A 576,716-nucleotide genomic window follows, 5' to 3' on the forward strand; every position below is an offset into this window, starting at 1 on the left:
TAATAATAATTATTTTTTATAAATGGAAAACCTAAACGAAATTCAAACTAAACTAAAAGAAACTTATGAACCAGTTGAGCAATCTGTGAAAGATATTGATTCTCCTACTTGTTGAAGTAATGAAAATAATAAACTCTGTATTTAGTTGTATTATTGTATAAATTACGTATTTAGTTAACGTTATAAAATCGATTTATTTAATTAAATATACTGAATTTTTAAAAAATACGCTGTTTTACTTATAAAATACAAAATTTAGTTTTATGTTGTCTTAGTGGTCCAGAACCGGCAAAGTGTATCTACTACCCATAAACGTTTCATGGGATTCATGGCGAGCGATCTGGGTGTCCAAATCGTTCTCTCGAACGGTCCAGAATGTTCTTCAAACCAGTGCCGAACAACTGGGAACGTAGTGACATGCCGGATTTTCATTCATAAAAATTCCTCCGGTGTTTCGCAATATCAAGTCCATTAGTAGCTGCAATGGTCTGCAGCTACCCGAACACAACAATTTCGAGTCGGTCATCGCCTCAGTTGGACCAGAGGACCCATTCCGTTGCATGTGAACACAGTCCGTACTGTGATGGAGCCCACACCAGCTTGTACACAGCCCTGTTGACAACTTGGGCCCATGGTTTCGTTGGGTCTGCGTCACATCCGAACCCTCGAACCCTACGATCAGTTCTTATCATTTGACCTGGCCTCGCGCGGTTCCAGACGGAAGCGCCTACAACCACTTGGCCACAACAGTCGGATAAACATCCATCGTACGTCCCACATTGATCGACGCAGTTATTTCATGCAGTGTTGGTTGTCTGTTAGCGCTGACAGCTCTACATAAACTCCGCTGCTCTCGGTCGTTAAATGTAGGCCACTGCTTCGTCCTGGGTGAGAGGTAATGCTTGAAATGTGATATTCTCGGCACGCTCTTGACAGTGTTTATATTGAATTCCCTAAAGATTTCCGAAACCAAATGTCGCATGCGTCTAGCTCCAACTACCACCGAGCGAGGTGGCGCAGTGGTTAGCACACTGGACTCGCATTCGGGAGGACGACGGTTCAATCCCGTCTCCGGCCATCCTGATTTAGGTTTTCCGTGATTTCCCTAAATCGTTTCAGGCAAATGCCGGGATGGTTCCTTTGAAAGGGCACGGCCGATTTTCTTCCCAATCCTTCCCTAACCCGAGCTTGCGCTCCGTCTCTAATGACCTCATTGTCGACGGGACGTTAAACACTAACCACCACCACCATCCAACTACCATTCCGCGTTCATTCTTAATTCCCGTCTTTCGGCCAAAATCGCGTCGTAAATTTTTTCACATGAATCACCTGAGTGAAAATGACAGCCTCGACGATGTATTAACCTTTTATACCTTGCGTGGGTCATACTGCCAGTATATGTGCATATCGCTATCCCATGGCTTTTGCCACCTCAATCAAATGAATAGGATGGCAGCTCACACTAGGGGTAGCTTGAGTCCCGGCTGACCGACTAACCAATCCACCTAACGTCCGATCACCGGTACAGCGATGGAATATTTTTAGGCAAAGGCAAAGAGACGGACAGCACCACGTCTTCAGAAACCCACCCAATGCCGAAGGAAACACTAGAGTCAAGGTAGTCCTCCCAAAAAATATGCACAGTACAATTCAAGAGGCTGTCGAACGACACGCCGTGTCGGACATCAACTACAAGACGAGGAAAGCTACACAGCCGGAAAAGTATGCTAACCTCCAGGGCAGGTAACTGGGGCGTTAAGGCCACAAGGCAGAAAAGACCGCTGGTTGCACTTCACTGATAAGAATAATACTAAATCCAAACTAACATCGAGGAGTAGAAGGCGGTTAAGAGCTTCCGCCAACGTGACAGAATCCACTTGTTGTGGTTGGTCTCACTGACCATGGGAGCAGCAACACGCACACAAAATTGAGATCTCAAACACTGGAGGTTTGAGTACCGGGACACGGTTCACTCAAATTCAAACGTCCTGGGTTCTGTGCTCGGCTACAGTACCTGAGTCCGACAGTGCCTGCACGCCGTCAGCCTGCCCTCGCGCTGAGGACCTCCTCGCTGATCCATCCGTAGCTGAACTGCCCGACACAGATGACGACCTGGAATACTAGCCGTGGCATCAAAGATAGTACCACAGTACTGGCTATCGATAACCACTGCTGCTGCCACTTATGGACAAACAATACTAACAACTTAGTGCCACCATTAACACTAGAAGCTGTTTGGTTTTTATAGAAATTCTCTGTTACCCATTATATCTTCTTTTAAACCATTCCTTTGTTGAGTGCAGTATTGCTCATACTTCATTGTAAAGTCGTTCTCTTGTAATATCATTTCACAGGACTAGTAACTCCCCCGACCCCACTGTTTAAAGAAGGCTATCTTTACACATTACTACACTGTACGATCTGGTATGCAACAGTTTGAATATTGTTTGGAAATTTTATTTACAAAATAGAAATCTAGCTTAGGCGCTATCTGCTTGCTGTTGTGCTTCCGAGAAATCTGCAACAATGTTGTCAAGAGCCGGCCGCGGTGGTCTAGCGGTTCAGGCGCTCAGTCCGGAACCGCGGGACTGCTACGGTCGCAGGTTCGAATCCTGCCTCGGGCATGGATGTTTGTGATCTCCTTAGGTTAGTTAGGTTTAAGTAGTTCTAAGTTCTAGGGGACTGATGACCACAGATGTTAAGTCCCATAGTGCTCAGAGCCATTTGAACCATTTTTTTTGTTGTCAAGACGAGAGGTAAGTGGAAATTTTGATAACGGCCAGGCAATTGTTTTACATCAGTTGCGCATTTAACATGTTGTTGTATTCAGACCAATTACAGGTCAAGTCAAGTTAGGTTCTGTTTAGTCAAAAGCTAGCGTACAGGTTTGAGTTTGATAACAGTTTGTGGGTACGTAGTTTTGATGGTACATCGACTTTTTATAGACTCGGAGGCAAATTTGGGATAAATTGCATTCTGAATCACATAGTGGGGGAACTTACAGCTGTTGGGAACGGCAACGGTTTTTGTATACCGTATCATAATGTGTATTGGTTTTGGTGGTTCACTATTTTCGAGCACCTCGTCGAGATAGTGTATTAGCACAAGGAGGATTTCGTTATCTGGCATCTCTCCTATCTTGGCAGTTTTAATGGCCATCCGAGTAACGTAACTTAGGAAAAAAACGACATTTTGTCAATGGAGTGCGTGATTGATTCTTTTGTAAAAATTTTTGGTTTATTTATAGACGCGATCACATTCTTGTGAGACAGTCATTACCGGATTCAGTCATGCAATGACCATCTTCATATTCTAAAACAATACAAAAGAAAATTTATATTTAAACCTAAAAATAACTGCAATATTTTACCAGACTTATTAGTAATCTAACTCAATTCATGCGAAACACGTATGCGACATACCTACACTACTGACCATTAAAATTGCTACACCAAGAAGAAATGCAGATGATAAACAGCTATTCATTGGACAAATATGTTATACTAGAACTGACATGTCATTACATTTTCACGCAATTTGGGCGCATAGATCCTGAGAAATCAGTACCCAGAACAACCGCCTATGGCCGTAATAACAGCCTTGATACGCCTGGGCGTTGAGTCAGAGCTTTGATGCAGTGTACAGGTACAACTGTCCATGCAGCTTCAACACGATACCACAGTTCATCAATAGTAGTGACTGGCGTTTTGTGACGAGCCAGTTGCTCGGCTACCATTCACCAGACGTTTCCAATTGATGAGAGATCTGTGCTGGCCAGGGAAGCAGTCGAACATATTCTGTGTCCCACACAGGACCTGCAACATGCGGTCCTTCATTATCCTGCTGAAATGTAGGGTTTCGCAGGGATCGATAGAAGGGTAGAGCCACGGGCCGTAACACATCTGAAATGTAACGTAAACTGTTCAAAGTGTCGTCAATGTGAACAAGAGGTGACCCAGACGTGTAACCAATGGCACCCCATACCGTCACGTCCGGTGATTCGCCAGTATGGCGATGACGAATACACGCTTGCAATGTGCGATCACCGCGATGTCGCCAAATACGGATGTGACCATCATGATGCTGTAAATAGAACCTGGATTCATCCGAAAAAATGACGTTTAGCCATTCGTGCACCCAGGTTCGTCGTTGAATACATCATCGCAGGCGCTCCTGTCTGTGATGCAGCGTTAAGGGTAACCGCAGCCATAGACTCCGAGCTGATAGTCCATGCTGATGCAAACGTCGTCGAATGCTTGTTGTCTTGCAAACGTCCCCATCTGTTGACTCAGGGATCGAGACGTGGCTGCACGATACGTTACAGGCACGCAGATGTCTGTCATCTCCACTGCTAGTGATAAGAGGCCGTTGGGATCCAGCACGGCGTTCCGTATTACCATCCTGAACCCACCGATTCCATATTCTGCTAACAGCCATCGGATCTCGACCAACGCGAGCAGCAATGTTGCGATACGATAAACCACAATCGCTATAGGCTACAATCCGACTTTTATCAACGTCGCTATGGTACGCATTTCTCCTCCTTACACGAGGCATCACAACAACTTTTCAAGGGGGTACCTGGTTAACTGCTGTTTGTGTATAAGAAATCGGTTGGAAACTTTGTTCATGTCAGCACGTTGTAGGTGTCGGCACTGGTGCCAACCTTGTGTGAATGCTCTGAAAAGCTAATCGTTTGTATATCCCAGCATCATCTTCTTGTCGGTTACATTTCGCGTCTGTAGCACGTCATCTTCATGGTGTAGCAATTTTAATGGCCAGTAGTGTAGTAATGTAACTGAATTTATGCCAAATACATGTAGATATGAACTATATGTATTTCGCATAAATTCAGTTAGGTTACTAATCAGCCTGTGGACTGTATTGGTTATGAACTGTAGATTAAAACTGAAGAAACTGAAAATAGGTGGGAATTTAGGGAGATGGGACCGGGATAAACTAACTAAACCATTGTACACAGTATCAAGGAGAGGATAAGGGATCAATTGACAGGAATGGGGGAAAGAAATACAGTAGAAGAAGAATGGGTAGATTTGAGGGATGAAGTAGTGAACAAGAATGGGTAGCTTTGAGGGATGAAGTAGTAAAGGCAGCAGAGGATAAAGTAGGTACAAAGACGAGGGCTGCTAGAAATCCTTGGGTAACAGAAGAAATATTGAATTTAATTGATGAAAGGAGAAAATATAAAAATACAGCAAATGAAGAAGGCAAAAAGGAATACAAACGTCTAAAAAATGATATCGACAGGAAGTGCAAAATGGCTAAGCAGGGATGGCAAGAGGACAAATGTAAGGATATAGAGGCTTATCTCACTAGGGGTAAGATAGATTCTGCCTACAGAAAAATTAGAGAGACCTTTGAAGAAAGGAGAACCACTTGTATGACTATCAAGAGCTTTGTTGGAATCCCAGTTCTAAGCAAAGAAGGGAAAGCAGAAAGGTGGAAGAAGTATATAGAGGGCCTATACAAGGTCGATGTACTTGAGGACAATATTATGGAAATGGAAGAGGATGTAGATGAAGATGAAATGGGAGATATGATAGTGCGTGAAGAGTTTCATAGAGCACTGAAAGACCTTAGTCGAAACAAGGCCCCAGGAGTAGACAACATTCCATTAGAACTACTGACGGCCTTGGGAGAGCCAGTCCTGACAAAACTCTACCATCTGATGAGCAAGATGTATGAGACAGGCGAAATACCCTCAGACTTCAAGAGGAATATAATAATTCCAATCCCAAAGAAAGCAGGTGTTGACAGATGTGAAAATTACCCAACAATCAGTTTAATAAGCCATAGCTGCAAAATAATAACACGAATTCTTTACAGACGAATGGAAAAACTAGTAGAAGCCGACCTCGGGGAAGATCAGCTTGGATTCCGTAGAAATGTTGGAACACGTGAGACAATACTGGCTCTACGACATATCTTAGAAGAAAGATTAAGGAAAGGCAAACCTACGTTTCTAGCATTCGTAGACTTAGAGAAAGCTTTTGACAATGTTGACTGGAATACAGTCTTTCAAATTCTGAAGGTGGCAGGGGTAAAATACAGGGAGCGAAAGGCTATTCACAATTTGTACCGAAAGCAGACGGCAGTTATAAAATTCGAAGGCGTATGAAAGGAAAGCAGTGGTTGGGAAGGGAGTGAGACAGGGTTGTAGCCTCTTCCCGATGTTATTCAATCTGTATATTGAGCAAGCAATAAAGGAAGCAAAAGAAAAGTTCGGAGTAGGTATCAAAATCCATGGAGAAGAAATAAAAACTTTGAGGTTCGTTGATGACATTGTAATTCTGTCAGGGACAGCAAGGGACCTGGAAGAACAGCTGAACGGAATGGACAGTGTCTCGAAAGTAGGATATAGGATGAACATCAACAAAAGCAAAAGAGAATAACGGAATATAGTCGAGTTAAGTCGGGGATGCTGAGGGAATTAGATTAGGAAGTGAGACACTTAAAGTAATAAAGGAGTTATGATATTAGGGAAGCAAAATAACTGATGATGGTCGAAGTAGAGACGATATAAAATGTAGACTGGCAATGGCAAGGACAGCGTTTCTGAAGAAGAGAAAATTGTTAACATCGAGTATAGCTTTAAACGTCCGGAAGTCGTTTCTGAAAGTATTTGTATGGAGAGTAGCCATGTATGAAAGTGAAACGTGGACTATAAATAGTTTAGACAAAAAGAGAATAGAAGCTTTCGAAATGTGGTGCTAAAGAAGAATGCTGAAGATTAGATGGGTAGCTCACATAACTAACGAGGAGGTATTGAATAGAATTGGGGAGAAGAGGAGCTTGTGGCACAACTTGACTAGAAGATGGGATCGGTTGGTAGAACATGTTCTGAGACATCGATGGACCACCAGTTTAGTACTGGATGGCAGCTTAGAGGGTAAAAATGTTGAGGGAGGCCAAACGATGATTACACTAAGCAGATTCAGAAAGATGTAGGCTGCAATAGGTACTGGGAGACGAAGAAGCTTGCTCAGGATAGAGTAGCATGGAGAGCTGCATGAAACCAGTCTCAGGACTGAAGACCACAACAACAACAACAACAACAACAACATATAGGTATGAACAATATGTATTCCACATAAATTCAGTTAGATTACTAATAAGCCTGGTTAAATATTGAACTTATTTTTTAGGTATTAATATAAATTTTCTTCTTTATTGTTTTAGAATCTGAAGATGATCATTGTATGGACAATAGCGTTTATGACTGTGTCATAAGAATGTGATTGCGACTTTAAATAAACAAAAATTTTTTACAGAGTAACGTAAGATGTGAAGCCGAATGCCTGAGGAAACAGGGCAGGCGGTCCAGAGTTTGCGCTGCCGAGAGCCCACCGGAAGCGGCCCTTACATGCGCCGTGAGGCGGGGGGTGGGGGGGGGGGGAGGGGTGCCGGGCAGCGGAGCGTCTCGCGGCGAAAGCCCCCCGGGCCACGGCCGGCCGGCGCCAGGCACCCACCGCCACGCACCCCGCGCTGCCCGCCTATAAAAGCCGCCGCCGGAGCAGCGGTCAGGCAGTCAGAGCAGCGCCCTCCTTCGGCCGTGATATCCACCTGACGCGAACGCACGCACGGAGTCATGCGAAGAGAGGTGAGTCTCATTCTGTCTATCCACCTGGCGGAGGTTCTGTCCTGGCCGACCACAAATAACACGGGGTGGGCCATCTGCGCACAGCTACATCCTAGCTGAGCGTACACCCGAAAGCATTCGACGAAAGGTGTTCACATCATGTTACACGCTGTCTGTTTTTCAATCTTCGTGAGCCAAGATTATTTTGCCTTCCTTTGGTGTTGTCATCTACAACATTGCCTCCTGTCCCAAACTCCCCATCTCAAACCAGCATTTGCACTTTGCATCCTCTGTTAATTGCTGGACGTATTCCTACCTCCGTCGTCCCTTGCTGTTATTACTCTCTACATCTCCCTCTAGTACCACGCAAGTTATCCCCTAATCTCTTGACACAGCTCCTACCATCATGTCCCTTCTTCTACTGAGCGCTTTCCAATCATCATCTTTCTTGACCTATTCTGTGGCCAACATCTTCATATTAAAAAACTAGAAACCTGCTTCGATTTGTCTTCTTAGGCGCTTGTGGGTTTTATTGCTCTGAAGAAGGCGTAGTTATCTATGCCGAAACCTAGGTTAACACTAGGTGCTTTTTTCGCAATCGAAGCGGGTTTCTAGTTTTTTAATATATTAACCAACGATTGCTGACGCGCTGCGATGTTGAAGGCCAACATTTTCATTTCTCATTTTACCAATCCCATTGGTTTTCATCATTCTTCTGCAGCACCACACCTCTACATCTACATTTATACTTCGCAAGCCACCCAACGGTGTGTGGCGGAGGGCACTTTACGTGCCACTGTCGTTACCTCCCTTTCCTGTTCCAGTCGCGTATGGTTCGCGGGAAGAACGACTGCCGGAAAACCTCCGTGCGCGCTCGAATCACTAATTTTACATTCGTGATCTCCTCGGGAGGTATAAGTAGGGGGGAGCAATATGTTCCATACCTCATCCAGTAACGCACCGTCTCGAAACCTGGACAGCAAGCTACACCGTGATGCAGAGCGCCTCTCTTTCAGAGTCTGCCACTTGAGTTTGCTAAATATCTCCGTAACGCTATCACGCTTACCAAATCACCCTGTGACGGAACTCGCCGCTCTTCTTTGGATCTACTCTATCTTCTCTGTTAACCCGACCTGATACGGATCCCAACTGATGAGCAGTACTCAAGTATAGGTCGAACGAGTGTTTTGTAAGCTACCTCCTTTGTTGATGGGCTACGTTTTCTAAATACTCTCCCAATGAATCTCAACCTGGCACCCGCCTTACCAACAATTAATTTTATATGATCATTACACTTCAAAATGTTCCGTACTCGTACTCCCTGATATTTTACAGAAGTAACTGCTACGTGTTTGATCCGCTATCATATAATCATACAATAAAGGTTCCTTTCAATGTATTGGCAATACATTAGATTTGTCTAAGTTAAGCGTCAGTTGCCACTCCATGCACCAAGTGCCTATCCGCATCGATTCCCTTCCTTTCTGGTTCATGATTGGTTCAAATGGCCTTGAGCACTATGGGACTTAACATCAGTCTTTAGAACTACTTAAATCTAACTAACCCAAGGACATCACACACATGCATGCCCGAGGCACGATTCGAAACTGCGTGCGTAGCGGTCGCGCGGTTCCAGAATGAAGCGCTTAGAATCGGGCGGTCACAGCGGCCGGCCGGTTCATGATTGGCTACCACAACAACGCTATACTCCAGATGTGTATTGTCAGAAATTTCGTAGTCTAATGGATGCCTATGCTTGGAGCAAGTACACTTGTTATAGCGTCATCGCTTGCGGTATCCTGCTTCTACCATCTTCCTTGGTTCATCCGTCGTGTGTTATTTTGCTTCAGTGGTAAGAGAATTCCTGCATTTCGTCTATACCACAAATGTTCCCCATCTCTGCTGGCTCGTTGCGAAGTGCTCACACAGGATGTGCAAGCGGCAGAACCTGTCTATAACAAATAGCTGTTCTGTAACATTAGAGGTCCGCAATTGTCGAAATGAACGTAATATTTGGTGCCATTATACCTCGGTATCTCCTTAATTCTCTCTCACTTTGGTAGCACACCGCTCAACCTAAAACCACCATATTACCAAGTTGGCACATTCTTCCTTCCTTGAATTCGTCTTTTAAATAGCTGAATTTTATCTGCACTTCACTAAACCTCTTGAAGATGTGTATTTATTTACGAATTTATTCATTTAAAGCAACGCGAGAGCTCGTATATTTTGTTTCTCCGCTTACATATTTATGTGTTGGCTGCAGTCACATTTTCCCCTCTATTTCTGCATCTGACAGTGACGTTTTCGGTCTGTTGTCAGTTTCACTTGCACAATATCACATATGCGTCCAATCTTAGAATATTTCACAAATTTATGGCACTCGTACCAACAAGGGATATTGAACGTATATAAATAAGGGAGTCAAGAATGGTCTAAGGTTTATTCTGACTCAAAAGAGACTAACGAAAATGTGAATAGCCAAAAAAAAAAAGTTCAAATGTGTGTGAAATCTTAAAGGACTTAACTGCTAAGGTCATCAGCCCCTAAGCATACACACTACTAAACCTAAAGTATCCTAAGGACACACACACACACACACACCCTTGCCCAAGGGAGGACTCGAACCTCCGCCGGGACCAGCCGCACAGTCCATGACTGCAACGCCTTAGACCGCTCGGCTAATCCTTCGCGGCGTTGATTAGGCGGAATTGGAAAACGACTGAAGGTATACGCGAACTATCCCTTGATAGCCTTTTCACAAAGTTTTCAACACCAATCTGAAGTAAAGAATCTGAAGTTATTTTTTCTTTTTCCCATAGGACTATGAAGACCAGGTTAGACTGGTTGCACCACAAACAAAGGTACTTAATCCAGAATGAGATTTTCACTCTGCAGCGGAGTGTGCGCTGATATGAAACTTCCTGGCAGATTAAAACTGTGTGCCCGACCGAGACTCGAACTCGGAACATTTGCCTTGGAAGGTAGGAGACGAGATACTGGCAGAAGTAAAGCTATGAGTACCGGACGTGAGTCGTGCTTCGGTAGCTCAGATGGTAGAGCACTTGCTCGCGAAAGGCAAAGGTCCCGAGTTCGAGTCTCGGTCGGGCACACGGTTTTAATCTGCCAGGAAGTTTCAAAGGTACTTAATTCCTCCCCGGCTCTTGCGCTTGTACTCACAGTACGTGTGTAGATGTACACAAACATTTTTCAGTACTTTCAAGTTCGGGTGTAAACCTGTAGTAATTGTACTCGTAAAGCAACTGCGAACTTTGTGGCCTCGGAAATTAAGAATTATGTACACAAAAAATGGTGAGTTTTGTTCATCAGTTTGGCATCCTTACCAGGTAGGACCGATAGAAGAGGTAGAGAAGATCCAAAGCAGAGCGGGGCGTTTCGTCATGTGATCATCTATTCGCCACCAGAGCGTTCCCGCGATGTTCATTAAACTCGATTGGTAGACGTTATAAGACTGGCATTGTGCATCACGAAGATGTTTGCTATTGAACGTTCGAGACAGCACCTTCTGGACAACGTATTACTTCTGACTACACCTCACGTAATGACCACGACGAGTAAATTCGAGAAATTAGAGCCAATACTGAGGTTTACAGTCTATCATTCTTCCTACGAGCCATTCGCGAGTGGAGCAGGGAAAGGGGGGGGGGGGGGGGAAGAGTTACTGGCACAATACGCTCCGGTACACACCATTAGGTGTCCTGCGGAGTATGATTTTAGATAGATGTGGTATAGGAATATCTTCAGTGTCCAACAGCTGTAACGGGGATAAAATCAGGCTGAATACGGTTAACGCAGAACCTCGTACGTATTCCATTTTCCAGCGCAAGGGGCTCTTTGACTCGCGGTACATTCAAAGGTCCGCTGTCTGATGCGCTTTGACAGACATTCTCAGCGTGTAGATACAGCTCAAGATCTAGAGTGCCCTCAGTAATGTGTGCATGCAGCAGTACTTACAAACATTCACAGGCGGCTTGCTTTCGCTGTGGACAATGGCTGAGAAAGACGCCCGCACTTTAGAGGCGCCGTCCCACGCTGTTTCAGTGTGCTGGTTTCCCACACTTGACAAGTCCCCACGTAGCAGCCATGTTTTCAAAACAGGCACGCTGCCGCCAAAATACTGTGTTGACACACCATCTGTAACAATATGAGAACTGGACACCGTGTCTCGATTTGTAAGTCACGTAACGCTGTCCCCCCAACCTCAGTATGCTTGAAGAATAACGACCTCTAGTAAATAGCACTCCGATCAGTACGTAATATACAGCACACAGTGCAACTCTACCACGAACCTAGGTTGCTCGAAAAGCAATCTGTTAGTTGTGTGTTCCATAGATCACTTGTACGGATATTTTTATCGAAGTGACATGGAAAGTGTCGATTTACAGGATATGTGTACATGATTAGTAACAAAATTCATGAACATATTATTATTTATAATCAAACTTTCACTCTGTAGTGGGGTGTGCGCTGATGTAAAACTTTCTGGAGGATTAAAACTGTGTGCTGGACCGAGACTCGAGCTCGGGACGTTTGCCTTTCGCAGGACTTTGGTAGAGCACTTGCCCGCGAAATGTAAAGGTCCCAAGCTCGAGTTTTGGTCAAGCTTGCAGTTTTAATGTGCCAGTAAGTGTCACATAATTATTTTTAGTCCTACATGTGGAACTACATTCTTTTTTAATACCTGTTAGTTTTCATTGTGGAATTCATGAATGGAATAGAAGCAGTTGTCCACAAGAAATGATTTTAAATTAGATTTAAAATATTTTATGTCAATCGGTATATGATCAAAAATTTTTGTTGCTGCATGTTGAACTCCTTTATGAGCCACTAACAGCTTTAATAGTGGGTAATGAAGGTCAGTTTTTGCCTCTAGCTTTGTAGGTGTGGACATCACTGTTCGTCTCAAACTGTTAAGGATTATTTATGACGAATTTCATTACTGAAAATATGTATTGTGACGGCCTCGAAGAGGTAGCTATATGACGTCCATGAGTGAACACTACATATTATTCTCACCACTCGCTTTTGCACAATCAATAATTGCTGAGTGACGAGTTACCGCAGAAAATTATTCCATAAGACGTTACTGAGAGAAACTATGCGAAATATGTTGGCAATTGCATGAAGAGCAAAAGTATCTGAATTTAACTGTTTGAGAAGCTCAGTAACCTAAGAAACGGGAGCGGACCCAAAATTGAACCTTGTGGGACTCCATAATTTTTTTTCCCCACTCACTAAACTTTTCTACATTTCTGACATTGACTGAATTATTCTGTACAGCCTTATTCGTTCTGTTTGTGTAGTATGTGTCAAACCAGCTGACTGTAAAGCCATCAGTTCCACAAAACTTGAGTTTTTCTAAGAGAGTAACAAGATGTACACGATCCAACGCTTTGCAAAAAGATCACGGAAAATACTAAATGGTGAAGTGTTATTATTTAAGGCTCGTAATATATGATGATGAGTGAATGTATAAATGAATGTTGGAAGTGGACGAGTTACTTTACCTCTGGTAGGTGCACTGGTCTTACATTTTTAATAACGTCGTGCTTACGTGAATGGCAGAGGAAAGTGCCCGAAACCAAACTCCCCCTTCCCCCTAAAACGGACCATCTAGTGTCTTCAGTCGAGTTCTATTCTAGTGGGACCAATTGTAAGCAGGACTTTGGACTTTTACCATTCTTTAGCGGAGCGCACAGATTGCCTGCTTCACTTGTTGCTTATCAGTCAGCCATTACAAGTTTTGACAATGGAAAAAGTTTTTACGTTTTGCTACGTTTCTCGTTACTTCTTCCAGAACCTGTCCTCTAATCGATTTAATCTATGTGTGTTCTTGAGTAGTTGCGTTTAAGTTCGATGTTTCTTTGTAAATCGTTTCATTGACATGTTTCGTTAAAAATTTATTTGGTTAACAGAATCTAGGATGTACTTGAGGAAACTGGAGCACCTTCAGTTTAGTCAACCGGACTCTTTACTGTATGTATTTAAAGTCCGCCTGTCTTAGTACACTCTCTAATAATGGGGAAGGCTGATTAAAAAGAAAGTGGAGTTGTTTTAAACTGACTAAATCATTGAAGCGGTTCGGAAAAATAATACAGGTTGGAAGGAGTCCAGTAAACAGTATACCGTCCAAATCCTTTGACGCTGTCCAACACGAACTACGGTACACAAGAGGACGCAGCAACAAGAGGAATAGGCAGACATAGAATTTCGGGTACAGATCTTGAACAAGGTATGCTTTGTCAGTGTCATGGTATGGAAGCTTCTTTCTTTGGGCTTACTCGTAACAAAATATCAAAAATCGCAGTACAAGTGGCAGAAAGAAATAACACTGAACGCCCTTTGAAAGACGAACCTGCTAGGGCAAAATAGTTCAATCTTTCTCATGAACGTCACAAAATTCAGACAGAAAGCCTACAGGAATTAGCTATAGCAAGGCTCTTGATCATCCTGAATTAGGTTTTCCGTGATTTCCCTAAATCATTCCAGGCGAATGCCAGGATGGTTCCTTTGAACGGGCAATGCCGATTTCTGTCCCCCATCCTTCCTCAGCCCGATGGGACTGATGACCTTGCTGTTTGGCCCTCTCCCCCAAAACCAACCAACCAACCAAGGCTCTTGGGTTCAGCAAAGAAGCCAGAGAGAAATTCTATGACCTTCAGGAAAATGTTAAATTTAATTTGGACCTAGATTATATTTTGTCTAATCAAATACCTTTTTCTAGTTTTGTCTACAACTGTTTTACTTATTTCTGTAAGAGGGCCGATTTTTGTATCTATTTTTCGTATCTGCTAAGTGTAAGGTTTTCGAGAGTATTTTTTTTTTGGGGGGGGGGGGGGAATAACTTTCAAAGATATTTTCTATGAGTAAAATATAAATGGTGCATCTACATCTACATGGATACTCTGCAAATCACATGTATGTGCCTGGCAGAGGGTTCATCAAACCAACTTCACGATTCTCTATTATTCCAATCTCGTATAGCGCGCGGAAAGAATGAAGACCTGTATCTTTCCGTACGAGCTCTGATTTCCCTTATTTTATCGTGGTGATCGTTCCGCCCTGTGTAGGTCGGTGTCAACTAAATATTTTCGTATTCGGAGGAGAAAGTTGGCGATTGGTATTTCGTGAAAAGATTCCGTTGCAACGAAAAACGCCTTTCTTTTAATGATTTTCAGCCCAAATCCTGTATTATTTCGGTGACACTCTCTCCCATAATTCGCGATTATACAAAACGTGCTGCCATTCTTTGAACTTTTTCGATGTACTCCGTCTGGTAAGGATCTCACACCGCGCAGCAGTATTCTAGAAGAGTACGGACAATCGTAGTATAGGCAGTCTCCTTAGTAGGTCTTTCACATTTTCCGTCCTGCCAATAAAACGCTGCCTTTGGTTAACCTTCCCCAGAATATTTTCTATGTCTTCTTTCCAATTTCAGTTGTTCGTGATTGTAATACCTAGGTATTTAGTCGAATTTACGGCTTTTAGATTAGACTGATTTATCGTGTAACCGAAGTTTAACGAGTTCCTTTCAGTATTCATGTGGATGACCATCATCTTCTTTTAAAAATTTACTTCTATTATTAAAAACCGAAAACGAACTGGCTTACGCTTTTGGACACTTTTCCCTCCAATATGTACGTTCTTCAACAGGTCTTCATGAGGGCAAAGAGATTACGGAACAGAAACTATAAGGTGCTCTTTCAAAGCGACGTACTGCCATTCGTATTTTCGCAAAGAACAAAATTACAGGAGAGGCAATTGCTCTCATGTCCCTCCTGGTAGCTAAGCAACATTTGGTTGACAGATTTTTTTAATTTTGCTTGTAGACAAAAAGTCATTCCGGATCGGTCGAGGTACGTAGCCCACGCTGTACGGCATACGCAAAATAATTAAAATTTCCTTATCTGCTGCCGATTCTGGAATCGCAGATGCAGCGGACAGAAGCGTAATATCTGAGATTGGCCGGATGGGCTCGTATGCGCCGGTTATTCCGCGCGTCACGGTCCAGCGACATAAGCACCGAACAGCCGCTCCATATGGTGGGAGGAACAGGTGGCGTACTTTCTGGACACGCACGCTTTGAGGACGGAGAAAGCAACTCTCCAGTAGTTTCCGCTGGACAGCGCAGCACGCAACCGCTTTCCAGAGCTCTCCTCTCCCCCCCCCCCCCCCCCTCCCTCCTGTTAATTGGGCTGGCCGTCGCCTCGCTTTGTTGCCCAAGATCCTCATCAGACAACAACAATTTTTAAAGGGCCGACACGCCACGATCCGGCGAGTCCGCTATCTCGATGCATGGAGTTCCGGGAATGGAGCGGAGATGGCGCCGGGAGCGCTGGAACGAGCGGAACGGAATTTCGCCTCTGTTACGTTGACCTATCTTGTGTAATATCATAGGCCATGTCCTAACCACATATGGAAGGCAGTTTGGTTCATTCGGCCAGCTGTACACTACTGTCCATTAAAATTGCTACACCAAGAAGAAATGCAGATGATAAAAGGGTATCCACTGGACAAATATATTATACTATAACTGACACGTCATTACATTTTCACGCAGTTTGGGTGCATAGATCCTGAGAAATCAGAAAATCTGGCCGTAATAACGGCCACGATGCGCATGGGCTTTGAGTCAAACAGACCTTGGATGCCGTGTACAGGTATTGCTGCCCATGCAGCTTCAACACGATACCACAGTTCATCAAGAGTAGTGGCTGGCGTATTATGATTTGCGTGTTTCTCGGCCACCATTGTTCACAGGTTTTCAATTTGTGAGAGATCTGGAGAATGTACTGGCCAGGGCAGCAGTCGAACATTTTCTGTATCGAGCAAGGCCCGTACAGAACCTGCAACATGCGGTCGTGCATTATCCTGCTGAAATGTAGGGTTTCGCAGGGATCGAATGAAGAGCCACGGGTCGTAACACATCTGAAATGTAACGTCCACTGTTCAGAGTGCCGTGAATCCGATCAAGAGGTGACCGAGACGTGTGACCAATGGCACCCCATTCCATTACGCCGGGTAATACACCAGTATGGCGATGACGTGTACACTCTTCAAATGTGCGTTCTCCGCCATGTCGCCAAACACAGATCTGACCATCATGATACTGTAAACGGAACCTGGATTCATCCGAAAAAATGACGTTTCGCCATTCGTGCCTCCAGGTTCGTCATTGAATACACCATCGCAGGCGCTCCTGTCTGTGATGCAGCCACAAGGGTAACCGCAGCCACGGTCTCCGAGCTGATAGTCCATGCTGCTGCAAACGTCGTCGAACTGTTCGTGCAGATGATTGTCGTCTTGCAAACGTCCCCATCTGTTGACTCAGGGATCGAGACGTGGCTGCACGATCCGTTACAGCCGTGCAGATAAGATGTCTGTCATCTCGACTGCTAGTGATACGAGGCCGTTGGGATCCAGCACGGCGTTCCGTATTACGCTCCTGAACCCACCGATTCCATATTCTGCTAACAGTTCTTGGATCTCGACCAAAGCGAGTAGCAATGTCGCGACACGATAAACCGCAATCGTGATAGCCTACAATCCGACCTTTATCAAAGTCGGAAACGTATTGGTACCGATTTATCCTTCTTACACGAGGCATCACAACGTTTCACCAGGCAACGCCGGTCAACTGCTGTTTGTGTATGAGAAATGGGTTGGAAACTGTCCTCATGTCAGCACGTTGTAGGTGTCGCCACCGGCGCCAACCTTGTGTGAATGCTCTGAAACGCTAATCATTTGCATATCACAGCGTCCTGTTCCTGTCGGTCAAATTTCGCGTCTGTAGCACGTCATCTTCGTGGTGTAGCAATTTTAATGGCGAGCAGTGTAGATTTCACGTTCAAATTAATGATTAACTTCAGTCATAGCGTCTTAGAAATTACATCGGCTGAAAGCGATCACTGATCTTGACACGGTCCACATCACTACTTTTGTTTTATAATTTTACCAGCTGACTAACACGGTCTTACACGGGTATTCAATTAGTCATTTTTCTGTTAGAAACAAAAAAGAGCATTGTTTGTAGTGTGATACCGAAAACATTTCGTTTCCATCGTAATCGTGAAAACACCTTTGAAATTACGCAGTAGACTCGGTGTGACATGATGCTGAACATTTCATGAACGCAGCTGTTTCGCGTGTCTACAGCTGTGTTTTGTAAACGTCTGTATGTCAACGCCTCGTCATAGCTTTATAGGCGACTATTATTTTCGCCTAGAACAGTTTGCGCTTCGCAGTTTGAAGCCGTCAAAAGCCCTGCCAGGTGTCACAGATTTCTTGAAGCTGACTCGACTGTAGAGCCTCTTAGTAGCAAAGAAAAAATGTATGAAAACTTAATCCACGATGCGGCATTTTTCTCCAAACATCTCCGTGTCTATAACGTCATGTCAGTTGAACTGTGTGTCGTTCAATGATGTACTTGTGTAGGTACTTTGAGCGCCATATGTGGATACTGCCTGCGGAATTTATTGCGAACACGGTAAGTAGCAGAGAAGTAATACAATTAAACGTCAAGCATGATGGGGCAGTCTTAGACGCATCTCATAGTTTCTCGTGTTGTCTCTCCTGAATCATTCGACTGACGTGGAAATCGGTAGATGTACAGACAGACCCATGGGTACAATTTCAGAAAATTTTGATGGTTTATTCAAGAAAGAGAGCTCCACAGACTGGGCATAACAATAACGGATTGGTCCATCTTTGGTCCTTATGAAAGAAATTTGCTTTGGTGTTGATCCAAAGAGTTATTGGGTGTTGTCCGGAGGAATATAGTGCCAAATTCTCCATAATTGGCGCGGTATATAGCCAAAATCCCGAGCTGGTCGCAGGGCCCAACCCATAATACTCCAGATGTTCACTAATAAGCTAAACTCCGTCCCAACAGACCTTGGAAGGCCCAACGGCACCGACCGGCCGCCTTGTCATCCTCAGTCTACAGGCTTCACTGGATGCGGATATGAAGGGGCACGTGGTCAGCACACCGCTCTCCCCGGCCGTATGTCAATTTACGAGACCGGAACAGCTACTTCTCAGTCAAGTAGCTCCTCACAAGGGCCGAGTGCGCCATGATTGCCAACAGCGCTCGGCAGACCGGATGGTCACCCGTCCAAACGGTAGCCCAGCCCGACAGCGCTTAACTTCCGTGTTATGACGAGAACCAGTGTTACCACTGCGGCAAGGCCGCTGACTGCAGACGTTCTACTATTGGAGATACATCCGGCGACCTTTGTGGGCAAGGTAGGATCTGGTAAGAGCGGAGGCAGCAGAAACTCTCCCGCGTGCGGTCGGGCATTATCTTGCTGAAATGTAAGCCAAAGATGGCTTGCCAAGAAGGGCAACAAAACGCGTATGATATCGTCGACATACTGCCGTGGTGCAAAGGCGCCGCTGATTATAACCAAATGGGTAATGCTGTGTAATGTAATGGCGGCCCAGAGCATCATTCCTGGTTGTCGGACCGTATAGCGAACGACAATGTGGTTGGTATCTCGCTACTGTCCGGGCACTCTCCAGACGCGTCTTCGCTGGGCACCTAGGTTCAGACAATGAGATCCAACGCCCAGCAACCGACAGTCATTGTTTGCGCACTGCCATTCGCGAATGGAAGAGAGAAGGAGAAAACCCAGTGATACCTTGAGTACCTGTAATGTTGTGTGTGCCTCACTGCGTTTTTTAAAAATAATTTGTGCCTGATTTTATTCTGAGAAGCTCAGTAATGTATGTAAATACCATAAACGTAAATATGATTCAAAAAGTAGTTGAAGTGAAGTGAAGCGCAATTGGACAGCCAGAAACTCTTTAGCACGCAATCCCCACAACGATAGTAGTTGTGAATCTATGAGTATGGACTATAAAAAAATTAAAAAAAGGAGAACGTATTGCTAGGCCGTCGCTCAGAACGTATTGTTACAGTTAATGAAAATTGATAGTGATAAAATCGACATACGTATGTGTAAGAGTTGCCAAACATTTATGTATACAAATTTTCTGGAAGTGAAGAACAGAAATATCATGTTTTTGGAAAAGGAGGTGAACTTCATCAATCGACAGAATTGTAAGTTCACTAAAAAGCAAGAAAAGAAATGCATTCTCTATAGTCTTATTCAATACGTAACAACCTCTCATAATTTCTCAATTACAGTAATTGGATTATATTCTTGTACAATAGTATGTTGCTGAACTCCACTGACCAATTTTGAAGTAGCAGGACGTGTAGTTTGAAGGAAGCTTGTGTGCCAAGCAATCTCCTTTCCTCACGAAAAGCAGATTGCTGTTTAATCTTATTTAGTTACCGAGCGAGGTGGCTCAGTGGTTAGACACTGGACTCGCATTCGGGAGGACGACGGTTCAATCCCGCGTCCGGCCATCCTGATTTAGGTTTTCCGTGATTTCCCTAACCCGCTCCAGGCAAATGCCGGGATGGTTCCTTTCAAAGGGCGCGGCTGACTTCCTTCCCTAATCCGATGAGACCGATGACCACGCTGCCTGGTCTCCTTCCCCAAACCAACCAACCTTATTTACTTACAACAGTGGTCCCTTAGGTATGAAAAGCTACGAAAGATTTGGGCCTAAAGCTACCCGTAATGCCGCCAAATAACTAACAGAGTCGTGTTTTAAACCTTAAAGAACAATAACTTCCTCTAAATTGTAATACGTCACCAAGTGGTGCAGAAGCTGATCATTCAAGGAGGCAGCAACCAAAATTCAGGTACCAGTTACGACTTACAATAAAAATCTCAATCAAAAATCAATCTCTCTCTCTCTCTCTCTCTCTCTCTCTCTCTCTCTCTCTCTCTCTCTCTCCAGACACATATATAAATACTCATAATATTAAAATAAAAGTCATTTTATATTCCCACCACTAACACAGCAAGGTGGCTTACGGAGTGTAGATGTAACAGTAGATGTAACAGGTAGTACTGTTAACAGTGTGGAACTAACGTAATTTAGTGGATTTGTAAGTAGCAGCCAACTTTGGCAGGAGTGTCGACGGATGATGTAATTAGACGGCAAACTAGGGCGCGAACCTCCCTTCCGTAATTCCTCGGCCCGTTAGGCGAGACAGATCGGCGGTCGGCTCGTTCTGCCTAAGGGCCCCATTACGGCCGAGTACAGCGGAGGATGTGCGGTCAGCAGCGGGAACAAGCGGATTAGCCACAGGCCGGAGGTTTGCGCAGGCGCAGAATCCTGCTGTGGGGAAGGGGGATGAGGAAGGGAGGGGGAAGGGCGGTAGGGGGGAGGGGGGTGGTGAGGTGGACAGGACTGGCGACGTTCGGGAGCGGCAACTGTCTGAAGCGAAATATCCCTTCCACTGAACTGAGATCAACGACTACCTGCATTTCACAATGCAATATGTTTCTGAAATAAACCGCTATCAGCTATATACAGGGTGTTACAAAAAGGTACGGCCAAACTTTCAAGCAACATTCCTCACACACAAAGAAAGAAAATATGTTATGTGGACATGTGTCCGGAAACGTCTACTTTCCATGTTAGAGCTAATTTTATTACTTCTCTTCAAATCACATTTTTCATGGAATGGAAACACACAGCAACAGAACGTACCAACGTGACTTTAAACACTTTGTTACAGGAATTGTTCAAAATGTCCTACGTTAGCGAGGATACATGCATCCACCCTCTGTGGCATCGAATCCCTGATGCGCTGATGCAGCCCTGGAGAAAGGCGTATTGTATCACAGCCGTCCTCAATACGAGCACGAACAGTCTCTACATTTGGTACCGGGGTTACGTAGACAAGAGCTTTCAAATGCCCCCATAAATGAAAGTCAAGAGGGTTGAGGCCAGGTGACCGTAGAGGCCACGGAATTGATCCGCCTCTACCAATCCATCGGTCACCGAATCTGTTGTTGAGAAGCGTACGAACACTTCGACTGAAATGTGCAGGAGCCCCATCGTGCATGAACCACATGTTGTGTCGCACTTGTAAAGGCACATGTTCTAGCAGCACAGGTAGAGTATCCCATATGAAATCATGATAACGTGCTCTATTGAGCGTAGGTGGAAGAACATGGGGCCCAATAAAGACATCACCAACAATGCCTGCCCAAACGTTCACAGAAAATCTGTGTTTATGACGTGATTGCACAATTGCGTGCGGATTCTCGTCAGACCATACATGTTCATTGTGAAAATTTACAATTTGATCACGTTGGAATGAAACCTCATCCGTAAAGAGAACATTTGCACTGAAATGAGGATTGACACATTGTTGGATGAACCATTCGCAGAAGTGTACCCGTGGAGGCCAATCAGCTGCTTATAGTGCCTGCACACGCTCTATATGGTACGGAAACAACTAGTTCTGCCGTAGCACTCTCCATACAGTGACGTGGTCAACGTTACCTTGTACAGCAGCAACTTCTGTGACGCTGACATTAGGGTTATCGTCAACTACACGAAGAATTGCCTCGTCCATTGCAGGTGTCCTCGTCTTTCTAGGTTTTCCCCAGTCGCGAGTCATAGGCTGGAATGTTCCGTGCTCCCCAAGACGCCGATCAATTGCTTCGAACGTCTTCCTGTCGGGACACCTTCGTTCTGGAAATCTGTCTCGATACAAACGTACCGCGCCACGGCTGTTGCCCCGTGCTAATCCATTTATCAAATGGGCATCTGCCAACTTCGCATTTGTAAACATTGCACTGACTGCAAAACCACGTTCGTGATGAACACTAACCTGTTGATGCTACGTACTGATGTGCTTGATGCTAGTACTGTAAAGCAATGAGTCGCATGTCAACACAAGCACCGAAGTCAACATTACCTTCCTTCAATTGGGCCAACTGGCGGTGAATCGAGAAAATACAGTACATACTGACGAAACTAAAATGAGCTCTAACAACGAAATTAAGCGTTTCCGGACACGTCCACATAACATCTTTTCTTTATTTGTGTGCGAGGAATGTTTCCCGAAAGTTTGGCGGCACCTTTTTGTAACACCCTGTATACGAACGTTTAGAGGAACACGAGCGCTTTCCTGCTTTCGTGATGCCAAATCACATCATCAGGTGTACATCTACAAGATAGAAAACGTACAACTGACATTTCGATGATAAAAAGCAGATACCTCTCCTGATGATCTTCGCAGTATGACAACCAATATAAATTACTCACACGTCTGTAAAACATTCACTCACTGATACGGGAAGAAGAGGGACTCAACCTGCTCAAAATAAAATGCTATCACCCATAACGAACAGGTGTGATAGTTCAAACTGACCAGTTGAGAAATTAGCATGTAAGAAGCGCGTCTACCCACTGTGAAAACAGCAAAAATAAGAAAACATGGGAAGAGAAAAAGCCCTAACTATAAACACTGACAGCACGCGGTTAAAAAAGCTTACTTCACACCAGAAAGCGATCGACAGCAACCCTCCAACCGATTGGCTGTGCAGGGCCATACTGGGTGTCTCACTCAGGGCACAAGTGATGCCATACATATAGCGGGGAAAGTTAGTAACATTTTCGTGGATATCCAAATATCTAGAGAATTACCGAGGCCCCCGCTTTTAACTTGGCAGTTTTTTAACAGGTCGATAGGACTACACTACTGGCCATTCAAATTGCTGCACTAAGAAGAAATGCAGCAGATAAACGGGTATTCATTGGACAAATATATGATACTAGAACTGACATGTCATTACATTTTCACGCAATTCCGGTACATAGATCCTGAGAAATCAGTACCCAGAACAACCACCTCTCGCAGTAATAACGGCTTTGATACGCCTGGGCATTGAGTCAAACAGAACTTGGATGGCGTGTGCAGGTACACCTGCCCATGCAGGTTCAGCACGATACCACAGTTCATCAAGAGTAGGGACTGGCGTATTCTGACGAGCCAGTTGCTCGGCCGCCATTGACCAGACGTTTTCAATTGGTGAGAGATGTGGAGAACGTGCTGGCCAGGGCAGCAGTCGAACATTTTCTATACCCAGAATGGCCCGTACAGGACCTGCAACATGCGGTCGTGCATTATCCTGCTGAAATGTAGGGTTTCGCAGGGACCGAATGAAGGGTAGAGCCACGGGTCGTAACACATCTGAAATGTAACGTCCACTGTTCAAAGTGTCGTCAATGTGAACAAGAGGTGACTGAGTCGTGTAACCAATGGCACCCCATACCGTCACGCCGTGAGAGACTCCATTGCGTTCAAAACACGGATGCGACCATGATGATGCTGTAAACAGAACCTGTGTTCATCCTAAAAAATGACGTTTTACCCTTCGTGCAAGCAGGTTCGTCGTCGAGTACACTTCTTAGGCGCTCCGTCTGTGATGTAGCGTGAAGGGTAACCGCAGCCATGGCCTCCCAGCTGATAGTCCGTGCTGCTACAAACGTCGTCGAACTATTCGTGCAGTTGGTTGTTGACTTGCAAACGTCCCCATCTGTTGACTCAGGGATCGAGACGTGGCTGCACGATACGTTACAGCCATACGGATAAGATGGCTGTCATCTCGACGGCTAGTGATACGAGGCCGTTGGGCTCCAGCATGGCGTTCCGTATTAGGCTCATGAACCCACAGATTTCATATTCTGCTAACAGTTATTGGATGTCGACCAACGCAAGCGGCAATGTCGCGATACGATAAACCGCAATCGTGATAGGTTGTAATCCGAGCTTTATCCAAGTCGGAAACGTGTTGGTACGCATTTCTCGTCCTTACACGAGGCATCACAACAACGTTTCACCAGGCAACGCCGGTCAACTGCTGTTTGTGTATGAGAAATCGGTTGGAAACTTTCGTCATGTCAGCACGTTGTAGGTGTCGCCACCGGCGCCAACCTTGTGTGGACGCTCTGAAAAGCTGATCATTTGCATATCACAGCATCTTCTTCCTGTCGGTTAAATTTCGCGTCTGTAGCACGTCATCTTAGTGGTGTAGCAATTTTAATGCCCAGTAGTGTATAATGCCCTCCTTGTTGCGGGTACAGTATTTATTTTCAGAACGTTCACTCTTTCCCGTATCAGGTCGTAAATGTTTTACTGACGTGTGAGTATTTCATATTGGTTGTCATACAGCATAGACTATTTGGATAGGTATCTTTATCTTATGATAATGTCGATTTACGTTTCCTATCTTTTAGATGTACACCTGAAGATGTGAGATGACATCACAAAACCGATCCTTGATTGAGTGGTTGGGTGATTCGGGGGAAGGGACCAAACAACGAGGTCATCGGTCCATCGGAGTAGGGAAGGACGGATAAGGAAGTCGGCCGTACCATCTCAAGGGAACCATCTCGGCGTTTGCCTGAAGCGATTTAGGGAAATCACAGAAAACTAAATGAGCATGGTCGGACGCGGGTTTGAACCATCGTTCTCCCGAATGCGAGTCCAGTTTGTCAACCACTGCGCCACCTCGCTAGGTGGGAAGCCAGTCGTACCAAAAGTACAAAAAGAATGACCGGATTTTAACTTGTAATAATATTGGGACGAATGTCACTAGGTAACTGAAACAGCTCTAGATGTAGTAGCCATGGTCTAGAGTTTCAGAAAAAATCCGCTAGATGTCGCTACGAGTGCAGTTTTCCCAATGCCAACGTACCTCAACTTTGGATAGGACGTACAGGACCGCGAGACCAGACTTTACACTCTAGGCCTCCTAGGTCCCATGGCTTAACACCATGCGATTTCTTCCTGTGGGGATATGTTAAACAATGTGTTTACGTTCCTCCCTTACCTCGTGACATTGATGAACTAAAAATCAGAACATCAGCTGCTGTAACTTCAGTGGCACCTTGCCTATCTCTGAGGCCGAGCGGTTCTAGGTGCTTCAGTTTGGAACCGCGCCGCTGCTACGGTCGCTGGTTCGAATCCTTCCTCGGGCAAGGATGTGTGTGATCTCCTTACGTTAAGTTAGGTTTAAGTAGTTCTAAGTTCTAGGGGACTGATGACCTCAGACGTTAAGTCCCGTAGTGCTCAGAGCCATCTGAACCATTTGAGGACACTTTACGCCCTGTTTGGGATGATTTCGGTTATCGGCTAGATGTCGTCCTTGCAGCCAATGGAGGGCATATTGACCATTTAAGATGGATTTTTTTTTATAAACTTCTGTCTTTTCTGAGTAATTTATTATGGAATTAGTTGGTGTTAAGCCCTTCTTCCTAGTTAATTCTATTTACAATCGGGTCATTCTTTTTGGGGCACGCTGTATTCCACCATGTGTCCAAGACACGAGATAAAACAAACGAAATACCCTCGAGATCTCAAGAAGTATGCAAAAGTTCGTCTTCCGCAGCAGGCAGCTTAATAAGGCATGCTGGGGCCTTCATTCATGAATTTTTTCCAATCGTTAAAATATTTCACAGTTTCACAATTATTATCCACCACGTTTTGCTTTCTTTTTGGGAAATACGAGTTGGTAGGCTATGCGATGGCAGCATTTTCCACTTTATCCCTTTTTGTGCACATCATCGCCGACGTCGTCAGCGACAGCTGAAATACTACACTGTACATGATGCACCCATTATGGTCGCTTGGCACCTCTAGTTTAGACTGTCCAGCTGTACACTGCTCAAGTGGTGTCAACCAAACTGCTCTTGAATGAGAATTTTCACTCTGCAGCGGAGTATGCGCTGATATGAGATTTCCTGGCACATTAAAACTGTGTGCCGGACCGAGGCTCGAACTCGGGACCTTTGCCTTGCGCGGGCAAGAGCTCTACCAACTCAGCCACCCAAGCACGACTCACGCCTCGTGCTCTCGGCTCTACTTCTGCCAGTACCTCGTCTCCTGCCTTCCAAATTTCACAGAAGCTCTCCTGCTCTTGTGAGCCTTGTGATAAAATGTAGGTTGCATGAAACTTCCTGGCAGATTAAAACTTTGTGCCGGACTGAGACTCCAACTCGGGACCTTTGCCTTTCGCGGGCAAGTGCTCTACCAACTGAGCTAGCCAAGCACGACTCACGCCCCGTCCTCACAGCTCTACTTCTGCCAGTACCTCGTGTCCTACCTTCCAAACCCTACAGAAGCTCTCCTGCTCTTGTGAGCCTTACGATAAAATGTAGACTACCTATTTTGCCGCTGGCTGACACGACTCCATTGCCCGCAGACGCTGTTGGCCCTGCTTACCGTCGCCCTCGCGGCAACGGTGGTGGCGGCGAAAGACTCCCCGGCGGCCAAGGATGACCACAGGACGAAGCAGGCTGAGGAGGAGATCAGCAGGACCCAGAAGAAGCGCGGCCTCTTCGACCTGGGCTACGGCGGCGGCTACGGCTCCGGGCTGGGCATCGGCTACCTGGGCGGCGGTCACGGGCTCTTTGGGGGCGGCATCTCCGGCGGCGGCTTCGGCGGCAGCTACGGAGGCCACGGCCACGTGAAGACCGTCACAGTCACCCAGAAGGTCGGAATCCCCGTGCCGCAGCCGTACACCGTCCACGTGCCCGTTGACAAGCCCGTCCCCTACCCCGTGGCCAAGCCGTTTCCCGTCGAAGTCAAGGTCCCCGTCGACAGGCCTTACCCCGTACCGGTCGAGAAGCCCGTCCCTTACCCGGTGGAGAAGCCTTTCCCAGTACCAGTGAAGGTGCCGGTGGACCGACCCTACACCGTCCACGTGCCCGTCGAGAGGCCCGTGCCCTACCCTGTGGAAGTCAAGGTCCCAGTGCCCCAGCCCTATCCCGTCCACGTCCCCAAGCCATACGCCGTCGTCGTCGAGAAGAAGGTACCGGTGCCAGAGCCGTACCCGGTCGAAGTGAAGGTCCCCGTACCACAGCCGTACACCGTCCACGTCAAGGTACCGGTGGAAGTGCCCGTCGACCGCCCTTACCCTGTCCACGTAAAGGTCCCCGTGGACAGACCGTACCCGGTGCACGTCCCACAGCCCTACCCAGTGGAGAAGCCAGTGCCCGTACCCTACACCGTCGAGAAGCCCTACCCTGTACCAGTGAAGGTGCCCGTGGACCGTCCTTACCCGGTGGATGTCCCCAAACCCTACCCAGTACCTGTAGATAAACCAGTGCCCTACCCAGTCGAGAAGCCAGTTCCGTACCCAGTCGAGAAGCCCGTAGCCTACCCCGTCAAGGTACCTGTTGACAGGCCTTATCCAGTTGATGTGCCCAAGCCAGTCCCTTACCCAGTTGACAAGCCCTACCCTGTGCCTGTTGACAAGCCCTACCCAGTACCTGTAAAGGTCCCAGTAGAAAGGCCCTACCCAGTTCCCGTGAAGGTCCCCGTTGCGGTCCCGATCAAGTCTCACTACGGCGGTGAAGGTCTAGGCGGTGGCTACGGAGGTGGATTAGGGGGCTACGGAGGTGGATTTGGCGGCTACAGTGGAGGCGGCTACAGTGGAGGCTACCACCACTAAGGCGGACTGTTGATGCTCTGAAGTTACCACCAAGGAGTTCGTCTCCTTCGCCAACATCGTCCATCATTAAACGCGCCAACAGTATCTGAAACATCATCATCATCAGTCGTCCTATGATTCCACGCCCTGAACAACAGCTGACGTCATCACTGAGGTCCAACTGATCATCATTCCTCACTGCTGATCCTGCTCCTTGAGTCGTCGCTCACACTCAACTCCCATGCACCACATGTTTTTGTATGTATTCGCAATTGCGTATAATTGTACCGCTGGCTACGATGTGACTCTCAGTGGAATTTTACTTCACCTTTCCTTTCACGATTACTCAGATTTGTTATGAGGAGGAAATATTGTGTCCTTCTGGCTATTAGTTGTCAACCCTCCAACTTGAGTGTAGTAAACGTTGCTCAAAAAAGGATTGCCCAGCACATTGCAGAGAACTTCATACGAAGAGGCTCTGTGACAGGCAAGTCCAAACGAAGGAAGTGTCCCTTGGAGAATGATGCCAAAGCATCCTAGTTACCAGAAATCACATTGCTAATGCTTCCTTGGATGCGCCTAAGAGAACTGCAAACAGGAAGAGTCACTGTGTAACAGAACGGTACAAATATGCTTTTGCATTATGTATAGTTTTCAGCCATTTGTCAAAGTTTCTGCTTGACGCACACCAACTCATTTTGTGATAAGTCTTGTTTATATGTTCATAACTATTTTTGTACTGCAAAAATAAATAAAAAATAAAGAATATTTTTCTCATATTTTCTGCTCTCTGCTAAATTCCATTTACTTTCCTGTAAGTCGGCCGGGGTGGCTGGGCGGTTCTAGGCGCTGCCGTCTGGAACCGCGCGACCGCTACGGTCGCAGGTTCAAATCCTGCCTCGGGCATGGATGTGTGTGATGTCCTTAGGTTAGTTAGGTTTAAGGTGTTCTAAGTTCTAGGGGCTGATGATCTCAGAAGTTAAGTCCCATAGTGCTCAGAGCCATTTGAACCTTTCCTGCAAGTTTCACATGCACTTCCTCAGATCTTTAACTCTTCTGATAAGACGTTTGCCCACTTACATCATGTCAGCCAGTTGCATAAGTATATTGTGTTGTACTATACCCAACATAGATCTGAAGACTGAGAAAGAGGGTTTAAGTTTACTAAGTATAGATATTAAATTGTGATTCTCAATAGCCTGTAAAGTATCGCTCTTCTTGCAAATTCAAATTATTGAATGTGGTCATGTTTGCTTTTCTGTTTCACCTGATCAATGGTATTACTCAGTCACTTCATTTCTACCGCAAACAATGAAGGAAAACAGCTGATAACAATATATATATATATATAATGATTTAATACATTCCCCCTTACAGGGTGGGTATTTGGCAAGAAAAATCTGTAACAATTCATGTGGTCACGATCGAGACGTACTATCACTACGGAATTTCCGTCTTTCGCTTACCTCTTCATCTTAGAGTAGTACCTGCACCCTACATCCTCAGTTATTTGCTGGATGTATTCCGATCTCTGTCTTTCTCCACAGTTTTCAGCCTCTACAACTCCCTCTAGTATCATTGAAGTTATTACCTAATGTCTTGACATGTCCTATCACCCTGTGCCTTTCTTGTCATTGTTTTCCATATGTTCGTTTCTTCGCTGATTCTGTCGAGAACCTACCTATTTTTTTTTTCTTATCAGATCACCTGATTTTCATCAGTCTTTCTAGCACCACTTCTCAAGCGCTTCGATTCTCTTTTGTTCCTGTTTTCTCACAGTCCATGTTTCGCTACAGTACAATGCTGTATAGACATACAACATCAGAAATTTCTTCCCCAAACTGAAGCCTATCTTTGATACTAGTACACTACTCTTAGCCAAGAATGCCCTTTTTGCCAGATTTAGGCTGCTTTTTGTATCCTCTTTGCTTCGTCCGTCATGTGTTATATTGCATCCTAGGTCGCAGAATTCATCAACTTCGGCTACTTCGTCAGACCGGTTTCGAAGTTCTAGCTATTCTCATTTCATCTACTGCTCATTAATTTTGGCTTTTTCCGGATTTGTCAATCCATAATCTGTATTTGTTAGATGTTGATTCCATTCAACACGTCCTGTAACTGATCTTCACTTTCACTGAGATTAGCAATGACATCCGCGAACCTTATTAATGGTATCGTTTCACCTAGAATTTTAATCCCACTCTTGAACCTTTGTTTTATTTCCTTCGTTGCTTCCTCGACTTATAGCTCATACAGGAAGGGTGAAAGGCTCATTCCCTGTCTTATACTCTTTTCAGTCCGAGTGCGTGGTTCTTTGTCTTCAAATCTTAATGTTCCCTCTATGTTCTTGTACATATTGTAGGCTATTTTCCTATAGCTTACTTCTATTTTGATCAGAATTTCGAACCTCATGCAGATTTCGTATTATCGGACTTATTTATACATCGACAAATCCTATGAGCTCGGCATCAGGGACACTCAAGTCACCGAAGTTGTGTCCACTTGACTTGCATCTGACCTCTGAGAAACGTGATATCGTAATTATTATCACTCCTGTGAAGGGGATGGAGTATTAATAATAGAAATCAAAGCGTCAAATTAGCATAGGGCATAAGATAAGTCAGGAATGAGCCTGTATTCACAGTGGGGAAACATGAAATTTGGTGCCCCGCCATGTTTACTATTTGGCCTGCTCCTGTTCTCTACCAAAAATACGATTCACCAAAGGCAATGGAATTCTCTTCAAGAACTGTGACGCTTAGTGACTAGAATACTTAGCAAGGGCCCAAACGCATCGATACAAGATAAATACAGCAAAACAATGGACGAGTTGAAAAGTGTTTCACGGCGAACCACTTAACACTAACGCTTAGAAAGACTAATATTGTGCAGTTCCAAGCAAAAAAAAAATCTGGTATGGGAAAGATGGATGGCTGACACATTACATTCGGAACACACCTTGGATTTTTGAACGTGTACGGGCATTGATGACAAGCGCTGAAGCCTCCCTTGAGATGAACATCTTGCTGGTCGATGAATTGTAAAAAAAAAATATTGCAAAAGCCGTAATTTATATACCTTTCTATTTAGACTACTAGTTTCGACACCTTGACAGTCATCTTCATGTCCAATAAGAAAAAATCACAATACAGCAGAGAAATACATAAAATGTCGTACGTGTGAAGCAACTCAAATCGTTTGATACGGGCAAGTCTTCAGGTCCAGATTGTATACCGATTAGGTTCCTTTCAGATTACGCTGATACAATAGCTCCCTACTTAGCACTCATATACAACAGCTCGTTTACCGATAGATCTGTACCTACAGATTGGAAAATTGTGCAGGTCACACCAGTGTTTAAGAAGGGTAGTAGGAGTAATCCATCTAACTACAGACCTGTATCATTGAGGTCGGTTTGCAGTAGGGTTCTGGAGCAAATACTGTATTCAAACATTATGAATCACCTCGAAGGAAACCATGCGTAATCAGCATGGTTTCAGAAAACATCGCTCTTGTGTTTATTCGCACGAAGTAATGGCAGCTATCGACAGGGGATCTCAAGTTGATTCCGTATTTCCAGATTTCCGGAAAGCTTTTGACACCGTTCCTCACAAGCGACTTCTAATCAAGCTGCGGGCTTATGGGGTATCGTCTCAGTTGTGCGAATGGATTCGTGATTTCCTGTCGGGAAGGTCGCAGATTGTAGTAATAGACGGCAAATCATCGAGTAAAACTGAAGTGATATGAGGTGTTCCCCAGGGAAGTATCCTGGGACCTCTGCTGTTGTCGCGTCCCAAGCGTGGGTTTTGCGAGGGATTGAGCGACACGGTTCGTAAACGGGAATTAGCCGGTTGACCTAATTGAGAGGGATACTTTTGATCTGGCTAAGATGTTAAATTCCCTGGTGTGAAGGTACAAGGCTAGGATGTTGGTAGAAGTAAACTCGTATGGACGTTATAAAAGTTCTAATTTATTCGTAAAGAATACAGATCACCCTAACTGCGTAGTGATTGTACCTACAGAATAGCCAAGCCCATTACAGAGACGGTGACTGACTTCCACCGTTCTGGCTGCCTGATAGAACTTTCCAGCACTTTGCTGCCCACACTAGCACCCTACGTCAGAGTCCCGCGGTCGCTGCCTAAACGCTCATCGGCGACTATCTCCAACTGTCTGCCTGCAGCCCGCCCTCAGCCCAAGTCGGCTGCTACTCACGCTGACTACCGTCGCTGCCTAAACCCGAGAGAGAGAGATCCCCGGAGCGGCGTGCCTCCGAGTTTTGTTAGCTCTTCCCCTTCGACCCCGCCAGCGCTTGGCATGACGTAGCGTCGAGTGCAACTTTTCCTTATTAGGGATTGTTTTAGTATTAACTTCAGTACTTTTCTTCAGAAGCTGGGTGGAGGGGTAGAGGGGCCTCTCCCTATATGGTCACGCACTGCGTCCTGAGCCCTTCATTGGCTCCTCATGACGTAGTGCGGTCCCCACCTAGGGCCCTCTTTCTTTCTCTCTCCGCTCCCAGACTTCTCCCTCTAGCCAAGAGTGTTGATACTGTAAGTTATTGCTTATTAAGGGACCTGCCCAGAGCGCCTTTTTTATCTTAATAGCTGAGTCTGCTTCCTTGCTTATCAAGCGCAGCTGCCTGGCCGCTTGGACCGCCGCCTCGGCTATCTGGCTGCGTCGTTATCTTTTGTGACCCCTCTGACACGCCTGGCGTCCCCTGTTAACTCTATCTCCCCGTATGATTTCTGGTGTATCGTCTGAGAACAACTGCATTTAGACTTGGCTTTTCTGCGGTTACAACACTGTTCCTGATCTATATAAATGACCTGCGTGACAATCTGAGCAGTTCTCTTAGGTTGTTAGCACATGATGCCGTAATTTACCGTCTAATAAGGTCATCTGAAGACCAGTATCAGTTGCAAAGCGATTTAGAAAAGATTGCTGTATAGTGTGGCAGGTAGCAGTTGACGCTAAATAACGAAAAGTGTGAGGTGATCCACATGAGTTCCAAAAGAAATCCGTTTGAATTCGATTACTCGATAAATAGTACAAGTCTCAAGGCTGTCAATTCAACTAACTACCTGGGTGTTAAAATTACGAACAACTTCAGTTGGAAGGCCACATAGATAATATTGTGTGGAAGGCGAGCCAAAGGTTGCGGTTCAATGGCAGGACACTTAGAAGATGCAATAAGTCCACTAGAGACAGCTTACACTACACTCGGTCGACCTCTGTTAGAATATTGCTGCGCGGTGTGGGATCCTTACCAGGTGGGATTGACGGGGCACATCGAAAGGGTGCAAATAATGGCAGCTCGTTTTGTATTATCACGTAATAGGGGAGAGAATGTGGCAGATATGATACACGAGTTGGGATGGAAGTCATTAAGGCAAAGACGTTTTTCGTCGCGGCGAGATCTTTTTACGAAATTTCAGTCACCAACTTTCTCTTCCGAAAGCGAAAATAGTTTATTGAGCCCAACCTACATAGGTAGTTATGATCATCAAACTAAAATACGAGAAATCAGAGCTCGAACAGAAAGGTTTAGGTGTTCGTTTTTCCCGCGCGCTGTTAGTGAGTGGAATGGTAGAGAGATAGTATGATTGTGGTTCGATGAACCCTCTGCCAAGCACTTCAATGTGAATTGCAGAGTAGTCATAACTCATAACTCATGAAGAGAGTAGTGTTAGTAGAACGCAAACATTAATCACAAAATGTATTGTAAAAAATAAGCCCTCGGTAACAAATATTAAGTCAAAATTGACCTGGTTTCGACGCTACTATGAGCGTCGTCTTCAGAATTAGACTAACTGTACTAAAACATTAGGTATATAGTACATTAATAAAATTATTGTACTTACTCGAAAAGATGCAGTACTTAAAACTCACATATTAAAAAAGATCTAAGCCGGAAAAGCGACGTCATGAATAGCTGTGAGATGGCGAGCCACTAAGGGCTGCTCGTAATGTGAACAAGGATTGCAACAAGACCGAGGTGCTCACTTTAGAAAGTGTGGGCAAGTAAACATGGCGTTGCTACGAGCGCCATCTAGTAGCCGCAGAACCAACTAGGCTACTGTACATTCTAAATTAGACACATGAAATTGTGATGCAGCTGATTCAGCTGATTCAGCTGATGCAGCTGATAACGTAAGTGTTAATAATAACAGGATGAAGTTACATAGTGATCTGCTTTAAATAGAGATATATTTTGTTACGTACAGTTAGTCTAATTCTGAAGACGACGCTCATAGTAGCGTCGAAACCATGTCAATTTTGACTTAATGTTTGTGACCGAGGGCTTATTTGTTACAATATAATTTTGACACGGTCACTGACCCTTAGCAGCTACGTTCGAAGTTTTTGTAAATCAAAAAATTGGTCATATGGCTCTGAGCAGTATGGGACTTGATTTCTAAGGTCATCAGTCCCCTAGAACTTAGAACTACTTAAATCTAACTAACCTAAGGACACCACACAGATCCATGCCCGAGGCAGGATTCAACCTGCGACGGTAGCGATCACGCGGTTCCAGACTGTAGCGCCTAGAACCGCACAAAACGTTAATTCTACACGTTAAAAAATGACGAAATTCCTCCAGCTGTAATAAGGTGTTAGTTTTATTGGCAACTAGTTTCGATATTGTTACAACATTATCTTCAGGCCCATACTTGTTGGCAGCAACCGTATGTGTCTAACACTAGCTATCAGTGGTGAGATAGGCGTGTTCCATGTACAAGGCAGGTATAAATGATATGAAGCTAAATCTAGTGGTTCAAAGATCTTAACTAAGACAGCTTGTTGTAATAACATCGAAACTAGTTACCAATAAAACCAACACCTTAACACAGCTGGAAGAATTTCGTCATTTTTTAACATATATTACACTAGCTGACATCCCGAGTACTCCGTTTCAGTTATGGATATACGGAGATTAATCCTACACCTTGAGTGTCCAAAATTTGTAAGGATATGAATAACAATAATCGCTTTTTTGTTTCGACTGCAATAAAATGAAGAATGCAGTCCGATAAATAGCGTAAAGTTATAAGAGACAAGAAAAGTGTAAAAAAACGTAAAAATGAATAGTTGTATTGGAAAAAAAACACCGATGGAAAAAAATTGCAACACCAAAAACTAATTAATGTAGAGTAATGAAATTTTAGGAGTATATGTTTCTAGGTAGCATAGTTAAATGATTACATTGCAGGGTCACATGGTAATCTACAGGCGAGATAAGCGGTGGTGGTGGGAAGTTCCTATCGTACCAAATTGCTGTGGTAGTCGGTCGCTAGGCTTACACACTACCCACTCTAACTTAAACTAACGCTGAGGACACCAAACACACCCATGCGTAAGGAAGCACCAGGCGGAGGGGGGAGGGGGGAGGGGGGAGTGGGGAGGGAAGAGGGCGTGCGAACCGTGGCAAGGCTCCCTAGACTGCGCGGCTACACCGCGCAACGCGCGACATAAGCCATTGCAAACGTGAAATGCTGGTACCTTAATAACCGGTGTAACCGCCAGAGTGTTGAATGCAAGCATGGCTATGTGCATGCATGTGTTGTACAGATGCCAGATCACAGTTTGTGGGTTGGAGTGCTATGCCTTGCACTTACTCGGTCAATAAAGGGACGGTTGATACTGGTTGCGAATGACGCTGGATTTGTGCTCTGATAATGCCCCACATGTGCTCGAATGGAGGCAGATCTGGTGATCAGCAGGCGATCGCAACATGTTGACGCTCTGCATAGCGTGTTGGGATACAACAGCGATGCGTGGACTAACGTTATCCTGTTGGAAAACACACCTTGGAATGCTGTTTACGCACAACAGGTAGAATCACCAGACGGACGCAGACATTTTGATTCAGAGTGCGTGACATAACCATGAGAGTGCTCCTGGTGTCGTACGATATCTCACCCCACATCGTAACTCCAGGTGTAGGTCCAGTGGACGCAGACAGATTAGTTGCAGACCCTCAACTGACGTCTTTCTAATAAACGTATGGCTAACACTGGCACCGAGGCAGAACCAGCTTTCGTCAGAAAACGCAACAGACCTCCACCGTGCCCCCTAGTGAGATCTCGTTTGACACCACTGAAGTGGCAAACCTTCCAAAGACAGGCATACCTTCGGCATCACGTGACGAATGGTGGTGCCTCTGTAATTGCGAGAGTACCTGGAGCCTCAGTGGCAGTAGCCGGACGACCTCAGAAGATGTCTCCGCACTGTCGCCTGATAAACAAAGTAAGGGCCTACGGAATATTAGACCAGCTGTGTGGCTGGATTGGAGAGTTTCTAGCAAACAGAACACAGTATGTTGTTCTCAATGGAGAGACGTCTACAGACGTTAAAGTAAGCTCTGGCGTGCCACAGGGGAGTGTTATGGGTCCATTGCTTATCACAATATATATAACTGGCCTAGCAGAGAGTGTCGGAAGTTCCATGCGGCTTTTCGCGGATGATGGTGTAGTATACAGAGAAGTTGCAGCATTAGAAAATTGTAACGAAATACAGGTGGATCTGCAGCGGATAGGCACTTGGTGCAGGGAGTGGCAACTGACCCTTAACATAGACAAATGTAATGTATTGCGAATACATAGAAAGAAGGATCCTTTATTGTATGATTATATGATAGCGGAACAAACACTGGAACAGGAAACGGAGGTATTTACAGTGGCACGTAAAGGGTCCTCCGCCACACACCGTTGGGTGGCTTGCGGAGTATAAATGTAGATGTACATGTAGATGTAGACGAAACGTTAGGTGGAAATTTTATACATCGACCAAGGCCTCTCAGCCCGGACGTTTCAACTGAAGACAACACCGGCCGTGAAAGCCTACATGGTATGACATATTACTGTTATTTAATTATTATGCACTGATCATTTGCGTCTCCGGCCATCCTGATTTAGGTTTTCCGTGATTTCCCTAAATCGTTTCAGGCAAATGCCGGGATGGTTCCTTTGAAAGGGCACGGCCGATTTCCTTCCCAATCCTTCCCTAACCCGAGCTTGCGCTCCGTCTCTAATGACCTCGTTGTCGACGGGACGTTAAACACTAACCACCACCACCACCACCACCAATGATCATTTGCTACGCATATAGAAACTATAAGAACATGCAGTATTATTATAAAATTGCTATAATAATAATGACAATAAAATAAAATTAACAGTAGATTGTTTAGCATTTGCAGTCGATCTAGCCATCTTAACTCGCGATGTTTCAACAGCCAAAAACAGACTGAACTCCAGAATGAAATTGTGGAAAAACTCGGTCTGCAAGTATATTTATGACTTACAACAAACAAGCACCAAAAGTCATGGTGACAAAATATGGCAGAATTAACAATTTAAGTATCTCGATGAAACGATTCAGCAAAATGGAATAGAAACGAAAGCCAACGCAGAAAGACTGGAAAAGATGGACACTGCTTAGCGACTCACTCAAAATATCCACAATAAAAAATGTGTCTCCAAGCACACAGAACTACGACATTACAATACTGTCATAAAACCAAAATGCCTATGTGGATCAGAGACACTAATTTTAAACAGCAAAACAGACATAGAAAACGTTCAGAAAAAGGAACGGAAGATCATAAGAAAAATTTTAGGACCCAAAACTTATAGATGAACACTATATGCTCAGAGCCAAACAAGAAATCAAATAATACTCGAATATTCACAGTGAAACTAGAAAGCGTAGATTAAGGTTCTATGGACACATAAAAAGAATGAATCCGAACAGACTTAAAAATAAATAATTATTCTCTGTCGGCCGGTGTGGCCGAGCGTTTCTAGGCGCTTCAGTCCGGAACCGCGCGATCGCAGGTTCGAATCCTGCCTAGGGCATGGGTGTGTGTGATGTCCTTAGGTTAGTTAGGTTTAAGTAGTTCTAAGTTTTAGGCGACTGATGACGTCAGAAGTTAAGTCGCATAGTGCTCAGAGCTGAGAGCCATTTGATGTACGTATAGACGAAAGAGTCCCGTCGAGATTCACCCTAGCCAGATGCAGTAAATAAACACGTGACTATCAACGGAGATGCAAAAATTAGGCTATACAGAATCTGAAGGCTAAGTCCAGATATAAATTCTGGTTGAAGGAACACAATGGCAACTAATTTTAAACCTTCCAAATTCCTCTTCCGTGGCAGACAAGTTTGTAAACGACTCCAGTGCTCCAGGAAGGTAGAAGTATTTTGTTAATAACTGCTGAGGAGTTACTCGCGTTCTCTGTCCACAAGTAGGGATACATTTTCAATTAAAAAGTTGCGAGGCAGTTACAAAAAATGACTGATTTTCCGTTGGTTGTGAATAACGAGGTGCAGAAATAGTTCCTCGTACCTTTAATTAAGGCGGTGAAATATGTGTCTGCGCTCGCTTTAGGACAGCGACGTAATTGGTAACAGAACCTCAAAGTCCCCATTTAAAGAAAAATATGTACCGGGGCAGCAATTGTTGTCCCAACGCCGTTTGATTAATTAGTTGCAGGTAGGTTATTGGAGTAGAAAATCTATAACGTTTCGTAGCAGAGGAGCAGTCTCAGAGAGGGAATACGTGCGTAACAATACTGAACAGCTCGAATAATTTAGAAACATGTGGCACACATAGACATCCTGTGAGCAGTACCAATGATATCATTGCCAGTCACTCAGGTGCTTCGTTGAAGTACGATCCCCCGGCATTGCTGCGTTTATCAACTAAAATTAGTTCAAAGCAAGAGGGCAGATTATTCATATTACAGTGCAATGTAATTGACAAATCATTGTCGGCATTATAGGACTTAAGGACAGATAAATAAAAATTCCGAAAAATTAAGAATGATTCTTCTGAATTGTTACTCACCAAATACAGAGATCTCTACCTTCCAGCTAGTATTATGAACTGAATTTGAGTTCCTCCTGTGATCACACAGCAGAATCTCGCCACTCTACTATTTAGCAGGAATATACAGTAAATTTGCACCGATTCCATATTCCTAGATTTCCAGAAGGCTTTTGATACCGTTCCTCACAAGCGACTATTAATCAAATTGGCATACATATGCAGTATCGTCTCAGTTCTGTGACTGGATTCATGATTTCCTCTCAGAGAGTTCACAGCACATAGTGATAGACGGTAAATCATCGAGTAGAACAGAAGAGATATCTGGCGTTAAACAAAGTAGTGTCATAGGCCCTTTGCTGTCCCTGATTTACATAAATGATCTAGATGATAATCTGAGCAGCCCGCTTAGATTGTTTGCAGATGACGCTGTAATTTATCGTCTAGTAAAATCATCAGACGATCAATTCCAGTTACAAAATGATCTAGAGAGAATTTCTGTATGGTGCGAAAAGTGGAAATTGGCACTAAACAAAGAAAAGTGCCAGGTCATCCACATGGGTACTAAAAGAAATCCGATAAATTTTGGGTATACGATAAATTGCACAAATCTAAGGGCTGTCAATTCGACTAAATGCCTAGGAATTACAATTACGAGTAACTTAAATTGGAAAGACCACATAGGTAATATTGTGGGGAAGGCGAAACAAAGACTGCGCTTTGTTGGCAGAACACTTAGAAGATGCGAGAAACCCAATAAAGAGACAGCCTACATTACACTTGTCCGTCCTCTGCTGGAATATTGCTGTGCTGTGTGGGATCCTCACCAGACAGGATTGACGAAGGGCATCGAAAAAGTGCAAAGAAGGGCAGCTCGTTTCGTGTTTTCACGCAATAGGGTGAGAGTGTCACTGATATGATACGGGAGTTGATGTGGCAGTGACTGAAACAAAGGCGGTTTTCTTTGCGGCGAGATCTATTTACGAAATTTTAATCACCAACTTTCTCTTCCGAATGCGAAAATATTTTGTTGACACCTTCCTACGTAGGAGAAATGATCATCGCAATAAAATACGAGAAATCAAGAGCTCCAACGGAAAGATTTAGGTGTTCCTTTTTTCCAATGTGCCATTCGGGAGTGGAATGGTAGACAAGTAGTATGAAAATTGTTCGGTGAACCCTCTGCCAGGCACTTGTCTGCATTGCAGAATAACCATGTAGATATAGAAATCATTCTAATTACTTTTATTTATTTCGTGTCTCAAAGTAAGTGCAAACCTAAGGAAATCGTTGTACCAATGTATAACTTTTTTTGTCAATGGGTTTATACACTGACGCGGCAAAATTCATGGGATACCAGGTAATATCTTTTCGTATCCCCTTCTGCCAGGCCAAGAGCAGCAAAATGGCTCTGAGCACTATGGGACTCAACATCTTCGGTCATAAGTCCCCTAGAACTTAGAAGTACTTAAACCTAACTAACCTAAGGACATCACACACACATGCCCGAGGCAGGATTCGAACCTGCGACCGTAGCAGTCCCGCGGTTCCGGACTGTAGCGCCAGAACTGCACGGCTACCGCGGCCGGTCCAAGAGCAGCAAATGTACTTGGCATGGACTCAACAAGTCGTTGGAAGACCCCTGCAAAATATGGTGCCTCAATGATGATGATGATGATGATGATGTCCCATACTACGAGGAGCGTAAGGTTCAAATGGCTCTAAGCATTATGGAACTTAACATCTATCGTCGTAAGTCCCCTAGAACTTAGAACTACTTAGACCTAACTAACCTAAGGACAGCACACAACACCCAGTCATCACGAGGCAGAGAAAATCCCCGACCCCGCCGGGAGCGTAAGGGACGATGCGGGAGAATCGCACCGCTGACTAGACAATGTCCTAGGCGAGGTGGTTTGCGATTGTCTTCCTCCGACCGTAATGGGGATGAATGATGATGATGAAGACGACAGAACAACTCCCAGTCATCTCGAGGCAGGGAAAATCCCTAACACCGAAGGGAATCGAACCCGGGGCCCCGTGCTCTATAGCCATCTGTAATTACGAAACTGATGCCGATGCAAGATTTTGTGCACGAACTGAAAATGGTATCTGTTCTTTCGGACATGTCCAAAAGAACAGATACCATCTTCATATATATATATATATATTAGTTAAGGCTCACTGCCCATTTGACCATCTTCTGTGCGGATGCACAATCAGTGCCCGAACTCTTACGGGGATCGGTGGCATAGCCCTATGAATATAGTCCGGGACAGTAAGTTGCGAATGTGGGTCTCACGAGAGGCGTGCCAGAGTTAAGTCCCTGCAGTCGCACTGTCATCTGTGCCCTCGGTGACTCACCCCGGCACGGTAGCTCAGCGTGTTCAGTCAGACGGTTAGCAGCCCTCTGTAATAAAAAAAAAGAAAAGAACCTAAGTTAATCGATCAACAACGAACTGGCTCTGAGCACTGTGGGACTTAACTGCTCAGGTCATCAGTCCCCTGGAACTTGGAACTACTTAAACCTAACTAACCTAAGGACATCACACACATACATGCCCGAGGCAGTATTCGAACCTGCGACCGTAGCGATCGCGCAGTTCCAGACTGTAGCGCCTAGAACAACGAACTTTAACGGATGTCTTACGACGTCCGCCTCGAGCAGATGCAACTAACGAAAGCGAACAAAATAAGGTTAAGAAAAAATGGATAAAGTGTCTGCCATGTAAGCAGGAGATCCCGGGTTCGAGTCCCGGTCGGGGCACAAACTTCCAACTGTCGCCGTTGACTTATATCAACTCCTGTATGCAGCTAAGTTTATTCATTACAATGTAATTTCTCCATTGTGTCTCATAAAAGTTCGATGGGATTCACGTGGAGCGATCTGGATAGCCAAATAATTCGCAGGAACTGTCTTGCATGTTCTTGAGACCCATCGCAAACAATTGCGACCCAGAGACATGGCTCATTGTAATCCATAAAAATTCTATCGTTGTTTGAGAACATGAATTCGTTGAATGACTGCAGATGGTCTCGGATGGTTCAGGTGGACTAGAGGACCCAGCCCATTCCATGTAAACACAGCCCACACCATTATGGAGCCATCACCAGTTTGCAAAGTGCCTTGTTGACAACTTGGGTCCACGACTTCATGGGTTCTGCGCCACACTCGATCACCACCATAAAGACTTTGATTTTACCCATACTGGATGAGAAGTCGTGGTTGTAACTGTCAATGTTAAAAAATATATCGGCTTGTTTATAGTATAAAACACTAAGATTGACGCGTTTCGGAAGTCAAGCTTCCATCATCAGAAAGATAAAAAGTAAAAGAACCTGTTAAAACCCGCTAAAATGGAATATGCACCAGGCACAATTTTATTATCAATTTTATTGTTCCTGGTGCATGTTGCATTTTAGCGAGTTTGAACAGGTTCTTTTACTTTTTATTATTCTGAAGACGGAAGCTTGACTTCCGAAACGCGTCAATCTTAGTGGTTTATAATACACTCCTGGAAATGGAAAAAAGAACACATTGACACCGGTGTGTCCGACCCACCATACTTGCTCCGGACACTGCGAGAGGGCTGTACAAGCAATGATCACACGCACGGCACAGCGGACACACCAGGAACCGCGCTGTTGGCCGTCGAATGGCGCTAGCTGCGCAGCATTTGTGCACCGCCGCCGTCAGTGTCAGCCAGTTTGCCGTGGCATACGGAGCTCCGTCGCAGTCTTTAACACTGCTAGCAAGCCGCGACAGCGTGGACGTGAACCGTATGTGCAGTTGACGGACTGAGCGAGGGCGTATAGTGGGCATGCGGGTGGCCGGGTGGACGTACCGCCGAATTGCTCAACACGTGGGGCGTGAGGTCTCCACAGTACATCGATGTTGTCGCCAGTGGTCGGCGGAAGGTGCACGTGCCCGTCGACCTGGGACCGGACCGCAGCGACGCACGGATGCATGCCAAGACCGTAGGATCCTACGCAGTGCCGTAGGGGACCGCACCGCCACTTCCCAGCAAATTAGGGACCCTGTTGCTCCTGGGGTATCGGCGAGGACCATTCGCAACCGTCTCCATGAAGCTGGGCTACGGTCCCGCACACCGTTAGGCCGTCTTCCGCTCACGCCCCAACATCGTGCAGCCCACCTCCAGTGGTGTCGCGACAGGCGTGAATGGAGGGACGAATGGAGACGTGTCGTCTTGAGCGATGAGAGTAGCTTCTGCCTTGGTGCCAATGATGGTCGTATGCGTGTTTGGCGCCTTGCAGGTGAGTGCCACAATCAGGACTGCATACGACCGAGGCACACTGGGCCAACACCCGGCATCATGGTGTGGGGAGCGATCTCCTACACTGGCCGTACACCTCTAGTGATGGTCGAGGGGACACTGAATAGTGCACGGTACATCCAAACCGTCATCTAACCCATCGTTCTACCATTACTAGACCGGCAAGGGAACTTGCTGTTCCAACAGGACAATGCACGTCCGCATGTATCCCGTGCCACCCAACGTGCTCTAGAAGGTGTAAGTCAACTACCCTGGCCAGCAAGATGTCCGGATCTGTCCCCCATTGAGCATGTTTGGGACTGGATGAAGCGTCGTCTCACGCGATCTGCACGTCCAGCACGAACGCTGGTCCAACTGAGTCGCCAGGTGGAAATGGCATGGCAAGACGTTCCACAGGACTACATCCAGTATCTCTACGATCGTCTCCATAGGAGAATAGCAGCCTGCATTGCTGCGAAAGGTGGATATACACTGTACTAGTGCCGACATTGTGCATGCTCTGTTGCCTGTATCTATATGCCTGTGGTTCTGTCAGTGTGATCATGTGATGTATCTGACCCCAGGAATGTGTCAATAAAGTTTCCCCTTCCTGGGACAATGAATTCACGGTGTTCTTATTTCAATTTCCAGGAGTGTATAAACAAGTGGTTGAGCCGATATATTTTTAACACCCACCATAATGTTTTACAAACTGAAATTGGGACAAATATGACAAGGCCACAGTTTTCCAGTCGTATAGAGTCCAATCGACATGATCAGGCGTCCAGGAGAGGCGCTGCAGACGATGTTACGCTGCCAGCAAAGGCACTCGCGTCGGCCGTCTGCTGCCACAGACCGTCAATGCCATATTTCTCCGCACTGACACGAGGGATACGTCACACGTTGATTTCTGTCGTTTTTTTCACTCAGTGTTGCTTGTCTGTTTGCACTTACAACTCAGAGCGAACGTCAGTGCTCTCTTTTGTCAAGTGAAAGGCTTCAGCACCTGCGTCGTTCGTGGTTAGAGGTAATGCCTGAAGTAAGATATTCTTTGCACGCTCTTGACTCTGTGATTCTCGGAAAAATGGCTTCCCTAACTATTTCCAAAATGGAATGTGCTGTGTGTCTAGCTCAAACTACCGCTCTGTTTTCAAAATCTTACCTGACTACGAATGTCAGCTCCGCCAACGTATCGCTGTTTTATACCCTGTGTACGCAATTATACCGCCATCCGTATATGTGCGTATCGCTATCCCATGCCTATTGTCGCCTAAGTGTATGTAACTTCTGTGTAACGTGAAACGTTTCTCCAGTAGCGAATGTTTGAGAGGTTTACTATCTTTGGCCCGAAAAAAGCATGTTCGTTGAGAATTTTTCTAGGGATATATTGCAGATATCAATGTCAAATATGGTCAAAATGTTTATAGATATTTCCTCTACTAACTGGAATTTTTGTGACCTGAAATGTTGAACGGCCTAGGCGGAAGTGCCGTCGGAATGAAACAACATTTCTTAGAAGATCTCCACGCGCGGTATGTCTACATCTAGATCCATACTCCGCAAGCCACCTGACGGTGTGTGGCGGAGGGTACCCTGAATACCTCTATCGGTTCTCCCTTCTATTCCAGTCTCGTATTGTTAGTGGAAAGAAGGATTGTGGGTATGCTTCTGTGTGGGCTCTAATCTCTCTGATTTTATCCTCATGGTCTCTTCGCGAGATATACGTAGGAGGGAGCAATATACTGCTTGACTCTTCGGTGAAGGTATGTTCTCGAAACTTCAACAAAAGCCCGTACCGAGCTACTGAGCGTCTCTTCTGCAGGGTTTGTCTATCATCTCCGTAACGCTTTCGCGATTACTAAATAATCCTGTAATGAAGCGCGCTGCTCTCCGTTGTATCTTCTCTATCCCTTCCATCAACCCTATCCGGTACGGATCCCAACTGCTGAGCAGTATTCAAGCAGAGGGCGAACAAGCGTACTGTAACCTACTTCCCTTGTTTTCGGATTGCATTTCCTTAGGATTCTTCCAATGAATCTCACTCTGGCATCTGCTTTACCGACGATCAACTTTATATGATCATTCAATTTTAAATCACTCCTAATGCGTACTCCCAGATAATTTGTGGAATTAACTGCTTCCAGTTGCTGACGTGCTATTTTGTAGCTAAATGATAAGGGATCTATCTTTGTATGTATTCGCATCACATTACACTTCTCTACATTGAGATTGAATTACCATTCCCTACACCATGTGTCAATTCGCTGCAGATCCTCCTGCATTTCAGTACAATTTTCCATTGTTACAAGCTCTCGATACACCACAGCATCATCTGCAAAAAGCCTCAGTGAACTTTCGATGTAATCCACAGGTCATTTATGTATATTATGAATAGTAACGATCCTATGACACTCCCCTGCGGCACACCTGAAATCACTCTTACTTCGGAAGACTTCACTGCATTGAGAATGACATGCTGCGTTCTGTTATCTAGGAACTCTTCAACCCAATCACAAAATTGGTCTGATAGTCCATACGCTCTTACTTTGTTCATTAAATGACTGTGGGGAACTGTGTCAAACGCCTTGCGGAAGTCAAGAAACACGGCATCTACCTGTGAACCCGTGTCTAAGGCCCTCTGAGTCTCGTGGACGAATAGCGAGAGCTGGGTTTCACACGACCGTCTTTTTCGAAACCCATGCTGATTTCTACAGAGTAGATTTCTAGTCTCCAGAAAAGACATTATACTCGAACATAATACGTGTTCCAAAATTCTACAACTGATCGACGTTAGAGATATAGGTCTATAGTTCTGCACATCTGTTCGACGTCCCTTTTTGAAAACGGGGATGACCTGTGCCCTTTTCCAATCTTTCGGAACGCTACGCTCTTCTAGAGACCTACGGTACACCGCTGCAAGAAGGGGGGCAAGTTCCTCTGCGTACTCGGTGTAAAATCGAACTGGTATCCCATCAGGTCCAGTGGCCTTTCCACTTTTGAGCGATTTTAATTGTTTCTCTATGCCTCTGTCGTCTATTTCGATGTCTACCATTTTGTCATCTAGAGAAGGAACTACAGTGCAGTCTTCCTCTGTGAAACAGCTTTGGAGAAAGACATTTAGTATTTCGGCCTTTAGTCATCCTCTGTTTTAGTACCATTTTGGTCACAGAGTGTCTGGACATTTTGTTTTGATCCACCAACCGCTTTGACATAAGACCAAAATTTCTTAGGATTTTCTGCCGAGTCAGTACATAGAACTTTACTTTCGAATTCATTGGACGCTTCTCGCATAACCCTCCTCACACTACATTTCGCTTCGCGTAATTTTTGTTTGTCTGCAAGGCTTTGGCTATGTTTAAGTTTGCTGTAAAGTTCCCTTTGCTTCCGCAGCAGTTTTCTAACTCGGTTGTTGTACCACGGTGGCTCTTTTCCATCTCTTGCGATCTTGCTTGGCACATACTCATCTAACGCATATTGTACGATGGTTTTTAAGTTTGTCCACTGATCCTCAACACTATCTGTACTTGAGACAAAAGTTTTGTGTTGAGCCGTCAGGTACTCTGTAATCTGATTTTTGTTACTTTTGCTAAACAGAAAAATCTTCCTACCTTTTTTAATATTTCTATTTACGGCTGAAATCATCGATACCGTAACCGCTATATGATCGCTGATTCCCTGTTCTGCGTTAACTGTTTCAAATAGTTCGGCCGGCCGCGGTTCTAGGCGCTCAGTCGCAGGTTCGAATCCTACCTCGGGCATTGATGTGTGTGATGTCCTTAGCTTAGTTAGGTTTAAGTAGTTCTAAGTTCTAGGGGACTGATGGCCTCAAATGTTAAGTCCCATAGTGCTCAGAGCCATTTGAACCATTTTGTTTTTCACCAGAAGGTCTAATATGTTATCACCACGAGTCGGTTCTCTGTTTAACTGCTCAAGGTAGTTTTCCGATAAAGCACTTAAAAAAAATTCACCGCTTTCTTTGACTCTTCCACCCGTTATGAACGTTTGAGTTTCCCAGTCAATATCTGCCAAATTAAAATCTCCACCCAGAACTATAACGTGGTGGGGAAATCTACTCTAAATATTTTCCAAATTATCCTTCAGGTGCTCAGCCACAAAATCTGATGAGCCAGGGGGCCTATAGAGACATCCAATTACCATGTCTGAGCCTGCTTTAATCGTGACCTTCACCAAAATTATTTCACATTTCGCATACCCATCAATTTCCTTCGATACTATTGCACTTCTTATCGCTATAAACACGCCTCCCCCTTCACTGTCCAGCCTGTCTCTGCGGTATACATTCCAATCTGAGTTTAGGATTTCATTACTGTTTACGTCTGGTTTCAGCCAACTTTCTGTCCCTAGTACTAAATGGGCATTGTGACCATTTATTAATGAGAGCAGTTCTGGATCATTTCTATAGACGCTCCTGCAGTTTTCTATTAGCACATTAATATTGTTATTCCCTGTTGCATTTTGCCTACTCCTAATTTGCTGCGTCTCAGGAGGCGTCTTGTCGGGCCTAGGGAGGGCATTCTCTAACCTAAAAAACCCCCATGTGCATTCCACACGTACTCCGCTACCCTTGTAGCTGCTTGCGGCGTGTAGTGCACGCCTGACCTATTCAGGGGGACCCTACATTTCTCCACCCGATAGCGGAGGTCGAGAAATTTGCACCCCCAGATCTCCGCAGAATCGTCTGAGCCTCTGGTTTAAGCCTTCCACTCGGCTCCAAACCACAGGACCGCGATCGGTTCTGGGAACGATACTACAAATAGTTAGCTCTGATTCAACCCCGCGAGCGAGGCTTTCCGCCTCACCAATTCCGCCAACCACCTGTACGAACTGAGGATGACCTCGGAACCCAGACGGCAGGAGTCATTGGTGCCGACATGAGCAACAATTTGCGGTCACAGGTCAGCCGGCTCGTCTGAAATCGAAATTGAGTTGACATTAGCGAAGTATATAAGATTCTTTAGGTGTTGTACCATAGGAAATAAAATGGCGGGCATTTGGAAAAAAATAGGGTTTTTTCATCGATGTTTCGACTTCGTTGACCAAGTAAAAGGATTTATAGTCGATGGATCGGATTAAAAGTGGTACAACTCGTAGACTTCGTCGGGAACAAAGTATCATCCCAATCGGTTCAGTAGATTTGAAATTACCGCCCTAAAAAAAACGTCATTTCGAGAACGTGTTTTCAAGTTTTGACTACATATAAATGTAATATTATGCAACTTACGTTTAATTTGCTATTCCGGGTCCATTAACTAGTCCTTGCTCACAGAGGGCGTTCTGCTCGACCTGGTCCATCCTGCGCTGCTCCAGAGCCGCTCGTACGGCCGTTCGAATCCGGTGGTCGTCCGAATGCTTGGCGAACTGCGTCGAATAGAGTCCCAGGGTGACGTCCATCGTTGTCATGGTCTTCAGAATTGCTGAATACCCTTCGCTGAAGCTGCTCACTGCCAGGAAAGTCGCAATCTCCACAGTCTTCGCACCAGAATGCAAATGCTTGGAGGCTAACTTCAAAACACACGCGTTGAAACTTTCATTTGAATTTTGTGTGTTTCCTCCCAAGTAACGATACAATAACTCGTCCTCCGAAAGAAAAGAAAACTGGTGCGTGAGAAAGGCCGATTTCATGTAGGTGCATTTTTTTGTTCAACCGCGAATAACAAACATTTCCACTCCGTATTCGGAAAAACCGTTTCAGGGGTCGATGCTAAACACTTTTATGGATCCAAAAATGCAATTTAAGAAAAAACGATTTTTTAACCAAAAGATAGCAAACCTGCCCTAAATCTATGAAAAAAGTTTCTGGTGCGGAAGTAACAGGTGAAAGAGTCATTCTTGCTCTGGACTCGGATATTTATGGACTGAAGGGCGTAAACAATTAATTAATTCATTAATTAATGAAAAATTAATTATTTTTCGGAGACAGAGCAGTTTTCATGGCGGTTGAAAAACAAGACGTTTATGAAAATTACTGAGACACTGCATAGAGAAGAAGAACGCACTAATAACTTGAGTTGACGAAAACAACTAAACTTCTTACAACACAATTGCTTCGCTGCGGTTGCTACAGCTTACTGGAATTTCGAGAGGCGAGCTAATTTGAAGAACATTTCACGAGAGGTGAAGACTTTGAAGAAAATCAGGAAACAATAAGTAAGAATTGCGAGAGAGAATATTTTTCAAGATAGAACACAGAAGACATCGGAAGGCAGAGCTGAAGAACATATCGAGCAGCAAAAAACCGAAAGCAATCTGATTAAGGAAACCCACAGACACCGTGATTTGTCTTAGCAGTATACCGAACTGTTTTCGAGTTATTTCACGCAGGAGAGAGAGAGAGAGAGAGAGAGAGAGAGAGAGAGAGAGAGAGAGAGAGAGAGAGAGAGAGAGAGACTGCTTTTGCCCGTTCAACAATCTGTATTATGAGTGTACGCTGACAGTGGAAAGTTTTGAAAAGTTAGTTTTACCAGCGCAAGGATCAAAGCTCGAAATGATTAAAGAGAAAATATAAATAAAAACGACAGCTCACCACGTGAAACAAAGTTACGCAGTTGTCCATTCTTAAACTATAAAATCGCTTCTGTGTATTTAAATCTGACACAAGCCAGTCCCACATGCTCTTCGGAAATTGGTCCAAAATTTTACAGACTGAATTCTACGGCCAGGTTATAAGTCGGAGCAGCCGCAGAATGTGTTTTTTTTTTGTTTTGTTTTGTTTTTACATTGGTGATTGATTTTGCTCAATCTTGGTTTGGTCCAGTGATCGTCATAAAGAGCTGCAGCTAGCCGTCATAAAATAGCACCCAACTTGGCAATTACGACACGAATTTTTACACATTGAACCTCTTTAATTAACAACCCGCGAGAACGGCATTTTAACAAACTATTACGTAGACATTAATACAGACATAAGAACTGTGTTGTTAAGAAAAGGAACGAACAAATCTTTCATTGCGCAACATTCCATGATCAGCATAAGACTCTCTGAAAGTAAGAATATGCAGTCATACATCATGATATTAACTGCGTAACCGTTGTAGCTAACAATTTATTGAAATGTTTAACCATCTCATACAGAAATAATTATTTTCCAAACATATTTATGTGTGATTTAGGAAACGACCAGTAGACTTTTGTTTAGCAAAGACAAAACATGAGACATAACTTGACATGCATGGCGAAATTGCAGCGTATTACATTCACTTTGAATCAGAGATCTTCAGAAGTTACTTTAGCAGTCCATCTGTCTTTTTTGATACTATGGTAACTCAGTTTGTAACAGATATCCTGTCACAGTGCTGACACGTGTTTCCTACCCCTCTCTGGTAATTACCGATATGTGTGCCTAATGTTCTATAATTTCCAGATTAGGCATCAGTGCATATAATTGTACTCCTGAATGTTGTTATGTCAACGAATCATGTTCCACTACTAACGATTGGAAAGGATGCGTAAACATTTTATTGGATTTTAATTAGGTAACGAAATTATTATAAATTACGAAATTGGCAATTAGCAAATGTATAGTTATTGACGAAATAATATATCACCAATTCATTTCAAGAAAAGTTCTATTGCATAATAATTATAGTAATTTAAGCGAGTGGCAACTGAGATTGCACAAACGTTCGCAAGTTAGTTAATATGACACTAAGTACCTACTACCTCACAGTATTTAGCAGCACTACTTACAACAGGCAATTCTCAAAGAACGAAAGCCAATATTACATAACGTATAAATATATAGATGAAATTATAATACTCTTGAATCACATTATGCACTGTTATTTTGTAAGACAAGATACTTTGTCAGGGGAGATTCCTGCTCGAAAAGATAATGAATGTAGCTAAATCTGTAAAATTAAAATAATACTTTCAGTCGTATTTAAAACTTTTTCTTTCCACTGAAATAGTGAAATTTTAAGATTTACTTTATGGCACAATGAATATTTTGATATTATTCTTTATCTACGGTTTAATAACGTAACACACTGTTGTAATAATGATGGGAACAGGATCTTTTGGTAGTAATGGCACAATAAAATAATAAACACTGGGTGCGAATGAAACATGACTGAATCTGCTATACTGGCAAGCCTTTTATTGTACATATCTTTGGTTAGAGATGGTTGTCATTCAGTCATTCATTGAAAGACCTTGATTTTATCTCTATGCCTACTGCTTTCTATACAACATTGTCTTTAAATACTTCGTAAGTTTGTAAGTTTCTTTAAAATCCCTCAAGTAATAAGTATGCACAAGAACATAATAATAATTGTAAACAGTATCGAAAACCTAGAAACAAATAATGTAGCAATTATGAAGTTGTGTGTTCTATTGTTACACATGCCCCAATATCCATTAATCTGTACTGACAAGATCAGATTAAAGAAAATATCAGAAAATGCAAATTAGTTGCCTGTGTGTTTTAAGTGACTCTTTTACTTGTAAAAATCCGAAAATACACATAGATCATTGAGTAATATTACAAGGAAAAAGAAATGAACACATTACATTTCGAGTAAACGCTATATGAAAAATTAGAGTCAAGGCTGTATCCACATCACAAGATACGTAGAGTGTACCATTCCGTTAAATAAACACACACTATATATACGTAATGCATAAAACAGTAACTTCAAAAATCTGTTACATAAAATATTTACACGTGTAGCACTTCGTTAGAGTTTCTTTTACCGCAAGCACATTTACATGGAGCATGACCTAAAACTTGCACGGCAAACATTACGGGTATTTTGAGTGCTAGTGGTGAGCGGTTTTCACATAATGTACTGGTAGTCAGGGGATCGTATCGTTAACCCATCAATAGTTCTCTTAGTAATTAGAAAGTCCATTTTTGTACAAACATACACTTCAATAAATGGAACAATGCCTATTGCCATTTAAAAAATTAAAAGTGGGGTAAACTAAGCCAGTGGTGTTTTTTTCTTGATTCTAATGAGAGTCGTTTACGAGACACCATATTTTCATATATTTCGACAGCGATACTTGTTTATGCGATTCAACCTGCGTAGTTACCAGGTAAGACGCTGCTGGGTTTGCTTACAATAAGCTTGTGCGTTCATTGAGTGCACTGTGACTTGCTACTCAGTCAGTGTGTTATGGTCCAAGCAGTAGCTCGCGAGTGGACAATGGAATTTACCAATGCACAAAAAGCCGACATGTTCATGGTGTATGGAGAGTGAAGGAAGAATGCAGTTCGTATTTGTACTGTGTATGTGGCAAGATATCCCAGTATACGTTATCCACCTCGGCAATTAATCAATTTCTTCAACTAGTTACGTGAAAGTGGTAGTGTAACGCCTAGACGACATAAAAGGAGGAAACAAGTGACAGCAGAAAAAGCGCGGGGGGGGGGGGGGAAGGGAGGGGGAATTAATGTTCTTGCTGCTGTTGCAGTTGACCCGCGCGATAGCTACCGAGCAATCGCAGGAAGAGGAAGTGGCATGACTCAGGAAAGTGATCTACGAATTCTCCATCAACATAGTTTCCAGCAATATCACGTCTCTCCCCATCAAGAGCTGCATGGAAACGACTACCGTGTTACCTGCTGTACATGGACATGATGATAGGATCCTCCGGATGTATCATGTATGTTGTTTAGTGATGAAGCCATATTTACTAATCATGGCCAGATAAACCGCCAAAAATGCACTATTAGTCTGTTGACAATCCTTGTTGGCTTCGTCAGGTGGAAAGTCAGCGTCCATTGAGTGTAAACGTGTGGTGTGGGATCATAGGCCCGTATTACATAAGACGAAACAGTGAACGTGCTTAAGTATTGCAGCCTTCTAACAGACCATCTTCCGAAGATCCTAGAAGACGTTCCTCTGCCGATTAGGAGAAACCTGTGGTAACAAAGTGATGGCTCTCGAGCCCAATTGTGCATCAAGTACTACAGAATGTCTTCACAGATATTTTACAAATCGCTGGATTAGACGGAAAGGACCTGCACCTCGGCCAGCCCGTTCCCCGGATTTGACGCCTGTGGACTCTTCTGTGGGGAAGCTGAAAAACGCTGTCTACAAGGACATACCAAATACAACCGATGATATGTAATGAAGGATTACTGCAACCTGCTCGAACACATCCGCTGTAATGTTAGCACGTGTCCAGCACACTTTCCATAGTCGAAGCGTGTATTGCCACTGCCGGTGATCATTTTGAACACAACTTGTGACGGTCAGTTGTCTCGTTACTGGTCAGAATATCTGCAACTAGTGTATGCGGTCTTGTTGTTTTTTTAGTATTTGCTGCCACAGGTACTAGATTCGAAGTGGGATATTTACAAAATACGGTACCTCGTGAACGTCCCACACTCAAATCTTGCAACGAAAACCACTGACGTTCTACACTACTGCCCATTAAAATTGCTACACAAAGAAGAAATGCAGATGATAAACGGATATTCATTGAACAAATATATTATACTAGAACCGACATGTGATTACATTTTCACACAATTTGGGTGCACAGATCCTGAGAAATCAGTACCCAGAACGACCACCTCTGGCCGTAATAACGACCTTGATACGCCTGGGCATTGAGTCAAACAGAGCTTGGATGGCGTGTACAGGCACAGCTGGCCATGAATCTCCGACACGATACAACAGTTCATCAAGTGTAGTGACTGGCGTATTGTGAGGAGCAAGTTGCTCGGCCACCATTGACCAGACTTTTTCAGTTGGTGAGAGATCTGGAGGATGTACTGGCCAGGCCAGTAGTCGAACATTATCTGTATCCAGAAAGGCCCCGTACAGAACCCTGCAACATGCGGTCGTGCATTATCCTGCTGAAATGTAGGGTTTCGCAGGGATCGAATGAAGGGTAGAGCCACGGGTCGTAACAGATCTGAAATGTAACGTGCACTGTCAAAGTGGCGTCAATGCGAACAAGAGGTGACTGAGATGTGTAACAATTGGCACGTCATACCATCACGCCGGGTGATACGGCAGTATGGCGATGACGAATACACGCTTTCAATGTGCGTTCACCGCGACAACGCCAAACACGAATGTGACCATCACGATGCTGTAAACAGAACCTGAATTCACCCGAAAAAATGACGTTTTGCCACCCAGGTTCGTCGTTTACACCATCGCAGGCGCTCCTGTCTGTGACGCAGCCTCGAGGGTAACCGCAGCCACGGTCTCCGAACTGATAGTCCATGCTGTTGCAAACGTCGTCGAACTGTTCGTGCAGATCGTTGTTGTCTTGCAAACGTCCCCATCTGTTGACTCAGGGATCGAGACGTGGCTGCACGATCCGTTACAGCCGTGCGGATAAGATGCCTGTCATCTCGACTGCTAGTGATACGAGGCCGTTGGGATCCAGCGCGGTGTTCCGTATTACCCTCCTGAACCCACCGATTCCATATTCTGTAAACAGCCATTGGATCTCGATTAACGTGAGCAGCAATGTCGCGATACGATAAACCGCAATCGCGATAGGCTACAATCCAATCTTTATCAAAGTCGGAAACGTGACGGTACGCATTTCTCCTCCTTACACGAGGCATCACAACAAGGTTTCACCAGGCAACACAAGTCAACTGCTGTTTGTATGTGAGACATCGGTTGGAAACTTTGGTCATGTCAGCTCGTTGTAGGTGTCGCCCCCGGCTCCTAGCTTGTGTGAATGCTCTGCAAAGCTAATCATTTGCATATCACAGCATCTTCTTCCTGTAGGTTAAATTTCGCGTCTGTGGCACGTCATCTTCGTGGTGTAGCAGTTTTGATGGCCAGTTGTGTAAATTATCATACTTTTAATTTGTTACTGCCAATAGGCAATGTTCCATTTAGAAAGTATCTTTGCACAAAAATACACTTTCTAAGTGTAGCTACAATGTGCAGATTTGAAGATAATACTGTTCAGCTATCAGTCGCCCTGTTTAAATTTTATTGGCATATCTACATTTCAGCTAGAAAGTAGCCATTCTGAAAGCACTATCATTTTTGTTCTGTGTATGTAATGCCTGTTGGTCGGGCTGCATCCACAGGTCACTGAATCTGCAGATTGGCTAAAAATGCGAGCACTCGATTTCCGCAATAGTTGCGGTGCAAGTTTTATCTGATGCATCCTGTATACAAGTACTGTCATTTTCTTTAGCATTTTAAGTTTTTGTCAATTGGTTTATGCATAAAAAAATTACCAGTTTTTTTCATAGGAAAATCAAGGTACATAAAAGGAGCGTCTAAAAAGTTTGTTGTACAATCTCAGAAAGAAACGGAAACAAGAGTTACAAACAAAATACCTACATTTGACTTAAGTGTAATCACCGTTAGCTACAACACAGTTCTACAGTAGGTTTTACAGCTGTATGAAACTCTCAGCCAACGCTTTTTTGCGATCGCTTGCAGCACCATATTTGGATCTCTGTAATGACTCAGCGACTCTAATCGACTGCCAGTTGCTTGGAGAAAGAATCAGATTCTCTTTTCAGTTTATTACCGACTGATTTGGCAAAGGACTCTACTAATTCACTAAGCATTCTTCCAAACTTTTGCAACGTCGTGACACCATTGCACATCAGATACGATATCGGTTTTATTTTTGTTAAAACCTCATTTGCATAATCTATAATCTGTAATAATCTCTCTCGAACGTTCCTGGGAGAACTCTTATTTTACCATCACGAAATTTACTTCCTCCATAACTGTAGCATTATTTCTCTCGCACTTGTTATCTAGCTCTCTGCTAAACATTCCTGATATTGCCCCTTTGTTTATAGTGACCGCCCCACCACGATTATCGAAATCGAAATTCTTTCTGGTTGTTGTTGGAAAATAAACTTTGTGGAGTTGTAATGACATTAAATTTTGATTTTCCAAAATTCAGAGTGTCGACTGATGGGCGCCACGTGTAGGCGATGTCCTGTCACGATACCGGCACGTGTCACCCACCCACGCTCTCCAGTAATTAACGACACGTGTACCTAACGTTCTGAAATTACGAGAAACTGCATCAATGCCGAGGAATTTGTACCGACAGACTGCAGATAAGTGTACTACTGAATGTTACCGTACCAACGAGACATGTTGCACTAATAATGAAGGAAAACACAAAGAAATGTGTAACTGTACTGATGAATGTACAAATTAACGGAAATATGATCAATTAGGAACCTGAATATTAAAAAAAACTGTAACTGTGTTTGAAATATTAGGATGCCAGCACGTTTACGGACAAATGTTATTGTAAGTAGGCTGTTTACATTTTCTTATTGGTAACGCCACGTAGCGCTCTGTATGAAAAATCACTGGCTGTGCTGTGCGCAGTCTGTGGCTAGTTTGCATTGTAGTCTGCCATTGTAGTGTCGGGCAGAGGCACCTGGATGCTAACAGCGCGTAGCGTTGCGCAGTTGGAGGTGAGCCGCCAGCAGTGGTGGACGTGGGGAGAGAGATGGCGGAGTTTTGAAATTTGTAAGAATTGGTGTCATGAACTGATATATATATTATGACTATTAAGGTAAATACATTGTTTGTTCTGCATTAAAATCTTTCATTTGCTAACTATGCCTATCAGTAGATAGTGCCTTCTGTAGTATGAATCTTTTATTTAGCTGGCAGTAGTGGCGCTCGCTGTATTGCAGTAGCTTGAGTAACGAAGATTTTTGTGAGGTAAGTGATTTGTGAAACGTATAGGTTAATGTTAGTCAGGGCCATTCTTTCGTAGGGATTTTTGGAAGTCAGATTGCGTTGCGCTAAAAACTATTGTGTGTCAGTTTAAGCACAGTCTTGTATATAATTGTTCTAATTATAATAATGTTTCATTATGAAACTGATTACGTTGGGTTAAATTTGAATTTACATTACAGTATGAGAAATTTATGTAAATAACAACGGCCAATGCACACACGAGAGCACAATTAAAAACCCAAAAAGTTATAAAACGGTTGAAAGCTGGTTATCACAACACTAAAAACAGTATGTAACAATTAGCAACACTTGCAATAGGCAGCATCGAAAGTTAAAATACAAAATCACACAATGCCTAAACAAATATATAAAATCCTAATACTGTTCAGTTATAATATACACTTATTTTGCTCGATAAATTATTTTTGGTGCTTAATAAGTTTGTTCTCAGAAAGACAATGAATGAAGCTAAATTTCCAAAACTGGAATAGTACTTTTAGTTAAATTTTAAACTTTTTCTTTTCACCGAAACACCAAAATTTTATACTGTATTTATGTCTTGGCATAATGAATATTTTCATAATATACTTTATCTCTGTTTTAGTAACGTGACAATCTCTTGGTATGATAGAAACAGGATGTTACAGATAGGAAACAATCTGAGTATCCATCTTAGATTGTTTGCTGATGATGCTGTCATTTACAGTCTTGTAAACTCATCAGATTATCAAAACGACTTCCAAAATGATTTAGATAAGATATTTGTATGGTGCAAAAAGTGGCTATTGACCCTGAATAAGGAAAAGTGTGAAGTTATTCACATGAGTACTAAAATAAATCAGCTAAATTTCGATTAAACGATAAGTCATACAAATCTAAAGGCTGTAAATTCAACTAAATACTTAGGTATTACAATTACAAATAACCTAAATTGGAACGATCACATAGATAATATTGTGGGTATAGCAAACGAAAGACTGCGATTCATTGGCAGAACACTTAGAAGGTGCAAAATGTCTACTAAAGAGACTGCTTACACCACTCTTGTCCGCCCTATTCTGGAGTATTGCTGTTCGGTGTGGGATCCGAATCAGGTGGGACTGACGGATGACATCGAAAAAGTACAAAGAAGGGCAGCTCATTTTGTATTATCGCGAAATAGGGGAGATGGTGTCACAGACATGATACATGAATTGGAGCTGCAATCATTAAAACAAAGGCGTTTTCCGTTGCAACAGGATCTTCTCACGAAAATTTCGATCACCAGTTTTCTCCTCCGATTGCGAAAACATGCTATTGGCACCCACCTACATAGGGAAAAATGATCATGACGGTGAAATAAGAGAAATCAGGGCTCGCACAGAAAAACTGAAGCGCTCGTTTTTCCCTCGTGCCGTTCAAAAGTGAAACAGCTGAGAGACTGTTTGAAGGTGGTTGATTGAACCCTCTCCCAGGCCCTTTATTGTGAATAGCAGAGTAATTACGTAGATGTAGATGTAAAATGTCATGCGACTAGAGCCTCCCGTCGGGTAGACCGCTCGCCTGGTGCAAGTCTTTCGATTTGACGCCACTTCGGCGACTTGCGCGTCGATGGGGATGAACTGATGATTAGGACAACACAACACCCAGTTTGCAAAAACAGACATAATGTCTTATGGGATAACAGCAATCAGTGATTTTATAATGTTACTTAAAAACCGTCTTGATTGCAAATTTTTTATTCATATGACCGGTTTCGGTTCATTCAGAACCATCTTCAGATCTGTAAAAATAATGATACTAATTTACATTGCATTTGATCTTATATACACCTGATTGCTGAAATCTATTCCGAGGGATGAGAGATGGTGCGCGGTGGAGAAGCCGGAAGACGCGTGCAGTGCCTGGCGTCGTTGACGGGGCCCTCCTGTGCGGCCCTCTTGCCCGCGGCGATGGACGTCAGACGACTGAGCGGACAGTGGCACAACACCGAAATACGGAAGCAGACCGTAGAGGAAAACAAGTTCACACCATCACCATAGCTATATAAATCGCCCCATGTTTTTTAGATCGTATAAAAATGATAATTTTACTGTTTTTTTATTAATGCTGATCAGTACAGATTTTAACCTTGACATCTACATATTTTGATTAAGTATTTTTAATTAATAAAAAAGATCTACTGAATATAGTATGTGCAAATGGAATGTAACAAATGTACCAGACGCCACCTGTCGGTAATAGTGTTATAATTAATATAAATGACGTGCACTCTGCCAACCAATTTTATGTGACGTAGCATGTGAAAATTGCTGGATTTGGACGGGTTACACCTGTAACTGAAATGTCAGGTACGCTCTGGTACATTTGATGTTGATTAGATAGGATGAAAAAGATTTGCTTCCGTGAAATAGTAAATTAGTGTCATTATTTTTACAGATCTGAAGATGGTTCTGAATGAACCGAAACCGGTCATATGAATAAAAAATTTGCAATCAAGACGGTTTTTAAGTAACATTACAACACCCAGTCCTTGAGAGGAGAAAATCTCCGACCCAGCTAGGAATCGAACCGGGGCCCTGAGTATTGACATTCTGTCGCGCTGAGCACTAAGCTACCGGTGGCCGGATGTCTTACCGACGACAATAATTATGTAAGAAAATTATTGGCACACTGTAATAAATTTAGCAAACAAGTAATATTTAATAACTAATCCTACGACCCTACCAAGTCTTTTACGTTTCTAAACTTCTCTCTCTTTGAGATTGACTTGCGACGTAATACTTTGATGACAACAATTATTAGGCAAAAGCCAATGTACCGTCTATGCAATTAAATGAAGTCAGTTTGTTTATTACCATACGCGTTTCGTTTCTTTTATTTGGGAAACATCATCAGTGGCCTGAAATAGATGTTTCCTATTATTCATACTATAAACGTTTTATGTGGTAGATATAATATGCTGCCACATTACATTTTGTCGTGTTTTTCTCTTGCTTTTTAGGTTAGAAGCATCTTTTGTGGGACTAGTTCCGTGTTGTGTATTTATCGTTCCATGTTACTTAAGATTTCCAACGCTGCGTATGGTCTTGGAGATGTTAGTTTTCATACTCCAGATAGTCGTTTTTTGGCGTTGTCTCATCCACATTTGCCACACCGCATGTTTCATATTCGCTACCCATTTGGTAAACAGCATATAAGTGTTTTTGGTGTGTAGTGTTGCCAACTGTTATCTGTGTCAGTCTGTCTTTTGTTTGTGTTGTGTTTGATGTCTTTCATTTGTTGTGTGTGTAAATGTGTTTTTTTAATATGAATTAATGTGTGGGGGGGGGGGGAGGGGGAGAAAGGAGTTTCATTAATTATTTACCCTGGGTACATTTCGGTCTGTTATTGTTTTGGTGGCTAGCATGATCAGAGTGTCATTGTTTACATGGATTTGGTCGTTGAGTACCTTCTTTTTCATTACAAGGGCTCTTTGTATGTGAAAGTGTTTGAATGTCAGGAGCTTTTTGTTGCGATTATTCATTCTGACAACTGTCATGTCACATTCCATGTTGGATGGCTATTGTCCATATTTTATCAGATGTTCGGCGAAGGTAGAATGGGCATTTTCATATTTTCAACTTCTTATATGTTCTTTATTTCTGGTTTTAAAGTTCCTGTTTGTCATCCCCAGATATACTGATTTATATCTTTCGCACTCTAGCTGGTATATACCTGCTCCTTGGTATTTATCTGGTTTGTCTGTTTGTAGACATGTTGGAGTGTGTTTATTGTTCTGTAATTTATGTGTAATCCCTGTCTCTTTAGCATATTTGCTATCTTGTGTGTTGCTTTTTGTTTCGATGTAAGAGAGTACAATGTTTTCTATTATTCATATCATGAGTTTCATTGTTTTGTATTTCCATGAGTGGGATTCTGTGCTCTCTGCTTGTTTTGATTTCCTTTATTCTGTTTAAAGTTTTTGGTTTAGTTTTTGTACTATGAGTGCTGTAACCATTGTTTGTGGCTATGAGTTGTACTGTTTTTAATTCTTTTTCATAGTTTTCTTTGCTGAGTGAGATGTTATTTAGTGTGTGTAACATGTGTTGTAGGACTGCTAATTTTTTTATTTTGCAGGTGATTGGATCAAGCATGTGTACTTATGTCTGTAGCTGTTGGCCTTCTGAAGATGTCAAATGAGTGTTTAGTGCTCTCTCTCTTTATTGTTATATCCAAGAAATGTATTTGTTTTTGTGTTTCTTTTTCCATGGTAAATTGAGTATTTTTGTTTATGTTGTTTATATCTGTATCAAGTTTATCAATTTTCTCAGTTGGTTCATCTACCACACAGATTATGTCGTCCTCGTATCTGTACCACTAAACAATTTTGTATCCTTTATTTGTGATGACTGTATCAAAGATTGTGTTTTCTATCTGATTGATCAATATGTTTGCCAGTGGTCCTGAAACTGGAATCTCATTGGAAGCCCATCTTCTTGTAAGTAAAATTCCTTTTCAAATTGGAAGTAATTCTGGGATGTCATTGCTTTGAGGGTTTTAGTTATTTCATTAATATTGTCTGCAGGTAGTTTGTTGTATGTCAGTAAGTTTCCTCAATTAGTTTTATTGTGTCTGTGGTGGGTATTGAGGTTTACATTTTCCCTATATCAAAAGAGATGAGTGATGCTGTTTCGTGGGATGTTTAAGTCTTATTAGTGTTATGAGTTGATTTATGTTTTTCACTGTTTTGCTGTTTTTCGTTTCATAATGTTGCATTATGATTTTGTTCATGTGTTTTGCGACATGGTATGATGGATCATTCATGAAAGTAATAACAGGTGTCAATGGAATGTTGAGTTTGTGGACCTTCGGCTGGCTTCTGAGTGTTGGGGCTTTTGTGTTCTTCTGAGTGATGTGTTGTTTTTGTTGATCTGTGAGTATGTGTCTGATGTCTTTGAGGTTGTTTTCTATGTAGGTCTGTAAGTGAACTGTTATTCAGATTTTAGTTTTGTGATGTTGTTAGAAGAGATGAAATCTTCAGTTTTTCTTCTGTATTTTGTTCTTTATTGATCAGTACTGTGCTTTTCCCTTTCTCGGCTCTTGTGACTATGCTCTTGTTAGCTTGTTTTCTTTTAATTTCTTACTGGTGTTTTTTTTCTGTTTAAAGTTTACTGTTTTGCTCTTTTTTTGACATGATGATTATGTTATTTATTTCTTTCCTCACTAATTCCCGTGTTAGCCCAACATTTATAGTGTTATTTTCTTTTTTCTCTTCCTCTGTCAGGATGTTTTCTTTTCTTACAACCAAGTTTTGTTTGTAGTGGTTATCTATTTTTGTACAAATGTGTTTGAGCACTTTCTCTAATAGCTGTGTTTCTTTCTCTGTTAATTCGGTATCTGTGAGATTTATTAATTTCGAGTAAAATTTGTGGTGGTGGGTGTGTTGCACTTCGTCATGTTTTTCTTTATGGTTATTTTTGTTAGATGGTGTTCTGATTTTTCGTTTGTGTTTGTTCTGTGTATACCGCAGTGTTCTTGTTGTGATGTGTTCAGTTCTTTGTATTATGTTGATCATCACTATTGGGTTGTTAATAAATGCTGAGAATTCGAGATGTACATCATATAACATCCTATTAAGTACGAATTTCTTAGTATATAAAGCGATTTGATTTCATATTTTAACCAAGTATTATCTGCAAATGATTTTACATTTGGCATTTCAAGAGGAGCGAATATTTTTCTAAATTTATGGCTAGTTTTGAGCCTGATATTTTTGAGCTTGATATCCTGCAATATTTGTTACTGACATACATGAAATTAATTGAAAATGGTATAAAAGTCCGAAACCTGGGTCATAATTGAATGTACAACAATTCATTCAAATGGTGGTGTGTTCAATTAAAACTTATTGTACGACTTGCTCAACAACATTAAAACCTGTTTAGTCTCCTATCATGTGTCTGATATTGTGAGGGGATTTGTTATCTTTGTTCACAAATTTTGCAAGAGATGGAAAGAGATTCAAGAAAACTCACAACAATCACAAGAGTAACTATTCAGTTACCAATACAGCAGAAAAGATCATCTGAAAGGCCTCAACATACCATCAGTGATGAGAAGACTGGCATCTTACAATACATGAGTCTCTGCTGGCCTCACTATAGAGACCCAGTCAGGCTCATCAACAATATTGCCTCATCACCACCATCAGTGATGAGAAGACTGGCACCTTAAATGAGTGACTGCCGAACTTGTCGAAAAAGTCGATGCCGCAGTCCGTGAAAACCTTAATTTCACAATAACGGAACTCTCTCTGAGTTTTCCACAAATTTAACGAAGATTGTAGCACGAAATCATTACCGAAAAGCTTGGTTACCACAAGTTTTGTGCAAGATGGATACCAAAAATCTTGACAGAGATTCACAAAAATGAGCGAATGGCTGCAGCGTTAACGTTTTTGGACGCTTACGAGAAAGATGGCAACGCATTATTCGATCGCATCGTTACTGGTGACGAAGCATGGGTTAAGCATGTGAACTGCGAGACAAAATTGCAGTCAATGCAGTGGGAGCACATAAATTCCCTCCAGAAACCCAAGAAATGCATGCAGACAATGTCGGCAAGGAAGGTGATGGCGACTGTCTTTTGGGACAGAAAAGGTGTGATTTTTGTGGATTTCCTGGAAAGAGGCACTACAATAAACTCTGAAAGGTATTGCCAAACTCTGGACAACCTCAGAAGAGCAATACGAAACAATCGCAGGGGGAAGCTGGGCTCAAAGATCTTGCTGATTCACGACAACGCCCGGGCCCACACGGCAAATGCCACTCGTGAAGTTCTCGAATCTTTTAAGTGGGAGTTGTTTCCTCATCCGCCGTGCAGTCCCGACCTGGCACCGAGCGACTTCCACTTATTCCCAGCGATGAAGAAGTGGTTGGCTGTGCAGCGTTTTGATGACGACGCACAGCTTCAAGAAGAGGTAACCACGTGGCTGAAGGCGCAGGCGGCCGAATTTTACTACGAAGGAATTTCGAAGCTCGTCCGTCGCTAAGATAAAAAGTTGTATTTAAGTATGGCTTTCATCTGTATATAATAAAAAAAAATTCCAATACTCTATTTACTTTTAATTCCAAAACGTGATGTACTTTGTGGATAGCCCTCATATAAAATGACATGAAAGTTTCTTTAACACTTTTGGGCAATCAGTAGATCTCCAACACCACATCCTGCGTGATGTGACACTGGGTGACAGCGGAGACCAAGGTTTTGTAGGATCCATAAATGAAAGGTCGTTATTAAATAAAAGTGAGTTCCTGACCATTCTCACACAAAAAACGATTTCTTTACATAGACAGTTTAAGAAAAATATATGGGTGATTATTTCCAGTAATGTGTCAAATGTTTGACAATAAGAGATAGATCCTGATAATCATTTATCTTGGCCAATCTCACTGTCTTAATAAGTTATAAAAAGTGAATGTAGGACGCTCCTTATACCTATTTTTCACTTACTTTCCCTTATGCCTGAAAGAAAGTAGACAATTTATTACAGCAGCATTGCACATTAATATTGAGCCATCTAAGGAAAACTTCAGTAATTTTCATAGGGATTCATAAGAGGGGGCAAGGGGTTTCACTGGCTCCCTCCTGGATTACAGACCTCGTTACAGAACTCTCATCAGTTGTTGTCTATGATGCTACAGAAATCACATATTTAGCAATACCGAGTGCAACAGGAAACACTGTGTCTATAGCAAGCTCTACATAACATGGGTTTGGTTGTCGAGATCTTCACAGTACATTATTGCATTTCCTTGGTGCGCTGGCGATTTCAGCACTGTTTATTTAGTCACAGCAGATGACATCCTATTTCTATATTTCTTATTCTTACTTTGACTGTGGAAATACAGACAAAACCCAACTGCGAAATCTAGGGAGACTTGCTTACGCTCCTCTGCCAAATACACTCCTGGAAATGGAAAAAAGAACACATTGACACCGGTGTGTCAGACCCACCATACTTCCTCCGGACACTGCGAGAGGGCTGTACAAGCAATGATCACACGCACGGCACAGCGGACACACCAGGAACCGCGGTGTTGGCCGTCGAATGGCGCTAGCTGCGCAGCATTTGTGCACCGCCGCCGTCAGTGTCAGCCAGTTTGCCGTGGCATACGGAGCTCCATCGCAGTCTAACACTGGTAGCATGCCGCGACAGCGTGGACGTGAACCGTATGTGCAGTTGACGGACTTTGAGCGAGGGCGTGTAGTGGGCATGCGGGAGGCCGGCTGGACGTACCGCCGAATTGCTCAACACGTGGGGCGTGAGGTCTCCACAGTACATCGATGTTGTCGCCAGTGGTCGGCGGAAGGTGCACGTGCCCGTCGACCTGGGACCGGACCGCAGCGACGCACGGATGCACGCCAAGACCGTAGGATCTTACGCAGTGCCTAGGGGACCGCACCGCCACTTCCCAGCAAATTAGGGACACTGTTGCTCCTGGGGTATCGGCGAGGACCATTCGCAACCGTCTCCACGAAGCTGGGCTACGGTCCCGCACACCGTTAGGCCGTCTTCCGCTCACGCCCCAACATCGTGCAGCCCGCCTCCAGTGGTGTCGCGATAGGCGTGAATGGAGGGACGAATGGAGACGTGTCATCTTCAGCGATGAGAGTCGCTTCTGCCTTGGTGCCAATGATGGTCGTATGCGTGTTTGGCGCCGTGCAGGTGAGCGCCACAATCAGGACTGCATACGACTGAGGCACACAGGGCCAACACCCGGCATCATGGTGTGGGGAGCGATCTCCTACACTGGCCGTACACCTCTGGTGATCGTCGAGGGGACACTGAATAGTGCGCGGTACATCTAAACCGCCATCGAACCCATCGTTCTACCATTCCTAGACCGGCAAGGGAACTTGCTGTTCCAACAGGACAATGCACGTCCGCATGTATCCCGTGCCACCCAACATGCTCTAGAAGGTGTAAGTCAACTACCCTGGCCAGCAAGATCTCTGGATCTGTCCCCCATTGAGCATGTTTGGGACTGGATGAAGCGTCGTCTCACGCGGTCTGCACGTCCAGCACGAACGCTGGTCCAACTGAGGCGCCAGGTGGAAATGGCATGGCAAGCCGTTCCACAGGACTACATCCAGCATCTCTACGATCGTCTCCATGGGAGAATAGCAGCCTGCATTGCTGCAAAAGGTGGATATACACTGTACTAGTGCCGACATTGTGCATGCTCTGTTGCCTGTGTCTATGTGCCTGTGGTTCTGTCAGTGTGATCATGTGATGTATCTGACCCCAGGAATGTGTCAATAAAGTTTCCCCTTCCTGGGACAATGAATTCACGGTGTTCTTATTTCAATTTCCGGGAGTGTATTTGAAATACAATTAGTTTTGTGTAGCCCCTGTCAGAGTTCATAGGGCACATTTTCTCCCAGTTCCCAAATCATACAAAAGTGAAATTTCAATATCTTGCCCCCATTGGGATTAATTTCTGAAGATGCCCATGATAACATTGCACAATGTTATTGTAGAATAATACTTACCCCTAGCTGCAGTGCCTGAGATGTTTCGTATCTGCCACATAAAATGATTACCCTGTACTTTGTTGATACTCATAAGAAATGCAAGCCGCATGAGAAACTGCACACCGTTTAAATCGAAGGACATATTTAAATCACTGGGTGTCAACAGAATCCGATAAATAAATTCCAGCGATATTCATAATCCCAGATTCTAGGCATCCGGTTCTGACTGTTGCAATTTATTCTCACAATAGAAATTTCAGTCAGTTTTCCACCATGTACTTCGTTTGTTAGGCATTTCATTTTTCATTAATTTTCTTCACTATTTCAACTGAAGGTAGAAATTTGAAGTCGATCGGCCAAGAACTTTGAAGTAAATCGGTTAGGTACTTCAGAGATTTTTCGTACCAAAGCTCTTCTCTGTCTCTGTCTCTCTCTCTCTCTCTCTCTCTCTCTCTCTCTCTCTCTCTCTCTCTCTCTCAAAAAACACACGCACACACACACACACACACACACACACACACACACACACACACACACACACACACACAAACACAAACACAAACACAAACACAATCTTAACGCCCGCTGCTTCACTTGACTGTATGGTGAGTTTTTTATTTTTGAGTTGTTCATTATTCGCAACACATTTTATGCTTTCCACGCTAATTAAGGCCCTATAAGCATGGTCTTTTCCGAATGTATTTCTGACCAAAAAGCTATTCTAGAGTCGAAAGTTATTCTTAGTCATGCCTTCTGCTTCTATGGAGATATTTCCATAGCAACTTTCATGCCCTAACAAATATTTCTTTATATCTAAATTTAGGTTTAAAATTTTTTTATACAATGAAATATTTTCTTAAAAATTTTCGGTCGCTATTACACTACCATACGGGGTTGAATTCCCATAAACAATGAAACACTTTCTTCTTATCTTTAATCGAGAAGTGATATACAGATTATCACAGATGTAGCCTTAAAATCCTTTAGAATTTCCTTCGTAATTATTTATTTATAAGGAAAACTTTCACCCGCTATTTGCCAACTTAGTGGCTGAATTTCCAAAAATGTTGAAACACGTTTTTTTTTTTCTGACAGAGAAACCAAATACCATTGGTAGTGACATACTTCCAAAAAGCCTTCCATCCTTAGCAGTGAAATTTTGGAAACCCGTTCTTAAATGACACCCTCTCCAACTTTCAAATTTCTATCCTTACGTGTTTGGGCTGAACGATGATGAGGCAGTGAATCAGTCTGCCCTGTTTCACCCTCCTACGGGTTCAGTTTCCAAAAACAGTGAAACATGTATTTCCTCATCTCTAAATGAGAATTCAAACACCAGTTTTCGAAGATTTACCTTTAAACATGCTTTTGCAATGAAATATTTTCATAAAGCGTTTTTTACGCCCTATTTCACCCCTTTAGGTGCTGAAATTCCAGAAACAATGACGGGTATATTTTTCTCTAACAGGGACGCTTAATACAAATTGTCACAGATTTAGCTTCAAAAATGCTTGCACAATGAAATGTTTCCATAAAAGGTTTGATCCTCAGTTTCACGCCATAGGAGTTGAATTTCGAGGAAAAGTTAAACATTTTTTTTTATTTCTAACTGATAAGATAAATGTAAATTTTCATATATTTAGCTTTAAAAACCTTTTTATAATAAAATATTTCCATGAAAGATGTCATCCCCTATTTCATCGCCTTAGGGGCTCAGTTTCCAAAAACACTGAAAAACATTTTTTAAAAATTTATAACTGAGAAGTCAAATACCAGTGCTCAAAGATTTAGCTTTAAAAATGCGTTAGTAGTTCTTTAATAATGATATGTTTAAAAAGAGCTTTCACCCACTACTTCATACCATAGGGCTAAGGTCGGCCGTAGTGGCCGAGCGGTTCTAGGCGCTACAGTCAGAAACCGCGTGACCGCTACGGTCGCAGGTTCGAATCCTGCCTCGGGCATGGATGTGTGTGACGTCCTTAGGTTATTAGGTTTAAGTAGTTCTAAGTTTTAGGGGACTGATGACCTCAGAAGTTAAGTCCCATAGTGCTAAGAGCAATTTGAACCATAGGGCTAAATTTCCAAAAATGCTGAAGCACTTGTTTGTTTATTTTGTTTTTCTTTCTTTCTTTCTTTCTTGAGGCCTTGGGCCGTGCTCAACGCAGTGTTGGGCCTTGTTATGGCAGATTTGGCAGTGTTAGGTGCAGAGGGTGACCAGATACCCTTCCTGCCGCCACCCCCAACCCCTGGGACGTAAGTAGTGTACCGCAGCTGTCTGTGTCTAGTTTAAGCCATGATATAGTGCGAACGCTTTCTAATATCTATGTATCATGAAACAGATGCGAAACGTGGGGACCAGCCTAGTATTCACCTAGTGGGATGCGGAAAACCGCCTAACAACCTCATGCAGGCAGAGCAGCATATTGGCACTCAGGGGGATTCGATCTGGGGCTGACGCGCCTACTCATGTCCAGGAAGCAGCACATTAGTGCTCTCGGCTACCCTGGTGGGATCACCTAGAAACCAAATACCAAGTTTCGTAGCTCTAGCTTCTAATTAATAGCAATCATTTCGAAAAATCTTAAATGACACCTACAATATAAGATCCACACTTTCTCCAAATTTCAAGTTTCTGTCCTTAGCCGTTTGGGCTGGGCGTTGATGAGTCAGTCATTCAGAACTTTATGGTATAGCCTATGTCCACCCAAGTGTTGATTAGGGGATCGTGTAGGAATCTTCAGAGGTTTTTGGTAATAACAGTTTCTCTTTGTGTGTTACATACAGGTATGTTTCAAGTCTGATTACGAAATCTTAAATAGCCAACGATCTTTCTCTCGACTAGAAGATAATGGCTGCGAGATTTTCTCAAGTCTGGAGTAAAACTGTAGATTTACATGCATTACAAACAAACCCACATTTTTCTTTATGTATAGGTCTAAGGACTGCTTTTTGGCCGACGCGGTCACGTCACCGGGTTCCAGCGCCCCTCCGACTGCAGAGAACCGTCATTTGGTCCGGGCGCAAGTGACGTCACGCCTATGACACGCGATGCTACCCCGTCTCTGTGTGCCTGGGGGTCTCCGGTTGCAGCCCGGAAACTGGCGGGTCAGGGTGACGCGTGTAAACACAGGGACCGCGGAGACATCGCACTACGCATGCGCGTAGCGTCCGCGGCCGCCTTGGTGGGGGGAGATAACGCCGGGGTCGGTGCGACGTCGGCGCCGTCTCCTCAGTCTCGCGCCGACCGCCGTAGGTAGCGCTTCGTCCGTATTGGCGTGACTGACGCCTGGCCAACTGCCTCGCGGCGCGCGGGCCTCACCAACAAGTTGTACGGCCCAGAGGCACGTAAGAATACGATGTGCAAACCAACTCCGTGACTCCTCGCAATTCGTATGCTAGAATTTTGTTGTTGTCACTGCAGGCGATGTCTAAGGGGCTAACACGGACCTTGAAATTTACCCTCGTCAGAGGAGAGGCGCTACTCGCAAAGCTGACCACTATGTGAGGTGAGTCGCGCCACAATAGTCTCTTACGATGTTACAGCTTCTAGTATTAGGCCACCTACACTATGAGAGCTATTCGACTAGATTGTTCAGCGGCGAATGTCAACGGCTAAGCGAGCCGTGTGAGGATATCTTGGCAGGATACTGTAGAATGTTGTCTTGGGTAGAGACTCGTTCAGATACGTCGATTTAGCTTCAGGCGTGCCCTGGGGAAGTGCGTTGGCACGCTTGCTGTTCATAGCGTGCGTTAATGAACCAGCAGTGTTTATTAACACTTTGCCGTCCGCACGTCTCGAACAAATGTATTCGCTTAGCGCCGCCGGCGCCAAGTTGGATTGCTTGGCTTGGCGCGCTTTAAATCTCCGGAAATCCTCTATTTTGCCGTGTTGTTGTTATTGTTGTTGTCTCCAGTCTTGAGACGTGATCTCCATGCTACACTATCCTGTGCAAGCTGCTTCATCTCTCAGTACGTACTGCAGCCTACATCCTTCTGAACCTGCTTAGTATATTCATCTTTTGGTCTCCCTCTACGATTTTTACCCTCCACGATGCCTTCCAATACTAAATTGGTGATCCCTTGATTCCTCAAAACATGTCCTAGCAACCGATCCCTTCTTCTAGTCACGTTGTGCCACAAACTCCTCTTCTACCCAATTCTATTCAATACCTCCTCATTAGTTATGTGATCTACTCATCTAATATTCAGCATTCTTCTGTAGCACCACATTTCGAAAGCTTCTATTTTATTCTTGTCCAAATTATTTATCGTCCATGTTTTACTTCCATACACTGCTACACTCCATACAATACTTTCAGAAACGACTTCCTGAGAAATCCATACTCAAATCGCTCTGAGCACTATGGGACTCAACTGCTGTGGTAATTAGTCCCCTAGAACTTAGATCTACTTAAACCTAACTAACCTAAGGACGTCACACACATCCATGCCCGAGGCAGGATTCGAATCTGCGACCGTAGCAGGCGCACAGCTCCGGACTGCGCGTCTAGAACCGCGAGACCACCGCGGCCTGCCAAATCCATACTCCATTTTAACAAATTTCTCTTCTTCAGAAACGCTTTCCTTGCCATTGCTAGTCTATATTTTATATCCTCTCTACTTCTACCATCATCATTTGTTTTGCTCCCCAAATAGCAAAACTTCTTTACCACTACATCTCATTTCCTAATCCAGTTCCCTCAGCATCACCCGACTTAATTCGACTACATTTCATTATCCTCGTTTTGCTTTTGTTGATGTTCATCTTATACCCTCCTTTCAAGACACTGCCCATTGCGTTCAATTGCTCTCTTAAGTCCTTTTCTGTCTCTGAAAGAATTACAATGTCATCGGCGAACCTCAAAGTTTTAATTTCTTCTCCATGGATTTGAATACCTACTCCGAATTTTTCTTTTGTTTCCTTTACTGCTTGCTCAATACACAGACTGAATAACATCGGGGATAGGCTACAACCCTGTCTCACTCCCTTCCCAACTACTGCTTCCCTTTCATGTCTCTCGACTTCTATAACTGCCGTCTGGTTTCTCTATTTTGCCGTATCGTTCCACAAACTCGAATTTTCTTTTCCAATAACGTCCCTGCAGGTTCTACACTGTTATAATAATTATCCACGCAGAGGTGATGCCACTTTCCATCAAAAGGTGTCAGTTGTTCCATCACTGTTTTTGCCAAAGGCTGTCCAGCGCCGGAATATATCTTGAATGAGAAATTAGTCTGACCGCTGTGCATTGTCTTCTTCGTCTGATTCCGCCGAATCAGTTGGCAACCGTATCGTTCTCCCAATTCTTCTAGGACGTATTTCACTATCTTCATACGATTCCATTGTTTTGATATCCAATGTATCGTTCCCGATCTGCGAAGTCATCCGGAACGTCAGACAGGACGTCCGCGCATTCATCGTACATAATCCTTGTGTCTCTTTCGTCCACCATGATGAAAGGACACAAGTAGTTATAAAAACAAAACACTTGTTTACGTTTGTAGCTTATTGTTACCTAAAAAAAAACACCAACAGGATGCAAAAGATACTAACGTGCTGTCGCTGGCCACAGCGTGACACTATGCATACGACACCACTGTGACGTCATCGGACGGCAGAGTGTTAATACTAACCCCATACATCTTACAGATATACAACTGCGAGGTAACTTCAAAAAAGTAACTTCGTAGCGTTTTTGTTTTGCATGTTTGCTATTCCGATTGGTATGGGTTTATTTATCCATTGTCATTTTTTTCATTTGTTGTTCACTTTTGCTATCTGAGTTTAGATATCGTCATTTTATTGTTGGGAGATAGTGAGTGGAGCTGTGGACGCTAGAAAATAGTTTTCCAGGTGGAGAAATCGAAACAATTCCGACATATTCTTCCGTTTCAGTTCAACAGAGGGATGACAGCAGCGAAGGCAGCCATGGACTTTTGTGCCGTTTATGGGGATAATGCCACTGGACAGAGCATGGCGAGATAATGGTTTTCTCGTTTTAAATGGTTCAAATGGCTCTAAGCACTATGGGACTTAACATCTGAGGTCATTAGTCCCCTAGACTTATATTTAAGTAAACCTAAGGACACCACACACATCGATGCCCGAGGCAGGATTCGAATCTGCGACCGTAGCCGCGTGTTTCCAGACTGAAGAGCTTAGGACCTCTCGGCCATAGCGGCCGGCGATTTCTCGTTTTAAGGAGCACCGTTTTGACATTAGTGATTCTCCACGTTCAGGAAGATGGTGGTGGTTGTTGGGATGTTTAAGGGGGACTAAGCAGCTAAGGTCATCAGTCCCCCATTCCAAAAACAGGCGAGACGAAAATTTACGGAGCAGGTAAAACACCAAGGGGGAGGAGACGGCCCTCCCCCCGTTCGGGAAGGTTTTTGGGGTTTAATGACGATCATTTAAACGCATTAGCCACAATGCTCCACGGCAGTATACTCGAGAACTCGCGAATGTGAAGAACTGCTGTGATAATTCCACCATTGTGCCACACTTGCATGGGGTGGGGAAGGTCCAGTAATCAGATGTATGGGTATCGCATGCTGTAAGCAAAATTACAAAAATCTGCGGGTGGTTATATGTGCAGCTCTGCTTGATAACAAAACAGCAACTCCCGGTACAAACATCTGCGTGCATCTACAAAAGATGATGTTATGCATCCGGTGGAACGGTGTACCATCACTGCTAACATTTAATGTTATCAACCGAGACGTCTTCCTGATACAATAAAAAAAATTAAATTAAATGATGCTACTACACAACAACGTGCGCCTGCAATCTACTAGACCGCCAAAACACACCGTACAGGGGTTGCGTTGGCAAATCATTCAGCACCCACTTCATTTACCTGATCTTCCACCCTGACATTTTCATCTTTCTCTCTCTATCGAACAACCTTCAAAGAACTTCCTTTCCTGATCGTAATGCGCTCCGAACATGACACGACGAGTTCTTTCGCCTCAGAACGACATGTTTTGCAGTCACTGAATCGACCTGTACAGCGGTATTGGCAGATTGTTGTAAATAGTGGAGGAGGATATATTGTTGATGACTATAATTTCTATTACGCGTATATATTGTATTTATTAAACTTATGGAAAAACGGTACGGACCTACGCGCTAACGTAATACATACTACGATGTTGGTTTTACAAGTATGGTAAAAGATCAAGATACATGTTCGTTTCGGAAACAACTCACCTCACTTCTCGACATACTCTGCTCTGAGGGATATACACTTGATCCAGCGATCCTCCAGCATTTTCATCCAATCTGAAAAATTGGTCATGTGACTCAGAAAAATACTCGTTGACTGAAACTATTACTTCCTCAGTTGATGAAAATTACTTACCAGCAAGCCAAAGCTTCAAGTTAGGGAAATGGAAGAAATCTCTTCATGTATGTCTGGTGGATACGGTAGGTGAGAAACCAAATGAGAGCCCAATTCATGGACTTTCTCGATTGTTATCGCTGATGTGCGGGATGGTGCATAATTCTGGTGAAAGCGCACTAATTCTGCGTGTCATCCTTGGTGTTTTTTCCAGCCAACTCAAGTTTCAGACGATCCTGTTATGCATTATCCTGGTGAAAGTGCAATTTTTTTTGCGTCTCAACCTTGGTCTTTTTACAGCCAACGCAAGTTTCAAACGATCAAACAATGAAGCGCAACAGGGTCCAGTTACGGTTTTGTGCTGACACCAATTGGACGGTCAGAGCGCGCTTCGTCTTCCGTGCTTGTCTGACCACGTTCAGATTGATTAATTGAGAAGTGAATAGTCTTCAGTGACAGTGGAGAGTCAGCGTCAACATTATCCAATTCCGTTTTGGTTTGTGCGGTAACCCAATCCTTCAAATTAAAATGTTTGATAACTGCACGAAACTCTGTTTCCTCCACGTTCATTCCCAGTTGACACACTGACCAATTATGATGGCTGTCAATAATGGACTGTACCCTGCACATTTACGAAATTCTTAATACGAACTTTTAATAATCAGACTTATTAACCACGATGGCCGAACACAAACGTTCCATTCTTTCACGGAAATTTACCAGACGACTGCGCTTGTACAATGGCAGACCAAGTATCTTTTATCGAATGCTGCACTACGCATCACAGTGACAAAAGTACATGACAATATTTTTCAAAATAATCACCAGTTCTCAGTAGCCAACGAACGGATTGTTGTACCAATCGTTTGGTTCCTGGAAGAAAGAAATGCGCTTCTTCGCCTTGTAGCCATTCAAGAACCACTGTGAACGTCGTTTCAGATTTTCGTTGTGATATCTTCCTTTGGTCGAACTGTTGGTACCATTTCACTACCGCAATACAAGACACTGCATTTGGTGCGTATACCGCCAGAATGTCGTGCAGAATCTTTGGGCGATTTGGACGTATCGCCCACAGGAATAGTACTGTACAGCGAACTGCAACTCTGTAGGGCGTTCCACGTATAGCTCGACTTCCCTCGCGCTGGCCTCTGTGGCCGAGCGGTTCTAGGCGCTTCAGTCCGGAACCGCGCTGCTGCTGTGGTCGCAGGTTCGAATCCTGCCTCGGGCGTGGATGTATGTGATGTCCTTAGGTTAGTTAGGTTTAAGTAGTTCTACGTTCTAGGGGACTGATGACCTCAGATGTTAAGTCCCATAGTGATCAGAGCCATTTGAACTTCCCTCGCACACTGTGAAGCACCTGTTATCCGTACTGAAGCAGAATTGAGTCTGCAGCAAATCCGCAACTTGTATTCTCTTACAATAACGCGTCACTCTTCTAACACAATGCGTAACTTACTTTCTGAAGTCACTGGGCGCAGGGTGACAATTATTGAATTATATGGAAAAAAACGTAAATTAATTGCAAACTACGGCGCAAGCACACCCTTTATTAAACGTGTAAACGTCATTACATATATTCGGATTTAGGTTATGACATGTTTGATATGCCTGCCGTCATTGGCGATGGAGTGGTGCAGGCGAATAGCGAAATTGTGCATGACCTGCTCAAGTGTCGAAACAACGATACCGTCGATGACCCCTGAATGGCTGCTTTCATCTCAGCAATGGTTTTGGGGTTATTCCTGTACACCTTGTCTTTAATACAGCCACACAAAAAGAAGTTGCATGTGTTCTCATGCGGAGAATATGGGAGCTAATCCAGGCCCATGCCAGCGGCCTCTGGGTACCGCAGAGCGACAACGCTGTGCACAAAGTGCTTCTCCAGAACACCAAACACTCTCCCGCTTCTATGGAGTGGAGCTCGGTCTTGCGTGCACCACATCTGGTCGAAATCGGGGTCACTTTGGATAATGGGGATGAAATCATCTTCCAAAACCTTCACGTACCGTTGGTAGTCACCATGCCATTGAGGAATAACCCACCGATTCTTCCATGACTGGATACTGCACATCACACAGTCACCACTGGAGGGTGAAGAGACTTCTCGACCGTGAAATGCGGAATCTGACTCCACCAAATGTACCAATTTCGCTTATTGACGAACCCATCCAAATGAAAGTGAGCTTCTTCGCTAAACCAAACCATAGAGTGGATACTAATTCCCATCAAGCCCCACAGCCAACTGTACAATTTGAACCTTCAGACGTTATGACGATTTTATTTCATGTAGTGCAATAATATTGTCAACTTGTATCTAGAATGGAATACTGTCTGAAAGAAGCTGGGAAAATATACAGACTGTGTGGTGCAAAGATAAGAAATTTCCTTTCAGATACGTAAAATTTTTCACTACAGAAAACGCAAAAAACGAATCTAATAACAACTAGCATCACTGAGTAACTGTTGAAAACAGTCAGCTCGTACATATATATAGACGCAACAATTTGTGGGGATACAAAGAGGAAGGACTTGATGAACTCAGTCTTAAATAGAGTAGGTGGCAAAAAATGGTTCAGATGGCTCTAAGCTCTATGAGACTTAACATCTGAGGTCATCAGTCCCCTAGCACTTTTAAATCTAATTAACCTAAGGACATCACACATATCCATGCCCGAGGCAGGATTCGAACCTGCGACTGTAGCAGCAGCGCGGTTCCGGACTGAAGCACCTAGAACCGCTTCTACACAGCGGCCGGCTGGGTGACAAATCTCGATTCGTTGGTAGAATACTAGGACAATACAATCAGTATGAAAAAGAGATGGCTGACATAACATTAACGCGATCCATCCTACAGAACTGGTCAGGTGTGTGTGACACATACCAAATAGGACTAACAGCGGATATTGAACGTTCACACGGGCGGTAACAGGTTTCTTTGACGCATACGAGAGCACTGAGTGATGTATTGAGAATCTAGTGCTGGCACGCGCGTGAAGACGGACGACAGCTATTCAGAGAATGCCTACTTAGGAAGTTTCAGAACCTAGCTTCAAGTCGGGAATGTAGGATTATACTACGGACACCTACGTCTCGCCTTCTTAGGGACTGCGAAGACAAGATTATACTAATTACAGTAAGCAGAGGGGCTTCTGATCAACCATTCTGAGCCCATTTCAGACGTAAATGGAAACGGAAGGGAAAAAAGTGTCCAAATTCAGTCTCCATATTGCTTTATTTCCGTATGACCGGTTTCGGGCCAGCTGACAATCTATAACAAAAATTATTTTATAATATTTATAGAATTTTCTGTCAGTTCTTGGAGGAACATAGAGATGTTAATAACTGGAATACAAAGTATTTATGTTCTACACTAATATTTGTTAGTTCGTTATCGACAGGCTATCGGCTTCTTAGGCCATCGTCAGATAACTTAATGCTGAACAGATAGTGCATACAACTTTGGTGAGAATTTACAGCTGTACAAAGAATGCAGTACAAAGATGTGACTTTTATGACTACATCGATTCAAAACACAAGCATGATTAATACCGAAAGAGACATCGAACAAATAAACCTTACATTACAGTATATTCAAATATTAAAACTACGTGAGTGCATAAAACAGAAATTTTCTACAACTAACAGCTCAGATTACTACGTTGTATGGACAAAACGGTGAACGGGACGAAAAGACCGAATAAAGGGAGGGGAATAAAAACGTCCATGGAATGTTGGTGTGGAGCAGTTATAATGAGCTACCTAGGTTAGCGGTGAGAGGAGTAATAACTAGCTGCTATTTAATACAGGTGAGTAATGCAGCTGTTCATTAAGAACCAGGTCGATATTCTTTCATTGGTGTTTATTCATTCCCAGAATTTCAAGTAAGGTAGTTTTCTCTCTTCAGTTCGTTTATGTTTAACCTCAGCTTTCACATCTTCCTTTTACAGTCTTCAACCCCTTTCATACTCAGTCAGTCTAGTAGTTATAGCTCTGCCTTATTGACCTACAAATAATCTGCCACACAGATTAAAGGTGGAATCTTATCTTCACTGTTGAACAAAATGTAAGCAACAGTATTCCTAGTGCAAAACGCTGCAGTATATTCCCTGGATTTTAATTTCCTGGCGAGAAATCTCAAATCGAACAGTCATCTCAACTGAAATGAGCTCCAGTAACCACTAAACGTCAACAGTTCGCAGAATTTGTCATTAAATTTGTCATTAAATTTGTGTTCGGAAGAATTCCAAATTTTAAATAAGGGAATTAAATGTGTTCCGAAATCCAATATTTCCGAAAAACAACTAGACATACTGAAAGTGGATCTTGAATATTTACGTGGACTATATGTCTAGCATTAAGTTGTTTCATTGTTATTTTTTATTTATTTACAAGTCAAGTTACGTAGGACCAAATTGAGGAGCAAATCTCCGAGGTCATGGAACGTGCCAGTACATGAAATTACAGAAAATATAAATGTTCATGAACCTGAAGAAAGTCAGTCCATAAGCTTAAGTAAACGCTATCATCATTACAATAAGAATGACCTTAATTTTTCAAGGAAGTCCTCGACAGAATAGAAGAAGTGACCCATGAAGAAAATCTTCAGTTTCGATTTGAAAGAGCGTGGATTACTGCTAAAATTTTTGATTTCGTTGGGTAGCTTATTGAAAATGGATGCAGCAGTATACGGCACACCTTTTTGCACAAGAGTTAAGGAAGTCGGATCCAAATGCAGGTTTGATTTCTGCCAAGTATTAGCCGAGTGAAAACTGCTTATACTTGGGAATAAACTAATATTGGTAACAAGAAACGAGAATAAGGAATATACATATTGAGAGGCCAATGTCAAAATACCCAGACTCGTGAACAGAGGTCGACAAGAGGTTCGTGAACTCCCACCACTTATTGCCCGAACCGCCGGTTTCTGAGACATTCTACAAGGATATTTTTATCCTTGTAGAATGGGCAGAGTTGCCCCAAAATATAATAGCATACGACATAAGCGAACGAAAATAAGCAAAATAGACTATTTTCGTGTGTCGAAGTATCACTCACTTTTGACTTTAGCCTAAGAAGCCTAAAGTCGGTTCATAAGGAACCAGTAAATACTATTGTGGAAGAATGAGATTTTCACTCTGCAGCGGAGTGTGCGCTGATATGAAACTTCCTGGCAGATTAAAACTGTGTGCCCGACCGAGACTCGAACTCGGGACCTTTGCCTTTCGCGGGCAAGTGCTCTACCAACTGAGCTACCGAAGCACGACTCACGCCCGGTACTCACAGCTTTACTTCTGCCAGTATCCGTCTCCTACCTTCCAAACTTTACAGAAGCTCTTCTGCGAACCTTGCAGAACTAGCACTCTTGAAAGAAAGGATATTGTGGAGACACGGCTTAGCCACAGCCTGGGGGATGTTTCCAGAATGAGATTTTCACTCTGCAGCGGAGTGTGCGCTGATATGAAACTTCCTGGCAGATTAAAACTGTGTGCCCGACCGAGACTCGAACTCGGGACCTTTGCCTTTCGCAGGCAAGTGCTCTACCAACTGAGCTACCGAAGCACGACTCACGCCCGGTACTCACAGCTTTACTTCTGCCAGTATCCGTCTCCTACCTTCCAAACTTGCCCGCGAAAGGCAAAGGTCCCGAGTTCGAGTCTCGGTCGGGCACACAGTTTTAATCTGCCAGGAAGTTTCATATCAGCGCACACTCCGCTGCAGAGTGAAAATCTCATTCTGGAAACATCCCCCAGGCTGTGGCTAAGCCATGTCTCCACAATATCCTTTCTTTCAGGAGTGCTAGTTCTGCAAGGTTCGCAGAAGAGCTTCTGTAAAGTTTGGAAGGTAGGAGACGGATACTGGCAGAAGTAAAGCTGTGAGTACCGGGCGTGAGTCGTGCTTCGGTAGCTCAGTTGGTAGAGCACTTGCCCGCGAAAGGCAAAGGTCCCGAGTTCGAGTCTTGGTCGGGCACACATTTTTAATCTGCCAGGAAGTTTCACTATTGTGGAACATTAAGTTATTAATAATTATTATATAATTACACTTCGTGCAGGTTATAAATAGTTAGAATTTGACTTTAGAAAGATTCAACATTCTTAATAAATTAGTTGCAATACAAATTTGTGCAACAAACTATCTGATTCAATTACAAAGTAACCTGCCGTATGCTGAACTGCAAGTCCACTGTCGTAACGAGTCATACTCCATCCTCCAGAGGCTTTAGAGAAGTGAAATGCAGTACCTACAGCGTTGGAAAAGCGCCCTATGTTTGCAGAGAGATTCTCCTACGTATAGCATGTAGCACTGATAAAGAACTTAACATGATTAAAATGTTTTAAAAGAACGTTATAAAACAAGTATCACAAAAATTTTGTTTAATTATTTTGTGGGGATCATAACTGGTGCATAGTTTGTAGTGCTCGAAAATGCTTTTTGTGGTAACAAAAGATGTTTCTAAATGTACCAAATGAAATATCTGCGAATAAATTATTATGAAAAATTTTAAAAGATATTTACCACGTCTAAAAATATTTTCTCCTATTTCCATTTGATCATAGAGCCAGTAGTGCCGAATAGTGTCCTCTATGGACTGCAATAATTCATATACAACAGCGTTCCTAACGTTTAAAAGAATCAGGGATCTAATATCACTAAACATTGAAAGAAACGTAGAAATTTCCAAAGTTCTCTTATTTGGTGGTTGCAGAGTTACTATTGCGCCTCGCCGAACATTGATTGAATTTAATGGTATTAAAGTCCCGATGTTTTACACTTTATGCTTAGGAACATTTTTATGTACCATAGAAGGCACATTTGAGCGCTGCTAGCACTATGATCGCCAAATGGAAGGAGGAGAAATTTTTTTTATTCAAATGAAATGACAATTTCAGAGACTTTATTGGTCTCCAACATATAATTTTATGTACATAGACTGAAGCTGAGAGTGAAAATTTGTGCTAAGGCCGGGAATAAATAAAATTTATGTTTTACAGCTCTTTGAAAGTTTTTAATAATAAAGTTCTCATCGATAATTTATTTGTTACATTTAGCACCATCTTTTGATTATTCTGTCGATCCATAGGGGACACTTTTGAGGGCTATTAAGTTTCCGCCACTTAGGATACCTATGCAGTAGTTTTAAAAATATGGTAATTGATTTATAAAGTTCTTTTAAAATATTCTAGAACCAAATGTAATCCCGAAATATCATTACTCCAATTTTTTTGGTATTGCTACATTTTTGCGTCAGTGTATTTCGTGCGTTAAGAGCGCTCAGTATCTCAATCTAAGCGGTCTCGAGCGTTACTATGCACGAGATTGGGACGAAAATTATGTTGCTTCCAGAACTAAGGTGTTTTCCATACTTAAGGGGACATCGTACGTGGAATTCGTTGAAATTTGACATTGTCTGTTTTCTACTCCATAATGTACTTTGGACTTTCCTGAACATTTTGGTATATAATACATTAAAATGAGACGATTGTGAGGCCTTCAAATAATATTTTGAATGTTAACGTGTGACTGTCAGATTTGGTGGCTACGCATATACCGCCATAGTTGAGCAGTCGTATCTTGGGAACTACACAGTCTAGAAGGCTGTGAATTGCTTTGCTTTGTGCCTACTGCTACGTCTCAGAAGTTGGTATTACGAATAAACGAATCAGTCCTTTGTTTCTGATGCTAGTTTTCTTTGAAAGTAGTGTGATTATGGGCTATTTTTATAGTAAGCTAATGGACAAAGGAATAAATGAATTACAGGAATGTTATGGAAAGGCCGTAGGAGATGACTGTGACAATTTAGAGAAGATGAAAATGGCTGTGTGGAGCACTTTCTTTCATCGAATATCAATCGATGAAAAGCCATGTCATGCTTTGCGTCTGCCTCCACCAAATACTTGGTGTAAATAAAGGCAAGCTGAATTTTCTGGCACTCTGCATGAATTTACACATAAACATTCTCTTCCTTTGGCAGTGATGTAGGCAATCAAACATATTTACAGAGATTGGGCAAATCCTAAGCTACAAAAGAAGTGTTCACATGGGAAGACCCAGAATGTGAATGAGTCCTTCAAAATGTGTGGTGTCGTGTGCCTAAAAATGTATTTGTTGGCATTATGACTCTAAAGTTAGCAGTGTCTGATGCTGTAATAATTTTTAATGGTGGGAACTATGGAAGACTTAAGGTTCTGGAGAAGTTAGGGGTATGATTTGAACAGAACACAGCTAATGGAGTGAGGGAACTGGATGAGCTTCGTGTACGTGAAGCAGAGTTAGATGCTCAGCAAATGACAAAAGAAGCAAGAAAGAAAAGGAGGAGGCAAGCACTGGGCTATTGTGACAATGAAGAAGACACGGACTATGGGCCAGGGCAATTCTAGGCATAAAAGACGCAGAAATGCAAGTCTGTGTAAGAATTTGTAATAAAAAAAGTTTTAAACCTAAATATCTCTCAACTACATCTTTTTCAACAAATTACCCATTTTATAAAAAAGTTGTGATGGTAGAGTATTAAATATTCACAGCATGCCAAGTGTGAGATCCAACACATATGGAACTAAAATAATTAAAATATCCTGAGTTGTTTTGTTTTTGTGTTCATTTATATACAAAACTCTGTCAAAAAATTGAGTGTTTGAAAAAAAAAAAAGATAACATACCCCAAAATACAAGTTCAATAGTAGTTCTAGTTCAATTTATCTAGGGCAACGGCGTTGCCGCAGTGGATACATCGGTTCCCGTGAGATCACCGAAGTTAAGCGCTGTTGGGCGTGGCTGGTACTTGGATGGGTGACCATCCAGGCCGCCATGTGCTGTTGCCATCTTTCGGGGTGCACTCAGCCTCGTCATGCCAATTGAGGAGCTACTCGACCGAATAGTAGCGGCTTTGGTCAAGAATACCATCATAACGATCGGGAGAGCGGTGTGTTGACCCCACGCCCCTCCTATCCGCATCCTCCATGAGGATGACACGACGGTCGGATGGTCCCTATGGTCCACTTGAGGTAGACGGAGTGTTTTTTTTCTATGTATCCAGAAAGGTGCATTCAATAATTATGGAAAATTGTAACTTGGTGTTTTAAAAAGTTTGCAAGATAATGGGTCATATACTTCGATAATTTAACATTGGCGGCATATTACGTACAATGTCCCCTTAACTTTCATTCCCATGCCATCCATACGCTGACTAATGGCTATTTTTTCTAATAATAATACTTTGGGAAGGTGGACGGGGGAAGACACTGAATAGCTCTGGCAGAAATAATCAGTACCTAACTTGAACATATCACAAAAAGGGAAGAGGAATAAATTAGAGTTTAACGTTGCGTCGACATCGAGGTCATTAGAGATGGAGCGCAACCTCGGATTAGGAAAGGATGGGGAAGGAAATCGGCCGCGCCCTTTCAAAGGAACCATTCCGGTATATGCCGGAAGCGATTTAGGGATGTCACGGAAAACCTAAATCAGAATGGTCGGACGAGGGTTTGAACCGTCGTCCTACCGAATGCGAGTCTTGTATGCTAACCACTGCGCCACCTCACTCGGTATAAAATTTGGCAAGTGGAGGTCAAGCATACATAAAAGCACGCTATAAAATTCATATAAATCATCAGTACATCCTAGCAAATAGTTCAAACCATGAATCGTTTAGCCTGATTGAAATTCTACTGGACTGATCGATCTGCAGTGAGCATGCACCCAACATAACATGGGTGATTGGAAGTCAATGTCAGAAATATTTACTCATCACGTAGGATTGATCTTGTATTAACAGCAAACTTTCACAAGGGACACAGCCAAAAACTTGTTCTGAAATTATACAAGAACGTCCTCCGCTCAAATGTGCAGCGGTCGGTTTGTAGATAATTGGAAGTCAAAGGCACAAGTAAGTACTCATCATTTCGATCGTTCTTGAACGAATAGTAGAACTTCAAATGCATCACACTCAAAAAACCTATCCTTATCTAATTCAGCAAGCAGATGGTCCTTTCTCCGTACAGATATGGAAGCATAGAGACAGCACAAAAAGTAAGTTAAATCAAATGATTCACACGCACTAATATTTAAATACCTCTCACTATTCACTCGATTGTAATCCTAACTTGATACCAACACACGAGACGGTCGTAACGGTTGCGACCATATGGCTGGCTGATACACAATCGTTGAGGCTCGTATCACAAAGAAAACACTGGCCAGCTGGAAGTGGGACTCCCGTGTTGAGGGGTCCCGCACAAACTGAACTTCGTATATAGTGCGTTCATCCATCCCGGGGGTAGAGAATCTTTATTTTTTCCTGTTGTTGCCTATATATCGGTCACGAAATTTCAAAACTTTATCGAAAATCTGAATTTGAATTTTGAACTTTCATAACAAATGACAAAAGAAATATTTTTTCTTGTGATATGTGCTTAGTTGCAAACTAACAATTTTCTGATTTCTCCCTCACTGTGAAACCTTGCCTCTTGCCAGATTTCATGTTTCTGTGTCAACGAGATGTACCGTATACATTGTAACCAAAACGTTGTATCACGTTATGCGACATAAATGGCTATATTTTCTGACTGCATTGTATTAGAATCTTTTGAGTACGTTTCTCATGGAGAGAGTGTGCTTTATGGCGAAAATACTGATTGAAAACAGTCTTGATCGCCATATTTATTTTCAATGGTTAACGGGTTTCGGGCAGGGTATGAAGATCTTCAAAGCACTTGTCCCATAAGGGTGGACGGCGGTGGCGATGAAGAGAGCAGCTGTTGTGACTCCACGAACACCAACGGCTCTACTCACTGCCACCCCTTCATGATGATGATGATGATAATGATAATGATGATTGTGATGATCATGATAATGATGATGATGAAGTTCCATACTCCGAGGAGCGTAGGGGACGATGCGGGAGACCCGCACCCTTTACTAGGCAAGGTCCTGGCGGAGGTGGTTTGCCATTGCCTTCATCCAACCGTAATGGGTATGGATGATGATGATGATGATGATGATGATGATGATGATGATGATGATGACGACGACGACGACGACACAACAACACTCAATCACGATTGTCTAGTTCAGGGTGTGTAATGCCACATGTGCGGTTCACCTCCTAGACGAGTCTGAGCCAAGACATTTCTACGAAGAGGAACCTCATGTGAACTCCAAGATCTTTGGGATGTTAGCTCGCAGGCGGCAAAATTTTAAGAAAATATTTCGATATATTAAAAAAAAAATTTACAGCTAAATCTATGTAAACTGATATTTCGCCTATGTGGTAAATAGTTCAAATGGTTCTGAGCATGTATATAGCAAACTTGCCGTCAGCCAGACAATTTAACCAAAGGGTCACAAGTGGCTAATTTAGGGCGTGCAATGCGACACGTACGGTTCAAACCCGACTCGAGTTTGAACCAAGACATTTCGTCGAAGAGGAACCTCATGTGAACTCGAACATCTTTGCGATGTTAGCTAGAAAGCGGCAAAAATTTAAAAAAAAACTTCTATATATTAAAACAAATTTTAAAGCTAAATCTATGTAAACTCATATCTCACCTCTGTGTTAAATGGTTCAAATGGCTCTGAGCTCTATGGGACTTAACATCTGAGGTCACCAGTCCCCTAGAACTTAGAACTACTTAAACCTAACTAACGTAAGGACATCACACACATCCACGACCGAGGCAGGATTCGAACCTGCGACCGTAGCAGTCACGGGGTTCCAGACTGTAGCGCCTAGAACCGCTCGGCCACCACGGCCGGCCCTCTGTGTTAGAAATAAAGAAATTGTGTCAGGGAATGAAAGATTCAATGGGAATATCACAAGAACACAGACAAAGCACGATTAACATAAATCTTAGACGCCTATTACCAGAATGTCTTTTTGGTCAGAAGTACATTGGGAAAAGACAGTGCATCCACGGCCTTAATTAGCGTGTTAGAAGTGTTGCAATTTGCGAACAACATAAGAATTTCATTTAAAAAAGAAAAAAAGAACAATCAGTGCAGGCCTTACAGTCTACACGAGCGAAGAAATTGGCTCTAAGCTAGTTTTCATAAATATATATGTATGGCCTTCAGGCTTTTTCTTGAATAGTATTACAATTTTTACATTAGTGCTTATTTTATGTTGCCCTGATTTTATCCATGATGGATACAAGATCGCGATTGTAAAACTTAGTGTTAACTATACCAAACAACTAGAATTTAAACGTTTCGAAGGAGCGAGCTGTCATTATTGGAACTCCTCTACAAGACGATAAAAATGAAAAAATAATTCGCGGTTAATTGCGACGTAACCAAGTCTTACTAAAATGTGCTTCAACACAATTTGTTCGAACGGTAAAATAAAATAAATCTAAGTATGCACCTGGTGAACGTTTTCCTCCAGCAAAAACACACCGTCTGTTCGACAGTATCTGGCACCTGTTAGTGAATACTGACATGGGCCACTAGAGAAGGTAGGAATGTTAAGCCGTGGAGCCTGGAGCAAAGTTCACGTTCTGACTCATCCCAGAGGTGTTCCATTGGGTTGAGGTGGCTACTCTGGGCAGGTCAGTCCATATATCACTGCCTCACAGATGCTATTTGCGGGCAGTGGTGGTGAAATATCGGTCTTCTTGTGGTGTTGTACACTGTGGACGTCCCGTACTGTAGCGCCTGGACACGTTTCCTGTCTGCTGGAATCCTTGCCATAATCTTGAGATCACACTTTGTGGCACACAGAGGGCCCTTGTTACGACCTGCTGTGTTTGACCAGACTCCAGTCGGCCTAGCATTCTACCCCTCATAACGTCATCAATATGCGTTATGTGAACCATTTTCAACACACAGTCACCATTAGCACCTCTGAAAACGCCTGCGCACTTACTCGCTGCACCGTACACTGACATGCACCAACACACCTCTGCGTATGTGGACTGCTGCCAGCGCCACCGTGCGACGACCGCAGGTCAAATGCACCGCATGGTCATACCCCGGGGTGATTTAAGACCGCAAACCGCCCACCAGAGCGTTGTTTCACCATGTATCAGCATTATTTTTAATTTATGAGCCTGTGTGTACATGGACACAGTGTGTCCTTATCCTTCAGTTTGCCCAAATGCTTGTCAACTGTAAGGAGGAACTTTATATCCATTCGAGTTCATGGTACGATTAAACGTTTCAACTGTAATGTGGTTTACCTGCATATTGTATTTTGTGATATCTCCTCCTAGTCTTTGTACAGTCTCCTGACGACAGCGAGTCACCGAATACACAGGTCGATTCAGTTCCCTGTAGTGCTGGGATTTTTGCAGCCTGCGGCACCTTCAAATACCATGTTCAAGATTTTCATACTCCCTTGATCACTACAAGCAAACTATTAGTCCTTATAAATGAACAGGAGCTTTTTGTAGGAGATTTAATGTAGTCAAATTTTGTATTGGGATACGTTTTCGCTGAAGGCCACTGTTTTTTAGTTATTCAAGAGATACACGTTTGAACGTCACTTACGTACGTTTTTCTGGAATAACTCGAAAACTACGGCCTCTATCGAAAACGTACCCCAAAGAAAAATTTAACTACATTAAATTCTCTTAAAATGTTCTATTCATTTTTTCTGTACGATTAATATTTTGCGCGCAGCAAACGAGAAAATACGAGACTCTTGTAGCGTTGCGGTTGCCATAGAACACGAAAAATTTCATTTCACCTGCCCAGTAATTTTTATTGCTCAAGTTTACTTCAAATAAAATTAGAAAAAATTTGCCTTTCAGGCGAGAATTTTTATGCGGCTTCTCTCGCGGTTTGCGAATACTCTGGTGGTTTCTTAAACTCATTATCGAGGCTCAGACGATGGCTTAATGAACGTCCCGGCTGGGGCATTGCAAGGAAGAGGCAGGTTCCGTTTTTATCGGTAACTCGGCATGGTAAGCCATAGAAAGTGCACTCTCTCTCTCTCTCTCTCTCTCTCTCTCTCTCTCTCTCTCTCTCTCTCTCTCTACATGCCTGTCTCAGTACATCAAAACTTTAAGTCTCATCAGAAGTGATGTAAAGAGGTGGAATAACTGAGAATATATTGCTAAAGTTTTAGAAACATGAACTGCATTTAATAAACGGGCACAACATTCCGCTAGAAAACACCTTTGGCTTCACCAATTGCCCTGGAAAATTTGAAGAGGATTTTAACTCATTAACTTCAAGGGAGATGTATTTGAAATTACGCGTGAAATTCTTATGATCGAAATTTTTAATTAGGGGCAGTCAAGATCTCGTTCAAAGAGACGCTTCATTTGCAGTTGGTAGCAACTAAACAATGCTTAGAATGTGGTTATCTCACAAGCGGAGCTTCGACTTCATTAATACTAAGAGAATAAGATGCAATTTGTTATATAAATACTAGTCTTATTAACAGATGGAAAGAATACTTAGTTTAATTAATTAACTAATATTGAATCACGAAGACTCGTTTGCTCCAGCTCTCCATGGTACTCTATCCTGTGCAAGTATCTCTATCGCCGACCTACACGGCTACACTCCATACAAATACTTTAAGAAAATACCTCCTACACATAAATCTATAGTGGAGATCCACAAAGTTCTATTCTTCGGAAATGTTTTTCTTGCCGTTGCCAGTCTACATTTTATATACACTCTATCATCATCAGTTATTCTGCTATCCAAATAGTAAAACTCATCAACTACTTTAAATGTCTCGTTTCCTAACGTAATTCGCTCAGCATCACCTGATTCAATTAGACTACATTACATTATCTTTGTTTTGCGTTTGTTGATGTTCATCCTATGTCGTCCATTCAAGACTCTGTCCATTCTGTTCAACTGCTCTTTCAATACCTTTGTTATCAGCGGCAATTTGTATGTCACCGGACAACCTCTAAGGTTTTATTTCTTCTCCCTAAACTTTAATTCCTTTTCCAAACTTTTCTACAGCTTCTTTTACTGCTTGTTCAACACAAAGATTGAATAACGTCCAGGATATGGTACAGCTCTGCCTCACTCCCTTTTTAAGCAAAAATGTTCAAATGTGTGTGAAATCGTATGGGACTTAACTGCTAATGTCACCAGTCCGTAAGCTTACACACTACTTAACCTAAATTATCCGAAGGACAAACACAGACACCCATGACCGAGGGAGGACTCGTACCTCCGCCGGGATTAACTGCACAGTCCATGACTGCGGCGCCTCCGACCGCTCGGATAATCCCGCGTGGCCCTTTCTTGACCACTGCTTCTCTTTCATGCCCCATGAATCTCGTAACTGCTGTTTGGTTTTATTGGAAGTAACTTCCTTTCCTGTATTTTACCCCTGCTATCTTCAGAATTCCAAAGAGAGTATTACAGTTGACATTGTCAAAAGCTTTCCTTGAGCCTACAAATGCCATAAACGTCGGTTTGGCTTTCGGTAACCTATTTTTTAAGATAAGTCGTAGCGTGAGTATTGCTTCGTGTGTTCCTACATTTCTCTGGAATCCAAACTGATCTTCCCCCTAATCGAATTCTGCCAGTTCTTCCATTCTTCCGTGTTAGTATTTTCTGATGATGGCTCTTGTCAGACCCCTGCCTTCTTTGGAATTGAAATTATTACATTCTTCTCAAAGGTTGAGGGCGTATCACATGTCTTCTTTTACTGCTCTTCACATAAAATAACTTATAGTATTATAGTCAGACACCATTTTTAATGAAATGAAAATAGTACGCGTAAATACTACCTACTCTTCCCTTCGTTTGGATATCTAAGGATATAAATTCGGATCTGGTCTTTATCATTGTCCATTATTCTTTCATTCTCACACAATGCAGTCTCCTCCTCTCATCTGTTCGTGAAACCTGTGACAATCTGAATTATGAATTCAAAAATCAATGTGTTTCAAATTGCTGGATCCTGAATTACCATTTCTACCACATTCTTTTCTATTTCTTAGTTTCAACGTACTTTAATTCCCTTGCTCACAAGAAACTGTATTTTTGACGTGTCAGTCTCCCGTGGCCCATTCTGAGAATGTGTCCGAAGGAAGAAAATGCTCTTTCATTTTGTGGTGGTTTGCGAGATTCTCTCTGTCCGAGTATACAGTTTTTGGCTCACTCGTCTTCAATATGCACTACTGGCCATTAAAACTGCTACACCACGAAGATGACGTGCAACAGACGCGAAATTTAACCGACAGGAAGAAGGTGCTGTGATATTCACATGATTAGCTTTTCAGAGCATTCACACAAGTTTGGCGGCGGCGGGGACACCTACAACGTGCTCACACGAGGAAAGTTTCCAACCGATTTCGCATACACAAACAGCAGTTGACAGGCGTTGCCTCGTGAAACGTTGTTGTGATGCCCCGTGTAAGGAGGAGAAATGGGTACCATCACGTTTCCGACCTTGATATAGGTCGAATTGTATCGTATCGCGACATTGCTGCTCGCGTTCGTCGAGATCCAATGACTTTTAGCACAATATGGAATCGGTGGCTTCAGGAGGGTAACACGGAACGCCGTGCTGGATCCCAACGGCCTCGTATCACTAGCAGTCGAGATGACAGACATCTTATCCACATGGCTATAACGGATCGTGCAGCTACGTCTCGATCCCTGAGTCAATAGATGGGGACGTTTGCAAGACAACAACCATCTACACTAAGAGTTCCACGGCGTTTGCAGCAGCATGGACTATCAGCTCGGAGACCATGGCTGCGGTTACCCTCGACGCTGCATCACAGACAGGAGCGCCAGAGATGGTGTAGTCAACGACGAACCTGGGTGCACGAAAGGCAAAACGTCACTTTTTCGGATGAATCCAGGTTCTGTGTGCAGCATCATGATGGTCGCATCCGTGTTTGGCGACATCGCGGTGAACCCATATTGGAAGCGTGTATTCGTCATCGCCATACTGGTGTATCACCCGGCGTGATGGTATGGGGTGCCATTGGTTACACGTCTCGGTCATCTCTTGTTCGCATTGACGGTGAACTGTGGACGTTAATTTCAGATGTGTTACGACCCGTGGCTCTACCCTTCATTCGATCCCTGCGAAACCCTACATTTCAGCAGGATAATGCACGACCGCATTTTCAGGTCCTGTACGGGGCTTTCTGGATACAGAGAATGTTCGACTGCTGCCCTGGCTACCACATTCTCCAGATCTCTCACCAATTAAAAACATCTGGTCAATGGTGGCCGAGCAACTGTCTCGCCACAATGCGCCAGTCACTATTCTTGATGAACTGTGCTATCGTGTTGAAGCTGCATGGGCAGCTGTACCTGTACGCGCCATCCAAGCTCTGCTTGACTTAATGTAGAGGCGTACCAAGGCCGTTATTACCGCCAGATGTGGTTGTTCTGGGTACTGATTTCTCAGGATTATGCACCCAAATTGCGTGAAAAAGTCAGTTCTAGTATAATATAGTTGTGCAATTAATACCTGTTTATCATCTGCATTTCTTCTTGGTTTGTATGCTAAATACACTTTCTTTATTCGTACTTCATTGCTACTTTTCCTGTCAAATGCGTTTCAGTGCTTCCCCATAGGTTTTTAAATCTCTCCATCTTTCAAGTTTTCTGTCTTTCTATTATCATCTACCCGGAGATCCTTTGATATTCGTCATATGCCGTGTGTCCCGGATAAAGATCTCTTACGCCTGTTTTGGTGAATTATCACCGTAGTTTCATGTTTTGACTGACCACCCCTTCTAATGATACCGACCGTATCACAATATCTTCTGCGAATGCCGGACACACCACTCGTATTACTTTGTTTCCTTCCGTACTAGTCGCATCATACACCTTCATTTTACTTTTCGCTGCCTTTCGCTAGTCACCTTCTGAAATACACAGTTATTTTTATTAAAAATAGCAAGTCGAAAGTATTTGTTAATTAACATTTATATTTGCTAGGAAATATGGAGTTGAAATAAAAGTTAAAAACTGTTGCGGCCTGCAACATCCACGAATTATCTCAGTTCTGCACTGTACTTGCCTAGTAATCAAAACACCCTGGGACCCAGGGTCGAAGCTCGCTACTGCCTAAATTCTGAACAGACTTCGCCAACACTGATGGCCGTAGATTTCGGGCATTCTGCCAAACGCTGCGTCACAGAGGGTGTAAGACCAGGTAGAGGTTCAAGGCACTCCCTTGCCCTTAGGGTGGAAACCGCCCCTAGAATGCGGGTATAGGGTAATATCAACAGCAGCAGAGGACTGTAGAACGGGAGTACTTTTCGTTATGAATAGGAAGGTAGGGCAGAAACTGAGTTACTGTGAGAAGTTCAGTAATAGGGTTGTTGCCAGAATCGATAGCAAACCAACACTAACAACTATTGTTTTGGCGTACTTACTTGGCGAAGTCGGAAACAGATGAAGAGATAAAGCATATGGGGGTAATGGTCGGGTGATTCAGTGCGTAAAGGGAGATGAAAATCTAATGGACATGAGGGATCGGAATGCGGTTGTAGGAGAAAGAAGGAAGGGTTATGGGAGAATATCGGCTTGGTAGTAGGAATGAGAGAGGAGAAAGACTGAGTTGTGCAATAAATTTCAGCTGGTTATAGCGAATACTCTGTTGAAGAATCAGCTACGGAAATAAGGGAAGATTCCAGTTAGATTACACCACGGTTAGGCGGAGATTCCAAATCAGATATTGGATTGTACGGTGTAACGAAGGTACAGATATGTAAGCAGATGATGAAGGGTAGGCTGACGTCTAAGACACTAGTCAGGAAGAATCAATGCGGAAAGAAGTGAGATACTTACGTACTAAGGAATGAAGACATCCCATTGAAGTCCTCTCGGGTTAGAGGTAATGCGATGATGAATAGCTCACTTTATGTGAAACCAAAAGCCAGGGTTGTCACATTAAGAGTGAAATCGGAATACCACTGTTAAACACAGGGCGGATTGCTGGAAACATTACAGTGAAGGCCTCTATGATGGGGTTGACTCGCATGATGACATCATGGAAGATGCAGGAGTCGCCAGGGAAGAGGGAGGAGATACAGTACTAGAATCATAATTTGCTTGGACTTTGGACAACTTAGGATGAAATAAGGCAGACGGGATAGATAACTTTCCATCGGAATTTTTAAAATCAATGGGGGAAGTGGCAACAAAACGACTATTCACACCATTACATATAAAATTCTCGTGTCACAGTGTTAGTTCCGGTGCAGGTTCGAATCCTGCCTCGGGCATGGATGTGTGTGATGTCCTTAGGTTAGTTAGGTTTAAGTAGTTCTAAGTTCTAGGCGACTGATGATGGCAGCAGTTAAGTCCCATAGTGGTCAGAGCCATTTGAACCTCAGTGTTAGTTGCCACACTCCGCCGAAACGGTTCGATCGATTTTGCTGAAAGTTTACTCGTATATTCGGTACGTCTGAGAATCGATCGTAACCTATTTTTCATACCCCTAAGTGACAAGGGCAGTCCACCCCAAACATTTTTTTCTTTTGGACGGAACATTTTTTTATGTAGCATTAAAAAATACCCACAATACTAAATTTTCACCCTTCTACCACCAACTCTACTTTTTAATAGCGATTTTAGCAATTTAATAATTTCACCCCCGCTTGATAACTGATCAATTATCACTTGATCAATTATCCCTACCATGTGTCTACAGGTGACAGTCTTTCACAATTCTATAGATATGTAATTGAAGAAAACGTACCAAAAGCAACGACTCGAATATCCCTCTTCGAATCGACGTAACAAGACCGAAAGTTTAACTAGGCAGCAAGCGTCATTCATCAAACCGACATTTAGGCCTAGCGCAGACGCATCGATTTTTATCGCACATGTGTGACAAACAAGTTCCTATGCTCTCCTTTGTTCCTCTAAAAGAATTTAATCGTACACTATATTTACGTACGATAAAAATCGATGCGTGTGCGCTTGGCCTTACAATGCGGACGATCACGTTTTGACACGAAATTGCCGCCATGTTTGTTTGCTCATGGACGAGCCGTGTATCTGCTGCAATTGTTAAATCCGCGCGGTCTACCGTAGAAACTCTACAACTTATAGTGGCCGATACTGCCAGACTTCCCACTAAGCCTTTTCTCACTCCCTACACAGTTTTCGGCCATTATTATTGTTTGTGTCACACTTACAGTATTCATTATTGTTATAGAGTAGAGATAATTTATATGGCAAAACAACGTTTGCCGGGTCAGCCATAACATATAAAGATTTTCAGAGAGGGAACGAAATTCGCCGGGTATAGCTAGTTGGTGTGTAAACGTATGGGACTGAAGGTTCGACAGTGTCAGTATGTTCGAAATTCTGAGGAATATAGGGGTAAGCTATAAGGAAAGACGGTTAATAAGCAATACAACAAGAACCAAGAGGAATAATAGAAGTGGGAGGCCAAACACGGAGTGCTGGGACCGAAAAGCTTCTAAAACAGAGATGTAGTCCATTTCCATTACCGTTGAATCTATACATCGAAGAACCAATGACGGAAATGAAAGAAAGGTTCAATAGCGGGGTTAAAATTCAAGATGAAATGGTATCAGTAATACGATTCGGTGATGTCATCGCTATACTCAAAGTGAAGAAGAATTACAGGGTGTATTCGATGAACAGTCTGAAGACCAGAGAATATTGGGAGTAAATCGAAGAAAGATGAAACTAATGAGAAGTAATAGAAATAATAACAGCGAGTAATGTAATATCAGAACTGGAGATCACGAAGTAGAAGTAGTTAATGAATTCTGCTGCATAGGCAGCAAAATAACCCACGACAGATGGAGCAAGGCGGACGTAAAAACAGACTACCGCTGGAAAAGAGTGCATTCGTGGACAAGAGAAGTGTGCTAGTAACAGATAACCCTTAACGTGAGTAAGAAAAATCTGGGAATTTACGTTTAGAGCACAGCATTTACGTCAGGAAAACATGTACTGTGGGGACAACCGCAACAGAAGAGAATCGAAGCGTTTGAGATGTGGTCCTACAGACGAATGTTGAAAGTTAGGAGGACTGTTAAGGTAAGGAATGAGGAAATTCTCCGCAGCATCGGCCAAGAAAGGGATATAGGAAAGCACTGACAAGCAGGGAGAGGATGATAGGACATATGACAGAAAATAACTTCCATGGTACTATATGGAACAGTAGAAGTTGGCAAGGGAGAGGAATTCGTATCGGGCCGTATCAAACCAGTCAAACTAGTTCGGAAAATCTATACCCTGATTTGCTAGCAACTATTTCAATAAGCGAGAAATGTTTTGTGTTTAGCGACGGTCGGAAATATTCAAAGTATGAAAAAATTTTATGTAGTATGTCATCGTATTCCTTTAGTTATTGATACCCCAACGCCGAGCACAATTTCCGTATTCTGCAAGTACGAAGAAAATCGAAGAGGGTCGATTTGTTCATCCCGTCAGTTTTAGACTTTTGAGTCTTTAGTATATCCACCCAGTGCTTACACGATCCACCTTGAGAAATAACAGAGCTACAAAGCGATGCATGCTATTATAACGAAGTTTCTCTTTCCTTGAATAAGCTAGAAAGATTAACTGGCGCTATATTGAATAAATAAAGGGACGAAGTGCTCTAAAGCACTGGAAAAAGCCGACACTAAATCCATATAAATGAGTCGTATTTGCTACTGGGCGCCAGCTTTGACTCGTGACGTAACCGTGTTGGATGTCATGGTTGTGTGCCGTATTTGAAACGGATCGTGTTGCAAGACAGCGTTTTGTAGTATATAGCGGCGCTCTCTAGTGTTCCGTGTTGATGTTTCGATGTTGCTTTTGAGTGATGTTAGTGAGTGAACTGATGCAGTGTTTCCAGAATGAGATTTTCATCCCGCAATGGAGTGTGCGCTGATATGAAACTTCCTGGCAAATTAAAACTGTGTATCGGACCTAGACTCGGGACCTTTGCTTTTCGCGGGCAAGTGCTCTACCATCTGAGCTACCCAAGCATGACTCACGCCCCGTCCTCACGGCTTTACTTCTGCCAGTACCTCGTCTCCTACCTTCCAAACTTCACGGAAGCTCTCCTGCGAAAACTTGCAGAACTAGCACTCCTGGAATAAAGGATATTGCGGAGACGAGATACTGGCAGCTGTGAGGACGGGACGTGAGTCGTGCTTGGGTAGCTCAGATGGTAGAGCACTTGTCCGCGAAAGTCAAAGGTCCCGAGTTCGAGTCTAGTAGGTTCGGCACAGTTTTAATCTGCCAGGAAGTTTGATGTCCTGTTGTTTATTACTTGCATTTTTAGTGTTTAGTGTTGGAAATGTGCGTTTGGAGCTTTGTTAGGAAGATACACTAACGTTAGCAGTTATTGGCAACGGATTTGTTTTCGGCTTTGGACACGGTAGTTTGGGCTGTTGTTAGTAGTTGCATATTTAACTTTTGCTTTGCTTTGGATTTGTTATTAGTTGTGGATATGACGAGAACATTCACTAGTAGGTGTTTGTACACCGCAATGGGTGACGATATGGCGACAACGGTAAGCTTCCTCCAGTTGTATGGTCCACCGGTCGTGTGGTTGTATACACAAATATATGTCAGTGGAACTACTTCTGTGTAATATATTTTCACTATGTCGATCAAGTTCGGTTTCCGACAATAGATCAGTGCGTTTTGGTTTCTTTTTCGTCACGAACTTCGTTCCAGCTGTTTTGGTTAAGTGAAATTTTTGATAACAGTTAGTGCAGCGAGTTTTTGTTTTGTGGTACTCTGAGTTTGTTCTAGCTACATAGAGGATTTCTTCAAGACTAATTTTTGGAACCTAGGAGTAGTTTTCAGGTATTGTCTTTGTTCAAGCTTTGTGTACAAGTGAAATTTTCTGTACTGGTTTTTGGAGTGAGTAGTGGTTTTGCGGCATTGGGCATTGCGGCATTGTGTGCAAGCTATACGGTGAAATTAAGTTTTGGTTCAAGTGGTTCAAATGGCTCTGAGCACGATGGGACTTAACATCGGAGGTCACCAGTCCCCTACTTAAACTTAAGTAACCTAAGGACATCACACACATCCATGCCCGAGGCAGGATTCAAACCTGCGACCGTAGCGGTCGTGAGGTTCCAGACTAAAGCGCCAAGAACTGCTCGGCTACAGCGGCCGGCAGAAATTAAGTTTTGATACCAGCTTCTATCGCCAGCTGTGGTTTCGTGGATTTCGTTTGACCTGTAGGACAAGTGAAATTTCCGATACCATTTGTTTTCAGATTGATTTGTATGTTGGTACTGTAAAGTTCAAATTCAGTGTTTAGGTTAATTGATATTGTGGATACCAACTTTGTGCAATGTTGGCCTACTGAATGTTGTGTAATTTTTGTTTGGGGTACGTTTTTTACGTTAGAAGTGTCGTTTATTTTGATTTGCAACGCCTTAAATTCCATAATTCTCACAATTGTCCTATTAGCTCCAAGTTGTTATTTAAAATATTTTGATTGCAATTCGTGTAGTGGGGTTGTTTTGAATTGTTCATGTCTTGAATATCTGACCTGAAGGGTGATATGGCGGTATGAGCCATCTAGATGGTTTCACAGGTGAAAGTTAACTACCGGTATCGTACGTTTCGGTATTTAATCACATTACTCCTTCAGGACGTCTCTTTCATTTTCTCTCTCTTTTTTTCTTTTTGCCTATGAAAACATCTCCGAAGAGAGGTTCGTTAACAATGGACGACATGATCTTCTATTTGAGACCCAAAGTGAGCGGTAATCCCGACCGTGACAAAAGATAACAGCTTTTATCGTGGATGTTATCAAACAGTGTCGCCGCGACATATGGGCTGTGGAGTGCATTACGGTGAGTGGCGTCTCTCTCACTTCGGCATGGAGGCGGTCCGTGTGATAAAACGGGGACCGCGCAAACTCATTGCGGACTGTGCGAGATCGCCAGCTTTCCAGAGGGCTCCAAAAACAGCATTTCGTTGTATACGTCTTTGGCAGAATTGATGGTGTACTATCTGCAGACCTAAGTCCAAATATAAGCAGTCGATCTCAGCAAAGAACTACGAAATTTGTTACCCTTCAGACACTCTCGGCGAAACTGATGGTACATCATATGTTCAACTGCGGAAGTCAGCCATGTGTGTTTTATGATTTTGATATATTAATTTGAGGGTGCATGACAGTGGCTCGACACTATACCTTATGGAAACGTGAAGGCAGGCATAGCATCAAAATGGAGGATAGCCATACAGTGAAACAGCACATCTTAACTCCCTCAGATATGTGCCTGAAAGCCGAAAATAAGTGTTGGACTCCCTGCAACGAGGGAAATATCAGTCCACTGTAGGCTGCCGTTAATACCACAACACATACGAGGTACGTAAGAAGAGCAATGGGACTGAGAATAATCCGTGCGATCTGCCAACGCTGCGTTGTTCCACTCGCGCAGACACATGTGTTCATCCCTTACAAACTCTTAGTCTACATCTAGATCTACATTTATACTCCGCAAGCCACCCAACGGTTTGTGGCGGAGGGCACTTTACGTGCCGCTGTCATTGCCTCCCTTCCCTGTTCCAGTCGCGTATAGTTCGCGGGAGGAACGACTGCCGGAAAGTCTCCGAGAGCGCTCGAATCTCTTTAATTTTACCTTCGTGATCTCCTCGAGAGGTATATGTAGGGGGAAGCAATATATTCGATACCTCATCCAGAAACGCACCCTCTCGAAACCTGGCGAGCAAGCTACACCGCGATGCAGAGCGCCTCTCTTGCAGAGTCTGCCACTTGAGTTTGCTAAACATCTCTGCAGCGCTATCCCGCTTACCAAATAACCCTGTGACGAAACGCACCGCTTTTCTTTGGATCTTCTCTATCTCCTCTGTCAACCCCACCTGGTACGGACCCCACACTGATGAGCAATACTCAAGTATACGTCGAACGAGTGTTACGTAAGACACCTCCTATGTTGATGGACTACATTTTGTAACGACTCTCCCAATGAATCTCAACCTGGTACCCGCCTTACCAACAATTAATTTTATATGATCAATCCACTTCAAATCGTTCCGTAAACATACTCCCAGATATTTTACAGAAGTAACTGCTACCAGTATTTGTTCCGCTATCATATAATAAAGGATCCTTTTTTTCTATGTATTCGCAATAGATTAGATTTGTCTATGTTAAGGGTCAGTTGCCACTCCCTGCACAAAGTGCCTATCCGCTGCAGGCCTTCCTGCATTTCGCTGCAATTTTCTAATGCTGCAACTTCTCTGTATACTACAGCATCATCCGCGAAAAGCCGCATGGAACTTCCGACACCAGCTACTAGGTCATTTACATATATTGTGAAAAACAATGGTCCCATAACACTCCTCTGTGGCACGTCAGAGGTTACTTAAACGTATGTAGACGTCTCTCCATTGATAACAACATGCTGTGTTCTGTTTGCTGTAAACTCTTCAATCCAGCCACACAGCTCATCTGATATTCCGTAGGCTCTTACTTTGTTTATCAGGCGACAGTGCGGAACTGTATCGACCGCCTTCCGGAAGTCAAGGAAAATGGCATCTACCTGGGAGCCTGTATCTAATATTTTCTGGGTCTCATGAACAAATAAAGCAAGTTGGGTCTCACACGATCGCTGTTTCCGGAATCCATGGTGATTCCTACAGTGTAGATTCTGGGTTTCCAGAAAAGACATGATACGCGAGCAAAAAACATGTCCCAAAATTCTACAACAGACCGATGCTTTGCGCATCTGCTCGACGACCCTTCTTGAAAACTGGAACTACCTGTGCTCTTTTCCAATCATTTGGAACCTTCCGTTCCTCTAGAGACTTGCAGTACACGGCTGTTAGAAGGGGGCAAGTTCTTTCGTGTACTCTGTGTAGAATCGAATTGGTATTTCAGTTGCCTTTATATTTCTTGGACACTGATTTCAATGTCAGCCATTTTTTCGTTATTGCGTGGATTCTGAGAAGGAACTGCAGTGCGGTCTTCGTCTGTGAAACAGCTTTGGAAAAAGGTGTTTAGTATTTAAGCTTTACGCGTGTCATCCTCTATTTCCATTATCATCCCAGAGTGTCTGGATAAGCTGTTTTGATCCACTTACTGATTTAAAGTAAGACCAGAACTTCCTAGGATTTTCTCTCAAGTCGGTACATAGAATTTTACTTTCGAATTCACTGAACGCTTCACCCATAACCCTCCTTACGCTAGCGTTGACATCATTTAGCTTCCGTTTGTCTGAGAGGTTTGGGCTGCGATTAAATTTGCAAATGGTTCAAATGGCACTATGGGACTTAACTTCTAAGGCCATCAGTCCCCTAGAACTTAGAACTACTTAAACCTAACTAACCTAAGGACATCACAAACGTTCATGCCCGAGGCAGGATTCGAACCTGCGACCGTAGCGGTCACGCGGTTCCAGACTGTAGCCCCTAGAAACGCACGGCCACCCTGTCCGACTTAAGTTTGCAGTGAAGTTATTTTTGATTTCGCAGTAGTTTCCTAACTTTGTTGTTGAACCACGCTGGGTTTTCCCCCGTCCTTCACATTCCGAGTTTCAGCTCCGCATACCGAACACATTATTTCTGAGAGCGTCATCAGTGATGCGTTTTTCTTGTGTTTTACGAAAATGGAACGGCAGAATTTAGAGCAACGTTATGGCATCATGCTTTGCGTGAGACTTGGGCAATCCGCGAGTGTGACCTCTAAAAAGTCGAAACAGACCTATGGGGAACATTCCTTGTCAACAGCACAAGTTTTTTGCTGTCACGAACGGATTTGGAAGGCCGAGAACACGGTGAATGTGAAGCTCGCTCAGAAAGACCACCAGTTTCGAAAACCGACGGAAACGTATCCCTGCTGTTGTGAGATCAGACCGAGTTTAACAATAAAGATGGTGTGTGATCTGTTAAACACTTTCACTGTACCATAAAGTTTGACCGATGTGTTACACGTGCGAAACCCTTGCGCCAAAATTGTCCCGAATAACCTCACAACTGAGCAGAAGGACAGTTGAAGAAATGTGTGCGTTGATAATCTCGAGAAGATTACCAACGACCACTAATGGTTCAGTAGTGTCGTCACTGGTGCTGGATCCTGAATTTCTGAGTACGATCAGGAGACGAAGTATCAAAGTGCTGAGTGAAGTACTGAAACATTTCGACCGAACGAGTTCGAATTAACAAATCAGACACCCAAAAAACGCTTGTTGGCTATCTAGGCAATAAGGGAATCGTGCATAAAGAATTTGCGCCTAAAGGAGAGACTGTCGACCAAGTGTTTTACAAAGGACTTCGAAAGGCTCAAGAAGAGGGTGGGTCGAGTGATACTGGACATTTCAGACAAGTGGATACTGCACCGTGTCAACAACCCATTTCACACGGCGGCTCTTATCACGGAATTTTTGACCTCAACAGGCGTTCCTGTTGTTCCACAGCCCCTCTATTCACCTGATTTGACTCCTTGAGATTTTTCTTTCGCAAATATTGAGAAATATCTTAAAAGGAGGTCATTTTGGCACTCTGGAGAACATTCAAAAGTATGTTAATGACATATTAAAGTGCCTACCAGTTGAAGCCTTTTAGCGTTGGAACAAGACAGGGAGAAACGGATCAGCCGGTGGATAGCTGCGAAGAGAATGACTCGACTTTAAGTTTTTTACAACCCCGCAAAGGAGTGGTCGTGTATTGTGCAGTTTATTCCCCACAAGATGCGATTATTTTCTTGGTAGTGTTTTGCGAAAGAATCACTTTTGTTGCTTTGGGTTTCAGCTTGGAACTCGTAAAACACTTGACTGCTACTTTCAAGCTCATAAGAAGAGATTTAAGTTTCTTTCAGTGTTATGAAGTTTTATGTGAGAATCGATTTCGTCAGTCGAATTTTTCTATCATTTCCTTATGTTACCAAACGTGAGCCTGTTTTTGACTTTCTGTGAAAGTGTGAGGAATCTACATCTATGTCTAGAACTAAAAAACTCCGTCTTAAGGCCACGCGTGGCCTACCGGGACCATCCGACCGCCGTGTCATCCTCAGCGGAGGGGCGTGGGGTCAGCACTCCGCTCTCCCGGTCGTTATGATGGTATTCTTGACCGACGTCGCTACTACTCGGCCGAGTAGCTCCTCAGTTGGCATCAAGAGGCTGAGTGCACCCCCAAAAATGGCAACCGCGTCATGGAGGCCTGGATGGTCCACCCATCCACGAGCTGACCGCGCCCGACAGCGCTTAACTTCGGTGATCTCACGGGAACCGGTGTATCCACTGCGGCAAGGATGTCTAGAACTAGATAAACATAATTGCTGTGCGGTTCACATTATTAGCAGAGATTCCATAGAACCGCTTTAAGACGATTCCTCAACCGTTCCACTCGCTAACAGTACGTGGGGAAAATGACCACCTATACCTTTCAGTGAAATCCTTTACTGCTGTTGTTCCACTACAATGCTCATTTATCCCTATGTAGGAGGCACAAACGAAATACTGCGGAGATTGTTGGTGACAGAAATATCGCGAAAAGATTTCGTGCTAAAGAAAAACGCTATTGACTGCCGCTCAAACTCGCGTTTAGTATTCGTGACATTGCCCCCACCTCCGCCTACTTTGCAAATGTTAAAAAAAAAGCGAGCTGAACCTTTTAGGTGCGCTCTGCAAATCTATCTGGTAAGTATACTATGCCGCGCCTCCAGGAGTGGATGGACAAGTATGGTGTAGGCAGTAGAGTATATTTGTTGCATCGTCTGAATGTTCCGCCAGTAAAACGCAGTTTTTTTCTCGCCTTCTCCACAACGTTTGCTATTTAATCGTACCATTCAAGTTCTTCCTAATTCAAATATATTAGAGAGTGAATTATAGTGTAAGCGAAGTTTAACGAATTCCTTGTAGTGCTCATGTGACTGACCTCAAATTTTTCATTATTTAGTGTCAGTTATCACTTTTTACACTGTACAAGTATCTTGTCATTTTACAATTCATACTGATATTCCGATGACGTTACTAAACGGCAAAGGGCAGCTTCGTCTGCAAACAACGCCAGACGGCTGCTCAAATTATGTCCTAAATCGTTTACATTGGTTAAGAACAGCAGAGGTCGTATAATATTTCGTTGACGTGTCCCAGATATCGTTTCTAACTTCCCCTTAATTACTAAGATTTTCTCACAGAATATCACGAAACTTGTAGCACACCCGATGCTCCATAGGCATGCAATTTGATTGGAAGCCATTTGCGGTGAATGGTATGAAATGCCTTCTGGAAATCTAGAAATTTGTATAATCAATTTGAGATCCCCTGTCGATAGCACTCACTCCTTTGCGTGAAACATACATTGCCTGTAACAAGAATGATATTTTCTTCTATCCATGCTGACTACGTGTCTATATATTCGTTCCTTTAAAGAATTTGACAATTTTCGAACAGTAATTAATTTCCAGTGTCCTGTTGCAAATCTATGTCAGCCATTGGTTCCATTTCTTTATATGAGTATTTGTGTGAGCTGTGAAATTTTGTAGTGCTTACGCACGGATATTTCTTTGAGAGAGCGGGTGTATATGGTAGCTAAAACTGGAGATTTGTCTTCAGCATACCTCGAAATAAACCGGACTAGTGTGCGAACTGAACAGGAAGACTTGCATCTACTGACCGACTCAAATTGCTTCGCTACACGGAGGGTATCGGCTTCCAAATTATGTTGGCAACTGTCTTGATTCGAATTCTAGAATATTTACTGCGTCTTCTTTGCTGAAGGAATTTCGGAAACCACAGTTTAGGAATTCTGTCCATGTGTAGACAACAGACTTCTTTCACAGCTTAAGGATGTAAACTCGAATGCACTGCAGCATTCCAAGAGCCTAAAAATCTCGGAACTCACAGAGTCACATTGTAATCCACTTTAATCATGTTCTATAGCATCCACGTTTTGTTTTCTCATTTTCGGGCGAAACACGACCACTTTCAAATGCTGCTAAGCAACTGTAAACAGTCTTTTCAGAAGGTGACTGATTGACAAAAACTAAAAGAAGCGATTTGATTCCTTACTGTTGAGTCAAGCGTTTATGAAAATCGTAAAAATATTATCCAAAGAAAACCTTCAAGCAATTTTTCCATTACTTCACAAAACTGTTTTGACGCGTTCTATAAGCAAACCACTTGGTCAGTTTATCAGTCATTGTATTAACTGTATCCAACGACAAACATTTGAAACAATAATGATGTTATATCTGAGTACCGTCCTCACGTGGTAGTTGATCAAAACGCAGCAGGCAATCCTCGTAAGAGGAAGAGAAACGAATTGCTACGAATTGAATACCGCGGCCAGCCTTTATAAGCAACTATCACAGGTATCGTACAGGATGTTTAAAAAATGACCGGTATATTTGAAACGGCAATACAAACTAAACGAGCAGCGATAGAAATACACCGTTTGTTGCAATATGCTTGCGACAACCGTTCATTTTCAGGCAGACAAACTTTCGAAATTACAGTAGTTACAATTTTCAACAACAGATGGCGCTGCAAGTGATGTGAAAGATATAGAAGACAACGCAGTCTGTGGGTGCGCCATTCTGTACGTCGTCTTTCTGCTGTAAGTGTGTGCTGTTCACAACGTGCAAGTGTGCTGTGAACAACAAGGTTTATTCCTTAGAACAGAGGATTTTTCTGGTGTTGGAATTCCACCGCCTAGAACACAGTGTTGTTGCAACAAGACGAAGTTTTCAACGGAGGTTTAATGTAACCAAAGGACCGAAAAGCGATACAATAAAGGATCTGTTTGAAAAATTTCAACAGACTGGGAACGTGACGGATGAACGTGCTGGAAAGGTAGGGCGACCGCGTACGGCAACCACAGAGGGCAACGCGCAGCTAGTGCAGCAGGTGATCCAACAGCGGCCTCGGGTTTCCGTTCGCCGTGTTGCAGCTGCGGTCCAAATGACGCCAACGTCCACGTATCGTCTCATGCGCCAGAGTTTACACCTCTATCCATACAAAATTCAAACGCGGCAACCCCTCAGCGCCGCTACCATTGCTGCACGAGAGACATTCGCTAACGATATAGTGCACAGGATTGATGACGGTGATATGCATGTGGGCAGCATTTGGTTTACTGACAAAGCTTATTTTTACCTGGACGGCTCCATCAATAAACAGAACTGGCGCATATGGGGAACCGAAAAGCCCCATGTTGCAGTCCCATCGTCCCTGCATCCTCAAAAAGTACTGGTCTGGGCCGCCATTTCTTCCAAAGGAATCATTGGCCCATTTTTCAGATCCGAAACGATTACTGCATCACGCTATCTGGACATTCTTCGTGAATTTGTGGCGGTACAAACTGCCTTAGACGACACTGCGAACACCTCGTGGTTTATGCAAGATGGTGACCGGCCACATCGCAAGGCCGACGTCTTTAATTTCCTGGATGAATATTTCGATGATCGTGTACTGTAACCTACTTCCTTTGTTTTCGGACTGCATTTCCTTATGACTGCTATATCGACGATTAATTTTATACGGTCATTCCATTTTAAATCACTCCTAATGCCTAGTCCCAGATAATTTATGGAATTAACTGCTTCCAGTTGCTGACCTATTTTGTAGCTAAATGATAAGGGATTTATCTTTCTATGTATTCGCAGCACATTACACTTGTCTACATTGAGATTGAATTGCCATTCCCTGCACCATGGGTCAATTCGTTGGAGATCCTCCTGCTATTGCATTCAGTTCAGCACATTATTTGAGCACTTCGTCAAAAGACGTCTACAGAGAGAGAAAAATTTCTTCATATATAAAAATTCGTAATTTTACTATGCAGGGTGCAACGGGTGTAAGTGCAGATACACCTATTAGTCACTGAGGACAGAGAACTAAACAACATTAACCAGTATTTATATCGATTTGCAGATTAATGATAATAATAATAATAATAATAATAATAATAATAATAATAATAATAATAACTTCAACGCAATACAGCTACATCCAAACTTATACATACAACTACAGAAATCTGTATTTATTGATACATATTCAATTACCCGAAAGTTCCTAAATGCAATGTAACATATACCGTACAGTTAAAAGGAAGTCACGCTTGATAAAGGTCCACGTCACTTTCCATTTTTAACCAGACCTAAGGTCTGAGAAAGGAAAGAAGATAATAATAATAACAGATATTACAGAGACGATATATATTTTAATGTACATATATATATTCAATATAGGAAGTGGAAATGTTGCCACAAATCTCGAAAGTAAACGACCAGTTAATTTTTACACAATACTCTAATGAACCTTCGGACGGACGCAGGCTATACGTTATATATATAAAATGGCGAAACTTTGTTACCAAAAATCTCGAAAAGTTTTTTGACTAATTATCTTCTCATTTCGTCACCATATTCTATTTAACATTCGGACGGACAAAGGCAACGTAATTTTTTAAACAGTAATATACAGGTTTTCTGTTGAAACCGCCTGTTGTTGTTGTTATTGTTCTTGTTGTTGTTGTCTTCAGTCCTGATACTGATACAGTAATATACAGGTTTTCTGTTGAAACCGCCTGTTGTTGTTGTTGTTGTTGTTGTTGTTGTTGTGGTCTTCAGTCCTGAAACTGGTTTGATGCAGCTCTCCATGCTACTCTATCCTGTGCAAGCTTCTTCATCTCTCAGTACCTACTGCTACCTACATCATTCTGAATTTGCTTAGTGTATTCATCTCTTGGTCTCCCTCTACGATTTTTACCCTCCACGCTGCCCTCCAATGCTAAATTTGTGATTCCTCGATGCCTCAAAACATGTCCTACCGACCGATCCCTTCTTCTAATCAAGTTGTGCCACAAACTTCTCTTCTCCCCAATCCTATTCAATACCTCCTCATTAGTTACGTGATCTATCCACATTATCCTTCAGCATTCTTCTGTAGCACCACATTTCGAAAGCTTCTATTCTCTTCTTGTCCAAACTAGTTATCGTCCATGTTTCCCTTCCATACATGGCTACACTCCAAACAAATAGTTTCAGGAACGACTTCCTGATACATAAATCTATATTCGATGTTAACAAATTTCTCTTCTTCAGAAACGCTTTCCTTGCCATTGCCAGTCTACATTTTATATCCTCTCTACTTTCACTATCATCAGTTGTTTTACTTCCTAAATAGCAAAACTCCTTTACTACTTTAAGTGTCTCATTTCCTAATCTAATTCCCTCCTTTCAAGACACTGTCCATTCCGTTCAACTGCTCTTCCAAGTCCTTTACCGTCTCTTACAGAATTACAATGTCATCGGCGAACCTCAAAGTTTTTATTTCTTCTCCCTGGATTTTAATACCTACTCCAAATTTTTCTTTTCTTTCCTTCACTGCTTGCTCAATATACAGATTGAATAACATCGGGGAGAGGCTACAACCCTGTCTCACTCTCTTCCCAACCACTGCTTCCGTTTCGTATCCTTCGACTGTTATAACTGCCATCTGGTTTCTGTACAAATTGTAAATAGCCTTTCGCTCCCTGTATTTTACCCCTGCCGCCTTCAGAATTTGAAAGAGAGTATTCCAGTCAACACTGTCAAAAGCTTTCTCTAAGTCTACAAATGCTAGAAACGTAGGTTTGCCTTTTCTTAATCTTTCTTCTAAGATATGTCGTAGAGCCAGTATTGTCTCACGTGTTCCAAAACCGCGTATGAAAAAGAAATTTCTGTAATTTGCTCTGCTGTTGACATGTGTTGTTTGTTTCCTTTCTCGAATGCGGTTTTAGCTATTATGTGAAAGCTTTTAAACCATTAGTCAATTTCCCCATTAAACAAAAATGTGTGCGCAACAATGTGCTGTTTTGTTTTTTTCCTCACAGACGGTTTTCACAGAGAAGAGGTAAGTTCTAATTATGGCTAATCGGCTTTTTATTAGAGTACTATTGCGGAATCTGAAGTTCCAAAAGAAGAAGAAAAAATAAACAACGCTCAAAGTTCATTTTAATAACCTACAGCCTCAGTTGCAACGTTTACGTAGAATTTACCTAGGTTTCAGTCGGAATAACCCCAACCTTCTTCAAAATAAAAGGAACTACCGTTTGTCCATAGTGGACATCGTCAAGCTAAAACTACAAATCCATAAATTATCGTCAGTATATAAGTTATTACAGTCTGACGATAATTTATAGATTTGTAGCTTTAGCTTGACGATGTCCACTATGGACAAACGGTAGTTCCTTTTGTTCCGTGGAAGGTTCGGTTATCCCGACTGAAACGTAGGTAAATCCTAGGTAAACGTTGCAACTCAGGCTGTTGGTTATTAAAATTAAAATTTATGCAGTTGCTGACAGAGCCGCAAAATGTTGAAAATATTTAACCCTCATAGAGAGCGAGGAAGATGTATAGGACACAGGGGAGAGGAAGTGGAGATTTATAGGGGGAAACAGGAGGCGAGAGAGAGAGAGACTTTTTTGAGGGCGAAGAGTAGATGGACAGAGAGAAGGGCAAGGAAGATATGTCCAGGCAAGAGTGGGGGGTGAAGATAATGACTAAGGGGGGGGGGGAGGAGAAGAAGGTTAGGGCTTATATGCAATTTCCATACATATTTATCAATTGTGAAGAAATGCTGAATTCACTACTGAAATTACATTTAAAAAAATCGATTTTTTCCATCATTCAGAAGTAGCCTGGGAGCTTAAGACGACCCTTCATGGTAAAGGTTCATTTATTTTTCAACAGAGATCTAAAACGTTGAACCTTAGTCAAATAAATGCTGGGGGGCGCAGACTCAAGAACTGTTTCCTTTCACGTTAGAATGTAACTTCCCGGCACCAAGTTGTATCGGGTGCTTATAATTAAAGTCCAGCTTCTGACAGAAATCCAGTGTGGGCTGTGTTTATCGTACGACAGCGAACCTTGGTAGATATGCTAATACGTTAATGCGGTAATGATTTACACTGAAAAAAAAAATTACTTCACATTTTGGCCACCAGCTACAGATCTGACGCTGAGAATGCAAGAAAGACGTATAGAAATTATTATATACACTGATCAACACCCAGGTGATAATGAAGTTGGCTTTATTAGGTGTAGCCAGGACACCACTTAATTTTACAACAGATAACTTTCTTTGTAAAGTAAAACGGATTTTCTCCTGCCCAAAAATTTACCATCAAAACACGAATATACAACCTCAATAAAGTTGACTTTTATAACTGAACTGATTTTACGTTCCTTGGTAGTGCTATCTCGATGACGACGAGTTAGGCGGGCGCCGCTTCCGGGTCGAAGACTGGCGTATTGAAGATGGACAACTGGTCGATCCGGCTGCGACGTTGTTTACTCCTGGCGGTGGTGCGCGGCAGGTCCAAAGACGCGTGTTTCCAGTCCTGCCAGCTATTCAACCCGGCGGCTCTAGTCTTCCCCCGCGGATTCCGTAGTGAGGATTGGCTTCCGTTGGCGGTACCCTACTGGCGGTTGGTGATATTCCGCGGCTGCTTTCATGTTTGGCGGGAAAACCGCTCTAGTGCCTACTGGCGGAACGCGCCAGAACTACGTTCCAGGTGCGGGGTATTCTACAGCGGTAGCCGCCCGTTGTATTGCTGTAGCTGTGCGCAGCACGGCAGAAGTACTTCCGTATGTAATGGAACACACAACGGGTGTGTGGAGATAAGGTGAAACAAGTGAAAGGTGCATAATTAATAATTAATCGCCGTTTATACGGTGGGTTCAATATGAGCACCGGAGGCGCCAACGAGCAGTTGTCAAGCGTCACATTCGCACCTGGTGACCAAAATTGGCTAGTGTTTCTTCCGGCGTAAATTGGTTCCGCATTAATGCATTGGCAGAGCTACGAAGTTTGGCCGCCATGTGATAATTACAGCCCACACTGGAACGCCATGGGTAGTTGGGACTTCATTACATTGAGGTGCGATACCTCCTCTTGTCCGGTATAGTCCAGCAACTGGAACTGGCATGAAGTTATCGAATCCCCTGCAGAAATTTTGAGGCTTGCTGTTTCTATAGCCGACCATAATAGCGGCAGTGTTAGCTGTGCAGGATGTTGTGCACGAACAATCCTCTCTATTATGTCCCATGAGTGTTCCTGGGATTCATGTCAGGCGGTCTGGGTAGCCAAGTCATTCGCTCCAATTGTCGAGAACGTTCTTCAAACCAATCGTGAACAACTGTGGACCGGTGACATGCCATCGCTGTTTGGAAACGGAATTAATCAGTGACAAAAAATGGTTTGCAAGTAGCGGAACGTAATCGTTTTCAGTCAATGATTAGTTGAGCTGGACCAGGAGACACACAGCATTGCATGTAAGTACTGCCCACAGCATTATGAAGAGACCACGAGCTTGTGCAGTCCCATGTTGATAACTTGGGTCCACGGCTTCTTGGGATCTACGCCACACTCGAACCTCACCATCAGCTCTTATCAAATTAAGTCGGGACTTATCTGACGTCCGCAGCTAGTGGTCGTGCGGTAGCGTTGTCGCTTCCCGCGCTCCGGTTCCCGGGTTCGATTCCCGACGGGGTCAGGCATTTTCTCTGCCTCGTGACGACTGGGTGTTTTGTGATGTCCTTAGGTTAGTTAGGTTTAAGTAGTTCTAAGCTCTAGGAGACTGATGACCATAGCTGTTAAGTCCCATAGTGCTCAGAGCCACTTATCTGACCAGGCCACAGTTTTCAGCCATCTAGGATCCAACCGTTATGATCACGAGCCCAGGAAAAGCGCCATGTCGGTGATCTGCTGCCGTAACCCATTACCGTCAAATTTCGCCGCACTGCTCTTACGTATACGTTCGTTGTACGTCCCACACTGATTTCTGCGGTTATTTCACGCAGTGTTGATTGTCTGTTAGCACTGAAAAATCTATGAAAACGCTGCTGCTATCGGTTGTTAACACTTTGCCGTCCGGCGACACCACAGTGGTGTCGAGTGCATAGTATCGCTGAGTGGCCGGAGACACCACAGTGGTGTGGTGTGTGCATAGTATAGCGCACTTTAGTATCTTTTTCATTCTGTTGGTACTTTGTTTAGGTAACAATAAGTTACACACGTCAACAAGTTCTTTTGTTTTTATAAGTACTTGTGCACTTTCATCTTGGCAAAGAGAAACAAGGATTATTTACGATGACTGCGCTGACGTCTTGTCTGACGTTCCGGACAACTTGGCCGATTGGGAAGAAGACAATGGATACCAAAAAAATGAAAGTGAAGTAGAATCGTAGGAAGAGGGCGAAATAAGTCCAGGAAGAATTGGGAGAATGCTACGGTTGCCAACTGATTCGGCTGAATCAGACAGTGGTCAAACTTTGATTTACCGAGGACCAATAATAAATTTGAAGGATCCCCGGGTACAAACATATTTCCCAAAGATACACACAGCGTCGTGGATATCGTAGAATTATATCTTGGGAACGATCTATTTGAATATAGTAGCAACGAAACCAACACGTACTTCAGTCAAAATTGAAATAGAAGGCAACTGGATTAATAAAAGTGCCAAATTTGTCGACGTTACGGGACACGAACTTAGAAAATGACTGATTTGGGCTTGTGGGAACTGAAAACAAGCAAGGATCGATTTTTTTCCCCTCCATCAGTCTACTGACTGGTTTGATGCGGCCCGCCACGAATTCCTTTCCTGTGCCAACCTCTTCATCTCAGAGTAGCACTTGCAACCTACGTCCTCAATTCTTTGCTTGACGTATTCCAATCTCTGTCACCCTCTACAGTTTTTGCCCTCTACAGCTCCCTCTAGTAACATGGAAGTCATTCCCTCATGTCTTAGCAGATGCCCTATCATCCTGTCCCTTCTTCTTATCAGTGTTTTCCACATATTCCTTTCCTCTCCGATTCTGCGGAGAACCTCCTCATTCCTTACCTTATCAGTCCACCTAATTTTCAACATTCGTCTATAGCACCACCTCTCAAATGCTTCGACTCTCTTCTGTTCCGGTTTTCCCACAGTTCACGTTTCACTACCATAGAATGCTGTACACCAGACGTACATCCTCAGAAATTTCTTCCTCAAATTAAGGCCGGTATTTGATATTAGTAGACTTCTCTTGGCCAGAAATGCCTTTTTTGCCATAGCGAGTCTGCTTTTGATGTCGTCCTTGCTACGTCCGTCATTGCTTATTTTACTGACTAGGTAGCAGAATTCCTTAACTTCATTGACTTCGTGACCATCAATCCTGATGTTAAGTTTCTCGCTGTTCTCATTTCTACTACTTCTCATTACCTTCGTCTTTCTCCGATTTACTCTTACCATACTGTGTACTCATTAGACTTTTCATTCCGTTCAGCAGATCATTTAATTCTTCTTCACTTTCACTCAGGATAGCAATGTCATCAGCGAATCGTATCATTGATGTCCTTTCACCTTGTATTTTAATTCCACTCCTGAACCTTTCTTTTATTTCCATCATTGCTTCCTCGATGTACAGATTGACGAGTAGTCTGCAGTCTTGTCTTACACCCTTCTTAATAGGAGCACTTCGTTCTTGATCGTCCACTCTTATTATTCCCTCTTGGTTGTTGTACATATTGTATATGACCCTCCTCTCCCTATAGCTTACCCCTACTATTTTCAGAATCTTGAACAGCTTGCATCATTTTATATTGTCGAACGCTTTTTCCAGGTCGACAAATCCTACGAACGTGTCTTGATTTTTCTTCAGCCTTGCTTCCATTATTAGCCGTAACGTCAGAATTGCCTCTCTCGTGCCTTTACTTTTCCTAAAGCCAAACTGATTGTCACCTAGCGCATTCTCAATTTTCATTTCCATTCTTCTGTATATTATTCTTGTAAGCAGCTTCGATGTATGAGCTGTTAAGCATTTGTCAGCTCTTGCCGTCTTCGGAATTGTGTGGATGATGCTTTTCCGAAAGTCAGATGGTATGTCGCCAGACTCATATATTCTACACACCAACGTGAATAGTCGTTTTGTTGCCACTTCCCCTAATGATTTTAGAAATTCTGATGGAATGTTATCTATCCCTTCTGCCATATTTGACCCTAAGTCCCCCAAAGCTCTTTTAAATTCCGATTGTAATACTGGATCCCCTATCTCTTCTAAGTCGACTCCTGTTTCTTCTTCTATCACATCAGACAAATCTTCACCCTCATAGAGGCTTCCAATGTATTCTTTCCACCTTCTGCTCTCTCCTCTGCATTTAACAGTGGAATTCCCGTTGCACTCTTAATGTTACCACAGTTGCTTTTAATGTCACCAAAGGTTGTTTTGACGTTGTTGTATGTTGAGTCTGTCCTTCCGACAATCATATCTTTTTCGATGTCTTCACATTTTTCCTGCAGCTATTTCGTCTTAGCTTCCCTGCACTTCCTATTTATTTCATTCCTCAGCGACTTGTATTTCTGTATTCCTGATTTTCCCGGAACATGTTTTTACTTCTTCTTTTCATCAATCAACTGATTCTTTCTATTACCTTCTTTGCACCTATGTTTTTCTTCCCAACTTCTGTGATGGCCCTTTTTAGAGATGTCCATTCCTCTTCAACTGTGATGCCTGCTGCGCTATTCCTTATTGCTGTATCTATAGCGTTAGAGAACTTCAAATGTATCTCGTCATTCCTTAGCACTTCCTTATCCCACTTATTTGCGTATTGATTCTTCCTGACTAATGTCTTGAACTTCAGCCTACTTTTCATCACTACTATATTGTGATTTGAGTCTATATCTGCTCCTGTGTACGCCTTACAATCCAGAATCTGATTTCGGAATCTCTGTCTGACCATGATGTAATCTAATTGAAATCTTCCCGTATCTCCCGGCCTTTTCCAAGTATACCTCCTCCTCTTGTGATTCTTGAACAGGGTATTCGCTATTACTAGCTGAAACTTGTTACAGAACTCAATTAGTCTTTCTAGTCTTTCATTCCTTGTCCCAAGCCCATACTCTCTTGTAAGCTTTTCTTCTACTCCTTCCCCTACAACTGCAATCTAGTCGCCCATTACGATTAGATTTTCGTCCCCCTTTACATGCTGCATTACCCTTTCAATATCTTCATACACTTTCTCTATCTGTTCATCTTCAGCTTGCGACGTTTTCATGTATACCTGAACTACCGTTGTCGGTGTTGGTCTGCTGTCGATTCTGATTAGAACAACCCGGTCACTGAACTGTTCACACTAACACACCCTCTGCTCTACCTTCCTATTGATAACGAATCCTACACCTGTTATACCATTTTCTGCTGCTGTTGATATTAACCGATACTCATCTGACCAGAAATCCTTGTCTTCCTTCCACTTCACTTCACTGACTCCTACTATATCTAGATTCAGCCTTTCCATTTCCCTTTTCAGATTTTCTAGTTTCCCAACCACGTTCAAGCTACTGACATTCCACGCCCCGACTCGTAGAACATTATCTTTTCGTTGATTATTCAATCTTTTTCTCATGTTATCCTCCCCCTTGGCAGTCCCCTCCCGGAGATCCTTATGGGGACTATTCCGGAATCTTTTGCTAATGGAGAGATCATCATGACACTTCTTGAACTACAGGCCACATGTCCTGTGGATACACGTTACGTGTCTTTAATGCAGTGGTTTCCATTGCATTCTGCATCCTCATGTCGTTGGTCATTGCTGATTCTTCCGCCTTTAGGGGCAATTTCCCACCCCTGGGACAAGAGAGTGCCCCGAGCCTCTATCCGCTCCTCCGCCCTCTTTGACAAGGCCGTTGGCAGAATGAGACTGACTTCTTATGCCGGAAGTCTTCTGCCGCCAATGCTGATTATTTATCAAAATTTAGGCAGTGGCGGGGATCGAACCCGGGACTGCAGACGTTTTGATTATGAATCAAAGACGCTACCCCTAGACCACGGTTGCTCAACAAATCCGTAGACAGACCGATAATTCGTAGACGCTGTCCCGCAACCGATTCAAAAAATATTATTTTTACATTTTTGCGACAGCAACAATAAACCGGATAATGCCGACCGGCTTCTCAAAGTGCAATTCGTAATTGATTATTTTACCAAAAACTTTAAAGAAACGTTTAATCTAAGTCAATACGTCTCAGTTGATGAAGGAATGATACCGTGGCGTGGACGGTTAAATTTTAAAGTTTACAATCCGTCAAAAGTTACGGAATACGGCATACTCATTCGGATGCTGTGTGATTCTGGTACGGGATGCATTTCCTCATTCAAGATATATTCCGGCGCTGCACAGCCTTTGACAAAAAGAGTGATGGAACTATTGACACCTTCTGATGGAGAGTGGCATCACGTCTGTATGGACAATTATTATAACAGTGTAGAACTTGCAGAGTAGTTACCTGAAAAGAAAATTCGAGTTTGTGGAACGATACGGCAAAATAGAGGATTTCCGGAAAAATTAAAGAGCGCAACAGTCAATGTGTTTTAAGCTTGTCATCAATGGAAAGGTGAGAAGCGGCCGGCGACAAGCCAAGTAATCCGAATTAGGGCTGCCGGTGCCAAGCAAATAAATTTGTACGAGACGTGCGGACGGCAAAGTGTTAAGTGAAGACCGTCGGCCACTGCGTTTTCCGTGGCGAGAGTTGATGCCTGAAATTTCGTATTCTCGGCACACTCTTGACACTGTGTACCGGGTGATCAAAAAGTAAGTATAAATTTGAAAACTGAATAAAGCACGCAATAATGTAGATAGAGAGGCACAAATTGACGCACATGCTTGGAATGACTGGGGGTTTTATGAGAACAAAAAAAAAAAAAAATACAAACGTTCAAAAAATGTCCGACAGATGGCGCTTCATCTGATCAGAATAGCAATAATTAGCATAACAACGACAAAGCAAAGATGATGTTCTTTACAGGAAATATGTCCACCACCATTTCTTAACAATTAGCTGTAGTCGAGGAATAATGATGCCAACAGCACTGTAAAGCATGTCCGGAGTTATGGTGAGGCATTGGCGTCGGATGTTGTCTTTTAGCATTCCTAGAGATGTCGGTCGATCACGATAAACTTGCGACTTCAGGTAACCCAAAGCCAATAATCGCACGGACTGAGGTCTGGGGACCTGGGAGGACAAGCATTACGAAAGTGGCGGCTGAGCACACGATCACCACCAAACGACGCGCGTAAGAGATCTTTCACGCGTCTAGAAATATGTTTTTTTTTTGTTCTAATACAACCCCATGTCATTCGAAGAATGTGTGTCAATTTTTACGTCTCTATCTACATTATTCCGTGATTTATTCAGTTTTCAAATTTATATTGACTTTTTTGATCAACCGGTATCTTGGAATACTGAACTGCCTATTGATTTGCGAAACAATGCCCCATGCGTTTAGGTCGAAGTACCATCCCGGTTTCAAAGTCTGGTAGTTAGTACCTTTCGGGCGGCCATAATCACGCCGGAAACCCTTTCGCATGAATCACCTGAGTAAAAATGACATCTCCACCACTGCATTTTATACCTTGTGTACGCGACACTACTGAGATTTTTATATGTGCATATCGCTATCCCATGACTTTTGTCAGCTAAGTGTAGAACCATCCAGTAGGTGAGCGAGACTCGCCGTGTGGCAATTTTTGGCCTGCACGCTCGGACGGCAGCAGCTCGACCTCCAATCCAAACTGAGTCCTGGTGCAGAAAGCGGCAACGCCTGCTGTACACAGCGTGGGCTGGCTTTGGGCCGCTTTGTCCCCTGGCTTTGTCCACCCCCTGGCCACCGACCAGGCTGACCAGCAAAGTTCAGCCGCGAACTTGCGGCTCCAGTCGATAACGGGTCGGCCGCTGCGGAACGCATAGCGCAAATTGCTTCGGCGACCCTCGCCGTCCTGCATGTCCTTCCTCTGGCGGTGCCGGCAAAATTGCCTCTACAGGAGAAGGAGAGTACGCAGCGTGGTAACCGCGAGTATCTGAAGCGACCGTTTCTGTATGGGACGAATATAAGTTATCGCTGGAAACTTTCATCGACAATGAAACTCAACAGAGTTTCAGTTAATGACAAAACACAGAGAGAATCATCCGAACGGTGCAGCCCTACGGGTTTGTATAACAGTGTACACTACTGGCCATTAAAATTGCTACACCAAAAAGAAATGCAAATGATAAAACGGTATTCATTGGTCAAATATATTATACTAGAACTGATATGTGATTACATTTTCACGCAATTTGGGTGCATAGATCCTGAGAAATCAGTATCCAGAACAACCACCTCTGGCCGTAATGACAGCCTTGATACGCCTGGGCATGTACACCTACAGCTGCCCATGCAGCTTCAAGAAGATACCACAGTTCACAAGAGTAGTGACGGGCGTTTTGTGACGAGCCAGTTGCTTAGCCACCATTGGCCAGACGTTTTCAGTTGGTGAAAGATCTGGAGCATGTGCTGGCCAGGGCAGCAGTCGAACATTTTCTGTATCCAGAAAGGCCCGTACAGGACCCGCAACATGCGGTCGTGCATTATCCTGCTGAAATTTAGGGTTTCGCAGGGATCGAATAAAGGGTAGAGCCACGGGTCGTAACACATCTCAAATGTAACGTCCACTGTTCAAAGTGCCCTCAATGCGAACAAGAGGTGACCGAGACGTGTAACCAATGGCACCCCATACCATCATGCCGGATGATACGCCAGTATGGCGAAGACGAATACACGCTTCCAGTGTGCGTTCACCGCGATGGCGTCAAACACCGATGCGACCATCATAATGCTGTAAACAGAACCTGGATTCATCCCAAAAAATGACGGTTTGCCACTCGCGCACCCAGGTTCGTCGTTGAGTACACCATCGCAGGCGCTCCTGTCTGTGATACAGCGTCAAGGGTAACTGCAGCCACTGTCTCCGAGCTGATAGTCCATCCTGCTGCAAACGTCGTCGAACTGTACGTGCAGATGGTTGTTGTCTTACAAACGTGCCCATCTGTTGACTCAGGGATCGAGAAGTGGCTGCACGATCCGTTACAGCCATGCTGATAAGATGCCTGTCATCTCCACTCCTAGTGCTATGATGCCGTTGGGATCCAGCACGGCGTTCCATATTACCCTTCTGAACCCACCGATTCCATATTCTGCTAACAGTCATTGGATCTCGGCCAACGCGAGCAGCAATGTCGCGATACGATAAACCGCAATCAAAGTCGAAAATGTCATGGTACGCATTTCTCCTCCTTACACGAGGCATAACAACAACGTTTCACCAGCCAACGCCGGTCAACTGCTGTTTGTGTATGAGTTATCGGTTAGAAACTTTCCTCGTGTCAGCACGTTGTAGGAGTCGCCACCGGCGCCAACCTTGTGTGAATACTCTGAAAAGCTAATCGTTTGAATATCACAGCACCTTCTTCCTGTCGGTTAAATTTCGCGTCTGTAGCACGTCATCTTCGTGGTATAGCAATTTTAATGGCCAGTAGTGTAAGTTACTGGAGGATGTTTTCATCGACAATGAAACTCAACAGAGTTTCAGTTAATGACAATGCACTGAGAGAAACATCCGAATGGTGCAAGGCTACGGGTTTGTGGAACACTGTATATCCAGGATGATCAAAAAACGTTCAAAAGTGTATGAAATCTTATGGGACTTAACTGGGTGATCAGTCCCTAAGCTTACACACTACTTAACTAAATTATCGTAAGGACGAACACACACACCCATGCCCGAGGGAGGACTCGAACCTCCGCCGGGACCAGTCTCACAGTCCGTGACTGCAACGCCTTCAGACCGTTCGGCTAATCCCGTGCGGCTATCCAGGATGTGACAAACTTGTTGTTTCCACTGTTACTTTATCCATGATGGATTCTGTTCGTGACTGTTATTCAGTCATAAGATCTTTGAGTATGACCGTAACCAACCCTCGTCACCATTAACAGCGTGCAACTGATGTGACGAAGTCAAGGGATAGCTACGTGCACTCATGCAAATAGCGGTAGTCTCGCGCACACGGGGTATAAAAGGCACTGCATTGGCCGAGCGATCATTTGTACTGAGGTAATTCATGAGACAAGGTTCCGACGTGATTATGGCCGCACGATGGGATCTGACAGTATTTGAACGCTCAATGGTGGTCGGACCTAGACGCATGCGACATTCCATTTCGGAAACCATTACGGAACTCAATATATCCTCGACGACAGCGTCAAGAGTGTGCCGAGAACATCAAATTTCAGGCATCAACTCTCACCACGGACAACGCAGTGGCCGACGGCCTTCACTTAACGACCGAGAGCAGCGGCGAATCAATATATTTGTCAGTGCTAACAGACAAGCAACAATGCATGAAATAGCAAAGAATACACTGTGGGACGTACGATAGACGTATCCGTTAGGACATTTCGGAGAAATCTGGCTTTAATGGGCTAGGGCAGCGAACGATCGAAACTACTGCCTTTGCTAACAGCACAACGTCGTCTACAGCGTCTCCCATGGGCTTGTGATCACATCGGTTTTGCACAAGATGACTGGAAAACTGCGGACCAGGTAGATGAGTATCTAGTCCAGTTGTAAGAGCTGATGCTGTGATCCGAGTGTAGCACAGGTCCCACCATGTTATCAACAGGGCACAGTGCACGGTGGTGCTGGCTCCATAATAATGTAGACTTTGTTTACATGGAATGGACTGGGTAATCTGATCCAACTGAACCGATAATTGACTGTAAATGCTTACTTTCGTCTACCTGGAGACCATTTTCAGCAATTCAATTCATGGACTACAATTTGCCAAAAAACGATGGGATCTTTATTGGTACAATGCGCTATGTCGCCACAACTGAATCGCAATTGGTTAGAAGAAATGTTCTGGACAATTTGAGCGAACGATTTGGCCACCCAGATCTCCTAAGATGAGCACCATCGAACATTTACGGGACATAATCGAGAGATTAGTTCGTGTACAAATTCCTCTACCGACAAAATTTTCGTAATTATGGACGACTGTAGAAGCAACAGGGCTCAATATTTCTGTGGGAAACTTCCAGCGATTTGTTGAGGCCATGTCACTACAACTGCGTTCTTGTATATACGAGCTACAATTTAAAAAAAAAAATTTAGCCAGTCCAATTTTTTACATCTTGTGCCTGGAAGGATGGTAGGAGGAGTGCACGATGAAATTATGCGGGCTGTTTGGACGTGTACGTGATTCGTAATTTAGTACATGAAGAATTCCATCAGAAGACATGCAGGATATCTTCGCATGAGATGGACATCCAGCTGAAGCACAGCACAGTTAATGAGTGCGGATCGTGTGTTTCTCTAATGCGTAGAGCCTCGTAACATAAAGCCGACCACAGTGGCAATGGGCGGCGCCTGCGACGACGGATGTGCCAAGCTCAGCTGTGTGGCGGGTTGCCGTTCCCCGAGCACTCACGGGTATTCTGTCTTCTTGGCCGACAGCATATGGTGGGAATAATGGGTGTTTACTCATTACTCATGGCAACTATGAAAAATCTTCGTTAATATATCAATTGTTGTTTCGTGTGCTGTATCCCGATATGATAAAGTTAGCCCTACCACGTACGTGGTATAAAAATAATTGTTAGCAATTTTAAAGATGCGTCTACACCTACGTTTAAACTCTGCCAACCACTGTGAGGTGCAAGGCAGAGGGTACTTCCCTTTCTACCAGTTATTAGGGCATTGCCCCTGACATTCATGTTTACATTCTGATTCAGCTGTCCCTATCGATGTTTTACATAAGCCGCAACGTTATATCTGGCCCTAGAAAACAAAGCGAGAGATTTCATATTCTTCCGCACCCTTTGCGCAAGCTGCTGGTTCTAAAGAAAAAATGAAGAGGCCCTTTTCGTAGGATATTCATTGTAGTTGAATTTTGTACCAGGATGTTGTTCGTGGCATTCCCTCCTATCACAGTAAAAATATTCGGACTACACGAACCATTCTGAATATTCGACCTCTTTATTACGCCACCAGCATACTGGGCTGTTTCGTTAAGATTCCTAATTTATACATGCCCGTAATGTCAATGTAATGCTGTGGTAAACCTTACGCTAAAACAAATTACAATGACAATTCGATCCAAACGCAACCCTTAAAAGCTCAGTAATGTGGAAGTAGAAAGCCTAACGAATATAATGATACAACAGATTATTTTATGCTGCTAAAATTTTTAGGTTCAATTTACAGAAACGTCAATTTTACAGTTTTTTATATTCTCTACTAAGCTGGTCGCGTGATACAGTCAGGTCAGTCGATGAAGACTGAAAAGGTCGCATCTAGAAAATAATACGTGCAGTCATAAATTTTTGTCCAGTACTACAAGGGATAGTTATGAATAGCACGCTAGGGCTGTGTGTGGAAGTAGGGGTGCATTTGAAGATCACGCTCTTAAGTTTTCTTGAATAACTCACGGTTTCCTCGTTCAAAATTTAACTGCATTAAATTTGCTATAAAAAGCGTCCTGTTAATTTTTTTGCAGCAGGGCTAATAGTTTGCGCGTCGCGAGCCGGAGAATATGAAAATCTTGCGCGTGGGTTTCTGAAGGCCAGATGTAAAACTTCAGTTTGCATTAAACGGTAGGTACTCCTGAATCACCTGGTACAGCGCGGAAAGAGCGATTGCTTAATTGCGTCCTGTAATTAGTCGAACTTCGTCTCCGTGGTCCCTATGGAATCAATACGGATGGGGTTGTTCTACATTCCTAGATTCATCGCTTAAAGTACGTCTATCTTTAAAAGACTGCCAGTTCAGTTTCTTCAGCATCTGTCTGACATTCTCCGAACGCGCCAACAAACCTGTGACCGTTTGTATACATTCAGTATTCCTCGTTAGTTCTATTTGGTAAGGCAGCTCCAACATTGGTCGCATGAATGTATTGTATGCAGTCTCCATTGCAGACTGATTGCATTTTTCTGGTTGCTGTTGTTGTTGCCTTCGTTCTGAAGACTGATTTTATGCACCTTCGTGCAACTCTATCCTGTGCGAGCATCTTCGTCTCCGAATAACTACTGCAACCTACATCCTACTTACTGTATTCATCTCTTCGTGTCCCCCTACAATTTGTACGCTTCACGCTGCCCTCCAATACTAAATTGGTGATCCCATGATGCCTCGGAATGTGTGCTATCAACCGCTACCTTCTGTCTTGCCTCTCCAGTTCTATTCAGTATCTCCTCATTAGTTACTTGATCTACCCATCTAATCTCAAGCATTCTTCTGTAGCACCACATTCCAAAAGCTTCTCTTTTCATCTAAACTGTTTATCGTCCATGTCTCACTTCCATACATTACTACACTCCAGACAAATTCACACTTAAATCTGTTTTCGATGTCAACAAATTTCTCTTCTTCAGAAATGCTGGTCTTTCCATTGCCAGTCTACATCTTGTACACTCTCAACTTCGGCCATCATCAACTTTGCTGCCTAAATAGCAAAAATCTACTCCTGTAAGTGTCTCGTTTTGAAGTCTAATTCCCTCGCTATCACTTCATTTAATCGGACTACGTTCCATTATCTTTATTTGGTTTTTATTGACGTGCAACTTATGTCCTCCTTTCAAGACATTGTCCATACCGCTTAACTGCTTTTCCAAGTCCTTTACTGTCGAACAGAATTACTATGTCAGCGGAAAATCTCAGATTCTTTATTGCTTCTCCTTGAGCTTTAATTCCTAACCCAAATTTTTCTTAGGTTTCCTTTACTGCTTGCTACAATCCTGCCTCACTGCTTTCTCAACTACTGCATCCCTTTCAAGTTTCTGCTCTGGTTTCTGTACAGTCGTAAACAGAATTTCGCTCCCTGTTTTTTGCCCCTGCTACCTTTTAAGTTGCAAAGAGCGTATTATAGTCAAAATTGTTGGAAAGTCCGGAATTGCTATAAATGTAGGTTTGCTCCAGCCTATCTCCTTTAACAAGTCGCAGGGTCAGTATTGCCTTGCGCGCTCCCGCATTTCTTCGGAAGTCAAACTGATCTTCCCCGAAGTCAGCTTCTACCACTTGCGGGTAATTTCTACAGCTGCATGCAGCTATTTTCTTTAGAAATGGAATTATTATATTCTTTCCTAGAATACTGGAAATAAACCCAATCTGTCACCTGCTGTAACTACAACTGATTCCACGGGGTCGTTCCATTTCATATTCTTACAAAGTGTTACTCGCAGCTATTTACACACGTTGACGGATTTCAGTTGGGACTCATCGTTTTTACAGACAAAGGATGCTACGTTCTTTCCTTTTGTGAAGTCGACAATTTTTGAATTCTGTAATTTTAATCTTTTCACCACTAAGAAATCTCAGTAAGATATCGGTGACGCTTTGTTTGAGACCGTCCTTTACTACAGATAACAGCATCACCAGCAAAATGTCGTTACTGTTACGAGGGGCGTTCAGTTTTATTCTCTGTCAGCATACGGTGAGATATGTGGAAAACGTCCGGCGCAACGCGGAGTGGCCGCACGGTTTGCGGCACTATGTCTCGGATTGCGCGGCTCCTCCCACCGGAGGTGTGTGTGTGAGACAGAGTGAGAGTGAAAGTGTGTGTGTGTGTGTGAGAGAGAGAGAGAGAGAGAGAGAGAGAGAGAGAGAGAGAGAGAGAGAGAGAGAGAGAGAGAGAGAGAGAGAGAGAGGGAGGGAGGGAGGGAGAGGGAGAGGGAGAGGGAGAGGGAGAGAGAGAGAGAGAGAGAGAGAGAGAGAGAGAGAGAGCATAAGTTTAACGTCAGTTTAGAGTAATATATCAGTCTAGGGATCGATGACTTCAGGCATTCACACACATTAGAACAATTTTTGTATTGGGACATCGTGGAATATTCTCGCTTCAGCCCTTATAGTTTCATGAAGTTCCGATAGGTGGCGGTGCAATACGTAACCTGTAACTGATGTACATTGCAATCAGAGAGCGGTCATGGAGTTTATTTTGGCTGAAAACCGCCGGCCGGAGTGGCCGAGTGGTTCTAGGCGCTACAGCCCGGAACCGCGCGACCGCTACGGTCGCAGGTTCGAATCCTGCCTCGGGCATGGATGTGTGTGATGTCCTTAGGTTAGTTACGTTTAAGTAGTTCTAAATTCTAGGGGACAGTTGACCACAGCAGTTAAGTCCCATAGTGCTCAGAGCCATTTGAACCATTCTTTTGGCGGAAAACCAAAGCCTCGCAGCTATTCGTAGATGCCTGCAGAGTGTTTACAGAGACTTGTCACTGAACAAAAGCACGGTGAGTCATTGGCCTAGATGCCTGTCATCATCGCAACAAGATCACGCAAACCAGTCCGATTTCCCGTGTGCCGGTCTTCCGCACACGACTGTGGCTCGTGCAATGTTGAAACGTGCGGACACTCTCATTTGAAATGATGATTAAATCAAGACCCTACGCTACCGACAGGCGTTGACATACATCATCGGGGGACAGTTGAAGATGTGGGCCGCGACTGGGACTTGAACCCGTAATCTCCTGCTTACATGGCAGAAGCTCTATCTATCTGAGCCACGGTAGGCACAGAGGATAGTGCGACTGCTGGGATTTATGTCCTGCACACTCTCCGTGAGACCCACAAGCTGCTGTTTGTCAATGAGAAATGGGTTGGAAACTTTCCTCATGTCAGCATGTTTTAGGTGTTGCCACCGGCGCATCCTTGTGTGAATGCTCTGAATAGCTAATCATTTGCATATCACAGCATCTTCTTCCTGTCGGTCAAATTTCGAGTCTGTAGCACGTCATCTTCGTAGTGTAGGAATTTTAATGGACAGTAGTGTATATCCAGCACGTGACAAACTTGTTGTCTTCACTGTTATTTTATCCATGATGTGTTCTGTTCGTGACTGTTATTCAGTCATAAGAACTTTGAGTATGATCGCAACCAGCCCTCGTCACCATTAACACTTAGCGTGCGTCTGATGTGACAAAGTCAAGCTATAGCGTTGTGCACATATAGAAATAGCGGTAGTATCGCGCACACGGAGTATAAGAAGCACTGCATTGGCGGAGCGGTCATTTGTACTCAGGTGACTCATTAGACAAGGTTCCGACGTGATTACGGACGAACGACGCGAATTAACAGACGTTGAACGCGGAATGGTAGTGGTACCTAGACGCATGCTACATTACACTTCGGAAATCGTTATGGAATACAATATTCCGCGACAACTGCGTCAAGAGTGTGCTGAGAATGCAAAATTTGAGCCATTACCTCTCATTACTGGCAATGCAGTGGGCGACGGTCGTCACTTAACGACCGAGAGCAGTGGCGTATGCATAGATTTGTCAGTGCTAACAGACAAGCAACAATGCTTGAGATAACACAGAAATCACTGTGGAGAGTGCGGTGAACGTATCCCTCAGGACATTTCGGTGAAATTTGGCTTTAATCGACTAGGGCAGTGAACGATCGACACGAGTGCCTTTGAAACTTCCTGGCAGATTAAAACTGTGTGCCGGACCGAGACTCGAACTCGGGACCTTTGCCTTTCACGGCCAAGTGCTCTCGCAGGAGAGCTTCTGCAAAGTTTGGAAAGTAGAAGACGAGATACTGGCAGACATAAAGCTGTGAGGACGGGGCGTGAGTTGTGGTTGGGTAGCTCACATGGTAGAGCTCTCGCCCGCGAAAGGCTGAGGTCTCGAGTTCGAGTCTCGATCCGTCACACAGTTTTAATCTGCCAGGAAGCTTCATATCAGCGCACACTCCGCTGCAGAGTGAAAAATCTCATTCTGGAAACGAGTGCCTTGGCTAACAGCAAGACGTCACCTACAGAGCACTCCTGGGCTTGTGGAGGAGGAGGAGAATATCGGTATTTAACGTCCCGTCGACAACGAGGTCATTAGAGACGGAGCGCAAGCTCGGATTAGGGAAGGATGGGGAAGAAAGTGGGCCGTGACCTTTCAAAGGAACCATCCCGGCATTTGCCTAGAGTGATCTAGGGAAATCACGGAAAACCTTAATCAGGATGGCCGGACGCGGGATTGAACCGTCGTCCTCCAGAATGCGAGTCCTGTGTCCTACCACTGCACAACCTCGCACGGTCCTGGGCTTGTGATCACATGGATTGGGCACGGCTGGAAAGCCGCGGCTCGGATAGATGAGTGTCCAGTCCAGTTGGTAAGAGCTGATGCTGTGATCCGAGTGTAGCACAGGTCCCACCATGTTATCAACAGGGCACTGTGCACGGTGGTGCTGGCTCCATAATAATGTAGACTGTGTTTACATGGAATGGACTGGGTACTCTGATCCAACTGAACCGATAATTGACTGTAAATGCTTACCTTCGTCTACCTGGAGACCATTTTCAGCAATTCAATTCATGGACTACATTTTGCCAAAAAACGATGGGATCTTTATTGGTACAATGCGCTATGTCGCCACAACTGAATCGCAATTGGTTGGAAGAAATGTTCTGGACAATTTGAGCGAACGATTTGGCCACCCAGATCTCCTAAAATGAGCCCCATCGAACATTTACGGGACATAATCGAGAGATTAGTTCGTGTACAAATTCCTCTACCGACAAAATTTTCGTAATTATGGACGACTGTAGAAGCAACAGGGCTCAATATTTCTGTGGGAAACTTCCAGGAATTTGTTGAGGCCATGTCACTAGAACTGCGTTCTTGTATATACGAGCTACAATTAAAAAAAAAACATTTTAGCCAGTCCAATTTTTTACATCTTGTGCCTGGAAGGATGGTAGGAGGAGTGCACGATGAAATTATGCGGGCTGTTTGGACGTGTACGTGATTCGTAATTTAGTATACGAAGAATTCCATCAGGAGACACGCAGGATATCTTCGCATGAGATGGACATCCAGCTGAAGAGCACAGTTAATGAGTGCGGATCGTGTGTTTCGCTAATGCGTAGAGCCCCGTAACAGAAAGCCGACCACAGTGGCAATGGGCGGCGCCTGCGACGACGGATGTGCCAAGCTCAGCTGTGTGGCGGGTTGCCGTTGCCCGAGCACTCAGGCTTATTCTTTCTTGGCCGTCAGCATATCGAGGAAATAATGGGAGTTTACTCATTACTGACGTCAACTACGAAAAATCTTTGTTAATATGTCTCTTGTTGTTTCGTGTGCTGTATCCCGATATGATAAAGTTAACCCTACCACCTACGTGCTAGTAAAAATAATTGTTAGCAATTTTAAAGATGCATCTACACCTACGTTTAAGCTCTGCCAACCACTGTGAGGTGCAAGGCAGAGGGTACTTCCCTTTCTACAAGTTATTACGGCATTTCCCCTACCATTCAGATACACAGTCTGATTCAGCTGCCCTTATGGATGTTTTTAACAAGCCGCAACCTTATATCTGGCCCTCGAAAACAACGCGAGAAGTTTTCATATGCTCCCGCAACCTACGCGCAAGCTGTTAGTTCTAAAGAAAAAATGAAGAGGCACTTTTCGTAAGACATTAATTGCAGTTGAATTTTGTACCAGGATACATGTTAGCTAGAAGCTACAGTTTCCGAGTTGTTGTAGAAAAACTTACGAAAATGATCTCCAAACGCACCTCCACCACCACAATCACCTGTCAGTATTTCTAGTATGTCGTTCGCGGCATTCCCTCCTACCTGTGTAAAAAAAATTTCTTACTACACGTCCATTCCGGATATTCGACCTGTTTTCATCTTTATTACGCCACCACTATAGTCGGCTGTTTAGTTAATATTACTAGTTTATACATGCCCGTGATGTCAATAAATGACTGTTGTAAACCTAGCGCTAAAACAAATTACGTTGACAATTAGATGCAAACGCAACCATTACAAGCACAGTAATGTCGAAGAAGCCCTAACGAATGTAACGATACAATAGATTATTTTATGCTGCTAAAAGTTTTAGGTAAAATTCACAGAAACGTCAATTTTACAATTTTTTAAATTCTCTACTAACCTCGTGGCGTGATACAGTCAATCGATGAAGACCAAAAAAAGGTCGAATGTGGAACATAATTCGTGCAGTCGTAAATGTTTGTACAGTGCTAGGAGGGTGAGTTACGGAAAACACGCTAGAAAAAGTGGCTGAGTTTGGAAGTGGGGTTACGTTTGAAGGTCACTTTCGTAAGTGTTTCTTGAATAACTCTAAATTTACGGCTTCCTCGTTCAAAATTTAACTGCATTAAATTCGCTATAAAAAACGTCCTGTTCATTTACTTCTGCAGGGCTAATAGTTTGTGCATAGCGAGCGGGAATGAAAATCTGGAGCGTCGATTTCTGAACGCCAGATTTAACACTACAGGTTGCATAAAACGACATCGGTAGGTGCTCCTAAATCACCTGGTACAGCGCGGGAGGAACGATTGCTTAAATGCATCTGTGCGTACTGTAATTAGTCGAATCTTGTCTCTGTGATCCCTGTGAATCGATAATGGCGGGTTGTTCTACACTCCTGGAAATTGAAATAAGAACACCGTGAATTCATTGTCCCAGGAAGGGGAAACTTTATTGACACATTCCTGGGGTCAGATACATCACATGATCACACTGACAGAACCACAGGCACATAGACACAGGCAACAGAGCATGCACAATGTCGGAACTAGTACAGTGTATATCCACCTTTCGCAGCAATGCAGGCTGCTATTCTCCCATGGAGACGATCGTAGAGATGCTGGACTTAGTCCTGTGGAACGGCTTGCCATGCCATTTCCACCTGGCGCCTCAGTTGGACCAGCGTTCGTGCTGGACGTGCAGACCGCGTCAGACGACGCTTCATCCAGTCCCAAACATGCTCAATGGGGGACAGATCCGGAGATCTAGCTGGCCAGGGTAGTTGACTTACACCTTCTAGAGCACGTTGGGTGGCACGGGATACATGCGGACGTGCATTGTCCTGTTGGAACAGCAAGTTCCCTTGCCGGTCTAGGAATGGTAGAACGATGGGTTCGATGACGGTTTGGATGTACCGTGCATTATTCAGTGTCCCCTCGACGATCACCAGGGGTGTACGGCCAATGTAGGAGATCGCTCCCCACACCAAGATGCCGGGTGTTGGCCCTGTGTGCCTCGGTCGTATGCAGTCCTGATTGTGGCGCTCACCTGCACGGCGCCAAACACGCATACGACCATCATTGGCACCAAGGCAGAAGCGACTCTCATCGCTGAAGACGACACGTCTCCATTCGTCCCTCCATTCACGCCTGTCGCGACACCACTGGAGGCGGGCTGCACGATTTTGGGGCGTGAGCAGAAGACGGCCTAACGGTGTGCGGGACCGTAGCCCAGCTTCATGGAGACGGTTGCGAATGGTCCTCGCCGATACCCCAGGAGCAACAGTGTCCCTAATTTGCTGGGAAGTGGCGGTGCGGTCCCCTACAGCACTGCGTAGGATCCTACAGTCTTGGCGTGCATCCGTGCGTCGCTGCGGTCCTGTCCCAGGTCGACGGACACGTGCACCTTCCGCCGACCACTGGCGACAACATCGATGTACTGTGGAGACCTCACGCCCCACGTGTTGAGCAATTCGGCGGTACGTCCACCCGGCCTCCCGCATGCCCACTATACGCCCTCGCTCAAAGTCCGTCAACTGCACATATGGTTCACGTCCACGCTGTCGCGGCATGCTACCAATGTTAAAGACTGCGATGGAGCTCCGTATGCCACGGCAAACTGGCTGACACTGACGGCGGCGGTGCACAAATGCTGCGAAGCTAGCGCCATTCGACGGCCAACACCGCGGTTCCTGGTGTGTCCGCTGTGCCGTGCGTGTGATCATTGCTTGTACAGCCCTCTCGCAGTGTCCGGAGCAAGTATGGTGGGTCTGACACTTCGGTGTCAATGTGTTCTTTTTTCCATTTCCAGGAGTGTATATTCCTAGAGTCATCGCTTACAGTACGTCTATCTTCAAACGACTGCCAGTTCAGTTTCTTCAGCATCTGTCTGACATTCTCCGAGCGGACTAACAAACCTGTGAACTTTTGTACACGTTCAGTACTCCTCCTTCGTTCTATCTGGTACGGCATTCTAACATGGGCCGCATGGGTGTATTGTATGTAGTCTCCACTGTGGACTGATTGCATTTTCCTGGTTGTTATTGTGGTTGTCGTCTTCAGTCTGAACACTAGTTTTATGCAGCTTCATGCTACTGTATCCTGTGAAAGTCTCTTCATCTTCGAATAACTTCCGCAAACTACATCCTTCTGAATCTGCTTAGTGTATTCATCTCTTGGTCTCCCTCTACAATTTTTACGCTTCACGCTGCTCTCCAATACCAAATTGGTGATGCCTCAGAATGTGTCCTATCAACAGATACCTTCTGTTTTGCCTCTCCAGTTCTATTGAGTACCTCCTCGTTAGTTACGTGGTGTACCCATTCAATCTTCAGCACTCTTCTGTAGAACCACATTCCAAAAGCTTCTCGTTTCATCTGAACTGTTTATCGTCCATGTTTCACTTCCATACGTTGCTACCCTCCAGACAAATTCATACTTAAATCTATCTTCGATGTCAACAAATTTCTCTTCTTTACAAGTGCTCGTCTTTTCATTGCCAGTCTACATCTTATACACTCTCAACTTCGGCCAGCATCAATTTTGCTGCCTAAATAGCAAAAATCTACTCCTTTAAGTGTCTCGTTTAGAAGTGTAATTCCCTCAGCATCACTTCATTTAAGCCCACTACGTTCCATTTACTTTATTTGGCTTTTATTGATACGCATTTTATGTCCTCCTTTCAAGAGATTGTCCATACCGCTTAACTGCTTTTCCAAGTCCTTTGCTGTCCGACAAAATTACTGTCATCGGAAAATCTCAGATTCTTTATTTCTTCTCCTTGAGCTTTAATTGCTACTGCAGATTTTCCTTTGGTTTCCGTTACTGCTTGCTGCAATCCCGCATCACTGCATTCTCAACTACTGCTTCCCTTTTATGCTCCTGGACTCCGGCTACTGTACAGTCGTATACAGCAGTTGGCTCCCTGGTTTTTGCCCTTGCTACATTTAAAGTTGCAAAGAGCGTATTCCAGTCAATACTGTGGAAAGCTTGAAGTCCGCAATTGCTATAAATGTACGTTTGCTCAAGCCTATCTCCTTTAAGAAGTCGCAGGATCCGTATTGCCTTGCACGCTCCTACATTTCTCCGGAAGCCAAACGGATCTTCCCCGAGGTCAGCTTCTACCAATTTTGGGTAATTGTGACAGCTGCTAGCAACTGTTTTCTTTAGAAGTGGAATTATTATATTCTTGCCTAGGATGCCGGCAATAGACAGAAGTCTCTCAGCTGGTGTAACTACGACTGATCCCATGGGATCGTTCCATTTCATTAAGTGTTACTTACAGCTATTTGCACGCGTTGACGGATTTCAGTTGGGACTCATCGTCATTACAGACATAGAATGCTACGTTCTTTCCGTGTGTGAAGTTTTCAGTTCAGAAATTTTAATCTTTCCAGCACTATGAAATCTCACTAAGATAAAACTGAATATCTGTGACGCTTTTTTAGGCTGTTCTTTATTACAGATATCATCACCAGCATAAAGTCGTTACCATTACGAGGGGCATTGAGTAAGTAATGCTACACTGTTTTTTCTCGGTCAGTATACGGTGAGATATGTGGAAATTATTGTTGGGCGCCGCGCAGAGTGGCCGTGCGGTTTGCGGCGCCATGTTACGGTTTGCGCGACTCCCGTCGGTGTGTGTGTGTGTGTGTGTGTGTGTGTGTGTGTGTGTGTGTGTTTTCTTAGCTAACTGTTTGTTAGTTTAAATTAGTATGTCAGTCTAGGGATTGATGACCTCAGCAGTTCGAATTCACACACACTTGAACTTTTTTTGTTGTGGGATATCGCGGAATATTCCCGCTTCAGCCGTTATAGTTTCATGAAGTTCCGATAGGTGGCGGCACGTAGCCTGTAAGTGATATACGTTGCAATCAGAGAGCTCTCAAGGAGTTTCCTTTGGTGGAAAACCAAAATATGGCAGCTATTCGTAACCGCTTGAAGACTGTTTACGGGGACCTGTCAATGAACAAAAGCACGGCGAGTCATCATAGCAATGTTGAAATGTGCGGACACTCGTTTGAAATGATAATTGAAACAAGACCCTACGCTGCCGACACGCGTTGACATACGTCAATGGGGGACAGTTGAAAATGTGTGCCTCGACCGGGACTTGAACCCGGGATCCCCTGCTTACATGGCGGACGCTCTATCCATCTCAGCCACCGGAGGCAGAGAGGATAGTGCGACTGCAGGGGCTTATCCCTTGCAATCTCCCCGTGAGACCCACATTCCCAAATTAATGGCCACACACTACATTGTTAGTGCTCCTGCCCATTAGAATCATTGCTAGCGGCAGACAACCATACCGAGTCCCGTAAGAGTTCGGGCAATAAGTGTGCATCCTCACAGAAGAAGGAGATCACTGGGCGGTTAGCCTTAACTATAAGAAGATGGTATCTGTTCTTTCGGACATGTCCGGAAGAAGAGATACCATCTTCATACACTCATTTGAGGTAATCCACAGATCACAGACACCTCATTGCGCAAATGGACGTTTCTGTTGGTCGTGCTGACACATTCGTCCACCACATGGGCTGCTGAAAGATGCGTGTTCAATGCGCACCTTGCTGCCTAATGGAAGTCCATAAGGAGCAATGAAGGATCATCAGTACCGAATTGCTTGGGCGCTACGAAGATGAGCGTGATAATTTTTCTTGAACATCAAATGGCTCTGAGCACTATGGCACCAAACTTCTGAGGTCATCAGGCCCCTAGAACTTCGAACTACTTAAACCTAACTAACCTACGGACATCACACACATCCATGCCCGAGTCAGGATTCGAACATGCGAGTGTAGCGGTCGTGCTGTTCCAGACTGTAGCGCCTAGAACCGTTCGGCCACCCCTACCGGCTCTTGAACATCGCCACAAAACTTTACTGGACTGTTCTTCGCCGGCCGGAGTGGCCGAGCGGTTCTAGGCGCTACAATCTGGAACTGCGCGACCGCTACGGTCGCAGGTTCGAATCCTGCCTCGGGCAGGATGTGTGTGAGGTTTTTAGGTTTAAGTAGTTCTAAGTTCTAGCGGACTGATGACGAAAGAAGTTAAGTCCCATAGTGCTCAGAGCCATTTGAACCATTTTTGACTCATCTGTTTGGTCCAACGAAGGGTGCACACCGCGAGAAGCAATACGTGGATGGTGGGGAGGTTATTGATGAAGCAAAACATTGGATCCGACGTCGGCCAGTAGAGTGGTAGCATGCAGGCATGTACGACCCAGTAAGGTAGCGTAAGGCTGTCACACTGAACGGAGATCATATGTCCAGTCCCAAGAAGAAAACAAATTAATAATGATTTTACTAAGAAATACTTGTCAGATGAAATGAGCGGAGATCGATTCCCATTTGATGAAGTTAGAAACCTCAAAGTTTAAGCATTGAGGAACCCTAGTGGAGGATATTTGTGAAGGGGAGAGAGAGATAAGATGCATACCACCAAAACACGCACATTAAGACATTATTTGAACCGCATTTGGACGACAACAGAAGTTTTCCATATTTTATGTAAAGTAGGGACCTCCAGTAGCCCGTCAGATCGCGGACTAAACTCGTGATGGAATTATTTGAGACTGTACCAATACGCGCTCTGACGTCAACGGAAGCTTTCCAGTATACGTAAGTGGTAACATCGAGCGGAAACCTCTAGGAGAAATTCGACATTAAAGTATTTACGTGTCAAGGGAGCCATGTAATGGAAATACCCCGAAAGCCTATTATCGATGGTCAGCTGCAACTTAGACGGCATATAAGCAAGACGTAAAATGAGAAGATTCAGTCTGATGGAGAATTCTGATGTAGTAGTCTGACGGAGGAGTCCGAGAGCAGTAGTACTCCACTCAGTCGCAACCTGAGTATGCAGAATTAATATTCGTAGCGAGAAGTCGGTGATCAGATCTGGAGACACACACATCAAGTGCAACGTAAGTTATCATTTTCTATTCTGTGGAATAGCTCCCAACAGAAACGGTCTGTCTTTGTCTCAAGGAACAGCGAGCAATTGTAGCTTCATTAATGCCACTTCCTCGGACGAGAAATAAAAATAAAAAATTAGCTCCCAATACCCCCAAGATTTCCCCCCAAGTCCCAAATTCCCAGAAAAGTGAATAGGCGAACGAAGGTCCATTTATCACTATTATTAGGACAATAACAAGTAATTTAATCAGGAATTTAAGACTTGACAATTTAGCTATCTACGAAAGATTAAACTTCAGTAAAATTAAAATCAAAATCATAATAAATCGCAAAATTAGCATAAAGTAACATTCGCAAAATAGAACCAACGATCCCAAATAATACTCCGTGTAAGTACTCTTTGCGAATCGTGAGTAATGACTAAGTTTAATTCAATGCATTGTCACTACGTTACGAGAGTTAGCCGTAGCAGGTCATATACACTCCTGGAAATGGAAAAAAGAACACATTGACACCGGTGTGTCAGACCCACCATACTTGCTCCGGACACTGCGAGAGGGCTGTACAAGCAATGATCACACGCACGGCACAGCAGACACACCAGGAACCGCGCTGTTGGCCGTCGAATGGCGCTAGCTGCGCAGCATTTGTGCACCGCCGCCGTCAGTGTCAGCCAGTTTGCCGTGACATACGGAGCTCCATCGCAGTCTTTAACACTGGTAGCATGCCGCGACAGCGTGGACGTGAACCGTATGTGCAGTTGGCGGACTTTGAGCGATGGCGTATAGTGGGCATGCGGGAGGCCGGGTGGACGTACCGCCGAATTGCTCAACACGTGGGTCGTGAGGTCTCCACAGTACATCTATGTTGTCGCCAGTGGTCACCGGAAGGTGCACGTGCCCGTCGACCTGGGACCGGAGCGCAGCGACGCACGGATGCACGCCAAGACCGTAGGATCCTACGCAGTGCTGTAGGGGACCGCACCGCCACTTCCCAGCAAATTAGGGACACTGTTGCTCCTGGGGTATCGGCGAGGACCATTCGCAACCGTCTCCATGAAGCTGGGCTACGGTCCCGCACACCGTTAGGCCGTCTTCCGCTCACGCCCCAACATCGTGCAGCCCGCCTCCAGTGGTGTCGCGACAGGCGTGAATGGAGGGACGAATGGAGACGTGTCGTCTTCAGCGATGAGAGTCGCTTCTGCCTTGGTGCCAATGATGGTCGTATGCGTATTTGGCGCCGTGCAGGTGAGCGCCACAATCAGGACTGCATACGACCGAGGCACACAGGACCAACACCCGGCATCATGGTGTGGGGAGCGATCTCCTACACTGGCCGTACACCTCTGGTGATCGTCGAGGGGACACTGAATAGTGCACGGTACATCCAAACCGTCATCGAACCCTTCGTTCTACCAGTCCTAGGCAGGCAAGGGAACTTGCTGTTCCAACAGGACAATGCACGTCCGCATGTATCCCGTGCCACCCAACGTGCTCTAGAAGCTGTAAGTCAACTACCCTGGCCAGCAAGATCTCCGGATCTATCCCCCATTGATAATGTTTGGGACTGGATGAAGCGTCGTCTCACGCGGTCTGCACGTCCAGCACGAACGCTGGTCTAACTGGGGCGCCAGGTGGAAATGGCATGGCAAGCTGTTCCACAGGACTACATCCAGCATCTCTACGATTGTCTCCATGGGAGATTAGCAGCCTGCATTGCTGCGAAAGGTGGATATACACTGTACTAGTGCCAACATTGTGCATGCTCTGTTGCCTGTGTCTATGTGCTTGTGGTTCTGTCAGTGTGATCATGTGATGTATCTGACCCAAGGAATGTGTCAATAAAGTTTCCCCTTCCTGGGACAATGAATTCACGGTGTTCTTATTTCAATTTCCAGGAGTGTATTTGAATGCTCGTACATGTAGGCGCGCTTAGATTGTTTTTGAAATTGAGTAATTGCGATCTACTATGACGCAGTAATACGATCTTCTGACTTCAAATATCACGGCATTAGAATTCGAACGGAGGACTTTTACCTACTAGAATAAAGAAACTTTTAACTAGATAATAGACTGTGATTTATGCAACGAACACTGATAGACAATTTTCATTCATAATAGCAAATGAACTTCAGTCATAGGTCCGAAGCATGTAATTTAAATCCCCCCAACACATGGGAAAGTTTTCTACTCAAGGCTCGGTTAGGAAGTGACTGATATTGTGCAATGAAACTCCCTCTCGTGCCAAGTCGTGCTTTTGTGATTTAAAATTCTATCAAATTACTGACATGGAACTCCCGAGTAATAATTAAGCGCAGCGATAATATTTGACTGTAGCGCTCGGCGTTTGTGTAGAATCTTTGACTCAAATAACCAGCCCACTTTTACGATTTCTTAGATACTTGAAATTACGACCAGCTTGTAGGGAATTTGTTGTGGATGTGACTGTATTGGTTTTATCACTAACATGTAATCATTAATCAGTTAAACATCGATTACGAACGATTAATTACGATTCTTGGTGAAGTAAATGTCTCAGGCACGTCGACATTTCGGTTCAGCACTGTTATTTTGTGTAACGTCGTCTTCGTAACTTGATAATGATCTCAATACACTACCGACTGTCGCCGAGTTTTAGCCGGGGCCAAGTACAAATCAAACCACATCATCAAGAAGAAGAGACGGTATACTTCATAATTAACAAGAACAATTTACAGAATAGTAATTGTCTCTTGTACGCTTAGATGAGGGGCCTGCTGATAAAAGTAAATTAAGCCTGACAAATAATAGAGAAAGGTATTAGGAACTCGCACCTCTTTTATAAGTTATCGAAGAAAATAAAGATATTACTTAAATAAATACTGAATTCTTCAGCATACCCATTCTGCCATTAATCCTAATAGATTACCACTGTAACCAATAACCACCCAGTCCTACCTCAGAAAGCTTGCTCCCGCTTATCTCCGACAATAAAGGTGGACACTCAAAGAACCCTCAGATTTGAGACCTTAACTTTTCCCAGCGAATTCAATGTTCAAATAACTTACGGGTTTGCTGCCAGGTGACGTTGTCGACCACCGCCGATATTTAGCTGGGAACACACCCTGCCTTTCTCAAGGCACTACTGCAAAGAGGAAGCAATGTGCAAGGGAATTTAATACCTCGGTTCAAAGAGGAGAAACAAGGAAGATACGACACACAGAATGAGTAACCGCAAATCAACACTTAACCAAAGATAATCAACATCAGAAATATCGATAGTGACTATTAATCAACAGGTGAGGCAGCCCTAATTAAAAAAAAAAACACACCAGAGGGACAGAATTAGGGCTACCTCACCTGTTCATTCATAGTCACTATCGATATTTCTGACGTTGATTATCTTTGGCTGTGTGTTGACTTTGCGGTTATTTGTTCTGTGTGTGGTATCTTCCTTGTTTCTCCTCTGTGAACCGGGGTATTAAATTCCCTTGCACATTTCTTCCTCCTTGCAGTTGTACCTTGAGAATGGCAGGGTGTGCTCCTGCCGAAATATCGGCGTTGGCCGACGACGTCACCCGGCAACAAACCCGTAAGTTATTTGAAAACCCTCACATTGTCGTCAACATTCCGATCGCACTACAAAACTGTGCTGGGACGGGACATATATTGAAAAATAGGGTGTCGTGCAGTAAATGAAGCAGGCAAAAAGGAATACAAACGTCTCAAAAATGATATCTACAAGAAGTGCAAAATGGCTAAGCAGGGATGGCTAGAGGATAAATGTAAGGATGTAGAAGCTTATCTCACTAGGGGTAAGATAGATACTGCCTACAGGAAAATTAAAGAGACTGAAGCAAAGCAAGCGCTGTATCATGTATAAGATACAGAGGCGAGCGAGTGCACGGGACTTACCCTAATTCACTGCTAGTAGCGTCACGTCATCGTAACGCGCCTGCATATAGTATTACACCACATTTAACATAAAAGTAAAAATTAAGATTTGTGTGTAAAACTTTGTTAAAGTATAGTTCTATGTAATAATGTTTCAGGTAACAAATCTTAATGTTATAAATTTAGTAGTTTATGTAAAATTCACGTTTTGAAAGAAAAATAGGAGGCGCTAAATAATGACGCTAGGAAGCCAAAATTTGGTGAGAAGGTGCAGTAAGAAGTCATTAATGAGTGGTGCTGGTTTCCAAAACCATAAAACTAAAATTGACTCCAGAATCTGCGTTTTTCGGAAAAATCAGAGGCGCGAAATAATAGAGCTACAATATTGAAAATTGGTAGGATGCTTCAGTTCACCCTAATAATAATAATGGAAATACCACAATCAGTTACCTCTTCTAGTTTTTTAGTAATTTAGTAAAAACTACTTTTGTGAGTAAAATGTACATAAGCATTATAGATTAAGTACTTTAAATTTTAATGATAAAACAAATTCTTTAAGACCAATGATCAGATAGGACAATTAACAAAGCTACACCAAGTTTTAGTCTTGTAGCATAATTAACAGCTGATACAAGTCTTGATAAAGCTATGGTTCAGAGGTAACAATCTACCGTTAGTTCCATTGTAAAAATTCTAGAGAGTAAAGTTTTAATTTTAGCGGGCTGAGATTTTCTACGTGCTTCTGTACTGCTCAGATGTATGTATACAAAAATTGAGAAGTTTGTAAAGCTATTATTAAATGTGATATTTAAGATTATGTGCCTGAGATAGCGATCATTTGGAGGCTGCAGGCATCTGCATAGGAACGGAAAGAACAGATGCTCTCTTGGCGGTACGCGCCGGAGCTATATAAAAAGAGCGGCAGAGGCAGTAGTAAGCTCACTCCGCATTAGACCAACGCACAGTCCACGCGAGCTTAACGTCCGATCGCGCCTCGCCTCGGGTGACGTCATAGCGGGCTGTGACATGCGCGTACTTAGCAATGTAAACGGACATTGAAAATCGCGAGGACTGTACACCGTCCTGGATCGTTTAGACTTCGGTAACAAACTGTTATTGTGCCGTCCATGTGAAGTATAATTCCGCGTGGCAAGTGGTGACTAACTCCACTTTTAAGGCGAGCATTAATCTTTTTTTTTAACATTATTGCGAACTATTAATAGAGCACCGTTAGTTAGAGTAATGAACTATTCGGGAGGAACTTGCTGTAGAATTCGCCTCTGAACTATTAAACGATTGGCTGAATTAACAATATTTAATGTCTTTGGCATTTTCAGAAGTTTCGAGTAATTTGTGTGAGCCTTTAAGATAATAAAATCTTGTTTGGAACTTTAAATTTTATTGAAGCAGCCCTAATCCCGTGAAGAACTATGGATATTTTTCGTTTAGCTGGGCTGTACAGGAATGTGGCCGTGCAGACTGGGAACTAAGGTCAGTAAGTTTCCCTTCGCTTTCTGACTGGCCACCAAATTAGTTGCCAGGCTCGCGTGATTTAAGGTGGCAATGTTCAACTTTCATTCAACATTAAACAACGACTTCTTCGCCGTCCCACATATGTTGCATCGGCAATAGTCTGTTACGTGAAATGAACATTCAAACAACTCATTCGACAACTTCTTCGCCGCCCCACATATGGTGCATCGGCCGGGAAAACTGAATTAAAAGCAAATAAAAGTGCTCGATGTGTGAAAGCGATTGGTATAAATTAACGAACTCGGTAGGCAATAACAGGACACTGAATTGAACTAGTGTGGGAACAGTGTTACCAGTAAAGGCGGGTGTAGTGTATAAACAATAAGTGTCTACCGCTGTACGTTGGTTAGTGACGATGGTGAGGAAGGCGACGATGCTGGATCGCGGCTGCCGACGGCGCTGAGACTAAAGGAAGACGGTGCGTCATCGCGGAGCTGCGCTGATCTGCGAGACAGCTGCCGGCTGCGCCGAGCGGTCAACGGTGCCTTGCTGCCCCCCCCCTGGAGCTATTGCAGTAGGCGATTCCTGTGGCGGTACTCGACGCTACAGCTGCTGCTGCTGCCTTCAATACGTCGCGACGCGTCGCATCACGATTGCTGGTACACCGCGACGACAACATTCGTCGAAATCAAGCATTTAAGTTAAGTCAAAGACTTTTAAAATATTTATTAACTGCTGCTAACAAACTAAAAGATATGGAAAGTAGTGTACATTTCAGAAGGGAACCGGTCTCTGACCAAGAATCCTCAGGATCAGGAATTGAGTTTAATGAGGATGGTTCCATTAATCCCTCAAATATTGAACTAGAACGTAATTTGTCACCAGTAAATTATGACTTTAATTTAAATGAGAGTGCAGGGATGCAATCAATAAGTGAAATAGAAGTCAAAAGGGAGCCAGTAGAGTTGCTAACTTTGTCAGGTAGTGAAACTGAGCTCAATATATCTCCAGCTCAGTCAAGTCAAGAGATACAAAGTATCAAGGTAGAAGCTCCGGATTGGATGCAAATACTGTTTGCCAAACTCGAATCAAACCAAAATAAAATTGAGGCTAAAATTGAAAATAGTAATAAAGAACTAAAAGAAGAACTGCAATCAAAATGGAATAGTTTGAATTATAAGATAGATGCTATTCATCATGACATTCAAGTAAAAGTAGGGCAACAGTTAACTAAAATGCATAGTACTTTCAAATGTGAAATAGATCAAAATTCAAAAAAATTATCAAGAGGCAGATGAACTTTTGGAAGTGAGGTTGTCCGAAAGATTGAGCAACGAGTCCAAACTTTGCTCTGACAAAGTTAGAGAGGTACAAATTAAAGTAGATACTTGTCAGAAAAACATTGAGAAAGTAAAAGAAACCTGTACCGAAATTCGTGGTGCAGTGGAACAAAGATGTTCTGCCAGGATAGAAGCAGTAGAGTCACAAGTAGAGGAATTAAATACTAACATTGCTAACCTAGAAAATAGAGTAACCTCTGTTAATTCTAGTCATTCTACTGTACAGCATGTGACTTCAGTTGACGCCGCTTTTATAGGGTGTCGACAGTTTTTGCGCTTTGATCCTGATAAGTACATTCACCCTCTTGAATTTTGGAATGACTTTGAGGATGTTCTCCCCAACACTTGGTCAGAAAGAGAAAAAATTTCATTTATAAGAAGTCATTTGTCAGGTGATGCTTTGCGATGGTCAGCGGATGTAATGATCAAATGTAAAACTTTATCTGAATTTAAGTCTGCATTTCTCAACGAATACTGGTCACATAACAAACAAAATGATGTGTTAAGGGAATTCTGGAGTGGTAAGAAGTTTTTCCCAGGGCGTGAATCAGTAAAGGATTTCGCTAGGAAGTGGGTTTCAAGACTGTCACATTTGACAGAAAAGATGAAGCCAGATATGATCATTATGGGTTTAGAAGGTAAGCTGCCGTGGTACTGGCAGAAGAGGATCATTTCCGCCCCTAGAGATAATATAGACAAATTTATTGAATATCTGGAAAGAGTGGAAAGAGTAGCTGCTGCTGAGGAGCAGGTGCAGCAGAATAACAAATCTTCTAACAATCACGTACAAAATAATGGAAACGTGAACGTTAGAAATATGGAAGTTAGGCACACCAAAACAAACTATCGAAACCAAAGCCGTGGCAGAGGAAGAGGGGGTAGATACTCACCACGCTTTCGTAACAACTACTATGACGAAAGTGGAGAAGTAAATACTATGCCATTAAGACAAGAAGGGAGTCATGATGCTACTATATCTAGTGGTGTCACAGATGAACACAACAGGCCGCGTGTGGGAAACTAAATCCCGTCTATGAGGAAACTGGCGCTCACCAGGCGGTAACAGTAACACAGCCAGTAACGGAAACACAGACAATCAGCCAACATACACAGACAGACAACATGGATGACGAAATAAATACAGATAATACCAGTGATGTGTTAAGCCACTCTCACAAAATAGTGGATAGTATTTTGGATACACTAGAAAAATGGGTCAAGGAAGAACAGGAACTCAAGGTAGATAATGGGGAAGAAATAGATAATGGGTTTGAGTCTGATGGGAATAATGATGAAGTAAAAGCTTACATCTTCGATGAAAATGGCAATCTAAAAGCTGAAGTAGAAGTAGCAGAAGTAGAATCAGTACTGCAAAACTTTAGAGAGGAGGAAATGATGAATGAAGGGGGTAGAAATAGTAACGAGGTCAAAGAATCTAGTAGCTGTGTAAACGTGCCACAAATGGTTGAAGGTGACGACATTCTTATGAACAGCAATATTGCGCAGGGACGCAGTTGCTCAGAGGTAGAGGATAGTTTGGCTGATGTGCAGCAAACAAAAGTAGAAAAAGTCGTCAGATGCTTCGATTTAAAGTTAGTGGACAGATTAGAGAAAGCAGCTAAGATTATAGAGCATGATGAGCCCCAGGATGTAAATGTAATTGTAATTGCAACTGATCAGAATTACTTTAGCTGGAAGAACATAGAACGAGATTTATTAGACGAGGTGTGTGAGCAACCTGTTCAATGTAAAATAACTCACCCTGTTATCAAAGTAAACATATCAGGAGTCACTGTGCGTTGTCTGCTTGACAGTGGCAGTGAAGCAAGTGCTTTATCACAAACATTTTTTGACACCATACCCAATAAAGAGAAGTTAACAGTTATGAAAGTAAGTGGCTTAAAGATTATAGGTGCTACTGGAAAAGTCTCTAGACCAGTTCAACACGAAGCTTTGATACCCATTGGTATAAATGACGTAGTAATAGATCATCCTTGTTTGATTGTGCTAGGCTTAAGTGTTGATATGTTGATTGGTACTGATTTCTTATCAAAGTACCAGGGAAAGATCAATTTTGATCAGAACAACTTAATCTTAACTTTACCTGACTCTAAAGTGATAAGAGAGTCTTTTATAGGAAGTCATATAGGCGGTAGTAATGAAACTTGGGAACTGCCTATTAGAGTAATAAAGAATAAAGGATACTTGCAGGAAAATTTGGTTTTCAGTGAGAATGAGGAAAGTGCTAAGGTTGAAGAGAGACACATCCTAAAGGAAATAGAGGAAAAGGTACAATCAACAAAGCAAATTGCTGACGAACAAAGATCAGAGTTAAAGAGTGTGTTAACTAAGCATAGTAATGTATTCTCAAACGCACCTGGTGAAGTTAAAGGTTATGAATGCCATTTGAATATCAAGCCTGGGAAGGTATTTTTTAAGAAGCCTTATCCAATACATGTTGCAAGGAAACAAGCAGTGCGAAATGAAATTAAACGTATGTTGGCATGGGGTGTCATAGAGCAAGCATTTAAAATTAACAGTAATTAATTACTGTAGGGAGTCTGCCACTCTTTGGCGGATACACGGTTTGGCGTACCGTGCAGTCCCAGCTGGGTGAAACTTTATTTCCTTTTCAAGTTTCATTCCCTTCTTCTGGTCTATCATAACAGGTAAGAATCACATATGTCTTCATGTTGTATATGTGCTATTAGGTTTTAAGTATTCTTAGTAAGGATCTACCTAGTGAATGGCAAAACAAAAGTCTGAGTACCAATAAGATACAGAGGCAAACATGGCTAAAATAAATAAATTAAAATATTTCATGTAATTGTAAAGGGTTAGAAACTACAACTAAGAGAGACACTTTGCAGTATACGAAGTACGGTATGAATATGAATAATCCATGAGATTATGCAGAAGGTAGTATGTTGCTAGAAATAAGGTTGTCTGAAGGAAAACAGCGTAAGAAGGTAATGCTCATAGAGGCAAGCAATGGCGTTTTAGAATTAAATAAATGGAGATGTGTGGAAGTGGTGTGAGGATCGCACCAAATATATAGAAACAGGACGTCAATAGGCTGACAAAAGGAAAAGGGAGAAAGAAGTGGAGAAATGAAGTATTTTTGAATCTGGAAGAAAAGGGAGAAAATGAATAAGGTGAAGAAGTGAAGTAAGTAAATTGAAGTAAATGATGTAGGATTAAAGAATAATTCCCTCACGTCTCGTGAAATGGTGAAAAACGCTAAATCTTGCTTGAGGCAAATAAATAGTTAAACAGACAACAGAAACACACAAATATTGGAAAATGCAGAAATTTGGAATCGGTATACTGAAAATAACTAATTTCTTTAGTAATTCATACAATAAAGCAAAGTGCTGGTCAGCAAATGACTTCTTTGATGAACTAATCCATACGATAATTAAGCCAGAGTACATTAAAACTAAAAGGTTACTCAATTTTCTAAGTTGAAGCAAGATCTTAATATATTAATTTGCTAAAAGAATTTTCACTATTTAGGAACCTAAAAGATTATTTATGAAAGAAGAAAGTAGGAGCTATTGTATCAGATACGACTTAGTGCTAAATGTCTTTCTGACAACTTCACAATTAGTAAAATAGTGCCAGAATATAAACTATAAAATGTACTTTGTCCTACCTTAGATATAAGTTGAAAACAGAAACTTAGACTGTATTGTCTGTTTCTCAGGGACATGCAGGCTGCATAAATGACTGACAACAAGCGGTAGGGAGATTGGAAGTAGAGACGCAAACCACAGTGAATACAATTTCCTCCCACAATTTTGTCAATCAGTGAAATTAAATGAGTGTTACAATAGGACACCCACCACAGTGCCGAGTATTATAGTAAAAGAAAAATGTGAGTGCGTTGCAGTGATAAAAGTCGTGTGTATTTTCTTTTTTAGGAAGAGACTGATTTAAAAAAAAAATAACTATTTTGTAACCATTGAAAAATTTATATTTCCATGTAAATGTATGTAAATAATTTGTGAATGTCTTCTGTACTAGGTTTTCTATGTGTATATGAGTATGGTTATTTTGTGTATGTTGTAATAAGGAATTTCCTAAGAAGAAGCAACTTAAGTTGAAAGAGGTATACTAAAGTAATCCATCGCTTGTTTGTTCTTTTAGAAATTTAATTTTGTTCAAAAATAGATTTTCACGAAAATTAAAAAGGGGGTGATGAAGCAAAGCAAGCGCTGTATCATGTATAAGATACAGAGGCGAGCGAGTGCACGGGACTTACCCTAGTTCACTGCTAGTAGCGTCACGTCATCGTAACGCGTCTGCATATAGTATTGCACCACATTTAACATAAAAGTAAAAATTAAGATTTGTGTGTAAAACTTTGTTAAAGTATAGTTCTATGTAATAATGTTTCAGGTAACAAATCTTAATGTTATAAAATTAGTAGTTTACGTAAAATTCACGTTTTGAAAGAAAAATAGGAGGCGCTAAATAATGACGCTAGGAAGCCAAAATTTGGTGAGAAGGTGCAGTAAGAAGTCATTAATGAGTGGTGCTGGTTTCCAAAACCATAAAACTAAAATTGACTCCAGAATCTGCGTTTTTCGGAAAAATCAGAGGCGCGAAATAATAGAGCTACAATATTGAAAATTGGTAGGATGCTTCAGTTCAACCTAATAATAATAATGGAAATACCACAATCAGTTACCTCTTCTAGTTTTTTAGTAATTTAGTAAAAACTACTTTTGTGAGTAAAATGTACATAAGCATTATAGATTAAGTACTTTAAATTTTAATGATAAAACAAATTCTTTAAGACCAATGATCAGATAGGACAATTAACAAAGCTACACCAAGTTTTAGTCTTGTAGCATAATTAACAGCTGATACAAGTCTTGATAAAGCTATGGTTCAGAGGTAACAATCTACCGTTAGTTCCATTGTAAAAATTCTAGAGAGTAAAGTTTTAATTTTAGCGGGCTGAGATTTTCTACGTGCTTCTGTACTGCTCAGATGTATGTATACAAAAATTGAGAAGTTTGTAAAGCTATTATTAAATGTGATATTTAAGATTATGTGCCTGAGATAGCGATCATTTGGAGGCTGCAGGCATCTGCATAGGAACGGAAAGAACAGATGCTCTCTTGGCGGTACGCGCCGGAGCTATATAAAAAGAGCGGCAGAGGCAGTAGTAAGCTCACTCCGCATTAGACCAACGCACAGTCCACGCGAGCTTAACGTCCGATCGCGCCTCGCCTCGGGTGACGTCATAGCGGGCTGTGACATGCGCGTACTTAGCAATGTAAATGGACATTGAAAATCGCGAGGACTGTACACCGTCCTGGATCGTTTAGACTTCGGTAACAAACTGTTATTGTGCCATCCGTGTGAAGTATAATTCCGCGTGGCAAGTGGTGACTAACTCCACTTTTAAGGCGAGCATTAATCTTTTTTTTTAACATTATTGCGAACTATTAATAGAGCACCGTTAGTTAGAGTAATGAACTATTCGGGAGGAACTTGCTGTAGAAGTCGCCTCTGAACTATTAAACGATTGCCTGAATTAACAATATTTAATGTCTTTGGCATTTTCAGAAGTTTCGAGTAATTTGTGTGAGCCTTTAAGATAATAAAATCTTGTTTGGAACTTTAAATTTTATTGAAGCAGCCCTAATCCCGTGAAGAACTATGGATATTTTTCGTTTAGCTGGGCTGTACAGGAATGTGGCCGTGCAAACTGGGAACTAAGGTCAGTAAGTTTCCCTTCGCTTTCTGACTGGCCACCAAATTAGTTGCCAGGCTCGCGTGATTTAAGGTGGCAATGTTCAACTTTCATTCAACATTAAACAACGACTTCTTCGCCGTCCCACATATGTTGCATCGGCAATAGTCTGTTACGTGAAATGAACATTCAAACAACTCATTCGACAACTTCTTCGCCGCCCCACAAGACCTTTGGAGAGAAAACCACTTATATGAATATCAAGAGCTCAGATGGAAACCCAGTTCTAAGCAAAGAAGGGAAGGCAGAAAGGTGGAAGGAGTATATAGAGGGTTTATACAAGGCCGATGTAATTGAGGACAATATTATGGAATTGGAAGGGGATGTAGATGAAGACGAAATGTGAGATAAGATACTCCGTGAAGAGTTTGACAGAGCACTGAAAGACCTAAGTCGAAACAAGGCCCCCGGAGTAGACAACATTCCATTAGAACTACTGACAGCCTTGGAAGAGCCAGTCCTGACAAAACTCTACCAGCTGGTGAGCAAGATGTATGAGACACGCGAAATACCCTCAGACTTCAAGAAGAATATAGTAATTCCAATCCCAAAGAAAGCAGGTGCTGACAGATGTGAAAATTACCGAACTATCAGTTTAATAAGTCACAGCTGCAAAATACTAATGCGAATTCTTTACAGACGAATGGAAAATCTGGTAGATGCGGACCTCGGGGAGGATCAGTTTGGATTCCGTAGAAATGTTGGAACCCGTGAGGCAATACTGACCTTACGACTTATCCTAGAAGAAAGATTAAGAAAAGACAAACCTACGTTTGTAGCATTTGTAGAATTGGAAAAAGCTTTAGACAATGTTGACTGGAATACTCTCTTTCAAATTCTGAATGTGGCAGGGGTAAAATACAGGGAGCGAAAGGCTATTTACAATTTGTACAGAAACCAGATGGCAGTCATAAGAGTCGAGGGGCATGAAAGGGAAGCAGTGGTTGGGAAGGGACTGAGACAGGGTTGTAGCCTCTCCCCGATGTTATTCAATCTGTATATTGAGCAAGCACTAAAGGAAACAAAAGAAAAATTCGGAGAAGGTATTAAAATTCATGGAGAAGAAGTAAAAACTTTGAGGTTCGTCGATGACATTGTAATTCGGTCAGAGACAGCAAAGGACCTGTAAGAGCAGTTGAACGGAATGGACAGTGTCTTGAAAGGAGGATATAAGATGAACATCAACAAAAGCAAAACGAGGATAATGGAATGTAGTCAAATTAAATCGGGTGATGCTGAGGGAATTATATTAGGAAATGAGACACTTAAAGTAGTAAAGGAGTTTTGCTATTTGGGAAGTAAAATAACTGATGATGTTCGAAGTAGAGAGGATATAAAATGTAGACTGGCAATGGCAAGGAAAGCGTTTCTGAAGAAGAGAAATTTGTTAACATCGAATACAGATTTATGTATCAGGAAGTCGTTTCTGAAACTATTTGTTTGGAGTGTAGCCATGTATGGAAGTGAAACATGGACGATAACTAGTTTGGACAAGAAGAGAATAGAAGCTTTCGAAATGTGGTGCTACAGAAGACTGCTGAAGATAAGGTGGATAGATCACGTAACTAATGAAGAGGTATTGAATAGGATTGGGAAGAAGAGAAGTTTGTGACACAACGTGACTAGAAGAAGGGATCGATTGGTAGGACGTATCCTGAGGTATCAAGGAATCACAAATTTAGCATTGGAGGACAGCGTGGAGGGTAAAAATCGTAGAGGGAGACCAAGAGATGAATACACTAAGCAGATTCAAAAGGATGTAGGCTGCAGTAGGTACTGGGACATGAAGAAGCTTGCACAGGATAGAGTAGAATGGAGAGCTGCATCAAACCAGTCCCAGGACTGAAGACAATAACATAAACAGCAACAACAACAACAACAGGGTTTTGGTAGCCCACTCCAGGTTGATAGTTGGAAAAGAAAACATCGTTGCTACAGGTAGTATGCGAAAACCAGTTCTAAATGTTGCCCACTGATAACTCGTGTATATGGAAGGTGTTAACCTCCTCAGCATCAGGTAAGACCTGAAGATGGCGTACTGAAGCACGGAAAACTGGAATCATATAGTAACATAGTAAGGACGACTGTAGGTATGGATTTTTACTCCTTAATTTACAATATTTGTTGGCCAACTTTATCCCAGGGCAGGATACCACATGGTAATGATAACGTTGGTAGCTGGATCAGTGCATGCTTGCAGAGCAGAGGTGGTGCTTTATCATGCTGATACGTAGTCTCGTTCTGTCAAGTTCCCTGTAATTGTGACTCGAGTTTGTAGTCGCTTCAGTAACGTCATATACTGTCTCAGTCCGTGAATTTGCGCTTTCTTTCCTGCTCCCCTATTCGGTGCTTCTCTTTTTTGTCAGTCATTGTATTTCAACAATTTGAAGTTTAATTTTTGGTGGTAGTGATTGCATTTGATAGTGTACACAGCAAATATCCTTTGGCTATTCTCGTGACTGAAAGTTATTTTCTAACGAGTGTAACTGCAGAATTATGAGACTGAATTTTCTTTTTATGAAATCACATGATTGGTTTTGCTGTGACATTGAAAAGAACCATAAAAGTGGTCATTAACGAGACAACATCGGCAGAACTTACATGAGTAATAGATGACAGAGCAGTCAGGAGTATACAGTCCACAAATTTCTGCTCTACTGTACGAGATGTAAAGGAACAAGTGACTCAATTGTGGTTGCCCGCCCAGTTAGCCTAGAGGTCCAACGCACGGCTTTCCAGAGCGAGAGCGCACGAATACACCCGGCGGACTTGTGTCGAGGTCTGGTGATCTGGAAGATCTGTGGATGGTTTTTAGGCGGTTTTCCATCTGCCTCGGCGAATGCCCTCATTCCGCCTCAGCTACACTCTGTCAGCGATTTATGCGCTTCCCTGGGAGTCCACCGGAGACCAAACTGCACAATAACCCTGGGTTTGGTGTGGGGCGGCGGAGGGGTGAAGTGGACTGCGGTAGTCGTCGTGAGGTTGTGGACCACTACAGCTGCGGCGCTGACGGATCCTCTCCGTCGTTTCTAGGTCCCCAGTTAACTAACAAACAAACAAACAAACAAACATACACACATACAGTTATGGTTCCTATGTTTGCTATGACGACTGTCATACCAAGTGTTGTAAGTTATGAGCTTCGCCACTTATACGTGCTCCTTGTACAAGCGATTCTTGACAAAACACACCGCACCTTCAGTTTAATCTGAAGTAATTGGAACGCAGGCTCAGGTTATACTCCCATCCTTTTTACATGCCTAAAGAAATTCTCTTACCACTGCTACACATTATTTTGAGCCTACGGAAACTTGTGAAGCCTTATCCAAAGATAATTTTTCAACTGTCTCTGTTCCTCGTTTGTCGGATGTGAAACTGAACGAAGAATTGCGCATGACGCCAGGGGAGAGGCAGGAAGTTGGGGAAGTGGTTACCACCACACAGGTCGACATGTGCGCTACAGTTGATAGATGAGAGAAGGCCAGGACTACAAACCGAGAGATTAATTGCCCAACATGTGCCACACTGAAATGTGTGGAGGCACAAGTATTTATGAGGCACAGATTGAGTTGTGACATTAAATTTTCGACCTCCCTACCTTGCTTGGCCAGTAAGCATGGCGCCACAATACAAGGGGTCATGAGCATTAAAATCTCCCAAAAGTGGGAAAGCTTTAGGGAGTTGATTAATGAGTGCAGCCAATACATTAAGGGCTACTTCAACATCCGGAGGAAGATATACATTGCAGACAGTTATTTTCTTGACAGCCACAGCTTCATGAAGGGTTTGAAGGAGTACACGTTCGAGTTTAGGACATAAACGGAAACTCCACCTAACACTCTATTATCGTCTCTATGGTTCCTGTAATATCCGTTATAGTCGCGGAGGGCAGGGCTCCGCATTGCTGGGAACCAGGTTTCCTGGAGAGCAACGCAGAAAGCAGCTGTAAAGCTTAAACAGTTGCCAGGTGGTGGAAAAAACCGTCGCAATTCCACTGGAGTGTTGTGATCGTCAGACTGGAAAGGCATGAAACAATGAGGCAGTCTACGCCTCAGGGTCTCCGGCTGCCACCAGATAAGTACCTGTGCGATCGACATCCATTGTATATGAGGGCCCAAGGGAGATCTAGGTCCTCAGCGGACTCCAAAATCTCCACCTCATCGGCAGACACAGGTGTGGGTGCCACCACGGTGCCTTGGTTCTTGGGCGTCTTTTTCTTATTAGGTTTCTCTCATTGCTCCTTAGGTTTGTCCAGCTGGGAGGGCTTCACTGACTCAGTCCCAGGGACTGAGGAGGACCGTGAATCTCTATGACCAGATACCTGTGGGTTCTTCAGCCATTGGTAGGTATCAGCTTTGTCACTGGTAGGAACCTGGGAAGACTTACTCTTCTACAGCTGAGAAGTGGCGACTGACGTCTCCAATGGCTGAGGGGGGGGGGGGGGGGAGGGGGGATGTTGTTCCTGAAGTAGGTTGTGCAGGAGCAGGAGCAACAGGGACGGAAGTGCCATCACCAACAAGGGGACGGGTGGACTCTGACAGTTCTGAGAGCCAACTGTACATGGCGGAACCGAAGACGGTAGAACCACTGTCGTAGTCGCGGTGTAGGCTGACGTCATATGCACAGGAAGTAGCCCTTCATTTTTGTCTTAGTCTCAGTGTAGGTCAGCCGGTCCAGAGTCTTATATCCCATTATTTTCCTTCCCTTCTGGAGGATCCTATTGTCTGATGAGCAAGGCTTCACAGCTGACACAGATGGGAGGCGGGGCACAGGGAGTATTGGGATGTGAAGGACATCCACAAAATCGACAGGTGACGCTGGATGTACAGCGGGAAGACACAAGGCCGAACATCCAGCAGTTAAAGCACCACATCAGGGGGGAGGGAGGGGGGGGATATATGGCTTGACGTCACAGTCGTAGACCGTGACCTTCTCGGGTAATGTATCACCCTCGAAGGCCAATATGAAGGCACCGGTGGCTACCTGATTATACCTCGGACGCCGGTGGACGCGCCGGACGAAAAGGACACCTCGCCGCTCTAAATTGGCGCGCAACTCATCGTCAGACTGCGAAAGAAGGTCCCAGTAAAATATACCCTGGGCCATATTTAAGCTCTTATGGGGCGTGATAGAAACATCCCCCAGCTTGTCACAGGCGTGTAGTGTCCATGACTGGGCAGAGGATGCTGTTTTGATCAAGACCGACCCTAACCGCATTTTGGACAAGCCCTCTACCTCCCGAGACTTCTTCTATAAATGCTCCACAAGGTTTCATTGACAAGAAAGGTTCCCCATCAACTCTCGTACATACGAGGTACTGGGGTGAAAAAGCTTCGCTGCCATCCTTAGCCTGGAGTTCCTCCCAAGGTCTGGCTGGGGGGGAGGGGAGATTTGGGGTCATATTTCTTAGCACTGAAGTTAATCCTTGATCGCTTAGAGACTGCTGGTGTTCCACCACCAGCAAGAGATGGACTTCGCTTCATGGGATATCATGATGCCACCCACTTGTCTTGATGCCACCCACTCCGACCAGGGGCCCTTCCCACGTGCGCCACCCAGCCACAGCAGAGGCCACCTGGCAGGATCGCCTTTGCTGGGAGTCCTGATGTCCAAGGGTGACGGGCATCTACTCCTTGGCATATGTGGGGAAATGATGGCGCAGGCATCAGCAAAGCGATCCCTGTGTGGTCAGGGAGCTACAACCAACAGGGTACGTGGCGGACCCACCACAATGGACTGGCTGGATATCAGGTCCAAACAAGCTAAGAAATCCATTGCCGTCGACAGTGCAGGCAGCAGTGCAGACAGCCATAGTGCACAGTGGATGGAGGAAAACGCACCAGGAGGGTGACCTCGCCCAACAGCTGGAGAATGAGCGGAAGTGAAAACCCACGTCGACGAAGGATACGTGAGGTCTCACACTATGCACCATTTAAAGGGCCTTTCCCCAATTAGCTCGCTATACGGGAAAATTTTGGAAAATGGAGGTCAAACCCTACAGGGGACCATCACACAAAGGCCGAAGCGCGTGAGGCTCCTTTGAGTTGCCTCTTACTGCAGGCAGGATTACCTCTGACCTTCTCTAAGCCCCGGACTTGCAGGGTGTAAATTCAGTGCTGTTGTACCCCAACAAGTACACACTAAAGTAACTCCCGAAATCTACAGTGTGGTTTATAGTTGTCAGACGAAACGCGTCATGGCAAAGCAAAATAAATAAAACTAAAGACGTTCATGTTAACGTTCTTAATTTATATTGTTATTTGAATAACAGACTGAACTGAATAGGTGTAGTCTGGCAGAGTCTCACAGATACATTGATAATGCTCATATGATTGAACATTGTAAAACGAACGCTGAACTGGTGGCGAAAGTGCCTGGATACGAGATAGTAATTACGGGAAAGGAGACAACGCTCCGTCAGCCAAGAAAAACAACACTGATAAGTAACAGGAGTAGACAAAGTGAAGAAATAGAGAACGTAATTGAAAGCGAGCGTGAAAGGCACCGGCTAATGATGGCACACAGCAGTAGAACGTAGCAAATTACTGGCGACACGGAGACGTTGGCGGCTCGGATTCAGCAGTGATTACGATCTGCCATCAAAATGCGAGCTCCATGATCATAGACCCAGTGTTTTATCGACTTTCTCGTCCTGTAGCACTCAGTTAAAATGTCTTACCATGGAACTCAAACAGAAGCAGTACGATAGTGGAAGTCAGTATAAAGGCAGGTTCCTACGGAAGTAATAGCACGTGCGATGCTGCATCGAATTTGTTGTGAAAGTAGCAGGTACATATAAGACAAACAATCGTCACAGAATTACATTGTTTTTGTTTCATAATACGAGTAAGAAAATAAGGTATTTGGATTTCCTGGGTGGAAACTGGTATAAAAGCACTAAATGACCTGTTGTGTTAGTGCCGTGTTAGTACTTTATCAAACCTCCGTACTTCCTAATTACCTCAAAAATTCTCTTCAGCATTTATATCGTTAGCGTCCTTAGTTACCGCAGCAAAACTTTCGACTACTCTTCTCGTATAAGTCATTTGAGCTAACATGCGGCCTCGAACTGCCTAACATTGCATAAACAAAGCCTTGCAGTATTGCCGAACGCTTTTCCAAGGGATTAAAATCCGTGTTAAGTGCCAGCCAGAGCAACATATCGATATCTTTATCTTCAAATCACTGTTTGGTTCTGGCAGAACCACACACAAAGGCATTATCTTGTTGAAACATTGGACTCTGGTTCCGTAGATCATCATACAGTCTAATCATTTCTGTTCTTAACATCTCAATGTAAAAGAGTTCATTGCAGTGTTCGGCCAAGCAAGGCATGAAATACCTTAAGTGCAGAATCCTGCGCAAATAATAATACTTCCACTACCAAAAATTCTCCTCGTTCTTACCTGTTGCTCTGTTCCCAGATTCCATCTGGCCCATATATATTAACTTCTTCCCATCACTTTATCCCATTCTGTAGACCGTGACGTATGTCTCTCAGCTAACTCTAGTCTAGCACGTTAATATTTGGGTGTTACAGCAGTTTCTGCAGTCGTTTCTTGAACACACAATGTTTGTTAATTTACAACATTTGTTGTATACGTCTGACAGTAAATGAAAGCTGTAAATCAGCAACTAATTGAGAAGAATAACAGTTTGTGGCCCTTTCCCTACGCAAAAGGAACAATTTCATTAACTCGAATAGTTTTCTACTCACCCCATACTTTCTGTTCTGTCCATAACCTTGTAACACCAGAGCTCAATAGCTCTACTGACAATTTTTTCTTTTTTTGTCTGTTCTACCTTCTGTCATTAAGATATTGTAAATATTGTTTGATTGTATTGATACCACAAGAGTGTTCGCTTTTTCCTTTGTAAAAACTTTGATGTCATGGTTTATTTCTACATGATGCAGTGTCTGTTATTTAAATTCATTGCTTCGCTTGGAGTGGATAAAACGTACTGTATATAATTGTAATTTCTGTGTGAATAATGTTTTGTAGAAATACCAATATGTGTATCTAGAAAGGTGTATGGAAGAGTCAGTCTGGGAATCACTGGCCAGACATGGGGGTTGAGCGCCTCTACCATCCTTCATACCTACAAATCCTTAATCCACCCCATCCACTGTTATGCCAGTCTCACCTGATATCCACGCCGCCCAAATTCCAGAAGTGCCTCCAGATCCTCGAGCACCATGCACTCTTCCTCTCCTTCCATATATGCTTCCCGTCCCCCATGCGGATCCTCTATAACCTGATTCCTTTCCCCCATCTGTTCCTATTCCTCAAACATATCCACATACTCTACACCTCCTGCCCCTCATCCCCTGGTTGCTCCTCTCCTCTCCAACCCCTGCCCTCCTGCCATGTCTTCACTGTTGTGTCCCCCCTACCCTCCATCTCTACACCCTACATCTCCTTTCCCAAGGTGGTTCCCATCAACTCCCCCTCCCGGATGATGCCCCCTCCCCCTACATTTATCCCTCCCATCAACTCTGATCCTCAACCCACTCCTTTCCTTTGTCCTTTTCCCAGGCTCCCCTTCCCCCCCCCCCCTCCATCTTGTTTTTTTCCCCACCTACCCTCTCTCTGCCTTTCTCTCCCCCGAGTCTTTTTGTGTTTCCTTCCTCTGCCTTTCCCCATTCCCTCTCGTGTCTGCCCTGCTCCCCCCTTCTGACTACTCTCCCTTCATCTGTTACCACCCCCACTCCCACGCCTTTTGTTCTTCCTCGCTTCCCCCCTTTTTTTCCCCTCATCTGTCCAGGTCTCCCTCCCATCTTTCCTTGGCTGTGATGTGTCATCTTCGTGCTGACTTTTAATTGCAGTGTTCCCAGTGATTGTTAAGTGATGTATGTCTCTTCTGAAGTGTTAGGAACGGACATCATGCTGTCGTGGGGTGTGATTTTTATATCTCTTGCGAACAGAATCCAGACTGTCGCCGTGTTTTGTACTTGTCTGTCTACTATTTTCCCTGTCTGCTTCCTGTGTATTTTATTATTATCACCCACCATTTGTTTTATGTCATAACTTTCCACAATTTTCCGCCGTTTTACATTTTACGTCACTGTTTTATCCCCTTCTGTAGGCTGAAGAGCAGCGTACTAAGCTGCTGCCAGACCGCCCCCTTTGGGGAGAATCGAAATCGAATAAAGGAATAAAAAACATTCTGGGACGAGGTACCTACCCGCCATCTGCTCATGTAAAAGTTGTGTATTGTGCTGGTGCCGAGAGAGGCTTTTCGTACCGTTTTCCAATGTGCCAAAACCTTGGATGGATTGATAGATAGCTGGAACTATTCTGGAATTTGTATCTATGATCGCCACCTAGAAATGACAGAGTCTAGCATTTCTACCTGAAAATCCACCAACCAACATGGAGTCGCCACCATATTGCGCAATCACTATAACGGAATAGAAGAATCGCAGAAATGTACAGTGAGGGATCAGTTCATGTGGAGGTAAAAAAAGGCTATCTATGAAAACTTATCTTGATTTATCCTCTATCACATTTCCACTTAGGATCCTTCCCATGCTAAAGTGATTACCGAGTGTCTTTATTGAAAAAATATTAAAGCCCAGTGTTTTACTGATTAATGCATAATACATCTTGAATATAGTAAAAAGAAGGTTAAAGTTAATGTGGCAAAAGAGTGTGCTAAAGCAAATGATGTTTGTTGAAAGTAATCTTGCAATGAGAACCGCTTTCGAAAGACTAAAATCAATAATTGAATATAAATCAGTAGAATAGTTCAAACAGGCACTAAAACAATTGGGTGTTACTTTTAAAAACTAAAACGTTCTTAAAGCTGAGGCTTATGAAGTTTCGCTTAGTTAAAGCTCATAGTGCTGCCTGTTGTAAATTGCAAAAGGTGAGTCAGTATCTTACAAATATGTCAATTTTGTGTCTCACTGCAGTGAAAGTTGAGAACTGCAATTGTTAAAAGTCATATACTCATGCTTGCTAAGTGCTTGTCTCTATTATGTATTGGAAGTGCATATTAATAGTGTAACAGGATCCACCGTTTGTACATTGTGCTCATGATAGATAACCTTCAATAGAAAGACCACTATCTATGAAAACAGTAACTTCTTTTATACAGAGGACAGTGAAAATAGTTTGCTAGTCATCTCTTTTTATTCCCATGTCAGTTACAAAAGCAATTTACCAAGTACAAAGAAAGACTAAACCTATGCCCAATTTACAATTTTGCAGTGAACTTTATCCACGTCTCATGTCAGACAGGAAACTGTTTGAAAAGTGATACTAAATCTGTGTCCAATTTATGATTCTAAAGTGCACTTTAATAGTAATATTATTTAAAGCATTCAGTCTGACCAAGCCTTGAAGAGTATTTCATTACCTGTTGTTCTATAACTGTTAGCACTTTCTTTAACGTCAACATCTGCTAGTGACAGAGTTCATTGCACTCTCGTGTAATAAAGTATAGGCTGTGTCTGTCCATTAAAGTCACTGATATCTATTTTCTTGAACATGAATGTTTCTCACTCTCATGCCTAATTAGGCTGGGGACCTTTTTCTTTATTCTTCGAACAGTGTGGATAGGTAAAATATTGTCTGTTACTGTTTAAATATTCACGTAATTTTGCCTTTCACTTCCGATAAGCCACCTCCGTTAGGTACATCACGGTCAAGATGACAAAATTCCTTTCAGAGGGTAACACTGCACTGTTGCTTTATCCCGTAATTGGTTAACAAAAATAGTTTTAGAACTTAAAGAGCCGTGGTAGTGTTATAAACGAAACAAACGAAATTCTCAACCACCATTCTCAAACGGTTCAACTTGTTGGCAGTTTGACTACTTGAAAGTCCTACTTCCTTGTTCACACCGATTTTCCCTTTTTCAACTCAGGTTTTCCGCGTGGACCTGTCACAACGGTGGTTAACGTACACAACGCGCCGTCACTAGTGGTGTCTCTTTCCTATTTGCAGTAGAGGCACATACTAACACACTAACACCGCAGAGAACCGACTGCCTTTATACGGAATTCCACCCTCTACCACGTGAATCATTGATGTAATATACTATACTACTGAAGGGTAAAATACAGGGAGCGAAAGGCTATTTACAATTAGTACAGAAACGAGATGGCAGTTATAAGAGACGAGAGGCATGAAAGGGAAGCAGTGGTTGGGAAGGGAGTGAGACAGGTTGGTAGCCTATCCAAGATGTTATTCAATCTGTATATTGAGCAAGCAGTAAAGGAAACGGAGTAGGTATTAAAATCCATGGAGAAGAAATAAAAACTTTGAGGTTCACCGATGACATTGTAATTTCGTCAGAGACAGTAAAGGACGTGGAACAGCAGTTGAACGGAATGGGCAGTGTCTTGAAAGGAAGATATAAGATGAACATCAACAAAAGCAAGACGAGGATCATGGAATGAAGTTGAATTGAACTGGGTGATGCTTCGGGAATTAGGAAATGAGACGTTTAAAGTAGTAAATGAGTTTTGCTACGTATTTGGGGAGCAAAATAACTGATGATGGCCGAAGTAGAGAGGATATAAAATGTAGACTGGCAATGGCAAGGAAAGCGTTTCTGATGAAGAGAAATTTGTTAACATCGAGTATATAGATTTAAGAGTCAGGAAGTCATTTCCGAAAGTATTTGTATGGGGTGTAGCCATGCATGGAAATGAAACACGGACGAAAAATAGTTTGGACAAGAAGAGAATAGAAGCTTTCGAAATGTGGTGCTACAGAAGAATGCTGAAGATTAGATGGGTAGATCACCTAACTAATGAGGAGGTATTGAATAGAATTGGGGAGAAGAGGAGTTTGTGGCACAACTTGACAAAAAGGAGGGACCAGTTAGTAGGACATGTTCTGAGGCATCAAGGGATCACAAATTTAGCATTGGGGGGGGGGGGGGGGGGGGGGTAAAAATCGTAGAGGAGGTGCAAAAGATGAATACACTAAACAGATTCAGAAGGATGTAGGTTGCAGTAAGTACTGGGAGATGAAAAAGCTTGCACAAGATAGAGTGGCATGGAGAGCTGCATCAAACTAGTCTCTGGACTGAAGACCACAACAACAACTATGCTACTGACATCAAATACGATACCACATGATGGCATTTGTCGGTATACTGCGTCTCATAGTATTGCATATACACTGTGAATAGCTGTTCCAGTCGACAATGTCAATCTCCCTGCAAATGTCTATGTATACTGATCCCCACTGCTGTATGTCTCTTGAGGATCGATCGACTCGGCTCCCGGTTCTTACTGCGTGGCTGGGGGTGGGGGTTGTAGTCGTTTAAAGCCTCGTCGAGATTCGAAAGAAGTAGCCGATTGCGCAGACTTCTCCTCACCTGCTCAGTTCAGAACGGACTGTTCGGAGCTACTTTAGCCTGCCACACACTGACTATTTCTGACAGCCAGAACCACTTCTTTGGCACCTTTCCTGTGTATTTCTGCGTGAAAACCTTTCATATTTAGCAGGAAGGTCTCTCTTGACGAAAGTTACTAAGAACTTTTAACATCGTGCAGCCCCGTCAGCAACTGTGATAATTAAAACATACCACGGTGAGTCATATCAAAAAGGTTAAATTTGTAATAACAAATCGAAATTTCACGCCGTTATCCTGTAAGTTGGTAATCGTGCTACAAAGAGCATGCAGAATGGCCTGTAGGTGGTAGCATAGTGCAGATGCACACATACCGTCGTAGTATCAGTATAAAGATGGCCGCCCCACTTGCGACTTGCACCAGGGAAGAACAGCGTTCTGTTATTCGGTTTTTGCGCAGTGGAGGTGTGAAACCTATTGAAATTCATCGACGAATGATGGTTCAGTACGATGATGCATGTTTGTTACAGCAGCAAGTCTGCGAACGAGTAGGAAGTTCGCAAATGGTGTGACTTCGGTGGAAGAAGCTCCTCGTCCAGGTCAGGCACAACGAGTTGCGACTCCACAGGACATTGCAGCAGTTGAAGCCATAGTGAAGGAAAACCGCCGAGTGACACTGAATGACATTGCAGCTTGTTTACAGATTAGTCGTGGGTCAGCACACCACACTGTGCATGATGTGCTCCAGTTTCACAAAGTGTCTGCAAGATGGGTACCACGGCAGCTGACTCTTGAAAAGAGAGAACGACGTGTTGATGCTTAGTGAACTTCGGCGCTTTGAACGAGAGGGTGATGGCTTCCTTGCAAGAATCGTTACTGGGGACGAAACCTGGGTTCACTTCCACCAACCGGAAACGATGAGAGCAACCAAGGAATGGCGCCATTCCTCATCACCAAAACGAAAGGAGTTTCGAACAGAATCATCAGCAGGGAAGGTTATGCTGACTCTATTTTGAGACGAAAAAGGCGTCATTTTGGAACATAACATGCCTAGAGGGACCTCTATCACTAGTGCATCATACACAGATCTAAAAAAAATCATCTGCGGACTGCAATCAAATCAAAGCGACGTGGATTGCTGTCAACAGGTATCCTTTTCCAACATGACAATGCAAGGTCTCACACTGCCCGTACAACAGTTGCAACATTTTGAGTGTCTTCCCCATCCACCATAATCACCAGACTTTGCCCCAAGTGATTGCCATATATATGGACCACTCAAAGGCGCAATGGGAGGAATGAAGTTCCGTTCTGATGAAGAGGTATGCCACACACTGCATGAGTGTTTGCGCCAACTGCCAAAAGAAGTTTTTTCTAAAGGAATTTTTGCACTTTGTAAGCGCTGGAGGACTCACATTGAGCTTGGGGGAGATTACGTTGGTTTGTTGGTTTGGGGAAGGAGACCAGACAGCGAGGTCATCGGTCTCATCGGATTAGGGAAGGACGGGGAAGGAAGACGGCCGGCATTTGCCTGGAGCGATTTAGGGAAATCACAGAATACCTAAATCAGGATGGCCGGACGCGGGATTGAACCGTCGTCCTCCCGACTGCGAGATTACGTTGAAAAGTGACACAACTTTGTAACACTTCTGCACAATAAATAATATTTTAAAAAATTTTTAAGGTTTTAATTTGACTCACCCTGGTATAACACGTCAGCCCTAGTTGCGAATACACTACTGGCCATTAAAATTGCTACACCAAGAAGAAATGCAGATGATAAACGGGTATTCATTGGACAAATATATTACACTAGAACTGATATGTGATTACATTTTAACGCAATATGGGCGCATAGATCCTGAGAAATCAGAACCCAGAACAACCACCTCTGGCCGTAATAACGGCCTTGATACGCCTGGATATTAAGTCAAACAGAGCTTGGATGGCGTGTACAGGTATAGCTGCCCATGCAGCTTCAACACGATACCACAGTTCCTCAAGAGTAGTGACTGGCGTATTGTGACGAGCCAGTTGCTCGGCCATCATTGACCAGACGTTTTCAATTGGTGAGAGATCTGGAGAATGTGCTGCGGCCGGCCGGAGTGGCCGAACGGTTCTAGGCGCTATAGTCTGGAGCCGAGAGACTGCTACGGTCGCAGGTTCGAATCATGCCTCGGGCATGGATGTGTGTGATGTCCTTAGATTAGTTAGGTTTAATTAGTTCTACCTTCTAGGCGGCTGATGACCTCAGAATTTAAGTCGCATAGTGCTCAGAGCCATTTGAACCAGTTTGATTGTGCTGGTCAGGGCAGCAGTCGAACATTTTCTGTATCGAGATACGCCCGCACAGGACCTGCAACATGCGGACGTTCATTATCCTGCTGAAATGTAGGGTTTTGCAGGGATCGAATGAAGGGTAGAGCCACGGGTCGTAACATATCTGAAATGTAACGTCCACTGTTCAAAGTGCCGTCAATGCCAACAAGTGGTGACTGAGAGGTGTAGCCAATGGTACCCCATACCATCACACCGGGTGATACGCCAGTACGGCGATGACGAATACACGCTTCCAATGTGCGTTCACCGTGATGTCGACAAACACAGACGCTACCCTCGTGATGCTGTAAACAGAACCTGGATTCGTCCGATTAATGTCGTTTAGCCATTCGTGCACCAAGGTTCGTCATCGAGTACACCATCGCAGGCACTCCTATCTGCGATGCAGCGTCAAAGGTAACAGCAGCCTTGGTGTCCGAGCTGATAGTGCATGCTGCTGCAAACGTCAACGAACTGTTCGTGAAGATGGTTGTTGTCTTGCAAACGTCCCGATTTGTTGACTCAGGGATCGAGGCATGGCTGCACGATCCGCGGATAAGATGCCTGTCATCTCGACTGCTAGTGATACGAGGCCGTTGGGATACCGCACAGCGTTCCATATTACCCTCCTGAACCCACCGATTCCATCTGTTAACAGTGATTGGATCTCGACCAACGCGAGCAGACGTGTCGCGATACGATAAACCGCAATCGCGATAGGCTACAATCCGACCCTTATCAAAGTCGGAAACATGATGGTACGCATTTCTCCTTCTTACACGAGGCATCACAACAACGTTTCGCCAGGCAACGCCAGTCAACTGCTGTTTGTGTATGAGAAATCGATTGGAAACTTTCCTCATATCAGCACGTTGTAGGCGTCTCCACCGGCGCCAACCTTGTGTGAATGTTCTGAAAAGCTAATCGTTTGCATATCACAGCAGCTTCTTCCTGTCGGTTAAATTTCGCGTCTGTAGCACGTCATCTTCGTGGTGTAGCAATTTTAATAGCCAGTAGTGTAGAAACCGTTCTTTACCTATGATTCAGTCAAAATAATTTGGCCTTCTTCAGAATCTTATGACACTAAACTAACGCATGCGAAAGTTTATCTATATCAAGTTTAAACTATAGCACCGTAGTACCCAGTCACAGATCTGCATTACTTAGCTGAAAAGAAACAGCAGGCCCCACTGCGCGGACGTGGTCCGTAGGCTCCGAGCTGCGCCGGAACTAATCGCAGCGTGCAGCTATGTACCGAGCACCGGTGATAGTCATGCGGTTGCGGGCGTTGAAAAATAGATGTTCAACAGTAGCTACAGTAGCTACGTTAACGTCAGAGACAGCGAAGGACTTGGAAGAGCAGTTGAACGGAATGGACAGTGTCTTGAAGGGAGGATATAAAACGAACATCAACAAAAGCAAAACGAGGATAATGGAATGTAGTCGAATTAAGTCTTGTGATGCTGAGGGTATTAGATTAGGAAATGAGACACTTAAAGTAGTAAAGGAGTTTTGCTATTTGGGGAGCAAAATAACTGATGATGCTCGAAGTAGAGAGGATATAAAATGTAGATTGGCAATGGCAAGGAAAGAAGAGAAATTTGTTAACATCGATTATAGATTTAAGTGCCAGTAAGTCGTGTCTGAAAGTATTTGTATGGATTGTAGCCATGTATGGAAGTGAAACGTGGACGATAATTAGTTTGGACAAGAAAAGAATAGCAGCTCTCGAAATGTGGTGCTACAGAAGAATGCTGAAGATTAGATGGGTAGATCACGTAACTAATGGGGAGGTATTGAATAGTATTGGGGAGGAGTTTGTGGCACAACTTCACAAGAAGAAGGGACCGGTTGGTAGGACATGTTCTGAGGCATCAGGGGATTACAGACTTAGAATTGGAGCGCAGCGTGGAGGGTAAAAATCGTAGCCCAAGAGATGAATACACTAAGCAAATTCAGAAGGATGTGGATTGCAGTAGGCATTGGGTGATGATGAAGCTTGCACGGGATAGAGTAGCACCGAGAGCTGCATCAAACCAGTCTCAGGACTGAAGACCACCACCACCACCACCACCACCACCACCACCACCACCACCACAACAACAACAACAACAACAACAACAACAACCACCACAACAACACCTTTCCGTTAGGAATTCGATTAATATAAGCATTAAAACTGTTAATTGGCTAATATGTAATCGAATTTACTTCCGAAGAGAACGAGAACTCTATAAACCGATTCGGAGCCCCTAAGAAAAACTAGCTTATTACTCCGCAAAATTATTGCTCAGTTTTGAATACATTAGTATTCGACTAAAGAAACTGCAGTCAGCCGTCGGCGACTGCAAAGTCAACGTAACATCAGGGCCGGTGATACAATGGTTAAAAACCTTCTAAGAAGTTCTTATTTCTTAATTGCAGCTGGTCATTAAGGGGACCACGCCGTGGTTCAGGACGACAAAAATCGATTTTCAGTTTTCATCATATTTCGATAGATTAAGGATTTATTGAAGTACACTGAAAAGGATTTCACTAAAAAAAAAAAAAAATTGCGAGCATTTAAAGAGCAATTTCCGACTACGTGCCACGCCCACTTTCCTGTCACCCACTTTTCTGCATATATGTTAAATCTTTATATACACTACATTGGACGTTAGGACTTTTTTTTTACTCCCGAGTGTGTTGACTATCTTGGGAATGGAACGATTGGTATTCTTTTGTTTCTCCTGTTTGTAAACAACAAGCTTTCAAACACGCAGTTACTTTTGTTCAAGTGTGATTGCAGGTAGTTGTTACAGAAAACTTGCAGGTATACTATGGACAGGCAATTACGAGAAATAAAGAAAATATGGAGGCAGTCAAGAGAGTTGTTTGGGCCATATTCTTCCATAAGTCCTCTACTGATGATAAGCCATGTCATGGATTGTGTCCATCAGGAGAAAATTCGTGGTGCTAATACTATCTTATACTCATCAGCAGTCTCTTTCTGCTGCTGTTATTACAGCAATTAAACCTATTTTCAGAGCCCTGGTTCATCCCGACCTTCTAAGGAAATGTCTGCATGGGCAGACACAGAACCCAAATGAATGTTTCAGCAGCATAATTTGGAACCGCCTTCCGAAAACTGTGGTTGTAGGTATGCATGCACACAGTGAAACTTGGAGTTCATGATGCTGTTATTACATTCAGCTGCGGTAATATTGGAATGTGTTCGGTACTGAAAAAGCTGGGAATTAATTTTGGTGAAAATATGATCACTGGGCTTGCAACATTGCAATAAAATGAGGATAGCCAATGCAGAGAGGTCTGCATCTAATATGGCCACGAAAGCAAGACAAACATCCAGGAAGGTGAAAAAGAAGCTGGAAGACCTACTAGAGGCCAAAGAAGGGCCATCATATGCATCAGGATAGTTTTAATTAACTGTAAGTAACAAATTTCGAAAGTTGTTTTCTTGAAAGTCAATTTCCCACAAACTAAAATTTTCAGTACATATGCCACGTTATATCAGAAACTATCATAGATAAATGAATGAAATTTTCATTGACTCTGCATGACATACAAAGCCACCTCTGGTACTACATTCATTTATAGTCTCCGATTAGGAAGTCCACAAAAAATATTTTCTGCAGAAAAAACTTAATAGTTTTTGTTAATAAATTTAAAAAAGTATTTCTTAAAAACTATAAAATGGATAAAGTCGATTTTAATACAATTGACTATCAGCATCCTGTAACATAACGAAAAATATTAAGGTCCTGCATCAACTGGTTTTTTCAGAAGTGGGTCAACTACTTGTCTAAATTAACATGGGTTAGCTAGGCAGTGTGTCGTCCTCTTAAGCAGGTTTTCTTTGCCAACCAACAGGTGTTTAAAGATTTGCAAGTCGGGAAGGATGTCAAGCCTAGTGCCTTTAGCCTCGCAATTTAATATCTCTGTGTTACTTAGTGGGTTGGGAGCACGGGCCAACTGAACAAGGTGCTCGGTAAAAGTCGAGGCACGAGTGCCATCACCATTTTTCGAATAACAGCCTCAAAAAGAACTTGGTCCACTCAAAGAATACCAGTGACAAATTATCTCGTTCTAAGATGTACAAAATCACCTGCAGTGATTGCCCGAGTTATCACATCGGCCAGACAGGGAGAGCCGTATCAGCTAGATATGAAGAACATTTACCCACGAAGTGGTGATGGCACGCAAGATTAAAGATTGCAAGATTAAACCTAACGAACTATAGAAAAGTGAGACTGCAGCGTATGAAGCTTAAGTGCAAACGGCTGTTAAATCGATAACATTTATCCCGCCCAGCAACGTAAACGAATTGCTTAAAAAACTAGATATAAGATAACGCAAGAATAGCATCGCCAGCTGCTAAATGAAATATTTTATTTGTTACATACTAGTAAAGTAAGAATGCTTTGAATTAAGTATACTACACATGAACATGGAAAAAATAGCTTTGACTTTAGGCAAATATCTCGGAGTTCTCTGCGTGCACAAAGTAATACAGAGGCACTGAAATACCACCACAAAACTGTCTTTTGCAAGATCATGTGAATCTCGTGTACCACTGGTTGTCTTTCCTTTGGTGCTTTTTGGTTGCAGTACCAATATGCAGTGTACGAGATGATGCAAAGATGTTATTCAGTTGGCAAGAGCATGCCGCTATTACGAGGCAGCATGACTGTTACGAGCTAAAACACTTCTTGATGTACCCTGAAAATAACGTATGTTGTCGAAATAACTAAATAGACAGGGTCCTATGTTGTAACACCACCTCGTTTTCAGTGCGTCTACGTCGCAAATTATCTCAAGTGTATATTGTCGGTCATTCACCATGTTCCATGGAGCCCACAAAGGAAACATTGAAGATAGTGGAATGACTAGAGGTGTACATTACTAAAAGACAGGGAAATCGTAAGAAACTCAGTATGGATTTTGGCGTTAGCCGAAACGCCACATTCCACCCGTCTGCTTTGACCAATGACTCACCAATATGGCGGAAACCACCATTCACAACTACTCCAATATCGCGATTATGACGTCATTACGTAAACATGACAACAAACACAAAAGTAGATCGTAAAACCATCACACACATTCCTCCAAAAATATAATGAAACTAACGGAACAAGCAAGGGAAATTGGGGGTTTTGGGGTGCTGACACACTAAAAATAAACGTACTCCACAAAACCAAAAGACAAAACCGATAAAATAAAACGACCCTAACCTTCTGCAATCAGCTGAAAACAATATCCACTAGAATCGAACCCTTCCATTGACCTATATACGTCATTAGCAACTACCAATAACACACCATAAATCTCAAAACTGTCGCCACCACCACACTTAATACTACCATAAAAAACACCTATAAAACCAAAATTGAAATCTAACACTTCCCTTGACCTTTTATCCTTACGACATCTTCACATATAGCAGTCCCTGGTCCGAGACGCCGGAACTACAGTAACCCTAATTTCTTCACGACACACTGAACACTTCACTTCATCCAAAAATCCGAATAGTTTAAGAAATTTTACTAGCGTCAACGCACTGTCTCGCTTCATCACCGACAGCAGAAAACTGTTGACGTCTGTCATATCAACACCTACCAAAGATATAAACAAAGCAATTTACCAAAATTCACACAGGACGAACAGAAAGAAACTACAATAACATCAACATAACAAAACCAAACTCGTTAACTCACTGAAAAATATTCCGCTGAAAGCACAGTCATTACCGATAGCACACACATGCAATGCTACCACGCGAATTAAACCCATACGCCAAGTCACACGCTACCCATAAACACATCACCAGAGAGAACCACCGACCGCAACAATACGCCACCTATAAACACGCCACACACGCAAACTAAACCAAAAACCCAACACACAAACATACCACCAGAGAACACCATAGATCACATCAAAATGACACCTACAAAGACACCTCTCTTACAAACTAAACTCTACGCCGTCGTGACGTCACACACCACAACAGCTTTATGTCACGGGTCAAAGCCGACGGGTGGAATCGGACGCTTCTGTTGACCCAGATTTTGTACCAACAATGAGCTGCCACTAAAGTCCTTAATGCTACTCATGTTTCATGCTAAATTTAATCAAGTAGTTCCGAAATGAGGTTGCTGGTTTGAAAAAGCCAATGCCGTTGAATTAGATCGCTGATTTTTGTCGTCTGTTGGTAGCTAAACATTTACTTCATTACAATAGCTTTATGACAGAAAATGTTTGCCTGGATTTGTGAAAGGTTAAGTCCTAATTTCAGTACGTCACTCCCTGTCACAGAGTTTTGTAACGAACACTGCTACTTTCCACGTAGCTGACAGAACATTTTTGCTCTTGATAACGTTTTGCAAATGTACTCTGCTCTGGCGACCGTAAAATGCGATAGCCCTTTGATGCTGGCGAAGCAACTTGCGCAGATGGTAAGACATAACTTTGTTAACGAAGGCTAACCGATACACAGCTAGCAATCTTTCTAGTCGGCCTATCAATTCGAGAGACCATCCTACGAGCACGAGTTACTGAACCGCCACGGAAACATGAATAATTCGATTTCTGTAAGAGATGTCGTAAGAAATGTATACAACACATAACTGTAAGGAGGTTTACCTTCTGCTGGAAGTATAAACAGCAACCAGGCTGGATAAATTAGAAGTGAGGAACCCGGAATTGTGCAGCTTAGAAGTTTCGAACCGCATTCGCTGAATACAACCCGCTAACTGAGGCGCCGCGAACACGTTATTCGGGGATGTGACGTCACAAGAGCTGTCTAGCCAATACGGCCGCAGCTCGCAACTTTTCAAAGCGCCCTACACACGCACCAACCGACCGACAAACTGGAGCCGCGCGGGATTAGCCGAGCGGTCACAGGCGCTGCAGTCATGGACTGTGCGGCTGGTCCCGGCGGAGGTTCGAGTCCTCCCTCGGACATGAGTGTGTGTGTGATTGTTCTTAGGACAGTTTAGGTTAAATAGTGTGGAAGCTTATGGACTGATGACCTTAGCAGTTAAGTCCCATAAGATTTGACACACATTTGAACATTTTTTGACAAACTGGATGTGTTTGGCGTTCAGATGGACCGAGCGATGGTAGGAGTAACCGACGCACGAACCCCGCCCCCCTTTTTCTGGAAATCTGGAAAAGTGCAAAACATCCCCACCGACACCTGAGGTTTTGTGGACCTCCTACCCCGCCGTACGTCAGCGCCGGCACGGAGACCTGCCTCTGAACTAACAGAGCGCTCCATTGATTCGGGCTGAAACACGCCTCCTCTCTCTAGGACGGGTTCAGGACCCACCCGGGGCAGGCGATGAGTCGTACGGAAGTGAAGGTGTGGATGTTTTACCAAATAGACGCGCCGCCACTGACGGAACAGTTTCTGTCAACCTGCAGACTATGGGGCCCCTCATCGTGCAAGATATTTCCAGTCAGCGTTTGGTAGGGGAAAACCTTCGACTCCTAGTATATATGTTAACATCTCATGTCTAAAACTACACTCGAGAACATTTCTTATATCTATTTAACAAATATTTGTAAGACGACGGAAATGTTAACATTATTTCAAGAAGTAATTTTCGCACCAAACCGAAGAAAGACATTGATAGAATTCTATATATTTTACGAAAAGTGAGTTGGTTATGTCTGGCCAAACAGTGGTCTGAGCTCTACGGTAAGTGGCGCTGAGGGGCGAGCGGTGGGGAACAGAAACAGGAAATGCAAAGCGAGTCAGCAGCTGGACGCCGCTAGAGCTAGTCAGTCGCCTTGTCACAGTTTGCCGATAACACCGACTGCGTTAAATTAGAAACTTCCTGGCAGATTAAAAATGTGTGCCGGACCGAGACTCGAACTCGGGACCTTTACCTTTCGCGGGCAAGCGCTCTCACATCTGAGCTACCCAATCACGACTCACGAGGCGTACCTACAGCTTCAATTCCGCCAGTACCTCGTCTCCTACTTTCCAAACTTCACAGATCTTCTGCGAACCTTCTGCTATAACCTTTCTTCCGGGAGTGCTAAGAAAGTAGGAGACGAGGTACTGGCGGGAATTGAAGCTGTAGATACGCGTCGTGAGTCGTGATTGGGTAGCTCAGATGTGAGAGCGCTTGCCCGCGAAAGGTAAAGGTCCCGAGTTCGAGTCTCGGTCTGGCACACAGTTTTATCTGCCGGGAAGTTTCATATCAGCGCACACTCCGGTGCAAAGTGAAAATCTCAGTCTGTGTTAAATTTTATTTACGTTCTGAATTAGGAACACCATTGCGTCTACGCATTTGTTGAAAGAAAAAGCGGAGAAGCCACCTCACTCAGTGCTAAATCTAGATTGCTCCTTGAACGCTATGCAAATACACCATAGCACCATTATGATATGCGAAAAACGTTCATTGGACCGTCGTTACACCACCAGGCACAAAGAAGACGTCATTAGGCAAAGAAGAGTTAAGGGAAAAATAGAGCAGTGACAAAACCTTTTATGGTCGACGTCGCCAGTTATTTGATTTCATCACGTCTTTTAATGCAAGGGGAGAATGATTTGCTTACATATATGGCCGACTATATTGATGCTACAAAACAAAAGTTAATCCCATGGAAAAATCAGCTTCTGATTCATGACATGGAACATTTCTCAAAGCTCAAGGCAGTCATTTCTCGACCAGACATTATTACCTTCGTTTCAGTAAATGAAAAAAATTCGTCATCAGTTCTCAAAGAGATACCAAGACTTTGCACGTAGAAGACTGTTTTAGATTTATTTGTCAGACCATCCTCTGTTGTGTCTGCTGATGTACCTCCCCATTGCCTCCCACTTTAGCTGATGTGACCTCTTAGTCCACTACAGCAATGTACAAGAATCTTATATAATACTACCCCAAGAGCCATATGCTCGGCTGCACGGAATGTTCCGTAAAGTTACTTCAACATTTGGTTCAATGTAAGTTGTCGAACGGTATCTATTCTGCTGTAAAATTGAGGAAGTCCGCACAGCGTTTGGGTTCAACAGATTTTAATCTCTGTGACACCACGTGTTCGTACTACGAACCGCAGCTCCAGCTATATCACACCCTAGCTTAGCACCCGACACTTTTCTCGCGTAATCTGTACTGTCTGCACAGATTTTGTTTTTGTTTTTCTGTTATAAAATTTTTATTTTGTTCATAAATTGCCACACCTTCTATTATTATCACGTCCGCAGCTCGTGGTCGTGCGGTAGCGTTCTCGCTTCCCACGCCCGGGTTCGATTCCCGGCGGGGTCAGGGATTTTCTCTACTTCGTGGTGACTGGGTGTTGTGTGATGTCCTTAGGTTAGTTAGGTTTAAGTAGTTCTAAGTTCTAGGGGACTGATGACCATAGATGTTAAGTCCCATAGTGCTCAGAGCCATTTGAACCATTTTTATTATTTTCACGCTAATTGAGGCCGTAGATGTATGGTTTTTTCGAATTTAATTCTGACGAAAAAGCAATTCCATTAGCTGTAGTCCAAGGGTTATGGTAATCATGCCGTTTGCGTTCTTGTGATGATGTTTCCATTGAAACACATACTTCTTTATATCTAAGCCTAGAAGTGAAATACGTGTACCAATTCCATAGGATAAGCTTTAAAATTTTTTGAATGTAACGAAATATTTTCCTAACAATTTTACGCCCTAATGGAGTGAATTTCCGTAAAGAGTAAAGAGTTTTAGCTTGGAAAACGTTTTCATTATGAAATAATTTTATAAAACCTTTTATCCCCTACTTCACTCCCTTAAGGTGTTGAATTTTCAAAAACAGTAAAACACTTTTTATTAACTTTCATTTCCATATACGTAACTTAAAAAATGCTTCAGTTGTTCTTTAATAATGAATATTGTACAACTGACGATTGTTTTTAAATAGTGATAATGAATTATTTCCAAAATACTTTCACTCACCATTTTCCCTACTTAGTGAGTGAATTTACAAAATTGCTGAAATGTGTATTTTTTTACTTCTAACTGAAAAACCAAATACCAGTTTTCTTAGTTCTAGCTTCAGAATTGCCTTAATAGCGACATATTTTGAGAAAGGCTTCCGTCCCCCATTTCACCCCTTTTTCGTCTGCAATTTCGATCCCTACTTAAACGATATATACAGTATAAGATTCACACCCACTCCAAATTTCAACTTTCCATTCATAGCGGTTTCGGCTGAGGGGTTATGTCAGTGAATCAATCTAACCCTGAAACTTCCTGGCAGATTAAAACTGTGAGCCGCACCGAGACTCGAACTCGAGACCTGCCTTTCGCGGGCAAGTGTTCTACCGTCTGAGCTACCCAAGCACGACTCAAACCCCGTCCTCACAGCTTCAATTCTGACCGGTACCTCGTCTCCTACTTTCCAGACTTCACAGAAGCTTTCCTGCGAATCTTGCAGAAGTTGTACAGCACTTGCCCGCAAGAGGCAAATGTCTCGAGTTGGAGTCTCTGTCCAGCATACAGTTTTAATCTGCCAGGAAGTTTCATATCAGTGCAAACTCCGCTGCAGGGTGAAAATCTCTTTCCGGATACATCCAGAAGGCTGTGGCTAAGCCATGTCTCCGCAATATCCATTCTTCCAGGAGTGCTAGTTCTGCCAAGATTCGCAAGTGTACTTCTGTGAAGTTTGGAATATAGGATACGATGTACCGACGGAATTAAGGCTATGGGGAGGCGTCATGAGTCGTACTTGGATAGCTCAGTTGGTAGAGCACTTGCGCGCGAAAGGCAAAGGTCCCGACTTCGAGTCTCGGTCCGGCACACAGTTTTAATCTGCCAGGAAGTTTCATTTCAGCGCACACTCCGCTGCTGAGTCAAAATCTCAGCTGACCCCATTTCACACGCCTTAGGGTTTGAATTTCCAAAAACAGTGAAACACGTTTTTCCTTTCTTTTCCAAACAAGATGCCACATACCAGTTTTCATTGATTTAGCTTCAAAAAAGCTTTCACAGTGAAATATTTGCATAAAACATTTCACCGCCTATTTCACCCATCCTGCCTCCCTTGCAGAACGAGTCGTGAAGTGGAAGAGTCTACGTGAGTGGTAAAAGGCAGTTACTTAGTTGTGTTCATACTTACGCAGAGCATAAAAATGCAAACGATGCCTGTAGTACGCCGTTTTACCCAATATGTGGCTGTTCCTTCCAGCTCCAGATTCGCAACAGAATCGAACTCCCTTTTGCATAAGAGCTTGTAACGACTGATTGTTTCACAAATCTGTTAATACGTTGAGCTAGTTGTTCACTCATCTCAGTGTATATGACGTCATATCATTTGAACTCTGCGTCGTACAACGATATGCTTTTGCAGGTCCGTGTAGTGGTATATATGTGGACACTGTCTGCAAAATGTGTCCGAAAGAGTCAGTAGTAAATAAATAATGAATTAAAACGTCATAAATGATCATGAGTACAAAAATACTAACACGAATTTTTACAGTAGAAGACCGTCAAGGAAAGGTCAATTTGGATTTCGGAGAAATGTATGTACACACGAGGCAATAATGACCCTATGACGTATTTTTGAACACAGTTTAAGGAAAGGCAAACGTACGTTTCTAGCATTTGGATACTGAGGGAAAGCTTTTGACAATGTCGACTGGAATATTTTCTTCGAAATTCTGAAGGTAGTAGGGGTAAAATACATTCAGCCGAGGGCTATTTACATTTTTTATGGAAACCAGACTGCAGGTTTAATAGTTGAGGTGCATGAAGGGGAAGAGTGGTTGAGAAAGGGGTGAGACAAGGATTGTAGCCTGTCCCCTACGTTACTTAATCTGTACATTGAGCTAGCAGGAAATGAAACCAAAGAAAAATTTGGAGAAGGAGTTAAAGTCCAGGGAGAAGAAATAAAAACTTTGAGGTTTGCCGATCACATTGTAACTCTGTCAGAGGCAAAAGTTCAGTTGAACGGACTGGAAAATGGCTCTGTGTACTAAGAGACTTAACTGCTGAGGCCATCAGTCCCCTAGAACTTAGAACTACTTAAACCTAACTAACCTAAGGACATCACACACACCCATGCCCGAGACAGGATTCGAACCTGCGACCATAGCGGTTGCGCGGTTCCAGACTGTTGCGCCTGAAACCGCTCGGCCACCCCGGCCGGTGAACAGAATGGACAGTGTCTTGAAAGGTAGATATGAAATGAACATTAACGAAAACAAAACAATGATAATGGAATTATATTAGGAAAACGAGACTGAAAGTAGTGGATGAGTTTTGTTACTTGGACAGCAAAATGCCTGATTATTGCGGAAATAGATATGAAATGTATACTGGCAATGGCCAGAAAATCGTTAGTGAAGAAGAGAAATTTAATAACATCAAATATAGAGGTAAGTGTTAGGATGTGTTTCCTGAAGTTATTCGTCTGGAGTGTAGTAAAGTATGGAAGTGAAACAAGGATTATAAACAGTTTAAACAAGAAGAGAACAGAAGCTTTCGAAATGTGGTGCTACGGAAGGATGCTGAAGATTAGATGGATACATCACGTAGCTAAAGAGGAAGTACTGAATAGAATTGGGGAGAAAAGAAATTTGTGCCACAACATGACTAAAAGAAGGGATCGATTGATTGGTCACTTTCTGAGACAACAAGGGACACCAATTTAGTATTGAAAGGGAAATGTGGAGGGTAAAATTGTAGAGTGAGACCAAGAGATGAATACACTAAGCAGTTTCAGATGGATTAGGTTGCAGTAGTTATTCGGAAATGAAGAAGCTCGCATAGGGGAGAGTAGCATGGAGAGCTGCATCAAACCAGTCTTCGCATAGAAGACTGCAACAACAAAAAGCGGATCCCAAGGCTTTAATATAAGAAAAACTTTTTTCCCTGCTTTATGGAGTTCCATAGGAAGAATACGTTTCTGAACGTTTGAAATTATGAGTTTGTTGGAAGTCTCAAAGTGCTCTCAGTGTCAAATACGAGATGAACATAGTTTGGGTAAATTTCGGCGGCTCAAGACGGATACACATTTTCCAACTTTCGTACTTGAGAAATTATGCTGAACCTTTAACATGAGATTGTACCTACACTACATGCGAACAGCATTTTGAATTTTAGAAGTCGGTTAATAATTACATAAAATAACCATAATGAAATGTCTGCTACCCATGGAAGGCAATAAATAACCTATAATTGATACCGGGTGTCATGAGGACTATTTTAGATGTCTACTGATAGAGATCTGCCATATGCTGTTGACTTAATTAGGAAATTCTAGGTAAGCGGTCAATAAGCCTTTAGTGTCTGACTGTGACGATGATTTAAGTTCATGTATAGAAAAAGAGCAACCCTGAGAATGAGCAACTTACACTACTGGCCATTAAAATTGCTACACCAAGAAGAGATGCAGACGACAAACAGGTATTCATTGGACAAATATATTATACCTAAACTGACATGTGATTACATTTGCTGGCCGGGGTGGGCGAGTGGTTCTAGGAGCTACAATCTGGAGCAGCGCGACAGCTACGGTCACAGGTTCGAATCCTGTCTCGGACATGGATGTGTGTGATGTCCTTAGGTTAGTTAGGTTGAAGAAGTTCTAAGTTCTAGAAGACTGATAACCTCAGAAGTAAAGTCCCATAGTGCTCAGAGCCATTTGAACCATTTGATTACATTTTCACTCAATTATGGTGCATAGATCGTGAGAAATCAGTACCCAGAACAACCACTTCTGGATGGCGTGTAGAGGTACAGCTGCCCATGCAGCTTCAACACGATACCACAGTTCATCAAGAGTAGTGACTGGCGTATTGTGACGAGCCAGTTACTCGGCCACTATTGACCGGACGTTTTCAATTGGTGAGAGATGTGGAGAATGTGCTTGCCAGGGCAGCAGTCGAACATTTTCTGTATCCAGAAAGGTCCGTACAGGACCTGCAACATGCGGTCTTGCATTATCCTGCTGAAATGTAGGGTTTCGCATGGATCGAATGAAGGGAAGAGCCACGGGTCGTAACACATCTGAAATGTAACGTCCACTGTTGAAAGTGCCGTCAATGCGAACAAGAGGTGAACGAGACGTGTAACCAAAGGCACCCCATCACGCCGGGAGATACGCCAGTATGGCGATGACGAATAAACGCTTCCAATGTCCGTTCACCGTGATGTAGCCAAACACAGGTGCAACCATCATGATGCTGTAAAAAGAACCTGGATTCATTAGAAAAAAAAAGACGTTTTGCCATTCGTGCACCCAAGTTCGTCGTTGAGTACACCATCGCAGGCGCTCCTGTCTGTGATGCAGCATCAAGGGTAACCGCAGCCATGGTCTCCGAGCTGGTAGTCCATGCTGCTGCCAATGTCGTCGAACTGTTCGTGCAAATGGTAGTTATCTTGCAAACATCTGTTGACTCAGGGATCGAGACGTGGCTGCACGATCCATGCGAATAAGATGCCTGTCATCTCAACTGCTAGTGATACGAGGCCGTTGGGATCCAGCACGGCGTTCCGTATTACCCTGCTGAACCCACCGATTCCATATTCTGCTAACAGTCATTGGATCTCGACCAACGCGAGCAGCAATGTCGCGATACGATAAACCACAATCGCGATAGGCTACAACCCGACCTTGATCAAAGTCGGAAACGTGATGGTACACATTACTCCTCCTTACACAAGGCATCACAACAACGTTTCACCAGGCAACGTCGGCCAACTGCTGTTTGTGTATGCGAAATGGGTTGGAAACTTTCGTCATGTCAGCAAGTTGTAGGTGTCGCCACCGGCGCCAATCTTGTGTGAATGCTCTGAAAAGCTAATCATTTGCATTTCACAGCATCTTCTTCCTGTGAGTTAGATTTCGCATCTGTAGCATGTCATCTTCGTGGTGTAGCAATTTTAACGGCCAATAGTGTAGTATAGAGTTGACATTACCAGAACCAAGTTACCTTAAGTGGTGTAATAGCAACCGTTCATTCCTTCCGTGTTGACCTTTCATGTCGTGTTGTAGTGTCACAGTATCACGGCGGAAGGAGGAGCATGAGGTAAAGTAGGTCACAGTCTTAAAACAGACTCTCCTATCGCCTAGTGAAGTGCAGTGTAAAGCCGTAATATTATCATTCCATCCACTGTGCTATCGAATTGATGGCCACTGTTATGGCTAATAAGATTTTATGTTTAGACGGATCTCCAAGGATACTTTAATAACGTAGTCCCAAATTTGAAATTCTGCTTTCATAACATTCCACTGAATGCATGGTGGGCATACCATAAGGGATAGCACACTTCGTGGGTTTAAAAAGGCAAGAGGAGCGTTGACATTCTGCGCCACGTCTCCCAATGGTGTGTGCGGTCTGATACATCGCATAAAACTGACAATCATTCCCAGAAGCAGGACCCCAATTTAACTTATTACAACAAAAATTTGATTTTCAGAATTTAATGTCGTTATAGACTGTATTTAAATTGCTGTCGTAATGGCCGCAGTACGGAGTGTGATCTTACGTAATAGATTTAGCACAACTGAAGCATTAAACTAACGCAGCATGCGAAATCACCCACGCTACACTCATACCGTCTTTCACAATCAGAGCGCTTTGCGACTTCCAACAGACTTTTCTCATAATTTCAAACTACTCCGATACTTTTTTCTCGCCGGCAATTCCCTCTCAGTAAAGAAAGGCAAAAAAAGTGTATCACTTAACATTTTCGCTGTCCATAGAGTAACATGCATGGCGTTCTAATTTATTATTTCCTCGCTAATAAACCGACCGTTGTGACCGAGCGGTTTTAGGCGCTTCAGTCTGGAACCGCGCTACCGCTACGGTCGCAGGTTCGAATCCTGCCTTGGGCATGGATGTGTGTCATGTCCTTAGGTTAGTATGCGACTGAACTTATCTGCAAACTGGAGTCATAGTACGAAACATTGTTTAGCAGATATGTCGTCATAAAATAATAGATGCGAGAAAAACTAGCTTTCCTGGAAATGGAGTGCATAATGCCCAAATTATAATGATGCACTGTTACATAATGACAGCTCAATTATTAATTCAGACAGTTCACAGCTTCCCCTTAGATATAATGGATATTCGTGTAAACATAACTTTAACTAAACACTAAAGAATTACGAAAGGTGTAGTGATTACACATTCTGGCAACACACAACTTTCCTGCAGATACAAATCACATCTCCGAGATTTTAAATGACAAACATACGATTGCAATTAATAGGCTGTTCTTATTAATGCGATTCCCATGTTGTTTCAACTGTGAGTATACAACCAGTATGTGGAGTACTAACAGAACTGGCTTTCTCCTACGAGTTGAAACGAATCTGCCGACCGGAGTGGCCGAGCGGTTCTAGGCGCTACAGTCTGCAACAGCGCTGCCGCTACGGTCGCAGGTTCGAATCCTGCCTCGGTCATGGATGTGTGTGGTGTCCTTAGGTTAGTTAGGTTTAAGTAGTTCTAAGTTCTAGGGGACTGATGACCTCAGAAGTTAAGTCCCATAGTGCTCAGAGCCATTTGAACCATTTTTTTCAATCGTAACTTCTTCACAAATCATTTACCATTAATCACTGGCCTCATTGGCTCAACAAGGGGAGTTCTTACCCCCTCCTCTTGTATTTCTAGAAATGTTTCTCACTGATTCTAGCGTTGCTGATGTGGTGGTGGTGGTGGTTAGTGTTTAACGTCCCGTCAACAACGAGGTCATTAGAGACGGAGCGCAAGCTCGGGTTAGGGAAGGATTGGGAGGGAAATCGGCCGTGCCCTTTCAAAGGAACCATCCCGGCATTTGCCTTAAACGATTTAGAGAAATCACGGAAATCCTAAATCAGGATGGCTGGAGACGGGATTGAACCGTCGTCCTCCCGAATACGAGTCCAGTGTGCTAACCACTGCGCCACCCTGCTCGGTAGTAGCGTTACTGAATCTAAGAGGAAGTGCTCTGGTTGTAGCAAATCACAGCAGTGTTTGGTTGTCACTTTGTTAATGGGAAATTATTCGTTTTTTCGTGCCGTAGAGTTATTTTGCAATCTTGGGACATATGAAACTCTACGGAACATTGCCAAATTTAAGGACCTGATATCATCCCTGTTGCTTCTTTGTACAGCCGTAACGAATTACAGCAGCAGCACGCGGCACAAATAGGGTTGCCATCCCACTCGATGTGTCGGGACCCTCACCGTTACGGACCTTCTTGTCCCGACATCCCGACACAGCCCAATTCTGTCCCATTTTTGCAAAATGCTGTTACCAACTTTCCTTAAGTTCTGGAGTAACGCCATCTGTTGCCGCAACATGTAAATAGAGCCACAATTAGTAAAAGTCAACAAGTTTTTGTTGAGATCGTCTCACAAATGGCGTTGATGATGTGTGTGTCTTGTATCGACGATGCAAGCACGTCCTTCATCTAGCGCCAATTATTCGAGAAAATATCAGACTTTTCCAGTGGTACGTGGCTAGAACTACACTCATGCTCATAAATTAAGGATAATGCTGATACATGGAGAAACAACGCTCTGGTGGGCGGTTTGCGGGTTTAAATCACCTCGGGGTATGACCATGCGGTGCATCTGACCTGCGGCCGTCGCACGGTGCCGCTGCAGAATTCCACATACGAAGAGGTGTGTTGGTGCATGTCAGAGTACAGTGCAGCAAGTAAGTGTGCAGACGTTTTCAGACGTGCTAGAGGTGACTGTGTGTGGAAAATGGTTCACATAACGCATATTGATCACGTTATGAGGGGTAGAATACTAGGGCGACTGGTGGCTGGTCAAACACAGCAGGTCGCAGCACGGGCCCTCCGTGTTCCACAAAGTGTGATCTCAAGATTAAAGCAATGATTCCAGCAGACGGGAAATGTGTCCAGGCGCTACAGCACAGCACGTCCACAGTGTACAACACCACAAGAAGACCGATGTCTCACCATCAGTGCCCGCAGACGGCCACGGAGTACTGCAGGTAGCCTTGCTCAGGACCTTACCGTAGCCACTGGAACAGTTATCTCCAGACACACAGTCTACAGACGACTGAACAGACACGGTTTATTCGGCCGGAGACCTGCTAGGTGTATTCCACTGACCCCTGGTCACTGGAGAGCCCGTAAACCCTGGTGTCAAGAACACAGTACATGGTCATTGGAACAGTGGTCCCAGGTTATGTTCACGGACGAGTCCAGGTATAGTCTGAACAGTGATTCTCGCCGGGTTTTCATCTGGCGTAAACCAGATACCAACCCCTTAATGGGCTTGAAAGGGACCTGTATTGAGGTTGTGGATTGATGGTGTGGGGTGGGATTATCATTGGTGCACGTACACCCCTGCATGTCTTTGACAGAGGAACTGTAACATGTCAGGTGTATCGGGACGTCATTTTGCACCAGTACGTCCGCCTTTTCAGGGGTGCAGTGGGTCCCGCATTCCTCCTGATGGATGATAACGCACGGCCCCACCGAGCTGCCATCGTGGAGCAGTACTTTGAAACAGAAGATATCAGGCGAACGGCGTGGCCGGCCTGTTTACCAGATTTAAGCTCCATCGAGCAGATCTGGGATGCTCTAGGACGATGTATCGCTGCACGTCTTCAAACTTCTAAGACATTTCAGGCTCTGGTGCAAGAATGGGAGGTTATACCCCTGCAGCTGCTCGGCCACCCGTTTTGTGGCCTGAGTAGGTGTGCATGGTGATCATATCCTATATTGATGTCAGGGTACATGCGCAGGAAACAGTGGTGTTTTGTAGAACATGTGTTATGGGACGGTTTTATCAACTTTCACCAATACCGTGGACTTACAGATCTGTGTCGTGTGTGTTCCAAAAAAATGGCTCTGAGCACTACGGGACTTAACATCTGAAAAAAAATGGCTCTGAGCACTATGGGATTTAACATCTGTGGTCATCAATCCCCTAGAACTTAGAACTAATTACACCTAACTAACCTAAGGACATCAGACACATCCATGCCCGAGGCAGGATTCGAACCTGCGACCGTAACAATCCTGCGGTTCCGGACTGAGCGCCTAGAACCGCGAGACCACCGCGGCCGGCCTTAACATCTGAGGTAGCGCCTAGAACCGCTCGGCCACATCGGCCGGCGGTGTGTGTTAGCTATGTGCCTATGCTATTGGCGCCAGTTATGTGTGGTGCCACGTTGTGTGGCACCACATTCAGCACTTATTCTTAATTTATGTGCATGAGTGTATTTAAGCAGCGCCAGGAGAAAGAATTGGGCAGTTCCCGCACGAATGGCAATCCGGTAAGACGGTTGTTTCTAAACGTAATACGAAATACGAACAACGAATGCAAGTTAGTAATGTTTGAAGTATTTACTGCGTGAAGTGAAGGGGATGACTTGTGCTTCTATGACTAATGTGTTATTGTTGACTGCTTACTGTCTAATAAATTTATCATAGCTTACATAAATGTCCTAGGATAGAAATAGAAAATGCCACTTTTCGGATGATTACCGAAAATAATGGTGTTTTGTCAACAAAAGGACGGACGGACCAGGAAGCACCGTATGTAATTTATAGCTGTTTCATCTCAGTAACTCATGGAGGTAAGGCAGATGTGAGGCATCACATTTCTACCAAGAATCATATAAATAGATTCGACATCAAGGTAGATTTCTAAAGAAGATACCGAGGAAGAATTTCTCGTTGCTGCTGCAGAACTAAGAACAGCTTATAAATTTGTCAAGCACCATTCCTTCAGTTATCTCGACTGTAGCGTAAAACTGAATTCCGCAAAGTAGCCGAAAAGCAGTCTACAGACAGGGCCCAAGCTACAGCGATTGTTAAAAACCACGCACCAAACACTGTGTCAGAATCCATAAAACAACTGAAATAAGTTTCATTCTGCGGCAAAGGCACTGAAGCATAGAACCACAACGCTGAAAAGATCTATTATTTTCTTTTTGCTTTAGTTGTTCAATACTTTACTGAAACTGGTGGAATACAACAGAAGCTATTAAAGTTTGACTCGCTGAATACGAGACATCGGAGACAACTGCAAAGTTTTATCCTGACCTTTAAGGACAAATACAGATTCCACTAGACAAATTAATCCCTTTTTGTGGAAATAGTAACCTCCTTCGGAGCACTTCATTAAAATGGCCAGCGGAATTCCTTCCACAAAATTAAAGAGCTAGAAAAAAATATACAAGGAATTGGATGTTCTGCCCATATTCTCCACAATACTAGTCAGATACACGTACCTAATGTAGTGTAGGCTCCCCGCGAGTACGCATAAATGTAGCAACATTGCGTGGCATGGACTCGAATAATGTCTGAAGTAGTGCTGGACGGAACAGACACCATGAATCCTGCAGGGCCGCCCATAAATCTGTAAGAGTACGATGGGGTGGAGATCTTTTCTGAACACCACGGTATAGGGCATCCCGATATGCTCAATAATACTCTCGTCTGGGGATTTTGGTGGCCAGCGGAAGTGTTTAGACTCAGAAGAGTGTTGCTGGAGCCACTCTGTAGGAAATCTGGACGTGTGGGGTGTCGCATTGTCCTGCTGGAATTGCCCAAGTCCGTCGAAACGCACAATGAACATGAATGGATGTAGCTGATGAGACAGGATGCTTAGGTACGTGTCTCCTGTCAGACTAGTATCTAGACGTATCAGGGGTCCCATATCACTCCTACAGCACACGCCCGACACCATTACAGAGCCTCTACCAGCTTGTACAGTCCTCTACTGACATGCAGGGTCCATGGATTCATGAGGTTGTCTCCATATCCGTGCACATCCATCCGCTCGATACAATCCGAAACGAGACTGGCAACATGTTTCCAGTCATTAACAGTCCAATGTCGGTGTTGACGGGCCCAAGCGATGCCTATTTCTTTGTGTCGTGCAGTCATCAAGGGTACACAAGTGGGGTTTCGGCTCCGAAAGCCCATATCGATTATGTTTGGTTGAATGGTTCGCACGCTGACACTTGTTGATGGTCCAGAATTGAAATCTGCAGAAATTTATAGAAGGGTTGCACTTCTGTCACGTTGAACGATTCTTTTCAGCCGTCGTTGCTCGTGTTCTTCGACGATCTTTTTTCCGGCGGCTGCGGTGTCGGAGATTTGATGTTTTACCGGATTCCTGACATTCACGATACATTCATGAAATGGTCGTACTGGAAAATACACACGTCATCGCTACCTCAGAGATGCTGTGTCCTATCGCTCGTGCTGTAACACCACGTTCAAATTCACTTAAATCTTGATAACCTGCCATTGTAACATCAGTAACCGCTCTACCAACTGCGCCAGACACTTATCTTATATAGGCGTTGCCGACCGCAGGGCAGTATTGTTCCTGTTTACATATCTTTGTATCTGAATACGCGTGCCTATGCTAATTTCTTTGGCGCTTCAGTGTGTATCACGTTCTCTTAAGTGACGGAAATAATCGTCATTATTTTTCAGTATCGGTACACGAGGACAGAGGAGCAGAAAGAATTCTGCTTACACGATGGTGTCAGTCATCAGGTTCTTCCATCTTACTCTAAAACAAGATAGCTGTTCTTAATGCCCGCAACTGAGAGAATTCTTAAACCTTGCACTCCATTAACACACTTTTTTTGACAGTGAAGACAGGTCACCTAAAATAGTTTCAGATTTTTTTCAGTAGCCCGATCAGCGTAATTTACTTCATGTTTCTACAATCAAACTGGACTCTCTTTGAAATAAAATGTAAAAATCGTGGAGAAGAATAAAGTCTCGATTAGTGAAATAAGAAATACGTTAATCGACAGTCAAAAATGTCTGAATGAAAGGAAGACTGCAAATGTTATTGGCAGGCAAACCCAGATAAATTAGAACAAATTAAGGAATGGAAACCCTAATCAAGAAATAATTAATTTTATTTCGAAATTTGAGGAAGACGCAATGGCTCTCTATACCATAGCATTTGATTAGTTGGAGAAATGGGCTTTTTGTTTTAATAAATATCAAGTATTTGATTGGATCTGAAAACATTATTATATACCTGACTAAAAATGGTGTGAAGACTTCAGGTTACAATTATTTTCAGGCTTATATATATATATACACTCCTGGAAATGGAAAAAAGAACACATTGACACCGGTGTGTCAGACCCACCATATTTGCTCCGGACACTGCGAGAGGGCTGTACAAGCAATGATCACACGCACGGCACAGCGGACACACCAGGAACCGCGGTGTTGGCCGTCGAATGGCGCTAGCTGCGCAGCATTTGTGCACCGCCGCCGTCAGTGTCAGCCAGTTTGCCGTGGCATACGGAGCTCCATCGCAGTCTTTAACACTGGTAGCATGCCGCGACAGCGTGGACTTGAACCGTATGTGCAGTTGACGGACTTTGAGCGAGGGCGTATAGTGGGCATGCGGGAGGCCGGGTGGACGTACCGCCGAATTGCTCAACACGTGGGGCGTGAGGTCTCCACAGTACATCGATGTTGTCGCCAGTGGTCGGCGGAAGGTGCACGTGCCCGTCGACCTGGGACCGGACCGCAGCGACGCACGGATGCACGCCAAGACCGTAGGATCCTACGCAGTGCCGTAGGGGACCGCACCGCCACTTCCCAGCAAATTAGGGACACTGTTGCTCCTGGGGTATCGGCGAGGACCATTCGCAACCGTCTCCATCAAGCTGGGCTACGGTCCCGCACACCGTTAGGCCGTCTTCCGCTCACGCCCCAACATCATGCAGCCCGCCTCCAGTGGTGTCGCGACAGGCGTGAATGGAGGGACGAATAAAGACGTGTCGTCTTCAGCGATGAGAGTCGCTTCTGCCTTGGTGCCAATGCTGGTCGTATGCGTGTTTGGCGCCGTGCAGGTGAGCGCCACAATCAGGACTGCATACGGCCGAGGCACACAGGGCCAACGACCGGCATCATGGTGTGGGGAGCGATCTCCTACACTGGCCGTACACCTCTGGTGATCGTCGAGGGGACACTGAATAGTGCAAGGTACATCCAAACCGTCATCGAACCCATCGTTCTACCATTCCTAGACCGGCAAGGGAACTTGCTGTTCCAACAGGACAATGCACGTCCGCATGTATCCCGTCCCACCCAACGTGCTCTAGAAGGTGTAAGTCAACTACCCTGGCCAGCAAGATGTCCGGATCTGTCCCCCATTGAGCATGTTTGGGACTGGATAAAGCGTCGTCTCACGCGGTCTGCACGTCCAGCACGAACGCTGGTCCAACTGAGGTGCCAGGTGGAAATGGCATGGCAAGCCGTTCCACAGGACTACATCCAGCATCTCTACGATCGTCTCCATGGGAGAATAGCAGCCTACATTGCTGCGAAAGGTGGATATACACTGTACTAGTGCCGACATTGTGCATGCTCTGTTGCCTGTGTCTATGTGCCTGTGGTTCTGTCAGTGTGATCATGTGATGTATCGGACCCCAGGAATGTGTCAATGAAGTTTCCCCTTCCTGGGACAATGAATTCACGGTGTTCTTATTTCAATTTCCAGGAGTGTAATCTTCCGAAATAACTGTGTTCCAACTACTTCGGCCGCAACAAGCTCCATGTATTTCAGTTCCAAATAAAAAGTGATTATATTAAACAAAATTTTTACTTCATTTCTACACCCCCATCTCAGAGTGTCCCGATGAGGTCCCAGCTAGATTGACAATCGTAGGCATGAATCAAGTACTTAAGTGTTGAGGTATTTACCCAGTGTTTGACGACTACATGGCTACTGGTGTACCTTGTAGAAAACTATCGCAGCACCGGACTCGAGGGAACCAAGGTCTATGGTAGGCATTAGGGATTGAAAAAACTGACCGGTTAAAACCGATACCGGTATTTTAGTTCTTGATAACCGGTATTTTTCGTTATTTGTTTGGTCTCGGTTATAAGGGGTGTTTTTATTTGTTACTAATAAATGGTAAAAATACTGAATTATCAGTTAGCGACAGCAGCGGTGCTAAATTTTTGTTTTTAAATAATGACGCGTTAATTTGCAGACAAGGGCAATTAAAAGCTAGCTCTTGGCCACAGCCTTCATCAGCAAAAACTGAACACACACCACTCACACACACAAGCAAGCACACCTCATGCACACACCACCGGCAACACCAGCATCTGCGGTCAGAATGCCTAACTTAACATGTCTTCGTGACGGTAAAAAATGTTCAAATGCGTGTGAAATCTTATGGGACTTAACTGCTAATCAATCCCTAAGCTTACACACTAGTTAACGTACATTATCCTACGGACAAACACAGGCACCCATGCCCGAGAGAGGACTCTAACCTCCCCCTGGACCAGTCGCACAGTCCATGACTGCAACGCCTTCTTGACGGTAAGTAGCAACCTGTCTTTTCCTACATTGTTGCTATTCCTACCTGGAGTTTCCCACTGTTTGTTTTTAAATAAAGCATTTTTGTTGAAAAACGAGTAAATTTTATTCAGACAGTTTCCATTGTTTTGAAATATTGCGTTATTATAGAAAATGAGAAAAGTGATCAGTGCTATTTTAATAATACTGCCGACAGAAACGACCAACACACACATGGCGTAAGAATTGGTACAGCACTGCTGAGACAGGAACATCCCTATAGCCGTGTGTCGTGGCTTAACGTGCAGTGTAGAAGACTTACCCCCACCTGATCTATACGGCAGTTTCTCCCTGTCGTCACAGGACATCAATTGCCTTGCACAATGGCACCAGTCCTATAGTCCCATCCACGAACGATATCGGTTCGCGCAGGTCGAGACGAGGACTGGGATTGCATTGTTGCCTGTTCCAAGCGGCAGTTGCGGTACTCGCACACAGGTGCTTTGCACCTGATAAAAGCGTTTGTCGTGCAAATAATGTCTCTCGCTTGCCAGTGCAGAGTTAGTCGCCTATCACCACCATCGGCCATGAAAACTACACTCCTGGAAATTGAAATAAGAACATCGTGAATTCATTGTCCCAGGAAGGGGAAACTTTATTGACACATTCCTGGGGTCAGATACATCACATGATCACACTGACAGAACCACAGGCACATAGACACAGGCAACAGAGCATGCACAATGTCGGCACTAGTACAGTGTATATCCACCTTTCGCAGCAATGCAGGCTGCTATTCTCCCATGGAGACGATCGTAGAGATGCTGGATGTAGTCCTGTGGAACGGCTTGCCATGCCATTTCCACCTGGAGCCTCAATTGGACCAGCGTTCGTGCTGGATGTGCAGACCGCGTGAGACGACGCTTCATCCAGTCCCAAACATGCTCAATGGGGGACAGATCCAGAGATCTTGCTGGCCAGGATAGCTGACTTACACCTTCTAGAGCACGTTGGGTGGCACGGGATACATGCGGACGTGCATTGTCCTGTTGGAACAGCAAGTTCCCTTGCCGGTCTAGGAATGGTAGAACGATGGGTTCGATGACGGTTTGGATGTACTGTACACTATTCAGTGTCCCCTCGACGATCACCAGAGGTGTACGGCCAGTGTAGGAGATCGCTCCCCACACCATGAAGCCAGGTGTTGGCCCTGTGTGCCTCGGTCGTGTGCAGTCCTGATTGTAGCGCTCACCTGCACGGCGCCAAACACGCATACGACCATCATTGGCACCAAGGCAGAAGCGACTCTCATCGCTGAAGACGACACGTCTCCATTCGTCCCTCCATTCACGCCTGTCGCGACACCACTGGAGGCGGGCTGTACGATGTTGGGGCGTGAGCGGAAGACGGTCTAACGGTGTGCGGGACCGTAGCCCAGCTTCATGGAGAAGGTTGCGAATGGTCCTCGCCGATACCCCAGGAGCAACAGTGTCCCTAATTTGCTGGGAAGTGGCGGTGCGGTAACCTACGGCACTGCGTATGGTCCTACGGTCTTGACGTGCATCCGTGCGTCGCTGCGGTCCGGTCCCAGGTCGACGGGCACGTGCACCTTCCGCCGACCACTGGCGACAACATCGATGTACTGTGGAGACCTCACGCCCCACGTGTTGAGCAATTCGGCGGTACCTCCACCCGGCCTCCCGCATGCCCACTATACGCCCTCGCTCAAAGTCCGTCAACTGCACATACGGTTCAAGTCCACGCTGTCGCGGCATGCTACCAGTGTTAAAGACTGCGATGGAGCTCCGTATGCCACGGCAAACTGGCTGACACTGACGGTGGCGGTGCACAAATGCTGCGCAGCTAGCGCCATTCGACGGCCAACACCGCGGTTCCTGGTGTGTCCGCTGTGCCGTGCGTGTGATCATAGCTTGTACAGCCCTCTAGCAGTGTCCGGAGCAAGTATGGTGGGTCTGACACACCGGTGTCAATGTGTTCTTTTTTCCATTTCCAGGAGTGTAGAAACAATTGAAATAAAAGTTCACTAAATAACACACTACGATCGCGTATAATGCTCGCACTGCATACAACAGAGCGTTCAGAACACTGCTGAAGACTCATTGGCAGCCAGAGAACGCGTGACGCAAGTGCAAAGAACGAGCCTAAATTCGAACGCCATCGTTCGTGACTACATCCACAGCCGGGAAGAATTTTTGTGAAGTGACACAAGGCCGAAATAAAACACATCATTTAGTTTAGAATGATTGATGATCTGTCTGCCATTTCTACGAAATAACGAAAGAGGAACGATATTATGGTAACCGTAATAAATCAGATACTTAACAATAGTACCGTATACAGTAAGAATAGAAAGTAGTTGATCTGCTCTCTGTGTCTACATAATATACCTTTATCTGTTTGCAACCCTTGAAACAAACAAACACTAAGAATAAAAGCACTTTCACCTCAATTTCCATCCTTTAGCGCTGGCTAAAAATGGCTCTAAGCACTATGGGGCTTAACATCTGAGGTATCAGTCCCGCCGGCCGAATGGCCGAGAGGTTCTAGGCGCTACAGTCTGGAACCCCGCGACCGCTACTGTCACAGGTTCGAATCCTGCCTCGGGCATGGATGTGTGTGATGTTCTTAGGTTAGTTAGCTTCAAGTAGTTCTAAGTTCCATGGGTCTGATGACCTCAGAAGTTAAGTCCCATAGTGCTCAGAGCCATTTGAACCATTTTTCATCAGTCCCCTAGGCTCAGAACTACGTAAACCTAACTAATCTAAGGACATCGCACACATCCATGCCCGAGGCAGGATTCGAACCTCGCGACCGTAGCAACAGCGCGGTTCCGGACTGAAGCGCCTAAAACCGCTCCGCCATAGCGGCCGGCAGTGGATGGACTTTCTTTTATTGCCTATTTATTATTTTGATTCCATTTAACTTGAAACTGAGGAAGTCAACATTTTTTCAAAATTTATTACAGGAAATAACAGAAATAAAATCCTAAAATCGGTTATTTGAGAGACTGGCTATTTTGAGCGGTCAGGTGGCCGTTGCGCTGTCGTTGTAATAAACTGATATAACGGAAAACCAGTTGTTTCAACGATAACCACCATCCCCAAAGCGGCTGCGTGACAGTAGTGTCTTCTGTTAACTTCCGATCATCCGTCATTTAAGATATACGCTATTCATTGTCCCGCACCGCTCCGCTCTGTTGCACCTCATTGCTGTGGCTAACAAACAATCATTATATACATCGGGATTTCTCAGAGAATAATTTGTTAGTTGACATGAGTTTAAATATACGTTCCCAATTCAAAACGTTTCTTGTGCTGTATGTGCGTCCTGTGTTATGATATACACAAAAAAAGTGATAAAACAAAAAGCTTCATCACGAACAATTTTTGAACTCCAAGAAAAGGCACTTTCGGAATGTTTCTTCGATAAACTTCTTCACAAATTAAAACTAATTTATGCTCAAATGGTGATGTCATTAACACTACTCTCTCTTCTTGTGCTGCTATAGATAAAACTGAAAATTTATTGCAATGAGAACCAACTGCTATCCTACATTCAGATAGGTCGATCTTCTTCTTTAGTGTTCAACCCTGAGGTTGGTTTGCAGCAGAGCGCCATTCCTCTCTTCTGTCTGCTTTCCTCTTCATTTCCACATATGTGTTACATCCAACGTCGTTCATGATCTGTTGCATGTATGATATCCTTGGTCGCCCCCGCCGATTCCTTCCCTCAATAACTCCTTCTGCTATTGTTCCAATGATATTGTTGTGTCGTAGGATGTGCCCTACAAGTTTGTCTCTTCTTGTTTGGATGTGCCTCCACAGAGATCTGGTTTCCTGTACTCTTCTAAGCACCTCTTCATTTGTTACTTTGTCTGTCCAGCTGATCTTCATCATCCTTCTATAGCACCACATCTCCAGGGCCTCTAGCCGTCTTCTCTCTGCTCTTCCAACTGTCCAAGGTCGATAGCAACCGTGAAATAATCACATTCCGGACCCAGGCACTTGACTTAATACGTTAACGTCCTCCATGATAGATGACATTGCACAAAGAGGCCCTACTAAAATTGTAAATTTTGATTATCTTTAATATGAGAACGGAAGAAAATTTTCAACTCATTTTTACGTAACAACTTTACCCAATGGAGAAAAAAAAGAGATCGAAAATGGATTGTGTATTCCAAATATGCCAAAAAAGTTCTTCGTTGTTGTTCTAAAATTTTTCGATCTCCTACAAGCAAGCTGCCAGGTGGCAGACTCTGTGACCTGGTTCATTATTTAGGAGATCGGCTTCCAGGCCATGAACAAACATTTGCCCGCATACACTCTGCAAAGAGATGCATACAGTGTGACAGTTCAAACAAAAATGTGGTAGTTATCAAAGTGAAGTACTAGAAAGAGAGAAGGAATGTTGGTTTCCGGTTCTAAACAGAATTATACTCGCCATCAGGTACCTGGCTGAGCATAATATGGCCTTCAAAGAAACCACATATAAGTTCTATTAATATAATAATGGCAATTTCCTTGGTTTGATCGAAATGCTTACAGAATTTAATCGCGGTTGAAAACTTAAGTTCCTGACCATTCTCGTGTACAAAAACATTCAACATAAACTCATAATTTTGCTTGCACTCAGAGTACAAAACAACTGAAAATTTCCTAGAAGAAAGTAAATATTTTTCAGTCATCCCTGATTGTACTCCTAACAATCAGTCACATTTGTTCATTGTTGGTTGTATCAGGATTGTACACCTATGAAAAGACTCCATGACTGTTGACATTTTATAAAATTATTTATTCAAAATTAACTACAAAGATACATATCAACCCGCTACCTTACTGCATTAGTGGGTCCTAATATTACAATCATATTACAATTACTGCAGCTTAATTGCTAACACTATAAGTATGTTAATTCTACTCGTACTATTATTTTACCACTACAGGCATTTGTATTCGACTATTACTCTGTTCTACGTGCATATTGGTTGCTAGTTGATTGTGAGTGGTTCTCTACAGTTGCCATTGTCAGACTTAGCGGCTGTCACTTCGACAACAGGAGAAATTTGCCTAAAACCCTTTTATCGAAAGTAGACCAGTTAGGTCTCGATATTCGTGGTTCCGGAGGCGAAAGTTACGATAGCATAAAACAGATAAGTGTGCCAAAGAAATATGGCGTCTGCCACATCGAGTCATTTACGTCTGGAGCGAATGCGTTTAGAACGTTTAACGTCTTAGCCTTAACATGACAATTCCCATATGACACAAGCTCCGAGCAGACTTTCAGATTCAAATGGCCGTTATGCCCGCCCTTCCCCTACCACTGGTAGCTACTTTTTTTCCTCATTTATCAGCCTTTTGACTGGTTTGTTGCAGCTCGCCATGAATTCCTCTTCGGCGCTACCTCCTTATCTCAGAGTAGCATTTGCAACCTCCGTTCTCAATTACTTGCTGGATGTAATCCATTCTGCGTCTTCCCCTTAAGCTTTATACTTTATAACTCCATCGAGTACCATGGTGGGTAATCCCTTATGTCTTAACGTGTGTCCCTTCTTCTTGTCAGTGTTTTCCACGTATTTCCTTGCTCACAGATTTCATGCTTACTACTGGGTTTAAAATTACTCTTGATAACTTCATTAACTGATTGTATAGCCAGGTGGAATGCTGCCGTCTATACCCAGTCTCTTGGTAATTAACTGAGGGAGCAAGGAGAGCCAAAGATAGTGTGAGAGTTTTCTGTTGCATTCGTCCTGTCATCCTACTGGACCTTCCGATACAGTAACTGAAACAAACCATGCATCTTTTCAACATAAATGCTAGAAGTTAACAGAGCCTCCTTACAGTGCAGTCTTTTTGTGCTGAGATTATGTTGCCTCGTATGAGATAAACTTTTACAAGCTCACGACAAATTTCCTGTCTTAATCTTTTCCACCACATCCAAAGGAATGCGTCTCTTACCTTCTTCCATACCTCAAAGGAAAAGTGTTGAAAATGGCATATCCGGTGCACAGTTAGAGCCTTCACTTGGTACAGAATGCATTGTGTTGTACAAGCTTCTCTCCATCAAGCTGACTCTGTACTTCTTGATGGTATTTGCTGTGAACTCTGCCGATTCATAGAAACCTTATGGCTCGATTAAACCTTCACTGTCACATCATCGACCTACTGGCAGAATACATTAGAGAAATATTGCAGATCGCTGTAGCTGTAGATCCTGTTACTTTTACCTCTAAGATTGTAAGGTGTCTGGATCTTATGGACCTTACATGAGTTTGATCCATAACGACAGTACGATATAGTACGAGATCCTCACAAAATAATAATTATTTTGTATCAACAAAAGGCAATTACAGTTCTCTCATGTACGAAAAACCAACAAAACAATATCTACCAATATGGACAGGGGCATGAATAAATAAGTTAAAGTGAACTGCATTTAGGAGATGAATCGAGCAGGTGGTTAATATCATTTGAAAACCCAACTCAACAAGAGAACGGTGAGCTCAGCACAGAAAAGAATAAGGCCCGAGAAACACATTATTCCTTTTAACAGATACGGCCAGGACCAAGCGTAAGTGGATAGACAGATTTAACAGACCTAGGCTGCAACCCAGCAAGAAAAATAAAATTCACTTCTAACGAGACAGCGACTGGCTGAAGCCATACTGAGTGTCACAGACACAACACAGTGGAAGGTTCCCATTATATAAAAGCATTTTGATAACAAAAATTTCTAGATCTTTCTCTCATCTCGCAGAGGACCGCACAAGTGTGTGGAAAGCATCAAGGGCGTTGAGAGCTTTGCTTTCTCCAAAGTGTGGACGACATGCTTCACATATTGTGGTGACAGGTAGCAAAGAGATAGTTAGTTATTCCTGTGGGAATTTTTGTGGGCAAAGAAATTGTGCACGTCGCTCCAACCCTTAGCGAGTGTGCAATAGCCATTATTTCGACTAGGGAAAGATTAATGTTCTACGTAATGCGGGAAAGTTGAGAGTGACTGAATTCAGTCAATGCCAGAATAGGGAATTAGCGTTTCAGATCCAAATGGAGACAACAGCATTGCAGACGCCACTTGGTAAAGTACCACTGTGCATTAGACCACAGTAAACGTTGAGTCAAGATTCTGCTCACTCCAACTTGTGTACGCTTTGACAATTGAATATCAAAAACTAGGATACTAACCTATGCTCACATTGAGTATGTGAGAGTTTTTAAATTGGTTCAAAAAGTAAATTTATTCTCCCCCAACTCAGTGCATTGACCAGCTACGACATCTTAGATGTAAATGAACTAATGAAGATTTTAGTCATTCTTCCCTGTGATAAATTTTTCATATGTTGAGATAACGATTTTAATAATATTTTAAACATAATTGCACAACAGCAACTGTTTCACGTAATAAAATTATAAGCAGCCGACCAGTTGCAATGGATAAAGAAATTCTTTATCTAGGTTTCGACAAATATAAATTTTTCTTCTTCAGAAGGTAACAATTTTACATTAGTGAGGACTAATGTACCATCGCTGTTTTTAGAATTGCCGGCATAGATCCTTGTGTCAAAAATAAAATACAGCCCTAGAATTAGGGTTTGTCACGTTAATATAAAATAGCTCATCCATCTTGCAGAGCTCACAACCGACAATCGTCAATTCAATATGCCCAATAATATTTTGCTATCGAGCATTGAAAGTAATTGAATGTGATTGTTGTGTATCACTTGACCCCTGAAAGCAGAGTTGATAAATTATATATAGAATAAAAGAGGGGAGAGCTGTTTTGTATTTCTAGAATAGATCCCACTCTTTCACTTTTATTAACTCATGCGTTCTTGTTACGTGACAGCAGCATTTCTAATGAATTTTGTTACGATCCACACGTGATATTATCTGGTTTACAGGGCCATTTTATATAGAATGTCTGTTGAACACACTGGGCTTCAGAAGACAGTTCAGATGTTCTGTCGATTTGTGCGCTAAGTGGTAAGCTACGTTTACACACATTAGTCCACTCCCTGTGCAGATACAAACTGCAGACAATCTGACAAGGTAGTCTTTTGAAACATTATCTATCTTTATAACAAAACTGTAATTGTACCACCTCATATGTGTAGATGTAAAAATGTATGATGAAACACAATACAGGGCCCTGAATGAAATTTTCACTCTGCAGCGGAATGTGAGGTGATATGAAACTTCCCGGCTACAATTGGTCAGGGAGGATGTCACATGATATCTGTCCAAGTTGAGTGTTGAACACTTCAATTTTTTATTGCAGAGTGTAGTCACCAGCCCTCTAGCAGAGCACGCTGAGCTTCCGTGCAGGCAAATCGAGTGAGCTACCCAAGCACGACTCTCGACTCGTCCTCACAGCTTTACTTCTGGCAGCACCTCATATCTTACCTATGAAACTTTTTAATCTACTAGGAAGTATCACAATATACCGTGTTTCAAAAATAATTTGACAAAATTGGGGCATAGGTTGCTCACAGCAGAGCAAGCAAAAAGATTATATAAACGTTTGTCTGCAAAGGCTTGATTTTCGAGTTATTAATTAAAATTTACAACAGGCTTTATTCCTGTGTTAAAAGTATGGTTCGTGTTGTTGTTATTCAGAGTTGTTAGAACATTCAACTCGCATTTACAGTCAATATTCTCACAAAACATCTCTTTTTATGTAATCAGAGCTTAAAAATAATTAAATATCAGATTTAGTCACGTGATCGAAAATACACTGTTATTGACTGAAGCTCTGGTGACGTCACAGACCAGAAGTAATATGAAGCTATGGGTGTGTTACAGGAAATTTAGCTCTAGTTACTCGCTTTTTACGTACTTTCCCTGCAAATAATTTAGCTATTTTGTGAAGAAAAATGCATTCACAAATTTTAAGTAACAAGAAAAATAAATTTTGTGAACGCCGATAGTGCAAAGCTTACGAAAATTGATGCGTTTACGCTCTACTCATTTAGAGCGGCAAAATGTGCGAGGGCGGACTTTTTTTTGCCTGCTCCCTGCAACGTCATTAAACACGCTCAAGTCTAAGGAACTGTGGAAATTTTGCAAATGGACCCGTATATTTTAACTAGACTGTCGGCTATCACTCATGAAATACGACTCAAATCGCAATAAAATTATTCTTGGCAAATCTTAGTGCTCGTGTCCACTTTACAAGATACTCAGCAGAGGTATGACCACAAGGAAGGGCTCTGTGGCCCAACGGGTAGCGCATGTAACTGGGCCTAAGAACAACGCAGGTTCGACTCTGGGTCATATATTTTAACTTATTCTGCTAGGTCATAGAGGCTGTTCTGAATAAAGTACCCATAGCACCTGTAAGTCTTGCTCGGAGAATATATGACCTATTGGATGGTCACCTACAATTTCAGCTCACTTATTAAACTAATAGTGATACCTAATCTGAACTGCAGCCTCATGATTGTGACGGGCCATAGGTGTTGGTTGTGCAAATTTCTTATTTCTTCTCTTCCAAATGTTGCCTCGTCTGTAACCAAGACTGAAAATAAATACGACGCATTGGCACTTTGTCCAACAAACCATCGGCAGAAGTTCTCCTGTGATGGATGATCAGAAGGTGTAAGACCCTGCACACATTGAACATGATACGGATACGTGAGTCTGTCTTCAAGTATACACTATGTTGAACTTGGAGATCTAACAACATACATAGGAGACTTCTCTTGCACTGGTAGCTCGTTCTTCTTCGACAGCCCGTGGTATGTGCTCTTCTTTCTGGCCAAGGTGACCATCTGGGCCGGCCGGAGTGGCCGTGCGGTTCTAGGTGCTACAGTCTGGAGCCGAGCGTCCGCTACGGTCGCAGGTTCGAATCCTGCCTCGGGCATGGGTGTGTGTGATGTCCTTAGGTTCGTTAGGTTCAAGTAGTTCTAAGTTCTAGGAGACTGATGACCTCAGAAGTTAAGTCGCATAGTGCTCAGAGCCATTAGGACCATTTTTTGACCACCTAGTTTTCATCGACTAATGGTCTGCATTGCTATGGATCTTTTCCCTGCATCGCGACGATCCACAACACAAAGGTTGGATTGCTTGGCTGTCCACGGTCTGCAAACGCCATCTGCTACAGCCGTGCAGCCTCATGTGCGTAATCAATCACGGCCGTACATAAAAAAAAATCATGTCGGCCTGCTCATGAAATGAATGTCCCGCCATATCTGAACGAAGCGCTTTTAGTTAAATCACTATCTGTAGTAAATGTAGCTGTGGCCGATCGGTTCTAGGCGCTTCAGTCGCAGGTCACAGGTTCGAATCCTGCCTCGGACATGGATGTGTGTGGTATCCTTAGGTTAGTTCGGCTTAAGTAGTTCTAAGTTCTGGGGGATGATGACCTCAGGTGTTAATTTCAGTAATGCTTTGAGCCATTTGAACCATTTGTAGTAAATGTACACAAAGGACAAGTGGAAGATAGGTGAAACGCGAATGAAAAGAAGTATCCTGCGAAGACAACGCTATCTAGGATGATGTTGCGGTCTTCAGGCCGAAAATTGGTTTGATGCGGCTCTCCCTGCTACTCTGTCCCTTGCAAGCCTCTTCGTCTCTGAAGAACTGGTGCAACCGACATACCTCTGAATCTGACTATTGTGTTGTTCATCTCTTGGTCTCCCTCTACGATTTTTACCCTCCACACTTCCCTCCAACACTAAGTGATGCTCCCCTGATGTTTAAGAATGTGTCCTACCAACCGATCACTTCTTCTAGTCAATCTGTGGCACAGATTTCTTTCGTCCCCAGTTCTGTTCAGCACCTTCTCACTAGTTACATGATCTACCCATCTATTCTTCAGCATTATTCTGCAGCATCGCATTTAAAAAGCCTCTATTTTCTTCTTGTGTAAACTATTTGTCGTCCATTTTGCACTTCTATGCATGGCTACAGTAAAAACAAATCCTTTCAGAAAAGACTTCCTAAAACTTACAGATACATTCGATGTTAACAAATTTCTTTTCTTCAGAAACGTTTTTCTTCCCATTGCCAGACTACGTTTTATATACTTTCTACTTCAGCCATCATCTGTTATTTTACCACCAAATAACAAAACTCATCTAGTGTCTCGTTTCCTAATCTAATTCCCTCAATATCACCTCACTTAATTTTTCTTTCCATTACCCATGTTTTGCTTTTTTTGATATGCATGTTGTATCTTCCTATCAGGACACTGCCCATTCGGTTCAGCTGTTCTTCCAACTCCTTAGCTATCACTGGCAGAATGACAATGTCACATACAAATCTCAAGATTTTTATTTCTTCCCCCTGAACTTTAATCACTACTACAAATACTTCTTCTGTTTCATTTGCTACTTGCTCAATCCATAGGTTGAATAGCATCGAGGACAGGCTACAACCCAGTCTCACTCCCTTCTCAACCACTGCTTCCCTTCCATGCTAATCGGCTCTTATAACTTCTGTCTGGTTGTAAATAGCCTTTCGCTCTTCTTATTTTACCCTCCTATATGCAGATTTTCAGAGTACTCCAGTCAACACTCTCAACAGCTTTCCCTAAATGTACAAACGCTATAAACGTAGCTTTCTTTGCCTTTCTTAACCTATCTTCTATGAGACGTCGTAAGGTCATTATTGCCTTGCGTGTAACTACGTATCTCCGACATCCAAACTGATCTTCCCCAAGATTGGCTTCTGCCAGTTTTTCCATTCTCCCGTTAAGAATTTGTTAGTATTTTACAGCCACGTCTTAGTAGACTCATAGTTCGATAAGATCCACACCTGTCAGCAGCTGTTTTCTTTGGAATTAATAAATTCTTCTTGAAGCGTGAGGGTATTTCGTCTTCCGAATACATCTTGCACACCAGATGGAAGAGTTTTGTCGTGGCTGACTCTCCCAAGGCCATCAGTAGTTCTGACAAAATGTCGTCTACACCCGGGGCCTTTTTTCGAGTTTCAGTTCTGTAGGATACAATGAGTGAAACATGTGAATACACAAGAGAAGTTTTGCCTGGTTAGCTGATGAACGTCAGATTTCATTAATAACTCGAAAATGAAAGCCTTTCCACCTGTGTTTATGTAAACCTTTTCTCTTTGCTTGGTGCAAGGAAACTGTCTCTAAGATTTGTAGAAATACTTTTAAACACCCTGTGTAGAACACTTTCATCAGAAGTTTCCGATGTTAGGAATCGATCACGTAGATTCTAATCTCTTTAAAGGAACTTAACTTTTGATTATTTTGATGAATTCCGTATTTTCGTACAATCGTAATAAGATGGTATGCGTTTGACGACGTGTTTTGAAAATAAGGATCGCCTGATGGAATTACAATCCACTGCGTCACAAAAGCGGAAGTTTTGGCTGCAGCTTTCCCGTATCTGCTAAACGGGATCGGTGATATTTGCAGACGCTTCGTTCCTCTCAGCTGCAGTAAGGCGTTGGCCAGTGAGACGAGAATCCAGTCGGATCGCTTCGCTTGGAAATTGGATTAAAGAGCAGCAGCGGCGCGAACTGCGGAACGTAATTCTGCGATCTGGAGAAGGAGTTGCCCCTGATAAAGTGTTTTGCGCTCCGAGACGACAGCGGCATTTGTTACTCGAGTCGCTAAGGCGGAAAGGCCGCTACAGGCGAATCCCTTTCTCCTGCAGAATACCCGTATTATGTCTTCCTCGTGGGTAAGAAAAATTCCATCCTATACAATTGAATTGCTGTTTTGCTTCTAACCTAATTCGCTTATTCATGCTAGCTATCATCAGTGGTCTATAAAATAAACGAATTTATTGAACTGCACATCAAGAAGAAGTTTTGCATCACTTCGGTACTGAGAGTTACGGAACCTGTATAGAAAATTGGGATGGAGATCAACGTAAACATCATTTCCGTCCTTTTTATTGCTCATGAAAACTTACAAATACATGTTATACCAACATACAGCGAGACCTTGAGAAGTAGTGGTTCAAAAATGTTCAAATGCTTGTGAATTCGTAAGGGACCAAACTACTTAGGTCAATGGTCCCTAGACCTACACACTACTAAATCTAAATTAAAGTAACTTACGCTAAGGACAACACACACACACACCCATGCCCGAGGGAGGACTCGAACCTCCGATGTGAACGGCCGCGGAATCCGTGACGTAGCGCCTCAAACAACGCAGCCGCCTCGGGCGGCTAGGTTGTAGTCCAGATTGCTGAACGTCTAATACCTAGCAGCATGTCCTCTTGCATTGATGCAACCCTGTATTCGCCGTGGCATGCTACCCACAAGTTCATCAAGGCACTGTTGCTCCAGATTGCCCCACTCTTCAAAGGCGATTCGGCGTAGATTCCTCCGCATGGCTGGTGGGTCACGTCGTCCATAAACAGCCCTTTTCCATTCATCCCAGGCATGTTCTATAGGTTTAATGTCTAGAGAACATGCTAGGCGCTCTAGTCGAGCGATGTCGTTATCCTGAAAGAAGTCATTCACAAGATGTGCACAATGGGGGCGCGAATTTTTTTCCATGAATACGAATGCCTCGGCAGTATGCTGCCGATGTGGTAGCACTATCCGTCGGAGGATGGCATTCACGTATCGTACAGCCATTACGGCACCTTCCATGACCACCAGTGGCGTACGTCGGCCCCACATAATGCCACCCCAAAACAGGAGTCAATCTCCACCTTGCTGCACTCGCTGGACCGTGTGTCTAAGGCGACGATATTCTGGTTGAAGGCATATACGACATCTGTGAAGAGAACGTGATGCCAATCCTGAGCGGTCTATTCGGCATGTTGTTGGGCCCATCTCTACCGCGCTGCATGGTGTCATGGTTTCAAAAATGGACATCGCTATGGACTTTGGTAGTGAAGCTGCTCATCATGCAGCCCACTGCATTCAGTTGAGTCGTAACAGACATCTTTTGGCTGCACGAAAAGCATTATTCAACATTGTGGCGTTGCTGTCAGGGTTCCTCCGAGCCATCCGTAGGCGGCTTGAACGAGGCAGGTCATCGACAGTTTCTGTCTCTCTTTATCTCCTCCATGTGCGAACTACATCGCTTTGGTCCATTCCGAGACGCCTGGACACTTCCCTTGCTGAGAGCCCTTCCATGCCCAAAGTAACAATGCGGACGCGATCGAACGTCGGTATTGGCCATCTAGGCATTGTTGAACTACAGACAACACGAGCCGTGTACCTCCTTCCTGGTGGAATTACTGGAACTGATCGGCTATCTGATCCCCTCCGTCTAATAGACGCTGCTCATGCATGGTTGTTTACATCTTTGGGTGGGTTTCGTTACATCTCTGAACAGTCAAAGAGAATGTGTCAGTCATACAATATCCACAGGCAGCGTCTATCTTCAGGAGTTCTGACAACTGCGGTGATGCAAAACTCTTTTTTTATGTGTGTATTTTGTTAAGAGGTTTGTAGTGTTTCCCGAATGTACATTTACATCACCTGTTTACAAATGTGTGCTCGTCATTTGTCACCTATTTTCAGTCTTCTACCCTTTTTCGTATGTCTACTGGTCCTTTTGTAGGCAGTACACGCATTAAATAAGTATGTCCAATGGATAGTAGGTCACATTTATATAGGATGGTTCCGTGATGACGTTATTACCTCTGGGGGATGATCGAGAGTGGTAAATTTATCAGTTTGAGATAAGCGACCGTAGTGCGGAAACGACTGGGCCGGAAGTTCAAAGCGAGAAAAACGAGGTCTTGATAGGTCTGACACTGGACTACTTCTACTGAAAACTCTTTGCTCTCCGTATTTTAAGAAATGGTAGTGAGGACAAAAACATGAAAAAAACTTGAACTAAACATGGACTCTAAAGTTCATGAAAGTGTCATTTATCTTCGTCTGATTCCGACTTTCCTTCAGTTACCTTCTGTAATACACTTTAGCAGATTTTTCAATATTTGGACCAGGTTTCATCGAGCTGTTACTTGGCTGTCGTGTGCTCACATGTGGATTCATAGCAACTGAAGCGAGAACAGTAACTTCGGGAGCTTCGTCTGTGCGAGTGCTACGACGATTGCGTTGTCGTGGGTTGAAACTTCCCGTTTCCTGAAGCGCCGCAACAAGACGGGAAGGTGGGTCCTTGTCAGGATATCACTCTCTGTACGGTTCTACTGCCTGCGTAGTATTTCGCCTACCTTCAACAACAACAATAAAATAAACGTTATATTGATGCAGTTTGTAGAAATAACTGCCTTGACTGTACACTCTACCCAACAGTATTTAAAAGGACTAAACTACTCTACTAAATGTACCCTTACATGAGAAAACAGTATTGCAATTACTGTTCTGCTAAGTTACATTACCGAGCGAGGTGGCGCAGTGGTTAGACACTGGACTCGCATTCGGGAGGACGACGGTTCAATCCCGCGTACGGCCATCCTGATTTAGGTTTTCTGTGATTTCCCTAAATCGCTCCAGGCAAATGCTGGGATGGTTCCTTTGAAAGGGCACTGCCGACTTTCTTCCCCATCCTTCCCTAATCCGATGAGACCGATGACCTCGCTGTCTGGTCTTCCCCAAAACAACAAACAACAACCCAAGTTACATTCGCTATAGATGATTTCTACCTTCTCTATCGTTGGTGTACATTCTACTCACACAACTCTTCAATTGACGATGGTTGACGGAATGACGGATGTCATTCTACGTATGTTTACATTTGTCCTCTGTCAACGTCAGCACGTGGATGTATTCCATTACCCCGAGTACCTGCACTAAGCGCTGGGAGCGTCAACGTGAATGTTGTGTTACGTAATTAATAACGTTGTGTTTCAGTGCATGGTACACTGTGACAGATTTTGAATAGGTCTTGTAACACCATAGCTCTAATGCTGTACTGATTAAGTTTGCTTGAGTTTTATTTAATGTTACATCATTGAGCTTCTGTAAATGTGTATGTTTGAATCGATAACATAAAATTGTATACTTCTTTCATTGTAAGAACTTCGATGTCATGATATGATTCTATGCAATGGTGTGTATCTGTCATTTAAATTCTTTGTCCCATTTGGAGGGAACAAAACTTACTGTATATAATTGTAATTTTGAGTGAATAATTTTTTTGTAGCAATGTCAATATGTGCAAATATTCTGTTTTATTTAATGTATATGGTTACTGTTGTGTAAACTGCTGATCCTCACTTAGGGTCCTTAGTTATTCTGTATGTAAAAGTTGTGATTCCCCTCGGGAACGGAACTGTGTAGAGCGCTCAAATTGTGGTTGGCCTAGGTAGAACAGGTGGAACAAGAGTCTGTTGGGACGAGCCACCAGTCGGGGACGAGCTACCAAACTGTGCACTGCCATGTAATAGTTGCACATTGTCCTGGTTCCGAGAGAGGCTTTTTCTGCTACTTTCCAATGCCTCGGATGGATGGATAAATAGCTGGAACGACTCTGGAATTGGTATTCATCATCGCCACCAAGAAAGGTCAGAGTCCTGCAATTCTACCTGCAATTCCACCTACCGACATGCAATCGCCACCACATTGCGCAATCACTGTAATGGAGCACTATAGCAATGTACAGTGAAGGATCAGCTAAATGGATGTGTTAGTGTGCTCAAATATAAGGTAATTTATAACTGCATTTATGTACCTACCTTGATTTTTCCCCTTATCATAACATCTCTCAGGTTCCTCTCCGTTTGAACTAAAGTGATTTCCGAGTGTCCTTACTGAAAGAACATTAAAGCCCAGTGTTTTCCTAATTGATGCTTCTTGAACATAGTATAAAGAAAGTTAAAGTTAAGATGCTTGCTGAAAGTAATTTTCCTAATAAACTACTTATTAATGTACTGTTGCCAACTTCCAACTAAGAGTTCTTAAGACTGAGGCTTATAAAGTTTTCCTTAGTAAATGATCACTGCCTGTTGTAAATCACAGAAGGTGAGTCAGTATCTTACATATATGTTAATTTTGTCTTTCAATGTAGTAAGAGTGGAAAACTGCAGTATGAAACGTTATATACTCATGTTTGCTAAGTGTTTGTCTCTCTTGTGTATTGGATGTGGATATTAATAGTATACCAGGATCCACAGTTTGTCTATTGTGTTAATACTCGGTAACAAGCAATGGGAAGACCACTAATTACAAAAAAACATTATTTCTTTATTCAAAAGATAGTGAGAAACAACCTGTTAGTGGATTCCAATTAACTTTCATTTTAAATAGTAAAGTATTTAACTGAGAGAGACTTAACCTATATCCAGTTAATGATTCTGTCGTGAATAGTAATAATAATGTTATAAATACCATTCAGTTCGTGTAAACCCTGAAAGTAATAGTGTGTCGGTACCTGTTATAATTTTGCAAATAGTTTGTGCTGCTTTAACTGTCAGTTTCAATCTTACTGTACACATATGTATGTGTCAAGAGTTCACTGCACTCACGTGTGACAAAGTATAGGTTGTGTTTATCCATTAAAGTTACTAATAACTATTTTCTTGAACGAGAATGTTAATCAATCTCCTGCCTAGTTAGGCTGGCGACCGTTTTCTTTACCCGTTAAACAGTGCAGATAGGCAAAATTTTGTTTGTTACTGTTCAAATATTTCCGTAATTCTGACTTTCACTTCCGATAAGACACCTCTGCTAGGTACAACACGGTCAACACAATAAAATTCCTCCCAGAGGGTAACACTGCTCTGTTGAGTTGTACCATAATTGCTTTAATAAAATAGTTGTATCACACAACCTGCTTCCAGCTTTAAGGTTATGGTGCAGCGGTAGCAGACAAGAGTGTTATAGTCTTTAGGAGAGGGAATGAATTACCGAATAAAAAATACAGGGTGCCGTGTAAAAAAGTCATCCCGCTGTTCATATCTTTGTAAAAAACAAAGCTGCAACGAAGGCAGTCATGCTGACAGATGTCCCCCTGACGGCTAAACAACATTTTATTGAAACATATTGTAATCTAAAATTCTTCCAATCCATCTGTGGCATACAACAAACCGGTGCTTAACAGCATTGGTTGAAAACAGTCTTGGTTGCAATTTTAGTTTTTTTATTTATCAAGTACGATTTTCAACTTATTTAGGCATCTTCAGGTTGATCTTAATTTGGTATTTCTTAGAACTATCCTTTAGACACTAAGTTTTTACTGCGTTTAACGAAGGCGATGTGGCCTGATGTGCCGGCCGCGTTGGCCGAGTGGTTCTAGGCGCTTCAGTCCGGAACCGCGCAGCTCCTGTGGTCGCAGGTTCGAATCCTGCCTCGGGCATGGATGTGTAGTTGTAGGTACTAGGGGACTCATGACCTCAGATGTTAAGTCCCATTGTGCTCAGAGCCATTTGAACCATTTCACCTGATGTATTCGACGATACCGTTTGGCTACACTTTCTAAAGGATCGTTCTAAGATATACCAAATTAAGATCAACTTGAAAATGCCTAAATAAGGTGAACGCGTAGTTGAGAAATAAAAAACTAAAATTGCAACCAAGATTGTTCTCAACCAATTTTGTAATTTGCATCTGGACAAACAGTTACTTAGGTTGATCAAGATAAATGGGACACCGTGTATAATTGCGAAAGTGTTGCCGGGGCAGGAAATCTGGGTTATGTCCCATAAACGTTCGATGTGATTCATGGCAGACGATCGGGGTGCCAAATTATTCCCTCTAAATGTCAAGAAAGTTCTTCAAATTGATCATGAACAACTGTGGACTGGTGATATGGCGCAATGTAATCCATAAAAACTCTATCCTAGTTTGGAAACATGAAGCCCACGAACGGCTGCAAACGATCTGCCAGTAGTTGAACATAGCCGTTTCCAGTCAATGATCCTTGTAAACACAACCCACACCGTTACGGAACCATTACCAGCTTGCACAATGCCTCGTTGACAAGTTTGGTGCACGGCTTAGTGAGGTCTGCACTACTCCTGAACCCTACCATCAGCTCTTACCAACTGAAATCGGAATTCATCTGACCAGGACACTACCGTCCAGTCGGCTAGCGTCATACCGATATTACAATTAAATTGAAAGTCGGTTGCCTATGTGTTGGCAGCGCTGTGTAGCGCTTTGCATTGGATCTCTGACTGCGTTTTATTTGTAAGGGACTCTGTGGCTGGTTGGACTCGTTGTTGGGAGTTAATCGCCAGTAGTATTGGGCAGTTGGAAGCTAGTCGCCAGCAGTGATGGAAGTACTGTTAGGCAGTTGGAGATGAACAGCCAGCAGTGATGGATGTTAGATGTTATTTTTAACTAACAGAACCCAGTACGTTGTTCTCGATGGTGAGTGTTCATCGGAGGTGAGAGTATCATCTGGAGTGCCCCAGGGAAGTGTGGTAGGTCCGCTGTAGTTTTCTATCTACATAAATGATCTTTTGGATAGGGTGGATAGTAATGTGTGGCTGTTTGCTGATGATGCCGTGGTGTACGGGAAGGTGTCGTCGTTGAGTGACTGTAGGAGGATACAAGATGATTTGGGCAGGATTTGTGACTGGTGTAAAGAATGGAAGCTAACTCTAAATACAGATAAATGTAAATTAATGTAGATGAATAGAAAAAAAGAATCCTGTAATGTTTGAATACTCCATTAGTAGTGTAGCGCTTGACACAGTCACGTCGATTAAATATTTGGGCGTAACATTGCAGAGCGATATGAAGTGGGACAAACATGTGATGGCAGTTGTGGGGAAGGTGGATAGTCGTCTTCGGTTCATTGGTAGAATTTTGGGAAGATGTGGTTCATCTGTAAAGGAGACCGCTCATAAAACACTAATACGACCCATTCTTGAGTACTGCTCGAGCGTTTGGGATCCCTATCAGGTCGGATTGAGGGAGGACATAGAAGCAATTCAGAGGCGAGCTGCTAGATTTGATCATCACGTGAGTGTTACGGAAATGCTTCAGGAACTCGGGTGGGAGTCTCTGGTGGAAAGGAGGCGTTCTTTTCGTGAATCGCTACTGAGGAAATTTAGAGAACCAGCATTTGAGGCTGACTGCAGTACAATTTAACTGCCGCCAACTTATATTTCGCATAAAGACCACGAAGATAAGAGAGATTAGGGCTCGTACAGAGGCATATAGGCAGTCATTTTTCCCTCGTCCTGTTTGGGAGTGGAACAGGGAGAGAATATGCTAGTTATGGTACGAGGTACCCTCCGACACGCACCGTATGGTGGATTGCGCAGTATGTATGTAAATGTAGATGTAGATGTGAGAAGTTGATGGGGGGTAGAGTTCTGAAGTGTTAGCGTAGGCTAACGATCAGTACATGTTGGACTTGGAGATTGAATATCATTCATGATTATATTCCTTTGTACTAGATGTCAATGACGATTTATACTCGTGTTTGAACTGGATGTCACATTATTAAGGTAAAAAATAATACATTACTTGGTTTGCAACAAAATCGTAGTTAATGGCTTTACTAGTTAGAATCTTTTATTTAGCTCGCAGTATTGACGCTCGCTGTATGGCATTTGTTGGCGTAATGAAGATTTTTGTGAGGTACGTGCTTAATGAAGTTTATAGGTTATTGTTAAGATTTGTTTTTACTCAGGTACAATATTTTGAAGTAATTATTTGAAGTCAGCTTGTAATTTTTTGAGCAGTCAGGTTGCGTTGCGCTAGAATATTGTGGGTCAAAGTCGAGATGATAAGAAAACGTGAAGAGAAAGTAGGCTCAGTACATTCACTATTAATCAGCTGTTTCAGAATCAAATAACTTAGAAGTTTCACCTTCTCAATCAGTCTGCAATTTAAGTACAGACACACTCATTTGAATAAAGAAGCTTCAAAATCAGTACCATTATTTGCTGACAGGCGTTGATATACATCAACGGGGGCAGTTGAAAATGTGTGCCCCACAGGGATCTCCTGCTTACATGACAGACGCTCTATCCATCTTCTCCTTTTTTTTTTTTTTTTGTTAATCAGATTTTTTTCTATATTGTTCGTTGAATTCGTTTGGGGCGGACGTCTGATGACACCCTTTCATGTCCTTCGTTATTACAGAGGGGAGCTAACCCTCTGACCAAACACGCTGAGCTACCGTGCCGGCATCTATCATTTGAACCACCGAGGGGACAGAGGACAGTGCGACCGCAGGGAATTATCGCTGGCACGCTCCCCATGAGACCCACATTCTCAACTTGTAGTCCAAACACTACATTCGTAGTGCCCCTGCCATTATACCCATTATTCGCGGCAGACAATCCACCGAGTCCCGTAAGAGTTCAGGCAATTCATGTGCATCCGCACTGAAGAAGGTTAGCCATAACGATATGAAGATGGCATCTGTTCCTTCGTACATGTCCGAAAGCAGAGATGCCATCTTCATATCATACCGAGGTGGTCGCGAGCCCAGCAGAGGCGCTGTAGGCTATGTCGTGCTGTTAGCAAAGGCACCCGCGTCGCTCATCTGTTGTCATAGTCCATTAACATCAAATTTTGTCGTGCTTTCCTAACGGACACGTTCCCTTAAAAAAAAAATGGTTCAAATGGCTCTGAGCGCTATGAGACCTAACTTCTGAGGTCATCAGTCCCCTACAACTTAGAACTACTTAAACCTAACTAACGTAAGGACAGCACACACATCCATGCCCGAGGCAGGATTCGAACCTGTGATCGTAGTGGTCGCGCGGCTCCAGACTGTAGCGCCTCGAACCGCTCGGACATTCCCGCCGGCCATACGTTCGCTATGCGTTCTACATTGATTAGTGCGGTTGTATCATGCAGTGTTGCTAGTCTGTTAGTACTGATAACTCTACGTGAATGCCGTTACTCTCGGTCGTTAAGTGAAAGTGTTGATACCAAAGACTGTTAAACATTAAACTCCCTGTACATTTCTGTAATGGAATGTCCCGTTCTTCTAGCTCCAACTACCATTGCACATTCAGCATCTGTTTATTTCGGTCGTGCGGCTATAATCACGTCGGGAATTTTTTCACATGAATCACCTGAGTACAAACGACAGCTTTATCAACGCACTGTCCTTTTATACCTTGTGTGCGAGACAATGTAGTCATCTGTAAATGTACGTATCGCTGTCTCGTAACTTTTGCCACTTCAGTTTATAAACATAACAATATCCATCAACATGTCAAGGCCAGAAGGAACGTATCATGTCCAGTGAATAAGTACATAGTGCCGGCGGCTGTGGCCGAGTGGTTCTAGGCGCTTCAGTCCGGAACCGCACTGCTGCTACGCCATTTAAGCATATTTTGCGTCGTTCAGTACACCTGCACCATAAATTTGAACAAGCTGCAGGTGAATTTCAGCAGAACGAAATACGGTCATGCTCATAAATTAGGGATAATGCTGATACATGGTGAAGCAACGCTGTGGTGGGCGGTTTGGGGGTTTAAATCACCTCGGGTTATGACCATGCCGCGCTTTTGACCTGCGGTCGTCGCACGGTTGAGCTGGCAGCAGTCCACATACGCAAAGGTGTGTTGGTGCATGTCAGAGTACGGTGCAGCGTGTAAGTATGAAGAAGTTTCCACACGTGCTAATGGTGACTGTGTGTTGAAAATGGCTCAAAGAACACATATTGATGACGTTATGAGGGGTAGAATACTAGGGTGACTGGAGGCTGGTGAAACACAGCAGGTCGTAGCACGGGCCCTGCTCGAGCTACAGTCTGGAACCGCGCGACCACTACGGTCGCAGGATCGAACCCTGCCTCGGGCATGGGTGTGTGTGATGTCCTTAGGTTAGTTAGGTTTAAGTAGTTCTAAGTCTAGGGGACTGATGACCTCAGATGTTAAGTCCGATAGGCATTTGAGCCATTCGAAGGACTTAGATATGAGGGGGTAGTTTGTTCTCTTGCCTGGGATGATGATTACTCGAATATTTTGTCAGGATTTGTAAGCAGTGGGTCCTTGACGTACGGCAATTTGCGAACACCGAGAGGTAAGTTTAAACAGTTTTATTAACAAAGGCTGATTAGAAAACACTGACGCTACACGTACCCATCATCACTGTGTCTGACATCTTAATTACGGTCGTATCGAAAGGCTCCGTGGTGAACTAAGAAGAGAGACATACTCGCGCGAGCGTGTGTTACGTAGCGTACAACTGTGTGCAACCCGTAGTCCCTTACATAAGCTTATAAAAGTTGCATTACAAAGGGTACAATACAAATTTATTTCAGCACTCACAATAAAAATTACCTCATCATTCTCATTAATTCGTAAATCGCCCAGGTCGTTCTTAGCCGACATTGCGCGTATTCAGCAGCACATTCTGAACAACGTGCGTAATTCAAAACTCGAAACAAGAAAGTGAAAAAGTATCCTAATGCAAGAAGTGCGAGCTGTCTTGTAGATAAAGTCAACCCAACTAACTCACTCCTCAGAAAGAGCGAACTTATATTTACATACTGGTATCGTAACATCGAATTTCATAGAACGTACTTCAGTTGAATGTGTCAGAACCTACTAGGTAACGGGAAGGTTTGTAAGAAAAAGTACTGTGTTTCAGTGCGATGCAAACCATCAAGAAATCAGCTGTTAATTTACAATTCCTCATACCTATTCATTACGCTGTATCAACCAAGAATAATACACGGCTGCATCTTAGCATCTCTTGAAAGCTTTATTCGCAGATACTGTATGTTATTAGTTGACATTTATCTATAACAAATTGTACCAATACAACTGTATTTTTGGTGGATTCTTAATGTGCCGTTATCTTTAACAGCCATAGTATATTTTCATAATTCACAAGTTACATAAAAATGGCTCTGGGCACTATGGGACTTAACATCTGAGGTCATCAGTCCCCTAGAACTTAGACCTACTTAAACCTAACTAACCTAAGAACATCACACACATCCATGCCCGACGCAGGATTCGAACCTGCGACCGTAGCGGTCGCGCGGTTCGAGACTGAAGCGCCTAGAACCGCTCGGCCGGCTCGCAACTTACATAAATCGTTTAACCAACAATATGACGTTTTCCGCATTTGCTTACGGCAGCTGACCACGGGTTTTCAAAAGACTTTTAATTTTCTGGTGCTTATAAACAGCATATACACATATGGGCCTCAACTGGTATCCAATATGGCGTCTCCCGACCCTGTGATGAACAGAGATAGCTTTACGTGACGTAGGAAGCATTCTTCCATGTCACCGGTCTGCGTTCAAACGCACGTTCAGAATATCAGGCGTGCTAAATATCGCTCTGTACGTTCTGAAAGACTTGCCAACGTGCTTTTTCCTATGACGTCAGAATCTCGTCATGTTCAATGTTCGAATGCACGTTCCGTGCGCCGAAGGCTTTAGGGGAGACAGGCCGTCAAATTGGCCGATTTGGAGCAGGAGGAGCACCATAGCACATTTTAATTTCCACTGTCCGTAATTTTACAAATAAATTCATAAAACTTTATCAGCATGACCAGGAGGGATTGAGGATTCACACTCATAGCAGTGCAAGTTCAAAAACATAACAAAATAATTTTTTGTACAGCATACAAACCATACTTACAGTTGTATGAAACATTAGACTTTATTTAATTTACGAAATTATGAATGAGCTGTTGCGTCTTAAACTTCGTGTTTAGAAGAATCCAATATTTTATTGTTAATTATTTCAATTTTACAACATTTTATAATATATTTGGAAAATTCTGGAGTTTCATACACCTGTAAGTATGGTTTGAATGCTGTGCAAAATTCATCGAAGAATCTCTCTTACTTATGAAGAAAAGTGTACCTATAGCAACAAATGTAGCCAATAGTAAGCAAAAAAATGATAAAGTTTCACATGAAAAAAAACATTATTTTGTTATGTTTTTGAACTACCACTGCCTGGAGTGTGAATCCTGAATCTTTCCTGGTCATGCTGACAAATTTTAATGAATTTATTTGTAAAAGCACAGATAGCGGAAATTAAAATATGCTGTGGTGCCTCTCCTGCTCCAGGTCGGCTCCCTCGGCGTCCTATACACTTAATGGAAGTGCATAAGCGAAGCACAGACGAACGGGAAACCATTATAGAGGCGGTATTGTCTGCAAATGAGAAAATCCACTGAAACAAACGGTTCTGACAATTTATGAAAAGCGTTCGAAGGAGAGAGAAACCTACGAGTAGGCGGCACGATGTTCGACGTCCAAGCGTAGATTATCACGGACATTTATCTTATTTTAAAATGTTTGCAGTAAACTAAGGTCAGCTCTTCTCAAGTCCTTCAGTTTTCTATTGTCACAAAATATTTGCACGTTTTCCAACGACAAAAATTTTATCTCTGGTGTGTCACATCACCTTCAGACGAGAGTAGTCAACACAGAAATAAAAATTTAGTGTATTTGCCAAATTAATGAAACTCCACCCATTTCGCACATAAGCGGTTCAACTACGTCACGCTATGGAAGGCCTGACGATTTCCGTACTGTTTTTTGGTGAGGTCCTTTTGAGTTGCATATTACCATATATAGATTTAATTAAAATTATTAGATAAAAGATCTGAAGGGAGGGAACACATTTATATAATACTACGCGTAATTGCCAGAAAGTGTTTCCTCATTTACGTGTAGCGTATTGTGCCTAAAACACTCTTCAGTGTACTGTATGTATTCTACCTGTGCTTAATGTCCCGTTTATAAGCGATACGTTTGAAAAGTGGTGTTACGTCCATCGCAATAAAAGATGCATGAAATTTAATAATATTGGTATTTGCTTCATATTTCTATATGAAGCCATCAGTTACGCTACGTATAATGTACAGTTTTTAACTTTAATCCTTGTCTTACCTGTGTTTCAATCTTCGATTCAGAATATACTTTCATAGTGAGTAGATTTTTGACAGCGTTTTGAGTATTTAATTTCGGTCAATATGTTAATTTTTTTCGTCCCTGCAAGCCATCAGATTCAGACAATCATCTCATATTTTTGGGCCACAGTCACGTAATAATGTTTCAACTATATTTCCGGCAAATAACTGTACGTACTTCTTTATTTTATATCAATATAATGATTTCGGCGTTCAGCCTTTAACAAGAACAGCAACGCTGGAGTAGTTAGACTTTGTTAAGTGAAGTTATCGTCAAGCTGCACTGTACTGGTTGTCCCAGAGAGTAGATAAGTACAAAATCATGGAAAAGTATCATTTTGTACTTATCTGCGCCGGCCGGTGTGGCCGAGCGGTTCTAGGCGCTACAGTCCGGAACCGCGCGACCTCTACGGTCGCAGGCTCGAATACTGCCTCGGGCATGGATTTGTGTGATGTCCTTAGGTTAGTTAGGTTTAAGTAGTTCTAAGTTCTAGGGGACTGATGACCTTAGAAATTAAGTCCCTTAGTGCTCAGAGCCATTTGAACCCTTTTTGTACTTACCTGCAAGCTGGGACACCCAGTTCAGCGCAGCTTGACGATAGTTTCAATTAACAAAACCCAACTATAGCAAACATTTCTCTTCTTCATAACGGACTAAGGCCGAAATCATGACTGTAGTCTCGGTATGTAGAAGGCAGTGTCCTGACTGACTGACTGAGACACTCATCATCGCCCAGCCCAAATTTGGAGAAGGTGTGTATTTTATACTATAGGCGTCGCTTAACAAGGCATTTTTCGAAATTCCAATCCTGTTGTTGTTGTGGTCTTCAGTCCTGAGACTGGTTTGATGCAGCTCTCCATGCTACTCTATCCTGTGCATGCATCTTCATCTCCCAGTACCTACTGCAGCCTACATCCTTCTCAATCTGCTTAGTGTATTCAAGAGATGGTCTCCCTCTACGACTTTTACCCTACACGCTGGCTTCCAATACTAAATTTGTGATCCCTTGATGCCTCAGAACATGTCCTACCAACCGATCCCTTCTTCTGGTCAAGCTGAGCCACAAACTTCTCTTCTCCCCAATCCTATTCAATACCTCCTCATTAGTTATGTGATCTACCCATCTAATCTTCAGCATTCTTCTATATCAGCACATTTCAAAAGCTTCTATTCTCTTCTTGCCCAAACTATTTACCGTCCATGTTTCACTTCCATACATGGCTACGCTCCATACAAATACTTTCAGAAATGACTTCCTGACACTTACATCTATACTCAAAGTTAACAAATTTCTCTTCTCCAGAAATGCTTTCTTGCCATTGCCAGTCTACATTTTATCTCCTCTCTACTTCTACCTTCATCAGTTATTTTGCTACCCAAATAGCAAAACTCCTTTACTACTTTAAGTCTCTCATTTCCTAATCTAATTCCCTCAGCATCACCCGATTTAATTCGACCACATTCCATAATCCTCGTTTTGCTTTTGTTGATGTTCATCTTATATCCTCCTTTCAAGCCACTATCAATTCTATTCAACGGCTCTTCCAAGTCCTTTGCTGTCTTTGACAGAATTACAATGTCATCGGCGAACCTCAAAGTTTTTATTTCTTCTCCCTGGATTTTAATACCTACTCCGAATTTTCCTTTTGTTTCCTTCACTGCTTGCTATATATACTGATTGAATAACAAAGGGGAAAGACTACAACCCTGTCTCATTCCCTTCCCAACCACTGCTTCCCTTTCATGCCCCTCGACTCTTATAACTGCCATCTGGATTCTGTACAAATTGTAAATAGCCTTTCGCTCCCTGTATTTTACCCCTGCCACCTTCAGAATTTGAAAGAGAGTATTCCAGTCAACATTGTCGAAACCTTTCTCTAAGTCAAACAAATGCTAGAAACGTAGGTTTGTCCTTTCTTAATCTAGCTTCTAAGATAAGTCGTAGGGTCAGTATTGCCAACATTTCTACGGAATCCAAACTGATCTTCCCTGAGGTCGGCTTCTACTAGTTTTTCCATTCGTCTGTAAGGAATTCGCGTTAGTATTTTGCAGCTGTGACTTATTAAACTGATAGTTCCGTAATTTTCACATCTGTCAACACCTGCTTCCTTTGGGATTGGAATTATTATATTTCTTGAAGTCTGAGGGTATCTCATACATCTTGCTCGCCAGACGGTAGAGTTTTGTCAGGACTGGCTCTCCCAAGGCTGTCAGTAGTTCTGATGGAATGTTGTCTACTCCCGAAGCCTTGTTTCGACTCAGGTCTTTCAGTGCCCTGTCAAACTCTTCACGCAGTATCATATCTCCCACTTCATCTTCATCTACATCCTCTTCCATTTCCATAATATTTTCTTCAGGTACATCGCCCTTATTTTGGCCCTTCTATATACTCCTTCCACCTTTCTGCTTTCCCTTCTTTGCTTAGAACTGGGTTTCCATCTGTGCTCTCGACGTTCATACAAGTGGTTCTCGTATCTTCAAAGGTCTCTTTAATTTTCCTGTAGGCAGTATCTATCTTACCCCTAGGGACATAAACCTCTACATCCTTACATTTGTCCTCTTAGCCATCTCTGCTTAGCCATTTTACACTTCCTGTCGATCTCATTTTTGAGACGTCTGTATTCCTTTTTGTCTGCTTCATTTACTGAATTTTTATTTTTTTTCCTTTCATCAATTAAATTCAATATTTCTTCTGGTACCCAAGGGTTTCTACTAGCCCTCGTCTTTTTACCTACTTGATCCTCTGCTGCCTTCACTACTTAATCCCTCAAAGCTACCCATTCTTCTTCTACTGTATTTTTCCCCCCATTCCTGTCAATTGCTCCCTTAAGCTCTCGCTGAAACTACGTACAACCTCTGGTTCTTTTAGTTTGTCCAGGTCCCATCTCCTTAAATTCCCAGAAACCGGAAAAAAGTGGGAATACCAATCCTAAGGGGGGAAACAGAGGATGAAGTTTTTTCTGTGAAAAATGTCAATATTAAGGCAATTTTGAGGTTAGACCTACGAAATTGGTACTTATCTTCTAGGTCAGAAATAAAGTAGTACGTGTTTCAGCATGTTTGGAAATATAACGCTATGGGGGTGAAACAGAGGGTGAAAGCTTTTTTTGAAAACATGTCATTGTTAAACAAGTGCTGAAGTATTTCTAAAGCTACATCTATGAGTATTGGTATTTGAGTTCTCGGTTACAAATTTAAAAAAATTGATATTTCAGTGTCTTTAGAAATTCAATCCGTAATGGGGTGAAATAGAGGAAAACATTTCATTATGCAAGCATTTTTGTAGCTACATCTACGAAAATTCGTTTCTGGCTTCTTTGTCAAAAATAAAAAGATACATACGTTCTTGTTCTTTGAAATTCAATCCTTATGGGAGTGAAAAGGGGTGTTAAGGTTTCTATGGAAATATTGTACCGTACAAGCATTTTCATGCTTGCACAGTGAAATGCCTGAAAAAGTGGTTCAAATGGCTCTGACCACTATGCGTCTTAACGCGTGAGGCCATCAGTCGCCTAGAACATAGAACTAATTAAACCTAACCAAACTTGAAGACATCACACACATCCATACCCGAGGCAGGATTCGAACCTGCGACCGTAGAGGTCGCTCGGTTCCAGGCTGTGGCGCCTAGAACCGCACTGCTGCTGCGACCGGCGAAATACCTGAAAATTTGTATTTGGCTTCTCTGTTAGAATAAAACATACGCATGTCACTGTGTTTGGAAATGCGCTCACACTGATTTACTGACTCGCGAGGGCCAAGCCCAAACTGCTAGGGACAGGAAGTTTGGGGAGGGTGTGCCCCTTATACTGCAGGTATCATTCAAGAAGGCATGGTCGGAAATTCCACTGTTAATGGGGTGCAATAGGGGATGAAACGCTTTTCGAAAGTATATCGCCACTAAGAGCACAACTGGTACTTCGTTTATCAGTCAGAAAATAAAAAAAGAGAAAAAAATTTTACTAATTTTGGAAATTCACCCACTATGGGGTTAAAATAGTTAGTGAACGTTTTTTTGAAAACAAATAATAATTGAAGAACTACTAAAGCCTATTTTAGACTACGTCTATAACAATTCACATTTGACTTCTCGGTTAGAAATTTAAAAAAAAGCCTTTCAGTTGTTTTGGAAATTCAACCCCCGAAGGGAGTGCAATAAGAGGCAAAAATATTCAAGAAAATATTATTTTGTTACATTAAACAAATTTTGAAGCTAAATTCATGAACCTTGTATTACACGTCTCGCTTAGATATTAAGAAAATTTATTAGTGGATGAAAGGTGCTATGGAAATACATCCACAAGAACGCAAAAGGCGTGTTTAACAAAAACTTTGGACTCCAGCGACCAGAATCGCTTTTTGGTCAGAAGTACATTCGGAAAAGACCATACTTCAATGGCCTTAATTAGCGTGAAAAGCTTAGAATGTGTTGAAATTTGTGAACAACATACACTACTGGCCATTAAAATTGTTACACCATGAAGATGACGTGCTACAGAAGCGAAATTTAACTGACAGTAAGAAGATGCTGTGGTATGCAAATGATTAGCTGTTCAGAGCATTCACACAAGGTCGGCGCCGGTGGCGACACCTACAACATGCTGACTTGAGGAAAGTTTCCAACTGATTTCTCATACACAAACATCAGTTGACCGGCGTTGCCTGGTGAAACTTTGTTGTGATGCCTCGTATAAGAAGGAGAAATGCGTACCATCACGTTTCCGACTTTGATAAACGTCGTATTGTAGCCTATCGCGATTGCAGTTTATCGTATCGCGACAGTGCTGCTCGCGTTGGTCGAGATCCAATGACTGTTAGCAGAATATGGAACCGGTGGGTTCAGAAGGGTAATACGGAACGCCGTACTGGATCCCAACTGTCTTGTATCACTAGCGAGATCACAGGCATCTTATCCGCATGGCTGTAACGAATCGTACAGCCACGTCTCGATCCCTGAGTCAACAGATGGTGACGTTTGCAAGACAACAACCATCTGCACGAACAGTTCGACGCCATTTTCAGCAGCACCGACTATCACCTCGGAGACCACAGGTGCGGTTACCCTTGACGCTGCATCACAGACAGGAGCGCCTGCGTTGGTGTACTCGACGACGAACCTGGGTGCGCGAATGGCAAAACGGCAATTTTTCGGATGAATCCAGGTTCTGTTTGCAGCATCATGTTGGTCTCATCCGTGTTTGGCGACATCACGGTGAACGCACATTGGAAGCGTGTATTCATCATCGCCATACTGGCGTATCACCCGGCATGGTGGTATGGGGGTGCCATTGGTTACACGTCTCGGGCACCTCTTGTTCGCATTGACTGCACTTTGAACAGTGGACGTAACGTTTCAGATGTGTTACGACCCGTGGCTCTACCGTTCATTAGATCCCTGCGAAACCCTACATTTCAGCAGGATAATGCACGACCACATGTTTTACGGGCCTTTCTGGATACAGAAAATGTTCGCCCTGGCCAGCACATTCTGCAGATCTCTCACCAACTGAAAACGTCTGGTCAATGGTGGCCGAGCAAATTTCTCGTCACAACACGCCAGTTACTACTCTTGATGCACTGTGGTATCGTGTTGAAGCTGCATGGGCAGCTGTACCTACACACGCCATCGAAGCTCTGTCTCAATGCCCAGGCGTATCAAGGCCGTTATTACGGCCAGAGGTGGTTGTTCTGGGTACTGATTTCTCAGGATATATGCACCCAAAATGCATGAAAATGTAATCACATGTCAGTTTTAGCAATTTTAATGGCCAGTAGTGTAAAAAGTTGACTAAAGGAAAAAAAATCTCTGCACGCAAGTGAAGCAGTGAGGGCTAAGCTAGTACAGAATAAAGAAGTTTGTACAGTCAGATGGCCGGCCGGCCGGGGTAGCCGAGCGGTTCTAGGCGCTACAGTCTGGAACCGCCCGTCTGCTACGATCTCGGGTTGGAATCCTGCCTCGGGCATGGATGTGTGTGACGTCCTTAGGTTAATTAGGTTTAAGTAGTTCTAGGGGACTGATGACCTTAAAAGATAAGTCCCATAGTGCTCAGAGCCATTTGAACCATTTTTTTTTTCAGATGGCGGAAATGTCACTGAAACAATCGGATTCCCATTAGTAGGTAATACAGTATTGGGCTGCTTTTATTGAAGGGTCTCACGTTTGGAGAAGTTTCGTCAAAGACACGGAACTCGTTTGACGGAGGAAGCGCGCCATCGTTAGGAAGACAGATGGCCCAGGCCCGGGCATAGGTGACAGCGAACGCCGGCAGCTGTCGGGGTTCGCGCGCTCGGGAAGCGAATAACTGTCCGGCTGTGGCAGGCACCGCGCATCTAGATGCCGTTCATCTATATTAATGCTCGTCAGCAGTCGTGGACGGCAGATGCGTAAATGCAAATTGTGTGTGTGTGTGTGTGTATTCCGGGGCAAGCGACGGCGGGAAACAACAGCGGACCGCAAAAGTATTAACTGAATGGTGAACCTGCTAGCCGAGCTGTCGCTTCCATTTTCTGCACAATATACGAGATTCAGCTGCCCCTACGAATGTCATTGTATGCAACCCGCAATATACCACGCGCGAGATTTTCGTTGCCTCTCTCTGGCTAGGCGCAAATCATTAGCCGTACAGAAACAATGAACAGAAACTGAAACGTCCCCGTAGAAAAATTGTACACGACTGTGCTTAAACTGACACACAATATTTTTTAGCGCAACGCAATCTGACTTTCAAAAATCCCTACAAAAGAATGGCCCTGACTAACATTAACCTATACCTTTCACAAATCACTGACCTCACAAAAATCTTCGTTACTCGAACTACTGCAATACAGCTAGCGCCACTACTGCCAGCTAAATAAAAGATTCAAACTACGGAAGGCACTAACTACTGATAGATATAGTTAGCAAATGAAAGATTTTAATAGAGAACAAACAGTGTATTTACCTTAATAGTCAAAATATATATGATAGTTCATGACATCCAGTCTTACAAATTACAAAACTCCGCCATCTGTCTCCCCACGTCCACCACTGCTGGCGGCTCACCTCCAACTGCGCAACGCTACGCGCTGTTAGCATCCAGCTGCCACTGCCCAACACTACAATGGCAGACAACAATGCAAACCAGCCACAGACTGCACACGGCACAGCCAGCGATTTTCATACAGAGCGCTACGTGGCGGCGGCGTTACCAATAAAAAAAAAAAACCTAAACAGCCTACTTACAAAACTTTCTGTGGAAAATTTAATGTTGTTAAATTTTACGCTAGGTTACGTTTTCGCTAGAGACCGTAGTTTTCGAGTTATTCAAGAAAAACATACAAAAGTGACCTTCAAAAAAAAAACCTCACTCAGCTCCAACAAATCAGGACTTCTAGTATGTTGTTCATGGCAATCTCTCCTACCACTGCACAAAAACTTGTGATTGCACAAGGTATTTCTTACATTCGGCCTTTTTAGGGCTTCACTGACTGGCTTTACTAGGCACCGACTTAGCAGAGCAATTACATATTGTACTACTGACGTGCGTGTAAATTTTACCTATCAGTTCAGTGAATTTTAACAGGATAAAATAATGGTGATGGGTGAAATAGTCAAAGAGACGAAAGAAACTCATAGAGGAAGGAAGATGAAGCTGTTACTATTTGCTACTGATATTGTGGTGTGGGGAATAGCCAGCTGGGGTGACCGAGCGGTTCTAGGCGCTACAGCCTGGGGCCGCGCGACCTCTACGGTCGCAGGTTCGAATCCTGCCTCGGGCATGGATGTGGGTCTTTAGTTTAGTTAGGTTTCAGTAGTTCTAAGTTCTAAGGGACTGATGGCCTCAGAAGTCCCACAGTGCTCAGTCATTTGAACCATTTGCAGGGAACAAGCAGTAAGGATGTACAAAAACAGACATCCTAAATGATAAGGCCGAGATATATGGAATGAAATTTAGTGTAGAGAAAATCAAGACCATGGTGATAACCAGAGGGGATAAAGAGGGCAAGGGACAAATTAATACACTCCTGGAAATGGAAAAAAGAACACATTGACACCGGTGTGTCAGACCCACCATACTTGCTCCGGACACTGCGAGAGGGCTGTACAAGCAATGATCACAAGCACGGCACAGCGGACACACCAGGAACCGCGGTGTTGGCCGTCGAATGGCGCTAGCTGCGCAGCATTTGTGCACCGCCGCCGTCAGTGTCAGCCAGTTTGCCGTGGCATACGGAGCTCCATTGCAGTCTTTAACACTGGTAGCATGCCGCGACAGCGTGGACGTGAACCGTATGTGCAGTTGACGGACTTTGAGCGAGGGCGTATAGTGGGCATGCGGGAGGCCGGGTGGACGTACCGCCGAATGCTCAACACGTGGGGCGTGAGGTCTCCACAGTACATCGATGTTGTCGCCAGTGGTCGGCGGAAGGTGCACGTGCCCGTCGACCTGGGACCGGACCGCAGCGACGCACGGATGCACGCCAAGACCGTAGGATCCTACGCAGTGCCGTAGGGGACCGCACCGCCACGTCCCAGCAAATTAGGGACACTGTTGCTCCTGGGGTATCGGCGAGGACCATTCGCAACCGTCTCCATGAAGCTGGGCTACGGTCCCACACATCGTTAGGCCGTCTTCCGCTCACGCCCCAACATCGTGCAGCCCGCCTCCAGTGGTGTCGCGACAGACGTGAATGGAGGGACGAATGGAAACGTGTCGTCTTCAGCGATGAGAGTCGCTTCTGCCTTGGTGCCAATGATTGTCGTATGCGTGTTTGGCGCCGTGCAGGTGAGCGCTACAATCAGGATTGCATACGACCGAGCCACACAGGGCCAACACCCGGCATCATGGTGTGGGGAGCAATCTCCTACACTGGCCATACACCTCTGGTGATCGTCGAGGGGAAACTGAATAGTGCACGGTACATCCAAACCGTCATCGAACCCATCGTTCTACCATTCCTAGACCGGCAAGGGAACTTGCTGTTCCAACAGGACAATGCACGTCCGCATGTATCCCGTGCCACCCAACGTGCTCTAGAAGGTGTAAGTCAACTACCCTGGCCAGCAAGATCTCCGGATCTGTCCCCCATTAAGCATGTTTGGGACTGGATGAAGCGTCGTCTCACGCGGTCTGCACCTCCAGCACGAACGCTGGTCCAACTGAGGCGCCAGGTGGAAATGGCATGGCAAGCCGTTCCACAGGACTTCATCCAGCATCTCTACGATCGTCTCCATGGGAGAATAGCAGCCTGCATTGCTGCGAAAGGTGGATATTCACTGTACTAGTGCCGACATTGTGCATGCTCTGTTGCCTGTGTCTATGTGCCTGTGGTTCTGTCAGTGTGATCATGTGATGTATCTGACCCCAGGAATGTGTCAATAAAGTTTCCCTTCCTGGGACAATGAATTCACGGTGTTCTTATTTCAATTTCCAGGAGTGTATTAATGGATGGGAAGTTGAAATGGTGGAGAACTTTAAATATTTGGGTAGTGTATTAATAGGGAATGCTCGTTTGGAGACAGAAATTAGCAAAAGAATACAACACAGTAGTACATTTTAGCAGTGTGTGACCGGCTTGGTGTGGGGAAGGGTGCAAGCTGGTGCAATACAAGACTTACTTCACACCTTTACTAATTTACTTGGACTATGACTAGAAGAGAGGAGAGTAGAAGATAAACCAGTGAAATGAAGTTTCTGAGAACTATGCTAGGGAAGACGAGGACAGCCAGAGTGAAAAACGAAGATGTTAGCATGGAAATTGGAGTGGAGAAGATGACTGAGAAAATTGAACAGAATAGATTAAAATGGTTTGCGTATGTGAAGAGGATAGGAGAGGGAAGAATACCAAGAAGAATGATGGAGTTCAAGATTGAAGGCAAGAGGCCAAGAGGAAGACCGAGAAGATGGATTGATACAATAAATAGAAACTTGCTATGGAACCAAATTGTGGCAGAATAATGGTGGAACTAACGAGTAAAGTGGCGAAGTACGATTGATACCCCAAGCCAACCAGATGTTGGATATAGGGGAAATGAAGGTGCAGGTGAAAATAAATAGTTAGATCGTTATATTCGTTAGGTCTACTGCCTACTAAACTACTTCGTTTGTAAGGTTTAAGTTTGAATTAAATTGTCAACGTGATTAGTTTCAGCGTAACCATTACGGACGCGTTTACATTGATAATGTTAACGAAATAGCCAACTATACTGGCAGTGTAACAGCCCAACAAATAGAGACCAAAAAAAGTCGAACATTGCGAATAGTTTGTGGAGTCGGGAGTGTTTGTACAATGGTGTGAGTGTCGTGGACGACACACTAGAAATCCTGACTGGTGATGGATGACTGTGGTGGCAGAGGTACGTTTTAAATTCACTTTTGTACGTTTTTCTTGAATAACTCGAAAGTCGCGGCCTCCCGCGAGGACTTATCTCAGAACAAAATTTAGCTACATTACGTTTCCTACAGAAAGGTCCTGATCATTTTTTTCTATAGGGCTAATAGTTTGCCCGTAGCGAAGCAGAGAATATGAAAATCTCGTGCGTGGTCTTTGAAGTCCAGACACGACAATGCGGATTGCATAGAACGATATCGGTGCCGACAACTAAAATACTCTATTATACAGGGTGTAAATTGTAAGTTGACAAACCAGAATAACTCGAAAAATTGGCTTCACACGAAAAAATGTGTAGAATCCAAAGGTGATTATTTTCGAGATGGACATCTGCTGGTGCTAAAATTAGTCCACCACCCCAGCCCCCTGGGGGTGCGGTGGAGGAAACTTTAAAATTTCAAATGGGAACGCCCATTTTTTATTACAAAATCAGGTTCTATATAAAAACCTTTTTACATTTTGCCTTAAACGTTTGTTTTGATTCTTGGTAGTTGGCGCTGTAATTCAAAAAAATCCAAGTTCTAATTTTTGCGTGGAAAATGATTACGGGTAAATAAAAAATACTTATTTACTTCGTAAATGTTGATTCTCTATAAACGAAAACTCTCCCTCTCTCCCCATGGGGCGGGGTTTGAGAGAGAGGAATAAAGGTTTTACAAACTTAGCCGAAATATTAATTTTTTCCGCAGATTCGGATAAGTTTTGTTTGTTTCATGGACAACATTTGTAAAACTGCAATTCCTCTCTCTAAAATCTCACCCTATGGGGAGAGAGGGAGAGCTCCACCATAAAGCCCTTACTTAGCACCATCAGACTTTCATGTCTTTCCAAAACTGAAGGTATTTCTTGGTGGAAAGCGCTTGGAAAATGCTGACATGTTGAAAGACACTATTAATAACTGGTTTAACGGTCAGGCGGCAGTGGTCTTTGATACTGGGATAAAAAAGGTGGTGCGAGCACATGAAAAACATTTAAATGTTCATGGTTACTATGTTGCAAGGTGAAAAAATGTGCACATTGTAGTTTGTCATACAATCTACATTTATTTATAAAGTTTATCTTAGTCCATTACAAATCGGTTCTTACTTGAAAAATAATCTAGTATTACCAATAATGTGTAATGGAGCTTGTTGTGAATAAACAAAACAAAAATAATAGGGAGCGTAGGTGGTGCCATTAAAATTGAAAGTGGCTAAAAAATTATGCCGTACCGTATCTGTCTTTGTTTAGTTTCCCAAGCACCCTGGGAGGTATGAGAAAGTACACCACAGGACAGTTTATTTACGTTTCTCTAGCAACCTACAGATATTTACTGAAGAATGTCGCTTTCTGTTAAGAGCAAAAACATGACTACACAGCGGAAGACGTCGTATGTCTACTGAACAAAGTGAAGTTTTCTGCACAACACTTCCAGTCAAATCACTGAATGTAGAACGTAACAAACTTGTGTGGAATGCAGTACATACTTTTTAATGTTAAAAGTTAATAAAATGCCAAAACCAAGAGAAATGTTTCCCAACACAGAAGGTGCCAATCCCACAATTGTTGGTCATCTGGGCCACAAACTACAAGAATCTTCCACACAATCGCTTTTGAAGAAAAAGTAATTACATTTATAAAATATTCGAGGATTACAGAGCCGGATGAATCGTGAAAATGAAAGGAAAGTTCCTGTCACAATAAGAACGGACGAAAACAAATACATGCTCCTCCTCCATGGAATATGCGCTTATATTCTTTTGCTTTTAGCGGAGTAAGCTGTAATTATATACATATTCGACAATATTTCTTTATCAATAAGTTGTAGCTATGTCCCTGAGCGAGTTAGATTCGGTTGTTTTTACAAATATTTCACGATCATTCATGTGCCATCATCATCATCATCATCATCATCTAACGACTGGAACGAAAACTGTAATAACGGAATTAGAAAAATAATACAAATGGACTGTGTCCATGAAGATATATTATCTGTGTTAATGGAATTTTTCAACAAAGAAATGTGTTTTCAGCGGCACCAAATGTTTAGAGAATATTGGTGAAATTCTTGATGAATTTCTTGTTTTTTTAAATCACTCTCTTGCTTCAAAACGATGTTAGGAAGTTACGTCAAATACGAATAAATTTATACTTCTCCAAAATATTTAGCAGGTTTCCGTTTACTGCGCTGTGTGTCTTTCTTCTTTCACGTATGAGCTAAAGGAAGAAAAGTTTATGTTAGTGAGATAAAAATAATCTCTGAACCTTCTTTCGAAGTGTCTTTTTTTCTCTCCTATCTACATTTTCCCAGAGATATAGCACTGTAGTTCATAAACACCTTAATCGCTAACATTACATAAACTGTTCTCAAACGTATTCTTACGTTGGTGTCTTGAAATGCAAGTTTGACTTTATCTGAATTTGTGCCCCAATATGGCATTGACAGTTAAATGAACTTCCCAGTTATCGTGTGGTTTTGCTAAGGTAACGCTGTCTGCTATTTTCTTTGCATTTATACGTAGTTTTTTAGTGTAAATTTTTGCGAGTAAACATTATTTTTTACTAATTTTCTTGTTGGATTTAGTACAGATGTTAGCTGTCTTATAGTCAGCGCAACTTTATTAGCCTCTATAGAGGTCAGAAAACATGCTTCATTATGGGTTTCAGGACGGCAAAAAGCGGTCGTCCTTTTCCGGAAGATGTTGTTAGCCTCCCGTCGCTATTTAGAGCTGAGTTCGATCCGCTACGCTCGCTATGCCCTTTGATCCTCTTTTGTTCTTCGCTTCCGAAACTGATATTCTGTGAAACGAAAATTCTCTCAGCGCTTACCAGCTCTGGTAGGTGTGACGGTCGATGAAAACAGGACTCCAAGCCTCATTTGTACTGAAACATCCGTCCCAGTTGATCAGATTTTTCATCTCCATTTCGACAGGCATAGAGGAGCACATACGCCTCGGTGGTCGAGTTTGCTCACGAACATCTGTCCGATGGCTCTCGGAGGTAGTTCCAACATTGTTCTTGAAAGAAACTTTCATGCTGTATATAGCAGCATTAGAAATGTCTTTAACACGTTGAAATGTTTAACTCTGCACTCGTACATACACCAACCATTTCAGACATTTTGGAAACTGCTTGTTCAGTGGATTTTTTATAAGTGTAAATGCTCTTCCCTTCTAATGTCTAAGATATGTTACACATATCTTTGCGTAACAACTTCCATGCATCTTGTTTGTTTACGTTTCGATGATACAAAAGTTTATCAGTATTGTGTGATTGAGTTAGCAACATCGCCGGCCTGTGTGGTCGAGCGGTTGTAGGCGCTTCAGTCTGGAACCGCGTGACCGCTACGGTCGCAGGTTCGAATCCCGCCTCGGGCATGAATGTGTGTGATGTCCTTAGGTTCGTTACGTTTAAGTAGTTCTAAATTCTAGGGGACTGATCACCTCAGATGTTAAGCCCCATAGTGCTCAGAGCCATTTCAAGCATTTGAATTTGAAAATTTGAATTAGCAACATCTTTGTGCGGAAGTGAACAGATATAAACGTAAGTGCATAATCTGTGCGTGAAAGACAGCTGGCGTAGGCACAACATAAGCATTCACTACCAGCACCTGTTGTGAAATACAATTAAGCTCACATTCATGTTTCTCGCAAATACTGATTAATGACGAAGGGTTTTCAAGGGAAAAACGGAGAAAAAAAATGGTTCAAATAGCTCTGAGCACTATGGGACTTAACTACTCTCGTCATCAGTCCCCTAGAACTTAGAACTACTTAAACCTAACTAACCTAAGGACATCAAGCACATCCATGCCCAAGGCAGGATTCGAACCTGCGACCGTAGCAGTCGCGCGGTTCCGGACTACGCGCCTAGAACCGCTAGATCACCACGGCCGGCGGAAAAACAGAGAATGCGGACGAAAGCTTAAATAATGTAATGTTGGTTAGAAGTTCAAAGAGGACATTCTGTGGACAGCATACTAAAAATATCTGATATATTTCGTTGAGGACTAATGAGCAGTTTGAAATATTGGATGAACTTGCTGTAAATGCAGATGCTTGTAAAGCAAATGCGTTTTACTCCTTCCTTCAGAGAAGGATCAACAAAGCTGATACAGCAGTTTGATCCACAATTGCAGGCCAGATGATGAGGGGAGAGAAGAGACAAGTAGCAGCATGGGCGATTTTAAAATACAGTAAAGTCCATTACGCGATTAAATAAATGAACTGCATATTGTATACTGCATTTTCTCGGTTTTAAATGTTTTGCGTTATTAGAAGCTTTTTGCAGAAAATTTTGAGAACTGATTCTATGAGCGTTTTAGGAACTGTTCAAAACGTGTCGCTGTCTCATTTGAACAGAGCATAGTCGACGATGCGGGAGAAGACACGCACCGCTGTACTAGGCAAGGTCCTAGCGGAGGTGGTTTACCATTGCCTTCCTCTGTCCATAATGGGGATGAATGATGATGATGAAGACAGCACCCAGTCATCTAGAGGCAGGTGAAAATCCCTGACCCCGCCAGGAATCGAACCCGGGACCCTCTGCCGTGAAAGCGAGAACGCAACCATGAGACCACGAGCTGCGGTTTGAAGGACATAATAGCCTTTAATTAAATTCCGATTTATATGCCAACACATTAGCAAAAAATATCTAATTTTGACTGCACAAGCTTCAAAATGTTGTACATATATTACTTACTACAGTGTGAGCCAAATAAAAGTGGCCTAGAGAACAGAGTTCAAGCATACAAGGAAAGACACCAGAGGAAAGGAAACACAGTACTTAACCAACTACAGCATATGTTGAAAGTGACCACCGTTGATGTCTTGGCGCTTTCGGACCCTGGCTACAAGTTGCTGAAGGCAGATCGAAGCTCATCTGCTGGAATTGTTGCATTCTTATCCAAAATGTTCTCCTGCAGCTCTTGAAGACTGTGAGTGTTGTTGCGATACTCTTGAGGGCTCCCCACACACAGTAACTGCACATTGACAGATCAGGTGGGATAGGTGGCTAGCTAGGACCACAGCCAGACTCACCTCTAGTAACAACTATGTTAGGTGTGAAGATTAAAAGTGCTCCAAGGCTGAACTGGCTGTATAGGCTGTTGATCCATCCTGCTGGAAGGAATTGTAGGTCTTTTCCCCCTCCGGTAACGCTTCCACAAATTCACATTCAATCGTAACCACCGTCTGGGCCACTGTTATTTGCCCATTTTATGGAAAGAAATACTGGGCAGGTAAGAAGCAGCAGTCTCCTGTCATGATCAGGGTGACAGAACAGAAAGAGATGAGAGGAGATATAGAGAGTGAGGGGGCGAAGGAGAATATGGACACAGATAGGTTCACAAAATGTTCAAATGTGTGTGAAATCTTATGAGACTTAACTACTAAGGTCATCAGTCTCTAAGCTTACAGACTACTTAACCTAAAATATCCTAAGGACAAACACACACACACACCCATGCCAGACGGAGGACTGGAACCTCCGCTGGGATCAGCTGCAGTCCATGACTGCAGCATACACAGATAGGGAAAGGAGGAATTCGACAGACAGAAGTGAGGGGGGGGGGGGGGGTGGAGGAGATGGGCTGAGAAAGGGAAGAGGAAACTAGGGAGGATGAGATGGGCAGAAGATGGATATCAGTAGGGAGGAGGAGGCGGTGACAGTGTGGAGATGAGGGGTTGGACAAGAGAGTGTGGCGATGAGAGGATGGAAAAAGTGAGGGGAGGAGGAGTTTCACAAAGAAGGTGACGAGGAGATTGAGGAGGTATGAAGAAGACAGGCTTAGAATGATGAAGAAGAAGGTGACAGAAGAAAGGAATGAGTACAGAGGGTGAGGAGTAGATGAACAGAGAGAGGCGATGGAAATGATGAGAAGAATTTGAGTGGAGGATGTCGAGAGAGTGTGAGAAAGAGGAGATGGATAGAGAGAGGGGGAAGACGGAAATGGAGAAACAAAAGACTGGAACAGATACACAGCGGCGCCAGGTGCTCAGTATTATACAAATAAAGCAATGTCCCACAATGTGTGTTAATAAGGCAACTGCCAAGTTTTGGGAAGTAAAATACATGGCCTCTTAGTAGCAGCACATGAAATGTCGAAAATAACTGCTAGTGTTTAGAGAAATTTTCATTAGGTAGGACTGTTTTATCTCACCCCACGCCCTTTATATTCTCAGAGGCAGAATGAAATGATTTCACTTAGCACACGACGCATGTAAAAAGCGCACTAATCCATGTGAATTGTCATGATGTTCATACGCACACGAAGTACCATGCCGATCTCTGTAAGCTCTTCCATTACCAGAAACTCATATCAAAAATCATGCGCTAACAAATGCCATCTACCTCCAGTGCCTACTGAAATACCAACTCGAAAAGTACGGCGATAATAACCCGACAGCGTGCTTATACTCTGCAGAATATCACCTGTAAATATCTTGGGGACTAAACGCTTACAGTCCATTCGTTAGAAAAACTTTTAGCAGTTGCGTGCGTTCAGAGATCCGCTGCGGTGAAGCGAACTTAACTCAGCAGTTTTTTTTCCGACCGCAGTTTGGTGCGCCTGTTATGTATGCGGGAGGCGTCAGGGTGAAAAGTGTGTGGCGGGGGATCGCTTCGTGCTGCCTCCCTGCCGAGCTACGCCGTTCTCTCTTCGCCCCCACAGTGGGGGAAGCCGGCGGGAAATCCCCGCCGCTTTCAGGGCGTTACGTTAAAATGCAAACTGCTGGCGTGGGCGAGCGCTGAATTCAACAGAGTCGCTTTCTCGTATAATGCCCTCGCGTGAACAAAGAAAAAAAGTTCACCTCATACTCCGTTACAATTTTTTTCAGGTGTGCGTCTATCAGAGTGCTCCACTGCCCTGTTAATGAGGTCCACGATAGCGGGAAGGGCAGCATCGGCCATCAATTTTTAATTCGTTTATCGCAGATCGATTTCAGCTACTGTGTAGCTATCTTCAATGATATACGAATACAGTACCACAATTATATCAGTTTGCACAACATACCGGGTAATCAAGAAGTCAGTATAAATTTGAAAACTGAATAAATCACCGAATACTGTAAATAGGTTCAAATTGGCACACATGCTTGGAATGACATGGGGTTTTATTAGAAACAAAAAAAATACAAAAGTTCAAAAAATGTCCGACAGATGGTGCTTCTTCTGATCAGAATAGCAATAATTAGCATAACAAAGTAGAACAAAGCAAAGATGATGTTCTTTACAGGAAATGCTCGATATGTCCACCATCATTCCTCAACAATAGCTGTAGTCGAGGAATAATGTTGTGAACAGCTCTGTAAAGCGTGTGCGAAGTTATGGTGAGGCATTGGCTTCGGATGTTGTCTTTCAGCATCTCTAGAGATGTCGGTCCATCACGATACACTTGCGACTTCAGTTTACCCCAAAGCCAATAATCGCATGGACTGAGGTCTGAGGACCTGGGAGGCCAAGCATGACGAAAGTGGCGGCTGAGCACACGAGCACCACCAAACGACGATCTTTCAAGCGTCTAGCAATATGGGGTAGAGCGCCATCCTAACAAAACACCATGTCATTCAAGCATGTGTGTCAATTTTTACTTCTCTATCTACATTATTCCGTGGTTTATTAAGTTTTCAAATTTATACTGACTCTATGATCACCTGGTAAATTTACATACCTTTATATCCATTTCATGATGACTTATTGGTAAATATAGTAGCACATGGTACCACTTGGCATTTGAGATAATAAACATCAGCTAAACTGAGGTAACTGCTTACATTTACATGCAGTGCACCTCGCCATGTGGCGTCAATAATACGAGGGTTATTCGGGAAATTGCCCCTAAAAGCGGAAGAATCAGCAATGATCAACGACATGAGGATGCAGAAGGCAATGGAAACCACTGCATTAAAGACACGTAACGTGTGTCCACAGGACATGTGGCCTGTAGTTGAAGTGTCATGATGATCTCTCCATTGGCAAAAGATTCCGGAATAGTCCCCCATTCGGATCTCCGGAAAGGGACTGCCAAGGGGGAGGTTGCCATGAGAAAAAGATTGAATAATCAACGAAAGGATAATGTTCTACGAGTTGGGGCGTGGAATGTCAGAAGCTTGAACGTGGTAGGGAAACTAGAAAATCTGAAAAGGGAAATGCAAAGGCTCAATCTAGATATAGTAGGGGTCAGTGAAGTGAAGTGGAAGGAAGACAATGATTTCTGGTCAGATGAGTATCGGGTAATATCAACAGCAGCAGAAAATGGTATAAAAGGTGTAGGATTCGTTACGAATAGGAAGGTAGGGCAGAGGTTGTGTTGCTGTGAACAGTTCAGTGACCGGGTTGTTCTAATCAGAATCGACAGCAGACCAACACCGACAACGATAGTTCACGTATACATGCCGACGTCGCAAGCTGAAGATGAACAGATAGAGAAAGTGTATGAGGATATTGAAAGGGTAATGCAGTATGTAAAGGGGGACGAAAATGTAATAGTCATGGGCGAATGGAATGCAGTTGTAGGGGAAGGAGTAGAAGAAAACGTTACAGGAGAATATGGGCTTGGGACAAGGAATGAAAGAGGAGAAAGACTAATTGAGTTCTGTAACAAGTTTCAGCTAGTAATAGCGAATACCCTGTTCAAGAATCACAAGAGAAGGAGGTATACTTCGAAAAGGCCGGGAGATACGGGAAGATTTCAATTAGATTACATCATGGTCAGACAGAGATTCCGAAATCAGATACTGGATTGTAAGGCGTACCCAGGAGCAGATATAGACTCAGATCACAATATAGTAGTGATGAAGAGTAGGCTGAAGTTAAAGACATTAGTCAGGAAGAATCAATACGCAAAGAAGTGGGATACGGAAGTTCTAAGGAATGACGAGATACGTTTGAAGTTCTCTAACGCTATAGATACAGCAATAACGAATATCTCAGTAGGCAGTAAAGTTGAATTGGAATGGACATATCTTAAAAGGGCCATCACAGAAGTTGGGAAGGAAATCATAGGCACAAAGAAGGTATCTGCGAAGAGACCATGGGTAACAGAAGAAATACTTCAGTTGATTGATGAAAGGAGGAAGTACAAACATGTTCCGGGAATATCAGGAATACATAAATACAAGTCGCTGAGTAATGAAATAAATAGGAAGTGCAGGGAAGCTAAGACGAAATGGCTGCAGAAAAAATGTGAAGACATCGAAAAAGATATAATTGTCGGAAGGACAGACTCAGCATACAGGAAAGTCAAAACAACCTTTGGTGACATTAAAAGCAACGGTGGTAACATTAAGAGTGCAACGGAAATTCCACTGTTAAATGCAGAGGAGAGAGCAGATAGGTGGAAAGAATACATTGGAAGCCTCTATGAGGGTGAAGATTTGTCTGATGTGATGAAACGGGAGTCGATTTAGAAGAGATAGGGGATCCAGTATTAGAATCGGAATTTAAAAGAACTTTGGAGGACTTACGGTCAAATAAGACACAAGGGATAGATAACAACATTCCATCAGAATTTCTAAAATCATTAGGGGAAGTGGCAACAAAACGACTATTCACGTTGGTGTGTAGAATATATGAGTTTGGCGACATACCATCTGACTTTCGGAAAAGCATCATCCACACAATTCCGATGACGGTAAGAGCTGACAAGTGCGAGAATTATCGCACAATCAGCTTAACAGCTCATGCATCGAAGTTGCTTACAAGAATAATATACAGAAGAATGGAAAAGAAAATGAGAATGCGCTAGGTGACGATCAGTTTGGCTTTAGGAAAAGTAAAGGTACGAGAGAGGCAATTCTGACGTTACGGCTAATAATGGAAGCAAGGCTAAAGAAATATCAAGACACGTTCATAGGATTTGTCGAAATGGAAAAAGCGTTCGACAATATAAAATGGTGCAGGCTGTTCGAGATACTGAAAAATATAGGGGTAAGCTATAGGGACAGACGGGTCATATACAATATGTACAACAACCAAGAGGAAATAATAAGAGTGGACAATCAAGAACGAAGTGCTCGTATTAAGAAGGGAGTAAGACAAGGCTGTAGCCTTTCCCCCCTACTCTTCAATCTGTACATCGAGGAAGCAGTGATGGAAACAAAAGAAAGGTTCAGGAGTGGAATTCAAATACAAGGGGAAAGGATATCAATGATACGATTCGCTGATGACATTGCTATCCTGAGTGAAAGTGAAGAAGAATTAAATGATCTGCTGAACGGAATGAGCAGTCTAACGAGTACACAGTATGGTTTGAGAGTATATCGGAGAAAGACGAAGGTAATGAGAAGTAGTAGAAATGAGGACAGCGAGAAACTTAACATCAGGATTGATGGTCACGAAGTCAATGAAGTTAAGGAATTCTGCTACCTAGGCAGTAAAATAACCAATGACGGACGGAGCAAGGAAGACATCAAAAGCAGAATCGCTATGGCAAAAAAGGCATTTCTGGCCAAGAGAAGTCTACTAATATCAAATACCGGCCTTAATTTGAGGAAGAAATTTCTGAGGATGTACGTCTGGAGTACAGCATTGTATGGTTGTGAAACATGGACTGTGGGAAAACCGGAACAGAAGAGAATCGAAGCATTTGAGATGTGGTGCTATAGACGATTGTTGAAAATTAGGTGGCCTGATAAGGTAAGGAATGAGGAGGTTCTACGCAGAATCGGAGAGGAAAGGAATATGTGGAAAACACTGATAAGGAGAAGGGACAGGATGATAGGACATCTGCTAAGACATGAGGGAATGATTTCCATGGTACTAGAGGGAGCTATGGAGGGAAAAAAAACAGTAGAGGAAGACAGAGATTGGAATACGTCAAGCAAAGAATTGAGGACGTAGGTTGCAAGTGCTACTCTGAGATGAAGAGGTTGGCACAGGAAAGGAATTCGTGGCGGGCCGCATCAAACCAGTCAGTACTGATGACCCCCCCCCCCCCCCAAAAAAAAAAAAAAAAAAAAAAAAAAAAAAAAAATAAAGGACGTACAAACATTTACAGGCTCTTTTTTTGAATCTAGAGTTCATCATTCTCCGTTTCCTCAGCATTTTCCGATTTTGATTACTAAACAAAGAACTGTCTTTTTATCCTTAAACCACTTATTTGCCATATACGAGGGTTGGAACTACTCTAATAGTGGCAACTACTTATTTATAGCTCTTACAAAATAGATACGTGTTTCAAACTTTTACTGACCTTCACAGTAGTCACCAGAATTGCGTATGGCCCGTTGCCAGCGATGTGGAAGAGTCTTTCAGTACCAGTTGTGTTGACAGTTCGAGGGACGCGGTCTTTGCCCGACGAATTTGTAGCAGTTCTGAAGCGAAAGCCGTGAAGTGATTCCTTCGGTTTAGAAGTCGAGTTGAACTGACGACCTGGTAGTAGGTTGTGTTAACAGAAGTGATGACACTTTCTTCAGCACCTGACCATCATTTTGCAGGACAATCCTCAAGCACGTACAGTGCAAGTTGTTACTGATTTGTTTGACTGATGGGGCTGCTAAGTGCTGTACCACCTACTGCACTCCCCTGACTTGAGCCCACGTGAGTACAACTCGATTTCTAAACTGAAGGAAACACTTTAGGGAAATCGTTTCAGAATTGGTACAAATTCGTCGGGCAATAGTCCGCGCCGCTCGAACTGTCAACTGCTAAGGGTATCCTACGATTTCCACATCGCTGGCGACGGATTATACACAATTCTGGTGACTACTGTATGGCTGCGATTACCCTTGACGCTGCATCACAGACACGAGCGCCTGCGATGGTGTACTCAACGACGAACCTGGGTGCACGAATGGCAAAGCGTCATTTTTTCGGATGAATCCAGGTTTTGTGTACAGCATCATGATGGTCGCATCCGTGTTTGCCGACATCGCGGGAACGCACACTGGAAACGTGTATTCGTCATCGCCATACTGACATATCACCCGCCGTGATGGTATGGGGTACCATTGGTTACACGTCTCGGTCACCTCTTGTTCGCATTGACGGCACTTTGAACAGTGGACGTTACATTTGAGATGTGTTACGACCTGTGGCTCTACCCTCCATTCGATCCCTGCGAAACCCTACATTTCAGCAGGATAATGCACGACTGCATGTTGCAGGTCCTGTACGGGCCTTTCTGGATACAGAAAATGTTCGACTGCTGCCCTGCCCAGCACATTCTCCAGATCTCTCACCAACTGAAAATGTCTGGTCAATGGTGTCCGAGCAACCGTCTCGTCACAAGACTCCAGTCACTACTCTTGATGAACTGTGGTATCGTCTTGAAGCTGCATGGGCAGCTGTACTCGTACACGCCATCCAAGCTCTGTTTGACTCAATGCCCGGGCGTATCAAGGCCGTTATTACGGCCAGAGGTGGTTGTTCTGGGTACTGATTTCTCAGGATCTATGCACCCAAATTAGGTTAAAATGTAATCACATGTCAGTTCTAGTATAATATATTTGTCCAATGAATACCCGTTTATCATCTGTATTTCTTCTTCGTGTAGCAATTTTAATGGCCAATAGTGTATTATGTAGTGCAGAAACTATCAACGTGCTGAATAGTAGCACACAGAAGGAAGGGGAGATACAGATTTCTTAATTTATGCCTTTCTTAAGCTACAGCAGAGAAATTTTATTAGTAGCCAATGGATGAGTAATATAACGTTCACCGTGTGTGTGTTGACGACCACGCTAGGACTTTACAGTCCAGCTGTGGCCAATAACCTTACGTTTGAAAGCTGCAAACTCACTGATATAGTTCGAAGAGAGCCGCATTCTTTCGTGACTAATAGCTAACAATAATGGAGACACATTTTGATTTCGTTAGTGAAGTGTTCTCAGATCTCAAAGCATACCATTTATTTCTTTAACAAGGTCAGATACATAAATGATTTTTCTTTTCCTACACAAGTACAGGTAGATTTACAGTAATTTTCTTTATATGTTTTGAATGAGCACACTTTTTGCCCTAAATCTCTTTCCGAAAGAGGCTTAATTTTGTTATACGTCGTAAAGAGATTTTCACTCTAATGAAATGATGTACTTATCAAACACTGAACTTGATATCCAAACACTGAACAAAATCGTGATAAAAATCATATCCAACAACTGATTTTCCTTTTTCTTTGCATAAAATTGTTTGACAGCATCATTCGGCGTAGGTAGGAACCAGTTTATCACTCACTCTGGTGATAAGTCTATAGACTCCCATCTCACTGAACAGTGTCCACAGTTCGTAGTCTTGCGGTAGCGTTCTCGCTTCCCGCGCGGGGTCCCGGGTTCGATTATTCACGGGGTGTTGCTGTGTCGTCATCATCATCATCATTCATCTCCATTACGGTCGGAGGAAGGCAATGGCAAACTACCTCCGCTAGGACGTTGCCTAGTACAGCGGTGCGGGTCTCCCACATCGTCCCCTAAGCTCCTTGGAGTATGGGATCTCATCATCATCATCATCATCATCATCATCATCACCATCATCACTCAGCAGTATCACCCGTACTCTGATATAAAAACTGCTTCTCTTCCTACTCTTTCTATAACACTATTCTCCTCTTCACATGCGCATTTCTTACGAAACATCGTTACAAACACCAGGAATAATCTCAGTTTGGCTTAAATAGTGTTACTGCATGGAGAATAACAACCACATTGCTTGCTAAGAGAGTGGCTAACTGCATAGCGTCATCAAGGCGTCGAGAAGATCATGTCCGCCAAGCCGACAACAGGGGCCACATTAAGAGCCTCATGTGACTTGCGAGTCGTGCTATGGCCATCTTTGTAAAGTCGGCGATACCCATAGTGACTGGTTGGTAGCCACCCCTAACACGGGTCACATGCTGCTTGGTGTGTGCTACTCTCTTCCATGTACTGGTGGCACACACTCATCGCTTTCATGTCTAGTCATTATATCACAATATTGCAAACCCATCTCCGAGCCGGTCGTTGTGACCGAGCGGTTCTAGGAGCTCCGGTCCGGAACCGCTCTGCTGCTACGGTCGCAGGTTCGAATCCTGCCTCAGGCATGGCTGTGTGTGATGTCCTTAGGTTAGTTATGTTTAAGTAGTTCTAAGTCCCGGGGACTGATGACCTCAGTTGTTAAGTCCCATACTGTCTTCGTCTTTTAAAATAATATTGTTATTGTCAACACGAAATATCTAATTTGCAAGTGATAATGCAAAAAAAAATCATCCAGTAGTAACAATAATTTCATCATTCTCCATGATTCACCTGACAATGGCGAATGCCTGATCACCGAAATATTGTGCCCGTTGGACACTATGAACCAGCAATTTACCCGTGGACTGTTTGATCAACATATGTTGATTTCTAAACTGTTCGGAGTGCAGTATTTTCAGAACGTAATAAAGTTTGTTTTACTTTCAGTTGTACAAATTTTAGGAAAGGTAAAGCTGGATACACAAAAGGGTCCTGATTTTTATGACAGTGGGGTAGTCGGCCGAAGGGAAAGAATTGGAGTATTAAGTTTTGCAGATGAGAGACATTTGTGTCTGGCATTTAAAATATCGTGCATGAATCTCTTTTAGACTACTAGAAATAATGCTTCCAGGGCTGCACATCAAGCTGGTATTCCTACATGGGGTACGACGGCCTTAATTTTGTATACTCCAAACACAAATCTTTCTGTTCGACTTCGGCGACTTGCGTGTACGTAATCTACCAATGTTATCCAACTTGTGACAGGGGACCAACAGTTCAAAGTGGAACACGAACCACGTGTCGTTTCTGCGACTCGCTACATCCTTGGATAGCAGAAGACTACGTTAAATAAAGACTGAATATTTCTGTGGTCCGACCGAATCGAGCCCGTCCTTCCGATTTCCAGGAACGTGCTTCGCCACCGGGTCCAACGTTGCGATTGATGAAGTACTTTGTAAGATTTCTTCCACATTATAGAGCCGATTTTCAATACTTCTAAATGGAATTTCCGTCATAAGTCAAGAAGCTGAAATCTGGATTGTTTTTTGGCTCTCATATTCACAAATGCTTTGAATGTCGGAGAGAAGAAACATGAACTATCGTCAGGGCTCTATCTCAAAACGTTTTATGGAACCAAAAGCACAAGAACTTTGTCAAAACCGTGTTGGCAAGTTTCGAGAATTGGGCTGGCAGCATGAGTGTAGAAGTCCATTTCGTACACTCAATTGTGGACCACTTTCCAGAAAATACGGGACATTATAGTGAAGAGCACGCTGTGTACGTCCACCATCAAATTAAGGAGACGGGTCAGAGGTAGCAGTGAAGATGGAATGAAAACGTGATGGTTACTGATGAGGGCTAGTAAAGCTGAAAATTCTGCAAGGAAATAAAAACTGAGAAACTTTGAATAATAAATGTAACAGCAGTCATGATGTTCTGAGACAACTGTTTGTGATTCATGCAGTATGCGTCTACTACTACAAAATTAAACCATAATTATACAAAAATAAAGTGAGTAATTTTCAATATTTATGCATCGATTTCTAAACATTCATGCTGGTGTCTGTTTGTTCTATATCGTGTCTCTCTACCACTTTCGCGCAACGACGCTCTGAGCGTGTTTTTTAGGGAATTGACTAGTTTGAACCTGGGACCTGTTGCTGGTAAGGAGACGTCGGACCACACATGACATGTAGAATTCAGAAGAGTTCAGTGAGACTAGCGACGATATAACCAAATACTAAATGATCTCAGCGTCAGCTCCACTGCACTCCCTGTAAAAGAATCCTAATACTAACTAAATTTAGTGGAAGGAGTTCAAGGCTTTCCTATTTTCAGTTAGCTGGTAAAATAACGTCGAAAAATCAGTTAAGTTTACCATTGGAAATTTTATTCTACTCACAAAACATCGTTTATAAATTGCACTATTGATAAAAGGAAATGTTTTAATACAGGATGGTAAAAACCAACTGCGTTCAACAAAAATGTGAACGAATATTCCCTGAATGGGTTTCCAAGTTCTTCAAAGGATCGAAGGATGACCTATGCCATATCACATCTATAATCTAGGTTTAAATTAAGTTTCACAAAAGAGAAAAACTATCAAAATGGTCTACAGTGACCCTCAATTATCTTTAATAACTTATCTAACTTGTCGTAAATTACAGTGGCTGATGTGGCTTCTCAATAACTATATAACAGAAAAATCATCGCGTTTCAGATTTTTACTTCAAGTGGCAAATGTGAACACCATGAGTTTTAATTAACGATCGACACTAGTATTACGCAAAAAGGGGGTGTAACAGATGAGACTTTTGCAGTTCTGAGTGAAGCCTTATGCGCTCATAAATGCGGCATGGCGTGCGTTCATTACCTTGTCGGTGTTTAGGCAGTGTCAGGGCAGCGGCGAGCAGCACAGCTCCGCTCACCTCGCCATCTCGGAAGCAACTCCCCTCTAACTTCTCCTTACTACATTTACCGAAGTTGGTAAAAAAAACAAACTATCTGGCTGTGTTTTCATCTGACCAATCAGGGTCTCAATGTTAAACTTAAGCTCCACCTACAAAGATTCTGTCTATCCAATGAGAAACGTTATACTTTTCGTGGTGGGGCAATGTTTTTAAAGTTTGCAACGTAACAGAGACGCGAAAAAGTCTCACGCTAAAACTTGCAGCTGGTGTGGTCCTTTTAACGTTATCGTAAGATCTATACTGTTCTTCTGGAGGGCTCTATCTTTTAACATGGGCTGGGGGATGGTCCTAATATAACAGACACGCGAAAAAGTCTCACGCTAAAACTTGCGGGTGGTAGTCGACCTTTTTGTGTTATCGTAAGATCTATACTGTTTTTCTGGAGGGCTCTAGCTTTTAACATGGGCTGGGGGGTGGTCCTTGACGTAACAGAGACGCGAAACAGTGTGACGCTAAAACGTGCGGGTTGTGTGGCCCTACTGGTTAGCTGGCGACATGGGTGTCCAGTCCGTCCCTTATCGTAGGGCCTTCTAGCTTAACACGGTTCTGCTCTCAGCCTGTTCTCGTTTCACCCCTCGGAACTGTGTCGGTCTCATGGTGGGAAGGTACAACATGCATTTAGGCATTCTTGTGTTAGTCTGTGGTATTCCATTTCCTCACTCGTTCCTCGTATTACTTTGGTTAATTTAATGTCACGATTTATTCGGAGCTATGTGTCATACTACTGGATTTGCTTGTCATGTCAGCGTTTTCATGGAAGGTGTTGGATTTGCCTGACACCTTACAGATTGCTTAATCTTTGAAATATGAGATGTTCTTTAATGTAAAATTGCGATGTTATACAAAAGAATGAAAGTAATTTTCAGAATCAGGAAAACAAACCGATTCTAGAACACAGAGTTACGAGAAATAATGTGAGAAAAAATTTTAAGAACTGCATTGTAGTCTTACCGATCGTTTGGAAGCCTTTAGGGGTACCATGGAAGGTGGTGCAGAAGTAGCTGTATCTTACACGACTTCGATAAACTGGAGTCTGGCAATGGAGCCGCAGTGGACGAGTTTCAAAGGACGAACTTTAAATTGGCAGTGGATTACTCGCCCAAAAGTGCTCAGAGGAGCCCCTAGAAATTTCTGGAAGCACGATACCGATATGGCCCTTAGTCAAAACATCGTCGCTCACAGAAACAGGCAATTGGAAAATATCTCAACGGAGATTTCTTCACTCTCTTTTTAAGACTGATCACGCTATATTTAATTTCTCCAAGCATAAACAAACACTATATGAAACCCATTCATGAATTATCTCCTATGAGCATATATACTGATGTCCAAAATGAAAGCAACGAACCGCTATTTCCCCGTGCTGTATCTAATTTACGATGTAGCCATACAGACTGTCAACAATCCTCCGTATGATCGTGTTCTACACGGAAGATGACATTCCGGTCAACCTACAGCCATGCCAACGATGTCAGGCACTTATCAAATGGTGTAGTGGTTGACGGACAATCCCATATCCAAAATAGGTGGGTACTCAGACGCGGTGCAGTATGGCACAGAGAAGACACCAACCAGACTGTCTGCGGTGGAGGGCCACAGATAGAATGGCAGCACGATAGTCGTAAAATGATGTGACCTAATGGCTTAACGTGAATCGCTCAGTCTGTTAATTCCCGTCGTGTGGTCATGATCAGGTCGGAAACCTTTTCACCTGAATCACCCGAGTACAAATGGCAGCTCCGCCAATGCAGTGTTCATCTATACCTTGCGCAAGCTATTTTACCGCCATCTGTATATGTGCATATCGCTATCCCATTACTATTGTGAACTCAGTGTATTGTGTCAAACATTTACAGTAACATTATACCTGTTAATGAGATGATTATGACAGGATTTCCGTTCACATACCGATCTGGCACCGAGTTTTAGCCTGGCAGGGAGCTTCAAGTACTTTTCTTCTTCTTCTTCTTCCTCTTCTTCGACTTCTTCACATTTTGTTGCTTTCTCTCCCTACCCAATACTTTCACTACGCTTCTTTTTTTCTCTGCATGGCACATTTTCAGCCTACTTCCCTTTCCTTGCTCCCTTCGATATCTTCCATACACAAAACTTTTGTTGGAAATGCATATCATTCTTTCATACAGTTTCATTGTTTGATACAGTTTCACTGGCCTTTTGACTCCTGTTTGTTGTTAAGTTCTTTCGCCAAATATATTTAACGATTCGTCTGAATACCATTTGTCATTGGTACCGTAGAAATAACAAAAGTAAATCAGTCAAAAATATCTTATATATATATGAACACTTGTTTCTCCGAGTCTGCCATTTTAGCAATTTACAGGATAAACAAACTGAAAGGCTATATCATAGAACTTTTTCTTTTGTCCCCAACTCGTGAGAGCAGGGCGGGCTGTTGTAGAATTTTGTCTTTTTCAGCCAAGTATCAAAGTAGGGGTAAACTCAGTTAGTAATCTTTGGAAAGGGATTTCCACTTTCAGCATTCTCTTGATGACCAGGGAAAACCTCCCGAAAACCTTGGTCGGACTGGGGAATGGAACTATTTGAATTTATTCCTGGGACAAAGGAAGTAAATGAAGATCATATGGTGGGAGATATGACACTGCGAGAAGAATTTCACAAGTTCAGAACGACCTAAATTGAAACAGACCTCCTGGAGTAAGCGACTTTCCCTCAAAATAATTGACATTCTTAGTAGAGTCAGCCATGACAATACTGTTCTATAGTTTTTCTTGTAGTGTGGGTCCACAGCTTATATAAACTTTTTACGGTTCTCTTCTTGCTTTCAGCTGTTAAAATTTTGTTTTGCGATCACAATTTTGGGATCAAGCCATTTTCAGACATCCACAAAACATAATGCAAAGTAATGAGAACAATTTGCAATGGGATTAACTGTTGTTGCAACCAATTTTGTAGCTTTTTGGCATTCGTATATCGCACTTACAAGAGTTTGACAAATAAACAGACATGATTAAAATGGGCCGGCCAGCGTGGCCGAGCGGTTCCAGGCGCTACAGTCTGGAACCGCGCGACCACTATGGTAGCAGGTTCGAATCCTGCCTCCGGCATGGATGTGTGTGATGTCCTTAGGTTAGTTAGGTTTAAGTAGTTCTAAATTCTAAGGGAATGCTGACCTTTGGTGTTAAGTCCCATAATGCTCAGAGCCATTTGAATTTTTGATTAAAATGGTTTAATACTGAAATTGTAATTGACAAACAAAATTTTCACATCTGAAATCAAGATGCAATCCTTTAAAAAACTATTCTACCTTTTATGCAAATACATATCCGGCAAAAAATCCCAAGACTTGAAGAATAATTTGTATTCTAAAGAACACTGCTGATAGTTTTGTGTGTGTGTGTGTGTTGGTTGGTTGGGTGGGTGGGTGTGTTTTACCGAAACATCAGTTTTATAAGTCATGGTACAAAATACTGACACGAGTTACTTACAAAAGAATCGAAACTCTCGCAGGAGTATCTGCAGCACTGTTCGAATTTAGTGGGAGTACTAGGTGGGGTGAGGCGTGAATGGGATATTGGTTTGAGAAAGGAAGCGTGCAGAGGCACTGTGTCAGGGTGTGGCGCAGCGGTTAGCGCATCGGGCTAGTGTCCAGGAGACCCGGGTTCGAATCCCAGCCTTCGTATGAATTTGCTTTGACCGTGCGGATGCTATAATATTTAATCTGACTTACACTGTAGCTAAAACGAAGTCCGACACCCAAAAAATTGATGCGATAGAACGAAATCGGCTGTTTTACAACACTAAGCATTTGGTGCTTTATAAGGTGCGATTTAAATACCCCAAGCACTGGCTAGCAGTACAGTTTGGTAGTATTATTTATTCTCTGTGCTCAGTGGGAGTTCTGTAACAGTTGAATTGTCACATGTGGTGAATTAGAAGTTACAATTCCTACGTGAATTGCTGCAGAAGTTCTCTTTAGTACTGTCATTAATATTCTGTTCGACCGTTGGCCCCTAGTTTATCTGAGGTCTCAGTGGACACAAGTGAAGGAATCTGCACTCTACGAGTAAAAGGCAGACACGGAACGTGAAAGTTAATATTAAACTTCTCCCACCACCTGTGAAAGAGACTGTAAGCTCCGAGTTAATGAAAAGAGTTTAGTAATGGGCATCAAAGCGAGTATTACTTCTTTTACAAAGTAACTTAACATCACCCGTAAATGAGAGAACGAGAAAATTCCAACAGAAATACCCAGTACATTCAGACATACTATTTAATTTTTGCTCAAAATCTGCACTGAAGGCAACCTTCGGTATTTTCAACGCCATAGCTTTGTATCATGTAAAATCACTGCCCGTCGCATAGTTCTTTCACCTGGCGATGCCGCAGTTATATTTCTGAGATTCAGCAAGCAACCTGACTCGTGTGAAACCTGGCAGTCAAGGAAAGGCAGGATTCGGTTAAGATTGTTGACGGGGCCGTAATTAGTTACTATTGGTTGCCTTTTACAGCTACACACAATTTATTTTATACCAGTAATTCCAGGCTCAACAATAAATAAACAATACCACACGTTTTTAATGAAGGAATAAACAACAATGTAAATAATAGTGTTTTCAGTGAGTTACAATTTAGAAAATCACCATTAAATAAAGATACAGCAGATAATGTTTTAAAAGCAAACCTCTGTGATCTGGGCAGAAGGCCTCACACGCCAGGAATGGCAATAAATTAAAAATTGTTTAAAACTCGCTGCAACTTACAAATTACAGGTATTGAAATATTAAAGGCAAGTCGCCACAAGCACAACAGAAGGCATCAGACGCCAGGAATGGCAGTAAATAATGTTTTGAAGGCTTACGGCTGAGATACAAATACCAAATTAGAATTTTAAGGCAAATGACCACAAGCACGGCTGGAGGCCTCACACGCCAGGGACGAGAATTATATAAAAAAATTTGAAACCTGCTTGAAAACAGCAAATATGGTAGCAAGAGTTAATTTAAAGAAAAACAAGCAACTGACACAGACGGTGCTCGAGGAATCGACCTCTGACAAGGTCCGGCAACAAACACTTTTGCGAGCAATGAGATATGCAGCCAAGAGTTGCATTCACTTCACAAGATGGCAGTTCCGACTAGTGGCAGTCTAACGAACTACTAATAGTGATCTTGCTAAAGCTACCTGACATCCGATAAACCAAAGGCAATGATGTAACAATACGCCAAAGCCAGAACCAGCGGTCTGCACTCCATACCCAGAATACTGTGCTTAGAGCGCCTGTGAACAAAAGATTCCAGGTTAGAATCCTGGCAGGGTCGCCATATGAAACGACCTCTTAGAAAAATTATTGAATTACTGTGCTGATAAATGTCTTACATTATTTAATTTTCAAACAGCTGAGCAAAACTGAACGTACTCAGACATTTTACCTATTCTGATCAACACTAAACTGACACACAATATTTTTTTTAGCGCAACGCAATCCGACTTTCAATAATCCCTACAACAGAATGGCCCTGACTAACATTAACCTATAACTTTCACAAATCACTTACCTCACAAAAATCTTTGTTCCTCGAACTACTGCAATACAGGGAGCGCCACTACTGCCAGCTAAATATAAGATTCAAACTACGGAAGTCACTAACTACTAATAGGCATAGTTAGCAAATGAAAGATTTTGATAGAGAACAAACAGTGTATGTACCTTAATAGTGTTCAATATAGCAGTTCATGAAATCCATTCTTACAAATGTACTGTTTCTGACGGATACAACTCCAGATTGTCTGCTCATAGTAACCTATCAAAACTCTGCCATCTCTCTCCCCACATCCACCACTGCTCGCAGCTCACCTCCAACTGCGGAACGCTACGCGCTGTTAACAGCCAACAGCCCAACACTACAGTAGCGAATATTACAACAATGTCCCCCAGCCACAGACTGCACACAGCACAGCCAGTGATTTTCATACAGAGGGCTACATGGCGTTACCAATATAAAAACCTAAACAGCCTACTTACACCTGGAACGAGAAAGGAATCACTGCAACGAGAATAGAAGAATCACCATGCGGCCTCCAGGGTAGGTAACTGGGGCGTTAGCGGCCACCAGGCAAGAAAAGTTACCGCTGGTTGAACTTAACAAATGTAACAAGTTGAACGCAGTAAATAGCAATTAGATGTCTAGGAAAGCTAATTAGATCCGCCTTCCCCGAGCACTCCACTCGCTGCTTTTCGCCTCGGCGACACTACGAGCAGCAACACGAACCCAAGCCACTGGAGAATCGGAGATGCCATAATGGTGGAGGTTTCTCTATTAGGATTGAAATGCACTCATCTTAAAACTTGCAGGATCCGGTTTATGCGAGGTCGTACACCCTCGTGACTATAGCCCTTACCTCTGGCAGTGCATGCCGCCAGCGGTCCCGGCGCTTTCACGCACTGTGCAGCCTGACTCCTCCTAAGGCCCAAACCGAACTCGCACACTCACACGACCGGGAAAAACAACCACGTCGCCCCAAAGATAGGGCAACAGTTGCTACATATCGATAACTGCCTCTACTGCCATCAGAGGACTGGAAACGCTTGCGAAACCGAGTGGCGCCCGTCAAGAACAGAAGACAAACAACCGCCACAGTGCCAACCAAACGATACGGCCTCGCCTGCAACAGAGGGCGGAAACATACAAACAGCACCAACGCGAGCTGCAGCACGGCTCAACGTCAAACACTGAAAATAATTGCAGAACGTAAAGCAAATGTTTCCTCTCGTAATTTCTGTTGTGTTCCGTCAAACACTGAAAGGGAATTCTATTAATGTTATAAAATATTACAAGGATGGACACATGGAAGCGTGATACGTTCTTACATGATGACTAATACGAGTATGAGTTAGCACAATGTGAATCTTACATTTTTAGGAAGCTTCCGTCACACTTTCAATTTCATCAGATAGCCTTCTTAGCGTGTAAAATTGCCTTAAGCAGTATTTCATTGCTACTTCCCTTTTTCTTTCTTTCTGTGTTTTAATCGTAATTCCTCAGATGGAAATTATTCATGCTTAAAATGTAAATAGTAAAACCTGGACAAATCCAAGTAGGACTCGTTGTCTAATGGCCCCTTACACACTTAATTATGTGCATAGACAGCTCACCTATCGGTTCTGATCAATCAAATCCGCACCAAATATGTGACTTAAATGATCCATCCGTACCTTCTGATTGAATTAGCTTTGAAGCCTGAATTTTTTTACACAGCTAAGGGACCGCACACTTTATTGTTTGAGACGAATTCCATGTAGATATCTTTGCCCGTTCCTGAGGAAAGGAGTCTTGAAAAACAGACAGACAAACGGACAACAAACGGCAAAAAATATTTTTTAATGTGACATAATTACAAATTACCAATTTTAGCATTTGGTGCATTACTTGTACTGTGAAACCATAATTCTTTCCAAAGTTCATGATGAGAGGTTAACTGTTGTGTTATAGAAAACGTAAGTGTTGCTTGCGATTTGGCGACAGGGTTTGGGAAGAAAGAGAAATAGATGGCCTATGAGAGTGCGACCCTTGACTTGACTACGTTGTTAAAATTACCTTACGACAAAAGGTAAGGATTGGAATTAGAACTTAATGACGAACACTGAGAGTGATTTACAACTTCTGACTTTATTCGAAGTTCTTAAAAGTACCATTGACTAGTCTTCTGTGAATGGTCTCATACTCAATTTTAAACAGACACGACATATTTCATACTGCACACCTAGAGGTACTACAGCAGTGATAAGTGTAACACATGGGCAGGAAATAATAAACAGGATGGAAACTTCAAAATCGTTAGGGGTCCATATTGAGAATTTGAACTGAAAAGAAAAACATATTTTTGAGCTCCTAAAACAACTTAGTTCAGCCAGATTTGCGCTTAGAATCTTTGAAAATCTTGGTGAGAGACATATACGTAAGTTGTCATATTTTGCATATTTTCATTCAGTAATGTTCAGGGGTAACATATCCTTAAGAAAGAAAATCTTCATTGAACAAAAACGTGCCATAAGAATAACGTAGTTCTCACCCACGATCATCTTGGAGACATTTGCTTAAAGAGCGGGGAATTCTGATTACTGCTTCACTGTATATTTATTCCCTCACGAAGTTTGTTCAAAATAATCCACTACAGTTAAAAATGAACAATAAAGTACATAATTACAATACCAGAAGGAAAACTGAAATTCATTATAACTCATCAAGGTTGTCTATAGCTCAAAACGACTTCCTCAATGCTGCAACAAAATTTTTTTTTCACATACCCAGTGACGTAAAATGTCTGACAGACGGCAAAGTAAAATTTGAAAGCAAACTGAGAGCTTCTCCTTGCCAACTCCTTTTGTTCCGTAGAAGAAGTTCTGTTAATATAAGCACTACTGACTCACACCTGTGTATCATCTTTTGTTTCTGTAAAAAAAATATAAAAAACAACAAACAACGCAGAAGAGCTTCTGTGAAGTTTGGAAGGTAGGAAGTGAGGTACTGGCAGAATTGAAACTGTAGGACGGATCGTGAGTCGTGCTTGGGGTAGCTCAGTTGGTAGACCTCTTGCTTGCGAAAGGTAAAGGTCCAGAGTTCGAGTCTCGTTTCCATCTGCCAGGAAGCTTAACCTTAAAAAATGTTAAGAATGTAACAGTATGTACAAATTAATTTGCGATGTGAATGTAAAGTGACTCATTCCACACCATTACGATCTATCGTGCAAAATGATCCAAGCAACATATAGCTAACCAACTTTAAGAAAATAGTATCGATCCCTGCTTATACTGGTCTAAAGGTAATGTACCAACGAAAAGACAAAGTACTTACTTACAGACGGTGAATGACTGGAACCGTTAGGCCTGCTTAAAATGAAATTATCACTAGTAACGTAGAAACACCCTCGACAAGTTCAGGCACTCACACATATTCATCTTCGCTCTCCAAAATTCCAGGACATGTTCAGATTTGCTTGGACATATGGAGGATTTGACGGTCTACACACGGAAAAATTTGAAAACGTTAAAAACATATGTTTTGATAGAGCACAGGGACAACAGTGCGACTGCGAAACTGTTGCATTCATTTGTTGCAGTTAATGTGACAAACTCTTATGTTTTCATCGCTTTTTTGGGAGTGATTATCACATCCACAAGAAAACCAAATCGGGCAAGATAAAAGAATCTTTTTACGCATTCGCCAAGTGTACAAGTTAGGTGGGTCGACAACATATTCCTGTCATGTGACGCACATGCCGTCACCAGTGTCGTACAGAATATATCAGACGTGTTTTCCTGTGGAGGAATCGGTTGACCTATGACCTTGCGATCAAATGTTTTCGGTTCCCATCGGAGAGGTACGTCCTTTCGTCTACTAATCGCACGGTTTTGCGGTGCGGTCGCAAAACACTGACACTAAACTTATTACAGTGAACAGAGACGTCAATGAACAAACGGATAGATCATAACTTTGCGAAAATAAGGAAAGTAAGTTTATCACTCGAGGGAAGACTTGAACCAAGGACCTCTCGTTCCGCAGCTGCTCATGCTAACCACTACGGCGCTCCTGATCTCACACTCTCTATGATATTGCCTATCTTGCCCATGGACTACTCAGTTTGTATATTTTGCTTATTTTTTTCATAGTTCGACACAAGTTCTACCTGTTTTCTTGATTGATCAATGTTGAGTTTTTCAAGGCCCATCCACTGTGCCAACTTATAACTAAATCTGAGAGGGGTGCGATGGGGAGGTTCCCTTGTTAAAACCGCCTGGCTAGTCTCTACAGAGGCCTGTGATGATACTTAAAGAGGTTTGGTGGACAGCGCCCCTGTTAACAGTGTCGATGAATCCCAGGAAAGCATTGTGAGTGCTTGTCAGTGCATCCGGAACAGGCCTGGGATTTTTTTAACTTGTACGAGTATCGATTAGGCACAGTGCCTAAGCTTGCAGCCACATGAACGGCGTCCATGTGGAACAGTTGTGATGTGTTTGTTCTTAAGGGCGTAACTGCAGTTTAGGTCCTCGGGGATTCTGGTATTGTGAGTTGGGCACTTGCGACGTACCATAAATTGCTTCATCACTCATTCTAAAACACACACACGCTAAATGTCATTCATCTTTCACATCTTTCATAATTTTAAAAATAAAACCGTTCCATGAAAAGTCTTTCATTCTACAGTTTAGTTAGGTGCTAAATTTCGTGATAATTGAGGGGGGGGGGAGGGGTAGGACAGGGTACTATAGATCAATTCTTTTATCTTGGCGGTTCGCGCATGCCCGCCCAGACGCGGGAGATTGCTGCGTTGCCAGTTGTACGCGCCAAGAGAAGCAGCGCCATAGTACACTCCTGGAAATGGAAAAAAGAACACATTGACACCGGTGTGTCAAACCCACCATACTTGCTCCGGACATTGCGAGAGGGCTGTACAAGCAATGATCACACGCACGGCACAGCGGACACACCAGGAACCGCGGTGTTGGCCGTCGAATGGCGCTAGCTGCGCAGCATTTGTGCACCGCCGCCGTCAGTGTCAGCCAGTTTGCCGTGGCATACGGAGCTCCATCGAAGTCTTTAACACTGGTAGCATGCCGCGACAGCGTGGACGTGAACCGTATGTGCAGTTGACGGACTTTGAGCGAGGGCGTATAGTGGGCATGCAGGAGGCCGGGTGGACGTACCGCCGAATTGCTCAACACGTGGGGCGTGAGGTCTCCACAGTACATCGATGTTGTCGCCAGTGGTCGGCGGAAGGTGCACGTGCCCGTCGACCTGGGACCGGACCGCAGCGACGCACAGATGCACGCCAAGACCGTAGGATCCTACGCAGTGCCGTAGGGGACCGCACCGCCACTTCCCAGCAAATTAGGGACACTGTTGCTCCTGGGGTATCGGCGAGGACCATTCGCAACCGTCTCCATGAAGCTGGGTTACGGTCCCGCACACCGTTAGGCCGTCTTCCGCTCACGCCCCAACATCGTGCAGCCCGCCTCCAGTGGTGTCGCGACAGGCGTGAATGGAGGGACGAATGGAGACGTGTCGTCTTCAGCGATGAGAGTCGCTTCTGCCTTGGTGCCAATGATGGTCGTATGCGTGTTTGCTGCCGTGCAGGTGAGCGCCACGATCAGGACTGCATACGACCGAGGCACACAGGGCCAACATCCGGCATCATTGTGTGGGGAGCGATCTCCTACACTGGCCGTACACCTCTGGTGATCGTCGAGGGGACACTGAATAGTGCACGGTACATCCAAACCGTCATCGAACCCATCGTTCTACCATTCCTAGACCGGCAAGGGAACTTGCTGTTCCAACAGGACAATGCACGTCCGCATGTATCCCGTGCCACCCAATGTGCTCTAGAAGGTGTAAGTCAACTACCCTGGCCAGCAAGATCTCCGGATCTGTCCCCCATTGAGCATGTTTAGGACTGGATGAAGCGTCGTCTCACGCGGTCTGCACGTCCAGCACGAACGCTGGTCCAACTGAGGCGCCAGGTGGAAATGGCATGGCAAGCCGTTCCACAGGACTACATCCAGCATCTCTACTATCGTCTCCATGGGAGAATAGCAGCCTGCATTGCTGCGAAAGGTGGATATACACTGACTAGTGCCGACATTGTGCATGCTCTGTTGCCTGTGTCTATGTGCCTGTGGTTCTGTCAGTGGGATCATGTGATGTATCTGACCCCAGGAATGTGTCAATAAAGTTTCCCCTTCCTGGGACAATGAATTCACGGTGTTGTTATTTCAATTTCCAGGAGTGTATATAGTTTGCAAACTTACGTTTAGGGGGGAGCGCGCAGTTTATGAAATGAAGCCACCACGGCCGCATTAACCCTTCCGCTGTTATAGAGACATCCTCCCCGCATTCCGCGGTGTGCGCGTTTTTATCGTTGCATTGCTCGCCTGTGCAGACACATGGTGTTTTGACTGCTTTGACACACTTTATCATTCGATTTCACAAAAAATATTTGGCCAAAAAATTTTATTTTTACAAATCATCTTGACTGATACCGTCCCCCCATAAATGACTTAATTGTGTTTCGAAGTTCAACGCAGTTATTGTGCAGCATTACATGTAGTAAACCATTGCACGAAATTTTGAAGAGTTTGCAGAGGTAAACGTCCATAGCGTATACTTTCCGTATGGTCGATTTTAGTTGCCACTAGAAATTTCAAAAAATTACACTCAAACGAATAAAATTCTTGTTGTTTTTAAATAAAGAAAATATTAATCACAGATCGAGGTTCGAACTCACAACCTTTCGCTTAGCAGTCATGCACTTTCACCTTGGCGCTTTTTTTTTTTTTTTTTGTTAATCTCATTTTTGTTCTCTTTCGTTCGTTGTATCTGCTCGGGGCGGACGTCGTAAGATACCCGTTTCGGTTCGTTGTTGATCGGTGAATTCAGTTTTTTTTTATGACAGAGGGCACCTAACGCTCTGACCGAACACGCTGAGCTACCTGCCGGCTGGTGCTATCGGAGCTCGTCGATCAACACATTTATCAGAGGACTTTAAAATATCACGCAAAATACCGACACACACTGCTGGAATGACTATGAATTACTCACGTTTCGTAGAAGTACAATAGGAAATAAAGAAATACCACTGTTCTTTATTGCGAAAAAGCGGTTAGTGAGAATGATACAAACACCTTTCCTTGCTATCGCCTGAATTAGGAGGATTATTGCTTGTTTGATTTAATTAATTAATAGAATATGAAGCAACTGGTATAAAGAATGCTTTTTCCAAACTTTCTATAAAAGAAAGTCTGCTATCAAGACATTGCTTTTGTTCTATTACTTTATTTATGACTGAACGTTTCTAAAACTGAAGACACTCGTCCATGTTCTGCACTGCAGTCGAGCTATGGCAACGTCGTTCTCTGTTCATTGGCTGACTGTGTTTTGTGACGTCAGATGCGTAGAACGAACCTAAACTCGGCCGCCGTCATAAATGACGCGCACTTTCAGGTAATGGTAATGTATTATTGCACTCGGGAAACGGTCTAAGGGTGGGAACCATTATTCTATGTTCTATAGGGACGGTATCAACAAATTGGTGTTTCGCTAGGAGAAATATGTTCGTCACCAGGCTGACTATGTAGAGAAATATATATATGTAAAAGTGGAGAATAAAGATGTGGAATGCTAATAAAGTTTGTTTCGTTTAAAAAGCTTCAATAGTTTCCACGTAAAAATTCTGTGGCATTACTTTTGAACACGTCCTCGTAGAACAAAATTACGGGGCTTCCGCATCGGCGACGAGGGCTGTTTCATGCGGTTTACGGCCACACAGCCAGATAAATAAAACTGTAGGACCGCAGTTGACGTGTCTCTTACCTCAGTTCCTACGTGCAAGGCACTCAGAGCGGAACAAAATTGCGGCGGGAAAGCCAGTTTCGAAAGCTTTCAGCTGTCCTCGACAGACGGGCGGAAAACACAAGAGAGACATTTCCGACCGGTAGGCAGCTCTTATCTCGTCCACAGGTGTTCGCAGCGGGAATGCGACATGTCAAGCCGTGCTGCGTGGGGTGGGGTGGTCTGAGCTGGGGTGGGTAATGCACCGCCAAGAGTACCCCCCTCCCCCCCCCCCCCCCCCAGCGGCAACTGAGTTACCGCCGCAATTTCCTGCCAAAAGCCGGACACAAAAAAACATGGCGCCGCTGTTTCCGGCGAAACTCGCGCGTTACTTCGGACGAGGAGCGTTAGCTACTGTACGCCTACGCAAGGGATGTCTTAGCCTTTAGAATATTTTTTTTATTCTCTCAAAAAAATATCAAGCGTAAATGTAAACTGCTTTTTAGTTTAAAACCATTATTCTCTACAGGGTGTTACAAAAAGGTACGGCCAAGCTTTCAGGAAACATTCCTCACATAGAAAGAAGGAAAATATGTTGTTTGGACATGTGTCCGGAAACGCTTACTTTCCGTTTTATTACTTCTCTTCAAATCACATTAATCGTGGAATGGAAACACACAGCAAAAGAACGTACCAGCGCGACTTCAAACACTTTGTTACAGGAAATGTTCAAAATGTCCTCCGTTAGCGAGGATACATGCATCCACCCTCCGTCGCATGGAATCCCTGATGCGCTGATGCAGCCCTGGAGAATGGCGTATTGTATCACAGCCGTCCACAATACGAGCACGAAGAGTCTCTACATTTGGTACCGGGGTTGCGTAGACAAGAGCTTTCAAATGCTCCCATAAATGAAAGTCAAGAGGGTTGAGGCCAGGAGAGCGTGGAGGCCACGGAATTGGTCCGCCTCTACCAATCAATCGGTCACCGAGTCTGTTGTTGAGAAGCGTACGAACACTTCGACTGAAATGTGCAGGAGCTCCATCGTGCATAAACCACATGTTGTGTTGTAAAGTCACAGGTTCTAGCAGCACAGGTAGAGTATCCCATATGAGTTCATGATAACGTGCTCCATTGAGCGTAGGTGGAAGAACATGGGGCCCAATCAAGAAATCACCAACAATGCCTGCCCAAACGTTCACAGAATATCTGACGCATGTCAACAAAAGCACCGAGTCAACATTACCTTCCTTCAATTGGGTCAACTGGCGGTGAATCGAGGAAGTACAGTACATACTGCTGAAACTAAAATGAGCTCGAACATGGAAATTAAGCGTTTCCGGACACATGTCCACATGACATCTCTTCTTTATTTGTGTGTGAGGAATGTTTCCTGAAAGTTTGGCCGTACCTTTTTGTAACACCCTGTATATCATTCAAAGTTCTATAACAAGCATGCGATCAGTATCTGATAGATTTTCTCGTTTTGATATCCTCTTATCATCCTCAAGCTAAATCCATACAAAGAAAAATAAAATGTTGTTTGCTGGTAAGTGTGTAAACTGAGAACGGTGCAACCGGTTTGGGTTATTTACAAAAAGTGTTCGTAACAGTGTGAAAAACATGTTTAGGGAAAGAAAAATTGGAAAAGGAGCCTAGAAAATTTGAAAATTTGAGAAAATCTGAAACTGCTTTTTTCCTGTGGGACTTTTATATAGATCAAGACCATAACCATGGATTTGTGTAACATTATTTTTTCTATGTTTTGTTCGTTGCAGCCCTGGCAATGTTCTCAGGGAAAAACTATTGGCAAAATTAGAAAGGAAAGTCAGAAAATTCGTACAAACCAGGAAAAAAATCATAAGTTTCGTCCGCACTCTCGATGATAACAGAAGGCAGGAATGACATATTTGGTTGATTCTCAGCTTTTTTCGTTTGTCCGTCATGATCCTAGTACTGAAATAAATCAATTGAAAGTTTTCAATTGAAAAAAAAGAAGAAAGGTATTGCAGACTAAAGTAATATAAAATTACATTTCAAGATACAGAGTGAAGTTGTCGGTGAAGTGGTAGAGTCGTGGTTGGCTAGTCTTATGCTTTGCATTAAACCTTGGTTGCTGTTCTGTGTTTAGCATCCCGCGGTTATCGCGTTTATGCTGTTATCGTCTCTCTGTCCGCGAGTGGCAGCAGCTGTGTGTATCGCTATTGTACGAGGGCTATCCACAAAGTACATTACGTTTTCGTTTGTGTCCGCTAGGGGCGGGGCTAGCGCGGCCATCTTGGTGTCATGGCATACCGCCGCTCAGTAGGCATCCTGCCGTGCTAGTGAGAGGTTCGTGCTGTACTCCGTTGAGTTACTGTGACAGTTTGAAATGTCAGCGTTAATTGAAAATGCCGCGAAGTGTGAAGTGCATGCTTTAATAAGGTTTCTGAGTGTACACCGATAGAAATCTATCGGCAGCATTGTGAAGTGTATGGGGACAACATAATCACTGAAGGTGGAATGAGTCAATGGGTCATAAAATTTAAAAAAGGCCGAACTAACGTTCACGACGACGAGCGAAGTGGAAGACCCAGCATAGTGACTGCCGAACTTGTCGAAAAAGTCGATGCCGCGGTCCGTGGAAAGTGTAATTTCACAATAACGGAACTCTCTATGAGTTTTCCACAAATTTCAAGAAGTTTGTTGCACGAAATCATTACCGAAAAGCTTAGTTACCACAAGTTTTGTGCAAGATGGATACCAAATGTCTTGACAGAGATTCACAGAAATCAGCGAATGGCTGCAGCGTTAACGGTTTTGGATGCTTACGAGAAAGATGGCGACTCATTACTCGATCGCATCGTTACTGGTGACGAAACATGGGTTAAGCATGTGAACCCGACACAAAATTGCAGTCAATGCAGTGGGAGCACACAAATTCCCCCCATAAACACAAGAAATTCGTGCAGACAATGTTGACAAGGAAGGTGATGGCGGCTGTCTTTTGGGACAGAAAACGTGTGATTTTTGTGGATTTCCTGGAAAGAGGCACTACAATAAACTCTCAAAGGTATTGCCAAACTCTGCACAACCTCAGAAGAGCAATACAAAACAAGCGCAGGGGAAACTTGGGCTCAAAGATCTTGCTGATTCACGACAACGCCCGGGCCCACACGGCAAATGCCACTCGTGAAGTTCTCGAATCTTTTAAGTGGGAGTTGTTTCGTCATCCGCAGTACAGTCCCGACCTGGCAGCGAGCGACTTCCACTTATTCCCAGCAATGAAGAAGTGGTTGGCTATGCAGCGTCTTGATGGCGACGCACAGCTTCAAGAAGAGGTGACCACGTGGTTGAAGGCAGAGGCGGCCGAATTTTACGACGAAGGAATTTCCAAGCTCGTCCATCCCTACGATAAGTGCCTTAATTTAAATGGCAACTATGTATAAAAGTAGTATTTAAGTGTGGCTTTCATCTGTATATAATAAACAAAATTTCCAATACTTTATTTATTTTTAATTCCCAAACGTAATGTACTTTGTGGATAGCCCTCGTACTATCTTTGGCCTCGTGCTTGTAGTTTCCAGCTGTGCCGTGTCCCGTAGTTGGTCGGTTGGCGTGGAGCAGCGAGGAAGTCTCCGTGGTGCGTAGTTTGGTGATTCACGTGAGGTCAGAGTGTGAGGGGCTGTTCCCATTGCTATGTGGCTCACCGATCCCGGGCAAGAAAGTTGAGTATTTACTGAATCTACCAGCCAGCGCCAACTCTTCACATGTTGGAATTTCGTGATGGGATGCTGGAAATTCCCGCGAGCGACAACGTGTGTTTTCAAGTTAGGGAAATTCTAGCCACCCTCCTGTGGATTTTAACTTAACTTGATTATCTTGAATTGCTGTGCACCAGCGGAATCTTCTGCCTGGAGGCCGTTAACGTTCCGGTTTCCTGGCTTGACCGTTGACATAAATTTAGGCAGTGTATGTTCCTCATTGTGGTGTGCGTACTGTAAGACCTTCGGTACACACACCATTAGATTATTTGACTTGTCGCTCTAACGAAGTAGGTGAGTGTCAGCAATATGTCTCGTGGACTCATCGTGGCGTGTTTATCTTCTGCCGTTAGGTCAGACGGTAGAAATGCCACTTGCACGCTTAGAGTAGGAGATTGACGGTGACCAACTTTAAACACAACTTGATTAATTTTCACACACATATATTAAAATAATAACAATCATAAACCTTATAACTTGATTCTGGATGCTATTTACAATTGACAATTTGAAGTTCCTTTGGTCTTGGTACGTTAATCTTATTCTCATATACATCTCTGATACTTGACAAAAGTGTCTATGCATTTATCTTAATGGCTATGTACAGGAATATGATAATATTAGGCGCAGACTGAAACTTGACTATAAACTGGTACAGACAAATGCAGACTAATGCAGACTGACTAATCGGAGGTCTGTACAGTCGTTATAATACCTTGCACGTTCAGGTATCACTGTGCGAGTGTGATCCACAAGGACAAAAGGTTCTACATTAGCAGCAATCTCATTGGCCGCGTTACATATTAATACGAGGATCGGAGGAAGCAGAAATTGTTCCGTCTCTAAGACAGCGCCATCTCGTAGTGCGGAGATGGACGAGTGCTGCGCCTGCGTTGTTGTGCTTAGTGGGGCGCGCTCTATTGGGAAAGTTGTGTATGCGCTGACTATGCGGAACTAACCACAGCGTGTGGTTTGACAGCTGAATGTATAATACGTTCTGCGTTGTTCCATTGAACTTCCTGTTGTGTGCTGGTCGGGTGGAGCGGAAGTTATCCCGTCGCTTGGTCCATTGACTGTCTGTCGGCTGGGTTGCAGTTGGATTGAGAACGGTTGGGCTGACTGCCTGTCCCTCCTGAGCGACCGTTAGTGTTTTGAATTCGAGGCCCACCCCTGGAAAACTCTGAGCGCCGTTTGATGTGCTGTCTCCTCTTATTTTTCCTTGTTGTTTGTTCATGTACAGCTTGTATCCGATTTTAAATTAAAGTTGTTTTGCCCTTAAGCCATGGATTGTATGGGCCTTCAGCCTAATTTAGAGAAAAGTGTTAAGATGTGGCCTTCTGCTTTTCAAAATCGAAATTCTTGGTTCACATTCAAACGGCTCTGAGCACTATGGGACTTAACATCTGAGGTGATCAGTCCCCTAGAACTTAGAACTTGTTCTGAGACTGGTTTGATGCAGCTCTCCATGCTACTCTGTCTTGTGCAAGCTCCTTCATCTACCTGCTGCAACCTACATCCTTCTGAATCTGTTTAGTGTATTCATCTCTTGGTCTCCCTCTACGATTTTTACCCTCCACGCTGCCCTTCAATGCTAAATTTGTGATCCCTTGATGCTTCAGAACATGTCCTACCAACCTATCGCTTTTTCTTGTCAAGTTGTGCCACAAACATCTCTCCTCCCCAATACTATTCAATACTTCCTCATTAGTTATGTGATTTACCCATCTAATCTTCAGCATTCTTCTGTAGCACCACATTTCGAAAGCTTCTATTATCTTTTTGTCCAAACTATTTATCGTCCATGTTTCACTTCCATACATGGCTACACTACATACAAATACTCTCCGAAAAGACTTCCTGACACTTAAATCTATATTCGATGTTAACAAATTTCTCTTCTTCAGAATCGCTTTCCTTGCCATTACCAGTCTATACTTTTTATCCTCTCCACTTCAACCATCATCAGTTATTTTGCTCCCCACATAGCCAAACTCCTTTACTACTATAAGTGTCTCATTTCCTAATCTAATTCCCTCAGCATCGCCTGACTTAATTCGGCTACATTCCATTATCCTCGTTTTGCTTTTGTTGATGTTCATCTTATATCCTTCATTCAAGACACTGTCCATTCCGTTCAACTGCTCATCCAAGTCCTTTGCTGCCTCTGACAGAATTACAATGTCATCGGCGAACCTCAAAGTTTTTATTTCTTCTCCCTTGATTTTAATACCTACTCCAAATTTTTCTTTTGTTTCCTTTACTGCTTGCTCAATATACACATTGAATAACATAGGGGACAGGCTACAACACTGTCTCACTCCCTTCCCAACCGCTGCTTCCCTTTCATGCCCTTCGACTCTTATAACTACCATCTGGTTTCTGTACAAATTGTAAATATCCTTTCGCTCCCTGTATTTTACCCCTGCCACCTTCAGAATCTGAAAGAGAGTATTCCAGTCAACATTATCAAAAGCTTTCTCTAAGTCTACAAATGCTAGAAACGTAGGTTTGCCTTTCCTAAACTATTTTCCAAGATAAGTCGTAGGGTCAGTATTGCCTCACGTGTTCCAACATTTCTGCGGAATCCAAACTGATCTTCGCCGAGGTCGGCTTCTACCAATTTTTCCATTCGTCTGTGAAGAATTCGCGTTAGTATTTTGCAGCTGTGACTTATTAAACTGATAGTTCGGTAATTTTCACATCTGTCAACACCTGCTTTCTTTGGGATTGGAATTATTATATTCTTCTTGAAGTCTGAGGGTATTTCGCCTGTCTCATACATCTTGCTCACCAGCTGGTAGAGTTTTGCCATGACTGGCTCTCCCAAGGCCGTCAGCAGTTCTAATGGAATGTTGTCTACTCCCGGGGCCTTGTTTCGACTCAGGTCTTTTAGTGCTCTGTCAAACTCTTCACGCAGTATCGTATCTCCCATTTCATCTTCAACTACATCCTCTTCCATTTCCATAATATTGTCCACAAGTATATCGCCCTTGTGTAAATCCTCTATATACTCCTTCCACCTTTCTGCTTTCCCTTCTTTGTTTAGAACTGGGTTTCCATCTGAGCTCTTGATATTCATACAAGTGGTTCTCTTTTCTCCAAAGTTCTCTTAAATTTTCCTGTAGGCAGTATCTATCTTACCCCTAGTGAGATAAGCCTCTACATCCTTACATTTGTCCTCTAGCCATCCCTGCTTAGCCATTTTGCACTTCCTGTCGATATCATTTTTGAGATGTTTGTATTCCCTTTTGCCTGCTTCATTTAGTGCGTTTTTATATTTTCTCCTTCCATCAATTAAATTCAATATTTATTCTGTTACCCAAGGATTTCTACTAGCCCTCGTCTTTTTACCTACTTGATCCTCTGCTGCCTTCACTACTTCATCCTTCAGAGCTACCCATTCTTCCTCTACTGTACTTCTTTCCCCCATTCCTGTCAATAAAATATATTACCATAATCTTTTAAAGGTAGAAGGCCGCAATGTTTGTGCTTGAAAAATAAATTTAAAAATTAATTTTGCATATTTTTAAGGAACTAAAGACATTATCATAAGCTTTGAATTTAAAGTATTTTACTACAGATAATTAAACCCCTGTGTCACTCAAAAGCCTCCAGGGAGTCGGTCTGCCCTCGTTCACTTAGGCGAGACAGCTGGTGAGCACAACTATACTTGAAGTGTCGGAAACCAACCAGGGGACAGCCACGGACCGACCGACACAACGACTGGCTTCCCATCAATCAGTACATGAGAACTCAAACCGGAAATGCCCATTGTAATAACTGTCAAAATTACGCACAATGTTGGACAGCGACAACAGGTGAGGAAAGGACGCTGCCTGAATTTAAGTCAGTGCCCTGGGCAGGTAACGAGGATACTAACGGCCACAAGGCAGAAAACGTCCGCTGGTGCACTCGAATTGTAGTCAACCAAACTAGTAAATTTCTCCGTATGGCGGCTAAATTTGAGCAGTAGAAACACTCGGTGTTGCTCACAGGAAAACCTCCCTGACAGCAAACCACCGAAAAGAACCACCACAACATGAATGGACGTAGCTTGGGTAGCTGACACCACTAATCAACTTTGACGTCGTGGGTCGGCGATCCAGGAAGCTCGTAGCGATCGGACAGCTCCACACGCGCTCCGACACAGCGCAGGAGCTGCCAGCGGCCCCAGCCGACTGCACCGCGCGGAGATAACTTCCCTGGTGCGCAACAACCGACTCACTGCCTCCGGACCCTCTATCCATTAAAATTTCTAGACCAAGAAGAAATGCAGATGATAAACGGGTATTCAATGGACAAATATATTGTACTATAACTGACATGTGATTGCATTTTCACGCAATTTGGGTGCATAGATCCTGAGAAATCAGTACCCAGAACAACCACCACTGGCCGTAATAACGGCCTTGATACGTCTGGGCATTGAGTCAAGCACAGCTTGGATGGCGTGTATAGGTACAGCTGCCCATGCAGCTTCAACACGACACCGCACTTATCAAGAGTAGTGACTGGCGTATTGTGAGGAGCCAGTTGCTCGGCTACCATTGACCAGACGTTTTCAATTGGTGAGAGATCTGGAGAATGTGCTGGCCAGGGCAGCAGTCGAACATTTTCTGTATCCAGAAAGACCCGTACACGACCTGCAACATGCGGTCGTGCATTATCCTGCTGAAATGTAGTGTTTCGCAGGCATAGAATGAAGGGTAGAGCCACGGGTCGTAACATCTGAAATGTAGCGTCCACTGTTCAAAGTGCTGTCAATGCAAACAAGCGGTGACCGAGACGTGTAACCAATGGTACCCCATACCATCACGCTGGGTGACACGCCAGTGTGGCGATGACAAGTACACGCTTCCAATGTGCGTTCACCGCGATGTCGCTAAACAAGGATGCGACCATCATGATGCTGTAAACAAAACCTGGATTCATCCGAAAAAATGACGTTTTGCCATTCGTGCACCAAGGTTCGTCGTTGAGTACACCGTCGCAGGCGCCCCTGTCTGTGATGCAGCGTGAAGGGTAGCCGCAGCCACTGTCTCCGAGCTGATAGTCCATGCTGCTGCAAACGTCGTCGAACTGTTCGTGCAGGTGGTTGTTGTCTTACAAACGTCCCCATCTGTTGACTCAGGGATCGAGACGTGGCGGCACGATCCGTTACAGCCATGCGGATAAGATGCCTGTCATCTCGACTGCTAGTGGTACGAGGCCGTTGGTAACACGGCGTTCCGTATTACCCTCCTGAACCCACCGATTTCATATTCTGCTAACAGTCATTGGATCTCGAGTAACGAGAGCAGCAATGTCGCGATACGATAAACCGCAATCTCGATAGGCTACAATCCAATCTTTATCAAAGTCGGAAACGTGATGGTACGCATTTCTCCTCCTCACACGAGGCATCACAACAACGTTTCACCAGGCAACGCTGGTCAACTGCTGTTTATGTATGAGAAATCGGTTGCCACCCGGGCCAACCTTGTGTGAATGCTCTGATAACCTAATCATTCGCAAATCACAGTGTCTTCTTCCTGTCGGTTAAGTTTCGCGTCTGTAGCGCGTCATCTTCGTGGTGTAGCAATTTTAAAGGCCAGTAGTGTATATGCACCAAACCAAAGACGGTACACGGCGCAAATATCGACACACATAACTGCTGCCACACGTAGAAGTAAGAAGAACCACGACATAACCGCAAGAAGGGCGGGAAACCAAACACAGATAGGCAGCGAAGTTCACGAAAACGTGTAGTTGGGAGTGAGCATGGCTCATAGCTCCATAAGATGAAGTGGCAGGGATTGAGGTCCGGATTGTATGGGGGCCACTCTCTATTGTTCCCTGTGAATTTCTCTGCATGCAGTGAAATTAGACGCCCACGAAACGTCATTTCAAACAAAATGAATATGTCAGTAGTTCTATGGGGAAGAGCCCCATCATGAACCAGTACCGTCGAGTTATGTTGAGATGGCCTACTTCTGAGCCAAAGTGTCGCTCCATTGTCTCTTGATGCTTCACCCCTGTTATATACCGTCAATGAAAATCGGACCAATGATCCACTTCGACGATACGGCACACCACACCGTGATCCTTTGTGGATGCAGAAGCGAGAGAGGAGTTTTCGTACCCCAGTGGCGCCAGTTTTGTTTGTTCACGTAACTATTCAAGTGAAAAATGGCCTCACCACTGAGCCAGATCTTGTGTACACCGACGGCACCATTAACGAGTTCCCTGATCTGCGGTTGTATATGATTGCTAAGATTTCGCAAAGTGCATGACTTGACGAAAGGTCTGTTCCTGAAGACTGGAAAGTAGCACAGGTTACATCAATATTCAAGAAAGAAAATAGGAGTAACCCATTCAATTACAGTCCCATATCACGCACCTCAATTTGCAGTAGGATTTTAGAGTATATACTGTACTCAAATATTATGAATTGCCTTGAAGAAAATGACTTATTGATATATAATCAACACGGATTCAGAAAATATCGTTCAACACTGCTAGCTCTTTATTCCCATGAAGTAAGGGATCTCAGATCGATTCCATATTCCTAGATGTCCAGAAGGCTTTTGATACCGTTCCTCACAAGCGACTATTAATCAAATTGCGTACATATGGAATATTGTCTCAGTTGTGTGAATTTGTGATTTCCTCTCAGAGAGGTTACAGTTTGTAGTGTCAGGATCATTCATGCAAGGACTGTGCGGCAGGAAAACCATCATATCTCACGAAAAAATTGTAATATTTGTATAAAACAAAAACTTTTTCACGCAGCAAAAACCAGGCATTTCAAATATGCTGAGATCTAAAAATCGAATTTTTGTAGCCCACTTGCCTTCCATCTCCCTAATACGAATACATTGCCAGTACACTTGGCCAGCTGTCCCAGCAATGACTGGGTTGTAATGGGTAGAGATGGGCAAATCTGTTCTTTTCAGAGATCGGATTAGAACTGTTCACTCCCTGAAATGAACTAGCTCTTTTTCATGACTCACCACTCATTTACAATAGATAATAAATGGAAGGCACATTGCCCTTTAAACTTGGTTTATTCCAGTACTATATCTGTATAGCATGCTGATAACACTTTTGAGTGCCTCGCAAAACAAACCTCCACATCTAATTAGTGATAAGAAAAAGTTAGTTTACGAAAATAATAAGAGCTTTTTTTTGGATGATCGGAAAATGTTGCAACTTGAGATTTACATTAGCAATATATTTGGCTATAATGTATTAAAATTTCATTAACCTCGTACAAATACATCGCAAGCCATATCTTTTTAAAGTGAACATTTCCTTCCGAAGACGCCTAAAACCGCAAATTCCGTACTACAGTAAGAAAAAAATATATAAATTTGACTGTTAGACCAAAGTACTGCATACAGCCTTACGCAGAATAAAGAAAGGAAAATACTGATGTATCACATTTTGTGATACATTTATCGGTTCGCTCGTAATTAATTAAAGCGTAAATTTGAGTGTCCATAATAAAAAATCCTATAGTAAGAGGAGTCGTCAGGAACATAATCTGATCAGTTTAAACAAATAAAAATTAAATAAAAACAAATGATGTATACATAACATAATTATGTAATATACATGCTGGTATTACTACGAAGAACAATATCCAGTACACACGAACTCCGATGCAGGGCGCTGAGTCCAGCAGGTGGAGCCGCGAGCTGTATTACTGCGTGAGCTGAGACTGCAGAGACCAGAGTGACACCTGAGTTGCTTTGCTCAACGCTCTGGCTGGAGTCGAGAACGGTGGGGTGAGCGTTGAGCGGACGCGAGTTCCGAGGGTGGGGGGAGCGGTGAACGGCCACCAGTTACCCGCTCCGAGACGAATTGTCCGTTCTCTTGCGAGCAGGTTGTTGCAAGTAGTTCTTATGTTCTCCGCTAGGAGGCTCTCTGTCCTGTTGCTCGCATCAACTGCCCAGAGGGCAGGACGTGCGACTGAAACGATCGCCGACAGAATGCGATGCTAAGTTGCGGTGCACCAGACACTGCACGCGGAAGCACAGACACGGCACAGCATATGTGAAACACAAAATCCAATGGGGCACTGCACAATGCAAGCAGCCAAGGTAGAAGCAGGTCAGAGGCCGGCGCTGGCTGTGTTGTGTGGCGTGCAGTGTGCTCTGACCAGCAGAGGCCCCGCTTATCTGCTCTGACTCTCTTTCTTTCTCTCTCTCTCTCTCTCTCTCTCTCTCTCTCTCTTTCTCTCTCTCTCTCTCTCTCTCTGCTGTGGCAAACGTTTGGAGCTACCGTTCTCTTTTTCTGAATCACTGATTGTTCACTCCTTTGAAAGATTTAACTCCATGAATCAGTTCAGGAGCGGATTCCCCATCTCTAGTCATGGGCGCGCAAGCCATAAGGTGAGTGAGCACTAATGGTTATCAAGAAGAGAGATGGTGCACTGTTGGTGAAACTGTTTTACGCAGCATCGAGAGAGAATCGCCGACTGAAAAGTCTGAGGAGAGCCCTCATGTCATGAAATGACTTTAAGAAATGATAATGAACTCCGACAACACGGGTAAGTCTGGTGTGGGCATCTGGAAGAAGAACGCATCCTGTGCAGGTGGAAGTTTATCAAGAAGTTGTTGTTGCTGAAACTGACAATGCACAACGTGCCTCATGCAATGATAGTGTTCCTGCAGTGTCACGAGAATTCTTCTTCGCATAGAGAACATTAGGGAAGGTTATGTGATCTAGCTTACACTGGTATGCGTACAAGATGCGGACGATGGAGAAACTGATACCTCATAAACCGCAGAAACGTTCAGAATTTGCTCTTCGGTTTTTGACACGGTTTTAAGTTGATGACATGTAGCCGAGAAATATTCTGTGGAGTGACAATCAACATTTTACGCTACAGGGCGCAGTGAATACACAGATCATCCGAATTCAGGGTACTGGTAAACCACGTGATGTGCAAGATGAGCCACTGCACCCGCCGTATGTGACTGTGTAGTGTGGATTCACAAGCACCTTTAATCTCAATCCACTCTCCTTAGAAGACAATACAACCAGAGCAACTGTCAGGTGTATGGTGACGTCTGCAAGTTATCGACGCCTCCTTGTATAGCGTGTGTCTCCTACTTTGGAAGAGAGCAACTATGTGGCAGCCATTGTTTAAATGCAAGATCGGGCAGCACCACATATCGCTCGCCCAGTCGAAGATCTGCTTAATGGAACCTACTACGAAAGTGTTATCTCCGGAGGTTTTCGGGCTGCATGGCTTTCAGTATCGTCAGACGTGAACCCATGTAACTTTTGGCTCTGGGAAATCTAAATGAACACGGTTACCAAGGACACGTTCGGTCTCTACCCGATGTATAGAAGACGTTGTTAAGATTCCACTGGAAAACCTGCGAGGAACTGTTGGTCATGTCATTTGATACAGCATCTCGTCCATGTCTCCAGTGCTCATACTGAACAAATTGTGTAAGGGCGACTTAATAATAAAATCAACATTATGCATTTCTGACTTGTTTGATCTTTTCTGCGCACGGCGCATTCTCAATTCATTACAAACGCAAAAATTGCCATTTATCATATCTTGGGGATCGCATAACCACTTGATGCGGCTGGCAAACCGAGAATATTTCATTCTGTTGTTCCAGATGAGCCGTGGTCACTCCCAACTACGCATTTCCGTGAACTTCACTGTCTATCTGTTTCTTCCTTCTACCTGTGGCAGCAGTGATGTGTATCAATATTTGCACCGTGTACCATCTATGGTTTTGCGCATATAGTTTCTGGATAGAGGGTCTGCAGGCAGTCGGTCGGTTGCCGGGACCAGAGAATTTATCTCCACGCGGTATAGTCGACTGGGTCCGCTGGTGGTCCCTGTGCAGTGTCGCAGCATGTGTGAAGCTGTCCAATCGCTAAGAGCTTCCTGGTTCACCGACCCAAGACGTCAAAGTTGATTAGTGGTGTCAGCTACCCAAGAAACGTCCATTCATGTTGTGGTTAATTTAGGTGGTTCACTGTTGGGGAGGTTATTCTGTCAGCAACACCGTGTGTTTCTATTGCTGACATTTAGCCGCCATGCGAAGCAATTAACTACACTCCTGGAAATTGAAATAAGAACACCGTGATTTCATTGTCCCAGGAAGGGGAAACTTTATTGACACATTCCTGGGGTCAGATACATCACATGATCACACTGACAGAACCACAGGAACATAGACACAGGCAACAGAGCATGCACAATGTCGGCACTAGTACAGTGTATATCCACCTTTCGCAGCAATGCACGCTGCTATTCTCCCATGGAGACGATCGTAGAGATGCTGGATGTAGTCCTGTGGAACGGCTTGCCATGCCATTTCCACCTGGCGCCTCAGTTGGACCAGCGTTCGTGCTGGACGTGTAGACCGCGTGAGACGACGCTTCATCCAGTCCCAAACATGCTCAATTGGGGACAGATCCGGAGATCTTGCTGGCCAGGGTAGTTGACTTACACCTTCTAAAGCACGTTGGGTGGCATGGGATACATGCGGACGTGCATTGTCCTGTTGGAACAGCAAGTTCCCTTGCCGATCTGGGAATGGTAGAACGATGGGTTCGATGACGGTTTGGATGTACCGTGCACTATTCAGTGTCCCCTCGACGATCACCAGAGGTGTATGGCCAGTGTAGGAGATCGCTCCCCACACCATGATGCCGAGTGTTGGCCCTGTGTGCCTCGGTCGTATGCAGTCCTGATTGTGGCGCTCACATGCACGGCACCAAACACACATACGACCATCATTGGCACCAAGGCAGAAGCGACTCTCATCGCTCAAGACGACACGTCTCCATTCGTCCCTCCATTCACGCCTGTCGCGACACCACTGGAGGCGGGCTGCACGATGTTGGGGCGTGAGCGGAAGACGGCCTAACGGTGTGCGGGACCGTAGCCCAGCTTCATGGAGACGGTTGCGAAAGGTCCTCGCCGATACCCCAGGAGCAACAGTGTCCCTAATTTGCTGGGAAGTGGCGGTGCGGTCCCCTACGGCACTGCGTAGGATCCTACGGTCTTGGCGTGCATCCGTGCGTCGCTGCGGTCCGGTCCCAGATCGACGGGCACGTGCACCTTCCGCCGACCACTGGCGACAACATCGATGTACTGTAGAGACCTCACGCCCCACGTGTTGAGCAATTCGGCGGTACGTCCACCCGGCCTCCCGCATGCCCACTATACGCCCTCGCTCAAAGTCCGTCATCTGCACATACGGTTCACGTCCACGCTGTCGCGGCATGCTACCAGTGTTAAAGACTGCGATGGAGCTCCGTATTCCACGGCAAACTGGCTGACACTGACGGTGGCGGTGCACAAATGCTGCGCAGCTAGCACCATTCGACGGCCAACACCGCGGTTCCTGGTGTGTCCGTTGTGCCGTGCGTGTGATCATTGCTTGTACAGCCCTCTCGCAGTGTCCGGAGCAAGTATGGTGGGTCTGACACACCGGTGTCAATGTGTTCTTTTTTCCATTTCCAGGAGTGTATATTGGTTGACTACAATTCGATTGCACCAGTGGAATTTTTCTGCCTTGTGGCCATTAGTGTTCCAGTTATCTCCCCTGGCCACTAACATAATTTCAAGCAGCATCCTTTCTGCACCGGTTGTTGCTGTCCGACATGCTGTGTAATTTTGACAGCTAGTACATATTTCATTGTGGACTATCACATTTGTAACCTTTTGTGTTTGAGTTGTCATATACTGATTGAGCCGGCCGGTGTGGGCGTGTGGTTCTAGGCGCTTCAGTCTGGAACCGCGTGACCACTACGGTCGCTGCTTCGAATCCTGCCTCGGGCATGGATGTGTGTGATATCCTTAGGTTAGTTAGGTTTAAGTAGTTCTAAGTTCTAGGGTAGTTATGACCACAGAAGTTGTGTCCCATAGTGCTGAGAGCCATTTGAACCATTTTTTGTACTAATTGATTGGAAGCAAGATGTTGTGTCGGTCGGTCTGTGGCTGTCCCCTGGGTGCCTATTCTGTACCTTTTCGCCATTTCGCCGATCGCTTCGGTACTCAATAGCACCGCACGGCCTAGTACTCGAATTACAGTCTCTGCGTTATTCAGTACGCATTTCGGTAGCGATACCGTTCGGATCTAGAGAACCGAAGCGCTGTTGTCGGTTCGCGTCCCGCAAGCCAATCAAAAGCAAGCGGCCGCAGATCCGCGCATGCGCACTGGAGAGCGCTCAGCGCCACGAACACAGAGCTGCTAGCAGAAGACACAGGCGCGCTTTTTTTCCAAGTACCAAAAAATTGCTTTTATGTTGCCATCACGCATGACGCTGCAGTCCATCGAGCTGACTTCCCCGCCTTCATCGCTCTTGCCTCCTCCTTAACAGTATCAGGCGCGGTATATCCATTTCCATGATTCTCAGCTGAAATGCATAGAAATTTTTACATTTTCCCTGATCTCGTGTTTCCATGCATGCTTAATAACGATAGCGTATTTGACTGTCTTCGGCAGATTGTCATTGCCAAATTATGTCATTTTATTCTCCTTCACACTGACATCGTCTTTTGGATTTTACGTTTCCGAAAATGAGTTAGGAATAGTGTGTAGTACCACATTGTACTAAAACATCCATAGAAACAACCGAAAAATTGATTGTGAGAGTTTCAAAGAATAAGAAGATAAAGAGAATGTGGTTCTAACTCGCTCCTACTGATCCAAATGATTAAGTAGCCCACTTCCTACATGATGCGTCAACGATTTGGGTCTTAAAAAGAAAATTGATAAAATGCATTTTCGAGAGCTCCTGCACTTCGCCAAAGATTGTAATATGCATCTCATGAATGAAAATGTTTCGTATATGGTGCTACAGACTAAAAATGTTACGGAGGAGATCTTTTATCTCTGTCTACTGTTGTTAAGGATTCGATCGCAGATAAACAGTTGTGACAAGCAAGATTATGAAGATTACTGCTGCTAGTTACATTCCCAGTAATTTGAGTTGTGCTCTTAGATTCCTGTCTAGCCGCAACTCGGAAATCGCTACATATTCGGAAAAAACGGTGAATTATTTCTGACAAGAAAAAACATAAAGGTCACTGTCGGTTGTTTCACTCACTGTAATTTCATCTCCAGCAATTTCATATTTTGTTTTTCAAACACACAGAAATCACGAAATCATTACTGAACAAGTGCGCTCTTACGTGTAAGTAATAGCGAATATTGCACAAAAATCTTCACTTACACGAATAACAATGTCTCAGAACGTGTTGCTTACATGAAGAGGAAAAAAAAATTTTTCCCATCTATTCGTGCGCGTACCCGTGTCCTTGAGAATGGCATTCTGGTACGCTAACTGCTTATTTTTTTATTTTTATTTTTTATTTTTTATTTATTTTTTTATTTTATTTTATTTTATTTTTTTTTTTTTTTTTTTTTTTTTTTTTTTTTTTTTTTTTTTGCTCATTATAGTTCGTTGCGTTTGATCTGTGCTTACGTCACATGGCGTTGATCGTTGATTCCTTTACTCAGTATTTTTTAATTGCAGAGGACAATCGGCCATCTGACCTAACACTCTGAGCTACCGTGCCGGCCCCACTTCGCGATACCAAACAACAGAAACACAGCGCTCAGTTCTCATACTATTGTGTACAGGAAATACGTGATAGTTTGGAAGGTACCCAATATCAGACTTCACATAATTGCTTTCCATTGTTACTTGAGAGTTGTAAACACGTTTCGATAGTTACTAACTAAATCATGTGTGGGGAAAAAGTCACTAGTAACGTCAGTTCACACTCGTATAATATACGTAAGCAGAGCCGATGTCATGATATTTAATGATCTTTAAACTCTTCATTGCATAAAAATAACACGGATTTTGAGAGAATGTTGACCGAAAACGTTTTTTGTAAATAATCATTCACAGTAACAACCTAACCTAACCATATTTCTAACAAAGGAAAATAGAACCACTCGGCCACTCCGGCCGGCTTAATTATTTTAATTGCTATTTTAATTGCTTGTTATCTTGTTGATTTTTAAGATTTCTTGTTTTTAAACATTTCGGCCCTCTGCCTTTCAAAGACTATGGTAACATATTTTAAAATTTTGAAAATTTATTGTGGTCTTCAGCCATTTGTATTGCACCTTGCATATGTTAGTTCTATCTACTTTGCCTTGAGGCTTTCCACCTAGCTGTGTTACGTTTTTATAATTATTTCATTTGCTATTGTAATTGGATTTTTATCTTGCTGATTTTTAAGATTTCTTCAGCTGTGAAAGAGTTGCATTTGGTAAAGGTTCGGCTATTGCCGCTTTGGTTGTAAATGTGTCATTAAATTACGATACATTACAATTAGAAGGTGACACTGACACCAACCTTATTTGGGGCTTTCCACAATCCTAATTACCCGTTCTGCCCTGCGGGTTTAGCGGGCGTTTCGCCGGACATGCTGTAAAACACACACACACACACACACACACAGAGAGAGAGAGAGAGAGAGAGAGATTTGTGTTTTTACAGACAGAGACAGATTCCACCACAAAGAGGAACAATTTGCTGCGGTCTACAGCAGAAAGGAGGTACCTGTTAACATTGGCGTCGAGCTCCCGCGTGAAACTTCCAGCTGAGGCTTCGCCTTGATGAGTCCACTGCTGTCTATGGCGTCTGGCGTGTCTGGGGAACTAGATGCCTTCCCGTTAATTTAACTTCGCCGCCACTGCGCACCTAGCCGTCCGCGCCAGGTGGAAAATTCCGTCGCACGGGAAATTGCTCTACACCAAGGCGAGCAACTGCGCTGCACAGTGCAACCACGTTACCGTTTCTGGACTAGACTAGACTGCTGAAATATTCTCCCCAAAACGAAGAACTGCGCAAGCCGTAACAAATAGCATTACAAATGGATCATTAACAACGTTTAACCAATAAATGTACAATACAGTCCTATGATGTGCATTTCTAAGGACCGACTTTTTTCCGCAACTATACTGCGGTAAAAAAAAAAAAATGGTTCAAATGGCTCTGAGCACTATGGGACTCAACTGCTGTGGTCATCAGTCCCCTAGAACTTAGAAATACTTAAACCTAACCAACTAAGGACATCACACACATCCATGCCCGAGGCAGGATTCGATCCTGCGACCGTAGCAGTCGCACGGTTCCGGACTGCGCGCCTAGAACCGCGAGACCACCGCGGCCGGCTGCGGTAAAAAGTTCGTAACCTCCCGAAAATATGGCCACGAAAGCAAAGAAATGAGATTTCGATTATATGTTCCCATAATACTCGTGACAGAATTTTTATTCGATTCTCTAAGTTATTCGTTTTGCACGTGCTTCCTTGGGTGTACACTCCGAACAACGGGAGAATATGAAACTATTTTGGGTATATCTAAAATACCCCGTATGCATATGTGCAAGTTTCGCAAATTTTCAAAGTAGTATTTACGCTCTGTGAAAAAAACGCGAAAAAAGAAGGTTCAAATGGCTCTGAGCACTATGGGATTTAACTTCTGTGGTAATCAGTCCCGTAGAACTTAGAACTACTTAAACCTAAAGACATCACACACATCCACGCCCGAGGCAGGATTCGGACCCCACATCTACGCCGGCCAGCTGTGAAAAAAAGAAGACGCGTGACGAAGGAATTAAACCCAATAGGATGGAATATGTAGGTGTGATGTACATGTACAGACAAACATATGCTTATAGTTTCAGAAAAATTGGATGATTTATTAAAGAGAAAGAGCTTCATAAATTGAGTAAGTCGGTAACGCGTTGGGCCTCCTCTGGCCCTCATGCAAGAAGTTATTCGGCTTGAAATTGATTTACGGTGTTGTTGGATTTCCCTCCTAAAATATATCGTGGTGTAGTCTGTCCAAAAAGCGCGTTTGATCGTCAAAATCCCGACCTAGAGAGGGAATCCTGCCCATAATGTTCGGAACGTTCTGAGTTTCGGAGAAATCCGGCGAACTTGCTGGCCAAGACAGAATTTGGTAAGCACTAAGACACGCAGTAGAATTATGAAGTTGTAATGAAACCTAGAACTTTCCCTGCTTAGGGGAATTGATAAATATCAACGAGGACAGTAGAAAAAGCGTGACCCGCCCGGGACTTGAACCCAAATCTCCAGCTTATATGGCAGACGCTCTATCGAATTGAGCCACCGAGGACACTTTGGCGTTTCGCTGTGTTACTCAGTCGTTTGGTATTTAACTAATTTGTAATTGAAAATGATAATCTTATTTTATTACAGTGAATAATTACTAAATAATTTTTCTCCCGGCTAAAGCTTTGGTGGGCAACGGCCTTGCCGCAGCGGATACACCGGTTCCCACCAGATCACCGAAGTTAAGCGCTGTCGGGCGTGGCCGGCGCTTGGAAGGGTAACCATCCGGGCTGCCATTTTTGCCATTTTTTTGGGGGTCCACTCAGCCTCGTGATGCTAATTGAGGAGCTACTCGACCGAACAGTAGCGGCTCCCGTCAAAGAAAACCATCGTAACGACCGGGAGACCGGTGTGCTGACCCCTCGCCCCTCCTATCAGCATCCTCAGCTGAGGATGACATGGCGGTCGGATGGTCCCGATGGGCCACTTGTGGCCTGATGACGGAGTGATTTTTCTAAAGAGTTGGTCAAGTTGCTAAAGTACCGCAAGTTAACGTTGTGTTAAAGTGTTGTCTGTAAGTTGTGTAAGTGTCACTAACTCACAGTTCATACAACAGATTCTATACAACTATTGATTATGGTGGAAACAGTTATCTTCAGCGAAATGATCATTAAAACCAAAGAATATCAGCCGTGCGCGACACTGACGTATGTTACCTGAAACAATATTCTTCGCAATTCGTTCGTGATTAATTACGGCTCCATACATCAGCTACAAAAGTTTGTTATATGGATCGTGCTATGAGCACTGTTTTTAAAGAACCAATCTGATTCGAATTATTTTCATAAATGAGTACGGGACCACCGGTGCACATTTATTTTTACACGTTTTTATTACCTTCAGCATTTATGTCGGCAGAGTTCCGTAATTTGAATTTGCCGCTAAGATAATTGGTAAGATGGCGGCAGACGATTGATACAGACTTTGTATTGTTCGAGCAACTTTCCTTTCAAGGGGGTAAGTATTAGAAATGCTTACTGAACTTTACTTTCATATTGTGAACTATTCAGACTAATTTTCGTCAAGGAAACCTTTGATTTTTTTCCTAAGAAAGACAGATAAAAACGCGATACAAATAGCTATCATCAATGGCTGCGCTCGTTGCAGCAGAAAGAAATAATTAACACCGATAATGCTTATTGAGAGAGGAATTAAAGTTACAAACAATTATTCACTCATATCTATAATAATAATGAACTCGATTCTCAAGTAATAATTAACAAATAATTATAATTTCTTAACAGACTTCAGTTTGATATGCGTCTGCAACCTACAAAAGCCATCCAACAAAAGGTAAGAACAAAAGAAGACAAACGCAGATCATAAAAGGAATTTACAATTACTCTGTATGATATAAATCGATGTGTCTAATAACATGATAAAATATAATATAAATAATATTTATCTCATTGTTTTTTCATATGTCGGATAGTTAATGTTTATAACTGTTAGGCATAATTTCCTCTCGTCGCACTGTAGCTAATATTTATCTCGTGGACGTTACAACAGAGAGGATAGTGCGACATGTCCGAAAGAAAAGATGTTGTTGTTGTTGTTGTTTTGGTCTTCAGTCCTGAGACTGGTTTGATGCAGCTCTCCATGCTACCCTATCCTGTACAAGCTTCTTCATCTCCCAGTACCTACTGCAACCTACATCCATCTGAATCTGCTTAGTGTATTCATCTCTTGGTCTCCCTCTCCGATTTTTACCCTTCACGCTGCCCTCCAATGCTAAATTTGTGATCCCTTGATGCCTCAGAGCATTCCCTACCAACCAATCCCTTCTTGTAGTCAAGCTGTGCCACAAACGTCTCTTCTCCCCAATTCTATTCAATACCTACTCATTAGTTATATGATCTACCCATCTAATCTTGAGCATTCTTCTGTAGCACCACGTTTCGAAAGCTTCTATTCTCTTCTTGTCCAAACTAGTTATCGTCCACGTTTCACTTCCCTGCGTGGCTACACTCCATACAAATACTTTCAAAAACGACTTCCTGACACTTAAATCTATACTCGATGTTAACAATTTTCTCTTCTTCAGAAACGCTTTCCTTGCCATTGCGAGTCTACATTTTATATCCTCTCTACTTCGACCATCATCAGTTATTTTGCTCCCTAAATGGCAAAACTCCTTTACTACTTTAAGTATCTCATTTGCTAATCTAATTCCCTCATCATCACCCGACTTCATTCGACTACATTCCATTATTCTCGTTTTGCTTTTGTTGATATTCATCTTATAGCCTCCTTCCAAGACACTATCCACTCCGTTCAACTGCTCTTCTAAAGCAAAGATAACATTTTCATATAGATAAGGCTTACCGGCCAATGATCCTCTTCCATTCGGATGCACTCACATTGCCCGAACTCTTACGGGAATCGGTAGATTGACTGCCGTGAGTAATAAGTACGATGGGCAGGAGCACTACAAATGTAGTGTGTGGACAGAAAGTTGGAAATGCGGATCTCTCGGGCAGTCACAATATCGTCTGTGTCCTCGCTGCCTCAGTCAGAAAGAGCGTCTGCCATGTAAGAAGGAGGTACCGGGTTCGAGTCCCAGTCGGGGCACACAATTTTCAGCTGTCCCCGTTGGTATTTATCAACGCCTGTAAGCAGCGAAAGGTCTAGATTTCATTATAACTTCATTCTTCGAGAGCTGCAAGACCACCAATGATATCTGTACAGATACCAGCTACATGCAAGCAGTAGAAACACTCACCGTGTACGGGAGTACATTACCTCGCAGAAATGTAAACCCAGGACGTCTTGCCATGAAGGGCAACACGACGCGCAGTGGACGTACCGTTGTGCTGTAGAGGAGATGCGTATGACAACCAAAGGGGTTTCTGCTGTGGAAAGAAACACCAGACCATCATCACTCCTGGTTGCCGAGCCGTATGGCGGGTGACATTGGTATTCAGGGCGTCTCCAAACACTTCGCTGTTCTTGAGGGCTGAGTCCGGCAGGCGTTTCATCGCTGAAGACAGTTCTAATGTCAATAAGATTGAAGCAGAGGAAACGACCGTATACTACTGAGGCTCCCTGATGATGGTTAAGGCGACCCGTTATGGGGAGAGGGGACGGAGGCCTCACCTTCATATCCCCCCCCACCCCCCACCCCCACCCCCCACCCCCCACCCCGGTCCCCTCCTCTCAAATATAAAGTTTCCGTCACCAGTATTGTTAACAACGAAAGATGGCTCAGATTTCAATAATCCGAGACTACGTTACTAGCTGGCTGAACCGTTAACGCAATACCAGCTGCACGTTGCCTATCTAACAAGGGGCAACAGAAATCTTAATTTCTACATTTTATACATCTATTGCCCGAATTTAAAAATTTAAAATGCTGTCAGTAGCTACTCATTAAGAGGTAACTATAATGTTACAGGTCTAACACAAGTTCCGGCCGGGGTGGCCGAGCGGTTCTAGGCGCTACAGGCTGGAACCGCGTGATCGCAACGGTCGCAGGTTCGAATCCTGCCTCGGGCATGGATGTGTGTGATGTCCTTAGGTTAGGTTTAGGACGTTCTAGGTCTAGGTGACTGATGATCTCATATGTTAAACCCCATAGGGCTCAGAGCCATTTGAACCATTTTTTTTAGATTTCTGGCTGGCCCATACGATGCAAAGGTTGCTCTGACTGCGCTGCAGAAGTTTCACCGTGAGGTCCTTACACGTCTTGCACACAGTCCTGCTCTATTTCCATGCGACTTCCATATTTTTGGAGCCCTGAAGGAAAACATTCGTGTCCGCCGATTTGCGTCATAGAAAGAGGTGCACATCTGTGTACAACCATGGGTCCGCAGGCAAGTGATAAATGTGTTAATAATTATGGTGAACATTTTTGAAATACTAACAGTAACTTACCTTTTAGGGTTCTGTGCCTCAATCTGTAAAAACGGAACCCTTACACAACCCCTTCGTTGTCCATCTCTCTGTCCGTCTGTCGGACTGTCAAGACCCCTTTTTTTCAGGAACGGGTTTTCAAAATATATATAAATGACCTAGTAGAGTGTCGGAAGTTCCATGCGGCTTTTCGTGGATGATGCTGTAGTATACAGAGAAGTTGCAGCAATAGAAAATTGTAGCGAAATGCAGGAAGATCTGCAGCGGATAGGCACTTGGTGCAGGGAGTGGCAACTGACCCTTAACATAGACAAATGTAATGTATTGCGAATACATAGAGAGAAGGATCCTTTATTGTATGATTATATGATAGCGGAACAAACACTGGTAGCAGTTACTTCTGTAAAATATCTGGGAGTATGCGTGCGGAACGATTTGACGTGTAATGATCAGGGGCGGAGAAGATTTCTGCTCGCGCGCGGTGCCTGGTCATGAGTGCCAAAGCGCTCAGCCTCCATTCGCACCATCAACAGAATAGGCTCTGCTAACGGTATGCTACGCCTTCCACATCGCTGTCAACTGGTTCCATACAACGCTGGTCACTACTTTGAAGGACAGAAACAGGTGCAAACATGTAACTGTTTTGTATCGGTTGTGAGTAAATAGTTACGACTATTTAAGTTGCAACCCTCGTACTGCATTCATCGTCAGCGGAAAGCATAATTGACAAACTTTAGTGCATGCAAACATAAAATGTAAGTTGCAGTCGCGGTCGCCTGATAAACAAAGTAAGAGCCTACGGAATATCAGACCAGCTGTGTGGATGGATTGAAGAGTTTTAGCAAACAGAAGACAGCATGTTCGCCCGAATCTCGTGGTCGTGCGGTAGCGTTCTCGCTTCCCACGCCCGGGTTCCCGGGTTCGATTCCCGCCGGGGTCAGGGATTTTCTCTGCCTCGTGATGGCTGGGCGTTGTGTGCTGTCCTTAGGTTAGTTAGGTTTAGGTAGTTCTAAGTTCTAGGGGACTGATGACCATAGATGTTAAGTCCCATAGTGTTCAGAACCATTTGAACCATTTGATGTTGTTATCAATGGAGAGACCTCTACAGACGTTAAAGTAATCTCTGGCGTGCCACAGGGGAGTGTTATGGACCATTGCTTTTCACAGTTATATAAATGACCTAGTAGATAGTGTCGGAAGTTCCATGCGGCTTTCGCGGATGATGCTGTAGTATACAGAGAAGTTGCAGCATTAGAAAATTGTAGCGAAATGCAGGAAGATCTGCAGCGGATAGGCACTTGGTGCAGTGTGTGGCAACTGACCCTTAACATAGACAGATGTAATGTATTGCGAATACATAGAGAGAAGGATCCTTTATTGTATGATTATATGATAGCGGAACAAACACTGGTAGCAGTTACTTCTGTAAAAGATCTGGGAGTATGCGTGCGGAACGATTTGAAATGGAATGATCATATAAAATTAATTGTTGGTAAGGCGGGTGCCAGATTAAGATTCATTGGGAGAGTAGTTAAAAAATGTAGTCCATCAACAAAGGAGGTGGCTTACAAAACACTCGTTCGACCTATAATTGAGTACTGCTCATCAGTGTGGGATCCGTACCAGATCGGGTTGACGGAGGAGATAGAGACGATCAAAAGAAGAGCGGCGCGTTTCGTCACAGGGTTATTTGGTAACCGTGATAGCGTTACGGAGATGTTTAGCAAACTCAAGTGGCAGACTCTGCAAGAGAGGCGCTCTGCATCGCGTTGTAGCTTGCTCGCCAGGTTTCGGGAGGGAGCGTTTCTGGATGAGGTATCGAATATATTACTTCCCCCTACTTATACCTCCCGAGGAGATCACGAATGTAAAATTAGAGAGATTCGAGCGCGCACGGAGGCTTCCAGACAGTCGTTCTTTCCGCGAACCATACGCGACTGGAACAGAAAAGGGAGGTAATGACAGTGGCACGTAAAGTGCTCTCCGCCACACACCGTTGGGTGGCTTGCGGAGTATAAATCTAGATGTAGATGTAGATATTTTAGCAAGTGAACAAAAAATATTTTTCTAAACTTTCTACATCTACACTTATAAATTGAAGTGCCCTGCTCGCTTCTTTTTCTATGTCTGGGCTGGTCTGAGGAACTACCGTAGGGATAGTGATACAGGATTGGACTTTATGCCGCCATTATCTTGCCAGTATCTATATCAGAAACAGGCATAAATCGTTGACATTCTCTCTATGGATATAAAGTTTGCATCGAACCCCCAGTGCGCCCGTATTACTAGCACTCGGGCGGCACTTTTCTATCTGTCTCGTTTTCGTTTGACGTCTCCTTATAATAATTTGGTTGTCATGGAGCTCCACCCGTTGACAGGGGACATATTGCAGGAGCGTAACAGGTGTTCCATCTTGCCACTGGGAACAGGTCCATCAATTTTCCAACTTTGGCAGCAACCAGAAAGGCCGCAGACAGGTCCTATCAATCAACTGCCGAGGCGTTCGTCCGATCTTGTCTTCTCTAGAAATTACAAAACTCGATCGAAGATGCAAATTAGGCAAGCCAGACAAAAAACATCTTTGTCTGTACCATGTACGCAGAGCGCATCTGATCTGCAAATACCCATAAAATCAGCGCAGAATAGGACTCTTTTTTTTTTTTCAAGAACATACATGTCCTCCCCAGTCACGTGACTGGGTTCAAGCGCTAGGGATAGTCCGTCTCAAGTTTCTCGTATACAGAAGTTTCGTCAGTTGTGTACACGTGTTCCACAGGATTTCACAGAATTTTCGTTGGATGTCTGTAAAATGTATCGTGTGGTTATAATTAAACTATACCTACTCATGGAGGTCCAATTTGGGCTATAATTACCGTACGGCATCGAAATTTGGTACATATGATAAGGCATTGATGTGGATCCGATTTACACGGGAAAAAATCAGTTCCAATTGTGGCCACAAGCTGCAGATCTGGCGCTTAGGGCATCTCATCAACTTCTCCAATGGTCACACTGAATAAACTATGTAAGCGGCAGTTAACAATAGCCGGCCGCGGTGGTCTAGCGGTTCTAGGCGCTCAGTCTGGAACCGCGCAACCGCTACGGTCGCAGGTTCGAATCCTGCCTCGGGCATAGATGTGCGTGATGTCCTTAGGTTTAAGTAGTTGTAAGTTGTCGGGGACTGATGAACTGAGATGTTAAGTCCCATAGTGCTCAGAGCCATTTGAACCATTTTTAGTTAACAATACCATAAATATTATGCCTCTCTCAGTTGTTTGACCTTTTCGCTCACGTCCCATTCCTAATCCGTACGTATGGAAACATTTCTATATTTGTTTCTTGCATTCACAGCGCCAGATTTTCCTCTGGTGACCAAAATTGGAACTACAGTCATGCTCATAAATTAAGGACAACTGCAGAATATGGTGCCACACAATGTGGCACTACACAAAGCTGACTCTAATAGGATAGGCACATAGGGATCACACACGACACAGATCTGTAAGTCCACGGTATTGGTGATAAGTTGAGAAAACCGTCCCAAAATACAAGTGCTACAAAATGCCACTGTTTCCTGCGCATGTACTCCGACATCAGTACCGGATATGATCACGATGCACACATATATACGCCGCACAACGGGTTGGAATACTCTGGATCAGGTGGTCGAGCAGCTGCTGGGGTATAGCCTGCTATTCTTGCACCAGTGCCTGTCGGAACTCCTGAAGTGTCCTAGGGGTTTGAAGACGGGCAGCGATACGTCGACCGAGAGCATCCCAAATGTGCTCGATGGGGTTTAGGTCTGGACAACAGGCAGGCCACTCCGTTCGCCTGGTATATTCTGTTTGAAGGTACTCCTCCACGATGGCAGCTCGGTGAGGCCGTGAGTTATCATCCGTCAGGAGGGAGGTGGGACCCAGAGCACCTCTAAAAAGCGGACATACTGGTGCAAAATGACGTTCCGATACACCTGAAATGTTACAATTCCTCTGTCAAAGACATGCAGGAGTGTACGTGCACCAAACTTAATCCCATCCCACACAATCAAACCACAACCTCCATACAGGTCCCTTTCAAGGACATTAAGGGGTTGGTATCTGGTTCCTGGTTTACGCCAGATGAAAACCCGGTGAGAATCACTGTTCAGACTATACCTGGATTCGTCCGTGAACAATGACCATATACTGTGGTCTTGACACCAGGCTTTAGAGTGTCTCCTGTGACCAGGGGTCAGTGGAATGCACCTTTCAGGTCTCCGGGCGAATAAACCGTGTCTGTTCAGTCGTTTGTAGACTGTGTGGATACAACTGTTCCAGTGGCTGTGGTAAGGTACCGAGCAAGGCTACCTGCAGTAGTCTGATGGTGAGATATCGGTCTTCTTGTGGTGTTGTACTCTGTAGACGTCCCTTTTTGTAGGGCCTGGGCACATTTCCTGTCTGCTGGAATCGTTGCCATAATCTTGAGATCATATTCTGTGGCACACAGAAGGCCCGTGCTACGACCTGCTGTGTTTCACCAGCCTCCAGTCGCCCTAGTATTCCACCCCTCATAACGTCATCAATATGTATTCTTTGAGCTATTTTCAACACACAGTCACCATTAGCCCGTCCGAAAACGTCTGCACACTTACTCGCTGCACCATGCTCTGACATGCACCAACACACCTCTGCGTATGTGGACTGCTGCCAGCGCCACCGCGCGACGACCGTAGGTCAGATGCACCGCATGGTCATACCCTGAGGTGATTTAAACCTGCAAACCTCCCACCAGAGCGTTGTTTCACCATGTATAAGCCTCATCCTTCATTTATGAACATTAGTGTATTTTTCCCACATTATGGCATGAGCATGTCTACCAAAAGCAATGCTGTAAGATAATTACAGCCCACACTGGATCACTATGAGCGGCTGCACTTCAAATATAACCGCCCAGTATATCTACACCATTGTATAACTTCTCCCTCTCGCTGCTTGTGAAATTGAAAAATTAATACATTTCGTCCATTATGACTAATTACCTACTTTCCGACACTGGACTCGCATTCGGGAGGACGACGGCCATCCTGATGTAGGTTTTCTGTGATTTCCCTAATTCGCTCCAGGAAAATGCCGGGAGGGTTCCTTTGAAAGGGCACGGCCGACTTTCTTCCCCGTCCTTGCCTAATCCAATGAGACCGATGACCTCGCTGTCTGGTCTCCTTCCCCAAACAACTCAACCCCTACTTTCCGAGACATATTTTTATGTTTTGTGTTTTTTTTGTTACTTTTTCTCGAGTTTCAATCAGTTTTATTGAATGAGCACCATCTCCAGAGATGTTTCATGTCTTTACGTATCTCATCTTGAATTAGTTTCGAAATATTTCAGCCTTTGTCCAATGTACCTACGTAACGCGGAAACCACCACTAGATGTCACGAGAGGCGGACCCAACAATATAAAAAGAGGCGGGGAATATTGTGCTGTCAGCAGAGAAACAGTGGCACCACAATGCGTCCGTGAGGACAGCTCAGTGACTTCGAATGTGAATTACTCATTGGACGTCAGCTGAGTAACGAATCCACCAGGGACATTTTGGCGTTGCTACAGCTGCCCGAGTCGATTGTTGGTGACGTCACGGAGAAAAGGAAAACGCTATGGAGCAGCCAAGAGGCAGACCTCATCTAGTAAGTGACAGGGACCGTCACGCATTATGGATGCTGACAGAATGAGATTTTCGCTCTGCAGCGGAGTGTGCGCTGATCCGAAACTTCCTGCCAAATTGAAAGGGTTCTCTTAAAATGAAGCCTATAATAAAACTAAACAAATTCTCAATTAAGAACAGGAAAGTAACTACAAACCTTGGAATATATGCGGACAAAAAATTACACTTTAGTGAACGTGAAATTACTGACAAACGATGACAATAATGCAAAAACTAGCTAGCCTTAACATGGCCCAATTTAGACTTCCACTACAGGCTATACGGTTGTGTCACATAGCACTGTTCGAGTCAACAGTTTGTTTTGCTACGAGTACACCGCCTTGGACTGACCACATACAAAAACACTGTAAGACGCGGACAAAAGAGCGTGCTCATCTGAATATCCAGAGCTTTCAGAACAACATCCATAGAGGTACTGTGACTGTTCATCGATGTGTGCCCCATTGACATCACTTTTCGCCACCCAGCAGCGACATACTGCTCAACATCAACATCATCATCTCAGCCTTTTCCCACGTCATGTGGGGTCGGCTTTGCTTTGCTGGATCATTCTCCTCCATAAATGTCTATCCAGTGCTTCTTCTTTGAGCCATCCTTTCTCCCATAGGTCCCCTGCTGCCTTGTCTTCCCGTCTCAGTTTTAGTCTTCTTCTTCTCCTTGATCCTTCGATTTCCAGGTCTTCAACTCTTCTCCCCATGTAACACTCCCCTCTTCTCTGCGCATGTCCATACCATCTTAGCCTACTTTCTTGGATCGTCTTCCCTATGAGCCCCACTTTTACTGTTCCCCTGATGTACTCATTCCTTAGTCTATGCTTTCGTGTCACCCCACTCATCCACCATAATATTCTCATTTCTGCCACTTCCATCTTTTTCTCTGTGGCTTATTTAACTGGCCAAGTTTCTGCACTAGACAATATCGCATGCCTCACCACAGAATTGTAAAGCGTTCCTCTCATTCTGCACTTCTTATCACACAATACCCCGCCCAGTTTCCTCCAGTTCGTCCATCCACTATTTATTCTGTGCTGTGTTTCGGCGTCTAATCGTCCATCACTTTACATGTAAGAGTCTAGGTATTTAAATTTTTGACCAGCGTTATTTGTTCTCCTTTCAGGTTAATATATAGATCTTTGGTATCCTTTGTACACATATACAGGGTTTTTATAATTGAATATCGGGGTTTTAACGCTTTATAATATTTATTATATTAAAATTAAAGTTATAAATGAAATATAAAATGAAAGAGCAACTGAAACAGTTTTACCAAGAACCTTACAATTATTTAATGTGATCACCATTTGTCACACGGCACACATCAAGTCTATAGCCGAGTTCTTCCCAAACGTTGGTAAGTGATTGACAGCTCCTTCAGTCCAGTTTCTTAATTCAGGGAGGTCTGCTGGTAGCGGAGGCACGTACACACGATCCTTGATGAAGTCCCAAAGGAAAAAATCGCAAGGCGTTAGGTCGGGTGAACGTGGAGGCCACGCAAAAGCAAGCCCTGCCATTGGGCCCCTTGCGGCCTATCCAGCAATTGCGTGCAGTGAAGTTCAACCAGTTGCATACTTCGCTATGCCAATGAGGTGGCGCACTGTATCAAACACAACTGTTTCAGTTGCTCTTTCATTTAACATATCATTTATAAGTGTAAGTCTAGTGTAATAAATATTATAAAGCGTTACAAACTCGATATTCATTTATAAAAACCCTTTACTTTGTTTTCACCCTGCTAATTCAAAAAAACGGTTCAAATGGCTCTGAGCACTATGGGACTTAACATCTATGGTCATCAGTCCCCTAGCACGTAGAACTACTCAAACCTAACTAACCTAAGGACATCACACAACACCCAGCCATCACGAGGCAGAGGAAATCCCTGACCCCGCCGGGAATCGAACCCGGGAACCCGGGCGTGAGAAACGAGAACGCTACAGCACGACCACGAGATGCGGGCCCCTGCTAATTCTCATTGCCCTTTCCTCTAAAGCCTTTTCCACTGTTCAAACCCGTCATGGAGTTCCTGCTAGAGCACACAAAATACGAGATACGACTGCACGCGACGTAACAGGCCGATGACAGCTTAACATCAGGCGGACTCACACATTGCAGGATGAATGGGACCATACAGCCAAGGGGCGACGGGTCTGCTCTCTTATCGCTACAATGCGAGAACTCATAAGACTAAAATACATTGACCCCACAACAGAAATGACCAGTCTTATGATGAGGTATGGCCCATATGCTGCCCGTCTGCACCGTGTAGGCCTAAAGAAACTGACACCTGTGAATGTGGTGAGTACGGCACCACTGAACATGTAGTTCTCCACTGCAACAAATTAACACACCTAAGACTAAATGTAGAATTACTAGACCTAGGAAAGACAATAAGGGATCAGAAGAAATGGCACCATCCTGACAGTCTAGCATATGACGTACCTCAAACCCTTCATGAAGCTTACAGACATAACAGCCCGTATTCCAGAACACTACAAAACGGAACACAAGCACGACAACAAAACACTTGGCACGAAACAGACACAGACACTGAAACGGATGGATCAACAGCTAGAGAAAGTGAACGTGACATTCAAATATTAATGTAATTATCCATGTGTTGTTGTTGTTGTTGTTGTTGTTGTTGTTGTCTTCAGTCCTGAGACTGGTTTGATGCACCTCTCCATGCTACTCTATCCTGTGCAAGCTTCTTCATCTCGCAGTACCTACTGCAACCTACATCCTTCTGAATTTGCTTAGTGTATTCATCTCTTGGTCTCCCTCTATGATTTTTACCCTCCACACTGCTTTCCAATACTAAATTGGTGAACCCTTGATGCCTCAACACATGTCCTACCAACCGATCCCTTCTTCTAGTCAAGTTGTGCCACAAACTTCTCTTCTCTCCAATCCTGTTCAATATTATTCATACAAGGTCAAAATACCTATGTGATATAACAGAACCTAAGAATAGTACAAATAAAATGGTGCAAAAACTGTGTAATTAACTTTAGATTAGGATTAATTCATAGTTCAATGAATGAAACAAAATTATTATGTAAAGCAAAAGATATCAGTTCTAAAACCAAATACTTATAAAGTTGTTTCAGTGACAAGAGGCTCGAAGATTTCCCAAGCCCATGTCAACTGACACAGCAACGATTTAAGGGACAAAATGGTTCAAATGGCTCTGAGCACTATGGGACTTAACCGCTGAGGTTATCAGTCCCCTAGGACTTAGAACTACTCAAACCTAACTAACCTAAGGACATCACACGCATCCATGCCCGAGGCAGGATTCGAACCTGCGACCATAGCGGTCGCACGGTTCCAGACTGTAGCGCCTAGAATCGCTCGGCTTGCACACTGCAGTTACGTGCTCTGTCCAGTTTAGATTTTCATCTATTATTTCTCCCAAACTCTTTGCTGAGGGAGAGAAGCTGATATATGTTCCATTTAGAATTAGAGAGGGTATGGATTCCCAATGTTTTAGAGTGAGCAACAAGTACTGCTTGGGTTTTAGATGGATGAGTTTTGTCCTATGTTCTGTGTCCATTTTGATAGTGCATCAAGGTCAGTATTGACATTTTCGACAGATTTCTTAAGATTGATTGGTTTTTCACTAAGATACAACTGAAGGTCATCAGCATACATGTGATATCTGCAGTAGGTCAGAACCGTTGACACATCATTGACATACAGAGAGAAGAGTATAGGACCTAATACTGAGCCTTGGGGAACGCCTGACCCTATCTGCCGCCATTGTGATTGTATATTCCCGAACAGAACGCGCTGCCGCCGAGATGTCATTTATGAGCGAAACCATTCCACTGCACTTGCCTAGAAATTTAGATCGCTAAGTTTGGCAAGTAACATGTCGAAGCCGACAATATCAAATGCTTTACTCAAATTTAAGAAGCAAATGATAGGCGTTTCTTGTCTATCCATGGCAAGTTTCAGGTCATCTGTCACCTTTATCAATGTGGATGTTGAACTTCGATGTTTACGGAAACCTGATTGGTATACGTCTAGTAGGTTGTTAGTAGTTATGTAATAGGGTAGTTATGTCTGGTGCCCAAAGTGGAGACTTGGTGGTCTTACGATGTACATGCGTTTTTCGTCTTTAGGGTGTGGTCGCATAATCACGCTTAAGAAGACGGTAAATGCCACCGTCTGGTGGCTTGCGGTTTATGGATGTAGATGTAGAAGTAGATATCAGTACACTGTGTGCTGCGTATAGCAGAGGAACAGTTACGAGATGATGACTGGTTGCGTGAGAGTGACAATGAACCCTGTCATAAAGCAGCACCTGAGAGGCAATGCTTTGTGAACAATAACTTTTCTGAAATGGACATGCTTGTGCAGAACTCCAACGTGAACATCTTGGGATTGTTAGGGCAGACTCCGCTGTGCTACATCACTGTCTTGTCTAGTTTTGGTTCTCGATAAAAAACAGGTTGCCATTCCTCCACAGACATTCAGACGGCTCATTCAAAGTCTCTTCACCAGGGCCGCAGGTGTCATAAAGGTGAACACACACCATGTTTATATCCACCAATGGATTTACCAACACTTCTGACCACATAATGTGATTTCGAAAATAATTGTTGTTATTTTCTCGTAAGTTCCATTAAGAAGTATTTTTACTTACTCGTAGTCATTAGTTTTCGACGCTGTGGCCATCCTGTAACCACCCACAAGAGCCCGCCGCTGTGGCCGAGCGGTTCTATCCGCTTCAGTCCGGAACCGCGAGACTACTATGATCGCAGGTTCGAATCCTGCCTCGGGCATGGATGTGTATGATGTCCTTAGGTTACTTAGGTGTGGTGTGCGTACTGTAACACTTTCAGTACACACACCATCAGATTATTTGACTTGTGGCTCTAACGAAGTAGGCGAGTGTCAGCAATATGTCTTGCAGTCTTATTGTGGCGTATTTATCTTCTGCCGTTTGGTCAGACGATAGAAATACCACTTGCACGCTTAGGGTAGCAGATTTACAGTGACCAACTTTAAACAGAACTTGATTAATTTTCACACACATTTATTAAAATAATAACAATCATAAATCTTACTTAACTTGATTCTGGATGCTATTTACAATTGACAATCTGAAGTTCCTTTGGTATTGGTACGCTAATCGTATTCTCACATATATCTCTGATACTTGACAAAAGTGTATATACATATATCTTCAAGGCTATGTACAGGAATATGGTAATCTTATTAGGCTCAGACTGAAACTTGACTATAGACTGGTACAGACAAATGTAGAGTTCGGACACACTGGTACAGACTAATGCAGACTGGTACAGACTGGTGCAGACAAATGCAGACTGACTAATCGGAGGTCTGTACACTCGTTGTAATACCGCGTGCGTTCATGTATCACTGCAAGAGTGTGATCTACAAGGAGAATAGGTTCTTCGTTAGCAGCTATCTCATTGGCTGCATTACATATTATTATGCGGATTGGTGGAAGCAGAATTTGGTCCGTCTCTATGGCAGCGCCATCTCATAGTGCGGAGACGGTCGAGCGCTGTGCCTGCGCTGTTGTACTTAGCGGGGCGCGCTCTAGTGGGAAAGTTGTGTACCCGCTGACTATGCGGAACTACAGAACGTACACAACATTAGGTTTAAATAGTTCTAAGTTCTAGGGGACTGATGACCTCAGATGTTAAGTCCCATAGTGCTCAGAGTCATTTGAACCATTTTGAACATCCACAACAGGCTAACTGGCTATTGTTTCATACTGTTACTGTATTAAGAAGATTAAATGTGGAACGAACTAAAACACAACATTAAATAAAGACAACTCACTATTTACTGCTCATATAGTAGGGAAAAAATGTTGAAAGTAACTTAAGTGGACAAAAGGACATTATAAATAAGGTTACAATATCACTGCTTGAAACATTTGTTGATTATTACAACAGCTGTTTCGCAAGATACAGTATTTAAATATATAACATCTATGGTGTCAACTGTCAAAAAAATTACTGGAATTGTGTACAATACAGGATGTATATAAAGTCTATGGTCATTTTCAATTATTTATTGCACAAGAACTAAACATTGTACAGATGTTATGCATATTGCATTTGGAAGAGAAACTCTGACAGTTTTTTTTTATTACAAATATTCGATATGCGAACGATGAGTGACCCGGCAGACGTCAATACGGTAATCGAATTCTTGCCACAGCTGTCCCAGCACGGCATCGTCGATTGTGGCTGTCGCTTCCCGTATTCTCTCCCGGCGCTCTGCTACATCACGTGGTAGAGGCGGTTCATACACCAGATCTTTAATGTGTCCCCACAGAAAAGAAAAAGTCACACGGAGTGAGATCTGGTGATCGGGGAGGCCATTTCATGAAACAGCTCACTCCACACCTGAACTCGCCATGTTTGCGACTAGCGCTGTCTATCGGCAAATTACCAAACTACGCTGTGGCAGTGTACATGGTAAAAAAACTTTCAGGGTTTCTGTTCAAATTGACATATATATTGTGATAAACCTTTTGCATTTCTTTTATGTTTTCGTCTTCTTTAAAGTCAAAGAGAAAAGATGAAGCTGTAGCCCATCATAGAGCCTATGCCTACCTCAGGTATTTTTGATTTTCATTTGTTAAAAAACAGAGGAGTTTTTCTTGTACCAGTAGTGGGGAGCACGAACGAGTGAGAAGCACGCCATTTTTAAGCGAGTAATTGTAGGCTGCCATTTTGGGGTCGCTATGAATAAATGAGGAGTATGTATTTCATATGTGCACCGTTTAGAAAATACAGTATTGTTTTATTAAGAAAAGGTCGCGTGAGTTGTTATTTGAAATAGTACGATAATGTCAAGAACTGAAGCCCACCTGTGTACTTTGGAAAATGACGAAGATCCGATAAGATCGATGAGAACACGGTCAAGACTTCGAAGGTGAATACGACGACCAAAGGTAGCATTATAATGAATGGTAAGCACAAACCTACAGCGGAGGAAGAACCTACCTCCCCCCCCCCCCCTTGCACAATAATATGAACTAATACGAACTTATTTCCAGGCATAACTCAGCTTATTGTGCTTGTCATTCATGCCGAAAAATTAATCTCATTAATTCAATATATTTTAAGAAGCCAGGCATTTCAACATTTTATTGTCATTTATGCCATTATTGTGTTATATTAGAGTATGATATCTCTACACTGTTTGGTTCTTGTGCAATAAATAAGGTAAGTGTTCCCGGACTTTATGTACACCCTGTATTACATCAAATGTTACGCGAACTGTGTAAAACAGCGAAAAATCAACGGGAAACTGATATTTTAGAATTACATGTGAAATTTAACGAGAACAGTCACCAGATACACTCACACCAGATGTTATATTATACGTAAGGACTACGTAGACATTTACTTGAAAATGGAAATCTTCCGAAACAGTTGTCATAATAGTCAATAAATGTTTTAAGCATTGATACTGGAACATTACTTAAAATGTCCTTCCAAGATATATTTCGCTCTAGGCACAATCATCAAGAAATAGAAAAATGGCTCTGAGCACTATTGGACTTAACATGTATGGTCATCAGTCCCGTAATCAAGAAATAGGACATCAATTATCTAATCATTTAATAAACAGTTTATATTAACCTCTGTGGAGGGGTAATTTTAATGTATGATCTATTGCCTTATTTACTGAAACAATGTACAAGAATTACCCCTGCTCTATCTGTAATCGATGCTATTTTCTTTGCACGAGAGTTTTTCTGAAAGCAAAGACAGGTCGGTAGTGAAATGGAAACTACCGACGACGCTTTCGAGGGATGTGTTGGGTAGTGACTCTGGTGCACCCGTCGATTGTGTCACTTCACTTTCTTCAGCTCTGAGCGCCCAGAGAGCGTGTAAATATGTCTCCGCAAAGTATAAGAGCCTGGTGAGAGACGTTTCGCCTGATGTCGTGCATTCCACATTACGTAACTGTCATGATTTTGCTTCTTCATGACAATTCTCGATCGTATTCTGCAGGGGCAATGGAGACGCTCCTGCAGCATTTTCGATGCGAAGTGTTTGGTCACCCACCACACAGCCCGCAACTGACTTCCCCCTGAGTTTCACCATTACTCACGTGAACCGCTGGCTGTGAAGACTACATTTTGGCACAGGCAACGAACAGGAGAAGAGCGCAGAGAACTGGCGGAAAGCACAGTCGGCTGCGATCTAAGACTGGGCTAATGGCAAGTTGGTAGAACACTACTACAAATGTCTAAGTCGAGCGACTACTACGAAGGAAAGTAACTGCAAGGTGTAGCTCACTGTTGCAAGTAAAACATTCTTAGTCTGCACAGTGGTTTCCGTTTTTCTGCGGATTGGACGTTTCCTTTCGAATAGCCTTCATGTATGAAATGCTGTATCAAGATCTGTGCAATGAGATGGCCGTGTGGCGCTGATGGCCGAAAAACCCACCCCTTGTCGAGGTGCAAGTATTTTCAGCTGACGCCACACTGGGAAATCTTGCTTATCGATGATGATGAAATGATGATGAGGACGACACAACACCCAGTTCCCGAGTGGAGAAAATCTCCAGTCTGGCTTGGGCTCGAACCCGGGCCTGCTGCATGGGAGTCAACACGCAGACCACTCGTGTAAGGAAGTGGACTGTCAAGGTCTCAAACGTTCGTTTTGTTTTCATTTGGGTAATATCAGCATCCTCCTCCTTGTCAAATGTGTAAGTCTTTCCAGTTTTTCAGCATATTAGCAGACGCTAATGCTAGCGTCGTGCATGAAGAGTGTAACAATACGCCGCCATTACGCGGCCAATTCAGATTTCCTTAAATATAAAAGCCGGCCGCTGTGGCAGACCGGCTCTAGGCGCTTTAGTCTGGAACCGCGCTGCTGCTACGGTCGCGGGTTCGAATCCTGCCTCGCGCATGGATGTGTGTGATGTCCTTAGGTTAGTTAGATTTGAGTAGTTCTAAGTCTAGGGGACTGATGACCTCAGATGTTAAGTCCCATAGTGGTGCTCAGAGCCATTTGAATCATTTCCTTTACTTATAAAAACAAGCTCTCACTTCCTGTGGAAGAAAAATAATACTTGCTAATTGCATTATCTTTTTGAATAATATTAAAGAAATTTAAGGTGATTTTTCAGCTTACAAATGGCTTTACCCGCGACAGTCTTTGGTCTGTACTGAATTAACGAAAGAAAAATCCACAAAGCAAGTTTCGCTCATCAAAATAGTCGTTGCCCAGAATTAATGACAGAAAGTAATTACGTTAAATTCAGATATATTGTCTCTAAAAGAAATAATAATTTTCCATTTCCTACTTCGAGTGCTCTCGTAATTTAGTACGGATATTTGTTGGTCATTCTAAATATCCATTTACGATCTGAAGGTTAAACATTAGGAGAAGTGCTACAGTTCATTAGACTATCTGCATCGCCATTTGGATTGTCTACTGTGGTTGCTCAAATCATGCATTCTTGGTCATACTAGAATTTCTTTCGACGGCAAATGATTTGAGAACTGACATAATGTCAGAAACAGATCACTACCAATAAATAAAGAATACTTCTTAAGTCAGAAGTTGGAATTCCAACCATGTACACACATCAAGAAAGTTTTGCATCACCTCGGTTCCGAGAGTTCCGGAACCTGTACAGAAAATTGGCACAGAGATCAACATAAACATCATTTCCGCCCATTTTATTGCCCGTGAAAACAACACATTGCATATTATACCACCAGACAGCAAGACCTTCAGAGGTGGTGGTCCAGATTGCTGCACACACACTGGTACCTCTAACAACCAGTAGCACGTCCTCTTGCATAGATGCATGCCTGCATTCAAGATGTTCACATGGCTCTAAGTACTAAGGGACTTAACATCTGAGGTCATCAGTCCCCTAGATTGAGAACTACTTAAGCCCAACTAACCTAAGGACATCACCCACATAAGTGCCCGAGGCAGGATTCGAACCTGCGACCGTAGCAGCAGCGCGGTTCCGAACTGAAGCGTCTAGAACCACTCGGTCACAGTGGCCAGCCGCCTGTATTCATCGTGCCATACTATCCACAAGTTCATCAAGGCACTGTTGGTCCACATTGTCCCATACCTTAACGGAAATTCGGCGTAGATCCCTAAGAGTGGTTGGTGGGTCACGTCGTCAATAAATCCCAGGCATGTTGGCTAGGGTTCTAGACGAGCGATGTCGTTATCCTGAAGGAAGTCATTCAAAAGATGTGCAAGATGGGGTCTCGAATTGTCGTCCATGAAGACGAATGCCTCGCCAATATGCTGCCGATATCCTTGCACTATCGGTCGGAGGATGGCATTCACGTATCGTACAGCCGTTATGGTGCCTTCCATGACCACCCTTGGCGTACGTCGGCCCCACATAATACCACCCCAAAACAGCAGAGAACCTCCACCTCGCTGCATTCTCTGGACAGTGTGTCTAAGGTGTTCAACCTGACGGGTTGCCCCCCTTCTTGCAGCGGTGTACCGTAGGTCTCTAGAAGAGCGAAGCGTTCCAAAGGATTGGAAAAGGGCACAGGTCATCCCCGTTTTCAAGAAGGGACGTCAAACAGATGTGCAGAACTATAGACCTATATCTCTAACGTCGATCAGTTGTAGAATTTTGGAACACGTATTATGTTCGAGTATAGTGTCTTTTCTGTAGACTAGAGATCTACTCTGTAGGAATCAGCATGGGTTTCTAAAAAGACGGTCGTGTGAAACCCAGCTCGCGCTATTCGTCCACGAGACTCAGAGGGCCTTACACACGGGTTCACAGGTAGATGCCATGTTTCTTGACTTCCGCAAGGCGTTTGACACAGTTCCCCACAGTCGTTTAATGAACAAAGTAAGAGCATATGGACTATCAGAGTTGCTAGATAACATAACGCAGCATGCCATTCTCAATGGAGAGAAGTCTTCCGAAGTAAGAGTGATTCCAGGTGTGCCGCAGGGGAGTGTCATAGGACCGTTGCTATTCACAATATACATAAATGACCTGGTGGATGACATCGGAAGTTCACTGAGGCTTTTTGCAGATGATGCTGTGGTGTATCGAGAGGTTGCAACAATGGGAAATTGTACTGAAATGCAGGAGGATCTGCAGCGAATTGACGCATGGTGCACGGAATGGCAATTGAATCTCAATGTAGACAAGTGTAATGTGATGCGAATACATAGAAAGATAGGTCCCTTATCATTTAGCTACAAAATAGCAGGTCAGCAACTAGAAGCATTTAATTCCATAAATTATCTGGGAGCACGCATTAGGAGTGATTTAAAATGGAATGAGCATCTAAAGTTGATCGTCGGTAAAGCAGATGCCAGACTGAGATTCATTGGAAGAATCCTAAGGAAATGCAATCCGACAACAAAGGAAGTAGGTTACAGTACGCTTGTTCGCCCACTGCTTGAATACTGCTCAGCAGTGTGGGATCCGCACCAGATAGGGTTGATAGAAGAGATAGAGAAGATCCAACGGAGAGCAGCGCGCTTCGTTACAGGATCATTTAGTAATCGCGAAAGCGTTACGGAGATGACAGATAAACTCCAGTGGAAGACTCTGCAGGAGAGACGCTCAGTAGCTCGGTACGGGCTTTTGTTAAAGTTTCGAGAACATACCTTCACCGAAGAGTCAAGCAGTATATTGCTCCCTCCTACGTATATCTCGCGAAGAGACCACGAGGATAAAATCAGAGAGATTAGAGCCCACACAGAAGCATACCGACAATCCTTCTTTCCACGTACAATACGAGACTGGAATAGAAGGGAGAACCGATAGAGGTACTCAGGGTACCCTCCGCCACACACCGTCAGGTGGCTTGCGGAGTATGGGTGTAGACAGATGAAACACGTCCCCGACGGTTGCCTGGTTGAAGGCATATGCGACACTCGTCGGTGAAGAGGACGTGATGCCAATCTTGAGAGGTCCATTCGGCATGTTGTCGGGCCCAACTGTATCGCGCTGCACGGTGGTTGCAAAGACGGACCTCGACATGGACGTAGGGAGTGAAGTTGCGCATCATGCAGTCTACTGCGCACAGTTTGAGTCGTAACATGACGTCCTGGGGCTGCACGAAAAGCATTATTCAACATGGTGGCGTTGCTGACAGGGGTCGTCCAAGCCATAATCCGTAGGTAGCGGTCATCCACTGCAGTAGTAGCCCTTGGGTGGCCTGAGCATGTCATCGACAGTTCCTGTCTCTCTGTATCTCCTCCATGTCTGAGCAACATCACTTTTGTTCACTCCGAGATGCCTGCACACATCTCTTTTTGAGAGCTCTTCCTGGCACAAAGTAACAATGCGGACGCGATCGAACGGCAGTATTGATTGTCAAGTCATGGTTGAACTACAGACAACACGAGCCTTGTACCTCCTTCCTGGTGGAATGACTGGAACTGATCTGCCATCAGAACCCCTCCGTCTAATAGGCGGTCCTCATGTATGGTTTTTTACGTTTTTGGGTGGGTCTAGTGACATCTCTGAGCAGCCAAAGGGATTGTGCTCTTTGAAATGGCTCTGTGCACTATAGGACTTAACAAATGAGGTCATCAGTCCCCTAGAACTTGGAACTACATAAACCTAACTAACCTAAGGACATCACACACATCCATGCCCGAACCAGGATTCGAACCTGCGACTGTAGCGCTCGAGACTGAACCGCCTAGAACAGCTGGACCACACCGGCCGGTAAAGGGATTGTGCCTGTGACGCAATATCCACAGTCAACGCCTATCTTCAGGAGTTCTGGAAACCGAGGTGACGCAAAACCATTTTTTTACATGTGTATTTGACAAAAGAAGAAGTTGTGGTTCTGCATCACCTTCTGCAAGCTGTAGGTCCGTAAATAATGTGTTTTAATTGTTAAAAATGTAGGAAAAGACAGATTGCTAAAATAAAGGACATACGTAATGTTGCAGACAGGCACAATTAAGAGACACTAACACAAAACATTCGCAGGTTCGAATCCTGCCTTGGGCATGGATGTGTGTGGTGTCGTTAGGTTAATTAGGTTCAAGTAGGTTTAAGTTCTAGGGGACTGATGATCTCAGATGTTGAGTCCCATAGTGCTCAGAGCCATTTGAACCATTTTTTGAACGAAACTTCGGCCACAGCCTTCATCAGTGAAAGAGAGACACACACATCATTCACACAGATTAGCAAGCACAATTCAAGCACACACGACCGCCAACTACAGCATCTTTTTTAAGGTAAGTATCACTCTGTTTTTCCTACATTGTTGATATTCCTACCTGGGGTTTCCATTGTTTGTTTTCATTGTTGACAGTCTTCAAAAAATTCAGATATTTGTGAAATCTTATTGGACTTAACTGCTAAGGTCATCAGTCCCTAAGCTTAGACACTACTAAACCTAAATTATTCTAAGGACAAACACACACACCCATGAACGAGGGAGGCCTCGAACCTCCGCGGGGACCAGCCGCACAGTCCATGACTGCAGCGCCTTAGACCGCTCGGCTAATCATCTTCCTTTGCATTTCACATGTTTTGCTATAGTATCATTTAAAGAAAAGATCAGATGAATGCATAATATCCTATGTGGTAAACACCACTTTTAATCAGACTGCAGTACTTGAATAGCCGCACATGATAGTTTCGTAAGCGCTAGACTGCACACTGTTGCACGCATATTATTCGTCTACTGCCGTTCATCACCGAACCCGTGCTGACAAAGTGACATATACGTCCATCAGTTCTCAATATACTCCCAAACCTGAATGCACGAACGGGTCTTTTTTCAACATGCGCTGTCGTGAAACCCTATATTGCGCACTGTGTTCTCGCGTAATGGAGTTCGCTGTGAAGCTCCCGGCTTCATACCACACGCCCTGCTCCTGGCGCAGCAGTCTGACCAGACACAATGGCGATGCGCGTTAATTACTGCGCCCGCACTGGCTGACATGGCGGCTGCCGTGCGACGGAAACGTCCTCCGTCAAAGCCGTGCAAATGCAGTGTCAGCTGCCACCTATCACCCGTCACCTGCCGCGCCGCGAATGTAGCCGTCACATCTGGCGCGACAAAGCGTTTATTCCATTATACGTCCAATTTTCATAATACGCTCTAAGATAAAAGGATGTACCACGAAGGAATTATTCTAATGGGACAGAAATCGGTACATGTACAGACAAACAAATAATTGAAATTTCCTGGCAGATTAAAGCCGTGTGCCGGACCGAGACTCGAACTCGGGACCTTTGCCTTCCGCGCGCAAGTGCTATACCAAATGAGCTACCCAAGCACGACTCACGCCTCGTCCTCACAGCCTTATTTCTGCCAGTACCTCGTCTCGTACCTTCCAAACTTAACAGTAGCTCTCCTGCGAACCTTGCAGAACTAGCACTCCTGAGAGAAAGTTTTAATCTGCCAGGAAGTTTCATATCAGCGCACACTCCGCTGCAAAGTGAAAATCTCATTCTGGAAACATCCCCTAGGCAGTGGCTAAACCATGTCTCCGCAATATCCTTTCTTTCAGGAGTGCTAGTTCTGCAAGGTTCGCAGGAGAGCTTCTCTAAGGTTTGGAACGTAGGAGACGAGGTACTGGCAGAAGTGAGGCTGTGAGGACGGGGCATGAGTCGTGCTTGGGTAGCTCAGTTGGTAGAGCACTCGCCCGCGAAAGGCAAAGGTCCCGAGTTCGAGTCTCGGTCGGGGACACAGTTTTAATCTGCCAGGAAGTTTCATATCAGCACACACTCCGCTGCAGAGCCAAACTTTCATTCTGAAAACAAATAATTACAATTTCAGAACAACTGGATGACTAATTCAAGAGAAAGAGTTTCACAAATTAAACAAGTCAGTAACGCAGTTATTCACCTCCTACACTTATGCAAGCTGTATTCGGCACTGGTTGATGGAGTTATGGAGTGTCCTGCTAAGGGTTGGGCAACAGCCTTGCCGCAGAGGATACACCGGTTCCCGCCAGATTACCGAAGTTAAGGGCTGTCGAGCGTGGCCGGCACTCGGATGGGTGACCATCCGGGTCACCATGCGCTGTAGCCACTTTTCGGGGTACCCTCAGCCTCGTGATGCTACCTGAGGAGCTAGTCGACCGCATAGTAGCGGCTCCGGTCAAAGAAAACCTCCTATCCGCATTCTCATCTGAGGACGACACGGCGGTCGGATGGTCCCGATGGGGCACTTGTGGCGTGAAGACAGAGTGCTGCTAAGGGTTATCGTGCCAAATTCTGTCCAAATGGCGCATTAGATCCTTAAAATCCCGAGCAGGTGGGAGCGCCCTCCTATGATACTCCAAACGTTGGTTGGTTTGTTTAAAAGAGAGGGAGGGACCAAACTGCTAGGTCATCGGTCCCTCGTTTGGATAAAAATAATTCCCCAAGGGTGGGAGTTAAATAATCGAGACATTGAAAACATAGCTGGAAGACAGGAGAAAACCGCAAGAATGACAGAAGGGCAACAAAACCTAAAATGGACAAAATCGGACAAAAAACCGTACAGAGACGCAAGAAACATGTAGAAGAGATCAAAAAAATAGGACAGATTACCATGGCTGGCTGACCATGAGAATGAAAAGGAGAAGCCAGCCACTCTGCAACACATTAAAACCTCCACCCTTAAAGAACTAAGGTGGAGGACACAAAGGACATGCGCTAAGATTTAGATCAAATGATGAAACACATCCCCAGGAATAAAACGTAAAACTAAAGCTGCTGTTGAGGCATTGTCACCCAACACTGAAGGCAGGGTGCTAGGAAACTTAAAAGTCTGCCTCAGAGCGACTAAAAGTGGGCAGTCCAGCAAGAAGTGGACGATCGTCATTTCTGAACCACAGCGACATCGAGGTCGGTCCCCGCAGTGGAGGAGGTAACCATACATTACCCACGTAATCCCAATATGGAGCCGGAAGAGGACAACTGATTCCCTGCGAGAGGACTGCATGGAAGACTTCCACACATTCGTAGTTTGTTGTGCTTACTGTTACGCCATTCCATCTCTCAAAGGCGGAAACCCTTCGGCTGAAGACAGAACGCAGGTCAGTTTCAGAGAAGCCCATCTCGAGGCATTACCTGGGATTCCGTTGTCTCCTGGGGTCCACACGAACACCACTAAACGACAGAACCATTCCAGGGCACAGATGGACTCCTGAGTCGACGCTGCCAAGGCGAGGGTAGCACTGGTCTATAGCTTCAAGGCTACTTAGTGAGTCAGTACGCAGAAGAAATGACTCGCAAGGCCATGAGCAGATGTGCTCAAGAGCACGAGATATGGCCTCCAGATCTGCAGTGGAAACATTACAACAATCCGGCAACGAGTGCTGTTCAATATGTCCTCCGTTAACATACGCAAAGCCAATGTGACCATCAGCCACTCAACCATAGGTGTAAACCACTTCATGGCCCCGGTACATGTCGAGAATTGAGAGGAAGTGATAGCAAAGAGCCGCAGGGTTAACGGAGTCCTTAGGGCCATGTGAAAGGTTCAGACGAATCTGCGGCCTAGTTGTACACCATGGAGGCGAAGGTGAATGCACCTCGAGGAGAGTTTGTAATGGGAAGGTCTCCAGATCGCACATGAACTGCAATTGTAAGACCTGGCCTGGGCCGGCGATGCGGTTGATGAACCAGAGTGGTTGGGAAAAGGAGATGGCAATTGGGGTGCGCAGGAAAACTACGAACATGTGCAATGTAACTGGCGAGCAGTTGTGCACGCCTAACCTCCAATGGAGGGACTCTGGCCTCAACCAGAATACTGGTCAGTGGACTCGTCCTAAAAGCTCCCATCGCTAGACGAACGCCACAGTGGTGGACTGGGTCGAGTAAACGCAACGCTGGCGCCGCCGAACCTTAAAAAAGAATCCCATAGTCAAGGCGGGATTGATCAAGGGCTCTGTAGAGCTGCAGAAGGGTAGAGCGATCTGCACCCCAGTTGGTGTTGCTTTGGCAGCGGAGGGCATTGAGGTGCTGCCAGCACTTCTGCTTAGACGAAGGTGAGGAAGCCAAGTCAAATGGGCGTCGAAATCCAGTCCTAAAAATCGATGTGTCTCCACTACAATGAGTGGACCGTTATTAAAGTTCTGTTCTGGATGAACGGAGCGACTCTGACAGAAATGTATGAGACACGACTTCGCAGCTGAAAACTAGAAGCCGTAGACTACAGCCCATGACTGTGCCTTATGGATGGCTCCCTATGGCCGCCGCTCGGAAATACCAGAACTGGAGGAGCAGTACGAAATGCGGAAGTCATCCACATACAAAGAAGGTGAGACGGACAGCCCTACAGCTGCTGCTAGACCACTAACAGCCACTAAAAATAGGGAGACACTCAATACAGATCCATGCGGAACACCATTCTCCTGAATACAGGCAGAACTATGGAAGGCGCCAACTTGGAAAGTATGGAGCAACAGGGAGTTTTGGATAAAAATTGGGAGTGGGCCCCAGAGACCCCACTCATACAATGTGGCAAGGATATGATGTTGGTGTGTCGTATGCTCTATGTAAGTCAAAAAAGACGGCAACCAGATGTTGGCGTCTGGAAAAGGCAGTTCGGATGGCACACTCTAGGGACACAAGGTTATTAGTGGTAGAGCGACCGTGGTGGAAGCCACCCTGACATGGAACCAGCAGGTCACGTGATTCCAGGGCCTAACCCAACCGCCGACATACCATACGTTCCAGCAGCTTACAAAGAAAGTCGGTGAGGCTGATGGGCCGGTAGCTATCCACATCAAGCGGGTTTTGACCGGGTTTCAGCCCTGGAATGATGGCGCTCTCCCACCATTGCGATGGAAAGACGCCACCGCACCAGATCCAGTTGAACATGACGATGTCGCTTGTGGTCAGACGAGAGATGTTTATGGATCCAAACCAGCTCAGAAGCTGTGTCGGGGCAATGTGCAAGGGCGCTGAGGAGCTCCCACTCTGTAAATAGGGCGTTTTAGGGTTCACTGTGGCGTGTAGTGAACGTGAGGATTTTCCATCCGCCGTTTGAGGGTGCGAAAGGGTGGGGGGTAGTTCTGCATCCCAGAGGCTCGAGTATAGTGCTCACCAATCGCATTTGCGTCGGTAGATAACACGTCATTGATGTTAATTCCACAGGCACCTGTTGGGGTCTGGTATCCAAAAAGACGTCCGATCGTCGTCCAGGCTTGGGAAGGTGACGTATGGCACCCAGTGGTCGACACGTACCCCTCCCAACACTGTTGTTTCCGTCGTTTTATAAGCTGGCGAACGTGGCCACAGAGCCGCTTAGAGGCTATTAGGTGCTCTAGGGAGGGGTGCAGCGTATGTCGCTGTAGAGCTCGCCACAGCTCTTTAATTGCCTCAGCGAGTTCCAGCGACCACCAAATGACTGTCTTTCGCCGGAGACACCTAAAGAACGAGGGATCGCGTTTACCGCAGCAGAAACGATCGTTGTAGTGACCTGCTCGACGACAACATCAGTGGCACCATGTGTGGGTGAGTCGGCGGTGACAGCAGAGGCGAAGGCTTCCCAGTCTGCCTTGTTTAAAGCCCATCTGGGTAGGCGTCCGTTGGCACGACGCAGGAGGAGTGACAGGAAGATGGGAAAGTGGTCACTACCACACAGGTCGTCATGTGCTCTCCAGTGGATAGATGGGAAAAGGCCAGAGCTGCAAACCCAGAGATCAAGTTTGAGGTTGGCAACACTGCGCCGACGCGGACTCTTCGAGTATTTGCTGCACTAAATAATTATAAAAAGCGTTGTTATTAAGCTATTTTTAAAAGTTTACAGGTGTTATAAATATAAGTGTTGTTAAATTAGTGGAAGTGTTAGTGGAGTATAAAATAAGATTAAACGCGGCAAGAAGCGTACTTTTCTTCTCGCGCCTGTAGCACGAATCCTAGGCCTAATTTCACGCGCGCGAATCGTAAGTAAACAGTGACTTAAACTTTTATGTAATCACAAGTTTTTTTATTCAGTACTCTTTCAGTTTATTTATATTTGTCCTGAATAGTTTCTAGGGTCCTTTGTTTACTTTGTAGTCAGTACTTAAATCAGTTTATACAATTTCTGTTTTTACCATGAGTGAGATGTGTGACATACCGTAGGATCGTTAGTTCCGTGGTGTGGTGTGATGGGTGCTGTAGTTTCTTTCATTGGGGCGAATGTAGCGGCGTGGGAAATTGGGACATAAATGAGCGTCACCAGTGGTATTGTAGGATCTGCAGTAGAGATAGGAAAATACTGGAAGGGAAAATTGCAGCTCTTCAAGCTGACCTAGACAAGGCAAGGGAGGATCTGGACAAGTTAAAGAGGGAGAAGGGTGAACAGAGGTGGGAAGTGGCAACAGGTAATAGGAGGAACAGGCAAAGGAGAGCATCAGACAGCTTTGTCATAAATCTTGAAAACAGATTTGACATGTTGCCTCAGTCAGAATCGGACGAGCCTCGTGTAGCTGAAACTGTAGAAAGGGCGCAACAAACTTTCAAGGACTTGAAGAAGGTAGGTACATTTGTAAAGAGAACGAAAGTTCTGTTGTTAGGTAGTTCCCATGGTGGAGGTGTTGGCCAACTACTGCAGGAAAATCTAGGTCCAGAGTACCAGGTCACAATTTTTTTCAAGCCTAGTGGAGATCTGGGTCAGGTAACAGAGTATGTAGGTTCTTTATGCAAGGATTTCACAAAGGAGGATGCCGTGGTTATAGTGGGTGGTCGGGGAAATAGCACTGACAGAGACTCCGAATATTCCATAGAGAGTGGCATGGTGAAGATAGCATCAGCAACGAAGCATACGAGTGTGATTTGTGTCTGTGTTGAGACGCCATGATCGGCCTCATTTGAACTCTTCTGTAGTGAGGGTGAACTTGGAGTTGGAGTGGCTACTTAGGACGGATATAGGATCCCATATTGGTTTGATTCCTGTGGATGCTATCTGTGGGACTACACTAGGCATGGCCTTCACCCCAATTGGAAAAGGAAGGGAAAACTGTCTGGGCTGATTGCAGAAAACTTGAGGGGGGGGGGGGGGGGGAACTGTCACAAATAGTAAAATATCAGTGGTCACAGGTGTCAGAGGGATGCCTTTTTTAGGATAGGGAAGGGGGAAAGAAAACGAGTTTTAAGAGAGATTTGCAGACACACTGAGTTTGAGAAAACAGATGAGCAGGAGTCAGATTTTAGCATACAGCCTCCATTTAAACATTGTTTAGCAGAAAGTAATCAGAAACTGCCAGTTAATCTTCGCAAAAGCTGTTATAATCCCATTAGCATGCAGTATCAGTTATCTTTATTACACTAGAACAATCTGAGACTCAGAAATATTGTTGATGAACTACTCATTTGTATTGATAAAATAAATTCATCTAACCAAATTGACATAATCTGCCTCTCTGAACATCAAGTGAGAACTGGTACAGATATGGTAGACATTTCAGGATTTAAGCTAGCTTTCTACTTCTGCAGAGTAGATATGGATGGAGGAGGAGTTGCTACATTTATTAGAAACTGCCATAAATTCAAAAACATTGACATTAATAAATTCAGTTTGGAGCAGCATCTAGAAGCATGTGCAACAGAAGTAGAATTCCATAAAGGGTCCTATATAATAGTAACTATTTACCGAGCACCTCAGGAAATTATAATCTATTCATAAATCATCTAGAAAACTTGAGGGGGGGGGGGAACTGTCGCAAATAGTAAAATATCAGTGGTCACAGGTGTCAGAGGGATGCCTTTTTTAGGATAGGGAAGGGGGAAAGAAAACGAGTTTTAAGAGAGATTTGCAGACACACTGAGTTTGAGAAAGCAGATGAACAGGAGACAGATTTTAGCATACAGCCTCCATTTAAACATTGTTTAGCAGAAAGTAATCAGAAACTGCCAGTTAATCTTCGCAAAAGCTGTTATAATCCCATTAGCATGCAGTATCAGTTATCTTTATTACACTAGAACAATCTGAGACTCAGAAATGAAGTTGATGAACTACTCATTTGTATTGATAAAATGAATTCATCTAACCAAATTGACATAATCTGCCTCTCTCAACATCAAGTGAGAACTGGTATAGATATGGTAGACATTTCAGGATTTAAGCTAGCTTTCTACTTCTGCAGAGTAGATATGGATGGAGGAGGAGTTGCTACATTTATTAGAAACTGCCATAAATTCAAAAACATTGACATTAATAAATTCAGTTTGGAGCAGCATCTAGAAGCATGTGCAACAGAAGTAGAATTCCATAAAAGATCCTATATAATAGTAACTATTTACCGAGCACCTCAGGAAATTATAATCTATTCATAAATCATCTAGAAGCTCTTTTGAGTTATTTAACAGGAAGAAACAAAGAAATTTTGATTGCTGGTGACTTTAATACAGATTTTCTAATGCAATCTTCTAGTAAACATTTACTGCAGTTAGTAATGTTGTCTTTCAATCTAACTCACACTGTAAACTTTCCAACTAGGATCACTAAATCCTCAAGGACAGCCATTGATGACATTTTTATAGACAAATCATAAAACCTGTAATAAATGGATTATGAGATCATGACATGAACAATGTCAGTACCATGTTTGAAAACTGTTTTCCTCTAAAAGTTACTCAAAATAAACAGAAGTCTATAATAAAACTATGGATTACACATGGAATAAAGATTTCCTGTAAGATAAAAAGGAAAATGTATCTGTGTACCAAGAATAGCTCCAATGCTGATGATTTAGCTAAATACAAGGATCACTGTAAAATATTAAAAAAAGTAATTCAGACATCTAAACAAATGCACTACGAGAAGAAGATAGCAATGTCAGGGGACAAAATAAAAACAATATGGGATATAGTGAAAGAGGAGACTGGTAGAACCAAAAAGGAACAGGAGCAAATAGCACCAGGGGTAGATGACACAGTAGTAACCGTTGGGCATAGTGTGACATATCTATTTAACAAGTACTTTATATCCGTTACTGATAGAATGGGATTGTCAGGATCAGTAAATAATGCCCCTGAATATCTGAAACTAGCCTTTACAAATAGCTTCAGCTACATGAATATGTCATATACTTCACCAAAAGAAATAAATTCCATAGTAAAATATTTAAAAACAATTCATTATAGTGGTTGTGATGAAATATCAACAAAGTTAATTAAGGCCAGTTCTTGTGAGTTTAGTACAATTCTAAGTTACTTGTGTAAGCAAGTCAATTATAACTGTGACATTTCCAGACTGGCTAAAATATGCAGATGTTAAGCCCTTATTGAACAAAGGGGATAAAGAGATACCATCAAACTACAGACCGATTTCACTTTTGCCAACATTCTCAAAAATTTTAGAAAAAGTAATGTACAGGTAATGTACAGGCAGCTTCTCAATCATCTGACCACAAATAACATATTATCAAGAACACAGTTTGGATTTCTGAACGGTTCTGATTTCGAAAGGCTATTTACGCCTAGAGTGAAAATGTACTTAATTCATTAAATAACAAATTAGAAGCAGCAATGTCAAAGACATTCGATTTGTCAAAGACATTTTAAATAAATTAGAATTCTATGGCGTCACGGGCAGTGCTGAAAATTGGTTCAAGTCATACCTCACTAACCGTAAACAAAGGGTGTTAGTGCAAGGGTCTAGTGAATTAAGTCATCAGTCATCATCAGAATGGGAAGAAATTACATGTAGTGTCCCACAAGGATCCACCTTAGGGCCATTGCTTTTTCTTGTGTACATTAATGATCTCTCATCAGTTACACTGCCAGAAGCAGAGTTCGTTTGCAGATGACACAGGTATTGCAATAAATAGTATGTCGAGTGTAGTTCTTTTTCATAGTATTAATAAATGGTTTAAAGCCAACTCACTGACACTGAACTTCGAATAGACTCACTATATGCAATTCAGAACCTGTAAGAGGTTTCCACCCAGCATATGCCTAAGGTCTGAAGAAGAGAAGATAGAAGAGGTTGACAGTCTTAAATTCCTGGGATTACAACTTGATAATAAATTCAGTTGGGAGGAGCGCACCACAGAACTGCAGAAACGCCTTAACAAATCTGTATTTACAATTCGGGTGTTAGCAGACATAGGCGACATATAAATGAAAAATCTTGCCTACTCTGCCTACTTTCACTCCATATGTCATGTGGTATAATATTTTGGGGTAACTCTTCAAGTCAAACAAAAGATTTCAGAGCCCAAAAGCGTGTAATAAGTATTATTTGTGGAGTAATTCACGGACGTCCTGTAGGAACCTCTTCAAAGAACTGGGTATACTAACTACTGCCTCTCAGTATATTTACTCCTTAATGAAATTTGTCCTAAATAATATATCTCTTTTTCCAACAAACAGCTCAGTTCATACATACAATACCAGGAACAAAAATGATCTGCACAAGGACTCAAAAAAAAGCACTTACTTTAGTTAAAAAAGGGGTCCACTACTCAGGAACACTCATCTTCAATAATTTGCCAGCAAACGTAAAAAATTTAGTTACAAATAAAGATCAGTTTAAAAGGAGCCTGAAAGACTTACTAGGGGCCAACTACTTCCACTCCATTGACGAATTTTTCAATAGAAACAAATGATGTATTGAATATATTCATACTATTAGTATTGTTATTTCGCTTAAAAAAAATTGACATGTTCCACATCCACGAGGATCCTCTCAGTACGGATCTATGGAACGAAAAACTAATCTAATCTAATCAATGGCCAGATATGTGCCTTGTGCCACACTGAAATGTGTAGGGGCCCCTGTATTTAAGAGGGAGAAGTCGAGTTGCGACAGTAAATTTTCGACATCCCTACCTCGGCCAGTAAGCATAGCGCTACACGACAAGGCGCGATGTGCGTTAAAATCTACGAAAAATTGAGAAGGTTTAGGGAGTTGATCAATTAGTGCAGCCAAAACGTCCAGGGGTACTGCACCATCTAGAGGCAGATACGTATTACAGACCGTTATTTACTGTGTCATCCTTACCCTGACAACCACAGCATCAAGAGGGATTTGAAGAGGCACAGGCTCCCTACATACTGAGTTCAGGACATAGACGCAAACTCCACCTGACACTCTAATATAATCGCTATGGTTCCTGTAATATCCCTTATAGATGCGAAGGGGTCCACATTTCTGGCAACCAGGTTTCCTGAAGGATAATGCAGAAAGCAGGTGTAAAGCTTAACAGTAGCTCAGGCAAGTGGTGGAAAAAACCGCCGCAATTCCAAGGATTACGTGACCAAGAGACGGGGAAGGCAGGAAACAATCAATGAGGCAGTCTACGCCTCAGGGTCACCTGCTGCCACCAGATGAGTACCTGTGCAATCGAAATCCATTGTGTCTGAGGACCTAGCGAGATTTAGGTCCTCAGCAGACATCAGAATCACCACCTCGTCCTCAGACAGTTTAATAAGTATCGGCTGCAAAATATTAAAGCGAAATTTTTAACACGAATGCAAAAACTGGTAGAAGACGACCTCGGGGAAGATCAGTTTGGATTCTGTAGAAATGTTGGAACACATGAGGCAATACTGACCCTACGACTTATCTTAGAAGATAGAGTAGTGAAAGGTAAATCTACGCATTTGAAGACTTAGAGAAAGCTTTTGAGAATGTTAACTGCAACACTCTCTTTCAAATTCTGAAGGTGGCGGGGGTAAAGTACAGAGAGCGAAAGGCTATTCACAATTTTTACAGAAACCAGATGCCAGTTATAAGAGTCGAGGGGCATGAAAGGCAAGCCAATCCCCGGTGTTGTTCAATCCGTATATTGAGCAAGCAGTAAAGGAAACAAAAGAAAATTTGGAGTAGATCTTAAAATCCATGGAGAAGAAATAAAAACTTTGAGGTTCGCCGATGACATTGTAATTCTATCAGAGACAGAAAAGGACCTGGAAGAGCAGCTAAACGGAATGGACAGTGTCATGAAAGGAAGATATATGATGAACATCAACAAAAGAAAAACGACGATAATGGAATGTAGTCGAATTAAGTCGGGTGATGCTGAGGAATCAAATTAGGAAATGAGACACTTAAAGTAGTAAAGGAGTTTTGCTATTTGGAGAGCAAAATAACTGATGACTGATGGACGAAGTAGAGAGGATATACAATGTAGACTGGCAATGGCAAGGGAAGCGTTTCTGAAGAAGTGAAATTTGTTAACATGGAGTATAAATTTAAGTGTCAGGAAGACATTTCTGAAAGTATTTGTATGGAGTGTAGCCATGTATGGAAGGGAAACATGGACGATAAATAGTTTGGGCAAGAATAGAATAGAAGCTTTTGAAATGTGGTGCTATAGAAGAATGCTGAAGATTAGATGGGTAGATCACATAACTAATGAGGAGGTATTGAATAGGATTGGGGAGAAGAGAATTTTATGGCACAACTTGACCAGAAGAAGGGATCGGTTGGTAGGACATGTTCTGAGGCATCAAGGGATCACCAATTTAGTATTGGAGGGCAGCGTGGAGGGTAAAAGTCGTAGAGGGAGACCAAGACATGAGTACACTAAGCAGATTGAGAAGGATGTATGCTGCAGTAGGTACTGGGAGATGAAGAAGCATGCACAGGATAGAGTAGCATGGAGAGCTGCATCAAACCAGTCTCAGGACTGAAGACCACAACCACAACAGTTAAAAACCACACCACCAAAAAGCACGCGTGTTCGAATGCAACATTGTGTCGAAATTTAAAAACAATCAATGAAAAATTGGAGAATCACGATTTTGAACAAACGAATATATTTATGTGTGTATGTGCGTCTGAGTTAATGAGAGCATGTGTGTGTGTGTGTGTGTGTGTGTGTGTGTGTGTGTGTGTGTGTGTGTGTGTGTGTAGATATTGGTGGCATTTTCCATTTTATTTTCGATATTTAGAACAATTTCAAACAATTATTTGAGTTTTGTCACGCTGATATGTCCATAATTTCCAACTTAATTTGTGTGTCAAGTTGCATTGCTTTGATAATAATTATAAAATGTGGCAATTTTATTTACGTACTGTCTTTTAAATAGATATGATGGTATCTGATACTGAAGTACTAATGCAAAGAAATGTAATGATGCTAAAATGCTTTAAATTCTCGCTATGATTTAATCTTTAAAATTTAATAACTCTCACCCTGTAATATTTAATTAATTAACTTACGTCGTTAAGATTTCGTAACGCTGACGGCGTTCAAATTTAAAATTGTTCAGTCCCTGATTTGTTTTCTTTCAATTGTTGCGAGCCAGCGATGAAATCAGGCCCAGGAAACACTTTGCGATGTAGACGGTATTCGCGTAATTGTACTGATTAAGAGTTATCGTTTCCGAAAGATGCAGGTTCCATTAAAGCTGTGTGCACTTTTGCACGTATAATGAAAATATTCCTAACACGTCGCGTAACCAAAAGTAACATGCAAATCACAACCGTGGTCAAACGAAGAAAATATATGATGACATAAATGTTATTTGCTGTTACTCAGGCAGATTTAGACTAAACACCGCAATTTTCAGTCTTTAGAAATCACAAGACGATACACTTGAGGGATATTTGTTTTGAATAACTTTTATTTACCTTTTCTTATACATTATGGTGATTGTCCGCAAGGATTATCTCTCTCTCTCTCCTTTTTATAGCCTTTATACATTCACATTACATACATCGATTAAGAAAATTTTCTTTCTCTACCGACCAATACTGACCCTACGACTTATCTTAGAAGAAAGATTAATGAAAGGCAAACCTACGTTTCTAGCATTTGCAGACTTAGAGAAAGCTTTTGACAATGTTGATAGGAATACTCTCTTTCAAATTCTGAAGATGGCATGGGTAAAATACTGGGAGCGAAAGGCTATTTACAATTTGTACAGAAAGCAGATGGCAGTTATAAGAGTAGAGGGGTATGAAAGGGAAGCAGTGGTTGGGAAGGGAGTGAGACAGGGTTGCAGCCTGTGCCCGATGTTTTTCAATCTGTGTATTGAGGAAGCAGTAAAGGAAGCAAAAGAAAAGTTCGGAGTAGGTATTAAAATCCATGGAGAAGACTTTGAAGAGCAGTTGAACGGAATAGATGGTGTCTTGAAGGGAGGATATAAGATGAACATCAACAAAAGCAAAACGAGGATAATGGAATGTAGTTGAATTAAGTCGGGTGATGTTGAGGGAATTAGATTAGGAAATGAGACACTTAAAGTAGTAAAGGAGTTTTGCTATTTAGGATGTAAAATAACTGATGATGCTCGAAGTAGAGAGGATATAAAATGTAGACTGGCAATGGCAAGGAAAGCGTTTCTGAAGTGTGAGGAAGTCGTTTCTCAAAGTATTTTTATGCAGTGTAGCCATGTATGGAAGTGAAACGTGGACGATAAATACCTTAAACAAGAAGAGAATAGAAGCTTTCGAAATGTGGTGCTACAAAAGAATGCTACAGATTAGATGGGTCGATCACATAACTAATGTGGAGGTACTGAATAGAATTTGGGAGAAGAGGAGCTTGTGGCACAACTTGACTAGAAGAAGGGATCGGTTGGTGGGACATGTTCTGAGACATCGAGGGATCACCAATTTAGTATTGGAGGGCAGCGTGGAGGGTAAAAATCGTAGAGGGAGACCAAGAGATGAATACACTAAACAGATTCAGAAGGATGTAGGTTGCAGTAGGTACTGGTAGGCGAAAAAGTTTGCACGTGATAGAGTAGCATGGAGAGCTGCATCAAACCAGTCTCAGGACTGAAGACCACAACAACAACAACAACAACCAACCAGTACGAGAACAAAATCCGCCCAGACAAAATTTCTCACATAGAATCAGTTCTCACTTAACAATCATATATAGTTTCGTAGTATAAACAATACTAGTTTATTCAGTGCACTAGAAAGTTTTTGATACACTGAGCACAAAAATTAAAATAATAGAATTATATACTCATTTTTAATATCGTCAATTTTTCTTTATACCATGAAAATAACGTTTTACATCGTCGTAGTATTATTTTTCATCCGTGTAGCAGTATTAAGTATTGCAGTACGCAAGTTGAGCCACTAGGAATATGATGGGTGTGACTCGATTCCTGGCGGAGCAACTGCTGTGTACTACAGTAGGCGCCAGGAGGCCCTCCCTTGTGGGGAAACATTTGCCCTTTTCCTTTTTTGCTGGCCACCGCCGCTGCTTCGCCACCCCATCCCACACCGCAGCAACCGCTGCCGCCGCCCTCGGTATTGGCCAGCCAGCAGCCATAGTTACGGCGCGCGCAGGAACGCTGCGCGGGCCGGCCTATGCAGATCGATGTGCAGGGGCAGCGCAGGCAGCCTCAGCTTGCGGTCTGCTCGCCTCGCTTCCCCTCGCGTCTGTTGTGCACCACACAGAGACAAGCAAGTGGCTGCGCGAGTCATCTGTCCGTAACAGCAGCCAGGGGCGGAGACGTAGGAAGGGTGCTCCTACAATCCCCCTCCCCATGCTGATACACTACTGGCCATTAAAATTGCTACACCAAGAAGAAATGCAGATGATAAACTGGTAGTCATTGGACAAATATACTAGAACTGACATGCGATTACATTTTCACGCAATTTGGGTGTATAGATCCTGAGAAATCAGTACCCAGAACGACCACCTCTGGCCGTAATAACGGCCTTGATACGCCTGGGCATTGAGTCAAACAGAGCTTGGATGGCGTGTACAGGTACAGCTGCCCATGCAGCTTCAACACGATACCACAGTTCATGAAGAGCACCAACGAGAGCCGCAGGACGGCTCAATGTTCAGCACAGGATCGTTTTCAGTTGCTTACCAGAGCACGCCACTGCGCTTGCATTCGTTCGCCTGGAGGGAACATTCAAGTCAGAACTACTTGCACAGTCACATGGTGACCTTATCTGGTTTGTAAGTCCACATCCAGTGATGGCAAACAAGAACGACTTCACTAAGCCAAGACAGGAAGTGGAACGCGCGCCATTAAGAAACAAGAAGCGAGTTTTCCATCTGCAGACAAAGTGTGTGCCGATTATAATGTTCGAGGGAGATTAATATTGCATTCCGGACCTGCTTTGCAGAAGGTTAAAATTCGTTCTGGTAACAGTTCCTTAGTCTGTAGCTAAGCCGCTTCTTTGCAGTAGTATTTTTTCAACGAGTGCAAGTCCCGCAAGGAATTCAGGAGAAGATCTGTGATGTTTAGAAGGTAGGCGGAAGTAAAGTTGTCAGGACAGGTCGTGAATCGTTTCTTCATTCAGTAAAACTGTTGTGCGCGAAATGAAACGGCTTGAGGTTTGAATCTCAGTGCGCCCTCACAGGAAGTTTCATATCAGGTAGCATTCATTCTGTAAGGCGAGTTAAATTTCGTAAGATCGATGTTTTCGGAAACAATGACAATTACGAAGAAAATTTATTTTTCTTCCAGGTAGGTCATAATGTTTTAACTCAGAACATGTCCAGGTATTCTGATATAAATCCGTAACACCTCACCTACGATTCTTTAAAGAACTGGACTCCCTTCTATAATATAGTTTCAAGTGTGTGATTACTTTAGACAGGTCTTAATGTGATAAATATTTCACATTAAACCTTCCAGGATGAAGAAGCAAAACACTAAATGTGTTGATTTTCTTAGTTCCAGAGACATGCTGACGAATTCGCCTGGCACTGTTAAAACGACAGATGAACCTGGGTCCTTTCAATAAAAATCCGAGTACATTAAGAAGAATTTAGGATTATTCGTATTTTTCGAAAAACCTAGTTGTTCTCCGAAACTATGTGTCGCACAATGATATAATTTTGTAATTATCTTTTGTGGTGTGGATGAATACAGTCTGAAAATTTGGTAGCGAATGCAGTTAGTAGTAAGGATATAATAAATTAAAAGATTCCATGATGATTGTACCTTCAGTCAGGTGGGGTTGAGTAGACTCACTGAGTGAACTCAGAGTGTTAAGACTGGAAAGGTTTGCCCCAGAATATAAATTCCAGCCCCATCACTGGCGAGCAGACGCTGATCACCTTGCCGTTTGCTACCAGACAGACGCAAAGTGGATTTGGGTTTGTTTTGTTTTGGGCTGGGAAGGCTTATTCTGTTTTCGCAGCTGTCCACCATATTGGATGGAACGTTCACTATCCCTTACCTGTGACCCGTCCAATATCCTAGGCAAGGTCAGCTTCTTTGACTTTTAGTTACAAAGAAGCATGGAATTACAGAATGGCAAGAGCAAAAGTTTAGTCAAAACGTAGATCAATCAAACAAGTTACCTAGAGGTAATATTACAGTAGATTGCCTCGCCTTTGCAGATCATCTGGCAATTTTAAATAGGGATATAACCACAGCTCAAAAACAAATTCAAGTTCTTAAAGAAGCTGCGGAAAAAGTAGGACCACAAATATGATTAGAAAAAAAAACGGAATGTATGACATGCAACAAACAAGTACTAAAATTTTTAAACGTGAAATATGGAAAAATAAAAAGGGTTTCTCAATTTAAATACTTGGGGCAAATCATACAAGGAAACGGTCTGGAAAAAGCTGCAAACGAAGGTCGCTGTATGGCAACTGCATTCACATTAACACAAAATATGTTGTTGTGGTCTTTAGTCCTGAGACTGGTTTGATGCAACTCTCCAAGCTACTCTATCCTGTGCAAGCTTCTTCATTTCCCAGTACCTACTGCAACCTACATCCTTCTGAATTTGCTTGGTGTAATCATCTCTTGTCTCCCTCTACGATTTTTACCCTCTACGGTGTCCTCAAATACTAAATTGGTGATCCCTTGATGCCTCAGAACATGTCCTACCAACCGATCTCTTAAAAAATGGCTCTGAGGACTATGGGACTCAACTGCTGTGGTCATCAGTCCCCTAGAACTTAGAACTACCTAAACCTAACTAACCTAAGTACATCACACACATACATGCCCGAGGCAGGATTCGAACTTGCGACCATAGCAGTCGCACGGTTCCAGACTGCGCGCCTAGAACCGCCAGACCACCGTGGTCGGTAATCCCTACTTCTAGTCAAGTTGTGCCACAAACGTCTGTTCTCCCCAATCCTATTCAACACCTCCTCATTAGTTATGTGATCTACCCATCTAATCTTCAGCAAAATATATATAATAAAAAATCACATTCTGAATTCAATAAACTTAGTCATTACAGGACTGTGATAGTGAAGAAATTGAAAAGTAGGAAAGAAATATTATTAGAAAATTATTAGGGCCCAAAATTACTGATGGAGAAACTTGTAGGCCGAGAAGGAAATAGAAGAACCCACAGACATTAAAAGAATGGTACCCACTAGGGTACCAAGACAAATAGTATAATTCAACGAAAACAGAAGTAAGGCCAAACCCGAGCCAATTAAATAGATTGCTGTGATTATAAGAATCTTAATGTAGCCAGTATAACTCCGGCAGACGTAACAGATAGAAAAACATTGAGACAAAAAATGGTTCAAATGACTCTGAGCACTATAGGACTTAACATCTGATGTCATCAGTCTCCTAGAACTTAGAACTACTTAAACCTAACTAATAGTTTGCAGCAACAATAAACAAAACAAGACCCAGGTCACAGGGAGGGGGGAGGGGCGGGGGGGAGGAAGAAGAGATGGACGAAAAGGGAGTGATTGGAGGAAGTGGACATGGAGAGGGTAAGGAGTCGATAGACAGAGATACGGAGTAGGGAAGAGGAGAGAGGGAGCAGTTGATGGACAGAGACAGGAGGGAAAAAGGACGTATAACCAATTCTCATACAAATTTAGCAACTGCGAAACATTGCCAGGTTCGCTGGTATATATTCGCATGCTTGTTCGCTTGTGGATAGCATAGATCTGTTCGATGCATGTCTGCTAAATTTACAATCGAGACTGGTGCTGACTCGTTTACACAGTGAAGCGCTGAAGAGCGGTATTAGGCACGTGTGCAAATCTCGGTGCCGGAGCGCTGAACGTGCAGTGACGTTGCCTGGTGGCTGTAAACGTTGCGAGAGAAGCTGCGATGCCTCGTTAAAGCCAAACAGCAATTGGAGTCGTAGAGTTTAAGTACTGCGCAAAGCTGCGAGAGCGTTGCGTGCTAAATCTATGGGCCGAATAGAGAGGAAGCGGCTCTATGCTGCCAGCAGACCGGGACCGTTTGTGGCGTCAGTGCGGGATCACACAGGTGTCGGTGCGTAGATCTTCATGCAGAGAGAGTGAGTGAGTGTGTGAGCGAGTCAGTGAGTGGTGAATGAGTGAGAGAGAAAGAGAGAGCCCATTCGTGTGTGTGTGTGTGTGTGTGTGTGTGTGTGTGTGTGTGTGTGTGTGTGTGTGTGTGTGTGTGTGCGTGTGTGTGTTTGTATGGCTTCTAACTGGCCGCTGTGGCGGAGCGGTTCTAGGCGCTTCAGTCTGGAACCGCGCGACCGCTACGATCGCAGGTTCGAATCCTGCCTCGGGCATGGATGTGTGTGATGTCCTTAGGTTAGTTAGGTTTAAGTAGTTCTAAATTCTAGAGGAATGATGACCTCAGAAGTTAAGTCCCATAGTGCTCAGAGCCATTTGAACCGTCTTTTGTGGCTACTACGAGCACGCATCGACTTCTTTGATAGTTTTATCTTGTACCAAAAGAAAAAAAATAAAAGCTAAAAAGCAGCGGTAATAAACAGTCAGTGCTCATCATTATTATAATTACAACTTCTGACTCTTTAACGACTCGAGCTCCTAAGCATGAAATATAGTATCTGCTGAACTGCTTGTCCTGAAACGATATAATCTTGCTGATATGAGGGGCAGGTAAATGAAAATTGGATAGGCTTAATAAAATCAGTAAACTGTTTATTACACTCTGACCAAAAAAAGAGCGATGCACCACGGAGGAATTATCCAAATAGGGCAGAAATCGATAGAGATGATGTACATGTACACACAAAAAACTGATTACAATTTTAAAAAAATGGATCTTTTATTCAAGAAAAAGAGCTTCACTAACTGAGCAAGTCAGTAACTCGTTGGCCACACTTCTGACTTGTAGAACGTCCTCCACACTGTAGCGCCTAGAACCGCTCGGTCATTCCGGCCGGCGGAAACGTATCCGAAGCAGAATTAAACAGCTCCGAAAAAGCTCAACATGTATTATCGAACACAGTCATGAGATCGATATTTAAAGAAAATGCTCCCAAGGTAATTTAGTGTTTCTTTCGCTGGCCTTCTTAACATCCTACTTGTGCGAGTCTGGATTCTCTACATTGAAGGCTATAAAATGTGACTACAGGTCTCTCCTGCTTACTGTGGACGGCGAGATGAGAAAGTATCTGTTACAAGCTCGTCCAAGCATAGATCTACTTCGCTGAGATCTCCAGTGAGAATTATTTTGCTAGCTTTAAGTTTTATGTCTTTTTATATTTCTGAGAATATTTGTTTTCCATTGAAACGACCGCCCGACCCGTTGGGCAGAACAGGTGATTACGATTGTGGGAAGGACCAAATAAGGTTGGGGCCAGTATCACTTTAAAATTGTAGTTTATTGTGTAATTCAAAAACACATTTACAACCAAAGTGGCACATAGCCGAACTTTTACAATTAGAGTTCAAATGTTTCACGGCTGAAGGCCTCCAAACAAGAAATCTTAAAAATCAACAAGGTAAATTTCAAGCAGGTGAAAACATGCAGTTATAATTACAAATAAAATAATTATAATAAATATATCACAGCTATGCTAAAAGCCTTTAGGCAAGTGTGGATAGACAAACATAAACAAGACTCAATACAGAATGAGATTTTCACTCTGCAGCGGAGTGTGCGCTGATATGAAACTTCCTGGCAGATTAAAACTGTGTGCCCGACCGAGACTCGAACTCGGGACCTTTGTCTTTCACGGGCAAGTGCTCTACCACCTTTTTTTTTATTTTATTATCAGATTGACTTGGTATATTTCACGAGAATTCAGACAACCATAGTCAAATCATCATGTAATATTAGCTGCAAAAAGAAAATCAACAAATTAGGTGAAACACAAATAAAACATTTCTTCTGAAGGGGAAGACCAACCCGTTACCCCACCCGTATGAATTTTGGGTGTATATATATACATGCAAAAGAGAGAGAGAAAAAAAATTACGAAAAAATACAACAAGTGAGGGGACTCGAGCTCAGGGAAGAAACAGGAATCACAGGGGAACTTAACCAACCCCTTGACGGTTAAACACAAGAAAAAGCATATTCGCAAAAAGCGTTCGGTATTGTGGTAACCGCTGCCATTTCCAATGCGCAGTTGACAAATAATGGTGAAAAACGCGGGGATCTGGGTCATTACCGCCTTCAATGACGTAATGGACATAGTAACCCAAGAGCCAGACAATCGTGTTCGTTTTCGTCTGAGGAAAATAAGAGATGTCCGGATGTAAGAGGATGTCGTCTGGGAATGCGGTTTCAGGCCCTCTAGTAAGAAAAGCTAATTGACGGCGGACCCAGAGCCAATGATCCCGTCCGCAAGCAACTAGCCTGTGAAGTAAGGTGTCAGTTTGATGACATTCCTCACACTGATCAGTCGGACGAAGGCCAATACGAAAAAGACGATCACCAGTAGGTATGAGATGGTAAATGACCTTATACCACGTTGAAACAATCTCCATCGGCAAAATGGGAAGACTAAGATGAGACCAGACCGTTTTCCATGACGTTGACGGGGAAGCAAGTTCAACAGAAGAAGGGAAACATGCTGTACCCCAACGGATTTGTAGCATGTTGGTAGTAATATGCGTCGTAGAAAGTATATCAGCACCCTGAATACCGACAAGTACAAAGTATTCACGAATGTGCCGCAATTTAGGATTAATCCGTCCAACATCAACAGGAGGGGTCAGACTGGCCGGCCGGAGGCGGGAAAGTAAACGAGAGGTGACTGAATGCGGAGCCCGCGTACAGGTGAAAACATTGCGGCGGGCAAATAAGATGGACGTCTTCACTTTGATATCTGAAAGACCCAATCCTCCAAGCTTCCGAGGCCTGGCCACAACTTCATACCGGACACGGAAGACATGGCGGCGCCACAGAAATCGACTAGACAGCTGTTTCAGCCTGCGGGCCATCATCGCGGGAAGCGGGAAGACCTGCGCAACGTAGTATATTTTACCGAAGACATAGGTCTCTAAAACCCGTGCCTTGTGAAGGAGGCTAAGGGAACGGCGGTCATGTTCAAGGATCGCCCCGTGAACACGACTCGTAACCTCACGCCAATTTAGTGCCGCCATTTTGATCGGATTACGATCCACTATGATCCCCAAGGTCTTATGGCGATCGACAACCGTCGCCCAAGGAATGACGACATGATCAAAGCCTCTCAACGGCAGGAACGTGCATTTGCGATCATTAATGCGAGCACCAGCAAGACCACAAAATGTGGTAGCCCTGCGCCTGCTACACGGACGTCTGAGTCACAGCTCTTGTACAAGATAAGTAATTTAAGTAGTAATAAACTGTTTTTTAACACTTTAAACTAATTTATTACGTTAATTATAGCGCTCTGCAAGCATACCATTAAAGGTTTTTGTCTTACTCGCGTATTTTCACAGTAATCACGTAAAGTTCATTTTGTTTACATATCGCGGCCAGGCCGAACTTTTGAGTTTTCAGATTAAACTTCATACCGCAATCTTAAGTACATTTACTGATAGTTTAGTGTGCTAAATACGTTTGCTGCCCCTTTATATCTGTAGAGTATCGTCATCTCTTAAGTAATTTCCAGTAAAAAACTTCTGAACCACTGTTTACATAGTCGCGAGTAGGCCTAATTTTTCGTACACGTATTTTCATTGTTTTCCGGTAACTTAATTGTCTTTCTGTCACTAAAATAGATTTGTACCATGAGTGTAAAGTGCCTGACGTGCCGTAGGATCGTTAGCTCCGGGGTCTGGTGTGATGGATGTAGTAACTTTTTTCATTGGGGCGACTGTAGTGGCGTGGGAATTGGGAAAATGAGCGAGACTCATCAGTGGTTCTGTAGGCTATGCAGTAGAGATAGGAAGATTGTGGAACAGGAGGGGAAAATTGCTGCCCTTCAGGCTGAGTTAGATGAGGCTAGGCGAGAACTGGGCAGGTTAAGGGGGGAGAAGGGTAAACAGGGGTGGGAAGTGGCAACAGGCATGAGGAACAGGCCAAGAAATTCTTCTGACCGCTTTGTTATTAATGTACAAAATAGGTTTGACCTGTTGCCTCAGTCAGAAACTGATGAGCCTCTCACAGAAGTAGATGTACACAGGGCTCAACAAGCTTTCAGCAGCAAATTGATTAAGAATGTAGGGAAGTCTGCAAAGAGAAAGAAAGTCTTGTTGCTAGGTAGTTCACATGCTAGGGGTGTGGGCCAACTTCTGCAGGATGAATTAGGGTTGGATTACCAGGTCACAAGTTTTTTCAAACCTAGTGCTGAACTTGGGCAGGTTACAGAGGATTTAGGTTCACTATGTACAGGCTTTACTAAGGAAGATACCGTGGTTATTGTGGGTGGGCCGGGCAACAGTATTGACAGAGATCCGGGGTACAGCATAGAGTGTGACCTGGCAAATATTGCATCGGCATCGAGTCATACCAGTGTTGGGTTTGTGTCGGTTCTGGAGCGCCACGACCGACCTCATTTGACCTCTTCTGTCAGGAGAGTTAATTTGGAGTTGGAACGGCTACTTGGATCTGGTGCAGGGTCACACATTGGTGTGGTTCCTGTTGATTCACTCTGTAGGTGGGACTATACTAGACATGGCCTACACCTCAACAGGAAAGGGAAGGGTAAACTGGCTGGGCTGATAGCAGGAAATTTAAAGGGGGGAGGAACTACATCTCATGGTGGAAACTCTTTTTTAGTGTAAGATCAGTGTCCAGTGGGAAACTCAGCCAGGCAAGTACTAAAGATGTTAAAAAAGTTCAAGATACTCACAAAAGTAAAGTGAAAAATACTGTTAGTATATTTCATCAAAATATTGGGGGCTTGAAGAATAAAATTGATGAGCTTCTGCTTTGTTTAGAAGATATAGAAACCAAGAATGTAATAGATATACTATGCCTGTCTGAGCATCACATTGTCACTGATATGCAAAAGGTTAGCATCAATGGGTACAAATTAGCTGCACATGTAAGTAGAGATAATATGATGAGAGGAGGAGTTGCCATATATGTCAAAAGCTTCCACAGTGCAAAAAATTTAGTAACTAAAAAATTTTGTGTAGAGCAACATATGGAAGCATGTGCCACTGAACTTAAACTAAAGGATGGCACTTTCATAATTGTAACAGTGTATAGGTCCCCCTCAGGGAATTTCCAGCTATTTCTGGAAAACTTGGATGCTTTGTTGTGCTATCTGTCAGACAGGGGGAAGCAAATTATCATTTGTGGGGATTTCAATGTTGATTCCCTGAAAGAGTGTAATAGGAAGAATGACCTTTTAGTATTACTCAGTTCTTTCAATTTGAGCTCCGTCATTGATTTTCCTACTCGGATAACAAAGAACAGCAGTACATTGATAGATAACTTTTTTATAGACCAAGATAAGTTTAAGGACATAAATGCTTATCCTGTTGAGAATGGTCTTTCAGATCATAGTGCACAGCTTGTTAAAGTACATGACATAGCTCCATGCAGTATAATAAATCAGACTTTCAAAGCAGTGCGTTCAATTAACAATATAAATATTGCAAACTTTAGGGAAAGCCTACAGCAGCTAGACTGGGATGAAGTGTATAAGGAACCCGATGCAAACTTGAAATATAACTTATTTCACAATACATTTTTAAGGGTATTTGAAAATTGTTTTCCCAAGAAAATAGTTAAACATAATTCCAAGAAAACATATAAAAAACCTTGGCTAACTAAAGGAATAAGAATATCTTGCAACCGCAAAAGAGAACTGTATCTAACAGCAAGATGGAGTACTGACCCCGAAATTGTTCAATATTATAAAAACTATTGTGCGGTACTAAGAAAAGTTATTAAAAAGTCCAGAAGCATGTGTATCATGTCTGAGATCAGTAACTCTGATAATAAAATTAAAGCAATTTGGAATATTATTGAAAGGGAAACAGGGCAACCAAGAGCACAGGAAGACTTTAGTGCAATAAAATTGAATGACAAGTGCACTAACAAACAATCAGAAATTGAAAATATTTTGAATAATCATTTTTTAAATGTTGTGGAGAAAATAGGATCTAGATCTTCACTAGAAGAGGCAAGGCTATTAATAGAAGAGGCCATACCTGCACAGTTTGAAACAGCTGTAATTCCACCAACCTCTCCCTCTGAAATCAGTAAAATAATAAACTCACTGAAAAGTAAAAGCTCTTACGGAATTGATGGCATTTCCAGCAAAGTACTTAAAGCTTGTTCCCCACAGATAAGTAGAATTCTCAGCCACGTATGTAATAGCTCTTTGGAGCAGGGTGTTTTCCCTGATAGACTGAAATATGCCATTGTAAAACCATTGCATAAAAAGGGGGATATGTCGGATGTCAACAACTACCGCCCAATCTCTCTTCTGACAGCTCTATCAAAAATTTTTGAGAAAGTAATGTATTCAAGAGTAGCCTCCCATATTTGTAAAAATAAAGTACTAACAAAATGTCAGTTTGGTTTTCAGAAAGGCTTTTCAACAGAAAATGCTATATATGCTTTCACTGATCAAATATTAAATGCTCTGAATAACCGGACATCACCCATTGGTATTTTTTGTGATCTCTCAAAGGCCTTTGATTGTGTAAATCATGGAATTCTTTTAGATAAGCTAAATCATTATGGTTTGAGTGGGGCAGTGCACAAATGGTTTAATTCATACTTAACTGGAAGAATGCAGAAAGTTGAAATAAGTGGTTCGTGTAATGTTAAACAGCTGATTCCTCAAACTGGGGTGCTATCAAGCACGAGGTCCCACAGGGTTCGGTCTTAGGTCCTTTACTGTTCTTGATATACATTAATGACTTACCATTCCACATTGATGAAGATGCAAAGTTAGTTCTTTTTGCTGATGATACAAGTATAGTAATAACATCCAAAAACCAAAAACTAAGTGATGTAATTGTAAATGATGTTTTTCACAAAATTATTAAGTGGTTCTCAGCAAACGGACTCTCTTTAAATTTTGATAAAACACAGTATATACAGTTCCGTACAGTAAATGGCACAACTCCAGTAATAAATATAGAATTTGAACAGAAGTCTGTAGCTAAGGTAGAATTTTCAAAATTTTTAGGTGTGTCCATTGATGAGAGGTTAAACTGGAAGCAACACATTGATGGTCTGCTGAAACGTCTGAGTTCAGCTACGTATGCTATTAGGGTTATTGCAAATTTTGGTGATAAGAATCTCAGTAAATTAGCTTACTATGCCTACTTTCATTCACTGCTTTCGTATGGCATCATATTCTGGGGGAATTCATCGTTGAGTAGAAAAGTATTCATTGCACAAAAACGTGTAATCAGAATAATTGCTGGAGCCCACCCACGGTCATCCTGCAGACATCTATTTAAGGATCTAGGGATCCTCACAGTAACCTCACAGTATATATATTCCCTTATGAAATTTGTTGATAATAATCCAACCCAATTCAAAAGTAATAGCAGTGTGCATACCTATAACACCAGGAGAAAGGATGATCTTCACTATGCAGGGTTAAATCTGACTCTGGCACAGAAAGGGGTAAATTATGCTGCCACAAAAGTCTTTGGGCACCTACCAAACAGCATCAAAAGCCTGACAGATAGCCAACTAACATTTAAAAATAAATTAAAAGAATTTCTAGATGACAACTCCTTCTACTCATTGGCTGAATTTTTAGATATAAAGTAAGTAAAAAAAAAAAGAACTTAATCATTAGTGTCATGCAATATTTTGTGTAATGTAATTTCTTGTACAGACATCTTTTATTAACCTGACACGTTCCACATCATTACGAAGTGTCGTATTCATGATCTATGGAACAAGTATTAATCTAATCTAATCTAATCTAATCTAATCTAATCTAATCTAATCTAATCTAATCTAATCTAATCTAATCTAATCTAATCTAATCTAATCTAATCTAATCTAATCTAATCTAATCTAATCTAATCTAATCTAATCTAATCTAATCTAATCTAATCTAATCTAATCTAATCTAATCTAATCTAATCTAATCTAATCTAATCTAATCTAATCTAATCTAATCTAATCTAATCTAATCTAATCTAATCTAATCTAATCTAATCTAATCTAATCTAATCTAATCTAATCTAATCTGAATCCAAGGTAGCCTTAAGCCGCGGTATATCCTCGGCATGTTGTACTAAAACCATGACGTCATCGGCGTATGCACGGACTGCAAAAATTTCCCCCAATATATTCCAGCCACGTAAGTGCATGGTGAGATGGCGAAGTAAGGGCTCTAAGGATAGAACAAAAAGTGACATGGATAAGGGGCTTCCCTGGGGTAACCCCCGTCTGATCGATATCCGGGGGGTAGGGTGACCGTTCACAATCACCGAGACACTGATACCGGTAAAAAGATTAGTTAAGACTTGTCGAGCATCATTATTAAAGCCGACAGCGGTGAGCACTCTCGATAAAAAATCATGGCTGACGCGATCGAACGCTTTTTGGAAATCAAGAAAAAGCAAAGCCCCTGGGATATTAGCGGCAGCCGCCACCGAGATTACATCGCGACATTCGAGAACGGAAGTCAGTATCGTGCGTCCAGGCACACAGCTTTGGTGGGCGGCAATAATGGTATCGAGCAGCTTAGAGAGACGGATATTAATTGCTCGAGCGACAAGTTTATAATCAAAGTTAAGGAGAGTAATAGGACGGAGGGAATCAATTGCAGGTCGACCTGTGGATTTCGGGAGGAGGACCATTCTGCCTTCCTGAAAAGGAGCAGGAAGTGAGACTCCCCGCATCACTTCATTTACCATTGACGTTAAGGTGTCACCAATGAGCGGCCAAAATTGAACATAGAACTCCTTAGGAATACCATCTAATCCAGGCGACTTGCGGGACTGCGATCCTGCAACAACATCATATATGTCATCCTTCTGAAAGGGACGCAGAAAGGCGTCGTTTAATTGAGGAGTGACGACGCGAGGCAGCAAGGAGGTAAAGTCGTCAAGAGAGGTTTCCGCCGGAACATGAGTATCGTATAGATCAGTAAAATATGTGTAAACGAAGTCAGAAATGTCACGGTGAGAGGTGAACACGCGGCCGTCAGCGGTTGTGAGGGAGGCAAGGCACCCACGTTTCCGGCGCGACCGTAAACGGACTAGATGGTAGAGTGACGTCAGTTCCTCTTGTAGAAGGGAACGTGGTTGAGACCTCGTCCGCAGGCCCTCCATTTGAATGCGTTTGAGCTGCAGCAATTTGGCTTTGATGCGCTGTATGTCAGTAACCCGGAGGGGAGCATGCGTAGCACTATCGTACAGTTGACGTAAGACAGAATAGTAAAATTCTTGCGTTCGTCGATCTTCTGCCACCTTCGCAGCCCCAAAACGCATGAGAGCCCTACGGATGTGTGGTTTTGCATACAGTGTCCACCATGCCACGATAGACGGGTACCGGTCCATAGTATGAGAACAACGAGTCCAAATGTCCTCCAGGACGATACCAAGGGAGGTATCTTGCAAATACGCGATATTGAGCATCCAAGGAGGACGAAACAATTTCACCGGTTGTCGCTCGTAATTAAACGTAACGGCTACAGCGCAATGATCAGTAAAACAGGCTGGTATCACATCAACAGCCAGAAGTTGCCCACACAAGGAATCGGAAAGGTAAAAGCGATCGAGGCGACTGCTAGACGTGGGAGTAAAGTAGGTATGTCGCACAAGTGTAGGATAGCGAGAAACCCACACGTCACGCAGATGCAAGGAGCGTACAAGGTCGTCGAGTTCTTTACTGAAATTAAAATTAGGAGACTGATCTACCGGCCGTAGAACACAATTGAAGTCCCCACCTAAAATTATCTTTGTCGGGGATTTACGAAGCAGGTAAATGACTTCTTCTTTATAGAAATTCGAGCGTGCGGTAGTACAACCCGAACCAGAAGGGGCATAAAGAAGGAGTAAACTGAGATCATAAAACGTGCACCCGATCCCCCTTCCACTGTCGAGTACTTCGAAATTCATCAACGGAATGCCTTCTCTATAAAACAAGGCAGTGCCCGTAGAAAGTTCGGAAGCGACATTAAAAAACGTCGAGAACCCAGGAATGGAAAACTGGTCGAATAGGACTTCCTGTAAAAAAACAGCATCTGCCCCAGACTGATAGATAAACTGTCGCAAAGCGGCGAGCCGAAGCTCAGAACATATTCTGTTAATATTCAGAGTAAGAAATGTATATGCTTGCATGGAACTTCAACCTAGAAAGAAAAACAAAGATCAGTAGAGAGCCGTCAGCTGACGGAGCAGCATACAAGTAATCATACCAGAAACAAGCGCTGAACCACAGAGAGAAAAACTACGAAACAGAACCCTCATCTTCCCACTGCTTTTTCTTCGGCCGTGACGCGGCTCTCCGTGGCTGTTTACGGATTCGACTGCGGCTCCGCGGTGCCGACGCTGCAGCGTTCGGCTGCGTAGGAGCATCATGTAGACATTCCGTGTCAGATTGCGAGAGAGAGGCCTCTACATCCCACTCGTCCGCAGACATGGGTTCACGGTGGGACAGTTGGTGAATAACAACGGGATCCACTGGCTCTGGAGAATCAATCAGTTGTTTGATGGGAGGAGGCTGTGACCCAGAGGGGGCGACAGAAATTCCAGAAGGGGGATGCGAAACAGAGTCAATAGGAGAAGTGTCAGAGAGCACCGGAGAAGACACGTGGCAACCAGAAGCAGGTTCCGTCACGGGCGTCTCCGAAGAGGCTGCCGCGGTAGCAGGAACAACGTCAGATAAGGTGTCAGGGAGCTTCTGCAAAGGCGTGATAGCACCTGTGGCTTCCTCATCCACGATTTCCGACTGAGAAAGAGTGTCCTTTACCGGAGGCCCATCGGAAGGGCGAGCCAATAAGGAAGATTCATCAGCCGCATCATCCTGTGTTCGCCGACGCTTCTTGTGAGAAATCAGCGCGGGAACATCGGAATTAAGGGCAGCAACATCCCTACTCAAGGACAACGGGGGAAAATCACGGCCGTTGTCGGGCAACGGATCACTGCGTCCCTCAGTAACAGTGAGCGATTCAGTCCGAGATCCTTGCGGGAGAAGATCAGCTAAAGTCAATTTTTTACGCTGTTCGTATGTAGGTTTGAATACCACCACACGCCGCGGACAATTAGTACGGAAATGACCAGTTTCATTACAATAATAACATGTTCCTTCCTGGCCACTGTACGTGATATGGACCCTATAACCACATACCTGTAGGTGAGAAGGAATAGGTTTTTTGACCACCATTTCCACCGACCGAATACCACTATATACCTGTAAGCGGTGCTGAGCAGACCAGCGTTCCTTTCGAATATGGCGTACGTCCCCATAAGGAAGCAAAACGGACTTCAGAAAAGAGTCGTCAACCTCGGGCGGAAGGTTAAATACCCGAACATTCGTATATATCACTTCTGCATTTGCCAAGAGAACCATACTAGTGGAACCATCACGGTGCGTAAAGGGTACCTGAGAACCATGACGAGAAAGTAGCCTATCAACCTGGAGCGGGTCAAGAAACTTAACAAAAAACACATATAATTCGCTGTCGAAATATGCGGTATGCACCTGATCAGTAGTGACCTTAACTGTATCGACTAACCAGTCATGTATCTCCAAAGAACCGGGCTGGACGTGACGCGTGGATTTGTCAAAGGTAAAACTGACTGTACCTGTACGCGGAACTTTCGTGGGAACCATGGTGGACATCACGGCGAGAGACGACGCCGCGACAGGAAGGGCCGCACGAACACCAAACACCAGCCGACAACCAGCGATGCGACGCGCACGGAGACCAACACGGCACTAAACTGACAGGAGGAAAACACGCTGCGCTACGGTAGAGGCGAAACTAAGAGCACGACCTAGTCGCCCGACGCGCGAAGCGAGAATGACCACCTGAGCTACCGAAGCACGACTCACGGCCGGTACTCACAGCTTTACTTCTGCCAGTATCTTGTCTCTTACCTGCTGAAAGCCTACAGCAAAATTTTCAAGATTTTAAAATAAGTTACTATAACCTTTAAAAAGGCTGAAGGCCGCAATGTTTAAGCTTGAAAAGTAATTTTAAGAATAAGGTTCCAAGCCGCAATATTTACGCTTGAAAGGTAACGTTAAGAATAAATTTCCAAGGCTGAAGGCCCACAATTAATTTTACAAAAAATAACAAAAATTAGCCATCAGCCTAAAGTTTTAAGTAACTGAAACCGGACTAAAAGAAAAGACAACATAGCGGCAATAACCTTTCAGCAAATATACACTTGCTGGAATTCAAAGTTACTAACATGAAACAAAGCAAAACCAAGAATTTTCCTTTTATCATTGGCTATGATAGATTATAAACAGACAATTAAACATCGGTGAGAAAGCCGGTAAAGACAACAGCACTCAGAAGCTTCCAGGGGGTCGGTCTGCCCAACAAGGGGACAGCCACGGGCAGACCGACACACCGACTTGCCCGCCACGGCCAGGCAAAGCATAAACTCAGTGACAGTAGTAATTTAAATTCACGTAGTGAGGTGGAAGTACGTTAAAAACAGGGTGTAAAATACGTGATGGCGGGACCAAGAGCAACGCGCGGCTCACATATTCCAACTTAAGAGTCATAAGTTTCTTTTACGTTTATATGTTTCTATTCAAGGGTCTTACGTAATTTGTTTGTGAGATTTCTGTCACATACTTTGTCCCATAATGACAGCTCAAGTATTCTATGAACTTCATGTGTGTGCTGTTTTTTATGTTTCTGCTTGAGAGTCATAAGTTTCTTTTATAGCGTATCTCACGTTTATGTACACATGTTCCTATTCAAGAGTCTTACGTAATAAATCGATTTATTTATTTATTTAACCTGGCAAGATTAGGGCCATCAGGCCCTCTCTTACATCTAACCAGGCATTCTACTTATTTTACATTCATATGTTTTAGTAGGCATGTTAAACTACATCTAGTACAAAAAGTGAAATAAACAATTAGAAAGGTACACCTGGAAAAATACATTATTGAAGAGACAGATTTCACATAGGAGTGCTGGCAGCAGGGGGTATGAGGGAGACTCGTGGTGAATGGAGGAGGAGAATAGAGAGACATAATGAAACATAATTAAGGAAATATAAAGGAAAAGAAGATTGCGTGCCTAATAGAGATAGATGATGAGGAAGGCATCTCAGGAGCAAGATAGGAAACGCTAGCTTTGCTATTTGACAGATGAGAGGATTGGCCTTGTACATTAATTTTGTGGAGAACTTTATGAGGATGATAGTAGGAAATGCTTCAACTTCTTCTTAAAAGCAGCAGGGGATTGAATTTTCCTCAAGGTAAGGGGCAGTTTGTTCCAGAGGCGGACAGCGGCAACTGAGAAGGAGTTTGCAAAAGTTTTCGTTTTGTGAGTGGGCACAGTTAGGATACCAGATAAGAGTGACCTCGTGTTTCGATTATGATGGCATGACAGGTTTTTTATCTCTGAAGCTAGGTACTGAGGTGCTAGCGCGACGAGGAGTCGGTGAAGTAGACATGGAGTGTGGTAGTCACGCAATTTGTCCGGCCGCATCCACCCTGTGAATCTCACAGTCTGTCCACAGTAAAAGAAATGTATTTTATGTTCTGTATGTGTTTTCTTTTTCGCATCTAGGAAAAAAAATCACGTGTATGGATTCCTTGAAATTTCGAAACATAACATGAGCATTCGGGAGCACGACGGTTCAAACCCGTATCCGGCCACCCAGATGTGGCTCACGGGTGCCCGTCCGCTACAGATTATTTAATTACTGAATCCCGAAGCGATCTGCGTCTAGCAGAAGATCTTATAAATAGTGACGGCGGCTTTCAATTGTACAAGGCTTGCGGCCTTTCTTCTGAGAGAAAACATTTTACTCAGAACGACACGTCTGGCGACATCTGACGTTTGCGTTTTAGCGTCACCACCACACGTTACGACTGAGGGCGGACGTGTAGTTTCTCCTTTACGTATGCGCCTGCACGCCACAGATGGAACAGTATTTGCAGAGGGTATGGATTTCGATAGAGGACGCCCTTGTGACGGTCGCCATTGCGCGTGTATCTCCATGGTTATTTTTGCCATAAAAGCAACGCCGTGAAATAGAAGTCTTCAGTTGTGGACGCTCACCTGACAATGGCTGGACGGTTACCAACCGAAATATTGTGCCAAGACGTAAACATGGTACGGCTGTAATCCCGAAACCCCACTGGGAAAACTTCAAGAATCACAAAACTGACTCTGAATTCGTATTTAAAATGATGCAAATTCGGAACGAAATGCTCGAACAGAAAGACGCGATACGTGATCGGTCTCGTGGCCTCGAACAATGTACGTTACACTTCCTGACACACAGTCTCTGGAACAGAAACTGCACAACAAGAAAAACATATGTGAAGAATCTCTAGATAACTGTATTTACTGTAACAAGTTTTCTAATTATTTCAGTTATTACTCAAAACAATACAAAGTACAAGATTTGCCTGATGCACCTGCCTACGTCTTTATCACAAGAACAAACGAAAGTGAAGACAAACGGGAAGGACCTTCTTTCTGAACGAATGTTCTACTCATAGTAGCAGTCACTGCATTTCGATGTACAGGATACATAACAAAAGAACGGCCTCATTTCAAAACTCCATATTTATTAATGAAAATATGCTGCAAACACGGCCTCATTTCAAAACTCCATATTTATTAATGAAAATATGCTGCAAAACACAAAATCGTACACACTTAGCTATACTACACAAATTCTCTATGTGTCCACAAGCAGTAGCACAAACATCATCTTGACGACAGCTAAATTCGTCATAAACTTTGTTTTACGTACAAGGATGGTTCAAATGAAGACCTTAAATTTCTAATAACAAATCGAAATTTCGCAACGTTATCCTGTAAGTTTATAAGCGTGCTACAAACAGCGTGCAGAATGGCCTGTAGGTGGCAGCATAGTGCAGATGCACACATACCGTCGCAGTATCAGTATAAAGATGGCCGCCCCCTTGCGACTTGCACCAGGGAAGAACAGCGTTCTGTTATTCGGTTTTTGCGCAGTGAAGGTGCGAAACCTATTGAAATTCATCGACGAATGAAGGTTCGGTACGGTGATGCATGTTTGTCACAGCAGCAAGGCTACGAATGGAGTAGGAAGTTCGCAAATGGTGTGACTTCAGTGGAAGATGCTCCTCGTCCAGGTCAGGCACGAGTTGTGACTCCACAGAACATTGCAGCAGTTGAAGCCATAGCGAAGGATAACCGCCGAGTGACACTGAATGACATTGCAGCATGTTTACAGATTAGTCATGAGTCAGCACACCACACTGTCCATGGTGTGCTCCAGTTTCACAAAGTGTCTGCAAGATGGGTGCCACGGCAGCTGACTCCTGAAATGAGAGAACGACGTGTCGATGTTTGTGAAGAACTTTGAACGAGAAAGTGATGGCTTCCTTGCAAGAATCGTTGCTGGGGACCTGTATTTTGAGTGTCTTCCTCGTCCAACATATTCACCAAACCTTGCCCCAAGTGATTTCCGTATGTTTGGAGCAACGGGAGGAAAGAAGTTCCGTTGTGATGAAGAGGTAGACCATGTGGTGGATGAGTGGTTGCGCGGATTACCAAAAGAATTTTTTTCTAAAGGAATTTATGCACTTTGTAAGCGGTGGAGGATTTGCGTTGAGGGTGAGGGAGATTATGTTGAAAAGTGATACAGCTTTCTAACAGATCTGCACAATAAATAATATTTAAAAAATATTTAAGGTTTTCATTTGACTCACCTTCGTATCTGCGTTTACAGATGTTATCAGTATTGTTATTCTGTTATTAACTATTTCTATGTCACGAGGTAAAGGAGAGATGGACACACTTTCGTTCACATAGCCCCACAAGAAAAAATGACTCTGGGTCATGTCTGGCGATCTTGGAGGCAGGGAGGTGTCATGCGGTCCCATACACCCTATCCACTGTTGAGCACAGTATTACTGTCAAACTGAAGTACGTTGTTGTGCACTGTGGTGGATCTCCATCTGGTTGGAAAATGAACTCATCGGAGTCCTCCTGAAGATGTGGAAAGAGCCAGTTCTGGAGCATTTGACGATAGCTCATTCCAGTGATAGTGTTTTCCTCAAAAAATAAGGAGCTTAATACTTTCTCACGAGAAACGGTACAAAAATGTTCACTTCAGGGAGTCTCTTTTGGCCTCAATAATGTTGCGAGTTTTCTTATTGGTTTGTTGATTTGGGGGGCGATCATCAGTCCCATCAGATTGGGGAAAGGTGTGGAAGGAAGCTGGCCTGCCCTCTCAAAGGAACCATCGCGGCATTTGATTGAAGCGATTTAGAGAAATCAAGGAAAACCTAAATCAGGATGGCCTGACGCGGGTTTGAACCGCCGTCCTCCCGAATGCGAGTCCAGCGTCACCGCGCCACTTCTCTCGGTATTGAATATTCTGGAGTCCCTGGACGAGCATGTTATGTCGATTTTACTTTATAGCTAAAACGATATGTCACCTCGTCACTGAAAATTAGCCGTGGAAAAAATGTCTCCATGTCCTCTAGCAGAGCATTTCTGAAGTCAACCCGTTTCCTTTTATCACCAATCCGAAGAGCTTGCACTAATTACAGTCTGCATGATTCATAGACCAAACCACGGCGTAACACTCGCCAGACAGTGTATGAGGCATTGCCTGTTCTCTGCGTGCGCTGCGAGTAGACTTCTGTAGACTCGGCTCAAACGTTTGCTGAATACTCTCCACCAAGTCATCAGAAGAGCGAAGTCGACCTGGACTCTTATCTTCGCGCACGCAACCTGTCTCTTCAAATTGTCGAAGCCAACGACGAATGTTTCTGGGTGCAGGTCGACCAGTGCCTAAATTCCGACGAAAAGCACGCTGGACCGAAACCACTGGCTCACTCTTTGCAAACTGCAGCACACAAATTGCCTTCTGTTGAGCGGACGCCATCTTACTTCTGACTGACTGCAAACGGGGAAGACGCGTTGACTGACATGTAACGGTGATTTCCTGTATCTCTAGGCCACGTCCATTCAATCAACACGAATTTCGTTGTCCGCACGTCCCATTTTTCGTAACTATTATCCCCCAAAATCAGGTCGTCCATTCTGAAACAACTTGTAGTTACCCAAATTCATTCCGCTACAGAAATGAACGCGCTTTCTGAAGCGTGCACATTTTTGTCTCACATTTGCACGGATTCATTTCATTACGACAACATTAATAAACAAATAAGTCACCTTATTTTATGTCTTATGCTTTAAACTGAAAAATGTTACCCCCTCAAGATGAAATTAAAAAGTGTTTCTTTCAATCTTATATCTGTTTTTTTCTCTTCTGTATGTCGTTACAAATGTTTCCAAGAAGTTTCTTTGACCTACATCTACATGGATACTCTGAAAATCACATTCAAGTGCCTGGCAGAGGGTTCATTCAACCACCTTCACAATTCTCTATTATTCCAATTTCGTATAGCACGCGGAAAGAATGAACACCTATATTTTTCCGTACGAGCTCTGATTTCTATTATTTTATTGTCGTCATAGTTCCTCCCTATGTAGGTCGGCGTCAACAAAATATTTTCTCATTCGGAGGAGAAAGTTCGTGATAGGAATTTCGTGGGAAGATTCCGTCGCAACGAGAAACGCCTTTCTTTTAAAGATGTCCATCGCAAATCCTGTATCATTTCTGTGACACTGTCTCCCATATATCACGGTAATACAAAACGTGGTGCCTTTCTTTGTACATTTCGATGTACTCCATCAATCCTGTCTGGTAAGTATTGTAAAAGAGGACGGGCAAGCGTAGTGTAGGCAGTCTCCTTAGTAGGTCTGTTACATTTTCTAAGTGTCCTGCCAATAAAACGCAGTCTTTGGTTAGCCTTCCTCATAACATTGTTTTATGAGTTCCTTCCAATTTAAGTTGTTCGTAATTGTAATACCTAGGTATTTAGCTGAATTTACGGCTTTTAGATTACTCTGATTTACCATGTAACCGAAGTTTAAAGAGTTCCTTGTAACACCAATAACGGTGACCTCACACTTTTCGTTAGCTAAGGTCAACTGCCAATTTTCGCACCATTCAGATATCTTTTTTAAATTGTTTTTCAGTTTGTTTTGATCTTCAGATGACTTTATTAGTCGATAAACGACAGCGTCATTTGCAAACAACCGACAACGGCTGCTCAGATTGTCTCCGAAATCGTTTATATAGATAAGGAACAGCAAAGGGCCTATAACACTATCTTGGGGAACGCCAGAATTCCCTTCTGATTTACTGGATGACTTTCCGTCAGTTACTACGAACTGTGACCTCTCTGATAGGAAATCACAAATCCAGTCATATAACTGAGACGATATTCCATAAACGCGCAATTTCACTACAAGCCGCTTGTGTGGTACCGTGACAAAAGCCTTCCGGAAATCTAGAAATACGGAATCTATCTGAAATCCCTTGTCAATATCACTCAACACTACATGTGAATAAAGAGCTAGTTGTGTTTCACAACGATGTTTTCTAAACCCATGTTGATTATGTGTCAATAGACCCTTTTCTTCGAGATAATTCATAATGTTCGAACACAATATATGTTCTAAAATCCTGGTGCATATCGACGTTAGCGATATGGGCCTGTAATTTAGTGGATTACTCCTTCTACCTTTCTTGAATATTTGTGTGGCCTGTGCAACTTTCTAGTCTTTGGGGCCGGCGGGAGTGGCAGTGCGGTTCTAGGCGCTACAGTCTGGAGCCGAGCGACCGCTACGGTCGCAGGTTCGAATCCTGCCTCGGGCATGGATGTGTGTGATGTCCTTAGGTTAGTTAGGTTTAATTAGTTCTAAATTCTAGGCGACTGCTGACCTCAGAAGTTAAGTCGCATAGTGCTCAGAGCCCATTAGTCTTTGGGTACCGATCTTTCGTCGAGCGAACGGTTGTAAAATTATGATTGTTAGGTATGGAGCTAATACATCAGCATACTCCGAAAGGAACCTAATTGGTATACAGTCTGGACCAAGAGACTTGCTTTTATTAAGTGATTTAAGTTGCTTCACTACTCCGAGGATATTTACTTCTACGTTACTCATGTTGGCAGCTGTTCTCGATTCGAATTCTGGAATACTTACTTCGTCTTCTTTTGTGAAGGCATGTCGGAAGGCTGTGGTTACTAAATCTGCTTTGGCACCACTGTCCGATAATATCTCCATTGTTATCGTGCAGAGAAGGCATTGATTGTTTTTTGCCGCTAACGTACTTCACATACGACCAGAATCGGTTTTGATTTTCTGTCAGGTTTCGAGACAAATTTTCGCTCTGGAAACTGTTATAGGCATTTCCCATTGAACTCCGCGCAAAGTTTCGAGCTCCTGTAAAGGATAACCAATCTTGATGATTTTGCGTTTGTTTAAATTTGGCGTTTGTTTATTTGTTTCTGCAACCCGTGTACCAAGAAGGATCAGCTCCGTCGTTTGTTAATTTATTTGGTATAAATTTCTCAATTGCTGCCGATGCTATTTCTTTGAATTTAAGCCACATCGTCTCACAGGGAGGCGCCAAGTGAATTTTTATCTGCTTTTTTGAATAGGTATATTTTTCGAGGATTTGGGGATTACAATATTCAATCTCGTTACGACAATTCTGTCTTCACTAATGCCTGAATCGGTTTTGATGTTCATTATTAACTCAGGATTATTTGTTGCTAAGAGGTCAAGTGTGTTTTTACAACCATTTACTATTCGCGTGGGCTCATCAGCAAACTGTTCGAGATAATTTTCAGAGAATGCGTTCAGTACAATTTCGAATGATATTTTATGCGTACCTCCGAAACTAAACACGTATTTTAGCCAACATATCGAGGGTAAATTTAAGTCACCTCCAACTATTATCGTATGAGTCGGGTATGTGTTTGAAATCAAACTCAAGTTTTCTTTGAACCTTTCAACAACTGTATCATCGGAATTGGGAGGAAATATTTTCGTATCCAGCAGTATACGAACTTACGCCCTCTGCCACAGCAGTTCGAAGCCTTACCAACTTCGCTACTACAAGCGATGACTCGTTTGTCAGGGGGCCCCGCTCAAGTAGCGAAAAGTTAATTATAGCCATCCTGTATATAATATTACACCTGTGAGTTACTTCAATACCTTTCCTGTGAAAAAATTCATTCAAGCAATTGATTAGAAATTGAAATTTTACGTTTAGTTATTTCAGTTTCTTCACTGATTAAGAAGGTTTTCCGAATGGGACTGTTGACTGTAGTTTCACGTTGCTATATACAACACGTAATTAGAGATCTGTAAGACCAAACAGAAACGATCTGCAATCGACATTCTCGTGTACTGTGTTTGTGGTACTTTTTAGAAGAAAAGTGCCATTATCTAAATTAACTCTTAGTAAAAGTATCACGGTGAAACTCTTTGTAAAATAACGGCTAGCATTACTTGTGTAGTGATGTGTGTGAAGGAAGAAAGGAAGCCGTGTGGGTTTAGCCGAGCGGTCTGAGGAGCTGCAGTGATGGACTGTGCGGCTGGTCCTGGAGGAGGTTCGAGTTCTCCCTCATTTGAAGGAAGGAAGAAAAAATGTTCAAATGTGTGTGAAATCTCATGGAACTTAACTGCTAAGGTCATCAGTCCCTAAGCTTACACACTACTTAACCTAAAGTATCCTAAGGACAAACATACACAGCCATGCCCGAGGGAGGACTCGAACCTCCGCCAGGACCAGCTGCACAGTCCATGACTGCAGCAGAAGGAAGAAAGGAAGGTGTGTTTAACGATCCGTGGACATCGAGGTCATCAGATTGTGTTAAGGATGGAGAAGGAAATCGGCCGTGCCATTTCAAAAGGCACTGTCCCGGCGTTTGTCTGGAGCGACGCGGGGAAATCGCGGAAAACCTAAATCTAAATGGGCGGACTCGGGTTTGAACGGCATCGTCCCGAAAACGAGTCCGTGCTAAACAGAAATGTTGTAAAGAGTTGGTGCTGTCGGGGAAAGAGAATGATGCAGGTCAGAGAGAAACTGAGCCGGGCGTGCAGGCAGTTGAATGGGACCAGCCGCAAATACGCAGTCTAACGGGGCTTTCGGGGCGCAATATGGCGCCGGTGCGACTGAGGCGCACCTCCGAGCCACCCCTTTGATGTGCTCTGTCGCGACCGGGCGTGTTTTAAACCCCTGTGTCGCCCTGCGAGCCTCGGGGAGGAAGTAATCTCGCAGCACTAATGAGGCCTACCGGATCCACAGCCGAGGCGCGATGCGAAAGGATTTTAAAAAAATAAAAAGGAGAAGAGTTCAGAACTGTCCTCTCTCTCCGTCAGCGTACAGAGCCAGGTTTATGGCTCCACACTTCTCCAGTACCCTACACTATGAAGGGGCCCTGCAAACTGCATGAAAGTTACACAACAGAGGAAAGCAGAGTGGCTCACGTGAGGCTACTGGCTCCAGTTTAACCTGCTTCAAATTTAACACTCTCATGCCAACAAATAAAAACATGTTCTCAACCTCACACATGTATACGACACAGCACTGGCTTGTACATCAGCAACACGCTTAAGTAGTGGAGAAATATCCTTACTAGCTCAACCGCCCATTTATTAAATGAAACAATACCTGCTTTCCTCATTCCAGCTATCAACGTTGACCATACAACGATCGGACCCTATCATTTAAAGCATTTTCTCATTGAATACTCTCATATTCAAGTGACAACACCCAGTAACAAACTGACAAACGTAAAGGAAATATAGGACACATTAACGGAGCAGAAACCTGGGTACATTATAGAAGATAAATACACTGATCAGCCATCACAATATGACCGGCAACCTACTATCGATATAAACACGTCGGGACGATAGCACCGTCTCTGGCGAGGAATGCCTGCTAGTCAGATGCTGTCATGTGTAGAACAGGGAAGGCGCGCGATCTATCTGAGTTTGACTGATGACAGATTGTGGTGGCCCGGAGGCTGAACACGACCATTTAGGAAACTCGCACGACTTGTCGGGTTTTCGAGAAGTGCTGTGACGAGAATCTTCAACACGTGACGAAGCCAAGGTGAAACCACGTCCAATTGTCGTGAGATGGGGCTCCGACGCATCACTACATATGACGGACGTCATAGACTTGGCAGATGGGTGAAACAGGACAGGCGGCCAACTGTGGCGGAACTAACATCAGACTTTAATGCTGGGCAGAGTACAGGTGTGTCTGAACACACAGTGCACCGAACACTTGGGCTTCCACAATGGGCGACGCGTGCACGTCCAATGTTAACACCACGATAATGGCATCTACATATGAAGGTAGTACCTGTTCCCGAAAGAACAGATACCATTGGTAACAGTGCTGCTTCTCCAGAATGAAATGATAATTAAATCGACACCGTGGCTGCAAACTGGCGTTGATATACATCACTGGGGACATGTTAAAAATGTGTGCCCCGTCCGCCTATTTACCTTCTTGTGCGAACGCACACGCTATACCCCAACTCGTACGAGACTTGGTAGATTAACCTGCCACGAGTATTGACTGTGTTTGGAAAACATTTATGAATGTAGTGGTGTGGACATAATGGGAATGTGGGTCTCACGGCGCTCTATCCTCTGTGCCCTCTGTGGCTCAGATAAATAGAGCGTCTGCCATGTAAGTAGGAGATCCCGGATTCGAATCCCAGTCGAAGCACATATTTTCAACATGTCTCCAATGATGTATATCAACACTTGTTTGCAGCTAGGGTACCGATTTAATTATCATTTCATTGGTATCTACGACTGAAATCGACATGTGACCATCGGCAATGCACCTTTCTGTAATGGCAGAGCGTTGCATGGTCTGATGAATCCCGACGCGTCCATCATACCGACAGGAAGGCGCGAATGCGTAGTCTTCCAGGGGAACAGCTCCCTAGTAAATGTACTGCAGGACTGAGATAAGCTGGCGACAACTCCATTATGGTCTGGGGTACATTTACGTGGGCATTCATGGGTCGAATGGAAGCCGCGAAAGAAGCAATGACGGCGAAAGAGTATCGTACACTGGTAGCAGATCACGTACACCCCTTCATGACAATCGTTTTTCCCGACGGTATCGGGAAAAAAATTGAGACCTGTTATTCAGGTGAAGGCAGGATTCGGTTACGATTGTGGACAGGGCCGTAATCAGTTACTATTGCCTGCCTTTTGCAGTTACACATAATTTATTTTAAACCATTAATTCCAGACTCAGCCACAAATAAAAATACCACACGTTATTAATCAAGGAAGAAACAACTGTATAAATTACAGTGTTTTCAGTGAGTTACAATTTAGCAAATCACCGCTAAATACAGGTACAGCAGATAATGCTTTAAAAGCAAGCCACTGTGATCTGGACAGAAGACCTTACATGCCAGGAATGGCAATAAATTAAGAATTGCTTAAGACTCGCTGCAACTTACAAATTACAGGTATTGAAATATTAAACACAGCAGAAGGCATCAGACGCCAGGAATGACAGTAAATAAGGTTTTAAGGGTTACTGCTAAAACACAAATACTAAATTAGGATTTTAAGCCAAATGACCACAATCACAGCTGAATGCCTTACATGCCAGGAACGGCAAGAGCATAAGAAATTTAGTAAACTGCTGTAAAACAGCAAATACAGTAGCACTCCGTCTTCAGGCCACAAGTAGGCCATCGGGACCATCCGACCGCCGTGTCATCCTCAGAAGAGGAGGGGCTATGCGGTCAGCACACCGCTCTTCCTGTTTTCTTTGACCGGAGCGCTAGCATTCGGTCGAGTAGCTCCTCAATTTACATCACGAGGGTGAGTGCACCCCGAGAAATGGCAACAGCCCATGGCGGCCAAGATGGTCACCCATCCAAATGCAGGCCACGCCTGACAGTGCTTAATTTCAGTGATCAGACGGGAACAGGTGTATGCACTGCAGCAAGGCCATTACCAAATACAATAGGAAAGGTTAATTAAAAAAAAACTCGTCACCAAATGGGTGAAATAAGATAACACACATGTCTTACAAGATCTAAGGGGCCACAGACGGTGCTCCAGGAATCAACCTCTGAGAAGCTCTGGCAACAAACACTTTCGCGAGGGCTGAGATAGGCAGACAAGAGTTGCATTCACTTCACAAGATGGTAACTCAGACTAATGGCAGTCTAACGAATGACTAATGATAATCTTGCTGAAGCTGCCTGACGTCCGGTAAACCAAATGCAAGGATGGAACAATACGCCAAAGCCGGAACCGGGGATCTGCACTGCGTCCCCAGAATACTGTGTTTAGAGGGCGTGGAACGAGAAGGGAACCACTACCACCAGAGTCGAAAGCACTCCACTAGCAGCTCTTCGTCTCGGCGACACTACGAGCAGCAACACGAACCCAAGCCGCTGGAGAATCGCGAGGTGTCACAGTGGTGGAGGTTTCTCTACTTGGACAGAAATGCACTCAGCGCTTGCTGGATGCGGTTTACGACGAGGTCGTGCACCCTCGTGACCACAGCCCTTCCATCTGGCACTCCATGCGTGCCACCAGCGGTCCCGGCGTGTTCTCGCACTGCGCGGACGTCCATCCTCCTGAGTCCCCAACCAAACTGGACCACTCACACGGCCCGGAAAAACAACAACTTCGCACCAAAGATAGGGCGACAGCTACTACATATCGATAACAGCCGCTGCTGCCACTGGCGGACAGGCAACGCCTGAGAAACCGAGTGGCGCCAGTCAACACGAGAAGTAGACAAACAACCTCATCCATGCCAACTAAACGATACCGTCTGGCCTCCAACACAGGGCGGAAACCTACAAACAGCACCAACGCAAGCTGCAGCACGGCTCAATAGAAGTGCCGCGTCATAACGCCAGGAGTGTGATGGAGTGGTTCGAGGAACACAGTGCCGAGTTCCGATTGCTCTGCTGACCCCCCAACTGGCCATATCTGAACTCAATCGAACACATCTGGGATGAGGTTGAATGTGGTGTTAGAGCTCATTGCCCCTCTCCCCGAATTTTAAAGAAACTACGTGACTTGTGTGTGCAGATGTGGTGACAAATCACCGTACCTACCTACCAAGGCCTCAGTGCTACATGCCTATCAAGACGCTTCGCCACCGTTATCCGTGCCAAAGGCGGACATACCGGTGGTCATAATGTTCTAGCTCTTCACTGTTTAAGAGCAAAATCTGGCAAGCGATGTGGAGCAACATTCATAGCCGACTTCTACCAATGAGCGTGCGAGCTGAGTATGAAACTTCATTTACATGTGTGTTGTTGTACTTAAATTGCGGAATGACTGAGAAGGTGTAACTTCTACGTTATTTGATTCTGAAACAGCCGAGTAAAACTAAACGTACTGAGCCTATTTTCTCTTTACTTCTTCTTATCATGTCAATACTGACCCACAGTATTCTAGCGCAACGCAATCTGACACCTCAAAAATATTACAAGCTGACTTACAAAAGAATGACCCTGAATAAGAAGCAATCCTGACAATAACCTAAGCGTAAGTCTGATTGACTGATTGATTGAAGGGGATTATGGGACTAAACAGTTAGGTCATCAGTCCAGCGATTCAAAAGTTGTTTATGATAGAAGTTCCACTAAAAGTGGGCGGATCCAGCCCAAGTGGTCAAACTATTAAGCGAGTAAGCTCAAGGCACACACACAGTAGAATGGATAAATGGGTAGACCATATCTAAAAATTGGGAAAACACACACATAAAATGGTTCAAATGGCTCTGAGCACTATGGGACTTAACATCTGAGGTCATCAGTCCCTTAGAACTTAGTACTACTTAAACCTAACTAACCTAAGGACATCACACACATCCATGTCAGAGACAGGATTCAAACCTGCGATAGCAGCAGCAGCGTGGTTCCGGACTGAAGCGCCTAGAACCGCTCGGTCACGACGGCAGGCCACACAGAAAAAAAAGCACAGCGGAGTGGTCATGGGTCCTAGACCTAGGAAACACGAAGAGATGGCCTAACACCAACTACCCTGGCCCTGCTTCAGAAGTAGAGCAAAATTTTACAACTTAACATAAAAACCTTTTTTCACGTAGGAAACTTGAAACTTCTTTATTTCAATGAGTGTGTCTGTACTTAAATTGCAGAATGACTGAGAAGATGAAACTTCTATGTTATTTCATTCTGAAACAGCTGATTAAATGTGAATGTACTTAACCTACTTTCTCTTTATTTTTTCTTATCATGTCAACACCGACCCGCAATATTCCAGCGCAACGCCATCTGACTGCTCAAAAAATTACAACCTGACTTCAAATAATTAGTTCGAAATATTGTACCTGAGTAAAAACAAATCTTAACAATAACCTATACATTTCATTAAGCACCTACCTCAGAAAAATCTTCATTACGCCAACTACTGCAATACATCGAGCTTCAATTCTGCCAGCTAAATAAAAGATTCAAACTACTGAAGGCACTAACTACTGATAGGCATGTGGTTAGCAAACGAAAGATTTTGTTGTAAACCAAATAATGTATTTCTTTACCTTAAACATGTGACATCCAGTCCCATCACGAATATAAATCGTCATTGCCACCCAACACAAAGACACATAATCATGAATAATTTTCAATCTCCAAGTCGGATACTTCCAGATCGTTAGCCTACGCTAACACTTCAGACCTCTACCCTCCATCAGTTCTAACTTTTCACATCTAACATCCATCACTGCTGGCCGTTCACCTCCAACTACCCAACAGTGCTTCCATCACTGCTGGCAACTAACTTCCAACTGCCCAACACTTCTGGCGATTAACTCCAAACAACGAGTCCAACCAGCCACAGAGTCTCTTACAAAGAAAGCGCAGTCAAAGATCCAATGCTAAGCGCTACACAGCGTTGCCAACACAGAAGCAACCTACTAATAAATGGTATATCGCTGTCAATCAGAAAATTGCAACGAATTCCAAATTATAGATAGTACACCTCACCGACTCACCGTTGTGGTCCATATATAACCTTATGGACAGTGAGCAACGTAGATTTTCGTTTATAAACGCGATGCCAATATGGATACAAATGGTTCAAATGGCTCTGAGCACTATGGGACTTAACTTCTGAGGTCATCAGTCCCCTACAACTTAGAACTACTTAAACCTAACTATCAAAAGACATCACACACACACCCATGCCCCGGGGCAGGATTCGACCCTGAGACCGTAGCGGTCGCGCGCTTCCAGACTGTAGTGCCTAGAACCGCTCGGTCACACCGGCCGGCGGCAATATGACAATAATTACAAATATACTGGCGAATAATCAAGAGGACTGCACTGCATGCAATAACAACAGCAGACTTCCTCAACACAGACGATGTCCGTTTTCTCAAATTGAAGAGGATCGCAATGAGGTAGCTAAAAGACTTGCGGAAGGACGGTATAACGTAATGCGGTGGACAGAGTGGGAAATTACCTGCCCGATCTTCAGTTTGCAGACCTATGGCGGAGTGAAGTATATGAACATAATCCTGCGACCTACCTTCCCTATAAACCACACATCCTACCCTTCACCCTGTTACATCCTCAGCTTATCCATAAGTACGGCTCTACTGCACTTAGACGTAGTACAAACATTTAATACTTGTTCTTATTCCACTTTGTTTAACAGTAAACATTAATTTTATGCAATTAGAATCTGCGATTTTTCTATCGCCTGAACGAGCAAACTATTAGTGGGAATTTTTAGTATATAGCAGCCCCGTCAGAAATTGTGATAGGCTAATATTTTGGAGGATCAGCCTCAGTTGCGCAGTAGTTTTAATTCGACACGGTACCACGGTACTATAGGTTTTACTTTTAATGTTCACTGTGATTTACTCTGGCATGCTACAGTAATTTTGTAATTCTGAAGAAGGCTAGATTAATTTAGCCAAAACCTGGTATTAAACCACAAAATTTGCGCAACTGAGGCTGATTCTTCAAAATATTAAAAAATAATAAAAACATCAAACTATTAGTCCCAGAGAAAAAATGTAGGATATTTAAAGTAGTTTATTTTTGTACTAAGGAATGTTTTCGCTGGAAGCCGCAATTTGCGAGTTATTCGAAAAAAGATTAAAAATGTGTCCTTTAAAATCAGCCCCAGCCCAACTCTGAACACCCCACCGGTCAGGATTTTTGTTATGTTGTTCAGGACACTGCTTTCTGTGCAAAACATTCGTGCCTACATTACATTTTCCCCGTAACGTTCCTTCTCTGACTGGACTAGCAATCCACAGAGACGCCTCTTTGTGTGACTTTTTATTTAAAAGTTGAATTGTAATGCCATCCACCCTCGCTTTCTTGACAACGGACTGATATTTTTGGCTTACGCTTAGGCACTGTTTTAAAAACCTGAGAAAGCCCTATGTGCCTAAATTGCAAGTGTGTACTGAAAAATAAAACTTTACAGTCACCAGTGAAAAATCATTTTATTGTAACCGAGTATGTTTATCGTTGTTAGGAGTGAACTTGTCGTAGTAAATAGTCAGTGTTCTATAAGAAATCCTTCCCCTACAAAAGTTATTTCCGTATACAACGACGTTTTTTTTCTTTTTTTTTAGCGTATCCTTTCCTCACTTCGCGACGTGGACTCGCATTCGGGAGTACGACGGTTCAAACCTGCGTCTGGCCATCCTAATTTAGGTTTTGAGTGATTTTCTTAAATGGCATAAGACAAATGCCTGGATGGTTCCTTCGAAAGGGCACGGCCGCTTTCCATCTCCAACCTTCCCTAATCCGAGCTTGTGCTCCGTCTCTAATGACCTCGATGTCGACGGCACGTTAAACACTAATCTCCTCCTCCCTTACCTTCGTTTTCTTCAGTATCTTCATTTTTGTTATTTTCTTAAGATTTCCTTCTTGATTAACCATTTTCGTTTACTTCGGTACTGATGGTAAACTTCTTTTTCAGATACTCGCAGAGCAGTTCTACTGGCTACCAAGTCTCTGATATTCGCCCTGACCCCTAGACCTGCTGGATTTTCGAACACCAGAGCACAGTCATCCGCTGATGCCAGGTAACGTTCTGCAGTGCATCCTCCACCCGATTCGCCGATAACACGTGTTCTATTGGTTATTTGTTCTAAATTCTTAACTTCTTGAGACGCCCTGCTAAACCCGCAGGACAGGACATGTAGCTCAAGTTGAGTAAAGGGGCCAAAATAAGCGGCTGCCAGTTACACTCGAACATACATCTTTATTAATCAAACATTAAAAGAGCCAAGAAAATTAAAAAAGCAGCTTAATTTTGGAACTTAATTAGCGGCTGAATGCGCTGTAGAATCTCATGTCTTAAGGCAAGACCACTTTAGTTTAAAAACGGCTGAAAGCCAATAACTTAAAGCTCAACCAAAAACAGAAATTTAAAAGGCACACCCTTATCTTAAAACAGTTTCTTAATTAGGCTGAAGACCCAAAGAATCTGACACTTTAAGAGCAAAACAACTTAAATTCAAAATCGGCTGAAGGCCCAACACTTAAGACTCAGTAACATTAATTTCAAAAATGCCAAAGTCTCTGCCGGCAGCAGTGGCCGTGCGGTTCTAGCCGGTGCAGTCCGGAATTGCGGGGCTGCTACAGTGGCAGGTTCGAATCCTGCCTCAGCCATGGATGTGTGTGATGTCCGTAGGTTGGTTAGGTTTAAGTAGTTCTAAGTTCTAGGCGACTGGTGCCCTAAGATGTTAAGTCCCTTAGTGCTAAGAAATTTTTTTTTAGCCAAAGTCTTTACATAAAACAGTTCTTAAATTAGGCTGAAGGCCCAAGCCATTTGACGCCTTAAGGGCGAAACAACCTTAATCTAACAATCGGCTAGAAGCCACACAAATACCGGGACGGCAGGCCATGCACGGCTCAGTCTTCCATCGCAAGGAAGGTCAGTTGAACGTCTCTCAGCCCTGGCACCACCGCCCTTCATCCGTAGGGCAGTACAGGTTTCCAGCAGCCGTTCGTTTGGATGGCGGTGTATCGAGACACGACCATCGAACCTGGTGTGACAACGAACGTGATTCATTCGACTAGGCGACAGGTTTTCACTGATCCACAGTCCAGCTTCGGTGTCCCCATGCCCACCGCCCTCGTAATTTTCAGCATCGTGGGTACAACATGGGAACATGTAAGGTTTCTCTGAGATGGAGATTCATTTTCGACAGTGTTCGTTGAACGTTGTGCTCCGAAACACTTATGCCTGCACAAGCACTCTGTCGTCAGGCGTCCAACTGATGGCCTCCTATCCTTCTCTACAGAGCGAGTGAGCCTCCTACCTCCACATTCGGTGTTGAGACTTGGACGACCAACACCTTGTTGTCCTTCAGCCTTCTACCATAGATGCTCACAACGGCCGTATGCCAACAGCGGAGGTGCTGGTCCTCAGACAAGAGCTCCAACCATCTGCCCACTGTTGGCGTATTGCCTACCCCTGCGGTCGAACAGTGAACGATTTCATTTCCTAGTTTCGGTAAGTTCGCCGGACAATAACTTCCGTTTAGATTTGGCTAACTTTCGGGTGGCGGCGCTTCGGTGCTTCATTCCACTGCCACGCGGACAGGTCAGCCAGGCTCGTAAGTTGGAATTATATTAATACCGTCAGCTGCTGACGGGCGTTGATATATATCAACGGGTACAGGTGAAAATGTGTGCCTCGACAGGGACTCGAACCCGGGATCTCCTGCTTGCATGGCAGACGCTCTATCTATCTGAGCCACCGAGGGCACAGAGGATCTCACGCACGCCTCCCGCGAGACCCACATTCTCCCCTTTTATGTCCACACACAACATTCGTAATGTCCCACCCCAACACACTCATTACTCGTGGAAGACATTCTTACCAAGTCCCGTAAGAGTTCGGGGAATATGTGTGCATCCGCACAGAAGGAGGTCATGGCCGGTATTGCCAGAACTATATACTTATATGGATATGGTGTCTGTTCTTTCGGACATGTCCGAAAGAACAGACACAAAATCCATACAAGGCTCGCAAGTGGTCAGTGGACTGTCTGTGGGCGATGGAGATCGATATAACGACAAGCGAAAAGCGCAAGAAACTGTTGGGGTTAGACGGTTAGGACTTCTGTTACCTTGTGTCTCGTCGATGGCATTGTAGGTACAACTGTTCGAGGAGAACATGTGTTTTGTGGAACTTAATTCTTTAAACTGTATTGTCGGTTCGGAATTAGACCACGATCATGAAAAGAGTGAGACAAGTATGTTAAACTGCTAGAGTTACAGTAGTATTGTCAACAGAAAGGCTCATGAGAGTTTTTGTGAGCGCTCCTTCTAACTTTTACGCCTCGGCTTAGGTAATGGTGATACTGATACTATTACAACTCAGGATTTTGTTGAAATGAGGTAAAACATTAATGGCATTCGACTACACAAACATTCTAAGTTCCCCAGAATTACATGAAGCACTGGAGAGAAGTGTTTCTCAGACAAACATTGGAGAAAACTGAAAAGAATATTGTTGGTTTCTCACGCCACAGCAATTTGAATTTTCTGAAAGAGTTGATAACTTTACTTATAGATGCGAACTACAAGACCTGCTCTAAGCGGTTCTACGAAATATTTATAGGTCATGGGGTAAATGAAAAGAATTATTTCCCGTTGATATGTTTTACTCCCAAGCAAAAAAATAAAAAAGAAAACTAAGGAAGATTTTGTTCATAGATTCAGTGTAGAAAGTCAGTCGTCAGCTGCACTAGAAAACCTTTATTTGGTTCACTTTACAGGTTTCGACAGTTTAAACCGTCGCTCAAATCACTCGTAAGCCAACGTCAAAGTAAGGATCGGACGTGCGAGAAAAATCAACCACCAAAACCACTTTTCCAGCGCGAGCGCTCTCACACACAGGCCTCATTACACACAAACACAAACACACACACACACACACACACACACACACACACACACACACACACACACACAGACAGAATGTATATGTAGCTTACGCCTGTCTGAACGCTTATTAGAGCACAGTGTATTTTTAAAAAAATCTGTCACTAAGTTTTTCGTGATTTTCGGTGACCTCGGCTCCCAGTAATGTGACACATATCTCTACTTTTATTTATTTATTTATTATATATAGCCTGCTTCCTTCCAAATGTTTGTATGAAGTAAATCCTTCAAGAACTTTTGGCGACTTTTGCTAGGAACGTTTCACATTTATATAGACAACACATTAATATGTCATATTTACTTTTTTTTAATGTCTATGTCCGTCCAAATAATCATTATAATATCGTGTAAAAATTTGAAATAAATTGGACACGAACTTTTCGAGACTTTTAGCAAAAAAAATGGCTCTGAGCACTATGGAACTTAACATCTTAGGTCATCAGTCCTCTAGAACTTAAAACTACTCAAACCTGACTAACCTAAGGACATCACACACATCCATGCCCGAGGCAGGATTCGAACCTGCGACCGTAGCAGTCCCGCGGTTCCTGACTGAAGCGCCTAGAACCACACGGCCACCGCGGCCGGCGACTTTTAGCAACGTTTCCCATTTATATACTATAATACATCTATATACAATATTTGTTAAATAAAATATATGTAGCCTATCCCCGTCCGAACGATTAATAGAGTATCGTGTAAACATTTGAACTAAAGTAGTCAAGATATTTTCGACATTCTTGCAATGTTAAACGATTTGTCTTTATGTAGCAGTACACATTCTTAAACGTTCTATCGAGAGTCTATGGAAGAATTTGTTAATAAAGGTAAATAACCCTTACACATGTACAGACCTGTCTTCTTTCCACAGTATGACGAACTATACAGGCTAAATGAATCTTCAGGTAAGCGTGAATCCTATGTTCAGAGAACAGATGCCAACATCGAGGAGGTAAGGAGAGCACTGGTTTGAGCATTCACAACAAGTCTCTGCTGTGTAACAGGAATATCGACGTTAAATTGATTAAATGCTCTTCTAACGTGTGTCGGTATAATTTAGGAGAGTGCCCGTCCAACCGACGGCAATAGCTCCACGTGCAAGCAGGGCGCCAGGTCTGTTAGAGTCCAATATGGCCAGTTTTACGGCGCCGTTTCACAGCCGCGGTCATTACATTGAAGCCACGCGCTAGTGTCTCACACAGCGATCGTCGTGTGATGGGAAAGGTTCTGGCTACAGAAACTCCACCTCACGTGGTGATATTATAGGGGAGAGAACTACTCCACCACAAGACTGTGCCCCAGTGTCCTGTGTTAATTAATCATGGCACACTTTACGAGGCGAGAACGTAAAACCCGTCCGTCGGATGGGCACGTTAAGCCGTGCGGTAACCTCAGTACTATCCGGGAGGAATAGGCTGCCGTACGCTGCTAATGGGTTTCAGCCTCTCCCTGTCACACACTATCAGTGTCAACATCACAACCCACTGCTGAGACTGACACTGCGCGGCCGGCCGCGATGGTCTCGCGGTTCTAGGCGCGCAGTCCGAAACCGTGCGACTGCTACGGTCGCAGGTTCGAATCCTGCCTCGGGCATGGATGTGTGTGATGTCCTTAGGTTAGTTAGGTTTAAGTAGTGCTACGTTCTAGGGGACTGATGACCACAGCAGTTGAGTCCCAAAGTGCTCAGAGCCATTTGAACTGACACTGCGGTGAACTGCGGGGATGCAGTTAATATTTTACACTTCCACAAGACAATTTCCAGATATCGAGAACGGTAACTTCTACATCTACATCTACATTCATACTCAGCAAGCCGCCAAACGGTGTGTGGCTGAGGGCACTTTACGTGCCACTATCATTACCTCCCTTTTCTGTTCCAGTCGCGTATGGTTCGCGGTAAGAACGACTGTCTGAAAGCCTCCGTGCGCGCTCGAATGTCTCTAATTTTACATTCGTGATCTCCTAGGGAGGTATAAGTAGGGGGAAGCAATATATTTGATACCTCATCCAGAAACGCACCCTCTCGAAACCTGGACAGCGAGCTACACCGCGATGCAGAGCGCCTCTCTTGCAGAGTCTGCCACTTGAGTTTGCTAAACATCTCCGTAACGCTATCACGGTTACCAAATAACCTTATGACGAAACGCGTCGTTCTTCTTTGGATCTTCTCTATCTCCTCTGTCAACCCGACCTAGTACGCATCCCAAACTGATGAGCAATACTCAAGTATAGGTCGAACAAGTGTTTTGTAAACCACCTCCTTTGTTGATGGACTACATTTTCTAAGGACTCTTCCAATGAATCTCAACCTGACACCCCCCCTTACCAACAATTAATTTTATATGATCATTCCACTTCAAATCGTACTGTACGCATACTCCCAAATATTTTACAAAAGTAACTGCTACCAGTGTTTGTTCCGCTATCAAATAATCATACAATAAAGGAACCTTCTTTCTATGTATTCTCAATACATTAAATTTGTCAATGTTAAGGGTCAGTTGCCACTCCCTGCAGCAAGTGCCTATCCGCTGCAGATCTTCCTGCATTTCGCTGCAATTTTCTAATGCTGCAACTTCTCTGTATACTACAGCATCATCCACGAAAAGCCGCATGGAAATTTCGACACTATCTACTAGGTCATTTATATATATTGTGGAAAGCAATGGTCCCATAACACTCCCCTGTGGCACGCCAGAGGTTACTTTAACGTCTGTAGACGTCTCTCCATTGATAACAAGATGCTGTGCTCTGTTTGCTAAAAACTCTTCAATCCACCCACACAGCTGGTTGATATTCCGTAGGCTCTTACTTTGTTCATCAGGCGACAGTGCGGAACTCTATCGAATGCCTTCCGAAAGTCAAGGAAAATAGCATCTACCTGGGAGCCTGTATCTAATATTTTCTGGGTTTCATAAACAAATAAAGCGATTTGGGTCTCACACGATCGCTGTTTTCGGAATCCATGTTGGTTCCTACAGAGTAGATTCTGGGTTTCCGAAAACAACATGATACTCGAGCAAAAAATATGTTCTAAAATTCTACAACAGATCGATGCTTTGCGCATCTGCTCGACAACCCTTCTTGAAGACTGGGACTACCTGTGTTCTTTTCCAATCATTTGGAACCTTCCGTTCCTCTAGAGACTTGCGGTACAAGGCTGTTAGAAGGGCAACAAGTTCTTTCGCGTACTCTGTGTAGAATCGAATGGGTATCCAGTCAGGTCCAGTGGACTTTCCTCTGTTGAGTGATTCCAGTTGCTTTTCTATTCCTTGGACACTTATTTCGATGTCAGCCATTTTTTCGTTTGTGCGAGGGTTTAGAGAAGGATCTACAGTGCGGTCTTCCTCTGTGAAACAGCTTTGGAAAAAGGTGTTCAGTATTTCAGCTTTAAGCGTGTCATCCTCTGTTTCAATGCCATCATCATCCCGGAGTGTCTGGATATGCTGTTTCGAGCCACTTACTGGTTTAACGTAAGACCAGAACTTCCTAGGACTTTCTGTCAAGTCGGTACATAGAATTTTACTTTCAAATTCACTGAACGCTTCACGCATAGCTCTCCTTACGCTAACTTTGACATCGTTTAGCTTCTGTTTGTCTGAGAGTTTTGGGTGCGTTTAAACTTGGAGTGAAGCTCTCTTTGCTTTCGCAGTAGTTTCCTAACTTTGTTGTTGAACCACGGAGGGTTTTTCCCGTCCCTCACAGTTTTACTCCACGTACCTGTCTAAAACGCATTTTACGATTGCCTTGAACTTTTTCCATAAACACTCAACATTGTCAGTGTCGGAACAGAAATTTTCGTTTTGATCTGTTAGGTAGTCTGAAATCTGCCTTCTATTACTCTTCCTAAACAGATAAACGTTCCTCCCTTTTTTTATATTCCTATTAACTTCCATATTCAGGGATGCTGCAACGGCCTTATGCATGCATGCACTTTGGGTTCTGGAGAAGTGACACGTGACACCAAACTGACCTTACAGCGTATTTTCAGAAGATAGGTTGAAAAAAAGGAAAACCCACGTCTATAAAATTTGTTGATTTTGAGGAGCTTTTGTTAAAACATTCCCAGAATACACTCTCTGTAATTCCGGGGCACTGAGAACAAAAAGAGCAAACAAAAAAACTTCATTTTCAACTTGTACAGAAGTCAGACTGCACATTTAAGTGTCGGACGTAAAAGGGAAACTGTGGTTGTAACCTGTCCTTGATGTTATTCTTTCTCTACACTCATCAGCCACTGAAGGAAACCGAGGAGAAATTTGGAGACGCCATTAAATCCCAGGAAGCAGAAATATTCACACATCAAAAAACGTGTTACATCACTCCAGTTCCCAGAACTCCTGAAGATAGAAGTTGACTGTGGATATTGTATCACAGACACACTCCCTCTGACTGTTCAGAAATGTCACTAAGCCTGCCCAAAGACGTAAACAACCATGCATGAGCAGCGCCTATTAGATGGACGGGGGTCTGACAGTCATTCCACCAGGAAGGAGGTATACAGCTCGTGTTGTCTGTAGTCCAACCACGCGGTTCGATCGCGTCTGCATTGTTATTTTGTGCCAGAAAGGCCTCTCAACATGGGAAGTGTCCAGGAGTCTCGGAGTGAACCAAAGCGATGTTGTTCAGACATGGAGGAGATACAGAGAGACAGGAACTGCCGATGACATGCCTCGCTCAGGCTGCCCGAGGGGAACGACTGCAGTGGATGACCACTACCAACCCCGACTGGGGTGTCCGAGCGGTTCTAGGCGCTACAATTTGGAACCGCGCGACCGCTACGGTCACAGGTTCGAATCCTGCCTCGGGAATGGATGTGTGTGATGTCCTCCGGTTAGTTAGGTTTAATGAGCTCTACGTTCTAGGGGACTGATAACCTCACAAGTCCCATAGTGCTCGAGCCATTTGAACCATTTGAGTCCGCAGCTCGTGGTCGTGCGGTAGCGTTCTCGCTTCCCGCGCCCGGTTTCCCGGTTTCGATTCCCGGCGGGGTCAGGGATTTTCTCTGCCTCGTGATGACTGGGTCTTGTGTGATGTCCTTAGGTTAGTTAGGTCAAAGTAGTTCTTAGTTCTAGGGGACTGATGACCATAGATGTTAAGCCCCATAGTGCTCAGAGCCAATTGGACCATTTGAACCACTACCTATGAATTATGCCTCGGAGGAACCCTAACAGCAACGCCACCATGTTGAATAATGCAGCCACAGGACGTCGTGTTACGGCTCAAACTGTGCGCAATAGGCTGCATGATGCGTAACATCACTCTCGACGTCCATGGCGAGATCCATTTTTGACGCCACGACACCATGCAGCGCGTAACAGATAGACCCAACAACATGTCGAATGGACCGCTCAGCATTGGCATCACTTTCTCTTCACCCACGAGTGTTGCATATGCCTTCAATCAGCAATCGTCGGAGACGTGTTCTGAGGCAAGCCGGCAAGGCTGAACGCCTTAGAAACACTATCCAGCGAGCGCAGCAAGGTGGAGGTTCCCTGCTGTTTTTGGGTGGCATTATGTGGGGCCGACGTACGCCGCTGGTGGTTATGGAAGGCTCCATAACGGCTTTACGGTACATGAACGCCATCCTCCAACCGAGAGTGCAACCATATCGGCAGCATATTCGGGACGCATTCGTCTTCATGGACGACAATTCGGATCCCCATCGTGCGTATCTTGTGGATAACTTCCTACAGGATAACGACACCGCTCGACTAGAGAGGCCAGCATGTTCTCCAGGCATGAACCCTATCGAACATGCCTGGGATAGGTTGAGAAGGGCTGTTTACGGACGATGTGACCCACCAACCTATCTCAGGTCTCTAAGCCGAATCGCCGTTGAGGAGTGGTTAGTATGCCATGACGACTGCAAGCATGCATCAATGCAAGAGGACGTGCTACTGGGTATTAGAGGTACCGTGGTGTACAGCAATCTGGATCACGACCTCTGAATGTCTTGCCGTATGGGGTACAACATGCAATGTATGGTTTTCATAAGCAATGGGCGGAAATGTTGATCTCTATTCCAGTTTTATGTACAGGTTGCGGAACTCTCGGAACCGAGGTGATGCAAATTGTTTTTATGTGTGTACATTTTAAGATGTTTCCCGATCACATTGTAATTAGATCAGTAGCAGCAGTGGACAGTAACAGTAGTTTAAAAGAATGGATACTGCGCTGAGAAAGTGTTAAAAAAAGCACGTCAACAGAAATGAAAAGTTTGTATAGGACAATAGTATAATTAACTAACGAGACGATGAGGCAGTTAGATCAGGAAACCAGACACTAAAAATGGTCATGAGTTCTGGTATTTCGGCACCAAAACAACTAACGGAGGTTTAAGTAGAGAGGATGCGAAGTTCAGACTTTTTTTTTTTCATCAGTCTACTGACCTGACTGGTTTGATGCGGCCCGCCACGAATTCCTTTCCTGTGCTAACCTCTTCATCTCAGAGTAGCACTTGCAACCTACGTCCTCAATTATTTGCTTGACGTATTCCAATCTCTGTCTTCCTCTACAGTTTTTGCCCTCTACAGCTCCCTCTAGTGCCATGGAAGTCATTCCCTCATGTCTTAGCAGATGTCCTATCATCCTGTCCCTTCTCCCTATCAGTGTTTTCCACATATTCCTTTCCTCTCCGATTCTGTGTAGAACCTTCTCATTCCTTACCTTATCAGTCCACCTAATTTTCAACATTCGTCTATAGCACCACATCTCAAATGCTTCGATTCTCTTCTGTTCCGGTTTTCCCACAGTCCATGTTTCACTAGCATACAGTGCTGTATTCCAGACGTACATCCTCAGAAATTTCTTCCTCAAATTAAGGCCGGTATTTGTTATTAGTAGACTGCTCTTGGCCAGAAATGCCTTTTTTGCCATAGCGAGTCTGCTTTTGATGTCTTCCTTGCTCCGTCCGTCATTGGTTATTTTACTGCCTAGATAGCAGAATTCCTTAACTTCATTGACTTCGTGACCATCTATCCTGATGTTAAGTTTCTCGCTGTTCTCATTTCTACTACTTCTCATTACCTTCGTCTTTCTCCGATTTACTCTCAAACCATACTGTGTACTCATTAGACTGTCCATTCCGTTCAGCAGATCATTTAATTCTTCTTCACTTTCACTCAGGATAACAATGTCATCAGCGAATCGAATCGAATCAAGTTCAGACTACCAATAGCAAAAAATGCATTTCTAAAAAAGGGAAATTTGTAAGATCTAATATAAATTTAAAGGTTAGGAAGTGTTTTATGAAGGTATTTGTATCGACTATTGCCCTGTACAGAAGAGATATGGATGATAAGCAGTTCAGGCAGGCAAACAATGCAGCCCTTTGGAATGTGGTGATACAGAACAATGCTGAAGATTAGATTGGCAGAGCGAATAACTAATGACGAGATACTGAATCAAGGTGGGGGAAAAAGAAGATTTGTGGCGCAACTTGGTTAAAAAGAGGGATCGTTGGATAGGACACATCAAGAGGCGCCAAGGAATTGTTAGTTTGGAAACGGAAGAATGTGTGGGAGGTAAAAATTGTAGAGGAGATCAAGAAATGAATAGACCAACAAAGTTGAAATGGATGTGGGTTGCATCAGTTATTCAGGGATGCGGATGCTTACAGAGAATAATGTAGCCTTGAGATCTGCATCAAATGAGTCTTTTGAGTAGTGACCACAACAGCAACAACAACAATAACAACAACGGAGTGCTAGTTCTGCAAGGTTCGCAGGAGAGATTCTGTAAAGTTTGGAAGGTAGGAGACGAGGTACTGGCAGAAGTAAAGCTATGAGTACCGGGCGTGAGTCGTGCTTCGGGAGCTCAGATGGTAGAGCACTTGCCCGCGAAAGGCAAAGGTCCCGAGTTCAAGTCTCGGTTCGGCACACAGTTTTAAGCTGCCAGGAAGTGTTCATATCAGCGCACACTCCGCTGCAGAGTGAAAATCTGATTCTGAACAACGGTGTTGTTATAGTAATCGTCAGTCCCGCATCTGCTATTCAATCAATTACTTTTACGTAAACACTGGGTGAGTACCTACTGCATTTATTCCAGTATACCGGGTGATCAGAAAGTCAGTATTAATTTGAAAACTTAATAAACCACGGAATAATGTAGACAGAGAGGTAAAAATTGGCACACATGCTTGGAATGACATGGGGTTTTATTAGAACAATAAAAAAAGTTCACAATATGTCCGACAGATCTCTTGCGCGCGTCGTTTGGTGATGATCGTATGCCTCAACATAACTCCGGACATGCTTTACAGTGCTGTCCACAACATTATTCCTCGACTACAGCTATTGATGGGGAATGATGGTGGACATATTGAGCGTTTCCTGTAAGTAACATCATCATTGCTCTGTCTTACTTTGTTATGCTAATTATTGTTATTCTGATCAGATGAAGCGCCATCTGTTAGACAATTTTTGAACTTTTGTATTTTTTTGGTTCTAATAAAACCCCATGGCATTCCAAGCATGTGTGTCAATTTGTACCTCTCTATCTACATTATTCCGTAATTTACTCAGTTTTCAACGCTCTGCCAACGCAACGCCCCTCATGCCTTGTGTATGTCTAGCGGTTCTAGGCGCTCAGTTCCGGAACCGCGCGAGTGCTACGGTCGCAGGATGTGTGTGATGTCCTTAGGTTAGTTAGGTTTAAGTAGTTTTAAGTTCTAGCGGACTGATGTCCTCAGAGCCATTTGAACCATTTGAGCCTTGCGTATGCGAAGCTACCGCCATCGGTTTATGTGCATATCGCTATCGTACGGCTCTCGCCAGCTCACAGCAGTATAGTGAGAGGGGCAGAGACCGCGCCGGCCTCTTTAAGCAGAGCAGGCAGCTGTCGGCCGGCAGAGTGCACATCGATCTTCGCACCTTTGCGTCAGCTCCTCTGCGGTCCTTCGGTCGCCCCTGGCCGTCCCTAAACAGCGTACGGCCTGCGGGGTTAGAGGCGCGCGTAAGGTCACCCCCACCCACCCACGCACCCGCCCCTGTCCAGGCACCGGGCAGCGCATCGGCCGATGCCGCAGGCGGCACGGTCGCGACGCGCGTGTGTTACGAGGCAGAGTCGTGCGTGTTGGCCGTCAGAATGCTTGCGGCGCGTATGTTCAAGAAAGGATACAGGAGTAACCCATTGTATTACACACCTCCATTTGCATGTCATTGGATTGAAGAGTTCCTATATTACAGAACGCAGCATATCACTCCCAATGTAGAGAAGTCTTCCGAAGTAAGAGTGATTTCAGGTGTGCCGCAGGGAACTGTCGTCGGACCGTTGCTATTCACAATATACATAAACAAGCGCGTGCATAACACCGGAAGTTCACTGAGGATTTTTGCGGATGATGCTGTAGTATATCGAGAGGTTGTAACAATGGAAAATTGTACTGAAATACAGGAGGATCTACAGCGAATTAACGCATGGTGTAGGGTATGGCAATTGAATCTCAATGTAGAAAAGTGTAATATGCTGCGAATACATACACTCCTGGAAATTGAAATAAGAACACCGTGAATTCATTGTCCCAGGAAGGGGAAACTTTATTGACACCTTCCTGGGGTCAGATACATCACATGATCACGCTGACAGAACCACAGGCACATAGACACAGGCAACAGAGCATGCACAATGTCGGCACTAGTACAGTGTATATCCACCTTTCGCAGCAATGCAGGCTGCTATTCTCCCATGGAGACGATCGTAGAGATGCTGGATTTAGTCCTGTGGAACGGCTTGCCATGCCATTTCCACCTGGCGCCTCAGTTGGACCAGCGTTCGTGCTGGACGTGCAGACCGCGTGAGACGCCGCTTCATCCAGTCCCAAACATGCTCAATGGGGGGACAGATCCGGAGATCTTGCTGGCCAGGGTAGTTGACTTACACCTTCTAGAGCACGTTGGGTGGCACGGGATACATGCGGACGTGCATTGTCCTGTTGGAACAGCAAGTTCCCTTGTCGGTCTCGGAATGGTAGAACGATGGGTTCGATGACGGTTTGGATGTACCGTGCACTATTCAGTGTCCTCTCGACGATCACCAGAAGTGTACGGCCAGTGTAGGAGATCGCTCCCCACACCATGATGCCGGGTGTTGGCCCTGTGTGCCTCGGTCGTATGCAGTCCTGATTGTGGCGCTCACCTGCACGGCGCCAAACACGCATACGACCATCATTGGCACCAAGGCAGAAGCGACTCCCATCGCTGAAGACGACACGTCTCCATTCGTCCCTCCATTCACGCCTGCCGCGACACCACTGGAGGCCGGCTGCACGATGTTGGGGCGTGAGCGGAAGACGGCGTAACGGTGTGCGGGACCGTAGCCCAGCTTCATAGAGACGGTTGCGAATGGTCCTCGCCGATACCCCAGGAGCAACAGTGTCCCTAATTTGCTGGGAAGTGGCGGTGCGGTCCCCTATGGCACTGCGTAGGATCCTACGGTCTTGGCGTGCATCCGTGCGTCGCTGCGGTCCGGTCCCAGGTCGACGGGCACGTGCACCTTCCGCCGACCACTGGCGACAACATCGATGTACTGTGGAGACCTCACGCCCCACGTGTTGAGCAATTCGGTGGTACGTCCACCCGGCCTCCCGCATGCCCACTATATGCCCTCGCTCAAAGTACGTCAACTGCACATACGGTTCACGTCCACGCTGTCGCGGCATGCTACCAGTGTTAAAGACTGCGATGGAGCTCCGTATGCCACGGCAAACTGGCTGACACTGACCGCGGCGGTGCACAAATGCTGTGCAGCTAGCGCCATTCGACGGCCAACACCGCGGTTCCTGGTGTGTCCGCTGTGCCGTGCGTGTGATCATTGCTTGTACAGCCCTCTCGCAGTGTTCGGAGCAAGTATGGTGGGTCTGACACACCGGTGTCAATGTGTTCTTTTTTCCATTTCCAGGAGTGTAGAAAGAAAGATCCCTTATCATTTAGCTACAATATAGGAGGTCAGCAACTGGAAGCAGTTAATTCCATCAATTATCTGGGAGTACGCATTAGGACTGATTTAAAATGGCATGATCATATAAAGTTGATCGTCGGTAAAGCAGATGCCAGACTGAGATTCATTTGGAAGAATCCTAAGGAAATGCAATCCGAAAACAAAGGAAGTAGGTTACAGTACGCTTGTCCGCCCACTGCTTGAATACTGCGCAGCAGTGTGGGATCCATACCAGATAGGGATGGCAGAAGAGATAGAGAAGTAATGTGAAGCCTGCGAAAAATGGCAGCCGACATACAAGGGAAATTCTGGACAAGTGCTAAGGTTAGATGTAGATGCAATTCCGTGTAAAGTGCACGATCTCCACGCATGCCACGCTTCCATACAAACTGAGACACTTAAATTCTCCCTTCCCTACGCCATTTTACATACCCTGTCAAGAACAGTGCGCTCGCGATGCAAATTAATGCTCACTGCATAGCAAAGTTTCGCACTGTGTCTGTAATAAAATAGAATTGTATCATGTACGCAGAATATTAGCTCCAAAAACTAAAAAGTAATAACGCAGCGTTCATAGGCAATGTTCGCTACCTCGTGTTCTCTTCCTTTCCTTCTAGTACAAATTATTTTACCCATAGACAAACGAATGGTAGTGAATTTTCTGCAGATGCTCATTCGCACGTTTTCGCTTCCATTCGCTCCATTGTAAACCACGCTTTAGATGGTTAAATTGGTGTTGTGTACTGCGGATAAATCTGCGTGAGTGATTCGCCGAGTCACGTTCTAGGCGGGCAGGGCTGTAGAAACCGCTGTTACGAGGGTAATCCCAAAAGTAAGGTCTCCTATTTTTTTATAAGTACACAACTATGTTTGTGTGGCAGTTGGTCACACTGTTATGAAGAGTGCTTCACGCGCTGTGTGTAAACATGCGCACGCCGCGCTGAGGCGCTCAGTCTTGGCTTGGCAGCCGTTGAGAATGGAGCTCCCGTTGGATGTTACCGCCAAGTGCGAATTGCGCGCAGTTAATCGGTTTTTGAACGCAAAGGGCAGTGCGCTGATTGAAAACCTTCGCCAATGGACGGAAGTGTATGGTGAGTCGTGCATGGATGTCGAAAATGTTCATAGGTGGTGTAGGGAGTTTGCAACTGGTCGGACCGAAATTCACAAGTGGGAGACCGTGAATTTCTGAGGAGACAGTGTTGAAGGTTGAGCAAAGCATGCGTGAAGATCGGCGGATCACCCTCGATGATGTTTGACTAGTACTGTGAGACTCTGAAAAAGCTCAAACGGGCAATTCAGAATCGGAGAAGAGGAATGTTGAGCAAGGGCGTACACATTCTCCATGACAAACCGTTGCTCTCTTGCAACAGTTTCAGTGGAACATAATTACCCACCCACTCTATAGTCCTGAGTTGGCGCCCAGTGACTATCACCTGTTCCCTAAGTTAAAAGAACATTTGACCGGAAAGCGATTCAGCTCCGACGACGAGGTGAAAGAAGAGGTTCTTAACATTCTGAAAAGCATGGCGGCGAGCTGGTATGACATGGGCATACAAAAACTGTCACAGCGTCTACAAAAATGTATCGACAGAAATGGTGATTATGTCGAAAAGTAGCTAAATGTTCAAGCTGTATATTGAAGCAAACCATTGCAGGAATAAACAGGGCTATGTATTTATAAAAAAATAGGAGACCTTACTTTTGGGATTACCCTCGTATAAGCTGTTCTTCGCGCGGCAAAAACGTGTAATTTCAACATTTTTTAAAAAAGTACTTGCAGTGCCTCTTAGCAACTACAATTTTAGCAGTGCCCCTCTTTCGCTGTCTTCTTCCTGCATAAAAAATTTCAAGGTAGGTTTTGACATGTCTTATTGGACCATTTCCTTGTTAGTCACACATTGGAGAAGTAGTCCTGAGCATCCATGTATTGGAATCGTAACAACTGCATATGGGAACAGATACCAAAAACTGTTCTGATAGGACTAAATACATTGAATACAGATGTATGGGGTGCTCTACTACGTCTAGATGACGGCGCAGTTTCAAGGTTTAAGGTTTTGGAACTGGTGGGAGTGCGTGTTCGACTAAATATGCAAATGAATAGAATTGCCACTAACCGCAGGAGACTCATCAAAGCAGAGAAATCGGTGTACGAAGCTACAATAAGAAGAAGTAGCCTGAAAAAGTAAAGGGAGGGAGAACAACACCGGAAACAAGATGAATATGGACCGGGGGTGCATTACTGTTGTGCATGGTAGGTAGAGGAACAAGCTGTAACTTCAGATTTTATTTGCTGGATGTTAAGACTGCCACAGACGCCCCCTGCCAGGCAGACTAGACTCAAGACACCCCTGTGTACCATATAACATACACAAGCACTTGCTGGCGCAACCAAGAGGGAAACAATTCTTCCAAACAAACACAAGTTGCTAGAGACCAATGTGAACCTTTTTCTGCAGAGGTCGCCTCACAGACACAGGAAAAGTTGAAGTACTCCGCCGGCTTTATAAGGCCAGCGCAGCAGCAGCACAGCATCCTGTACACCTCCCGCAAACTCGACCCTCCTCACCCTCTTGTCTCGCCCATCCTCTCCCACCCCCCCACCCCCACCCGCTGCCGCGCCTGTATTCCCACGTCCCACCCGGTCTCCATCTCTCCACCCTCCTTACCCTCTCACAAGGTGGCTTCCGGTAGCTCCCCCTCCCTGATGAAGTCCTCCTCCCCTCCATCTACCCCTCCTATCAACTTTGATCCCAACCGCCCCCACTTCCTGTGGCCTCTCCATTTGGTACCCTCCCTCCCTTCTCTCTCCTTTTCCCCCATCCCATTCCTCCACCCCTCTTCCTCCGGGCTCCCCCCTTTTTTCCTCCCCTCCCCCTATCTCCCTTGCCCATCGCATCTGCCCTCCCCTCCCCTCTCCCTGTCCCACTCCCCTTCCTTCTCCCCCTCCCTTGGCAGGTCTCCGGACTCGCACACGCTCAGTGAAAATTCGCGCACCGGAGATCATCGCCATCAGTGTCTCGTGTGTGTGCCTTCGTTTTGTGTTCAGTGTCCTTTCGCCGTCACGCCACCACCGTTCACGTGTGCCGTCGCAGTCATCCGTGTTATGTGCGCTGTGTCACCAAGTGTTAGTGGTTTTCTCATCCAGCATGAACGGCTTCATGTTTTCTGTTTTTTTGTATCTACATTTTTTGCCCGCCGTTTTTATTGTATTGTATGTGCCGCCTATATGTCATGTTATTGTACCACTCAAGGCTGAAGAGCAGGTTAATATGCTGCTGCCAGCCCACCTTGTATTGAGGTGATTAAAATTACAATAAAGAAAAAAAAAGCAGTACAGCCAGTTCCTCGCCGAGCTAGCACCAGCTCCGACGGACCTCACTGACACTCTTCATGAATGGTCCTCAACAAGTTATTTGTTTCTGTGTGTACATAGTGATTGTTCGAGAAGTGTTGTTCAGTTTCAATAAACGACATAACACTGAGTGCTCTACAATACTGAGTATCTTCCAGTATCCCATCCTCGTCGCCACTGGAGAATACTCAGTATTATAGAACACTCAGTATATAAAGAATGCACGAGTGCAGGTTGTAGACACATAGTTGACAACATATATATGTTTTGGTCTGGCTGTGTAGTGTGCTCGGACAGCGTAATGGTAGGGCGATAGCTCACGATAAGTGGGAAATCCGGGTTCGAACCATGACCGGAACAAAGTGTCATTGTCGTCATTCCACTATGCAGCTGATGGTTGTCCATACTGGCAATTACGAATACCTTCCTCTGTGATGGAGGAAAAGCGTTGTGACCTGTGACTTCATTCTCAGGCTTGGCGGCGCTTTAAACTGCACATGCGGGAAAAAGGTCGGAGCTCGGAAGTTCATGTGATCTGAAAGGTGGGTTAACGGTGTCACATCGGCACCGAATTTCACTACAAGTGTGAGCGACGCCACATTCGTTGTGTCACACGATGGGAAGGTCGCCACGCCCCCTCGTATCCACATTCCACCATTTCTTTACGCATCTCTGCGACGGAGATCAGTTCCTCGACCACTAATGTAGAAATCAGGCGCTTTTTTTAATGTTTGAGACACACCGCCGCGCAAAATCGACACGAAAAGGCCTCAAGGGGTGGAATATAGGACGTCAATGGAACAATCCGATTCCATAGATCCGCAATTCCCACACATTTCGAGGTGGAAAACGACAGTTCGCACTGTGATGCCTTTCAGGAAGATGTTCTTGACACACTTTGACACCATTGACACTTTAGGACGTTGTGGGGCTGCATCCCCACTCAACGTGATCGCACCCCTTCCGAGTGCAGTTCAATCCCAGTTTTTCCCTGGAACCATTAGGAACTGTAGAAAAAGTCACCCCTTCCGAGTGTATTTCAATCACAGTTTTTGCCTGGAACCATTAGGAACCATAGAAAAAGTCACCACTTCCGAGTACGGTTCAATCACAATTTTTGCCTGGAGCCATTAGGACCCGTAGGAAAAGTGGTTCAAATGGCTCTGAGCACTACGGCACTTGACTGCTGAGGTCATCAGCCCTGCCGAACTTAGAAATACTTAAACCTAACTAGCCAAAGGACATCACACAAATCCATGCCCGAGGCAGGATTCGAACCTGCGACCATAGCGGTCGCGAGGTTCCAGACTGTAGCGCCTAGGAACGCGCGGCCACCCCGGGCGGCGCAGGTAAAGTCACCTATTCCGAGTGCAGGTCACAGTTTTTGTCGGGGACCATTAGTAACCGTAGAAAAAGTCACCCCTTCCGAGTGTATTTCAATCACAGTTTTTGCCTGGAACCATTAGGAACCATAGAAAAAGTCACCATTTCCAAGTACAGTTCAATCACAATTTTTGCCTGGAACCATTAGGACCCATAGGAAAAGTGGTTCAAATGGTTCTGAGCACTACGGCACTTAACTGCTGAGATCATCAGTCCTGCAGAACTTAGAACTACTTAAACCTAACTAGCCAAAGGACATCACATAAATCCATGCCTGAGGCAGGATTCGAACCTGCGACCATAGCGGTCGCAAGGTTATAGACTATAGCGTCTAGGACCGCTCGGCCACCCCGGGCGGCGTAGGAAAAGTCACCTCTTCCGAGCGCAGGTCACAGTTTTTCCCTGGAACCATTAGGAACTGTAGAAAAAGTCACCCCTTCCGAGTGCAGTTTAATCACAGTTTTTGCCTGGAACGATTAGGAACCGTAGAAAAAGTCAGCGAAAATTGAAAGTGATCTGAGGCGTCAATTCCTACTTATGCGTTTTCAACCTTCCTTTTACCGCCCTCCTATGGCCTGATCATATGGGAATGCAGTATTAACATGTGCGTGAATGGGATTCTCTGAGCACTTTAGGAAGTTGCCTTCAGAAATCTCGAAACACACTGAACCTCACCGTTCATCTAGTGGCTGAGAAGTAGTCAACCTTCAACACCTTCGACCTTTTTTGTGGTTTGTCTACCTTCAGGTGCTAGAGTTGCCGAGACTCTGAAATGTTGTAGAAGTTTCTGACTCCAATGATGACTTGAAAGAAAAGGAGTGAGTGAGAGAGAGAGAGAGAGAGAGAGAGAGAGAGAGAGAGAGAGAGAGAGAGAGAGAGAGAGGGAGTGGCGGTGGGGGGGGGGGGGGGGGGAGGTAGAGGAGGGAGAGAGAAACAATGCACTACGCAAACAGCGGTAGTGCAGTCAAGCAACACCGTTTACAGTCTTTGTATAAAGGACGCAAGAACTCTCGGATCCGTGAAAATTCACGCCGGAGCGGCTTCTGTCGGCTCATTCAGGCCTCAAACCCACGACCCGCAATTCGGTTCGTGCGCTCTGGTGCGGAAATCATTGCCTCCCAGTAATGGAGCTCCGACTCGATACCAATTATCGCATCTCGTCTGCAAAACTTCCTAAGCAGCGTCAGCCGAAAGGGTTGCGCATCCAGCGCCGAGGCAGATCGTGGCGAAAGATGTACCAGGAAATCGCAGCAAGTATTGTTCCGAATACTACTGATGTGTGCAGTTCAATATGGACACGAAGAATTGCTTACGAAATAAAACAGATCTAAAAATGAAAACGTTATTGATAGATAATAGTGATATCATAAAAATAAATGTGCAGCTTAGGCCATAAGATAAACGATATATTTTAAGCATCATCACCGTTGCGGAAATTACTGCGATCAATACTTCGGCGCTAATATGCTAGCATTACTCCTGCGTTTAGAAATTAAGAACATTTCTTTTTCTGTTGATAGTGAGTAATGTTTGTTAATCATTTGAAATTAAATTGCTGATAACATGTATTCCACTCCTCCAGGCCGTCTACTAACGCAAGTGTATGTAGAATATTCGAATTAAAAAGAGCCTTGGTTGCAGTTTACTCTTTTATTAACAGAGCGTTTCTTCTTCGTGAGACATCTTCAGAGTGTCTTAAAATTTTCCTTTTACATCATTTTAAAACCATGAAACACCTCTGTTCTAGGTTATTTTAAAATAAGATAAAAGCAAAATTTTCAGATAAACTGAAGGTGGCCCACGAAAGCGAAACACATTGTTAATAAAAGAAGAAGTTACGACCAAATTTGTTTTTAACTGAAATAAATAGTTCATTTCAATGTAAGGAAAAACACTATTTTGTCTAGTTAGTGAAAGCTAAATAGTGTAACTTATAACATTTCAGCTCCTCAACACCAAATTAAAACGTTCCACTTCAATTTGTTTGCACTTATAGCGATCCCAGCTTCCTCAACCTAATTAAAACGTTGCATTAGGAAGTGTCTGCTTCGTGCAAAAGGTCTTGAGTTCATATTGACGACAACAAGTAATTCTTTATTACAGACGTTTATTTACAAACAGAACTCACAGACTCAACAACTGACTCTCCGAGCTAACCGCACTGCATATCCGAACTGGCAACTGACAACTCCTAGGTGTATTAATATCTTTCCAAACAATGAGAGTCTTGGACAATGTTTTGTTTACAATACGATAGCAATTTACGACTTAAAACTAAATTAGACATTACAGAATTTTAGTACAGATTAAAGTAAGTAAAAGGATCAGTACATATAAATTCTTACAAGCATAATTTCGAAATGGATTTTATAACATTTTTCTACCAGATTCTGGATAACCTTCACCAGATTTGTACCGATGTTTCCAGAAATATCTTGACATTTGATTCTGGATATTTCTTGAGTGATTTAGAACAACTATTTATATGTAAAATGATTTAAATCGTGTTTCAAAACGTAAATAAATCTTTTTAGCAATATTTCTTGATACAACTCGTCTTTCGAAATTAGGTTATGAAACAGTTTTCACAAGTTTTCGTATTTTTGCGATCATAATATAGAATTTCTCCATAGAAAGTTCCAGAAGTGTGCATTAAACGTTCATTTACAGACTTTCTCTTTAGCTGGTGAGTTTTTAAAAGTATCTTGTCCATATTATACAAAATAATTTAGCTCAAAACTGATAATTTATACAATTAATCAGAGCTACAGCAAACAGTGAGTCTTTCTTTTACAAAATGAAATATAATTACAAAATTGAATGAAAATAGGTTACTAACACTAATATATATTTACATTAATTCTATTTTTGTTCTTTCTGTGCAAAATGTCCTAATATTGACACAGTAAAATATTTAAACATCACCACATTGCATATCTGTATCGACATCCCCTAAAAGTCTACAGTATCGAATACTTCAATATGTCCTGTAATGTTACAAACTGTTAGTAGCTAAACAGTGTACTCACGCTGCATAACAAATAAAAATATGTATAACAGGAATTAAAACTAAAGGATTTAATATGGCCCGAAATCTTTAGGTATCCTTCGTTGATGTTTGAAAAATCCTATTATTATTCTGTCAGTAAAGACGCACTATTCAATGCTTACAAGAATCTGGGAATGACAACAAATCAATGCCAGCCATTAAGCAAACTCTGAATAGTACAATTTGCAAAATTAATATTTTAGATTAAACATCAAAATCGTTCCAAATTCAGACAGAGGACACGGAGACCGACTGTCTTTATAATTATTCAACTGAGTTTTGGAGAAAGTAGTACGAGAATGAAAAAAAAAGAACAGAAGAGAAGGGATTAAACAAACTTGGAAGAAAGAGACAGAAGTCTGAAATTACATGCTTAGCTGTCACTGTCTCTCTACTATTCTTTTCCAGCACAGTGAAGTTAAATGTTTTCTCTGTGAACAATAAACCCATTATATGACCCCATCAAAAACGGCGTCATCACCTTTTTTTAAGATTACACGGTATTTTCACATAGGGCAGGCACAGCTAAAAAAGTATATTATTAATATTTATGAATACTCGAATTGTATTTTATTTAAAAAAAGCTTGTATGAATTGCTGGCTTTCACAATGAACGAAGACACTTCAAGCCGCTTCAACTGTTAAATAGTCCTTTACTGGGAATACTACCGGTTGCGCACCTTTAGGGGGGGGGGGGGGGGCATCCTCAGGTGATGTACTGTTAATTAAAATGCTTTTTTTTGCAGAACAGGATTTTATAGAAAGTAAAATTTATAATAATTCTGAAAAACAGTCGTCAAAGGTGCATTTACTGAAAAACAGTGAAAAAGTTTTTTACCGTTACTTACAGTATCAGCCCTCAAACAAGCTATTTATGTCCCATAGTTCAGTTGCAAATTGCAAACGTTGATCCATTATAAGCTGTTGTCAGCAGTGAAATTGGCATTAAGCACGAGTAAGTAATTATAAATCTAAAGGGATGGGATGATAAGACCTAGTGTAAAAAATAATTGCAGTCATTAAAATTTATGGGTAGAATGTATAAAAAACTTAAACAGTGTTCGCGGTATGTAAAGTTTGCCGGTTCTCCGAAAGCGAGAAAGAAGAAAAGAATGAAGCCCTGGTAAAAGAAAAGCGCTCCGTCTTCAGGCCACCGGGGCCATCCGACCGCCGTGTCATCCTGAGTGGAGGATGCAGATAGGAAGGGGCGTGGGGTCAGCACACCGCTCTCCCGGTCGTTATGATGGTATTCTTGACCGAAGCCGCTACTATTTGGCCTAGTAGCTCCTCTGTTGACATCACGAGGCTGAGTGCACCCCGAAAAATGGCAACAGCGCATGGCGGCCCAGATGGTCACCCATCCAAGTGCCGACCACGCCCGAAATCGCTTAACTTCGGTGATCTCACGGAAACCGGTGTATCCACTGCGACGAGGCCGTTGCGAAGCTCTGGTAGGTAAAGTTACTTCCACTTTCATGGCACTTGCCGTTAGTTTACTGTCACATACTGCCAGATATGCTGCATGGGGTTAATTGCTATAGGTTCATTCTTCTTCATAATTTTACATCTTAGGAAACAGCATGATTTATGGCGTAAAACTTCAGACGAATGTTTGCAATAGGAGCTTCTAGCACAACACCACCATTTAGCAGTCCGTAATAATGGCATTACAGAAAGTGGTCGTTTTCAGGTTCACATCGTTATCATACACTCTCTTGCCCATACGGATATTTTCAGTTTTACTGTTGGTGCACCAGTAGATGGAGAGGACCTGGGCGGAAAAGTATGGAGAGTGATTCTTATACGCATCAGTGCTTTTAGTAGGTTGACATTATTTGCTTTCGTAGGATGAGCAGACGTTACATACAGCGAACACTGTGAAAATTTTTTACACGCTTTAACCGTAAATTGTAGCGACTGTAATTATTTTGTACACTAGGCCTTACCATCCCGTGGGTTTAATTAGACATTCACCTATTGATGCCTAACACCAATTCCGCTACTTATAACAGCCGATAATGGCCCAACATTTTCGATTCGCAACTGAATTATGGGACATCAAAGGTTCCCGATTGTTCGAGTGCTAACCATTACACCAACTGAGGAGGCACTTGTAATGTTCCCACTGAAGGACTACATTACAGCTAAAGCCGTTTGAAGATTCTTCATTCACTGTGAATGTCACCAATTTATATGAGCTTTTTAAGCTGTTGTTAACAACTAACGCCCAATCCCTCGTCTGACTGCCTTATCAAAAATTCTTGAAAAAAGTAATGTATTGTGGAGTAGCTTCAGACCTCTGTAAAAATAAACTTTTTGCAAAATGTCAGTTTGGTTTCAAGAAATGCTTTTCGGCGGAAAATGCTGTATATATGCTTTCACTAATGAACTATTAAATGCTCTGAGTATCAGGAAGTCACCCATTAGGATTTTTTGTGGTCTCTCAAATGCTTTTGATAGTGTAAATCATGGAATACTTCTAGATAAACTCAAGTACTGTGGTATTAATGATACAGCGCTCAAATGGTTTAAATAAAACCTAACTGGAAGAGTGCAGAAAGTTGAAATAAGCAGTTCACATAATATGCAAAAAGCTTGTGATTTCTCAAATTGGGGAACAATCAAGAATGGGGTGCCGCAAGGTTCACTCTTGGGTCCTCTGCAGTTCTTAACATATATTAATGACTTGCCATTCTGTATTCACGAAGATGCAAAGCTGGTACTTTTTGCCGATGATACAAGTTTAGCTATCACACCCAACAGACAAGAATTAAGTGGTGAAATTGTAAATGATGGTTTTAAGAAAATCATGAAGTGGTTTTCTGCAAATGGGCTCTCATTAAACTTTGACAAAACACAGTATATACAGTTACATACAGTAAATGGAATGACACCATTAATAAATATAGACTTCGATCAGAAATCGGTAGCTAAGTTAGAATATTCAAAATTTCTAGGTGTATGCATTGATGAGGGGTTGAACTGAAAAAAAAAAGAAAACACTGAGGATCTGCTGAAACGTTTGAGTTCAGCTACTTGTGTTAGTAGGGTTGTTGCAAATTTTGGCGATATACATCACAGTAAATTAGCTTACCACGCCTATTTTCATTATCTGCTTTCGTATGGCATCATATTCTGGGCTAACTCATCACTGAGTAAAAGAGTGTTCATTGCACAAAAGCGTGTAATCAGAATAATTGCTGGAGCTCATCCAAGATCATCCTGCAGTCATTTATTTAAAGAGATCTTCAGGTTAAATCTAACTTTGGTCTCGGGTAAATTATGCTGCCACAAAAGTCTTTAGTCACTTACCTAATAACATCAAAGGTCTGACAGATAGCCATATAGCATTTAAAAGGAAATTAAAATAATTTCTTAATGGCAACTCCTTCTAGTCATTAGATGAATTTTTGGGTATAGTAAGTGGATAATTTCCCCAACCGCCATCAAAAAACAATTAAAAATATCAAGTGTCATGTAATATTTTGTGTGCCGTGCGGTCTAACGCAGGGCTTTGCGAAGTGGGAAGGAGCGCCTGGTCCCCGGCACGAATCTGCCCAGTGGACTTGAATCGAGGTCCGGAGAGCCGGCCAGTCTGTGGATGGCTTTTAGACGGTTTTCCATCTGCCACGGCGAATGCGGGCTGGTTTCCTTATTCCACCTCAGCTACACTATGTCGGCGATTGCTGCGCAAACAAGTTCTCTACGTACGCGTACACCACCATTACTCTACCACGCAAACATAGGGGTTACACTCGTCTGGTGTGAGACGTTCCCTGGGGGGTCCAGCGGGGGCCGAACCGCACAATAATCCTGGGTTCAGTGTGGGGGCGGCGGAGGCGTGAAGTGGACTGCGGTAGTCGTCATGGGGCTGTGAGCCACTGCAGCTGCGGCGGGGACGGAGCCTCTGCGTTGTTTTTACAGGGTGAAAAGTATTTAAACCGACAAAGCCTGGGAGGTTGTAGGGGACATCAAAACAAATATTTTTCCCTGATTCAATTTTTCCTACGAGGATTATTTAAACCGTTGGAGGCCGTGTTACGGTCTTCAGTTGTAGGCAACTGCTGTCCACCAGTGTAGTAGTGCATTGTCTCTGTTTACTAATGGAGCGATACACCTGGAGTGAGTACACTGGTATGGTTGGTGTGTATTACATAGCGCACCACAACGGACGAGCTGTACAGCGGGTTTATCGGCAATAATATCCTAATCGCCGTATCCCGCACCATACGACCTTTGATGCTGTGTACCAACGTCTGCGTGAGACCGAGTCATTTAGCAGATTACCTGGACAGGGATGCTGCCGCACGGTAAGAACGCTGCAATTTCAGGAAGCTGTCTTGCAGCAAGTGGAGCGGGATCCTTCAGTCAGCACTCGTGCAATTGCACGTCACATGAGGACGAATCAGACGACTGTAAGAACAGTCCTTCGAGAGCAATTGTTACGTCCATTTCACTTACAGCGTGTCCACAACCTGGAACCAGCTGATTATCCACCCAGAGCACAGTTTTCGCAGTGGTACCTGGAACAGCGTGAAATGCATTCTAGATTTCCATCCTCTGTGTTGTTTACCGATGAAGCAACGTTCGGGCGTGATTGAGTCTTCAACATGCAGAATTCGCATGTTTGGAATGAGGATAACCCACATGGCACAATTACTAGCGCTTATCAAGTGCGGTTCTTCGTTAATGTGTGGGTCGGTGTTGTTGGAGACTGTTTAACTGGGCCGCATCTGCTACCTAGTTGTTGTCTTTTGGTCATGAAAAAAAGGAAAACTGTTTGTTGGTTTAATTAATTTGCTGCGTCAGAGAAGTCTTCCTCTACCGGTTTAAATACGACTCATAGTTAGGGAAAAATATTTGTTTTGATGTCCCCTACAGCCTCCCAGAGTTTGCCGGTTTAAATACTTTTCACCCTGTAGGCCCTCGGTTAACATACAATATAAAACAATACAATATTTAGTGTAATGTAATATTTTATATAGACACCTTTTCTTAACCTGACACGTTCCACATCACTACGAAATGTTGTATTCATGACGTATGGAGCAACTACTAATCTAATCTAAGCAAAAGTCGGTTTGAATATTCTTAATTTTTTGATCATATCGTATACTGTCTTGCCCGTGCTGATATTTTCGGTTTTACTGTTTGTGCATCGGTAGATGGAGAAGGCCTGAACAAACACTGGCAGCATGTATCAGAGTGCTGCAGAAATACTTGATCCGCTGGAGGCGGATGGTGGAAGCCGACGCGTGGCAGTTGGTCGAAATGTGTCCGCTGTAAGCGGATCAGCTCATCTGTTGCGGCGGCCAAGGCGCAGGAAAGGGGTTTGAGGCACCAGGGCTCTGCTAGAGGCGATGAGCCGGTTACAGGCGCGAGGTGTATGTGGACGGGATGAGGACGAATTTCTGGCACAGAGCATACAAGTAAGTAGAGGGGCCTTTCCCGTAGAGAATCGCCAGACTGATTGAGTGATTGATTGATTGAGGGGGATTATGGGAATAAACGGCGAAGTCATCAGTTCAGCCATTCAAAAGTTGTCTAAGATAGAAGGTCCGCTTAAAGTGGGCGGACCCAGCCAAAGTGTTCAATTATAAAGCGAGGAAGCTCAAAGCACACACAGTAGAAGGCATAAAAGGGTATACCAAATCTAAAAATTGCGAAAACACACAAATAAAATGGTTCAAATGGCTCTAAGCACTATGGTACCTAACATCTGAGGTTCTCAGACCCCTAGACTTAGAACTACTTAAACCTAACTAACCTAAGGACATCACACACATCCATGCCCGAGGCAGGATTCGAACCGGCGATCGTAGCGCCTAGAACCGCTCGGCAATCTGTCTCCATAGCCACATTGTGGGGGTTGCTCATTACGAAACAGAAAAGAATAGGTGAGCCTAGTATGACTGATGCGTAGACAACATAAGACGTTCACTCCTTCTGAGACGTGCGGAACTGCGCCAAAATGCAACAGATTCCTTGATTGTTTGTTACTGAGAGGAGTAGCGTACTAGACGTCAGAACACTTTTAGGCAGCGAGAGATTTGATGTGCATCCGCATATCTGCGCCCAGAATCATGGAATGGAGTGAGAGGTAAGTATCTGCCTGTCAGGAAGGGCCAAAGGGCGTGTCCCCGGAGCCTCCACGCCCTGGGTGCCCACCGCGCCTAGAACAGCAACTATCTCGTTGGTATACGCTTTGGTTTTCTCTCTCCTTCACCTCGCCTTTCTTTCGGGTTTGCCTTGCACTTGTTAATTTTCAAGTTAATCGTAATCTGTTCATTTTACAACTCCCTACATCATAACGTGGAACTAAGGTTTGCTTACGTGCAGATGGGATCTAAGACATCCGAGAGAACTTGACACTGCGCGATTGACTCACGTGGCTCCTCATAATATGGTAACGTTATAGTCATGGTATGTTGCTACTTCTGGGTATTCTTAGTGTCTGGTGAAATGGATAGTTATGGTACAAATATACACTACTGACCATTAAAATTGCTACATCAAGAAGAAATGCAGATGATAAAGGGGTATTCATTGGACGAATATATTATACTAGAACTGACATGTGATTACATTTTCACGCAGTTTGAGAGCATAGATCCTGAGAAATCAGAACCCAGAACAACGACCTCTGCCCGTAATAACAGCCTTGATACGTCTAGGCATTGAGTCAAACAGAGCTCGGATGGCGTGTACAGGTGCAGCTGCCCATGCAGCTTCAACACGATACTACAGTTCATCAAGAGTAGTGACTGGCGTATTGTGACGAGCCAGTTGTCCGGCCATCACTGACCAGACGTTTCCAGTTGGTGAGAGATCTGGAGAATGTACTGGCCAGGGCAGCAGTCGAACATTTTCTGTATCCAGAAAGTCCCGTAAAACATGTGGTCATGCATTATCCTGCTGAAATTTAGGGTTTCGCAGGGATCGAATGAAGGGTAGAGCCACGGGTTGTAACACATCTGAAATGTAACGTCCACTGTTCAAAGTGCCGTCAATGCGAACAAGAGGTGACTGAGACGTGTAACCGATGGCACCCCGTACCATCACGCCGGGTGATACGCCAGTATGGCGATGACGAATACACGCTTCCAATGTGCGTTCTCCGCGATGTCCCCAAACACTGATGCGACCATCATGATATTGTAAACAGAACCTGGAATCATCCGAAAAAAAGACGTTTTGCCATTCGTACGCCCAGGTTCGCCGTAGAGTACATCATCGCAGGCGCTCCTGTCTGTGATGCAGCGTCAAGAGTAACTGCAGCCATGGTCTCCGAGCTGATAGTCCATTCTGCTACAAACGTCGTCGAACTGTTCGTGCAGATGGTTGTTGTCTTGCAAACTTCTCCGTCTGTTGACTCAGGGATCGAACGTGGTTCCACGATCCGTTACAGCTATGCGGATAAGATGCTTGTCATCTCGACTGCTAGTGATACGATGGCGTTGGGATCCAGCACGGCGTTCCGTATTACCCTCCTGAACCCACCGATTCCATATTCTGCTAACAGTCATTGGATCTAGACCAACGCGAGCAGAAATGTCACGATACGATAAACCGCGATAGGCGATAGGCAACAATCCTACCTTTATCAAAGTCGGAAACGTGAGGGTTCGCATTTCTCCTCCTTACTCGAGGCATCACAACATCGTTTCACCAGGCAACGCCGGTCAACTGCTGTTTGTGTATGAGAAATAGGTTGGAAACTTTCCTCACGTCAGCATGTTGTAGGCGTCGCCACCTGCGCGAACCTTGTGTGAATTCTCTGAAAAGCTAATCTATTGCATATCGCAGGATCTTCTTCCTGTCGGTTAAATTTCGCGTCTGTAGCACGTCATCTTCGTGGTGTAGCAATTTTAATGGCCAGTAGTGTATTATCCATGAACCGGTTGATAAATAACATACTTCACTTCTCTCGACAAGATAACTGGAAAGGTTTGCTTCGTTTTTAAAAAACAGGATAAAGGTAAAAATACAACATTTCTGGTTAGAGGGAGTAGATTGTAGCACGTCTGAAAACAGTGAGAGAAAATGAGAAAGGTGCAAAGAGACCTACAATTGTCAACCCCAACTCCAGTTATTAGATAGTAAAACTAGTTTTGCCTTCTCTCCCACACACTGCCCCAACTGAAACTCGCTCACACACACACTAGTCCATCGCTCACCCTTTCTCACTCACCCATTCAGTCCATCCCATTGGCACTATATCTTTGTATCTCACTGTCATTGCCTCCTGTCTCACAGCCACAGTCTCCGTTTTGTCCTACTAAAGTCTCCCGTTACTGTCACTATCTCCCTCTTGCTCTCTCTTACTGCTACTATCTCACTTCATCCTTCCTACTACTGCTCTCTCTTGTCTCTGTCACTATCTCTTTCTTTATCGTTGTCACTGTCATACACTCGGCCTCTCTTTACCACTCTCTCTCATCAACTTCCAGTTTCTCTTTCTTCCTCCTCTCTCCCTCCCACCGGCCACTGTCTCTTCCACTCACTATTCTGTCAGTGTCAATTATGTTACACTATCACTCTACTTCTCTCATACTGTCCTTGTGTCTTTCGTTGTTTATACCACAACTACTCCCCACTATTTTCTAGTATTTATTAATTTTCTGTCTCACTGGCTCTGTCTTCTTTTCTCTCAGCATAAAAAAGAGCCAGTATGTTGGCATGCCACAATTTTTGGGAAATGTTTTTAAAGGTAATGAGGAAGGTAGAATGCGGCTGCTGGAATCCCACTGTTCAGTCAGAGTCATTTAGATAAACAGGAACATATTCACATTTTTTGTGCTTCCATAGGAGGTGTCTTGCGCCGATCCCCTTCAGCACGACATATAACTCATACGAAAAGAAATGTTTCGGTCAGTAAAGTTTAGACAGTTTACTTGTGTGACATAGAAATGACGCAAACCTAATTTTCCACTAAAAACCGGATTTTACGTGTTAAAATTTTTTTGAATGTGCTCGAGTACTACAAGACAAGTTTTCACTTTACAGTGTATTTGTCCGTGCTACATCGCTTCGATTTATAAACGACGTTTTTGCCTCACGCCAAATTTTACGTGTGTATTGTACATGCACGAGTTTGTTGCTGTTTCTTGTCCTACACCAAACTAGTTAAACTAGTTTTCTCTTTTTGATTTGGAAATTTATTAAATAAGTTCACTGCATTGTTTCACTATGCAGATAATATATATTGTTCACACTTCCCATTATTCTTGTCACTGTAACAGAACATTTATAAACAATGATATTTCATGCTACGGTCGCAGGTTCGAATCCTAGTACCTAGTTCTAAGTCTAGGGAACTGTTGACCTCATGTTAAGTCCCATAATGCTTAGAGCCATTGTAACCATTTTTTGTACTTTTACAGGATATTCAACATCATTAAACGGAAAGCTAGGTAAAAATTGAGATAACTTTCTAAAGGTTATAAAACAGGCTGAACAATCGTTGATATCCTATCTAGGCGCTGCAGTGTGGAACCGCGCGACCGCTACAGTCGTAGATTCGGATCCTGCCTCGGGCATGGATGTGTGTGATGTCCTTAGGTTAGTTAGGTTTGAGTAGTTCTATGTTCAAGGGGACTGATGACCCATAGTGCTCAGAACTTAGTCCCATAGTGCTCCGAGCCATTTTTATCATACGCCATAAAATACGTAAATATATAGAACTAAAGGAAGGCAACAATTATATTGACTTACTGAAAAATTATGAAAGTATGTTACACAACCTTTATGAGGGAGGTCTTCATTTCTAATTTATCAAGCTTACAAGTCAGTGCTAGACGTTCGCCAGCATACAGGTATTCTGTTTTGATCGTGCTTTATTTTAAGTTCCTTACGTAAACACTTTTTGTTTTCGGTACTCTTAGCTACACCACATACCTTTTCCGTCTTTTGCTTTTCAAAACCGTTTCCTTGAATAGCCCCCCTCCTCCCACCCTTCAAGTGTTTGAACTTCTTTCACCTTTTCTAATTTCCCAATATCTTATTAATTACTGTGGAGCACTTTTATAATTGTGATAAATTTTATTTTCTCTGCTTAGACTCTCATTCCTGTCAAGTTCGCTGTCTCTTCCTGAAAACTGATTTTCACTGCTGCGTCGGTCATGCTTGCAAAAATATGGCAAAATCACCGGCAAATGCTAGGCAATTTACTGCAAAATCTTTGCTCTTTCTCCCCAACACGAGGCGATATTTTGGAACCTCTCGGTTGTTTATTCTGTTTAATTACTGCACGACACTCGCAGCACGTGCCGCAGATAATTGCGAACACAGGCAGTGAACATAAGTAGCTGAATGCGGCCGGGAACCCAAGAGGAGAACTGATTTCCGTAAAAGGAAGAGAACAAGTTGCTGATTTGAAGAACCGAATCGCTTAACAGAACGCTCCTATTCTCGTCACGTGCCCCGCAGGAGTACGTAGCAGAGGAGGAAACGTCTTTTACGATCGCGTCGCTGAGAGAGAAAGAGCAGTGGAATGAAACTTTGCCGGCTTGTTAAAATTAGCCTTCTGCCGAGGACGTCGGCTTTTTATCGCAGGAATTCAACAACGTAGTAGGGGACTATGGAAAGACAAAAGGGTTCTCATGGACAAAGATGTCACGGAAGCCTTTTCCGTTCCAGGGCTAGAGCGCTGGAGTTTTACTGCTGTCTTGTTTCGGTAGTGATCTTGTTAATGCCACGTGACTAATAATGCTTAGGTAAATCGCAGAAAAAAATTTAGCTCTCGTGAATCTAATAAAGCATTATTAAATATACTCTCATGCTCACAAATTAAGGATAATGCTGATACATGGCGAAACAACGCTCTGGTGGGCGGTTTGCGTGTTTAAATCACCTCAGGGTATGATCATACAGTACATTTGACCTGCGGTCGTCGCACGGTGGCGCTGGCAGCAGTCCACATACGCAGAGGTGTGTTGGTGCATGTCAGAGTACGGTGCAGCGAGTAAGTGTGCAGACGTTTCCAAGCTTGCTAATGGGGACTATCTGTTGGAAATGGCTCACAGAACACACGTTGATCACGTTATGAGGGGTAGAATACTAGGGCGACTGGAGGCTGGTCAAACACCGCAAGTCGTAGCACGGGCCCTCCACGTGGCACAAAGTGTGATCTCGAGATTATGGTAACGACTCCAGCTGACAGGAAACGTGTCCAGGCGCTACAGTACGGGCAGTCCAAAGTGTACAACACCACAAGATGACCGATGTCTCACCATCAGTGCCCTCACACGGCCACGGAGTACTGCAGGTTGCCTTACTCGGGACCTTACCGCAGCCACTGGAACAGCTGTCTCCAGACAAACAGTCTACAGACGACTGAACAGACATCGTTTATTTGCCTGGACTCCTGCAAGGCGCATTCTACTGACCCCTGGTCACAGGAGATCCAGTAAAGCCTGTTGTCAAGAACACATTACATGGTCAATGCAACATGTTATGTTCACGGACGAATCCAGGTATAGTCTCAACAGTGTTTCTTGCCGTGTTTTCATCTGGCGTGAACCAGGAACCAGATAACAACCCCTTGAAAGGGATCTGTATGGAGGCCGTGGTTTGATGGTTGGGGGGGGGGGGGGATTATGATAGGTGCACATACACCCCTGTATGCCTTTAACAGAGGAATTGTAACAGGCCAGGTGTATCGGGACGTCATTTTGCATCAGTATGTCCGCCATTTCAGGGGTGCTGTGGGTCCCACCTTCCTCCTGATGGATGATAACGCACAGCCCCACCAAGCTGCCATCGTGCAGGAGTACCGAGAAGCGGAAGATATCAGGTGAATGGAGTGGCCTGCCTGTTCTCCAGACCTAAACCCTATCCAGCACATCTGAGATGCTCTCGGTCGACGTATCACTACACGTCGTCAAACCCCTACGACACTTCAGGAGCTCCGATAGGCACTGGTGCAAGAATGGGAGGCTGTACCCCAGCAGCTGCTCGACCACCTGATCCAGAGTATGCCAACCCGTTGTGCGACCTGTGCACATGTGCATGGTGATCATATCCCACAATGATGTCGGGGTACATGCGCAGGAAACAGTGGTGTTTTGTAGCACCGTGTTTCGGGACGGTTTTCTCAACTTATCACGAACACCGTCGACTTACAGATCTGTGTCGTGTGTGCTCCCTATGTGCTATGCTATTAGCGCCAGTTTTGTGTAGTGCCACGTTGTGTGGCACCACATTCTGCAGTTATCCTTAATTTATGAGCATAGGTGTAGTAAGCACCGTTTCTTGTGGATTTTTATTTCAGTTTAAAACTTTCTAAAATAGGGGAAGGAAGAAGAAAGGGGAAGGGGTAGGTCGGAAATGTCTCCCAGCCCAGCAGCGCAAGGTATTGCGAATCACTGGCGAGAGCTGAAAATCTGTGTCGAACCAGGAGTCGAACCCAGATGCTCCGCTTCTCTAGAGAGGTCGCCTACAACGTGTTGGCCACCCATACATGTCTCCCGTGAGACCCAGATTCTCAATTTGTCGAACGGTGCACTGCAGTGTTGTTTTTGTGATCTTCAGTCCTGAGACTGGTTTGATGCAGCTCTCCATGCTACTCTATCCTGTGCAAACTTCTTCATCTCCCAGTACCTACTATAACTTACATCGTTCTGAATCTGCCTAGTGTATTCATCTCTTGGTATCCCTCTACGATTTTTACCCTCCACGCTGCTCTCCAATGCTAAATTGGTGATCCCTTGATGCCTCAGAACATGTCCTACCAATCGATCCCTTCTTCTAGTCAAGTAGTGCCATAAACTTCTCTTCTTCCCAATCCTATTCAATACCTCCTCATTAGTTATGTGATCTACCTATCTAATCTTCAGCATTCTTCTGTAGCACCACATGTAGGAAGCTTCTATTCCCTACTTATCCAAACTATTTATCGTCTATGTTTCACTTCCATACATGGCTACACTCCATACAAATACTTTCAGAAACAACTTCCTGACACTTAAATTTCTCTTCTTCAGAATCGCTTTCGTGGCCATTGCCAGTCTACATTTTATATCCTCTCTACTTCGACCATCATCAGTTATTTTGCCCCCAAATAGCAAAACTCCTTTACTCCTTTAATTGTCCCGTTTCCTAATCTGATTTCCTCAGCATCACCCGACTTTATTCGACTACGTTCCATTATCCTCGTTTTGCTTTTGTTGATGTTCATCTTATATCCTCCTTTCAAGACACTATCCATTCCGTTCAACTGCTCTTCCAAGTCCTTTTCTGTCTCTGACAGAATTACAATGTCATCGGCGAACCTCAAGGTTTTTATTTGTTCTCCATGGATTTTAATACCTACACCGAATTTTTCTTTTGTTTCCTTTACTGCTTGCTCAATATACAGATTGAATAACATCGAGGAGAGGCTACAACCCTGTCTCACTCCTTCCCAACCACTTCTTCCCTTTGATGCCCCTCGACTCTCATAACTGCCATCTGGTTTCTGTACAAATTGTAAATAGCCTTTCGTTCCCTGTAATTTACCCCTGCCACCTTCAGAATTTAAAAGAGAGTATTCCACTCATCATTGTCAAAAGCTTTCTCTTAGTCTACAAATGCTAGAAAAGTAGGTTTTCCTTTCCTTAATCTAGCTTCCAAGATAAGTCGTACTGTCAGTATTGCCTCACGTGTTCCAGCATTTCTACGGAATCCAAACTCATCTTCCCTGAAGTCGGCTTCTACTAGTTTTTCCATTCGTCTGTAAATAATTTGCGTTAGTATTTTGCAACCGTGACTTGTTAAACTGATAGTTCGGTAATTTTCACACCTGTCAACGCCTGCTTTCTTTTGGATTGGAATTATTATATTCTTCTTGAAGTCTGAGGGTATTTCGCCTGTCTCATACATCTTGCTCATCAGATGGTAGAGTTTTGTCAGGACTGGCTCTCCCAAGGCTGTCAGTAGTTCTAATGGAATGTTATCTACTCCCGGGGCCTTGTTTCGACTCAGGTCTTTCAGTGCTCTGTGAAACTCTTCATGCAGTATCATATCTCCCATTTCATCTTCTTCTACATCCTCTTCCATTCCCATAATATTGTCCTCAAGTGCATCGCCCTTATATAGACCCTCTATATACTCCTTCCACCTTTCTGCTTTCCCTTCTTTGCTTAGAACTGGGTTTCCATCTGAGCTCCTGATATTCATACAAGTAGCTCTCTTTTCTCCAAAGGTCTCTTTAATTTTCCTGTAAGCATTATCTATCTTACCCCTAGTGAAATAAGCCTCTACATCCTTACATTTATCCTCTAGCCACCCCTGCTTAGCCATTTTGCACTTCCTGTCGATCTTATTTTTGAGATATCTGTATTCCTTTTTGCCTGCTTCGTTTACTGCATTTTTGTATTTTCTTCTTTCATCAATACATTCAATATTTCTTCTGTTTCCCAAGGATTTCTACCAGCCCTCGTCTTTTTACCTACTTGCAGTGTACCTCGTCCATTACACCTCGTACTCTCAAAATCTTTATTCCCACTGGGATTCAAACGATAATTGTGCATCCGCTTAGGTCAAGGGCCGTCGTACTCGACTGTATTAATGTGCCTGACTGTTGTCTGTTCTTCTGACTTGTCGGACAGCACCGATAACACTCAGTTACCTTAGTTTAAAATGTTTTATACAATCTCGAGTACTCAGTATTAATAAAACAAGACTGATAATTAATTTTTTTTGTCAGGTGGTTTCTAAAAAATAGATGTTCTGGGATCAATTCCTAATGTTAATTTTGAAAGTTACTTCCATTACTCTCTATTGCTTCCGCATTTTTACTAAGCTAGTATCTAATATTTTAAAGCCTTAAGGCAATAAAGAAAGAGAAAATTAAAATAATATTTACGTCAAACTTCCTATTTTTATAATTGTCATTGTTTTATTTTTTAAGGCACGTACTATAGATAAAACACTTGTTTTCGGAACATTATGTGTACTCTCGAAATCGTTTCTGAAGAATAAAAATTTGTTAACATCGAGTATAGATTTAAATGTCAGGAAGCCGTTTCTTAAAGTATTTGTATGGAGTGTAGCCATGTATGGAAATGAAACGAGGACGATAAATAGTTTAGAAAAGAAGAGAATAGAAGCTTTCGAAATGTGGTGCTACAGAAGAATGCTGAAGATTAGATCACATAACTAGATCACATAACTAATGAGGAGGTATTGAATAGAATTGGGGAGAAGAGAAGTTTGTGGCACGACTTGACTAGAAGAAGTGTCCTGAGACATCGAGGGATCACCAATTTAGTACTGGAGGGCAGCGTGGAGGGTAAAAATCTTAGAGGGAGACCAAGAGATGAATACACTAAGCAGATTCAGTAGGATGTAGGCTGCAGTAGGTATTGGGAGATGAAGCTTGCACAGGATAGAGTAGCATGGATAGCTGCATCAAACTAGTCTCAGGACTGAAGACCACAACAACAACAACATGTGTACTCTGTTATATGTCCTGGTGAAACATTCTCCTTGACGTTCGCTATAATGAGCATATTTTAGGGAATTAGTCATTATGTGAGTGTAAGAAGTTGAAACATCCCCTTACAAAAATAATGAATTACTGTGCTGGTAAACCTCTACGTTATTTGATTTTCAAACAGCTGAGCAAAACTGAACGTACTCAGACATTTCTCTCTTTACCTATTCTGATCAACACTAAACTGACACACAATATTTTTAGCTCAACTCAAACTGACTTTCAATAATCCTTACAATAGAATGGCCCTGACTAAGAATAACATATACCTTTCATGAATCATTAACCACACAAAATCTTCGTTACTCGAGCTATTGCAATACAGCGAGCGCCAATACTTCCAGCTAAATAAAAGGTTCTAAATACTGAAGGCACTGATTACTGATAGGCATACTTAGCAAATGAAAGATTTTGGTACAGAATAAACAATGTATTTACTTTAATATTGTTCATAAGTCATAATATATGTATCAGTTCATGACATCCAGTCTTACTAATTTCCTTTTTCTGGCGGACACACGTCAGATCGTCCGTTCTCAAAATTCTGCCATCTCTCTCCCCACATCCACCACTGCTGGCGGCTCACCTCCAACTACGCAACGCTACGCGCTGTTCACATCCAACTGCCCAACACTACACACTAGCAAATATTCCAACAATGCCAACCAGCCACAGCTTGCACACAGCACAGTCAGTGATTTTCACACAGAGCGCTACGTGGCGTTACAAACATAAAAATCTGAAGAGCCTACTTCCAAAGTGAACCCTGGGCCTTGGCGTTGATGAGGTTGGCTTGCATTTCTCATCGGAATAGGTAGCGGTACGCACTACGGAGGGGTATCTGTTGAGAATCCAGATAAGCGTCTGGTTCCTAAGCAGCTCTTTCAGTCTAGATGATTGGCTCACTTTTTCTTGCAAAATCAGACAACATGGTCTTACCGTGCTGATTTCGAACGAGTGACAGCAAGGGAAAACTACACTTATTATTTTTCCCAAAGGCATGTAGTTCTACTTTATGATGAAATGACGATGGCATTATGTTGGGTAAAACGTTCCGGAACTAAAATAGTTCCCTATTCGGATCTCCTGGTGGGAACTACTCAGGACATCGTCATCAGGAGAAATGAAACTGATGTTCTACAGATCGGTGCGTGTAATGTTAGACTCTTTAATTGCGCAGAGAAGATGGAAAATATTAAAAGGGAATCATTGAAGTTCGGTAGCAGGAGGAACAGGAAGTATAGTCAGGTGAGTACAGGATTAAAATACAATATGAAAAGGAAGTAATTCAGGAGTAGGTTTAATTATGAATAAGAACATAGGAATGCGGGTAAGCTGCTATGAAGAGCATAGTGAATGCATTATCGTAGCCAAGACAGAAATGATGCCAACAGCCACCACATTAGTACAACCTTACATGCCACAGACGGTGAAAAAATTGAAGAAATGTATAATGGGATAAAAGAAATCGTTGGAACAGTTAAGGAAACCGAAAATTTAATTGTGATGGAGGACTGGAATTCGAAATCAAAAATAGGAGTATGAAGAAAAAATTGTAGGTGCATATGGACTGGGTTGAAGGAGTGAAACAGGAAGTTGCCTGGTACAACTTCGCACAGAGAATAATTTAATCATCACTAACACTTGGTTTAACAATAGTGAAAGATGGTTGTATACATGGAAGACACATGGAGACACCGAAAGGTTTCAGTTTGATTATATAATGGTAAGACAGAGCTTTAGGAGCCAGATTTTCAATTTTAACACACATCCAGGGGCAGATGCGGCCTCGGACCACAATTTATTTGCTTCGATCTCTAGATTAATATTGAAGATGCGGCAAAAAGCTAGTAAATTAAGGAGATGGGGCCTGGATAAGTTGAAAGAAGCAGAGATTGTTGAGAGTTTCAGAGAGAGCGAATCAAATACTAACCCGGGTTCTTTACAGATGAATGGAAAAACTGGCAGAAGTCGACCTCGGAGGAGGTCAGTATGGATTCCAGAGAAATATAGGAATACTCGATGCAATACTGAACCTAAGACGTAAGTTATGAGACTATTTAAGTAAAGGCAAACCTATGTTTATAGCTTTTGTAGACTTATAGAAAGCTTTTGCCAATGTTGTCTCAAACAATCTCCTTCAAACTCTGAATGTAGCAGGGTAAAATACAGGGAGTGAGAGGCTGTTTACAACTTGTACAGAAACCTGATGGCAGCTACAAGAATCGAGAGACATGAAGGACAAGCAGTGGTTGCGAAGGGAGTGAGACCGGGTTGCAGCCTATCCCCGATGTTATTCAATCTGTACACTGAGCAAGCAGTAAAGGAAAGCAAAGAAAAATTTTGAGTACGAATTAAAGTACATGGAGAAGAAATGAAAACTTTTAGGTTTCTTGGTGTCATAATTGTGTCAGAGACAGCAAAGGACTCGGAAGAGCTGCTGAACTAAATAGATAATGTCTTGAAAGGAGGATGTAAGCTGAACGTCAACAGAAGCAAAATAAGTGCAATGGAATGTAGTTGAAATAAATCAGGTGATCCTGAGGGAATTAGTCCAGCAAAAGAGACACTTGAAGTAATAGAGGAGTTGTAGGCATTAAAAGAACTGATGGTTGCCAGAGAGGATATAAAATATAGACTGTCAATGGCAAAAAATCGTTCCTGAAGAAGATAAATTTGTCAAAATTGAACATGGATTTATGTACTTGTAAGTATTTTCTGAATATATCTGTATGGTGGTGTAGTCATGTATGGAAGCATAACATTCACGTAAACAGTACAGGCAAGTAGAGAATAGAGGCTTTTGAGCTGTGGTGCAACAGAAAAATTCTGAAGATTAGGTGGGTAGATCATGTAACTAATAAAGAGGTACTGAATTCAACTGGGGAGACAAGACATTTGTGGCACAAGTTCACTAGAGGAAGGGATCGATCGACAGAACACATTCTGAGACATCAAGGGTCCACCAGTTTAGTAATGGAGAGAAGTGTGTGTGTGTGTGTGTGTGTGTGTGTGTGTGTGTGTGTGTGTGTCTGTGCGCGCGTGTGTGTGTGTGTGTGTGTTAGGGGAAGTTCAAATCGTTCAAATGGCTCTGAGCACTATGGGACTTAACAATTGAGGTCATCAGTCCCCTAGAACTTAGAACTACTTAAACCTAACTAACCTAGGACGGCACACACATCCATGCCCGAGGCAGGATTCGAACCTGCGACCGTAGCGGACGCGCGGTTCCAGACTGAAGCGCTTATAACCGCTCAGCTACTCCGGCCGGCGTTAGGGTGGGGGGGTGGGGGGTGGGGGGGGGGGGGGGTTTGAAGATGTCAGAGACCAAGAGACGAATATATTAGGCAGATTCAGAAGTCTGCAGTATTTAGTCGGAGATGAAGAGGCAGCAGTATCCATCTTGCGGAACGGCCCTTGTAGACTGCTTCATTAATCGAAATGTGATATGCCTTGGTGGAAGCAGTATTTATTTCTGTTCTACAACTGGATAATGCAAAATGTGTTTTGTCCCAGCACAAAAACCTCGAATCTGTCATATCCCTTACATTCCAGGCTTTGCTTGTCTACCCGATTCACATAAAAACCCGGGCAGCTTATGATTAATATATTTGGCTATAAGCTCTGTATTTTTTATCTAAAATATCAGGACTTATTGGTGAAAAGCAGTTTGTGGAAGCAACATGATGAGATAGTTTTTAGTTATCTTCTTAAGGACTGAAAATCTGGAATACATTTCACATAAATTTTCTCAGCATGTTATAGTCTTAGGTGGATATTTCAATTTACCAGATATAGACTCGGACACTCAGATGTTTAGGACAGAGCATAGAGTGACATTATACTCAGTGCACTATCCGAAAATTACTCCGAGCAATTAAACAGAGAACCGACTCGTGGAGATAACATCTTGGACCTACTGATAACAAACAGACACGAACTGAAGCGCAGAACAGGGAATCAGTGATCATAAGGCCGTTGCAGCATCCCTGTATATGGAAGTTAATAGGAATATAAAAAAAGGAAGGAAGATTGATCTGTTTAGCAAGAGTAGTAGGAGGCAGATTTCAGACTACCTAACAAATCAAAACGAAAAATTCGAAAGTAAAATTCTATGTACCGTTTTTACGGAAAATCCTAGGAAATTCTGCTCTTATGTTAAATTAGTAAGTGGATTGGAACAGCATATTCAGACACTCTGGGATGACACGCGTAAAGCTGAAATATTAAACACTTTCTTCCAAAGCTGTTTCACAGAGAAAGACCGCACTGCAGTTCCTTCTCTAAATCCTCACACAAACAAAAAAAAGGGTTACATCGAAATAAGTGTCCAAGGAATAGAATAGAAACTGAAATCACTCAACATATGACAGTCCATTGGAGCTGACGGGACACCAATTCGATTCTACACAGAGTACGAGAAAGAACTCGCCCCCCTTCTAACAGCCGTGTACCGCAAGTCTCTAGAGGAACGGAAGGTTCCAAATGATTGGAAAAGAGCACAGGTAGTCCCAGTCTTCAAGAAGGGTCGTCGAGCAGATGCGCAAAACTATAGACCTATATCTCTGACGTCGATCTGTTGTAGAATTTTAGAACATTTTTTTTTTGCTCGCGTATCATGTCATTTTTGGAAACCCAGAATCTACTCTGTAGGAATCAAGAAGGATTCCGGAAACAGCGATCGTGTGAGACCCAACTCGCTTTATTTGTTCATGAGACGAAGAAAATGTTATATACAGGCTCCGAGGTAGACGCCATTTTCCTTGACTTCCGGAAGGCATTCAATACAGTTCCGCACTGTCGCCTGATAAAGTAAGAGCCTACGGAACATCAGACCAGCTGTGTGGCTGGATTGAAGAGTTTTTAGCAAACAGAACACAGCATGTTGTTCGCAATGGAGTGACATCTACAGACGTTAAAGTAACCTCTGGCGTGGCACAGGAGAGTGTTATGGGACCATTGATTTTCACAATATATATAAAGGACCTAGTAGATAGTGTCGGAAGTTCCATGCGGCTTATCGCGGATGATGCTATAGTATACAGAGAATTTGCAGTATTAGAAAATTGTAGCGAAATGCAAGAAGATCTGCAGCGGATAGGCACTAGGTTCAGGTAGTGGCAACTGACCTTTAACATAGTCAAATTCAATGTATTGCGAATCCATAGAAAGATGGATCCTTTATTGTATGATTATATGATAGCGGAACAAACACTGGTAGCAGTTACTCCTGTAAAATATCTGCGGGTATGCGTGCGGAGCGATTTGAAGTGGAATGATCATATAAAATTAATTGTTGGTAAGGAGGGTACCAGGTTGAGATTCATTGGGAGAGTCCTTAGAAAATGTAGTCCATCAACAAAGGAAGTGGCTTACAAAACACTCGTTCGACCTATACTTGAGTATTGCTCATTAGTGTGGGATTGATACCACGTCGGGTTGACAGAGGAGATAGAGATGATCCAAAGAAAAGCGGCGCGTTTCGTCACATGGTTATTTGGTAACCGTGATAGCGTTACGGAGACGTTTAGCAAACTCAAGTGGCCGACTCTGCAAGAGAGGCACTCTGCATCGCGGTGTAGCTTGCTCGCCAGGTTTCGAGAGGGTACGTTTCTGGATGAGGTATCGAATATGTTGCTTCCCTACTTATACCTCCCGAGGAGATCACGAATGTAAAATTAGAGAGATTCGGGAGCCCACGGAGGCTTTCCGGCAGTCGTTCTTCCCGCGAACCATGCGCGACTGGAACAGGAAAGGCAGGTAATGACAGTGGCACGTAAAGTGCCCTCCGCCACACACCGTTGTGTGGCTTGCGGAGTATAACTGTAGATGTAGATGTAGAAGAAACATCAATATTAGCGTAAGAGGTAAAAATATGAGTCGATTCGTTTTTGTAGCAAGATGGCAATTGACTGTTTTTGGACAAATCATTCTGTACAAAACCTTTGTCTGCACACATCCCGCAGACTTTTTGACAAGAATACCTATATATCCTGAACAAAAGAGTGACAGAGACGCAACGATGTTTTCGGATGTTGGAGTTTGGTTTAACGGAAGACTGTATTTGCTAAAAGCGAATGTGTTTTGTTTGAATTGACCGACACGTATAGTGTAGCAAAAAACCGAAATTCGTGGTTTTGTCAAAGGAATTTGAGAGAGTTTAGTGCTTGCACACACATTACGGAATCCATAGCTACTCAGAAGATCGCGTAGCCTGCCATATTTCTTTAAACGAACTTTGAACCCGGCTGTTAACGGAAGCAATTGTAGTGATAAGGATCGCATAGTGGTGGAGTGCTATGGACTACGTCAATATGTCGTGCCTAGGAGCTATTATTGCTCCCAGCATGTCGTATGCTACTAGCCAGGTAGATTCCAACGAAATTTCAGACACTTGCGTCAAGTGACATTAGCTGCTTGTAAGCGCGATCCTCGGATCTTATGTAAATAAAAGTAATTGCTTACGAGAAAGCCATGTAACAAACATAAATACGAGTCTTTCCTTTCGCTGGTAGTATGAAAACAGAGTGTTTCGGACTATACATTTCTATGTCAGAACTGCAGCACCGGGAAGTGAATCAAATAACGAAATGATACTAATTGTGGGTATCGCTATACATAAAAGGTAATATCCCGACTGATAGATTCGCCATGGCCAAGCGCAAACCGCTAATGACAGAAATTTGAGTTTTGGAGAGGGTGTTGATCTTGAATTGCAGGCATCGTTTAAGAGGTCATTTTTTTACCACGTTTAAAAATGGGGGATGAAAGCTTTTTGAAAATAAATCGCTCTGAAGTCAATTTTTGAAGCTAGAAGTACGAAAATTGGTATTTAGTTTCTCGGTCAGAAATACAGAACTACATGTTTCATCAATTTTGGAAATTTAATCCCTATGGAGTGCAGCAGTGGGTGAAAGTTTTTTTACAGAATAAACCATTATCAAAGAAATACTTTAGCGTTTTTAAAGCTATATCTGTGGATACTGGTGTTTGACTTCTCGGTTAGAATTTTGTAAAACAAATTTTGTTTCAGTGTTTTTAGAAAATTCAACCCGTAAGTGGCTACATAGGAGATGAAAGTTCTTATGAAAATATTTCACTGTGAAATCATTTTGGACGCTACATCTTTGAAAATGTTGCAGTGTTTTTGAAAACTCCACTCCTGCAGGTATGAAACAGGAAATGAAATTTTTTTTGGTGCTACTTCGTTGTATTAAAAAATTTTTAAAGTTAAATTTACGAAAAATGGTGTTTGACTTCTAAAGAAATTGCATTAGTGGATGGAAGTGTCTATGGAAATATCACCACAAGAACTCAAAAAAGGCGGGATCCACGCGCCTTTTTTGTGCTATGAGGGGGGCATTTTTTATTCTGGTTACATACTACTGACAGCCTTGTTTCTTCCAAATTTGCTGTTTCTCGATTGTGCATTTACACTGGTGCCCAAAATTAAAGCAACAAACATAGATTTTGCAAGGTTGAGTTTATATGACCACAAAACATTATAAACAGGTGATAGCAAAGTAGGAACAATGTAAAGAAAACAGAATGTAAACAAATGCAACCTTGCAGAACAGTAGACGAAAACGTTCCTGGTTTTTTTTCCAACTTGACAGATTTGCGCACACATTCCGACATCTGGTTAATGTTCTCACTATGGGGTGTGACCACCTCTGGCAGCAATAGAGGCCGGCAGCGACGGGATAGGCTGTGAATAATGTCACGAATGTCGTATTGCGGCAATAACGACCATTTTTCTTGTAGAGCAGATCGCAAGTCTTGAAGAGCGGTTGGTTGATTTTGACTTGATGCAGTCCGCTTCCAGAGGCAAAACGCCAAAGTTCGCAATGATGCTGAAAGGAAATACCGACACCAAAAAGAGCTCGCATGTCAAAGTCAAAAGTGAAATGCATGCTGTCTGTTTCTTCGATTCCAAAGGAGTTGTACATAAACCGTCGGTGACTCCTGGACAAACACCTAACCAATATTACTACAAAGAAATTTTAGAAAGACATCGTAAAAGAGTTCTTCGTGTCCGTGCAAACATTGCTGGTAATTGGATTCTGCATCACGATAACGCGCCATCCCATGCTGCTCTGTCAGTACAGCAGTTTTTAACCTCAAAACAAATTTCAGTACTACCACAGCCACCTTATTCACCAGATATCACTCCGTGCGATTCTTGTCTGTTTCCAAAAGTCAAAACGGCGGTCATGGGACACCATTTTAAAACAACACAAGATGTCCAAAAGGATGTGACGAAGGTCTTGGAGCATATTACAGAAGAGGAGTTTCAGCAATGTTACCGTCAATGGCAGAAGCGCTGAATAAAGTGTGTGCTGTCGGAAGGGAACTACTTTGGAGGAGACAGCACTAAACTTGACTAAAACGGTAAGCAACATTTTTTTCTCATCAGTCTCATTACTTTATTGTCGCTCCTCGTATATACAGGGTGTTACAGAAAGGCACGGCCAAACTTTGAGGAAACATTCCTCACACACGAATAAAGAAAAGATGTTACATGGCCATGTGTCCGGAAACGCTTAATTTCCATGTTATAGCTCATTTTAGTTTCGTCAGTATGTACTGTACTTTCTCGATTCACTGCCAGTTGGCCCAATCGAAGGAAGGTAATGTTGACTTCGGTGCTTGTGTTGACATGCGACTCATTGCTCTACAGTACTAGCATCAAGCACATCAGTACGTAGCATCAACAGGTTAGTGTTCATCACGAACGTGGTTTTGCAGTCAGTGCAATGTTTACAAATGCGGAGTTGGCAGATGACCATTTGATGTACGGATTAGCAAGGGGCAATATCCGTGGGGCGGTGCGTTTGTATCGAGACAGATTTCCAGAACGAAGGTGTCCCGACAGGAATACGTTCGAAGTAATCGATCGGCGTCTTAGGGAGCACGGAACATTCCAGCCTATCACTCGCGACTGGGGAAGACCTAGAACGACGAGGACACCTGCAATGGACGAGGCAATTCTTTGTTCAGTTGACGATAACCCTAATGTGAGCGTCAGAGAAGCTGCTGCTGTACAAGGTAACGTTGACCACGTCACTGTGTGGAGAGTGCTACCAGTTGTTTCCGTACCATGTACAGCGTCTGCAGGCACTATCAGCAGCTGATTGGACTCCACGGGTACACTTCTGCGAATGGTTCATCCAACAATGTGTCAATCCTCATTTCAATGCAAATGTTCTCTTTACGGATGAGGCTTCATTCCAACGTGATCAAATTGCAAATTTTCACAATCAACATGTGTGGGCTGACGAGAATCCGAACGCAATTGTGCAATCACGTCATCGATACAGATTTTCTGTGAATGTTTGGGCAGGCATTGTTGGTGATGTGTTGATTGGGCTCGCTCAGTGGAGCACGTTGTCATGATTTCATACTGGGTATTCTACCTGAGCTGCTAGAACACGTGCCTTTACAAGTACGACACAACATGTGGTCCGTGCATGATGGAGCTCCTGCACATTTCAGTCGAAGTGTTCGTACGTTTCTCAACAACAGATTCGGTGACCGATGGATTGGTAGAGGCGGACCAATTCCATGGCCTCCACGCTCTCCTGACCTCAAACCTCTTGACTTTCATTTATGGGGGCATTTGAAAGCTCTTGTCTACGCAACTCCGATACCAAATGTAGAGACTCTTCGTGCTCGTATTGTGGACGGCTGTGATACAATACGCCATTCTCCAGGGCTGCATCAGCGCATCAGGGATTCCATGCGACGGAGGGTGGATGCATGTATCCTCGCTAACGGAGGACATTTTGAACATTTCCTGTAACAAAGTGTTTGAAGTCGCGCTGGTATGTTCTGTTGCTGTGTGTTTCCATTCCGTGATTAATGTGACTTGAAGAGAAAATAAAATGAGCTCTAACATGGAAAGTAAGCGTTTCCGGACATATCTCCACATAACATATTTTCTTTCTTTTTGTGTGAGGAATGTTTCCTGAAAGTTTGGCCGTACCTTTTTGTATCATCCTGTATATATCGAGAGATAAGACTAAAGGCAAATCATATCCGCCAGAAACAATATTCAGGTGAGGCATATCACGTGTGACTGATATTTAGAAACGTACAGACTTTCGCCAACCGACAGATATAAATAGTGTTCAAAATTAGAGCAACATAAGACGGTCTCGATGGCCGTGCGGTTCTAGCGGCTTCAGTCGGGAACCCCGCGACTTCTACGGTCGCAGGTTCGAACCCTGCCTCGGGCATGGATGTGTGTGATGTCCTTAGGTTGCTTAGGTTTAAGTAGTTCTAAGTTGTAGGGGACTGATTAACTGATTACCTCGGATGTTAAGTCCCATAGTGCCCAGAACCATTTTTCTTTATTTTATTTTATTTTTATTTTTTTTTTAATTTTTTGTAGCACTATCCCGCTCTTTCCCCGTGCAACTAGACTCTCTGCGGTAGAGGGCCACAGGAAGAATGGAAGCAGGACAGTCGCAAACTATGTGGCCCAATGGCTTAACGTGAGTCGTTCTGTTGTTTCTCGGATGTGGTCACGTTTTAGAGAGACCGAAACTATGTCCCGGAGACCAGGGCTGGGTCACCGTGCGATTGCTACGGTCGCAGGTTCGAATCCTGCCTCGGGCATGGATGTGTGTGATGTCCTTAGGTTAGTTAGGTTTAAGTAGTTCTAAGTTCTAGGGGACTAATAACCACAGCAGTTGAGTCCCATAGTGCTCAGAGCCATTTGAACCATTTTGAACCAGGGCTGGGTCGACCGCGTGTGACATCAGAAAGAGAGGAGCGTTGTTTTGTTTTAGGGCACGACCTACCGCCTTAGTACTGCACTGCAAGTGGCATCGAACCTCGCAGCATCCACTGGACGTGTTGCATCGAGGCAGACGGTGTAGGTAAGGCTTCGAAGGAGTGGCCTTTATTGATGGAGACCGGCTGTATATGCGGTTCTCACATCCTCACCGAGGGAACGTCTAGAGCGGAGCCATCAATATGCCACCTGGACAGCACAAGAGTGGGCCAATGTTGTTTTCACAGACGAGTCGCGATTTTGTCTGGAGAGTGATTCTCGACTGATTCTCATGTGAAGGGAACGTGGATCGCGATACAGAGACCCGAACATTGTGGAGGATCGCTAATGGTGTGGGCAGGGATTATGTTGACCACGCTAACACCTCTTCATGAAACTGTGTGGGTGAATCGGAAAGGTTTAACTGCTGTCAGGTTTCGTGACGAGGTCTTGGAACCTCGTGTACTGCTGTTGTGGGGTGCTGTGTGGCTAAACTTATTGTTGGATGATAATGGTCGACATCGTGGAGCACGAGTGGTTGATGTTTCCTTGGAAACGGAAGATACTGTACGCATGGCGTCGCTAGGTCACGTTCCCGACTTGAATCCCATCGAATATGTCTGGAGCGGACTATGTCAGAAGCTTCCAAAGGTTCATCTCACCAGTAACTGTACCGTCAAAGACGAATGGCCCAACGGAGTCCCTGTAAGACAACCCCCACACCACACATTTGCTCCTGGCAAATTCACGGCTTTGTCTCCACGGCGGTCCAGTAGATGCAATTGTGGCGTTTTGCTGTACCATTCAGTTTGAACTGTGCCTTATCAGACCACACAATCATCTCCGCAAACTCTTCATCGTTGCGCATCATGTTAGTAAACCACTCGCAGTACTCCATTCTACGATCTGGGTCGTCCTCGTTCATTGCGTGTAGCAATCGTGGGATGCAGCACTTTCACTTTGCTGTCTTCAAAATTCGCCGAACACTTGAGCGACTCACTCCAGTTTCACGGGCACACTGTCTCACAGATTTCTGTAGTGAGCGAGTTAATTGTTGTAACACACGACGGGAGTTTGCTGGACTTGTTACTGTTACAGGCCGTCCAGATCGTTGTTTGTGTACATCTTTAACACAGCCTTCGGCTTCTAATTTGTCTCGAATGCGACGAATCGTTAAACGTGTCGGAGGCTACGTTTGAAACTCATTCCGCCACTGCCGTTGAACCTCATTAATGTTTTCGTACTTAAAATACCACTTCAGAACTGAATTTCTTTCATAGAATGTAAGCCTTGCGCCAGCCATGTTTACTCGAGTAACTAGGTGCAACTAAGAATAAAACGATGACTATCTGGCGACTGTCATCTGACAAAACAAAACAACGCAATTTAACGCTTGTGTGGCGATTGCCGGAACAACAAACTATTACACTACCAAAGATGACACAACTCCGCCAATTAGATTGCCAGTTATGGACTTTTAAACAGTGGATAAATTTTTTTGGATCCCTATATATAAAATGCGGTGTAACTCTCTTTCTGAAACAATGTTTTGTAAGCGCCGATAGGCTCACCACAATGTACCTTATGGGAGAATTCGGTCGTTATCATTATCACTTCTCGTCCCATGTTCGTGCTGGTTATCCTTCTTCATAGGACCGGCAAAATTACACACTAATATCCTTGATGTAGGTTTGCTATAGAATTGGGGAGCTTGTTCCAAGTTCGAATACAGTAAATGTTCTTGATACAGCAAAGTTGCTGCCCTCAGATACAGTTTGTCCTTTTTTCAGACGATATCGTGCGAACGAAACGCAGCAGGCAGATTCCACATTTCTAGATTTTCGGAAAGCATTTGAAACGGTTGTTGTTGTTGTGGTCTTCAGTCCTGAGACTAGTTTGATGCAGCTCTCCATGCTACTCTATGCTGTGCAAGCTGCTTCATCTCCCAGTACCTACTGCAACCTACATCCTTTTGAATCTGCTTAGTGTATTCATAGCTTGTTCTCCCTCTGCGATTTTTACCTTCCAATACTAAATTGGTGATCCCTTGATGCCTCAGAACATGTCCTACCAACCGGTCCCTTCTTCTAGTAAAGTTGTGCCACAAACTCCTCTTATCTCCAATCCTACTCAATACCTCCTCATTAGTTATATGATCTACCCACCTAATCTTCAACATTCTTCTTTAGCACCACATTTCGAAAGTTTCTATTCTCTTCTTGTCCAAACTAGTTATCGTCCATGTTTCACTTCCATACATGGCTACACTCCATACAAATACTTTCAGAAATGACTTCCGACACTCAAATCTATACTCGATGTTAACAAATTTCTCTTCTTCAGAAACGCTTTTCTTGCCATTGCCAGTCTACATTTTATATCCTCTCTACTTCGACCACCATCAGTTACTTTATTGCCCAAATAGGAAAACTCCTTTACTATTCATTTCCTAATCTAATTCCCTCAGCATCACCCGACGTAATTCGACTGCATTCCATTATCCTCGTTTTGCTTTTGTTGTTGTTCATCTTACATCCTCCTTTCAAGACTCTGTTCATTCCGTTCAACTGCTCTTCCAAGTCCTTTGCTGTCTCTGACAGAATTACAATGTCATCGGCGAACCTCAAAGTTTTATTTCTTCTCCATGGATTTTAATACCTATTCGTTTACTGCTTGCTCAATATACAGATTGAATAACATCGGGGAGAGGCTACAATCCTCTCTCACTCCCTTTTCAATCACTGCTTCCCTTTCATGCCCCTCGATTCTTATAACTGCCATCTGGTTTCTGTACAAATTGTAAATAGCCTTTCGTTCCCTGTATTTTACACCTGAGACCTTTAGAATTTGAAAGAGAGTATTCCAGTCAACATTGTCAAAAGCTTTCTCTAAGACGACAAATGCTAGAAACGTAGGTTTGCCTTTCCTTAATCTAGCTTCTAAGATAAGTCGTATGGTCAGTATTGCCTCACGTGTTCCAACATTTCTACGGAATCCAAACTGATCTTCCCCGAGGTCGGCTTCTACTAGTTTTTCCATTCGTCTGTAAGAAATTCGCGTTAGTATTTTGCATCCGTGATTTATTAAACTGAGTATTCGGTAATTTTCACATTTGTCGGCACCTGCTTTCTTTGGGATTGGAATTATTAACCCATTACGACACTGGAAAACTAGTACCATATGTAAAAGGAGAAAGTTACGACGATTGCGAGGGTTTAGACGCACCCTCGGTACGGTGTATAGTTTCTAAGTTATTTTAACTATTTTATGCGTTATAAATTTTTAAAATTATTAACTTGAAGACACCTTTACCAGTATTTATAAACGAAGTTTCTATTAAAGAATCAAAGCAGAATTTATATAAACATTACCAGTTTTGCAAAAAATGCTGTGATATGTATCCCGTCCCGGAAAATAGTGAATATTAACCATAAGATTAATTAATATGTCGAAAGTTGCGACAATATTGTAAAATAAACATAGTTAGGAAGGTATACGTATGCTTACTGTTAATTTTTTGTATTCATTAACGCCAATTTAACGACAAATAGCGCTTTACACGATAGAATTTATGAGAAAACTGGTAAAAGTAACTGAAGGCAGCAATGAATACCTGTGAAATTTTCATGCACATTCATTTATAACATATAGGAATAGCGATATATTTATAGTTTTTGTGTGTTCCAAAAGAAAAATAGTAATCCTTTTGACTCATATTACAGTGTGAGGCTGCAAACACCTGGCAGCCATCTCGGTACGGACAGTGATTTATGCGGCGCCAGAAAGCGAACAGTCGGATTCTGGTAGTATCCAGAGACAGACAGACGTTGTGAATTTTGTATGTGCGGAAAGATGGTTGTTTTGTGAAAGTGTTGAATTTTTCTTAAGCATCCAAAAGTGGGCTTCTAAAACGTACGGGTGTCTTACTAGAAAACAGAGGCTATTTCGTTAGGAAACGTATCATAACATTGAAGTTTTACCGCCGACCATATCCAGTGGCCTTTGTCTTCCAAGTTTTGCCGTGTCGCAACTGAGGAACTTTAACGTGAATTTTAAGCGAGCGCGGCTCAGAATTGTTGAGAGATTTTGGAGTGTGCGTGGGTTTCATAACGTGTAGGCTTTCACGGCCGGCGTCTTCATTAATTAAAACTTTCTTGCTAAGAGGCCGTGATCGAACAGTAGAAATTCTTCCTCCTGACCTTTTTTTTTCAACGACTGAATGGCTACGCTGTCGACAGAGAAACTATCTCTGACTAAAGTCTCGATGAAAGGTAATCGATTGTCACATCGTTGGTACAGAGTCGACTACCATATGTTATCCAAATTTAAGCCTTTTTCTTCCCTGTTAAAATTATTATGGCGGTTATTAATGTCTACGGCTTCTCTGTGTATACGTGCATAATAATGCATTTCACTAAATTTTATTTCATAATCACCGTCTTCAAAAGCTGTTCGGCTACAGCCGTGTTCGGTTACACGGGTATTAACACTTCTTTTGATTGTTCCAATATAAACCTTCCCACAACTGCAAAAAATTTCATACTATCCAGAGGTTGCAAAAGGGATCTTTCAACGATCTTAAACATTCGCTAATCTTCTTGGTGGGGCTACAGGTAGTTTAAACTCGAAACTTGGCCATAACTTTCCCAGTACGGTCTGTAATGTTGTCGCTAATGGAAGAACAACTTTCCTAGTCGATGGTTGTTGATGCATTTTTTCGGGAACTTTTCTTCTAGTATGGAGTGGTCGATCCTTCTCACTATTACCAGCGTATGAATCTAAACCTGTTGCCACTGGTTTGAGGTTCACCGACAGAGTGCAGCACTGCTATCTCTAAAAAAACAAGCTATCTGTCAGAAGCGTAATCGCATGCGCAACAACTGTAGAAACAAAACTTGACGTGATAGCAAAAACTAATTACAGTTTTTGGAATCAGCATGTCCATTTACCTCTAAAACAGACTAAGAATCGAAGTCAACAGAAATTAAGTTACAAATTGTCCCCCAGTATTGTCAGCGTACCTATTTTTCTTAAAAGCTGTTAACAAAGGATTTAGTTCCTCTTGCAAATTAACTAGATCACAGATTTTAATAGTCCTGTCCACCAATGTTTTAATGACACCTCTCTTCGCCTGGGATAATGGTTCAAATCGTTATGGAGACAACGATCGGTATGTGTGTCGCTCCTACACAACTTACGACTTGAAGTCCCATATGTCCGTTTAATTACCGAAACATCTCAAAATTAAGCTGTCCATAACTCTCTGTTCAAATGGTTCAAATGGCTCTGAGCACTATGGGACTTAACATCTGAGAGACTGAAGCGCCTAGAACCGCTCGGCCACTCCAGCCGGCTAACTCTCTGTCTCCATAGTAAATTGTATATTTTAATTAATACTATTTAAATGATCTGAGGAAAAATAAAGTTTTTTTTGGACTTAAACTTTCAAGAGACAGTTTCAGTTCCATTATTATTATTATTATTATTATTATTATTATTATGCAAGTTCGAGTGCCGCTCCATTAAACAATTTTGTCGCAACAGCGACCCACTGCGGACTGTTAACAGAAGTACGGGCACACGGAATAGGTTCCCGGGTACGAGAGAGGCTCAAAGATTTCTTATATAGCAGAAAATAGTACGATATTCTGGACAGACCCGCCAGGTTAGCCAAGAGCGCTAACGCGCTGCTTCCTGGACTCGGGTAGGCGCGTCGGCCCCGGATCGAATCCGCCCGGCGGATTAACAATGGAGGCCGGTGAGCCGACAGGCCTGGATGTGGTTTTTAGGCGGTTTTCCACATCTCACTAGTTGAATACCGGGCTGGTCCCCACGTCCCGCCTCAGTTACACAGCTCGCAGACATCTGACCAAATCCGCACTATTCCATGAATTACACTTGACACAGACAGTTGGGGTACACTAATTCCGTCCTGGTGGGGGGGGGGGGGGGTTATGGGGTGGCGACAGGAAGGGCATACGGCCACCCCTTCAATTAACCATGCCAAATCCGATTAACTATGCCGACCCTGCGTCATTGTGGGAAAAAGGCACAAGCGAAAGAAAGAAAGAAAGTAAGATATCGTGGACAGGGCAAGTGTCCATCAGAAATAGTGGTATCGTGCGAAGTCAGCGAGAGTAGTGTGAAAGGAGCTCTCTTCTTCTGTACATACATGAACAATGTGACGGACAGCGTGAGCGGCAGTCTGGGTCTCTTGGTTGATGACACCGTAGCGTGCGGAAAGTTGAAGTTGAGTGACTGTAGGAGCATATGTCTTGGACAGAATTTTTATTTGCATTGATGAATCACAGCTTTCTCAAAATTTAAGACAACACAGATGACTGGGAAAAAGAATCATGTGATGTTCGAATACAATGCGAGGGGCGTTTGCAAAGTCTGAGAGATGATGCCACCACCGGCACGTATCAAGGTCATGTAGCATCTTTGGAAAGAACACACACCAAGTTTCAGTCATATTGGTCTATTTATTTGTGTTTGGCATTCGTGTGAATCAAGGAAGTAAAAATATGGAGGAAAAATAATTTCGTGTGGTGATGAAACATTACTTTATGAAAGGCCAAACGCCTCAGGAGGCTAGAGAGAAGCTTGATAAACATTACGGTGACTCTGCACCATTGACTAGAACAGTTTATAAGTGGCTTCAAAATTTTCGGAGTGGCCATATGGGCACAAGTGATGCTGAACGTTCTGGACGCCATGTGGAGGCTACGACTCCAGAAATCATTGATAAAATCCATGGTATGGTGATGGATGACGGAAGAGTTAAGGTGCTTGAGATTGCTAGTGCTGTGGGCATCTCGAATGAACGAGTACATAATATTTTGCATAAACATTTGGACACGAGAAAGCTATCCGCAAGGTGGGTTTCGCGATTGCTCACGCTTGACCAAAAAGGGAATCGAGTGAAGTGTTGCAAGGATAGTCTGCAGCTGTTCAGGAAGAATCCGCAAGACTTTAAGCGTCGATTTGTCACTGTGGATGAAACATGGATACGTTACTACTGAGACCAAACAACAATCTAAACAATGGGTTACCAAGGGAAAATCTGCACCAAAAAATGTGAAGACTATTCCTTCGGCCGGAAAGGTTATGCCGACCGTCTTTTGGGATTCGCAAGGGATAATCCCCATCGACTATCTGGAAAAGGGTAAAACTGTTACAAGTGAATATTATTACTCGTTATTGGGCCTTCGAATACCGAGCTGCAAGAAAAATGCCGGCAGTGGGACCGCAAAGAAGTCCTTTTCCATCACGACAATCCACCAGCACACACCTCCGCAGTTGTGGTCGCGAAAGTAATGGAAATGGGATTCTAACTCGTTCCACATCCGCCATATTCTCCAGACTTGGCTCCCTCGGACTGCTACTTGATTCTCAATTTGAAGAAATGGTTGGCAGGATAAAGGTTTTATTCAAACGAGGAGGTCATTGCAGCAACTAACAGCTATTTTGCAGACTTGGAAAATTACTGTTATTCGGAATGGATCTACAAATTAGAATAGCATTGGACGAAATGTGTAAGTCTAAAAGGAGACTAAGTCGAAAAATGAAAAAGGTTTACCCAAAAGTAGTTTTTATTTTTGCCCTCGTATTACTGGCGTCCTTCTAGGCTATAGTCACGTCGATGTAATTGGTATAACGTTGTAAGCGATATGAAATTGAACGAGCACTTAACGTCACCTGTAGCGAAAGGAAAATTTTAATTCGCTTCAGCGTGACAATTCTAGGAGAGTCATCTACGTATAAAGAAAACCGCATAGACAATACTTGTGTGTCCGGTTCTTGACTTCTGCTCGAGTATTTGGTAAGCCGGATTTAAGGACGACATCGAAGCAATCCAGAGGCGTTCTGCTAGATTTCTTACCAGTAGGTTTGATCAACACATCAGTGTTAGGGTAATGCTCCGTGAAATGGGAATTCCTGGACGACAGAAGAAGTTTTTTTTTTCACAAAACACTACGAAGAGGTGGAATTTGCAACAGACTGCAAGTCGAGTCTGCTGTCACGAACATATACGTTGATGAGGGAGCGCAAAATCCAAGAAGTCGTGTCTTGTAGGAGGCCGAACAGGCGGTAGTCTTTCCCTCGCTCCATTTGAGAATGGGTGTGGTACAGGGTACCCTCCGCCATGTACCGTGTGGTGGCTGTTGTAGTGTCTATGAAGATGTAAATGTAGAATGAATGAATGAGCGGCTGATAAGTTCTCTCTATCATTCGGCAATTGCATTTTGACTTATACCGGGTGGTCATACATTACTGGTCATTAAAATTGCAACACCACGAACATGACGTGCTACAGACGCGAAATTTAACCGACAGGAAGAAGATGCTGTGATATGCAAATCATTAGCTTTTCAGAGATTTCACACAAGGTTGGCGCCGGTGCCGACACCTACATCGTGCTGACATCAGGAAAGTTTCCATCCGATTTCTCTTACACAAACAGCAGTTGAGCGACGTTGCCTGGTGAAACGTTGTTGTGATGCCTCGTGTAAGGAGGAAAAATGCGTAACATCACGTTTCCGACTTCGATAAAAGTCGGATTGTACCCTATCGTGATTGAGATTTATCGTATCACGACATTGCTGCTCCCGTAGGTCGAGATCCAACGACTGTTAGCAGAATATGAAATCGATGGGTTCAGGAGGGTAATTCGGAACGCCGTGCTGGATCCAAGCGGCCTCGTATCACTAGCAGTCGAGATGACAGGCATCGTATCCGCATGGCTGTAACGGATCCTGCAGCCACGTCTCGGTCCCTGAGTCAACAGATGGGGACGTTTTCAAGACAACAACCATCTGCGCGAACAGTTCGACGACGTTTGCAGCGGCATTGACTATCAGCTCGGAGACCGTGGCTGCGGTTACACTTGACGCTGCGTCACAGACAGGAGCGCCTGCGATGGTGTACTCATCGACGAACCTGGTTGCACGAATGGCAAAACGTCATTTTTTCGGATGAACAGGTTGCGTTTATAGCATCATGATGATCGCATCTGCGTGTGGCGACATCGCGGTGAACGCACATTGGAAGCGTGTATTCGTCATCGCCATAATGGCCTATCACCCGGCGTGATGGTATAAGGTGATATTGGTTTACACGTCTCGGTCACCTCTTCATCGCACTGACGGCACTTTGAACAGTGGACGTTACATTTCAGATTATTACGACCCGTGGCTCTACCCTTTATTCGATCCCTGCGAAACCCTACATTTCAGCAGGATAATGCACGACCGTATGTTGCAGGTCCTGTACGGGCCTTTCTGGAAACAGAAAATGTTCGAATGCTGCTCTGGCCTGCACATTCTCCAAATCTCTTACGAACTGAAAACGTCTGGTCAATGGTGGCCGAGTTACTGACTCAGTACGCCAGTCACTACTCTTGATGAACTGTGGTATCATGTTGAGACTTCTTGGGCAGCTGTACCTGTACACACCATCCAAGCTCTGTTTGACTCAATGTCCCGGCGTTTCATGACCGTTATTACGGCCAGATTTGGTTGGGTACTGTTTTCTCAGGATCTATGCACCCAAATGTGAAAATGTAATCACATGTCAGTTCTAGTATAATATACTTGTCCAATGAATACCCGTTTATCATCCGCATTTCTTCTTGGTCTCGCAATGTTAATGGCCAGTAGAGTATTTTCAGGGCACTGGAGCAGAAGTCATACCAGATTGAGGTCAAGTAGTAAGTAGAAATCGTCCAGTCTGTAACGTTTCAGTGTTGAGTCTGTGCACAGCTCTGTGAGCAGTTTAAAAGCGCTAAAGGCAGCAGCCATTATCTCTGACTTCTTGTCCAGACCCTCTCCTGACCCGTGCAATTTTGTAGTTGGTTAAAACCCGATGCGCTGCCAGCCACTCTCGAATTTACAGGTATGTCGCACGTGCACCCCGTGTGTGTTTGTTTCAGCCGCTGCCGCGTTTCCCTGGTTTATTCACCAGTCACCGCGGTCCCTGTCCACCCACTAGCTGTCCCGCGCGAGACAAGAGGCAGCCACCGCAACAGGTGACGGCCTCGCTCTCAGCCTAATGCACCCTCAGCCACTTTCCTCCGGCCGTAATTAATGAGATGGGGCCATTAGCGGCCCGAGAGCTCACCTCTCTCCGTCACGGCACCAGCGCCGACCTCTGCTGCTAACCCATTCACTCTGTCCTCCCACCATACTCACTGCAGGACTTAAATTCTCAAAACAAGTTCAATGAGCAGACAGTACTTATTCACACTCGGCACTGATGCCATTAAGAACCTACGATGTCTATAACATCATAAATTATGTAGTACCAACTAAGTAACCCGTGTTACGAATATGTGGTTATTTCCTCCTCCCCATTCTCGCTCTCGATCTCCTCATCACCCTTCCATCTTCCCCTCCTTATTCTCTCTGCCCATCTCCTCCTTTTCATCCTTCCTATCCACCTCCTACCCACTCTCTCTGCCTCTCTCTTCCATCCCCATTCTCTATCTCCTCCTCCTCCTCATTCTCTCTGCCCATCTCCTCGTCCCTTCTTCATCTCATCTTCCTCCATTTCTCTGTCCACTTGCTCCTCCCTCTCTCTATGTCCACCACCCCTCCTCGTATCTTTTTTCATCTCTCTCCATCGCCAGGTTATTATCCCCATCTTCATAGCAAGCTGATGTTTCTTACTCCCCACAGTCTTTCTTTCTAGGCAGTTAATAATAAGTATTCCAAATTTCGTTCAAACAGATCCACGACTTTACGAGGAGATTTCTAACCACAGCTTTGCCAGGATATGCACATACCGCATATACAGAGGGCTCCAAACAATGTATCCACTGTTTAAAAGTCTACAACTTGCAAACTATTTGACGAAGGTGTCTCGTTTTTGGTGAAAGTGTAGCTTAAAGTCAAAGATATGTCTGTAGGTGTTAGAAATGGTCATCATTAGCATCCACATGCAAACGATGCCGCCGAACTGCAGCACGAACTACTGGCGGCAACTTGTTCAGTTGGATATTTGCACATGAATGAACGATGGATTCTCCAAGTTCATCCAATGTGCGTGGCTTTTGTCGGTAAACGACGTCCTTTAGTGTTCCCCGCAGGTAATAGTCCAGAGTAGTTAGGTCTAGGGAACGTGGTGGATACTCCACAATACCTCTACGGCCTATTCATCTTCCTGGTAGATTTTCGTCGAGATACACAGTAACACGATTCTGGTAGTGGGCTGGCGAACCATCTTGTTGAAAGAAAACCCTTCCGTCTCCATACAAATCTCGGATGGCCGGTAAAATGTATGTCTGAAGCTTCTGAAGGTGCACCTCACCCGTAACTGTGCCGTCAAAGAAGAATGGCCCAATCAAGCCCCGGTAAGACAACCTACACCGCACATTTACTCCAGGCAAATACTCGGCTTTGTCTACTTGGACGTTCGGATTTTCGGTGGCCCAGTAGATGCAATTGTGGCGATTTGCTGTATCACTGAGTTTGAACTGTGCTTCATTAGAGAACACAAACATCTCTGCAAACTTTTCATCGTTGTGCACCATGTTAGTAAACCGCTCGCAGTACTCCATTCTACGATCTGGGTCGTCCTCGTTCATAGCGTGTAGCAATCGTGGGATGTAGCACTTCCACTTTGCTGTCTACAAAATTCACCGAACAATTGAGCGACACACTCCAGTTTCACGGGCGCACTGTCTCACAGAGTTCTGTGGTGAGAGAGTGAATTGTTGTAACACACGACGAGAGTTAGCTGGACTTGTTACTGTTACAGGTCGTCCAGATCGCTGTTTGTGTAGTTAAATGCAGCCTTCGGCTTCAAATCTGTCTCGAATGCGACGAATCGTTAAACGTTTCAGTGGCTCTATTTGATACTCATTTCGCCATTGCCTTTGAACCTCATTAATGTTTTCGTACTTAAAATACCACTTCAAAACTGACTTCCTTTCATCGAATGTAAGCCTTGCGCCAGCCATGTTTAGTCGAGTAACTAGGTGCAACTATGAATAAAACACTGACTTTCTGGCGACTGTCACTTGACCAAACAAAACACCGCAATACAACGCTTGTGTAGCGGTTGCCGGAACTACAAACTATTACACTACCAAAGATGACACAACTCCGCCAATTAGATTGCCGGTTATGGACTTTTAAACAGTGGATACATTTTTTTGGACCCCTCTGTATTTAACACATTTCATACACATTTCACCTGTACCTGTAGCTCTTCATATTCGTTTTGACGCAGCTCAATCTTTATGACATCATATCTCCTGAACTATATGTTGGAGAATTATATGATTTTGCATATACATTCAGTGTTGTACTTGGATACTGTCTGCAAAATTGGTTAGGAACCTAGTTGGCAGGAAAGAACTAAAAAAATTTTAAATGACATACATGATGGGACAGTTTTTCACACATCTCAAATATCTATGACGTCATACCTTCTGCACTACACTACTGAGCATTAAAATTTCTACACCAACGGGAAATACAGGTGATAAACGGGTATTCATTGGACAAATATATCGTACTAGAACTGACTTGTGATTACATTTTCACGCAATTTGGGTGCATAGATCCAGAACAACCACCTCAGGCCGTAACGCCCGGGAATTGAGTGAAACAGAGCTTGGATGGCGTGTACAGGTACAGATGCCTGTGCAGCTTCAACACGATACCACATTTCATTAAGAGTAGTGACTGGCGTATTGTTACGAGCCAGTTACACGGCCACCATTGACCAGACGTTTTCAATTGGTGAGACATCTGGAGAATGTGCTGGCCAGGGCAGCAGTCGAACATTTTATGTGTCCAGAACGTCCCCTTACAGGACATGCAACATGTGTTCGTGCATTATCCTGCTGAAATGCAGGGTTTCGAAGGGATCGAATGAAGGGTACAGCCTCCGGTCGTAATACATCTTAAATGTAATGTCCACTGTTCAAAGTGCCGTCAATGGGAACAAGAGGTGACCGAGACGTGTAACCAATAGCAGCCCATACCATCACGCCGGGTGATACGCCAGTATGGCGATAACGAATACGCGCTTCCAATGTGCGTTCACGGCGATGTCGCCAAACACGGATTTGACCGTCATGATGCTGTAAACAGAACCTGTATTCATCCGAGGAAATGACGTTTTGCTATTCATGCAGCCAGATTCGTCGTTGAGTACACCATCGCAGGCGCTCCTGTCTGTGATGCTACGTCATGGGTAACCACAGCCACGGTCTCCGAGGTGATAGTCCATGCTGCTGCAAACATCGTCGAACTGTTCGTGCACATGGTTGTTGTCTTGCAAACGTCCCCATCTGTGCCATCGCTCTCCACTCAGCACAATTACCCATTGAATTACAGACCCATATCACTGACCTCAATTTGCAGTAGGAATTTAGGGCGTATACTGTACTGGAACTTTATGAATCACCTTGAAGAAAATGACTTATTGATACATAACTAACACGGATTCAGAAAATATTGTTCCTGTGCAACACACTTAGCTCTTTATTCCGCGGAAGTAATGAGTGCTGTCAACAAGGGATCTCAGATTGATTCCGTATTCCGAGATTTCCAGAAGGCTTTTTATACCGTTCCTCACAAGCGACTATTTATCAAACTGCGTGCATATGGAGTATCGTCTCACTTGTATGGATTCGTGATTTCCTCTCAGAGAGGTCACAGTTCGTATTTGGTAAATCATCGAGTAGAACAGAAGTGATATCTGGCGTTCCGCAAGGTAGTGTCCTAGGCCCTCTGCTGCTCCTGATTTCCATAAATGATCTAGGCGAGAATCTGAGCAGCCCCCTTAGATTGTCTCCGGATGACGCCGTAATTTACCGTCTAGTAAAATCATCAGACGATCAATTCCAATTACAAAATTATCTAGAGTGGATTTCTGTATGGTGCGAAAAGTGGCAATTGGCACTAAGCAAAGAAAAGAGCGAAGTCATCCACATGGGTACTAAAAGAAATCCGATACATTTTAGGTATCGCACAAATATAAAGGCTGTAAATTCGACTAAATACCTAGGAATTACAATTACGAGCAACTTAAATTCTAAGGACGACATAGATAATATTGTGGGGAAGGCGAAACAAAGACTGCGCTTTATTGGCAGAACACTTAGAAGATACGACAAACCCCACTAGAGAGACAGCCTTCATTACACTTGTCCGTCCTCTGCTGGAATATTGCTGAGCAGTATGGGGTCCTTACTAGGTAGGATTGACGGAGGACATCGAAAAAGTGCGAAGAAGGACAGCCCGTTTCGTGTTATCGCGCAATAGGGGTGAGTGTGTCACTCGTATGAAACGCGAGTTGGGGTGGCAGTCACTGAAACAAAGGCGGTTTTCTTTGCGGCGACATCTGTTTACGAAATTTCAATCACCAACTTTCTCTTCCTAGTGCGAAAATATTTTGTTCACACCCGCCTTCGTAGGGAGAAATGATCATCACAACAAAAGAACAGAAATTAGAGCTCGAACGGGAAGATTTTGGTGTTCCTTCTTCCCACGCGCCATTCGAGAGTGGAATGGTAAAGAAGTAATATGAAAACGATTCGATGAACGCTCTGCCAGGCATTTAAGTGTGAACTGCAGAGTAACCATGTGGATGTAGATGTACTGCCTGTAGAGTCAAACAGAAGGTGCTCAGACAAGCCTCATGTTCGCCGATGACCGAGACAAATGAATCATGAACACCACAAACCCCGAGTATTCACATATTATACTCTGGGCTACTTAACACAATCCTTGAGTGTGCCATTTTTACCTGCAGGATATTTTATGTGAAGGCATACAGGGGAAAGAGGGGAAATGAACCAGATGCTCTGGGCAAGGAAATTATGTCCACTGGTTGAGTGACATACGGTAGAGTACCATCTGACTAACTGCATACGATAAAGACTACGGTCAACGGCCTTGCCGCAGTGGATACACCGGTTCCCGTCAGATCACCGAAGTTAAGAGTTGTCGGACGTGGCCGGCACTTGGATGGGTGACCACCTGGGCCGCCATGCGCTATTGCCGTATTTCTCCGTGCACTCAGCCTCGTGATGCCAATTGAGGAGCTACTCGACCGAATAGAAGCGGCTCCGGCCAAAGAAAACCATCATAACGACCGGGAGAGCGGTGTGCTGACCACATGCCCTTCCTTCCCCATCCTCAGCTAAGGATGACACGGCGGTCGGATTTTCCTGACGGGCCACTTGTGGCCTGAAGACGGAGTGCTTATAAAGACTGTGGAACGAAAATCTCCTAAGTCTTACAAAGGTGAAGGGAAGCGCTATGCCCCTGTGATACGTGGACTCTCATCACGTGTTCCGTACCAAAAGTGCAGCTGAAGTAAAAATTTATGGTAACGACTTCCAACAGAGAGGAGGGGGGAAGACATCGCGGTCATTAGAGACGGACGTCAAGCTCGGATTGGTCAAGGATGGGGATGAAAATTGGCCCAACTTTTGTCTAGGTCGATTTAGAGGAATTACAGAATACTTAAATTCGTATGGTTGGACGCAGTGAAGCGTCATCATCACGAATGCGAAGTCTTCCGCGCTAACCACTGCACCACCTCGCTCGGTTCCAATGACAGGACATTCCGACAACAGCTCCATTGCCTCAAAATGATAACATCCTCATGTGAATGCAGCAGTGGTAAATATAAATTCATCGGCTGCGACAGTAGGTATCAGACAACCACGACTAATGCAGAAGTTGATGTGGCTGATGACATCTGACAATCAATTATTAACAAAGAATCGAACCTTTCCAATGACAGAAGTACACTAAAGCCCATTAAAATTGCTACACCAAGAAGAAATGCGGATGATAAGCGGATATGCATTGGACAAATATATTATACTAGAACTGGCATGTGATTACAATTTCACGTAATTTGGGTGCATAGATCCTGAGAAATCAGTAACCAGAGCAATCACCACTGGCCGTAATAACGGCCTTGATACGCCTGGGCATTGAGTCGAACGGAGCTTGGATGTCGTGTACAGGTACAGCTGCCAATGCAGCTTCAACACGATACCACAGTTCATCAGGAGTAGTGACTGGCGTATTGTGACGAGCCAGTTGCTCGGCCACCATGGACCAGACGTTTTCAGTTGGTGAGAGAAATGGAGAATGTGCTCGCCAGAGCAGCAGTCAAACATTTTGTGTATCCAGAAAGGCCAGTACAGGAACTGCAACGTGCGGTTGAACATTATCGTGCTGAAATGTAGGGTTTCGCAGGGATCGAATGAAGGGTAGAGCCACAGGTCGTAACACTGTTCAAAGTGCCGTCAGTGCGAACAAGAGGTGACTGAGATGTGTAACCAATGGCACCCCATACCATCACTCCGAGTGATACGCCAGTATGGCGATGACGAATACACGCTTCCAATGTGCGTTCACCGCAATGTCGCCAAACACGGATGCGACCATCATGTTGCTGTAAACAGAACCTGGATTCACCCGAAAAAATGACGTTTTGCCATTCGTGCATCCGGGTTCGTCATTGAGTACACAATCGCAGGCGCTCCTGTCTATGATGCAGCGTCAAGGGTAACCGCAGCGACGGTTCTGAGCTGATAGTCCATGCTGCTGCAAACGTCGTCGAACTGTTCGTGCAGATGGTTTTGGCCTTGCAAACGTCCCCATCGGTTGCCTCAGGGATCGAGACGTGGCTGCACGATCCGTTACAGCCGTGCGAATAAGATGCCTGTCATCTCGACTGCTAGTGATACGAGGCCGTTGGGATCCAGCACGGCGTTCCGTATTACCCTCCTGAACCCACCGATTCCATATTGTACTAACAGTCATTGGATCTGGACCAACACGAGCAGCAATGTCGCGATACGATAAACCGCAATCGGCTATAATCCGACCTTTATCAAAGTCGGAAACGTGATGGTACATATGTCTCCTCCTTACACGAGGCATCACAACAACGTGTTTGTGTATGAGAAATGGGTTGGAAACTTTCCTCATGTCAGCACGATGTAGGTGTCACCACCGGTGCCATTGTAGTGTGAAGGATCTGAAAAGCTAATCGTTTGAATATCACAGCATCTTCTTCCTGACGGTTAAATTTCGCGTCTGTAGCATATTTTCGTGGTGAAGCAATTTTAATGGCCAGTGGTGTAAATAAGGTTCTACACAATTTGATGGCAGACATAACATATAGGAAAAGCTAATTCAATCTTTCTTTTTTTTACATTATCTTTACCCGAAACCAATAGCAGTTGCAGCGTAGGAGCAACAAAAATTCAAGTTTCAATGTTTCCATGATTACTGACAGAATTTAAAAATTTCTAGTGCTCTTATAATTCTACGTTTAACTCAATAAGACACGTAGATCCACTTTAAAACTGTGTGGTTGACTTCAGGCTCGCAAATACCCGGACTTAATTCATCCATTATTTGAGAATGAGAGCACTTAAAGACTTCCAGCGAAGATCACTCACTCATCTTCAGGCCACGAGTGGCCTACAGGAACCATCCGACCGCCGTGTCATCCTCAGTTGAGGATGCGGATAGGAGAGGCGTGTGGTTATCACACCTCTCTCCTGGTCGTTATGATGGTTTTCGTTGACCGAAGCCGCTACTATTCGGTCGAGTAGCTCCTCAATTGGCATCACGAGGCTGAGTGCACCCCGTAAAATGGCAGCACCGCATGGCAGTCTGGGTGGTCACCCATCCAAGTGCCGACCACGCTCGACAGCGCTTAACTTCTTTGATCTCACGGGAACCGGTGTATCCACTGCGGCAAGGCCTTTGCAACGAAGATCACACATAATTTAAAAAAATTAAGAAACATTTTAATAGGTGATACCCCCTAAAAAATGATGGAAAGAAAAAACTTCATTGCTTACCAAATTTTCAATGTTCATGTAGTTAAAGTTCAACATTACCCACGACGTCTGAATTTATTATTTCTTTTCTATTAACATACTTTACAGAACAATCTGGATATATCACTGAATGTACCTGCCAGATTATGTCATTGTGCCACTCACACTTTAGGAAATATGACGTCATAAATGTGGAGATTCCTGAAAAACTAACTTTTGTTTAAAATTGTTCGCAGTAAATTATCAACACCACACATGACGTTTTAATTTATCACTCCATTACTACTAAATGTATTCGCAAACAGTTTGCACATATCATCTTGATACAGCACTTAATGTACGTGCAAAATCGTATCATTGTACGACAGATAGTTTAAGAGATATGACGTTACAAAATTTAGATTCGTGGAAAATTTCCTTTTGCTTAAATTTGAGCGCAGATTATCTACCTTGTATTCATCCAGTGTTTCATAATGAGAAAACGTAGCTAGTTCCAACAAACTACAAGTACAATTTCGAAGCTTTGCTAAGGTTTTTCTCGCTTATGTGATTAAAGGTAATAACAGACACATTATCTCATTTGCGAATTAATCAGACGTTTGAAGCTCTGTTACACATGAGAGTTCGATTCTTTAAAGCATCTGGAGTTTATTGGTAGTATACTAAATGAATCGGTGTGATCTGTGTTCTGAACCTACCTTCTATATTAACGAATGTGTTTTAATCCACACATATTACAGAAATGGATGTGTGTGGGGGTGTGTAAGGGGGACTGTTCCGCTTCTGCTAAACCTCTGGACCGATTTCAACTGGTCTCGGTACACATATCCTTTACTGATAGGCAAAAGTCACTGTGAGGATAAAAACCGCCTACCTATCGTAGTTCAGCGGATATGACGCCATAAACAACGAGGTGCCCGAAAAAGTAAAAACCGTCTCCGTCTCAGCTGATTCGCTGGACGGCGAATAGGGTATTAAACATTTTTATTTGTCTGTTGATAGTCGAGCGAAGAGGAATTTTTTTGCCCCGTAGTGAAGTTTATGAGTATTTACGTACTCTGTCATAGCGGGTTATTCGCACACTACACCTACATGTATGGCTAAACCGAGCCGTAGAATAACATCAAAGCGTTTGTTTCCGGGCTTATTATTACCCACAGTTAATTACTGACATAATTTGTTGTCTGTTCGAAGGGGTTAATTAAAGCATTCGATTTAGCAATATTGTACTTTTGACTCCAGTTGCGTGACATTTCGCAAAAGAGGCTTAAATTCAGAATGGAAGTTATAGAGATACCGCCCAATCACCCAAATAAATGTAACGTTGCGTTTGTAAACTAACATAATCGACTTTCCAAACACGAACGCGTGAAAAATCTCAAAGATAATGGTGATTCAATACATTATATGTAGAATATAATGTAGCCGAAGTGTACAATAGACTGTAGGGTATCTTAAAACATCAGACTGCAGAAGCGCCGGGTAGGGAATTATCAGTTTTTTCGTCAGTTCTGAACGCAGAACTTTACGCCCGTGGTTAAACAGCGACTAAAATGTGGAATATCAATAGCCAGTCACTTTATAACGTTTCAAAAACTTCAGTTATCATATTAATCTTTTTTTGAGTCACAGCAGGCTCCTCAAATGATCAGGTTCTTATATGAGCCGTATGTTACATACCATGTGCCACTATTATTTATTTACTAGCGTTGCTCGGGAATGTGTTTATTCCAATGGTATTTGACCACCTCTTGCTCGCTCCTCTCTGTCATCCCCATCTGTCCACCTGTTGCTCCTCTCTGTTTTACTCCTACCTCTCTCTCCATCTGTTCCATCCCCTCTGTCCGCCTTCTCCTGTCCTCTCTATCTTCTCCGCACCTCCTCCATGTCCAACTCTACCTCCCTCTCTCTCTCTCTCTCTCTACATATCTCCTTTCCCCCCTCTCTGTCCATCACCCCCCTCCAGCATTCTATCTCTTTCTCTCCCCTCCGGCCATTTCCTCTCATTTTCTTTCTCTGTCCATTCCTACTTCCCCTTCCTCTGTCCATCTCCTACTTCCTTTCCTGATCCTCTTCCTGCTCTGCCATATCTTTGTGCATCTCATCCTCACCCCTCTCTGTCTCTCCATCTCTTTCTACTCTTTTCTCTCTTCATGTTATCACCCCTACCCCAATAGGAGATTGTTTCTTAACCCCACTCATGTCTTTCCAGTAAGTGATTAATTTCTGTAGTCCTGTGGAACGGCTTGCCATGCCATTTCCACCTGGCACCTCAGTTGGACCAGCGTTAGTGCTGGACGTGCAGACCGCGTGAGACGACGCTTCATCCAGTCCCAAACATGCTCAATGGGGGACAGATCCGGAGATCTTGCTGGCCAGGGTAGTTGACTTACACCTTCTAGAGCACGTTGGGTGGCATGGGATACATGCGGAAGTGCGTTGTCCTGTTGGAACAGCAAGTTCCCTTGCCGGTCTAGGAATGGTAGAACGATGGGTTCGATGAAGGTTTGGATGTACCGTGCACTATTCAGTTTCCCCTCAACGATCACCAGAGGTGTACGGCCAGTGCAGGAGATCGCTCCCCACACCATGATGCCGGGTGTTGGCCCTGTGTGCCTCGGTCGTATGCAGTCCTGATTGTGGCGCTCACCTGCACGGCGCCAAACACGCATACGACCATCATTGGCACCAAGGCAGAAGCGAATCTCATCGCTGAAGACGACACGTCTCCATTCGTTCCTCCATTCACGCCTGTCGCGACACCACTGGAGGCGGGCTGCACGATGTTGGGGCTTGAGCGGAAGACGGCCTAACGGTGTGCGGGACCGTAGCCCAGCTTCATGGAGACGGTTGCGAATGGTCCTCGCCGATACCCCAGGAGCAACAGTGTCCCTAATTTGCTGGGAAGTGGCGGTGCGGTCCCCTACGGCACTGCGTAGGATCCTACGGTCTTGGCGTGCATTCGTGCGTCGCTGCGGTCCGGTCCCAGGTCGACGGGCACGTGCACCTTCCGCCGACCACTGGCGACAACATCGATGTACTGTGGAGATCTCACGCCCCACGTGTTGAGCAATTCGGCGGTACGTCCACCCGTCCTCCCGCATGCACACTATACGCCCTCGCTCAAGGTCCGTCAACTGCACATACGGTTCACGTCGACGCTGTCGCGGCATGCTACCAGTGTTAAAGACTGCGATGGAGCTCCGTATGCCACGGCAAACTGGCTGACACTGACGGCGGCGGTGCACAAATGCTGCGCACCAAGCGCCATTCGACGGCCAACACCGCGGTTCCTGGTATGTCCGCTGTGCCGTGCGTGTGATCATTGCTTGTACAGCCCTCTCGCAGTGTCCGGAGCAAGTATGGTGGGTCTGACACACCGGTGTCAGTGTGTTCTTTTTTCAATTTCCAGGAGTGTATATTTAATCAGAACTGACATGTGATTACAAGCAATTTGGGTTCATAGATCCTGGGAAATCAGTACCCCGAACAACCACCTCTGGCTGTAATAACGGCCTTGATAAGCCTGGGCATTGACTCAAACTGAGCTTGGATGGCGTGTACAGGCACAGCTGCCCATGCAGCTTCAACACGATACCACTAGCGTACTGTGACGAGCCAGTTGATTGGCCACCATTGACCAGACGTTTTCTATTGCTGAGAGATCTGGAGAAAGTGCTGGCCAGGGCAGCAGTCGAACATTTTCTCTAACCAGAGAGGTGCTCGTGATACGAGGCCGTTCGGATCCAGCACGGCGTTCTGCATTATCCTTCTGAACCCACCGATTCCATATTGTACTAACAGTCATTGGATCTCGACCAACGCGAGCTGCAATGTCGCGATACGATAAACCGCAATCGTGATAGGCTACAATCCGATCTTTACCAAAGTCGAAAACGTGACGGTACGTATTTGTTCTCCTTACATGAGGCATCACAACAACGTTTCACCAGGCAACGCCGGTCAACTGCTGTTTGTGTATGAGAAATCGGTTGGAAACTTTCGTCATGTTTGCACGATGTAGGTGTCGCCACCGGCGCCAAACTTGTGTGACTGCTCTGGAAAGCTAATGATTTGCATATCACAGTATCTTCTTCCTGTCGGTTAAATTTTACGTTTGTGGCACATCATCTTCATGATGTAGCAATTTTAATGGCCAATAGTGTACATTTATCATATTATCCATATTTATACACACAATGCATCCATACCTCTAGCGAATATCGCGCTTGAGTATCGTTTCATGTAGCTCAATCTCTATGACGTCGTATCTCCTGGACCATACGCCGTACAGTCATGTAGTTTTGAAGTTATATCCAGTGTTCTATGTCAATACTGCCTGCAATATGTGTCACGAATATTGCTAGTAGTAATGAAGTTATAAACTAAGAGGCCTTTGAGTGATGCTGAATTTTTGCTGTATGAAGTAAGTGATAAACATTTTTCCTTTCATCAGTTTCTGCGGGCTGTCACGGGGCAAAACTTCTGTATAGGTTTGAAATTATGTGTCAAGTTCGTTTGCAAGAAGCTAAGTGCTCTCGGTCCCACATACCATGTAAATGTAGTCTGGTTATTTGCTCATTGGGAGCTACGCTTCTTTTCCACCCCCACAGCCGTCCGTTCGAGTCGTAGCTTGTTTTATCTGAACATAGATTCTTTGCAGACAGTAAGAGGTAGCCGTCCCGAGTTTCGCTTAAATCGATCTCATGGCTTGGGAGTAAACATAGAACACACATACATACAGGTTAACAGTTACTGAACTATACTCAAAAGAAAAACGTAAATTAGTTATAAACTATGACGTGCACACACTGAATTCAACATCTAAACGTCGCTACAGATATTCGGATTTAGGATGCATGATCCGCTGAAGTATCGGTGCTGTCGATGACCTCATGAGTGACTGTTTTCAGCTCAGCAGTGGTTTTGGGGTTATTGCTGTACACCTTGTCTTTAATATAGCCTCACGAAAGGAGTCGCATGTGTTCAGATACGGACAATGTGGTGGCAAATAGAGGCCCATGCCAGTGGCCTCTGGGTACCCCAGAGCCAGAATGAGGTCCCCAAAGAGCTCCTCCAAGACATCAAACACTCTCCGTTGGGATCGAGCTTCCTCTTGCATTGAACCACATCTTGTCGAAATCACTTTGGATGATGGGGATGAAATCATCTTCCAGAACCTTCACGTGCCGTTCGGAAGTCGCCGCACCATCAACGGAACATCGCACTGATTATTCTTTGACTGGACACTGCACACCACACAGTCACCCGTTGAGGGTTGAGAGACTTCTCGGTCGCGAAATGTGAATCCTCAGTCCCCCAAATGCGCCAATTTTGCTTTTTGGCGAACCCATCCAAATGAAACTGGGCTTCGTCGCTAAACGAAACCATATTCAGACATAACATTTGGCATATTAATTCCCATCATGCCCCGCTGCCAACCGTGCAGTTAGAACGTCCTAACACGAAGCGTTCAGATCTTATGACGATTTTATTTCATATAGTTCAATAATTTTCACCCTCTACACACATATCTATACATATTTATGAGGGAGTACTGAAAAGTAGTGCCTCCGAATTATTTATGTGAAAACTATTAAAACTATTTAAATGAAGCAAAGGTTATTAGCATTCTACCTCTTTATTGCTCATGGGTATATATCTATTTATCAACATAGTCACCCTGGCGACGAACAAATTTAAGCCAACGAGATACCAGTTCGTTGATATCGTTTCTATAAAATGTTGGACTTTTTCGACGGAGCTACAACCTAACATCCGGTTTCACCGATTCATAATCATCAAAGTAAACTCTTCAAAGGTGTTCTTTACAATTTGGAAACAGATTGAAATCAGATGGAGCAAATAATTTTTTTCGTAATGCGGGGCCACAGTCATAATATATTTCTTTAAAGTCAGTACCGCCATTAGACTGTTGCCAGAAATATCATTCTTAGACAGTGTGTCTAATAGTGTATTTTAATACGACAGTATGCCATCTTAGGCAAAGTATAACACAACACTTGATAATGGCACTTTGAAATCGAAATCATGATTGTGTAAGTGAAAATGTAACACTGTAAATAAACAACAAAGAAAGATGGAGCAAATTTTGAACTGTATAGAGAATGACCGATGATAGTGAAACCAAGGCAGTCCGATTGTCGCAGATGTCACTGCACTCACTTGTGGTCTGGCATTGTCGTGCAGTGGGAGATGTGTGGAAGAACTCTTCCAATTCGAAACTCGATTGCACCAGGCTGTTTCTCACTCGCGAGCATAGCTAAGTTACGCACCGTCATGTTATACTCATAGCACTTGGAGCTAGCACTTTTCAACACAGCCTCGTACACTCACTTCTATAATAAGTATGAATTTATGTTGATTATACAGCTTTGATCGCTCAGGATTAATGCTTTAGAGCTGATAGATCAACATTAACAGCGGACTTGGAGAGTCTAACAACCCTACCACGACAAAGGACAAAAAATAATTATGATTGTGGTGTTGCTCAAGCAGCTAAATATTGCATTTTCGGGCAACAACAAAGTTATATTATGTGCCAGGTGTCATTAGAGCGCAGTTGATAAAGTCATTTCATGAAATAATGGATAAATTAGGCACTCATCTTTTCATGTTTCCCACGCTGGTCTCGTTGTGAACTCATGGCTCAATCGTCGTAAGTCTAGGTAGTGATGATTCCAAGCTCGGATGCCTAGGTGCTATTCCGCGATATTCAAAACTTTTATAGCTGTGTTTCATAAACCATTCTTGAAGATTATACTTTTGCAAGTTAGGACAATGGTGACTAAAAAAAAGAAATCAGCGCTCCCAATTTTTATTACTTTTGTAGCAATATCACGTAACTCGTTCCAAAACATTTCACAATATAAAACATGAAAATATCTTCCTCACTGTTAAAGTTCACGTTTTATAAACTGACTACAATTTGCCTCTTTTTAACATGACGACCAAAGCTTGACTCTGTAATAACCGCTTACGCGCCCAAAAGTCAGAGTTACAAGTACGTCAATGATCATAGTGACAAAAGAAAGAATACACATCAGAATAATATCATTGCAATATATACATATCGATGTATCGAAGTACCTCCACATCAATGAAATAAAATCTGAATGTTGTCACAGAAATATGTTAACTGTTTTACAGAAACACAGTAGAATATTGCTGATATCGAGAGGTTGAGGTGAGGTGCCGTAATGGTTACGTAATTTAAGTACCATTACAAGATGTTGGTTGAATACTTGAAGGATAATTCAAGACATACGCTGAATAACGGGCTAACCCTCAAATGTAAAACTTAGAGCTAAGTTACAATGAAATGAATACCCCTAGCTGCATACAGGCGTTGATATAAGTTAAAGGGGACAGTTGAAAATGTGTGCCCCTACAGGGAATCGAACCCGGGATCTCCTGCTTACATGGCAGGCGCTCTATCCATCTTTTTTTTTATCTCATTTTGTTCGGGGCGGACGTCGTAAGACATCCGATGAAGTTCGTTGATGATCGATTAACTCAGTTTTTTTACTACAGAGGGTACGTAACTCTCTGACCGAACACGCTGAGCTACCGTGCCGGCGTCCATCTGAGCCACTGAGGACACAGAGTGCGACTGCAGGGGCTTATCTCTGGCACGCCTCCCTTAGGACCCACATTCGCAACTTACTTTCCCGCACTATATTCATAGTGCCCCTGCCCATTATACTGATTACTCGCTGTTTTTTGTCGATTTCTGTAAGAGTTCGGGCACTGTTTGTGCATCCGCACAGAAGACGATGCTCCAATGGCCGTTGAGCCTTAGCTATACATATATATGAAGATGGTATGTGTTCTTTCGGACATGTTCGAAAGAACAGATACCATCTTTATATATATGTTAGAGGTAAGTGTTGCCATCTGTTGCCAGGTACAGCAACTATCAAAACTAACTTTGGTTGGATTGTTTGGGGGGAAGAGACCAAACAGCGAGGTCATCAGTCTCATCGGATTAGGGAAAGGTGGGAAAGTCGGCCGTGCCCTTTCAATGGACCCATCCCGACATGTGCCTTCAGCGATTTAGGGAAATCACGGAAAACCTAAATCAGGATGGCCAGACGCGGGATTGAACCGTCGTCCTCCTGAATGCGAGTCCAGTATGCTAACCACTGCGCCACCTCGTTCGGTAACTGACACTGGTCTCGCCCCAGAATATCCTAATGTGATATCCTCTAGGATTGGTCTGAAGTAATAAGAAATAAATAAAACAAATTTCACTACTCGCTACCACAGATTTTTTTTACTGCAGTAAAAACAATATTTTATCATTCCTTATCCAAAAAACTTCTCAACTTAGTATACGTAAAGGGTCACATAAACCAGCTCATGAAATGACGAATAGGCTGTTCATGTTTTGAGGATGCCGTCCCTTCTTTGAGACATTAGTAGAAAGGGTAAAGGCTCGTTGGGACTTGTACAGCACAATGATTTGTGGTTCAGGCTGGTAGATAGTTGTCAGTATCCAGCACACCATGAATTGGTAGTTTGTATCTTCTTTCATTGTGGTCGCATAATCCCAGGCTGAAAATTTATCAGCTGAGTTAACCCACATCGAGCTCATATTCTGTCAGAATTGTTATAGTGAAAGACAGAAGAGATCTGGTACCTAGCGCCGCGGGTTTCGAATCCGCGCCAGACAGCACGGATCTCGATTACCACTGGAGGTCTCTTCAGCCATCGCGATGTAAGCAGTGGCTGCGCCCTCTCCAGGCCCGTGTATAATGTGAGGTCACCATGGTGGAGGACGTGGTCCCAGCGGCCAATATCGACGTACCCTATCATGTATTTTAAGTGCCTGCCTCTCGTTCAGCAGGACCATTTTCTGTTATGTGGTCTTTTCTCATGTGACTATGTTGTTTCTGTAACACTCTTGGCTGAAGAGTGGCGTATTGTGCCACTGCCAGCTTGCCCCATTTTGGGGAGTGAAATAACAATAAAGCACAAAAAAAGCTCAGCAGGCAGTCTGACATTCGCTTTAGTCTATCGACATCGCCTACAGACAGCGCCGGCCGCGGTGGTCTCGCAGTTCTAGGCGCGCAGTCCGGAATCGTGCGACTGCTATGGTCCCAGGTTTGAACCCTGCCTCGGACATGGATGTGTGTGATGTCCTTAGGTTAGTTAGGTTTAAGTAGTTCTAAGTTCTAGGGGACTGATGACCACAGCAGTTGAGTCCCATAGTTCTCAGAGCCATTTGAACCATTTTACAGACAGTGTGTTTACTTGGGTTACGTGTATGAGTGGACATTGTGGATATGTGAGGTTTCGATTGTGACCCAGTTGCAATTTGCTTGTTGTTGTTTGTTAGGTCTTGCTCGGTCGTCCATCGTCCCTGTTCGTTTTGTTTGTTCGTAGGCCACTCACATTTGGTCATTCTGCGCTTTCGTTCTCAGCAACCCCGAGACCATTCCGATGACGGTAACAACAAGACATGTTGCGCTATTGACCAACAGTGAATGGAGTGCACGGTGAAAATAACGAGGTTGGCTCCAAAGTCTATGGCCCTTTTCCCTTATGCAGATACGTAGCATTTTCAACAGAACTGGTCACGTTCCGCAGAAACAGTGTGTTTAGGACCCTTTTATAGCGTAAAGGGTGACCTTGGTTTGCGTAAGGGAGCTGGCTACAGCTACGCATTGGTGAGAGAGTCGGGACTGTGAAGGACTGGTGTATAAAGCACAAGCACTGCATACGCTTACGACAGCTGAGCAATTCTGCTACTGCAGGACACTGCTGCGGTGCTGGTCGTCCTGCAGAGTAGAACAGCACATCTGCGTCAATACTGAGTGAGGCGCCTTGCGGTGTGTGGCGGTGAATGCTTTGTGTTCCACTGGCACTCTCCACTTTCCCTGTTCCAGTTGCGGACGGTTCACGGGAAGAGCGATCGCCGGTGACCGTGTACTCTCGAATCTCTCCAATTTTATGATGTTTTAGGTGAGATATACACTATGTCAGCAAAAGTATCCGGACACCCCCAGACACATACGTATTTTCATATTAGGTGCATAGTGCTGCCACGTACTGCCATGTACCCCATATCAGCGACCTCAGTAGTCATTAGACATCGTGGGACTCACAGACTTCCAACGTGGTCAGGTGATTTGGGTGTCACTTGTGTCATACGTCTGTACTCGAGATTTCCACGGTCCTACACATCCCTAGGTCCACTGTTTCCGATGTGATATTGAAGTGTAGGCGAGAAGGGACACACCTACAGCACAAAAGCGTACAGGCCGACCTCGTCTGTTGACTGACAGGGACCACAGAGAGTTGAAGAGGGTCGTAATGTGTAACAGGCACACATCTATCCAGACCATCACACAGGAATTCCAAACTGCATCATGACCCAGTGTACGTACTATGACAGTTAGGTGGGAGGTGAGAAAACTTGGATTTCATGGCCAAGAGGCTGCTTATAAGCTACACATCACGCCGGTAAATGCCAAACGACGCCTCGCTTTGTGTAAGGAGCGTAGACATTGGATAGCTGAACGGTGGAAAAACGCTGTGTGCAGTGATGAATCACGGTACACAATGTGGCGATCCTATGGCAGGGTGTAGGTATGGCAAATGCCCGGTGAATGTCATCTGCCAGCGTGTGTAGTGCCAACAGTAAAATTAGGAGTGGTCATGTTGCACTCCTTATTGTTTTGAGTGACACTATCACAGCACAGGCCTACACTGATGTTTTAAGCACCTTCTTGCTTCCCACTGTTCAAGAGCAATTTGGGGATGGCTATTGCATCTTTCAAAACGATCGAGCACCTGTTCATAATGCACGGCCTGTGGCGTAGTGGTTACAAGACATTAACACCGCTGTAATGGACTGGTCTGCACAGAGTCCTGACCTGAATCCTACAGAGCACCTTTGGGGTGTTTCGGAACGCCGACTTCGTGCCAGGCCTCACCGACCGACATCGATACCTCTTCTCAGTGCAGCACTCCGTGAAGAACGGGCTGCCATTGCCCAAGGCACCTTCCAGCACCTGATTGAAGGTATGCCTGCGAGAGTGGAAGCTGTCATCAAGGCTAAGGATTGGCCAACACCATACTGAATTCCAGCATTACCTATGGAGGGCGCCACGAACTTCCAAGTCATTTTCAGCCAGGTGTCCGGATACTTTTGATCACACAGTGTATGTAGAACATTTCTAGGAACGTACGCCCTCGGAACTTACACAGTCCACACAGTACCGTGTTGCAGAACGTTTGTCTTGTATCAACTGGCTCACCAGACGGCTGATCACCTCCACAAAACTTTCGTAAGTCCTTAGTGAACGTGTAGTGGAACTTGCTGTCCTTCTCTGATTCTACTGAATTCCCTCCATGAGTTCTATCTGGTACGGATCCCGTATTGACGAGCAATACTTAAGTACTGGTCGAACGAGGGTTTCGTAAGCTACTTCCTTTGTTAAGAGACTAAGTTTCCCTGACGTTTCCTCCAGTGCATCTCAAAGTGGCATTTGCCTTAGTCGCTATAATTTTTATGTGGTTCTTCCGTTCCAATCGGCACGCACGCATAAACCTCGATATTTTGGTAAGCCAATTTCTTCCAATGTAGTCATACTCTAATCGGCGTTCATTTACATCGAAATCTACATCTACATGGATACTCTGCAAATCACATTTAAGTGTCTGGCCGAGGGTTCATCGAATCACCTTCACAATTCTCTATTATTCCAATCTCGTATGGCGCGCGGAAAGAATGGAAATCTATATCTATCCGTACGAGCTCTGATTTCCCTTATTTTATCGTGGTGATTGTTCCGCCTTATGTAGTTAGGTGCCAAAAAAGTATTTTCGCATTCGGAGGAGAAAGTATGTGATTGGAATTTCGTGAGAAGATTCCGTCGCAACGAAAACTCCTTTCTATTAACGATTTCCAACCAAATCGTGTATCATTTCTGTGACAACCTCTCCCATATTTCGCGATAATACACAACGTGCTGCCTTTCTTTGAACTTTTTCGATGTATTCCGTCAGTCCTATCCGGTAAGGATTCCACACCGCGGGCCAGTATTCTAAAAGAGGACGGACAAGCGTAGTGTAGGCAGTCTCCTTAGCAGGTCTGTTACATTTTCTATGTGTCCTACCAATAAAACGCAGTCTTAGGTTAGCTTTCCCCGCAACATTTTCTATATGTTCATCCCAATTTGACTTGTTCGTAATTGTAATACCTAGGTATTTAGTTGAGTTTACGGCTTTTAGATTAGACTGATTTATCGTGTAACCGACGTTTAATGAGTGTGGATGACCTCACACTTTTCGTTATTCAGGGTCAACTGCCACCTTTCGCACCATTCAGATATTTTTTCTAAATCGTTTTGCAGTTTGTTTTGATCTCCTAACGACTTTATTAGTCGATAAACGACAGCGTCATCTGCAAACAACCGAAGACGGCTGCTCAGATTGTCTCCCAAATCGTTTATACAGATAAGGAACAGAAAAGAGCCTATAATGCTATCTTGGGGAACGTCAGAAATCACTTCTCTTTTACGCGATGGCTTCCCGTCAATTACTACGTACTGTGACCTGTCTGACAGGAAATCACAAATCCAGTCACATAACTGAGACGATATTCCTGCCAGTTCATGCACAATATGTTGCATTTGCTTGTATTAGGATCAACTGCCAATGCCCACGCTAAGTATTGATCCTTTGCAGGCCTTCTTCCACTTCGACACAATTTTCTAGCATTGCCATATTTCTGCATACGGTAGCATCATCCGTGAAAAGGCTCATCGAACGTGCGGTGTTCTCTACTACGTTACTTATATATATTGTGAAAAGTAATGGACCTATAAAATTCCCTGAGGGCACGCCCGAAGCGACTTTTACGCCTGAAGACTTTTGTCCACTGAGAATGTCTTGCTGTGTCCTGTCTGCTAGACAGCTGGTCCGATATTCAGCATCTCGTCTTTCGTTCATTAGGCGGCAGTGTGTAAGTGCATCGAATGCCAGAGATCCTGGCGCGCACTGCAATTTGTCGGTATAGTGTTGCTAACGAAGCAATTGAGATTTTATTAAGAGGTGGCCTTGTAAGTAGAGATGCAGGTTTTTGCTTAAAGTCAACTTGGAACCCTAACCCCTCAGTGATCAAGCGACATAGGGATGAAATAACTTCTTACGTCGGTCTTCTTTGGATGTGTGATGTCGCTGGTTGTTTACAGTGCATGTTTTGCCGTATTATGGTTATCGGTCGGGGTAGCCCCACCTACCGGCAATTTAAGGAGACCACAACCATGTTAATTTAGGCAAGTATTTGGCCCATTTCTAAAAAAACTGTTTGATGCATGACCTTAATATTTTTACTGTATGTTACATGATGCTAATAGAGCCAACTGAACTAAAATCTAATTTATCCATTTTTTAGGTTTTAAGAATTACTGTTTTTAATTTACCAACCAAAAATATTAAGCTTTTTCTGCAGAAAATGTTTTTTTCTGAACTTGCTAATGGGGGATTATTAATTAATGTAGTACCAGAGTTGGCTTTTTATGTTATGCAGAGTCTCTGAAAATTTCATTCATTTATCTGTGATAGTTTCTTATATAATCGAGCATATGTACCGAAAATTTTAGTTTGTTGGAAATTGACTTTAAAGAAAAAACTTACAGTTAATTAAAACTTTTCTACTGCATATGATGGTCCTTCTTTGGCCTCTAGCAGGTCTTCCAGCTTCATTTTCGCCTTCCTGGATGTTTGTCTTTCTTTCTTGGCCATATTAGATGCAGCCCAGTGATCATATTTTCACCAGGATTAATTCCCAGCTTTTTCAGTACCCAACATTTTCCAATATTACCCCAATTGAATGTAATAACAGCATCATGAACTCCTAGTTTTATTGTATGCATGCCTACATATATAGTTTTAGGAAAGCAGTCCCAGATTAAGCTGTTGAAATATTCATTTGGGTTCTGCGTGCCCATCAGACATTTCCTTAGAAGGTCAGGATGAGCCAAGTCTCAGTAAATAGGTTAATTGCTGTAATAACACAGCTGGAAGAGAATGCTGGTGACAATAAGATTCTCCAGTTGCCTGAGCCCTATTGTATTTGCACCACTTATTTTCTGCTGATGGACACAATCCATGACATGGCTTATCATCAGTAGAGGACTTACGGAAGAATTTGGCCCAAACACCTCTCTTCATTGTCTCCAGATTTACTTTATTTCTCCTAATTGCCTGCCCATAGTATACATGCAAGTTTTCCATTTCAGTTTTAGTTATCCGACCCAGCCCGGTGAACATTTTTCCTTCGTCTATTTTTTTTTTTTCCTCTCGTATCAACAGTTAGTTTTCTCAGCCTTGTTCCCAAACATTTTTGAACATGACCTACACATTCTATTTTGCTAATAATGGCATCTCCATATTGTTGTACGCCGTACTGTCACCATCGCCCAAAAATTTGGTCTAAGGTACGCCTCTTGTTTCTATGGAGCAATGAAATATATGTTGTTCTCCATGAACTTCCATACCACCACTTGTTCCTCTAAAATTAGCCACACAGTTGTGTTAGGACGGCGGGAGTGGCCGTGCGGTTCTACGCGCTACAGTCTGGAACTGAGCAACCGCTACTGTCGCAGGCTCGGATCCTGCCTTGGGCATGGATGTGTGTGCTGTCCTTAGGTTAAGTTAGGTTTAAGTAGTTCTAAGTTCTAGGGGACTGATGACCTCAGAAGTTAAGTCGCACAGTGCTCAGAGCCATTTGAACCACAGTTATGTTCTTTATGTTCATTGACTTTACAACATTTGCAATATTTAGACATTATCTCCACAACTGACACCTTACCTGACACTCGTGTCAGTCACTACTCCATTTAGAGGAGTATGTCCTCTTTTCTGCCAAAATCCATGAAGTGCAACTGCAATATCCGAACATCCATCATTTCTTCCAATTGCTAACGTCCAGTGTAGGGAATATAAAGATCTAAAATGTATGCAGAAAAGTGGGTGACAGAAAAGTGGGCGTGGCAGATAAACAAACATGGTAGGAAAATGCTCTTTCAATGCTCGAAAAAAATGTTTTCAGCAAAATCGTTTTCAGAGTACTTAAATAAAACCTTTATCTATCGAAATATGATGAAAACCGAAAATCGATTTTTTTCGACCTGAACCACGGTATCTTCTTAAGCGATTTGCACTGATGAGATAGAACATTAGGACAACGGCTCACCACGACGTCGGATACCGCCTGAGGACCTTGGAGCAGGGGAAATATGTAAGCGTAACAGAGGCGAATTGGAAACCATTCTAGCGAAGGTACGGAGAACAAATGGAGAGATACACAAAAGCAACTTTGTAAAACGGCACGTTGAAATGTCGTGTGGCTAGGGCCTTCCGTCGGGTAGACCGTTCGCTTGGTGCAAGTCTTTCGAGTTGACGCCACTTCGGCGACCTGCGCGTCGACGGGGATGAAATGATGATGATTAGGACATTAGGACAACACAACACCCAGTCCCTGAGCGGAGAAAATCTCCGACCCAGCCGAGAATCGAACCAGGGACCTTAGAATTGACATTTCGTCACGCTGACCACTCAGCTACCGGGGGCGGACAACGGCACGTTGTTACGACCCGACGCCTGCGAAAGGACATCTCGGAGAAGCTGATAGGCCGTCAGCTTGCTACTGTTGTCAGCATTTTTGGGGCAGTTGAGGGACGTTGAAGCTACAAGTAGGCTACAAGTGCCTCGTCTCGTAACGTGGAGACTGGAGGCTTCTCCATTCTGTAAAACACGACAGGCGATGACCTGTGATAGATCTGCTAACAGAGTAGAGTATTGGTGCAGGCATAAGTGTTTCACAAGACACCAATGAGTGCACATTTTTTAACGTCAGTCTCCACAGCAGTCAACCCTTACGTTTTTCTATGCTGACCAAAAAAACACCGACGCATATGATTCCATTTGGCAGAGGATCATCGAGTTACGACTGTGCACAAATGTTATCGCCTCGCTTGGTCATATGAGTCACTTTCCTTGTTACACTACTGGCCATTAAAATTGCTACACCACGAAGAAGACGTGCTACAGAAGCGAAATTTAACCGACAGGAAGAAGATGCTGTGATATGCAAATGATTAGCTTTTCAGAGCATTCACACAAGGTTGGCGCCGGTGGCGACACTTACAACTTGCTGACATGAGGAAAGTTTCTGGCCGATTCCTTATACACAAACGGCAGTTGACCGGCGTTACCTGGTGAAACGTTGTTGTGATGCCTCGTGTAAGGAGGAGAAATACGTACCATCACATTTCCGACTTTGATTAAGGTGGATTGTAGCCTATCGCGATTGTGGTTTATCGTATCGCGACATTGCTGCTCGCGTCGGTCGAGATCCAATGGCTGTTAGCAGAATATGGAATCGGTGGGTTCACGAGGGTTATACGGAATGCCGTGCTGGATCCCAACGGCCTCGTATCACTAGCAGTCGAGATGACAGCATCTTATCCGCATGGCTGTAACGAATCGTGCAGCCACGTCTCGATCCCTGAGTCGACAGATGGGAACGTTTGCAAGACAACAACCATCTGCATGAACAGTTCCACGACGTTTGCAGCAGCATCGACTGTCAGCTCGGAGATCGTGGCTGTGGTTACCCTTGACGCTCCATCATAGACAGGAGCACCTGCGATGGTGTACTCGACGAAGAACCTGGGTGCACGAATGGCAACCCTTGACGCTCCATCATAGACAGGAGCACCTGCGATGGTGTACTCGACGAAGAACCTGGGTGCACGAATGGCAAAACGACATTTTTTTCTGATGAATCCACGTTCTGTCTACAGCATCACGATGGTCGCATCTGTGTTTGGCGACATCACGCTGAACGCACATTGGAAGCGTATATTCGTCATCGCCATTCTGGCGTATCACCCTGTGTGTTGGTATGGAGCGCCATTGGTTACACATCTCGGTCACCTCTTGTTCGCGTTAACGGCACTTTGAACAGTGGGCGTTACATTCCTGATGTGTCACGACCCGTGGCTCTACCCTTCATTCTATCCCTGCGAAACTCTACATTTCGGCAGGATAATGCACGAACTTATGTTGCAGGTTCTGTACGAGCCTTTCTGGATACAGAAAATGTTCGACAGTTGCGCTGGCCAGCACATTCTCCAGGTCTCTCACCAATTGAAAACGTCTGGTCAATGGTGGCCGAGCAACTGGCTCCTCACAATACGTCAGTCACTACTCTTGATGAACTGTGGTATCGTATTGAAGCTGCATGGGCACCTGTACCTGTACCCGCCATACAAGCTCTGTTTGACTCTATGCCCAGGCGTATCAAGGCCGTTATTACGGCCAGAGGTGGTTGTTCTTGGTACTGATTTCTCAGGGTCTATGCACCCAAATTGCGTGAAAATGTAATCATATGTCAGTTCTAGTATAATATGTGTGTCCAATGAATACACGTTTATCATCATGTTTTTCTTCTTCATGTAGAAATCTTAACCACCAGTAGTTATGTTAGTCGTATATGGGTACGCCGTCTTTCACGCGTATGGTTGTTAAAGACATGTACAGTACCATGGTCGCTGACCAGTGAGGTCATTGTTATGCTATTAGGGACATTCACCTCAGGGTATCCAGATCCTGTAGCAGTACGTGACCTATCTACACCTACATGTACATGGACACTCTGCATATCACATTTAAGGCCTGGCAGAGGCTTCATCGAATCACCTGCACAATTCTCTTTTATTCCAATCTCGTATAGCGAGGGGAAAGAACGAACATCTACATCTTTCCGTACAACCTCTTATTTCCCTTATTTCATCGTCGTGATCGTTCCTCCCTATGTAGGTCGGTGTCAACAAAATATTTTCGCATTCGGAGTAGAAAGTTGGTAACTGGAATTTCGTGAGAAGATTCCGAGCAACGAAAAACGGCATTCTTTTAACGATGTCCAGCCCAAATCCTCTATCATTTCTGTGACACTCTCTCCCATATTTCGCAATAATACAAAATGTGCTGCCAATCTTTGAACTGTTACGATGTACTCCGTCTGCCCTATGTGGTAAAGATCCCACACCGCGGAGCAGTATTCTAAAATAGGACAGACAAGTGTAGTATAGGCAGTCTCCTTAGTAGATCTGTTACATTTTCTAAGTGTACTGCCAATAAAACGCAGTCTTTGGTTAGCCTTACCCACAAGATTTTCCATGTGTTCCTTCCAATTTAACTTGTTCGTAATTGTAATACCTAGGTATTTAGTTGTATTTACGGCTTTTAGATTAGACTGATTTATCGTGTAACCGATGTCAAGAGTTCCTTTTAGGACTCATGTGGATGACCTCACACATTTCGTTATTTAGGGTCAACTGCCACTTTTCTCACCATTCACATTTTTTTTTTCTAAATCGTTTTGTAGTTTGTTTTGATCTTCTGATGACTTTATTAGTCGATAAACGACAGCGTCATCTGCAAACAACCGAAGACGGCTGCTCAGATTGTCACCCAAATCGTTTATATAGATAAGGGGGCGCCAGAAATCATTTCTGTTTTACTCGATGACTTTCGGTCAATTACTACGAACTGTGACCTCTCTGACAGGATATCACAAATCCGGTCACATAACTGAGACGATATTCCATAAGCACGCAATTTCACTACGAGCCGCATGTGGGGTACCGTGCCAAAAGCCTTCCGAAAATCCAGAAATATGGAATCGATCCGAAATACTTTGTCAATAGTACTGCACATGTGAATAAAGAGCTAGTTGTGTTTCACAGGAATGATGTTTTCTAAATCCATGTTCACTGTGTGTCAATAGACCGTTTCGTTTGAGGTAATTCATAATATTCGAACACAATATATGTCTCAAAATCCTGCTGCATATCGACGTTAACGATATGGGCGTGTGATTTAGTGGATTACTCCCACTATCTTTCTTGAATATTGGTGTGATCTGTGCAACTTTCCAGTCTTTGGATACGGATCTTTCGTCGAGCGAAAGGTTGCATATGAATGTTAAGTATGGAGCAAATGCATCAGCATACTCAGAAAGGAACCTAACTGGTATACAGTCTGGACCAGAAGACTTGCTTTTATTGATATAAGTTGCTTCACTACTCCGACGATATTTACTGTCACGTTACTCATATTGACAGCTGTTCTCCATTCTAATTGTGGAATATTTACTTCGTCTTCTTTTGTGATTTCGGAAGACTGTGTTCAGTAACTCTGCTTTGGTAGCACTGTTTTCGATCGCGCAGAGAAGGCATTGATTGTTCCTTGCCGCTAACATACTTCACATACGCCCAGAATCTCTTCGGATTTTCTGCCAGATTTCTAGACAAAGTTTCCTTGTGTAAAGTGTTATAAGCATCTCGCATTGAAGTCCGCGTTAAATTTCGAGCTTCTGTTAAAGATCGCCAGTCTTGGGGATTTTGCATTTGTCTAAATTTGGCATGTTTGTTTCTGCAAAAGTTTTCGAATCCGTTTTGTGTACCAAAGAGATTCGGCTACGAGCACATCTTTCACGTTTACTGTTTTCCCAGATGACATCTTCCAACAGGATAACGGCCCCTGTCACATCGCTGGAATCGTCCTACAGTGGTCTGGTGAACTTAAGTTGATGACCTGGTCACCAGATGCGGGTGATCTGAAATGTGAGAGGCTAAAGCGACAGCTCCACATTCACAAACCACTGGCCCATAATTTACAGGAATTTCGTGACCTGTGTGTTGACATCTGATAGCACATACATCCGAATACTGAGCCATGCAGAACTGCTGGTGCACTGCATGCCACATGTGGACCAACAGATTATTAAGATTGTAAGTCTCTTCGGGTTTGCTGCCTGATCCTAAAATCAACTTCATTCGACATTTCGGTGATCCAACTGGTCGCCATCTTAAGGAGATGATGAGTCCCGCTGAGAACTGACGCCAGGCGGCAGATCGACGTGTTATATAGGCTACCGTTCAGTACACAGCGCATGCGTCGTCCGTCATGGTTGCTACCCTCCAAGACGGGGAGGTGGCGCCGCCATTAGTGGAACACTACTGGCAACGATATATCGCGCTCAGGGCCGCACCGAAGAACGTTCAGGTTTGATGCGAGACAGTAGAGGATTCCACGTCTTGCTAAGAGGAAACCCATTGTCTCTGATGATTAAATTATCAGCCAACCTAATTTCAATCGCCTCTTTGTAGACACTGTTCTGAAAAACCGGAAATGTTGACAACTACCACAGTTTCATCAAGTTTCATACTGTGTCCCTCATTTAAGCAGTGTTCTGCTACTACCGACTTTTCCGACTGTTGCAGCCTAGTATGACGGCGATGTTCCACACACCTGTCATGCATCGTGCGAATCGAACGGCCAATGTATGCTTTCCCACATTGACACGGAATTTTGTACACACCGGGTTTCCTAGGCCCCAAATGATCTTTCACAGAGCCAAGAAGAGCCGTAATCTTAGAAGGTGGACGGAACATGCTTTTAATGTTGAAATTCCTTAAAATGCGTCCAATCTTAAACGATAAGCCTCCAGCGTAAGGAAGAAAGGCACCGATCTATGTTCCTCTATATACACCTCGGGAGATGGTCCAAACTCCATAGATCGACGAATCTGCTTCTCGGAGTATTCATTTTCCTTAAAATAGTCTTCAAATGAGCAAGTTCTTGGGTTAATCTGTCCCCATCGGAAACGGCATATGCTGTCCGTACCAAAGTCTTAAGGACGCCACTGCGTTGGTGTGATTTATGACAACTCTTAGGATGCAGGTACCAATCTGCTTTCGGTGAACACTGTGTCCCAAAGTACCATCTGGTTTTGTATAAACCATAACGTCTAAAAATGGAAGTATTCCATCATTTTCAACCTCCATAGTACATTTGATACGGGGATGAAGACAGTCGAAGTGGTCCACTAACATCTCTTCCGCAGAGAGAGCAGCCCTTCGTTCCCTTAGGAACGGTGATGAAGTAGTCGTTTTACCAGCTTACAAGAGGAATGCCATGGTTGTAATGAGGCGAGGTAATTAAGTCCTACAAATGGATTTACTACTCAGCGACCCGGCGTACAGGAGACTATATAGTGACCCCACAGAAAGGATCGAGCGTAATGCAATTTCACTATTGAAAAAGAGTTCGTTATCGGAATACGACCTATTCTTGAGTACTGCTCAAGCGGTTGGGTTCCCTATCAGGTCGGATTCAGGGTGACATAGAAGCAATTCTGAGGCGGGCTGCTAGATTTGTTACTGGAAGGTTTGATCATCACGTGAGTGTTACGGAAATGCTTCAGGAACTCGGGAGGGAGTCTCTGGAGGAAAGGAGGCGTTCTTTTCGTGAATCGCTACTGAGGAAATTTAGAGAACCTGACTGCAGTACAATTCTACTGCCGGCAACTTATATTTCGCGGAAAGACCACAAAGATAAGATAAGAGAGATTGGGGCTCTTACAGAGCCATATAGGCAGTCATTTTTCCCTCGTTCTGTTTGGGAATGGAACAGGGAGAGAAGATGCTAGTTGTGGTACGAGGTACCCTCCGCCAAGTACCGTATGGTGGATTGAGGAGTATGAATGTAGATGTAGATGTAAATTTACGTAACAATCTTCATCCTGGTGCTGCCGTTCCCCTAGGTCGAATGGTCTGCCTAAGTTGCATAAGGAAGGTAGTAATTTGGGTGCACCCACTTATAACCTGGCAAAGTGTTTATCATCTGTTCTCAGTCCATTATTTGGCAAGTGTGAACACCACGTCTCCAGTTCGGTGGGGATCTTTGAAGTTGAGTCCTTCAGATCTGTTAGTGAGTTTCGATGTGGTATCCCTTTTTACACGAGTTCCTCTGGAAGAGTCCCTTAGTTTGATTAGTAAAAAACTGCATGAAGAGCTGGTGAAGCTTTGTCGTCATGTGCTGACGTTCACGTATTTTTTATTTAACGGTAACATTTTTGAACAGAATGACGGAGTGGCTATGGATAGTCCTTTGTCACGCGTAGTCGCCAGTTTATTTATGGATGACTTCGAGGAGGTGGCACTGAGGACTTCAGCTTTGCAACCGACGTGCTTCTGGAGATATGTGGACGGTACCTTTTTCGTCTAGCCGCATGGACGTGATGCCCTTAATAGATTTTTGGACCACTTCAGCTGTCCTCATCCCCGTATCAAATTTACTATGGAGGTTGAAAGTGACGGGATGCTTCCATTTTAGACGTCATGGTTTATAAAAAAAAACAGATGGTACTTTAGGACACAGTGTTAACCGAAAGCCGACGCACAAAGATTGGTATCTGCATCCTAAGAGTTGACATCCACCACACCAACGCAGTGGCGTCCTTAGGACTTTGGTACGGAGAGCATATGCCATCTCCGACGCGGACAGGATAACCCATGAGCTTGGGCATTTGAAGGCTTTTAAGGAAAATGGATACTCCGAGAAGCAGATTCGTCGGGCTATGGAGTTTGGACCATCTCCCAAGGTGTATGAAGACGAACATAGATCGGTGGCCTTTCTTCCTTATGCTGGATGCTTATCGTTTAAGATTGGACGAATTTTAAGGAATTTTAACAATAAGAGTGTGTTCCGTCCACCTTCTAAGATTAGGGCTCTGCTCGGTTCTGTGAAGGATGATTTGGGGCTTAGGAAACCCGGTGTCTCGTGGTTCTAGGCGCTCAGTCCGGAGCCACGCGACTGCTATGGTCACAGGTTCGAATCCTGCCTCGGGCATAGATGTGTGTGATGTCCTTAGGTTAGTTAGGTTTATGTAGTTCTACGTTCTAGGGGACTGATGGCCACAGATGTGAAGTCCCATAGTGCTCAGAGCCATTTGAACCATTTTTGAAACCCGGTGTGTACAAAATTCCGTGTCAATGTGGGAAAGCTTACACTGGCCGTTCTATTCGCACAGTGCATGACAGGTGTGTGGAAAATCGCAGTCATACGAGGCTACAACAGCCGGAAAAATCGGCGGTAGCAGAACACTGCCTAAATGAGGGACACAGTATGAAATTTGATGAAACAGTGTCTATAAAGCACTCCGTCTTCAGGCCACAAGTGGCCCATCGGGACCATCCGACCGCCGTGTCATCCTCAGTTGAGAATGCTGATAGGAGGGGCGTGTAGTCAGCACACCACTCTCCCGGTCGTTATGATGGTTTTCTTGACCGGAGCCGCTACTATTCGGTCGAGTAGCTCCTCAATTGGCATCACGAGGCTGAGTGCAGTCCGAAAAATGACAACAGTGCATGGCGGACTCGGTGGTCACCCATCCAAGTGCCGGCCACACCCGACAGCGCTTAACTCCGGTGATCTCACGGGAATCGGTGTATCCACTGCGGCAAGGCCGTTGCCCAGTGCCTATTAAGAGGCGATTGAAATTAGGTTGGCTGACGATTTAATCAACAGAGATAACGGGTTTACTCTTAGCAAGACGTGGAATACTGTATTGTCTCGCATCGAAATTGAACGTTCTTCGGTGCGGCCCTGAGTGCGATATGTCGTTGCCAGCAGTGTTCCTGCAAGGGCGGCGCCACCTCCCTGTCTTGGAAGGCAGAACCCGTGATGGGCAGCGCACGCGCCGTGTACTGAACGGTGTGCTATATAGGACGTCGATTTGCAGCCTGGCGTCAGTTCTCAGCAGGAATCATCAGCAGAAGCAGCCTTCTCCTGAAGATGTAGACCAGTTGGATCGCCGAAATATCTAGTCAAGTTGATTTTAGGATCCGGCAGCAAACCCGAAGAGATTTTCAAGACTTATTAGGCCGGGAAAGCCTACGTAATCAGATTATTAAGCTAGAAGTCGTCATGTTTCAGCCAGTCACAGGACACTGGAATCCAAATCATCGTTCCTCTTTATGCCAGTCCACTGTATTACCACTTCGGTCAGTATCTAACAACACTACCACAACAAAGGTCAAAAATTAATTAAGATTGTAGTGTTGCTCACGCTGCTAAATATTGCATTTTCGGGCAACATCAAAGTTATATTATGTGGAAGGTGTCATTAGAGCACAGTTAATAAAGTCATTTCTTGAAATAATGGATAAACTAGGCACTCATCTTTTCGTGTTTCCCACGCTGGTCTCGTTGTGAGCTCATGGCTCAATCTAGGTAGTGATGATTCCAAGCTCGGATGCAACGAGGCCTAGGTGTTATTCTGCGATATTCAAAAGTTTTATAGATGTGTCTCATAAACAATTCTTCAAGATTAAACTTTTGCAAGTTAGGACGATGGTGATGTAAAAAAGTAATTAGCACTCCGAATTTAAGTTACACTTCTTTTTCATTACTTTTGTTGCAATGTCACGTAACTCGTTCCAAAACATTACTTCACAATATAAAACATACTTGAAAATATCTTCCTCACTGTTAAAGTTCACATTAAAAAAAAAGACTACAACTTGCGTCTTTTTAACATGACGACCAAAGCCTGACTCTCTAATAACCGCCTGCGCGCCCAAAAATCTGAGTTACAAGTACGTCAATGATCATAGTTACAAAAGAAAGAATACACATAAGAATAATATCATTGCAATATATACATATCGATGTATCGAAGTGCCTCTACACTAGTGAATTCAAATCAGAATATTGTCACAGAAACATGGTAACTACACTCCTGGAATTTGAAATAAGAACACCGTGAATTCATTGTCCCAGGAAGGGGAAACTTTATTGACACATTCCTGGGGTCAGATACATCACATGATCACACTGACAGAACCACAGGCACATAGACACAGGCAACAGAGCATGCACAATGTCGGCACTAGTACAGTGTATATCCACCTTTCGCAGCAATGCAGGCTGCTATTCTCACATGGAGACGATCGTAGAGATGCTGGATGTAGTCCTGTGGAACGGTTTACCATGCCATTTCCACCTGGCGCCTCAGTTGGACCAGCGTTCGTGCTGGACGTGCAGACCGCGTGAGACGACGCTTCATCCAGTCCCAAACATGCTCAATGGGGGACAGATCCGGAGATCTTGCTGGCCAGGGTAGTTGACTTACACCTTCTAGAGCACGTTGGGTGGCACGGGATACATGCGAACGTGCATTGTCCTGTTGGAACAGCAAGTTCCCTTGCCGGTCTAGGAATGGTAGAACGATGGGTTCGATGACGGTTTGGATGTACCGTGCACTATTCAGTGTCCCATCGACGATCACCAGAGGTGTACGGCCAGTGTAGGATATCGCTCCCCACACCATGATGCCGGGTGTTGGCCCTGTGTGCCTCGGTCGTATGCAGTCCTGATTGTGGCGCTCACCTGCACGGCGCCAAACACGCATACGACCATCATTGGCACCAAGGCAGAAGCGACTCTCATCGCTGAAGACGACACGTCTCCATTCGTCCCTCCATTCTCGCCTGTAGCGACACCACTGGAGGCGGGCTGCACGATGTTGGGGCGTGAGCGGAAGACGGCCTAACGGTGTGCGGGACCGTAGCCCAGCTTCATGGAGACGGTTGCGAATGGTCCTCGCCGATACCCCAGGAGCAACAGTGTCCCTAATTTGCTGGGAAGTGGCGGTGCGGTCCCCTACGGCACTGCGTAAGATCCTACGGTCTTGGCGTGCATTCGTGCGTCGCTGCGGTCCGGTCCCAGGTCGACGGGCACGTGCACCTTCCGCCGACCACTGGCGACAACATCGATGTACTGTGGAGACCTCACGCCCCAAGTGTTGAGCAATTCGGCGGTACGTCCACCCGGCCTCCCGTATGCCCACTATACGCTCTCGCTCAAAGTCCGTCAACTGCACATACGGTTCAAGTCCACGCTGTCGCGGCATGCTACCAGTGTTAAAGACTGCGATGGAGCTCCGTATGCCACGGCAAACTGGCTGACACTGACGGCGGCGGTGCACAAATGCTGCGCAGCTAGCGCCATTTGACGGCCAACACCGTGGTTCCTGGTGTGTTCGCTGTGCCGTGCGTGTGATCATTGCTTGTACAGCCCTCTCGCAGTGTCCGGAGCAAGTATGGTGGGTCTGACACACCGGTGTCAATGTGTTCTTTTTTCCATTTCCAGGAGTGTATTTTATAGAAACACAGTAGAATATTGCTGGTATCGAGAGGTTCCGATGAGGTGCCATAATGGTTACGTAATTCAAGTACCATTACGAGTACAATATTGCGACAACAGTCCAAGCTGTGAAAAATATTCGATGTCCTTGTTGCGTCATTTTACGAAAATTAACTGAACCTTTCAAAGACAACAAGTGTACTGTCTTATCACAAACAAGTGCTTGTTGATGTCTGCTATGCTAATGACGAATGTTGGAAACGTAAACAGCTCGGCAGATACAGCTCCCGGATGAATGGGACGACGGGTGCGCATATAGCGGTCGTTGTGAGCCGAGGTCCTAGCGCCTCGTTAACTGGGAGGGGGCGCTGCTGGGGTAGGAGAATTCGCGCCGCCTTAATGGCTCCATCTCATTAATTACGTCCCGAGCGGCAGTGGAAGGGGTGGAGCCGTGGCGGTGCACTGTCTGAGAGTAGGTGACCCGCACTCACTTGTTGCGGGGCTACACAGGGGAAGGCAGTTCTGGGGGTCAACATCGAGAGTACAGCAAGGGAGAGTGGGACCGGTGTCCATTAGGGGTCGTGCGAGAGGACGCTAAATAAACAGACCATTCCAGTCGCGTTCCAACGAAACTACGAGGGTCGTTCACAAAGTCAGTTCCATTTGTACACTACTGGCCATTAAAATTGCTACACCAAGAAGAAATGCAGATGATAAATGGGTATTCATTGGACAAATATATCATACTAGAACTGACATGTGATCACGCTATTTGCGTCCATAGATCCTGACAAATCAGTACCCAGAACAACCATCTTTGGCTGTTGTAACGGCCTTGATACGCCTGGGCATTGAGTCAAACAGAGCTTGGATGGCGTGTACAGGTACAACTAACTGTGCAGCTTCAACACGATACCACAGTTCATCAAGAGTAGTGACTGGCGTATTGTGACGAGCCAGTTGCTCAGTCACCATTGACCAGACGTTTTCAATTGCTGATAGACCTGGAGAATGTGCTGGCCAGGGCCGCAGCCGAAAATTTTCTGTATCCTGTATCTGTATCCGTATAGGACCTGCAACATGCGGTCGTGCATTATCATGCTGGAATGTAGGGATCGCAGAGATCGAATGAAGGGTACAGCCACGGGTCGTAACACATCTGAAATGTAACCTCCACAGTTCAAAGTGCCGCCAATGCGAAGAAGAGGTGACCGAGACGTGTAACCAACGGCACCCCATACCATCACCCCGGGTGATACGATAGTATGGCGATGACGAATACACGCTTGCAATGTGCGTTCACCGCGATGTCGCCAAACACGGATGCGACTATCATAATGCTGTAAACAGAACCTGGATTCATCTGAAAAAAATTACGTTGTGCCATTCGTGCACCCAGGTTCGTCGTTGAGTACACCATCGCAGGCGCTCCTGTCTGTGATGCAGCGTCAAGGGTAACCGCAGCCATGGTCTCCTAGCTGATAGTCCGTGATGCTGCAAGCGTCGTCGAACTGTTTGTGCAGATGGTTGTTGTCTTGCAAACGTCCCCATCTGTTGACTCAGGGATCGAGACGTGGCTGCACGATCCGTTACAGCCATACGGATAAGATGCCTGTCATCTCGAGTGCTAGTGATACGAGGTCGTTGGGATCCAGCACGGCGTTCCGTATTACCCTCCTGAACCCACCGATTCCATATTCTGCTCACAGTCACTGGATCTCAACCAACGCGAGCAGCAATGTCGCGATACCATAAACCGCAATTACGATTGGCCACAATCCGACCTTTATCAAAGTCGGAAACGTGATGGTACGCATTTCTCCTCCTTACACGAGGCATCACAAAAACGTTTCACCAGGCAACGCCGGTCAACTGCTGTTTGTGTATGAGAAATCGGTTGCAAACTTTCCTCATGTCATCACGTTGTAGGTGTCGCCACCGGCGCCAACATTGTGTGAATGCTCTGAGAAGCTATTCATATGCATATCATAGCGTCTTCTTCCTGTCGGTTAAATTTCGGGTCTGTAGCACGTCATCTTCGTGGTGTAACAATTTTAATGGCCAGTAGTGTAGTTCTAAGTCTAGGGGACTGATTACCTCAGATGTCCCATAGTGTGTAGAGCCATTTGAACCAATTTTTCGTAGTTGAAAATGCCGCCGTGTGTGAAATCAGATCTCGTTTTCTAAATGCAAAGGAAGTTAAACCAAAGGCATTTCATCGCAGATCTGCTAGGATTACAGATAAAATACTATGAGAGATTCAATAGTTAGATGGTTCCGACTATTCAGTGAAGGACGTGATCGAGTGCACGATGAAGAACGAAAGGGATGCCTATCTGTGGTTACTGATGAACTGATTCACACAACTGAAGAGAAGATTAAGCACAACCATAAGTTTACAGTTAGTGCCCTTGGGGTCTTATTCTGGGTCTACAGTGTACTGACACTGCCCGTAAATACCTACACAGTGATAAAAAATTAACTGTCTTCTCTGTCTCGCTTCAGCTAGAAATCCAGAGGGAAGGTTCGATATTGTAATGGTTGAAACTCTGGTCTACCTTTCTTTTGCTGACATTTGTTTTCGTCCACGTAATTTTTCACAGCACTTTATAGTATGATTATATATCACAAAACAGTAGACACACTCATAATAGTCTATTATAAAACTGAGAGAGGGATGTTGACATAAATAGACTGATGCTGACTGAATATAAGATTTGAACAAAAGAGGCTGTTGCCGCCCTTTGCTACTATTTATTACCTAATTTTTGGTGCGTGGTGGTTTTCGAAAAGTGGACTTCTTTAATTAGTACAATTTCCCATGTAGTACACGGATTTTATATTTTTGTAAAGTACAATACTAGTATTAGAAAAGACTAATATTTGTTATTTAAATTATTTTTTAATTTACAATGGATTCTAGAATTCGAAAATTGCTGTTGAGGATACTGTTGTAAACACAATATTTGGAAGCAAGGCTTTTTGACATTTGCAAGGAAGGAGATTTCAAATGGGGTAAAGTTTGTGAATTTTAATACTGACAGCTTCTGTTTGTGTAGAAATTTCCTGCAACACTTCTTTTTTATATATCGTATTTTCATAATTTAAGTTTAAATAAAACTTTTTTGAGGAAACTTAATGCAATCATGGCTTCGGGATATTAATGGCTAAACGGTTACTGAACAATAAATTTCAATCCAAAATAGTGTAATTTAATTTTCTGAAATTTATATATTATTCTTTATACATTTAAAAGACCATGTAAGAGGAAACTATAGTCCTAAATAATTAATCATCTCCTAGTTTATGTTTCTAATTACCTCTTCTATTAGCAAATAACAAAGAGGGGACGAACGTTTATTGTTGTATGTTTAACATTTGTGTTGTTCTTTGCAATGCCTCAAAAGAAATACTTCTGTTGGCAGCAACAAAATACTGAATGAATTAATGACTTCTATGTGATCAGCCGTATGGGTGATAGATACCCAAGTTCGTGTAGTGAGACATGCTAGAGATTTGGATCGAATACCTCAGTAAAGAAATATTGTATGCGCTCAGAATACATCTAAGAAAAAATAAAAGAACATAAAAAATTAATAAATGCCATGCACCACGAAGCGATTATTCGAATGGCATGGAAATCGGTAGAGGAGATGTACGTGAGCAGAAAAACAGATCATTACAATATCAGAAAAATTGCACTATTTATTCAAGCGAGCGTGCTTCATAAACGGAACACATCAATAACGTGTTGGCCCAGCCCTGGCCCTTATGCAAGTAGTTACAAGGCTTGGCATCGATTGACAGGTTTGGTGGAAGTCGGCCTGATGGATATCGTGCCAAATTCTGGCCAACTGAGGCGTTAGGTCGTCAGAACCCCTAGTTGGTTGGAGGTCGCTGCCCATAGTGCTTCAATCGTTCTCAATTGGGGAGAGATCCGGCAACTTTGCTGGCCACAGTTGGTTATCCCATTCGCATAATTCCTTCGTGGTAGGAAGACTTCAGAGGACGATTTAAGAAAACCGTGTCTGATGAGGAATTAAGAAAATGCATAAGTAAAGGAATCCATTCAAAAACTAAAGAAAAAATATTGCTGTAGTTTCAGTACCATTCATATGAGGACTCTAAAGAAGTTCCAGTAATTTTTATTTCTTGTAAATAATAAATTTCAGCTATTAGTCGTCCTTTTTGAATGTTATTGGCAGATCTAGATTTCAGCTAGAAACTAGCCATTCTCAATGCACTATCATTTTTGATCAATGCATGTAATGGCTGTTGGTCGGGCTTCATCCACAGTATTCAATGAACTGTGGATGGAGTCGATAACTACCAGGTGCAAATCCAAGAGGGTGCTATGGAGACTATGACCCTCTAGAACAAATTTTAGTGCACTCTTTTGTAGTTTTAAGTACTTTAATTTCCAAATTTCTCAGTCACATTTCGGGAAAAAAGATAGGATGAAAAGTAATAAGAGGCTCTAAAATGGTAAGGATGATAAGGAAAAATTATAAGGAATGTTGTACATAAAATAGTAGCAGTTTGGTTACCTGAGAGGCTGCTCTATTGGATAGCCTCACCACACCTGCCGGGCAACAACAAACACGACACATTTCGCGAGTCGACACGTAGAAGCAGTAAATCACACGAAACTAAGAACAGCAAAACAGGAAGGGAAATAAAACTAAGAAAAAAAACATGACAATTTCTCAAATGCAGGCAGAAACGACTGAAGTAGTTAGCATTCCTCTCATTTAGATCGTCTCTTAGCCATGAACTGTAGACCCGTGCTCAATATCATAGAGCTTAGTAATATGTGAAATCGGTGAGTGCACACTTCGATTTTATATCTCTTAAGTTACTATGTTGTCAAAGTTGTGAGAGTTCGTTGCTATTATAGTTCTGAAATCAATTGCATGACGGAACTACAGTTTCTTTGATTTTTTTAAAGTAATGTAGTGAGCATTGATCTAAATAATAATTATTATTAGCATTAATTCAAAAATTATAAATTTTGCTGTTATTAAAATGATAAAACCCCTATGGCACATTAAAACGGGGATGACGAAGGGATTGTCGGAATGGGACTGAAATCGGTAGATCTGATGTACATGTGCAGACAAACAATTGATTGCGATTTCAGAAAAATTTGATGATGTATTCAATAGAAAGAGCTTTCCCAACTGAGCAAGTCAATAACGCGTTGGTCCATCTCGGACCAACATCCAAGTAATTATTCGCCTTGGCACTGATTGACAGAGTCGATAGATGTCCTCCTCAGGGACATCATGCCGCGTTATGTCAAACTGGAGCTGTATACCGTCAAAATCTCGAAATGGTTGGAGGGGCCTGCCCATAATGCTGAAAAAGTATTCAGTTGGAGTCTGGCAAGTGCGAAGGTAAGAAGCAGAAACTCCTACTTTGTGCAGGCAGGTATTATCTTGCTGAAATGTCACAGCATGTCATGAAGGGCAACAAAACGGAACATAGAATAAATGGTAATTAATTGAAACCCTCAGCTGCCAACAGGTGTTGTTGACATAACTCAGTGGGGACAGCTGAAAATGTATTCCCTGACCGGGACTCGAGCCCGGGATCTCCTGCTTACAGTTAGACGCTCTATCAATCTGAGCCACCGAGGACACAGATGAATAACGCGAGTGCAGGGACTTATTCCTTGCACACTTCCCGTGAGACCTACTTTCCAAGTGTCCACAATCTTCATACGTAATGTTCCTAACAGATATATTGCCCATCTACTCATTACTCGCACCCAGTAAGGTGACGATACCCGTAAGGTTTGGGCAATCTGTGCGCATTCGCACAGACGAAGGTCAATTGCCGGGTAGCCTTTACCTATATATGAAGATATTCACTGTTCTCGAAAGAACAGGTACCACTGATGACCGTGCAGCTTCTCTAGAATAAATGATAATTAATTGAAACCCTCAGCTGCCGACAGGTGTTGTTGATATACCTCGATGGGGACAGCTGAAAATGTGTGCCCCGACCGGGACTCGAATCCGGGATCTCCTGCTTACATGGCAGACGCTCTATCCATCTGAGCCACTGTGGACACATATGATTAACGCGACCGCAGGGACTTATCCCTTGCACGCTTTCCCGTGAGACCCACAGAACATAGAATATCGTAGACGTACCGCTGTGCGGTAAGGGTCCACGGCTGACAACGAAACGGGAGTCACACTGACTGGAGTCGAATTGTCTTCAGTGATGAATCCCGCTTCGAAATGAGCCCCAATAACCAGGGAAGACGTGTTTGGAGGCGTCCTGGACAATAATGGGATAACAACCTGATTGTTGCCCAGTATACGGCCTCACAGCCAAGAGTTATGGTTTAGGAGCCATTTCTTCTCATAGCAGGACCATTTTGGTTGAGCGACACGGCGATGATATTCTACGCCCCGTTTTGCTGCCCTTCATGACAAGCCATCCTGGCCTTACATTTTAGCAAGATAATGCCCACAGCCACATGGCGAGAGCCTGTACTGCTTGCCTTCGTGCCTGCCAGACTACCTTGGCCACCAAGGTCACCGGATCTCTCGTCAGTTGAGAACGATTGGAGTATTATGGGCAGGGCCATACAAACATCTCGTTATTTTGACGATCTAACGCTACAGTTGGACAGAATTTGGTACGATATCCATCAGGGGGACACCCAGCAACTGTGTCAGTCAATGCCAGGCCGAATAAGTGCTGGCATAAAGGCGAGAGGTGGCCCAACGCCTTATTGACTTGCACAATTGGGGAAGCTCTGTAGTCGTAAGCATTTGTTTGCCTGCACATGTACATCAGATCTACCGATTTCCGTCGCATTCTGGTTATTCCTTCTTGGTCCATTTTTTTGTTTCTCTTTTTCCTTACAGTATAATTTGGAAAATATTTCGTATAGATTTCCCCACCATGTTATAGTTCTGGGTGGAGATTTTAATTTGCCGGATATAGACTGGGAGACTCAAACGTTCATAACGGGTGGCAGGGACAAAGAAGCCAGTGAAATTTTTTAAAGTGCTTTATCTGAAAACTACCTTGAGCAGTTAAACAGAGAACCGATTCATGGCAATAACATATTAGAGCTTCTGGTGGCAAACAGACCCGAACTATTTGAAACAGTTAACGCAGAACAGGGAATCAGCGATCATAAAGCGGTTACTGCATCGATGATTTCAGCCGTAAATAGAAATATTAAAGAAGGTAGAAAGATTTTTCTGTTTAGCAAAAGTGACAAAAAGCAGATTACAGAGTAAATGACGGCTCAACACAAAAGTTTTGTCTCAAGTACAGATAGCGTTAAGGATCAATGGACAAAGTTCAAAACCATCGCACAATACGCGTTAGATGAGTATGTGTCAAGCAAGATCGTAAGAGATGGAAAAGAGCCACCGTGGTACAACAACCGAGTTAGAAAACTGCTGCGGAAGCAAAGGGAACTTCACAGCAAACATAAACATAGCCAAAGCCTTGCAGACAAACAAAAATTACGCGAAGCGAAATGTAATGTGAGGAGGGCTATGCGATAGGCGTTCAGTGAATTCGAAAGTAAAGTTCTATCTACTGACTTGGCAGAAAATCCTAAAAAATTTTGGTCTTATGTCAAAGCAGTAGGTGGAGCAAAACAAAATGTTCAGACACTCTGTGACCAAAATGGTACTGAAACAGACTGAAGGCCGAACTACTAAATGGCTGTTTCACAGAGGAAGACTGCACTGTAGTTCCTTCTCTAGATTGTCGCACAGATGACAAAATGGTAGATATCGAAATAGACGACAGAGGGGATAGAGAAACAATTAAAATCGCTCAAAAGAGGAAATGCCGCTGGACGTGATGGGATACCAGTTCGATTTTACACAGAGTACGCGAAGGAACTTACCCCCTTTTTGCAGCGGTGTACCATAGGTCTCTAGAACAGCGTAGCGTCCAAAGGATTGTAAAAGCGCACAGGTCATCCCCGTTTTCAAGAAGGGACGTCGAACAGATGTGCAGCACTATAGACCTATATCTCTAACGTCGATCAGTTGTAGAATTTTGGAACACGTATTATGTTCGAGTATAACGACATTTCTGGAGACTAGAAATCTACTCTGTAGGAATCAGCATGGGTTTCGAAAAAGACGGTCGTGTGAAACCCAGCTCGCGCTATTCGTCCACGAGACTCAGAGGGCCATAGACACGGGTTCACAGGTAGATGCCGTGTTTCTTGACTTCCGCAAGGCGTTCGATACAGTTCCCCACAGTCGTTTAATGAACAAAGTAAGAGGATTATCAGAGTTCCTAGATAACAGAACGCAGCATGTCATTCTCAGTGGAGAGAAGTCTTCCGAAGTAAGAGTGATTCCAGGTGTGCCGCAGGGGAGTGTCGTAGGACCGTTGCTATTCACAACATACATTTAAAAAAATGGTTCTGAGCACTATGGGACTTAACATCTATCGTCAGCAGTACCCTAGAACGTAGAACAACTTAAACCTAACTAACCTAAGGACAACACAGAACACCCAGCCATCACGAGGCAGAGAAAATCCCTAACGGCGCCGGGAATCGAACCCGGGAACCCGGGCGCGGGAAGCGAGAACGCTACCGCACGACCACGAGATGCGGGCACAACATACATAAATGACCTTGTGGATGACATCGGAAGTTCACTGAGGATTTTTGCAGATGATGCTATGGTGTATCGACAGGTTGTAACAATGGAAAATTGTACTGAAATGCAGGGGGATCTGCAGCGAATAGACGCATGGTGCAGGGAATGGCAACTGAATCTCAACGTAGACAAGTGTAATGTGCTGCGAATATATAGAAAGATAGATCCCTTGTTATTTAGCTACAAAATAGCAGGTCAGCAACTGGAAGCAGTTAATTCCATAAATTATCTGGGAGTACGTATTAGGAGTGATTTAAAATGGAATGATCATATACAGTTGATCGTCGGTAAAGCAGATGCCAGACTGCTTGAATACTGCTCAGCAGTGTGGGATCCGTACCAGATAGGGTTGATAGAAGAGATAGAGAAGATCCAACGGAGAGCAGCTCGCTTCGTTACAGGATCATTTAGTAATCGCGGAAGCGTTACGAAGATGATAGATAAACTCCAGGGGATGACTCTGCAGGAGAGACGCTCAGTAGCTCGGTACGGGCTTTTGTTAAAGATTCGAGAACATACCTTCACTGAAGAGTCAAGCAGTATATTGCTCCCTCCTACGTATATCTCGCGAAGAGACCATGAGGATAAAATCAGAGATTAGAGTCCACACAGAAGCACACCGACAATCCTTCTTTCCACGAACAATACGAGACTGGAACAGAAGGGAGAACCGATAGAGGTACTCAGGGTACCCTCCGCCACACACCGTCAGGTGGCTTGCGGAGTATGGATGTGGATGTGGATGTAGATGTTGAGTGTAGTGGCAAAATGTGAACCCCCCCCCCCCCCCCCCCCCAAATCAGAAGTGGACAGGTGATCCTGGATCCTAAAAATGAGTGGCACATGTGCCAAAATCATTATTCTAACTATGGACAGTTTTAATAAACAATTTTGGGACAGCGATTGTAGAAAAATATACGTTGGCCAAACAGATCGAAGCTTTACTATACGATACAAAGAACATACACCAGGTACCACACGAGCAAAATCAGTCTTGGGCCATCACATAACTTTTAATAAGCATGCCGAAGGGACAGTACAACAGAATTTGCAAGTCCTTCATTACGCAAATAAGGGTTATTATTAAATGTTTTAGAGGAGATCGAGGTATATGCACATTATAGAGATGAACCGTCAGTGCTTCTCAATGAACAGTTGGATTTTCGTGGAAAACATTTTTATGATCTCTCTGACGAAATTCTGTGAACACGAATGTACTCTTTTGTTCAGAAAATCATAAGACCCAGTCGTATCCATGACAGAAATGTAGCTTAGAACAGTACGTAAATATTTATATCACAATCTTAATTTTTAATATATCAGTTTTATGACATTTTAAAAATTGTATGTGATATCATAACACTCTGCAGCTAATCATTTCAATACTACATATATCACCAGTGGCAAATAAAGTTAATATAAGACAGACAGACTTAATCAAGCATAGTTGTATATTTGCAGTCAAATCACAACCGTTGCGGTAGTACCACCTTAGCCCATAGAGGGCACACCGAGTACACATCGTCTGTACAGTTATTTTAGAGCTTTTAATTGATATTTTATACAATATTTAAGTTGTTCCATGGTTGTAAAGTGATATTTTATACATAACTATTTTTATGTTTTTTTTAACGTTTTGACGATTATGTGAACCCGTTTCATACTGACTGGTTTACGTGAGGTAGAGGGAGAAGAGGTAGGCGGAGCATCTTCGCATTTAAGCGTCTGCCCGTCACTTGCTGGCACCAGTTGATATCACAGCAGCTGAGAAGAGTGCTCCACCTACCATCTTCGAAGGATGCCATGGGTACAACAAATCTTATTGTATTTTATCCTTATAAACAGTCTGTCATATCTTATTGTCAATCTAGTAAGGCTTCTGTTACTTTATAAATTAAATTACAGGTCTGATGATAGTCATCTCATATGACAGAAACCGGTCACCTATGTTCTTGTAGTATACGCGGTGCGACCAAGATTGAATTTTAATAGATTTGTTTATAAATAAATAAATCTTCTGCTACCAGTCACGATTTTTTCTTTATTTTACTATTCGCACGATGCGTTTCGAGAAATAATTCCCATTTTCAAGTGCGTTTTTTGGTGTGTATTCAGCCATTGCTTTTGATGTTGTCAGTGTGTGTGAGTCTGCTTCACTTTGTTGACTTTTACTGTAATACATAAGAAACATGCGAATTTTTTTTGTATCTATTCTTTTTGTGAGGTTAGTGGCTAAAATTTAGAACAATTTGTACTTACAGTTTTCTTCTGGTCCATTTGCGTAGAGTCTCACACACAATTAACATGACACACAACTTGTTGTACTCTTTATACATCGAAAATATATAAACAAAAGTTACAAGGATCTTCTTACAGGTAGTCCACAGAGATAACGTTATAGGCATTCTACAGATTATCATACGCTTTTGTATAGAGGTTATTTATCTTAACAATTTGGCTCATTAATTACTTACATTGATTTTACAATTGTGCTTATTTCTATGTTTTACTATTTTCATTTATGTATATTATCGAAACGTCACTGATTCACTTTCAAGTTTTTGATTTAATATTTTATCTTCATATTCTCTGTAATGTGAATATATCTCCAGTTCTTCAAGCGAGAATACCTATAATGTTATCTCTGTGGACTACCTGTAAGAAGATCCTTGTAACTGTTTCTTTTATGTAAGATATTTTCGATGTATAAAGAATACAAAAAGTGTGTGTGTGTGTGTGTGTGTGTGTGTGTGTGTGTGTGTGTGTGTGTGTGTGTCTACACAAATGGACCATTAGAAAACTGTAAGTACAAATTGTTCTGAATTTTAGCCACTAACCTCACAAAAGGAATTGATACCCAACTTTTAAAAAAACTGGGAGTTTCTTATGGATTACAGTAAAAGTAAACAAAGTGAAGCAGACTCACACACGCTGACAACATCAAAAGAAATGGCGTAATATACACCAAAAAACGCACTTGAAAACGGGAATTATTTCTCGAAACGCGTCGTACGAATAGTAAATTAAAGAAAAACAAACCTATTGCATCTAGTCGCAGGCTTTCAAAAACCATTTATAATGGATCAAATCAGACTGAATTTTAAAAAGAAAAAAATATTGTAACTATCCTGTAACTTTCGTGTCTCTTCCCACATCAGCTGCGACCGCCCATTTGCTTATTACACGTTTTCCCCCCACTGTTTCAAATCAGGAACTTGTGGATGAAAAGTGTGTAGTAGTAGTTTCCTGTGTCGTAACTGCCTGACCAACCATCCTGTCACAGCCGCCTCTTACCGGTGGCTTTCATCTACATCTACATTTATACTCCGCAAGCCACCCAACTGTGTGTGGCGGAGGGCACTTTACGTGCCACTGTCATTACCTCCCTTTCCTGTTCCAGTCGCGTATGGTTCGCGGGAAGAACGACTGCCGGAAAGCCTCCGTGCGCGCTCGAATCTCTCTAATTTTACATTCGTGATCTCCTCGGGAGGTATAAGTAGGGGGAAGCAATATTCGATACCTCATCCAGAAACGCACCCACTCGAGACTTGGACAGCAAGCTACACCGCGATGCAGAGCGCCTCTCTTGCAGAGTCTGCCACTGTAGTTTGCCAAACATCTCCGTAACGCTATCACGCTTACCAAATAACCCTGTGACGAAACGTGCCGCTCTTCTTTGGATCTTCTCTATCTCCTCCGTCAACCCGATCTGATACGGATCCCACACTGGTGAGCAATACTCAAATATAGGTCGAACGAGTGTTTTGTAAGTCACCTCCTCTGTTGATGGACTGTATTTTCTAAGGACTCTCTCAATGAATCTCAACCTGGTACCCGCCTTACCAACAATTAATTTTATATGATCATTCCACTTCAAATCGTTCCGCACGCATACTCCTCGATATTTTACAGAAGTAACTGCTACCAGTGTTTGTTCCGCTATCATATAATCATACAATAAAGGATCCTTCTTTCTATGTATTCGCAATAGATTAGATCTGTCTATGTTAAGGGTCAGTTGCCACTCCCTGCACCAAGTGCCTATCCGCTGCAGATCTTCCTGCATTTCGCTACAATTTTCTAATGCAGCAACTTCTCTGTACACTACAGCATCATCCGCAAAAAGCCGCACGGAACACTGACGGCCGGTGTGGCCGTGAGGTTCTAGGCGCTACAGTCTGGAACCGCGCGATCGCTACGGTCTCAGGTTCGAATTCTGCCTGAGGTATGTATGTGTGTGATATCCTTAGGTTAGTTAGGTTTAAGTAGACCCATAGTGCTCAGAGCCATTTGAGCCAACCCACTGAACACTGGGCACCTGTTTACCAACGCGGCCGTGTGTTCTGCCCACTGTTGCAGATGAGGGCGCCGGGTCCCAATGGATGAGGAGTCCATTCTGGTAGGCGCCTGCGTCGCGGTCGTCACTCTCACCGTCGTGGTGCTGGTCGCCTGTTACGCCCGGGTGCTGACCCAGCTCTGCTGCACCAACAGCAGGATCACCCCATAGGTACAGCAAGCCTCTAGCCTCACCATCTCAAAATGCAGCCGCATGGAATTGCCGAGCGGTCTAGTGCGCTACAGTCATGGACTGTGCTGCTGGTCCCGGCTGAGGTTCGACTCCTCCCTCGGGCATGGGTGTGTGTGTTTGTCCTCAGAATAATTTAGGTTAAGTAGTGAGCTTAGGGATTGATGACCTTAGCAGTTAAGTCCCATAAGATTTCACAACATTTGAACATTTTTTTGAAAATGCATGGTGATTTTTTTCCAGTCCGTACAAACTCCATGGATTGATCGATGAAAATAATACAGAACAAAAAAGGCCTAATGAACTTATGACCGGAAGTACATGGGTTTCAGACCAGATGACATTATTCAACCATACATTTCAATCCCAAAGACAGCAGGTGTTGACAGATGTGAAAATTATCTATCAGTTTAATAAGTCACGGATGCAAAATACTAACGCGAATTCTTTACAGACGAATTGAAAAACTGTTAGAAGCCGACCTCTGGGAAGATCAGTTTGGATTCTGTAGAAATAGAACACATGAGGCAATACTGACCCTACGTCTCATCTTAAAACATAAATTAAGGAAAAGCAAACCTACGTTTGTAGCATTTGTAGACTTAGAGAAAGCTTTTGAGAATGTTGACTACCATACTCTCTTTCAAATTCTGAATGTTTCTGTTATGGTCTTCAGTCCTTGCTGCAGCTCTCCGTGCTACCCTATCCTGTCCAAGCTTCTTCATCTATCAGTACTTACTGTAACCTACATTCTTCTGAATCTGCTTAGTGTATTCATCTCTTGGTCTCCCTCTACGATTTTTACCCTCCTCGCTGCCCTCCAATACTAAATTTGTGATCCCTTCATGTCTCAGAACATGTCTTACCAACCGATCCCTTCTTCTAGTCAAATTGTGCCACAAACTCCTCTTCTCACCAATTCTATTCAATACCTCCTCATTAATTATGTGATCTACCTATCTAATCTTGAGCATTCTGCTGTAGCACCACATTTCGAACGCTTCTATTCTATTCTTGTACAAACTATTTATCGTCCATGTTTCACTTCCATACATCGCTACACTCCATAGAAACACCTTCAGAAACGACTTCCTGACAATTACATCTATACTCGATGTTAACACATTCAGAAACGCTTTCCTTGCCATTGCCAGTCTACATTTTATGTCTTCTCTACTTCGACATCATCAGTTGTTTTGATCCCCAAATAGCAAAACTCCTTTACAACGTTAAGTGTCTTATTTCCTAATCTAATTACCTCAGCATCACTCGAATTAATTCGACTACATTCCATTATCCTCATTTTGCTTTTGTTGATGTTCATATGGGTAAAATACAGGGAGCGAAAGGCTATTTAAAATTTGTACAGAAACCAGATGGCAGTAATAAGAGGCGAGGAACATGAAAGGGATGCAGTGGTTTGGAATGGAGTGAGACAGGGTTGTAGCCTCTCCCCGATATTATTCAATCTGTATATTGAGCAAGTAGTAAAGGAAACAAAAGAAAAATTCAGAGTAGGTATCAAATCTCATGGAGAAAAAATAAAAACTTTGAGGTTCACCGATGACATTGTAAGTCTCACAGAGACAGTAACGGACTTGGAAGAGCAGTCGAACGTAATGGACAGTGTCTTGAAAGGAGGATATAAAATGAACATCAACAAAAGGAGAACGAGGATAATGGAATGTAGTCGAGTTAACTTAGGCGATTAGGAAGCGAGACACTTAAAGTAGTAAAGGAGATTTGCTACTTGGGGAGGAAAATAACCTATGATGGTCGAAGTAGAGAGGATATAAAATGTAGACTGGCAATGGTAAGGAATGCGTTTCTGAAGAAGAGAAATTTGTCATCATTAAGTATTGATTTAAGTGTTAGGAAGTCATTTCTGAAAGTACTTCCATGGAGTGTAGCCATGTATGGAAGTGAAACATGGACGATAAATAGTTTAGACAAGAAGAGAATAGAAGCTTTCGAAATGTGATGCTACTGAAGAACGCTGAAGATTAGAAGATCTGAAGATACCACCCCACGTAAAGATGTTCACCTCTGTGGCCAGTATGGATGACACAAATCCCAGAGTCGTGGACGCCCGGTGAAGAAACCAGTGACAAAACTACTCACGGTGTGGAATGTCTGACGTTAATAAGCCCTGCATACGCTGTGAGTGATAAGGGTAGTAAAAATTGTCATGTACAATATTCCACATGGTCGTCTGGCGGGGTAACTGCCTGGTACTGATACGCCACTCACCTTCCACAGTGTTAATCACATTTTTCTCCAAGTCTGGTGTCCAAACCTTCCAGGTACGTCCTTCATGATTTCCAGCTTCCCGAAACGACCCTGCCTCAGACAAGCGGTGAAACACCGTTGCAGACATTGAATGCAGTGATTGTTGTTGGCGGTGATAGAGCTCTTGATGCAACCTCGCTGCCCGCCGCCTGTTGCCATTTGCAAGTAGACACCATGTCGGCCAGCTCTCGATTCGGGCATGGAAGCATTATGTACAATGGTGAACCAGCAAGAGAGGTGAATGGACGTAACGTTAACAATTACTATGGCAGGAGAGGGTGATAGGGCTTGACATATGAGGAACAGCACCAACCTCTAGGAGGAAAAAATGGTTCAAATGGCTCTGAGCACTATGGGACTTAATTTCTGAGGTCATTCAACTTAGAACTACTTGAACCTAACTAACCTAAGGACATCACACACATCCATGCCCGAGGCAGGATTCGAACCTGCGACCGTAGCGGTCGCGTGGTTCCAGACTGTAGCGCCTAGAACCGCTCGGCCACTCCGACCGGCCTCTAGGAGGAAATCGTGCATACTGTAACTGTGGCTAAACGGTACAGTACATATTAGACCGCAGTCTCTGTAACAGTGTATAAGTGAATAAATGGTGTCTAGCATGGAAACCTTGTATTTCCGGACTCAAGTGCATTGAACGTCTTTTGTTCCTATACTCTCATCAGTCAATTCCTAGAGTTTCTGCACTGTGGAAAAAAATCAAGCTGTATAGGCTGCTCATTCTGGTAAATCAAACTTTGTCCACCATTATCACTGTCCCATCCAAGAAGCACACTACATGTTGTTCCTCAGACCTATAAACTGTAATACATCATGCTAATGGTGCGCATCTGCTGCCAGATTGCTGTTTACAGCTCACTGGCATAGCTCGCCATTCACAAATCAGACACACTGAGTCTTAAAAGAGGCTATTACACAGTCAAATTTATTGGACAAAGAAATTTGACCAAATGTTCGACCTAGATATTTGACAAACATCTTTGATGTGGGGCGAAAATGTAATATTACACTGGCATCCAATGTTTTGTTAAAATTTCAGAATGGTGGACAACAACTTAGTACTATACCCTGCAATTGCGTGTAGTACAATTGCATTGTATTTTCATTTGCAAGAACAGGGGAAAAAAAGGAAAGTAAACTTAACTTGAGTGAAGCTGTGCGTTTCCCGGCGAGATAATAAAAGCATGCATTAAAATTTGTCACAAGACCAGCAAGTTGAGTACGTGACATCGAATGAACCGCGGTAATACTCAATTCTTTAGACAATCAAAAGTCACAATCTCTCCACAGTTATTTAAAGGAAATACACTCCTGGAAATTGAAATAAGAACACCGTGAATTCATTGTCCCAGGAAGGGGAAACTTTATTGATACTTTCCTGGGGTCAGATACATCACATGATCACACTGACAGAACCACAGGCACATGGACACAGGCAACAGAGCATGCACAATGTCGGCACTAGTACAGTGTATATCCACCTTTCGCAGCAATGCAGGCTGCTATTCTCCCATGGAGACGATCGTAGAGATGCTGGATGTAGTCCTGTGGAACGGCTTGCTATGCCATTTCCAGCTGGCGCCTCAGTTGGACCAGCGTTCGTGCTGGACGTGCAGACCGCGTGAGACGACGCTTCATCCAGTCCCAAACATGCTCAATGGGGGACAGATCCGGAGATCTTGCAGGCCAGGGTAGTTGACTTACACCTTCTAGAGCACGTTGGGGATACATGCGGACGTGCATTGTCCTGTTGGAACAGCAAGTTCCCTTGCCGGTCTAGGAATGGTAGAACGATGGGTTCGATGACGGTTTGGATGTACCGTGCACTATTCAGTGTCCCCTCGACGATCACCAGAGGTGTACGGCCAGTGTAGGAGATCGCTCTACACACCATGATGCCGAGTGTTGGCCCTGTGTGCCTCGGTCGTATGCAGTCCTGATTGTGGCGCTCACCTGCACGGCGCCAAACACGCATACGACCATCATTGGCACCAAGGCAGAAGCGACTCTCATCGCTGAAGACGACACGTCTCCATTCGTCCCTCCATTCACACCTGTCGCGACACCACTGGAGGCGGGCTGCACGATGTTGGGGCGTGAGCGGAAGACGGCCTAACGGTGTGCGGGACGGTAGCCCAGCTTCATGGAGACGGTTGCGAATGGTCCTCGCCGATACCGCAGGAGCAACAGTGTCCCTAATTTGCTGGGAAGTGGCGGTGCGGTCCCCTACGGCACTGCGTAGGATCCTACGGTCTTGGCGTGCATCCGTGCGTCGCTGCGGTCCGGTCCCAGGTCGACGGGCACGTGCACCTTCCGCCGACCACTGGCGACAACATCGATGTACTGTGGAGACCTCACGCCCCACGTGTTGAGCAATTCGGCGGTACGTCCACCCGGCCTCCCGCATGCCCACTATACGCCCTCGCTCAATGTCCGTCAACTGCACATGCGGTTCACGTCCAAGCTGTCGCGGCATGATACCAGTGTTAAAGACTGCGATGGAGCTCCGTATGCCACGGCAAACTGGCTGACACTGACGGCGGCGGTGCACAAATGGTGCGCAGCCAGCGCCATTCGACGGCCAACACCGCGGTTCCTGGTGTGTCCGCTGTGCCGTGCGTGTGATCATTGCTTGTACAGCCCTCTCGCAGTGTCCGGAACAAGTATGGTGGGTCTGACACACCGGTGTCAAAGTGTTCCTTTTTCCATTTCCAGGAGTGTAGGAAGCCCGGGATCGCTAGTGATGGACAAGCTTGTGATTATATTACAATTTTAATTTGACTCCAAACAGACATTATTATAAACTTCAATTCGGACATTTGCCCTGTTATTGATGCAATATACAAATCTTCACTTTAACTGAATTACATAAACACGAATAAGGTATTTTGCGTCCGTAACAATTTCATAGATAGTAGGCACGGTGAAATAATCAATCGTAAACAATCGTTCTTGTTTAACTATATCTCAACAGACTAGTAACACTACACACTTCCAAGCCAAAGTTACACAGCCACATAATTCCACAACTTCATTAAAGACCAGAAATCTTAAAGCTTAATAAAGCTGAACTGCCCACTTAAAGGTCCACAGTGAATCAAGCTTATACCAAAAATGTAAAGTGGGGCAACCAGGGGCGCAAAACTGGCACACAGGAGAAATAGCAAGTTTCACATTCATCAAAGATACACAAATGATTATTATAAGTGTTAAATAAGAATGACTAGTAATAACTCAACCAGTAAAATAACTCACAGAAACGCTTATATTAACAGAGTGGCCTCACTTAACTTTAGAGAACAGCGTTAAGGCCCACAGCAGTATTTGGAATCAGTGACGCTTCGGCCGGCAGGCAATACGAGCGTTCACTCCCCCACGGATTGTGCACAGGCTCACATAGCAGGCGGTATGCAGGGTGGTACAAAAAGGTACGGCCAGACTTTCAGGAAACATTCCTCACACACAAATAAAGAAAAGATGTTACGTGCCCATGTGTCCGGAAACGCATAATTTCCATGTTACAGCTCATTTTAGTTTCGTCAGTATGTACTGCACTTCCTCGATTCACCGCCAGTTGGCCCAATTGAAGGAAGGTAATGTTGACTTCGGTGCTTGTGTTGACATGCGACTCATTGCTCTACAGTACTAGCATCAAGTACATCAGTACGTAGCATCAACAGGTTAGTGTTCATCACGAACGTGGTTTTGCAGTCAGTGCAATGTTTACAAATGCGGAGTTGGCAGATGACCATTTGATGTACGGATTAACAAGGGGCAATAGCCGTGGCGCGGTACGTTTGTATCGAGACAGATTTCCAGAACGAAGGTGTCCCGACAGGAAGACGTTCGAAGTAATCGATCGGCGTCTTAGGGTGCACGGAACATTCCAGCCTATGACTCGCGACTGGGGAAGACCTAGAACGACGAGGACACCTGCAATGGACGAGGCAATTCTTTGTTCAGTTGGCGATAACCCTAATGTGAGCGTCAGAGAAGCTGCTGCTGTACAAGGTAACGTTGACCACGTCACTGTGTGGAGAGTGCTACCAGTTGTTTCCGTACCATGTACAGCGTGTGCAGGCACTATCAGCAGCTGATTGGCCTCCACGGGTACACTTCTGCGAATGGTTCATCCAACAATGTGTCAATCCTCATTTCAGTGCAAATGTTCTCTTTACAGATGAGGCTTCATTCCAACGTGATCAAATTGTAAATTTTCACAATCAACATGTGTGGGCTGACGAGAATCCGCACGCAATTGTGCAATCACGTCATCAACACAGATTTTCTGTAAACATTTGGGCAGGAATTGTTGGTGGTGTCTTGATTGGGCTCGCTCAATGGAGAAAGTTATCATGATTTCATACAGGATATTCTATCTGTGGTGCTAGTACATATGCCTTTACAAGTACGAGGTGCATACAAGTTCTAAGACCTCCGATTTTTTTTTCTAATTAACTATTCACCCGAAATCGTTGAAACTGGCGTTACTTCTCGACGCAATCGCCCTGCAGACGTACACATTTTTCACAACGCTGAGGCCATGAGTTCATGGCAGCGGCGAAGGCTTCTTTAGGAGTCTGTTTTGACCACTGGAAAATCGCTGAGGCAATAGCAGCACGGCTGGTGAATGTGCGGCCACGGAGAGTCTCTTTCATGGTTGGAAAAAGCCAAAAGTCGCTAGGAGCCAGGTCAGGTGAGTAGGGAGCATGAGGAATGACTCCAAAGCTGTTATCACGAAGAAAGTGTTGCGTAACGTTAGTCCGATGTGCGGGTGCGTTGCTTGGTGAAACAGCACACGCGCAGCCCTTCCCGGACGTTTTTGTTGCAGTGAAGGAAGGAATATGTTCTTCAAAACATTTTCGTAGGATGCACCTTGTACCGTAGTGCCCTTTGGAACGCAATGGGTAAGGATTACACCCTAGCTGTTCCAGAACATGGACACCATCATTTTTTCAGCATTGGCGGTTACCCGAAATTTTTTTGGTGGCAGTTAATCTGTGTGCTTCCATTGAGCTGACTGGCGCTTTGTTTCTGGATTGAAAAATGGCATCCACGTGTCATCCATTGTCATAACCGACGAAAACAAAGTCCCATTCATGCTGTCGTTGCGCGTCAACATTGCTTGGCAACATGCCACACGGGCAGCCATGTGCTCGTCCGTCAGCATTCGTGTCACCCACCTGGATGACACTTTTCGCATTTTCCGGTCGTCATGCAGGATTGTGTGCACAGAACCCACAGAAATGCCAACTCTGGAGGCGATCTGTTCAACAGTCATTCGGCGATCCCCCAAAACAATTCTCTCCACTTTCTCGATCATGTCGTCAGACGGGCTTGTGCGAGCCCGAGGTTGTTTCGTTTTGTTGTCACACGATGTTCTGCCTTCATTAAACTGTCGCACCCACGAACGCACTTTCGACACGTCCATAATTCCATCACCACATGTCTCGTTCAACTGTCCATGAATTTCATTTGGTTTCATACCACGCAAATTCAGAAAAAGGAATGATTGCACGCTGTTCGAGTAAGGAAAACGTCGCGATTTTAAGTATTTAAAACAGTTCTCATTTTCGCCGCTGGCTGTAAAATTCCATCTACCGTACGGTGCTGCCATCTCTGGGACGTATTGACAATGAACGCGGCCTCGTTTTAAAACAATGCGCAACTCTTTCCAGTCCGGAGAAAAAAAAATCGGAGGCCTTAGAACTTGAATGCACCTCGTACGACACAACATGTGGTTCATGCACGATGGAGCTCCTGCAAATTTCAGTCGGAGTGTTCGTACGCTTCTCAACAACAGATTCGGTGACCGACGGATTGGGAGAGGCGGACCAATTCCGTGATCTTCACGCTCTCCTGACCTCAACCCTCTTGATTTTCATTTATGGGGGTATTGAAAGCTCTTGTCTACACAACTCCAGTAGCAAATGTAGAGACTCTCCGTGCTCTTATTGTGGACGGCTGTGGTACAATTCGCCATTCTCCAGGGCTGCCTGCATCAGCGCATTAGGGATTCCATGCGACAGAGAGTGGATGCATGTATCCTCGCTAACGGAGGACATTTTGAACATTTCCTGCCCGCATCTCGTGGTCGAGATTCCCAGGTTCGATTCTCGGTGGGGTCAGGGATTTTCTCTGCCTCGTGATGGCTGGGTGTTGTGTGTTGTCCTTAGGTTAGTTAGGTTTAAGTAGTTCTAAATTCTAGGGGACTGATGACCATAGATATTAAGTCCCATAGCGCTCAGAGCCATTTGAACTATTTTTGTACATTTCCTGTCACAAAGTGTTTGAAGTCACGCTGGCACATTCTGTTGCTGTGTTTCCATTCCATGATTAATGTGATTTGAAGAGAAGTAATAAAATGAGCTCTAACATGGAAAGTAAGCGTTTCCGGACACATGTCCAAATAACATATTTTCTTTCTTTGTGTGTGAGGAATGTTTTCTGAATGTTTCCGTACCTTTTTGCAACACTCTGTATATTTACATGTAGTCCGACCGGCCTCACAATGAGCAGTCCTGACAAGAATCCATAACCTCACCGATGGCAGGGAACAAGCAGAGTTAACACATGGTCTGCACTACAAATAGATTGCAATGTAGACAAGGTCAAATCACAGGCACACTGGAATATGTAATATGCATTCCCCCCGAGTTCTTATGCAGCAATACTCTGACATTACCCGTCTCCCAGTAAATTAGCAGGAAACTTAGAGATCACTTGCAGTCACCTTAAGGCACTTTCACATTAAATAAAAATACCAAATCCTGCCGTGAAAAATGGTTATACCATTAACTCTACGGCTGCCGGACACGTATATAACCGCAACCAGTCCAAAGCGGTCAATACGTCCTAAAACAAGTTAACATTTGCATGAAAACCACTTAAAACACGCACTCCACAGATGATGAGAAACGAGGAACATCAGCCTCCTTAAAATAGCCACTGCGGAACCAAGTTCAGAACCATCTCCGGCAGCTACCCATCTCACCGTAAGTTACAACAGTCTTCTTAGTTAAACACAGAACAAAAGTCATACGTAAGTTGGAGCTTGCAGATAACGGGCTGGGAAGCTGTTCAGCGTGAGACGACGAACCCGCCACAATTTTGGACGTCAAGACGCCCAATGATCGGCACCGTACGTCCGGAGCGAGACAGAAGATAACGGCGGCGAGCGCGGCGAGGCTCATCCACCACTGTTAGGGACCCGGGCTTGTTTCCAACACAAGTTGGCTCGTCGAATGCCTGCTGGAGACACTCTCGTCACACGTTCATGCGGAAAACCGCCTGGGGGAGCAGTCAAAGACAAGAAGACAGCCGAATATCGATATCAGGAGAGGCAAGTAGAACACCGCTAGTGCCAGCCGCCACGGCTCAAAATTACTTGCGAATGGACGAGAGTAGATTTTAGTGCCGGCCACGGTGACCGAGCTGTTCTAGATCCTTCAGTCCGGAACCACGTGGCTGCTACTGTCGCAGGTTCAATTTCTGCCTCGGGCATGGATGTGTGTGATGTCCTTGAGTTAGTTAGATGTACGTAGTTCTAAGTATAGGGGACTGATGACCTCAGATGTCGCATAGTCCTTAGGGCCATTTCAACCATTTTTAGATTTCAGTAAGCGATCAGGAAAATTGGCACCTTACATTACGAAGCAGAATTCTCACCTCAGATATACTACATGCGTAACACGACTGCGTAACAGAAGGAAGCTATTCTAGTTTTCATTACAGAATTCGAATATCGCAGTGCACATTGACAAAAATAAAACCAAAAAAGAGGGAAGCCACTTTAAAGCACTGAAGAAGAAATATGCGAGGGCAAATAACTGTTTACTATATACTATGGCCATGAAAAAATATTTTTTTTTCAACAGAAGTTGTAAATTTTCTCCTCTACATCCTAGGCGCTACATCCTGGCCGTACTTCGCGTCTAACGGTCTCTGCAATGCTTATAAAGCTCTCGATTCCTCTTATTCTGTCTTTGTATTCTGGATGCCGCAGGTTACATAGTTCTTCATTTGCCTTGTACATGTCCATCAGTTTCGTTGCAGGTTCTGCGACACACCTCATGAATTCCGAAGACACGTTGATAAACATGAGATCAGTGTGAGATTTTCACTCTGCAGCGGAGTGTGCGCTGATATGAAACTTCCTGGCAGACTAAAGCTGTGTGCCGGACCGAGACTCGAACTCGGGACCTTTGCCTTTCGCGGGCAAGTGCTCTACCAACTGAGCTACCCAAGCACGACTTACGCGGCTGCTACTGTCGCAGGTTCAATTTCTGCCTCGGGCACGGATGTGTGTTATGTCCTTGGGTTGGTTAGATGTACGTAGTTCTAAGTATAGGGGACTCATGACCTCAGATGTCCCATAGTGCTTAGGGCCATTTGAACCGTTTTTAGATTTCAGTAAGCGATCAGGAAAATTGGCACCTTACATTACGAAGCAGAATACTCACCTCAGGAATAGTACATGCGTAACACGACTTCTTGTAACAGAAGGAAGCTATTCTAGTTTACCCTACAGCAATGGAATACCGCAGTGCACTTTGACAAAACTAATACCAGAAACGAGAGAAGCCATTTCAAAGCACTGAAGAACAAATATATGAAGAAAAATAACTGTTTACTGTATACTACAGCCATGAAAAAACATATTTATTTCTGTTAAAGTTGTAAATTTTCTCCTCTATATCCTCTGCGCTACATCCTGGCCTCTTATTCCGTCTCTGTATTCTGGATGCCGCAGGTTACACAGTTCTTCATCTGCCTTGTACATTTCTATCAATTTCGTTGCAGCTTCTGCGACACACCTCATGAATTTCGAAGCCACGTTGATAAACATTAGATCAGTACGACATTTTCACGCTGCAGCGGAGTGAAACTTGCTGGCAGATTAAAACTGTGTGCTCGGGACCTTTGCCTTTCGCGGGCAAGTGCTCTACTAACTGAGCTACCCAAGCACGACTCACGTCCCTACATCACAGCTTTACTTCTGCCAGTACCTCGTCTCCTCCTAGGGGTACTAACCCTACAAACATCTTCTGGTGTCTCCACTAGAGATGTACACTGTTTCAGCCAACCACTTAAGCCATGTGCAAGGGGGCTGCTGAGCTTCCAGCCACCAGCATGTTGCCCATGAACCTGGCTACTCTGGTACTCATCCTGGCTCTTAATCGCCTCCTGGCGTCTTCGCCTGTTACACACAGTTCAGTCTACATTTATCCCTTCTTCAAGGTTTGTGGCGAGCTTTGAGCAAGCAGCGTGCTGTTGGACAGCCTGCGAACTGTCTCACAGTGTTTCCACTGGAGGATACAGTACCCCCTACCACTGCAGTTTTGTGGTGAGATTCCAGCCACCAGCAACTGTCAGACATTCTGCATTGTGCTGCGTTGATTTCCTTGGCTCTGGTCTTCCTGTTGGTGTCTCCACCGGAAAAGAATGGTTCAGCCTTCCAACATAGCACATGGGTGGTGCCCTTCCAGCGACCAGCATACAGTGGGATGGCCTAAAGGCCACGATGGTCTAGCCCTACCTCTGGGATGCTTTCCAGTGTCCCCATCTGATATTCACGATTCAGGTCACGAAATTGCTCCAGGAGATGGACCATTAAGGAATACGAGGAGTAGCTCACAATTAGTTCACCTCTTACTTTCGCAACAGCATAATTGACGGCTGTTATGTAGGATCTGAGTGGAGTACTGTCAAGTGGGGGGAGAGGTGCCCAAAGGATCAGTGTTGATGCCACTCCCGTTCCCTTATTCACATAAATAATATGCCCTCTAGTATTAAAGGTGACTCTAAAATATTTCTGTTTGCTGATGACACTAGCTTGGTAGTAAAGGATGTTGTGTGCAACATTGTCTCGGTTTCAAATGGTGCAGTACATTAGCTAAGTTCATGGCATGTAGAAAGTAAACTAACGATAAATCACAGCAAGACTCAGTTTTTACAGTTTCTAGCACAGAATTCAACAAAACCTGACGTTTTAATTTCACAGAAGTGGCATTTGATTACTGAAACTGCACAGTTCAAATTTGTAGGTGTTGAGATAGATAGTAAGCTGTGATTGAAAGCTCATGTTCAGGCTCTTGTTCAAAGACTTAATACTGCCATTTTTACTATTCGAACGCTGTCAGAAGTGAGTGATCGTCGGACACGAAAATTAGTCTACTTTGGTTATTTTCATTCGCTTATGTCGTATGGTATTATATTTTGGCGTGACTATTCGCGTTCTAAAAGGATATTTTTGGTTCACAAATGGGCGGTTCGGGTAATAAGTGGCGAAGTTCACGAACCTTTTGTCGATTTCTGTTCACGAATGTGGATATTTTGATATTGACCTCTGAATATATATATATACTGTCATTTCGTGCTAACAATATTAACTTATGCACAAGAATACGCAGCTTTCACTCAGTTCATACCCAGCAGAAATCAAACCTGTGTTTGGATCGGACTTCCTTAACTCTTGTGCATAAAGGTGTACAGTATATTGCTGCATCCATTTTCAATAAGCTTCCACTCAAATTAAAAGAAAACTTAGCAGTAATCCACAAGCTTTCGAATTGAAACTGAAGAGTTTCCTCATCGGTCACTCATATTCTATCTAGGAGTGCGTTGAAAAATTGATTCTTATTGTATTGTTGATTGCGTTTACTTAAACTTATGGACTGACTTTTTTCGGGTTCATAAACATTTATTTTTACCTTTTATTACTTTCATGTTGTAATTTCATGCACTGACACGTTCCATGACCTTGGAGTTTTGCTCCTCAATTTGGTCCTACGGAACTTGACATGTAAATAAATAAATATAAAAAGTATCCCTTGCGTCAGACTTCAGTGAGATGCCAAGCTCCTCCCTGCTGAGAAGGGCAGGGAGGCTATGAGTGGTCCAAGCATTGAGCTCCTTCTGGTGCCTCCACTGGAGACTTACAGTTCAGTCTATCAGATACTTCATCTTCGAAGCGTGCAGTGAGCCACCAGCCTGAGGGTATTTGGCCAGCACAGTTTTGGTCCTGTCTCTGGACAGAACGCAGTATGTCATTCTCAATGGAGAGTAGTCCTCCGAAGTAAGAGTGATTTCAGGTGTGCCGCAAGGGAGTGTCGTAGGACCGTTGCTGTTCACAATATACATAAATGACCTTGTGGACAACATCGGAAGTTCACTGGTGAGAAACACTACTTCAACTTACCAGATACTATATGTTCTAGGAGGGCGATGAGCTTCAGGTCACTAGCATGCTGACCAAGGACCTCGAGGTGGCTGCTGTACTGGTCCAGGCTCCAGGCCTCTTTCTGTTGTCTTCAGCTTACCAACTACTTCTTGTTCCAGGAGTGTGCTAAGCTGCTGTCCACCAGCATGTTGACAGAAGGCCTGGGAGCGGCTGCGGTGCTGGCCCTGGCTTTGGGCTTCCTTTTGATGTCAGCACTGGTAGTGTGCTACGCCTGCGTTCTGCGCCAGCTGTGCTGCAGGGCTGCTGCCGATGGCAAGCTGTCGCCCAGAAGCTGCGGCGAAGCCGGTGGAGGCCCCGCGTTGGGGGCAGCGGGGGCGGTGCCTGGGGCGGAGGCAGCACTGCGGGTGTGGATGATCCTGCGTTGTGCTGCAGTGATTTCCTCTTGTTGGTCCTCTTGTTGGTGTCTCCACTGGAAAAGAATGGTTCAGCCTTCCAACATACTACATGGGTGCTGACCTTCCAGTGAGCAGCATACAGTGGGACAGCCTAGAGGCCACCACAGTCTGTCTCTACCTCTGGGATGCTTTCCAGTGTCTCTATCTGATATTCACGATTCAGGTCACCAAATATCCCTTGTGTCATACTTCAGGAGATGGCAAGCTCCTAAATGCTGAAAAGGGCAAGTAGGCTACGAGTAATCCTAGCATTGATCTCTTTCTGGTGCCTCCACGGGAGACTCACAGTTTACCAGATACTCCATCTTCCAAGCATGTGGTGAGCCACCAGCCTGAGGGTACTTGGCCAGACCAGTTTTTGTCCTGTCTCTGGACATCCTCCTGCTATCTCTATTGGTGATAAACACTTCTTCAACTTACCAACTACTACGTGTTCTAGGAGTGTGATGAGCTGCAGGCCACTAGCATGCTGACCAAGGACCTGGCTGTGGCAGCAGTAATGTAAAGGCTCTAGGCATCTTCCTGTTGTCTCTGCTGGTAATGAACACGTCTTCATCTTACCGACTCCTTCTCGTTCCAGGAGTGTGCTGAGCTGCTGTCCACCAGCATGTTAACCGAAGGCCTGGGAGCGGCTGCGGTGCTGGCCCTGGCTTTGGGCCTCCTTTTGGTGTCGGCACTGGTAGTGTGCTACGCCTGCGTCCTGCGCCAGCTGTGCTGCCGGGCCGCCGCTGATGGCAAGCTGTGGCCCAGGGGCTGTGGGCGGGGGCGGTGGAGGTCCCGCGTTGCTGGCAGTGGGGGCGGTGCCGGGGGCGGAGGCAGCACTGCGGGGGCGGAGGACAGCAGCCGCGTCCAGCAGGCGCCCACCGAGGAGCACGAACTGCCCCTCGCAGACATCTATGCGAGTGTCTTCAGCAGCCGAGGTGCATCACCCGCCATGGGGTCGGCGTCTGCCAGGGCTTCAGGGTCCACTGGTGATGTCGTGGCGATTACATCCTCTACGTGACACTCACCATCAAGATGCTAAGGCCATACTAAGAGCGCGTCCTCCACATGAACAGGCTTTATTTGGAAACAATACTACTACTGTGCCGCCATTCTGCTTTTGCCATGAACATGATATCACCAAAACAACTGTCAATGGATGATCCAGCAAATCTGGGTAATGATCGAGCCAAGTGTCGAGAGTTTCTGGCAGAACATGCATGTTGTGACAGGTTCAGATCAGTTGTGTTAAAAGGCCAATGTGAGATCTTTTGTTATGCTGTTATTGTGTTTTTGCTGTCCACATGATACTATCCAACAACTCAGTGGATCATCCAATGAATTTGGGTGGAGATTGAACCAAGTTGGGTCTTTTGTAAGAAAGTGGTTTCATACCCGTGTTAATGAAATGATTCTATTCAGTAGACTGCAGACTGACCTTTCCTAAGCAGCTGTAGCATATAGCCCAAGTCGAAGTTAAATGTACATGTGTCTCAAATACAACATTCCATTGTGACCTTCAGTTTAATTACTTATTGGGGACGGAAGTGCTCCGAAGCTACTACTCAAATAACTGTTAAGTGAGTGCCCATTGTATGTATACTACGCTATCTAGCTTTTACAAAGTACATCATTGCTCTGTTTTTGGTGCCTTCCCATTGGTGGTTCTGCAGTGATTCTACCAAACTGTTTCCAGACTTACAAATTATATACATCAGCAACACTTTGGATTGCTGCAATGGACTTGTGAAGTTTCGGAAAACAATATATGCTTCTGGTAACTACAGTTACTGATCACTGATACAACTCCACTATCAGTTACTAATCATTGTTCTAACACCAATGAACATATTACATCAGCTATTTCACCAAATGATTCAGCGTACTTGAATGCATTTGCTGCAAAAAGTGTATGCATTACAAAACACAACGACCTTCTATTCTGATGTGTTCTGTTAGTACCAAAACACCATCAACCGTTGATCCACTGTTATGTGTCAGACAGTGTTATGTTTCGAACCTTTGAAATGTATATCGTTCTTATCTTTAAAATGTATGTAGTTCTTCTCGTCTGTCTGTTGGGGATCAACTGTTTTGAAAGCTCCCAAATAAACTGCAGGGCTATAACATTTAATTATGCATAATAAGAGACAAACAACAAAAGTAAAAACTAAATGCGACGTTCTCTTGAATTGTTCAGTTTTGCTTCCAACAACTAGTGCAGTAAGCACCAACCCGAGGATGCAGGTGGATTCGCTACAGACTAATCCAAGTACCGTGAATTTTGCAATAGCATCGCTCTTCAATTCAACTAGATTCCGCTGTGATGTGTTTCCACACAACATACAGCACACCACAACATTCAATAACATCTCAAAACAACCAGAAGACTATGTTGAAAATTTAGAGCGTACATCATTCTTGTGATGGGAACAATTTTGTTCCCAATTTTTGTCCAGTCGATTTGAAATGATATGCAAACGAGTTTCAGTTGAAGATACAGATCACGTCAGATGCTGAGACTAACAATGCAGTGTACTTCCGTTCTGACAGAATTAGAACAACGACGCGGAACTAATGACGTTCAGAAGCGTACGAACCCATTTTTAGGACAGAAGCACGTGTGAAATATAAAATGTAAACAAAACAGACCTTCTGCTGCCACTTTCACTTCCAATAAACATTTTTTAATTAATTCCACTCAATGTAATGGAGAGCTGAAGATGGTTTCAACTCATCGTGGTGGCAGTCATGCTAATGATTCCGAAATGTGACTACAAGCATTTCGTCACATTAGATCAGCCTGACTATCCGAAATCAATCTTCCTATACGGCTCATCTTCTACGTGACATTTAAAACTGATTAACGCCTGCCGTCGTGGAATTTTGCAGTCTGTATCGTGCGCAACCCTCACTCTGAAGCCACGATGTTTCCAGGTGGCGTAGTTACTCTTATCTATGGTTACGTGGGCGCTCGCGCCATTATCAAGCATAGCGAAGACAGTGACGAGTGCCGTAGAATGTTTTAACTCTACGCTCATCCAGTGATGTAAAATGTCTTCATTTACCGTACTCTCTGACTGCTCTCTGCACGACATTACGGAAGACAATGATGCACTGAAAATGTGTATACATGGTCCCTCACCAACACGAGAGCAGAGCTATTGACGGGTAAATAATTCCGCAAGGGGAACATCCTCCCAGTTTATTTTTGCATTATTCGTGGTTATTAACAAAATTGCTGTCCTTACAGCATTTTATGCCATTCTATAGCAACCCTGACCGCTCCGCTAACTACAATCCATAGTGGTTTACTCACATTTCTAGTTTGTTGTGATGCCATTCAGAAGAATGCATTTTCTGCAAAAAAAATCCTGTAATAAGTTTCTCAATGTATTTATAATGTGCAGCGTCATGAAACATAATTAAGAAATGAAACTATTTCTACAGTTTTGCGAGACAGAGAGAAATCTTAAAGTTACATAAACTGCATCATTTTAACATTTACGTGCATGATTACTACGTATTGTTACAATGAACAAGGACAAACCAAAACTTGCTGTTTCGTATAACTTGCACATATGTGAACGCCTACCCAGGTGTCATTACCAATCAACGAAAATTCTTGCCTTAAATTTAACGGCAGATGTTCACGAAAAGAAAATATAGACTCACTAATGGACATAGAAAACACTGACTACAAAAGTATTACAAACAAATGATCAACTTACGTGGATCTGGAGAATATCAAAATCGTTGGAAATGGTATTCGTGAGAAGGAGAGAACAGCGTGGAGAATTGGTTTCACAGTAACGTCCCAGCAATATGTCGAATGTACCGAACTCCTACATTGTATTAACCAACTACAACTAGAACTTACCTTAATCCTATGTGCTATAGTACAAGTTAGCTTACAAGACTGTAAAGTGTGTGCAAGGTAAAGTTCAAAATATTTGCAGCTTCACAGATGGTTTGTACATACAATTTAATTTATTAAGCCTCCGGCTTTGTGAAAACTATATATTAAATAGACTGCTTTATTAATAAAAGACTATGTCTTTCATTATCCTGTGTCTTTTTGTACCCTATATCACAACTGCTAATACAGTTCTGTTGATCTGGTGATTCTGAAATGTGGATTTTAAATTTTGAATGTATTCAGAGCCCTTATCCAATAACTTGGGCTTTGTCGTCGAAATATATGTACCTAGATGATGATGTCATTTTAGTCGCTTAAAATTCTGCTGTCCTTCGTAATGCACTCGAGAACACTACGTTACGTAGGAGGCACGCACAATACCTTATAACGGTCTATCCCAACTAGTATGCAAAAAAGTTAAACATCAAAAACGACGTACGTGCTTATCAGGTGTAAGTATTTACCGTTCTTGCACTACTTAATTATTATTGGCAAGAAATAATCACATACAATATATGTCTAACATATCTTTCTCTCTTGCTTCCACTTCGTTGTTTTCCGTCGGATTTGTTACGTGATGACTCAAATACATTTCTTCTTCTTTGTTGTATTATTTATCAGATTAGCTGTTCATGACAAAACTTCTCCATACAAGTGCTATAGACGGTGATATACCATATTTGAAGTTGTGAGTTAATCACAAACTGAGCGCCGTAGTATCTTTACAGGTCGAAAGCTAAACGCAGACCCCCCGAATTGGCACCCAATACCTGTATGATCTCGCATTTTCAGCCAGGATTTATGCGAAACAGAAACTTTGTAATTACAATGATTATCTATTTACCATGTTAATTTTGACAAAAGTACACGTTTTTTGAAATACGAGAATTAGACTTACAAGAAACTAGTACTGAAACACACACATCAAATAAAGTTTTGCATCACCTCGGTTCCGAGAGTTCCGGAACCTGTACAGGAAACTGGAATAGAAATCAACATAAGCATCATTGCCGCCCTTTTTATTGCTCAAGAAAACCACACATTGTATCTTCTTCCACCATATAGCGAGACCTTCAGAGGTGTCGTCCAGATTGCTGTACACATAGGTACCTCTAATACCCAGTAGCACACGTCCGCTTGCATTGATGCATGCCTGTATTCATCGAGGCATACTACCCACAAGTTCATCAGGGCACTGTTGGTCCAAATTGTCCTGAACGTTAATTCGGCGTAGATCCCTCCGAGTGGCTGTTGGGTCACGTCGTCCATAAACAGCTGTTTTCAATCTATTCCAGGCACGTTCGATAGAGTTCATGTCTGGAGAACGTGCTGGCCACTTTAGTCGAGCGATGTCTTTATCCTGAAGGAAGTCATTCACAAGATGTGCACGATGGGGGCGCGAATTGTCGTCCATGAAGACGAATGCATCGCTAATATGCTGCCTATACGGTTGTACTATCGGTCGGAGGATGGCATTCACGTTTCGTACAGCCGTAACGGCGCCTTCCATGACCACCAGTGGCGTACGTCGGCCCCACATAATGCAACCCAAAAACAGCAGGGAACCTCCACCCGGCTGCGCACTCTGGACAGTGTATCTAAGGCGTTCAGCCTGACCGGGTTGCCTCCAAACACGTCTCCGACGATTGTCTGGTTGAAGGCATATGCGACACTCATCGGTGAAGAGAACGTGATGCCAATCCTGAGCGGTTCACTTGGCATGTGTTTGGGCCCATCTGCACCATGCTCCATGGTGTCGTGGTTGAAAATTTAGACCTCGCCATGGACGTCGGGAGTGAAGTTGCACATCATACAGCCTACTGTGCATTGCTTGAGTGGCTACACGGAAAGCATTACTCAATATGGTGGCGTTGCTGTCAGGATTCTTCGAGCCATAATCCGTACGTAGCGGTCATCCACTGCAGTAATAGCCTGTCATCGACAATTCCTGTCTCTCTGCATCTCCTCCATGCCCGAACAACATCGCTTTGGTTCACTCCGAGACGCCTGGACACTTCCCTTGTTGAGAACCCTTCATAGTACAAACAGTGGGATCGTGATCGAACCGCGGTAATGACCCTCTAGGCATGGTTGAACTACAGACAACACGAGCCGTGTACCTCCTTCCTGGTGGAATGACTGGAACTGATCGGCTGTCGGGCGCCCTCCGTCTAATAGTCGCTGCTCATGCAGGGCTGTTTAAATCTTTGGGCGGTTTTTGTGACATAACTGAACAGTCAAAGGGACTGTGTCTGTGATACAATATCCACAGTCAACTTCTATCTTCAGGAGTTCTGGGAACTGGGATGATGCAAAACTTTGTTGTGTGTGTATATTACTCAGTTTCACAAAATAATATTGTAGAATGGAAACCATTTTATGAGGGTAGTACCAAAAGTAAGGTCTCCTACTTTTTTATAAGTACATAGACCTATTTATTTCTACAGTGGTTTACATCGCTTTACGGATTGAACAATTAGCTATTTTTCGACATAATCACTATTTCTGTCGATGCATTTTTGTAGACGCTCTGACAGTTTTTGTATGCTGTTCAGAAAGTTATGAACCTCTTCTTTTACCTCGTCGTCAATTGCTTTCTGCCCAAATGTTCTCTTAACCTAGGGAACAGGCGATAGTCACTGGGCGCCAAGTCAGGACTATAGGGTAGGTGGGTGATTATGTTCCACTGAAACTGTTGCAGGAGAGCAACGGTGTGCCGAGCGATGTGTGGGCGAGCGTTGACATGGAGAATGTGTACGCCCTTGCTCAACATTCCTCTTCTCCGGTTCTGAATTCGCCTTTGAGTGTTTCCAGCCTCACTGTACCTGTCAGCGTTAACTGTGGTCCCAGCGATTCAGCTCTGACGTCGAAAATTTGCACCATATATCATGTTGTAACAATGTTTGAACACACAGCTGAACATTTTCAACACGAGGTAGCACCTCACACATAGTATCACTAAATTCACGTTGCGCACTTACAGGTGGTGCATCTCACACACAGAAACCTCGTACCGCTCGTAGAGAAATAAGATTACGTACAAAAAGAAAAAAGAAAGTAAAACGTTGCCACTGTAATAACGCGATGTCATGTGAATTTCCGTCGCAGTATTTTCTGTCGGTATCCTTGCTGCTTTCCGCTTTTCCATCTGCAACTAGAGAAACGAAAGCAGACCGGCTAAAAGCCTGAGTTACCCCCGTTACTGTTTCCTTTCTCGCCGTTATGAGAAAGGCATTCCGGAGACGGCGTAATCTTTTCAGAGAATATCTGAGGCGCAGGCGTGCTTTGCTCCGCAGAAATTTTGTCTCTCTTTCAACGGCATCCGCCTCACTTCCCGTTATGCGCTCATAGTGGCTCACCTCAGAGGCAGTAAATTCCAAATACGACTCCGATTTCCTTCACCCTACCGCTTCCGATGAAATTTTACAGGAACCACAAACATCGTAATATTAGCGCAGTGAAGGTGAAGAAGGTAAAATTCGTTAACAGCGGCCTTCAAACGGCCAGCGACGACCAGTCTTTTTTTTTCTGTGTCTCGTAGTGTGTAGCGTGTATACTTCACATTCAGCTTTATGTAATCATTTCATGGCATTCTTAGTAATCTGTCGTCTTTTGAACGGCTTTTTTGAGTAAGTGTGTATTAATATATGGAACACGTCAATGGTAAAAAATCATGTTTTAAGCTGACACCCTTCATTGAGATGGTAAGTAATTATGTGTGGTGCCCCACAGGTTCCAATTTATGGTCCTAAGTTTTTTATGGTAATGTGTCTTAGTAACCTTTCGAGAGCAACATTACCAAGTTCTAAGTTAGTTTTCTTTGCATTTTATATACACATTTGTTATAAACAACAAAACAAACGTAGTTTTAGACATAATGTATTGAAATTTTCATTAACCTTATATTAGATTAGATTAGATTAATTATTCATTCCATAGACCCATAAAAGAGGGAATCCTCCTCGGTGTGGAACATGTCAGATAAACACATTACAAAAATGTATTAGAAAAACTTGAGTTTCATTAATTTTAATGATACTCAGCCAATAAACAGTAAAATTATGTACATGAATTAAAATTAAACTTCTAACATTTACAGGTTTAATACTTACATCTTCTTTCATTGATTCCATCATTCAGACATTTGCTGGTTTCTTGGCTATTACAACCAAGTATTGTCAAAAATTAAAGTAAATTATACATTTCAGTGATCCTCAGTTGAGAACAACTAGATTGTGTACAAGATTTAAAATTAGACTTCTACTATTTACAGACTTAAGACTTGCATTTGCTTTCGGTACATCCATCATTCGCAGTGGGTAGTTACTTGTTCAGAAACTCATGGATGGAGCAGAAGGAGTTGGCTCACAAAAATTCTTTTAAATTATTTTTAAAGTGTGCCTTGTCTGAAACTGAAGTCTTAATTGTTGCTGGTAACTGATTGAAAATATGCGTTCCTGAATACTGGACTTCTTTCTGGGCAAGAGTAAGTGATTTTACATCTTTATGTCATCATCATCATCATTTAAGACTGATTATGCCTTTCAGCGTTCAGTCTGGAGCATAGCCCCCTTATACAATTCCTCCATGATCCCCTATTCAGTGCTAACATTTGTGCTTCTTCTGGTGTTACACCTATTACTTCAAAATCATTCTTAACCGAATCTAGTTACCTTCTCCTTGGTCTGCCCCGACTCCTGCTAACCTCTACTGCTGAACCCATGATGAGTCTCTTGGGTACCTTGCTTCTCCCATGTGTGTGACATGACCCCACCATCTAAGCCTGTTCGCCCTAACTGCTACATCTATAGAGTTCATTCCCAGTTTTTCTTTGAGTTCCTCATTGTGGATACCCTCCTGCCATTGTTCCCATCTACTAGTACCTGCAATCATCCTAGCTACTTTCATATCCGTAACCTCAACCTTGTTGATAAGGTAACCTGAATCCACCCAGCTTTCGCTCCCATACAACAAAGTTGGTCGGAAGATTGAACGGTGCACCGATAACATAGCCTTGGTACTGACTTCCTTCTTGCAGAAGAGAGTAGATGGTAGCTGAGCGCTCACAGCATTGGCTTTGCTACACCTCGCTTCCAGCTCTTTCACTATGTTGCCATCCTGTGAGAATATGCATCGTAAGTACTTGAAACAGTCCACCTGTTCTAACTTTGTTCCTCCTATTTGGCACTCAATCCGTTTATATTTCTTTCCCACTGACATTACTTTCATTTTTGAGATGCTAATCTTCATACCGTAGTCCTTACATTTCTGATCTAGCTCTGAAATATTACTTTGCAAACTTTCAATCGAATCTTCCATCAGAACTAAGTCATCCGCATATACAAGACTGCTTATTTTGTGTTCACATATCTTAATCTCATCCCACCAGTCTATTGTTTTCAACATATGATCCATATATAATATGAACAACAGTGGATACAGGTTGCAGCCTTGTCTTACCCCTGGAACTACTGTGAACCATGTACTCAATTTACCCTCAACTCTAACTGCTGCCTGACTATCCGTGTAAAGACCTTTGATTGCTTGCAAAAGTTTGCCTCCTATTGCATAATATCGTAGAACAGACAATAACTTCCTCCTAGGAACCCGGTCATATGCCTTTCCTAGATCTATAAAGCATAGATACAATTCCCTGTTTCACTCATAACGCTTCTCCATTATTTGCCGTAAGCTAAAGATCTGGTCCTGACAACCTCTAAGAGGCCTAAATCCACACTGATTTTCATCCAATTGGTCCTCAACTAATACTCGCACTTTCCTTTCAACAATAACTGAGAAGATTTTACCCACAACGCTGATTAAAGAGATACTTTTGTAGTTGTTAGAATCTTTTCTGTTTCCATGTTTAAAGATTGGTGTGATTATTGCTTTTGTCCAGTCTGATGGAACCTGTCCCGACTCCCAGGCCATTTCAATTATCCTGTGTAGCCATTTAAGACCGGACATTCCACTGTATTTGATGATTTCCGACTTAATTTCATCCAACCCAGTTGCTTTATTGCACTGCAATCTCTTGACCATTTTCTCCACTTCCTCAAATGTGATTCTATTTCCATCATCATTGCTATCCCTTTCTACCTCGAAATCTGAAACATTACTGATCGTATTTTCACCTACATTGAGCAACTCTTCAAAATATTCCCTCCATCTGCTCAAGGCATCCACAGGATTCACCAGTAGTTTCCTTGACCTGTCCAAAATAGTTGTCATTTCCTTCTTACCTCCCTTTCGAAGACTGCTAATTACACTCCAGAATGGTTTTCCAGCAGCTTGACCCATAGTCTCCAACCTGTTTCCAAAGTCTTCCCAAGATTTCTTCTTGGATGCTGCAATTATCTGTTTGGCTTTGTTTCTTTCTTCAACATAACTTTCTCTGTCTAACTGAGTTCTAGTATGTAGCCATTTTTGATACGCCTTCTTTTTCCTTTTACAGGCTGCCTTGACCGTGTCATTCCATCAAGCTGTTTGCTTCATCCTACTTTTACACACTACTGTTCCAAGACATTCTTTAGCCACTTCTAGTACTGTGTCCCTGTACCTTGTCCATTCCTTTTCTAATTACTGTAATTGACTACATTCAACTAACTGGTACCTTTCTGAAATCGCTGTTATGTACTTGTGCCTGATTTCCTTATCCTTAAGTTTCTCCACTCTTATTCTCCTACATATGGACCTGACCTCCTGCACTCAATCTTTATGTATATTGTTCTTATTCCTAGTATTGATACTGTGTACTAAGCAATTAGTTGGAAAAAGAGATGTATTATTTACAACAAACTTCATTAAGGAATAAGTATACTGAGAAGCTGTGGTTAATATGCCCAATTCTTTGAATAGGTTTCGACATGATGTTCTTGGATTTACACTACTCATTACTCTTGTTATACACTTCTGTACTAGAAAATTTTTTTCTCTGTTTGTGGATTTATCCTAAAATACGATACCATATGACATAATGGAGTAAAAATAAGCAAAATATGCCTTAACATACAAGACATAACAAAAAGGTATGGCAGAAGTTTTAGGAAGCATTTCTCACGCACAGAGGAATGAAATGTGTTATATGGCACCCAAAACACTTTATTTCCTTCTTCGAGCTACTTTTCTAATTATTTTCGTAAATACTTTAACCACGAGACACAAACTATACAGAACGTACTAGTATTGCAGGAAACGTTTTCTTACATATGTTCAAACTACGAGGTCCGTTCAATAAGTAATGCAAAACATCCTTTTAGATATTTTTCTGGAAGCAGCTTGGTTTTATTCAGGACGCCAATACACCACTATTTTGGCTACAAAACCCTATTTTCCAGCGTAACATCCGTTCATTGTGACAGCCTCACGCTACCTTATTGCTAAGGCCTGTATGGCCGCACGGACCACTCTACTGGTCTACGTGAGAGCCAACGTGAGGCAGCGTATGAAGGTTCCTGTTTGTGGAAGGGTTACTCCTTTAAAGGAAATTTCAGATCTGAAGATGGTTCTAGAGGAACCGAAACCGGTCATGTGAATAAACATTTTTCCAATCAAGATGGATTATAAGTAACGCTGTATAACCAGTCATTGCGGTTATGCCATCAGACATTATGTCTATTTTTGCAGAGCCAACGTTTCGGTGCATCAACAACCTCTCCATCATGCTCGTACTGCTTCCCGCAGAGTACATGCTCCATTGGGTCAAACGGATGGAAGGTACGAGTTCTAGGCTATAGGCTGGATGGAACAGTTTCATGAATTCCTACGGGTGCCCAGACTTCTGTGACGCCTTGCGTTGTCACGGAGAAAAAGAAGTTCGTTTGCATTTTTGTGGCGACAATCGCATCGAGTGAGTGTGTCCGCACGTTCCAGCATTGTAGAAGTCACACCCGGCCAGCCAGCAAACGTGAGATTGGACAGGTTTGTGGGACCTTGTAGCGATGGTGACAGACGCCTCAACCCCACTTTTGTTCACTGACATGTTTCCGTAGACACTCTCCAACCTGCTGTGAACACTTGCCAAGCGCAATTTTCCGGCGAAAGAAATTCAGTGAAAGCTCTCTGGTTCGAACGCATCTCCATTAGAGGTGCCATTTTGAAGGCTGCAGTATGGAGCCACCACGTATAGAAACTTCTTTACATTATAGGGACTGAAGCTGGAATATTCCACGATGTCCCACAACAAAATTTACATTTTTTTATTGTAATTTGCAGAGAAATACAAATGTGTTGTGAGACGCCCTGTTAAACCCGCAGGACAGGACAGGTAGTTTAAGTTGTGGAAAGGTGCCAAAATAAGCGTGTGTCAGTTACGCTCGTACATACAGCCTTTTATTTGATCAAACATTACAAGAGCAAAAAAATTTTTTTAATAAAAAAAACACTGCTTTAGTTTTGGAACTTAATTAGCGGCTGAATACCCCGTACAATCTGATGCCTTAAGGGCAGGACCACTTTAATTTAAAAACAGCTGAGAGCTAATAAGTTAAAGGTCAACCAAAATCAGAAATTTAAAAGGCAAAGTCTTATCTTAAAACAGTTCCTTAGTTAGGCTTCAAGCCAAAGAATCTGCCACCTTCAGAGCAAAACTAATTAAAAATCGGCTGAAGGCCCAACACTTAAGACTCAAAAAAATTAGTTTTAAAAATGCCGAAGGCTTTACGTAAAACAGTTCTTAAATTAGGCTGAAGGCCCAAACCATCTAAGGCCTTAACGGGAAATTAACCTTAATTTAAAAATCGGCTAGAAGCCATACAAGTACAAACAACAAGAACAAGCAAGAAAAGGGAGTACACCAAAGTGCGCTCAGAAGTACTGAGGGTCGGCCTGGAATTCAGCCACTAACGCTCGCTTAGGTGAGACAGGCAGTCGGTCGAACCATTGTCGATCCGACGCTAACTCAACCGACAGTCAGTCAAAGGACCCACCGACAAGATAACCTCCGCTTCACCCGACCAGCACGCAACAGGGAGTTCAATGGAACAATGGAGAAGGTATTGGCACCCACAGACAATTATAAATTGAGCTGTGGGACTACACACCATGCTGGACATTGACAACACGATGAGGAAAGTACACTGCCTGAATTTACGTCACCCGCCAGGGCAGGTAACTGGAACGTTAACGGCCACAAGGCAGAAGATTCCACTGGTGCACTTCAGTTCAATATAGCCAAGTACAGTTAAACTCCACCGGAGGGTGGCTAAAATTTTTCAGCTTCTAAACACACGTTGTTGCTCACGGAAATATCCCAACAGCCGACAATGAACTCCAAGCGATACAATGTGAACAGTCGTGACTTGCTGCTAGATTAAGTCAAAACTCAACTTTCATGTCCAGGATTCCTCAGCCACGAATCTCGTAGCAATGGGAACAGCACCACACACTCCGACACCGCATACAGGCCGCCAGCAGGCCTAGCCAAACCACGCCCCGTGGAGATTCCCTTGCTGCTCCACACCAACCAACCAACTGCCCGCACACAGCCCAGCTGAAAACTACACTCCTGGAAATGGAAAAAAGAACACATTGACACCGGTGTGTCAGACCCACCATACTTGCTCCGGACACTGCGAGAGGGCTGTACAAGCAATGATCACACGCACGGCACAGCGGACACACCAGGAACCGCGGTGTTGGCCGTCGAATGGCGCTAGCTGCGCAGCATTTGTGCACCGCCGCCGTCAGTGTCAGCCAGTTTGCCGTGGCATACGGAGCTCCATCGCAGTCTTTAACACTGGTAGCATGCCGCGACAGCGTGGACGTGAACCGTATGTGCAGTTGACGGACTTTGAGCGAGGGCGTATAGTGGGCATGCGGGAGGCCGGGTGGACGTACCGCCGAATTGCTCAACACGTGGGGCGTGAGGTCTCCACAGTACATCGATGTTGTCGCCAGTGGTCGGCGGAAGATGCACGTGCCCGTCGACCTGGGACCGGACCGCAGTGATGCACGGATGCACGCCAAGACCGTAGGATCCTACGCAGTGCCGTAGGGGACCGCACCGCCACTTCCCAGCAAATTAGGGACACTGTTGCTCCTGGGGTATCGGCGAGGACCATTCGCAACCGTCTCCATGAAGCTGGGCTACGGTCCCGCACACCGTTTGGCCGTCTTCCGCTCACGCCCCAACATCGTGCAGCCCGCCTCCAGTGGTGTCGCGACAGGCGTGAATGGATGGACGAATGGAGACGTGTTGTCTTCAGCGATGAGAGTCGCTTCTGCCTTGGTGCCAATGATGGTCGTATGCGTGTTTGGCGCCGTGCAGTTGAGCGCCACAATCAGGACTGCATACGACCGAGGCACACAGGGCCAACACCCGGCACGGTCTGCACGTCCAGCACGAAGGCTGGTCCAACTGAGGCGCCAGGTGGAAATGGCATGGCAAGCCGTTCCGCAGGACTACATCCAGCATCTCTACGATCGTCTCCATGGGAGAATAGCAGCCTGCATTGCAGCGAAAGGTGGATATACACTATACTAGTGCCGACATTGTGCATGCTCTGTTGCCTGTGTCTATGTGCCTGTGGTTCTGTCAGTGTGATCATGTGATGTATTTGACCCCAGGAATGTGTCAATAAAGTTTCCTCTTCTTGGTAGAATGAATTCACGGTGTTCTTATTTCAATTTCCAGGAGTGTATAAGCGCCAGGCCAAAGATAGTCCAATGTGCGGATATCGATAAACACCGCTGCTGCCACCCGCGGAAAGAGAGGGTAACAGCATAATCGCGAAAACCGCGGGAGACTAGAAAAGCAACCAAGGTTTAATCCAACACATAGCATGAGCCAGCCACAGCTCATGTTGCTTTACTTATTGAACGCCCCTTGTGCCCTCTTGGTTACGTTTGGTAAGTTCTAATTCTTAGTTTCATCCCCAGTGTTTGTTGTTCCTGTGGACGACGGTAAAGTTGAGAGTGTTGTTCCTGTGGATGAAGTTAATGTTAACTTGTGATCCAATTCACTGCTTGTGTTGACACGTGACCCACTTCGTGGCTTGTGTTGAAATGCGAGTAACCTCATTGCTCTGCTAGCATCAAGCAACTTCTTTGGTGATAATACTCTGTAAATGTCTGAAGATGGCCTTGTAAGCCGAGAACCGGTTAACAAAAAAAGTAATATTGTAGAACAAAAGCAAACTGGTGCTTTTAATTTATTATAATGTTGTTCGACCAAGAACCGACGGAAGATTCTGTTAACAAAATATGTGCTTATATATTTATTTCAGCAGACTAAGCTACAGTTATACACATATTCGAAAGTACTGCTTCATGAATATGTTGTTGGTTACGTCCTTGAACCAGTGAGATTCTACTGCTTTTAAATTTATTTGACGGCTTAACATGTCTCGCGGTAATTTATTAACGCAGGAAACGCCAATAGTAACAATTATTTCGTTAATTAAATAGAAAGATAATTTTACGACACGTGTGACTGCATCCTCACCGCTTGAAGCGCTAGTGTCACTCTGGCTGTCAAACGGTTAACAACCGTTGTACCACAGCTCTTGTGATAGTGCGTAGTAGACTGTAGTTCTACTGTATTACACTACCTGTCAAAAGTCTTCGATGTTTCGCCTATAATTTAGTTTTGTTATCGTGTCTTAATGATTGCCACTGATTTGTTGTCAGATCTAAACTCTTTTTTAATGTGTTGAATAACGCTTTTGTGACAATTGAATCATGTTTTTTGGGAATCTACATATTTTATACAAATGCTTGTAGATATCATTCTTCTATAGCTGATTATCAGTTTCAGATTTAAAATTTGTTCCACACGGTATCGTCCTTTTCTAAACCCTCCTTGGTATTTTCCTAATTGCTGATTCAGTTGGTTTTCCTGCCTGTCTTTTAATGACAGAATTTCGTATGTCACTGGAAAGAGGGATATTCCTCTGTAGTTATTGGGATCTACTTTATCTCCTATTTTGTGGATTGTGTGAATTAATGCAGTTTTCCAATTTTATGGTGTGGGTTCTGTTTCCCAGATTTTTTGAAAGACACCATGTAGCTATATATACGGATACAGAACCAAATAACACTGTGTTCACAAAGCAAGTTTCAGACAAATTAAGAATTGTTTTTGAATTATGTGACACTTGACCATCACGTTTGATGGACAGGCATGCAAGGAATAGACGGTCAGCTGGCAAAACACTTTAAAAAGAAAGAGGAAGTCAAACTAAAAGGTTATCTAATAATCTTGATGTTTTTTATTTAACTGTTTGTCACAGGTAAATTGAGTAGAGAAAACAGTTTCAGATTTCCGCACAGATAGATCCGGATGTCTAGATAAGAAAAGCCGCAAGCAGTCTTTAGTTGCTTTTTAGTTTTCAACATTAAAGTTACGTTTAGGTTGGAGCTACACTGCAAAATTATAAACTAAAATCCGTAGGCCGTCGCTTGTGCAAGGAAAATCGTCGGCTTGCATTTCTTTATATGGGTAAATCCAAACAGGAACCTAGGCCAAATGGGTTTCTGAAACACGAGAGGGTTTTATTTTTCGCTCTTTTTTTTAATATTAAATTCTATAGAACCTTTTCTGACCGAATAACTATCATTTTTTACTTTATTATTAACAATTTGAGAGTCTTCTTCTCTCTATCTGTCTCTAGTAGAAGTAGGTTTGGAAACATACTTAGTTGGTGTCTGCAGAAAAATGAGTTCCCGTCAAAACTAAAAAGTAAACAGAGTTTCACGGGGTGGCTAACTATTCCAAAGATAAATGGATAACCATAGTGCGTCATCAAATAACGTGGACGAGAACTCAGAGATAAATAACTTGAAAGTATTCTGCGAGGCCTATACAGCTCCGAAATGTGTTTCCGTATCTGCTCAGTGCCTTAACTAACGGAAAAATATAAAGTGTTGACATGTTATATGATATGTGATCATGTGATGTATTTGACCCCAGGAATGTGTCAATAAAGTTTCCTCTTCTTGGTAGAATGAATTCACGGTGTTCTTATTTCAATTTCCAGGAGTGTATAAGCGCCAGGCCAAAGATAGTCCAATGTGCGGATATCGATAAACACCGCTGCTGCCACCCGCGGAAAGAGAGGGTAACTGAAATCATGATAGATACTTAATTTTTATTGAGAAATAAAGAGTCAAAGGAAACATCAACGTGTTACTTGTGACAAAGACTCACTATCAACCAATAGGCAGCGATGTGAAGCTGGTACCTGGTGATTAGAGAATCGCAACCGCCGGTCATCCCTTTGTATGGTCATCTACCCCATTTCACACTACTGGGAGAACTAAAACACGAACAGGATAAAATTTCATACTGTACATATTCTCGATAGAAGATCAACGTCAAAGAATTGCGGTTTGGCGGTACTGTAATCACACGCACCAGAAGCACCTTAATTCAGTACTGTATTCAAATGGTCAAATGTATGTCAGTTCCTGAGGGACCAAACTGCTAAAGTCATCGGTCGCCAGACTTACACACTATTTAAACTAACTTATTCAAAGAACAGCACACACACCCATGCCCGAGGGAGGTCTCAAACATCCGGCGGGAGGGGCAGCGCAATCCGTGACATGGCGCCTCAAACCACGCGGCCACTCCGCGCGGCTAGTACCGTGTACATTGTACAAGGTCCTGAGCAGTCACCGCGGTAGGTAACTTCCACTTCCGCTTGCACCTTTATTTAAATCTGTACTACTGCTGGAAACTGCTTTTCCATATAGCATTCGTGGGTTTTCTCTTTATGACTTCCAGCGAAAACTCTTGCAGTAAAAACATGTCACTTCATTGGTAATACCAAAGTACATAATTTTCGATATCCTCTTATAATTTGTTCCACCCCTGGTAGCTGAGTGTTCAGAGCGACGGAATGTCATACCCAACGGCCTGGTTTCCTTTGCTGGCTGGGTCGGAGATTTTCTCCGCTCAGGGACTGGGTGTTGTCTTTATCATCAGCATTTCATCCTCATAAACACGCAAGTCGCCGAAGTGGCGTCAAACCGAAAGACTTGCACCCGGCGAACGGTCAACCTGACGGGAGCCCCTAGCCGCAAGACATTTCCATTTACCGCACAATTGCAGACGCTCGATCTTTCAGTAGTTTTCTTTGCTCTCGCATCTGTGGAACTTCCCGAATGAGGCCCTAGAAAGCGCGCTTTCATGCAAATAAATCCAGACATGACGCCAGCGTTTCACCTAAAGCATATTTTTCACGTGCCAAAATGAAAGAAGACATTACCATGGTTTCGGAGAGGTACTGGAATTATATTTCTGCAGCTGAATTAATTAAGTTTTTTCTGAGTCCCAGTACTGCTCGAGTCCACAAGCTCCAGGCAGGGAGATGGTCTGTCCCCACTGATGATGAGTTGTGTGCAAGGAAAGGTAATCAGGTACTGGAGGAAAAGGATAGAAGAAGAATGAATTAGAAAAATCACAATTGAGAGAAAAGGAGATAATCTGAGTTCTGATTGTCTGGCTTGTGCAGATGACCTTACCATCTTTGCTGAAATCTGTAGTAGGTAGAACAATGCAGATAAATATCCTACAAGAGACAGCTTCGAAAGCAGTGCTACATACATCTCTTGAACAAACAGAGTAAATGACAAACGTGGAGGAGGCACTAAAATGTATGGAAACTGCTTACAGTAGAATAAAAAGGGCTACAAAATTATCAAGGTGAAATAACATAACCGGAAGCTTTAGGCAAAGAAGCTAATCTAGCAAGGGCAAGGAAAATGGTAGTGGCTTTTCAACTAACAAAAAGTCTGGATAACAAGGAATCTATTTCCACAAATGCCGAACTTCTGAACTACAATAATGTCATTCAGACAGAATGTCTTTCATTAAATGCAGCCAAACAATCAGATGAAATAGAAAAGAAAGAAAAATAATCAGAAAATTCTTGAGACCAAATTACGATAATGGGAAATGGAAATGAAGAAGTAACAAAGAAATTTATGAAAATATAGTGGAATATGAGAGACAATGAGGAAGAACAGAGTTACATTCTATGAACACCGAAAAGACTAGCTGAAAACAGGATAAAAAACAGCATTTTTAACTTCCTTGACAGAAACCCCAAAAAATCAATGATGTTGATGAAAGAAGTTAAAGCAGACTATTGGGGACATGGAAATAATGGAGAAAGAAATAGGAGAAGGAGAAAGGTTCAGAGCAAATGTAAAAAGTTTCAAGGGCTTCTAGGGGAAAACAAAGGAGAAGACAGGTGCACTATGGACAGAAGAAAGAAGAGAAAAACATAAGGAATGAATGAAAAATTACTGGGAAGAAATAAATATATAAGCCATTTCATGTGGTCCTTAAGAGGCCAAATAAATTTTTTAAAAAAGCAGTATCCGTAAATTTTTCAATTTTGTGTGCATTAAGGTTTGACATTGGAATTTGAAAAAAAGTCATGGTCATCTATCCCCTTTTTACCCTATTTTTATAAATCCTTCTTTTCAGTTCTTGTGCTCCATTTCCTGATTATCTTTTGTAGCACAGAATCGAACAACAGTGGGATCATTCACTGTCCCTGCCTTACGCCAGTTTTGATCTCAAAAGTCTTGGAGGTATCACCTAAAAATTTAATTTTATATTTGTTAGTGTGTTTAATGATTACCACTGATTTGTTGTCAGCTCCAAGCTCTATTAAGGTGCTAAATTTTCTTTTCAATCACAATCGCTAAGGAAAGTGAAAATAAGAAATGCTTTGTTTGAAACATTCAGCTACACCTTCCAGCTGCTTCTCTAGACGTTTGTCGCTCTGACATCTATCGCAGTGTGGTACCAACTTTCCAGTACTCTCGTGATTTCCGCCATGCTGTTAAGCAGTTCACGTGAGCAGAAAGATGAAAATCAGAGGGGACGAAGTCCAGGCTGTACGGTAGATGATCAAACACTTCCTATTGAAAGTGCTGCAGGAATATTTTCGTTGCGCCTGCTGTGTACAGCAGAGAACTATCATAAAGTACGGAACGCACGACAGTTATGTTATGAGGGCTGCATGAAATCAGGCGGAAAGCCTCAGTGAAAGACAGCATGCATTTCGCACTGTTGTTCTGGGCGGCTTTATTTGTTCACTGTGCACTCAGAACCGGAAAGTGTAACATGATGCATTCGACGAGCATATTAGAGACACTGCACAATACCTCTGCGCAATGCTTCATCGTATCTTGCGCTCGATGGACATGTTTTTTTATTTTACTTTCTTTTAAAAAAGATTCCTCATAGTAGCACTCCTAATACATTAGATTGATGTATTGACTGTGCCTCTCTGATTAGAATGTTTATTTCATTCTATTTTATTGGCTTTTGAGTGCACTAATTGCGAGGCTTCTAGTTTAATTTTGGTATTCAAGGATTGTGATGTAAGCTATATACAGGGTAATTCAAAAAGAATACCACAACTTTAAAAGCGTGTATTTAATGAAAGGAACATAATATAACCTTCTGTTATACATCATTACAAAGAGTATTTAAAAAGGTTTTTTTTCACTCAAAAACAAGTTCAGAGATGTTCAATATGGCCCTCTCCAGACACTCGAGCAATATCAACCCGATACTCCAACTTGTTCCACACTCTCTGTAGCATATCAGGCGTAACAGTTTGGATAGCTGCTGTTATTTCTCGTTTAAAATCATCAATGGTGGCTGGGAGAGGTGGCCGAGACACCATATGCTTAACATACCCCCATAAGAAAAAATCGCAGGGGGTAAGATCAGGGCTTCTTGGAGGCCAGTGATGAAGTGCTCTGTCACGGGCTGCCTGGCGGCCGATCCATCGCCTCGGGTAGTTGACTTTCAGGTAGTTACGGACAGATAAGTGCCAATGTGGTGGCGCTCCATCCTGCTGAAATATGAATTGTTGTGCTTCTTGTTCGATCTGAGGGAACAGCCAATTCTCTAACATCTCCAGATACTGTAGTCCAGTTACAGTAGCACCTTCAAAGAAAAAGGGACAAAAAACTTTATTGGCTGAAATGGCACAGAAAACGTTCACCTTAGGCGAGTGACGTTCATACTGAGTTGTTTCCCGCTGATTGTCAGCGCCCCATATATGGACATTGTGACGGTTGACTTTCCCGTTAGTGTGGAAAGTTGCTTCATAACTAAACACAATCTTTGAAACGAAAGATTTATCTGTTTCCATTTGAGCAAGGATAAAATCACAGAAATCTTATCAGCTGCAAACAGTGCTTGAACCAATTTCAGACGATAAGGTTTCATAACTAACCTTTTTCGTAGGACTCTCCATACAGTTGTGGAATTTGCAGCTCTCTGCTAGCTCTGCGAGTCGATTTTCCTGGGCTGCGAACAAATCCTTGCTGGATGCGTGCTACATTTTCATCACTCGTTCTCGGCCGTCCAGAACTTTTCCCTTTGCGCAAACACCCATTCTCTGTAAACTGTTTATACCAACGTTTAATACACCACCTATCAGGAGGTTTAACACCATACTTCGTTCGAAATGCACGCTAAACAACTGTCGTCGATTCACTTCTGCCGTACTCAATAACACAAAAAGCTTTCTGTTGAGCAGCGCCTCAAGCGAACAAATGTACAACTAAATGAAACTTTATAGCTCCCTTAATTCGCCGACAGATAGTGCTTAGCTCTGCATTTTGTCGTTGCAGAGTTTTAAATTCCTAAAGTTGTGGTATTCTTTTCGAATCACCCAGTATTTTCATTCAATGCGTTATACTCCATATTTTTACACTGCACATTTGGTCTGAAGTTGCAGACAGGGCACAAAGCTAAAGATGCAGATGTTGTTGAATTTTGGAAACATGATTTGGTAAAGATTAATTTGAAAAGTGCGAAGATTTTCAGGTACTTTTGTTGCTGCATTAGTTACCTGCACGTAATTTATGCAGCTCTTAGAAAAACGACAAATTTTAGTAGGATTTTTCTTTATTGGTTCAGATTAATTTTTCTTATTCAGACGTGAAGATGTAAAGTGATTTGTTCACATAACTTGCACTCATAAATTATAAATTTACCGCTCCTTTACTGTTCTGCTAACTCATTTCATGACAGAGTCATATTTCTGATAGGACGTAATTTTGTAAGGATGAGCGTGATACTCAAAGAGTAAGATTCTTTATTCACAATATAGTTCCAGAATGAAATTTTCACTCTGCAGTGGAGTGTGGGCTGATATGAAACTTCTTGGCAGGTTAAAACTGTGTGCGGGACCGAGACTCGAACTCAGCACCTTTCCCTTTCGCTCTACCCAAGCACGACTCACGACCCGTCCTCACAACTTTACTTCTGCCAGTACCTCGTCTCCTACCTTCCAAACTTCACAGAAGCTCTCCTGCCAACCTAACAGAACTAGCATTCCTGGAAACATCCATCAAGCTGTGGCAAAGCCATGTCTCCGCAATATCCTTTCTTCCAGGAGTGCTAGTTCTGCTAGATTCGTAGGAGAGCTTCTGTGTACTTTGGAAGGTAGGAGACGGGGTGCTGGCAGAAGTAAAGCTGTGAGGACGGGTCGTGAGTCGTGCTTGGATAGCTCAGTTGGAAGAGCACTTGCCCGCGAAAGGCATAGGTCCCGTTTCGAGTCTCGGTCCGACACACAGTTTTGATCTGCCAAAATCTTTCACAATATACACCCATACTCATAAAGTAAGGATAATGCTGGTACATGGTGAAACAATCCAGTGGTGGCCGGATTGCGGATTTAAATCACCTCGGCGTATGGCCATTCGGTAAATATAACCTGCGGTCGTCTTATGATGGTGCTGGCAGCAGTCCACATAGGCAGAGAGGCGTTGGTGCATGTCAGAGTACGGTGCAGCGAGTAAGTGTGCAGACGTTTTCACACGTGCTAATGGTGACTGTGTTTTGAAATCGGCTCAAAGAAGAAATATTGATGACGTTATGAGGGGTAGAATACTAGGACGACTAGAGGCTGGTCAAACATAGAAGGTCGTAGGTCGGGCACTCCGTGTGCCACAAAGTGTAAGCTCAAGACTATGGCAACGACTCCAGCAAACAGGAAACGTGTCCAGCCGCCACAGTACGGAACGTCCACAGTGTACAACATCACAAGAAGACCGACATCTCACCATCAGTGCCCGCAGACAGCCACGGAGAACTGCAGGTAGCCTTGCTCTGGATCTTACAGCAGCCACTGGAACAGTTGTCTCCAGACACACAGTTTACAGACGATTGAACACACATAGTTCATTCGCCCGGAGACGTGCAAGGTTCATTCCACTGACCCCTGGTTACAGGATAGCCCGTAAAGCCTGGTGTCGAGAACACAGTACATGGTCATTGAAACAGTGGTCTCAGGTTATGTTCGCGGACGAGTCCAGGTATAGTCTGAACAGTGATTCTCGCCTGGTTTTCATCCGGCGTGAACGAGGAACCAGGTACCAACCCCATAATGTCGTTGAAAGGGACCTGTATGGAGGTCGTGGTTTGATGGTGTGGGGTGGGATTATGAGTCGTGCACGGTCACCCCTGCATGTCTTTGACAGAGGAACTGTAACAGGCCAGGTGTACCGGGACGTCATTTTGCACCAGTATGTCCGCCTTTTCAGGGGTGCTGTGGGTCCTACCTGCCTCTTGATGTATGATAACGCACGGCCCCAACGAGTGGAGGAGTTAATTGATACAGAAGACATCAGGTGAATGGAGCGCCGGCCTGTTCTCCAGACATAAACCCCATCGAGCACGTCTGGGATGCTCTCGGTCGACGTATCGCTGCACGCCTTCAAACCCCTAGGACATTTCAGGATCTTTGACAGGCACTGGTGCAAGAATGGGAGGCTATCCTCCAGCAGCTGCTCGACCACCTGATCCAGTGTAAGCCAACCCGTTGTGCGGCCTGTGTACGTGTGCATGCTGATCATATCCCATACTGATGTCGGGGTACATGCGCAGGAAACAGTGGCGTTTTGTAGCACATGTGTTTAGAGACGGTTTTCTCAACTTACCACCAATACCTTCGACTTACAGATCTGCGTCGTGTGTGCTCCCTATGTGCCTATGCTATTAGCGCCAGTTTTGTGTAGCGCCACGTTGTATGGCACCACATTCTGCAATTATCCTTAATTTATGAGCATGAGTGTAGTTATTCACAACTGAATGATAGTCTCTTTTTAATCATTTAGTAAATACAATGTCTTCCACCAGCTTCTCATGAATTTCAGTTTCTGATTATGAGTGTCGTCGCATTGCACTGGGCGGAACACACATGCCTAAAAGTGAGGCACCACCTGCTTTGCGCAGTAGCACGTTCTTGCACTGCACTACGCAAGACTATCTTTCTTATTCACTTGATATGGTGCTGTGCTATACTTTAATGTTCATCACTCTCGAACAGTATCCAGTTTCCGGTACCACAGGTAACTCGTTCAAATGGCTCTAAGCTCTATGGGGCTTAACATCTGAGGTCATCTGTCCCCTAGACGTAGAACTACTTAAACCTAACTAACCTAAGGACATCACACACATCGATGCCCGAGGCAGGATTCGAACCTGCGACCGTGGCAGCAGCGCCGTTCCGGACTGAAGTGCCTAAACCGCTCAGGTAAGTCGTAAAAATTAGTTAGGGCCAATTTAATATCACACTCATAACACACCAAGCTCATTTGCAGTTAGCTTTGCATTTCAAATTGTATTTTCAGGTTCGGTTTAGGTAAAGTTAATTTCAGATTTCGTGTCACATGCAGACAGTCTTATTTTTAAAGTGCAATGTTACGTTAGTGTGTGCGCCAATTAGTGTTCAGTATGCCATTTAGTGAGCTCGCGTAGGAAGAATCACAGGACATGGATTGAATACCCTAGCTGCGTACAGGCGGTGACATAAGCCAACGGGGACAGTTGTAAACGTGTACCCCGACCAGGACTCGAACCCGGGATCTCCAGCTTACATGGCAGACGCTCTATCCATCTGATCCACCGAGGGCACAGAGGATAGTGCGACTGCAGGAACTTATCTCTGACACATCTCCAGTGTGACCCACATTCCCAACTTATTGTCCCGCACTATATTCATAGCGCCCCTGCCCATTATACTGGTTACTCTCGGCTTTTTGCCGATTTCCGTACGAGTTCCACCACTGTTTGTGCATCCGCAGAGAAGAAGATGGTCAAATGACCGTTGAAGCTTAACTATACATACACTCCTGGAAATGGAAAAAAGAACACATTGACACCGGTGTGTCAGACCCACTATACTTGCTCCGGACACAGCGAGAGGGCCGTACAAGCAATGATCACACGCATGCACAGCTGACACACCAGGATCCGCGGTGTTGGCCGTCGAATGGCGCTAGCTGCGCAGCATTTGTGCACCGCCGCCGTCAGTGTCAGCCAGTTTGCCGTGGCATACGGAGCTCCATCGCAGTCTTTAACACTGGTAGCATGCCGCGACAGCGTGGACGTGAACCGTATGTGCAGTTGACGGACTTTGAGCGAGGGCGTATAGTGGGCAAGCGGGAGGCCGGGTGGACGTACCGCCGAATTGCTCAACACGTGGGGCGTGAGGTCTCTACAGTACATCGATGTTGTCGCCAGTGGTCGGCGGAAGGTGCACGTCCCAGTCGACCTGGGACCGGACCGCAGCGACGCAAGGATGCACGCCAAGACCGTAGGATCCTACGCAGTGCCGTAGGGGACCGCACCTCCACTTCCCAGCAAATTAGGGACACTGTTGATCCTGGGGTATCGGCGAGGACCATTCGCAACCGTCTCCATGAAGCTGGGCTACGGTACCGCACACCGTTAGGCCGTCTTCCGCTCACGCCCCAACATCGTGCAGCCTGCCTCCAGTGGTGTCGCGACAGGCGTGAATGGAGGGACGAATGGAGACGTGTCGTCTTCAGCGATGAGAGTCGCTTCTGCTTTGGTGCCAATGATGGTCGTATGCGTGTTTGGCGCCGTGCAGGTGAGCGCCACAATCAGGACTGCATACGACCGAGGCACACAGGGCCAACACCCGGCATCATGGTGTGGGGAGCGAACTCCTACACTGGCCGTACACCTCTGGTGATCGTCGAGGGGACACTAAATAGTGCACGGTACATCCAAACCGTCATCGAACCCATCGTTCTACCATTCCTAGACCGGCAAGGGAACTTGCACGTCCGCATGTATCCCGTGCCACCCAACGTGCTCTAGAAGGTGTAAGTCAACTACCCTGGCCAGCAAGATCTCCGGATCTGTCCCCCATTGAGCATGTTTGGGACTGGATGAAGCGTCGTCTCACGCGGTCTGCACGTCCAGCACGAACGCTGGTGCAACTGAGGCGCCAGGTGGAAATGGCATGGCAAGCCGTTCCACAGGACTACATCCAGCATCTCTACGATCGTCTCCATGGGAGAATAGCAGCCTGCATTGCTGCGAAAGGTGGATATACACTGTACTAGTGCCGACATTGTGCATGCTCTGTTGCCTGTGTCTATGTGCGAGTGGTTCTGTCAGTGTGATCATGTGATGTATCTGACCCTAGGAATGTGTCAATAAAGTTTCCCCTTCCTGGGACAATGAATTCACGGTGTTCTTATTTCAGTTTCCAGGAGTGTATATATGAAGATTTTACATGTTCTTTTGGACATGTCCAGAAGAACAGATACTATCTTCATTTGTATATACAGGACATTTTCACAAAAATATTTTGTTTACATATTTATTCTTTAAAAATTCAATTTGTAACTTTATGTAGCACTTTTATTTCGATAGTTGTATGTGATGAAATTATAAGTCACATATTGTGGCGTCACACACTGTAACAAAGCTCATTGCACTGCACAACAGGATTTCACACTACAGCTCCTTTTGCTTACAGCTTTAGCTTTTCTAATTAATGTGGTGTACGTTGACTGCAACACAGTTACGCTATTTCATTTAGTTTGGTGACTCATTTAATGAGATCTCGTTTCATTACTACACCCCTTGCAGTCTTCAGCATTATAACATAGGCAAACACGAAGTTAAAGATAGGAAATCAGTTCGGTTCAGTTCAGTTCACAATCCTTATATATAAAATTCTCATGTCACAGTTTTAGTTGCCATACTCCTCCGAAACGGCTCGATCGATTCTGATGAAATTTTACATGTTTACTCAGTAGGTCTGAGAATCGGTCGTTATATATTTTTCATATCCCTAACTTAGGGGCCCTATGTGATAAGGGTGGTACAATCCAAAAAAATTTTCTTATTTATTGGATATAAATTTTTATTTTTGTAATGATGTGGCATTACAAAATACACGCAGTCTTAAATTTTCACCCTTCTACCACCAACCGCTATATTTAATAGCGATTTTAGTAATTTTATAATTTTCAACCCCAGTCGATAAATGATCAATAATCAGTTGATCATTTATCCACGCCAGAATAAATTTTAAAGAATAAATATGTAAACAAAATATTTTTGTGAAAATGTCCTGTATATACAAATGAAGATAGTATCTGTTCTTCTGGACATGTCCAAAAGAACATGTAAAATCTTCATATATACACTCCTGGAAATTGAAATAAGAACACCGTGAATTCATTGTCCCAGGAAGGGGAAACTTTATTGACACATTCCTGGGGTCAGATACATCACATGATCACACTGACAGAACCACTCGCACATAGACACAGGCAACAGAGCATGCACAATGTCGGCACTAGTACAGTGTATATCCACCTTTCGCAGCAATGCAGGCTGCTATTCTCCCATGGAGACGATCGTAGAGATGCTGGATGTAGTCCTGTGGAACGGCTTGCCATGCCATTTGCACCCGGTGCCTCAGTTGGACCAGCGTTCGTGCTGGACGTGCAGACCGCGTGAGACGACGCTTCATCCAGTCCCAAACATGCTCAATGGGGGACAGATCCGGAGATTTTGCTGGCCAGGGTAGTTCACTTACTCCTTCTAGAGCACGTTGGGTGGCACGTGATACATGCGGACGTGCAAGTTCCCTTGCCGGTCTAGGAATGGTAGAACGATGGGTTCGATGACGGTTTGGATGTACCCTGCACTATTCAGTGTCCCCTCGACGATCACCAGAGGTGTACGGCCAGTGTAGGAGATCGCTCCCCACACCATGATGCCGGGTGTTGGCCCTGTGAGCCTCGGTCGTATGCAGTCCTGACTGTGGCGCTCCACCAAGGCAGAAACGACTCTCATCGCTGAAGACGACACGTCTCCATTCGTCCCTCCATTCACGCCTGTCGCGACACCACTGGAGGCGGGCTGCACGATGTTGGGGCGTGAGTGGAAGACGGCCTAACGGTGTGCGGGACCGTAGCCCAGCTTCATGGAGACGGTTGCGAATCGTCCTCGCCGTTACCCCAGGAGCAACAGTGTCCCTAATTTGCTGGGATGTGGCGGTGCGGTCCCCTACGGCACTGCGTAGGATCCTACGGTCTTGGCGTGCATCTGTGCGTCGCTGCGGTCCGGTCCCAGGTCGACGGGCACGTGCACCTTCCGCCGACCACTGGTGACAACATCGATGTACTGTGGAGACCTCACGCCCCACGTGTTGAGCAATTCGGCGGTACGTCCACCCGGCCTCCCGCTTGCCCACTATACGCCCTCGCTCAAAGTCCGTCAACTGCACATACGGTTCACGTCCACGCTGTCGCGGCATGCTACCAATGTTAAAGACTGCGATGGAGCTCCGTATGCCACGGCAAACTGGCTGACACTGACGGCGGCGGTGCACACATGCTGCGCAGCTAGCGCCATTCGACGGCCAACACCGCGGTTCCTGGTGTGTCCGCTGTGCCGTGCGTGTGATCATTGCTTGTACAGCCCTCTCGCAGTGTTCGGAGCAAGTATGGTGGGTCTGACACACCGGTGTCAATGTGTTCTTTTTTCCGTCTCCAGGAGTGTATTATACTAGAACTGACGTGTGATAACATTTTCACGCAATTTGGGTGCATAGATCCTGAGAAATCAGTACCCAGAACAACCACTTCTGGCCGTAATAACGGCCTTGATACGCCAGGGCATTGATTCAAACAGAGCTTGGATGGCGCATACAAGTACAGCCGCTTATGCAGCCTCAACATGTTACCATAGTTCATCAAGAGTAGTGACTGGCGTATTGTGACGAGCCAGTTGCACGGCCACCATTGACCTGACGTTTTCAATTGGTGATAAATATGGAGAATGTGGTGGCCAGGGCAGCAGTCGAACATTTTCTGTATCCAGAAAGGCCCGTACAGGACCTGCAACATGCGGTTGTGCATTATCCGGCAGAAATGTAGGGTTTCGCAGGGATCGAATGAAGGGTAGAACCACGGGTCGTAACACACCTGAAATGCAACGTCCACTGTTCAAAGTGCCGTCATTGCGAACAAGAGGTGAGCGAGATTTGTAATCAATGGCACTCCTTAGCATCACGCAGGGTGATTCGCCAGTATGGCGATGGACGAATACACGCTTCCAATGTGCGTTCAACCTGAAGTCGCCAAACACGAACGCGACCATCATTATGCTGTAAACAGAACCTGGATTCACCCGAAAAAATGACGTTTTGCCATTCGTGCACCCAGGTTCGTCGATGAGTACACCATCGCAGGCGCTCCTATCTGTGATGCAGCGTTAAGGGTAACCGCAGCCACGGCCTCCGAGTTGATGGTCCATGCTGCTGCAAACGTCGTCGAACTGTTCGTGCAGATGGTTGTTGTCTTGCCAAGGTCCCCATCTCCTCACTGAGGGATCGAGAAATGGCTGTACGATCCGTTACAGCCACGCAGATAAGATGCCTGTCATCTCGACTGCTAGTGATACGAGGCCGTTGGGATCCTTCACGGCGTTCCGTGTTACCCTCCTGAACCCACCGATTCCATATTCTGCTAACAGTCATTTTATCTCGAACAACGCGAGCAGCGACGTCGTGATACGATGAACCGCAAACGCGACTGGCTACAAGCCGACCTTTATCAAAGTCGGAAACGTGATGGTACGCGCCCGCAGCTCGTGGTCGTGCGGTAGCGTTCTCGCTTCCCGCGCTCGGGTTCCCGGGTTAGATTCGCGGTGGGGTCAGGGATTTTCTCTGTCTCGTGATGACTGGGTGTTGTGTGATGTCCTTAGGTTAGTTAGGTTTAAGTAGTTCTAAGTTCTAGGGGACTGATGACCTCAGATGTAAAGTCCCATACTGCTCAGAGCCATTTTAACAATTTTATATGTATATATACAAATGGGCAGTGCATTGGTGTAGCTGTCATTTGTACTCAAGTGATTCATGTGAAAATTACGGTGACTAAGAGACTGAGAACGTGGAGTGGTAATTGGAACTAGACGCATGGGGCGTTCCATTTTTGACACCCACAGTGTCAAGAGAGCACCGAGAATACCAAATTTCATGCATTACCTCACACCATAGACAACGCAGTGACCGACGGCTTTCCCTTAACGACCGAGCGCAGCGTCGTTTGCGTACAGTTGTCAGTGCTAACAGACAAGCATCGCTGCGTGAAATAACAGCAGAAATCAATGTGGGACGTATGAGGAACTGAACCGTTAAGGCAGTGCGGAGGAATTTGGCGTTACGGGGAGGTTTACCCTTCTTTGAGAATTTCTTACTCGGGATGTGTTATAGATATCAATGTCAAATTTAGTCAACCTGTGTATTGATATTTCCACTACAAACTGGAATTTTTTCGATCGAAAATGTAGAAGAGCAAAGGTGGAATTGCCGTCGGAACGAAAAAAAATTTCGATGTACACCTCCACGCGCGGTATGTCACAGGTCAGCCGGCTCGTCTGAAATTAAAATAGAGTTGAAGTTAGCGAAGTATATGAGATTCTCTTGGAGTTGTACTTCGCTTAAGTTATTGGTACCATACGAAACAAAATGGAGGCCATTTGAAAAAAATAGAGCCAAGTACAAATATTTATAGTTGATGGATTGTAATAACAGTTGTAGAACACCTAGACAATTTAGTTAGCTTCGTCGGAAACAAAGAGTCACGCCAATCGGTTCAGTATATTTGTAGTTACCATGCCACGCGATAAAAAATTCATTTCGGTGAAAAACGAGGTTGAAGTTTTGACTGCATATAAATGCAATATTATGCAACGTACGTTCAATCTGCTATTCCGGGTACACAAACTACTCCTTCCTCCTCCTCAAGAGGGCGTTCTGCTCGATCTGGGCCATCCTGCGCTGCTCCAGTATGGTTTGAGAGTAAATCGGAGAAAGACGAAGGTAATGAGAAGTAGTAGAGATGAGAACAGCGAGAAACTTAACATCAGGATTGATGGTCACGAAGTCAATGAAGTTAATGAATTCTGCTACCTAGGCAGTAAAATAACCAATGATGGGCGGAGCAAGGAGGACATCAAAAGCAGACTCGCTATGGCAGAAAAGGCATTTCTGGCCAAGAGAAGTCTACTAATATCAAATACCGGCCTTAATTTGAGGAAGAAATTTCTGAGGATGTACGTCTGGAGTACAGCATTCTATGGTAGTGAAACAGAATTGCTGAATACCCTTCGTTGGAGCTTCTCACTGCCAGGAAAGTTGCAACCCACAGTCTTCGCACCAGAATGCAAATGCTTGGGGGGCTAATTTCAAAACACGCGTGTTCAAAATATCATTTGAATTTTTTGTGTTCCCTCGCGAGGACCGGCATAGTAAACCGTCCTCCTAAAGAAAAAAACCTGGTACGTGAAAAAGCCCAATTTCAGGCAGGTGTGTTTTTCTTCAACCGTATTCGGAAAAACCGTTTCAGGGGTGGATTCTGAACACTTTCATGGATCCAAAAATGCAATTTAAAAAAAACTAAAAGGTAGTAAACCTCCCCTTCATGGGCTGTGGGAACAGACGACAGACGTGGGGGCCTTTGCTAACAACACGACCTCGCCTGCAGCGCCTCTCCTGGCTCTCGTGAACACATCGGTTGGATCGTAGAAGACTGGATAACCGTGGCCTGGTTATGTGCGTGACGATTTCAGTTGGTAATAACTGATGGTAGGGTTCGAGTTTGGCGCAGACACCACGACGCCATGGACCAAAGTTTTCTCCGAAATGTGGTGGTGGTGGTAGCTCCATAATGGTGTGGGCTGTCTTTACATGGAATGGACTGGGTCCTCTGGTCCACCTCAACCGATTATTAGCTGTAAATGGTTATGTTCGGATACTTGGAGATCATCTGCAACCATTGGTGGGCTTCATGTTGTTAGTCAAAGATGGAATTTTCATCAAAAAAAGAAGGTCAAATTTCTCTGAGCACTATGGGACTTAACTTCTGAGGTCATCAGTACCCTAGAACTTAGAAATACTTAAACCTAACTAGCCTGCGGACATCACACAATCCATGCCCGAGGCAGGATTCGAACCTGCGACCGTAGCGGTCGCGCGGTTCCAGACTGTAGCGCCTAGAACCTCTCTGCCACGCTGGCCGACGAATTTTCATCAGGGCAAAATTTTTCGTGACTAGTTTGAAAAATATTCTGGACAATTTGAGTGAATGATGTGACCACCCAGATCGCCCGACATGAATGACATCGAAGTTTATAGGACATAATCCGAGGGGTCAGTTGCCAGCCGGTGTGGCCGAGCGGTTCTAGCCGCTTCAGTCTGGAACCGCGAGACCACTACGGTTGCAGGTTCGAATCCTTCCTTGGGCGTGGATGTGTGTGATGTCCTTAGGTTAGTTAGATTTTAAGTAGTTCTAAGCTCTAGGGGACTCATCACCTCAGAGGTCCCATACCGTTCAGAGCCATTTTTTCGAGGGGTCAGTTCATGTGCAAAATCCTGCACTGACAATACTTTCGCAATTGTGACCGGCTGCAGGGGCAGAACGGCTCAATATTTCTGCAGGGGACTTCCTACGACTTATTTAGTCCATACCACGTCGGGTTGACGCACTAGGATGGGAAAAAGGACGTCCGACACGATAGTAGAAGGTATTCCAAGACTTTTGCCACCTCAGTGTGTATATAGAGAAGTTACACAGTATACTGTGTACAAATGTAGACTGATTCTTATCCACAAATTAATAAATAATTTGAAACATAAATGTCATTGACATTCACGATAACACAGTAGATGTACCTAAGATTGTCGGCATATTAGGTTGACAAACTAGTTTCTAAATCAACACACACACATATATATAACTGACAGACAAAGAGAGAGACGGAGAGAAATTAGAAATTTGTGGTAAGCACTATAGGACCAAACTGCTCAGCTCATCGCTCCCTAGGCTTACACACAACCTTTTTTTTTTTTTTTTTTTTTTTTTTTTTGCACTCTGACCGCCGTATCATCCTCAGTGGACGATGGGGACACGAGGGGCATGTGGTCAGCACACCGCTCTCCCGGTCGTTCTGATGGTCTTCTCGACCGAAGCCACTACTATTCGGTCGAGTAGCTCCTCAATTGGCATCACGAGGCTGGGTGCACCCCGAAAAATGGCAACAGCGCATGCGTCCGGGATAACACAGTCCGGCTGGTGCGCGCAGAGTGTAAGTCCCTTATCGGTCCGTTACGTAACCAAGGTCACTTGCTCTCTATATAGACGGGCAGTGCACGCCAGCGGAATCATTCCGCTGTGAGCTGTATCTGCAACAGCATTGAAGCACTATGCCTCGTCGACGTGTGTATCGTCAACGCCGCCACCGCATGCCTGTCTACAAACGCATAATAAGCCTCGAAAATAAACTTGGCACAAATAGAACTGCACAAAATGTGATATTGAATGGACCGATATGTTTCCCTGAATGTCGAGTTAATTTCAGTCTTGATGTTGGCACAGCGAGTACTGGAAGGAGATGGTTTACTCTGGCTATTGGCCCCATTTGAGAATGCCTCTCTACCCGGATTGGAATCGTTCGCTGGCCGAGATGTCATCGCTTACAAGACCTGGCATTGTGGAATAGACGCTGAGTCCCAATCTAGACCTAGTTATGTTTATAGTAATATGCATTTTACGTTGTATACCCGCTCCTGTCGTAAAGTTAGTAATGATGAAAAAATACATGTATGGGTCAAAGGACTTGGTGTACTAAATCTAACCTTCGACGAGGGGTAGCCGCGCTAACGGTGGCAAGGGGTGTCTGAGACCGCACGGCTACCCTGAGCAGCACACACACACACACACACACACACACACACACACACACACACACAGCGAGAGAGAGAGAGAGAGAGAGAGAGAGAGAGAGAGAGAGAGAGAGATTAAGCCAACTCTTAACAACAATTCCAATTTCTGTGTCTAGCGCCGGCTTAATATATGTCGTTCTCGTCCTGGAGTTAATAGCGTTCTCCTTTGATTCCTTATTATGTCTTCAGCTGCACAGATGTTCGGAAATTTCTTTATTTGCATTTTCTGTTCACTACGGGACAAATTTTCTTGGCGGTTTTTTTTGGGTCTTAAGGTTCAAAATGGTTGAAATGGCTCTAAGCACTATGGGACTTAACATCTGAGGTCATCAGTCCCCTGCTTAAACCTAACTAACCTAAGGACATCACAAACATCCATGCCTGAGGCAGGATTCGAACCTGGGACTGTAGCAGCAGCGCGATTCCAGACTGAAGTGCCTAGAACCGTTCGACCACAGCACCCAGCAGGCGTTAAGTGACTACACTGCGCGGTCATTGGACTCTCTGTCAAAACGTAGTTCACCAGGAGTAAATCACATCTACCAGAAATTAGATCGAATTACGGACGTATGTTGGAACGGTAACATCAAAGTCTCCAAAGCAATATTGAAGGCAGAAGTGAAAAGTAATTTGGGGAAAAGGAACGATACGAAAGCCAGACCAGGGGTGTCCTAGGATTCACAAGAGAAATCCCGCACCAAATCCGACCAAGGACGAACACAGATGCACAGCGAAAAAAATGGTTCAAATGGCTCTGAGCACTGTGGGACTCAACATCTTAGGTCATGAGCCCCCTAGAACTTAGAACTCCTGAAACCTAACTAACCTAAGGACATCACACAACACCCAGCCATCACGAGGCAGAGAAAATCCCCAACCCCGCCTGGAATAGAACCCGGGAGCACAGTGAAAAATGAGAAGCCTAGAAGCGTAATAAATATCGGTTGGAACGACAATAATAATATAAAAAAGTGACTGAAATAAAAAAAAAGAGGATGACACCAGTTCCTGAGAGAGGAATACCGTAAAACTGTCGTATGAGAATATAAATATCTCAGAGTGTGGCTCGGCTTTGACAGGGGCGTCGCGTACGTCCACAATTTGATATTAGAATTGGGGCAGTGACGTTCAAAAATTAATTTATGAGATCTCTTTGATATTCGAAAGTGTTCAGTCTAGGAGAGGAGGAAGCTGAAATTTAATTAGTGCGCTAGGGAGTACAACATGATTCAGAAATAGATGTGGAAGGTATGATGTTCTGCAGAGCACTATAGATTTTTTTGGAATGGTGAAAAAGAGGACGAGTGCAAAAAGCACGCCGTACTTGTAGACTCGGCATCGCTTATTAACCAACCAATAATCTCCGACGACGCCCCCCTCCCCCACTCGGACCTTGAAAGAATCGAATTCAGTGAGCCATTTTAAGAAAATCTAGTTTTTTTACTCATCCCAATGTTTGTGACCCCATTTCTACTGGCCTATGTGTCGTAAGACGGTATAAACTGACTGAAAAAAAATCGTTACACCAAAAAGTAGTCGTTCGACACACACAAAAATTCGTATGCGAGTTTCTACATCTGAAAGATGATGTCTATTCCAATTTCGCACAGGTGGCATAAGAGTCAACTATGAGGATGCAAATCAGGAGCCAGGTTTGCTCCTGCTGGCCAAAATAGGAACAAGTTTCGGTGACATACAATAATTACATCCCATGGTGGCCCTCCATGAATAAAAAAAAGCACTCCGTCTTCAGGTCACAAGTGGTCCATCGGGAGCGTCCGACCGCCGTGTCTTCCCCATCTGAGGATGCGGACAGGAGGGGCGTGTGGTCAGCACACAGCTCTCCCAGTCGCTACGATGCTTTTCTGTGACCGCTACTGTAAGATCCAGTAGCTCCTCAATTGACATCACGAGGCTGAGTGCACCACGAAAAATGGCAACAGCGCATGGGGACCCAGATGGTCACCCATCCAAGTGCCGGCCACGCTTGACAGCGCAATAACTTCGGTGATCTGAATTGAACCGGTGAATCCACTGCGGCAAGGCTGTTGCCACCTCCACGTATAGCTGCACTTTAATTACAAGCACACTGTATGTAAACGATGTGACGTATTATATGATCAGCAATGTGTAACTACAAACAACTTTCGGTGTAGGGCAACTGTAGCTCAGAGCCATTATTAATAACAATAACAGCCGGCTGGTTTGCGCAAGCGGTTCTGGGCGCTACAGTCTGGAAACGCGCGACCGCTACGGTCGCAGGTTCGAATTCTGCTTCGGGCATGGATGTGTTTCATATCCTTAGGTTAGTTAGGTTTAAGTAGTTCTAAGCTCTAGGGGATTGATGACCACAGATGTTAAGTCCCATAGTGCTCAGAGCCATCTGAACCAATAACAATAAGAATATTCAATAACCATTCAAACTGTCATAAAAATTGTAACAATTAAGAAGACAATAATGGTGACGTGTTTCCAAAAGCAGCACGAACGTGCTTTATTCAAATTGCCGATTTCACGACAATATAGACACACCTTTTGGGTGTACTCCATTGTATTATGACAACCGACCATAGTGGCTTGACTCATAACGTGGATAACTTCCCGAGAGCTGGGCCTCCGTAACCTTACACCTACATTATGGAAACATAACCATTATAAACCTAAAGATGCATCAGTACTGACTTGAAACTGGTAGTTTCGTATAAAGCACCTCCATGCAGCTATGCGGTTTTTGGAAACACTTTATCATTGGATATCTGTCGGAATTTCTATGGGACCAAACTGATGCGGTCATCGGTCCCTAGACTTAAGCACTACTTAATCTAACTTAACCCTAGGACGCCTAAGAGGGGGAGGGGGGGTTCATTGAACCCACAATTTTTTTATGTCCCCTGCTTTTGCCCAAGTAACTTTCATACTACATATTCCCTTTGAGTTATTGTTTGTTGGCTGTTTTATCAAACATTAGTGTCAATATAGTTTATAGAAAATACCTTCTATGCTATAGAAAATTTCCCTTAGTAGGATTTCGTATTTGTCATTTCTACAACAACGCAAGTTAGTTTCTTGTCGGTTGGTATTCTTGATATTCACAACAGTCGGTTTACTTTCAGAGGAAGTGATTGTTGATGTCAGTCCGCTGTTATTTATCTTGTAAACTTGCAGTGAGCTAGTGCAGTTCCCAACACGTAGGCCTCCAGTAGCTTTGGTGTCCTACACACCAAAAACAAAACCAAGTAAAAACTTACTTTTGTTGTCAACAATGCACGAAAATAAACACACTGTTGGAGGAGAGAAGACTAAAAGCGAGATAAATGCATAATGTAATTCTACTATAGGTGGAATTGATACCATTGATCAAATGGCGCGTATGTACACTTGCATGTGGGGAACAAAGAGATGGCCTCTATCTGTATTTTACCCTCCCACCGACATTTGTGCTATCAGTGCAACCACCATATTCATCCATAAACATCAAAGATGGAATGAAAAGAAACACAACAAATGGCAACTTTATCTTCTGCAAGTTGGGGTGGAACTAGTGAAATTGCAGGTAGAAGAAAGAAGTGCCAGTGCAAGAGAGTTATCTAACCAAATTGTTCAATCAATGGAGACTATACTACAAAAGAAAATCAAAGAAGTGACAACAGAAGCACGTCAGCCTCCTGCAGGAAAAGGTCAGTGCCATATTTGTGTAAGAAAAGCTAAAAGAAAGAAGCAGAAGTACAACAATCTAAGTAGACCAAAACAGTATTGTGGACAGTGTCATAAACATGTGGGTAACACACATTCAGAGAAAATGGTGAAGTGTGTCTCTTGCCTTGAAGCTGAGGATTCAGAGTAGTCTACTGTATATGTATATGTATCTGTATTTTGTATTGTAATATGTCAATTATTTATTCACTCAATCCAATATTTATAACAATTAACAACATTTATAAACCGATACCTTAGTCAAAATACATAAACCATTTTGAAAGTTGTAATTTTTCGTCAGTAAACTTATTTAATACGTGTGGGCTCGCCGAACTCCCCCTTAGGCATCCAAGTTAGAAAAAAAAGGCTTGGGCGTCCTAGGGTTAAACTAACCTACGCTAATGACAATACACACACCCATGCCCGAAGTAGGATTCGCATCTCCGACGAGGGGAGCCGCGTGGAAAACACCTCATCATTTTTGCCTTTTTTAATTGTTATAATTTTTATGACAATTTGAAAGGGTATTGAGTGTGAGTGTCGCCATTGTTAATGTGCGACAGTTTGTTGATAACGCTGTACTGTACGGGAAGCGATCGTCGGTGAGCGGCTGTATAAGAAAACAACTTGGACAGAGTTTCTCTTTGGTACGGTAAAAGGCAGCTTGCTGTAAATGTAGAAAAATGTTCAAAACGGCTCTGAGCACTATGGGACTTAACTTCTGAGGTCATCAGTCCCCTATAACTTAGAACTACTTAAACCTAACTAACATAAGGACACCACACACATCCATGCCCGAGGCAGGATTCGAACCTGCGACAGTAGCGGTCGCGCGGTTCTAGACTGTAGCGCCTAGAACCGCTCGGCCACACCGGTCGGCTAGAAAAACGTGATGTAACGCATGTGAAATAGGAAAAACAATTCAGAAAAATTCGAATACAGTACTGACAAAGCCGCGTCGATTAAATGTGTATGAGCTACGAAGTAAAGTGACGTGAATTGGACCAGACAAGTAACATCGATTGATTTGAAGGTTGTTTGAGAGAACATGTAGCTCAGATATACAGGGTGTTACAAAAAGGTACGGCCAAACTTTCAGGAAACATTCCTCACACACAAAGAAAGAAAATATGTTATGTGGACATGTGTCCGGAAACGCTTACTTTCCATGTTAGATCTCATTTTATTACTACTCTTCAAATCACATTAATCATGGAGTGACTTCAAACACTTTGTTACAGGAAATGTTCAAAATGTCCTCCGTCCACAGCTCGTGGTGGTGTGGTAGCGTTCTCGCTTGCCACGCCCGGGTCCCCGGGTTCGATTCCCGGCGGGGTCAGGGATTTTCTCTGCCTCGTGATGACTGGGTGTTGTGTGATGTCCTTAGGTTGGTTGGGTTTAAGTAGTTCTAAGTTCTAGGGGACTGATGACCATAGATGTTGTCCCATAGTGCTCAGAGCCATTTGAACCATTTGAACAAAAATGTCCTCCGTTAGCGAGGATACATGCATCCACCCTTCGTCGCATGGAATCCCTGATGCGCTGATGCAGCCCTGGAGAATGGCGTATTGTACCACAGCTGTCCACAATACGAGCACGAAGAGCCTCTACATTTGGTACCGGGGTTGCGTGGACAAGAGCTTTCAAATGCCCCCATAAATAAAAGTCAAGAGGGTTGAGGTCGGGAGAGCGTGGAGGCCATGGAATTGGTCCGCTTACAGTACATACTGACGACACTAAAATGAGCTCTAACATGGAATGTAAGCGTTTCCGGACACATGTCCACATAAAATCTTATCTTTATTTGTGTGTGAGGAATGTTTCCTGAAAGTTTGGCCGCACCTTTTTGTAACATCGTGTAAAGGAGACTGCTTATAGAAAACTACTGCGACAAATTCTTGTGTACTATTCGAGTTCTTTCCGCGGAACACTTGAAAAAATTTATAAAACGAGCATTTGAGGGTGACTGCTGGATTCTACTGCTGGTAACGTACATTTCCTGTAAGACAAAAACAAGAGAAATCACTGCTCGAACAGAAACACACATACAGTCGCTTTCCTCTCGTGCCATTTGCGAGTGGAACAGCAAAGGAAATGACTAGAAGTGGTACAGGTTCACTCCGCCATGCACCTCACGGTGACTTGCAGAGTACATATGAAGATGTAGATATGAGTCAGCAGCCGGCAGGTGTGGCCGTGCGGTTCTAGGCGCTTCAGTCTGGAACCGCGTACCCGCTACTGTCACAGGTTCGAATCCTGCCTCGGGCATGGATGTGTGTGGTGTCCTTAGGTTAGTTAGGTTTAAGTAGTTCTAAGTTCTAGGGGACTGATGACCATAGATATTAAGTCCCATAATGCTCAGAGCCATTTGAGCCATATGAGTCAGCAGACAGCACATCCATTCCATACCGCGTATTAGATACTGGTCTCGTGAAGAAAAACAACAGTTGTATTACGTCAACGGTACAACAGAGACTAAAATTAATAATTCTCTGTGCCGGCAAATACCTTGGTAGTCGCCGATTGCATCTATTCTCTGGTTTGTACCTCACAGCCCGGGACGAGATAGCCGAATTTCCAGTTTGGTACATCGATAAAAGAGAAATGTCACCTGTGGTCGCGATTTTAAATTGGCTGGGAAGCAATCAGCACACGCCGGTATTTGAAGCACGCGACGTGCGGTTTGCATTGCGCACTTATCAGACGTGATTGGATCTGCGCTTTGTTCGATCGCCTCTCGGCAGGACGCCTCTTGTTTTACCGCAGAGGAAATAAAAGCAGAGACTTTTGATTACGTTCGCTAGTGCGTCACCAAGGTAAAACAATTGTTCACTGTGTCCACCAATAGCGAACCACTCCCATTAGCGTCCGAAACGATTCACCCGTGATAATGTACATTAAATTGTATAACTTGCTATAATTAATCACAGTTGGTTGTTTCAGTACAACGATATGTTTCGACTGCACGCTGTCGCCTTCAGATGAATGTTTTTCCCTTAACTAGGCAACCACGTCTTTATAGCAACATACCTGCATGCTTGCATTATTTCTGTTATCTTCGGCAGTATCAGAATCTAAGCGACGCTTTTGTGAACATCTGAGTGTTGGTTGTATAAAATAGCGGAGGACCAATAGTTTGACATATATAGATGCTCAGATTCAATATATCGTCACTAGATTACTGAATTAAAGGTCACTAAGCATATCCGACCACCTGTTGCCAGAAGTAAATCTCATAAGATAAACAGGAGTTAAAAAATGTTCACCCCTAGGCCACTAAAATTGCTACACCAAGAGGAAATGCAGATGATAAACGGGTGATCATTGGACAAATATATTGTACTAGAACTGACATGTGATTACATCTTCAAGCAATTTGGATGCATAGATCCTGCGAAATCAGTACCCAGAGCAACCACCTCTGGCATTAATAACGGCCTTGATACGAATGGGCAATGAGTCAAACAGAGCTTAGATGGCGTGTACACGTACAGCTGCCCATGCAGCTTCAACAAGATACCAGAATATCTGGCGTATTGTGACGAGCCAGTTGCTTAGTCACCACTGACCAGACGTTTTCAATTGGTGAGTGATCTGGAGAATGTGCTCGCCAGGGCAGCAGTCGAACATTTTCTGTCTCCCGAAAGGCCCGTACCGGACCTGCAACATGCGGTCGTGCATTATCCTGCTAAAATGTAGGGTTTCGCAGGGATCGAGTGAAGGATACAACCACGGGTCGTAACACACCTGAAATGCAACGTCCGCTGTTCAAAGTGCCGTCATTGCAACAAGAGGTGAGCTAGATTTGTAACCAATGGCACCCCATACCATCACGGCGGGTAATACGCCAGTATGGCGATGACGAATACATGCTTCCAATGTGAGTTCACCGCGATGTCGCTAAACACGGAAGCGACCCTCACGATGCTGTAAACAGAACCTGGATTCATCCGAAAAAATGACATTTTGCCATTCGTGCACCCAGGTTCGTCGTCGAGTACACCATCGCAGGCGCTCCTGTCTGTGATGCAGCGTCAAGGGTAACCACAGCCACGGTCTCCGAGCTGCAAACGTCGTCGAACTGTTCGTGCAGTTGGTTGTTGTCTTGCAAACGTCCCCATCTGTTGACTCAGGGATCGAGACGTGGCTGCACGATCCGTTAGAGCCATGCGGATAAGACGCCCGTCATATCAACTGCTAGTGATACGAGGCCGTTGGGATCCAAAACGGCAATCCGTAGTACCCTCCTGAACCAAGCGATTCCATATTCTGCTAATAGTCATTGGCTCTCGACCAACGCCAGCCGCAATGTTGCGATACGATAAACCGCAATCGCGATAGGCTCCAATCCGACCTTTATCAAAGTCGGAAACGTGATGGTACGCTTTTCTCCTCCTTACACGAGGCATCACAACAACGTTTCACCTGGCAACGCCGGTCAACTGCTGTTGGAAACTTTCCTCATGTCAGCACGTTGTAGGTGTTGCCACCGGCGGCAACCTTGTGTGAATGCTGTGAAAAGCTAATCATTTGCATATCACAGCATCTTCTTCCTGTCGGTTAAATTTCGCGTCTGTAGCACGTCATGTTCGTGGTGTAGCAATTTTAATGTCCAGTAGTGTAGTTTAGCTTACTACACTCCAACACAATAAAATGAAGCCCACCAACCTGGAATTATTCGAAAGGGTGGAAATCGGTAGATGTGATTTACCTTAACAGGCAAACAATTTATTACTATGTCAGAAAAACTGGATAATTTATTCAAGGGAAAGAGCTTCACAAATTGAGCAACTCAACCTCTCGCCCTGAGCAACCAGTTATTCGTCTTGGCATTGACTGAGAGAGTTGTTGGACGTCATCCCGAGGATGTCGTGCCGAATTCTGTTGAGTTAGGGCGTTAGACCGTCGAAACCCCGAACTGGTTGGAAGGCACTGTCCGTAATGCTATAAACTTTCTCAGCTGGGAACAGATCTGACTCGGTTGTGGGCCAGGATACGGTTTGGCAATCACGAATACAAGAAGTAGAAACTCGGGCGGGCATTATCTTGCTGAAATGTAAGCCCAGGTTGGCTTGCCATGAATGGCAAAAACCGATCCTGAAAATGTCATTGACTTACCGCTGTGCTATAACGATGCCACGGATTATAACCAAACAGGTCCTGTTATGAAAAGGAATAGCACCGTAGACCATCAATCATGATAGCTCAATTTGTGAAGTTGTTTCTCTTGAACAAATCATCCATTTCTGTAATTTTTTGTTTATTTAAGACGTAATCACATGTTTATGACACAGTAACAACCGGTTTCGGCGGCAGACACTGAACACAAACAACGCATGATCCTGTGTTCAGTGTATACCGCCTTTAGAATCTGAAGATGGTCATTGTATGGCCGAAACCGGTTATGGCTGTGTCATAAATATGTGACTGCGTCTTCAATAAACAAAAAATTTTTACAAAAGAATCATTCACGCACTCCATAGAAATAATGTCGTTTATTTCATCATCCATTTTTTTCTGAAATTGTAGTCGTTTACTTGTGGCATCCACGAATTCCCGTCCCATTCAGGTAATTCCTTCGTGACGTATTGTTTCCTTTTTTTCTTAGAACGTGTGAAAAATACGATCGGTCAAAAAATTTGTCACTTATAGAGAAATCATTACAAGCATCATTTAATACCATATAATTCCGCCCCTGGACTTGATAACCGTATGGTTTCGGTTACAAAGTGGATCCACAAAGTTGTGCACATACACCGCCCCTAGTTTAAAACACCCTCTGATGATCGGATGGCACAATCAGACCAAATTTAGTGATACTGATGTTTTACGTGCTGCTCCAAGAGGTACCACAGGTTTTCTATGAGGTCCAACCTAGGCGAATTTGTAGGCCAGTCGAAAAGTAACAAGGTGGGGTGAGTGTTTCGAAAACCAATTACATATACTTCCAGGACGATTAACTTCGCTGTTGCCATCTCGGCTGGCCGGGGTGGCCGAGCGGTTCTAGGCGCTACAGTGTGGAACCGCGAGACCGCTACGGTCGCATGTTCGAATCCTGCCTCGAGCATGGATGTGTGTTATGTCCTTAGGTTAGTTAGGTTTAAGTACTTTACGTTCTAGGGGACTGATGATCTCAGACGTTAAGTCCCATAGTGCTCAGAGCCATATGAATCATTTTGTTGTCCTCACGAAAAATAGGGTTATGAATAGTATGTTCGTCATGCAGATGTTGACTGAAAGGTAACACCTCAATATTCGGAATGTTTAAATGAGCGGGTTGAGAATAACGCCACCAAAATATCACAAAACCGTCTCCGGCTTGAACCTGATCTTGAGCACATTCATGATGAAGTGCTTCTTCATTTGGCCTTCGGTGCACTCGACGAAGTGCTTCAATTAAATATAAGCAAAAACGTTCTTTGCCAGACGACATTACGTTCTAGCAGTCAGCTACTGTCTACCTACGATGAGCAATGGCCTCTAGCGAATTACCCGACTCCGACTGTTCATCGTACTAATTCACGTCGCAGTATTCTCTCACTGACGCGGAGGAATGGACTTCCATTAACTGAGTGCAGCAGCTCCCGCCGGGTCTGGAAGCTATTTTCACTCATAAACCGAGAAACGCGTTTCCGATCCGTCTCAGTCAGCATCTTTTTCCGATAAAAATTCTGACAACGTGACTCGACGCCAGGTGTGTTAAACCACTGCTTTTAGACTCGCCTCGAGAACCAATAGATGCAGCTACCCGACATACCGTATTCCATGGGCACAGTCAAACACGATTGTCCCTGCTCGCCATGCTGTCACGTTTATTCCCATTTTTGTGTACAATGTCCGCTTGAACCATGAATGTCTGACTGGTGAAAATCTCATTCTGATGGCTACTTCCCAATCCTGAGCCGGCCGCTGTGGCCGAGCGATTCTAGGCGCTTCAGTCCGGAACCGTGCTGCTGCTACGGTCGTAGGTTCGAATCCTGCCTCAGGCATGGATGTGTGTGTTGTCCTTAGGTTAGCTAGGTTTAAGTAGTTCTAAGTCTAGGGGACTGATGACCTCAGATGTTCCATAGTGCTCAGAGCAATTTTGAAGCCAATCCTGACGAAGCGTTAAGTGTGCACGGTTGAGCACATGACTCCATTGTTGCACCGTCTGTGAAGGCTTAACGATTCACCTGTGTGTAAGCACTGGGATGACTAGTATATTTGTCCAGTGAAACCAGTTTATCATCTGCATTTCTTCTTGGTGTAGTAATTTTAATGGCCAGTAGTGTAATTCCCAGATGTTTATGTTCTGCTGCTGTACCGCATACCATCACTTTAGCCTTTTTCTTGTTTATTCTCATTTCATACTGATTGCGTAGAATTGTTTCCATTGCTCTGAGGACTTCCTCTAGATCTTCTTTTGTCAGCAATATAATCCTCATAACGGGGCATTTCTGTCTTCTGCCCAATAATTTTGATCCCCACCCCAGTTGTGTCTCTAATTTGGTCCACAGTTTCCCAGATGTAAGCGTTGAATATAAGAGGAGAGAGAGTACATCCTTGTCTTACCTCTTTTCTAATATTTGCTTATTGTTCCTGGTGACAGTTCCTGATCACTTCCGCCTCATTCTTATAGAAACTATCACACGGGTGTCTTTGTACTTTATTACACTGTTCCTCAGCACTCTGAACATCTCTTGCCAGATAACGTTATCAAATGCTTTTTCCATGTCTACATATGCTGCACAAGTTTGAAACTTCCTCGCAGATTAAAACTGTGTGCCGGACCGAGACTCGCACTCGGGACCTGTGCCTTCCGCGGGCACGTGCTCTACCAACTGAGCTATCCTTGCACGACTGACGCCCCGTCCTCACAGCTTGGGTAGCTCAGTTGGTAGAGCACGTGCCCGCGGAAGGAAAAGGTCCCGAGTTCGAGTCTCGGTCCAGCACACAGTTTTAATCTGCCAGGAAGTTTCATATCAGCACACACTCAGCTGCAGAGCGAAAATCTCATTCTGCTATACAAGTTTGTTGATTTTTCTGTAATTGCTTTTCTATAACGAGTCTCAGTGCCAGAATCGCCTCTCTGTTTCTCAATCCCCTTCTGAAACTTAACTCATCTTCACTCGGCATATCCAGCATGTTATGAGGGATTATTTATTGAACGACCTGCGTACAACATGAACAGCGAGGGTCCCAAAACACTTCTCCCGGTAAGCCTGAAGATAATTCTACCTCTACAGTGTAAAACTAAGAACACCTTGCCTCCTTAAGTGCTTGCAGGATTGCGGAACGATGTGTGTACACTAAAGCCTTTAAGTGCTCCCAAAGAAAAAAATTACAAGCTGATAAATCATGTGACCTCGCGGGCAAGGCGATGATTCCTCGCGAAGAGAGGAGACGCCCAGGAAAGAACTATTAAAATTTCTAGAGAATACCGAGAAGTGTGAGTTGTGGCTGCGACTTGTTGGAACCAGACTTATCCCTCTATCGATCGATACTCCCTCAACACCATTACCCCACCACAACTTACACAGATACATTTCCAAACATGGGGGGTCTTTTGGCCGGACCCTCACAAATGGTAGTAGTCATCGTTCACTGGATATAAGACTACGCCAAGAATAAAATAGCCATCAACGCGAGTGGACATTGATCTATATTGTCACATACAGTCACCGTACTCCAGTGAAGCATCATAATTCTTCCTCCAATTGTTAACTGTTTCTCAATCACGTTGGCAACCTTTCTTACCGTCACTGTTGCCTAGTTTCTGACGTCATATTGTGAAAAAGCACTTCTCGGAGTCTTTTCGAACGTGCACAACGATATCTAACACGACAGATATTCTGAACGTACGTTTAAACGTAGACCAATGAGATGGAAAAATGCCACCTACGTCACACGACGGCATCTCTCTTCAGTACAGACTAGCGAGACGCTATATTGGCTTTCATTTTAAAGCTATATGTACATACACTGAAGCACCAAAGGAACTAGTATAGGCGTGCGTATTCAAATACAGAGATGTGTAAACAGGCAGAATACGGCGCTGCGGTCGGCAACGCCAATGTAAGACAACAAGCGTCTGGCGCAGTTGTTAGATCGGTTACTGCTGCTACAATGGCAGGTTATCAAGATTTAAGTGAGTTAGAAAGTGGTGTTATAATCGACGGACGAGCGATGGGACACAGCATCTCCGAGGTAGCGATGAAATGGCAATTTTTCCGTACGACCATTTCACGAGTATACCATCAATATCAGGAATCCGGTAAAACATCGAATCTCTGATGTAGCTACAGCCGGAAAAATATTCTGCAAGTTCGGGACCAACGACGACTGAAGAGAACCGTTCAGTATGACAGAAGTGCAACAGATTTCAATGCTGGGCCATCAACAAGTGTCAACTATGTTGGCTTCTGGAGCCAAAGGCCCACTCGTGTACGCTTCATGACTGCACGACACGAAGCTTTACGCCTCGCCTGGGCCCGTCAAGTCCGACGGTGGACTGTTGATGACTGGAAAGATGTTGGCCAGTCGGATGAGTCCCGTTTCAAATAGTATCGAGCGTATGGCCGTGTACGGGTATGGAGTAACCTCGTGAATCCATGGACCCTGCATGTTAGCAGGGGAATCTTCAAGCTGATGGGGGCTCTGTAATGGTGTGGAGGGTGTGCAGTTGGAGTGATATCAGACCCCTGATACGTCTAGATACGACTCTGACAGGTGAAACGTACGTAAGCACTTGCATCCATTGTGCATTCAGACAGACTTTGGAGATTCCAGCAGGACAATGCGACAGCCTATACGTCCATAATTGATACAGAGTGGCTTCAGGAACACTCTTCTGAGTCTGAACGCTTCCGCTGGCCACCAAACTCCCCAGGTATAAACACTATTAAGCATGTCTTGGATGCCTTGAAAGGCGCTGTCTAGAGGAGATCTCCAACCCATCGTACTCTTGCGGATTCATGCACAACCCCGCAGGATTGATGGTGTCCGTTCCCTCCAGCACTACTTCAAGTTTTAGTCGAGTCCATACCACTTTTGCGTGGTCACGGAGGCCCTACACGATATTAGGCAGGTGTACCAGTTTCTTTAGCTATTCAAAGTACGCCGTTATTAAGCAACAGCAAATTGATAATTTCTCAAGAACCCGTCGTTAACTGTACGATTCATTGTAATAAAATGATGCACTACGTCATATAGCTAGTTAAAGAATTATTGTAACTTGCGTATCTACATCTACATCCATACCACGTGACAGTGTGTGGCGGAGGATACTTTGATTACCTCTATTGGTTCTCCCTTCTATTCCAGTCTCTTATTGTTCGTGAAAAGAAAGATTGTCGGTATGCCTCTGTGTGGGCTCTAATCTCTCTGGTTTTATTCTCATGCCCTCTTCGCGAGATATACGTTGCAGGGAGCAATATACTGCTTGACTCTTCGGTGAAGGTACGTTCTCGAAACTTCAACAAAAGCCTGTACAGAGCTACTGAGCGTCTCTCCTGCAGAGTATTGCACTGGAGTTTACCTATCATCTCCGTAACGCTTTCGCGATTACCAAATGATTCTGTAACGAAGCGCGCTGCTCTCCGTTGGATGTTCTCTATCTTTATCAACCCTATCTGGTACGGATCCCACACTGGTGAGCGATATGCAAGCAATGGGCGAACAAGTGTACTGTAATCTACTTCCTTTGTTTTCGGATTGCATTTCCTTAGGACTCTTCCAATGAATCGCAGTCTGGCATCTGCTTTACCGACGATCGACTTTATATGATCATTTTAAATCACTACTAATGCCTACTCCGAGATAATTTGTGGAATTAACTGCTTCCGGTTGCTGACCGGCTATATTGTAGCTAAATGATAAGGGATCTTTCTTTCTGTGTATTCGCATCACATTACACTTTTCTACATTAAGATTCAATTGCCATTCCCTGCACCATGCCTCAATTCGCTGCAGATCCTCCTGCATTTCAGCACAATTTTCCATTGTTACAACCTCTCGATATACTACAGCATCATCCGCAACAAGCCTCAGTGAACCTCCGATGTCATCCACCAGGTCATTTATACATACTGTGAATAGCAACGGTCTATGACTCTCCCCTGCGGCACATCTGAAATCACTCTTACTTCGAAAGACTTCTGTCCATTGAGAATGACATGCTGCGTTCTGTTATCTAGTAACTCTCTAATCCAATGGCACAATTGGTCTGATAGTCCATATGCTCTTACTTTGTTCATTAAACGACTGTGGGGAACTGTATCGAACGCCTTGCAGAAGTCAAGAAACACGGCATCTACCTGTGAACCCGTGTCTAAGGCCCTCTGAGTCTCGTGGACGAATAGCGCGAGCTGGGTTTCACACGATCGTCTTTTTCGAAACCCATGCTGATTCCTACAGAGTAGATTTCTAGTCTCCAGAAAAGACATTGAACATAATACGTGTTCCAAAATTCTACAACTGATCACGTTAGAGATATACGTCTATAGTTCTGCACATCTGTACGTCCCTTCTTGAAAACGGGGATGACCTGTGCCCTTTTCTTTTGGAACGCTACGCTCTTCTAGGGACCTACGGTACACCGCTGCAAGAAAGGGGGGGGGGCAAGTTTCTTCGCGTACTCTGTGTAAAACCAAACTGGTATCCCATTAGGTCCACTGGCCTTTCCTGTTTTGACCGATTTTAATTGTTTCTCTATCCCTCTGTCGTCTATTTCGATATCTACCATTTTGTCTACTGTGCGACAGTCTAGAGAGGGAACTACAGTGCAGTCTTCTTCTGTGAAACATCTTTGGAAAAGACATTTAGTATTTCGGTCTTTAGTCTGTCATCCTCTGTTTCAGATCCATTCAAGGCGCTTCAGTCCGGAACCGCACCGCTTCTACGGTCGCAGGTTCGAATCCTGCCTCGGGCATGGATGGTGTGATGTCCTTAGTTAGGTTTAAGTAGTTCTAAGTTCTAGGAGACTGATGACCTCAGATGTTAAGTTCCACAGTGCTCAGAGCCATTTGAACCACTTGAAGAACTGGTGTGTCTGTGCTAATATAAGGAAACGAAAGGAATAATTGAGTCCAAACAAAGCAGCAATACCCCTTAAAAAGACCTGCGAGCAACCACAACGGTTAATGTTATGTATCCGGTGGAGCAGCAGTGCCGTGGCGTACTACGAATTTCTTTCCCTAGGTGTAACCATTACTGGTGACATTTGTTGTTAATAACTGAGACATCATTGGGCGCAACCCAAGAATAAGAAGATGGCATGAAGCGATGCTCCTCCATGATAAACACCGCCCACATTCTGCTGGACTGACAGAAAAAGCCGCACGGGATTAGCTGAGCGATCCAGGGCGCTGCAGTCATGGACTGTGCAGCTGGTCCCGGCGGAGGTTCGAGTCCTCCCTCGGGCATGGGTGTGTGTGTGTGTTTGTCCTTAGGATAATTTAGGTTAAGTAGTGTGTAAGCTTAGGGACTCAAGACCTTAGCAGTTAAGTCCCATAAGATTTCACACACATTTGAACATTCCTGACAGAAAATAGTACACAGGACTTGGGAAGTCATTCATCACAGCGTCAGATTTTCTCCTTTTCCCCTCTCTATTGATAAACCTCCAACGAACTTCCCTTCCGGATGAAAACGCGCTCCGAATATGACTCGACCAGTTCTTCGCCTAAAACCACATGATGTCTACAGTCGCAGAACCGAAAATTTACCCCTTCGTTGGCACACTGTTGTAAATAGTGAATAAGAACACATTAATAATGACTAAAGTCTCTGTTATGTGTATCTGTTGTGTTTATTAAACTTATGCAAAAACGCTACGAACTTATGCACCAACCTAATAGTTGCTGCATGCAGAGAAGTTATCGCATATTAGCAACTACCTGATGGTAGGAGGTTTTGTTCCTGTCACATTTTATATGTTTTAACTCCATGTGAATTTGGCGAATAAAACATATTTGATACCAAAATTCTGAAACTAAATATCTCACGAATGAACTGCGAAGTTTTGTTGCCGGAGCTCTGGTTTACCCTAATTTTTGTCAGAGCAGTATAGAGTGGGTTCACTGTGACGTACGTTTACAGAAGAGATGAAGAGGTGGCATAAAAATGGCGCAAACGTCCCTGGAAACACAGCGGATTTGCAAGTTAAATACGAGCGCTGGACACAGTTCATCCGTGCGTACAGGAGGCGCACACACAGTGAGGTCCATGTAAAATGTACGGCGCGGCCGCTGTGGCCGACGCGTTTGCATATTCTGTTCGCTGTGGTTGACCTGCAGCTCTTCTGTTCCACTGAGGATCCGCTCCCAGAGGGAATAACAGCCATATGGAGGAGGGGAGGGATGAATTTAAATCTCGTGTATAAATTATTTAGAGAGTAGGACCAGAAAAAGAGTGCAGATGTTTTTTACTCGGTTCATAAGGGTATTGAGCTCCTACAGTATTTGAAAAGATGTATCCGGGTACATCTATGTAGCACCAAAGTGAGCACTAGATCTTACAGGAGGTGTACCGATGTGGCTACGAAATGATGGGACTATTGGTGTAGGACATTTTATTTGAAACAGATACATATTTAGTTATTGTCACCCTCAATATACTCCCCCCTTTTATTCCCAAACACACAACGCAATTTTTCCATTGATAGAAGCAGTACTGTAAGTGCTGCCGATAGCAGCCACGTGAGAGCCCAGCGGATGCAATGATGCGTGCCCGCTGAGTCACGGCTTCAGCGGCTCCGACTACAGGTCTGCTCTGCTGCAGCGATGTAGGATGGCCAGCAGCAGGTACATGGTCCTGTCCCAGCAGTCTGCACTACGTCCCCAGAATACCATATTTCGAGCGCCCAGAACGAGAAAGGAATCGCTACCGACAGAATAGAAGAATCACCAACCAGCACTACAATCAAGAAAGCTGTCAAAACTACACGCCTTACTAGACAGCAGTGGCAAAGCGAGGAAACGTACACTCCCGTTACAGACACTAATCCCCAGGGCAGGTTACTGCGGCGTTAGCGGCGACCAGGTAAGAAAAATTACCGCTGGTTGAACTTAACAAATTGTAACAAGTTGAGCGCGGTAAATACACTCCTGGAAATTGAAATAAGAACACCGTGAATTCATTGTCCCAGGAAGGGGAAACTTTATTGACACATTCCTGGGGTCAGATACATCACATGATCACACTGACAGAACCACAGGCACATAGACACAGGCAACAGAGCATGCACAATGTCGGCACTAGTACAATGTATATCGACCTTTCGCAGCAATGCAGGCTGCTATTCTCCCATGGAGTCGATCATAGAGATGCTGGATGTAGTCCTGTGGAACGGCTTGCCATGCCATTTCCACCTGGCGCCACAGTTGGACCAGCGTTCGTGCTGGACGTGCAGACCGCGTGAGACAACGCTTCATCCAGTCCCAAACATGCTCAATGGGGGACAGATCCGGAGATCTTGCTGGCCAGGGTAGTTGACTTACACCTTCTAGAGCACGTTGGGTGGCACGGGATACATGCGGACGTGCATTGTCCTGTTGGAACAGCAAGTTCCCTTGCCGGTCTAGGAATGGTAGAACGATAGGTTCGATGACGGTTTGGATGTACCGTGCACTATTCAGTGTCCCCTCGACGATCACCAGAGGTGTACGGCCAGTGTAGGAGATCGCTCCCCACACCATGATGCCGGATGTTGGCCCTGTGTGCCTCGGTCATATGCAGTCCTGATTGTGGCGCTCACCTGCACGGCGCCAAACACGCATACGACCATCATTGGCACAAAGGCAGAAGCGACTCTCATCGCTGAAGACGAAACGTCTCCATTCGTTCCTCCATTCACGCCTGTCGCGACACCACTGGAGGCGGGCTGCACGACGTTGGGGCGTGAGCGGAAGAAGGCCTAACGGTGTGCGGGACCGTAGCCCAGCTTCATGGAGACGGTTGCGAATGGTCCTCGCCGATACCCCAGGAGCAACAGTGTCCCTAATTTGTGGGAAGTGGCGGTGCGGTCCCCTACGACACTGCATAGGATCCTACGGTCTTGGCGTGCATCCGTGCGTCGCTGCCGTCCGGTCCCAGGTCGACGGGCACGTGCACCTTCCGCCGACCACTGGCGACAACATCGATGTACTGTGGAGACCTCACGCCCCACGTGTTGAGCAATTCGGCGGTACGTCCACCCGGCCTCCCGCATGCCCACTATACGCCCTCGCTCAAAGTCCGTCAACTGCACATACGGTTCACGTCCACGCTGTCGCGGCATGCTACCAGTGTTAAAGACAGCGATGGAGCTCCGTATGCCACGGCAAACTGGCTGACACTGACGGCGGCGGTGCACAAATGCTGCGCAGCTAGCGCCATTCGACGGCCAACACCGCGGTTCCTGGTGTGTCCGCTGTGCCGTGCGTGTGATCATTGCTTGTACAGCCCTCTCGCAGTGTCCGGAGCAAGTATGGTGGGACTGACACACCGGTGTCAATGTGTTCTTTTTTCCATTTCCAGGAGTGTAGTAATAAGAAGTCGAGGACAGCTAATGAGCTCCGCCTTCCCAAAGCACTCCATTCGCTGCTCTTCGCCTCGGCGACACTACGAACAGCAACGCGAACCAAGTCTACTTGGATTGAAATGCACTAATCTTAGAGCTTGCTGGATCCGGTTTACAACGAGGTCGGGCGCCCTCGGGACCACAGCCCTTCCATCTGGCAGTCCACGCATGCCGCCAGCGGTCCCGGCGTGTTCTCGCACTGCGCGGACCTGGCTCCACTTGAGCCCCCAACAGAAGTGGCCCACCCAACGATGTCGCCCCAAAGATGGGGCAACAGTTACTACCTATCGATAACCACCGCTGCTGCCACTAGCAGACAGGCAACGCTTGCAAATCCGAGTGGCGCCAGTAAACACGAGAAGTAGACAAACAACCGCAAACATGCCGACTAAACGATACCGTCTGGCGTGCAACAGATGGCGGACACCGCAAGCCGCAGCACAGCTCAACCATTACTTGCGAACATGTCTATTACGGGCAGAGAAGGATGAAGGAAGTGGCGCTCCAGTATGGAGTTGCTTTTCGTGGCTAAGTATAGGGCGTGGAAGAGGCAAAGAAATTGAAAAAAGTATGCTTTCTAAAGATGCAAATGGCTCTGAGCACTATTGCACTTATCTTTTGAGGTCATCAGTCCCCTATAACTTTACTTAAACCTAACTAACCTAAGGACATCACACACATCCATGTCCAAGGCAGGAATCGAACCTGCGACCGTAGCGGTCGTGCGGTTCCAGACTGAAGCTCCTAGAAGCGATCGGCCACTCCAGCCGGCCCTAACGATACATTATGGAGGCAAATGATCGAATGGCTGACGATGTACACGATGAGATAATTTAGTAAGTTCAATTTAATTTTTAGTATTCAATTTGATCAATCAACAGGTGCAGCAAACATGCCCCGGTTTTGTGAGGTATGATTGCGATATGCACACATCTATCGAAGAAAATAGGTTTTGTTGCAACACAGTAACTCTGCAGCACAACGTCTCTCTGATATTTTTATGAAACTACCACAGAATATATTAACATAGATTGGACATAATGCATCACTGTATGTGGTGATCGTGCAATGGCGATAGCAGGAAAGAACAGTCGATTAATGAAATTGCTGAAATATCGTCTCATAGCGAGGGCGGAATGGACACGCCGCTTCATTCGCAGACATACTCTACTCACAAAGGAATTTCGGAAAATGTCAGTGACATTCTATGTGAATATGAAAAAAATATTAATTTTATTAAAAGCCGATTCCTACAGAAGAGACTGTTTGCTAAACTATGCGATGAAATGGCCGAAAATAAAATCATTTTTACCGGTATAACCAAAGGCCATTCTCATTGTTCTCGTCCTATCCTGCTGAGATATTTTCACATTTATTACTGACAAAGATCAGTTTTTCATTAAGAAGCTTGATATTTTGATTATTCGCCTTCAAACCAAAGATTTGGATATGTTCGCATTCACTTCGGATTATATAGAGAAAAATAAAATTTGAATGAAAACGACACGATTAGCTCACCACAGACTCAAATGACGCAGTATGCCCCGTAAGATAATGATTTCTCGAAGACAGGGGTGCTGAATCCGTTTGGTGAAAACGTTGTTGCCGCTGCTAAGTTACCAAATGAGATTCGCAACCAGCTTATGGAAAGGTCTGCTGAAAAACACTGTAACTGACGTTTACATCTCAAGAGTAAAATAAAAAGGTTTTGGCTACCTCTTCGAAATGAATATGGGACCTAACCACAGAAGCATTGAAAATATGATACCATTCGCATCTCTGTCAAAATGGTTTCTCGTCTACGGCTGCGATTATGCGATGAAAACTAAACACTGGAATAGTTTTTTTATCACTAGAAAACAATTTCCTTTTTGGTGTTTCTAATATAAGTCCAGGTTTGGAGAAACTTTCAAATGACAACGAAATGCAACCGTCACATTAATTTCTTTTCCTTACTTGTGTATTTATGTAAGTAAAATATTTAAAATAAGTGATTTCTCTCATCAAATGATTTCAATATTGTTTAAGCTATTTTGCGACCCCCAACCCCTTTACTTTCATCGCCACCCCCAGGTTCAGGAAACATGCTCCATAAGGAAATCGAGCCTTAATACGAAGTAAAAACAACCAGTGTTATTTAAGTATTGCATGTCTAGTTTGCACAGTATCTGTATCGACCTGGCACTGTTCTTAAGATCTTGTAAGGATGCTGGAAAGTCTATTGAAATGTAAGCTAGAAATCACAGACGTAATAAATTTGTTACATATAATACAGAATGATGCAAGTAGGTAAAACGCCTGTCATTTGAAATAAAAATAGTAAATGCTACAAAGATATCCTGACTGGTTAAAAGTTACCCTAATTGACTGCGGCCCAAGTTGTAAGTTGTTGTCTATTCATTTTTACGAATATACAATCAAAGACTATAACCAATCATAGAAACTATGTGAGTCAAAATTCATCAATAACAAATCGTTTCCAAGGCGTGATCTATGGAATATCTTTGGAACAGAGTCGTTGTATGCTTTCATAGCTAGAGTAAACGGCATACGGCGTACTGAATGTTTTTAACCACAGAAATTTTTCTCCTCCCCCTAATAACAGATGTAGATAACAGGTCACAAATATACACTACTGGCCATTAAAATTGCTACACCAAGAAGAAGTGCAGATGATGTATGGGTATTTATTGGACAAATATATTATACTAGAACTGAATTGTGTTTGCATTTTCACGCAGTTTTGGTGCATAGATACCAGGAAATCAGCACCCAGAGCAACCACCTCTGGCCTTAATAACGGCCTTGATACGCCTGGGCATTGAGTCAAACAGAGCTTGGGTGGCGTGTACAGGTACAGCTGCCCATGCAGCTTCAACACGATACCACGGTTCATGAAGGGTAGTGACTGGCGTATTGTGACGAGCCAGTTGCTCGGCCACCACTGACCAGATGTTATCAATTGGTGAGAGATCTGGAGGATGTGCTGGCCAGGGCAGCAGACGAACATTTTCTGTATCTAGAAAGGCCCGTACAGTACCAGCAACATGCGGTCGTGCATTATCCTGATGAAATGTAGGGTTTCGCAAGGGTGAATGAAAGATAGAACCACAGGTCGTTACACATCTGAAATGTAATGTCCGCTGTTCAGAGTACCGTCGATGTGAATAAGAGGTGACCGAGACGTGTAACCAATGGCACCCCATACTATCACGCCGGTTGATACGCCAGTATGGCGATGACGAATACACGCTTCCAATGTGCAATGTCGCCAAATACGGATGCGACCATCATGATGCTGTAAACAGAACCTGGATTCATCCGAAAAAATTACGCCATTCCTGCACCCAGGTTCGTCGTCGAGTACACAATCGCAGGCGCTCCTGTCTGCGATGCAGCGTCAAGGGTAACCGCAGCCACGGTCCATGCTGCTGCAAACGTCGTCGAACTGTTCGTGCAGATGGTTGTTGTCTTGCAAACTTCCCCATCTGTTGACTCAGGGTTCGAGACGTGGCTGCACCATCCGTTACAGCCATATGGATAAGATGCCTGTCATCTCGACTGGTAGTGATACGAGGCCGTTGGGATCCAGCACGGCGTTCCGTATTACCCTCCTGAACCCACCGATTCCACATTCTGCTAACAATCGTTGGATCTCGACCAACGTGAGCAGCAATGTCGCGATACGATAAACCGCAATCACGATAGGCTACAATCCGACCTTTATCAAAGTTGTAAACGTGATGGTACGCATTTCTCCTCATTACACGAGGCATCACAACAACGTTTCACCAGGCAACGCCGGTCAACTGCTGTTTGTATATGAGAAATCGGTCGGAAACTTTCCTCAAGTCAGCACGTTGTATGTGTCGCCATCGGCGCCAACCTTGTGTGAATGTTCTGAAAAGCTAATCATTTGCATATTACAGCATCTTCTTCCTGTCGGTTAAATTTCGCGTCTGTAGCACGTCATCTTTGTGTTGTAGCAATTTTATTGGCCAGTAGTGTACATACGACGTACTGAATGGTTTTAACCACAGAAAGTTTTCTCCTCCAATTACCTTAATTCTATGAACCCAAGAAGAACCCTAATAATAGATGTAGAAAGTAGGTCACAAAAATAACGATGAAGAACGTTTAAAAAAATACGGGGTTTAACAGGTGTAAGTGCAGATGCCTTTATATGCGTACCTTACTATGTACACACATCACTGTGTTGGTTGTTTTTCCTCTGCGTCGAACTGTTTTCCCACAAAGACGTCAGATAATCTACTTTTTTTTCAGCCATCAGTGATATCCCTGGTTTGATGCGGCCCACCACGAATTCCTCTCCTGTGTCAACCTCTTCATTTGAGAGTAGTACCCGCAACCTAAAACCTCAATTATTTGCTTATGTATTCCAATCTCTATTTTTCTCTCTATACCTTCCTCTAGTGCCATGGAGTTTATTTCCTGATGTCTTAACAGATATTTTCAATTTACACGTCTAGTTCCGGAGGACCAAACTGGGGAACAAATCTCCAAGGCCATGTAGCGTGTCAGTACATGAAATTACAACATGCAAGTGATAACAGATAAGGAACTTCTCGACAGAATAGAAGGAGTGACCCATGGGGAAATTTTTCAGTTTTGCCAGTGGTTGAAAATACCGCTTCATTTGTACATTTCTTTTGTTATCCCACGACCGGTTTCGGGTTGTTATAAGCCCTATAAGTACAGGACAGCTCATAGGTAGCACATCGCGCCCAGTACACGACACCGCGGCGCTCGTCGGCCACAGCATAGCTACGACACCTGAAGATGGGTTTACAGCAGCCCGAAACCGGTCGTGGGATAACAAAAGAAATTTACCAGGCTTACTACCTGTGCCCCCATCTTATTCTGTTACTCGCTCCTGTGAACGGAAACGCGTTATGCAGATCTTGAAAAGTTTTTACTGAGTTTAACGAAGGCGATGTTGGCCTTATATATTCGACGATGCCCTTTGGCTACACTGACTAAAGGATCCTTCTAAGAAATACCAAATTAAGATAACCTGAAGATGCCTAAATAAGGCGAAACACGTAGTTGAAAAATAAAAAAATAAAATTGGAACCAAGACTGCTTTTAACCAATACTGTTAAACACCGGTTTGTTGTATGCCACATATGGAGTGGAAGGATTTCTAAAGAAATTTACAACTGAAGCGGTATTTTCAGGCAATGGTGTAATGCTTCCAACAGGATTATTCTTCAGTTTTGATTTGAAAGAGCTTGGATTACCCGTAACATTTTTGAATTGTTGAAAATGGTTGCCGCAGTATACTGCACATCTTTCTGCACAAGAGTCAAGGAAGTGCGATCCAAACGCAGACTGGATTTCTGCCTAGTATCAACTGAGAGAAAGCTTCTAATTCTTGGGAATAAACTGATATTGTTAACAAGAAAAGACAGTAAAGAATATATATATATATATATATATATATATATATATATATATATATATATATATATATATATATAGAGGGTCCAACATCAGAATATCCAGACCAGTGAACAGGGGTCGACAAGAGGTTCACAAACTTACACCACTTATTGCTCAAAGTGCCCGTTTCTGGGCCAAAGATATCCTTTGAGAATGGGAAGAGTCACTCCAAAATATAATACAATACGACAAAAGCGAATAAAAATAAGTAGAGTAGACTAATTTTCGTGTCGAACTATCATTCACTCCAAATACAGCTCGAATATGAAAAATTGTAGCATTACATCTCTGAATAAATCCTGAACATGGGCTTCCCGCGACAGTTTACTATCTATCTGAACACCTAGAAATTTCAACTGTTCAGTTTCACGAAATCATATGCCCATTCTGTTAAATTAAAACTTCGGAATTTGTTGAATAGTGCATTAGAAACAATAAAAACTTAGTCTTAATTTGATTTAGCGTTAGTTTATTTCCTACAAGCTATGAACTTATGTCACGAACTCCACTACTTGAAACAGAGCCATGTTGCACACGATAGCCTTTACTCCCAACTTATTTTATAGTCACCCGTAATACTAGAGGGCATATCATTCATATAAATTAGGAACAGGAGTGGCCCCAACACTGGCCCCTGGGGGAACCCTTCACTTGACAGTATCCCACTCACAACCCACATAACAGCTGTTATCAAGATTGTGAATAATGACCTTTTTCTGTCTGTTGCTAAAGTAAGAGGTGAGCCAATTGTGAGCTACTCCCCGTATTCCGTAATAGTTCTACTTCTGGAGCAATATTTCGTGATCAACACAACAAAAAGCCTTAGTTAAAGGAAATAATGTGCCTAGCGCTCGAAACCCCAGTTTAATCCATACAGTGTCTCACAGAGGAAAGTTGTTGTTGTTGTGGTCTTCAGTCCTGAAACTCGTTTGATGCAGCTCTCCATGCTACTCTACCCTGTGCAAGCTTCTTCATCTCCCTACTACAACCTACGTCCTTCTGAATCTGCTTAGTGTAGTCATCTCTTGGTCTCCCTCTACGATTTTTACCTTCCACGCTGCCCTCCAATACTAAATTGGTGATCCCTTGATGCCTCAGAACATGTCCTACCAACCGATCCCTTCTTCTGGTCAAGTTGTGCCACAAACTTCTCTTCTCCCCAATCCGATTCAATACTTCCTCATTAGTTATGTGATCTACCCATCTAATCTTCAGCATTCTTCTGTAGCACCACATTTCGAAAGCTTCTATTCTCTTCTTGTCCAAACTATTTATCGTCCATGATTCACTTCCATACATGGCTACACTCCATACAAACACTTTCAGAAATGACTTCCTGACACTTAAATCTATACTCGATGTTAACAAACTTCTCTTCTTCAGAAACGCTTTTCTTGCCATTGCCAGTCTACATTTAATATCCTCTCTACTTCGACCTTCATCAGTTATTTTGCTTCCCAAATAGCAAAACTCCTTTACTACTTTAAGTGTCTCACTTCCTAATCTAATTCCCTCAGCATCACCCGACTTAATTCGACTACATTCCATTATCCTCGTTTTGCTTTTGTTGGTGGTCATCTTATATCCTCCTTTCAAGACACTATCCATTCCGTTCAACTGCTCTTCCAAGTCCTTTGCTGCCTCTGACAGAATTACGATGTCATCGGCGAACCTCAAAGTTTTTATTTCTACTCCATGGATTTTAATACCTACTCCGAATTTTTCTTTTGTTTCCTTTACTGCTTGCTCAATATACAGATCGGGGATAGGCTACAACCCTGTCTTACTCCCTTCCCCACCACTGCTTCCCTTTCATGTACCTCGACTCTTATAACTGCCATCTGGTTTCTGTACAAATTGTAAATAGCCTTTCGCTCCCTGTATTTTACCCCTGCCACCTACAGAATTTGAAAGAGAGTATTCCAGTCAACATTGTCAAAAGCTTTCTCTAATTCTACAAATGCTAGAAACGTAGGTTTGCCTTTTCTTAATCTAGCTTCTAAGATAAGCCGTAGGGTCAGTATTGCCTCACGTGTTCCAACATTTCTACGGAATCCAAACTGAACTTCCCCGAGGTCGGCTTCTACCAATTTTTCCATTCGTCTGTAAAGAACTCGCGTTAGTATTTTACAGCTGTGACTTATTAAACTGATAGTACGGTAATTTTCACATCTGTCAACACCTGCTTTCTTTGGGATTGGAATTATTACATTCTTCCTGAAGTCTGAGGGTATTTCGCCTGTCTCATACATCTTGCTCTCCCAAGGCCGTCAGTAGTTCCAATGGAATGTTGTCGACTCTGGGGTCCTTGTTTCGACTCAGGTTCTTTCAGTGCTCTGTCAAACTCTTCACGCAGTATCGTATCACCCATTTCATCTTCATCTACATCCTCTTCCATTTCCATAATATTGTCCTCAAGTACATCGCCCTTGTATAGACCCTCTATATACTCCTTCCACCTTTCTGCTTTCCCTTCTTTGGTTAGAACTGGGTTTCCATCTGAGCTCTTAATATTCATACAAGTGGTCCTCTTTTCTCCAAAGGTCTCTTTAATTTTCCTGTAGGCAGTATCTATCTTACCTCTAGCGAGATAAGCCTCTACATCCTTACATTTGTTCTCTAGCCATCCCTGTTTAGCCATTTTGCACTTCCTGTCGATCTCGTTTTTGAGACGTTTGTATTCCTTTTTGCATGCTTCATTTACTGCATTTTTATATTTTCTCCTTTCATCAATTAAATTCAATATTTCGTCTGTTACCCAAGGATTTCTACTAGCCCTAGTCTTTTTACCTACTTGATCCTCTGCTGCCTTCACCACTTCATCCCTCAAAGCTACCCATTCTTCTTCTATTGTATTTCTTTCCCCCATTCCTGTCAATTGCTCCCTTATGCTCTCCTTGAAACTCCGTACAACCTCTGGTTCTTTTAGTTTATCCAGGTCCCATCTCCTTAAATTCCCACCTTTTTGCAGTTTCTTCAGTTTTAATCTACAGGTCATAACCAATAGATTGTGGTCAGAGTCCACATCTGCCCCTGGAAATGTCTTACAATTTAAAACCTGGTTCCTAAATCTCTGTCGTACCATTATATAATCTATCTGAAACCTGTCAGTATCTCCAGGCTTCTTCCATGTATACAGCCTTCTTTTATGATTCTTGAACCAAGTGTTACCTATGATTAAGTTGTGCTCTGTGCAAAATTCTACCAGGCGGCTTCGTCTTTCATTTCTTTGCCCCAGTCCATATTCACCTACTACGTTTCCTTCTCTCCGTTTTCCTACTACCGAATTCCAGTCACCCATGACTATTAAATTTTCGTCACCCTTCACTATCTGAATAATTTCTTTTATTTGATCATACATTTCTTCAATTTCTTCGTCATCTGCAGAGCTAGTTGGCATATAAACTTGTACTACTGTAGTAGGTGTGGGCTTCGTATCTATCTTGGCCACAATAATGCGTTCACTATGCTGTTTGTAGTAGCTTACCCGCATTCCTATTTTCCTACTCATTATTAAACCTACTCCTGCATTACCCCTATTTGATTTTGTGTTTATAACCCTGTATTCACCTGACCAGAAGTCTTGTTCCTCTTGCCACCGAACTTCACTAATTCCCACTATATCTAACTTTAACCTATCCATTTCCCTTTTTAAATTTTCTAACCTACCTGCCCGATTAAGGGATCTGACATTCCACGCTCCGACCCGTAGAACGCCAGTTTTCTTTCTGCTGATAACGACATCCTCTTGAGTAGTCCCCGCCCGGAGATCCGAATGGGGGACTATTTTACCTCCGGAATATTTTACCCAAGAGGATGCCATCATCATTTAATCATACAGTAAAGCTGCATGCCCTCGGGAAAAATTACGGCTGTAGTTTCCCCTTGCTTTCAGCCGTTCGCAGTACCAGCACAGCAAGGCCGTTTTGGTTATTGTTACAAGGCCAGATCAGTCCATCATCCAGACTGTTGCCCCTGCAACTACTGAAAAGGCTGCTGCCCCTCTTCAGGAACCACACGTTTGTCTGGCCTCTCAACAGATACCCCTCCGTTGTGGTTGTACCTACGGTACGGCTATCTGTATCGCTGAGGCACGCAAGCCTCCCCACCAGCGGCAAGGTCCATGGTTCATGGGGGGGGGGGGGGGACAGAGAAAAGAGAGTATACCATTTTCAGTTGTTACATCGCTACTAAAGCCGAACTGTACATTTGCTAGTAAAATATGTGAAATAAGTTAATCAATTATCCTTACATACACAGCGTTTTGAATAACTTTAGCAAACACTGATCGTATAGAAATAGGTCTAAAATTGTCAACATTATCGCTTTCACTCATTTTATAAGCGATATGGTTTTTGTAAAACAAATGGTTTTAATTTTATCCCATGAATTAGCTACTCTACACTGAAGGGCGAAAAAGCTAGTGCACCTGCGTAATATCGTGCAGGGCCCCCGCGAGCGTGGTGAAGTGCCGGAAGACGACATGGCATGGACTCGACTAATGTCTGAAATAGTGCTGGAGGGATATGGCACCATAAATCCCAGGTCTGTCCACAAATTCTTAAGAGTACGGGGAGATACCCTCTGAACAGCACGTTGCAAGGCATCGAAGATACGTTCAATAATGTTCGTGCCTGGGCAGTTTGGTGACCAGCAGAAGTGTTTAAACTCAAAAGAGTGTCCCTGGAGACACTGTGTAGCAATTGTGGACGTGTGGGTTGTCGCATTGTCCTGCTGGAATTGCCCAAGTCCATCAGAATACACAATGGACATGAACAGATGCAGGTGATCAGACAGGATGCTTACCTACGTGTCACCTGTCAGAGTCGTATCTAGACGTATCAGGGGTCCCATATCACTCCAACTGCACACTCCCCAAACCATTACACAGCCTTCAACAGCTTGGATAGCCCGTCCTGACATGCAGGGTCCATGGATTCATGAGGTTGCTCCAGACCCGTACACGTCTATCCACTCGATACGATTTGGAACAAGACTCGTCCGACCAGGCAACATGTTTCCAGTCATCAACAACCCAATGCCGGTGCTAACGGGTCCAGGATAGGCGTAAATCACTGTGTCGTGCAGTCATCAAGAGTAGACGAGTGAGCCTTCGGCTCCGAAAACCCATATCGATGATGTTTCGTTGAATGGTTCGCACGCTCACACTTGTTGATGGCGGAGCATTGAAATCTGCAGCAATTTACGCAAGGATTGCACTTCTGTCACTTCAGTCGCCGTTGCTCCCGTTCTTGCAGCATATTTTCCCGGCCGCAGCGATGTCCGAGATTTGATGTTTTACCCAATTCGTGATGCTCACGAATGGTCGTACGGGAAAATCCCCACTTCATTGCTACCTCGGAGATGCTATCACTCCTGCGCAGACTATAACGACAACTTCAAACTCACTTAAATCTTGATAACCGGCCATTGTAGCAGCAGTAACCGATCTAACAACTGCGCCAGACACTTGTTGTCTTATACAGGCGTTGCAGTCCGCAGCGACCTATTCTGCCTGTTTACATATCCTTGTCTTTGAATACGTACGCCTATACCAGTTTCGTTGGAGCTTCAGTGTATTTGCGTATCACATAGTCTTTGACTTCATAATAACATTTTCAAGCATCTTACAATACTGTGTGTAATGGACTACTGTAGCATGATTATGACTACTTCTGACATTTTGATATATGCCTCACACTGCTCTATATCATATTCGTATCTCACTAGTCAGCCACCTAGGGTGCCTTTTACTCCCAGTACCCTGTTTAGGACGTTGCAATGTAATGCAACTCTCAAAAAGTATAAGCAATGTGTTAACGAAAACGTTATATTTATCATCTATGTTATCAACACTGTAAACATCCTGCCACTCTTGTTGCTTAGTGAGGTATAAAAAATTCTCTATTGCCTTTGGAGTAGCCTTTCTACATACTTTGTAATTATATATATTTGCTTTAGTACAAAAAACTTTAGTAATAAAATTTGTGTATCATGGTATGAAAGGCCATTCACCCTTTTGCTAACTGAATGCTCGTCTAGTGATGAAGAACGAATAAAAGTATTGTCTAAGGCTGTGCTACTCTTTCCCTGCACTGTGGTTAGAAAAAACACACTCTGCATCACCCCATATGAGTTTAGATCTACTAACATCCTTTTCCTTCTATAGTAACATACAAAATTGATATTGAAGTCACCACATACGACTATACAATGAACCATGAACCCTCTCTAGCTTGAGCAGAAATGCTTTGAAAGAGTTAGTGGAGATGTAGACAACAATTAGAAGTTTAGTTTCACTAAATTCAACTACCCCTGCTCAACGTTGAAATACGCGTTCAGTTGAGTTCCATGATCCAACCATGGATTCCAAAGGAATACTGTTTTTTACATGGATGGTCCTTCCCCACTCCATAAAGATCTCCTTGAAAAACAATCTGAATGCTAGTAAAGAAAGCCTTCGAATAGTCAAATTATTTAATGGTGCTCCGATGTATCAGTAATGTCAGAGTCAACAAGAAAGGTAGTCCAAGTGTACAGCATCTGTCTAAGATTTCATTTATTTGGCGCCAGGTTAATGTGCTACACATTTTGCGAGAAAGCACTCTTCTCTGTAGAAATCAAGGTCCATTCCGTAGACAATCCAGTTCGCTTTGTTCATCCACGAGACTCAGAAAGCAGTAGATGCCGGAGCCCAGGTAGATACCGTGTTTATTCATTTCCAGAAGGTAATCGAAACAGTTCGAGTCACCTAGTAAGCAAAATACGAGACTGAGAAATATCAGACCAGACGTGCGACTGAATTCAGAAGTTGCTACCAAAGCAGAACAAAGGATGCCATTCTTAACAGAGAGAGATCTTCAGCCGTAGATGTAACTTCGGCCGTATCCCAGGTGAGTGCTGAAGGATCATTATATTTCACAATTTACATAAACGATATAATGGATACCGTCAGGAGATCCGCAACATTACGCTGTTGTATGGAGACGTATTTTAAATATCTGGAGTTTGCCTATGGAGCGATTTAAAGTTGAACTACTGCACGCAAGTAATCGGAAGGTAAGACCGATGTGACACACCGAGATTTATTGGAACAATCTTCATGAAGTGTAGTCCAACCACAAAGAAGACATCTTACGAAACACTCGTTCGATCGATCTCTATGTGTAAAAGGGACTGTCCTGAATGAATGACTAACTGACTCACCAGAGCCCAGACCAAACCGCTAAGCGCAGGAACATGAAATTGAGGGAGAGGGGTTGATCTTATACTGTAGGCATCGCTTAGTAAGGAACCCTTTGAAATTCCAACCCTGAAGGGGTGAAGGGATGAAAGGTTTAAAAAAAATATGTCGCTATTAAGGCAATTTTGAACCTAGCACTACGAAACTGCTATTTGCTGCCGGCCGCGGTGGTCTCGCGATTCTAGGCGCGCAGTCCGGAACCGGGCGACTGCTACGGTCGCAGGTTCGAATCCTGCTTCGGGGATGGATGTGTGTGATGTCCTTAGGTTAGTTAGGTTTAAGTATTTGTAAGTTCTAGGGGACCGATGACCACAGCAGTTGAGTCAAACCGTGCTCAGAGCCATTTTTTTGCTATTTGGTCTCTTGGTCAGAAATAAGGAAATTTGAGTTTCAGCTTTTTTTGGAAGTAAAATATTGATTAAAAGCTTAGTTCGGAAATAAATCATCATTAAAGCACTACTAAACATTTTTCAAGCTACATCTATCAAAATTGGTATTAGATTTCTCGGGTGGAAATAAAAATTTACGTGTGTCAGTGCTTTTCGAAATTCAATCCCTTAGGGAGTAAATAGGGGATGAAAATTTTCATGAAAACAATTCATTATATTAAATCACCTTTTGAAGCCAAATCTATGAACATTGGTATTCGACTTCTAAGCAAATATGTACTATAGGATGAAAGTTTCTATGGAAACTCAAAAGGCAGGTTTAACAAAGACTTACGATTCCAGCTACCCGGAACACTTTTTGGCCAGAAACACACTCGGGAAAGACCATGTTTTATGACTTTAATCAGGGTGAAAAATTTGAAGATGCTGCAATTTTTCGAAAAACATAAAATTTCGATTAAAGAAAAACAAAAATATCTGTGCCCGGCCATACAGTCTCTGCAAGCGATGCAGTAGGCTCGTCAGTTTGGGAACCGTACCATGCAGGACTGATGGAGGAAATAGAGAAGATACAAAGAAGAGCAGCGCGTTTCGTTACAGGTTCATTTAATATGCACAATAGAGTCACAGAAATGCTCGGCTAATTCCAGTGGCCGACGCTGCGAGAATGGTGTTCTCATCAGATCCCGAGAAGAATCAACCAATATATTGCTGCCTTATATCTTTCGAAAAGACCATGACGATAAAATCTGAGACATTCGACGCCAGCAATACACGACGGGGACAGAAAAGTACACAAAGTACCCTCTGCCATACACCGTCAGAGAGCTTGGAGAGTACAGGTGTAGACATAGGTGTTATGTCGCGTCCTAAGTAGTTAAAATAAGTATTTAACCTGTTCTATTTCACTGCCAACAACATTTTTGATCATTTGGAGCCTTAATGGGACTTAGTTGAGTGACGTTTAAATGTAGCGTAGACTACAGAGTGTTGGTCACATTTTGACGACATAAAAGTGGTATCACCTTTACAGCCACCATCATGTAAGTAATCGAAGTGCTACACGCAGCTTACGATCGTGTGCATCCCCGCTCCTTATAATAGCTGTAAAACTAAAACCCGGAAATTGCTAAAATAAAACACTGTACGACCAAGACTGTTAACTTTTTTATTCGTAGAGGGGTGGGAAATCTCTCGGTTGGCTTGGCTAGGTTAGACAGCAACAGTTGAGAAAGCGTGCTGCTCTATTGGCTACGTTAACCCCTTAGCTTACAGTGTCGTGTGAGAGACGTAGCGTGCCGACCTGGATAAGCATCACCTAGACGTATCAGAGACGTGGTACGTTTACCGCGCCGAACAAGCGCATGTGGTCAGCCGTGTCAAATGCAAACAGAACGTCTCTGACTCGTTGCGGAGCTGATCGAGTACACGCGGCATTCACGAAGTGCTTTTAGCCGCATTCGGACCTGCCGACATCACAAAAATACTTTCACAATGTTGCCGACGTGTAGCAAACGTGTTCACGAGGAAAGGGAGACATGTGGTGACAGAGCCAACAATGATTTTGCAGGATACTTTGACAGCGGCAGTGGCAGTGGTGGCGAAGTTTTACCTCTTGTACGAAAACTGTGTAAGCGGCTGGTGACTGAAGATGATACTGACGAAGAAGAGCAAACCTACCAGCAACAATCAGAGTCGTGGATGTGGCAAAAGGAAGACAACGAACCAACAATCTGGACGGAATAAAGGAAGCAGCTTAACATCACGTGAGTACAAGCACAAGAGAATTAGGCGTTTTCTATGTAATATTTAATAGCACATTTTGGGAAAAGAATTGTAACTGAGACCGATAGATTTGCACAATACGTACTCAACAATAAACAGAAAAAAACGAAAATTAGACCAAGAGTGGTGTGCTATCGGCTGTAATGAAATAAATATATACATTGCGCTATGTATAATCATGGCTGAAGTAAGGAAACCGTCGATTCAGATGTATTGGTCATGAGGGCCGTTATAGAAACTCCAATATATAGGAAGACGATGCCATTCAGGAGATTTTTGCACATAAGTGGATTTCTGCATCTAGCGAATAACAGTTTAGCTAACAACACAGATAAGGTGTACAAACTAAGGCCAGTCATAGATATGTTCAATCAAAAATTTAGGGAAGTGTACACAGTGCAAGAGAATATTGCCATTGATGAATCATTAATCAAATTTAAGGGGCGCTCATACTGCAAACAATTTAACCCATCAAAAAGAGCGAGGTTTTTTATTAAAATTTATAAATTGTGTGAGTCAAGTTCAGGATACTGCTATGATTTTAAAATATACACGGGTAGTGCCTCTAAAAGTGTGGTTCTAGAACTATCACAGTCGGTATTAGACAAAGGGCATACTCTATATTTAGATAAGTGGTTTTCTTCGCCGAAACTTTTCAAAACTCTCCTCACCAAAAAAACTAATGTGACTGGAACAGCGCGCTCAAACATGAAAAATATGCCCACAGACTTCCTGAAGGCAAAATTGAAGAAGGGAGAATATACAGTGTGGAGTTGTAATGGAATATTGGCACTAAAATGGAAAGATAAACGAGACGCTTACATGCTTTCCACAAAACATTCACCAGCAGAAATGGTTGCCACGGACACACCTCTCCGCAATGCGTCGTGGAAACCGAAATGTGTCGCCGAATACAATAGAAGCATGATTGGAATTGATCGCCAAGATCAGATGCTCGCATGCTTCCCTGTGATGAGAAAATGTATGAAAGCGTACCGCAAGATGTTCATTACCTTCTTGATGTTGCTTTATTTAACACGTACATTTTGTATTACAAAATACATTGCGGAAAACGACAGAGCTACGCAGAATATAGGATTCACATTGCAGAATCATTGTTGAGAACTACTCCTTTACCGGAATATAATCGGAAATGGACAATTAGCATCCGGCGATATACCACAAAGACTGCACGCGCAACATTGGGCACATTTTCCCAAACATATTGATCCAACACCATCAAAAGTAAATGCTGCGAGAGCTTGTGTAGTGTGCAGAAAGCATCAACGCCGCAGCGAAACAACGTGCGAATGCAAAAAATGCAGGGTTGCATTACATGTGCTAGATTGTTTTGAACGATATCATACAATCGAAGACTATTAATTTTGTGTACATGAATTTATGAAAACGTTGCGTTCGGACATATGTTTGCCAACCTAGTAACGTAACAGGTCCCAGATTGTTTTGAACAAAATATTATACAGTCTTAGATCATTGCATTGTTGTGAATATTAAGATGTATTTCATCAATGTATGTTCGCTTATATAGGGAAATAAAACGTTTCTGAATATATCGTTGCGTTTGAGACAATGAATGTTTCGTGTCCAATGGGCAACTAATCGTCATTATTTATGATACCTGTAGAAATGTCGCGTTACTGGTATCTCACACACGTACTTACATATCGCGAGGGCGTCTGCACGATTTCTAACGCCAAAAGGCGTAATTTACCGCAGCCGTAGCGTGTGTAAGCGCCGGGAAACGTAAGGGGCATCCGTACCTTGAAGCCACTTACGGCTCACGCTAACGGAACTTAAGGCAAAGGGTTAAGAATTTCACAGTTAATAATGTGAGCAGTTCTCCTAGGTACCTATAGAGAAAATGTTACAAAAAGAAGCAGATGACACGACGCTGTTTGCAGAATCACAAGTGAAAACGAAGGGACTATTCGATAGATTGAGAGAGAAAATGAGAAACTTTGCTTATGTGTGAATACGGAAAAGATCACCGTAACCGCCAGAAATGAGTCGCTACTATCCACTGATGTACAATCCGAATATGAAGGCTAATGCAAACCACCACCTCGGCTGTACTGTTACTCATTTATTGTACTATGACCCGTTTCGTTCTTGGACAGCTTCAGGTTGCCGAGTTGTGCTAAACTTATAAATGGTTGGGTTATGGCATTAGTTTAGCACAAAACGGCAATGTTGTAAGAACGGAATCAGTCGTAGCACGATAAAGCCGAGGTGGTTTTCATTAATCATTAAAATCAGCATAGTGCACAACACGATTTAGATCATTTAGAATATGAAGAAGTTGATCATTTCGCCCACCTGGGTTGAGTGGTTCAGAAAGAGAGTACGGTGTACAATTGTTCTACGTGTGGATGCTGCATCAGACAGTGACTTTGGAAAACCCACCAAATTGAGTGTACTAATTTCTCTGGTATTTCCCGCTGTCATCGGGTTGAAACCTAGACAAGATATGAACAGGACTGCAAGGGAAGAGGTACTTTTGAGATGTGAACATGCAAGATGTTGTTGAGAATATCCTGGGTTTATTGAAACAGTGGCATACAAAGTACTTTAAAACGGTAAACGAAATTAATTCCACATATGTTTGCCATGAATTAATTTGAAACTGTTATGATGAAATAGCTCTACCAATGGCTCAAAAAGACGATTTGTGTTACCACGTCACTTGGCAATAGCTTCGTTGAGAACAAAGTAACACTTGCATCAACGGCAGTCTTCAACACACACGTACGAAGGGCGTTCAAGAAGTAATGCAACATCTTTTTTTTCTGGAAACATGTCGATTTTATTGGGGATTCGTGTACACCGTGTTATCCCCATTTTTTTCGTTACGGAACCCTGTTTCTCAAGACAACCCCCGTTCAATGCGACGGTGTTAAGCCACCTTATTGTGAGGGGTGACACGACAGCCATTTGTTGCCATTTGAAGAAAAAAGTTGGATTGTGGCTCGGGCTTAAAGGGCGCACCCACGGAGACAGATGTGGCCGGCTCAGCCACGCAGAGGGCGAAAGCGGGATGGAAGATGGCGGCGAGCGAGTTCTCAGCGGCACACCGCTCCACGTGAACCTCACGCTAATGTTATGTCACGCGGGTTTATACGCCGTTCCAGCGCACGGCTTTAAGGGGATCAAACCCTGCCTATCTAACCCATGTCAATTTAGGCAAGTATTTGGCCCATTTCTGAAAAAAACTTTGCTGCAGGATCTTAAAATTTTTACTGTGTGTTACATGAGGCTAACAGAGTCCACTGTACTAAAATCTACTTTATCCATTTCATAGTTGTTAAGAATTACTTTTTTAAATTTACTAACCAAAAATATCAAGTTTTTCTGCAGATAATATTTTTTGTGGTCTTTCTAATGGGGGAACATTAATAAATGTAGTACCAGAGGTGGATTTTTATGTTATGCAGAGCCTCTGAAAATTTCATTCATTTTTCTGTGATAGTTTCTGATATGATGTGGCAAATATACTGAAAAGTTTTGTTTATGGGAGATTGACTTAGAGAAAAAAACTTTTGAAATTTGTTACTTACGGTTAATTAAAACTGTCTTGCTGCATATTTTGGCCTCTAGCACGTCTCCCAGCTTCTTTTTCACATTCCTGGCTGTTTGGCCTGCTTTTTTGGCCATATTAGATGCAGACCTGTCTGCATGGGTTATCCTCATTTTACCGAAATGTTGCAACCCAGTCATCATATTTTCACCAGGATTAATTCCCAGCTTTTTCCGTACCCAACACTTTCCAGTATTGCCACAATTGAATGAAGTAACAGCATCATGAACTCCTAGTTTCATTGCACGTATGCCTCAAATACAGTTTTAATAAGGCCGTTCCAAATTATGCTGTTGAAACATTCATTTGGGTTCTGTGTCTGCCCATGCAGACACTTCCTTAGAAGGTCAGGATGGGCCAAGTCTCTGAAAATAGGTGTAATTGCTGTAATAACAGCAGCAGGAAGAGAATGCTGGGGAGAATAAGATTCTCCAGTTGCCTGAGCCCTATTGTATTTGCACCACGAATTTTGTGCTAATGGACACAATCCATGACATGGCTTATCATCAGTAGAGCACTTATGGAATAATGTAGCCCGAACATCTCTCTTCATTGCCTCTAGATTTTATTTATTTCTCCTAATATCCTGCCCATAGTATACCTGCAAGTTTTCTATAACAACCACTCGCAATCACACTTGAACAAAGGTATCCGCGTGTTTGAAAGCGTGTTGTTCACAAACAGCAGAAACAAAAGAATACCGACTGTTACATTCCAAGGACAGCCAACACACTCGGGAGTAAAAAAAAAATCTCTAACGTGCAACGTAGGAGATATAAAGAACTAAAATATATGCACAAAAGTGGGTGACAGAAAAGTGGGCGTGGCACATAAACACACGTGGTGGGAAATTGCTCTTGAATCGTTCGAAAAAAAAAAAAATTCTTGAAAAATCCTTTTCAGAGTTTTTAAATAAAACCTTTATCTATCGAAATATGATGAAAACTGAAAATCTTTTTTTTTCCGACCTGAAACACGGTGTGGTCCCCTTAAGACTATGCTTTATCCAAGTTTGCGTTGATTACGCGCAAACGCATAGTACACTGAACAGCCAAAGAAACAGGTATTCAAATACAGAGATACGTAAACAGGCAGAAAATGGCGCTGCGGTCGACATCACCTATGTGAGACAAGTGTCTGGCGCCGTTGTTAGATAGGTTACTGGTGCTACGGAGGCAGGTCATCAAGATTTAAGTGAGTTTGAAAGTGGTGTTACAGTCGGCGCACGAGCGATAGGATACAGCGATGAAGTGAGGCTTTTCCCGTACGACCATTTCACGAGAGTACCACGAATATCAGGAATCCGGCAGAACATCAAATCTCCATGATCGCTGCGGCCGGCTAAGGATACTGCAAGAACGGGACCAACGGTGACTGAAGACAATCGTTCAACGTGACAGAAGTGCAATCCTTTCGCAAATTGCTGCTGATTTCAATACTGGGTGATCAACAAGCGCCAGCGTGTGAACCATTCAACAAAACATCATCGATATGGGCTTTCGGAGCCGAAGGCCCACTCGTGTACCCTTGATGACTACACGACTCAATGCTTTATGCCTCGACTGGGCCCGTCAACACCGACATTGGACTGTTGATGACTGGAAACATGTTGCCTGGTCGGATGAGTCTCGTTTCAAATTGTATTGAGCCATTGGACGTGTACGGATATGGAGCAACCTCATGAATCCATGGACCGTGCATGTCAACAGGGGGCTGTCAAAGCTGCGGCAGGCTCTGTAATGGCGTGGGGGGGGGGGGGGGGGGGGGTGCGCAGTTGGAGTGATATGGGACACCTGATACATCTAGATACGAGTCTCACAGCTGGCAGGCACGTAAGCATCCTGTCTGATCACCTGCATCCAATATGTCCATTGTGCATTCCGACAGGCAATTCCAGGAGGGCAATGCGACAACCAACACGCCCAGAATTGCTACAGAGTCGCTCCAGGAACACTCATCTGGGTCTAAACACTTCTGCTGGCCACCAAAGTCCCCGTACATCAACATTATTGAGCATATCTTGGATGCCTTGCAACGTGTTTTTCAGATGAGATCTCCATACCCTCGTACTCTTACGGATTCATGGGCAACCCTGCCGGATTCATGCTGTCAATTTCCTCCACCACTACTTCAGACATTAGTGGAGTCCACGCCATGTTGTGTTGATGCACTTCTACATGCCCTAGGAGGCCTTACACGATATTAGGCAGATGTAGCAGTTTCTTTGGCTCTTCTGTGACATACGATAAAGTACGATATGGCAAATGAAAGAGGAGTTGAGGCTAATTAGCCGAGACGCTGATATCATTTGTATGAATTTTAAATCAACAAACCTGCAATATGTGCAGTTTACTATATAATGTATAACGTCTGAACCAATACAGGTATAGAGCAGAGCGAGTATTCATTTTAAAGCACTCTTTGAAACACAACCACAGACCTACTTGCATAATGTGTACCACTAATATTTCTCTGGTGAAAGATCAGTTTTATTAATTTGTTGCTAATATTAATTGAAACAAATAATATAAAACAGATACACGAACAGCAAGGCAGTGCTCGATAGCGGTTGTCGTTATACACATTTCAACATCATTAGTTTGTGATATTTGTAATTAATCTGATATGTTGTGTTTGTTTACTAATAATTTTTGTATGTTTTGCCCATACTTTTTTAACGTTTTTGTACACGTAAATTGTGATCAGCGCACCAGAAAGAGCCTTTGTAAGGTGTCAGGCAAATCCAACACCTTCCATGAAAACCCTGACATGACAAGCAAATCCAATAGTATGTCACATAGCTCCGAATAAATCGTGACATTAAATTAACCAAAGTAATACGAGTAACGAGTGAGCAAATGGAATACCACAGACTAACACAAGAATGCCTAAATGCATGTCGTACCTTCCCACCGTGAGGCAGACGCAGTTCCGAGGGGAGAAACGAGAACAGAAGCCGAGAGCAGAACCGTGTTAAGCTAGAAGGCCATACGATAAGGGACGGACTGGACACCCACGTCACCAGCTAACCACTAGGGCCACACAACCCGTAAGTTTTAGCGTGAGACTTTTTCGCGTCTCTGTTACGTCAAGGAAAACGTCCCAGCCCATGTTAAAAGCTAGAGCCCTCCAGAAGAACAGTATAGATCTTACGATAACGCTAAAATGACCACACCAGCTGCAGGTTTTAGCGTGAGACTTTTTCGCGTCTCTGTTACGTTGCAAACTTTAAAAACATTGCCCCACCACGAAAAGTATAACGTTTCTCATTGGATAGACAGAATTTTTGTAGGCGGTGCTTAAGGTTAACAGATGAAAACGCAGCCAGGTAGTTTTTTTTTTTTTTAAACCAACTTCGGTATTGTAGTAAGGAGAAGTTAGGACAGAGTTGCGTCCGAGACGGCGAGGAGAGCGGAGCTGCGCCGGCCGCCGCCCCCTGACGAACACCTACAAGGTAATAAACGCACGCGATGCCACATTTTTGATCGCATTAGCCTTCACTCAGAACTGCAGAAGTCTCATCTGTTACACCTCCTTACCGGGCGATTTTCCCCGAGAGTGCGCCTGTGTATGGAATAAATGCAGTGCCTACCTCCTCCCTCGTGACTTCATCCATCTCAACAGGTTGTGATGCAGTGGTTTGGCGAAGAGCACGTTGGATCTGCCACTCGCCTGCCTTCTGGAGAAACACCGGGTCGGAACTGTGTTTTGTCCTCCGAATAAAACTCGTCCACTTGTGGGGAGCGCGAAAGATGACCTCGGTTTGAGGAAGGCCGGCGTGTACCAGATTCCGTGTCAATGGATTCTGGTACAGACTTCGAGATACTGGGACAGCGTTGTTAGAGAGGCCATCGAAATTCGCACCAATGACGACCTCATAAACGGTGACTGTGGCTATAATCTTAGCAAAGGCTTGGGAACCAGCGATTGGGTTAATCAAGAGTAAATCGAGCAAACGCTTAGTTGTGACGACCACGGCGGACAGAGCCATCACACCGACGTCATCTCAGACGCCGTCGCAATCTGTTCCACCGCGCTACCGTGGCGCGGGGCGCGGACGGCGGAGGGAGCGCGCCGCGGGCGGAGGGTATTTAAATCGGCCGCCGCCGCGACCGAACCCAGTTCCCCCTGAGCAGCCATAGCGTACGGATCTCCGTGCCGGCGCGTTCACAGGAGCTCAGGTCGTCAGTTCACCTGATGATGGCGACATGTTTGATCGCCGAAATATTGTGCCCGTTGGACACTATAGACCGGCAGTACACCCGTGGATATTTTGATTATCAAATACGCCGGGAGAAACTCAAGAATCACACCACCATGAATGTTTAGACCTTATAAAGAATTGTAATGTTATTTAGTGGTACAAAACAGACAAAAACTGTTTCCGCATTCTGCAAAGATAATTTCAAAACAATGAAGTTTTAATTCTGGGTAAATTATTGCAGATACAAGTTTGTGTAATATATGTTCCTTGATGAGAATTTGAGCGCGCATATATAATTAAGATTCCTCCTCTATGTAAAAAATTGTTCAAAGAAATGGTGGTCAATGACGTGACGTAGCTTGGGGAATTTCGAATCGAGGGTATTTAAGCGGAGCTGACACAAAGCTTCAGAAGAGAGTTCTGCGCACCTTTGCTACCGCCCACACTGTGGTGACAGTTTTTGCGATTCCAGAAGTGTTGAATTTAGCCGAATTTCGCATGGTCGCGAAGTGTTCGGAGTGGAACCCAATAGGGACTTGTTCCCAAAATGAGTTTTTTCACTCTGCAGTGGAGTATGCGCTGATATGAAACTTCCTGGCAGATTAGAACTGTGTGCAGGGTCGAGACTCGAACTCGGGACCTTGCCCGTGGATGGCAAAGGTCCTGTGTTCGAGTCTCGGTCCGGCACACAGTTTTAATCAGTAGGGACATGTGTTCTTCACGCTTGGGTCCTTTGATTATTTTTATAAATGAACGAGACTTTGATGCGAAATCATTACAGTGGGTCTCTGCTTCCATTCGAGTGCCGGCAGACTTAGCCGCTGAAGCGCTACTGTTTCTTTTCTATCATTCCGAATTGTGTTTTGGGATACCAACGGGATTTAGTTTCCGATACGGTCAGGTTGTACAGTAATTATTTTCACCACGTTTAGGTAACAGGTTCTAAAAGAGTGACGCTGGACTTTAAATGTGTTTGTACCAGTCGCGATTTTGAATATCTTGTGGCATCCGACACTTAATAATTCGCTTTAGTGCTGAGTGAACTTTAGGTCATCGGAATTACTCGATGTTTTATGCGACCTGATCGATTTGATAAATATTAATCGATGCTATTCAGCATTTAACAACTTGTATTAAAATTTATAGCTAGTTTAATTTAGTTGAGTAATGTCATGTTCCGTAAATCATTTTCACAATTATTTTATCGATATGATGTGGAACAATTCAGATTACAAGATACATATACTCACATGAATTGTGGTAATATTAATATTACTGAAATTTTTAGTTCTACACATGCAACTACTTTCAGAGGTACCATTCTTTCTTACCAGTTCTGTAACAGAAACTCGACCATGGAAGAGAAGAAGTTTTCCATACGACAAGATTTTAAGTTAGATTTAAAACTTGATCTGCTTCCTGCCAAGACACTTTATGTTATTGGGCAAATGATCGAAGATTATTGTTGCTGAATAATTTACTCCTTTTTGAGCAACTGACAGATTCAATAACGGATAGGAAAGATCATTTCTTCCTCTGCTGATGTACGTATGAACATCACTGTTTCTCGCGAATTGAGATGGATTACTTATATCGAATTTCATTACCAAATATATGTACTCCGATGCTGCAGTTAAAATACCTAAATCTTTGAAAAGGTGCCTACATGACTTCCTTGGGTGAACACCACTAATTATTGTCGGTGCTCTCTTTTGTGCAATCAGTACTTTACGTCTAATTGGTGAGTTACCCCAGAATACTATTCCATAAAACATTATTCAGTGGAAATATGCAAAGTACGCCGGCCGATGTGGCCGTGCGGTTAAAGGCGCTTTAGTCTGGAACCACGAGACCGCTCCCGTCGCAGGTTCGAATCTTGCCTCGGGCAAGGATGTGTGTGATGTCCTTAGGTTAGTTAGGTTTAAGTAGTTCTACGTTCTAGGGGACTGATGACCACAGATGGTAAGTCCCATAGTGCTCAGAGCCATTTGGACCTTTTTTTTTTTTTTTTTTTTGCAATGTACGTTAGGAAACTCGCGATTACACGATGAGTGAAAGAAGCTGAACTTATCTGTTTGAGAAACTCAGTAATATGCTTCTTCCATTTCAAGTTGTCATCAGTGTGAACACCCAAAAATTTGGACAAATCTACCGTGTTAACTGAGCCCTGTTCATATGCTACATCAATTGTCGTTATGACTCTACAGAACTGGATGTAGTGAGTTTTTTCAAAATTGAGGGAGAATTCGTTTTCCGAAAACAACTTAATAATTCTTTGAAAGGCTTTCACAAGCTGCGACATCGTCGCGAAACATTTGGCGATGCTACTATGGCTGCAGTAGATTAGGACATTGTTTTTATGAAACAGATCTGATGATGGTCATTAAAGACCGAAACCGGTAATCTGTTAAACGAAAAAGATTGTGACCATAGACGTAAATTAAAGGAAACTCTTTGAAAGACTTCCTTAACAATGTTTTCAGCTGCTTTTTCTGTTCAGTGTTCCCTTCGGAGCTTGAGCAATAATTAAAACGGCGCGTTTGGAAGATAACCACGTGAACTGTATTTAGTTATGAACAAAACTTGTAAATTTTAAGGATCTGGACACACGCATTCAATTCATTTGACTTCAGCCACCTAGACTGCACCCTGCTCAATATTTGTACTTGTCGGTCAGCAGCGTCGACAGCATTTTATTTACACACTTTAACAAATGTTAACGGGAGGCGGAAGGTAAGTGGGCTCCAAAAATTCGATTTTTAGATTTTAGCATACTTGAAATGCCTGGTCTTTCCTGCGTGAAACAGATTTTGTTTTATATAAACACGACAATTTTATATAAATACGACAATTTTGAGATATGATGGTCTTCCTGACGCACGTTCTTTGCCCCAATGATCCTGACACTTGGTGAAGTGCCAGATATGACCACAAACATTCTTTACCTGCAACAGTAATGAATGAAATTAAACCCATATTTATAGATATTTGTAAAGATATCTTTTTGAAGAAATGTCTTCATGGGAAAACCCAAAATTTAAATGTATGTGTGAATTCTGTCATTTGGAACCGGTTACCGAAAACTGTATTTGTTCAGCGTAAAACCCTCAAATTTGATGTTTATGATGCTATTTTATGTTTCAATGATGGTGTAATTGGAAAACTGGATGTTTTGGAATTATTGGCCATAAAATGTTTTGGAAATACTGCAAAATCCTTGGTGCAAATAGATAAAGAGAGAATCCACAGAGCAGATATTGCAAATTTAAAATGCACAAAAGAAGACAGAAAAGAAGAGGGACGAAGAGAAGAAAAGAAGAACAGTATGATTCAGATGATGCTCAGTATGGTGTAGGAAAATATTAGTGGTAAGTAATTCTCATCAATAACTGTACTACGACTGCAATATTAAATTTTAAATCGATTTTTCTCAAAACTACATTTTTTTTTTTACTGCCAGGTAGCATGATTTCGTGAACTAATGGAGTTACAAACATGAAATTTGGTCAATTTGTACTACAGATAGTAATAAGTTATGACAAGTAAATTGAAAACCACCAAACAATCAGAAACTGGTTTATAATAAATAATGTACAAAAAAAATTAAACTTTACTAGTGAAAGAATGAAATTTCGTTTTCTTCAAAACCATAGGAGGAATGTTCATTTTAGTTGTAAATTGAGGCATTTATGTTCTATATATGCAGAAAAATTTCTTTGTTTTATCACTTATAGTTCTTTTGAAAACTGCACCTATTCAAAGGGTAAAATAGCATTGGCAGAATAGGGGTAAAAATTGCCAAACGTGTCCCCTATCGCCCACGTTTGACTGTAGAAAGGGTAAGAGATCATCCCCGAGTTGGACGACAAGAGACAGCGAACAGAGTGATTTGCAGCCCCGTCCCATTCTGCCGACCGTGGCAGAGGCCCTGTATGGCGGCATGGTAACACTACACCAGTCGGTACCACTACACGTCGGAGGCTAAGTCTTGCTGCAATAATAACCTCCCAATCATCCACGTACTGCTTCCCGCGGAGTGCATCCTTCACTGAGCCAAACAGATGGAAGACGAAGTTACGATATCCAGGGGTCTAGGGTGCACAGAAATGTGTGAGACTTTGTTATGCCACGGAGAAGTTCGTTTGCATTTTTGTGACGACTAATACACTGAAGCCATCATTCAACTTCCTGAGGGTAGCACAATATACTTCAGAGTTTATCGTTGAACCAGGAGTAGGATGTCAAACAAGATAACATCCTCAGCGTCCCTGAAAACTGCCGCCATTACTAACTGATGCTGTGGCTTTCAACTTTTCACTCGGTGAGCTCTACACTCCTTGAACTGCCTTTTGCTTCCAGTTCTAAGAGATGAAGCCATGTTCCATCACCTGTGATGATGTTAGAAGAAATTGTCATGATCAGCCTCTTGACATGTAAGCAGATCCGTACACATGGTCCTTCCTTCGTTGCTCTTTATGGTGTTCTGTTAGGCGACAAGGAAAACAGCGGGCACACACCTTTGAGTACCAAAAATCGGTGGACGAACGTGTCAGCACTGCCAAGGGAGACGTCAAGTTGTGCAGCAAGGTATTTGATTCTGATCCGTCGATCACCTATAGTGAGAGTGTCCGCACGTTCCAACATTGCAGGTGTCACAGCTGTATTCGGTCGACCAGCATGCGGGAGATCCGACAGGTTTGCGCGACCTTATTGACTTGATGACAGACACCTCGCTTAACTACTAACCGTGCTTTTTGTTCACTGCCAGACCTGCATAGACATTCTGCAAGGTCCTATGAATACCTGTGATGCTCTGGTTTTTCTCCAAAAGAAACTCAATGACAGCTCTCTGCCTGGAATGCACCTCCGTTACCAGATAACATTTTGGAGGCTACATATGCTGCTGCGGCCATCTATTGGAACAACATTACTATAGGGGCTGAAGTGGGAATATTCCACGACGTCCCACAACAAATTCTGCATTTTATTCAACAGAAATCACCAGAGAAAACAGAATTGGGTTTCAATACCTATTAAACATCCCTCGTAAGTCATTCACGAAGTCAGGATGGAGAAGATGTTGTCCAGTCTTTGGTCATGAAGTTCGACGACAGAAGGATAACTTGGAACAGATTATCAACCAAGACAAATTTGTATGTGAAAATGCAGGGAAGACCACCGACATGGCGGGCCGCAGTGGCCGAGTGGTTCTAAGCGCTTCAGTCTGGAACTGCGCGACCGCTACGGTCGTAGGTTCGAATCCTGCCTCGGGCATGGAAGTGTGTGATGCTCTTAGGTTGGTTAGGTTTAAGTAGTTCTAAGTTCTAGGGGGCTGATGACCTCAGATGTTAAGTCCCGTAGACTCAGAGCCATTTGAGCCATATTAACCACCGACATGATGGATGGACCAGATAAAGGAAAATACAGACCAAAGATGAGGCCACTTACACCAAGCTGCAGAAGACAGTCAACAATGGAGACAGACTGATAATAGGATGGTGAGATGGGTCGCCAACTATCATCTACGAATGACATTGATGATGAGTTACTGAAATCGTCTAGTCTCTCTGTTACCTTGTGACAGTTATATGCACTCAAGTGGGCTGACCCCTTTTGCTACTCTGAAAGTGCAATAGCAGCTACATTAAGAGCGTCATACTGAAGCGTGCTGCTCCCTTCATTTGTACAGTGTACCAGAAATGTTGCGACAAACGTCAAGTGGTTGTAGAGGGTGTCGCGTCAAACAATGAGAGGATAGGAATCTATGTCCAGAAAGGTCATCCAACGATGCTACTAGGTAGCGAAGTTGTAGGCGTCGGCGCCTGTCTCTAAGCCACCCCTTCGGCATCAAACGTGACTTTGTATGCTGTCAGACGATAGACGGAACTCTCGCAATGTTGTTTGCGATTCTGTCGCTAGTGGAGAAGATGAAGCTAGATGCTGGGGAGAAAGGCGTTCTCTCCTATGAATGCAGTGCTCTGTTGGATGACGCTTTCATGCACAAGTTTACATCCACAGTTTATTTTTCTTCTGGAACCCTCCAAAATCACTAATGCTTTTTGGTATACGGGAGAAAAATAAACTGCAGGTGGAAACCCATGGCATCAGAGTAGAGAGTGGTCTATGCACCAGCTTGCTCCATATTCTCCACTCGCGATCGTGGCAACCAATTGCAATCACTGAGAAACAACACTGTGAGAAGCTGCGTCTGTGGTCCGTATTGCACAAACTCACTTTTGCTGCCAAAGGGGTGGCCTAACCGCAGGCGCTGACGCCTATACTCTGGAAGCTCTGTAGCGTCCTTGGATGACATTTTCAGACTCTGATACCTACCCTCGATTTATTTCTCAAGACACACTCTACAATTCATCCTAGTTTCTCTCATCATTTCTGGGACAACCTGTAGATATCGAGTGCACCGGTCTCCTCAGAAGATCCACTTAACCCCATTCCAAATGGTTCAAATGGCTCTAAGCACTACGGGACTTAACATCTGAGGTCATAAGTCCTCTAGGCTTAGAACTACTTAAACCTAACTAATCTAAGGACATGACACACATCCATGCCTGAGGCAGAATTCGAACCTGCGACTGTAGCAGCAGCATGGTTCCGGACTGAATCACCTAGAACCGCTCGGCCGCAGCGGCTGGCACCCCATTTCAGGACAGAGTCATATAGCAGTAAGATGTTAAGTCCCATCGTGCTCAGAGCCATCATGTAACAGTAACATTTCTAGGCTCGTAAGGCAATCAGTCCAAGTGTGTGGCAGATCTCTGTGAAATCATTCACTCGGTGCCCACTTCCCTGTGTGATAAATCTTCCGAGACTGTGCTCATTCGGAACTTTCTTATTCGTCGACCTAATTTTACGCAGACGACGGCCAGTTTTGTGCTGCTGAAACGATATTGTCTTAAGTGGTAGTCTGTTTGGAGGAGAGAATGGGGAACTGAGATGTAGCGATATCGAAGAAGTGGCAGTTCCGACAGCTGCGATAACCGATGTTGTGCTGGTGGAGACCAGCGCATAATAGGGTGGGGGTGGGAGGGTATAGGGGTGCCTCTGGCGTGAGGTATGGCGGCGGAAGCTCATTTCGCCCCCTGGTCCGATAAGGGCGGCTGAATGGACGACGTGTGCGGGGGTGGTGAGGGGCGTAGGCTGGGAGGGGAGGGGTGATTAATGCGGGCCATTCAGCAAGCAGCTGGCGGTCTGCTGCAGCACCATATATCGTCTCACAATATATATCGTCTACGCACGATGTTTTTCCTTCCTCTCCCATTTTTTTAGTCTTTTTTCGCCGCGTTGCTGTGTAACGGAAGCCAGTGCATATTTCTGTGTCAGGGGCTTTGTTACAAACGAGGTATTTCCCGACAAGGCGTGGCCATAGTTGCAACATGGCTGTATTTCCACTCTAACAAGACGAAGGCCTCTTGGGATTACATTTCAGCAAGGTGAAATCCGCCTGCACAAGGCGAGAGTTTCTACTGCATGGCCTCGTGCTTACCAAAACCTACTTTGGCCAACAATGTCGCTGGATCTCACCCCAATTACGGAAAATTATGGGCGAGATCCTCCCAGGCAGGATCTTCCCATCCATCTTGGGATTTTGACCATCTAACGCACCAGTTTTGGACAGAATTTGGTACGACATCCCTCTCGAAGACGTCCGACAGCTCTGATAATCAGTACCAAGCACAGTATCTGTTGCACATGGGCCAAAGGTGGACCAACGCGTTATAAACGTGCACAATTTGGTCTTTCTCTTGAATAAATCATCCAATTTTTACGAAATTGTAATGACTTGTTTGGTTGTAGATGTACATCACATCATCAGGTTTCTGGCTCATTTGGATAATCGTTTTTTCTTTCTATTTGGGTTATTGAATAGCGTAAGAGAAAGAGAAAGGTAGGGAGAGAGGGAAGGACAGAGAGAGAGGGAGAGGAAGTGTGCGGTCACCGCCAGACACCACACTTGCTCGGTGGTAGCCTTTAAATCGGCCGCGGTCCGTTAGTATACGTCGGACCCGCGTGTCGCCACTATCAGTGACTGCAGACCGAGCGCCGCCTCACGGCAGGTCTAGTCTAGAGAGACTCCCTAGCACTTGCCCCAGTTGTACAGCCGACTTTGCTAGCGATGGTTCACTGTCTACATACGCTCTCATTTACAGAGACGACAGTTTAGCATAGCCTTCAGCTACGTCATTTGCTACGGCCTAGCAAGGCGCCATATTCTTCAAGAATGTATTCTGAACAGATAATATTGTGAATCATGTACCGTCAAGAGCGACGTTCATCATTAATGGATTAAAGTTAAGTACCAAACTGAATTCTAATTCCTTGTCATGTTACAGACCTCACGTCAGTATAGTTCTTCCCTCCTCACGCCAGCCTGCGCGAGCTAAAACACGTGCATTTCGGCCTCCTATAGTAACACGGTGTTGGCTCTTCTGCCAACAGAGAGGTAGAGAGAGAGAGAGAGATAACAGCAATGTCCCTACCACATGCTTTTCATGGTTCCATAACTAGGCCGGTAAAAACGGAACCTTTACAGGATTACGTTATTGTGCGACTGTTAAGATCCATTTTCGCAGGAATGGATAGGGGTATCAAATTGAAATGCATGCTACATGCTAAGGTCTACGATCCCTCGGTGGTGTAAGAAATTTCAGCTTGTAACCCAGTGATTCCCAGCTTCGGGGTATTCACCCCCGGGGCGGGGGCTACAATGTAATTTTGTGAGGGGTAAAGCATGAAGAGGTCCAACTGTGTCGCGATTACGAAACTGTACTATTTTTCAAAGAATATTGCTATTATCACTATTCCGTAAGGCTGAAGAACTGATTGCATAAGTTACCAATAATTATTTCTTTCCGAATACTAGTATTAACTAATGACATAATGTAGGTCTGGTTATAGCTTGTGGAACGAATATATGAACAACATCTTTCTCATATAGTCCCTGCACTAATCATATACTTTGAACCATGCATCTGTGATAGCAAAATCGGTTTGCATGCGATACCGTGAAAACGGGATTTTCCGGCGTCATACCTCGTGTTCCATTGGTAGGACAAGTGTTCCCGGTAGTCCTTGGGCTAGGGAGCAGTAGTATACCCAACAATAGGATCGTCTTAGTGTTAATATCCTACGGTATACGGTAAAAGTGCCAATACTAAACACTTCCTCCTTCTTAGGCAAATCGAGCAAACAGTTCGGTTCTCTTCGCATTTGATGTGGTCTATGAAGGACTTGATGGGACTTATGGAAGCACCATTTGTTCACGGGAGATTCCTCCGAAAACTCCAAAAAAAAAAAGGACTTATTTACTACACTTTTGCCGACACAAGCGGACAAAACACAGCCGAGGATTCTAAGTCGGCTATGCACAGCAAATGGCTGAAATTCTTAAGATGGCGATCTCGAACAACCTTGAAAATTTTCTTGATATCTTTATCCGTTTCCGCGATACAGAAGTTCAGATTTACGCTGCTTGTGAACGTAAAATCCGGTGTGAGGCGGAAACGGAGTTTATAAATTGACGTAGCATGAGAAAATATGCAGTAATGGGTCTCCATTTTTGTGTTACCCTCTGGGAACCAATGTACTTGTACTAAAACAACGGAAAAATCGTTTTTGCAAGTATAATACGGTTAAGAGGTGTAAAATTATCTTGCGTTATTAAAATTTCTCATAATTAAGCTATCTAAATTTTATTAATCAATTCGCATCTTTTCATGCGATTGACGTGCTCTGCTGCGGCAAGTAAAAGAAACGAACCAGCGGAAAAATGCTCTTATCAGAGTAAAAAACTGCGAATATGTTCCTGCTTACTTAAAAGACCGACTGAAAAGTGGGGTACCTAGTGCTCCATTCTACCTTTCACAGCCCCTTTGAAAATTTTATCAACAACTTTGGCATGCGAACATATTCACGCTCTTTTACAGAGAGAGAGAGAGAGAAGACAGGCCGTCGCAAGGAGGTGGAAAAGTAATAAATGCTGGAAGGTAGTAGACAGTGGCTGTGTTATTGAAAGAGCGGAGGAGGCAATGGCAGAGTGAGAGAAAGAGAGGGACACAGTGGAAGTGGAACATAGTTGACGGTGACAGAACAGTGCTAGGGAAAGAGTGAAGGAGACAGTGCAAGGGGGGTGGGTGGTAGAATGAAGGGAAAGTGGAAGTGGGTGAAAGGCAGTGATAATGAGACACAGAGTATATGAGAGTGAAAGAGAGAGATGAGAAGCGACAGTAGCATTATGAAGGAAGGAGACAGAAGTAGTAGGACAGAACGAAGGGGACTGCGGGTGTGACACAAGCACAAAGAGAAAATGGCGAAGAGTAGGATTGGGTTAGAGAGTGAGAGAGAAAGGGCAACTGGGAGTGGATGGAAATGAGTGAATTATAGCGATGGACTAGTGAGTGGGGGAGCTACAGTTATAGGAGCTTGTGAAAGTTTGTGGTGAGTTACATGTTACAAAAAGCGGCAATTTATTCGCATAGCAAAATATTGGGAAAATATTTTAAACGTACTGAGGAAGGTAGTATGAGGCAGATAGTACCCCACTTTCCAGTCGGAATCTTTCAGATAAACAGGAGCTTATTCGCATTTTTCGTGCTCCGAAAGGAGCATTTTTCCACTGATTGATACATATACATAACATATGCTTAAATATCACATGAAAATGAATTGTCGTAATCAAGAGTAGCTCCTGCAGTATATTAAATATTGATTTATTATTTAGTTCGCAACAATAAACGAACATACTGACAGCATACGCAGCACTAATTATATAAAGGCTGCTGCACTGCTGAACGGCTTCCACTGTATTATTATTATTATTATTATTATTATTATTATTATTAGTGACAATGGTGAGAAACGAAGCATTGGCAGCTTGAAACCTTACAGTTTCTGCCGATTCAGAACTGAAGACTCCACCAATCTAAGTACACGGTGTTTGACTTAAAATGAGGTGCAGTGTGTGCATGAAGCAAATGTCGCTAGGGACACAATTAATGAAAGCGAAGAATGTTTTGTAATAAGTGTCTATGGGAATAATAAGTTTTTCTTCTGAGACGGACTTGTTCGTAGCTCTCGCACTGCTCTGAAAATTGCTTCATCATCCTGTAAAACGAGTTTTGTTAGAACAAGCAGTACCAATTGTCTCACTGACTCATTAATACCTACAAAAACTTAACATCACTTATCTCACGCCATTTTAAACACAAAAATTTTCAAAGAAAAGTCTTATTTATTCAGAAGTGTAGTCAGCTGCCAATGTTGTTGATGGTAGGGGAAAGGAGGGAAGTATTAGGTAGTACCTGACTGTACTCAGGAGTAATTGTCCCTGACAGGTTGGAAACCACTGTTCTAAGTCAGTGCAATTAAAATACATGGCCATTACTTGATACTCGCAAACTCACTCATGAAAAATTATACATGATGATCATGTTTGGCTTCTGGGGCGCTCAACTGCGTGTTTATCAGCGCCCATACAAATTCTAAACCTTTGCTCAGTCCAATTTTGCCACTTTGATGAATGATGATGAATTGATGAGGACAACACAAACACCCAGTCATCTCGAGGCAGGTGAAAATCCCTGACCCCGCCGGGAATCGAGAACGTGACCGCGAGACCACGATCTGGAGACAAAATTTATAGAGTATTTCCTGTTGGCCTTCAATCATAAGATTTGGAAAAACGCAATGTTACACAGTACAAGTAAAGAAAAGATCCCAATATTGATAATTTTTAATCATTTCACATAAAAAATATTTTTGCCTTTACAAGCTTACACTGCATTCGTAATCCGCCGTAATTTAAGGAACTATGGTAGGTATTTTGACCTGGTTTTCAGTAATACACAGAATAATTCACGAGGAAGGTCTGGGTATACATTTTACAAATCCTCCGTGCTAATTCGCTGAGCTACAACGAAATGAATCCCCTGTATCTGTGAAGACTATGCTTTTGCCGGCCAGCGGTGATATGAGTAAGGCCCTCCGACTACGGCGACACGCCAAAGCTACACTATATACTCAAAAGTATCCGGACATCCCTACAAACAAACGTTTTTCGTATTAGGTGCACTGTGCTGCCACCTACTGCCAGGTGCTCCATATCAGCGACCTCAGTAGTCATTAGACATCGTGAGAGAGCAGAATGGGGCGCTCCTTGTAACTCACAGACTTCGAAAGTGGTCAGGTGATTAGGTGTCACTTGTGTCATACGTTTGTACGCGAGATTTCCACACACCTCAAGATCCTGAGGTCCACTGTTTCCAGTATGATAGTGATACGAGATACTACCACCCTTCCACAAGGAGCACGTCCACATCTCACCACTCACTTCTAGTATCAGCCGCACGCAGTTGACATCAACAGGTGTATGGGGCTGAAGATGACGTTGCTACAACATTGAAACTAGTTGCCAAAATAAAATCGACACCTTAAATACAGCTGGAGGAATATCTTCATTTTTAATATAAACTTATAGCACTGTCTTCCATGTCGACTATGGATGTACGAAGACGCTGAATAATTTCCCCGTTCCCTGATTATATAATAATATAGTTCCTCAAGATGGTGAAATGACTTGAGTTTTCTAGCTGTTAGGCGCCAGTATGTCCGGCAATGACGCGGTCGCGCAGGAACAGTGTACCGTGTGTCCTCCTGCACGAGGGCCCGCTAACCTAAACTTCAGAGAGCTGAGTCACACCTCCAGCCCGGGTTTCAAGGACTACTTTCTGCCCCCCTCCGCGTATCGCGGAAGTGCAATGTGTGGAGATGCTCGCCTTAACAGAACTTAGGGGAAGCCAACTCTCTCCCCAGTTGTATTCGGTTCTTCGGAGATTCGATACGTTCGCTTCGTAAGTAGCAGCAACGCGGAAGTGGCCGCCATTTTAGCCTGCGTATCCCCCTCCGTGTATCGCGGAAGTGCAATGTGTGGAGATGCTCGCCTTAACAGAACTTAGGGGAAGCCAACTCTCTCCCCAGTTGTATTCGGTTCTTCGGAGATCCGATACGTGTCGCTTCGTAAGTAGCAGCAACGCGGAAGTGGCAGTCTCGCGAATTTTTCGACATTTACCGTGTACGATGAATACCATTCGGCATACTACATCGACTAGGGGTGGATCGCTTACGCGCCGTCACGCGAATTTTCGTGCCCACACGCAGATTCGCTTCATCATAAAAAAAAGGGGGTCTGTTCACCGAGATCTGGGACGAAACATAAACAGTGTCACGTGAGCGTCTACGCTTGTTTCCAGAGGAAGCATTCGGTGTTCACGTGATACGTAAGGGTGTGGAAATTCCTTGGACACTCTTTGCAGCTGGCGGCGTTCGGCTGTCTGCCGAGCTGTCACAGCGGACCGTGAGAAACCTGGGCAACAATGTACCAAATAAATTTAACAATAATCTTAAAATAATGTTAAACTGAGTTCATTCTGTCGAAGCAGATCTATTTTCATTCAGGTTGCTAACAAAACGCTCCATTCAAACACAATTAACTGTTAATTTTAATAACAGTACCAGTAATAATAATGATAAAGGACGAAACAAGGTTCACTCTGTCGAACTTGAAATGTTTTCATTGAGGTTTATAACAAACCGCTCCTCTCTCTCGTCTCTAATGCAGTCTAATTTCCACATTTGGGTTTCCACTTTTTCTACGACTTGGAGGAAGCACTTGTTCCAATCCTCTGCAGTCACAGTTCTTCCTGCTTCTTCTAGCAGTACTTTAACTTCTGGCATTTTGTATGTTTTGTTTTTCGCTGCAACATAGCCTTTGATTCTGGCCCACACTAACTCGATGGCGTTTAATTCACAGTGGTACGGGGGAAGTCTGAGAACAGTTTTGCTTGCGTTCTTCGCCATTTCATCTTTTGCGTATTCGTTGTGCGCTGTTCAGTGATTTTTAACTAAGTTCTTTCTTGAACATACCGTCTTCGAAATCGATGGTTTTCGATTTTAGCCACTCTGATATTTCGTGCTTATTGGAATTCGCATTTTCCTGAAGCCGAAGAAGAACATCTTGAAACCACTTCTCAAAGGTTTCGGCTCACATCTCCTCATGATAATATCCACTTTTCTTGGGTTCGAAAGTCCATAAACATCCTCCAACGAACCCTGATTTGCTGCCAATGTTTGCGATGATCAGGCGTTCTTTACCTGATGGGCCCTTGCTTCCGGTGGATAATCCGGACAGAAACGCTTGTTTTGAGGAATTTATAGTGTCATCTACCCAGACGTAACTTCGGGTATGTCCTGCGTTGACCCACGTCTCGTCCAAATAGTAAATGGGTCTGCCTTCATCTCTCAACCGTTTAATGGTTCGAAGATAACGCCGCCTCCATAAAATGATGTCATCCCTGTCTGTCCCTGCTGTCGCGCACATGCCGGACATATTTGAAATTCATTTCTCTCAATAACTTGTAGTTCTCCTAAAATTGCCCAGATCTGCATCTTCGTTCACGACTGCAAGCACTTTGTCAATTGCTGACAATTCGTTACGAAAAAAAAAATCGTGTACTTTCCTTCGTATCGCACTTTTGTCGAAGTCATCAACACTTTCAGAAAGTTTCTGTCGTAATTTTCCTTTCTTGGGAGACTTCAAAGAGTGTGTGGCGTTGTACTCAGTTATCACACGATACACTGAAGAACGTCCAACACCTGTAGCTGCAGCTGTTTTCGAAACAATGTCACTCATCGACTGCTCTGGATGTAACAGTTGCGTTTTATACACATTAAGCACCATGTGCTTCTCAGAAGAACTTAATGATTTCTTCTTTGCTCGCTTCTTCAAAATGGTTCAAATGGCTCTGAGCACTATGGGACTTAACGTCTGAGGTCATCAGTCCCCTAGAACTCAGAGCTACTGAAACCTAACTAACCTAAGGACATCACACACACTCATGACCGAAGCAGGATACGAACCTGCGACCGTAGCGGTCGTGCGGTTCCGGACTGTAGCGCGTAGAACCGCTCGGCCACCCCGGCCGGCCGCTCGCTTCTTCGGTGGACTCAAAACTGCCACGTCGACCTCGCTCGCTGAATCCGTGGATGACATAATGAGTACACCTGTACGTGATGCTAATGAAATGAGTAAATATATAAAATAAGAAACCATGCGATGCTGTTAGATGCGCACATAAACAGTGACTACAAACACATATACTTACTCTAATAATCAACAATGAGTCTTTCAAGCGTCTTTACAGATGAACTTAAGATATCCTGAAATCGCCGCTGTACAACACCGACTAACGATCTCACACCTGCAACTGAGACGGCCACACTGACTGAACGCCAGTCCTGCGAAATGCACAATGCATCGCTCATAAAGGACACACTGTTGCACCCATCGCATTCGAACAAACTACTAAATTAAATTTAAACCTTTCTGAAACTTTTCTCGCTTACACCCCACAAAAAAATGTAAAGGAGAAAACTTTGTCGCTTACTATATTTCGGATGATGATTTGGTAAAAGTTGGGCATCAGACGTGAGATTTAATTTATTACTGCACTATTACTGACTCTATTGGGCAGAAAATTTGCAGGCGTCATCAACATATAGTGCTGAAGGCAATTATAAAATTATTTTGCTGTGGGACACAGTTTAGGAGATATGGCGTGAAAAATATAGAGTAACGCGAAAAAACAAAGCTTAACTATTTCTCTTTTCAGTGACAATAAGTTTTAATGTAATGTAAAAAAGGTGTCGGAAGGTAGTTCTCGGATCATTTTATCATGGCCATGTACCAAATTATAAAGAACACGACTTTCACTTTTTAATTTCTGACGCCCCTAGCTTGTACACCCCTCGACGGCAGAGTGTGGTCACGCTCCTTGCCGTGTTTACAGTACGGCTTCTTAGAAATTCATGTGTTTGTCGTTTATACCTCCTGGCCTACGGTAGCATAGAAGCTCGTCATTTACGTAACGATTCATGGTAATACTGCCTGTTCGTAAGAGGCCTGTCTATTCTGAATACGGCCATATCCAGTGCGTCTCCACAGGTTAGGCCTAAATCACACTCACACCTATGCCTGTTGTGAGAATGGGTTACCTAAACACACACACAGCTCATCTCCGACGCACATTGTTTTCTTCGAGTCATCAGTCTTCTGACTGGTCTGATGCGGCCCCTCGCGAATTCTTCTCCTGCGACAACCTCTTCATCTGAGAGAACCACATGCAACCTACATCCTCAGTTATTTGCTAGATGTACATCAGTCTGTCTTCCTCTACAGTTTTTATCCTCTACGGCTCCCTCTAGTACCACGGAAGTCATTCACTGATGTCTTAACAGAAGTCTTAGTATCCCGTTCTTTCTACTTGTCCACTTTTTCCACATATTCCTTTCTTCTCCAATCCTGGACAGCATCTCCTCAATCCTTAACTTGTCAGTCCAACATTGATCTGTAGTACCACATCTCAAATGGTCCGATTTTCCCACAGTATATATTTTACTAACTTACAATGCTGCGGCCCAAACGTACATTCCCAGAAATTTCTTCCTCAAATTAAGACCTATGTTCGATACAGATTGACTTCTCTTTGCCAGGAGTGCACTTTTTGCCAGTGCTACTCTGCTCCGTCAATCACTGGTTATTTTGATGTCTAAAACTAAACTCCTCCCGAACAGGCCATGAAAGCCCAAGGGTACCGATCGGTTGCCATTTCATCCTCAGCCCACAGGCATCACTGAATGCGGATATGGAGGGGTATGTGGTCAGTACACCGCTCTTCCGGCCGTATGTCAGTCTGCGAGACTGGAGCCGCTACTTCTCAGTCAAGTAGCTCCTCAGTTGGCTGAGTGCACACCGGTTGCCAACAGCGCTTGACAAACCGGATGGTAACCCATCCAAGTGCTAGCCCAGCCCGACAGCGCTGAACTTCGATGACCTGACAGGAACCGGTGTTACCACTGCAGAATGTCCGTTGGATATTTTGGTATCTAGGTAGTAGAATTCCCTAACTTCATCTACTTCGTGATCATCAATCCTTATGTTAAGCTTCTCGCTGTTCTCATTTCTGGTACTTCTCAATACTTTCGTCTTTCATAGATTTACTCTCAGTCCATGTTCTGTTCTTAGTGGACTGTTCATTCCATTTATCTGATCGTGTAATTCTTTTTCTCTTTCACTCAGGATAGCAATGTCATCATCGAATCGTATCATTAATATCCTTTCACCTTGAATTTTAATTCCACTCCTGAACCTTTCATTTATTTCTGTCATTGGTTCTTCGACGTAGAGATTCAACAGTAAGGGCAATGAGCTACATCCGTGTCTTGCACCCTTTTTAATACGAGCACTTCGCTCTTGGTCGTTCACTCTTCTTATTCCCTCTTGGCTCTTGTTCGTATTGTATATTACCCGTCTCTCCCCAAAGCTTACTCCTATTTTTCTCATAATTTCGAACATCTTGCACCATTTTACACCGTCGAATGCTTCTTCCAGGTCTACAAATCCTATGAATGTGTCCTAATTTTCTTTAGTCTTGCTTTCACTAACAATAGCAAAGTTAAAATTGCCTCTATAGTGCCTCTACCATTCCTGAAGCCAAACTTATCGTCATTAAACACATGATCAATTTTCTTTTCCATTCTTTTGCACATTATTCTTGTCAGCAACTTGGATGCATGAGCTGTAAGCTGATTGTGCGATAATCCTCGCACTCATCAGCTCTTGCAGTCTCCGGAATTCTTATAAAAATTAAATGGTGTCTCCCCAGACTCGTGCATTCTACACACCAACGCGAATATTTATTTGTTGCCACTACCCCCCAATGATTTTAGAAATTCTGCTGGGCCGTTATTTATCCCTTCTGCCTTATTTGGTCTCTCTTAAATTACGTTTCTAATACTGGGCACAATATCTCTTCTAAATCGACGCCTGTTTCTTCTTCTATCACATGAGACACACCTTCCACCTCACATAGGCCTTCAGTGTACTCTTTCCACCCACCCGCTCCCTCCTCTGCTTTTAACAGTGGAATTCTCGTTGCACTCTTCATGTTACCGCCCTTTTACCGAAGGCTGTTTTGACTTTCCTATATGCTGAGGCAGTCCTTCTGACAATCATTTCCTTTTCGATTTCTTCACATTTGTAATGCAGTCACTTCATCTTAGCTTCACTGTACTTCCTGTTTATTTGATTATTCAGTCACTTGTATTTCTGTATTCTTGAATTTCCCGGAATATGTTTTAATTTCTTATTTCATCAATAAGCAGAAATATTTCTTTTGTTACCCACGCTTTCTTCGCAGTTACCATCTTTGTACCTATGTTTTCCTCACCAACTTCTGTGATGGCCCTTTTTAGACATATCCCATCCTCCTAAACTGTATTGTCTATTGAGGTATTCCTTATTTCTGTATCTATAGCCTTAGAGAACTTCAACCGTATATCGTCACTCCTTAGTAGTTCTGTATCTTATTTCATTGCGTACTGACTCTTCCAGATGAATCTCTTAAGCCCAAGTCTACTACACTTCTGGAAATGGAAAAAAGAACACATTGACACCAGTGTGTGAGACCCACCATACTTCCTCCGGACACTTCGAAAGGGCTGTACAAGCAATGATCACACGCACGGCACAGCGGACACACCAGGAACCGCGGTGTTGGCTGTCGAATGGCGCTAGCTGCGCAACATTTGTGCACCGCCGCCGTCAGTGTCATTCAGTTTGCCGTCCCATACGGAGCTTCATCGCAGTCTTTAACACTGGTAGCATGCCGCGACAGCGTGGACGTGAACCTTATGTGCAGTTGACGGACTTTGAGCGAGGGCGTATAGTGGGCATGCGGGAGGCCGGGTGGACGTACCGCCGAATTACTCAACACGTGGGGCGTGAGGTCTCCACAGTACATCGATGTTGTCGCCAGTGGTCGGCGGAAGGTGCACGTGCCCGTCGAACTGGGACCGGACCGCAGTGACGCACGGATGCACGCCAAGACCGTAGGATCCTACGCAGTGCCGTAGGGGACCGCACCGCCACTTCCCAGCAAATTAGGGACACTGTTGCTCCTGGGGTATCGGCGAGGACCATTCGCAACCGTCTCCATGAACCTGGGCTACGGTCCCTCACACCGTTAGGCCGTCTTCCGCTCACGCCCCAACATCGTGCAGCGTGAATGGAGGGACGAATGGAGACGTGTCGTCTTCAGCTATGAGAGTCGCTTCAGCCTTGGTGCCAATGATGGTCGTATGACTGATGGCGCCGTGCAGGTGAGCGCCACAATCAGGACTGCATACGACCGAGACACACAGGGCCAACACCCGGCATCATGGTGTGGGGAGCGATCTCCTACACTGGCCGTACACCTCTGGTGATCGTCGAGGGGACACTGAATAGTGCACGGTACATCCAAACCGTCATCGAACCCATCGTTCTACCATTCCTAGACCGGCAAGGGAACTTGCTGTTCCAACAGGACAATGCACGTCCGCATGTATCCCGTGCCACCCAACGTGCTCTAGAAGGTGTAAGTCAACTACCCTGGCGAGCAAGATCTCCGAATCTGTCCCCCATTGAGCATGTTTGGGACTGGATGAAGCGTCGTCTCACGCGGTCTGCACGTCCAGCACGAACGCTGGTCCAACTGAGGCGCCACGTGGAAATGGCATGGCAAGCCGTTCCACAGGACTACATCCAGCATCTCTACGATCGTCTCCATGGGAGAATAGCAGCCTGCATTGCTGCGAAGGGTGGATATTCACTGTACTAGTGCCGACATTGTGCATGCTCTGTTGCCTGTGTCTATGTGCCTGTGGTTCTGTCAGCGTGATCATGTGATGTATCTGACCCCAGGAATGTGTCAATAAAGTTTCCCCTTCCTGGGACAATGAATTCACGGTGTTCTTATTTCAATTTCCAGGAGTGTATTTTATCATCAGTACATTCTGATCCACATTTGCTCCTGGGTACGCCTTAGACTCCAGTATCTGATTTGGGAATGTCTGCCTGACCACGATGTAATGTAACTGAAATCTTCCCGTATCACCCGGCCTTTTCGAAGTATATCTCCTCCGCTTGTGATTCTTCAATAGCTGAAATTTATTACATAACTCAAGTACTCTTTCTCCTTGTCCCGAACCGATATTCTCCTGTATCTACACTACTGGCCATTAAAATTGCTACACAGATGATAAACGGGTATTCATTGGACCAACATATTACACTAGGACTGACATGTAATTACATTTTCGTGCAATTTAGGAGGATAGATCCTGACAAATCAGTGCCCAGAACAACCAACCTCTAGCCGTAATATCGGCCTTGATACGCCTAGGCATTGAGGCAAACAGAGCTTGGCTGGAGTATACAGATACAGCTGCCCATGCAGCTTCAACACGATACCACAGTTCATCAAGAGTAGTGACTGGCGTATTGTGACGAGCAAGTAGCTAGGCCACCATTGACCAGACGTTTTCAATTGGTGAGAGATCTGGATAATGTGCTGGCCAGGGCAGCATTCGAAAATTTTCTGTACCCAGAAAGGCCCCTATAGGACCTACTACATGCGGCCGTGCATTATGCTGCTGAAATGTAGGGTTTCGCAAGGATCGAATGAAGGGTAGAGGCACAGGTCGCAACACATCTGAAAAGTAACGTCCACTGTTCAAAGTGCCTTCAATGCGAACAAGAGGTAACCGCGACGTGTAACCAATGGCACCCCATACCATCACGCCGGGTGATACGCCAGTATGGCGATGACGAATAGACGCTTCCAATGTGCGTTCACCGCGATCTCACGAAACACGGATGCGACCATTATGATACTGTAAACAGAACCTGGATTAATCCGAAGAAATGTTTTCCAATTCGTGCACCCAGGTTCGTCGTTGAGTACACCATCGCAGGCGCCCCTGTCTGTGATGCAGCGTCAAGGGTAACCGAAGCCATGGTCTCCGAGCTGATAGACCATGCTGCTCCAAACGTCGTACATGGTTAAGGTCTTGCAAACGTCCCCATCTGTTGAATCAGGGATCGAGATGTGGCTGCACGATCAGTTACAGCCATGCCAGCCGCGGTGGTCTCGCGGTTCTAGGCTCGCAGTCCGGAACCGTGCGACTGCTACGGTCGCAGGTTCGAATCCTGCCTCGGGCATGGATGTGTGTGATGTCCTTAGCTTAGTTAGGTTTAAGTAGTTCTAAGTTCTAGGGGACTAATGACCACAGCAGTTGAGTCCCATAGTGCTCAGAGCCATTTCAACAGCCATGCGGATAAGATGCCTGTCATCTCAGCTGCTAGTGATACGAGGCCGTTGAGATCCAGCACGGCGTTCCGTATTACCCCCCTGAAGCCACCGATTGCAGATTCTGCTAACAGTCATTGGATCTCGACCAACGCGAGCAGAAATATCGCGATAGGCTACAAGCGGACCTTCATCAAAGTCGGAAACGTGATGGTACACATTTCTCCTTCTTACACGAGGCATCACAACAACGTTTCACCAGGCCGCGCCGATAAACTACTGTTTGTGTATGAGAAATCGGTTGCAAACTTTCCTCACGTCAGCACGTTGTAGTTGTCGCCAGCGGCGCCAACCTTGTGTGAAAGCTCTGAAAAGCTAATCATTTGCATATCACAGCATCTTCTTCCTGTAGGTTAAATTTAGCGTCTGTAGCACGTCATCTTCGTGGTGTAGCAATTGTAATGGCCAGTAGTGTATGTCTTCGACTCCTTGCCCTAAAGCTACATTCCAGTCCCCCATGATTATTACATTTTTATATTATTTAGATGCACTGGGCTATATAATGCCGAGGTTAGGAAATCAGCACACATGGCATTTAATACGCAGACAGGACGACTGGAACACTACGTTCATTATCGCGAGCACTACTTGAGCCATACAAATAGAAGAGGTCATATTCTAGAAAATGGCAGGCTCCACATCTGATAGGTCAGCAGCACACAGTACACGACAGAGACACACAAGCGCAGACATTGACTCAGATGCTACATCACGCACACGAAGTGAAGACACGCGCACAAACATAGCATAAGGAAGCTCGCACCTGATATTACGTTTTAAATCAACTCCCAATCTCCACTGTCACCTTAAGTTCAGAAATACATTGTAACTAAATTAATCAGTACATTATTACTTATGTATTGCCACGGTCAGGGCAATATATGTAACAGATGTATACCGAACACATAGAAGGTATGAAGGGAAGAACTCTCACATCATATCTGACTCAACATTATTATCATGTCATATCTTTCAGTTTTTCTAAATAAGCCTCTCACCTTCTGTACTTTTCCCCTGTCCGCCTTCCAACTAAAATCCATTCAGAAACTGGACAACTACACCACCTACAATAGTCCGTCAGCCTATGAGGTGTGACAACAAAGTAATGAGACTGATTTCTTTTGCAAGAGATGGCAACCATGCAGGCTTGTGTAGGCACAATACCTTCGACCTTGGTCTATGTGGTGTGCTTACTGTAAGACCTTCGGTACTCACACCATCAGATTATTTGACTTGTCGCTCTAACGAAGTAGGCGAGTGTCAGCAATATGTCTCGTGGACTCATCGTGGCGTGTTTATCTTCTGCCGTTAGGTCAGACGGTAGAAATGCCACTTGCACACTTAGAGTAGCAGATGGACGGTGACCAACTTTAAACAGAACTTGATTAATTTTCACACACATTTAATTAAATAATAAAGATCATGAACCTTACTTAACTTGATTCTGGATGCTATTTACAATTGATAATCTGAAGTTCCTTTGGTCTTGATACGTTAATATTATTCTCACATATCTCTGATGCTTGACAAAGTGTCTATACATTTATCTTCATGGCTGTGTTCAGGAATACGATAATCTTATTATGCGCAGACTGAAACTTGACTACAGACTAATGCAGACTGACTAATCGGAGGTCTGTACACTTGTTATAATACCTCGAGCATTCAGGTATCACTGCGCAAGTGTGATCTGCGAGGAGGAAAGGTTCTACGTTAGCAGCAATCTCATTCGTTGCGTTGCATATTAATACGCGGATCGGCGGAAGCAGAATTTGGTCCGTCTCTAAGACAGCGCCATCTCGTAGTGCAGAGACAGCGCTGCACCTGCGCTGTTGTGCTTAGCGGGGCGCGCTCTATTGGGAAAGTTGTGTACGCGCTGACTATGTGGAACTATGTACACAACAGTCTATAAGCTGCTTCTAGTCCAAGCGGCACATCGATGCAACTGCTCAGTCGTGAGTTGTGCTGTAATAAGTTAACACTTGTTTGTGTCTCTCGTCACAGAAACGGAACTACATAACATTGCACAACGGTATGCCATTTCTTTTTGCATTAAATTGGGTGGAGGCGTGACGACAACTTACGGTAAGCTCCAGAAGGCTTTTTGAGAGGAGGTTATGTCAGGAGCTCAAGTTTGTCGTTGGTATAAAATGTTCTGTGAAGGCAGAACGAATGTTGAAGAAGAAGAAGACCGCAATGGACGACCATCAACCTCTCAGACAGATGTCAACTTCGCTGGGGTGCGTGAACTCATGCAATCTGATCGAAGATTATCTGTGAAAATGATTGCAGAAGAACTGAACACCTAACGACAAACGTTTCGTCTAATAATAACTGAAGATTCTGCATCACAATAATGCGCCATCCCATAATGCTTTGTCAGTACAGCAATTTTTACCCTCAAAACAAATTTCAGTTCTACCACAGCCACCTTGTTCACCAGATACCGCTCCGTCGACCTTTTTCTATTTCTAGGAGTCAAAACGGCGGTCAAGGAACACCATTTTCAAACAAGATGTCCAAAAAGCTGTGACGAGGGTCTTGGAGGATATTACAGAAGTTGAGTTCCAGAAATGTTACCATCAGTGGCAGAAGCGCTGGAAAAAGTGTGTCCAAGAAGAAGGGTACTACATTGAAGGAGACAACACTAAACTTGAATAAAACGGTAAGTAACTTTTTTTTACATCAGTCTCATTACTTTATTGTCGCACCTCGTATGTGGTCAGCGGTCGGTTTATCAGCAGATGAGCGGAAACCTCTGTGGCTGTTAGGGGAGAGGATGTGAGGTCCCTCACCACAATTATTCCGTCCGCCTCCTTAGCATAGCGGTAGCGTTGCCGCCTACCACGCCAATGGGCCCGGGTTCGATTCCCGGCTGGGACAAGAGATTTTCTCCGATCAGGGACTGGGTGTTGTGTTGTCCTCATCATCATTTCATCCCCATCTCCGGCGCACAAGTCTCCCAATGTGGCGTCGAATGCAGTAAGTACTTGCCCTCGGCGGCCGAACTTCCCCGAATCGGGGACTCGCGGTCCACAATGCCGTACGCTCATTTCATTTCAGTGCAGAGGCATCGATTCTTATAACCACCATAGCTCTTGCTTGGACAGGTCAAATAGCCAAAAGCTACGTAACAGGGTATTTTAAGTAGGAGCACTAAGCGAGTGCTTACACCAGGTGATCAAAAAGTCAGTATAAATTTGAAAACTGAATAAATCACCGAATAATGTAGATAGAAAAGTTCAAATTGACACACATGCTTGGAATGACATGAGGTTTTATTAGAACCAAAAAAAAAAAAAAAATGTCCGAGAGATGGTGCTTCATCTGATCAGAATAGCAATAATTAGCGTAACAAAGTAAAACAAAGCAAAGATGATGTTCTTTACAGGAAATGCTCAATATGTCCACCATCGATCCTCAACAATAGCTGTAGTCGAGGAATAATGTTGTGAGCAGCACTTTACAGCATGTCCGGAGTTAAGCTGAGGCATTGGTGTCGGATGTTGTCTTTCAGCATCCCTAGAGGTGTCGGTCGATCACTATACACTTGCGACTTCAGGTAACACCAAAGCAAATAATCGCACGGACTGAGGTCTGGGGACCTGGGAGGCCAAGCATGACGAAAGTGGCGGCTGAGCACACGATCATCACCAAACGACGCGTGCTAGAGATCTTTCACGCGTCTAACAATACTTAGTTGTTTTTTTCGGTTCTAATAAATCCCCATGTGATTCGAAGTATGTGTGTCAATTTTTACCTCTTTATCTACATTATTCCGTGGTTTATTAAGTTTTCAAGTTTATACTGATTTTTTGGTCACCTGGTACATAGTTTGTAAGCACCAACAACGCACGTTTATTGTCAGCAGAGGATCCGTGGGGTGGAGTAAAGGTTTTACTCTGCATCCCCTGTGGTGTGATTCATCGGCCCTCATCACCCCTCCCTCTCCCCCCCCCCTCCCCCTACTGAAGCGGTCCGTAATGGAATTTAATTAGAAGTCCCAGTGACAGCGGGTGGTGTTCGTCTGGCTCCTAGAAAACGAGGAGAAGGCGGCCTACAGTCGCCGATTTCGTTAAACAAGCGAGCCAGTCCGGATATTAAACTAGCGACGAGTTCCTTCCTAATTAAAAGCTGGGAACAAGGTAGCTCATAGTTTGCTGAACCGTAAAATCGATGAGCAGATGCATCAGAGTGCCAGCGGGAACGCGCTAGACGAGCTCCCCCTGTGAACGCTAGCCGTGGCTAGGGGGAAAGCGGGCGAATGAACTCCAACCAGAGTCTCTACTTATAAACGGCAGATGTTAGTTCCTCTGGTATTCAAGCACTCACATAGTGCGTCAGTATTTTTTTTTAAAATAATAACACTGGCTGTGGTGATAATACCCGCCCGCCTCTCTTTTATCTTTGCTTATTGGACTATCACACCAATTGTGTGATTGGATTGAAGAATTCCTAGATAACAGAAAGCAGCATGTCATTCTCAACGGAGAGCAGTCTTCTGAAGTAAGAGTGATTTCAGGTGTGCCGCAGGGGAGTGTCGTAGGAGGGTTGCTATTCACAATATACATAAATGACCTTGTGGATGACATCGAAAGTTCACTGAGTCTTTTTGCGGATGATGCTGTGGTGTATCGAGAGGTTGTAACAATGGAAAATTGTACTGAAATGCAGGAGGATCTGCAGCGAATTGACACATGGTGCAGGGAATGGCAATTGAATCTCAATGTAGAAAAGTGTAATGTGCTGCGAATACATAGAAAGAAAGATCCCTTATCATTTAGCTACAATATAGCGGGTCAGCAACTGGCAGCAGCTAATTCCATAAATTATCTGGGAGTACGCATTAGGAGTGATTTAAAATGGAATGATCATATAAAGATGGTCGTCGGAAAAGCAGATGCCAGACTGAGATTCATTCGAAGAATCCTAAGGAAATGCAATCCGAAAACAAAGGAAGTAGGTTACAATACGCTTGTTCGCCCACTGCTTGAATACTGCTCACCGGTGTGGGATCCGTACCAGATAGGGTTGATAGAAAAGATCCAACGGAGAGCAACGCGCTTCGTTACAGGATCATTTAGTAATCGCGAAAGCGTTACGGAGATGGTAGATAAACTCCAGTGGAAGACTCTGCAGGAGAGACGCTCAGTAGCTCGGTACGGGCTTTTGTTAAAGTTTCGAGAACATACCTTCACCGAAGAGTCAAGCAGTATATTGCTCCCTCCTACGTATATCTCGCTAAGAGACCATGAGAGTAAAATCAGAGAGATTAGAGCCCACACAGAGGCATACCGACAATCTTTCTTTCCACAAACAATACGAGACTGGAACAGAAGGGAGAACCGATAGAGCTACTCAAGGTACCCTCCGCCACAAACGGTCAGGTGGCTTGCGGAGTACGGATGTAGATGTAGATGTAAATGGAATGTGTTAATTTTTTCTTCAGCGTAAGGGTGTTTCATGCGTCCATCAGAACCAACATGGTCTTTTTTCTGGAGGAGGGAAATGGGGGGGGGGGGGGCAGAGGGGAGAGAGGGACAGCAGTCTTCTACCTAGTTTTAAGAGGGCCGCCAAGAATTCATCTCTGTTGCCTCAAACTATTTTTTCGGTTTTTTTTAAGGGGGGAGGGTGATTGGAAGAGCGGAAAAAGGGTGGCAGCTGGTTTGATGCGGCCCCTTACGAATTCGACTCCTGCGACAATCTCTTTATCTCAGAGTAGCACTTTCATCCAGTACACTCAATTACTTGTTGAGTATATACCGGTTTCCGTCCTCCAGTTTTTAACCTCTACAGCTCTCTCTAGTACCGTGTATGTTATTCCCTAATTTCTTAAGGGGGGACGTGCATGCAAGTATCCGAAAATGTCAGTTTTCAATTTATGTTTTACTTATTAGTAGCCGCGCGGGATTAGCCGAGCGGTCTGAGGCGCTGCTGTCATGGACTGTGCTGCTGGTCCTGGAGGAGGTTCGAGTCCTCCCTCGGGCATGGGTGTGTCTGTTTGTCCTCGGGATAATTAAGGTTAAGTAGTGTGTATGCTTAGGGACTGATGACCTTAGCAGTTAAGTCCCATAAGATTTCACACACATTTGAACATTCTGAACTTATTAGTAGAGCTCGTGGACAATAAATTCCGCCGGCCCGGGTGGCCGTGCGGTTCTAGGCACTTCAGTCCGGAACCGCGTGACTGCTACGGTCGCAGATTCGAATCCTGCCTTGGGCATGGATGCGTGTGATGTTCTTAGGTTAGTTAGGTTTAAGTGGTTCTACGTTCTAGGGGACTTATGACCTAAGATGTTGAGTCCCATAGGGCTCAGAGCCATTTGAACCATTTTTGATCCAATAAATTCCGAAAGTTTGAATGATAAAATCGCATCCGAAGTGCCTGAAAAGTAATTACAAATGTATGCCGCGTCTTTACTGCACCACGCACTTTAAGCAACACTTGAATCATAACGCGGTGAACAACGATTCTCCCGATCACATTCACAAAGAGAGGCTCCCAAATCGTATTCTGGACGTTGCCACGTGCACTTACAGGTATTCCTAAAAAGTGTGTTCATCGCAAGACCCAGAACCCAAATGAGTCTTTGATTTCACTCATAATGGAAATGATGCCCCAAAGCCACATTTTCAGTTTCTGCAGCTGTTATGATTTCAACTTATCACGCATTTCTTGTATTTAATGATGGGGATGTAGGGAGGATGAAGCGAGGTTAAGATAGGAAATTCCACTCAAGAAATCTTGAGGAAAATAGATTTACAGCGCCTATCTGCAGCTCGAAACTCAGTTGAAGACTTGGTAAATGAAAGAAGACAGAAAAAACACAGAAGAGAACCGTTGAAGGGAAAGAAGACCCTGTGTACAAATCTTGGGCCCATTAAGGTGACAAAAAAACATTAGGATGAACTTTAAATTTCAGTTCATAATTTTTTTTAAAGCTTATGTACCCTTTTCTCAGAACCAATGAAGGCTCAAATTGTGAAATTTTGTAGACTTACCGGTATTTCTACAAATCCAATAAATGTTGCCTTAAGAGTAAATTTTTAAATTCTGAGTGCAAGCTGAAATGTGGAGCAAAGTACTTTGATTTTTGCATGCATTTTACTTAAATAATTGTAGTTGAAAATTATTAAAATTCTCCTATTCGATATATTCAAAAAACCTCATTAGATAAGCTTACTTTATGCAAAGAGATTACCAGAGGAAATGTTATATAAATCTCTTGAATAGCATACATACTACTGTTTGAAAATAAAATTTTTAAATTTCATAAAGCTTTATATAATCCAAGTAACAAAATAGTGCATGTGTTAATTTCATGTAAGGCATGTCCCCCCTTAAAACATGCCCTCTTGCCCTGTTCCCTGTTCTTGTCAGTGTTTCCCATTTTTGCCATTCCTCACCGATTCTGCCAACATCATCCTCGTTATGAAACTTCCTGGCAGATTAAAACTGTGTGTTGGACGGAGACTCGAACTCGGGACCTTTGCCTTTCGCGGGCAAGTGCTCTACACACAGGAGAGCTTCTGTAAAATTTGGAAGGTAGGAGACGACGTACTGGCAGAAGTAAAGTTGTGAGGAAGGGGCGGGAGTCGTGCATAGGTAACTGAGGTGGTAGAGCACACTCCGCTGCAGAGTGAAAATCTCACTCTGGGTACGTCCTCGTTTGTTACCAGTACACTTCAATTTTCAACTTCTTTCTGCAGCACTACAAAGTACATCTCAGACGCTTCGTTTCTATCATTTTCCTAATGTAGAGGCTGTAGTCACATAAACTTCCCCTGCAGAGCTGGGTGTTGGTTTGGTATCTATCTTGGCTACGACAATGCATTGAAAATTTAAGGAATGAGGAAGTTCTCCGCAAAAACTGCGACGAAATGAATATTTTTTATATAAAAAAACATTAGATGGAAGGACAGGCTGACACCACTTGTTAACACATGTTGTTCAGGGAAAAGAAGGATGTGTTACACATCCAACAAATGACTGAGGACGCTGTGTAAGCGTCACGCGGGCAATGAAATGTTGGTGCAGTACAGGAAGTCGTGGCGGGCCGCATCATACCACCGGTCAGGAAGTTAATTAAAAAAATTCTCTCATGACTTAAGATAAATACACACATCGCAACTTTCATAGATCTACTGACTGCCCACATTTTCAGATATATTATGCTTCAAAAAGATAATAAAAAGATAGCGTTATTATGCTAAAATACGACCCGAAGAACATTGTTTCATACCAAGTTAATGAAGACTGTATATATTATAAACCTCAGTACTGCAGCTTTAATACAAAATGTGCATTTATGTTGAAACCTTCTACATCTACATTTACATCCATACTCCGCAAGCCACCTGACAGTGTGTGGCGGAGGGTACCCTGAGTACCTCTATCGGTTCTCCCTTCTATTCCAGTCTCGTATTGTTCGTGGAAAGGAGGATTGTCGGTATGCCTCTGTGTGGGCTCTGATCTCTCTGATTTTACTCTCATGGTCTCTTTGCGAGATATACGTAGGAGGGAGCAATATACTGCTTGACTCTTCGGTGAAGGTATGTTCTCGAAACTTTAACAAAAGCACGTACCGAGCTACTGAGCGTCTCTCCTGCAGAGTCTTCCACTGGCGTTTATCTATCATCTCCGTAACGCTTTCGCGATTACTAAATGATCCTGTAACGAAGCGCGCTGCTCTCCATTGGATCTTCTCTATCCCTGCTATCAACTCTATCTGGTACGGATCCCACACTGCTGAGCAGTATTCAAGCAGTGGGCGAACAAGCGTACTGTAACCTACTTCCATTGTTTTCGAATTGCATTTCCTTAGGATTCTTCCAATGAATCTCAGTCTGGCATCTGCTTTACCTACAATCAACTTTATATGATCATTCCATTTTAAATCACTCCTAATGCATATTCCCAGATTATTTTATGGAATTAACTGCTTCCAGTTGCTGACCAGCTATTTTGTAGCTAAATGATAAGGGATCTATCTTTCTATGTATTCGCATCACATTACACTTGTCTACATTGAGATTCAATTGCCATTCCCTGCACCATGTGTCAATTCGCTGCAGATCCTCCTGCATTTCAGTACAATTTTCCATTGTTACGATGTACCACAGCATCATCCGCAAAAAGCCTCAGTGAGCTTTCGATGTCATCCACAAGGTCATTTATGTATATTGTGAATAGCAACGGTTCTATGACACTCCCGTGCGGCACACCTGAAATCACTCTTACTTCGGAAGACTTCTCTCCATTGAGAATAACATGCTCCGTTCTGTTATCTAGGAATTCCTCAATCCAATCACACAATTCGTCTGATAGTCCATATGCTCTTACTTTGTTCATTGAACGACTGTGGGGAACTGTCTCGAACGTCTTGCGGAAGTCAAGAAACACGACATCTACCTGTGAACCCGTGTCTATGGCCCTCTGAGTCTCGTGGACGAATAGCGCGAGCTGGGTTTCACACGACCGTCTTTTTCGAAGCCCAAGCTGATTCCTACAGACTAGATTTCTAGTCTCCAGAAAAGTCATTATACTCCAACCTTTGTGGTCTTAACTTTTTTCTGTACTTTTCAGATGAAAATAAAGACGAACTTTTCTAAATTTAGCGGTTCTAGGCGCTTCAGTCCGGAATCGCGGCACTGCTACGGTCGCAGGTTCGAATCCTGCCTCGGGCATGGATGTGTGTGATGTCCTTAGGCTAGTTAGGTTTAAGTAGAAGTTCTAGGGGACTGATGACCTAAGATGTTAAGCTCCATAGTGCTCAGAGCCAGTTTGCTAAATTTAGTGGTGATCAAGTCACACCAAAACGCAAAAATGGAAATAGGAGTAATCCACTGAATTACGGATCCATTTCGATAACGTCGATTTCCATAAAGATTGTGGCAGATACGCTGTGTTCGAACCTTATCAATACCCTCGATTTATTGACAAGCTAGTAACAAGCAATTCAGAAAATATAGTTCCTGAAACACGACTAGATGCACAGGGGATGTCAAATTGACTCCATATTTATAGACGTCCAGAAGACTTTTGACACCGTTCCTCATAAGCGTCTTCTAATGAAACTGCGTGCCTACAGACTTGTCTCAGTTGTCAGAGAAGTCGCAGTACGTAGAAAGCGACTGAATGTCATCGAGCAGAACAAAAATAATATCTGGCGTTCCCCAAGTAAGAGTTATACGCCCTCAGCTGTTCCTGATGTACATAAACGATATGGGAGGCAATTTGAGAGCCCTCTTACATTGTTTGATGATGATGCTGCTGTATATCGTCTTGTAAAGTCATCTGATGATCGAAACCAGTAGCAAGATGATTTAGGCAAGATATGTGTACGGTGCGGAAAGTGGCAGTTGACCTTGAATAATGAAAAGCTGCAGTCATACACGTGAGTACTGAAAGGACTCCGCTAAATCTCGGTTACGTGGTAAATCAAACAAATCTAAATGCTGTAAATTCAACTAAATACTTAGGAGTTACGAATAACTCAAATTGGCACAATCACGTAGATAACGTCATGGGGAAAGCAAATCAAAGACTGCGATTTATTGGCTACTCGCTTAGAAAATGCAGCAGGTCTCCTAAAGAGACTGCTTACATCACACTTGTCTGCCCTCTTCTGGAGTACTGTTATGCGGTGTGGCGTCCGCATCAGATGGAATTGACATTGAAACTCCAAAGGAGGACAGCTCGTTTTGTATTGTCGCACCAACTTCCTTCTCTGAGTGTGAAAATATATTGTTAGCAGCCACTTATATAGAGAGAAATGCTCATGATGCTAGCTGAAATCAGAGTTCGTACTGAAAGATGTGTTCGTGTTTACTGCAGGCTGTTCGTAAGTAGATCTGTATGGAAAGATCTCGAAGGCAGTTCAATGAACCATCTGAGAGACAGTTAATGGTGAATTGCAGAGTAATCATGTAGATGTAGATGAACGGTGGAATAAACAGCAGCGAGTAGTGTTTTATTTTGCTGGAAATTACTCAGCTGTCGATGTGCTCAAAGTAGGTCTCGTGGTATGTACTGGGCGTGCATGTCCTTCTGCAAAGTCAGTTCTGCCGTATGTTCAGTCCCAAAAGGCCAGTGTCAGAGTAATTTATGCTAAACGTACGGGCTGGCTTAGATCTCTATGCAATGAAGAAACTGTTGAAAGGTTTAGAAACAGCCCAAAAATTTTGCAACACGACTGTCACAAGCAGTTGGTTTCAATAGACAAAGAGTTCGCAGTATCCTGACAAAAGATCTGAACTTGTTTCCTCTTTAACACTCCACGTATCTCATAAGTTGAAATCGGCTCGTTTTCAAAGTTGATTGCAGCTACAGGGTATTCCAAAAATGACCGGTATATTTGAAGCGGCAATAAAAACTAAACGAGCAGCGATAGAAATACACCGTTTGTTGCAATATGCTTGGGACAACAGTACATTTTCAGGCGGACAAACTTTCGAAATTACAGTAGTTACAATTTTCAACAACAGATAGCGCTGCAAGTGATGTGAAAGATATAGAAGACAACGCAGTCTGTGGGTGCGCCATTCTGTACGCCGTCTTTCTGCTGTAAGCGTGTGCTGTTCGTAACGTGCAAGTGTGCTGTAGACAACATGGTTTATTCCTTAGAACAGAGGATTTTTCTGGTGTTGGAATTTCACCGCCTAGAACACAGTGTTGTTCCAACAAGACGACGTTTTCAACGGAGGTTTAATGTAACCAAAGGACCGAAAAGCGATACAATAAAGATCTGTTTGAAAAATTTCAACGGACTGGGAACGTGACGGATGAACGTGCTGGAAAGGTAGGGCGACCGCGTACAGCAACCACAGAGGGCAACGCGCAGCTAGTGCAGCAGGTGATCCAACAGCGGCCTCGGGTTCCCGTTCGCCGTGTTGCAGCTGCGGTCCAAATGATGCCAACGTCCACGTATCGTCTCATGCGCCAGAGTTTACACCTCTATCCATACAAAATTCAAACGTGGCAACCCCTCAGCTCCGCTACCATTGCTGCACAGGATTGATGACGGCGATATGCATGTGGGCAGCATTTGGTTTACTGACGAAGCTTATTTTTACCTGGACGGCTTCGTCAATAAACAGAACTGGCGCATATGGGGAACCGAAAAGCCCCATGTTGCAGTCCCATCGTCTGTGCATCCTCAAAAAGTACTGGTCTGGGTCGCCATTTCTTCCAAAGGAATCATTGACTCATTCTCCAGATCCGAAACGATTACTGCATAACGCTATCTGGACATTCTTCGTGAATTTGTGGCGGTACAAACTGCCTTAGACGACACTGCGAACGCCTCGTGGTTTATGAAAGATGGTGCCTGGCCACATCGCATGGCCGACTTCTGTAATTTCCTGAATGAATATTTCGATGATCGTGTGATTGCTTTGGGCTATCCGAAACATACAGGAGGCTGCGTGGATTGGCCTCCCTATTCGCCAGACATGAACCCCTGTGACTTCTTTGTGGGGACACTTGAAAGACCAGGTGTACCGCCAGAATCCAGAAACAATTGAACAGCTGAAGCAGTACATCTCATGTGCATGTGAAGCCATTCCGCCAGACACGTTGTCAAAGGTTTCGGGTAATTTCATTCAGAGACTACGCCATATTATTGCTACACATGGTGGATATGTGGAAAATATCGTACTATAGAGTTTCCCAGACCGCAGCGCCATCTGTTGTTGACAATTGTAACTACTGTAATTTCGAAAGTTTGTCTGCCTGAAAATGTACTGTTGTCCCAAGCATATTGCAACAAACGGTGTATTTCTATCGCTGCTCGTTTAGTTTTTATTGCCGTTTCAAACATACCGGTCATTTTTGAGACACCCTGTATATAACACTATGATTGAACTTTTATCCATTCTGAATTTGGAACACTGCGACTGTCTTCTTCAAGGTTTCAGGAATTACTGGAACTAATGGCCATTTTTTCTTCAGTTTTTGTTTAGTCATGACCGGTTTCGAATCGCCTGGCGATTCATCATCAGAAGATACAATTTAGTTAGCAGTATTGTGGGGGCAGTACATCTGTGGCAAATACAGAGACGAAAAAGTGAGCACTGTATGTGGAAAGAACATTACGAGTGTAAGATTAATTTGATGGTATTACTAACGGTTTTTATTCTTGTGGCAGAAACTGCTCTGGAAAACATAGTCTGTGCTTACAGTATCGTTAAATATCAAGTGAAACAGGCACTTTTCCACCGATGGCGACTCCCACATACTTTACAAAATATAAACAAACCGAAGAGTGTGGCAGCTGTTGTGCCCAAAGAGTATTGTGGAGGCAGAAAATTTTCTTTGCTCATTTTTCGTTTTGTGTGGTGTTCGTAATAAAATATATATTTATTACATTGTATTGTATTGTATGTTAACCGGGGCCCTAGAAACGACGGAGAGGCTCCGTCCCCGCCGCAGCCGCAGTGGTCCACCACCCCACGACGACTACCGCAGTCCACTTCACCCCTCCGCCGCCCCACACCGAACCCAGGGTTATTGTGCGGTTCGGCCCCCGGTGGACCCCCCAGGGAACGTCTCACACCAGACGAGTGTAACCCCTATGTTTGCGTGGTAGAGTAATGGTGGTGTACGCGTACGTGGAGAACTGCTGAGGCGGTATAAGGGGAACGAGCCCGCATTCGCTGAGACAGATGGAAAATCGCCTAAAAACCATCCACAGACTGTTCGGTTCACCGGACCTCGACACAAGTCCGCCGGGCGGGTTCGTGCCGGGGACCAGGCGCTCCTCCCCGCCCGGAAATTTATTACATTACTTTCTTTATAAAAATAGTTATTATCTTTTTACTTTGCAGAATTTTTCTTATGATATTTAAGAAATCTACAACAAAGTGTTTAGGACAAAATTTCTGGTAGCGAAGCTATGTTTGGCATGTTTCTCATTGCTCAATAAACAGGATAGTATACATATATGGAGGGGTGGGAGGGAGGGAGGGAGAAGGACAAATAAATAAAAATTGAAGAAAAAAAGTTGATTGTAGTGTCTACTAATTTAGTGACAAAACTTACCTGCTGATACAAGAAACGATAAAATAAAAATCACTGTTTGGAAGGCATATGTCTTCTTTTTTGTTGTTGTTGCATGAGAACAGACAGACAAGTACATGTTAATTTACACAGTGGATGAAAGTGCACTTACAAAACCAGTTGTCAACTGCAAAACTAGAAGCTTATTCGGAAAGAAAGTTCGCTGGTATTTTATTCTGTTGGGTTACAATTTAATCACTTAGTCACAGTTTTTGGCCATATCATAAGCAAGACACACAAGTAGATTATAGCAATGTCGAATATATATCTCAGACTTCAGTAGACGTCAGTTTTATTTTAATCTACATCTACATGTACATTCATACTCTACAAGCCACCTGAGGCTGTCGGGCGGAGGGTAACTTGAGTACCTCTATCAGTTCTCTCTTCTATTCCATTCTCGTATCTTTTTCGGAAAGATGCCTCTGTGTGGGCTTTAACCTCTCTGATTTTATACTCATGGTCTCTTCGCAAGATATACATGGACGGAGCAATATACTGCTTGACTCCTCGGTGAAGGTATGTTCTCAAAACTTCAACAAAAGCCCGTACCGAGCTACTGAGTGTCCCTCTTCCATTGGAGTTTATCTATCATTTCCATAACGCTTTGGCGATTACTAAATGATCCTGTAACGAAGCGCGCTGCTCTCTGTTGGATATTCTCTATGTCTTCTATCAAGCCTATCAGGTACAGATCCCACACCGGTGAGCAGTATTCAAGCAGTGGGCGAAGAAGTGTAATCTACTTCCTTCGCTTTTGGAGTGCATTTCCTTAGCATTCTTCCAATGAATCTCAGTCTGGCATCTGGAGAGGTGATGTAACACTTGCATTTATCCCGTTACGTAAATAATCACAACGTAAGAGCACAGATTGAATAGAACCCAAGAGAGTTTGATATGCGCCTTTAAAGCAGTGCAAAAGACACCGAATAGTGCGCAATACCAAGATCATGAATGATAACGGTTGTAACACGTCATTTCAATAAACCCTATACAATGAACTACTTTCCTCATCATCCTGTAGGAAGTGCCATTCCAGGGCGTGTTCGCTTTACCAAAATTTAACTTTTTACTTAGCTAATTGTCTTGAAGTTGGCTCATTGTCTTCCAATCAAGAGTATCACTATAGCCATAGATCTTGATTACGCGAACAATATGGGTACATTTACTGTTTCCAACATTCTGACTGTTCGAATGAATCGCTAACTACGAAATGAAATAAAATGTCTCCACTTCTTAACTTTTCATTTTTTCAGATACCAGACGGATAACAATTCCTATGCATTTGCTCCTTTGAACCACTACTTCTAAATAATCATATCTCCTTTCTACAGCATCACAAACGACGATCCAACTCAGTCAATAAAATCCTTCTGGGTTTGTGACTCCATTGTCAATGTGTAGCCAAAACATCCTGTCCATTTACAACAGTGGCCGAAACGTCGCAGAAATTTGCACATTGACAATGCAGTCACATACCCAGAAGAGTTTTATTGGCTGTAGAAACGAATGGTGTTGAGTGATGATGCGGTCGCGGTTTTGCAGAAAGGTCTCAACTTCGCAACCATCCCCAAGTTCACTCCGGTCGCAGAAATTGTTAGTGCTGTTGAACCGGTTGCAGCTCGACTTCCGCCAGAAACAGCCGAGGAAATACGTCGTGAAACTTGTCGTGCGTTGACGAAATCCAAGACGATGAAGTCAAATATCAGCAGTAAAGAGAGGGCGGCCATTCGTGATCTGAGGGAACGCTCTGATATTGTTGTCTTACCGGCTGACAAAGGCAATGCTACAGTTGTTGTCTTCCATAAGGACTACACTGATAAGATGCAGAGCCTGCTAAATGACGATTCCTACCGGAAGATCAGCGTTGACCCTACCAAGAAGGTGGAGAACAAGACGAGGGTTCTTCTCAAGGACGCAGATTTACCGGAGGGTGACGCTAAGAAATTGTTACCCCAAGGACCGGTACCGCCTAGACTATATGGACTCCCGAAGGTTCACGCCGCATTGCCAGCAACATCAGGGCACCTACATATTTGTTGGCCAAATACCTGACGGGAATATTAAGTCCTTATGTGGGTAAATGCCCTCATCACATCCGTAATTCCGTGGCTTTTGTTAAACGCCTTGATAGCTTCAGGTTGGACGAGTCAGATATCATGGTGAGTTTTGACGTCGTTTCCTTGTTTACGAGGGTACCCCTGCGAGAGTCGCTAGAAGTTTGACGAGAATACCACTGAACTTTTTAGGCATGTCTTGACTTCCACGTATTTTCTTTTTAATGGAGAATACTACGAACAAACGGAGGGAGTCGCCATGGGTAGCCCACTCTCACCGGTGGTAGCGAATTTGTACATGGAGAACTTCGAGGAGGAAGCCCTGTCGTCATCCGAATGGAAACCTACTTGCTTTTTCCGTTACGTGGACGACACGTTCGTCATCTGGCCACATGGTATGGATGAACTCCTTGACTTCCTTACACATCTAAACTCCATACACCCCAACATCAAATTCACTATGGAGACTGAAACGGAGGGTAAATTCCTTGACGTCTTGGTCAGGAGAAGGGCTGACGGCACCCTAGGTCATGGGGTGTATCGAAAGACAACACACACTGATCTGTATTTGCACGCAGACAGCTGCCACCACCCTTCACAGAGGAATGGGGTACTTAAAACTCTAGTACATAGGGCGCGCACTATCTCTGACACAGAGAGTCTACCCCAGGAATTGGAACATCTGAGAACTGTATTTCGAAAAAAATGGGTACTCAGAGTGGCAGATCCAACGTGCTCTCCGCCCAACCACTGCAGCACAGCCTGTTGATATGGATGAAGTCACGAGGGAGGAGGTAGGCACTGCATTTATTCCATACACAGGCGCACTCTCGGGGAAAATCGCCCGCATTCTGAAGAAACACCGGGTCGGAACTGTGTTTTGTCCTCCGAATAAAACTCGTGCACTGGTGGGGAGCGCCAAAGATGACCTCGGTTTCAGGAAGGCCGGCGTGTACCAGATTCCGTGTCAATGTGGCAAGTCGTATATTGGTCAGACGATGCGTACCGTCGAGGATCGATTGCCGTGAACACCAGAGGCACACTCGACTGATGTATCCGAGCAAGTCGGCGGTCGCTGAACTTGTTTGTCGGAAAATCAGGCTATGGAGTATGACCGCACGAGGATTCTGGTACAGACGTCGAGATACTGGGACAGCGTTGTTAGAGAGGCTATCGAAACTAGCACCAATGACGACCTCATAAACCGTGACTGTGGCTATAATCTTAGCAAGGCTTGGGAACCAGCGATTGGGTTAATCAAGAGTAAATCGAGAAAACGTATTGTTATGACGATCACGGCGGACAGAGCCATCATACCGATGTCATCTCAGACGCCGTCGCAATCTGTTCCACCACGCGACCGTGGCGCAGAGGAAGCGCGACGCGGGCGGAGGGTATTTAAATCGGCCGCCGCCGCGACCGAACCCAGTTCCCTCTGAGCAGCCATAGCGTACGGATCTCCGTGCCGGCACGTTCACAGGAGCTCAGTCCGTCAGTTCACCTGATGATGGCGACATGTTTGATCGCCGAAATATTGTGCCCTTTGGACACTATAGACCGGCAGTACACCCGTGGATATTTTGATTAACTCCCATAGTGCTCAGAACGATTTGAACTTAAAGTCATACTTAAAAAAAAAAGGCAATATTTGCTATTTGCCTGCATTTACAAGTATCATAGTGTTTGCTACAGATTGTGGACAAAAATACCAAACCACAAAAAGCATAGCACATTATCATGCCGAATACGAATTACCAAAACAGTTGATTTCAAACGAGCTTCCATGTCGTCCCACAGTGAATAACTACAAACAGTGTATGATTATCAAGAAAACCCGCCAGGGTAGCCGAGAGCAATAACGCGCTGCTTCCTGCACTCGGGTAGGCGCGACGGTCTCGGATCGAATGCGCCCAGAGGATTAACGACGAGGCCCGCTGTGCCGGCCATCCTGGATGTGGTTTTTAGGCGGTTTTTCACATCCAACTAGGTGAATACCGGTCTGGTGCCAATGTTCCCCCTCAGTCACATGGCTCGCAGACATCTGAACACTTTCGCACTATTCCATGGATTACACTCGATGTAGACAGATGGGGTACTCTGATTCTGCCCCTGGGGGGGGGGGGGGGGGGGGGGGTTGGTTCAGGGTGGTGGCAGGAAAGAGCATCCGGCCACCCCTTAAACATTAATATGCCAAATCCGATTAACGATTGCTGACACTCTGTCACTGCGGGACAAGGCTCAAGGGATAGAAGTGTATGATTATCAAGGAAGTCATTCTTTCTACAAAACAGCGACACGGTCGGGTAACGATTATGGAGGTGGATAGAGATGACGCACACGTCTTCCAAAAATATATCACAAAGGCTCAATGATAGTGACATCTGGTGACTGTAGAGGCCAGGGGTGTGGCTCCGTGTCCATTCGTCTCCTGTAAAGTGCCTAAGGGATGCAGCCATGGCCTTCGAGCTGATAGTCCATGCTGCTGCAAACTTCGTCGAACTGTTCGTGCAGATGGTTGTAGTCTTGCAAGCGCCCCCATCTGTTGACTCAGGGATCGAGACGTGGCTGCACGATCCGTTACAGCCATGCGGATAAGATGCCTGTCATCTCGACTGCTAGCACGGCGTTCCGTATTACCCTCCAGAAGCCACCGATTCCATATTCTGCTAACAGTCATTGGATCTCAACCAACGCGAGCAGCAATGTCGCGATACGATAGACCGCAATCGCGATAGGCTACAATCCGACCTTTATCAAGTCGGAAACGTGATGGTACGCATTTCTCCTCCTTACACGAGGCATCACAACAACGTTTCACCAGCCAACGCCGATCAACTGCTGTATTTGTATGAGAAATCGGTTGGAAATTTTCCTCATGTCAGTACGTTGTAGGTGTCGCCACCGGCGCCAGCCTTGTGTGAATGCTCTGAAAAGCTAATCATTTGCATATCGCAGCATCTTCTTCCTGTCGGTTAAATTTCGCGTCTGTAGAACGTCAGCTTCGTGGTGTAGGTAGCTATTTTAATGGCCAGTAGTGTATGTTTGACTTCTGCTTAAGACAGTATCACTGCTCAGGGCAGATATTGGTTGAAAGCACCGAAAATGGGTGTTAATCAGTTGAAATCGATTTGCAAAAGTGAATAAATAAAACATGGTAGCTGCATATTTGGTAATTTTATGGTTTACGGTCACTGCACGACTCGGGAAACACATGTAGCCCACCATTCATAAGACCCATTCGATCAAACGACTTCCTTCCGTTCCTGCATGGTCCACGTTTTACGGCTTGAACATCACTTACCTGTTACGGGGCAACTGTCGAAGCAGTTTGAAATTCCACCCCACCCCCCAGTTCCCTGCTTAAGGAGTTTCATTCGTGTTGTTTTGGTCCTGGCAGAGTTCGTGAGTGCGACATAAAGTTTTCTGCAGTGACTTTTGTAGCTATCGTCCTCTTTATTTTTGGCCACAGTCCTCTTCAAGGACGGTTCTATCACGAGCACGCAAAAAACAATTTCACACGAGTTGTGGATTAGCGGATAATGTTTTTTCCGCTTTCGCTTTAGGCGATATAAATTGTCGGTACAATGCCTTTGGAAACATCAAATATTACGGCTGCCCACATTGGAGTTCACTTAGCACCGACATAATGCACAGACAACTACACAGGACACTGTTCCGCCCACTGATACAAAGTGTTCAGGACACTGAACAGGTGGCTTTCGTAATCGCGGATAGTATCCAGATTTATGTTCAGACCGACTTTTGTAGCGCTGTTTTATTCGTCCCCTATACTTCAGTTTTTTAGCTGAAAGTTTAACACGAATAAAATCACAGTAATTACAGGGTGTAACTGGCGTATGCGCAGATATTTTTGATGCTGACTGAGGACGATG

General features: G+C 43.7%; 1 protein-coding gene, 1 long non-coding RNA gene and 2 pseudogenes across 2 annotated transcripts; all 4 read left to right on the forward strand.

Annotated features, from left to right (window-relative positions):
• The first annotated feature begins 7,537 nt into the window (after positions 1-7,537).
• LOC126293542 (uncharacterized) lies at positions 7,538-28,712 on the forward strand. The gene is made up of 2 exons (XM_049986808.1): positions 7,538-7,621; positions 26,704-28,712. The coding sequence occupies exons 1-2, from the start codon at positions 7,610-7,612 to the stop codon at positions 27,952-27,954; spliced, it is 1,263 nt and encodes a 420-aa protein (XP_049842765.1). The 5' UTR covers positions 7,538-7,609; the 3' UTR covers positions 27,955-28,712.
• Positions 28,713-69,437: 40,725 nt separating this feature from the next.
• On the forward strand, positions 69,438-463,646 carry LOC126293613 (uncharacterized). Its single transcript, XR_007552321.1, has 4 exons — positions 69,438-69,712; positions 340,648-340,753; positions 445,489-445,636; positions 460,179-463,646. It is a non-coding gene; the product is annotated as an uncharacterized LOC126293613 (long non-coding RNA).
• On the forward strand, positions 82,245-82,362 carry LOC126293848 (5S ribosomal RNA; annotated as a pseudogene).
• On the forward strand, positions 403,505-403,622 carry LOC126293787 (5S ribosomal RNA; annotated as a pseudogene).
• Positions 463,647-576,716: the final 113,070 nt, after the last annotated feature.

Source organism: Schistocerca gregaria, chromosome 10, assembly GCF_023897955.1.
Source record: "Schistocerca gregaria isolate iqSchGreg1 chromosome 10, iqSchGreg1.2, whole genome shotgun sequence".
NCBI lineage: Eukaryota > Metazoa > Arthropoda > Insecta > Orthoptera > Acrididae > Schistocerca > Schistocerca gregaria.